Raw genomic sequence first — 412500 nt, forward strand, 5'->3', positions numbered from 1 at the left:
TGTGAGAGTGCTCGAATGCCTCTGTCACTCACAGAGTTACTCTGAAGACTAAAGCAGAGAGACACACACTCATTCAGAGCTGCTTCTGTACTGGACAGTTTCAAATGAACTCGCTAACTGAGAGTGTTTTACCTGAGCGTGTGGAGAACGTGGTTGACCATAAGCGCTTGAGCCAGAGCCACTGTTCCCAAATCACCCAGATGATTGCCGGACACACTGTAGAAACATTCACACACACACAATTATTCTCAATAGAGTGTTTCATCTCTCCGTTAATCACTCAGTCAGACTTTAAGCAGACACCTGAGAATCTTACTTGAGATCCTGTAGAGTTTGATTCTTTGTGAGGGCGTCTGCGATCTTTTTCATTCCTTCTGCTCCAATGCCGTTCTTCTGAAGACTGCAATGCATGAAGATTTGCATTTGCATGATGCTCTATTAAAGCACACACACACCCACACACACACACACACACTGAAACACAGACTCACTTCAGTGTGGTGAGCTTTCGGTTTGACTGAAGAACGTCCGCCAGCGCACGAGCACCATCATCCTCTATGTGATTACTCTGCAAACTACATCAATCAACACATAAACACACATATTAAATACTTTAGGACTTAAATTTACACATTAAAGTTTTTTTTATTACTTTAATTTATTTAAAAAAAATATATATTTTTTTTTATTTAAATTGTCTTATTTAATAAAAAAAGACATAATTAATTATATTATGAATATTCTAAACAATTTTGTTATGGCTAATAAGAATTCACTTGACTGACATAAGGACCTCATTTGTTATTTTATTAATATAATGAATATAATCTATGAAATTAGAAATGTAGCATTTTTAAATAATTAAATATTATATTATATTACATTTAATTATATTATAGGCTATTATATTATATTTAGTGCTGTCAAGTCAATTAATCGCATCTAACATAAAAGTTTGTAAATATATGTCTGTATATATACTGTATTCCAACAAATACACACACACACACACATTTACAAACTTTTATGTTAGATATGATTAATCGCGATTAATCAACTTGACAGCACTAATTATATTATATTATGTTATAAATTACAGCTGTCACAATTCTATAATGGTTTATTAGAACTCACTTGACTGACACGAGGACCTGATTCATTTTTAGTGCCTCGCTCAAGGTCTTTGCTCCCTTGGCGCTGATGTTGTTGCCTCGGAGGCTAAGAGAAGAAACAAGATCTATTTTATTTAACATCCTCAATTTCCCTTGTTGATTCAGCTTATAAGGATCAAGGGCAAAGGAAAGGACATATCACATTAGTTTGCATATATTATTCAGTGACCAAGTTAAAATATAGTATTGAAAATACAATATAATGCACAAATATACAAATACAAAAACAAAACAAATTTTTGTTAATAAAGTCACTGACTCCAGGGTCGTGAGGGTTCTGTTGACGAGTAGAGCCCGACTGAGTGGATTAATTCCTTTACTGCTGATTGAGTTGTCAGCCAGACTAGAAAAGAGAGAGATAGAGAGTTAAACAAGTCAATAAGTTTATGTGTAAATGTGTGTACCTTACAGGGTTATTACATCTAAAATTAAAACCATAGAAAAATATTTTTGCTACTTGAAGAGAAGAATGTTAACATAAATAAGCTAAGTATACTACAAATACAGTACATATTCTTAATATAAATACCCTGCAATTGTACTTTTTGTATACTAACAACTAATTTTGTACTTAATGCACTTATGTATATTTGATTGTGCTAAAATGGAATTATTGCAAGTATACTTTAGGCACACTTTAAATATATTGCATTTATAGATTATATACTATCCTTACTAATAGTGACATTAAAACACATTTTAGGCTTAATATAAAGAAATGTGCATTGTGCAATAAAGAAGTTATCCAAATAAAGTTTAATTATGTCTCAAGCGATATGTCAGTAAGTATGGTAATGGATTTGTAGTACACTTAGTATGAAATATACATTTCATATACATTTTGATATAGGTTTTTTTTTCACAAGGGTTAAAAGACAAAATCTTAACAAAATTACTCGTTGACTAAAATTAAAATAAAAACAAGTTCAAAGTATTAATAGTACATCAGTAATCCTAAAATAACACTGGTACCTGAGCATCTGAATATGACACTCTTTGGCACTCAACAGACTTCCCAAAAGCTCCATGGCACCTTCCTTAAATTCATTGTTTTCCATTCTGGAATACAAAGGATACACAATATATTTTAATTGAAAAACGTTTTGTTTATTCCACACACAAATCTAAAGTGCCGCTGAAATATATCACTCAAACTGTAGAGACTACTTTTACTTTTGTCTTTTATTTAATAATTTGTGTTTGCATTTGCCAGTGTAAATTGTAGGATGTGTTAAAGGGTTAGTTCACCCAAAAAGTCTGTCATTAATTACTCACCCTCATATTGTTTTATAATAATATTATATTATCCAAAGCGCGTTCACTTCCGCTCTTGAGTCACCACAATACACATGTGTCGTGGTGCTCCCCCTACTGGATTGCAGGTCAATATTTTCTTTTTTGTGCAAACAAAGCACTCGCGTCGCTTCATAAAATCGAGGTTAAACCACTGTAGTCACATGGATTACTTTTATGATGTCTTTCCTATAGTTCTGGACCTTATTTATTCAGTGTCAGTTGCGTAGCTGTCTATGGAGGAAAGCTCTCAGATTTCATCAAAAATATCTTCATTTGTGTTCCGAAGACGAACGAAAATCTTACGGGTTTGGAACGACATGAGGGTGAGTAATTAATGACAGAAATTTCAGTTTTGGGTAAATTAACCCTATAAGGGCCTTTTCTTTGCAAACATCTAAGAATATGTGTATTTACATGCGCGTTTTACCTCAGATTACTGCAGTACAGCAGCTGTGGGAGGAGCCTCTTTAGGGAGGAGGAGTCTAGGCAATTAGACAGTTGCGTTTCTTCTGTACATGCATCTGATACTTGCAACAAGTAAGCTAGCACAGAGCAAACTCCACCCTTCAGTTTTCCCCGCAGGCCGCAGTTAATGAGATCCTCCTCCACTGACCGTAGCCACTCCCCTTGTTGCAGCTCCGCCAGACACGTGACCATAGTGACGCTGCGCATACTTACGGCGTCACCTCCTGTCCCCGTCACCGTATTCTGTAGCAAATTTGTCGCCGTGGTGCGCTGGGTCACCTGCTCCTCGCGGGAAACGCCCAGAGGTCCACCTAGCAAAGCGGTGACCGCCGGAGACATCAGCCCTGACAAGAAGCGCATGAAGAGGTCGAGGTTGCCTTGCGCTGCGGCGTCCGATTGGTTGGTTTTCTGCAGCGCTGCGCGGTAGTGACTGTGGAAGCCAATGCGGGGCCAGGAGACACTACTTTCGGAGAATAGATCAAACATCCCACGCCTTGACGAAATGTAGTAAAAAAGAGCTCCCAGGAATTCCTGCACAGACGTGTGCGTGAACTGCCACACCACGCTTTCGGACGACCAGCTTTGCTTGCGCTGGAGGATGCGGTGGCCGAGAGTCCCAACCTGAGGAGGTACGTCAACACCGTAAGTTCGCAATTCGTTCTCGCTGAATGTATGCCGTCGCCGTAAAAGGCTATAAAACGCAAGACGACCCAGAGAGCTCAGCGGCTTCCTGATGCCGCCACTGGCCGGGTCTGATCCAGAGAGGTGTGGCCAACAGTAGTGGGCGTAGACTTCTGTTAGAGTCCGGGGAAGGGGCGTGGAATCTGACTCCAACTTTATAAGGCGCGATAATGTAGTCACGATAATGTGGCAGACCGCGGGGACGGAAGACAAAATGAGCAACGGTTTCTGAGAATTCAGGTAAGTCCACACTTGAGAGGAGACATCCTCAGGTATGTGCGTTTGAGACGATGAGCTCTCTTGTGATAAAGAGTGCCTATCTAATGTGTTCGTAATACAATGATTAATATAGTTCTTTATTTGCGTTCGCGAAAGAGGCGGGGCTTCTGTCACACGATCGACCAATCCCGCGGGAACTTTCGCGCCAACACCAGGCCTTGACAAAAGCCAGAGTGTTGCCCATGGCAAAAGGTTACCTCGTACAATATTCGCAATGAGGTCCGATACTGGAATTTCGCGACGAGGGTCGCTAGTGGGCGGAGCATCTGCGAAATCCAACGATTGGCGAAATTCTTCCAATCCATCCAAAATTAGTAATATTTTGCAGGACTCATTAAAAATAATTACATCCACGTTATCATACGGAACGAACAAACGTAGCAAGCGCTCGACCGATAACCGATCGAAACTGCTCAATTCCCAGCATGCAATGGGGATCGCAAGACTCAGCTCTGGATAGATGTGACTGCTGCTCCAAAGTTGGACGAAACGGTGGACCATCCGGGTCTTCCCGCTGCCAGCCACGCCCACGGTCAGCGTCACACGTGGGGCGGTGCTAACCCTCGTCAAAGGCACGATCAGCTTGTCCAATCCCAGTGCTCGACCGTGAAGAGGCCCCGCCCCTCTGTTGACTGACACCTGTACGAGGTCGTGTTCTCGCTGCTGAAGGTCAGATACGCACTCAATAAGGAGGAAAGCGGAACCGGGTGAGCTTCCGCCGGGTTGCGCAAATGTTTTTTCATCTTCTTTGAGTCGCTGAAGTAGAGCGTCTTTATGCGGTCGAACCACAGAGTCTGCGGAGAGAAAGAGGGAGAAGTGAGGAACTCAAGGATGAAAAGTGATTGGAAAATGACAAATAAAGTCATGCATACCATGTACAGTTATAAGGTTGTACTCAGTCGGGTGTGAACTTTGAAGATAAGTCTGAAGGGCGGCGCCATGTGGATCAGTGACAGACAGGAACTCAACCAATAAATGCAGTTTATCCTTCAAAGCCCCCATTTCCTGGATAAGCCCCGCCTCCTGTGTATTGAGCAGGTCTGCTTTTCTCATGTGATGGACCACATTTACCAAGATGGAAGTGGATAAGAACCTTTGCAACAAAGCCTGGTGTCTGCGCAACCACCCGGGATCTGAAGAACAAACAAATACATACACAAAGAACATGTAGCATAAGCTTTTAGAGATAGGGATGCAAAGATACTGAATTTTCTTCTAGTACTGAAAATTTATTCGATAACACTTTACATTTATTGTACACTTTATTAGTTAATGCATTAGAGCAATACATTTGTCACAGTATTTATTAATCTTAACATTAGTTCATAAAAATACAACTGTTAATTTTTACCTCAGGTCCATTAAAATAATATTAATAGATACAACTTTTAATTTTAAAGGTGTATTAGCAAATGTTGAAATTTGACATTAACTAAGATTAATAAATGTTTTAAAAGTATTTTTCATTGTTAGTTTATGCAATGTAATGTTAACAAATGGAACATTATTGTAATTATAAAAAAAAAAAAAATGTTTTAAATGTAGCCTATACATTTTAATATTTAATATTAATAGCTGTTATGATTGTACGAAATAAGAAATGGTCTGTATTAAAAATCTATACAACTTTTTAAAAAAATATAAAAAAATTATGCACAGGCATGCATGGAGCTGCTAAGGTATTTAATATTCACTATTAATGGCTGATGACAGAGAAATTGTCAGTATTGTACATTTATACTACATTATGTATAAAAAATATTCAATACAAATATTAAATACAAATATATTTATACATACAAATATACAATTTCAAAAACTATGTATTTTATTAAAATGTAATATTTATGACATTTTTATGCACAGACACTCACAGATGTGAGTTTTAAAATGTGTTTGTGGGCTCTCTATCTTTACCTTCCATCCTTTTGCTAGTCTCTTGTTTTTGAGCATTGGACTTCAGATCCAGGTAGCAGTATTCCTCCCATGGGATATGGTCATGTCTAGCCATCCCAGCAGAGCGCTAAAAGGAAAGCGTGTCCGAGTGTGTGTGTGCTGGGTATCAGACCATCAGTGTGATTCAGTAGGATCCATTCCCCTGTAACACACAAACACAACACACAACAATCAAATGGATACGGCATTGTAGATGAGAGATTTGCACAGACAAGTAATGCTCACATTTTCTTAGATGTATATTTTGTAATTAACGAAATGTGGAATAGTGACACTCTGGCTTTTGTCATGGTTTCTGGTGATGTTAGTGTACTAGTAAATGAACAGGGGGTACTCTAGCACATATCAGTTCAGTGGAAACCAAGACCTGACCTCATTACCCACATGCATCAATAAACATTGTGTTACTATGGTTACAGCATGTAAGACGCAGGTTAGAAGACAGTAGCGTTAAGAAATCTATGAAAATTGTATGCTACAATAAGGTATATTTCTATTAACAAAACAATCTGCATAGCATGTAGACTCAAAAAAGCACAAGCAGGAGTTCAGGTGAGGTAGAAACTGCAACCTCGACCTTCTCCTCAAACACATATAATGAGTCCCATATGACAGACACACAGCGGCAGAAAGAAACGGCGAAGTCAGCAGAACGTTCTCAAGCGTTTGCTTCTGCAGATGTTATTCAGCAGCTGCTGAGAAACCCCTGAAACCTCAGGGTTGAGCCAAAGTAGCCTATAGATTTAGCAAGAGTTGGCAGCAAATTTGTAGAAGCAAGTGATGGTGAAGTACATCCGTCATAGCTATCGATAATGTGGCTTCCATTTAAAATTAAAACAGACCTCGAATTAAGTCCAGTTAAAGGAGACTACTGTCATTGAATGAATGAATTAATGGAAGAGGTTAATTGATGTTGTTAAAGGCAGGGTCGGTGATTTGTTCCAGAAAACATTTTTTGTTATGCTGGTTAAAATCTCTTCACATCCTGATAGCAATCACTAAGTTAAGTGGTCTAAATGTGTATATATATATATATATATATATAAGTGCTGTCAAACGATTAAAATATTTAATCGCGATTAATCGCATTAATGTCATAGTTAACTCGCAATTAATCGTAATTAATCGCACATTTTTATCTATTCTAAATGTCCCTTGATTTCTTTTTGTCCCATTATTTTTTCTCATTTTAATGCTCTTATCAACACGGAAAAGTGGATCGGCTTGCTTTGTGCAAATGTTTTTTTTCAAATGTTTTTACTTTGGTCTTGTCAATGGAACTTGGAAAGTAAACTTTAGCGTTAGCCAAACATTAGCCTTCTACTCTTTGGCTGGCTCGCCTGTTGTTTTGTTTCCGGTCTAGCTAGATCTGGTGTGGTGTTGTAGTTTTTCTAACGTTACTAGTTGTTGCACGTTACTAGTCCTGCTGTTAAAATGGAGTTGCGTTAACGCCGTTAATAACGCATTTAACTGACAGCACTAATATATATATATATATATATATATATATATATATATATATATATCGTCTTTGGAAAGGCGTAGGACCATAAAATGTTCATCCAATCATTGCATTTAGTCCGAATGCAACGATGCGATCTCCCACCTGCCTGTCAGCATATGTATTTCCATAACTCCGCGCACAGACATCACACGTCATGCTATGCAGAGTTAGACAGACGTCAGTCACCGAGCACCGCAACCGAAACAGCAGCCGCGTAACTACTGTAATTGCAAGAGATGGAAACCCGTGACATTATACTCGGAGCGGTTCGTGACTCGAATTTATGCGTTTCAATGTCAACACTATCAACGGCAAAATGAATCTGCAGCAGTCAGGTGGTACAGGTAAGTTGTTTGCTCATTATTATTATTGCGATGTTATGTGCTTTGAGACATGAGGTAGTTTACGTGGCACTTTTATTTGCTCCCTGCTGTACGCGTTCATGTGTTTTGAAGGAGGCGTGGCTTTGAGACGCTCTGAAGGAAGAGTGGGATCTCATCATTTCAAAGCTAACTTGCTATTACTAACCGCTCTCTGAAAATTGCCTACCCTACCTTTCAAATGTACTGTAATATTGTGGAATATTATTTCAATTTATAATAACTGTTTAATATTTAAATATCTTTTTAAATGTAGTTTATTCCTGTGATCAAAGCTGAATTTTCTGCATCATTACTCCAGTCTTCAGTGTCACATAATCCTTCAGAAATCATTATGATATGATGATTTGATCAAGAAACATTTATGATTATTATCAATGTTGAAAACTGTTGTGCTGCTGCATATTTTTGTGGAAACTGTGATGCATTGTTGTTTTCCAGACACATTTATGAATTGAAAGTTCAAAAGAACAGTTTTAATTTGAAATAGAAATAGTTTGTTAACATTATAAATGTCTTAACGGTCATAATTCATTAAGATGTATGAAATGTGCAGATCAATTAGTAACAGAACAGCAGTGTTTGTGTCAGTCATGTAACACTTTCACTCAAGGTGTAAACTGGCCTAAAAGTCTTCTTCACACATTAGTATGTAACTTCCCTTGTAAAATTTTAATAAAAAATATATCGAAAACTATTTTTTTTTTCCCACGGTTGGGTTTTTAATAGTAGCTGAAACCTGACAAATATTCTGCTGTGGAGTTATTCTGGTGAAACTTCACCAAATCAACAAGGTGCGTGGAAGGAAAAAAGCAAAAGTATTTTTTGAACATTTCCAGCAACACTTGTGAAGCGGAGGAGTCAAAATAATCCGAAAACGAAGCTGGAAAATAGTTCTGTTTATCTTGCCAATGCAAAGCCTATAACAATCATGGCTGTGAGTTTTGCACAGGCAGTACCAAAGAAAATAAAACATTTCTTTAAAATACACAAAAGAAATTTTACTGTAGTAATATTAACTGATATAACTATGGTTAGTGATTACTATTTTACATTTATGTACGATTGTGTTCTCAAAAGCTCTCAAATCATTAAAATCATGTTTATGGGTGTACACCTGTGAAATATATTTAATAAGCTTGTGTGTGTGTGTGTGTATATATATATATGTGTGTGTGTGTGTGTGTGTCAGACAGACAGACAGACAGATAGATAGATAGATAGACAGAGATAGACAGCCAGACAGACGTTATCATCAATATTTATGACATTTAGACAGTCAGCTGTAGTGAGGAAACTGAATACTCACCGTTGATTCAGTTCGTCTCGTTCTTCTTCAGATTTCGAGGCTCTAAACACACGACAAACAGCAGGTGTTTTTGAGTTCAGTTTCACTAACCTCCGCTCGTCTCTACCCTACTTCTCACAGACCTCATCTTCATCCTCCATTCGACACTTTCTCTGTTTGAGTGTCTCTGTCATGCACCGTCTGTCTTTTTCTTTCCCTCTCTTTCTATCCTTCCTGTCGCACCTCCTTCTCTTCCTGTGCAACAGGCCACAGATGCACTTTTGACGCGAGCATCGTCTGACATGCTGCCATTGTGTGCACAAAACCACATACAAAACACACACACACACACACATTTCCAAACGCTTGCTTTACATGAAGCACTGGACTGTGCAAACAGAAAAAAAACAACAACATATATTCACACATGACTAAAGTTGTGTGAAGATCATTACATAGACACACTAAGGTTCAAAGCAAAAACAAAACAAAGCTTATGCAAAACAGGGTGGTGAACAATACAAAGTGAATGTAGGCACTATATTAGGGACTGTGTCTTAAGAAGATGTCACATCCGATACAGACAGGACAGGAAGTGCTGATTAAAGAACAGGAAGAGACGAAAGAGTGTGATGTGTGTGTATATATATATGCACATGCTGTATAAGAGCACACATAACAATAACACCTCTATAACAAATTTTCTAGTTCCCTGTTAAAAATTACCAGCCTTTTAAAAATTTCTGGTAAATCACCCGTTATGCTATATTATCCCCCAAATATTGGATTTAATGTTCTTGTTAACGTGTTTTCTTTAAATTAGTACAGGTTTTGTATATATTTTTGGAACTAATTGATCTAAAAACAAAAATGCATCATTTTTATTTATTTTTTTACAAAAATATGAAGCAGCACGACCTTTTCAACATTGATAAAAATAAGAACTTATTAATAATTGAGCACCAAATCAGCATTTCACTATGATTTCTGAAGGATCCTGTGACATTGTATTTTTGATCAAATAAATGCAGCCTTGAGCGTGAGAGGCTTCTTTCAGAAACATTATCATATCTTACAGAGCCCAAACTTTTGAACGGTAGTGTACAGGGCCCTTGTACAGTGTTATATAGAAGAGAAAAAACTTCATGCACAGCCAATGTTAAGAAAAAAAACATTTATTGTGATAGTCCTTTTAACAAAAAAAAGAAATTTCCTCTTACAAATGTACATGTCTGATCATCAAAAATCAATGACGCAAGACTAAATCAATAATCAATTACATAAAAAGAACCTACAAGGAACCAGTGAAAATGTAAAATTGGCAAATTGTATTTTAGTTTTGAGAAAACACAGCAAAATGCAAAAAAAAAAAGACCTTTGAAAATGAACATAATGGAACACATTGCAACTCTACACTTCGACACTAGTAATCAATATTATACTTTGTCATTTCCACCCTTTATTTCCTGCATGTGTGTTTTCTGCTCTGTCTAGGGTGCTTAAAATTGAATGTCATGAGCACTTGCCAGTCCTAGAATGAGATTTAAGTGACAGAACCAGGCAGTTAAGATCAATATAACTAATGAGAATGAACTGAGGGAACAGTGCGTACTGTAAATAACAAGCTGGACAGTTTTTTCTCCGTCTTACTGTAAGCGACACACTGAAATGCTTCTGTGGTCAAATGCACTCAAACACTGATCTGATGACCCTGAGAACAACTGATAACGCTTTGCAGATGCATAAAAGAAAATCTGTAAACACATGAAACAAACACAACATTTGGAGAAAGACTCATGAAGGAAGCCCGTACGGAAACCTGCAGTCACAAACGGCCGGACTTTAGCAGTGGCACAATGTTAGATGCTAGCACACAAAGTCACAATACAAATACACCTGAATTCAATAAAAGAACGTTTTTTTGGAACATTTGATAAAACACTAAAGAAATTAAACATCCTGACACTTTGATAAAATCTTGAGAATATCAACATTGCATAATCAAAACCTGTGAGCCTGCATTCATCTATAGTAAAAACACACAAACACGCAAACAAAACTTCACACACACTCAAGCATACACACTAAAGTTCGAGTGGCGTCTCGACCTGTTCGCTCAACTGCATGGAGAGGTAGTCAGAAGGACGCCTGCGAAAAGATCAGCACAGATAATGAGCTGAAACATGTTTGAACATATTTTTTTTTTTCTTTTCTCAAATGCAGAAGGTGAGCAAGAGCACATTCATTCTACAAATCGGCTAATCACACAACAAAAACTAAATAAATTATGAATATATTCTTTAAAAAGTATATCCAATGAGATGGTACTTTGATATATACTGTATTATGGTACAAAATGATTATCATATTCATGGTACCACAGTATTTACCATGGTACTCCAAGGTACTTGAAAGAATGTTGTGGCTTTACTGTGTTAATCGCCTAAATAACTATGGCTATAAACCATGTTGTATAAGTGTAAAATGTTTTAAATGTGGAATTTTAAATTCCACATTTAAATTATTAATCCTGCCGTCAGCATGAATGAATGTGTTTGGGATGCTCTTTTTTTTCCCCCGGACCCCCACCAATACGTTAAAACTGCACATTTTAGAGTGGCCTTTTATTGTGGACAGCCTAAGGCACACCTGTGCAATAATCATTCTGTCTAATCAGCATCTTGATATGCCACACCTGTGAGGTGGATGGATTATCTCGGCAAAGGAGAAGTGCTCACTAACACAGATTTAGACAGATTTGTGAACAATATTTGAGAGAAATAGGCCTTTTGTGTACATAGAAAAAGTCTTCGAGTTCAGCTCATGAAAAATGGGGGCAAAAACAAAAGTGTTGCGTTTATAATTTTGTTCAGTGTATATTCATTGGTCAGTTAAATTATTATATATGATTATATTATATATAATAAAGTTGAACTACTTTTAATTTAAAAGTTGGTCAATTCTGTTTTGATATTACATACTTTTTATTTCTACCAATTAATTAACTGAATTAATATTAATATACATTTTATTATATTATAATATACAACTACATTAATACATACGTTTTAAATAGTATATTGATATTAATTAAATTTTATTTGGCATAAATAAACAATATTTAGTATTAGGAAAAAGCTTAAACGTATAGTATGGAATTTTTCGCCACTAGGGGTCGCTAAACTATTTACAATAACAAAGGCGTCATTTGATGACGCAACATTTGCTAAGAATTATGGATCTTGTCGTCAACGTCAAGCCGACCGAACTAATAATGTTTATGGATGAGTGAATACATCGATGTTTTTATCATGACTGTGATATGAAGGTCAGGATTGCTAAGAGACAGCTATCAGCTCCACACGCGACGCGAGTCCCGCGGATATAAAAGGAATATGGACATTTCATTCTACCGAACTACACGCAAGTGCAGAATTACTACTCACAGGTCAGTTTATTAGACAAATTAAACTTGTGAGGTAACGCAGCGCTGTTTCACCTGGTCTAACATTACACTATCACACTAAACTGCATTTGAATGTGTTGAAATTAATGTGTTAGTTTGTCTGTATGAGACTAGCAGTAAGCTAGATCAACATTAGAATAACATACAGATCATATTCTAACATTTTATCATTGTTGAACTATATAACATTGATTAGTTGTAAATGTGCTCACCTGTTTAATAAAGTACATGTAGGAGCGGTCGAAGTCTCGGACGTGGATCTCTCGTTTATATACTGTCTATGGGAGCTCTCGGCATCTCGAAAACACCGCGCTGATATTGATTCTCGTTTTAGTTCACATTTTTTATCCAAAGTCTGCTTGCCATGGTCCATAATGTTTGAACGAAACAACAACAGCGTGCAGATAGACATTGCGAACTACACAGTGGTCCACATCAGTCGCTTTGGTTACTGTCAGAGGGCTCTGGTTGCTATGGCAGTACGAGCGGAAACCAGGGAGAACGCGGATATGACGCCATTGACAGCGACAAAACGGAAATAAAGAAAAGGGACGTGTCTTCGAATTAAATTACAAATTTCTCCTGGTTTGAAAGTTGTTGGAAACAGTCGGGATAATGTAAGTACACAACTAAAAAAAATATATAACATAGATATAGTGATTTTTGCTATTTTTAAAGCAAAAAAGTTACATATTGTGCCTTTAACTACTTTTAAACTCTATATTGACATTAATTAAAAATAATTTTAATATTTATAATACATCTTATTATAGGCATCACCACAGAGAGCTTAATGCAAAACACACACACACACACACACACACACAAACTGATCTTTCCTCACCTTTTTTTGTACAAGTAGACAAACAGCGCAGCACCCAGTGCGAACAGCAGAAGCGCTGCGAGTACAAGCCCGACCTGCAGTGCGACCGGTGACCCCGCTGGACATACAAAATAACACACACACACACACACACACACACACACACACACACACACACACACACACACGGACGGTTACTTCTTTAGGCCAGTATAAACCCAGGACTTCCATAAGAGCAAACTCTAGCAGTTATCTGGCATTAACGTGTGTGTGTGTGTGTGTGTGTGTGTGTGTGTGTGTGTGTGTGTGTGTGTGTGTGTGTGTGTGTGTGTGTGTGTGTGTGTACCTCCATGAACCAGTCGCTCCTGTGCGGGTGAACATGAGAGCTTGTTGTTGTTCAGTGTCTCAGTGATTTGCTCCCTCTGTTGGTCAGAAACAGCAAGAACAGGCCCCTGTGCGTCCAATGTACCCGCCTCGCAGGACACATTCACACCTAACATAGCGTAAAGACAGGACATTTCCATCAGTATCAGGTCAACTCGATTCAGGTACATTTTAACATGAATGTGTGTTTTATTGTGACTTACCTTTAACATGCAAGCTTGAGATCCCACAGTCACACAAATCTTGTAACAAATCAGCCAATTCCTCCTGGTCACAATCTGAGAGAGACAGATGAAGAACTCAGTGAACGGCTCTCAAGAAATACTGATTTATTTAGAAGAGGACATTTTAGATGCATCTCACATTAAGTGCCTACTGAAAAGTGCAGACATTAGTACAGTACATACATACAGTAAAAACAGTAATATTGTGAAATATTATTACAATTTAAAATGGCTGTTCTCTATTTTAATATAATTTGAAATGTAATTTATTCCGGTGATCAAAGCTGAATTTTCAACATCATTACTTCAGTCTTCAGTGTCACATGATCCTTCAGAAATCATTCGAATATGATGATTTGATACTCAAGAAACATTTTTGATTAATATCTACTATTATCTATTAACTTTTTCAGGATCTTTAATGTGTATAATGTTCAAAAGAACAGCATTTATTTCACTACTGTCACTTTTGATCAATTTAATGCATCCTTGTTAAATAGAAATATTAATTTCAACAACATTTGAACGTGTGTGTACTGACTATTTCCATTAATATGTGACGATGTATTAATTTGGATGAGGCATAGAAATCAACATTTGAAATGTTTCCAGTTCTTCTGAGGACCGTGGGAACACTTTAACTTCCTACCAAGTGAAAAAAGACTGACAACCTGGAGGACAATGAGGGATAAGTCATCTAAACTCTCTTATCTTCTCTGAGTCACATGTCATTCCAGCAGTTTTAATTCTCTGGGTGTGTTCAACATGCTTGTGCATGTTTTGTGGGTTTTTGACACACATACAGCAATTCTTCAAATGTTCTCGATGAGTGTTATAGAGCATCACAAACTAAAATAACAGATAGATGCTACTGGCCGGCATGAGAGAAATTAATTTTAAACTTTCCATTTTTGTGTGTGATCATTTGAGTTCAACAATGTTGTTCTAAAAAAATATGTGTTATGCATTCTGGGTTTTCAACAGAAACTGAATATTTTTTTGTATTTGAACGGCTTTAACAGATGTACAGAGACAGAGGCAGATTTTGTAGAGTGATCTGTGGCTAATATATGCATTATTCGAACAGTGTTTGCCAAGCCACATTATTTTTAACTTGCGCTTCTGGTAGATTGCATTAGTCATAATGGAATTGAGCTGCGGCATGAATTTTGTCATTATTTACTCACCCTCATATCATTTTAAACCCGTATGCTATCATTTTCTACCCTGGTAGTCCAGAGTTCTCGCGAGAGCACAAGTTGAATTTGCTCAGCGAGTTTACTCTGGTGTCGAGTAATGATGCTCATTAAATATGCCCTTGTATCCGAGCTGCACCAATCACATCGGGTTATCTGATATAGGCGGGCCAGAGGCGAGATAAACAGATGATGACAGCGCTGTGACGTCGAAGTCATTAGTAAACATTGCAAGATGGCTATGGATGAACACCAGTTGTTCGAAACGGCTTTGGCCGCTACAATGAACGAGTTAGACTTGGCTTTTTATCTAAAAGAGGAACAGAAGACGGCGCTCGAATCGTTCCTTTGCAAGAAGGACGTTTTTGCTGTTTTGCCGACCGGATACGGCAAGAGACTAATCTACCAGTTAGCTCCGCTGGTAGCTAAGCGTATGGCTTGTTGTGATTGGTCGTAGTGTTATCCAATTGCGTGCAGTGAGATTTTCAAATGCATGCTTGGTGCCGCCCCTCAAACTGGCCGAGTTTCATTACTCGATGCCAGACCATTAATCTTTCAGATTTAGATCTGGATTTCTAGGCTAATCATTTTCTACTATCCCTTTAAAAACACTTACTTCCTGGATTATATTTTCTCTGCAGGCACACATCCATGGAGCTGGAGAAGGCAGGACTCGGGCAGAGGTTCTGGAGGCCTGGAGTCTCCTGGGATGTGACCCAGAGAAAGAGCCCGTCTGATGCACATCGAGAGATGGAATAATATCTTACAAAAACACAAGCACACAGAGCATGAAAACAGCGTACAAAAACTGCTGATGCCAATAACACACTGGATTCAAATACAAAAGCAGCTCCCAAACATACTCGGGCAACGTGGGTTCCACGCGTGTTTTGTTGTGCTGGAGAATTCTTTGTAACTTTGGGTCATCGGAAAAAACAAACCAGTCCAAACTGTGCGAGTTTTTCCCATAAACACCTGATCCTGACGGCTCAAAACACAACAGCACTGCAGCAAATGCCAATTGATCCAGCACTGGCAAACCCAGATCTGCACAAACACAAAGATCCATGAGTAAACAAATGAATTTGACTCGACTTTAGAATTAATCTGCCGTTTAATCCAAATCACTGGTTTGTCTAAAGAGAACATCAGTCTCTCAGAAGTAACAATCCCATTCATTTTCTCCATTGAACAGTTTATTTGTTTATTTATTTAACTTTTATTGTATTTTATTTGAGGTTGACTATCTATGCTTCAATCAAGTTTATTAGTCAAATTACCAGTAAAGATTAACACAGAAGCACACTAGTATCCCATTCCAAACACAGCACACATTAAAGGCAAAAAACAATCCAAAACAAATACTTACAAATAAAACTACTTTAAAAATGAAAACAGGAGTAAAATGACTTTTCCCACAATCCTGCGGTTGGTCTCATTACATTTCCTAACATACTTGAATATTTAACAATTGTGTTTATATCGTTTTAGACTAACAATCAATGATTTTATCATTTTTAATGTTTATTCCCTAATAAAATCATTTTAAGTACACAGATTTTCCTATACTTTTCTGCTTTAAATCAAAGTATGTAATATTGTGATTCATCTCAGAGCTGTTATTCAGTCTTTAATGAAGAATTCTCAGAAATGTCAATGGAGAAAATGCGTTTCAGAGACAAAAGTTCAAATGATTTTGCACACATCAGTCTACTTTTTTTTGGGACCAAAACATGCACTTCAAGCTGTGCCTCACAAAGAAGACATTTCCAGATCGACACACCCACCTGCGTTAGACACGTTCCTGATGAGATAGAGCCCGTCTGTTCCTGTGCTGCCAGTGAGCGGGAGACTAGTAAATTCTTTAAAGTCTTCCCCAAAAAATACTAAAACAAGTCCATTCAATGGAGTCAACGGTGGGCCTTTCAACTCCACAAATACACATTGGATATCAGTGCAGTTTAGAAAGTTTAATTCATTGATGAGGAGACCCTCAGGAGGTGGAGGTATAGTGGGTTTCGTGGGACAGTTATTTTGCTTCCTTGGTGTGGGAGAAGCGACCTATGGACACATGATGGAGGGTTAATATGGCATGCATTTGATGGGTCCAGCACATAAAATCCTAAGAAAGCAGTGTCACCCGGCAAAATAAATCCTGATAGGCTACTTACATAAGCATCTCTTCATAGTGTATAGTGTGCACAGTGAGTAAACGCTATGCAAGCATTCAGTGCCTAGACGACCTACTAAATTTGTCAAAATGTGCAGTTTACAATCTGCAATGCGCTCATCCTCTATCGCCTGTGACTTTTAACATTTCAACTTGATTTATTATATGATTAGACTGCCAGAAGTTTTTAATTTTTACTCAATGGATTTTTAAAAAAATTATTATTATTAATTCTCTCTTTTCCTGGCAATGGTCTTGCTCTTTACTGTACCCCTATGTTTGTTTTGCAACAACATTTCTGTAAACAAATGTAATTTGTAATGTAATTACAATTTAAAAAAATGAATCAAATCCATTTTGATTGTGGTAATAATGTTTGAAAAACATTTCACTGTATACGGTTTGAAAGTAATATACACATTTTTAAAATAAAATATCATAAATAAAATAAAAATAAAGTACAGTAAAAAATAAAAGTAAAGAAAAGTGAAATAAAATGAAGTAAATTGAAATAAAAAAGAATAAAAGTGAAATAAAGTAAAAGTAAAGTGAAATAAAATAAAGTAATAGTAAAGTAAAATAAAGTTAAAGTAAAGTGAAATAAAATAAAGTAATAGTATAGTAAAATAAAGTTAAAGTAAAGTGAAATAAAATAAAGTAATAGTAAAGTAAAATAAAGTTAAAGTAAAGTGAAATAAAATAAAGTAATAGTAAAGTAAAATAAAGTTAAAGTAAAGTGAAATAAAATAAAGTAATAGTAAAGTAAAATAAAGTTAAAGTAAAGTGAAATAAAATAAAGTAATAGTAAAGTAAAATAAAGTTAAAGTAAAGTGAAATAAAATAAAGTAATAGTAAAGTAAAATAAAGTTAAAGTAAAGTGAAATAAAATAAAGTAATAGTAAAGTAAAATAAAGTTAAAGTAAAGTGAAATAAAATAAAGTAATAGTAAAGTAAAATAAAGTTAAAGTAAAGTGAAATTAAATTAAAATAAAATAAAAGTAAAAGTGAAATAAAATAAAGTAAAAGTAAAGTGAAATAAAATAAAAAATAAAAGTAAAAAGTAAAGTGAAATAAAAAAATAATAAAAGTGAAATAAAATAAAGTAAAAGTACAGTGAAATAAAATAAGTAATAGTAAAGTAAAGTAAAATAAAGTTAAAATTAAAGTAAAGTGAAATAAAGTTAAGTGAAATAAAATAAAGTTAAGTGAAATAAAATAAAGTTAAAGTAAAGTGAAATTAAATTAAAATAAAATAAAAGTGAAATAAAATAAAATAAAGTAAAAGTAAAGTGAAATAAAATAAAAAATAAAATAAAGAAAAAAGTGAAATAAAAAAGAATAAAAGTGAAATAAAATTAAGTAAAAGTAAAGTAAAATAAAATAAAGTTAAAGTAAAGTGAAATAAAGTAAAATTAAAGAAGTAAAATAAAGTTAAGTGAAATAAAATAAAGTTAAAGTAAAATGAAAATAAAAGTAAAAGTGAAATAAAATAAAGTAAAAGTAAAAGTAAAGTGAAATAAAAAATAAAAGTAAAAATAAAGTGAAATAAAAATAAAATAAAGTAAAAGTAAAGTGAAGTGAAATAAAATAAAGTGAAAAAAAATGTAACAGACCTCAGAGGAATATATTCTCCTAAACACTTTGCACATGGTACAAATGAGATCAAGTAAGTTTCTAGGAGAATTCGGCATGAAGCTCACATGAACAGAAACACAAGCTCTCACCCTGAAAGCACCGAGGTTGAGTCTCTCGGTTCCACATCGACTGAGGGTCTCATCGCCGGGTAACACGCTCACGTCCTCCAGTAGAAGGATCTGTCTCGGTGTCAGCGCTTGCGTTATCTCTGAAATCCTTTTCTCAGATCCACGAGTGCGGTAAACTACTGCATCCAGCAAACCGCTTCTCGGAATATTCGGACTCTCCTTAGAGGGCGGAGACTTGCTGCGATACAACACTACAGCGTCTGGCCCATTCTGAATAGTGTTCGATGGGATCCTAATGTCAGGGCCGACCTTAGCACTGCCAATCTGGAGGAACAGATTCAGAGAGATTTTAAAAGCGGTCACTTTATGTTTGTTTCAAGGATGCATTAAATGCATTAAAAGTGACAGTAAAGACATTTATAATATTATAAACTACTTCAATTTCAAATAAATCTTTTGGACTTCCTATTCAACAAAGAATCCTAAAAAAATATATACATGTTTCCACAAAAATATGAAGCAGCACAACTGTTTTCATCATTGATAATAATAATAATTAATGTTTCTTGAGCAACAAATCATCATATTAGAATGATTTCTGAAGGATCATGTGACACCGAAGACTGGAGTAATGATGCTGAAAATTCAGCTTTGATCACAGGAATAAATTACATTTTAAAATATATTCAAATATAAAATAGATACTTTAAACTGTAATAATATTTCACAGTATTACAGTATTTTTGATCAAATAAAAGGAGCAGAATAGACTTCTTTCAAAAACATTAAAGGGGAGCTATTATGCCTTTTTCAATGTCTTTTGTTTTTTTCGGGGTCTTTTAGAAAACATTATTTTTCCCATATTCTCCTCTCTTCCCAGTCTGTCAGTAACACTCTGTTTAGTCCCGGTCTCTCTGAAGCCCTTCTGCTCAAAAGCACAATGTGCTCTGATTGGTCGACTGGAGCAGGGTGTTGTGATTGGTCAACCATAACCCCCTTACCATAACCGCGAGTTTCAACACAGTAATAACTAACTCAACCAGGCCCCGCCCCTTTATTTGCATATGCCTTGGGCAGAAATTATTTAAATGAGGAATATTGTGACGTGTTCGTTCCCAGAAGAAAACCCCAAGACTACAATGGAGTCAGGGAGTTCAGAAACAGTGCGCACTGATATTAAGAATAACTCCATTTGGAATGACTTTGTAACTTTGTGACTTTGTAACCGTTAATTTTCAAAGTCGTCACCTGATTGGTTATATTCTACACGATATCCGGGAGACGTGTGCATCGCGTTTTTAATGGTCCGTCTAGAAACAAAGATGCCGTGATGCCAAACCCCCTCATGGAAGAAGAACGCCGTCATGTTACAACTATGAACATCTTCAAAAGAATGTAAAGTATGTAAAGTTTGTGTAAATACTTTTTAAAAAACCTCCAAGAGTTTCACACACCGATCTGTTATTTTCACGCCCCAAAACACAACGCGTAACAAAATGAACTGTGATTGGTTGCTTTACATGTCAGTCAAGGCGGTCGTTGGCCAATGAAAGCTGCTATGGAGTCCAGACCTTCTGCGGTCAGTTTGAAGGTCTGGCTACATGAGACTATAACTTTGCAGACCTTTTTCATGCTCAAACAGCAACATTACCCACTAAAGTAAGTTGAAAATGAAAAAAAAAAGCATAATAGGACCCTTTTAAAAAATGTTAAGACCCCAAACTTTTGAATGGGAGTGTAAATAATTGCCTGTTATCACTACTAAATGGAATTCAAACATGACTTATTTGTTCTTCTTTTGCAAGCGTTCAAGTATGCAGCTGCTCACCAGGAAGTATCCGTCATCATCTGTGAAATATCCATTCAGCTCCAGCTCATAGTACACCTCTACATTCTGTCCATTGATCATCACCAGCCAGATGAAGTCCAGCGACATACGGGAGCCAGACGGATGCCACAACTCTATAAACTCCTCGTCCTCGGCTCCTCCTGGTGTGTTAGTGTTGACCTCATTAAGCAGGAAATCAATACTGCTATGAATCGAGGGATAGCTCGGTCCTCCCACTGTAGAAAAGGCTGAAACAACAAGGCAGAACTTAAAAACATGACCGGACACAGTTCTTTGATACACATAATGGGGAAGCCATTTATATACATATATATTTACATATTTATTCATTCTTATACATGGTATGGACTTGTTTTTTAGGTATTTGCTTGTAGCAGATTCTAATTAACATGTATTCCGTGCACATTGTGTTATTTGGGGTCAGCCCTATGTTCCCACAGCCCTATGTTCCCACGGCCCTATGTTCCCACATTTCTAAGATTTTTTTTTTTTACGATTTGTCTAAACTCCAGTTACGGGTAGGTTTAGGGGTGGGGTCAGAGGTAGGCCATTTGTGGGAACATAGGGCTGTGGGAACATAGACATGATCCCATTTATTTAATGTATGATGCTTTTATGTATATGGTTTACGTGGCCTCATTAATTGCCCCTTCGGGGACAAATAAAGTGTTTTGAATTGAACCCTAAAAATGTGTCCTTTACATGGAAGAGAAAGAAAGTTGTAAATATGGTTGTTTCGCAACGAAATCAAGACCTACTCATGTTAAGCGGGCAGGACTGAAACCAAACGCAGTCATTGGGTTTAGCGGGACTCCGGGGCCTCGTAACAAACAGTCCCGGATCTCTCGTCCATTCGGTGACACCACATCGACTGACATGAACACCTGCTGTGTGAAAACTGCAGCATACAAACAGGGGTAAATATATATTGAAATACACAATAACACATTGTATGGCACGTGCTGATCACCTTTCTGTGAGAATGAAGGGTTTTCTCCCGGGTATGAGTGTCTCTGTGAGGTTCTCACTGGGCATGTGCGCAGAGTCACCATAAACAAAGGCATCGATTGGCTGTTTGTGGCTGAGGGGGTCGCCCTTAGGGAAGTCTGTCGGCGGGCCGTCATACAGTGCAAATGCTGAAATATCAAATATTACATAAAATGTATTTAGTTGCATATGAATATTTCATCACTTCATTTAAAAAAATAAAAAGTAAATACATTTTTTGATTAAAGATGGCCTTATTTTCATGACATTGAAAATCTAAACACTCAGCAGCATACTACACTGAAAAAAGTTAAATAATAATAATTATTGTTTGAAATGTAAAGTACATTTATAATGTACAGTTGTTATGCTATTCTGCTTAATAAAAATAAAAAATTATAATTATATCAGGATGATTTTCATTAATTCTATTTTTTTCCCATCACATTATGAGAATTTAGAAGAGAATATTTGTCATGAAAATAATGCAAAACACATCCTCCAAAGTTTTAAAATGGTCTTACAAATCTTTATGCAAAATATAATTCCATTTTTGTTTCTTTTGAATCGGGGGTTATATGTGATCTGGACATTTCTAAGTTTTACCCAACAACATTCGAGACAATAAACAACACTAAATTGTTTGAACAATTAACCATTGTATTGTTAAAAAAAATTTATTTAAATGAAATAGTTGAAATAAAATAAAATATTAGATAAAACTTATAACGTAGAATTGTTGCCTCGGCTAAAATAAAAGCTAAAGTACAAAAAAATTAAATAAAACTGAATAAAAATAAATAAATGTAATAATCCAATTAAATGTTTAAAAATTTAATTTAATAAATTAAAGCAAAACAGAAATATATTATTATATTATAAAAATTAATAGAAAATTACATAAAATTACTAAAATTGAAAAAACTGAAAATGTAATTCCAAATATTAACAAATACTATATTGGTGTGTAAATAAAACTAAATTACACTGGTTTGGAACAGTGATTTTAAATAAGTTTATCTACAAGTATCCGATTAACTCTACCTGCCAAAGTTTCAGTCTGCACAGGTATGGTGAAGATCCCAGCCTTGTCTTTGGAGAACTCCACACTCGAGCTAATAAGGTCTGTGGTGACGTCATAAAGCACCAAAGAAAACGTCCAGTTTGCCATGCCAAGATCAAGTTCCACAAGACCCTGTCGGTACGGCCCGTTGATGTCGACTTCGTTGATCCAAACTTTTACAGGGGTCGGCGGTGGGCAATGATTGACCCAATTAGGGGTGGGGGGGCCAGTGTAAAACGTCCAGAGGTTTCCCGACTGCCAGCAGCGCTGAATGGACTCGTCCCCCTCCAGAGCCTTCTCATCCTCCAGGAACGGAACCGAGCCGGGAGTCAGAACTGACGCGAGGCCATCGGCACCTTCTGCGGATTTACGAGAAGTGTACACCACTGCGTCCAACAACCCCACTCCTGAAACGGGTCCCCCAACAGAAACCGGGTCCCAGTTGGGACCGTAGAGTGCGATGGCGTCTGGCCCGTTCTGAACGGAGTTGGGCGGAAGAGTGATGGCGGGAAGGGGAGTCAGTTCAGCAGAACCAACTAAGAAGAAGCCTTTATGATCCGTTTGCTGTCCGCTCAGATCGATAACCCGGTAGGCTTGATCTCCATTACCGTTGTAGAACACCAGTGTGTATCCATCCAGAGAAGCGGGATTCATGCCATCATTGTACAGCTCCACAAATTCACGAGTGTCCAATTTGGGATTGTCACAGTTCACTTCGCTGATTATTAAACATTGGGTCGTTTCTTTAAAAATGCACATTAACACCAAAACCCCCAAACTCAGCTCCACACGCATGGCTGCTGCCCTGATAAAAACTCTCAGCATGTCACAATAAGCAAGTGGACCTGTGGAAGGAAAACAGAAGTTTCATTCCAGATGCGTGCAGTCACTTTTCAAAACATCTTAAGTTTCGTTTCCATTCAATCCAGACACATTGCTTCCCCAACAGTTGCGATATTAGGCAAATTCAAGGACAACCGATGAACTGGAAGGCTTGAAAACACCCAAACACGTGAAAACAATTCCAAGGTCTGTTCAAAAATTCATTTGACACTGACACAAGAGATCATAACAAAGAACACTCCACTCAAACCCATGAAATAACATTACAGGTCTTCTGAAGTCGTACATCAGTGTTGCGTGAGGAACAGACAACAGTTTGAGGGGGTTGAATTATTCTGCTATTCCTAGTAGCTGTGAAGGAAGTGTGGTTCTTGAACGTTACTTAAGTGTGAACTCTGGCATTTAAATACACACATGGGCACTTGCACAACCGCATCTATCTCAGTCATCAGCTGACCACAGACTCCAATAATCAGCAAATCTAGCTCCTGTCACAGTTATAAAATGCCGACAAGGCAGCAAGTGTTCTGAACTTTTCAGAAAAAAAAGTAATTGACTGCAGAGTGCATTTACACTATGTACACTTTTTAAGGTTTATGAAATAGTATGCAAGCAGTAAATGACAATAAACATTTGAGAAAACTCTGTAAAGGGCAATTCGGACTGGAAAGGGAAAACAAATTAAAAAAACTTTTCGAAAGACTAGAGAGTGCAACAGTGTACACCCACTTTTTAATCCTTGGTTATTATGGAAATATTGGAACACAAATGAAGATCTTTTTGATTAAATCTGAGTGATTCCTGTACCTCCATTGACAGCTATGCAACTACCACTTTGACGCTTCAAAAAGTTCATAAAGAGATCGTAAAACTATATGAATTGAGCGGTTTAGCCCAAATTTTCTGAAGAGACTCGTCGCTTAATATGATGAACAGATTGAATTTAGGCTTTTATTCACATATAAATATTCATCATTAATTCACACATCAGTTGTGGTAAACTGAAACTCAAACATGTTCGCTTGATGAGCGAGAACCAATGAGGTTCATTCTTGTGTTACGCATCACGTTTGAGCTTCGGCAAGAGGTTTGTTCGCACACTTCAAGCAGGTTCGGTTGAGCTTCTGTTATGTTTGCTGATCATAAGCCTAAATTAAATATGTTCATCATATAATTCAGAAAATTTGGACTGAACCCCTCAATTAATATGGATTAGTTTTACGATCTCTTTATGAACTTTTTAAAGCATCAAAGTGGTAGTTGCGTAGCTGTCAATGGAGACAGAAAACTCTCATCAAAAAGATTTTCATATGTGTTCTGAAGATGAACGAAAGTCTTATGGGTTTGGAACGACATCAGGGTGAGTAATTAATGACAGAATTTTCATTTTTGTGTGAACTATATTCCTTTAAGACTGAGTACAGTCACAGTATGCAGTGCGCTAATATGTCATTCAAAACATTGCCTAGCCTACAGCACTATCATGATTTCATACAATGTATTCAAAGGATTGTTTACAGAACACAATAACGATGGGTATAGTAACTTTTTGCACACTCCAGTGAAGAAGACAAAAGTAGCATATCCAAGTAGAAGTACCTATAACTTCACAACGTTAAGTCAGAAGTATCTAACTTAACAACACACCGATACATTGTTTATTGCTGAGAAATAAACACAATGAATTTAACTTACTTAAAAGTTAGCCTACTAGCTACTTCGCCATCACAATGACAAACGATTTCGCAATTGCGAAGTTAAAACCCCAGCAGATTTGATCTTTTTAACTAAGCCTGAGCGAGACGATCCGCATTTGCAACTCGTGTGGTTTAATGGAGAAATGTTGCTTACCGTGACGCCCGATGCTCGATTGAACGGGTTTGAAAGTGTTTTGTGAAGTTTTCAGTAACTTTTGCTGTGTGGGGGAACCGATTTGATCCGGTCAGTGTCTTCCACGCGAGTGTGGGCGGTAAATCTGGATGAATTCACGCACATTCCCGGAGACATAAATCCTGGTTCCCAGAAAGATGCCTCTGTCCTTTGTGCAACAAGGCTTTTCCTACACGCATATTGCTTCACAGTGGATGCATCATTTCCCGAGTTCTGCAACTGTTTCGACATTTAAGTTAGGCTACACTTGAAAACCAAGGTACAAAATATCAAACCAAGTCTAATGTATTTTAAAGAAAGATGATGGTGACGGCACAAGCACACTTGACAAGAAAAAATACAACAATGTAGGCCTAAGAGTGTTTTCTCAGCTACTGATTCTTGACTTCACAATATCTTCATAATTTATTATAAAAGTCTTCATAATTTATTTTCGCTACATTTCTTTAATGTAGCTTATATACTGTTTTGATTGTCCCAGACCCCGTGTTTTTAGTAGGCTATTAAATTGATAAAATATTGAATTCATAATTAAAAATGTTTTAAAATTATTATACACAGCGAGTGTAATAAATTCAATAAGTATTGTGTGAAAACCATTTTTACACACATTACGACTTTCCAACAGTTGTGACGTCACGCCAACGTCACCAGTTTTATGAAAAGTAACGGTGTCAGTGAAGAGCCTGAGGTGAAATATGGAATATGTGATATGAATATGTGAAGAAAACAAAGACAGTGTAGGTACATTTTATTTGCGAACAGAATATTTTAATCCCCCTTTTTAAACTATACACCCATAATTCGTGCAAAGCGTCATTTCTACTCATCAAGGTGCAATTTTGTCATGCTATTCGTACTTCAGGGTATATGTTTAAAGGTCAAATGTGGCTTTTGAGTAATTTCCTACATCTTCACGTCTAGGCATGATAGGTAATCAGTATTTTTGTTGACCTTATCATACAGACACTTGATAGAATACTTAAATCAATAAATTCTTCTCCCCAGAATTCCTTTGCAGCTGTTTTTCCATGATAAGAAAAAGATGTGCATTATCTGTGCATACAGTGCACTTCCGGCATGGTAAGTGTTCCCTGCATTTTTCAGTCCTGATCTATTTTTTAAATGGGATAAGTTCTCTCAAAAATGAAAATTTTGAAAGTTTTGAAAGTTTTTCCAAACCTGTAGGCTATGAGTTTCTTTCTTCTGTCACAAAAGAAGATATTTTAAAGAATGTTGGTAATCGGACAGTTAACAGCACCCATTGACTTCCATAGTATTTTTTTCCTACTATAAAAGTCAGTGGGTGCCCTCAACTGTATGGCTACCAACACTCTGAAAAAGGGTGCATCTCGATCAGGGTGATCCAATCCAATTTTGCTTTGAAAAGCCGGCACAAAAGATGAATCATCTGATATGCAGAACATGAGATTTCCAAATCCAGATCATTCTGATCCTGATTAAACTTTCTAAACAACTGGGCCCAAGGGTTCAGTCTATGGTTCAAATACAGTCAAATCTAGACCTATAAATTCTCACCTGCAACACCAGAGGTTGCTGTCTCCACAATATTAGGTGTACGTTGTCTTGGGCTGTGTTCAGAATAGCGTACCACCATACTGTTCTTACTACTGCAGAAGTATATAGTATACTGTCCACAGTATCTAGGTATAGTACATGAATTTTCTATGGAATACTCAAATGACTTACTACATTTACCAATATGCAAGCACTACTTTAATAACAATACAAACAGGCAGGGGCGTAATTTGTGGGGGGGTTGGGGGGAGATAACCCCCCCAAAATTTTAATCTATGCATTACAACCCCCCCAATATTTATACCATGATCACATGAAAAATATGCAGACCCAAAATTCAACCCCCCCAAAGTTCAAACCAAATCTACGCCCTTGCAAACAGGTAATCCAGGGCAAACAAAGAAACTCAGGACAGGAACATGGTACAGCAAACAACGACAGACAAACCACTAGGGCTGTCAAACGATTAATCGCGATTAATCGCATCCAAAATAAAAGTTTGTTTTTACATAATATATGTGTGTGTACGGTGTATAATTATTTTCTATATATAAATACACACACATGCATGTATATATTTAAGAAATATTTGCATGTATGTACTGTGTATATATATTTATATTATATATAATTTATATTATATATAAATATTTTATATATAAATAACACATTTTTCTTAAATATATATGCATGTGTGTGTATTTATATATAGAAAATAATTATACTCCATACACACACATACTGTATATTATGTAAACACAAACTTTTATTTTGGATGCGATTAATCGCGATTAATCGTTTGACAGCCCTACAAACCACTAGAGAAACACAAGGGTAATTTATACACAGGCTAACAAGGTAACAAGGGTGTGTGATTGATTGTCATGGGAACACAAGAGGGTAACCAAGGGAACTAACAAGACACATCTGGAGAGACTAATCAACATGAAAAACTACAAAACATGGCACAATAACACAAAAATCCTCACACAAGACATGAGCACAGGCTGACAGTAACATTGACCGTTATTCCTTTTAAAGCGTAAATAGTTGTAATAGTTATTTATGACTTTGGAATGGTTACTTTACTGAAATGAGGCAACCTCAATGACGTATGCGTCCGACAAATGCGACCTTCGGAGGACGCAGCCTTCGAAATGAAACAAAGCATACGTCTACTTCTACAACTGCGATTTTTAACCTTTCGAGCTATGTTTGGGATGGCATCCTAGTATACTGCTTATTGAATACTGTGCACTATACTGTGTTGCAGGCGTTCTCAACCCTGGTCCTCGAGCGCCACTTTTCCTGCAGAGTTTGATCAAGGTTAGAGCTAAACTCTGCAGGAAAAGTGGCCCTCGAGGACCAGGGTTGAGAACCCCTGCTGTATTGTTTACTCTCTACGATTTAAAAAATAGTATGTGAAATGCAGTATGCATGCAACCAAGCATGCAAACAGAGGACAAACTGTCATATGACCTCAGTGGATTGTGTTATTTTGTATGTCTAATTGTGTATAAAAATCATGTATCGATATTACTTCCAGTTCATTCATCACACTTGAAATGAAAAACGGGAGGATTTTTGATAAAAGGTCAAGTCGACGGCATTGGAGTAGCCAGCACACTTTGGCAAATGTCGTCGGTCAATCAGGTATTCATGCTCTAAATGTTGTGGAAACAGTGCTAGTAGTTTGGTAGTGCGCTTTTCTAAACACTCCCTCGGCACATTTCTGGTGTCTTATTTAACACATCCTTTCCGGATCACAGAGTCTCTGCTAATGAGCTGAGTTGAATCAGATGTGCTATATAGGCGAGACCTCCAGTTCAATTCTGTCTCTCTGGAAAGTCTGCACATATTTTATCTCGATCACTTCCTTGTTCTATGTATAATTCCTGCACTCTTGCTGGTTCTTCATGCTCTACAGAAGCTGCCAAAAGCTGTTTTTGGCAGACGCATCACACCCAAACCAGCCTACACACTGACACCAGTAAACACAGCCCATGTGTTTGGTGGTGGAGTGATTTACGCTGAGGTTTTTTAAGGTCTTTGAGCAGATACATCACATGTAAGCTGTGATTATCACTGCCACACAAACTCGTATTGTAAAGTGGAGTGGAGCTGTTGAATCTATTCATCTTTTGTTAAACAAATTAAATCAAATTTTTGGTTGTCTGGGATGCATATTATTTCAAACTATACTCGCGCTAATAGGGAACGTTCTCTGAATGTGTTGACAAGGTTCTGTCAAAGTTATGAACAAAGTTCTTCCAGTAACATTAATAGAATGTTACTGGAAGTTAATGTTCTCAAAAAATGAGCACAAAAACCTTATTTGTGCAATATGCATTGCTATAATATGCAATATGCTATTTATAACTAAAAACAATAAAACATACATGTCTTGTTGTTTCTTCTGAAACATTTTAGTTAGTAGTTTGTTTAACATTTTTTAAATGCTACTACTTGAACATTCAATAGTAACACTCAAAATGTTTGCATGATAATAAAATTGAATGTTTCCTTAACGATTGCATAACCAATATTTTCTTTTTTGCAAGATTTAAAAAACTAGAAGTTTAGAACGTTCCGAGAACATTCAGAAATAACATTTTCAAAACTTAATGTGAACGTTAGAGAAATGTTCTTAGAATATAGTTATTTTTTCTATTGCATATAAAAGAGAACAAACTATAACACTGATACACATCTTAAACTTGTGTCACCATTTACAATGTGGAAAAATGTGCCATTGTTATCTGTTGCATTTCAGATTACAAACAAATGTAATTATTCTCGAATTCACTTTATTGTATTCTATTACATATGAACTTATTTACAGTATAACATTTTGTATGGATGATAAAGTAGGCCAAAAATTAGTTTCATGAGGAGTTTTCAGCATAATAGTTGATAATGATGCAGGCTGGTGCAAAAGTATAAAACAACGATAAGAAAAACAAAAAGCAGCTTCGCTCACGGATAATGAGGTGATTTCAGATGTCATGTAGAGGAAGTATAAGGTGGTTTCGAGAGAATAAAGGTGGCCCAGTTTTTCTGCTTCATTCATCTAGCTGTGTTAAATCATCTCATTGTCCTGTCATCTTTCTGGGATTACAGATCATATCACAATGAGTTTGAGCTCCATTTAACTCTAATGTTCGTTCTCTCTTTTCCTCTAGCGCTTGTTCTCGTTCTCGAGTGGCTTTTGACGGCAGTTTCAGACCTGATGGCGGGACATCTGGACCCTTATGTTGCTGTTGATCTATGTTTGAGGAAATAGACTGGAAGATCTCTCTCTCTCTCTCCTCCAATCCTCCTTTTCTCTGTTTCTCCATATGGAATCTGCAGGTGAGCTCTGGAAACCTGGGGGGTTTGACAGGCTGATTAAAAGAAAGTGTTGCTTGTCATGTTGAACGGGGAGGCTTTGAGGCGTCTGGGTATTTCAGGATGTGTTTGGCTCACTCCTCAGCGTGTGTATGCAAGCATCTGTTCATTTATTTGTGAATGAGACGTTGACTCACTCTGGCAGACAGGATGTTTGAATCATCGAAGTGTAACACATAACAGACTGAAGTGAGACATGCACACATGAAACACTGCAAATTAGCTAGCTGTAGTTGTATTACAGAAATGGTTGAGATCTCGCCTGCTTTTCGTAAAAAAGGAAATATTAAATCAATGAAACAATACGTTGTTGCCGGTTCCCGTTATGCATTGTATTGTCAGGGCATCACAGCTGATGCACGTTTAGAGACAGCTCTACATTTCTGACTTTCATATTGTCTTTCTACTTTTTCATGTACCTTCAACCGTGCCCTAGAGAATGGTTTTGGCCAGCCTGGAGGATCTGGTGACATGTCTATACTCTATCGAAAAAAGAAGCGTGAAGTCCGCACACTGAAAATAGCTGCTCCAAATGAATTTATTAATAGCACATTTCGACCCTCAGGCCTTCATTAGGCACAGTACCAATGTGGAGTAAAGTCAACTATAAATAAAAACAGGTAATCACTTTAATTGGGCCCACACACAAAAACATGTGACAAATAATACATGTCATGTGACAAAAATAATAATAATAGCAGTATAAAAAATATAACAAAATCTATATTGTAATCTATAATTATCTTAGTTTTCCTGCACCTGAGCCCAATCTGGGTGTTTGGGATGTGCACACCAGTTTTGCATTTTTGATGTCTATACTCTATACCACTGTAATTTCCTTCTTTTGACTGTTGCCAGGAGTTCTTCATAGAGCCCAGCATGATGCCTAATGTTGTTGCACACTTCCTCGTTGGTCACATGGTCTTTGTAGCTGATCCAGAATCTTTCGAAAGCATTGCATTTCCAAAACCTGAAGCTGTGTCCACGATTCACATGCATACAGGAAGATGGAGATGAGCAGAGCATGCGTAAGTCTGTGCTGATGTTCTTGTCCCTCCATATAGGCTTCAGTCTGGCAAGGGCTGTTGTAGGCTATCCTGGCCATAATTTCTGGTTCGGATCCCTCATTGGATATCATTGTGCCAAGACATTTGAACTGAGATATACTTATATCACTTCAAACTATGGCTGATATTTGACCGCTATAGCAATTGACCGATCAGCAACATGTATTATAGAGCGCTTTGTAATCTTGTTATAATAATTTATTTAGCCGTATAGCACCTTTCATACCTCAAATGCAGCTTCACAGATCAGATAAAAAATAAAAAAAACGAGAATGGCAATAAAACATACATTTTTTCAAAAAGCTAAATTAAAAGATAATCCTAAATGAAATGACAATTTATAAAAAGCTATGCAAATTATATTAATATTAAAAAGAAAAGCTAACTTAAAATATAGTCATATTAAAAGTAAACCTAGAATATATTAATCTAACTGGAAAAATACATTAATATTAAATAAAAAAATGTTTTGGTTATAAAAGATATCATTAAAATGACATTAATTTTATATAATATATTTTAAACACCTAATTTAAAACTTATTATAAAAAGATAACCTAGAATATATTAATATTAAATAAAAAAAGCTAACTTTAAAATATATTACAAAGAAACATTAATATATTTACAAAAGCTAGTCTTTATAATAGTCTTTATAGTCTCAGTGTCATTGTAATGCAATAAAACTGAACAGTTGTTCTCTTTGTGTAAAACACACAAAGCTGTGCTTTTGTGCCAGAACTGGCACATGTCTGGACAGACTGCTAAATTTAACATGTTTTGGTGTCTATATTTAGTCAGAATAGAAGAGAGTGTGAGACTGTATCGTATCGAACACGCGTGTGTATGTGTGTGTGTGTAGTCCTGTAAGCAGATGGTCTTCGGGTGTTTGAGTTCATACGAAACATATATAGGTCAGGTGCAGCATGGGCTGTCGTTACCGTGGAAACTAGGAGTCAAACATGACTGCAGTCTCATCACCATGATGCTTTGGGACACATAAACACATGTAGGGGACCTCATTAAAAAATCTATATGATTTGATTATAATTCTTGCAGCTATACTGCAAATTGATCAGGATGCAGCCAGAGCGCCGTAACACCTTTTCTCTGCTTTACCTGTTCACCTGTTCCTCCTGCTATGCTTTACTGCTCTATCCATCATTCAGAAACCAGCTCGGGTAATAAATCATGTCTGACCCAGAAGGCTCATGGGAAGACTCTGTTCTATTTTACTTCTGAGAGGGAGAGAAATAACAAAGTAGAGCAGAGGAAATAAGGGTATGTCAGGTGTGGGTCTATTGCTACTTTTCTACTTTATAATTTCAGAAGCAATTTAAACTAAATAGTGTTGATGTTAATGTAAATTTTATAGACATGCCTGCACAAAAGTTCTGTTCTAACAAATGTAAATGCTAATGCACGTTGTTTAAAAGTTAAATTTGACTTGATATTCGACTGCAAAAAGATCGGATTTTACAGACATTCCCCTTCGGGAGTTTTTAACATATTATATCCTCTATTTATATTCTGTTTGGAAAAAGTATTATATATTTTATTTTTAAATCTCTGATGCTCCTGGGAAATTAAATAAAGTAGAATGTACAGATTAATTTATTTGACAAATGTAATTTTAAGAAGTAGTTTACGCAAAATGAAAAGTCTGTCATCATTTCATTCTAAACACATCTTTCTTTCTTTCAAAGAACTGGGAAAGAGTTCATCATTTTAAGCTCCTGAAACAACAAAACATCACCGTTAATGTCCTGGATTTGTGTAACTGGATTGCCATGATTAATGTCAGACTTCTTGATGACAGCTTCTGGAACAAGGGCGGGGCTTGATTTTGTCCGTGGGGAATTGATTGGATGGTTGTGGTTTGCTATTGGTCAATCTCATGTGAGTGACAGGTTGCCCCGCCCTCACACCAGTAAGTCGCTGCAAGAGGGAGGGGAACTTATTTTGATGATAAATTACAAGGGCACATGAATTCAAAGAATAATTAAATAAGAATTTTGATTTCATATTGACATTAAATGTGCACAAACATGAATGTGCCACTGACAAATAAATAATTCAGGATTTGGATGGACATAAGGATGAATAAATGATGACAGAACTTTTATTTTGGTGTGAACTATTCTGTTATAGGTAAACATTATTTAGTGTCTCAGTGTATAGAACAAAATGATTTAGCCTAACTGAGGTACTTCTTTTAAAGTGGAAAGTGAAGTGTAGCCAATGAACCATCACATGTTGAGTGGACATATTGATCACAATATTACTTACAAAAGCTCTAGAGTCACAGACCAGCTGTTATTGACTCTCGCTCAGTGAACGCCAAACACATTTACAGACTGACTACTTGAAAATCAATGCAAGTCAGAAGAATTAAATGCCAAGTATAGACCTGAGTGGGGACATTATGTTGACGTACATACACGATACGTGACTTAATGGTTATAAGGAAAGAAATAACAAACATCTTTAAGCTCATGAAGGACACAGATTGCATGTTAACTTCTGTGCTGACTATGAAGTGACGTCAAAACCTTCAGCATGTGTTCAGAAGAGGAACATACTGTTGGGTTGGGGAATCTAAAAACAACCCTGATATCTGGGGTAACCCACTTTGGGTTGGGTTTAGCTTGATTTTTATCTTGTGTGTGTTTATTTGAGATGTATTTATATATATATACTGTGGGGTTCAGTTATGAGGAAAAAATTAGTGAAAAGTTAAACATTAACATGAATGTCTTAGTATTTGGTGTGTTTCTTTTTGATACATGTACTTACCATAGTAATAACAGTAAATTATGCATAATTACATGCAACTAACCCTCAACCAAATCCTAATCTTAACCTAACCCTATAGTAAGTACATGTAGTTAATTAATATTACTCAGTACTTAAATATATAATTACACTGTAACAATGACACCTTAAAATAAAGTGTAACCTTCTTTTTTGCTTTACTGGCACAGAAGAGACTTACTGACTTTGGCAATTTATGCATTTGGCAGATACTTTTATCCAAAGCAGCTTGCATTGCATTAAAGGTACACTGCCATTCAAAAGTGTTTAATGCTTTTGAAAGAAGTGAATTGTAAAATGTTATTATAATTTAAATTAACTGTTTTCTATGTGAATATATTGTAAAACTTCATTTATTCCTGTGATCAAAGCTGAATTTTCAGCAGCATTACTCCAGTCTTCAGTGTCACATGATCTTTTAGAAATCATTCTAATATGATGATTTGCTCAAAAAATATTTTTGATTATTATCAATGTAGAAAATCTTTTTGCTGCTTCATATTTTTGTGAAAACCGTGATGCATTTTTATTTTTTAGGATTCTTTAATGAATAGGAAGTTCAAAAGAGCAGCATTTAACAAATCTCTTTTCTGTCATTTTTGATCAGTTTAATGCAGCGTTGATGAATAAAAGCAGACGCTTTCTTGAGATCAGATTTTTGAGCCAAATGGATTTGAATGCAAAAATAATATTTTTACATTTGATCATGTGATTAGAACGTTCAGTGCGCTATGTGATCAACTGCTAAATTAATTTCTGCACTGTAAAAAAAAATCCCATAAAAAAACCTGGCAGTGGTTTCCAGATATTTACCTTAAAAACTATGGTAGCAACATTTTTAGGTTTTACAGATTTCATTCAAATTTACCGTAAAAAAAAAAAAAAAAACCTGTTTCATTAACTGATATAATGTTAATATACCAACCTATACAAATATCTGTTTTGTTACTTTGTAATTCACTAACAACCTCTAAAAACAGTTGGTGATGTGAAAGTCACATGATGAATTTGCTCCAACTCTGAGCGGACTGAAGGGTTGGGGTCAGAATCCCTTGCCTCTTCACTATATCAATATATATCCTTTTGAAATTTGACATTATTCCTATAACAAATACTAATCAAGTTTTATAATCATTAACTATACTCACGAGTGATTCATATATGGTTTTAATCCTATTTTGTTGTCAGCATTTCTGCTCATATATTTTTAAGTGCATTATGGTGTCTGTGACTAATCTTTATTGCCCTAGACGAGGTCCTTGAGAACAGGTCCTTTATATTGGGAAAACAGCTAATAACTAATAGAAGAGGGCAAGCCTGAAGGCCCATCAGATGCTCTGTGTCTGTTTTCTGTTGACTAAGTTAAGGTTACAGGGGTCAACTTCTACGTGACTTATATGATCTATTTCACAGTTAGTTCACAGAATTGTATTTCTTTCATGTGTATTTCTCTAGAGAATAAAGTGAATATTATCTGTACTTCTTTCTGAGGAGGGAAGGTGTTATCAGTATGTTTTGGGTAGTCTGTCCTGATAACAATGAGCTCAGGCTCTCTACAACCTTGTTAGAACTGTTGTGCTTTTGTGTATGCGTCGCATATTCTGTGCAGGTCTCGTGATATGTAGCAGCAGATCTCGGGACCCTTCTCGACGACCTCCGAGGTCAACATCAAACCTTCAGGGACTCGGTCGACAATTATCTTGATTAATGTCAATGTACCCTACTGTCTATCTATAAGTGTAGAATTGTTTAGACTTTATGTTCTCTTAGCCAATCAGAAGTAGCAAATATGTAATGAATGCCCTTGGAAATGGTATAATTGGTGTACGATTTTGTGTAAGGTAGAGTTAGCTTGCAACCTCCTCGTGAGACTTTGATGCTGGCTCTACCAATTTAACTGCAAACTTCTTCAGTAAATTTTTACTGAAATTTTAACAAATTTTTAACTAATTAACTAATTTTAACTTCACGACTCCTGGTCTTCTTTCATCATATCTGGTCATGGGTCTTACAACTGTACCCCCCTTACAGAACTCTCTGCTCCTCACCACGGGCTTCTCAGGCGCTGCGAGCAAATCACTCCGCCCAAGTAGCAGCGCTTCGCCTTCTGAGAATATAGTTCCCAGTGTGAATACGGTTAGAAGATGGCTGTGTCTCATGTGACATTGTTATTCGTACACGCTGTGACTATACAAATCACAACATGTAAATAGGAAAATGTTGGCGTTATTTTGTCACTTATTGGGAGCCGTATGCTAGCTGGAGCCATTTACCTCCAGTCTTTGTGCTAAGCTAGGCTAGCGGTGGGTCACAGACAGAGTTACGGCATGGAGATGAGAAGGGTATGTATGGACTTATCTAACTCTGGGGGATACGGTGAATAAACTAAAGTCCCAAAAAGTCGGCGTGTTCCTTTAAGGTGATGATACACAGGGCAACTTTTTTAGCAATGTTGCTGAGCAATCTTGCCGAGTGATTGTTGCTTGGGCACTTTCCCATTGAAAATGGGCAATCAATTTCTATCAGGATAATTTAGATCGGTTGTAGGCCCTGTGTCTCATCTGGTTGCCCGTTGACGGCAACATCCCTGTGTATCATCACCTTCAGCCTCGAATAACACGGTTATTTCCTTCTTTTTGTTGTTTTCCCCCCCATTACTTAGGAATCACACATACGGAGCCATTTAAAAGAGTTTCCAGATGAAGTAAAAGGTCTTTGATGACAGTACACAATTTCAGATTAATGAAATGGATTTTTTGGAAAAAAAACAGTCTGTGTGTGTGAGGAGGCAAAACAAAAGTGCTCACCGTCTCTCTCTCTCTCTCTCTCTCTCTCTCTCTCTCTCTTCGCTCTCTCATCTCTCCCTCTTTCCCTCTCTCTCTCTCTCTCTCTCTCGCTCTCTCTCTCTCCCTCTTTCCCTCTCTCTCTCTCTCTCTCTCTCTCGCTCTCTCTCTCTCTCCCTCTTTCCCTCTCTCTCTCTCTCCCTCTCTCTCTCTCTCTCGCTCTCTCATCTCTCCCTCTTTCCCTCTCTCTCTCTCTCTCTCTCTCTCTCTCTCTCTCTCTCTTCCCTTGGGGTCTCACTAACTACAGCCATGCCTCGGTTTCTTAGAGGATGCAGAATAACAATGCTGAAGCTAAGTGAGGGAGAGATAAGAGGAAATGGAGAGAGAAGAAATGGGAAAAGGGAAGCAAAAGTGCTCGGCTCAGGGTCTCCGTCAGACGTTTATCGCACAAACGCTTACGCATTCTTCAGCCAGCCGGAACTATTCCCTTTATCTAGAAGTAAACGAGATTTTTAGGCTCTGTGGTTGCTAGGGTGTTCTGGGTGGTTGCTTAGTGATATTCTGGTCTTTACACGTGTCTCATGTCTCTTATTCAATGATATTTTTTATCTGACCACTTATAATTATTATAGCTCTTCTCTCCTCATTTATAGTATGAGCAATAATGCTTAAAAAACACAAAAAAACTAAACATACAGAAATATTTGTGCTATGTTTCAGGGTGATTTGCAATGTAGAAAGGTTCTGTTCACTGTGATAGTAACAGGATTGCTCAGTCTACCATGAGAGAAAATCTGCAAGGGAATGAGAGAGAATATGGGAAAGTGAGATTATTATTAAATGCATCTGTGAACCAAAACTGGAAGTTGTCTGCAGTTGTTGCCATGGAAATGCCTCAGACTCACTCCCTGATTCTGTGTGTGCGGTCGCCTGTATGTGTGCACAAAATAAAATGAGTATATTAAATGTCAGCTTTATTGCATTATAGCATTAAACCTTGTTCACAAACTCTCATACTTACCAAACATGGTGGTAAAACACTGCACTGGGATGTAGAATATTCAGTATTATCAATGTTAAATATATATATATATATATATATAAAACAACTGTTTTTAACATTGATAATAGTAATCAGAAATGTTTCTTGAGCAGCAAATCATCATATTAGAATGATTTCTGAAGGATCATGTGACACTGAAGACTGGAGTAATGATGCTGAAAATTCAGCTTTGATCACAGGAATAAATTATATTTCAAACTATATTTAAATAGAAAATTGCTATTTTAAAAATGTAATAATATTTTACAATATTGCAGCTTTTACTGTATTTTTGATCTAATACTTGCACCCATTACGAGACTTCTTTAAAACTACAGTAATACTTTTGTAAGCTAACTTACCAAAGGAAGGAAAAAATCACCTTTAATATCTCTTTAATATCTCAATTGTTTCTCCTAAACATCAGTGATATTAATAATAGAGCAAAAAATCTGCCAAACAAATGTCATCATCATCACACTTGTGTCTCGAATAACATTCAAAAACAGTGTCTCAAAACAAGATTCTGCAATCACAGGTCTCAAATCAGTACAGGCTTTTTTTAAATTGACTTGAGATTAATTTAATAGCACTGTACTCTTGCTATGTCAACAATCGACTTTATTTCTGCTATATCAAACAACTTTTCCATTATCAGACGCGTGATGAGTGTGTTTGTGTGCATGTGTGTGTCGCTTCGGTCTCTAGAGGATACAACTTGAGCAGAAATCATCAGCAGTTTTAATTACTTTGATTAAGCTGCATGATGAATCTCTGTGTATGTCTGTGTTGGGTTGAAAAGTTAATTATCCACACAGATAGCTGAGAGTGATGAAGACCAAAAGAAGTCAAACTTCAGAAAGGTCACAGATAGGGTTGTTCGTCTGTTTGTGTTTACGTGTAAGAGCCAAATGATAATTTGCAACCAATCAGTATTGTTTCCTCAGGTGAACCGAATGAGAAATTATGCCCTTGACTTTGATCAACCTGATTCATACAAGCATTAAACTTTCATATTCAACAGTTTAATAAGGAATTAAAATGGAAGACTGTGAATTCACTCTGTTCAGGACAGACATGCAGGTACAAACATCTACAGCTACAGTTTTACCATGTCATAAAACCTGCTAAAAAAAATGTTTTTTTTTTCTCCACTTTTCAGGTAAAAATTATTTTGAATGTGTTAACTTTTTATTAAGCAGTATAAATATTTTATGCGCAAGAACAAATTTGCATCTTTATTTTGCTTGAATTTAAAAAAGAATAGTGCATCTTTAAGCTTTATCGTGCATATCTTTTGATTTATTTTGGAAATATGCCTGCATGTATATTTTTATTCTTCTTTGTTTTTTATGCAGTGCTTACTGTTAAATATAAATAAATAAAACCTATTTTAGGACTTTATGAAGAATTATTTTTCAAGTTTAATTTTTTTTATTTAAATTTTGCATTGTGATGTTTTTATTTTTACTGAACACATTTTCCCACCAAATTCTGATTATCATAATGCATCAAAATCCTCATTACTGTAATGCAATTTGCATATGTTATACTTCCATTAATTTATGCAGAAAAAATCCTAATCATGTAACTATTTACATTATCTCTCTGTGAAGCTGTAAACTTACATTAGCTTACTGTGTTGCTGTAAATATTCATAGTTCACAGTAAATATTTACTTAACATCACTGCAGTGTTGACTAAAACTATTAAAATATATTTTCTGTTGAAATAAAGCTAAAATAATATAAAAAATGTATAGATAAAAAACAAACGAAATTCTAAAAAAAAAAAAAAAAAAATTAAGTTCATGTAATGATAAACATTATTATTATTATTATGCATTTTATTTATAGGCGCCTTTCTTGACACTCATCATCAACAAGACAATAACAAAATTCCTTGTGAAACATTAAAGTAGACTGGTGTGATCAACAGTGCCAATTTTCTTCAGATTTTATTTAATATTTCCAAAATTATTCAAAAATATATATTTTTTTACTCAAAAAATGAGATGCCTACTATCAAATAAATGAGGCCTACGAATAATCAGATGCAAATAGAAATATAAAACCAGTCCTAATTGAAAGAGAACAAGTGGACAAAAAGATTGAATCCAATATTGGGTGATAATATTGCATAATGAGTGTTTTATAAGCTATTTTTTGTAGGCCGGTCATTTTTGACCGGGAACACCACAAGAGTGACAATGTGCCATTTTGTACAAAATAAAAGTTTTTCAAAACAAAATTCCTGGTGAAAAATTAAAGTAGACTAGTGTGATCAACAGTGCCAATTTTCTTCAGATTTTATTTTATATTTCCAAAATTATTCAAAAATAATGTTTTTTTTTACTCAAAAATTGAGATGCCTACTCTCAAATAAATGAGGCCTACGATTAATCAGATGCAAATAGAAATATAAAACCAGTCCTAATTGAAAGAGAACAAGTGGACAAAAAGATTGAATCCAATATTGGGTGATAATATTGCATAACAAGTGATTTATAAGCTATTTTTTTATAGTCCGGTCATTTTTGACCGGGAACACCACAGGGGAAATTGGGTTGTGAACACCACACAAGGGTTAAGTAAAAACAATGAAATACAATACAATTAAAAAAAGACAATGCAGTTGTGATCTTTGTGTTTTATGCAGTGCTTACTGTTAAATATAAATAAATAAAACCTATTTTAAGGCTTTATGAAGAAATTCTTTTCAAGTTTTTTTTATTTTTTTTATTTTGCATTGTGATGTTTTTATTTTTACTGAACACATTTTCCCACCAAATTCTGATTATCATAATGCATCAAAATCCTCATTATTGTTATACTTCCATTAATTTATGCAGAAAAAATCCTAATCATGTAATCATTGCACAGAAAGTTTGCTGGAGAAAATTCTCAATGCACAAAAAAAAAAAAACTTACAAGCTTGCAATTCTTTTTTCTGTTTGATTTTGTTTGATTTTGATGATGTTTGTGGTTGTGTGAGATTCACCCTATAGCGTGTAACTGTTTACCGCCTGTGCCGTCGTGTACTTTGTAGATAAACACAAAACTGGAGGGCAGAAAAAGAGGTTCTGGATTACAACGGACATCTTCAGGACAAAATAGCTTATACTGACAAAACATACATGGTAAATTGTTCCCATTATTTCTAGAAAAAACCCTCAGAGAGATGAAAAATCCCCCAGCTGCTTTATTCCCCATTTGCAAGCTTTTCATTACTGAGGGATATTTGAAGGATTCGAAACGAGGTTTTTGTCCTTTTTTTATTCGCTTCACTCTTTTTCTTCATTCTTTTTTTCTCTTGAACTCCCTTGTGACTGAATCTAACCACCCCTTATCACCACAACTTAATGAGCTTCCAAGCATTACCGGCATCAAACACACTCACACACACACACTCACTCACTTTATCAGGCTGGTAGCGTCTACAGTCTATTTAGTTTTCTAGTTCCCCTCAGTCTAATTGTACATTTATTCTTTTACTCTCTAAAACAGCTCATTAGTGTTTTATATCAGAGAGAGAGCGAGAGAGAGAGAGAGAGAGAGAGAGAGAGAGAGAGAGAGAGAGAGAGAGAGAGAGAGAGAGAGAGAGAGAGAGAGAGAGAGAGAGAGAGAGAGAGAGAGACCTAGTTTTAATGACCTTCAGAAAAGCAGCAAAAAATGATGCAAAGCAAAGTGGGATAAAAAAAAGGTGAATTAAGTAACTGGGAGAAAAGGCCACAGAAAGAGACCAAAAGAGTCAGTTATCCGCGTCTTTAATGATGTGTGACTCATCTATGAAAGACTTATGTGTATTTCTGTAGTGATAAAAACATACATGCATATATCAAGACATAGCAATAAAGTAACACCGGGTGAAATGTCAGGAATGCTAATAATGGACGGGTGAATGATGCTCTTGATCCAGTTTAAAGTGTTTGTGTCTACAGTATGCACTGAACAATTGTGTCTTCATTAGTATTGTTGATTGACATAATTATCAGGGAATACTGAATTGAATGGATGAAAACTGAATGAATACTGCAGAGATTCACATTAGCTCACTATTTATTTACATAACCTTCATTTGATGGCATAAATACTTACTTTACCTCTGATGATGGTGTTAATATTGACTTTACCCTTGTGATACTGTAAACATTTACTTGAGTGTAATCCTGTAACTATTTACATTATCTCTCTGTGAATCTGTAAACTTACATTAGCTTACTGTGTTGCTGTAAATATTCATAGTATAATCATTTACTTAACATCACTGCAGTGTTGACTAAAACTATTAAAATATATTTTCTGTTGAAATAAAGCTAAAATAATATAAAAAATATATAGATGAAAAAAAACGAAAAAAAAAAAAAAAAAAAAATCATAATATTAAGTTCATGTAATGATCAACATTATTATTATTATGCATTTTATTTATAGGCGCCTTTCTTGACACTCATCATCAACAAGACAATAACAATATTTAATTAAAAACAATGAAATACAATACAATTAAAAAAAAGATAATGCAGTTGTGATCAGTGTGATGAATAGAGTGATAATACGAGCAGTTTTGGACCCGTTGAAGTTTATGGAGGGTTTTATGCGGGAGGCCAAACAAAAGGGAATTGCAGTAATCTAAACGAGAAATGACTAAACTCTGAACAAGAATGGCAGTGGAGTGAGGCGTGAGGAAAGGACGCAAATGGTTGATGTTTCGAAGATGGTAGTAAGCAGACCGGGTAACATTATTAACATGAGATGTTAAAGATAGGGTGCTATCGAAGATGACACCCAGACTCTTAACCTGAGGGGAGGGGGAGATGAAGGAGATATCAATGGGAATAGAAAAATTATAGAGTTTGTTTAATGTTGATCTTGTACCTATAAGAAGCAATTCTGTTTTATTGCTATTTAATTTGAGGAAGTTTGAAGTGAACCAGGATTTTATGTCAAGACGACAGTTAGTAAGGGAAGATGGTGGAAGTTTTGAATTAGGTTTGGTTGAAAGATCGAGTGTCATCTGCGTAGCAATGGTATATATATAATACACATGTATTTATTTATCGCAAAAGCTCTTTTAGGAAAATTACCCCTTTATATATCAAATCTTTTAATTTATTATACAAATAATTATCGTACTAGGTCAGGTTCCCACATTCGGCTAAAAGTCCCAAGGGTATTGTCAGAATTTGGCAAAAGTGCATTTTCCTTTTATGCTCCTTTGGCTTGGAATGAATTGCAAAATGTTCTTAATTTAGACGCACTTCCAATCTTAAGCACGTTTAAACGTCTTTTGCAAAATGTTCTATAGGATACTTGTAATTGTTTTAATTGATTTGCTTTTACCTAACTCTGATTGTTGTAAATTGTGGTGTTGTCTTATTGTTATTCTTTTGTGTGAAACTCCATGTGCCGCTATCTTGACCAGGTCTCGCTGGAAGAAGAGATAATAATATCTCAATGTGATTCTCCTGGTTAAATAAAGGAAATAATAATGGAAGTGATATTTACGGAAGATGTAACCAAGAGGGAGAAGATAAATAATGAACAGCAGGGGCCCCAGGACAGAGCCCTGGGGCACTCCTAGCTGTGATGACAGGGACTGAATGAGAGGTGAATGATTTTAACTGAATGAACGGAGTGCGGCCTGAGAGAAAGGAATAAAACCAGTTAAGAGGTGTTAGTGATACCAATAGAGGAGAGTCTGTCTAGAAGGATGGTGTGTGAAATGGTATCGAAGGCTGCACTCAAATCAAGCAGAAGGAGAATGGATAGTAAACCAGAGTTAGCAGCTAGGAGAAGGTCATTAGTGATTTTAAGGAGTGCTGTTTCTGTGCTATGAAGAGGACGGAAACCAGACTGGAATTGTTCATATAGCCTAGATTATTGTAGGAAAGATGAGAATGGAGTTGAGCAGCAACTATTTTTTCAAGAATTTTGGAGATGAATGTAAGATTTGAAATAGGATGAAAATGATTAAAGTTGTTGGGATCTGAACCAGGTTTCTTAAAGGGATGGTTCAGAGTAATTTCAGCCTAGGGTCCTTTGCACCATGACCTCGAGCCAAACACCCCCCCAGAAGCTTTTTTCCCCTTGGTCGAACATTATTAAAGTTAGAGCTTATTTAGAGATATCAGCCAAATGGCTTAGTGCAGGCGCTAATGGATCCAAGGATGCATCTCGTAAATTACCCCACTAATAATGCCCGGAATGGTACCAAACTTCTACAGTAGTACAAATAGGTTCTGTACCTGTAAAAGTCCTGGCAGAAAGTGATGCATTTTTTATTAATTTTTCCAAAGTGTTGACAACTTAGTGTTAACTAATAATTGTTGCAAACTGGTAATACCAACAAAATATCAGTGCATTCCTGGAACTGGGCGTCGTTACACTACATCCTTGTGCATCGCTTCCTGCCAGGACTTTTACAGGCTTTTCCCAAACCCCTAAAGTGACGTCGACGTCCGGGTTAGCGGTAGCATTAGCCATCAGGCAAGTGTTATTTAAATAAACTCCTGATGTACTTACAAACTTTCCAATGCCTCGTTTTATGAGTACAAAACCTATTTGTACTACTGTAGAAGTTTGCTACCATTCTGGGCATTATTTGTGGGGTAATTTACAAGATGCATCCTTGGATCCATTAGCGCCTGCACTAAGCCATTCGGCTGATATCTCTAAATAAGCTCTAACTTTAATAATGTTCGACCAAGGGAAAAAAGCTTCTGGGGGGGAGTTTGGCTCGAGGTCATGGTGCAATGGGTTGAAGTTACTCCGAACCATCCCTTTAAGAAATGGAGTATAACAGCAGCTGTTTTAAGAGAAGAAGTAACGATTCCAGTGGTTAGAGAAGAGTGAATGATGTCTGTAATGAGAGGGGACAGAAAAGGGACAGTGGCAATTATGTCAACAGAACTCATCAAAATAACATTTTCAACTTATAAGGTTTAATAAAATCAATAAATCATAATTTTAACTTGCAACCATGCATGATACATTTATTTAAGTTGAAGTAGGTGACCTTAATTTCTGTTTATGTAGTGTTGTAGTAGTTTTAAACTGTGACACACACACACAAAATTATAGAGGCAAAAGGTGCAATTCAATGTGCATTTAATCTGTTTAATTAGCTGTTTATCATTCAGAACAATCTACGACTGTATGACAATCCTTACAACAGCTAAATAACATCTAGTTTTATAAATGTACTCTTTTTTTTTTTTAAATAAAAAAACACCAACTATTGTAGGTTGATATTCCAAGTTCATTTGAACAACTTTTATAACCATGAAACAGTCCTATAAAAAGAGCAAAATCCATTATCATTAAACCGTTTTATGATTGCTATTATCTCATACTAACCACAACAGAGAACTCCTTCAGATTATGTGTCATATTCTTTTCGTCTGTTCTTGAGTTTGTTTTTGATGAGACGTGGCAACATACCTCAAACATTAACATTAACTGCTCTATACCACCTAGATCACTATCTAATGCATCCTATGTAAACATACACTTTAATTTAAGACTAAAAAGAGTCTCTTTAGAAGTTAGTTAATTGATCGTTTGTTCTCTGATACAAAAGAAGCTACAAATTAGCACTACCTGACGAAACACAGTCACAATGTTCTAGAGAGCAGATGCTCTCGTGTTCTTGAATGATCCCTTGAGGCTTTGCTTACCTAAATGACTCTTTATACGAGAACACGGAAGACGGGTCTCAGTTGAGCCGTTAAGATCGCCGCTCCTGATGCTTTTCTTCAGAAATCTCATAGAAAGGTGTTTGAATGCACACTTCAAATACAAAGATGCATAATAAAATCCCTGTGATCTATGGAGACTGTGTCTTTACTCTTGAAGACTGTTTAAAAGTCCTGTGTCTCTGTGGAAGTTCTTCCAGTTTTCTCGTAAAACTAAAAAAAATCCAGTATAAAATATATTTTCTTCTTCTATTGGTGCACATGTATGATTCTGTCGTAGGCTGGTTCAAAAGTCACATGATGACGAGCCTCCGTGAAGAAAAGATGGCGATCCGTATATTCACACCATCAGTGTACTTCCCTGTTTGCCGAGTTTCAGTGCACTATTGAAAAGTTAAAAGGATAGTTCACCCTAAAATAAAAACTAAGTCATCATTTACTCACCCTGGTGTTGCATTTCTCAACATTTCTCATTTTTGTTTAGTAGTAAAGTACTAAAATAACTAAAACTATAGACATTTAAAAAAACCAACAAAAATGATTAAAACCTTACCTAAAATTAAAAATATGACAATCTATTATAGTATATCAATGATACTAAAATAGCACTACAAAAGAAGTCTATACACTATATTCTAGCCTAAGTCTTGTAAAGCCACACGAGTGAGAAACAGACCAAAATGTGAATTAAATGCATATCTCTTCAATTTAAATACAGCACATCAAGATGGATCCAATTTGATGTCAATGATCATCAATGCATCTTCTCTTTTAGAAAATGTGTGCAAAAATCTTACAACTCTGTACCTTTATCTACTCCTAAAAGGTGTATATTAGTAACTTACACAAATAATATGCACTAATACACACCTATTAGGCCTAGATATGTTACAAAATTGTTCCTTTATGGGTACTGCCTCAGTCACAAGCTAAAGGGATGATTTTTCACATTCTTTCTGACAGTGAAGATGTATTTTAGACGCAAAAATCAGCATCAATGCAATTTTTGGTTCACAATGACTTTTCCTCACATAAATCTATCATATGGCTTTAGAGGACTCTAACTATGGTACTTTGATGTGATTTCAGGATCTTGACATCTAAAGCACCCATTATGGAGCATTGTGCAGTATTTCTTCATTCGTGTTCAATGCAAGAAAGTACGGAGCCTCTAAAGGGACAAAGCGATGGGGGAAAAAATATGAGATGGGAGGAAAATGTATTTTTCAGTGCTTTTGCATTCACACCCAAGTGTTTTGCGTTTCCCTGAGAAACTTTGCATTCACTCACACACCTTTTGAGTTCTTTGCAAGTGAACGCTAAGTTTCTCAGGGGAACACAAAAGTTTTGCGATCGATCTCAAAGTTTGTTTCTAAGGGGAACACAAAAGTTTTGCAAGCGAACGCAAAGTTTCTCGGTCAAACGCAAAAGTTTTGGAAGAGAACGGAAAGGCATTGACATATTTTTTCCTTCCCATCTCATATTTTTCCCTCACCATGTCCCTTTAGGGACTCCATAAGAAAGAAAGACATGTTATTGTTTTTTGAGTGAACTATTCTTTTAAATTAAAAGCAATTATGTTTTTCTTGCAAAACTAAATAATTTCTAGAGCTAAAGTGACCTACCAAAGTTATTTTGATCCTTCTTTTCCTCTAAATTAGTGAGGTTTCAGAGTCACAGAGTAATAGTTTTGCTAGTTCTTAATAACCTACGGCGTTCTTGTCATTCTTGTGCAAGCGTTTTTCCAGTAGTTCTCCTGAAGTAATATTGCTACCAGTTTCGCGGCCGTCCAGTGAAACCCGTACACTTAGAGACTCAGTTTTGTCTTCATACACAAATCTCAATAGGAGTGGTCATCATCACTTTGCTCTTGTCTTGGCGGTTGGGCGACGGGCTTTTGGAGGACTCTTCCCTCGAGGAATGTGGTTCCGACAGGATGCTACGTTTGAGGGGGGTGGGGCGTAGACAGGAAGTGCTTGAAGGGGGGGAGGGTTCTGTGTGTCTGTGGGCGGAGCAACGTGAGGCTCCTCCCCTCGGGGCCCTACAGGACGCTCTGCGGCGATGATGATTCAGCAGGTCGTATTTAAGGAAGTAAAACACATCTTTAACGCCACAGCGCCGCTCCGGCTCCAACGCCAACAGCCGGCCGAACATACGTAACGCATCATCAGAGAAACGCCTCCACTGGGAGGGAACGGCTCCTGGAGGACACGCCCCCCGTTGCCAGCGCTGAAATTCCGAAAAGAATGCGTCGCTAGGCAACGCCGCTTCCCATGGGAAGTTTCCCGTGAGCATGCAGAAGAGCAGAACTCCGAAAGCCCACACATCCTGGGTCGTCGCCACGACGATGCCATCCGAAACCGAGGCCTGGCACACCTCGGCTGCAGTGTATGGGATGGTGCCGCTGATCCGCTTGATCCGGCTGCCCGCCCGCCGTGTCATTCCCAAATCTGCCAATTTCACACGCCGGCACTCGCGGTCGAAAAGCAGAACGTTTTCTGGCTTCACGTCACGATGGACTAGACTCTTGCTGTGCATGAAATCCAGAGCCAAACCCAGTTGCTGAACACAGCGTTTGACCATCTCCTCCGGCAGGCCGGCCTGGAAACACACGGGAACACAAGACGGCACAGTTTAGAGCTGAGGAGGTTCAGAGAGTATATAAGCTCATAATCTATAAGGGAGGAAGTAGAAACTTATAGTTGATTCACAGTGTTTGCTATAATCAAAAGCAGGATCACACAGAACTCCACAGATGTATGCAGAATTAACATAGGCTATACCTATCAATCATAAAGTTATACAAATTCCCTGTGCATGTTTTGGATATAAACATTTTTTTGGCCATATTTTCCCACCAAAATAGCACAGAAAATGTGAAAAAAGAAAGATTCAGCGTGAGTCTAGATAACGGATACATACAGATAGTTGGTTTTCTGTACTGTTCATGTCATCCAGGCTAAAAAAGTTTGAGTTCGGTATGAATTTTGTTAATGTTTTTGAAAGAAGTCTTTTCTGCTTACCAAGACTGATCAAAAATACAGTAAAACTGTGAAATATTATTACAGTTTAAAGTAGCTGTTTTCTATTGCAGTATATAGTCAAATGTAATTTATTCCTGTGATCAAAGCTGAATTTTCAGCATCATTATTTTGGGTTGAAATATGACCCAACCATGTGACAACATGCGTGTGCGTTCAGGATTCCAACACACTGAAATACTGATACAGGGGCCGGTTTCACAAAGATAGACTTTGACTATGGCTTAGATATAGTAGATAGTCAGACTTCAGATAGACATCTAAATCAGACCGTTGCACAAAGCACTTAAGACTCTGACTATCTTAAGTAGGACTACACTGCAATGCATTCTGGGTAAAATAAGACACTTTTCAAAACAAAACAACATGGCGGATCGAGGAAGCGCATTAAACCACTCAGTGCAGTTTACCCCAGCGGAAAATATGTTTGTTGGAGGAGTATAACAGTTACAAGGACATTTTACTTGGGAAATTTAGCGGAGAATGTAGTAACAAGAAGAAATGTTTAAATTATGAGCCATTTTCCCTTTTCTTTTGGCTGTCTGTAATGTAACTGATTGTTACTGCTGGTTGCCAAGGTAACAGAGTCTTAGACCTAAGTTAGCCTGGGGGTCAGGTGTCTAATTTTTTTGCTCTAAATTAAGCAGTCTTTATTTTTGTGAAACCGTCTAATTTGCATTAGACTAGTCTATGAGCAGATTTTAGACTTGTCTAACACTATAGACCGGTCTAAAATAGCTTTATGAAACCAGCAGGTGTTAAACAGGTAATATGAGGCGCAGTGATACCTGAGGTGGGATGATGTCGAACAGGTCTCCCGCGGGCGCGTACTCCTGGCCGAACACATAGCTGTCCTCCGTCTCAAACAGGACGTTCAGGACTTTGATGATAAACGGACTGCAGCCCAGAGCCGCCGTCAGACTGTACTCGCGCAGGAAACTACGCAGCTTCGTCTTGTTCTTACTCACGTACTTCAGAGCCAGTTTAGTTCCTGCCAATACACAAAACAGCGATGAATAAAACATCATGATGCATCAAGACCTCTATATTTGAATATAGAGGAGCTTTTTTGGAGCTTGACAGTGTCTATCTACATTCACTTCCATTGTATGGAAAGGAGCAGCCAGGAGATTGTGCAAAACATTTTGTTTTGGTTCCACTGAAAAAAAGAAAAAAAAAAGAAAAAAAATGGCACTGCCTCATTTTCATCCAGACTCACCCTGTGTCCGATGCACACACAAGTCGACTTTGCCGTAGGTGCCCTTCCCCAAAGCAGCGATCAGCTCATACTGCTGTTCTACCTCTGAGGCGGAGAGAGACGTGATGGACAGCGCCTGCATGTCCTCGACCGGAGCCCCGCTCGTCTCACTGCCCCGTCCCGCTGCGAGGACACCCACCTGGGCACTGAGAAACACACACACATCATCTCACATGCACTGACAGACTTATTTCAAGAGGAGGTGTGTCCTGAGGCCAGATTCACACAGATTAGTAAGCTCTTGCTTAGTAATTTTGCCTCGTTTTCCATTAAAAGATCTCAAAATTCCTAAATCAAGATATATTTACTTGAGAAACAAAATGACTTTAAGATATTAACCTCTGGTTTCACAGACGAGGCTTAAGCTTATTCCAGACTAACGCATGTTTGAGCGGTTTAACTGAAAGATCTTAAAATCTGTCACTCGGAGCCATTGTTGTGTCTCAAGATGTACATCAGTAATGTTTTTTCTAAGGCACGTTTATAAAAGCTTCTTCCCAAGTAAATATATCTATTTTAAGAATGTTTTGATACTTTCACTGGAAAATGACAAAAATACTGAGTAAGAATTTTTTTTTTTCAATGCACAAAATTCTTAAGAGAGAAGTTAAAACATTTCTTATGATTTTTCATATATTTGCGAATATTTTTTTTTTTTAATATTTCCTTAAACCTCTGATGCTGTTCAGTTTTACGCTTTATATATTTAATTTTTTTATTTTATTGGAATGATACGAAACTCGGTTAAGGTTTTGGCACTTGACTTGCTGGGTGAACAAAAAATAAAATAAAAAATGGACATGGACATGATTAGAAAATTCTAGATTTACCAGTTTAAATGTCATTTTCAGGTCTATGCTCATAAAGTGATTAAGAGCTAACAAATGGATCATAACAATTCCATAAATATAATTTGGTACCATAAAATCCCCTAAAAAAAAAAATTTGAACAAAAAAAAAAGTAAAAAAAAAAAAAATCTGATTGTAAAATCTGTCATCTGATTGTATGGCCATTCTTGTTGAAGATTTGCTGATCAAAATCACCTCAAAGGTCATCTTTTTTGTGTCATATACAAATTACCTTAATAATAAGCATGCACACTATTTTTGGAGTCATGTTTTCTAATGTGCCATGTATTTTAAATAGTTATTAATAGCGGTCCGTTGCATTCACAGCCGCCCCCTCGGTTGAAATCATGTTGTTTGTGTGTGTGTGTGTGTGTGTGTGTGTGTGTGTGTGTGTGTGTGTGTGTGTGTGTGTGTGTTTGTCACCACCTTTCGCCCCGCGACGGCCCTGCTCGCTTGCACTGATGCTTTGACTGAGTGGAAAAGTACCGGTATCATGTGAGAAGAACACTAAAGATTAATATATAGAAGTGCCAGCCCACTTCAAGCTCTGTTCTGAAGAATGTTTTGTGAGACCGGCCCCTGGAGAGTAACTCTCTCCGGGTGTTATAGACCTCCTTGATGACGTCTTTTGTCTTTTGCTCTGTTTATTCTTCTCCCTCTACCGCTCGTGTCCTTATTTCTTTCCTCTTGTCAGCACTTCTGCACTCCGACGAAGCAGTCAAATCTTTGTGAATATTTCAACAGCAGCAAAGGGCACTGACTGAATCACGGTCCTGACGTCCCGCAGAGCTCACGGGAATAAAGCAGTGACCTAGAATGAGTCCTCATGTTATCAGCATCATGCATTGTGACAGCGCAAGACCCTCCGCTGAGCATCACTGCTACACAACAACAACAACAACAGATGACCTTAAGATGACCTCTCAGAAGTTCTGATGTGCCGAACCCCTGCTATCCTGGACTCTTTAGCCCCTGACTGAGAAACAAATGAGAAATCGATTCAGGAACGTTCTCATTTTCTCTAGAGGTCATCGTCTACCTCGGCTAGATACCTGTTATTTTTACTGCATTAACCCACCTGTCGTTCTCTCCCGCCCTTCATTCTGTACCTCAACCGGTTGAGCAAAGAGAATTTAGGAATTTCCCTTCCCAATTTCAATTGAAATAGCCATAACACACTGGATAATGAATGGGAATGACAGGAAAATGAATTTCCAGAAGGACAATTGGAAGAAATGCACATTAATCCTACAGAACAACAACAAAATGAGCTGGAACAGAAACTTTCCATTTTATGAAACTGTTTGATGTTAATTAGCTCCATTTTGAAGACTTTGAAGTAAATTTTATATATATATATATATATATTATAATAGAAAGAAATAGCGCATATATATTTTGTGTATGACTTCAGTTTGCTTTGAAAGGAAATTTGATGTTTATTTTGAAACATTTTTCACTCAGACATTGCAAGACTTCACAAATAAGAAAGAAATGGCAAGTAAAACATTGAATTAAACATGAAATTCTGAAGTAGTGATTTCTTGTAAAAATGCACTCCAATAATCAGTTTAATTTACTGATATATAACTTTGAAAAGTCTTGAATGCACTTTACTATAATAAATCATAATTACCCCACTTAATAAATGGGACAATCTGTTCCTCATTGAGCCTAAATTTGAAGGTGAAGGTGACCTTTGACCTGCCCTCCCTCACAGGTCACACTCATTTCACACACAACATTCTTGCATATACTTACAAACATGCAAACTCATGTTTACAGGATTTTTTAAAACGCTAAATGCATCAGCATTACACAAAATAAAACAGTTCTGAATTCATTCTCATTGAATTCTATTCCTTTTTTTTATAATTTTTTTAATTAATTAATTCATTCATTCATTTATTTGAGCACTTTCTCCTCTATTCCCCCTTTATTTCCTTTCTTTTTTCACCTTATTCAGTAACTTCACATGCTTTGGCGATATTATAAATGTTAACAAACACGCCTATGATTTCAGACTCTGGAGACATCAACAAGAATGCCTGAATGCACGCCGTGCCACCAACAGTGCAAAACAAACAGTTGAGCCCTCAGCGGTCTTCAGACAAAAGAAATCAATACACGCGCAGGCTTCAGTTTCCCAGATCTCCAGGACTCACCTGCTGGTGCCCTCTCTCTCTCCCTCATGTTCCTGCATCCAAACGCCGCGTCTACCAGCTCATTCCCCTCAGAAAAGCATGATCTTCAATCACAAAGAATGAGTTTCCTCAGCGTTCCTGAAGGACGTCTGGCTCAGAGCTCTGTCACACACACACACTGCTCTGCTCTACATCCTCAGCTTTGCTTTCCAGTCCTGCGCTCATGTGGAAAAATCACAGTCCTGTTCAGTGTTTCCTTTGTGAAGGTTCTGCTGGAGCACGAGGAGAGAGGAGCTTGTGTGTGTGTTCAGTCATCAGTGATGTACAGTGTGTGTGTGTGAGAGAGAGAGAGAGAGAGAGAGAGAGGGGAGGGGGTTGTATCTGTGCGTGAATGACCTACTTCATTGCGTTTGCGCTCCTGGATGCTGGAAGAACGGCGTCTGTGTCTCGCAGCATCCAGGGTCCTTTAGGGATGTGAGATGTGCTCAGCCAATGGCCTGTGTTCACATGATCACAGAAGCCCTCGAGCCAGCAGCGTCCCGGCATCCAGGCTTCATTTTCACCCACAATTTAATGCAGAACATCAAACCTATTTTTAGATATTTTTCGCATTCTGTGACATCCAAGCACATTTTCCTTCCAAGTTCTTATTCCTGTAATGTGTACTGTTTCTTTTTTTAGTCGAGATACTAATATTTTTATAAATAGGTTTTCATGTTTTTATTTTAATTTTAGGTATTTTTTATAAATTTCTGTCATTTTTATTAGTTTTTCTATTTTTTATAGTCGGCTGAAATGGTAGGGATAGTCTTTTCTTCCCTATTGTGACGTACATACGAGTAAAACAGCTTCTCGAACAAGAATAAATGTAGGGCGGGGCTTGATTTTGTCCGTGGGGATTTGATTGGATGGTTGTGGTTTGCTATTGGTGGATCTGATGTGAGTGACAGGTTGCCCCGCCCTCACGCCAGTAAACACATCATCAGAGAAGAGATGTTGCTGCAAGAGGGAAGGAAGTTATTTAGACTAAAGATTATAAGTAAAAATAATTATGTGCATAGATAAATCTTTTATAATAAACGCTGCGATATTCCATAAAAACAAGAATTGTCAGTTTTAATGTCATGGTGACTTAAAATATGTCTATAGGCTATAGGTTTTATAAATTATTTCAGTTTTTCATTAGATTCTCATTAATATAATACAATAATGAAATACCATGTTTATTACTACAATTAAATTAAAGGCAGCACAACAAATATCATCATGATGCATCAGAATTTCCCATAGACATTCATTGTTCGTCATTCAAAACCTAAATACTGCATTGTGATTGTTTTTTCTTTTATGATCTAATATAGTGTAACAGTCAGGGGAAAGAAGTAAATGTGCATTTATGCATTTGGCAGATGGTTTTATCCAAAGCGACTTACACTGCAGTGGTGTTAAACCTCAGCCTAAAACGAACATTTCAGGAAATGTAAATCTAGTAAAATAACACTGACGTTTCCACACATTAACAAGAATGGAAAGAAACCGTTTTAAACATCCTTCTGAAAGCCCAAACACAGAGTAATCTCACCTCTCCTTTGTGTTACGCCTCCGTTTCTTTTCATTACACTTTCTCTCATCTTGAGCTTGCACACTCTTTGTCCTAGTTTAAGTTGCTGTCTCCTCACTTTATCCAGGTCGACATGTTTTTTTTTGGAAACACTGTCTTATAAAATATGGGCTTGAACGTGGAATCCTGCTGCAAATGTCTGCCCAGTAAGCCCATGTTTATGCACAATAATTATTTTATAATCATTTTATAATATGACATAACATTGTGAAGTAACTACTTTGGTATTAATCTTGTGCATTTATAAACTTATATAAACAATAGCCTACTAATGCTAAAAAAATATAATTACATTGAAATATATAAATGATTACAAAAAAATATAATTATTATAATTTACTAATGATTAATTAATGATTTTTGAATGATTAATTGCTTATTATATATATATATATATATATATATATATATATATATATTTAAATATTTAAATATATATATATATATATGTTATTATTATATGCCACCTAATAAATTATAATTACAATACAAATATAAAGTTATTACAAAAATATAATTATTAATAAACATTCTATCCATTTATTTATGTTATTATTATAATTATTGTTGTTGAGAGTATACATTATTTTTTTGAACAACGATGATGACAATTATTATTATGATTATATTGTTGTAATATAGTTTATTTTATATAATAAACTTATTTTATTTATATATATATATATATATATATATATATATATATATATATATATATATATATATAAATAATTTAAAATAGTAATATATATTTATGATATTATTTGTAATATAATATCATACTATTATTAATATAATATTAATATCAATAATTATTATTATTATGTAGCCTACCACCATTATAATATTATATTAATAATAGTATGTAATCTTTGTAAATAATAACTATTAAGTATTATTATACTTACTAATAAGTAGTATTATTATTACAGGAAAAATATTATGTAAATACCCTTATTAATAAACATAAAAAAAATCTTTTATCAATGTGTTCAAGCCTGTTTTGCATGCCGGTGCTGGAGGAGCGTCAGCATCACGTGACTCTCTCTCCACAGAGGCCTGTTGTCTCAGTCTCTGTCTCTCGCCCTGACGTCCCTCCTTTAATGAAATCTGTACATATATGAAGGAAGATTTCTGGTTTAAATACTTGCATTTATTAAGAATTGATAAGCAGCCCTTTGAGGATTTTCTCAGTCTTGTTCTCGCTGATTGACCGCAAGCTCATTCAGAGGTCGTAGATCTCTCGAGAACATTTATGAGAAGTTCTTCAGTTCTGAAATTAATAGACAGACAAAACTGTGAAGTTCACGGATTTCATGCTGAATGTCATTGCCATATTTTGTTATTCAGATCTAATTAGATGAAAGGCCTTAATTGCCCACCTGAGGTTTGAGTGACAGGCGCTGAAGTTCATCAAATGCATCTGTCATGCGCCTGATGGAAACGTCAGCACTGACCTTTTTGTGTTCTGCATGCATTTGTCAGTGTTAAATGTTTTCCTCCAAAATTGATCCAAACAGCTTGTGCAGAAGTAAAACTACTTGTTTGATTGTGAAACGCCCATTCAAAGCAGTCCAATATTAGGGAGCCATATGAGTCATCTGCAATCCTGAAGTGACTGAGGATCTAATGTACACAACCCTGATATAAATATCTGCACCCTTTGAATGCGTCATTGTGAGGCAGAGGATGTCCTGCAGGCAAGAGCTTCATCTCTTGAGAGTTTAGAGAGAGTGTGTGTGAGAGAGAGAGAGAGAGAGAGAGAGAGAGAGAGAGAGAGAGAGAGCTTTGTAATAAGGTCACTCACTCTCTCTTTCAGAAATCAGACGCCACTTCAGTCTCAGATCAGGTGTGCCATAAATCAGTCTCTCTTGATTGTGCGACTACAGATATGAATGAGCTCTCAAATCATGTGATTTGTTGAGGAGAGGTGCATTATTACGGTGATTAAAACAGATCCTAAGCAATTTGCACAAATTAATTTTGAAAATAGGATTATGCACTTACTGCAATAAACTAGTTTCATTTATGTATGACTGACAAATATGCATCACATTACATTTTGTATTGCTCTCTGAGAATTGTATAATGATAATTTTCTCTATGATTCTTTACCATTGTTCCACAACGTTGCCCTCAGGCAAAACAAAAATATTTTGGGGTGGGGGGGTTGGGGGAGGGACTTTTTTCAATAAATCAATAAAATGTTCCCAAATGGGCCAAGAAATGATTTGGAATAATTTGTATCATGTGCCATCAAAATGCATGCAGTAGAGGGTTGTTTATTAGTTTGTTTATGTTAAAACTAATTAAAATTAATGGAAATTTTATATGCAATTCAAATACATAAATCTTAAATTTAGCCATTTTTTAGGCACACACACACACACACACAAAGCATTTAAAATGCTGTTTATAATATTGTGATTTTGGTGAATTTATCAATTTGACCTATGACCTTAAATGTTAAGTTAACACAACTTGCAATTAGTTAGAAGATTCTATTGTGTTCGATATTTTTTAAGTAAAGAATGTTAAGTGAACTCATATATTTAAGTACAACAAAAGTTGGCAAGTTGAATTTACTTAAAAGGTTTGTTGAAAAAATGTATATTTTAAGTAAAATAGTTTTTTCCAGTGCGATAAACCACAGAACACCTTAGAAACCGCATAGCAATCATGGTGGCACGTTTTGCACGGGCAGACTCTGAAGGAGAAGTAAAAAATATAGTTTTATTTGCTCTCTGGTGAGTTCGGCCGTCTCTATGTAATTGGATTTTATTTTTCATGGTCTGGTCATTTTCAGTTGAGCTCTCCTCTTCCCTTTTCGGCTTCTAACAAGATGCGTCTCGACACACGGTTGCTACATCCTAATTTAACATCTTATTTACAACCAAGGAGGAAAATGCTGCCCTGGAACCGATTGCTCGAGGGCTTGGTCTGTTATTTGCAGCTGGATGTGGGCTGTTTGTTCTGCCAGTGCTGTCTAGTGATGGCAAAGAAAAGAGCAGAAATTGGATGAGAGCAAATAAGAGACTTGAGGGCGTGAGAAGGGGATTTCTGTGTAAATGACAGAGTATTTCGGCTAAAATGCTTGGTTTGTTTACACACAGCAGAGAAGTGCGTCGAAAAAAAAACGATAGAGTTTTGGATGCTGCCATCTAGTGGTTCAGAAAGAGTATTTCAAATCTCAAGTCACCGGATCCTGGCAGTGGGACGTAGCCTACGATTCATTTTAGCGAATCGGTTCGTTTGGACAGTTAATATTAACGCAGTGTTGATTGATGATTGATGACAAAATGATTCATCAATTACTTCACTGTAGAGTCCCAAGAAGTAGCTATTGTAATTATATACGCTACTGCAGTTTAGAAGAACTGTTTTTGATTAGGTAATTTAAATTACGTTTAAAATCTATGAAAATACGACGAATAATTCCTACGATTTATTCATCAATCAAACATCAACACTCGGTCCACACCTTCCCAAGGTTATGAATTAAAATCTCTACTCCATTTTTAACTACTGTTATAGTCATGCAATAGTTATAGAATTTAATAATTTAAAAAAAGGCCAGCCTAAAAAACTAACTTTTGATTTTAAAGGTACAGCAATTTTTTTTCCTCTTAGAAATGAATACTTGTATAAAAATAATACTAATAAATATGCTTAAAATTATGAATACCTGCCCAAGATCAAGAATCTAGTAATTTCAGTGGCCTTGAAAAAGCTGGTGGTCTGCCCTCATGGCGGCTGCCATTTTGTGATGATATCGAAACTTTCAGTTTTGGAATTAATCATGGGTGACACATATTCTTGTGAACAGGCTAGACTATTTCTACCATAGTATTAGTAATCAAAAACCTCCAATCCAACTAAAAGATTAAGTGAAGTCCCACCCAAACTTTTTTCTCATTGAATATCCCGAGTGAGTCACTCGGAAGAATGTAATACTTTGGCAGAAAAATAGGCAGTAAACATGTCATGTGAACATTAAAGTTGCTTGCAAAAAAACATTCACCATTGTTTGAGCCAGCATTGTTTAGAGGTTGTTCACGCAGAACGTATTTTATGTCAGGTGTGTTTGACCATCGCGACTTTTTCAGCGTCTCACGCATAACACTGCTTTCTAAAAACATGTTGCTTAAGTAAAAAAAAACAAAAAAACTGCATTTTTAGACCTTATGTTTTTCATTTTACTGCCATGCAACTCATCCTTATTAAATACAAAAACACATTCAGGCTGGTTTTGATGATCAAACAACAAGGCTCCCGCAATGTTTTCATAGTAGCACACAGACAAGTTTTTACGCAAACAGAAAATTAAAAAAATGAACTCTGTCATGTGATAAAATCTTTATTTCTCAGGTCAGACGAAATCAAGTCAAAATTAAAACTAGCATTATCTCACAGTAATATTATTTTCCTGAATGTTTTGTGGTCCTGCTGGGCATGTCAGTGCAGATCAGCAATAAAGCCGGTGTCCCCGCGCAGGTGCTGCTCCTGGAGGAGCGAGGGCTCGACGGGACCCTGATCCTGTGTCCTGTCTGAGAGAGCGAGAACAATTCCATTGGTGCATCTTGGCATCATCAACTAATTATTTTTGTGAAATATTTAGGCTTTGCTAGCTTTCTTTAACCTTGTGAAGTCTGACATACGAAATAATAATAGTCAAAAATGTAATGGAACAGTTTATTGAGTTTTTAGACCCAAAAAAAGTGTGCTTTTTACATTGATACATTGTGAGTATCATATTTGATACGTCAGTTTTTTATATAGGATAATATGAAGCTCATTTTTGAGAAGGGGAAAAAAACACCAATTTTATTCAGAGGGACAAACTGAGCAAAAATATGCAAATGTTGTTATTTATATGGCTAAAAAGTAATATGAAGATCTGACAGCTTGTAATGTAAATCAGTGAGATTTTATAACTACTTACATAAAATGTATATAAAATCAGTTGTCACTCTATATCTTTAATAATAAAAATAATAAGTCTCAGAAAGATATTTAAATGCTTAGTTTTATGATCAGAGCTCTGTAGATTTTATTGTGGAGAGTAAAACATATAATGCAATGCAATACAATGATGATTGAGAGATCTTTCTCAAAAGCCTGATGTATCATATTTTAACATGATTTTTCTACAAAAATTGATGTATGGATAATCAAGTAAAGTTGCTTCAGTCCACTAAATGTTCAATACTAACAACATAAAATGTATTCTTACATATACTTTATAAAATCAGTGCAGATTTCAAAGCAAAAAGACGTGAACCACAACCTTATGATGGACAGTTCTAGAATTTTACTAAAATGCCTTTTACTTGCTATAAACTATCAGACAGACGACAGATGGCATGTGGTAGATTGTATGCAACAGGTTTTTCAGCAAGTTTTGATCCCGTTGATCATTTAGAAGCCTTAGACATTTGCATATCAAATATTACACAGAAGGCTTCATAGGGATAAAATAAATGACACATTCAGGCATTTTTAAAGGCCGGGACACACCAAGCCATGTGCTCCAAGTGTTTTCAGTGTGTTCCGCACCGTTGGCTCTCGTCGGACGCCATCTGGGTTTTTTGGGCAGATTCAGCGTGTTGAATCGCCGTCGGTGAGAGAGAGAGAAAACTCTGATTGGATGTTCAGCTTAGCGAACGAGTCAGTGCACGAGAATAAAAGCGAGCAAAGACACAGACAAATTATGGGTATAAGGCTGTTATAATGTTACATCATTTACCTGAGCATTTGAATGCAGGAATATTTTCATAATAACATGAGCTGCCTGGAATAAAGAGAGTGATCAGCATGATATTCAAAATGCAAAGCTAGCGCTGCTTTGTTTACGGTGTGTATATCTGCAGTCCTAGTTTTGGTTTCCCTATTTTGAATGATGAAAATAGACTATTGATACCTGCTGATATTTACTTACACGCAGATGCAGAACACATGTGCTAGTTGACGGTCACCTATAGTCCTTTTGGTGTGTTAAAGGGTTAGTTCACCCAAAAATGAAAATTCTGTCAGTAATTACTCACCCTCATGTTGTTCCAACCCCGTAAGTCATTCGTTCATCTTCGGAACACAAATTAAGATATTTTTGATTAAATCTGAGAGCTGTCTTACTCCTCCATAGGCTTCTAAGTGATTGAAACTTGCTGGCCCAGAAAAGTTATTAAAGACATCGTTAATATAGTCCAAGTGACTCCAGTGGCTCAATCTTAAGTTTATCAAGCGACGAGAATACTTTCTGTGCGCAAAAACAAACAAAAATAACGACTTTATTCCACTATTCATTTCCTTCTCTCTGGGCCTCGTAGTGTTTTTGCGTAGCGCGTCTGTGTTGCACGTCAGACGCATCACACACATGACAAGCGTCGACCAATAGTGAGCATACGTGGTGACGTGCAACACAGACGCGCTACGCAAAAACACTACGTAAACTAACTCAAGGCTCAGAGAGAAGGAAATTAATAGTAGAATAAAGTCGTTATTTTTGTTTGTTTTTGCGCACAGAAAGTATTCTCGTCGCTTGATAAACTTAAGATTGAGCCACTGGAGTCACTTGGACTATATTAACGATGTCTTTAATAACTTTTCTGGGCCGACAAGTTTCAATCATTTAGAAGCCTATGGAGGAGTGATCAGCTCTCAGATTTAATAAAAAATATCTTAATTTGTGTTCCGAAGATGAACGAAGGTCTTACGGGGTTGGAACAACATGAGGGTGAGTAATTACTGACAGAATTTTAATTTTTGGGTGAACTAACCCTTTAAAGCGCAGCTTTATGGCCGAGATGCAGCTGACAACATGGTCAGCTTTCGTCACCGCTAGTTCTTTGACGATGGCTTGGTGTGTCCCGGGCTTTTGTGCCTTAAAGCTGTTGTGCCCACCTGAGCCTGTGTGTCCCGTGTGTCCACCTGAGCTAAAGCTGTTGCGTCCACCTGAGCCTATCAGATGAGCTGAAGAAGTGCATGCATGTCTCACCTGTTGTTGTCGCCTCATAGGAGATGTTATGTTGTGTTAGGAGCGATCGTAGCCGTTCTATCTCTGCTTGCTGCTTTTCAAAGTCCTGTTCAAATAAACAGTAGTTAGAATAGGTAAGGTAGTGCGTCAGAGGACGCGAAGACCATTCATTTCATTATTTTCTTTTTGACAGGTATGTTAGAGATTGGGCCGTAAGTTAGCTTAGTTTTGTTTTTGTTTATTTCTTTGATTTGGAAGCCGCCCGCGTTCCTTCTCCAACTCTCCCTATTTTTCTTATATTTGCAAGTGCCTGTTTGTTATCTGTATTTTTATTACTTTCCCATACTGTGTATATGTCTGAGGTGTGTTTAAAGCTACCTCCAATTGTAAATATTTCTACTCGTGATATATATTGCACCTTTTTGTAAATAAAACAATCGATTGCAGTTCAGTAGTGGTGTTTATTTGCCTTTACTCCTCACCTAGTTATGTTGTGTGTTTGTGAATGTGTGTTTCTCCCCTATTCCCCTTGACTGACCATCTCAGGGGTCGTAACACATGCTGACAGCACTAGCATGACTCAAGCTGAGCGCAGGATGTCCTGCACGCGTCTCTCTGACCTGTTTGCACTGCTCCAGACTCGGATGTGTGAGGGATGTCGTGCTCTCCTCTGCCTTCTGCTGCTGAGCTCTTCTCAGGAGACCCGCCTCTTCAAACAGCTCCTTCAGCAGCTTATTATAACCCTAAACACACACAGACACCCCTTATTATTATGTTCTCAGAGGCATGAAGAGTAAAACAGTGTGTGTGTTTGTTGTCACCTGTTCTGTGAGGAGATCTTCATATCGAGCTTGCGCGATTTCATCCCACTCCTTCTGTAATGGCTCACTCAAAACTGGATACACTGAAAACACACACAAGTGCACAGTGAGACTCGGTACACTGCAGATAGAGCCTCAACTAACTTTCAAAGGTCTCTCAGGATCACATACACTTATTTAAAATAAGACAAAACCAGCTAAAAACAACAATAGATACTAAAATAACACTGCGGTTAACTCACCTAAGAGGGAGTGTGAATGGCAAACAAGTGGCGTCTCAAACGTCAGTGAATAAACACACGTCTGCGGCTCTGAAACACTCGAAAGTTTACTGCTGTTCCCACAGACCAGGAGAACCTGAATAGAGACATCCTTCACACGTCACCATTTACTGGCAAAAAAACATCCATAAAGTCACATTACAATTAACACAAAGATTTTTCATGGGAAAAAAACCAAACCTTGGTCTGTCTGTTCTTGTTTCCGCATGAATCTCCTTCTCGCATCCACATGCCAGTAAACGTGTTATTCTGAATCTCCCATTCCTGCCAAATACTACACATACACAGTGATTTAAAACAATGCAAGCTTAATTAAATAGAAGAAAGCATAATAAAAACTTTTATAAAGATCATTACCCCAATATACCGCTGTATGCGTTCCATCTGAAACTCTGTTCATGCTGAGTCACATTATGAAATGGACAGAATACGTATTTGTATCTAAAAAACACAGAATAATTAAAAATAGGTTTCTTTTAATTGCACACAATTCATATTCATAAAGATAAAGCAAGTTAAATATGTATATTAAGCTACTACACTTTTTTTTAAATGACTTTTCAATAGTTTTAAAGATGTGCAGATGTTACATACAGGGCCTCAATATAGTTGAAGCATTTCCCTGCCAGTCTGTGCAGATGTGAAGGTCCAGACACTGGAGATGGGCTGATCTTTGCCTGCAGTCGATTGCTCTGAGACATAAGCTGATTATTCAACCTGAAAAATCAAAGGAAAGGAATATGGAGATTCAGACTGTGTTGTTTAAGTAGATCTCATATTTGAAATGAAAATTTTAGAGGGTTTGCTGGAATCCTGACCCAAATGTATTAGGTTCCTCAACTATCTTCATCTTCCCTCCTGATATGACAGCCACTGAAACATTAAAAAACACCACATAATGGATACTGACATTATTAATATTGAAGTGTTTTGGGAACACACACATTAAAACACTTTCAGTTCCACATGCTACAATATTGATCAAATTTAATAAAACAAGACTCAATTTATTACACTTACCCAGTGCTGTCAAACATAACAGGCACAATTTTAAAAATGCAGACTCCATAACTCTTGAAATAGTGGGAGTTGTAAGTAAAACTACATTTCTTTTTATCTTTCTTCTGTCTGTTCATGTGACACAACCACAACTGAAAACACTACCGAATGGAGAAGATGTTATGTTTTATGAACGTGTGGCTTCCGAAATGCAACACTTATCGAGAAAATACCTCATATTTAAGAGTTTTAACATATATGAAGATATAATTACATTTAATTGGTAAAATGTGTCCCTTTTGCTGTTTACATTAAACACAAAGGCGAAATATGCATCAAAATGTTCGTGAATGTAGGAAACGCGGCGTTGCGGTAAACCAAAATAATATTGTTCTATATTTCCGGTGTGTAATTCTGCCTAAATAAAAGTCCTCTTCCGTTTTTACTTTATCGATTATTATGTGTCTGTTTTCTATCATTTATCGATTGTGTTGAGCATAAAATATTAATTTATATTGTTTAACTAAATTAATAAAATATTAATATTGATGTAATTTAAATAAATTAGCGTCTTTTGTGCTTGGTCACAGTAAGAGCCATGTTTCATTGCGTCACCGTGTTTTGGCCTCACGAACCAGCGTGTCAGAATAAATCTTTGGGATTTTATTTAAAGGCATTTGTATGCCGTGATCAGCGTAAAGTAGATACATTTTTGGTGTGTTATAATTTGTAAGATGGTTAAATAGGTTATAATACAGTCGACCCTTTAAATAGCTTCTTCACACGTCTGAAAGTTGAAGTTTTTATTCCTAAAACAAAAATAAGGTGAATTTCAGATATGCGACGTAAAAAACAGGGTAAATGTGAGCGAGCGGTTCACAAGGGCAAAGACACACGACACAGGATGAAGGGGAAATCATTAGAAACCTTCACAGAGGAGATGCACGAGGCTCTGCAAGGTCTGTGGTTGTCATGCCAGTTTGGATAGATATGTTAAAGGGATAGTTCACCCAAAAATGACAATTCAGTCATCATTTACTCGCCCTCAAGTTGTTCCAAACCTGTATGAATTACATTACTCTGCTGAACACAAAAGAATATATTTTTAAGGAATGTTGGTAACCAAATAGTTGATGGACCCCATTGACTTCATAAATACTATGGAAGTCAATGGGGTTCATCAACTGTTTCATCAAAAGAAAGAAATTCATACAGGTTTGGAACAACTTGAGGGCGAGTAAATGATGACTGAATTTTCATTTTTGGGTGAACTCTCCCTTTAAGGGAGTGCATTTAACATTGTCATGTTTTTTAAACATATCAGCTCAGATTTATGTCACAGACTGAATTACTCTCTGTAATAAAGCTTGACACACATGAGGTTATATGTTGTCAGTGTATGTGTGTGTTTTTTTCTTCAGCCAGTGAGGATGCAGATTCAGGGGCTTCAGGAGGTGTGAAGTTTCCCTGTCCATTGGCCATGTGGGATCTGGGTCACTGTGACCCTAAACGCTGCACAGGACGGAAGCTGGCCAGGAAAGGTTTAGTGCGCTGCCTTCGACTCAACCAGCGCTTCAATGGCCTGATCCTCAGCCCGATGGGAACCAGATATGTTACACCTGCAGACAGGTCAAGTCAAGTCACATTTATTTATATAGCGCTTTTTACAATACAGATTGTTTCAGAGCAGCTTTACAGAGATAACAGAAAAATAATGCAAAAAAGTTTGCCAGGAAGTTCAGTGATGTTTCATTTTTTTTTTTTTTTATATAAATTTAGTTTATATATATATATATATATATATATATATATATATATATATATATATATATATTTCTTGAGCAGCAAATCAGCATTTTAGAATGATTTCTGAAGGATCACGTGACACTGAAGACTGGAGTAATAATGCTGAAAATTCAGCTTTGATCACAGGAATAAAGTACATTTAAAAAAAAAATTATAATAGAAAAGAGCTACTTTAAATTGTAATAATATTTCACAATAGGCCTATTACTGTTTTTACTGTTATTAAAACATTTGAAAAAACATACTGACCCCAAACTTTTGAACTGTTGTGTAGATAAATATGACAGAAAATGTCTCAAATCTGAATCTGTAATATTCTTCATTTCCAGGGAGATTGTGGCACAGGCTGGGCTGGCAGTGATTGACTGCTCATGGGCACGGCTTGAAGATACGCCTTTCAGCAAAATGATTGGCTCACATCCGAGGCTTTTGCCGTTCTTAGTCGCGGCAAATCCTGTAAACTACGGAAAGCCGTGCAAGCTGTCCTGCGTCGAGGCTTATGCTGCCACCTTCTGCATTGTGGGTAAGCAGCTCCCAGCTTTAGCTTTCCCTCTCCCTGCTATTGTCATATGGGTTTGTATGTATTATAGCAGTGGTTAAGCATTATGCATTTCAATGGCGGTTAAAACTGACTAGAGAGAGTGGTCACAAATGGCCAAAATGATGCTGATATTAGTGATATATACACTATGTTCAAAAGTTTGGTGATTCAGCAAGGTTTATTGGTCAATAATGACAATAAAGACTTTAAAATTGTTACAAAAAAATTAATTGTTTTAAACAATTTTTTTTTTTTTACAAAGAATCATAAAAAAACTGTTTCCACAAAATATGAAGCAGCACAACTGTTTTCAACATTGTTTATAATCAGAAATGTTTCTTGAGCAGCAAATCAACATATTAGAGTGATTTCTGAAGGATCATGTGACAGTAATGAATAATGAAGTGCAATATAGGAATAAATTACATGTCAAAATATTTTTTTGCATTTATTTATTTTTGACTAAATATATGCAGCCTTGGAGGCTCAAGAACGTAATATGCCATAATGATAGCAACTGAGATTAAAGATGGACATTTATTTGTGTATTGACGTGTATGTGTCTTTATGTGATCATGCATCAGGATTTCGTGACCTGGCTGTGCTCCTGCTGAGGAAGTTTAAGTGGGGTTTGGGATTTTTGGAGCTGAACAAGACTCTTCTAGAGCGTTACGCTTCCAGCCAATCCGAAGAGGAACTACTGGCTGTGGAGAAAGAGTTTCTCAGTGAAACTCCTCAGGAAGAGGAGATAGGTACGTTCCAATGGGGTGCTATTATGCTTTTTTTAAATTTACATCTTTCTTTAGCGTGTAATGTTGCTGTTTGAGCATGAAAAAGCTCTGCAAAGTTCCACAGCACAAAGTCCCTCCAAAGGGAGTTGGTGCGCACCATTTCTAAACTCCCTGAAACGCTGTTGAGTTGGGTGAGTTGCGTTAGCAGTGTGTTGAAACTCCCGGTTATGGTAACGGGCGGGACATTTCCCAAACACGTTCAAAGCGGTTGACCAATCACAACACACTGGTCTAGCTGGCAAACAGAACACATTGTGATTTTTCAGAAGGAGGGGGAACTAAACAGGGGTGTGTTTCCCAAAGCCAGCTGTGGTCGCAAGTTCCTATATTACCAACAACCGTTGTTGGCTAATGACGCTTTTGGGAAATGCACCCCAGAGCATCACTAGCTGCGTTTCCATTACCCTTCAAATTGTGCAAATTGAAATTGCGAATTGAAAATACGCCCAATGGAAACACGTCAATTTCGCAAAAACTTCCATTTATCGCAAAAAAGTTTTTACGCTCGCATGAGGAGGTTTTTCAGGCAATTCGAAAAAGAAATATTTCGCAAAACCGCAGTGGAAACAGTTTTTGCGCATTTACAGGTCACCTGACGTAGATGACGTGGTGTGTTTGGACAGAATACGAGACAGAGCTCTTTATTAAACTCATAAAAGACTAAAGAATTACAGGAATAATGGATTCTAAACCTCAAATATATGCCACAATCAAGACCTCGAAGCAGAAATGAAATGAAACACCTCATATGTGCCGCTCACAAGTATAATAAGGGTCGTTCCCTACCATTAATGCTTTGAAAACACACATACATCTCCTTCGATTAATAATAATGGCTAGTGCAATGGCTGGGATATAGTACATAATCCTACCAACGTCCGTTGCCGTGGTTTTTGGAATGACTTTACTTATCGCGAGAGGAAAAAATGAAGTTTTAATCGCATAACATTGGTTAATTAGCCTGACTTCGTCATACTCATATTCTAGTCAGAATGTGAGTCTGAGACTGCTCCATAGAGATTTGATTATGGGGCGTGTCTCAACCGAACCAGGAAAAAAAAAAAACTCTGCACTCAATTGGATAGACCTACAAGCAATCAGAGCAACGGAGTAAATGACGCATGTTCTTCATTCATATTTTCAACCAACAAAATGTCGCGGCTCTCTGTTCCTCTTTTAAAATGAATGCGCTGTGGATATCTTCTATAACAGACGCGATGGCGGAATCTACACATGATGTTTCATAAACAAAGTTCGGGAGAAGCACGTACAAATAATCAATCCAATATCAACTTGTCATCAAACAATACCATGTTTAACGTTACCCCTATCTATCAGCATGAGGAAGCATATTCACTCTGTCAACTTACCTAACACTCCTTGACAGTTTTTCAGCATCCCTCCACCACCCCGAATCCTCACTCTTGTCTTGTTCTCTCACAACCAGGAACATGGGGGAGTATGGCTACCGAGCCCACAGCCCTCGGACAGCACGTCATATACGCATTTAGTCTATCTGACTTATTTATGTGAACTCGTGAAATCTTATATATGCATTTATTCTATCTGACTTATTTGTAAATGTGAACTCGTGAAATCTCAATTCTCCAGCTGCACTCGTCTTTGTTGTAAACTAATTCAAATCAAGCACTCTTTGGTGACGTAGGTGATTACGTTACCGTTGCTCATCTGTCCATCATCGTATAAAGCCCGCCCTGACAATTTGATTGGTCCGAACAATTTTTGTTCGGGCATAATAGCTCCTCAACGGAGCGAGTCCAGACCGAACTTCCCGACCAAAAAATATTGTGGGCGGGGTTCGGGCTGGCACCCAGGCTATTGGTTAATGGAAACGAAATAGTTTTTTGTTGACATTTAGAAAAAAATTGCAAAAGTTTTGCGCAAATCTGTAATGGAAACGCGCCTACTGACAAACTGGGAAGAGAGGAGCTGCAACAGTGTCAAGTATTGGAAAACACCTATTCTATGAGACCAGTAGACTTTGAAATGGGGCGTGATTGGGCCTCTTTAAAACAATCAAATATACTAGGGTTTTTAAAATAACTTAATGTTTGTTATGTGTTTGTGTCCCCAGATCCTTTCGATGTGGACTCAGGAAGAGACTTTTTGAACCTCAACAGGCCAGTCCAGTGAGACTCTTTATTAATTATTATGATTCTACTATGAATTTTGTTTAATTTCAACCTGAGAAGTCAAAGTAATCTGTGTGTGTTTGTTCTCTCAGGGCTGAGGATGATGATGACAGTGACGAGACATCAGAGGAAGAAGAAGATTGTGAGGAGGAAGAACAGAAGAGTAAAGAGGAAGAGGATGATGATGAAAGTGATCAGTAGTCTTGGTTTGTGTAATCTTAAAATGAAACCTTTGGGGAAGAAGGACTATCAGTGACTTATTTAGTAACACTGACCTTCACTTGACACAAGCAGACTTCTGTTTTCTGAGTGTTTGCAAATGTTGAAAGATGGAACTAGTAGGTTAAACAAACCGGAGTAATCGGATAGTGTAGTCAAGGTTTCAGCAAGCAACTTCCCCAAAGACTTTTTATTATGTGCAAAATGTGCTGTTTGTTCATGAGAAGAATCTTCTCAAACTGTAATAACATTATTATTGCAATTATTGTTTATAAGCAGAATTAAATATTTAAATTGTTTATAATATGCTGCATTCGTGTTAAGTTTGCAAAGTGTTTTGCTGATTTGAGTTCCACTTTCTTTAAACCAGCCTGTGTATTTTAAGTTAGTTGCATGTAAATCCAGCATCAGCTAGTGAACTCATGAACAGCCATCATGGATACTCTATACGAGGGGTCTTCAATCTTAGATGCCACAAAACCACAAAAAATATGATAAATAATTAAAAGGCAGCTATATATTTTCATGCATAAAGACCCAATTCATACTTTGAAAATGGTATTGTTCATACTTTGGTGCTGTATTGTTAGATGTATTATTTATTTATTTACTTACATTTTTTTATTATTTTTATTTTAATCTATTCAATGATTTTAATACATTTAATGATTTTAATGCATTTAGTTTAATTTTATTTGTCGTTATGGTTTACACTGTTTTCTGAACTTCAAAGAAAACAATGACATTATTACAATGGTTATGTCCTTAATATTACCATAAGACCATACGTCCAAAAAACATTAGAGTACGTTGTGTTAGTGGAGTGTAGGTTTAAAGTAATACAAAATAAGGGTGAACACAGATCTGCTGATGCACAGCTGCAAAACGCCTTCAGTTAAGGGTTAGTTCATCCAAAAATTAAAATTCTGTAATTAATTATTCTGTCATCTCTCATCCTCATGTCGTTCCAAACCCGTAACACTTTCGTTCATCTTCGGAACACAAAAGATATTTTTTTTGATGAATTCTGAGAGCTTTCTCTCCCTCCATTGACAGCTAAGCCTAAATTAAATCTGTTCATCATATAAAGCGATCGAGTCTCTTCAGAAAATTTAGACTAAACCACTAAATTCATATGGATTAGTTTTATGATCTCTTTATGACCTTTTTGAAGCTTTAAAGTGTCAGTTGCGTAGCTGTCAATGGAGGGACAGAAAGATCTCAGATTTCATCAAAAAGATCTTAATTTGTGTTCTGAAGATGAACGAAAGTGTTATGGGTTTGGAACGACATGAGGGTGAGTAATAATGACAGAATTTTCATTTTTGGGTGAACTATCCCTTTAACACTGATCCACCTTTTGCCTAAGGAGATTACTGCGTTCAAGTAGATTATGGGTGGCACTTCCGGTTTGGGGAAGTTCTACTCCAAAAAAAAAAATTAAAATCATAAATTTGCTCTACAAATAATCCTTATCCCTCAGTTTGACTGAATGAGCTCTCGTTTTCTCCCCAAAATCCTCATGTTTCTTTCCAGGTTTACTTTCACATGGATTCTTTCAAATGTAGCCTAATTGTCTCCTCTTTTCACTTCCAATCCCTATTAGCAGTATTTACTTTCTAAAGAAGGTAATACAATATTTATTGTCTAACCTTTTTAGCATTGTAAATTCTGCAGTTTTTTATATTTACATTTTTAAAGAAATGTATGTATATATTACCGTTGCATCCAATTACCAAAAAAAAAAAAAAAAAAAAAAAAAACGAGTTAATGCTGCTGTGAGGGTGTGATGGTAAAGTTGACATCTTTCTCTCTTCTGACTGCCGTTATCAATCTCTTTCTATTTTTTTCCTCTTTTAAAAGTTGTGGAAAACACTAGTTTTTCTTTTGCTTTGTGAGCAAATGGAAACATTAAACATTTATTTAATGTCTCTCAGTCATTCACCACTTTAGAAGTTTACCCATCTATGACGACTTCCGCTTCTGAGAAACCCGGAAATGTGAAAGAGTCAATCACTCAATGTCACAGTTAATTATTATTTTTTAGTAAGGCAACGTATCATGATACATAATAACTACATTACCACAGTGATATTTAACAAGTCCATAATATTGCTGCGGAAATAATCGGCGGTTATGGTCTTGCTTTTTTACACTTTTAAATATCCGACGGTTGAATGGTGAATAGAATAATGAATGTGAATGTCATTTTCATTATACCCAGTTTTTGAAAACGAACCTTACGCTGACTGTTTAACGGAAGTTAAGTTACACCCATAATTCGCGCAAAGCGTCATGGGGTGTTGGAAAAAGATGGATGTACATGGAATTTTGGGGATTCGCCGTTTGGGGGCGCGCGGCAATTTTTTTTTTTTTTTTTCCTCTCGACTGCAGTAATGTTGTTGTGGCGTGACGTCACAGCCGTGAAGCGAAGGCGCAGAGAGGGCGGCCATGACTCCAGTCTTCACAATTATTTAATCCCAAATAAATTACCCGCGGAAAACTTCCATGGCAAGAGCCACGAGTCAGATTGTGAGTACCGCTAGCGTGTTGGGAACGCGTGCTCGAAGCCGTCTCGCGCCGCGTTGCGCGCGCTGCTTGTAACGGCGTTTTTTTGGGGGGTGGCGCGGGACGCTTGCGACCCGACTCTTTTGCTTAGCATTTAGCTTCATTAGCCCGCTAGTCCCCTAAACAAGCGCAGGTCTATTAACCAGGAAGTGTCAACTTTTGTTTCTTATCGTAATTTATACAGGGATTTCTGAATGAATTATTAGGCTTGATGTTGATATTTTTAAAAGAGCATTGTAGATAAATGCTCATATTGTTATGTGTTAGCGCTGCGAGCTAATTCTATCAACAAATGAAGTTGCTTGTTTTCTTAGCCGTTAGCCTGACCGCTAACTCACGGCATAAGGTTTTGGTTCTGGCTGTCTGAAATCTGCTCTCGATTTACACAAATCATGTTTATTTCTAAGAATTAATTGAGAACAGCCAGGGCTTGTTCTTAAGTCTCTGACAAACTACAACACCGTTTTTGTGTCGGTAGCGCTTCTAGCATAAGTCGCCTCAGGTTGTTTTGCCTCATTTGCTTCTTTCTTTGCTCTCAGTTTATCATTTTAAACCGTAATTAAGGGATAATTAGCTGTACTACATGCCTATAACGGCTTATTAACACGTCCATGTTATCAGTGACTTAGTTAAGCATGTTATTTCCACTGAAATGAACAGACTCAGAGTTGCGGCCTATAAAAGTGGCTTAGAGATTTTTAAGGTTTCACCTTCTCGTGTTCTTTTGACAGCCTATTATTATTACGTATAACGTCATATATATCGCTAGACTAAGACAAAACCCTTATGAATATGATTGGTGAATTATCAGACTCATTGGTGGGCCATTTTCAGACACAGCATATTAAACTGGGTATGTTGGTTTAGATTTATCAAGATGTAAATCCTGCAATGTAACTTGCCTCTGTTATTTCTGTTGCTGTTATTATTGTTGTTTCTTAAGCCTCATAAGTGTATGAAGTATGAATTAATATTGTGGTGCGTGGGTTGCAAAGGGTAGTTAACAGGATTATTGCCGGAGATTTGACCAAAGTTCTTGTTGACGTGTGACTCATGTTTTATAGTGGTGTTTTGAAGTTCATTATTGTAGGAATGCTGATTATGAATAATGTGAGCTGCAGTTACAGGTAGTGATGGGAGAAACGAAGCTTTTCAAAGCTTCGAATCAATTGAACTCGCGAAATGATTCACTGTTTCGAAGCGTTCGAAACGCCACGCGCTGGCGACCCCTGCTGGTCAGAACAGTGTAAATGCAGCCAAAACTCAGGCCAAACATGCATAAAAATAGCTTTTGCAAATGTTTTATTGAAACTGGTATAATCTATCAAATGCAATTAACTGATCATGTAATCTTGTTTTGTTTGTTCTATGGATAGCTCAGCTAAACAGGCCATTAAGATGCGATTTACTACTATTATTCATTTTAATTATACAAATGCCTTAGACAAATTAAGCTGATCAGGTAAAAACCATAACCGCTGGGGGTTGATCTCAGTGAATCTGCATGATTCATGGGTTCACAGAGATCTTATTATACCCTTATTCACTATTCCCTACAAGGCGATTTCGGACACAGCCTTCGTTAGGACATAGCGAAGCCTCGATTACTGAAAACACGCGCTTCGAACCACTGATTTAAAACAAAATGTTCTTAAAAAGGTTTAGAAACTTAATGAAGCAGTGTTTTGAAAGCACCTATCAAGCAGAGAAAGACAGTGCACATTGATTTGTAGTGCATATTAGTTCCTTTTTTAATAGTTTAACAATGATATCCAGTATAATTATGAATGTTCAGTGTAATTTAGGCAGAGCCACAAATTTAAGTTAAAGTAATCATATGTGAAAACTGTTTAGATGCTCAGAAACTGACTTACAGTCAGAATGACACTCTGTGCACGTTTTCATTTATCAAAAACTTGTAATGTAATCGTTTGTGTTCCAGGTGAGCAAATAATGGTTAATTATCAATAACTTTAATATTTTATTTTATTTTTATTTTATTAGTTTATTTGTCAGGGACAATGTACAAAATACATTAATCTTTCGAAAAGATGTTTTGTACCAGAGTTAGCAAAATTAATACATAGAATATGTGCTCTCATCTTGCTGTCAACTATGAGTGATGCCATTGCACTTAAAATGAATTTACATAATGTATAATTTGCATATTATATAAACTAGGTATAAATATTTTTCTCTAAAATATTTAAATCATTAATACAAATAATAATCGAAATGATAAAAAAATGCAAAGAAATGCTCTATCTTTCATAAAAACTATCACAAGCCATGCAATAATTACCTCAGAGGCAGTAGTTCAGTAACGTGAGTAATACACTGACTTCCTCTTTCTTTTTCTCATCAGTATGATGTTGCATCCCTCCACTCCTCTGTTCTCATCTCCTGTCCACCCATGGTAAGAGGCCAGCAGGACACGCCCCGTCTCCACGGCAGCAGCATGGAGGGACAGGCACTACCCCCCCAGCCGACCCAGCCTCGCAAGAAGAGACCCGAGGATTTCCGATTCGGAAAAATATTGGGAGAAGGCTCCTTCTCTACCGTATGACACACTTTTAATTTATCTGATGTACCTCAGATAGTATTATGCATTTAATGTACTAACCTTTGCCCTCTGTACTACTTGCAGGTTGTCTTAGCAAAGGAACACTCGACGGGGAAGGAATATGCAAGTAAGTCGTTACGTCATAAGACTTGTGGTTCATATGCATTCGATATATCAGTATTACATTTGACATTAAAACACTGGATGGGAGCATGTACTAAAAGTGTTTGCGCACGTGTTTCAACAGTTAAGATCCTGGAAAAGCGCCACATAATGAAGGAGAACAAAGCGCAATATGTTAAGAGAGAAAGAGACATCATGTCACACCTGGATCATCCATTCTTCGTCAAGCTCTTCTTCACCTTTCAGGATGAAGAGAAGCTCTGTATCCTTCACACACATGCTAGTGGTCGACCAATATAGGCACTGTGGGTGGTCATAAAATTGTTTACTGATTCGAAACAAATCACGATACTAAACCCACGATACTGTCGTTGTTTTATTATTATTAAAAATCAATATCAAGACCCACAAATATTCCCCCATTGCATTATTATACATTATATTCAACATACATAGTAGTTTAATGTAGTAATGTCACTGAAACTCATTGTTTTCCTCACGCTGTGGCATTCGTTGGGATCTCTTACACAGACAAGCTGCGCTCACAGGCTCTCCCGCTATTAGAGCACTATACATATATATATATGAATAAACCATCTAAAACGCTTTGAATAATCCTACTACTAAAACTAAATGTGATTTAAATTATGTTTGTGCTTTCCATTTGAGGAGTGCCGTTCCAGCGTGTATGCGCTTCAGATGATCAGTGCAGTCAATCACAGTTCTAATCGCAAGAAAGCATGTCAAAATGATTATTCCCAAACTGTAAATGGTTAGTTCATCCAAAAATGAATTCTGCATTTTCTCCCTCTCATGTTGTTTTCGCGCGTCACGCAAGCATTTGAACGTCCGTGTTTACTACAGTATACGTTGTTGTAAATCTGTTCATCATCATGTGAAGCCATCGTGTTTCCTCAAACATCTCGGATTTGGATTAGACCACTCGATCGATTATTTTTACGATGCCTTTGACTTTTTTTTGTAGATCTTTTAAGTTTTAGAGGAATGGACTTTAAATAGAGGGACAGAAATCATAAAAAATACCTTCATTTGTGTTTGGAAGTTGAATGAAAATCTTTTAGGTTTGAAATGACATGAGGACAGAATTTACTTTTTGGGTGGATTATACTTTATAAAACCTGTAAGCTGAGTCTTGGATAAAACTAACTCTATATCACAAATCATATCGTTTACATCAACGATACATTTCGTCACATTTTTATATCTCATTATCTTCTTGATGCAAGATATATCTCAATATCTTAATGTTGACACTGAGTTTAAATCGAATGCTTTCCTGAATGTACTGTCAGATTTTGGATTGAGCTATGCTAAAAATGGCGAACTGCTGAAATACATTCGAAAAATCGGCTCGTTTGACGAGACCTGTACACGGTTCTACTCCGCTGAGATAGTTTGTGCTCTTGAGTACTTGCATCAGAAGGGCATCATCCACAGGTTAGTAGGTTTGTCTTTAAGGTGTCTGTCAATAGTTTTATTTGTCCTTTTCGGGGTTTTTTTTTTTTTTTTTTTTTTTTTTTATGTGTATATGTATATGTGTACATATATATGTGTGTGTGTATATATATATATATATATATATATATGTATATATGTATATCCTGACATTGAGTATTTCTGTTACTGTGGTTTTGTTACAGAGATCTAAAGCCAGAGAATATTCTGCTCAGTGAAGAGATGCACATTCAAATAACAGACTTTGGCACGGCCAAACAACTGTCCTCTGACAGCAAACAGGGTAATACATATACTCCACATAACAATCATCCTCTGACAGTGTAAAACGTTCATGCACAAGTATCCTCTTTTGATAGTGCTTTTATTAAGTGACATTGTCATTCTGACGTTTCTCCCCGCAGCAAGAGCAAACTCATTTGTTGGTACGGCTCAGTACGTCTCTCCAGAATTACTGACTGAGAAATCTGCCTGCAAGAGGTAAACACGACTGATGAATATTTCATGGTTATATTTCATGCAGTTGTAATGCATTCGTCGTAATGAAATGGGCCTAATTCAGCATTTTAGTGGTTCCTCCTCTTCTGAATCCTGGAGACATTATGTGCAATAACTAAACAAAACCAAGAACAAGGGTTTATTTGATGTTTTGACTAAAGTTTTACTTTATGACTGTTATTTGGCTTACTTGTGTGTTTATCTTAAACATATTTTTTCTTGTGGCAGTTCGGATCTCTGGGCATTAGGCTGCATAATCTACCAGCTTGTTGCTGGTTTGCCGCCATTCAGAGCTGGGTGAGTTTCTTTTCGGAGTATTAGCGATGTGCAAAACTACATATTGATTTAAAGAGGATAAGGGTGCTCCGATCAGGGTTTTTGGGGCCAATTACCGATCACTGGAAGCAGCACTGGACAAAACTGATCACCAAAGTAAATAATACTACATGATAAATAGTAGGCTTCAAATGGACCCACTGGGATTATTTAGCTATTCATAACAACAATGTGTTTCTATTAGGCCTATGAAAAAAATTAAGATGATGAGAAACTATCATGAATTGACAACTCTTGATATACTGGCAAGCAACATTATATTCATTGTAAAACCACTGCATTGCATTCACTGTATAATTCTAGATTAATCCGACTAAATCTACTAAAGAGCAGTGAGTGATTGTTCTTTGTCTTTTGTTGTTTGATTAACAATAATGACAGACAGCAGCAGGAATATTAGGTGGCTGGCACTTTAAGACTGATTGCACGGATCCAATATACTGTTACACGTGATCCCCCCCCCCCAACTGTTCATGTTCACTTAAGACATAACCAACAGTGTTAAGCGAATACTCACCAAGCCAGGCATTTTGATATATCACTGTGCGTATTTTACCGTTTAGGCGTGATCCTAAAGCTCAAAGTTCACTTTGCGTGTCCGTACAGAAAGCCGCTTGGAGAACAGTAACTTTTTCGCAGCTTTACAGGACAGTTCATCCATAATTTTTTTTTTTTTTAAATCATTAACTCACCCTCATTTACTCACCCTCACCTGTATGATTTTCTCCCCTGTTGAACACAAAAGAATATATTTTGAAGAATGTTGATAACCAGACAGTTAACGGTAGCCATTTACTTCCATAGTAGAAAAAATACTATAGAAGTCAATGCCCTTTAATATAATATTTTTTTTTTTTTTTTTTTTTTTTTTTTTTTTACGTGGTACTCGTGACACGAGTAATAGACTAGTTGCACGGCGACCGTTGACATTCGAACTTGAGTGTGCGCGCCAGTACTTCCGGTGATCTGACAGCAAGAGCGAGAGACAACAGTGACCGAGTTGAATGTTCACACTGCATTTTATGCAAACAAATCTTATCGTAGTTGTAACTCTATATTTACAGTAGGCATAATTGTCATTGCGTATGTGTATGCAGCATGAGTCAAATACAATCTTCTGTCCGTGAACAGTTGTATTTCATTAATTAATCTGACTATGCATCCGTGCATTTAATTGCCATTGGCTCGTGTGATAGTAATGGATCTTAGTAGTATTTTAAGTGATAATTGATTCTATAAACAACTATAAAAGATAATTTTCGGCTTTCTCCGGCTCCCCGCACCGAGCGTAATGCAAAACCGGAAGTGTCTACGCGTACACTCACTGATCCGAATTCCAAAATGGCGGCCACGTGCAACTAGTCAATAGCGTGAGATATTATACTACTGTCAAAAAAAGTCCAGAGTTTGAACTTGAACTGTCCAGAGTATTGTCAGCGCAGAACGCTTTTTAACCTCATGATCTATCCCTAACATCAACCCTGTCCATATGAAGAAGCTTAAACCTCCAATTACTGAACATTGTTTTCTTTTAATCCATCACAGGAATGAGTATCTAATATTCCAGAAGATTATAAAACTCGAGTACGAGTTTCCTGAGAAATTTTTCCCCAAAGCTAAGGACCTTGTGGAACAGCTTCTGGTCAGCCTTATTTAATGATAAATGTTTGTTCTTCTATTCATAGTGTTGGTGAGGATCTGCTGTGTGCTCATTGGTGTTTTACTTTCACAGTCACTGGATCCATGCAAGCGGATCGGCTGTGATGAGATGGGCGGCTACGGACCGCTGAGGTCCCACCCTTTTTTTGAAACAGTTAGCTGGCATGATGTACATTTGCGGACTCCACCCAAACTAACGGCTTATCTTCCCGCCATGTCTGAGGATGATGAGGACTGCTATGGAAATGTGAGTCAACACAAACGACTTGTGGAGGGGTCTGATTTTCTTCAGAAAATGTCCAATTGAGATCATTCTTAATCTCTTTTTCTCTTTTATTTCCAGTATGATGATCTCCTGAGCCAGTTCAGTTGTATGCAGGTGGCACAGCCTGGCCCTGCCCCTTTAGTTCCCTTTACAGTAGAGACAAGTGCTCCTACGTATAACCCCTCTCCTAGTGTGGATCAGTTTATACATATTCATGAGCTGGACAGTAATAGCATGGAGCTCGACCTACAATACAGCGATGAGGAGAAACGCATCTTACTGGACAAGCAGAGTGCTGCAAACCCATGGTACACAAATACACACTGTATTTTTATGTGGCTTTCTATCTGTGCATGCGTTCTGTAACTTTTCTGTCTTGTTTATTTTATTTTTTTTACCAGGCACCAGTTTGTGGAGAATAACCTCATCTTAAAAATGGGCCCAGTGGACAAACGCAAAGTGAGTAACTGTTGTTAATCTGTAAGAGTATTCAGTCAGATATAATTGTTTTCCATCCAATTCCTGAACAAATGACTCTTGAAATGTTTAGGTGTGTATGAACAACATCAAAGTACCGTTAGAGAGCAGACGGCTTTGTATGCTTTCTAATCACTCTCACAGTAATTTGATGTCATACATTGATCGGTCTGCGCAGAGCAGATTTAAGTCGAACACACCTATTGTTTTTAGTGAATTAAAACCTAACAACATGATCAGTGTAGTCTGACCAATTGCTGATCGAATGACTCTTATGATTCAGTTCTTTTTAGTGAATCAAAACTGTGTGAACAGTGCAGTCCATCCAGTTCCCTAACAAATGATTCTTATGATTTGATTATTTTTGGTCAATCAAAACTATACAGCATGACCAGTGTATTCCATTCAGATCCTGAACGAATGAGACTCACAATTTGGTTCCTTTTTGTGAATTAAAGCCTGAGTATTCCATCCAATTCCTGAATGAATGATGCATATTATTCAGTTCTTTTTAGTAAATCAAATCAAATCTGATTCTGATTTTGTACATTTTAGTGAATCAGATCCATGCAGAACAACCAGTGTAGTCAGACCAATTATTGAACGACTGACTTGCATGATTTAGTTATTTTTAGTGAATCAAACACTGTTGGAAGTTCCAGGACAGGAACCATATGTTTTATAATCTTACTTTATTAAAAGAGTTGATGTTTTTTGTGTTTCATTGTGTCTTTCCCTTTTGTGTACATGTGTAGGGTCTGTTTGCACGGAGGAGGCAGTTGCTACTGACTGAGGGTCCTCACTTGTACTACGTGGATCCGGTCAATAAAGTTCTGAAAGGGGAGATTCCATGGTCACCTGAACTACGGCCAGAAGCAAAGAACTTTAAAACCTTCTTTGTCCACACGGTAACAGCAGTCCCAGCAGTCTTTTATCTTATAATGCCACATCTGCATGGTTTAAATCGGATGTTTAATGACGCTGCTTTGTTCCCGTAGCCAAACCGGACGTACTATCTAATGGACCCAAGCGGCAACGCTGATAAATGGTGCAAGAAGATCCAGGAAGTTTGGAGGAAGATCTACCACAAACACCAGAGCCCCAGCCTATAGGACTACAATGCTCCTCCCCTTTGGCCACGCCCCCACAGCTCTCCAACCAATCACAGACGGGAACACGCCCCTGTAGAGACGCCTCTCCAGCTATATATTGTCTTTGTCTCCTCATATATCAGTCCCGTCGCTCCCAGGCACTTTCTCTGTTCAGATTCAGTTGTTTCACACGCCGAGGGTGGAGTCTTCACAACCAAAAGCAGCAAGGCCGTAGTCAGCATGTCATGTCGGCAGGCAAGCCATAGAAAACCTTTATCACACGTTTAGACAAAGTCTTTCCATCAGTTTAAAGCAATGCAGGAAACGAACCCTTTCGATTCGTGCAATCTCCACCCGCCTGTTGCGGAACAAGTGCACACGCTCTCTTCTTTTCTCGCTCGACGCGAACACACACTCATCTCCTTACATTGAAACGCCTAAACGCTTTGTAGTGTGTGTCGCTTTAGTCTGCGTTTAGAATTAAGGCGGGTCCTTTTACCCTTATTGGCTACAGTAGCTGGTCTTGCTGATTCCGATTGGAGGATGTGGTGTCGAAATTTCCTCAGCATGTTCACGTTACGAATAAAGCTTCAAATCGCACCAGGAGACGGCACCACACCGCCACGAAAGCCACATGGGTAATGTGGTTTGAGAGGGTAATTTGTCGCCGCCCCCCCTCCCCCCGGCCCTATGCTGAAAGCACGACTGAGTTTAGCTGTTTTCCTTTAAAGCGCTTGCATTGTGACGGTATGCTTTGCTGATTGGAGGCTTGCGACGGAGGGACAATCTGGTCGTGTGCGTGTGTTTGGCTCCTCTCATTTGGCCGTTTTTAAACAGGAAGTCCGTGGAGTGAGTGAGACCGACAGACTGAGTGTGTGTGCGCGTGCGTCTTCCTGATCGGTAACAGATGACTGTGATGTACAGTTGATGTAAAATTGCAAATGGGAGGTGAGTAAAGAGGTGACTCTAGGATCCAGGTTTTGTATTTTTATTCTTGTATAAGGTTATTGGGCCGCTCCGTTCTGGCCTGGCTTCTCTGTGTTATTTAAATTCTAATATATGAAAGCATATTTGGATTGAAGTCATGTTCCAGGGCCTTGCTGTGTATGTATTGAATATGTATAGCCTTTGAATGTGAAGAATTATTGTAAACTATGATATTTTACTGCTTTTGTTTTCTTACTATATCATATACATTTTCTATTTGCGCAGTGATTGGCTCATTTCTGATAATTTAATGCCTGTATGCGCACGGCCCCACTTGTCTGTTTGTGTGCGCATGTGTGTCTGTGTGTGTGAGAGAGATATGGTTTGTGTGTGTGTGCGTGCGTGGGGGGTCTTTGTGCGTGTAGGCAATGTGTGTATTCTTCTTGTCGACCTTTTGCGCTCGGCAAAACCTAGAACTGAAATAAAGCATGTAGGGTTTTAGGCCAACAAACGCAGTCTCTTTCGTTTTTCTCTGTGTTTGAATGGTATTCATTTTATTTTGTTGTAAAGTTGTTCCCTTGACAGTCAAAGGCTATAAATATATATATATAGTTTCTTGCATAAAGTAAATAAATGAAACACTTTTAGGATTAAGAACATTTTTAATTATCCTAAAAATCTTTATGAAATGTATTATATTTATTAATTTATTTTTTACTTTTTGGGGTTGAATAGGATCAGGACATATTTTTGACAGGCTTTGTTAGATCTACTCTTTAGATTAATTAGTAGGCTAGTATTTTAATCGCCTAGTCAGATTCAAAAGTAGCTAATCAATTAGACCCACTTATTACAAACTAACTTCATGATAGCAGTATGGCAATCTGAATCATCCGCCCTCTGTATAGTGATAGTGAACTCATGCATTCTCACAGTTGTTCGTGCAGCCCTTCAGTCTAAAATAAATGGGCTTTTAGTCTCTCAACCTAGTGGGCATTTTTTGGAATCGCATGCATCATGTGATGACCTATAAAGATTGTTACTACAAGTATTGCAGGCGCCATTTATCGGGCCCTAAACTAAAGTGTGACTGGCATTAAAACACAGACACGATCTAATTTAAACTCGTTCACATCCGGATATCCTTTTCGAATAGTGTTGAGAAATCCGATTCTGTCTATCTGAGACTTCGGATGATTAATTTCATCTTATTCACAACCAAAACAAAGAATTATCCTCGCTTCATATTGAGCTCATTTTGTTCTAAAATCGCTTTTTTAGTTCTAATTTATTATTATTTTTTTTTACTATTAGGACTCATTGTTAATTGCCAATTCTAAATTGGTTTTATTGTTGTAACATTTCTAACACTATTAATAATGTTAATATTACAAAACAACATTTAATATTTTAATAATGTTGATGATCACATTAATTATTCCCAGTAGCCTACTATAATTATTAATATTGTCCCCGTCAAGCAATTCTACTGGTAAAGTCTCTTTACAGATGAGTGATCCCCAAACGCTTTGCTTAGCGGTTCGATCGAATCACGAAAAAGTATCGGTTCAAACGAATGATTCCTTTTCGAATCACTAGAAATTCAGTCGCGATACACTGACTATACAGTGGAGTTAGATATCGGAATAAAGAACACAGCCCATGTCTTTTCTCTGTCTCGCGCTCAAAAACAAAACTGAGGGGTGTTTCTCGCGCCGTCAGTGCGTGCGCTCTTCGCGCGTCTGTTGGGTTAACTTGGTTATATTGGAGAGGCGCGCGGTCACCGTTACGCACTTCAGCGGAACACCGAGCTCAGGATGGCCGAGAGTCACGGCGAGATCAGCGGCCACGACTGTCGACCGGCTCAGACCTTCAACCACAGATCCTCCAAGTGGGTCCGTTTGAACGTCGGTGGCACATATTTTCTGTCCACCAGACAGACTCTCTGCCGGGACCCCAAATCATTCCTGTTCCGACTGTGCCAAGCAGAGCCAGACCTCGACTCGGATAAGGTAATGCAGTTTGATTTGTTTCATTTAGAGATCATTTTGCCAGTTCAACTGATAAATAACTTGGCATCTAAGACAGACCATTTATTTATTTAGTTCATGTATAAGTTATTTATAAAGAATGGGTGGGAAAAGTAGGTTAGAGAGTGCAGAAGTCTGTAAAATGATACTCAAACAAAGCCTCTTTATCACGTAATACCGTTATACTGACAATGCATTTTGACTATTAATTATGTAATTTGATATAACTGAATTATAAAAATTATAGTTATTCACACACAGGACCGTTGTTAAATAAGATATTGTATTATGGTAACCTTATGTAAAAGTGCATCTACAGATAATGTATAAACAAACATCTAAACAAAAAAGCTGTAATGTAAACGAAACCAAAACTGACAGCTGTACAGATATGAATGTAGTCTATGTTTTTTTTAAAAAAACACTTATCATTTGGCATTAAGCATGCATAAACCTGTTTTTGTTTAGTTTTTTAAATTATTCACAAGACAAAAGATCTATTTCTGCTCAGTTTGGAGGAGATGCTTTAAAATGGGTCATCAGTATGAAGCTATCTGTAGCTGTTATTTCACTTCTCTTCAGTTCATAATCACTTATATTGTTGCATGGAGTTATTTGTATTGTTTCTATGGTAATTTGGGGGGGTTGTCCAGATGGCTGTTTTTGTCTAGAATTGTTTTCCTGTCGGATGGACTCGAACAAACACACTTTTACCGTCCGCCCCACCCCTCCTCTCCCAGTCCCAGAACAAGCTCTCTACTGTTCTTCTCCACGAGTGTTCATGGGAAGACGTGCAGGCAGATTGTGGCGTCCTGGGGTGGCCATGCCGATGACATCATCAGCACATCTGCCCCAGTTTTGCTCTGTAATCTGGACACAATCCCGCTTATTACACCTGAGCTGTGTCTGAGATCAAGGTGGAAGGTTGTGGGTCAGATCAGGCAATGATCAGTGTTGGATGCAAGCAGGAGGTGTTTAAGTGTAGGCTAATATTGTAAAAATATTAGAATCTGTTTTCAAAAATATTTTGTCTGATAGCCTAAATATAAAAAAGGTGCATTACAGCTGGTAATTGGTTTTATTTCGAAGTAAAAATTTGTAGCCTATTATTATTTAATATGATTGAATCGATCAGACTAAAAAATAACTTTTTGCATTTTATCCAACCACTTTTATTTATATTCATAAATGTATAAAATCGGAAAACTGTATCAAAAAAAAAAAAAAAAAAAAAAAAAAAACATTTGAAAACTGAAATAGCATTATTGTGACATGGAGAAAAATAAAGATGTTATGAGGATGAAATAATTGTCTTCAGTCTACATGATTATTATTAAATATTACTGCCTAATATTTGAATTTAGAATTAACGCTTAAGTGGTTTTGAAAATGTAATGTTAAAATGTTTTCTCCTAGTAATTATCTCATAATATGCAGAAATAATTATAAGTAAAACATCTCTTTTGGTGTCAAAACATTGCTGTTTGTCGTCTCAACCAATTGCGTGAGTTTGGGGGCGGAGCTACATGTTTGTTCGGGGCACTTGCTGCGTTCAAGTGTTCGGGAAACATGTTTGAAACCATTTTTCCATTTTATTTGGTGGCAACAAACATTACACGCTTCCTCTTTAAATCATATCATATAATGAGTAGTTGAAGTGCACACTTAAATTAAATGATATAATTTCACTGTAATAAATTAAATACTTTTTTTTGCCGTTTGAACAGCAGCGTGTGTCACATTCTTTTGGGTTCCCGCTGCTCCTGCTGTCTTACCTTCTCTCATCTCTCAAATCTCAGACGGTAATCTCAAAATAACCCTAATCCAGAATAATCCTGCTCTCTAGGGGTTTTAACCCTGTAAAGAGCAGGAGTCTCTAAGGCTCTGGGAAATCACTCCATGCTGTTTGTGCCCCAGATTTGATAAAAGGCTGATTTCAGCCTCACACACCAGGTCCATTTCGCATCTGGAAGTGTCCTGGTTGAAGCTTGAACAGAATATTGTGCGTGTGTGTGTGTCACATAACGTTTATTTTTTTATGAATGTGGCCTGCATGCCATTAAAAACAGATGCCGAGTCCCACACGCACACGCGCACAACTCATTAATGTTTAAACTCACTTTCCTCTAATGGATCTCTTCTCTTGGTGTTCCCTGGTTGCACGCAAAGTAAAGTAAAAGCTGTTTTGTAATAATAATGATAACTTGATTTTCACATTTTCCGTTGTCAAAACTCTCAGGCATGTGGTTACTAAGGTGGTACTATTTCTTTACTGTTTTCAGAGGGTTTTAGCACATTGCTATCAGGGTGTTATGGATGGTTTCCAGGGCGTTGCTATTCAGTTATGGTGTTTGCAGGTCGTTGCAATTTGGTTGCTGAGGTTTCTTTCTCTGTCCTTTTCATTTGTACTGTAGGATGAGACAGGGGCATATTTGATTGACAGGGATCCCATGTATTTCGGGCCCGTACTGAATTATCTGAGACATGGAAAGCTGGTCCTCAACAAGAACCTGACAGAGGAAGGTACGACAAACATGCACCGTCAAACTGACATGATCGAGACTGTGATTGTTGCTCTGTAACTTTAATTGGGTTTGCATGTGTATCTCAGGAGCTCTTGAAGAGGCGGAGTTCTACAACATCACATCATTAATTAAACTCATCAAGGAAAATATCAGCGAAAGAGATGCTAAGACGATACACGTAAGGGAGCAGGAAAACACACCATTCACTATAAATTAGGCTATAAAAAGTTTCATTATAAGGTTATGAAATTTCATTCTGGCAGTATGCAAGTCTATATGTGCCTTCAGGCATACATTTAAAGTGGACCTATTATGTTCCTTTTCACAAGATGTAATATAAGTCTCAGGTGTCCCCAGAATGTGTCTGTGAAGTTTCAGCTCAAAATGCCCCACAGATCATTTATTACACCGTGTTGTTTAGTATTTTTGAGTAGAAGGAAAAACATGCTGTTTTCGCGCATGTGTCTTTAAATGCAAATGAGCTGCTGCTCCCCATCCAGAAGAGGGCGGAGCCTTTACAGCTCGTGCCTCTGATACTCTTCCAAAAAGTAAAACATCTGTTTGGGTTTGATTATTATCATCTCTATCGCGGTCACGCTCACATGACATTACAGTTCTTCATCATCATGAAAGTTTATTATCTGCATGCGTTTTAAAGGGGTGGTATAATGCCCTTTTCACAAGATATAAAATAAGTCTTTGATGTCCCCAGAGAGTGTGTGTGTGTGTGTGTGAAGTTACCCCACAGATATTTTTATATAGCATTTTAAAATTGTCACTTTTTGAGGGCAAGTCCCTTTAAATGCAAATGAGCTGCTGCTCCCAGCACAGGGGGCGGAGCTACAACAGCTCGTTCTTAGCAGCTTCAATTACCTCACACACACATGCACTGAAAATATCAAAAACTTTTAGCCTTTTATGTTCAAACCGGAGTCAGACAAAGATGGAGAGACTAAAGAAGAAGTGACAACATGTAGAAGCAACAGGACATTTCTGAATGGTTAGTTGATGAATTTATGTGGCTAATGTGAAGTTATCCTCTAGTCATTGACTAGCATATTGTCTTGATAATCTATAAATCGTGTTCCGGGGGCGGGGTTTATGTAAATTTTAGGGAGGAATGTGGTGTAGTCTCTACCAGCCATTTGTTGTAGTCCTTAAAAAGCGATTTCTTTAAAAGCAAATATCTCCCTTTGCTTTGAACTTTGAGCGTTGTAACTTTGCAGATGTTTTTTAATGCTCAAACAGCAACATTACACACTAACTAAAGTTAGAAAAGTGAAATGATAATCAACCACCCCTTTAAAGCCATATCAGTCTAAACTTCTGATATATGGTTTTCTGAGCGCACACATCCTAAGCACGAGAACAGAAAGCTGGATTTCAGACGGCGCGTCCCGTCGGTATTAAACTACGTTCTCTTTCACATCTTATTGCACTTAAACTGTCAAATACACAGAAGGTTATGTTATAAACACACAGAGTTCACATAAACACAGTCGGTTATGTCTGTGAACGTAAACAGCAGTGTAATATACAATGCCTACTGCTATATATGCTGTTAATATGAATCAAACAACAAAAGAAAAACAGAAAATCACTCCCTGCAATTGACTGAATAACTTTAGTAGCATTAATAAGAATTTCTTACTCGAGCACTGCTGTTAAATGCTCTGGCGAGGAGATAAACATGGCGGAGTGTGTCCTGCTCACTGTGGGCGGGTCTATGCTAATAAGACAGAGTCCATCAGCAGTCGTGGGCGGGGCCTAAGCTTACCATATGTGACGTCACTTTGCATAGAAACTGCAAACAGCTTATTCTGAGAAACGGCTTATGATTTATGGAGATTAAAAAAAGAATGCATGGATTTTTACCATTATATGGTGGTTGTGTACACACACTGCTGACACATTTATGTTCAAACACCATATTAAAGTGAATTTTGCATAATGGGTCCCCTTTAAATGAAATTAATTAACATTTAAATGACATTTTCAGTATATACATGTAGCATGTAAATGAAGGACAGATGTTTTACCACCCTTGTCTCTGTCTTCAGACGCCAGTCAAGCATGTTTACAGAGTTCTGCAGTGTCAAGAGGAAGAGCTGACGCAGATGGTCTCAACCATGTCAGACGGATGGAAGTTTGAGCAGGTAAATCAAACCCGGCATCAGTTCATCTGATCATTCCAGCTCCACAACAATCAGAATCGCTCCCGCCGGTTCAGCTGACCTGCGGTGTGTGATGCAGGCCCTGCCTTACGCTCTGATTGGTTGTTGCAGCTTGTCAGTGTAGGTTATGGGCGGGCCCAGAAGTCAGAGTTTTTCCTGATTGTGTCTCGGGAGGTGAAGGGGGAGGAGTCAAGCCAAACTCACCCCGCCCACAGTGGAGAGGTGTGTCCAACAATCCCCTGTCCTCCCACTAACCACTGCATGCCCTCGCAGTTTTGGTTTTCATTGCAGTGGACACAGTGAATGTGGTTGTCCGGCATGTGACATGCATGGATGTCGTGCTTTCAATCTGCATGTTTATAAGTGTTAGCATGCTTTTAACAATGGTGAATCTCTGCATTCTGATGCATTCCCGAGCATGCTGACTATTTAAGTGCACCATGTTATATTTTAATTTGAAGGGTTAGTTCACCCAGAAATGAAAATTATCCCATCATTTATTCACCCTCAAGCCATCCCAGGTGTTCATGACTTTCTTCTTTCAGCCAAACACAAAAGTTATATTAAAAAAATATCCTGGCTCTTCCAAGCTTTGTAATGGGATTGAATAGTGATTGTAGAAGCGATGCGTTTTTGTAAGATAAATATCCATATTTCTAACTTTATAAAACATAATCACTGGCTTCCGGTGAAAGGTCAGAGGTCACTCTTCTGCCGGAACTGGACTCGCGTACGGCCGTTACCGGAAGCCAGTGATTATAGTTTATAAATATGGATATTATTCTTATGAAAACGCATGGCTTCGCTTCAGAAGGCCTTTATTAACCCACTGGAGTTGTATGGATTACTTTTATGATGGACTTTTTGGGCTTCAAAATCTGTGGTACCATTCACTCCCATTATAAAGCTTGGAAGAGCCAGGATATTTTTTATATAACTCAGATTGTGCTCGGCTGAAAGAAGAAAGTCATGTACACCTGTGGTTTGAGAGTGAGTAAATTATGGGATAGTTTAATTTTTGGGTGAACAAACCTTTTAAGGCAAGACTCCCCTGGTGAATAGGGTAAAAATGTAACAAACAGATATCAACATACTTCCCTAATTGACTGATTATTTTAAGAACTACAAGCATTTTTTTGTATTACAAGTTTTTTTATAATGTATAAATATGCAAATTGTCTATTTGCATACATTTCCAGAACAGATATCTGAACATTGGATTAAGCCAGGTTCAGAATTCTTGTTTCATTTTGATTTTTGCATTTTACATAATAACATAATTACATAATTTACTTTTTATCATTCCATAATTCAAGAAATACTGTCAACAGCCAGAACAATATACATTTTCACCATGTTTTTAGGACTAAAATGTTGTATTAAATCAGTCAAATGCTATATGAAACAAACCCCTCTGACTCATTTTAAGAAAACAGCTTTAAAAAAAGATGAATTGTAATTGATATCTATAGATGCAAATAGATAAAGTGCACTAAAATAAACATTTAAAAGTGTATTTTGGATGTTTTCTTTCCACTAGTCTGAAACAACTTTCAAAATTGACCAGTGCATGAAAAAACAAGTTTTTTTTGCCTGTAGTGTCTTGCCTTAAACTGATTATTCATCCAAAAATGTCAATTCTGTCATTATATTCTCACCCTCATGCTGTTCCAAACCTGCACTTTATTTCTAAATATTGTGCGCAACATTCACACTGTACAGTGAAAGTGAATGGGAACGGATGTTGTCAAGCTCCAAAAAAAGCATCATAAAAGTGTGATATAATTGGAAATCACAATTAAATTACAACCAAAAAAATAGCTCTTGAATCACAATTGAGCGTAATATTTAAAATGCCGTCTTAAGATGTTAGTGACACCAAATTTTCACTAATGTCATACCTGCATTTGAATATAAGCAAGTCTCAAAAATTAGATTTGCGAGTTACGTTTTCAGTGACTCATGACATAATTAGCATTTTTGGGTGTACTGTTTCTTTAATAGTCACTCAATGAGAACAGTTGCTCATCTCTTCGTGTTTTTTCTCTCCGTTTCTGTCTCTCGTTCATGTTTTATGTAGGTGGTGAGTATCGGCTCCTCCTATAACTACGGTAGTGAAGATCAGGCGGAGTTCTTGTGTGTTGTTTCTAAGGAACTGCACAACCAATCATATAGCAGCAGCTCCCAGCCCAGTGAGAAAGCCAAGGTAAGCATGTGTGTTCGGCATGTGTGTTCGGCTGTGGAACAACTGGATTACTAGCATTACTGCTCAATTTTACGCAGTATACAATGAATACCGCCTAAAAATAGTATGTGAAACAGTATGTTGCTGTTATGATGGCCTTATTACATTGGTCACATGTCCTCATGTTTGTTGAATTCTGTCATTATTTTAGAAATAAAATGTATTTATTTTATAGTTATTTAGCATTTAAAAAAAATCTGTGTAAAAGCATTTATTTTGTTTTGTTTTTAACATTTATTTTAACATTTATGAAGTGATATGTTGCATAAATTGCATATAGCATAATTTTAGAAATAATTTTGTATTTCTATTTCAATTATTTTTCAATTATAATTCATAATTTTGTGTATAAAAGTTAAAAACTAACTCATTATGCGTCTGGCTCGTTTAAAGAATGAAATCATAAAATCATGTCAATCATGCTGCATTGTGGGATACAATATAATCAAGCAGTGTGCCCTATAATGTAGTACATCATCCAGGTATCCCATGCATACTGAACATGGGCATACTATGCACACTATACATAGTGTATATACTCCATAGATTATAAGAGTAATATTTTAAGAAAGAGTCCAAAGTAAAAGTCAAAACAGATCCTATTTTTGGTATGCTTATACAAATATAGTACCTGTAGTTTGTCTTTGTATTTCTATTCTATTCTATACAGAAAATTCATACTAGTATGCACACTACCATTCAAAGGTTTGGGGTCAGCAAGACTTTTAATAGTTTTATTTAGCAAAGACATGTTAAATTGTTCAAAAGTGACAGTAAAGACATTTAAATAATATTACAAAAGATTCTTATTTCTATTCATCAAAGTATCCTAAAAGAATGCATCATAATTTCCACAACAAATATTAAGCAGAACAACTGTTTTATAATAGTAATAATAATCAGAAATGTTTTTAGACCAGCAAATCATCATATTAGAATGATTTGTGAAGGATCATGTGACACTGAAGACTGGAGTAATGATGCTGAAAATACAGCTTTGATCACAGGAATAAATTACATTTTAAAATATATTATAATCGAAAACAGCTATTTTAAATTTGTAATAATATTTTACAATATTACTGTATTTTTGATCAAATAAATGCAGCCTTGATGAGCAGAAGAGATGTAAGAAAAAATCTTACGGACCCCAAACCTTTGAACAGTGTACACTGTAATTCTTCAGAAATAAAGTATTTGGTTATTCCGAACAGAGCCGTTGTGTTGCAGAGTATTATTGACAGTAGCTCAGTGCAGATTAGTAATCTTTTGTTGTATCGTGTAAATCCTCTGCTGTTTTCCCTCAGATTCTACAGGAGCGCGGCTCTAGAATATGATCATCTAGATCCCGTGTTCTCAGACATATCAGTTCTTTCTAGAACATTCCATGCGCTTGTTCTCTTCACGCGCACCGACAAACTGAAGCACGCAAGCAACACGTGAAGAGCACGTCCACTTACGGTGCCTGGAATAAAAACTGGGATGCTTTATTATTCACAGACTGATTCTGATCGGAAGAACTGGACCATTGTAAATCTCAGGGATCAAAAGGAAACGGTGACGTCACTCTGAATCACCTGTTACTATCACAATCACTCTGTATAGTACAGTGGGGTCCAATAGTGATGTTTCAATTGTGCATTTTCTAGTTTAAAACAAATAGTTTTAGTTCCAAATGTGCAAACAAAACCTGATGCTCATGTTCTCCTGCATGATATGAGATGTTACTAAAGCACACTGAGCTTCAGTATGAGTCACATGATCAATGATTTTTGGACCCCCACTGTCATTTGATAAACAACCAATAGTTAACAATAGTGATTTTGAAAACCGGTACTAATTTTGCAGTAGCGCCACGGTTGAGCACAAGATTTCTAGTGCTGAGTAACATTCACTAGTGTGAGATTTCAAAAGTTTGGGGTCTGTATTTTTGAATAATTTTTTAATTTAAAAATACAGTAAAACAGTTTCATTGTGCAATATTATTACAATTTAAAATAATTTTCTATTGTAATATATTTTCAGCATCATTACTCCAGTCTTCAGTGTCACATGATCCTTTAGAAATCATTCTAATATGATGATTTGCTGCTCAAGAAACTTTTATTATTATTATATCAATGTTGAAAAAAGGCATCATATTTGATACCGTGATTCATTTTAATCAGGATTCTTTGACGAAGTTGCAAAAGAACAGCACTTATTTTGAAATCTAAATCTTTTATAACATTACAAATGTCTTTTATGACACTTTTGACCAATTCAATGCATCCTTGCTGACTAAAAGTATTATTTTCTTTAAAAAGAAAATCTTACTGACCCCAAACTTTTGAACTGTATCTGGAATATTTTTGTTTTTTTACTCCTTTTGAACATTATTGCTTTTGCACTACTGCTATTATTGTTATCATCCAGGCAATATTTCAGAGCTATCAGTAAATGCATCCTTGCTGTTAAGAAAAGTGTTAGTGTATCTTATGACCTTATGGCTGGGCCTTAAAGGGAAAGAGCTTTTCTGTCTGTCAACCAAGAGGAAAGACGGGATCGGGAAAGCCTTTAAATGACACCTTGCACATTTTTGATATATGGACAAACACTATATCCTGTAAGGTAACAATAGATGCATTTGTATGTCATTTTTGAAAATGCTAAACACATTTTTGTGTTTTGGTAACTAGTAAAATCTATACCTGTAATGCAAAATCTCACGACACTATAATCCAAGTAGCTGAATGCAACACACATCCACACACTTTTAAGACATAAATGCAGTTTTAACAAATAGTTATGTGTCTGTCTGCTTCTTACTTGCTTTGGAGAAAGCACTATTATCATAGTGTTAAAGATAGGGATGGTGTTGTTAAAACTAGAATGGTTAAAAATAATATATATCCTGAAATCAAATCAAATATAAAAACTAAACACTAATTTTATTTCTCATTTTCATTTTTTAACTTGATAGGGTTGCACGGTATACCGATACTATGGTAATATCGCGATACTAAAGCTTAAAAAATACTGCCAATGCCTCTGTATTTTTTTTTTATGTAATATTGTGAATTATATGTTTTACTGCCCTCTAGTCAGAGTTGAACATTTCAAGATATGGGGGCAGAAAATGCTCCTGTATGCGTTCGTGTTTTTTATATTTAGGCTATAACATGATAGTTCAGCAATATGACTCGAGCAAGATAGTTCAGTAAATTTAAAGGAAATTTTAGACACAATATTGATGTTTTCGTTCTATTTCACCAATGAAACTAGTTCTAAACAAAGCAGAATGGCTTCAACACAGCGGTGTTTGTTTTGTTTCTGAATAAATCCGTGTTTTTGAACAAATCGACCTGAGCCATTCATAAAAATAGTCAATTGCTTCGTTCCTGAATGAATCAGACATGTTTAAGGAATCGGTTGGATACATGATTCAGTGACTCAATCATTAAGACTTGCTGCCACCTACTGACGGTTTTAGTTTCCAATTTAAACATTTTAATTTTCCAACATGTTGGCATTTCTATGTTCCGAGCTTTATTGCCTATTTAAAATCTCATAACATTAGGCTATTTATGCAATTGAGCACCATTAAACTGTCAGTGTAATATCTAAATGTCACTTTATGCTGTTTCTGTGCTACTTTGACAGTGCTAAGATGGATTTTGTTTACACTGAATATATTTGATAAGTAGCAATAGCCAGTTATTTATTCGCATTAATAAAGTATTTGAGGAAAATCTTGTCTGTTTTCATTTACGTTACATATTTATGAAAATTTGGTTCATTTTGTAGATTTGAATAATGAATTAACACGATGCTGCATGGTATCGTGATCAGCTGGTTTAGTAGATGTTTTTATGGTATCGTGAACCGCCTACTTAAATAACAAAAACTAAAACGGAAATAAAAACTAGTGATATTTTTTTAAACTAGCATTTTAACTAAAACTAAAATTAAAAAACAAAACAAAAGCAAATTCAAAATATCAAAAACCGAAATATTAATAGTAGCACACCGATCTCAGTTATGTCTGTCAAACGGGTCAGGAGTCACGACGTGGTCATGTCATGATTTGATTAACATCAGCATAATTTCAAACATTGTGTAATTCCGGCTCAGATGCTAATGCTTCCCCATGCGTAAATAGAGAGCATCATTTGAATATTAAGATTCCCCTTTCATGCTGAGAGATTAATCCAGGAGTCGCTGCTGCACCATCTGTGCACACACGTGACCAGCACTGCCATGACAAGAGAAAGCGGCTGTGTCACAATCATAGGCTGTAAAAAGGTCCCAATTCAAAGGCTACTGCTTTTTTCAAGTTTTTTAAATTTTTACATTTGTATTATTAGATTATTTGAGTAAATTGAACCCCAATACTTAAGTTTAAAAGTCAATCTCCCTCTCTCTCTCTCTCTCAAAAAAAAATCCTGTAGTCACTGCTGTGCAATGCATTCTGGGGTAGGCAAGGCCGTGAAGAATCCATCTGTTGTATTCTTCATTCTCAAACGAATTACGCATTTGGAAGAGCCTTCGTCTCAATCCGCAATCGGCCCTCGAAGGATGCAGCCTCTGAATTGGGAACAGCAAGAGTCATTGTATGATAAACATAGGCTACTCATGTGTGGTTTTCCACATCACTGACGTATATAAAGTCATTAATATCAGCAGAACACAAAATGCTTGTACTGTTACGCCTCTGTAAACGTGAGCTGAAAAACTACTTCATGTCATTCGCTCCATTTAAAAAAAATAAAAACTAATTTTCTTCAAAATTTTCTTTATTTTTCTTCAAAAATAATTTTCTTGCCACATGATGCCAGTATTTATAAGCCATATATTTTTATTTTATTTGCAGCCATCAAACTATTCTGCTTTTTTTTAGCAAGTCTCTCATAAAAAAATAAAAAAATGTAGGCCAATTGTGATTTTGTCTCTGATGTTTTTGTTTTGGTGAATTTGTTTTACTATTCCAATTTCACACAATGTAACAAGCATCATAGATAGATAGATAGATAGATAGATAGATAGATAGATAGATAGATAGATAGATTTTTTTTTATTCTGGTACTGTCCCTTTAAATTGTAGCCGTCTAAAGGAATGCCTGCTCTAAATGTTTCCACAAGGGAAAAGACTACGTATCATATTCCCAAACAAACACACGGCGCCCATACGCGTAAGCTAAAATATTTCAACAATTCGATCGTTTAAACGAACAACATTAGCGTAATTTCAATTGATCCGGAATTTTCCTGCAGGCGATCTGCGTGTAGTGCCGCTGGTCCTGATTAGACTGCTTCACTCAGAACCGAATGTGTTTTCGGGAGGGAAACTTCACAGCTTTGGTACCGAGTCAAACACGGTTCGAGTGAGCGGGCCCAGAAGACGAATAACACTGGGATTCACAAGGTAAGACGGTTCTGTCCACACGGGAGAGGCATTATTGTGTTTTGGTAACTAGTAAACGGTCGCATCGGTTTTGTTTGGTACGGTTGCTGTGTGAACGCGCGCTCGCGTCAAAGGAACTCGAGTTTCTTTGTCCTGCGCGCTCATGAACAGCGTTCCAGCGCTGGACTCCATATTTATTGACATTTTATGATGTCATAATGTGAAGTTAAAACCTTTCCTTGATTATGGTGTCATAATGTGGAGTTAAAATCCTGTTATATCATAGTGTAGAGTGAAGTTCTATTATGAGCACTTAAAACCCTGAATTATGACGCCATAATCATGATTGTAAACTTAATATTATTACATCATAAGCTGGAGTTTTACCCTTTATTATATCGATGCAATAGAAGATTAATAACCTCAGTTTTCATTATGATGTGTGATTGATTACATAGTGTGACGTAACATCTTGTTTATGATGTCAAATTTTTAGATCAAATTGTACATACATTTTAGTCTAATCTTATGAATTTAAGAAATCGTGGTTATGATTTGATTAGAAAGTGTTGGGGTAAAATGTCATGTCAATCATTGGGAAACAAAAATAATTTATATTTTTATGTAATTAAACATAATTACATTTGCTATATATAGAGTCTAAAATCCCTATTATTTGAACCACTGGCACATCTTACCCCAAAGCTACCATATTGGCAAAATGATTCATGGCGAACTATAGCCAATTAGTTTAAGTGGGTTTTATACATTGATAATTCACCAACATGTATGGTGTATCTTTTAGAACTGGATAACATTAATTTTACATAATATTCATATAGAAAAATTACTTTCACATGCAAAAAAAAAAAAAAGATAAATCTTTATATTGGTTCTCATGTGTCATATATGATGGGCAATTTCTAAGTAGGCTATACATTTTTTTTCTGGTACTGTCCCTTTAAATGTTAGCCATCTAACCTTTTGTTTTGGTGATTTTTTTTTTTTTAATTTTATTTATTTATTATGTATTCCAGTTTTTCACAATGTAAATAGACTTCCCACAAATAGATAAATTGATGGATGGATGATGGGGTCTTAAACGCATACTCAGATGTGCATTTCTCCATAGGATCAGTGGTCATGTCTGGCATTGCTCTGAGTCGACTTGCACAAGAGCGCAAAGCATGGAGGAAAGACCATCCATTCGTGAGTAGCACTAATATTCTTTTAACAAATGCCCTTACAATCTCTACACAACCATCATTTGTAAACTGTGCACATTTATAATCCTACAAGTAATTGCTAGTTTTATATACCACTAAATAAACCCTGTAACATGTGCTTGTATCCTCTGGTCAGGGCCGTAGACAGGGCTTTATAATCACTGAGGTCCAAAACCCTCGAGAAAATTTAAATTTTCTCTGATCTACATATGTGCTTTTTAAGACGTTTGAAGGCCAAAAATATGAATAAGAAATAGCTTTAAAGGAGAACTCCGGTCAATTTTAACATTGAGCTCATTTTTTTTGTAAATTTGGAGTGCTGTCAATACAGAGAACAACGACAAAAATTGGTGTTGCCTACACTGTGTTATCCTCTTTTTAAAATTTGCACCCTGTTGACTTCAATGGGGCAAGTTTTAAACCTGCTTTTAGCCTCTTAACATCCTTGATGTGTCATTACAAGTGCACAGCCAATGTGAGTGATTCCTTCGGGGTGAACGCGGGTTAATCTGACTGCAGTAGATATGAATAAAAATGATGTTTATTCAGCCAGCGCTCATACCTGTATTTACATCCTGTTTTCGGTCGAAGTCCACAGTAATCAATTGTCGAGTTCACGCGCATGATCGTACGTACTAAACCAATGCGCGTGAACTCGACAATCGATTACTGTGCACTTTGACCGAAAACAGGATGTAAATACAGGTATGAGCGCTGGCTGAATTAACATCATTTTTATTCATATCTGTCACATCTACTGCAGTCAGATTGACCCGTGTTCACTCTGAAGGAATCACTCACATGACCTGTGCACTTGTAATGACACATCAAGGATGTTAAGAGGCTAAAAGCAGGTTTAAAACTTGCCCCATTGAAGTCAACAGGGTGCAAATTTTAAAAAGAGGATAACACAGTGTAGGCAACACCGATTTTTGTCGTTGTTCTCTGTAATGACAGCACTCCAAATGTACAAAAAAATGAGCTCAATGTTAAAATTGACCAGAGTTCTCCTTTAAACCATCAGTTGGCGGTAGATTATTTGTCAATTCCTGCCTCTCTTCATCTCATCACTCTTTCTCCTTATCTTGCCCTGTCTCTTCCCCTCCTAAAGCTGAGCTTTAAATGATTGTCTTTTCATTTTCTTCTGTCAGTGATGAAAGTAAACATAGGGTCAACTGATATTTAGCCTATATGTTTTATTAATCATTTTCTTACACAAATTAGTTTACTGAAGTCTATGAACGCTAGGTAAATACGTTTACTAAATTCATTCACTATGTACACATTCAATATTAATCTTATACCTAATATGATGAAAACAGCTTTGTTAATGCTTCCCGTCCTCTCACATTGACAGTTACTATAATTATTAGGGCTGGGTATTGACACAAATTTCACAATTCGATTCGATTTCGAATACGATTCGATTTGATTCAATATTGATTATTTTGGATATCAGGTGCATTGCAAATTTTCTCAAGGAAAACAAATCTCTTTGCTATTATTGTAAACTATGGGAGTCAGTTGTAGCCTATAGGCTTCATTGGCCTACTATAATATTGAAGGTAAAAATGAACTGATTTGTATACAAACACTTAAAATACATTTTTATTTATTTTTATAATATTAAAGTTATATGAAATTATATAAAAATTTAAATGGTGGCTGTCATAAAAAACTTTCCAGATTTATTCAAACATGCATAAAATATTGAAGAACATTAAAAATTATAATGAATATGTAATATGGTGCATATAATGCTCCTCTCTAGAGTTAATTTTTCTAGCTGACTGACGAGTTTATGGTCACTGGATATGGTTTTTTCTGAGGTAAATGTGACGTTACGTGACATTGCTTACTGACGTCTTTCCACAGTTGAAACACTGATTGAGCGATTCCATGTCACATGATACGGATTTCGATAAGTTGTACTCTATCTTTTAACACACTTTCAGAAGCTCATTCATGTTTATTTCGCGCTGTAACTGGTGTTATTAAGGCGGAAGAGAAGATCATGTGCTTCTCTTGAGCTGCGCCAGAGCGATCTCACGCCACAGCGCCAAAACAGTAATTATGTTTTTCAATTTCGTAAGAAAATGGACGTAATTTGAAATCTGAGACTTTTTCATATCAACAATAAAGCACAAAGATTATTGCGATTTATTGGAGGGGATGCGCGCAACAATGTTCCATTCATTCATCAACTGAAAACAGGATGACTAATCGATTCTTGGGATTTAAGAGTCGATATAGTTTCGTAAAAATGAGAATCGATTAAAATCGAGAAATCGATATTTTTTACCCAGCCCTAATAATTATTACATTACAGGAATGCTGCGTTAATTAAATAGGCCTATTTTCAATTCAAAATGGCAAAATTAGACAAAAGTTGCCTGATTATTTTTGTCGGCCGTTTAACATTTCTATCCTAAAACAGCTGTCAAATATGGGATGTTTAGTTTAGCTATGTTATCTTGCACTTTATGACCGTTTACCGTTTCTGTGAACATAAAGCCCGCCTACTTTGATTTGATTGGTCATCTCACATATTTTGACGTTGATGAGCGGCGACAGACCAATGAGAAGATCTTGTGCTGTGCGATAATCTTGCAGAACTGAAGTAGAATTAATACTATATTAGGAAATTATTTCACATTGATTATATACACCTCGGAAAAATACAGAGGTTGCTCACTTAATGATTTTGTCCCGACCAAATGTTCCCAGGGCTTTGTTGCTGTGCCGACGAAAAACCCTGATGGCACCATGAATCTCATGAACTGGGAATGTGCTATTCCAGGAAAGAAGGGGGTAAGACTGTTCATTCAAGCTTTAGTTTGATCAATCCGCTGTGGTTATGAAGCATCGTGTGAGATTTCTCTCCGTCTCTCCCTAGACTCCATGGGAAGGAGGGCTGTTTAAGTTAAGAATGCTGTTTAAAGATGACTACCCCTCATCACCCCCAAAGTGTGAGTTTTACACAAGCATATTCAGTCCATGTCGCCTGAACCACACCTCACGAACACTTACTTCCCTTTTGTAGGTAAATTTGAGCCTCCGCTCTTCCACCCGAATGTGTATCCGTCAGGAACGGTGTGTCTTTCCATCCTGGAGGAGGATAAAGACTGGAGACCTGCCATCACCATTAAACAGGTCACCTAAAACTATATTCCACTCTGGTCAACGGTATTCCAGTGCTTTGTTTTCTCATGTGACCCTGGATCACAAAACCAGTCACATGTCGCACGGGTATATTTGTGGCAATAGCCAACAATACATTGTATGGGTCAAAATTATAGATTTTTCTTTTATGCCAAAAATCATTAGGATATTAAGTAAAGATCATGTTCCATGAAGATATTTTGTACATTTCCTACCGTAAATATATAAAACATTTATTTTTGTGAGTGAAAGCAGCAGAATCGTGAACATAAATGGACAACTTTAAAGGAGATTTTCTCAATGTTTCGATTTTTTGGCACCGTCATATTCCAGATTTTCTATACATCAATTGAAAGCTTATTTATTCAGCTTTCATGTGATGTATAAATCTCAATTTCAGAAAATTGCTCCAAGTGACTGGTTTTGTGGTCCAGGGTCACAAATACACTATTCTAAAAACTCTTCTTTCTTTTATTCCTCCTTCAGATCCTGTTAGGGATTCAGGAGCTCCTAAATGAACCGAACATACAGGATCCAGCTCAGGCAGAGGCGTACACTATATACTGGTATGTTTCACACATGCAGAGAGGTACAGTACACACTGAAGGGTTGCATCGCTCGTCTGCTCGTGGTCTATGCACATACAGATATTAGGCTTCCATATAAAACTGGACCATTTCCACCACTTTAATGAATATGAAAAATATCATGCTTGTTAAATCATAATTAACACAATAGCTAATTATGACATGAAAAGTAGATTTCTTTTGTCAATTGGGAGAATTAACAATTTGCAATTTTGACTTAAAATAATATATCATAATAATGCATTTTTAAATCTCTTATGAACTTTTTGTCTAAATTTCAACATTTCATCTCATTTGAAAATTATGACATGCTTTTATCACATAATTTACTTTTATTTCATTTAAAATTTTATTTCACAATCATTTCCACTGCATAAGTGAATATGAAAAATATCATGTTTGATAAACCATAATTATGACATAGGAAGAATTATGACTTTATCTTGTGGTTTTGACTGTCTTCATTAAAAAAACAAACAAAAAAAACATAATTTTGATTTTTTTTAAATCTCACAATTAGGACTTTTTATCTAATATTTATGAGAGAGTCAAATTCTGACAATTTTATATCATAAATATGACTTAGTATCTCATAATTTTGACTTTGTCATAATTGCATATTTTTTTATTATGTGGTGGAAATGGACTATTAGGACTTAAAATGTTGCCTAGGTTGGCATTGCACTGATCAGAGTTAAGTTTAGTTAGTTTACCTCTTTTCTATATAGGCTATGTATATATGTATAAAGTAACATCGTGGTCCTGTGAGGAATGTCATTTCGTTCCTATGTAAGTCTCTACATATAGCAGAATGACAAAGCTCACTTGACTCGCTAGGTTCTGGAAGAGCGAGTGTGAGATGTTTCTTGTATTGATTCCTCTGTGTGTTTTTGTTCACAGTCAGAATAGAGTGGAGTACGAGAAGAGAGTTCGTGCACAGGCCAAAAAATTCTCCCCGTCGTAAGCGAGACAGAGGCGAATGGAAAGAGGGATTATGTGAATACTCGTGCTATCCTCTCACCGGGACTAAAAGGACTTAAAATATGATGTCTGTGCCATCAACCCCAAACCCTTCCCCTGCACCACAAAATTTACACTCTTATTCCTCCCTTTTTTCCCTTTTAATTTCACTTGCTCTCCGTTTCCCTTAGAACGCAGTCACCAATTCAGTATCCACAGGTTTGGTTGAGTCTCGGATCAGAATGGACTGTTGGGATTTTAGCTCCTTATTCATTTGGCGTCTGTCTGTGTGCTTACTTGCACTCGTCATTTTATTATGTTTGTAAAGCTTTGTTTCTTCTTGAAAACATGCGAGCGAGTGTGTGTGTGTGTGTGTGTGTGTTGCTCTGGTTTTGGTTGGTTTATAGCGTCTTATATGTGGGAGAGTGCCTCATGGTGACATTTCCCCTCAGAATGCTGATCTAGGACCAGTTTCCTCTCCATTGGGCCTGTTTGTACTTGACCAGCCACGTGGTCTTAGATCTTTCTATGCTGATTCATGAATAAAGTCCAGAGTAATTGCTCTTGTGAGCAGCAGAACCAGAGTCCAATTCTCTTAAACATGCTGTACATGGTTTCTCGTTTGTTTGATGGGAACATGTGTCCTGTGTTCACACTGATTGTGTCTGTTTGTTTAATAAAGCTCTTTCTACATAATGCGTCTGTAGACTGTGTGTGTGTGCCCTGATCAGACGTGTGTTTTGTAGATGCGTTCTTGTGTTCAAAAACAGCTAGATGGAGCAGGATGCAGGGGTGTTTAAACGTGGATGCTCATGGCTACTAAAAACAGAAAATGGTGAGCCATGACAGCCAAAGATATTGTTTTGCGTGATGCTGAATGTAGAGTTGTTACTGACTTGAAATATCACAGAAGTTTCATACACATTGCATTTTTATTTATTTAGACAAACAAAAGGCTATAGCAGTAAAATTACAGCATTTTAGAATAGCTTTAAATATAAAAATAGAATTAAAAATATTATACATTTTAGATTTTTAGCATGCCTAGTTTAAAAGTCATTTTGACTGATTATTTGCTACTTAACTGCATGTAAAATGTGGCAAATAAACTGCGTTGTTCAGCAATATATCAGGATTTGCTAAATGAAAGCAAAAAGATTATACACGACTGGATAGATTTTCATTTATACTTTTGTGCAAAAGCGCATATAGTCTGTAATATGCAGTGTTAGGTAAGTTACTCTAAAAAAAAAAATATTACTAGCTACTATTTACATCTTCATCAGTGTAACTGGATTACTGTTCTAATCACTCTAAAAAATATTGGATTGCTTATTACTAATTATTTTTTAAATCTCATATCAACCTAGACCTGTCGAACTACACAAGGGAAGACACAAAACTGCACGTATGCTTCTTTCAAATAAACAATGTACAATTATTACATAAATTAAGTGTCAAGGGAGACGTTTACATTAAAAACAATTTTTGAGATTACATTTTTGTTAAATCCACTATTTTATATAGAATTATTGTATTTACTGCAATTGTATCAGAAGTAATTCATTAAATGACATAAAAAATGAAGATTAATCCCTTACTTTTTTCAAGGGAAAAGTAATTAGATTACTTAGTAATGAATTACTCCCAACACTGCTGTGAAGATAAAAATCCATTAATTGTCGCTCAAATTTAGCATTTTCAACACACCGTTCAGAAGTTTGGGGTTGGTACGTGTTTTAAATGTTTTTGAGACTCGCGCACCAAGGCTGCATTCATTTGATCAAATATACAATAATATTGTGAAATATTTAAAGTAACAATTTTGTATTTTAGTATATTTTAAAATACAATTTATACTTGTGAATAAAGCTGAATTTTCAGCAGGATTCTTACATGTTTTCCAGAATTCTCTGATGAATAGGAAGTTCAAAAAGTTGAAATAGAATTATTTTGTAACATTATACATTTTCATCACTTTTGATCAATTTAAGGCATCCTTGCTGCATAATGAAAAAAAATCATATTGACCGGTAATGTTAGATGGCGTAAGTGTGTGAGTTGGAGAGTGTGCAGTAGTCCTCGCTGCATGTGATGCTTCCTCTCTCTGTTACAGCAAAATCACGAATCCAACAGCCCGAGTCGACATCTGACCCCACAGGAGAATGGGGCATGCTGGGAGACTGGGGCGTGGGGTCATCCTGGTCGCTGGTTCCCATCTCATAAACTAAGATGGTCTGTTGAGGGGGCGTGTCTGTGCTCTCCCTTAGGATGTCAATCTGGAGAGACTCCTCCCCCTCCATCACATCTCTCACCTTACCGGATCGCATTGAACTGATCTGAAAATACACACATGCGCAGACCATTAACAGTGATGGATTAGGACAATGCCAGTTCATTTGGTCAGGACCAACTGTTTCCACCGTTTTGATATTGTTGCTATTTACTCATTTCAAGTTGTACTTAATGCTTTAAGTACTGATATTGATGTGGAGTATAAACATATACTTGACTTCCTGTATAACAGGATGAAATGAGCAACATGTGTCAAAGGTAAATTCATGAACTTAATGTTTGCAACTAACCACAGAGATTAACAAGAGGCCACAAGGGTATGACGAGAAGGTTGTCAAACTACAAGCGGAGCTTTAAGATTGATGAAGATGATAGTAAAGAAGGAGAAGAGTCTTAAGACAAACAACATATAGCGTAGGAGAAGAGTGAAGGACATATGTGGCCCTGGACCACAAAACCAGTCACATGGTGCACGGGTATATTTGTGGCAATAGCCAACAATACATTGTGTGGGTCAAAATTATCGATTTTTCTTTTATGCCAAAAATCATTAGGATATTAAGATCATGTTCCATGAAGATATTTTGTAAATTTCCTATCGTAAATATATAAAACATTTATTTTTGTGAGTGAATGCAGCACAATCGCGAACATAAATGGACAACTTTAAAGACGATTTTCTCAATATTTCGATTTTTTTGCACCCTCAGATTCCAGATTATCCTGGTTATCAATGGAAAGCTTATTTATTCAGCTTTCAGATGATGTATAAATCTCAATTTGAAAAATGTTTTGTGGTCTGAGCCTCAGAAAAGAACAACTACAAGGGAATCTACGTCATTCAACTTCAACCTGTGTGTACTTTAGGCTAGATTTGACTATCCTTATCCTGAATAATCATAGGGTTAAAAAATGTGCAAGATGAAATGTCACACCACCAATGCAAATCTTCAGATCTTATTAACTCTAACACCAGAAACCATCATTAACCATCAAGTATATCTATCAAGATCAGCCAAGAATCATGGGAGGAGGCCACACAGTGTAAGAATGAAGATCAATGATTAAATGTAAGAGGTTTACTTGTGCTGAAACAAACAGAATACCACATTCCTATCTGAGACTTTAATTTAGAAGATTTGAGAAACATAGCAAGTGTTTCGCTGTGAAGCCGATAGCAAGTGATTGATGAATTATTTATTTGCAGACTATAGTGTCTTTCTCCATCATGTTACTCCAGCACCAGCATTGACCACAATCACAAGGAGAATGGACACGTCTCTGCGTTAAGAGAACTTAACATAAATCTAGCTTATGCTGCGGTGTTCAAATCCCCAAATGAGGTTGCAAAGTCAGAAACGTGTTTGATATCTTATATCTGATAACACACCGAAAAACACTTCTCATATCTGATTTGAAAAAAGCTTCCTTTATGTACCGTTATAGTATTTATGAATATTTTGAAATAGCTTTTATTATATTTTTCATACAGTTTTCATTTTAAAATTGTTTTAGTATTTTTTTGTTTTAGTTTGTTGCATAGGCGACATTTCTAATATCGAGTGAACTTTTTCAATTTAGATTTTCATCTAATATTTTTATTTTATTTTACTTCAGCATCATTTCAATTAAAGAGAACGATTTTTAAATGTTTTAGTGGACAATAACAACATTGGTCAAGACAAAGAGACTATTCCAGATCTGCACTCCAAGAAATCTAAGTGTATTCATCCACGGAAAACCATTATTTTGCTGCAATATAAAACTTAATTACAGTCAAGCATCACTACTATTGCTTATATTTAGGGTTAGAGAAGCTTTTTAAAAACTTTGAGCATAACTTGTGCAACAGACCTCAAATTGTTACATTTTAATTCCTCAAAATGTTACATTGGCCAATCACATCGTCAGAAGTTGTAAAATTCAACAGCTCATTTAAAGGTACAATACGTAATTTTTTTGCTTTAAAAATAGCAAAAATCACTATATCTATGTTATATATTTTTTTTTGTTGTGTACTTATACATTATCCCGACTGTTTCCAACAACTTTCAAACCAGGAGAAATTTGTAATTTAATTCGGAGACACGGACCGTTTCTTTATTTCCGTTTTGTCGCCGTCAATGGCGTCATATCCGCGTTCTCCCTGGTTTCCGCTCGTACTGCCATAGCAACCAGAGCCCTCTGACAGTAACCAAAGCGACTGATGTGGACCACTGTGTAGTTCGCAATGTCTATTTGCACGCTGTTGTTGTTTCGCTCAAACATTATGGACCATGGCAAGCAGACTTTGGATAAAAAAGGAGAACTAAAACGAGAATCAATATCAGCGCGGTGTTTTCTAGATGCCGAGAGCTCCCATAGACAGTATATAAACGAGAGCTCCACGTCCGAGACTTCGACCGCTCCTACATGTACTTTATTAAACAGGTGAGCACATTTACATAAAACTAATCAATGTTATATAGTTCAACAGTGATAAAATGTCAGAATATGATCTGTATGTTATTCTAATGTTGATCTAGCTTACTGCTAGTCTCATACAGACAAACTAACACAGAAATTTCAACACATTCAAATGCAGTTTAGTGTGATAGTGTAATGTTAGACCAAGTGAAACAGCGCTGCGTTACCTCACAAGTTTAATTTGTCTAATAAACTGACCTGTGAGTTGTAATTCTGCACTAGCATGTAGGCTAGTTCGGTAGAATGAAATGTCCATATTCCTTTTATATCCGCGGGACTCGCGTCGCGTGTGGAGCTGATAGCTGTCTCTTAGCAAAACTGCTTCATATCACAGTCATGATAAAAACATCGATGTATTCACTCATCCATAAACATTATTAGATCGGTCAGCTTGACGTTGACGACAAGATCCATAATTCTTAGCAAATGTTGCGTCATCAAACTACGCCTTTGTTATTGTAAGAGGCTAGCACCCCTAACGGCGAAAAAAATTACATATTGTACATTTAAATGTAAATTAAATATGTAACTTTATTTATTCACAATTAACAAAATTTAAACAATGAGTCAATACATCATCAATCCTTCTTTCAAAACGTGTTTTTGTCTTACCCTGAACGGAGCATATTATAGGTGTTTATATTTTAGACCTGACGGGATGGTTTTCGCGGGAAATTGCTTACATGCGTCACTCGCGAGTTCGTGTCTTGTCATATCCATAAATAGAGAAGTTGCTCCAGCTATTTTAATGCGTGTCTGGTGTTTGAGTGCCAGAGGTTAGTTGCCACGAGCGAGAAAGGTTGACATTAAGCAGCTAAATATCAATGCTTTAAACAAACACTGAACAGAGGAGAGCCTGCTGGCAAAAAGAGAATGAGACAGAGCTCGTAATAAAACAAGAATTAATATTGTTTTGGCTTTTCGAAGATGACGAGAGTTTTTTCGTTCCAAAATGATTCAGCATTTTTGAATGAATCATTTGAGTGAATGATTCTAATGACTCACTAAACTCAGTAACATGTCGCCATCTACTGGTAAAACTATGTAAACTGTTTTGGTGTACGTATACATGTTGGAAGTTACCTGAACATCTACATTCCAGTCTCTGAAATAAGGGGCTGGTGATGGTATATAATCATCCTTTCTCCATCTACAACACAAACATCCATCATTTATGTAGCCTACATGACTAAAGATGGAAGAAATCAAAGAATTTCAGGATGTTTCTCACCTGGAATATGGGATGCAGGACAGAAGGACCAGCAACAAAGGCAAAAGAAGAAAATACCAAGCAACATGGGAAGATCTTTCCGGAGTCTTTTCTAAAACACACAGAGTGAGATAAATCTTAATCACAGTATCTAACTGCAGCTGTCATCTTTACTGTGTCTCCTATGCATTTGTTTACCTGTTATCCAATCGGACTCACTGAGAATGTCCCCTGACCTCCAGTGTATCGCAGGGGCCCACAGACTCCACACGCCTTTATAATGCACTTCATCCGGCCGAGATCTCACACGCACTGTGTAACTTGTGTGAGGTTCAAATCTAGACTCGTCCACATACACCTTCAGTTCAACAGCTTCTGCCTCATACTGCTGAAACACATGCATTGTCATTTATAACAAAGAATTTAGAAGCATTCTCAATAACTTTAGAAGTTCAGTGACAAATGAGTGCCATTTTCAACTAGTGCATAACAAGGGCGTAGTTTGACCGTTAAACAGGGTAATCATGTTTCTGCATTTCTTACTACACTTGTGGTGTGTAAAATAGACACTTGTGAAAAAGAGGTGTTAATAGAAATGGATAGAAAAACACCTCATTTTTAAACCAGTTAGTAAGCAATAAAGCACACGAGACTTCACACATAAACAACACCATGAAACGATTTTCACAACTTGTTTCACTGTAATGCGACGCAAATCATATCATATATAAGAAATGTTTACCCTTTTTTTCTTGGGTCTTGACAGTTGAAGGTCACTATATGTTTTGGATGTATGAAAAAAGCAGCCTCAATTCTCTTTTTCACTACATTTTAAAACATTTAAACATTTTTATGTTTGATTTATTAAACTGATCACTTTAAACTTGTCCCTGCTATAGTCCTCCATGCTAGTTGGATGAGGTGTTGAATGATATATACACTTTTATGATGGATAGATGCACTTTTATGGACTTCAAAACAGAAACGACCATTCACTGCCATTATAAAGCTTGGAAGAGCCAGGACATTTTTTTTAATATAACTCTTTAATATAAGATTGTATTCGTCTGAAAGAAGAATGTCATATACACCTAGGATGACTTGACGGTGAGTAAATCATGGGCTAATTTTCTTTTTTGGGTGAACTATCCCTTTAAGAAAATAAATACCAACGTTTTTATTCTTTAGAATAACATGAACTAGTTGTGAATTGTGCACTATAAGACTAGGAACGTTTTAAGAAAGTGATTTCCTATTAAAATAGATCACCCAAAATCTAAAAAGTAATATATATATATATATATATATATATATATATATATATATATATTTTAAGAATGAAAATAATATAGTGTTGCTATTATCTATTATTCGCTATCACACACACACACCTTGTGCTCGCTGTACACGCTGAGCTGGTACTGGAGGTGGGGAATGAGGGAAAAGACTGAGTCTGGATCATATCCGCTTTCCCACTGGAAAAGAGCCCTGTCCTTCTCCCACAGTAGAGACAGGTTAGACGGAGGGACCGGGCGAACTACAACACACACACACACACACACACACACACACCAATAACGAACTGTGCAGTTACTGTGGGCTCGCGTGCCAGACATGCGTGCACTTGCTCTTACTATGTTTATGAGGCATGAAGTCATCTTCTAGTACGACGGAGTTGTTGCCATGGTAACCGGAACGGAGGGAGATTTCGTAGCTGTCCAAATCGTTGAAAAGCACATTCGGTGATAAATCCAACTCACATAGAAATGACTGTTTCCCCCTCTTCAGTGTGCAGTCATAATCGCTACACAAAAACAGATTCTTTATCATTACTTCAAGCTAGCATGCACGCGAGTGTTTCATTGTAGCCTATGTTTGTGATTTGATTGATTGATTGATTGATTGATTGATTGATTGACGTGTGATTGTGATTCAGTGCTGTATTCTCACTCTTCATATGCTCTGAAGTGCAGCCAGTAGGACGATTCGTTGCCCACAGACTCATCCGAGATGTTCAGAGAGCAGGTGATGATGGATAAATAATTACTGTGGCACTTCAGACTACGTTGATCATCTGAACACAGTTTTATAGACGACATATAATACATAACAATAAACACATAGGATATATCCATATATATATATATATAAGAATGTGAGCAGAAATTTTTACCCAAGGTGATGAAACTTGACAAAACATCAGACAAACAAATCAGAATGAAAGAAGAGCGATGCATGTTGTCTTTAACCTGTAACAAACAAATAGACCAATCAATATAAAAAGAAAAGTACATATATATATATATAATCAATAAGTTGACTACATATGTTTTTACATTGCTTTAACTCGATTTTCAACCTTTTTTATGTTATACAAGATTCAATTCAAGTCAGCTTAATGTAGTTGATTGTACTTAAAATTTTAAGGTAGAAACTTTTTGTAGTATAGACCTTTTACAATAAAAAACAGGAAACTGTCTACAAAATATTAGCTGTGATGTTGATTTGACATTTTCTGAAGCTTGCATGAATGCAATAAACCAAAGTCATGTTCTTCATTGTAGCTTCAACGCAACATTACTGCAGAAACACTGCAAATTTTACATTTGAATATGTTAAAGATGCATTGAGATAGTTGTGTATGCAGGTAAAATCAGTTATTTGACTAAATAAACTTATTTTTTCTTTTACTTTACTGTTACAAACTGAAGAAGTATGGAAAATACATCAAATACTAAAGGATCAACAAAATAATTAAACTAAATGATTTTTTTTAAAACCAAAGCAAACACACTTGGCAGAAATAAAAGAATGTGGTATTGAAATATAATAAATGCAAGAGTGATAGAAAATCTACCTGAAGTCGCTGTTGTTTCTGGTTTCACACGAACAGAAAAGTTTCAGTTGTGCCTCTCTCTCTCTCTCTCTCTCTCTCTCTCTCTCTCTCTCTCTCTCTCTCTCTCTCTCTCTCTCTCTCTCTCTCTCTCTCTCTCCCCCCCTCTTTCCCTCCCCCATCTCTCTCTCTCTCTCTCTCTCCCCCCTCTCTCTTTCCCTCCCCCATCTCTCTCTCTCTCTCTCTATCTATCTCTCCCCCCCTCTTTCCCTCCCCCATCTCTCTCTCTCTCTCTCTCTCTCTCTCTCTCTCTCTCTCTCCCCCCTCTCTCTTTCCCTCCCCCTCTCTCTTTCCCTCCCCCCATCTCTCTCTCTCTCTCTCTCTCTCTCATCCTTTTGATGACCAAGTCTATCAGTCATCTGATCTCTTATCATCCATCTCAAACCTTTTCACACTTGAGCATTCAGATCAGCAAACTCTGTGACAAGTTTCAGACATTTCCTAACCACTATTATCACACTTCTGTTTGGTGCTTTAAACTGCTTTGAAAGCCTAAAAACATAGCCTATTTCATCCACCGTTATATAAAGAGCTGGGTGATAATATAGCTAATATTATCGCCCAGCTCTTTAAATAAAGTTGGATATATAGGGAGAAACCCGGGTATGGTTGTAACACTTTTTGTTTCAGTATCTGTAACTCACTGAATTATTAAGCTAGACTGGTCAAACTTTTATACAAAGTATCACATTTGTTCACTACAAAAGGCACCAATTCAAACCTCTGTAAGAATATCACAACACTTGATGTCTAATACATGCTACCGGGGTAAGTTGTAACAATTAGGCAAAATAAGCAAAAACAGCAGCCATCCAATACAATATGCTTCAAAAACAGATTTATTGAAACAATCCGAAAGAACAATATGCTTCTTTCTTGACTGACCACAGCTAAGATTAATGTTTGTCGTATGTCTGTAAAGAGTCTACTTACAAGAACAAACGTCCTTAACAGTATTCATGCTCAATGAACCCTCGACTGCAGTGTAGCTGTGTAAAGAACGTAGATCTAAAAAAAAAAAAAAAAACAGTATAAATTTGTGTGTGTCTATGTTTGAATATTCGCAATCAGAGTAACAATGGTCAAAATCAGTGTTTTAATCCCTGGACTGCAGGCTTGTGACCCCAGAGATTGCATGGGACCCATTTTTACCCTCACTTCCTTTGGCTTTGAGTTGCCAAATGGCTCCGTACAGACAACATAAAAGTTTTCATTGTCTGATGTCTCAGAATCCTCACCACTGGATTTCAACATTGTCGTTGCAACTGATCTGACTGACCTAGCCTAGCTGACCTAACCTCATCAGTTCCTTTTATTTTTAAAGCACTGGCTGGCACACATCTATCTGCCTTTCTTTTACACTGTCTAGGCATCATTACAGCCTTGAAAACCATTGTGATCTGGGAGGAGGTGGGTAAATCATTTATATGAATATAAATATGTTTATCCACATACATGTACAGTACTCACATAGGTTGAATCAACAGTTTGATTGCATACCGTCTCAAAATATGACTGGTTCTTTATTGGCATCGATGGTTTAATGAAGAATCTGTAACATCTATGGAACCATTCCATTGCACTAAAGGTTCTTTATAGTGGAAAAAGCTTTTAGATATTAAAATGCTCTTCCCACCAAGGAAAATTGGTTCTTTCAAGAACTGTGCACTGAAAGGTTCTTTTCAGTGGCATCGCTGAGGCATTACAAGTATCGTGTAATCATGTAATCAGATTACTTTTCCAATCGCGAAGGCGTCGTGTGTAAACATAATGGTTATGGACTAAATGTGAGCGTGCATTCATTTCAATTGCACAAAAACACAATCAGTATTGTGTATGAATAAAAACGGTAAAATGTGAACTCAGAATATTAAGCAATAATTGCAATAATTAAATGTCAAATAATACTAATAGTAGGGCTGTCAAACGATTAATCGCGATTAATCGCATCCAAAATAAAAGTTTGTGTTTACATAATATATGTGTGTGTACGGTGTATAATTATTTTCTATATATAAATACACACACATGCATATATATTTAAGAAAAATGTGTTATTTATATATAAAATATTTATATATAATATAAATTATATATAATATAAATATATATACACAGTATATACATGCAAATATTTCTTAAATATATACATGCATGTGTGTGTGTATTTATATATAGAAAACAATTATACACCGTACACACACATGTATTATGTAAAAACAAACATTTATTTTGGATGCGATTAATCGCGATTAATCGTTTGACAGCCCTAACTAATAGCCTATACTTTGTGTATTTAATCTCACTTTTATTAACCAGTGTCTTAGGTGCTGACCTTCAATGATCCAATTCAACCTTACCAATAGGCAAAAATCTCTGAAATATAAGATATAAGAATAAGATAGTTAGACAGGTGTGAATTTACATATCCTTCATGAGACATTCATTTCAATTTTGAAGGGAAAGTGCTTTTAAACAATCAAAGCAAGCCCAGCCCTAAAAAAGTAAACGCAAAAGTAACATAAAACATTACATTTCATAAAAAGTAACTAGCACAATTAGTTACTTTTTAGGGAGTAATGCAATATTGTTAAACGCATTACTTTTAAAAATAACTTTCAGTGATCAACAGTTTAAGAGTATAAACATTAACAGCATGATTTTCTGTAAAGATGCTTTGAAACTAAAAATACATTTAACTTAACTTTACATGTTATTGTATTTTGTTGTATTACTTTCATGTTATCACTGTGAAGCTGCTTTGATACAATCTGTATTGTAAAAAGCGCAACATAAATAAAGGTGACTTGCCTTGACATGTAATGGTAAAACCACCAAGATAAATAGTGCAGCAAGAGAGCTTTTAAAATAATTGTTGCGAGTCTACAGTTCAGTTTTAGACACGAGAATAGGCGTATGGTTTATATTGTTATGATTGTTGTGATGAGTCAAAGTTGAGGTTAAATTTGAAACTACACACTTCTTAACCCTATACGCCTACGTTGATGAGAATCAAACCGAGGCCTATATTTATTCACGCGACTTTAGAGGAGATGGCTAGTTTTGTTTGTAAGGTTTGTGCCTTCTGACCAGACATTCTTTCAGAAGATCAACCGAAATAAGAGTTGTTTTCTCCATAATGAGTCATGCACCTTTCCGATTAACAGTAGTTTTGCATTGTTGATATCAGATCAATCTTTCTCAAGCCCTGAGGTGAGTTCAATCTGATCGTCCTAAATAGCATCTTTGGATGGCAACACCTAATTCTGCCTTATGATACGCGCTACACAGGCGTCCTACTTTCAAGCGTGCCCTACAAAGTAACAGATGTCTCCGCAAAAGCAAGTAAACACATGGCAAACGGATGGTGCCAGTATTTAGTTAATGCGGTGCCAGCGTTCCAACACTTTGGTTAAACTTGATATCACTTGATATGATGCTAGACATTATGTGCCAGACATGTGCTTGTGTTTGTGGGTTTTTTTTCATTATCTAAAAATCAGCTGCTGAGACATGAAATCAACAGCAAAAACCTGGTTTATTCAGGATTCAGATGGTTCAAACTTGGTCTGCAGTATTAATGAACAAGTAATTGAAGATTTCTAATGCAATATTCCAACACATTATCAACATGACAGATCTGCATTAGTCAAACAAGTCACTTCATTTTGAAAGTTGCATTGCATTTATTGAATTTTAAAGAGATTTTACCCTTACAGCAACATAATGTTAGCCCACATCTGGTACACATGGATTCCACACGGCCCAGATGTGGGCCGGATCTGGGCCGACACTATGTTGCTGTAAGGGTAAGTAACTCTCCAATGTGTTCTCTGTTAAGAGCATGAATGTTTTATACACTATTCTCTGCTCAATATTTATTCTTCAAACGCCATGCGTTGGTTCAACGGACCCAAACTGATATCGTCAGCGTTAACTATCTCTTGAACAGAAAATGGTTGATTCTTATCTGATGAGGTTCTGGAAGTGTTGAGCTACAGGAACTTTGGGGAAGATAAGGACAGGAAGTAACTAAACATGCTGAAATGAGTAAAAAACAAAAGCTGTCAGAGTAAAAACAGTCTATTTTAACTCCAATTTTGAAAATGTGGAGCACAACGGGGTGATTCAGGTTATATCACACTACTGAGTTTGACCTTCCATATTTAAATGCAAAGCAAAAAATAAAAACATGTTACAAAAACATGTTTCAACAGAAGATTGGTTTATGCTATGTTAAAAAACTCTGCTAATTTGACATTATAGGGATAGCTCTGTCATCATTTACTCACCCTCAAGTTGTTCCGAAACTGTATTCACTTAATAATGATAATTGTGATGACCACAAAATAAGATATTTTGATGAAAGTGGGGAACCGAACAGTTGCTGGTCCCCATTGACTTCCATAGTATTTTTTTCTATAGGCCTATGTTACTGTTTGGCTACCCAATATCTTCCTTGATGTTCAACAGAATAAGAAAAAAATGTATGCAGTTTTAGAACAATTTGAGGGTGAGTGAATTATGACGGAACTTTTTTTTTTTTTGGTGGACTGTCCCTTTAATAGGCTATTTGGATTATCGGCTTGTGTTTCTTCAACATGTCTGTCTTTAACGAAAATTTGATATGCGAGTGAGTGAACAGTGAGCACTTGAAATGGAGAAAATGTTTTTTGTTCATATTCTTCAATGTCATTTGAAGAGGTGAAATTGCAGCATTTGACCTCAAATGAAGGTGTAAATGAATAGTGAGGCAGCAGGAGGCAGCAATGAGCTGATAGAGAGATAGTCTAAAATCAATGTACGTCATCTGTGAGTAAATTACAGCAGGAATAAAAGGTTTAGGACTAAAAATAAAAGGACTAAAAATCTTTAGGCTACATTTCTACATAAAACGTAAAGCTTTTTGTGTTTAAATGGTCATTTTTTTGCATTCAAACACAATTTAAAATACAAGAATGTAAATTATTCCCTTTCAGTGTTTTATTTTATTTCATTTTTTATTGATTTTATTATATTTTATTTTATTTTACTTTATTTTTTTTTTAAATTTTTTTATTGACATGTGACCCACCCGAACAACATTCGGTGCAACACAGCCACGTCAACTCAAATGAAAGTTATTTTAATTACTTCACTGTAATGCACATTTTTATATACATTAACAATAATAGCAGTCATCTAAATGAATAGTTTTCGTCTATACACAGTTTTTCCATTTTACTAGGTTTTGTAAAACTAGGTTTTGTCCGTTAAACGTTTCGAAAGCGGAACGATTCTTCATCGTATTTCCCCCCCGCCGGATATTATTAGGAAGAGCGCAACCAGGAAGCAGTGTACAAACACTGAAAACATTAAACTCAGAAACTGCATATCAGTTTTATTCTAAAAAAATTAACGCTGGAGGAAGCGATCGCACTGCTTGAACTGTATCTCGTGGTCATGGTTATATCTTTCTCATGGGCTGTTTATTTTATGTTCGTGTCTAAGGCTGGTGTGGGCAAGAATTATGGAATAGACTGGTGAAGCTGAAGAGATTTCAGTTGAGTAAACACATCAAAATACACACCGCTTAACATTTACACAATGTCTTTTTATATCCGCTCCCTTTCTGCATGTGGTTTTGACTCTTTAAGATGGTGAATTCGGCTCTGTAGGGTCACTGAAGGGGTGAGAATGGACTTCTCCAAGTTCCTGGCGGATGATTTCGATGTGAAGGACTGGGTGAATGGAGCCTTTAAAGTGGCTCAGAAAGACGCGCCTGGTAAAACGGACGCGCACGCCTCTACTCTGGTCATGAAGCTGCAGCTCTTCATTCAGGAGGTCAATAACTCGATAGAAGGTGAGTGTGAACGACTTCAACACTTAAAGCTCACTTTCAATGTCATTTTCTTTTTAAAAGAAGTCTCTTCTGCTTGCCAAGGCTGCGTTTACTCAAAAAATACAATAAAACTGTAATATTGTGAAATATTATTACGATCTGAAATAACTGTTTTCTATTTGAACTTATTTTAAAATGTAATTTATTCCTGTGATCAAAGCTGAATTTTCAGCATCATTACTCCAGTCTTCAGTGTCACATGATCTGATGAATATGAATATGATGCTTTTGTTTCATATTTTTGATACAAGACCTTGAAACAAGTTTTTCAGGATTCTTAGATGAATAGACAGCGGTCATTTGAAACAACTTTTGGTACATGATAAATGTCTTTACTGTCACTTTTGATCATTTTAATGTCACTCACTGCTTGAGTAAAAAAAAAAAAATTAATTTCTTCCAAAAACCCAAAACAATAAAATGTTATAAATGTCTCTGATTGCCTCTCTCTCTCTCTCTCTCTCTCTCTCTCTCTCTCTCTCTCTCTCTCTCTCTCTCTCTCTCTCTCTCTCTCTCTCTCTCTCTGTGTGTGTGTGTGTGCAGAGAGCAGTAATCAGGCTCTGCAGAATATGCCGCGTGTACTGAGGGATATTGAAGCTCTGAAACAAGAGGCGTCATTCCTGAAGGATCAAATGATTCTGGTTAAAGAGGACATCAAGAAATTTGAACAGGACACAGTGCAGTCTATGCAGGTAACCATAATACACTCGTCCAAATCACTCTATACTCTGTGCATAAATACAGGGATATAGCTTGATAGTTAATAACAACCATTAAATAGTAATAAACTATTATTCACTTTAATAAACCTATTTAAAAATATTGATAATACAATAGTTAGTTAAAAGTGTTTTGCAAACAAGTCCAAAGAAAAAAATATTAGGAAAATTATTATATAAGTAGTATAGTAATGATAGTTGTGTTTAGGAGACAATCAGAGCATTTAATAGGCCAGAATGCTCTGTTGCAAATGTTCACTTTATATGGATCAAAAGTTAATTTTTCTCATCAAGGCTGCATTTATTTGATTAAAAATACAGTAAAAACAGTAATATAGTGAAATATTATTATGCAGCGTTGGTGAGCATAAGAGACTTCTTTCAAAAACGTAAAAAAAAAATCATAAATATTCCAAACTTTTGCCGGGTGGTGTCTAGTATTGAGTGTTGATGTCCGGCAGGTGTTGGTGGAGATCGATCAGGTGAAGTCTCGGATGCAGTTGGCAGCAGAAGCGCTTCAGGAAGCGGATAAGTGGAGCACTCTCAGTGCTGACATCGAGGAGACCTTTAAAACACAGGTGAGGTGTTGCTCGTCTGTTTTTACCTGCGTGTGGATGTCGTTCTGAAGTGTTCGTGTGTGTTTGTTGCAGGACGTGGCCGTGATCAGCGGTAAACTGACCGCCATGCAGGGTAGTTTGACGATGTTGGTGGACACACCAGACTACAGTGAGAAGTGTGTTCAGCTGGAGGCTCTGAAGAACCGTCTGGAGGCTCTCACCAGCACACAGATCGTCTCCACCTTCAACTCGCTGGCTACAGGTGACGCACACAAAAACAGACCCTGTTAAGATGCGCTTAAGTAGACGAGGGAGACGCATTCCAGTTTACACCTGTGTTTAATCCGTATGTTTTAACCCCTTCTGTGCTGATTTCTTCAAGGGGAGGGTCTATGGGTGGATAAATGTGTGTTTTTCAGATTTTTTGATCTAATGGATGAAATAAGCTCACGCAAATTTACATGAACACGATGGAAAAACACACAGAGAGCATCAGTTCCGTTTCTGCTCTGACAGAGTGTGTGAGTGTGTGTTAGAATCAGGATTTTTTTCGTTCCGTTTTTCATCTTCAAACCAAACTCAGGTCCCATTTGACAAAGTTTAAATGCCGTCTGGCTAGTGAGCTTCCCATAACGTTTACGCATTATGCCTGGTTCAGATTACACGATTTTTTTTGTCTGTTACGTCAGTCACTGTGTCAGATTACACGACTTTGACTCCTAAAAATCTTGTCATGTCGTGGATGAGAAATATGTCAGACTACACGTTGCTTTCCGACCAGTCATCGCGAGCTGACTCGCACATATAGCCTACACACGCACTCACACACATACACACACACTCACTCACACACACATTCACTCGCACATATACACACACGTACTCACTCACATACACGCACTCACACACTCACTCACGCTCTCTCACTCACACTCACTCGCGCGCACACACTCGCTCACTCACTCACTCGCGAACACACACTCTCGCTCGCGCGCGCACACACACACACACACACACACACACACTCCAACCGTCATGGAGGACCGATTAAAAATTAAACATGCTAGTTTTATTATCGTGATGTCGTGAAGCATCGCAGACGTGGCGTAGGTTGTCGCCCACTATGACACACTATACGAGATGAAACGATCGAATCTTGTGTCCCTACGCCCGTTGTTGTTTACGAATCCCCACGACACCCTACGTCAAACGGGTCGTGTCAAAATCGGGCTAAAATCGTGTAATCTGAACCAGGCATTAGGTCAGTAGGCGGAGAGTAGGGGTCTTTAGCGCCAGTTCGAACCATAGACTGTAAAAAAAGATGGACGACGCCCCTTCGCTCTCTTCCATTGATGAGAACTGAAGCCGCTAGAGTCCTGATATGGCGCTGACATATTGGAACTTGAGTCTGCGCAGTAGCGATATCGGGACCAGACCTGCGCAGTCGTGAGCAGGAAGTGAAGCCGCGAAATCAACGCTCTGCCCTCACTCGCCTCATGGAGAGTGGATTCTGCACACTTTTTTAAAAATTGATTGCAGTATGACAAGAGGCTTATTAAAATAAAGTAAATACAATCTCCTCAGTCCTCCGAAGATCCCGAAAAAATGTCCGTTGGTGCTTCAGTGACTACTTCGCTCAGAAAACCTGTCAATCACAGCTGTCAATCATGATGTTACACCACCGCATCACGTAACTAACTAAAAAACAACTTATTTTAGAAACAGACACTTGAACTTACATCAGCGTGATAAAAACGACAGCAAATGAAAGAAACCACCTTTGGAAAAAGATATTTAAAGTGTAATTTAATTGTTTAGTTGGTCTCACATCCCGTTGAATAACACGGGGAGGCGGGGCTTATGACCTATACTAGGACCAGTCACCAGGGGGCGATCGAGACGTTTTGGCTTCACTTTTCAGGGCTTGTGCGGCACGCTTGGTTTGAACGCATTCGACCACATGAGCGTTTACACTACAAAAGCAATCCGGTCGAATGTGTTTTTGAAAGTGGACAAGCTCAAAACGTTTTAGACCTCGTTTACACCTGTTAGTGTCGTCCACTTGTGATCTTAACACCAGGTGTAAACAGGGCCGTAGTCGCCTTCAGCGGGTTCAAGCTTTTGGATTAAAGGACCTACATTTTTAATTATGTCACCATTCAAAACTTTGGGGTTTTTAATGAATACTTTTATTCAGCAAGGTTGCATTAAAAGTGACAGTAAATAAAAGTTTAATGATACAAATATTTCTATACTAAATAAATACTGATTTTTTGTTCTTTTCCATTTATCAAAGAATACTGGAAAAAATATGAAGCAGCACAACTGTTTTCAACACTGATAATCATACATGTTTCTTGAGCAGCAAATCATCATGTAAGAATGATTTCTGAAGGATCATGTGACACTGAAGACTGGAGTAATGATGCTGAACATACATTTTACAATATATTCAAATAAAAAAAAAACTTTATTTTACATTTTAATAATATGACTGTTTTCAATCTAATAAATGCAGCCTTGGTGAGCAGAAGAGACTTCTTTTAAAAGCATTAAGAAATCTTACCAAACCCAAACGTTTCAACAGTAGTGTGTGTGGACATGCCAGTAGTGTGTGTGTAGCATGCAATCAGATACTAGAAGCAGAATGATCTGTTTTATAATATGCTTTAGCAAGTTAATCTTTATTTGTATGTTGTGTTTCAGATCAAGCAAAGCTTTTTGTAAGAGTTTTTACTGAGATGGATAGAATGCCTCAGTTACTGACTTACTACTACAAATGCCACAAGGTATAGTATCTTGTCACTGATTTCAGTTTGGCTGTGGAATCAACATGAGCTTAACACATAAATGTGTGTGTGTGTTTGAAGGCACAACTGTTGACCGTGTGGGAAAGCATCTGTCAGTCAGACGCCTCTCTGAAGCAGCAGCTCTCTGAGTTTTACGACACACTTCTGTCCACGTGGCACTCGCAGCTACAGTGGAGCAGCCAGGTATACACACACACACACTCAGCCTCACTGCTGTGGAATGTTAATGGCTTTCACTGTCACACACACTCAAGCATGTGTATGTGTGTGTGTAGGTCTTTAAAAACCCCTGTGAAGTGCTCACAGTGCTGATGATCCAGACGTTGGGGGCGATGGTGCCATCTATCCCAGACTGCATTGCTGTGGCATTGAAGCGTTGCTCTGGCGACTGTCGTCTGGATGTGCTGTTGGATCTTCATCAGACGGCGGCTAACTTCAGTCGAAGCCTGGAGGCAGCAATGCAACCACAGCTCGGTCTGTGTCTGTGTGTGTGGAAATCGAATTAAAAAAGATTTGTGTATATTACATACATTTATATGTTACACAGTTTAAGTTGTGAAGAACATTTGTAAAAGTACATCATTTACAGTTTTTTTCACAGTATATTGATGAGAATTTTAGCAAATGGTCATTTATTTAATGTAAAAATTGCATTAATTCTCTGTTTTTAGTTAACAAAATGAATGCAAATTAAAATAATAAAAAAATCATTTTTTTGGTGAGATTCAGTTTTAAAGAGGTCATTATATCTGCTTTTTCCTCATCATTTTCCTGTCTTTATGTGTGTGTTTCAGGCGAGTGTAACCTCCTGAAGGTGGCAGAGCTGGTATCATGTGTGTATTCACCTTATGCGACTTATCAGATGCAGTTTGGAGAACTAGAGGAGACAAACTTACTGATCCAACTCAGTGCTGTTCCACTGGTGAGCAAACACACGCTTTCATGTTTGATCTTGAACAAAGTACAAAGTATGTTTTCGTTTTTATTTTCTGAAATTATTTTTCGAGTTGTGAGTTTATGGTCTGATCTAAATTAGATTCTGAGAAATAACTACAAAGACCATAAATAAGCATAGTTTATATTATTGCATTGACTGTATGGAGTCTAATTTGCATACAAATGATTCTTTTTTTAGTGAATCGCACTCACAAACTCATTCTCAGATTGAATCAATCGAACAGATTGCTAACTGAATCTGAGCAGTTACTGAATTTACTCTAAGAATGTGTAGTCAAATGAGTTTTGTTGTATAACTATTAAAATGATTGTTTTTTTCCACACCCACAGCATTCACCATGTGTTTTATTGATTGTTTGTGTGTGTTAGGAGCGTGGTGAGGTTCTGGACTGTGTGTTAGAGCTCACACACTCGGTTCAGAAGGTGTTTGGTTTGGCGGCTGCTGCCGTCGATCGCTGTGTGAAGTTAACGGATGGTCTCGGTGTGTGTGGGCTCATCAAAGCCCTTCGAGCGCTCTTCAGCAAGTATGAATCATGCAAGCATTTACTACACTTAAACGCAGAGACAAACACACAGCCCGCAGGTCAGCCACGCTCTCCAGCTTATTCTCTGGGTTATTTCTCAGGTACGTGTCCGATTTCTCTGTCACGCTTCAATCAATCCGGAAGAAGTATAAGTTAGAGGACACGCCCTCCTCTGAGGTGTTCACTGAGGATTGGACGGCTTTCCAGAACTCCGTCAGGTGGGCGGGGTTTCTTTTTTCATTCGTTTATATATGTATATAAAGTTATATAAATGTCTTTCAATTTGTTCCTGTATCTATAGGATCATTGCAACCTGTGGAGAGCTACTGAGACAATGTGGAGCATTTGAACAGCAGCTTTCAAATAAGTAAGAAATCCATTTTATCCATTAGTTAAATTCTATTGATTTAACCTTCAGAGACCCAAGCATTAATATTCATGATTTATTATTTTTCTCACCCATAATAAACGTCTTTAGGAAACCATTAGTCGTAAAAAAAAACCCATTTCACTCCGTGTATAATTTGGAAAAACGCAGCAAAATTGCAATGCTGGGAATTTGGGAATGCAAAATTTCACCATTATTTTGTGATCCAATTAGTGAAAGTTTTGAATTTAGCACACAAATGTATTTGAAAAGTATATTTCAACCAATACAGTCATTAAAAGTTAAGAAATTTTACTATTTGACCATTTAAATACTGTAATAAATATTCATATCAGAGTATATTTCATATAATGTAGTAATTATAATACCTCTATGTATGTTCTAAATTCCATGTTCCACGTCTAGTAATGGAACGAGGCTTACATATCATGGAATTTAGAATATAGAATATAGAAATAAAATGTAAACAATATTCAATGTCACATTTCATACATGGATAATTTTGTTCCCAAAGTGTTAAGTATTGTGTCTGTTGGCTGGTGAATTTTGTGTGACTTTAGCATACATTTCAGAGTGTCAGCTTTTAACCTATATTTGGTGAAAGTTTTTTACTTTAGTAAAGTTATTTATGTATTAACTGCATTATTCAAATGAAGGGTCTCTGAGGGTTGAGTTCTACCTTTACTATGCCTGTTACGCTACAATAATGGATTAGAAATGATTGTCTGTCAAGTATCATAGTTGTGCATTGTGATTGGCAGGATCCTGGGGAGGGCGGGGCGTTTCCTGTGGGAGGGGTTTAACCCCAGAAGTCTGAGTGGCTTACAAGAGGGTGTGTCTGAGAGGCGGAGCCAGAAGAACCCATGGCAGGAGTACAACTATCTCCAGCAGAACAACACTGCGGAGTATAACACTCTACTGGAGACGCTGCACTCCCTCAAGGTGCACTTCATATATGTGTGCCTCGAATGTACAGCACTAAGTGTAGAGGTCAAGTCTTACGCATATGTGTTTTGTGCAGGAGAAAGGAACAGGAAACTCAAGCTTATTGGCCGAGACTCGCACTGCCCTGACGCGTCTGAACCAGCAGGCCAATCAGCTCGCGTTTGACTCGGTGTTCCTGCAAATCAAACAGCAGCTTTTCCTTCTCAACAAACCACAGGTGCGTTTGCACGGCGTGTTTTTGCTCACTGTGAAGGATTGAAAAGATCGTGTTTGATTCGATGTGCTTTTGATGCTTTAAGGCTTGCGGTTCTGCTAGTTTGGGTGGAACGCTAACTGATGATCTTCCGGCCTTCAGTTTGTCACCGCAGGAGTACATCACTAATGTAAGACAATATTAAGTCAATGTCCTTATGATGTCAAACATGATGACAAATCACAAGACGCTCCTACAGGTACAAGGACAAACACAAGCCACTGGTGTTCACAGGACAAGAGGAAGCTCAGTGGTGTTATTACACACTTTTGTGTTTTGTCTATAGATTGGCCAGTATATCATGTCTTTGCCTCTACATCTGGAGCCATTCGTGACTCAAGAGGATCCAGCGCTGGAACTTGCCTTACACACCGGCAAACTGCCGTACCCACCAGAGCAAGGTAAACACAAGCACACATCCCAGCGGAATGGGTCAAGAAAGCCCTTTCCTATGTGGCCCTGGATCACAAAACCAGTCACATGTCGCACGGGTATATTTGTGGCAAAAGCCAACAATACATTGTATGGGTCAAAATGATTGATTTTTCTTTTATGTCAAAAATCATTAGGATATTAAGTAAAGATCATGTTCCATGAAGATATTTTGTAAATTTCCTTTTTGTAAAATTTTGTAAAAAAACATAAGTGGACAATTTTAAAAGAGATTTTCTCAATGTTTCGATTTTTTTGCATCCTCAGATTCCAGATTTTCAGATAGTTGTATCTCTGTCAAATATTATCATATCCTAACAAACCATACATCAATGGAAATCTTATTTATTCAGATTTCATATGATGTATAAATCTCAATTTCCAAAAATGTACCCATGTGACTGGTTTTGTGGTCCAGGGTCACATATATGATGTGTATCTCTATAGGCGACGACGTCCCTGAGCTGGAGAACACGGCGGATTATTGGCTGGGTTCTATCGCCAGGGCGACCATGCAGACCTATTGTGATGTCATCCTACAGCTTCCTGAGCTGAGCGTACATGCAACCAAACAGCTGGCAACTGACATAGGTGACATCATCATTACGTGTATTACGACATCACATCATGGCACCATTATCACCAACAATAATTAATATGTAACGCTTGCACACATTGACACTACACGGCTGGTGGCAATGTTTTTATTATTCATTATTAACATCAAGATTTGCAGTTCACATTTACAAACAGTTATTAAAGTAAAGTATGTATTTTGAGTCATGATTTCTTTTAAGTTTCTACCATTTTTATTAATTTTTTCATTCACTTGTTGATTTTAAATGTTGATTTAAATATTTTATTTCAGTTAATATTCAAATGAAAATGTTTTTTTTAATGGCAATAATATATATATATATATATATATATATATTAGTACAGGCCAAAAGTTTGGACACATTACTATTTTTAATGTTTTTGAAAGAAGTCTCTTCTGCTCATCAAGCCTGCATTTATTTGATCAAAAATACAGAAAAAAATGTACTATTGTGATATATTATTACAGTTTAAAATAACTGGTTTTCAATTTATTATACTTTAAATTATTATTTATTCCTGTGATCAAAGCTGAATTTTCAGGATCATTACTCCAGTCTTCAGTGTCACATGTGACATCCAGTCAATCACATGATCCTTTAGAAATCATTCTAATGTTCTGATTTATTATGAGTGTTGGAAACAGTTCTGCTGCCTAATATATTTGATGAATAAAAGAAAAAGAACTGCATTTATTCAAAATAAAAAATATTTTCTAATAATATAAATCTTCTTTACTATCACTTTTTATCAATTTAACACATCCTTGCTGAATAAAAGTATTGATTTATTTAAAAAAAAAAGAAAGAAAAAAAATTACTGACCCCAAATTACTGACCAGTAGTGTATATTGTTGTTATAAAAGATTTCTATTTTTAAAAATTTGCTTCTTTTTTTTATTTATTTTTTTACTTTTTATTCATCAAAGTATCCTAAAAAAGTATCACAGGTTATGAAAAAATATTAAGCAGCAGAACTGTTTCCAACTTTGATAATGAATCATCATATTAGAATGATTTCTAAAGGATCATTTGATAGACTGGAGTAATGATCCTGAAAATTCAGCTTTGATCACAGGAATAAATTATAATTTAAAGTATAATATATATTATTACAATTTAAAATAATTGGTTTTCAATTTATATCACAATAGTACATTTTTTTCTGTATTTTTGATCAAATAAATGCAGACTTGATGAGCAGAAGAAACTTCTTTCAAAAACATTAAAAATAGTAATGTTTCAAACTTTTGGCCTGTACTGTATATATATATAGAGAGAGAGAGTATAGAATTAGTATAGATAATTCTAGCAAATATGTATATTATTATACCTCTTTATTTTTTTCAAAGTGTATTCATTAAAAATAGGCCTTTGAATATTCCTTAGTTATTTCTTTTCATAATAAATCATTTGTTATAATTGAGCGTGTCAGTAAAAGTTTTTTTATTGTCATTACAGAGTACCTGAGTAACGTGATGGATGCGCTGGGGTTGCAGACCTCTAGAACCCTCCAGAACATCGTCACTCTTCTTCGTGCCAAACCGGAGGAATACCGGCAGACGGCCAAAGCCGTCCCGCGCAGACTGACGTCCACCATCGCCACCCTGAGGGGTCTGGAGTACTGACAGCGGGACAGCCATGAGTAGACGGGTGTGTGTTCATTGAAGGATTTTTGCTGTTGTTGAATCTAACACCAAAATGTGACCATAAACAAATCTATATTCCCAAACAAACACAATAAATGTTAATGGCACTTCGGATGTGCATCTTTTATTTTTGTTTTTAACAAATATTATCAGAAGTTGACGGTTTGGGGTAATAAATATAGTGGGATTTAATTGTGCAGAAAAGACAATGTTACATTGATTCAGTTTTGCTTATTGCTGTGAATCCAGTGATTTAAATTCGAAATGGCACAATGAAAGATTGTTTATGCATATTTATTTTTTCGTGTTTTGCATGTTTGCCATTATTCCTCCTAATCAATAATGAACATGAGCACTGTTGTGTTTCTGCTTTATCAAGCTACATGGTAACTTTCTAATGCTTTTTATGTCTGGCTCTCTGACTTTGTATTTTTATTATTTCTGCTCACATGGGGACAGTTTCATACAGCATTTCAAGAATGTTTTCAATTCTGTTAATTTAACAAAATAAAACATCTGAACAGATTTTTCAGTGCATTGTTTTGTGTTTCACAGTGCATCATAATAAACATCACAACCCAGGTCTGATCAGTTCAATGCAAAAAATATATGGAAAAACAATTGCCAACATTGTAGTAAATTAATTCCTCAAGAAATTACCAAACCCATTATCCCTGGACTTGAAGTAAAATAAACGATTGTTTAATAAAACATGATTTTTATATTCAGGACATAAACTATTAAGCCATTATTTACCAAGTGTTCAAAATTCTTAATGTTTTTGAAAGAAGTTCATCAAGGCTGCATTTATTTGATCAAAAATACAGTAAAAACAGCAATATTGTGAAATATTATTACAATTTAAAGGAAATGTTTTCTATTTGAATAGATTTTAAAATGTAATTTATTCCTGTGATCAAAGCTGAATTTTCATCATCATTACTCCAGTCTTCAGTGTCACATGATCCTTCAGAAATGATTAATTGATAAGGTTTCTTTGATGAATAGAAAATTAAAAATATATATATTTGAGGACTTGTCACTTTTGATCAATCTAATGTGTCCTTGCTGAATAAAAATAACTTTTTTTTTTTTTTCCTAAAGCTTACTTACCCAACACCAGTTTCATCTGGTTAAAAAAGGGGGAAAAATATGGATGCAAGTGTGTGCATTAATACATACTAATGAAGTCTCATAAGAAGAAAAAAACGCATAAAAACACATCAAGGTTGTTTATCACTTTAATCATATTGATTACTGATCATGTTGATTGATCGGGATGATTGGCAGTGGTCAGAGAGGTGGTGATTGCATATCTGTAATTCAAGTACATCAAATCAAACTTAATACACAAGAAACAGGTGATCAAACTTGACATTGGATACAAGAGCAGGCACAGTAAATCGAACGAGAAGAATCGGATGCAGACAGATCTATCATTCCAAATCATTTTAAGAGGGCAGTGTGCTTCAATGTGAGTGAAAGATGGAGAGACAAGCTTGACTCGTCCTGAAAAGAAATAAAAAACGAACATGTTTGGGAATAAAACAAAATCAAACTGATGTGGATATGTGTCGTTGTGTTCTCGCTGGAAGCATGCTTTTAAATGATTTATTCTGCGTTACTTTGTGACCCCTGGACCAAAGTGGTCTTAACGCCTTCTAAAATAAAACCAAACACAGGCTCTTTTATATATATATATCTATATATATGTGAACAACAAAGTGGTCATAAAAAATATGAACAATCTTTGAAATGGAACAAAGAGATGAACTCCGAACAAAAACTCTGTATAAAATATAAATTATTCAATAAATTGATAATTATAAACAAAAGCATTTATAAAACTATAAATATGCACAACTTTGAAAAAACAAAGACCTATTTGGGCTATAAGGTTTCTTTCTGGGCTGGGAAAGGACCCAGTGACCCAGGCCGGAGACATCTCGTTTTCGCTTGGTAAAGTTTCGAAAATATAAGCTGTGTCATATTGTCTTTCTCCTGAAGGTCGTATTGTCCACTTCCATCATCTGCATTCCATATATCAGAAGCCGCTGATATCAACACACCCAAAATATCACGAACCGTCCCTCACACCGGACACCGGACCGCTGCCTGCTCGAACCTTCGCAGTCTCTCATATTCATTTCATTCTGTCTTTCAGTCATTTCTGTCGACTTGCTAATTAGCAGAGGCTTTTCATCTACAATTACAGACTTGGCACATCAAGCATCTTCGTCAAGGGCTTCCAGCATCCATCTTTTATCTTCTATCTGCCCTGTCATCCTATGTAGCGTATTGATTAGCACATCTGTTAAATGTCTATAAACCTCGACTCACATGTGGCTCAAGTGTGACACTCACTTGACTCTCACTTTTTGTGCAATCTTGAATAATATGAACATATAACTTATTAGTTTGTAAATGCCCTTGTTTTAAATGCTAACAGATTAGCTGCTGTGCTACAATGCTAAAGATGCTACTGACTGAGGCCCAGATTTGAAGCAAAAACTCAACTGTGATGTTTTTGCATTGGGCTAAAGCTAAATGCTAAAGGTTTAGCTTTAGCCTGGTGTCCTGAGAGATAAAAAGAAAAACTTCTGTTGGGTAACACAGCATTTTAGGACACCACATAAGCATGATTAGAATTTGTAATGGAGTTTATTACAAAATACCAAACAGGCCTAAGCACGTTCAACTCAACTTAAATGTTTTGCCTTAGCAATGCTAAAGACTTAGCGTTTGCCTCATGTCTTGAGACATAGAAAAGTTGGGTAAAACTTAGCATTTTAACACGCCAAATTAGCATGATTAGAGTTAACAACTTTAATTCTGTAGCCTATTTAACAACTCAACTGTGATGTTTTACATTAGCCTAAAGCTAAATGCTAAAGGTTTAACTTTAACCTGGTGTCCTTAGAACCAAAAATAACTTCTATGATAAACAAGTTGGAAACACCAAATTAGACATTTTAATTCTGTAGCCAATATCACAGAATGACATTTAAAATTGTTCTCTGAAGAATTTATTTGTTTGAAAAGTGTTTTTTATTGATTTGGTCCATTGTACAAGCTGTCTTGTTTTGCTAAGCTAAAGGCTAAAGACAAATGGCTATGTATATAAAGGGATGAGCCCTGTGTCCTAACTTCCTGTTTTAACAGGAAATACATCAACAAATGACTGCAAAACACCTTTCAATGGATCTTTAAAACAATCAGACGAGATGAAGATGAAAAATGGCTGCACGGGCAGGCAGAGGTCTGGTGCGGAACTGAGCATTCACGTTTTTCACCTGAGATTAGAGACACAACGCCTCTACAAAAACACAGTTTCCCACACTGCATCCGTTTGTAAGGAAGACGCTGAGACTGATACGAGCCTCCACTTTGCCTTTGCTACATCTCCGTCGGATTATCATTCATATTATTGCCAATGAGAGCAGGTGAACTCAAACTGAGAATGAAACGCTATCAGCCCCGATGCATGTGGGAAAAGACGCCGTATCCCGCTTACAGAGGATTCTAGCATCAGCACAGTTGTTATCATGGCTACAGAGAAAACTAATGTTGTACGCAGACAAACATTAGCCAAACACTTAGATAGATAGACGACCCCACAAAAAAGAGAGATACGCAACCAAAATATACAGTCCAGGCGGCATTTCGATGGAAGAAATGAAACCGAACGGGAATGTCACATGGGGCAGTATGTAGCAGAACAGATTTTGGTGGCATTGAGATTTTTTTTTTTTTTTAAATCTAAAACTAATAAAACAGTTCAGTGTGTAACTCGCAGTCAGAATTTATTCACATTTTCTTTCTATTTCAAAACAAAATATAGCTCTTTTAAATATATTATTTTCTTAAATATCCATTGCATATCATGTTTTTTATTTTTATTAACATCTTTATTATTAATATCTTTTTTAATTATTTTATTTTTTTTAGCCCTCCCCACTTCAACTTCAAGGGCTAGCAGAAAATACAGTCATGCAAAGTCTCATGCTGGTAAACAAAGTTACAAAAATGCATTTTTTTTATTTATTTTTCTCTCTCCAAAGAGAGAGTTTTTCTTTTTTCATATATTTTGACATCCATTTTCTCACAGTTCAGTCTACGAGGAAACAATCTCTTTGATGAAGCATATCTCCCTCCAAAAGAGCGCGTTAATATTCTTTTCTCTATTCTTTTTTGTGTAAGTCGCTGCGGTTGTTCGTAGGGTGGACGGCATTGCATTTTTACAGTCGCATTCGGACATCGTCGCATGCCTCGTGAACCATGGAGATGTTACTTATCAAAATATAAATTTGTTCTTTTTTTTTTTTTGTACATTTATTCTTGATTCGTTTGGCGTGACCTCCTGCGCTCCCTCTGATTAGTTAAGAAGGAACATGCAGTCAAGCCAATAGGAGAGAATACGAGACAGAGATGGAGGGAAACTCTGAAGGCAATTTTAGACAAGTCGTACATAGACGATTTTTTTTAGAAAGGGAGATTTTAAGAATGTCTCTGCATATCCCTGACCTTTATACCCTCTTTCCATGAAGACGAAACGCTAGTTATTGGTCCAAGCACTCACATGTGCATGTATATAATCTATGGCAGCATCAGCTATACTAAATCACAAAATAAATCACATAATAAACCTCTATAATCAGAGAGGATTCCCATGGGAAAAGTCCTCAATTTGAGGGTTTTTTGGGAATTAGAGACAGCACCCCTGGCAGAACAGCCAATCCGTTCATATTTAAAGGGACGAAGAGTTCAGATCTGACAGGGAACATCTAAAGTCATTTTGTGCTGTTTTAGCTTTCGTACATTATTTGGTCACAGTTGGGCTTTGGTCTGTCGGGACTGTGTTTTCGATGTTGCCTCCCCCGAACGTACGGGAAAAAACCTGGAAGACTGTTTGGGAATAGCAACGTACATCTGTTACCAAAGCAGAGTGCTGCGTTTCACTTTTCAGTGCTCTAGATTCATTCACAAAGAAAAGCTACTGTAAGACTCGGACTTTTCTCGGACGGGGAGTGGGAACTACCACACGGCAATACACGGACAACACACTTTGCTGCTAATATGCTGAGTGGGGGAAAAGAAAAAAAATGTGCATGACTAAGTCATTTTTAGTCATTCTGTGCAAACGGTCGATGAATATCAGTCTGTAAAAAGTCTGTCGGAGAGTTCTCCCAGCCAAGAAATGCTACAGGGTCTTAGCAGAAATGCTACATAATTATTCTAACTTGGTCCTTCATTCTTACATATAGACTAATATACAGAAACTCAGGGCCCAGGTGAGTGTGGCAGTCAAAACGCCTGGTGTTTTGATCTTAAAACATTGGAATGTTTTTCCGTTCGTTCCTTCAAGAGTCTTTTTTCTCTTTCAGGTGTCAGTGCAATGTTCGGTTTTGTTGCTGTAATGTCAGTCAGTCTGTAGAAAGAGGAGTGATCCGGAATTTCGGTGAGGTTGCTTTGGTTACCGTGTGAAGATTCGGCATCGGAAATTTCCAGTTTCCTTTGTTGTTGTTTTTTTTGTTTTCCAGTCACACCCTCTTGCCACTCCCGACATTCCTCACACGTCCCGTATGGATGGTGCGGTCCCATCTGCAAAGTTTTCAGGATTCAGCGACTAACTGTGTCTCCTTAAAAGAATTGCCAAATGCTAGAAACTTAACACTGTGGACAAAAACAGAAATATAATGATTTTGTTAGAAACAAGAATTAATTATGCAATGCTTTAAAAAAAAATGAAAGAAAAAAAATCACAGAAAACATAATGCTTTTACAGAAACCACACAAAAACAAAGTTACTGACAAAAAAAAAAAAAAAAAAGAACAAAAGAATTTGAGACAAACACGGTTAAAACTTTTCTACACACAGATCTCAAGATGAAGATGCATGCACAGTGCAATGTATCTTCTCAGGGGTGAAAAAGTCCAGTCCCGGAGAAAACACACAGGTGCTGATTACAATTAATGGCGTCACACAGTGTTTAACCTGAAGTCTAAAGATGCTGAAGGTTACACTTGACTAACTAAATGTGGCCAATTAACTTTCTAGATCAAGCAGGAATGGAATAGTCCACCCCAGATACATTCTAGATCAATTTAAAAATACAGTAGGCTACTACATTATTATTGATAAAGGAAACTTATTGATTATATCTGAGAACAGTAGAAAGCTGGGGAGGGTTTACCTGTGAATCGCTGGTAAAAGTTAAGCATGTACTGCAAGAATTCAGTTAACAGATAATTCATTCAACTATATGATAATATAAGCGGAATAATTTGTCAGTTTGAGTCAAATTATGAGATTTGAACAAAAAAATTAAACAGCTGAACATTTCAGGCCAATGAAATTATGCCTCAAATTATGCCTATGTTTTTGTACATATTTTTTGGGTTACACTTTATTTCGATAGTCTACTTTAGACATTTTATTAACTATAATTAACTTTGCAACTACATGTCACCTAACTCTCATTAACTTGCAACTGCATGTCAAGTGACTCTTAGAGTACTAGTAAACTGTTAGGTTAGGGTTAGTAGAATAATTTGACATGTACTTGATAACTTACTTATAGTCAGAAACTGAGTAACTTTACAACTACATGTCAAGAAACTCTCAAGTAATGAGAGTATTAGTAGATTGTTAGGTTAGGGTCAGTAACTACAAGTAACTTTGTAACTACATGTCAACTAACTCTCATCAATTTGCAACTACATATCATCTAACTCTCAAGAGAGTATTAGTAGATGGTTAGGGTTAGTAGTAGAATACACTGACATGCACTTAAAAGACTTATAGTCAGTAACTACAAGTAACTTTGCAACTACATGCCAACTAACTCATTAATCGGCAACTACATGTCCACTTAATCATCAATTTGCAACTACATGTCATTTAACTCTCAAGAGACTATTAGTAGACTGTTAGGTTTAGTAGTAGAATACGTTGACGTACTTGAAAAGTTACATATAGTCAGTAACTACAAGTAACTTTGCAACTACATGCCAACTAACTCTCATCAATTTGCAACTACATGTCATCTAACTCTCAAGAGACTATTAGTAGACTCTTAGGTTTGTAGTAGAATAAGTTGACATGCACTTAAAATACTTATAGTCAGTAACTACAAGTAACTTTGCAACTACATGTCAACTAACTCATTAATCTGCAACTACATGTCATCTAACTCTCATGAGAGTATTAGTAGACTCTTAGGATTAGTAGTAGAATAAGTTGACGCACTTAAAAGACTTATAGTCAGTAACTACAAGTAACTTTGCAACTACATGCCAACTAACTCATCAATTTGCAACTACATGTCATTTAACTCTCAAGAGACTATTAGTAGACTGTTAGGTTTAGTAGTAGAATAAGTTGACGTACTTGAAAAGTTACATATAGTCAGTAACTAAAAGTAACTTTGCAACTACATGCCAACTAACTCTCATCAATTTGCAACTACATGTCATTTAACTCCCATGAGAGTATTAGTAGACTCTTAGGATTAGTAGTAGAATAAGTTGACATGTACTTAAAATACATATAGTCAGTAACTACAAGTAACTTTGCAACTACATGTCAACTAACTCATTAATCTGCAACTACATGTCATTTAACTCTCATGAGAGTATTAGTAGACTCTTGGGGTTAGTAGTAGAATAAGCTGACATACTTGAAAAGTTACATATAGTCAGTAACTACAAGTAACTTTGCATCTACATGTCAACTAACTCATTAATGTGCTACTACTGAATGTCTAAAGCGGACTATCGAAATAAAGTGTTACCTTTTCTTGAGCAGGTTTTAGTTTAGGTAAGAGGCAATACATCGGTCAAAAAGTGTTGATTGTACACATATACAGCATTCAAACGTAATCTGGGTGAATGAGTGCATTTCAGTTATGGAAAGAAATAGTTTTTCTTGTTAATATGCAAACAGAAATTGAAAATGCACACACACAAATACACCATAAACAAATGCTCATTTACATAAATGTCAACATAACACAGACAATCTTTAAAGAACACCAGCATACATAAAGAGAAAGGCAGAGATGAGTTTAATGGGCATTCACTCGTGTAGATACAGATTTGTACAGGTCAAGTTTACGATGTCGGCCTAGAAGCTTTGCTTTAACAGGTGAAGCTAGTTAAATCTAGCTAGCAGTGTATGAGTCTCTACAACAACACTGTAGCCTAAATTATCCTCATAGAGGGGTCTTGCTTTTTTAATATAAACATGTTCGATGTGTTTCAGTGACCTGACAGTGTTGTAATAGGGCACAACTACATGGAATACACAAGTCAAAGAAAAAAAATATGTTATTTTTAAACATTTTTAAACATCGGATTACTACAAGAACAGCACAATATTAACTTCAACAATTACTTACAAATGGAGGAAAGAGATTATTTTTTTTAACTAGAGAATGAATCTTCTCAACTAACTAATCACTAGAGATCCATAACTAATGGAGACTAATCAGTTTTAGTGGAAGAAAGTCTCGGGTTTCACAGTGTATGAGAAGGCCTGGCATCCCGCAACAATTAAAAACATGTTAAAATACAGACATTTTAACAAGGGTTGCTGCCGATGTCGTGCGGGATTCAATCGTCCTGCAGATCTGGTAATGCAAGTACAGTATAATAAAAGTAAAATAAAGTATTAAAAAATTTAATTTTGTTTGGGTACCTTATTTTTTGACATTTCGGTTCTGAATAGAAAATATGGCATTAACTGTCATTTTAGAATTTAGCACAAAATGTATCTATCTACTACAACTTTACTGTTATATTACCATTCAAAATTTTAAGATAGTTAGATTTTTAATGTTTTTGAGTGAAGTCTATTCTGCTCACCAAGGCTGCATTTATTTGATGAAAAATACAGTAAAAACAGTAATACTGTGAAATATTATTACAATTACAAATAACTGCTTTCTATTTGAATATATATTTAAAATGTAATTTATTCCTGTGATCAAAGCTGAATTTTCAGCATCATTACTCCAGTCTTCAGTGTCACATGACCCTTCAGAAATCATTCTGAAATCATTTTGTAACATTATAAAATGTCTTTACTGTCACTTTTGATCAATTTAATGCATCCATGCTGAATAAAAGTACTAATTTCTTCAAAAACTTTTATTGACTATATGTGACCCTGGATCACAAAACCAGTCACATGTCGCACGGGTATATTTGTGGCAATAGCCAACAATACATTGTATGGGTCAAAATGATAGATTTTTCTTTTTTGTCAAAAATCATTAGGATATTAAGTAAAGATCATGTTCCATGAAGATATTTTGTAAATTTCCTACCGTAAATATATAAAACATTTATTTTTGTGAGTGAATGCAGCACAATCACAAACATAAATGCACAACTTTAATATTAATATAAACTTTAACAACCAAATATTGTCCAATCCTAACAAACCATACATCAATGGTAAGCTTATTTATTCAGCTTTCAGATGATGTATAAATCTCAATTTCAAAAAATTTACCCATGTGACTGGTTTTGTGGTCCAGGGTCACATGTATTCTTTTTTTTAGATCATTTTGAATCTGTGAACAAAAAAAGATGCCTTTTCGCTCCCATCTACATGTCATTTCTATCCCACCAAACTTTGGTTATCATAGAAACTGTAGCAATTCCAAATTGGAAAACAGGACTGATTTGGGAAAGAAGGGAATCTGCAGGGTGACTGAATCTTGCATGACGCCGGGAACATTATGGGATCCAGGTTTGCATGACAGAGGAACCATGTTTAAAACAAAATGGCTCCTTACTGATACTGTATATTTACTGTCTCAGCAGTGGGTTGTTCTCCATTGGGGAAACTAAATCACATTTAATGATTAAAAACTAGATAACATACAGTTTCCTATAAACTACAACTTTGCAAGTATTGCAACATGTTATTTTTCTCTTTGCTATTTCAGGGAAGTATTTTCTCAGAAATGGCTTATTTACTTATAGTATCATCTCTTTTGTTTATGATTCTGGAAGCACTTGGTCACATCGACCTGAATACATATATATTTTTGTCTAGTTCTATTAATCCAAAAAGAAACACAGTAACACTTAACGTATATATCATATACAAATGAAACTGTTGTGTAATGTTTTTGAAAACAAAAACAAATCGTCTTTGAAAAAACATTCAAAATATGATTAAAAAAAACAACATCAGGACACTAACATTGACAAGACAAACAAGAAATGCTCTTAAAATCATCACATCCTTTTCGTCATCTTCCATTCTTCATTCTTTTAAGCTTTTCATTAGGATTAATCACACGCTTGCACATAAATTTAAAACACCACATGTGCAAGTATATTTGCAGCATTATGAATTAGGGTGGAATATTGCACATGATTTGCATATGTGGGTGAGTTTGCACAATATTCCTTTTTTTCTGGAGCATCATCTTAAAATCTTACGCTAACACATCACAAACACTGTGCACAATGGCAAACAAAGAAAAATCATTTCATCAAATGTACTTTCCACACTTTTTTTGCTCCTCATATTCAGTTTTCGGACTGGAAGTCTTTGCTTAGAGGTGGGCGAAACTTGGCAACATGTTATAATGAGCAAAACAAAGTATGCAAACAAATAAACAAACAAAAATGACGATGAGCCAGAACGATGCGCAAAATAAAATAAAGTGATTATGTGGCAATGAATGCTCAAATAATCAATTTGTCAGATTTCTCTTTCACCCATTCACTTTTGATTCAATAGGTTTGCAATTAAACGAAATTATTTGACAGCCAATAACAGTCCAACGACAAATTCAAACAAACAAACAAACAAAAAAACAAACATGATACATTTCATTTTTTAACCCCTACGAACGTTTCTATTCAGAGTAATGATTGCATATGTACATTATTCTTGCATTCAAAATTCTGGTGAGTTTTCTACAGTCCAGAATTACATTTATTCACAGTAATATTAATCTTAATTCAGAGTTTGAGGGAAATGGAAGGTTTTTGAACACAAAGCAAGGGAAAATGCATTAATCTATCTTCCTTGAGCATCAAAATCATTCCCTCTAAGACTACAGTGAAGCATGGGGAAAAACAAAGCATTTGCTCCATTCACACAGTTATTGACCAGCTTAACCTGCCAAGTCCAGTTCAAACACGAACATGACCCGCCGTGATCAATCACAAACTGTGTCTCTACCGATCAGTCATTGTTATTGCTGTGAATGTGAGTATGAGGCTGTCCTGCCTTTCTCTCCTCCTTTCCTGAGTCTTTCTGTCACTCTTTCCGCTTTTTCTGCTACAAAATGGAGGGAATGGGTGAGCGGCAGCGACGGAGGGGTCCCGGGGCCTCGTAAGGGTCAAAGGGCGTGCTGGTGATGGGGGTCAAACGCAGGGACGACCCCGCCATTCCTGATATGTTGTTCAGGCTGCGAGATTTCTCGTAACCGGTGGCTGCCAGATTGTTTGCCCACGTTAGTGACAGGTTGAATCAATTTAAAATGCGTGTTTTTCGATTGAACAGCATGAGCGATGGGGTGGATTGTCATCGGGCGTTACATGTTCGGTTAATATATCGGTTTGAGTGAGAATGTAGCCGACACAAAATGAATTATTGGGAAAGGAACAAAAGAAAAAGAAACATGAGTGTAAAATTTAAACGTAGATATAAAGTGGAACAAACGTGAAGATACAGGTAAAAGACAGACGGACAGACATACACAGGACAAGACAGGACAAAACAGGAAAATGAGAGTTATGAAAATCATCATACATTGGTTTACTAAAAATTCCACAACATATAAACACAGTTTCCCAGAACCAAATACTCCACAGATAAACGTCCACACATTCCCACTGGTTGAAGAAAACACTGGCTGGATTGTTTGCCACTAAGTTGTGGTAAAGTTGGGATTTGCTGATGAAGTGTTTCAGTTAACCAGTGCAGTGTAGAGTAAGACTAGACAACACATAAGACAGAAGCTGAAGTGCCTTTCTCGGCCAGACTGTGGGAGATTGTTGAAGAAACCACGGGAGCCATTGTGAGACATTTCAACACATTTATAAACCTAAAAAACAGTATAAAGTGTTGTTAGTGGGTTTTGAAACATTTTTTATTACTTTGCTCCAAAACCTGGTGAACTCCTAAGCTTATGACGTAACACGCTTAATAAGCAATAACAAAGCACAGACAAATTTTGAATAAAGTATTTTTTAAATTAATTTTGTATTGATTTTTTTTTGTAATGAATGAATGAATAATTTATATAGTGCCTTTCCGAAGCTCCAGGTCAAAAATATTTTGATACATTTTGGTATAAAAAAACAAACAAATAATAATAATAATAAAACAAATTCTATATAGCGCCTTTTAAAGGCTCAAGGTCAAGGTCGTATTTTGGAAACAAATAAAAAATATTTGATGTACTTTGTATTGATGCATTTTTAAATAAATGAATAAATAAATGAATACACAATTTAATTTAATTTAATTTAATTTAATTTAATTTAATTTAATTTAATTTAATTTAATTTAATTTAATTTAATTTAATTTAATTAGTGCCTTTCCAAGGCTCAAGGTCAAAAATATATTGACACATTTAGCTAATAAATATATATATATATTTTTTGACCTAGAGCTTTGGAAAGGCACCATATAAATTAAATTATTTATTTTGTATTGATGCATAAAAAAAAAAAAAAAGAATAAAAAAAAGAAAATAATTTATATGGTGCCTTTCCAAAGCTCTAGGTCAAAAATATATTGATACATTTTGGTATTAAACAAACAAACAAACAAATAAATGATTCTATATAGTGGCTCAATATAGGCTCAAGGTCAAAAATATACTGAAACATTTTGGTTATATATATATATATATATATATATATATATATATATATATATATATATATATATATATATATATATTACCAAAATGTTTCAGTATATTTTTGACCTTTATATATATATATATATATATATATATATATATATAAATAAAATAACAATAATATATAGCCTTTCCAAAGCTCTATGTCAAAATATATAGATACCTTTTAGTATTAAACAAACAAACAAATAAAAATATTTAAATTATATAGGCTCAAGGTCAAAATTATATAGATAGTTTTTGGGAATAAATAAATAATTTTTCATTCATTCATTTAATCATTCATTCATTGATATATAGTGCCTTTCCAAAGCTCAAGATCTAAAAATCATTGTATACAGAAGGTATGTCTAGGCGGATCACTAGGTTTTGGAGCAGACTAAATGTTACTCACTGAGGTGAAGTAATTCTCAACCAAGTGTTTCTGTACTAATATTAAATATCACCCTAAGAAGCTGATTAATACACTACAGTTGAGTTAGTGCACAGATATGCTCTTGTGGACCGCTGGCGGGTTTCTTTGACAACCTCCTGAACATCCTATTATACTTCACTTGACTGAAAGGTCATAAAGCCTGCGTTTGTATAATATAATCATGACAAAAAAAATTCCACTGCATTCACGTTGTCGGAATTACCGTAATCACAAGATGACAGCACAGAATCTATGCTGTTTACATCTTCACACTCATAAAATGCCTACATTTATGGCTTTGCTGATGACATGAAAATATGCAACAACAAAATAATCTTGCAAAATATTAAGCAACTAATAGTACGTTTTAATTTATATAACACCTACCTAAAAGTTGTCGGCTAAAATAAAATAAGCAAAAACAGTAATGTATCTACATAAAGCTCCCCAGAAACTCTGAATTACGGTAATTTCGACATAAATTACATTCATGACATTTATTTCATACATTTAGTGTATTATAATTCCATCTTTTGACATAGCAATAAAAAAGAAAATCAGACTTATGAGTGTTACATTGAGCTTTTGTGAGATTAGTAGTCAGGCTTTAGTGACCAAACATTTAAGTGAAGTGACTAGCAGCGACCTTCCACCCACATATCAGATTTATTTGTCTCTCTCCCGCTTTCTCCCTATATGCGTGTTTGTTTGGGAGAGGAAGAGGTGAATGTGGGAAAAGTTTGCCGCAAATTGATCACAGAAAAATACTCAGGAAGAAAAACAAGGACGATAAGAAAAAAAAAAAAAAAAGACAACTTTCCTCTGAAAGTAGGACAACAGCTTGGACACACACACACACACAAATGCATTCGGACACAAATGTGCTGAGTCAGGTCTGATATAAAATTCACACACACACACACACACACACACGTTTTTTGGGGACTTTCCATAGACAAAATGATTACTGTTCAACTGTACATTCTCTCCCCTTACACTAACCCTACCCCTAAACCTATCCATCACAGAAAACTTTCTGTATTTTTACTTTTCAAAAACATCACTTAGTATGATTTATAAGCCGTTTTCCTCATGGGAAGCAAAAAATGTCCCCACAGGGACAAGGAATTTGGATATTGCCATCTTTGTGGGGACATTTTGTCCCCATAACGTAGGGTTTACCTGAATCACACACACACATTTTTCTTTGCCACATAAATGTGCACAAATTCACAATTAAACACAACACGCACACAAAAACTACAGTCAACGATATGCAATGAATTTCTGTGCAAATAGTTTGTAAAGGCATTCTTCTGTAAAATGTTGCATCATTCTTATGTAAAATTACGAACTGTTCAATGCAACAAATTACATGTAAAAAAAACAACAAAAAACCTGATTTGACGGATGCACCAGGAAGCCTGACGGCGAACACAGACGGACGTGGGAACCGTCGCAAAAAACAACGACTTGCACATACAGAACAGCCTGTGTTTATAATACAGTACAGCACACACACACCGCTACCACAGTACGACACTACCGCTACTTTATCTGCTGGTCTGAACAACAGAACAACAAAAACAACTGGGTTGTTTTACCCCTCTGCCTGGTCAACATCGCTTCATACAGCCACACGCCCTTTTTATTATGTTTGCCCAGTAAGAGCTTTTAAAGGATTCCTCAGGAGACAGAGCGCATTAGTGAGGGTGGAATAAGACAGGAAGAATGAATATATTTAATGGGACTGATGGATACTCGGTGTGTGTGAGAATGTAGTGCCACTAAAACAACAGGAAGTTTGTGTGACAGCACGGTGAAAAAAAATGAACGGGCTGACCAATCAAAACTGCATATATAAAAAAATTCAAGACAACATGAAATTAAAATGGATCTCATTTACTGTATTAATAAATATACCTGGTCATATATATCATATATCAATATCAATATCATATAACAATCGAAGTATAATGTGTTGACATCGCATTTTGTCTTTAAGTGTGCATATATCTACTAAAATATGCCAATTAATACCTGAAATGGTTTATATAGCATATCTTGCTACATTATATACTTAAAGTACAGCATATTTATGCCTATATTGCACTAAATAATGCAATGTAACACAAAATAGAATAAACGCTATAATTCCAACACATTTACCATGTTAAATACCCACAACAGCTTTGATACCTCTCATACTAATGTAAGTGTGTTATAGTTTATATTATATTTCTTATCATGTACATGTAATATTTTATAATGTTCAGATCGCTCAGTATGATGAGTGCTACAAGATTTGCATACCTACTGTGAACCAGGAAAACCTCATAAAGAAGTGTTTCCTGTTTGAACATGTACAGAACAATTTAAAACAGTTGATGTACCTACCCATGGTCACGCATTAGAAACTCTGGTGCTGCACTGACGGCCTGGAGGCGAATGAAGGATGAGATGAGTGTTAGTCACACAGTGGAAAGAGTTAAAAAGAGAGTGAATGACATGAAAGAATAAAAAAAGGGGGTGTGCAAATATCAAAACCACATTTAGATGCCCTAATAAAATTATAATCTTTAATAAATGCCACAGCATCAGCATCAGTTAGGCTATTGGATAATGATGATGATGAATGATGACACCCTGATAAGTTGAGGCAATAATGGGTGTGATTGAGGTTATTGGGTGTTTTTGTTAGGGCTGGGTTGAAAATATAAATTTCGGCTTAATCGTCTTCACTAACACTCTTCACATTATTTGAAGCGCTCCACCCTTCCACAAAATCCCAATAAGCTTTGTGCCTTTTTAAGTTTTTAATGAAGCATTTGCTAATACTGTTAATGCTGCCTTCACTATCGGTCATTTCCTACTTCCCACTTCCCACTTCTGAAGTCATGATTACGAGCACATCGCATTAAAATTTTGACTTGAGAGGGCGTTCATGTCCATTTTGTTATTAACTAGGAAACTAGTGTGATATTTCCAATAGCACGTGAAGGCAGCATTAAAATCCTGAGCTTTCCACTCGTATTTACGACTTCGACGTTCATGTGCCTTCAATACGATCTTTCCGACAAGACTTGAACACACGAAAGGCTCAGCTTTCAAACTCTGTCAATTTTAATGCGAAATTTAAACAATAGATACCGTCTTGGCGCTCTTTATTGTGACGTGACAGATCTCAGTTCAAGTGAAGCGGCAGCGCGGAGCGCGCGTGTACTGAATCACTGATAATCTCTTCCACTTTATTTTCGCTTTACAACACGAAATAAACACGAACATCAGAAGTTATGTTGAAAGATACAGTACAACTTTCCAAAATCCGCATTATGTCTCATGTAATCTTGTAATAATGTTTTATTGACGGAAAGACGTCAATGAAACAATTTGTAAACAACAGCTCAACGTTAGCATACATGTAGGCCTACCTCAGAAAAGCCATTCAGTGACCATAAAGCTAACGTTAGCTAGAAATATATAGAGAGGAGCATTTTGCTATATATGCACTAAATTACATATTCATTATATTTTTACTTAAAAATGTCTTAATTATTTAATCTATGTTTGTATAAATCCATCATTACAAACAAGTTATGACAGCCATCTTTTTATATTTCAACAACGAATTGGAGTAACATAATTATATCATTACAAAGTAATCCTCATTAAACTACCTTATGTCCAATTTAAATGTTTGTTTACATCTGTTGTTAATCTTAACCTTTAATATTACAGTAATACCAAATGACAGGGTTTCTTATAGCTTACATTAGTTGATAGAAATGATTTTGTTCTTGGCAAAAATGTACATTTACAGTACCTGATATGTATGCTAATTAAATGATATCAAATCGAGACTGGGACCTGAATCGAATTGCAAGCTTATGAAATTTGTGTCAATACCCAGTCCTGTTTTCTGTCATTTATTTTGCTTAAGTCTACATGTGTGCAGTGAAAGCTTTATTCCAGCTCAGGCTGTTCCGGCAGTGTTCCGGCAGTATTCCGGCATATCGACCGCTGGACTGTTAGCAATAGAGAGAGCTCACATTACCCACAATTAAGCTCTATCGATCGGCTTGTGACCAGAACACAGAACACCACAACCATGACGGGCCGCTCACTGCTGGAATGTGCTGTAACAGGAGAACACATCAAATGCGCTGATACTGTTCTGTTATCAAACTAGTCCTTAAACTTCAACAGTGCCACTTGTTAACCTTAAGCACAACTAGATGGCACAGTAATAATAGAGATGCTTGTTTTTAGACAATATATAGGAGGCCTGTAAACAATGACACTAAATGTATTGTTAAAAAATGGGTTTCTAAATGACAAGTTGTGATATTTGCAGACAAGAAATGCACAGTTGCAAACACACACATGCAACATTAACAACTACACACATAGACATGGAAGGAGTGTGTGTTTGTTTGTGTGAGTGTGTGTGATGATATGAAATGAGTTCAGTGATATAGTGATAAAACCCTCCGTTATTTTAGTTTATGAATGATCTTTAACTAAATGCGTTAATTTAACAATGTTAATTTAATGCACTTATTCCAAAATGTAAGAATGTTTTATACTTACTATAATACCTAATGTTACAGTGTTATTAATTTCTTATGAAAAATCCAAATTAAATTGATAAAATCCACCAAATCTAATTCTGACACGAACGTATTCGAACGCGTATATTTTTGAAAATAATGACAAATCATACCAATTGAATTGAACCAAATTGTGAATAAAATTCAAATTTCCTGATGCATTGCTCAACTGAATGGTATCATCAGGGCAAATATGTACATGTCTATCTGTAATGCATAACCGCTTCACTACACAGACTAAATATAGACCTGATGGAGACCCTGTTTTAATGGAGAAAAAAGAGATTTCATGCTGTTGCCTTGACGGAACTAGAGCACACCTGTTTAGTTTTGAAAAATGTCCTGCTCAAGGCATCTTTCATAAAGACTATAACTTTGAACTTGTAATGCAACTTTAGGCTACAATTTGTGTATATATAATGGAAATATCAATAAAGTGAAAGACTGTTATGTGAAAGACACCCACGCTTTACACCTTTCTTGAAACAGTTTAAAGTGCTTCAATAAAAAATATAATTAAATCCATAAAGGGGTCATATCATATTATTATGTATAACAGCAAAAAAAAAATTGTTTTTACATACAATGAAAATGCATGATTATCTCTGACTGTCAAGTTCAATTGCAATTTTGCTTGATTTATTAAAATCAGTATTACATATTCAATAAATAAATAAACAAATATAGAGAAATTAAAAAAATTGCCTTCATATTAAAGTTAGGAACACTTGATTTATTATGATATATAAACCTTTTTTAAATATATTTTTTTTTACATTTTTTTTTAAATGCATGGTGATCGCTGATTGTCAGTTGCACTTGCAACTTTGCTGGATTCATAAAAATGAAAATATTAAAATAATAAATAATAAAATCTTAAAAATAAATAAATATACAGCAATAAAACTTAAAAATGTTTTTTTTTAATAATAATTATGAATATTAAAAATATATTACAATCAATATAAAAATATACAAAAATAAAACATGAAACAATAAATAGCAATAAGACTTCTGATAATGAATGTTTTATCTCAAAAGACTGAGGAATATTTGGTTCATTATGATATGACCCCTTTAAAATCAGATTCGCTTTTAGTCTCGAATAAAAATACATACATCATTTATGAAACTATTGTAGTTGCTACAATGAAACTACTGATGTTTGCTTGCGAGTGTGGCCCACATTGATGAACTTTGACCAGTTGAACACACACGAAAATTGACCAGTTTGAACAACACGCACAAGACCATAAACATATAAGACAAACAACAGGACATGGAGGAAGACAACAGAAGATAGAGAGACACACAGAGAGGGAAAGAGAACTCACAATGGCTTACAGAGATCCTTCACAGAGACTTCAGTTGTCTGATACTGACTTTGACTCTGAGCAAATAGCCTCATGCAAACAGCATTACAGCAGGGCAGGTCGGTGCGCGCACCCACACACACACACACACACACACACACACACTCCTCTAAGAACAGTGAACAGCATTTAGGGATTATATTGCACAGGAAGAGATCGCTTTAACACCCAGAGCAATATGTGTGTGTCTGTATAGGTTCCACAGATGGCAGGAGTATATTTAGATGTTAACTCGACTCCCATTGGCACAGACTCACACACACAGTTTACACTCACTGTATCGTACCCAATTAACATTCTAATGTCCGTTCAACGAGGCACTATGGCTCTGTTCCAAACCCCAGTGCGCTGCCTTGCTGTCTACATAGTCTGTTAGCTTCTAAGGTAGCATCCTAGCTGAAATGGAACCTCATAAGTGACTGATCTGAAATGCTCTCCATGGCCACTAACTGTGTTAATGGTTACTCACACACCACACAAATAGTGCCGAAGCGCCCGGGAGACTCGACGGATGCTTGATTCCAGTGAGGACTGACGTCAGCAGTTGCACAAATAACACTCAAATAATGGATGAAATAGTGCATTTTAAATGCATGAAACCATTTTCTTGGTCTTTTTCGATGAAAATCACAATGCATTATGGGATTGTGTTTTTCATGAACGTTACATATGATTCCACCTTATGTTGTGGCCAAAACAAGGTATCTTATCAAGGCCGCATAATTAGGGCGCTTGCCACGACTATTTAGTTATTTTCTCATCAATTATTTTATACCTAGAATTAGTGATTTGAACAAACCCATAACCCCAAATATTAAATGTTGGTGTGCAATTCGCTATTGCTTTTATACATTTTCAAACCAGTGTTGCTATTATTGTCTAAAACGATTAAAAATCATTTTGTCAATTGAAATAAATCTGAAATCAAATATAAACATTAGATGAAAAACATAAAACTTAAATGAAAATTTGAAATGTTGCTTTGGAATAAAGTACTAAAATGACTAAAACTAAGTTGAAATAAAAATAAATCAAAGCTAAATAGAAACAAAACTAACAAAAATGATTAAAAAAACACACAAAACTACTAAAACTTAAACCATCACTGACTGTCGAATTCAGTTTATATGTTTTTTGCAACAAGAAATAAATTAGTTGATTTTCATTGTATATAAAAAACGACTTTATTTCACGGCGATCGCTGACTATCAAGATAAACTGAAATTAATAAATATTAGATAAATGAAAATTTTAAAAATCAAAATAAATATGGAGCAAATAAATATATATATTTTTTTAAATGTAAAAATAAAAATTTATCTTTTTATTACAATTCCTCATCATATGACACCCTTAAATCAGAGAATATTAGAGATGTATTAGAGAGAATATGAGAGAGATTTTAATTTCTAGTGTCAGGTTGCAATATATGTAATTAATGAAACTATTGTAGCTCCATATGCTCTATACTATATGTAGATGTTTGCTCACTAGGTTTTGAAACAGAGCCTGGCAGTTTAGCTAAGATGCCATAGAACTCACACATACACATACATATCCTCAACAGACACTGGTCACTGGTCTATATCATCTATAGGGACTCTGGATGTTAAAAGTGATAGAGCGACTGCGTCCCAGAAGACGAGGTGTTGCTCAAGCCCAGGAAAACACGTGCGGTTCCTTCTTACCTGCTCTACGTCAGTCTGTCTGTGAGTCTGTCCAAATATCCCAGTGTCTGTCTGTCAACCAGTCAGTCAGACGTCAGTTACACAGCACACACACACACCTCAAAAACAAGAGCTAACACACTGTCACACACACGTAGGAGATTCCGGCTACGCTAGGAACTGAAGCAGGTTGAGGTCGTATGAGCAGATTCATAGGAATCTGTGCCACACATAAACACTCTTTCTCTCCATCCGCCTTTGCTTTTTCCCACATCATCCACTCAAAAAATATTTAGGCTAAATTTTTGATTATGTATTTGAATTGCATAGAAATATATGCAATTCAAATATATAAATAAATCTTAAATTAGGCCCAAATATGTTTTTGAGTGAACGTTGCCCGCGCAGTGTTCGCAGCATGGCACAGAACCGAGAACTCGTGCTCATTTGAATTCACCTTGACCTCTATCGACCCCTGACCTTTAACCCTGAGGTGGTTCGACTCAGCACAGCGAACACCCAAGCAACCTTCGAGTTCGTTTTTCTATGTGCGTGCATTTTTACGTGTTGCCTTGGTGCGCACGTGCGGGTTAAAGGTCACCGGAGGAGTGAGGGAAACACATTGAAAACACAATAAGCGACGTCACATCACAACAAACACAACGCACGCACACACACACAGCGAGGAGGAGGAGGACGGGGGAGACAGTAGAACAGTGAGAGAATATATGAAGAAGCCAACATACAAACGCGGGATATGACACAACCTGAAGAAAAAGACAATACAGAGCGTGTGAGATCCCACTGAAAACACACACACACACACACACACACACACACTGCAGCAGGTGCAGTTCCATTTGTAATTGCAGTGGATCTCATATGACATTGAAAACAATCTTTGTTACACAACTCTATAGTGTCCAGCTTTGTCCCATATGCATGTTTTTCTCATTACAGAGTATGAGGTTAGTGTAACAGACCTGAATACGTCCGAGTAAAGATTGGGTTTCTGCTCTCTTCTTTTGTAACATCGCAAAGAACGTATATACAGTATATGCAACATTTCAAAGGATCTTTAAAGGAATATTCCAGCTTATCTTTCAGAGTCATAGACATGAACAGCACAGCAAAGTATCAACAAAGTACAACTATTAAATTGTATGAAACACTTAAACATTACATGTGATGGCTTGAGACTAGTGTGATAAAATGAGCAATGCATCTTTCTGTGATACTCAAATCTGATTGGTCAGTCGCTGGATTCTGCTCTCAAACATGTTAGTGTAATGATGTTAAACAGTCTCACTATTAACCTAAAATGTAACGTTAATTTATTTATTCACCGGCTCACCAAGGCTGCATTTAATTGATCAAAAATAGTAATAATGTGAAATATTATTACAATTTATAATAACAATTTTCTCTTTGAATATATTTTAAAATGTCATTTATATCATGTGATCAAAGCTGAATTTTCAGCATCATTACTCCAGTCTTCAGTGTCACATGATCCTTCAGAAATCATTCTAATATGATGATTTGCTGCTCGAGAAACATTTCTGATTATTATCAGTTAAAAACGTTTTTCTGCTTAATATTTTTGTGGAAACTGTGATCCAATTTTTTTTTATCAGGATGAATAGATGAAAAGAAAGTGAGAAAAACAGCATTAATTTGAATTAGATATATTTTGTGACATTAAAATAGTCACTTTTGATCAATTTACTGTGTCGTTGCTGAACAAAAGTATTTATTTCTTTAAAAATAAACCTGGAATATTCCATTAAACACATTTGATTGCTAGTCTACTGTCCTCTACACACACACAGTGTCAGAAAAATGCACTTTTACAGTAAGATTAGTGTCATCTCATTGTATTTGTGCTGAGTTTCTACATGCCGAGTGTTAAAGTGGGTGATAAATTGTCCCCAGTTGCACAGACATTTTTGGCATTGACTGTCCAGAGTGGGACAGCCAGCAATTTAAGAGGTGGCCAATCTGCAAAAACATACAAGAGAGTGTGTGAAACCCAAACTTAAACTCATATTCAGTAACATCATACAACATTAGATTCATTTCCTTTAACAGATGAAACTAATGACAGTTTGTTAGGACAACAACACGACATCAACACGAAAAATTACACCCGTCAACAACGAAACACCCATGCAGGTGTAAATGTGTGTGTAATTGTGTTAAATATCCTAGATCATTAATTATCAGAGCATGTGTTTGTATGTTTCTATTTCTGTGGTTGGTCTTTACCTCTGATCACTATGGTTTGATCCATGCCAAGGTGGAGTTTGCATTAATATCCTTCCAGCTTATACCATTCGTCTGTGACGGGAGGATTTGTGGCCGTCGGCTGATATCCTAAATCTAACTGTGCCAAATGGAGTCGGGTTGTGTTGAGGGAACGGCAACCAGGGATATGTCGGGTTCTGAGAATCGTGCGTGCATGGATCGGACATTGTTCGTGTCATTTGTTGTGCGTTTTTGTGGATGGAGAGGAGATTTGTGTGGTCGTTGGAGGTGACAGAACAGGTAACAGAAGGTTTGACACTGAAAATGAAGATCAAGGAAAATGCAATGCAAAAAAGAAATTGAGAGAATGGAATATAGATGGCAAAAAAGAAGAGGATGGTGAATGTGAGGAAAGAAACGGAGGAGAAATTGTGTATTATTATGGAAAATTAGACATGCAAAAAAATGTAAACAAATACAAATAAAGAAATTAAAGAAAAAAGAGAAGAGGAAAAATGTCAAAAGATAAATTTTTCAGATGTCAGTGTGTTTTTAAGGATGTTTTCACACTTGAATCCTTGAAAATTGAAAAAAACAACCTGGTTCACTCTGTATTCACACTGTTCCTGGCCTAAAATGAGGGGTTGGATCTGATTTTGACCCATTTTAGTGTTCATTGACTAGCATTGACTCAACCACTAGTGTAAGTTAACAGTGGGATTATATGTTTGCTGGACAATATTTCTGCTATTTCATTTGGTGCCGCTATTGGCTCAGAAATGACACACTTCACATTTAAATCTAATTTATTTATTGAAAATTGCTGTGGATAATATTACATTTCTGTGATGATTTCCTCACTTTGATGACTTCACTGCTAAATGATTACATGTAAATGTAAAATATTTGATTAAAATAGCATAAGCTGCTCATGTCCTGCCATACCTTTAACTATGGAGCTAAAATAGTCTCAAAATTAATGCATTTACAAATGTGATACACAAATGCGTAAGCTTATTCACATTAACAAAAAAGTTGATATATTTGCAAACAGCAATGTATAACTCAGTTTGTGTTTTAAAAAAAATAAAAAAAACTGTCTGTGAAATTAAGTTTATTTTCTTACCCCACTCACGCATTTACTTTTGATATATTTTTCAGACGTAATTTTGCTTCTCAAATAAATGTTTCTTGATTTAAGAAATTTTAGATATTTCTACTGTAAAACATGACAAAGATACTGAGAAATAAAATCATTTTCCATAGCGATTCACACACACTTGATGATTCACAAATGTAGATTCATCAAACAAACTTTCAGAAATGTGCAAAAGTGCTCTTGCATTTAAGAATTGTTGGTTGGTTGGGCATTTGCTAACAGAATTCTGTGAATAAAAGTTATGATTTGTGAATTGCTGCTTGCAATAGTATTTAAAAAAAAGCAGCTGAAGTATTTTACTACACAGATGAGAATATAAAGTGAGCCTGGCATGTTTTTTGATTAAAATGCACGATATAAGCGAACTGTACAGTGGGTTTAAAGTGAATGGTTCTTGGACCAGTGCTCAAGGGTCAGAGTTTATTTGGTGTGTTCATATGCATATGCATAAACTAAATTGCAATTCTCGACTGCTTGATTATTTCTATCACAAAATTTCAACTAAACTCTCGCACAGCTCTATATATACAGTATAAGCATATCCATCATTATGGAGTACACATGTAAAGCGATATATGCTAATCTCAGTGGCTTGATTGTTTATATTGATTATAAATTGATAGATTTCTTTGAAATGATGTGTATTGTGAAAAGTGCCATATAAATAAATGATTATAAATGCTCTCAGCCTCGTGAAACCACCCAAGTGTGAAAACACCCAGAGATGTTGGTTTATGGTTATGTAATCTGTATTTTTGGAGAGATGGACACGAGTGTGTGAGATGGGCAGGTTTTAGGGGATGCTTGTGTGTGCAAACTATGTTAGAAAGGGATCTTTAAGATCTAACACATCTTGCACAGAGGCTGGGATTGGGCCGAGACTGTGTGAATATGTGTGTGTAACTCGCTCGCTGAAGCATTTAAACGTACCTTTCCGCACGTTCCCGTCAGTGGGTCGAAACTCTCGCGTGTTGAGGAGGAAGCAGGCTCTGTCCTGCTGGTAGCGTTCTGTTCGGCCCACCGGGCTGCGCTCGTCCGGACTGAGAACCTGATCGATTGTTGGACAGTCCTCGTTCGCTAGAGCGGCACTGGCTGCGTCACCGTTCTGCTTCGAGTCTGAAGAGAGACATGAATCAACACAGAGAGCGTGAGACAGGAGAGAAGGAAGACATGGAATATTCAACAGGAAGCTGCTGGAAATTAGGTGAAATGTGACAGGATTACATGAAAATACTGACATTCTTTAAAGGAAAAGATTCCCTAGAAATATGTGACCCTGGATCACAAAACCAGTCACATGTCGCACGGGTATATTTGTGGCAATAGCCAACAATACACTGTATGGGTCAAAATTATCGATTTTTCTTTTATGCCAAAAATCATTAGGATATTAAGTAAAGATCATGTTCCATGAAGATATTTTGTACATTTCCTACCATAAATATATAAAACATTTATTTTTGTGAGTGAATGCAGCACAATCGCCAACATAAATTGACAACTTTAAAGGCGATTTTCTCAATGTTTCGATTTTTTTTTGCACCCTCAGATTCCAGATGTTCAAATATGGTCTTATCCTAACAAACCATACATTAATGGAAAGCTTATTTATTCAGCTTTTTGATTATGTATAAATCTCAATTTCAAAAACTTGACCAATGTGACTGGTTTTGTGGTCCAGGGTCACATATAAATTGTGGCATTTATTACTACTACTCATTTTGTCCTAAACCTGATTGACTTTAATTTCTTGAGTCAGTGAGTTGAATTTGAGAACTGAATTGGGTTCATTTGTGAACGAATCATTCACACCAGCTCTGAGAACTAATTTAATCGATGATCTGTCTCAAAACAATCTTTAGATCCTAGCTGTGTAGCAGTGAAAAATGGATTTTGACCTATTCCTCACATTAAGCATATTGTTTCAGAAGACTTAAAGTAAAAAAGCACAAAAAAGCACATGCAAAGCACATGATTTGCATAGAGGACTTTTATGATACTTTTTTTTTGGTTTTTTTTGGCAGCTTGACAGCCCCAGTTTCAACTGTTCAACAAGTTACTTTGAACTGGGTGAACTATTCCATTGTACAATGTGAAATTCTGATAATCTTAATGATAATCTGGTTCAGATATGGTCAATTCTGAAAGCTTATATAGTCCTGCGCTGAATTTCTATAAAATTCCAATCTAACAAATCTGCTAAATTGGAGATAAAAACAATGGTTGGTGCTCTTCCTTAAAGAGAAAATAGCTAGCATGTCCTGAATGAAAGAAATTAATATGCACCTATATCTGAAACTAATGTTATAGCAAAAAGATAAGTTGTTAGGCAAGGTTATGCATCGCCCTTTCTCCTGTCCTGTGCCTTATAGAACTAATAGTGACCGTATAGAACTATTAGAGACTTGCAGGATTTTTAAAAACAATGAATAATTGATAATAGACATGACATTAGTAGGAAGAGCAGTGCATCTGGAGAATAACACACACATACACACACACACACGCATGCACGCACACAGTTGTACAGTGCAAGGACATTTTGTTGCATTGTACCATTTTAACAACATTTTAACAATGCACTAGTACATTTTCCGACACAGCTCCTGAATATCTCTTTCAGATGTCTTTGATGGTTGCGGCTGTTCATGTATTTAATTTTTTTTTTTATATGAGTTGAAGTTTTGTTGCAAAGTATTAAGTTCACAGAAATAATATATAAATATATATAAAAAATACAATATATAGCCTAATATAAAAATATAAATGTAATGTATAATATTTAATAGGCCCACATAAATCATTCACAATCATTATCCAAATATAGCTATTTAATATATAACCAAAAAATATATATAATATAATATAATAATATAATATATAAAAACAAACAAAGTTTGATATAATATATAATATTTTTTCTGTGGGATTCCAAACTTTATACACATGTTTCTGTTGGATTTCAAGCTAAAATAACTACAAATGAAAATTTAATATGATAAATAATATAATAAATATAATATAAAAATACATTTCTGTTGGATTTCAGGCAAAATAATCATATTATAATATATTAATCATATCAACCACTCCAAAAACTTAATGTAATTCAGTGCTATCATTGTTCTACGGCTTTCACAGTAATAACATCAAAACCTATAAAACAAAAAAAAAAGTTATGGAATTTTTTTTCCATAACATGATTAAAAACAGTCAATGAAAGAGTGGTGCACAATAAAATCTGCATGTATTTGTTCTGTCTCACCTCTGTTAATCTCTATGATCTCCTCCTGAGCTAGAGGACAGTCACCCGCCAGTCCTCCCGCCAGTCCACCCGTCAGCCCGCTCGACCCCAGCACGCCACCCAGCACATTACCCAGGATCCTCTGGGGCGAGGCCGTCGCCATCGCCAGGGCGTCCGGCTTGCAGTAATTGGGCGAGCCGGGTTGCGGGGCTCGCGGGATGTGTTTGTTCTTCTTTTTAGGCAGCTTCTGCTTGGCCATGGCCAGAGAGTAATACATGCCGAAGTTGTTAACAATCACGGGCACGGGCATGGCTATAGTCAGCACCCCCGCAAGGGCACACAACGCCCCCACCAGCATTCCCGACCACGTCTCCGGATACATATCTCCATAGCCTAAAGTGGTCATGGTCACCACGGCCCACCAGAAACCAATGGGGATGTTCTTGAAGCTGGTGTGCAAGCTCGCCGTAGGGTCGTCCGGACTGGCTCCTATCCTTTCGGCGTAGTAGATCATAGTGGCGAAGATGAGAACGCCGAGAGCGAGGAAGATGATGAGCAGGAGGAACTCATTGGTGCTGGCACGGAGCGTGTGTCCGAGGACACGCAAGCCCACGAAGTGACGCGTCAGCTTGAAGATACGCAGGATTCGCACGAAGCGCACCACGCGCAGGAAGCCCAGGACATCTTTAGCCGCTTTGGAGGAGAGTCCGCTCAGACCGACCTCCAGGTAGAAGGGCAAGATGGCCACGAAGTCGATGATGTTCAGCGCGCTCTTGAAGAACTCCACCTTGTCGGGACAGAAGATGACGCGCGTGAAGACCTCGATGGTGAACCAGACCACGCACACTCCCTCCACGTACGTGAGCCATCTGTCCGTGACCACCTCGTACACGATCTCCTCTTTCGTCACGTTCCCATCCGTTACGTTCTCCGTTTTGTTGTAGATGGTGTTGAACGCTTCGTGCGTCTCCATGCAAAAGGTGGAAATGGAGATGAGGATGAACAGCAGGGATCCGAACGCCACATACTGAAGAACGAGAAAAAGAAAGAAAGAGAGAGTTCAGCAAACTTTGGATCAACATACAAAATTGTCAAATATTATTCTTATATTTATATATATCACTATGAACACTTCCAAAAACATTTAAACGAGAAATTTATGTGCACCTGTTTTGAAACAATAAGAGCTATACTAATGAATTAACAATCATGCATTGTTCCGGTAAGCAGATGCTTTTATCCAAAGGAACGTGCATTACACACTCATTACAGACACAGTCCCTCCGGAGTAACCTGAAGTTAAGTGCCGTGCTCAAGGACACAGTGCTATCAGACCAAACCAGCGTCCGGAAGTTTACAGTCCGGAGCTTTAGCCATTACACCACAAACCCACAACCGTAGCGTGAGACATCCACTGTGCTGGAACCCACTTCATGCATTATTTATTATTATATATAACATTTACATTTATGCATTAGACAGACACCAGTGTTATTTAAAAATATTATAGTATTATACAATATAGTATTAATATTGTGAATTAGCTATATATATATATAATATTGTTTTTTATTTTCATTTAAGTTTTAGAAATTTTGCTGTGCTGTTGTGGTTTTTATTAGATTTTTTTGTGTATTTAGTTCTTTTTTTTATTTCAGTTATTTCAGTTTTAGTAATGTCAGCACTTCAATTTCAACTTATTTTATTTCAGTTATATAATAAGACTTCACAAACAACTTTGAGACATCAAATTAGAAACAATATATCAGCAACAGATTTTTTTCTTCAAGAAGATTTATAGAACAAAACTTGTAGTGTATCGGAAACTAGGTCTTGAAACAAGAAAATTATAGTTTAGTAAAAAAAAAATTCTGTTAGATTCCAAGCTAAAATATAATATAAATATCTATATTATATATATATATATATATGCAGAAATTACATGCTTATATTTATGAATCACCTTTGAAAAATGTTGAACCTATGCTACCTCTCTATATTGACTAATGCATAACTAATAGTTTGTCATTCAGATGTTTATTAAGGGATCTGTCCTTGACATCATTTTATTTACTAGTCTAGACATTGATCGTTCTGTGCACAAGATCAGTTTTCATAGCCATGATGACTGTGCATATAGCTTCATATATCTGTGAAATCACATGAACCCTATAAATGACCTATTTTTCCAACATTGGTCTTAGGTAAAACAATACGCTTCTATAAACGGAGACATACATTATCATAGCTTTACATACAGATCAGTGGCAATGCAAGGAAGTGAACTGCTGATTCTTTCATCAATGCAGATCAATAATCAATAATCCAAAGCATCACTTCACATAGAAAGACATGTGGTAGAAAGAGGATTATATACTGGATAAAACATTCAAATCAGTTTTTTAAAGATGAAAATCATATTAGTTAGTTCACAATATCACAATTTAGTGAATGTATAGGAGAATTTCAAATAATTATGAACATGATTTTTAAAAAATGGTTAAAACTTAAAACAGGTCCTCATAAAATGAGAAAATTTATCATTTTACATTTAATATTTTAACTATTTTCCAAATATTTATTATTAATATATATCATATTATACTATTATTTATAATAATATAATATAATAAATACATCATATTTATTTATAAAGTTAACAGAAATATTAATTTATAATCCACATTCATATCTGTTTAAAAATGTTGCTTTCTACTAACAGTTTGACAAATTAAATAAAGATGACAATGATTTTGATGATAATAATGATATATACACTTTTCCTTTGTATTTACTCAAAAGTGTGCCAGAACCTTAACTAGGTCCTGACGCATGCACGCACGCACACACACACACACACACACACACACACACACACACACACACACACACACACACACACACACACACACACACACACACACTTCGATCTACATTAGTCTCATATAATCTCTCACCTAAAATAATCTTTTAAACACAGATTTACGTCCGACTGTAACCCACAGAATAAAAGCCCACTGAACACTCAGAGATCCAGGGTTGGAGTTTGATGCTCCTTTAGGAAATTACCCGGTTTTTATTAGTTTTACACATTAAATTAAGTGTTTAATTCAACCTGCCAAAAAACATTATATTCATGCAACCATTTGGTTGTGCAAGCAAATTCTCTCTCAAATTCACAAGTCTTTCCACACTGAGTATAAGAAAGAAAGATCAAACATGTATTTACATTAAGATCTCACACACACACACACACACACACACACACACACACACACACACACACACACACACACACACACACACACACACACACACACACACACACACACACACACACACACACACACACACACACACACACACTCAGAGCCACTCATGTGCATGAGATGTTCCAGGCATTTAGGACACACAGGGTTGAAAGCCTCTCCTTCACTCCACCCCTCTATCTGCTCGCTCCATTTATCCCTCCATCCAAGACTGCTTTGTTTCACAGACTGCCCAGGATTTGTACTGAACCATCTACACACACACACACACACACACACACACACGTTCCTCTATCATGGTGGAGGCTTGTGCATTGTGCTAAAGATATTTTCTCTATTTCTTAACTTTTAAGCATTTTAAATATTCACTAAAGTCACCATGAAATCACATTGACAATTGTTCAATTGATTGTTTCTTATGGAATATTGCAGTATTTTTTATAAATAATTTGTATAATAATCTGTGCACATAATTATTCTTTGAATTAATGTACCCTCATAATCTTTAATCAAAATATCTTCTTTCTATTTACTTAAGTTGTAAATAAAACAAGATTATTGGAGTACATTTTACAAGAAAATACTATTTCAGGCTTTCTACTTCAAAATTCCACAGTGTGTTAATTGCCACTTCTATGTAATTATTTGTGAAATTTACTAGCAGTTTACTAGCAGTGAAAATTGTTTCAAAGTAAATCCTACAAAAAATGTTTTCACAGTATAAAAGCGTTTTTTAAAGGTATAGACTAGCACATTTGTGTAATTTACATATTTATAGCACATATAATCACTACAAACCATCTTAAAAAGGGAAATATTTGGAATAATGCCATCAGGAATATGATTGCAAGAAAATAGTAGAAAATTTCACATTTAAATCAATGTGCTACTGTAATTTCTTTGTAAATATTTGTGGAATTTCTGACTGATAATTGCTTCAAAGTAAATCCTGTACCATTTTTTAAAAACTGTATTAAAGATGAGCACATTTCTGCCTTTTTACACATTTACAGCACATGTAATCACTCCCAACAAGGGAAATATATGTAATTATGCAATCAGGAATATGAAAAACAAAGAAAACGAGAGGTAATAAGAGCACAGCGAACGACAGATCTGAAGAGGACAGGTGCTTATTTCAGGTGAACATGAACACACAACTCTTTTTAAAGTACCTGCCTCATCCCACAAGCCACCCCCCCCCCCTCTCTCTCTCTGTTTGTCTTCAGTCTCAACCTGACCTAGTTACAGACTGCTGCAGTAACCAGCCTCCTCTGCCCAGGTGTCTCTCGCTCTCTCTCTCTCTCTCTCTCTCTCTCTCTCTCATAGCAGTGCTCTGTCAGACTCCATATTGCCCGCTTAAACGAGGGAACTAGTCAATCGACAAACCAGTTGCATGTTTAAGTCACACTTTCTAGTACTTTACGCCATTCGCAAGATTGATTTACATTTACAAGAAATGCATGGAATACCAGCATATACGACACATAATAAATACTGTAAACTGCCTACTATTTTACGCCTAATTTATGAAACACAAGCAGAAATTTCTGTGTAATTTGTTCATGAATCTTTGAACTGATCGGAACAGTTAATGCAACAATGATTTATACTTAGCATGTGTTTCATGAATGAGGCTCAATATACGCAACAGTGTACATTATGCCAAGATAAACGTGAGCATGCAACAATATCATTATATAACGCAATGTTGCATTGCATATTTAATTCAGTTTAATTAGCATTTTAACTTTTTTTACGCTATGATGTCACTTCCTTCCTATATGATGCAAAAACACACGTCTTACATGCAAATCATACAAAGGGACAGTTATTATTGATTAACCATTCTGTTGTGAGTTAGTGTAATTTATATAAAATATTAAAAAAAAGTGTTCAAGTATCATTAATACATTGATGGTATCAGATGGTTGTACTGCGGTACTGAATTATTACCATATTCACATACCATGGTATTTATACAGTATAAGAATGGAATGGTATTACAATCACAATTGTGAAACAAAAATATAGTATTAGCATGGTACCAAATTCAAAACAACACAGCATTACCATACTATGATGTCAAAAACATAGTACCATGTCCTAAAATGTGGTATTACCATGGCTTTATATAAAAAAAAATTTTTTTTTAAAAACACAATATTGCTTTACTATTGTCACGTTGTGTTTCAGGCAGGAAGATGAAGACAGATCCAGTTCATAAAACTCAAAGTTGAATTTCAATACCTCAGACAGGCAATAGCAAACACAACTAAACATAACAGTGATCGGACAAGGTGTGAAAGAACGGGTACAACTTATAACGAGAAGCACAAACGAGATAATGAAGGATACACAGCTGATCTGATGAACTCATAATGACGGTGACCATAGTAACGGATGACACAAGCAAAACAGGAACTGAAGAAATGCAAACTAAAAGTCCTTGAACTAAACAGAACATAATGGTGACAACTTGTCCATAAACATAGTTTTACCATAGTATCATGTTCAAAAATGTAGTATTACCATGGCACCATATTTTAAAAAACACTACTATACTATGATGTCCAAAACATATTACCATGTCCTAAATATGGTATTACCATGGCACCATATTTAAAAAAAAAGCACAATATTGATATACTATATTGTCCATAAACATAGTTTTACTATAGTAACATATCCAAATGTGGTATTACCATGGCATCATATTCAAAACACACAGTATTACCATACTATGATGTCCAAAACCTAGTTTTACTATAGTATCACATCCCAAAATGTGGTATTTATGGCACCATGTTAAAAACACACAGTATTACCATACTATGATGTCCAAAACTTAGTTTTACTATAGTATCACATCCCAAAATGTGGTATTTATGGCACCATGTTAAAAACACACAGTATTACCATACTATGATGTCCAAAACATAATTTTACCGTAGTATCACATCCCAAAATGTGGTATTTATGGCACCATGTTAAAAGAAAACACAGTATTACCATACTATGATGTCCAAAACTTAGTTTTACTATAGTACCGTGTCCAAAAATGTGGTATTTATGGCACCATGTTAAAAGAAAACACAGCACTACCATACTATGATCTCCAAAACGTCGTTTTACCGTAGTATCATATCCCAAAATGTGGTATTACCATGGCATCATATTCCAAAAACACAGTATTACCATACTATGATCTCCAAAACATAGTTTTACCATAGTATCATATCCCAAAATGTGGTATTTATGGCACCATGTTAAAAGAAAACACAGTATTACCATACTATGATGTCCAAAACTTAGTTTTACTATAGTACCGTGTCCAAAAATGTGGTATTTATGGCACCATGTTAAAAAAACACAGTATTACCATTCTATGATGTCCAAAACATCGTTTCACCATAGTATCATATCCCAAAATGTGGTATTACCATGGCATCATATTCCGAAAACACGGTATTACCATACTATGATGTCCAAAACATTGTACCATACTACACGGTCAAAAACATGGTATTTCCACGTCCCAAAGACCGTGGTATTTGGTGTAAGTGTGTGAGTGTTTCTCTCTGCTCTCTATCTTTCTGTCTTTGGTGCAGGAAGGGGAAGCAAGCACAGCGGTTGTCATGGAGACAGTGATGAAGCTGTGCTGCGGTAAACACACGTCATTAGAGTCACGTTAACACTCGTGTGCACACACTTTCACACACACAGATACACACACGCGCGTCGTGCACCACGGTACAGTGTGAGATGTTAAAATAAACGCAATCGCTCACAGCATGTGTGAAAGTCACTCGTCACTTCGTCTGCTTTTTTCCCTCTAATCTTTCTTTCGTTCTCTCTTTCTTTCTCTGGCCTGCTCTGTTAATCTCCTCCAACATAAAGCTGAAACGCATGTTAAAGGGATAGTTCAGCTGAAAATGAAAATTCTGTCTTCGTCGACTCACTCTAATGCCATTCAACATTCATAACGTGTTAATTCTGCTGCGCGACACAGGAGGTCGACTCTCGCCAAATGAATGAATGAATGAACGAATAAATCAAGTCTCAAGATCCAAAAAAGGACATGACTATTGTCAGTAAAACTAAAGTCATTTATTTGATTAAAAATACAGTAGAAATTGTGAAATATTTTAAGTTTCTATGTAAATATCTTTTAACATGTAATTTATTCCTGTGATCAAAGCTGAATTTTCAGCATCATTACTCCAGTCTTCAGTGTCACATGATCCTTCAGAAATCATACTAATATGATGATTTGATGCTCAAGAAACATTTCTGATTATTATCAGTGCTGTTAAAAAAAACAGCATTTATTTGACATATAAAATGTCTTTTCTAAAACTAACCGTGCTTTAAGGGAAAAAACAGAAACTGTTTTGTACTGCATCCCACAATGCAAAGCATCCTACTGTTCTATTTCCAGTGGAATGAATGAACTCGAGTTAATATATCCAGCATGATTTTTAACATCTCTTGACTCATTATTTCATCAGATCCAAATTAAAGGGATAGTTCACATTAAAAGTCATCATTTGCTCTCCCTCTCCTTCATGTTGTTCCAAAACCTGTACGACTTTCTTTCTTCTGTGCAACACAAAAGATGATGTTTTGAAGAATGTTGAGCACCAAACAATACTGACTTTCATTTCTCATAATATCTTATTTTATGTTCCACAAAAGAAAGTTAGTCATACACTTTTGGATCCACATGAAGGTCAATATTCATTTTAGGTGAACAATCCCATCAAAATATATGTATATAAAAAAAGCCAAATGATCTCATACAGTATACGGTGCAGTAAGCAGCACACACACACACACACGTCACATGCCACAGGCGTTCAGTTCGGTACATCTGACCGCAACCTGAAAACATCAGAATGTTTTAATGGATGCATTAAACTGCATATGGACTCTAAATTCTGACTGGATGAGCCACATTCAAAGACACACATCTAAATGGATGCAAAATTTGCAACACTGTAAAAACATTTAAACAAAAAAGAAAAGTTCGGCAATTTTTTATTATTATTTAATATTAAGTATTTTGTGTTCTTAACACATTTTTATTTTTATTTTAAGATTTTGTAAATCCAATTTTGATATATATATGAAGAGTTCAGATGCAAAAGCCTCTAAATGCCATCTGAAATTTTCTTCTAGAATGATCATTTTTATCAAGCTCATATATTTAAATTCAATAATTTCACTTAAATGGCAATGGAAATTACCTATGAATTGTAATTTAAGTGAAATTAATGAACTTAAATATACAAGCTTTACAAAAATGATCATTCTAGAAGAAAATTTCAGATGGCATTTAGAGGCTTTTGCATCTGAACTCTTCATATATATATTATATATATATATTTTTTATCTAATTATAATTATTAAAAATAAAACTTACTATTTATTGAACATCATGTCTTTTATCATATTGCTGTTGTGGTGATTAAAAAAATAGACTGCTGGTTAAAACCCCCTTTCTATGGAAACTTGTTTCCGCCACAAAATAAAAAAATGTAAAAGATAATTGCAACTTTTTATCTCACAATTCTGACTTTTTTTTCCCTCACAATTGAGATTACAATTACAAAAAAATAAAGTCAGAATTGCGAGATGTTAACTCGCAATTGCCTTTTTTATTTTGTATTCAGTTTTTATTTGGTCTTTTTTGGTAAAAAAAAAAAAAATCTTGTGAGAGTCTCAATGGCTGATAAAAACAATATTCTTCTTACTTACTTAAACTCTCACAAGATTTTTTTTTTTTTTTTTACCAAAAAAGACCAAAAAGTACTGAGGTACTGTCATGTTTTTTTCTTTTTTTTCCTGTTGACTACAGTTCAGAAGTCTTTTCTGCTGACCAAGGCTGCATTTATTTGATTTATTTGAAAAAGTTGAAATATTGTGAAATATTTTTACTATTCAAAATGACTGATTTCTATGTGGGTATACTTTAAAATGTAATTTACTCCTGTAATGGCAAAGCTGAATTTCCAGCAGCAGCAATTATTATCATAATAATATACTTTTAAAAGTTTAATCCAATTACTATTTTTAATAATAAAACGTACTATTTATTTAACATCAATGTCTTTTATCATATTGCTAGTGTGCCGTTTAATTGAATTTTTTTTATAGTGATTTACCATGCTTTACCACTTCACATCATGCCTAAAAACACCTATTATCTCAAAATCAAAATCAACTAAAATCACTGCAACACGTGTCCCAAAGAGGCTTATTTTCTTAATTATCCACTTCGACTGAATAATGAGTATCACAATCTGAAATTTAAATGCATAATTGAGATTTATACATTTCTAGAGATGCATATAGACACTGCACAGACGTAAAAGTGCACACACACGTGCATCAGCAAAGGAGGAAATATATCAAGCTGCCCGTCACATGGGAACGACCCATAACATCAGGAGAGACACCTGAGAGAGATGGAGAGAGAGAGTGATCGGTCATTTGATGTAACACAGGACACTGCGGGATACTGAAGGTCATAGAGGGACAGTGTGTGTGTGAAGGCATGTATGCACCTCTATGATGACAGACAGCACCGTGCAACACCGGTTCACACGTGCCGTTGGTGCATTACAAGGATGTGTGAACGTTCCTTCACATGCAGAGCTGCATGCTAACAACCATCTGAACGCACTGTCTTCCTGTAGTGCATCTGCTATTCTGACACGGTGTGTGTAAAACGTGATGCACAAAAGCGTGCATTTCTTTGGCATTGCTTGAAAAGGTGAGAAGCTCACACACTGTTGCGTTGCATCTCAGCATCATGCCTGTTTTGTATTCTCTCTAGAAGACTGCAGTGTTGCCATGTACGTTTGTCCTTGCGCCACAGCCCACCCTCTTTCCCACCGCTCCGTCTCATTCACTCGCAGTCTCTCTATCGCTCTCTATTTCTCTCCTCTCGCTCTATCTTTCTCCACTCTCGCTCTATCTTTGTCCTTAATCTAACAGAGCTTTTGTGACAGAAAATTGCTTTGTAAGAGAAACGGCAAAGTCACGGTGTGGGTATTCGCATTATAACATGGGAACTTTTTTTTCATATCGCCATAAAAACATTCACCTTTACATGCGTGTGTGTCTTGAACCGAGCAGAAAGCCAAAGCGATGAATTTAGCATTGGCTACGCTGGACATCTATCCTGTAGGAGCAGATGGCTAAACAAACAAACGCACACACACGCACACAAACACACACTGGTTTCCATGTTTTATGGAGATTTTCCATAGACATAATGATTTTTATACTGTACAAACTGTATATTCTATCCTCAAACCAATCACAGAAAACTTTCTGTATTTTACATTTTCATAACACTTTATTTAGTATGATTTATAAGCTGATCTCCACGTGGGGACCCAAAAAAATAAATAAAAATGTCCCCTTAAGGTCGAAATTTACTGGTATTACTATCTTTGTGGTGACATTTGGTGCCCATAACATAGGAAATACCAGGTACACACACACACACACACTTTTCCTAACCCTAAACCCACCCATCAAAGAAAACTTTCTGCATTTTCAGATTTTCAAAAAACATCATGGGGCCCAAAAAATATCAAGGACTTCCGAGGGTTTACCTGGACCACACACACACACACACACACACACACACACACACACACACACACACACACACACACACACACACACACACACACACACACACACTTTTCCTAACCCTAAACCTACCCATCAAAGAAAACTTTATGCATTTTCAGATTTTCAAAAAACATCATGGGGCCCAAAAAATATCAAGGACTTCCAAGGGTTTACCTGGACCACACACACACACACACACACACAGCTTAACATAACATGCACGTCTGAATGTGTGTGAGCATTTTTTTTATTTTTTGGGGGGTTTACTTTGCTATAGTTGTAAACCAAGTAACTATGACAAAATTTCCTTTGGGTATCCTCAAAAGTAACATTTATTCATTAATAACGATATTATATTTTTATATATTATATTATATTTAATATATATATATATATATATATATATATATATATATATATATATATATATATATATATATATATATATATAAAATTAAATATAATATATATAAAAATATAATATCATTATTAATGAATACATTTTATTATTATTTAATTTTATACATTTTATATATATATAAATATATATATTCTATAGTAGCGGCCAAAAGTGATAGTATGTCTTAATTTAGGGAAATGCTTTGTTAACTTTGTAAAGGTTTTGCTACGCTGAAGTGACTCTGGTGTCACTTATCTACAGCGTGTCCATTGTCCAAGGTCATGCTTCAGTAAAAGAACAAGTGTGTGTGTGTGTGTGTGTGTGTGTGTGTGTGTTGCCCTTGTCCTGTCTTCCAGACACGGACACGTCGGGACAGTTTCCTGACTCAGCAAAATAAATAAACAAATAAATAAGCAAACTAAAAAATGACCAGAGGGAAAAAAGAAGACAAATGATGTCAAAACGAAGAATTTAGATTACTAAACCAGTGATTATCAAATAGAATTCTGGTTAAAAGTCTAAATCTATCAGACATTGAGACTCACAAAAGCCTTTAAAGGTATTTTTGAACACATTGTATATAGTATCATTCAGAAGTCTCTTCTGCTCACCAAGACTGCATTTATTTGACCGAAAATACAGTAAAATATTGTGAAATCTTATTACAATTTAAAGTAACTGTTTTCTATGTAAATATATTTTAAACTGTAATTTATTCCAGTGATCAAAGCTGAATGTTCAGCATCATTACTCCAGTCTTCAGTGTCACATGACCCTTCAGAAATCTGCTCAAGAAACATTTCTGATTATTATCAATGTTGAAATATTTTTTTCAGAATTCTTTGATGAAAAGAAAGTTTATTTGAAATAGAAATATTTTGATCAGTTTAATGCATCCTTGCGAAATTAAAGTATTAATGTCTTTTGAAAAATACCTTAAAGTACCACGTGAATACTGCGGTACACTTACAAAAAAGTTAAGATAAAATATTTATGGCTACTTAAGGCTGAGAATTAAACTGCTCCTCAGAGATGGATGGAATTACTGCCGTCAATAATTAGAGAACATTAAACCATGGCCACCACTTTATAGCTCAACTACATTTATCCGTTTATTGGAAACAAAGATGCCAAGGACAAACTTCCACATGAGCCTCAACTGAAAAACATTCCCAATATTCCACATCACATTAATGATGGAACGTCCTCACATATGAAGATGAAGCATCTGTGTGTGTGTGTGTGTGTGTGTGTGTGTTGAGCCAGACACCAGGGTGTGATGCTATTGCTCTGATGTGGCTCAGCAGGATATGATCTCATCGCCACAGGAAGTTCCAATTATCACCGAGATGAAATTACCCAGCAGGCCTGATCTCGGGTTCCCTGTGGAACAAACATGAAACTAAAGAGATTGACTCATCGACACACACACACCTGTGTCAGGGCAAACTGAAACCCTTCCTGTCGAATGTTTCGAAGCTCTGGCGCCAGTCACTCACGCTCTCAAGAGTCTCAGTCTAGTACATGTGAGCACTTCTCCAATACAATACCAGTCAAAAGTTAAGTCTCATCTGCTAACCAGGGCTTTTTACTGTATTTTGATCAAATAACGCATTATTTGATCAAAATACAGTAAAAACAGTAACATTGATAATAATAATAAATGTTTCTTGAGCAGCAAATCATCATATAAGAATGATTTCTGAAGGATCATGTGACACTGAAGACTGGAGTAATGATGAGTAATTGATCACAGGAATAAATTACATTTTACAATAATATCTCACTGTTTTTACTGTATTTTTGATCAAATGAATGCAGCCTTGGTGAGCAGAAGAGACTTCTTTACTAATTAATCCAAGCGTAGTGTACATCCAGTACACATGAAGATGAGCCTCCAGACCAGATCACGGAGGTGCCCTTCGAGAACATCAGGAGGAATGTGGAGGGACAGCTGTGAAAATCGTCTGAGGGACATGACAGTATACTTGTCTTTGTCAATTAAGCAACCAGGAGCCCGAATGCAAGGCCCCTGGGAGACGCCAACTCCAAGACCGTCACATAAGAGCTGTTCATCTGCTCATCCTTTCAAGCCATGTCAAGACTGCCAATAAAATATTCATGGAGCAGGACGCCAGTGTCTCTGAGCTCATGATGCTGGAAGCTGCTACAGGTCAAGCTCCTCTGGACCTCAATGAAGAACACTGAGACCAGAACATCATCTCACCACAGGACTAGAGGAGTTTACTGGATTGCAATTGAAAGAAAATTCAAAACAGGTTCTGGGAAGTGTTCTTCAACTGTGGTTTATTAAATATGATGAAATCTGCACTACATCAGTCCGTTCAGAAGCTTGGGGTCAGTACGATTTTTGTTTTAACGAAATTAAGCAAGGATGCATGAAATGAATCAAAAATGACATTTATAATATATATATAAAAAAAAAAAAAGATGTTCTTTTGAACTTTCTATTCATCAAAGAATCCTGAGACGGATTTAAATCAGCACAAATGGCTTCAACGTTGAAATGTTTCATATTATCTGCATATTAGGATGACATTTAACATCTTACCAACCCCAACTGTACTGTAAATAGTCCCATTAAATTTACGGTGCAACGATTTATGCAAGTTTTATGCACAATTTACAAAGATATTAGTTCTGCTCATGTTTCATGAAAATGTATTTCACTCAAAATTCATGAAAAATAAAAATGTGCACGATCATGCATTGATAAGGGCTATAAACATTATTTCACGCTTATTAGACAATTTTCATAAAAACAAGGATTAAAAAAAATCTGTTAAGCATTAATCAGTAAATCATTCATAAATGTTTCATACATGCACCGTTCCACTGAATTTACATAATCGTTTTATGCACAATTTACTCTCAAATTAGTTCTACTTATAGTCAGTCTGTTTATCTGCAGTATCTTCAAACTTCAAGGCTTTTAAAACTTTTTTTTTTTTGTGTGTGTGTGAAAACTTTCAAACAATGCTTTGTCAAGCCAACTTTCAAAGTTTCATTAAAAACTTCACACATGAATTTCTTAAAATTTCTATTCATTTTAATTCTACATTTAAATGTACATTAAAGTTTGCTAGTTCAACTCAAATTCCTGCAGAAATGTCCTGAAAATGCACACTCGACGACGACTCTCTATTTCCACCCATATTTCAGGAACACGGTTGAGATAAACCCTCATCAAACATACAGCCACTTTGCATTTGTGTTCATTAAATACGTCAAATCTACAGAAGTGTGATTGGCTCGAAAGATATCTCTTTGTCTCTCAGAGATGCACTGCTCTGCAAAGGCAAAAGAGAGTAACTATGTATTACGTAAAAATCGAGTTATGACTGTAAATGGGTCTTTTAAACTATGATCTGTCCTGTGACAGTTGGGTTTGGCTCCACTATACAGAGATTCAGAGAAAATGCAGTGTGAAATTGACATCAAATCAATCAAAATGAACTTTGAAACCACTTTTCTCTGTTAAAGTGTTTCTCTGTTACGGCATTCTGCCTCTGTAGGCCATGGCGTATATAAAACAGCAAAACTCTGTGGAGTGAAGCAGTAATGTATGTTTGTGAGACTGTGCATGCATGTTTGATGAATGTTTGAGTGTTTTTATGGCCCGGGGCTGAAAAACTGGTGCAAAAATAACTGACCAAAATCCTGGGATCAGGATAAGAAAGCAAGACTTCAGTCCTCTACCTCAACCAACAACAGACAGTCTAATTTACATTAGAAGTGGATATTTGTAAAGAGCAAGTAAAAATGCCTTAAATTTTGGAAATATGCGGTCATATTTCCAATAAATCAAATCATGTGCATCTTTTTAAACCGTTCTATCACATTCTAAAGTTTTCGTGCTCATGTAGTTCAAGCTTAATTTTATTCAACTCAATTATGATTAAATTCAATTAAAGTTTATTTGTAGCGCTTTTCCCAACACATATTGTTTCGAAGCAGCTTAACAGAAAATTATTATGACTGACATTTATTCATACATGCAATGTCAAAGATGTTTTTATAGCAAAAGTTCAAAGCATTTTAGACTTTATTTTCTGAATAAATGAGCAAAAACCAAAAAGTGTTACAATTATCCCTGCTGTGCATAAGTATGTGTTGAAGAAGCATGCAAGACAGTCAAGAGACGGTGTTTGTGTGCATTTGTGTTTAAAGGTGTGTGTGTGTGTGTCAGCACAGTTCAGATTCCCTTCATTCTCAAGGAAAAACACAGCGTCCCTGGATAAACTTGCCAATGTCACAAAAATATGATGCCCAAAGCAGTTTGTTTAATGCGACTGCTATGCATGGGACTCAGGAACCCCGTGGATATGATTGGGCCCGACGGGAAGAGATGTTTCGGGACCGCGCGTCCCAGAACTTTTGATGGAGGCAGACTCTCTGTCAAACACTTACATGTGAGACTGGTCTAGATTACAAGATAATTACAGCAACCTTTACTATAAGACATGACCTTCATGTCTGAGGTGATGACATTGTCAAACACATGCAATTGCAGACATTATGCAGGTTACCATGTTACCAGAGTAAAAAGACAGTATAGTACAAAGTTACTGGACATCAGTGTCAGCAACAGGTTAAAACGAGTTATATTTCCTCAAAGGGGTGGTATAATGCCCTTTTCACAAGATGTAAAATAAGTCTGTGATGTCCCCAGAGTGTGTATGTGAAGTTTCAGCTCAAAATACCCCACAGATATTTTTATATAGCATGTTAAAGTTGTCACTTTTTGAGGGTGAGCAAAAATGCACCGTTTTGTGTCTGTTCCTTTAAATGCAAATGAGCTGCTGCTCCCGGCACAGGGGGCGGAGCTACAAGAGCTCATGTCCTTTTACTTCACACACACATGCACTGAAAATTTCTAAAACTTTTAGCCTTTTATGTTCAAACCGGAGTCAGACAATGATGGAGAGACTCAAGAAGAAGTGACAACATGTAGACAACATTTCTGAATGGTTAGTTGATGAATTTATGTAGCTTAAGTGTAGTTATCTAGTCATTGATTAGGATATTCTGTCTTGATAATCTATAGATCTATCTATCTATCTATCTATCTATCTATCTATCTATCTATCTATCTATCTATCTATCTATCTATCTATCTATCTATCTATCTATCTATCTATCTATCATGCATCTGTAAGTGTGCCAACAGTGTCTCCTATATATGGAAGACAGATGACAAACAGGTGCTCAGTAAGTCTTTTTAAATCTCCGCTCCTTCTCAAGCAATATGTCACTTGAAATCAAGCCACAAGCATCATGTGATTAGTTTGTACCTTTTTCACACGTGCTGCCTGAGATCTGTATTAATGCTGCTGTAGTCATAACTCCATGACACTCATTACATTACTGTAGAAATAACAGTTTCTCCCTCTGTACATTACAGCTGAAGCACAAAAGTATTTGGCCATTTAAGCCACACTTTAAACCATCTGAATGTCAGTGCATTAGATAATAAAATCACAGAGCAAATGGCATGTGCTGTACAAGCTTTTCTCTTTCACAAACTTTTATCTAATGCAATGGCATTCACACATGGAATTGTGTCTTAAAGGGCAAGTTCAGTTTAATCCCTTATACAAAAGATGATTTTTTGGAAGAACGCATTTGTCCATACAATGAAAGTCATACTGATGTTTTCCTAAATATTGTCTTTTGTGTTACACATACACCGAAAAAAAATTGGTAAAGAAACAATTTACTCTCAGAAATTGCTAGTAAATTTCACAAGGAATTTTAAAGAAACAGCAAGTAACCAATTGAATTAAATGCAAAATTCTGCAGTATTTTCAGTAATGCATTAATTATGCTTTCTAATGCACCTTATAATGCATTGTATGGTCTCATGAATAATTGTAACATACATTATAATACTTGTCTATTCATTGTTACACCTTTAGAAAGTAATGGATTAAAACACATGACAACCAATTTCAGATGCAGCAATGAATCTGCAAATATTATATTGCCTCATAAAGTACATTATAATAATGCATTATACATAAAGTGCTTACGTAAAATGTTCCGGTATTTTCTTGTAAATTCTACTCCAATAATGTAATTAATTTAATTTAAAAATATATTTTTTACAGTGTAAAAAATTTCCTACAGGTTTGGAATAACATGAGGGTAAGTAAATTAAGGTTTTTTTTGTTGTTTTTTGTGTGAACTATCACTTTTAAGTGTTTTTGTGGTCACTGTATGTTACCATTCCACTGTGCTTTAAAAAAATGCTGAAATTAGTCCTAAACATCAAATGTAAATATTAATGAGATAAGTTTTGATCTCTGCATGAGCATTTAGGATGCATACATTAGAGGATTCATTCTCAATAACCTTCAGAAGTGTCACGTGCAACTGCACAGTATTACTTGCAGTCGGTGTGTGTGTGTGTGTGTGTGTGTTGATCGGATGCCTTCAGAGAGACAGAGACTTGAGCGATCGATAAACGATCAGTCAATAGTCCACAGAGAGCGAGGAAGAAGGCCGTCTGGTGCCTTTAGTCATAATTGAAGATGTTAAAATGAGTCCATAATGCATTCCTCTCCCCCCATCCTCTCGTTTCCAGCCACTCCCCCTCTCAAATATCCATCTCCATCCATCTCTCACAGCTCGGCTTCCTCCATCTCTGTTCCCCCCCCGTATTCCTTACATCTGACCCTCTCTCGCTCATGCTTTGCTCTAGTGCACAGCTCAGGCTGCGTGGAGAGCAGGATTGCAGCAGTGTTGCACGCCAGCGTGTGTGTGTGTTGGACTCTCAGAGAGGACTGATGTTGGTATGAAAAACACGAAGATTATCGCTCAGCTCATAAATGTTTCACACTTCACCCGCATGATGAATCTACAGCGAGTGGCTTTAAATCACGCCTGCAATATCCTTTCTTTCACCTCTCTCATTCACCTTCCACTGTCCGTCCTTTTTGTCTCATCTAGTCCTGGTAGGTTGGAGATCACTGGAGTGTTACTGCAGGCTACGGATCAGTGTTGTCTACTAATGCATGAGAGAAACAGAGCACTGTGACACCAGTCAAATGCTTTGTGAGAAAACAAGTGTTTGGAGAGTTTTGCATAAATACGGTAGAGTTATTCGTGAAATACGAGCAGAATCAATTTCTGTGTAAAAATCTTTATGTAAATTTCTGCACTCAATTTAATTTAAACAGCAGAAAGTAGGATGGATTTATACATTATTTACCAAGAAATGTGTTCTCCTTTAATTATGAATAATGTCCGAAAAGTGTAAAATAGTGTTTTAGCATCTTATTTGCTGTCACTAAATTGTATTAATTCAGCTGATATTTAGTCATACTTTTTTTGGTGAATTTTGAGAAAATAGTGAATAAACTGTTGCATTCAATTCAGTGAAACAATTTATTATGATTTACTCAGAAATGTGTTATTCTTGTTTTTATGAACAAGGCCCGATAAGTGTTTAGTGCACATTTTCTTTTTTTTAGGAATCTGTTGAATCATGTTCACCAAGGCGGCATTTTATCAAAAATACAGTAAAATCTGTATTATTGTGAAATATTATTTCAATTTAAAAGAACTGTTTTCTATTTGAATATGTTGTAAAATGTCATTTATATCCTGTGATCAAAGCTGAATTTTCAGCATCATTACTCCAGTCTTCAGTGTCACATGATCCTTCACAAATCATTCTAATATGATGATTTGCAGCTCAAGAAACGTTTCTTATTATTATTATCAATGTTGAAAACAGATGTGCTGCTTCATATTTTTGTGAACCCCCCGAGAACAGCATTTACTGTACTTGAAATCAAATTATTTTGTCACATTATACATGTATTTACTGATCAATTTATTGCATCCTTGCTGAATAAAAGTAATACTTTGAGAAAAAAAGACCCCAAAATTTTGGTAATGGTAATAATTTAAATATGTGATTCAAATTTAAAAAATTCAAATGCATTCCATATCCGCCATCAGTCACCTTGCTCTCTAGATAGCAATCAGCACTGGACATTAAAAACCTTTATCGTTCGACCACTAATTGATTGTGTTTACCATATACAAACATGCATGTTAAAGCTTGCATGTGCTCAGCAACAACTATACAGTAAACCCCGGCTGACAACATGGTGAATGAACTGTGGCAAATATTGACCAGCGAGTGACATTTGGACAATGAAGATGCATTCCTCAGGTATCAGTCTAAATCCATCCGTAAGCGCACAAACACACAGCAGACCGCGATTGCGCACGTCTCGTCTATGTATATGCAGACGATACTTTTAAGCTCTTCCCTAAAAATTCACACAGTAAAGTCATTATATCTAGTTTCAGATAAGAAGCCTCTATGACACAATATGTTGAAAAGCTTTTGAATTGTACAGCCATACATCTCAATTTCATCTAAAATCATGAAAGACACGCTACAGCATGTGATAATCACCAAACATGCTGATAAAACAACTTTAAAAAGCATATGGCCTGCTGTAAGTGAGTCACCATTGACAAATGCACATGGATTTTCTTTATACACACAACCTCAATTCACTTCCTCAGCTGAACCTGATACATCCACACACACCAACAGTGTATGCACACACTAGGGCATTTGCTTTCAAATATTTGACTATGCCTCTGAGCCAAAATATGAGTGATAGTCTATCATATTTGTGCAATATCAATCAAATGCACCCTGTCTCTGGAGCAGCGTTTGGTCCTGTATCAGCAGTTATAATCGCATCAGACTGAACGTTATTCGCTCTGAAAACACAGCCCACATTTAAATGAAAATGACCAAGGATGCGATTAAGAAACATGCGACTGTGTTTCCTGCGTCAGGCATCAGAAGCATAAAAGATTCATAAGAGCAGAGGGTTTTATGGGCTATAAATGCGGTAATGGTGGCTGCTACTGTAAGGTGCAACACTTTAAAACAGCTGAAACAAAGACTGCAGATGACTCTAAGAGGGGCGATAACATGCAATTACACGCAGAAATATGAGTAAGGTATGTGTTTGATGGTGATGCAATGTGTGATTCTGGGGGAATATCCAGTTCATTTTTACAGGCTGATGATGGCACCCTTCAAAACTCATTTAACCAGTTTGGGTCAACTACTGAAATCATGCAACTTTCTCCAGTCACTGCAACAGTCTGATGATGATGATGGAGGAACTGCATACACACACACACACACACACACGTTACTGCACGATTACTCGTTTAGCTAATGCCATTATCTACACTGACTTACAACCTCAGGTTAAATGTCTTGATCAACACTGTCAAAATATGTTTGAAATTGTGAATAAAATGAAGATTACTGGAGCATATTTGTACAAGAAAATACTTCAGCCTTTCTACTTTACAACGCCGTGTTCAATTCAATATTTTAATTGCCGTTTTACAAGCAATTTATGAGTGAAAATTGTTTCAAAGTTCAGTGAAGGACAGTTCATGAAGTCCCACAACTTCTCAATTACCAGTTCAGATCTTTAACTACTCCAGAATGAACAATTAGTTAATCAGCCATTATCTGACGCTTTTATCCAAAGCCACTTACTATAAAAAATCACTTACTGTACACTCATGACGTATCTTTGCTTCATGGCACAGTGATACTTCAACTCTCATGGGGTTTGAACCTACAAACGTTCAGTTACCAACCCACTAGGCTCCATCACCATACAGTTAATAAACTATAATGTTACCTAAATATCCACATTCAGATAGCATCTAGATTTACTAATGAAGTAAAAACAAGCATAAAGGCACAACGACCTCCCATCTCACAGTTAACTCACAGTTAAAAGTTGAGTTAAATACAATTAAGTATTTAGCATCCCTTGTGATGGAATAAGAGTGCACAGATTTCTTAATTACTCATTTAGTTGATGCCTTCATCAAAAGTGACTAATTACTGGTTTAATCCCTCTGGAGTAACCTGAGGTTAGGCGTCTTATTCAAGGGCACAATGATATCTGTCAACGCTTATGGCGTTTGAACTTTCAGTTTCAACTTGTCCAACCTTTGTGTTAAACCACGCAAGTTAGTTCAGAGGGTTAGCAGAAGTGTATACTAACTACACTCGTAAAAATAAAGCGAGATTTTACAGAGTTGCAGCTGAAGAACAATTCTGTTTCCTCAAAGAACCTTTCAGAAAAAAGTTCTTAAAATAACCATTTTTTTTTCCCTAGCGTGAAGAACATTTTCTAAAGAACATTTTATGCAGTGCAAATGTTAAAGGTTCTTGATGAAACCCTCAATGGCAATAAAGAACTTTTATTTTTGCACTTGCAAAAGGGGGTGTTTGAACCGATTCAATGAACCATTTAGGTTCCCAAAAGAATCAAACGTTCTTAAAAAGAACCATTTTTTTTTTATATAGTTTAAAGAATAGTTTTAATAATCTAAATAACTTATAAAGAACCACTAAAGAAGAAGAGTGTACATCTCAAACTCAATGGCACAATGCACAAACCCTTCTGATACTGGAACCTAAAACCTTCAGTTACCAACCAAACTAGTTTATGCATACAACATTTTGGGTCTTCAAAGAGCACGTAGATGTACTAATCAGGTTCTAAGGTCATGGATTCGACAACATTTCAGCCCACCAGCACCATGAGTTAACGGAGCTGTCCATGCGTAAAGAGGTGCTGAACACTCACCCGCGCGTATTTGGATGAATAAGGGTCCTCGAAGAGCGCCCAGATCCGGGGTCGCCACACGCGCCACCAGCCCGCTTTCCTGTTGTCCTCCTGCAGGCAGAGCCGCTTCAGGTCTCCGTCCCCCGCGAGCGCAGGGTCGTCGTCCGGTACCTCCGGCTCGGGCGTCTCAAAGCTGTCCAGCGCCTCCTCCGCGTCCCGGTGCTGCCGGTAGTTCATCCAGCAACACGCCTCCACGTCGGTCTCATCGATGCCCCAGAAGGCGAGCTCCTCCTCGAACAGCGGGCCGCACACGTCGTTAGGGCAGTGCAACTTGCCCGTCCGGTAGTAGTTGAGGATGAACGAGAAGACGGACGGGTGCCTGTCGAAGAAGAACTCGTCTGACTTCGCGTCGTAGTCGAAGTTGCTGAAGGCGTCCGGCTCAGTGAGCCACGACAGGCGCGTCCCGGGAAGCGTCTTCAGCGTGCTCCGGTACGTCTCGTGCCTCACGCCGCCGCAGTTGATGACGATTTTCTCGCTTTCCGACGGGCAAGTCATGTCGGCGCTGTAACATGCTTTGTTGGACGACTTGTTCCCACCCTTGCGCCCTTTGAATGAGGAGACACACACCGAACTGAGCATAGGGGAGGGAGAGGAGGAGAAAAAACGAAGAGGGGAGGAGAGAAGAGCGGTCTGTGGGGGAGGAGGGAGGGAGGGAGGGGGGAGAGAAAGAGGGAAGATGTTTAGTAAAGGTATAAGGAAGGGGATCTTGCACATCATACGGGGGTCCCGCTATTGATATGCCAAAAATACTGCAGTGACATGAAGGTTGCCATGTGACCTTGTGTGTGTGTGTGTGTGTGGCAAAAGTTGCTTAATGTGTGCGCGTAATTGACGCATGACTTTATCATCAAGATTATAATCAACATCAAGATTAAAAAGAATGCATGGATGTCATACACTCTTAAAAATAAAGATTCCAGAATGGTCCCAGCATCTCACACTGCAGGACTTCCCAAGAGTATTTCATGTAAACTAATCAACTACACACTAAAAAAGATCAGAGCACATCGAATAACAATCGTACAATACAAAGGGCTTTGATGCCGTTTTGAACACACAGGACACATTAAACAGGATCATAAAAACAATTGTCCCTTAGCCCGAGTTATCCACAATGAGATTTACGTGTATTCATCTAGAGGATGCTTTTATCTGATGCAACTCGCAAATGACAAATGCAAACAGAAACGATAAATATAAGAGAGAAAACAATAAGTAGAGCTACTAGACAACAGAACAGAATGTAAGCTGAGCATTATATAACTGGCAGTCAAACAATTAATTATTATTATGTTTCCCTCTCAATACTTCAGTGATCAAATGTGATCAAAACTACTGAAAAAGGTCATTTTAGTGTACCAAAAGTCATTAATGCATGAAACCGAAGGTATATTTCATATGTAATTGCATGCATGTCGACTACAGATACTGTCTGTCAATCCATCATTCATGCGTATTGCTTTCAGACATCCTTTGGCCCGCAACTCTCAAAGCTACGCCACTGCTAGACGCAACTGAGGGCGAGAGACTATTGCGACTGATTAGAATTCTATCTGTCTCTCTTTCCCTCCGTCTCTCTATCTCTTTAAATGAAGCAGCTAATAAGTCAAGAGCTTCACTGCAGCTTCATTGCATGGAGGGAATGAGAGAGAAAGAGAGACAGAGGGAGATAGAAAGGTGCTCATTATGCACACACAGCAGTACAGCACTGTAGCCGAGCGTCACTGAGCAGGAGGGGGTGTGAGCGAGAGAGAGGGAGAGCGAGCGAGAGAGGTTTGGAGAGAGCAGTGCAGTTTTGCTGCAGTAAAAACCCTGAGTTTGTGCATCTCCCTCTTCTTCCCCTCTCTATTATTGTAGTAGAGCCCTGTTCGAAATGGTTGATTTACTTGCTTTTAAAGTATTCATTCCATTTTGCTCTCTTTCTCTTCCTATCCCATCTCTGTTTGTCCCCCCCCCCCCTTACCTTTCTCCTCCTCTCCTCCTGCCCCCCCATCCCCCCATCCCATGCTCTCCAAATCCGCATTAAGGAATCACAATTCACTGAGAACGACTCTGGAGTCCAGCATCACTTACTTTTCTCTTTTCTACTTCATCACCTCCTTTCAGCTGATTCCTTCTTCATTTCATTTCACAAGCACTTTCTCCTTCTTCCATTACTCTTTCTGCCTCTTTTTATATATTTTTTCTTCCATTCTGTCTATTTAATCGCACTTTTCGGCAGCTTGAAACTCAACTCCTTAGTCACTTTCCTTTTTGTCTATTCAAATTCTTTTCCAGGCATTCTGGTGAAAGTTAGTCAACTCTCGCAGAAATGCATTTAAACAGCTTGAGCAAGAGGGATCTAGAGAAGAAAGTCAAGAAAGAGGACGGAAATATTAAAGGTAAGGCTATTTACTTCTGATAGCGGATGTATGCGATGTCTGAAAAAAGTTGTGCTGTTTATGTTAGTGTAGAAGTAAGTGAATTAAGTTATAACTTGTTTTTAAACTTTAAATACACTAAGTAAAACAAAGATTATTGGAGCAAATACTATTTCAGTTTTTCTCCTTCAAAATGTTACATTTAATTCAATGTGTTACTTGCTATTTGTGAAATTCACTAGCAATTTCTGAGTGAAATTTGTTTCAAAAAGATCTTTGCTTAATTGTTTAAACCCTGACTAGCATTCACAGTGATTGACTTAAAACTACATGCGCACCAGAAGTTAAAATACTGTACTTGTGCTTGCATAAAAAATGATTTTGTATATCATATTAATTTTGTTGCATAGACACAGAGCTTTCAGATTAATGCCAAAATAGAAATAGTGAGTTCAAAGCAGTTCAGGTGTATAAACGTGACTCAGAGAGCATGTTAATGGAATAATGTGATACTTAAATGAACCCAGAGGAGGGATTATTAAAGAAAACAATTAAAAAAGTGAGATAATCGAATGCACAGATGGAGGAAAAGTGAAAAAAGCTGGCATAGAGGTCGAGGGGAAAGATATTAGAGCAAAAATGAAGAAAAACAGAAGCTTTTGTTGAATAAATAAATAAATGCAGACTCAGAAGTTTGAAGAGGGCTGATATCAGCACCTCGGACAGCAGCAGGACTGCGGCGCTCAGAGAGAGGGCAAAGAAAACTACACAAACTAAGAGAAAACAGGATGTGGAATGAGTTACGGATAGAGAAAAAGTAAGGATTGGGCCCAGGAAGGTACTTTCAAACTATGCACTCAAAATACGCATTAAAAAAAAGCATAAACGACTATTTGTTAGAATCAATTGCGGTTTGGTAGATTAAGTTAATATTAGGGAAAATATTAAGAAATATTGATGTACATGACTAAAAAAGAATATGCAAAAGTTTAAAATGACTAAAAACATAATCCCTGCTGAAGAATTGAGAGGGTTAATATTTGACTGTGCCGTGTGTGTGTGTGTGTGTGTGTGTGTGTGTGTGTGTGTGTGTGTGTGTGTGTTTGCAAGGCAGGCACCAGAACTGAGCTCGGCAGCAGTGGTGACGTTTTATTTCATTTATTTATTTATTTTAATTTTTTTGGAAGGGGGAGGGAGAAGGGGGTCACAAAGAGAAGGTGAGAAAAACAAGTAGATAAAAAAGAAGTAGGCAAGAAGAAAAAAAGAGGGTTTAGAGATCATGCGAGCGGCGTGAGAAATCCTGAAACACAGGGTGAGGGAGACGAGGTATAATTACCCAGCGCATTCACCCTCTCCTGTGTGTGTATGTGTGTGTGTGAAGGCATGTGACACAGAACCTGCGCAAAATAAGACAACACAGTGAGAAGTAAAAATGCTGGTAGCACTGAAGAGGAAATGGAAGCTGAAGGAGAGAAGGAGAGGGTGAGCAGTGGAGGACTGCAGTGACGCTAATATACATTAGCAGTAACACTGCAGCAAGAGGGGGAGGGAGAGAAGAACAGATCAGGAGAGACCAGCACCGGCAGAGAGAGGGGGGAGGGGACAAGAGAGAGAGAGAGAGAGAATTTAAAAGACTGGAGAGAGTTAGTGACTTACGTTCCTGTACTTGGGAAAAAAATGGAAAGCCTGCTCATGAAAGAGAGCGAGAGATGGGAAGGGGGGCTGGAAAAGAAGGAACACAAGCAAATGAAAAGGAAAATGCAGGAGATGGGAAGACGGAAAAAGAAAAAAGCCAATCGTTGTCATGCGTTCGACAAGTAAGAGTAGGTCTTAGCCATAAAACCTGAGAACTTAAAGGTGATTTGGATGTTAAAATGTCCTATTATCCAGTCTAATATGAAAAGACAACTATTAGTAAATCAAATGAAGGTTGATATCCTTAAAACGCACACACATACACACACAAAACTGTGAATCTGTGCTGCTTTTATAACATTGCTCTGTTTATTTGATCATCACAACCAGCCCTACACAGCAACACTGACTTGACCAATGGAGTGAGTTTGGGGTGGAGTGTCCTGTTTCTGACCAATGGCAGACAGGGGGCGTGTCATGGGCTGTTCCGAATAGAATACTGCGCAGTCTATTGAATATTATGATTGAAACCGTCTATATATGCATTAATCAGAATAAACTATTTCTTCATCAATACAGTTAATTAGCATAACTGTAGGCTGTTTACTGTTGCCAAGCAATGTATTAACTTGCTATATTATAGTCACTGTCACAGGCATGTTTATTGTTAGGGGCGTGTTTTACAACAGTTTCAAACGTCCAATCAGAATGTTGAGTCAGAACTATCTATCTAATTAAGAACAGAAATTACAAAAATGAAGCTGAGGAATTAAAATAGCCATTAAAAATAACAAATAGAAAAAAAACCCCTGCTGCATCTTTTACTTTACCTCATGTTGTTCCAAACCTGTATTACTTTCTTTCTTCTGTGGAGCATGAGAGAAGATATTTGGAAGAATGTTGGTGAACAGTTTTGGTTCCCATTGACTCGCATTGTATTTTTGGTCATGCAATGAAAGTCAACAGGAACCAAAACTGTTTGGTTAGCAGCACAAGTTCACAGAAGAAAAAGTCATACTGGTTTGAACAACATGAGGGTAAGTAAATAATGGCAATTAAAATGTTTGGATGGACTATCCCTTTAAAGCAGGTGGTTTGAGTTGGTCTACCTAGCCTGACCAGCTGAAAAGTGGCCAAAACCTCTTTAAAAACCAGCCTGGCCAGACTGGGAGACCAGCAAAAATATTTAGGCTGGTTTAAGATGTTTACTTTTTCAGCAGGAAAGGGTACATAAAGGACAAAATGCAAAAAAATAATGAGTAAATGGCAAGATAATATACCGTAAGCCACGGTCACACTAGACTTTGAGCATGCGAAATTAGTTCGGACTCTGCGACGGTCATGATATGACGTCACGCTATGAAGCGTCTTTTTCATAAACATGAATTCAACATATAACAAGAAGTAAAATAAATATACAATCTACTCGACTTTACTGCAAAAATATTGTTCTTTTAATTCAGCCATGAGGTCACGCCTTGACGCATCGATCTTCTACTAGTCACATGTCTTCACGTGATGTGAATTCGAAGGTCAGAGTTCACCAAACTTGAAAGTTGGAACGATTGAGCTTGAGCTTGCGTTTCCGGTCTGACCAAGCGGCAACTTTTGTGTCTCTCTTGTGAATCCAACACGGAAGTGACTTAAACTGCAATTCATCAACTGACCACTAGTGTCAGGCTCCAAAAGAGAGTCAATCCCATAGACCCCCATATTAAAATGCCCAACTTTACAGCAGAAAAAAAATGTGTTTACAGCCTGGTATAAAAAGTGGTTTAGGTCTATATTGCTAAATTTGCCCTTCACGACAACTGTGGGCCACAAGGGGCAATTGCATTAGGGCAGTGACAGGTGGATTGCCGCTACGTCACTACTAATCGTTTGTCTGCTTTCTGTTAGCGTCACGTCACCTCAGCTAATCCGCCTCTTTGCCAATTTTTTTTTTTTTTTTCGGAAGTGATGTGCTGCCAAGATGGCGACGGCCGGCTTCGCCCACTTTGTGCTTCAAAAATGCTCTTCAGATCCTACGGGTGACGTCACGGACACTGCGTCCATATTTTTTTTAGTCTATGGGTCTGATGCATTCGCATGCGTTTGAATGGAAGTCAATGGACCGAAAAGTGTAGTGTGACCGACCCTTAAGTCAGGTCAGACGCCATATTGAATTTACAATGGCAAGAAGTGTATAAAGGTGCTAGGTCACGTAATTTCCACAGTTCACAACTTTCAAAACTGTTTTATGGAGTTTTTGTCTACCAAATAGTTTTTTCCCCCAGAAAGACATTTCCTGTCAAAAATGTAATATGGCACTAACCTAATTAAGGTCTATAATGTAAATGACAGAAATCGATAGAAGACCTTAAAGGGATAGTTCACCCAAAAATGAAAATTAGCCCATGATTTACTCAACCTCAAGTCATCCTAGGTGTATATGACATTCAAGTTAAAAGACATCCATCATAAAAGTGCATCTATCCATCATAAAAGTGCATCTATCCATCATAAAAGTGCATCCATCCATCATAAAAGTGCATCTATCCATCATAAAAGTGCATCCATCCATCATAAAAGTGCATCCATCCATCATAAAAGTGCTCCACACGGCTCCAGGGAGTTAAAAAAGGCCTTCTGAAGCGAAGCGTTGCGTTTGTGTGAGAAAAATATCCATATTTAACACGTTACACGTTAGCTTCCGGCCAAACGCAGTCTACTTGCGCCCAAAGCGCAACTTACACAACTTTCGCATAAGTTGCGGTTTAGGCGTAAATGGAATCTGTATGTTCGTTTGGCTGGAAGCTAGTTATTTTACTTTATAAAGTTTTAAATATGGATATTTTTCTCACACAAACGCAAAGTTTCGCTTCAGAATGTCTTTTTTAACCCCCCGGAGCTGTGTGGAGATGCACTTTTATGATGGATAGATGCACTTTTATGATGGATAGATGCACTTTTATGATGGATAGATTAACTTTTATGATTGATAGATGCACTTTTATGATGGATGGATGCACTTTTATGATGGATGGATGCACTTTTATGATGGATAGATGCACTTTTATGATGGATAGATTAACTTTTATGATGGATAGATGCACTTTTATGATGGATAGATTAACTTTTATGATGGATAGATGCACTTTTATGATGGATAGATTAACTTTTATGATGGATAGATGCACTTTTATGATGGATAGATTAACTTTTATGATGGATAGATGCACTTTTATGATGGATAGATTAACTTTTATGATGGATGGATGCACTTTTATGATGGATAGATTAACTTTTATGATGGATGGATGCACTTTAATGATGGATAGATTAACTTTTATGATGGATAGATGCACTTTTATGATGGATAGATTAACTTTTATGATGGAGAGATTAACTTTTATGATGGATAGATGCGCTTTTATGATGGATAGATTAACTTTTATGATGGATAGATGCGCTTTTATGATGGATGGATGCACTTTTATGATGGATAGATTAACTTTTATGATGGATAGATGCACTTTTATGATGGATAGATGCACTTTTATGATGGATAGATGCACTTTTATGATGGATAGATTAACTTTTATGATGGATGGATGCACTTTTATGATGGATAGATTAACTTTTATGATGGATAGATGCACTTTTATGATGGATGGATGCACTTTTATGATGGATGGATGCACTTTTATGGACTTTAAAACAGAAACGGCCATTCACTGCCATTATGAAGCTTGGAAGAGCCAGGACATTTTTTTTATATAACTCCGATTGTATTCGTCTGAAAGAAGAATGTCATACACCTAGGATGACTTGAGGGGGAGTAAATCATGGGCTAATTTTCATTTTTGGGTGAACTATCCCTTTAAGTTGCAACAGGCATGATATGTATTCCAAAACTCTCCTCATCTTATAGCTCCCCATCTACAGTATATTAAAGTCTGGCGGACCCTCACATGTTCCCGTCTGGTGCAGTGGAGCCCCATCAGGACATGAAGGGAACTGCACCGATGCAGAGTGCTGCAGTCGCCTCCCCTTTGCAGTGACACCACACACACACACACACACACACACACACACACACACACACTCTCTGTTCCCTGATCTGATCTTTGCGCCAACAATTTCAACCATTCTATCGAGACATTCATCAAAAACGCACACCGTCCCACGTCTTCCTCTCCCTCCTTCAAAGGTCAAAACATTAGATCCACTGATGCAGAAAGAAATATGTGCAGACAGACGGAGAGAGAGAGAGAGAGAGAGAGAGAGAGAGAGAGAGAGAGAGAGAGAGAGAGAGAGAGAGAGAGAGAGAGAGAGAGAGAGCACGTTAAAATTATATTTTCCCTGCCTGCTAGCAGTCTTATCTCGCGCACGCACGGGGTATTTATTGATACAAAAATACTTCAGCAATAAAACCCGAAATGCATGATTCACATCATAAAAATTCTCTCGGATAGACAGGACATCACGTGACGCACTGGTGCTGTGTCTATTTCAGCAGCTGTGAACACAACATCTCAGCAGCAGACTCTGTGATTGTGTGTGTGTGTGTGTGCGCGCGCGCGAGAGAGAGTCAGCGCGTCTCACATTTTCATTCAGCGACGTGCTACAGACCGCAGTGGAAAGCAGACTCCATATTGTCTGCTTCAGCTGCTGTGTAGAAAAGCGTTTCCTTCCTTAAGGGCAAACTATCATTCTAGGCTACCTGTGAGCACACATAGCAGCCCATTATCCTCCAAACAAAAGAGCGCGCAACTGCGCCATTGGCTGCCAGCGGAGCTCTTCCTCTTTTTGGAAACGTGTGCTGCACACTAAAAATTTTATTACATTTTGCGAAGTAAACAGCTCGTAAACGTACTTTATGACTAGAGTTATTAGTAAGATATAAATTTTATATGCAGATTACATTGAAAGTAAACATTTTAAAATAATCAAAAGATCTAACTATCCTTTGGTAACCATAAAAAGTGAATTAAGATTTTGCGTGGTTGAGAGAGGATGAATAATAATCCTTAAATGAACACAGAGTAGCAAAAAATTTAAAGCTGAAAATAGATCGAATAATATATATAACTAATAAATGCTACAGCAACTCCAACATAAGTATTTTAGGTTTCATACACTGTACAAAATTATATGATCAATAAGTTATGACTACATGTATTTACATTGCTTTAACTCATCAAAATAAGTTAAGCAATTTTCAACTTTTTTTATAAGTTATTCAAGATTCAGCTCATTAAAAAAAAAAAAAAAAAAAAAAAAAACAGTTAATGTAATTTAAGTTAAAATGACTTAAAGATTCAAGCTGGCACTTATATATATTTTTTTTTTCAGTGTAGCTACCTTTGACTGTCAGTGGCAAACAGAAGTTGTGTATAAAACAGAAATCTAAGCCTGCATAACCAGAGACTTAGAAATATAAGGGATTACGAGAAATATGAAATGAGTTAGAGGTCAAAGTTGCTAAATGAGGAAAGTGTATCATCTTACAGCAGTGTAACCCCTTCCTCACCTCTGCGTCTGAGAGCACAGCTCTTTCTCAAGTTTAACAGCAATTACAGCAAAGTGTCTGAAGAGAGAGAGACAGAGAATCTATTAGCGGACTAGCAGAGATGGGGCACAATGACATCATCACGTAAATGTCAACGGACCCGTCAGAACTTCAGAAGGACTGTCTTGACTGAAATACAACTTAGCAGTATAGGAGACAAGGTTCTTTAAAAAATGTAAACTGAAAGGATAATACAACTTGTTGGGTTTTACTGGATCAGTATGTGTTCTGAATCCAACAACCAACTATTGAAATGTTACCGTTTTGTTGCTAATAATTGATATATTTCTGTAACTTAGGTTTAACAATTATATAAGATCATACTTGCTTATAAAGAACAATAATAAATAATAAAAATCATCTCAGCATTTCAGCATGTAATCCACTGCCATCTGCAGTACATAACTTTTTACATTGTCCACGGATCAATAGACCCTAAAATCAGGATAATAGCAGACAATATTTTACAGATACCAATGAGAACAGAGCGTATACTTCAAGAAGTCTACAGTTTTGATATGTCGAAAGTAGCACAGCTGTCTTCAACCTTGATAATAATCAGAAATGTTTCTTGAGCATCAAATCATCATATTAGAATGATTTCTGAAGGATCATGTGACACTGAAGACTGGAGTAATGATGCTGAACATTCATCTTTGATAACAGGAATAAATTACATGTTAAAATAGATTCACATAGAAAACAACTATTGTAAATTATTATAATATTTCACAATATTACTGTTTTTATTGTATTTTGATACAAAAAAAATTACTAACCATTATATCAATTCAGTCTCACTTATGATTGACCAAACATACTAAAACATAAAAGCCTAACTATTTTTTGACTGCTTATTTACAGAAGAACAGATAAATGTGGGAGAGAATTGGGAATAATAATGAGATACTTATTCTATATCATTCACAACTTATTTTAATTCAAGTGTAATTCTAAAACTGTATTTCACTCAAAAGTCATAACTAGCAGATGTTCCAGTACATCTGATTCCATTAGCACGGTGTGTGATTTTATTTAAGAGCAAATGCCTTTGTTTAACTTATAAGGATATATAATGCATGTACTGTATCAGATCTTTCAATTATCAACCGGCTTTTCAGTTTTTGCAGCAATCATACCAAACCACTGGTCACCGAGTTCAACATCCATGAACAGCTCTTTAATTATTTACACCGCATATAAATAAAACCTGATGCCTCCCATTTCTGCTCTCTTCCATGCTTTTATTTCACGAGTTCACACAAGCTCTGCTCTGTTGTCCGTTTCTCTCTCTCAGTCTCTCCCTGATTACTCATCCCTGCAGAAAAGACATGACACTGGTTATCCACGGTTCTGCCTTACACTGGGCCAATAGGTGAAAATGATCCCGAGCAATCCTATTCCACCTTTTAATCCTCATAAATCTGGCACATATGCTCAAACAGACTGTGCAAAACATGTGGACATGTATGTAGTGTGTCCCGCATCTCATTTCCACGATATCCCCACACAAATGCTGTTAATGCTATTCCACATCAATGCTGGTGTGGCCGGTTTCAGCATCAATGCATTTACCATGACCGCACCGACATTAAAGCAGCACAAAACAATACTTGTTGAATGTTGTGAAAGTAATGCTCACCGTATAAAACACCCTGAACCATTGAACACTAGTAGAAACATATGATAAATAGACAGAAAGAGAGTTTATTTAATCCCATAACAGAAAATTGCATGCAACATCAGACACAATATACAGACATTTAGTGCACTACAGACACAGTGTAGACATCTATACTAAACAGCATACTCACTCGACCTGGGTTGAGTTCAGATCATATGTTAATCCATAAGCATAACCCGATGCTTTTCTCAGATCACGACATGTATGCTCCAGTTTTCCTCGAATGTTTTTAGTGCTGATAATTAAGAGAGTAGTAAATAAGATCATTAACACTAATGGAAACAACACACACTCTATTATAGTGTATGTTACACCTTCCTCCCCTTCATAGGCAGCTTGCACAAATAATTTCACCACCCTAATTTGATCTTCCTGCTCCCTGGCGCGTGCGAACAGGTTTTCCCCGTGGAAGAGCAGGATGATGAAGATGATGATGTTGGTGGTGATTTTGCCCCGTTTTAAATCGCCCTCCTGATGTCTAATGCAAGCGGTTCATGTTTCAGACAGACGACACACACACACACATTCACGCGCACACACACTCACGGCTCCTGGCGGAACTGCACCTTACTCGTTTATTTATTTAATTCATTTTTTCTTTCTTTCAGATGTCACGCGTGGGCGGTGGGAGGACTCACGCGAGTTCGGTAGGTGACTGTGACGTGGCGCGCGCGCGAAGGGAAAACCGAGATCACGCGTGGAGATTCATCCAAAAAAATGAGTAAAGATTAAAAAGACACCGACGTTCACAGACTGTAAATGTGAAATATTTGTGTACAAATGACTGAGACCAGTAGTCATGATTCTAGGAAAATGCATCTATTTTACTCTACTTTTATATTTATTAATAATAATAATAATAATAAAAATCTTCATATCAATATGATTTAAAATGTGTGAATTAGGGTCTAGTATAGGGTGTGAATTTTGAAGCCGCTTTTAAAGTCACCATGAAATCAAAATGGAATATTGCATAGTTTAAAGGGGTCATATGATGCGATTTCTTGTTTTCCTTTTTCTTTCGTGTGTTATGTAGCTGTTTGTGCATGTATAAGATCTGCAGAGTTACAAAGCTCAAAGGCCCTGTCCCAAATGGCACCCTAAGCACTCGTGGTCTTCCTACGCGTCCGCACTTTCGTGACGTAATGCCGCTTTGACTGTCGGGAATAAGTCTAATGCGGAGTCCGCATCAGTGCGGGCTCGGCAAAAGTGCGCATCTAGGGCGCATATCGACTGCAAAGGGGGCGCTCGCGAGCACCCTTCTGAGGCCTAAAATGACACATGGTACACCCTACCAAGGGGGCAGTGTTTCGGAAAACATTGAAGTTTCCCCGGGCGCCGCCACTGATTAGCGGACCCCCACCTGCAGTTAGCATTCCATTGACTCCCATTCATTTTGGCGTCACTTTGACAGCGAATAACTTTACATCTGAGGCGTTTAAAGACTCCATTTGTCCATTATTTATTTCTAAAGAAACACGAAAATGTATAAAAGGCTCCATTACCTTGTATCTTACGTTATGCCCCCGTAGATGCAGTTTTTGTAAAAATAGGCTAACGACTGCGTCATAACCACGCGACTCTCTGTCGCACAGTAGAGACATTACCGTATGGACAGGAGGAGAAACTCGCAGGCAATTGCGGGGACGTGGAGGCAAAATGACAAAGTAATTAATCAGAATACTTAGCAAAAGTTTCTCCTGCTCCTATGGACACCTCCTACTCACACTCTCCGTCTCTGCAAGTTTCGGAAGGGAATGATTCAGATTTCTCTTGGCACAGCTACTAGAAGACAGACGGGTTGCTCACGTCACATCTACGTCGTCAAGCTCAGTTTGAGTCTGCGCAGTACGCTCAGCCATCAGGAAGTGAGAGCTTCTAATTGACTTCACTTTTCTCCGTTGAAACCTATGGGGTCGCTGTGTCCAGTTTATATACTGTCTATGCACCCTACGGTCTCACGGACTAAACGGACACGCGCACGCGGCAGCCATTGTAAGTCCACAAGACCGAAAGTGCATATGTGTGCCATTTGGGACAGGGCCAAAGTCTCGTATCCAAAGAGATATTCTTTGTAAAAGTTAAGGCTCAGCCACACTTCGTTTAAACACGCCACCACAAATCTACGTCAGTGTGTGGGGAGAGTTTCAAAACATCGCCCAAATGTATACGCAGAGAAATAAGGCATAACTTTTATACTCGCTGTATTATTGTTGCGCCGGCGCCGCCATGTCGCGGAGACGCTGTGTTTTTTGTTTCGAAAGCCAAACTACTTTGTTTAGCCTTCCAAAAGAGGGCACACTAAGAATACAGTGGTTAAGCTTTATTTACAACACCGTTCCAGAACAGTACAACTAAAATATTCGACTGTGTGCTGCACATTTTTCGGAGGACTGTTTCCAGAACCTGGGAGAGTATCCGTTACAAGGCCGGCTGTACACACAAAGGCTAATTCTAAAAAGTGGGGCAATTCCATCTTTGCAAGTACAGTCTGGCGCTTCTGATTCATGTACTATAAGTATATTTTCATATTGTAAGAATTTGCTACTGACTATTCAAATGCAAGTTTTGAGCAGTATAGTCGCGCTTGTTAGTCATTTCTACGATCACAAATTCAGACATGGTTTTATGTTTACATAGTGCCCCTATATGTAAACATAAAAAAGTGTTGTTAAGGTAGTAACGATATTATCACCTGTCATTATTGCTTTGGTAGCTAATGTTCCAAATATGGGAAGGGACATGACATTTCTTTCAGACGCATAAGGTATTTGGGCCAATCACAATGCACTGGATCGCTGGCCAATCAGAGCACACCACGCTTTTCAGAACAATGAGCTTTGTAAAAAATGACCTGTTTCAGAAAGGCGGGGCATAGAGGAGCAACAATAATGTACTGTATGTGTAAAATAATGACTTTTTTTTAACCTAAAACCATGTAAAGACATTGCATTAAACCAAATACACAAAATAATGTTCTTTTTAGAACCATCATATGATCCCTTTAATATTAAAAATAACCAATGTCCTCCCTCATGATCTTTAATTAAAATCGGATGTCGTGTTTAGTGGTTTGGGGGCGGGACAACCTGCTGTCACTCACATCATGAGATGACAGCAATTGCAAACAACAATTCAACCATCCAATCAATTCCCCATGGACAAAATCAAGTCCCGCCGTACATTTATTTCTTGTTCGTCACAATAGGGAAGAAAAGATTATCACAACATCAATTTCATGCTGACTTTAAAAAACAAGCTATCAAGTTGCTAAGTAAGATCTACAACTACCACAATAATGTCAGTCTAGATGCTTTACAAACTGCAGCTTCAAACATGACACATCCATCAAGTACGGTCAATTAACTACACAAGGATTTTAAGATTGTTCTATTAACATGCTTTATGTCCAACTTTGTTTAATAATTAAACAATCTGGCAGTTTGTATTTGTACTTCCTGGGTAGGGGAGCGCGGGGCACAACCTAACACGGGATAGTTGTAACACACTTGTTTTAAATACTTCCATACATGCTAGCATGACGAAACTTGGTGTATTTACTAGTTGCCATATCAACACTATATAGAGAAAAACTTGCGGCAATTTTTTTTTTTTTTGGAAGATATCCATAGACATTTGTTAAACCATAGCAAAAGTAAATTTCTTACTTAAGATAATTTTTCATCTCTATTTTTTGTGTTTATTTAAATCTGATATCACAAATCTGATATTATTTTAATCTCCAATATGTTATTTAACAGTTGAGATAGTTCTTTAATGCTTCGCTAACTAGCAGAAGACACTAGCCGGGTTTAAATCCCAGCTGTGCAGTCGAGGCATGTTGTAACACTGTGTTACAATGTGCCCCTATTAGAAATATGCTATTATATTCTATAGTTTTATTAATTCTATTGAGAAAACATGAGAAAAAGGTGAATAAAGACTGAGAGTCAATGTTCAGAAATTACTAATTAATTATTTGTTTTGAACTATGTTGTATAGCTGTGTTTTCCTGTGTTTGTAGTCAAAACTCAAAAATGAGTTTATATTTAATTATTAAATATTGCCATTATTTTATATGAAAAAGTTAATAATTGTATTTTATTTAGAATTTTTTTTAGTTTGTCTTGTATATTTTTTTTATTAGATCAGATAACATTTTAAGCTGTCATATGTTACAATGTACCCCACCTATGGGGCATGTTGTCACATTTCACTTCCATTCTTTCGGGGTATATCAAGAGAAAAGTATATACTGTATTAATAAAACAAAACCACATAATTTTACTAGACATGTGGAAAATTATGTGGGAAAAAAATAAATACTCTGAACCATAAGTAGATTTACACAAACTGAGAAAGTCAAAAAGCGTTACTTTGTGCCCCGCTCTCCCCTATTCTGTCTCTAGATCTCTCTGGTGTTTGTGTTGTATCTCCTAGTGTTGAGACTGATTGTGATGTTTCTCTTTCTTGTACCTGTGAGTGTATATCTGTGGATTCACTCTCTTGTCTCCTTTCCAGATCCATTTGCATTGTTGCTCCTGGGTTCTCTTGTGCATGTGTCCGAGCCAAAATGTCCAATTCTGATGTTATTTCACTTTGCTGATTCGGTGTCAGTGGGTTGAACAACTCCCGTGGAGTGGCAGTATTCCCTCCTCTTGTTCGTCTTGTGTTTTGATCATGATGGCGTCTATCCACTGCAATATTGACACACAAGCAAAGAAACAGGACATGCTTAATATTGAACTAACCAAATCACAAAACAAATACAGCTGCAATGATGCTGTGAGTCAGCCTTCCACCTACAATAGACAGAACAATCTAACCAAACAAATACACCTAGGTTTGGTGTATCTGCTACCAACAGGCAATACTTGTCTTTTCTGTGGACAATGAGAAACTAACAAAGTGCACTGAAACTGCTTGCTAGTGCACAGATTAAAATAAAAAGCATTTTAATGAGGGAAAAAAGTAGGTGAAGAAAAGCATCAGTATATGACGGCAAGTGCATTCATCTTACAGTATATACCCACATGACACTTACAGTTTGGCACTTATACAACATATACTGTCTGTAATGTTTATGATATTTTACCCAAACACATCTCAATGTCTCTCCTGACACTGTGCGTGACTCGAGTATGTCATCGTCTTCCACTGCAGACAATCACAAGATATCGATTGATGAAATATCATTTAAAATACAAAAATGACATTGCAGATTGGATTGCGAATTTAAATACAACAAAAATGAAATGAACATCTCAATAGCTCTTCCCATTAAAGATACAGTAACTACCATTTCATTAGTTACAGTAACATTGTAATATTCTCTGTTCATCCTCAAACTTTCAGATTAGAAAAACACAAGTGATATCTTACTGATTGTAGCATTAAACAATAAAAAAAGCAATTTACTTTATGCATAGTTCACTTTTGTAATGATCCGGAGAATTTATTGTCTCTCAGGCTTACCAAAGTCATCTGGATCGAGTGTTTCTTAAAGCAAACCTAAGGTTCCTGTTAATAGTTGTACTTTCAGTATCAGAATGTCATCCCGTACTTGTCTTAGTAAGTCTCAATGTCTCAATCTAGCTTCACCACACTTCTGAATCCCTAAAACAAACCAAATATCAAGGTGATTTCTCAATGAGTCACAGCACAGCAGTGATGGCCCCAAAAAGTATTTGGAAACTTGAGACACAATTTAAAATGTTTACATATCTTTGCATTATATATCAATTCAAAATATCCAAAAAAGTGGCAATTTTTTTTAAAGAAATATAGCACAAACACACTTTTCAATAAAAAATAAAAATAAATGTTTTATAGGATACAAAATATGAGGAAATAGATAGATTGTTAAAAATAAAGACAAAACGTTGCTGGTTGTTATGGAACATGTTCACGTTAAAGGGATATTTGACCTAAAAATGAAAATTCAATCATTATTATTTACATTCCAAACCTGTACAATTTCTTTCTTCTGTGTAACATAAAATAAGACATTTTGAGAAACATTTTTTTCTGTTCATACAATGGAAGTCAATGAGTTCCAAAACTGTTTGGTTACCAACATTCTTCAGTTGTAGAGAATTTAAATAAATTTGAGAAACACATCCACGAAACACAACCATGAGAGCAGCTGATTAAAAATAATCGAAAAAGTGGCTCAGAAAAGTGAAGCCGGTTCTGAGAAAAGCTGGAGCATCATTTGTTTGCAGATGCCACTTGGTTTGATAATTTGTTTCTAATCCCATGAATTTCAGACATTTCCAAGCATGACTTAAGTATCAAAAAATGTTAGGGCCACTGTATGTTTCAAGTAAAAATGTTACATGCTTTGCCTTTTTATATATTTTAACTATAACAAAAATGTCTAATTTTAAAATGTCAGTGTTAACCTGCTATATTCAGTAAATATACAACAACAGACATGAAACATGAAACAGGATGTGTTTTTCCATGAACAAACAACAGAAATGAGCTGGAGAAGAAAAGTTCAATAATATATATGTATTAAAACAGCATCTTACCTTTCACTTGCAAGTGAACTATTCCAGTCTGCAGATATTCATCATGAAGATAACTCCTGAAAACTTTACATGTGTATTTTCCTATCTGACTGCTGATCATTTCTCGAAGTCAGAGAAAGAGTTCCTCTCTCCAGCTCCTGGATGGACAGTTTTCTCCTGCCCGTTCATGTCTGAAACATGTTTATTTGAATACTTACAGCTGAAACTGATAGAAATTGTATCTTGTAATGTTTGACATTCATAGATGACTTCACAAATACAGAGGCCTTTCTGTGATCTCCTGACATCTCTGAGAGTCAGTCACATTACATCCTGCAGTGAGAGACTCACTCGACCCTCATAGCTCTCTATCATCTGTCCATCCTTACAATGGAAGACCAGATCCTCCTTATTCCACCACATGATTTCCATCAGCGCTGATGGCTGGCTCAAGATGACACGACAGAAATCATCTCCAGGATTAAAATATGCAATGTCAGGCTGGCAAACAAGAGACAACTCTGAAGAAGAGAGAGAGAGAAAAGAATAATTAATAAAGAAAAAATATATATCTGTCAGACATGTCATAATAGTGTTTTATCAACAGTGAGACTCAGCCGAAGCATTAGAGTTTTATAGATAATGTTTGTTTTGACTTGCCTTGCTTAGTTTCTGACATATCTTTAGCTTCAGCTGTTTTTAATATTTCTGCACACCTGAGACACTGACAGAAAATCCACTGTAAGCCTAGAAAACACTATAATATGAAACTCTGTGAATATCAGACTTTTTAAAACATTATTATTATAATAAAACTTAACATAATATGATTCTTAACATAATTACTATACATACATTTTTATTATATTTACAGTAAGTTTAGAAAAAAATAAATAAAATAAAAGGTAGCCTAACTTGTACAAATGCATGAAAATATATTAGGCATGATACTGCCCCCTACTGGCAGAACAGACAATGCTTTAGATATGATAAAAACAAAGAAACAACAGATAAGTGTACACGAAATCCGTATATGTCTTTTGTAAATAATAATAATAGGCCTACTTACATACATAAACACCGCCGTTAGCTAGTTTTAATGATAATGATTTTTTTTTTTTGTACAACTGAAACAAATATACACCTGTTATACTGTATTCCTGAACAAGGTCCAGTGTTATGTATAACTTTTTTCAAAACAATAAAGGTATTTTAAACATTTTAATTTCTGATGTCATGTCCCATTCTGAAGAGCAATTCATATGTGGTTATAGCTAATTCAACATACGATCCAATTGTATCTTAAAATACGTATCAATTATCTGCCAAAATAAATAAATATACTTACCTTCCTTCTGTTGACAGCAACAATCGTTTCCCAGCTTGTTGACTATAGTCTGGTGAGATTTCTGTTAGAAATAGTGCAATCACGTCAGCTGATCAGGTGACATTTCTTACGTTCTTCCACGTAAATGATACACTGAATATTCAATGCAATTAATAATGGATATTTTAAAGTATATGCCTACCTGTATAGAGTGTTATAGATAAATTAAGTTAATGTAAAAACATTTTTTTAGATTGAAACTGAGCTTAGGTTTTCCTGAATCCCGAGTTTCAACAGGAATTCCCAGTGCTTTCAACGTTGTCTCACTTGTCACTGAGACACAAGCTGGGCAGGTTTTGCATTAAGTTGTTAACTCTGTGATATGAATCTGAAACTGTACAGTTTCAAGAACTGTTTGAGTTCTTGAATCAAGACCAGTGCTTGTGTCCTACTCTACTTTTATTATTATTATTTTTTACAGTCTATGGTCGTACTACTCCAGACGGCGCGCGCTTCCTGTTCCTGTTGCTAAGCAACCGCGGTCCAAGCATTAGCTTGCGTTTACCCGGATAGAGTAGCGAGAGGTGAGTTACACTTTGCTACATATATGTTTACTACGTGGATTTTTGTATAGTTAAACTGCAATAAAATAGTTCAGCCAGCTGCTAGCTAACCAAAACCCACAAAAGTCCGCTAAGGAGGAGGATATTCAGGCACTATCCTGTTTTATAAAGTGGTAGTGCTCGTGAAGAATGAGCGCCGGTCGGACTGTCGAGGGCGCGGGGTGTGTGACCTGGTGGGGATTCGGACCAGCACGAGACCTCCTGAACTCAGGTGAAGCATAAACCATCACAGGATCTGACAAAACACTGTAAATATGGATCAATGCTCACATACATTTGTATGATGTATTTTCTCTACAGAGAACACAGTGAGGTCAGATGGAGAGCTGAATGTCCTGCTGGTGGGCAGTGGAGATCCCAGACACATCCTGAAGACCATCACTGGACTGACCGACTCTGATACACTACATGTGTGTGACCTCAGAATACAGCATAACATACAGCATAATAATAGCCTTTATGGCATATTATTACCACAACATAAATCAACTGTTCTGTGCATGTTAATGTGTTAATGATGAGACATGTGGCATGTTGCAGGTTTGGGTGATTGAGAACAGTATGGAGGTTGTTGCCAGACAATTATTACTACTATATTTATCACTTCAGACCCCCGAGAACATGAGTCTACACAGTACGTTCCTTCATATATTATGACATAGTTATAGTTATAAGTTTATAACCTATAATTCCCTGCATAGTATATACACATTTTAAAATATTACAAATGTTTTAAAGATTATAATAAATATATAATACAAATGAGACGTAATAGATTTAAATTTTATATTACATTTGGACAATTCCTGTTGTTTCAAGTTAGGGAAAGGTGTAAAAATACAAATGTACTTCTGTTTTTTTCTACATTGTTTTTAACATTGTAAATGTCATATATTGCATTCATGTTTGTATACTCAGATCAGATCAAGTCAAGGAAGTTTATGTGTGTTGTTTTTTTTTAGAAAAGACCGAAGTGTTTCTGGAGGTGTTCGGGAATTCTGAGATTCGCAAAGAGACGGAAGAGACTTTAAAACACGCCGCGGCTCAACTCTCTCTCTCCATCACAAACACTCTGTCCTCTGACTCGCACGCCCATCCTTGCCTTGATACAAGCCTTCTGAAGGTTCAGCAGACATTCATATATGTGTTTATATACTGCATGTCATAATCAAACTCATCTCAGTGATATCCTCTGCTGTTTCATCATCAGTTTAAGGAGAGAGATGAGTTGGTCCGGATCTTTAAACTGTGGGAACGGCCACCGTCAGTGCCAGCAAGTGTGCGTAAGGTCTGGGACGCCCGTGTTCGGCAGCACCTGGGGACTCGCTACGACTCACGACAGGGGTGTTTCGACTGGGATCTCAGCATGAAACTGCACCAGAGAGGCGTATGTAGCATATAACATGACATTATTATACACCTGCACTCCAGATGGCCAATCAGAGCCGTGCAATAAGAAGTTTAGTGTATGTTACACAGTTATTTGCCAAAAGAATTATTTCATCCCATATTTTATTACAAATGTGATTGTTAAGGCAATTTCGGAATTAGAACACCTAAATTACATATTTACGATTCATAGCAGACACTTTTTCCATGTTTCCATGTATAAAGAAACATTTTCTTTTTAAATAATTTTTTTTTTAATGTTTATACTTTTTATTAATTTATATTTCCATTTCAGTTATTTTAGTACCGCAAGTGAAACTAAACGAAAATAATGCCTTGGCAACTAGTTTGGAATAAAATAAGTTTAAATAAAGATAAGATATTATTTCATTTATTTGAAGTAACAGAATAGTTTTGTTTATGGTTTTAGTTAAGGATATTAAGCCTGCCTCACTACTGTTCTACAAAATCCTGTGATTTTTCTCTTAGTGTGGCGTCATCAGCAAACATCAGTATGTGAAATGGAGGGAAAGTGGTGTGGCCTTTGAAATGAGGGAGGGGCTTTACCAAACAGCCAATCAGAGTCTGCTTTCCACACGAGTGTTCAATCATGTGAGTAGATTGACTGTCTACGATAACAGTTGTGAGCCATGACACACTGTCATGCAACGGTGTGTGTGTTTGTACCAGCGTGGAGATCGGGTCGCTGTTAGAGGATATTGGGGGGACATCGTCTCCGGTCCGTATCTGTCCTTCGGCATAGAGACCGAGAACAAAGACCTGCTGAAGAAACAGAACAATCAACATGTAAAGGTGACAGGAACTATTTAATACCCCCTAATACCCCCCAAATTAAGTTACAAACAAAAACCTCATGAAAAAAAAGTCATATTGCATTAATTATTTTCTCTGTCCAAGACCACATGTATGGCTTATCTTTATAGCTTGTCATTTATACTGCATGACAGATATTATATTGCAATAGCATTTCCATCATGATTTACCTTTCTCTGGCCATCTTTCTCTCTCAGACGGCTCAGGATATTTCAGAAGTGAACGTCCTGGCGTTGTTTGAATGTCTTGCCACTAGAGGGAGCTCTTTACTGAATGAAGATGTACCAAACTCTTCAAGCTCCTGCTGTCAATCCACAGACAATCTCACAACAGAAGAGAAGATACAGAATGATCCACCTTCCTCTCAAACTCACACAGAACCTGAGCAACAGACACAAGCACTTGGTAATGTCCTATTATGTCAAAACAATGTACATCTATTGCCAGTGAAGTGCTGTAAACAAATCAAACAGTGCTGGTTTAAATAGTTTTGAGATAGTTTTCCACACATTTACGTTGGGTTCTTGTGTTTTTGCAGATTTGCTGAACCTGAGTGGAGTGAAAGTGTCATTTCTGTCTCCAGACTCACTCAACAAACTTCCCCTCAAAAACAAATACAGGAACTTGTTCAACAGCATCTTCTGTTCAGCCAGGTGAAGCCGGTTCATACACAGCTCACAGAAACAGTACTTGAGTTTGTGTGTGAGTGACCAGCATAAAATATCTGAAGATAACACAAACTTTGACTGTTTTCTCAGTATGGTTCATCAGCTCGATTCTTCTCTGAGAGAGATCGCAGTGCCTGATGCTGCTCTGGTGATAGAGTTAGCAAAGTGGGTCCCATCATCACACACACCCACACAAATCAAACTTGCATTCATGCTTATGCTAACATTTTGATGCATAGCTTGCAACCAAAACCCCTGAATGCTCATTATCACTGTTCTTCTCGTTCAGCTTCCTGTTGGACCTTTCAAAAGAGCAAGTGTCAGGTTTTGCTGATAGAGTGAAGGAGATCGCTGAAGAATCAGGATTCACTGCAACACACGACCAGAGCAGCGACGTATATGCAGTATTCACACGGAAAAATGACTGAAGGACTCACACAGTTTCAGATACACACTTTACAAACATACACTGCACTACATCAGTCATATTCATTTGATATATAGACTATATAAAAAAAGACCATTTCAGATTAGAAATTGAAATGTGTCTTAATGGGAGATTTAATTAACCAGGACTTCATAACTTTAACAAATATTTAAATATGAATATAAAAATGTATATAATTATATAGTTTCTAGCTGCTTGAATGTACATGAACTAATGATTTTATGCATTCTATAAATGTTTTATAACTTTTTAATGAATGTTATTATGAAGTGTTACCTGAATCAGCATTTGAAACGAATAAATGGCCAACAAATGCACAAACAAGTGTGGATGGGTGATTCAAGAAAAGAATAAAATGAATAAATGCATTAATGACTATTAAATAAATGGAGACATTTCTTAGGTCAAGATAACAGAACAAACTTTACAACAATGGAAACACTAAAGTAACATAACTAAGAGAACTAAAGTAATAAAGGAAAAAACAACTACAAACAAAAAATAAAAATGCTAAACAAATAATACAAGTCCAATGTGGCAATAATTACAAAAAAAGGAGGACAAAAAGTAAAAAATGAAACAAAACAACAAAAACTAAACCAGTTGATGAAATAAATCAACCCCGAGTAGGGATGCACGACATTTCGGCAATTTTTGGTCATTTTTATTATTACCAAGGCCGATAAATAAAGCATTATTTCCTTCAGATGCGCACTATTCTACATGATGGTTTTGCTTGTAATATTGAAATCACTTCAAAAAGGAAAATACAGTTAACTGCAACATGTGTAGCGCAAGTCTGTCATATAGGATACATATAATTATAATGAGAACATTATAATTGTGTAATTGTGACATGTCTTTTAATGGTGAAACTTTAATGAACGGGACATCCCTAAACCTGAGAGAACGTTTGGTCTTCATGTTGATCCAGCAAAACACAAACATCATGTCATAATAATAAAACCAAAAACACGTGTGTGCTTGAACAATTTTAATAAAAAAAGTGAACATGTTGTCTCTTCCTTTTCATTCACATACAAAATGTAAAGGAAAGACAGATTTCCAGAGTAAGAGAGAAAGTGTAAAGCTCTGCGGTGTACAGATAGTCTGAGCCCAAAGGAAATCAGAGAAAAAGTCAAGCAGAGAGAGAGAATACAGTACTGGCCCGGGACAGAGGAGAGATCGATCGCTGATGATTCAACATTCATAAGACAGATGAGGTAAAACACTGCCGCTCCACATTAATATCAGCACTACACAAACACTTGCATTGCTACTGTTTTCAGTTTCAAGTTAATTATTAGAATAGTGACAATAATAATATAACAACAACAATTCTAAAATCCTTCAGTAAGGTTTAAATTCTAGTGAGATATACAGTGTAAGCAGTGTTAGAGAGAACAGAAGAAAGATCACAGACCTTTTTGAACTATATCAATATTTGCAAAATGACAATATCTAGGAGTTGTGCAAACGAGATCTCGTGCACTCAAAAGGCAACTTTATATCTGCCGAGTATGAGGATGTAACAGAGATAATAAGAAGTACAGCTGCCGACAGACTGCAAAGAGAAAACCCAAAAGTTTACAAGCCCTTGCTCTCAGACCGGCTAAGTGCAGCAAAGGGCTTACAGCAACAACATATAGTGAAATACAGCATTAACGCAGCCTGTATATTGATTGTAAATGTTTGATGTTGATAATCATATCTCATTCCTTTACCTGTGAAACCAGTCACCACCTTCATATCCTTTGCAAAAACAGTTTTTGGTGTTGTATGTTCTAACGCAACAATTGTCTACTCTAATCATATGAGTTATAGTAGTATGATTATAGTAATATGTCCTGCTTCACATTCTAACTGTTTATTAGTGCATATTATAATAACAGATTAAATCAATTTCTGTTTTGTTTTTTTCCATCACTTTTCAGTTTTCTACTTTTTTGAAAATAAAAGTTACATCGGAATGTTTTTATTATTATTAAATACATAGCTATAAACCACATTTAGCTTTGAAAGCATTTAATTAGTTCATTAGAATATGGTTAACCATATAAATGGATTCCAAGTATATAATTTAAAATTAAAATCAAATCAGATTTTGCGCTATATACTTAGCATATAGGTCTCATAAGAGTTAAAGGGATAGTTCACCCGAAAATAAAAATTCTGTCATCATTTACTCACCCTTTTTCAATCCAATAATACTTTAATTTATCTCCAGAACACAAATGAAGATCTTTCTGATGAAATCTGAGAGCTTTCCGTCCCTCCATTGCAGCTACGCAACTACCACTTTGATGCTTCAAAAAGTTCATAAAGAGATCGTAAAACTAATCCATATGAATTAAGCAAATTTTCTGAAGAGACTCGATCACTTTATAATATGAACAGATTTAATTTAGGCTTTTATTCACATTTAAACATTAATTAACTCACACATCAGTTGTAGTAAATGGAAAGCATGTTTGTTTGACGTGTGAGAACCAGTGAGGTTCATTCTCGATCTCAATCTGTTCATCATATAAAGCGATCGTGTCTCTTCAGAAAATTTGGCATGGTAGTTGCGTAGCTTTCAATGGAGGGACAGAAATCTCTCAGATTTCATTTAAAATATCTTTATTTGTGTTCTTGAAGATGAACGAAAGTCTTACGAGTTTGGAACGACATGAGGGTGAGTGATTAATGACAGAATTTTTGGGTGAACTATCCCTTTAAGGAAGCAGGAAGTAAACAGGAACTAACTACAATTAACTGGCCGTGATTAATCTTTTAAGTTTAATTGCGCATTCGAAACACCTGAGATATTAACAGAAATTTGTCGTGGCATAAACGTTTTCTCCTCTGGCATTGCAGTTAAAAAACAATTAAAATTAATAGACTTAATAGTGAGATGAACATATAAATGTATCTGGACAATCATATTAAAACTGCAGTCACATGTAATATTCTGAGTCATTGGTCACTGAAACTGTAAATATACATCTGCTCTGGGATTCAAGTAAAACGTCACTGGATTTTGGTCCAAGATCAAGTTATTCTGAGTCTTAAACCGTAACATAACCTGTTCAGATGGAGAGTTTCAATTAGATGTGATTTACTGTCCTGTAAGAGCAGTGAAGGGCCTTCATCAGAAGGTACAGAGGTGATGCATTACCGTTCATATGTCATCCTAACGTGTTATGAACATACACTCATTATACTAACTGGTCAGATCATTAACCATTAGATTCCCATCATCTGACGATAATGTACACTAACAATTTTTGATTCTTCATTACAATTAAAAGTGAGGACCTCCTTTAAATCTAAACGTTGGAAACTTTTCTATTGGAAAACACGAAGGTTTTCCGCTACCACGCTACCTTTCGCCTTTAGTCCTCTTTCGTAAATGTTATTTTGTACTAATACGTTTTTCTGAAGAAGCAGCTTCCACCATTTTTACATTATTATGTTATTCATGGCTTCATGGCATCGATTACAACAAGCATGGAATGTATGAATGCATATTTGTAGGTTATAACAAACGTGCTTTCAAACGAACACGCACACACTCACACACACACACACACGTGGCCTCATGTCTTCTTTTGACCGTCATAGGCAATCTGCTCTACCTCTACAGGTCTTTTTTGCTCTGAGGGTTCTTCGAGTGGTTCTGCTCAGCTTTGGACAGGTCGGGTTTCTCCGGTGACAACAACTCCAGGAGATCCACCAAGGCCTTCTTGATGTAAGCTCCAAACTTGTGAGAATCCTGCAAACCAAACATAAAATAGCATTACATGTGATTGTCATCAAACACTGTCATAATCAGGCGTAGCACCATAAAGAAAGCCATAAATGTTACTATATTTGCCATGTTAATCTGAGTTTTTGTCCAACCAACTTTAGCAAGACTTTAACTATGTTTCCATCCAAAGTTGCAAATTTAATTTACGCAAAAAGTTGGAATATTACATAAAACATTTGCGAATAAAGCACCGTTTCCATCCCATGTGTTCAAAAGAACAAAAGCATCACTTCCTGGGAAACTGGCACAAAATATCTCTAATAACAATGGAAGTCGCTGCAATCCGGGAAACCACTGTGTCTAAAATGCAATAAATGCTGTCATGTTATCTTGAGTTGGGATGCTGGTGTTTGGGAACGCAATCATGAGAGACACTTCTGGGTTAGTCCAGTTATCCAATCACATCCTCTTGTTGAGGCGAAGCCACGTTTTTTGTTGCGCATTGAGGGATTTATTCAGTAAATGTTTCCATCTTAGTTTTTGTGCATGTCTTCTTATCAGATAATATATGAATGCACCTCAATTGATGCACCAACATTTTTTTTTTTAATTTGTGCATCTTGGCGTTTCCATCCAGTGTTTTAATGCGATATCCCAAATTGTGCATAAAAATAGATTGGTGGAAACATAGCTAGTTTGTCAAATCGTTTGCTAGTCTCTATTTTTTCTTTTCCTTTAATTTCAGGGAATTGGTAGAGGAAGCATATATTAGTGTACTAACAGTCTGAGGGCAAGAGTGTTTGCTGGAAATATGGAAGTTGATCATGTTTTCTCCGATGATGATGTAAGACACGCCATAACCATCATCTGCAACCTGTCAAGAGCACACAGACAAACGTTTATAAAAATGCACAGACAATTGAGTAAATAAAACTAGGATGTTAATGGTTAAAAGTGAATATGCATGAATATTTCTGACCGGGCCAAATCCTCCACCGCAGGTTGTGTAGTCTGGGTGGTTCACGAAATCAAACAGCTCCACCTGCTGGAGTGGAGTCTGACTGGTGGACAGACGCCACGTTTCTGAAAGCACCTGGAAAAAAAAAACACACAAAAAAAATTTAATATCAAATAAGAATGCAAATATTTTTAAAAGTACTACATATTTTATAATATAATATTACATTTAAAAATGTATGTAGTTAGATGGGTGAATCTCACAAACATGTAAACAAAATTGAAATAAAAGATAGTTCAGTTAAATAAAATAAAGACTAATTTTGAACTATTATCAATTTTTCTTTTTTTGCATCGTGACATTATTTTCATGAGTACATTTCCCCGGAATTTATTACTATATAATTTGTGGAAATTTTATTTTAGAGGATTTTTTTGTTTTCTCATTATCCTCAAAAGTAAGTCACGCTATTTTTAACTGTGTTAAGTAACATTTATTAATTCCTCATAAATTAAAGGCTGTACATTTTACCATGATGTATTAACACTTCACAGTTTAAATAATACATTTTTTAAACCCACTTTAAACATTTTTGTTAACGCTTTACAGTAAGGTCCCATTAGTTAACATAATTAATATGTTATTGTTAACATATTAGTTAATTAATGCCTTACCTAAAATTAACTAACAACGAGCAATACATTTGTTACAGTATGTATTAATATTTGTTAACGATAGTTCATTGTTAGCTAGCTCAGGTTATTAAATAATATAAACAGTTACATTTTCATAAAAATAATGTATTAGTAAATGTTGAAAACTAAGATTAATAAATTTAGAAGTATTTATCATTGTTAGTTCATGTTATGAAACCTTATTGTAAAGTGTATTTATTGCACTACAGTAATGAGAATCTGTCATGAATGTAATGTCACGATACAAAAAAAAGTCCAAAAATGAGCTTGATTTTTATTTGTCTGAAATCTGACCCGGACATGTTCTTGACAGGTTTATCGTGCATGTTCCAGTTCTGACACACATGAAAAAGCATTTGCAAGGAATCAAAATCAGTTAAACTAATCTAGTTCCAACTTCCTTGCTAATCAGATAACATTCCCAGAGTCACGCACCTCTTTGAGGAAGGGTGACTCCTCTCCCAGGTATTTGGACACAATGTAGAGGCAGAACAGGTGTCGGTCTATTCCTCCTCCGGTCATAGCCATCCTGTAGAGATGCTGGTGTTTCTCAGACGCCGTACGGAAGAGACGTCGGCACACCTCCTTGCTCTACACACACAGAGAGAGGTTTAAATATGCACTGTGAATGCTGTAAGGGTGTGTTTTAAAAGATTTGTAAACTAATTGCTCTTAAACTAATTGCTCAAAATGTTGCAAAACAGTTTGAAAGTAATCAACTGTCAAATAAAAATACTTAAATAATTGTATTAAATTGTAAAAAGTACAGGACATTTACATGCATTAAAGCGTAACTCTCGCCAAAATGCAACCTAGGGTCTTTTTGTTAATCTACCCGAGGCAAACTTTCGTGTAAAAGCATAATTAGAATGGAAATGCCACTTTTAAGTTTGACCGTATTTTCTTTTTCGGTCAAATTGCCTTTTGAAATGGGAGTGCTTGGGGCACGACTGTGATAGCATCAAAAATCACTATTTTTTAAACACTAAAAAGGCTTGACACAACATGAAACTTTGCTCGAAGTATCGCCAGGGGCTCTACACATGAACTCCAGCATTGAGAACATTGTGTACACAGAGTTTACTAAAAAGAAAGGTTTTGAACAACTCACTGTCTATGTGTCCGCCAGCATTTTGTCAGTCAAAAATAGTCGATCTCCGAATGTGAATGAACTGACTCTGAATTTTAGTATTGCTTCTTTTATGAGGATTAAATACAAGGTCAATATTGATTTTCACTAATGACAAAACAACAAATTATCCGTGATTTTATATGGAACTAAGCTTTAGGAGCTTTCCATCTTTACTCTCCTCCCTGTTACGTTGCATTGACTATTTTTGACTGACAAAATGCCGGCGGAGTTGTTCAAAACCTTTCTTTTTAGTAAACTCTGTGTACACAAACACTGTTCTCAATGCTGGAGTTCATGTGTAGAGCCCCTGGTGATACTTCAAGCAAAGTTTCATGTTGTGTCGAGCCTTCTTAGTGTTTTAAACTGTGTTTGATGCTATCATAGAAGTGCCCCAAGCACTCCCATTCAAAAGGCAATTTGACCGAAAACGAAAATACGGTCAAACTTAAAAGTGCCGTTTCCATCCTAATTATGCTTTTAAACGAAAGTTTGCCTCGGGTAAATTCACAAAAAGACCCTAGGTTGCATTTTGGCGAGAGTTACGCTTTAAGCAATTAAATTTAACAGCATTTAACAAAATATTTCTGTCACTACAAAAATATAACATGCACAGTGTGTTTGTAATGTGTGTATGTGTCCAGCTGTTCATTAATATGTTTATGTGCATGTTTGTTACCTCTCCTCCCTCTAGTGCTTTGACGAACGCGCAGCTCTCACTGGTGCAGGAACGCACCGTCTCAGTCCGGCCCTCGCGGAATAAACGGGTCATAGACGCCTCGTAGGTCAGAGAGAACGTGCCTCGATTCTGGATTTGGGGAAGGAACGAGAAAGGAAGAATGTCAATATTTAAACCTTGACAGTTACATCAATTGTTTAATGATTCTTAAACAATTTCAGTGAACAGTAAAGTTGCTAATATACACACTAAATAAGTTTATACAATAAAATGTATACTTAAAATAATGAATATATGTCATGAATGTATGTAATATGTCAAGATAACTACCTGAGTAGTTGCATCAATGCAACCTGTTCCTGGTCATAACATTTCCTACATAGTCATACATGTACAAAGCAATTTCAGTGTTCAGTAAAGTTACTTAAAGTGCCCCTATTATGCTTTCAGATATTATCTTTCATGTAGTGTGTGATATGACTGTTTGTGAATGTAAAACATCTGCAAAGATCAAAGTGCAGATAAAAGAAATTATTGTTTTCTAAAGAAATAATAGATTCTGAACTGCCTGAAACGAGTCTTCAGTAATGTCTTACTTTATGCGCAAAACCTTAGTAGGTTTGTAACAAATTTGCATAATGCCCGTCTATGATCTTCATTGGCTGCTTGTGAACCACATCTACTTTGACCCTCAAACATCAAATAAGCGCTGAGGAAGCCTCCGGAGCTGAAGTTCAGATATGGCAATATACGTTTTATTTCCGACACACGCTATAAGCGATCGACCAATCACAACAGACTGGGTCATCTGACCAATCAGAGCAGAGCAGGCTCTCGGAAAGGAGGGATTTAGAGAGACTGAATCCTTTATCAAACTGTTTTAGACACTGTGAGAAAAGATCTGATGCTAATGTATATTATAACAAAATTCAAGTGTTTTTTGACCTTGGATGCATGTAAACCTGTTGTAGGAGCCTTTAAAAGAGCATAATAGGGGCACTTTAAGATAGACAATGGACATGTGTGAAATATATACACTTTATTAGTGTATAATATATATATATATATATAATATATTTTATATACAGTAAGTCACACTTAAAAATATTTGAATGTCACTGCATTAGATAAAATATGAAACCAAGTACATTTTCAAACATTCAACAAAAAAAGGTTATGTTATTAATAATAAAACAACAGATCTAGTGTTGAAAGAAATTAAAACCAAAAGTATTGTGCCACTTTGTGCTTGTGTTAGTGGAACATATTCATAGTTAATGTGATTCTTGACACCTGTGGTTCCTCTGCTAGTGTGAGCTTGATGTGAACTGACTTCAGCACACTACGCTGGGTTTTGTGTCTTACCCTATAATAGGCCAACTGAAGCGCAATCTGAATGAAGGCATCTGGACTGATTTTACACTTTTTGATGGCACCCTTGCCAAACTCTTGTATTGGGAACACGTGAAAGTCGATGTCGTCGGCGAGGGCCTGTGCCACAGCGAGAGACTGATCCACACGCTCCTGACACTGAAAACACATACAGGAAGATCAATTATTCAGTGTCACTGTACACCGCATGACTGTAACATGAGAAGGTGTTACAGTGTGTTTGTACCTGTACAGGTATGTCCCAGGTTAGTCTAGACGGTTGAGGCAGGGAGGAGGACACGTCTCCTTTACAGTGACCTTCTTCATTATAACCCAACTGGAAACAATCCGTAGTCATCACATACTGAGAGAGAAAGAGATAATAATGGTATTAGAAAACAGCTAATAACAAAAACTACTAACATAGCAATAACTAATAGATTTGCATTTACTGGAAGAAAAATAACAACGCTTGCAAGTTAGCAAAAATTAGGCACTGATAAGTTTAAAGGAATAACTATCTTTATTTGTCCACATTCATGTTTGATACAACATACATTTTTCAGTTAATTATTTCTTTAAAAAAATTCCAAGAATGCAAAGACTATGTAAACTATGCAAGAAATAAACTTAACAAATAGATTTGCATTTACTGGAAGAAAAATAACAATGCTTGCAAGTTGCAAAAATGCAAAGACCAAACCACAGTTCAAGCAAAAATATTGCAAAAGAAAAGCAAGAGAAAAAAGCAACTTTATATGCAGATATTACAATATCATCAATGACAGTCAGAAAGAATCTCGAAATAAATATGCATTTTTCATAATGTACATTATAACACTCTAATACCTAAATTCACTTGTAACATTTAAAATGATTGATTCAATTTTTTTATTTACTCAAATAAAAATGTATAGAATTTTAGCAGCCATTAGATGTAAATAAGCATTTTACAATCCATATTATTTAAAAATATTTTTAGTCAAGCAAGAACTATTTACAACCTTTTGTTTAAGACAAGATATCTTCCTACTGTATCAACTCATTCTTAGCAAGCACCATTTAGTTTATCTGATCTCTAATTCATTTGTTTGTTGTCTCTTTTTCACTCGTTCTCTCTCTCACCTCCCACACATGAGCCATTATCGGTGCGTCCGCCCAGGAGTGTTCAGCGTTGAGGCCGTTCTTTCCGTTTTTATACACCACCACCGTGAACGACTTATCAAACCATCTTAGACAAAAAGAGCAAAACACTTTCTTAATAAAGACATAAATGTGTATGCATATATGTTTGGCAGCATAAGAGCAAAAATATTCAAATCATTTTAGTGTTGTCAATAAGTTTATCGTATTTGTACCGTAACTGACGGACAGTTTTGGACGGATGAACATCTCACCTGTCGTAGCACTTTCCGTGCAGCAGAGACTTGGCGTACCGATCCAAATTGCCAGCAGGATCATCTCCCATCATGCCTTGCTCATCGTCGTCCAGGGCAACGAAGAACGCAGCTTTCTCAATGCAGTCCAGAGATCTCTTATTCACCCCTGAGCTGAAGAACTCCTTCCTGGCCTGGGCCCAAGGGATTCTGGGAAAGAAAGTTCAAACCATTCGAGCATTCACAGAAAAGCCTTAAAGAAAGAATCAAGGGATGGTTTATATTTAAATAATCGTCCATTGTACAATGTTACATTTTTATATCAGTGAAATGGAAGGATTCTTAATAATAAAAATGCATTAAAAATACTAAAATCTGGGTTATTATAGTCAACCAAAACCATTTAAAAGTGTTGCTTGAAATAAAATAAAATGTAAAAACGTGTATATACACTTATTTTATTTCATGTTGCCAAAGCAACATTTCTCATTTTCATTTAACTGATGTACAAGAATAACTAAAATGGAAATACATAGTTTTAAAAACTATATAGACATTATTTAAATAAAAAAAACTAATAAAAATGACAAAAACACAACAAACTTAATTTAACTTTTACATTAAAATGAAAACAGCAAATACTCAAATAAAATCTAATTAAAAAAATACAATACTCTCTCAATTATACTAAAATAACACTGACTGAAATATTACTAATTATTTGCTAAAATTTTAATTTAAAAGGTGAAAAATTACATTTTTTACCAATCGTTTGAAACACATTCACTGGACCTTTGCCAACTTTCTTTAAAATGTAGCATTTTACATTTATTTACAAAGAGAAATCAGAGCACATGCATGTTTGTTTTGTGGTAAATGAACCCTGTATCGTGCGTCAGAGCATGTGTGTGTGTGTGTGTTTGTGTTTGTGTGTGTGTGTACCTGTCCCCTGCCGTCAGGGCTGCCAGTTTGGCCTCTCCGGGCGCCGGGGCTGATGGGTCATCAAGGATACGCTGAACCTGGTGCTCAATCTCTCTGGGAGACAGCATACGGCCAGCATGATACAGCCACAGGCGGTAATAACGGCCTCGGTGGAAGACCGCAACATACTCGCTGTCCTGCCAGTGGGTCAGAGAATCTAAACACACACAGAAAAACATTCAATGCAAATTCTCACTGCTTGCATTCATGCTTTGAGTATTATGAGCTTTTGAAGCATCAGAAATCAAGCATCTGAAATCGGTGCCGAAAACTGATCAGAAGCTGATGACTAGAGAAGAGGACAAATCTGAGTGTGTTTGTGTATCAGTCAGTCAGTGTGTACAACACAAACCAGGCCAGACCAGAGTGTGCGTGTGCGTGTGCGTGTGTGTGTGTGTGTGTGTGTAAGTTTATTCAGTAAGTTGGTTTGTACTTGTGACCCTTCCAGGACATTGACTAATGTCAAACATCCTATCATCCTAGGTTATTGAAGAGCAGAAGAAAAACAGACAAACAGAACCAGTCTCTCTATTTCTCTAATGCTTTAGAGCTTTTAATTCTAGTAGTCTGTAAATGTTCAAACTTTTTATTTAAAGCAATACTTTTATTTAGCAAAGATGCTTTAAATTGATCAAAAGTAATAGTAAATGCATTCATAATGTTACAAAAGCTTTTTATTTCATGTTTCAAATGCTGTTCTTTCTCTTCATTAAAGAATTCTGAAAAAAAGGTATCACAGTTTCCACAAAAATATGAAGCAGCACAACGGTTTCCAACATTGATAATAATCAGAAATGTTTTTTGAGCAACAAATCATCATATTAGAATGATTTCTGAAGGATCATGTGACACTGAAGACTGGAGTAATGAAGCCGAACATTTTGCTTTGATCACAGGAATAAATTACATTTTAAAATATATTAAAATAGAAATGAGTCATTTTAAATTGTAATAACATTTCGCAATATTATCGTTTTTACTCTATTTATTAATCAAATAAATTCAGCCTCATAAGGGACTTCTTTCAAAAACATTTAAATCATTTAGCGTTACCTGTCTCTTCTCCTGGAATGCGTGTGGTGTTGAAAATCCTCTCACACTGAGCGGCACACAAAGGAATATTTAAACCTGGAACACGACCCTAAAACACAGAGTTATAATGTTAGTCAAGGTAACTTAAACATTTTCCACTCTCTCACTGACAATTACAATTATAGGGACAGGCCACACAAAACTGAACATTCTCATTCTCATTATAATTAGTGGACTATCTCTTTAAGAAAGCTGTAACTGCTACTATAACTATCAGTAAATATGTAAATGATTTGTTATGGTTATCTAATCTCTGCATACTGGCATGGTTCAAATGCTCTTTCACCAAATGTTGCTAATACATTATGTTAATATATAAATGTGGGCGGTTATATGCTATTCTGCTTAATACTGTAAATTGGAGTGAAGTTTTGCTGATATAAATGAACAGAGTGAACTAATTAGGAAGGTTTGTAGTGTACGATACGGTATAGGTACATATAACGAGAAAACATTTTTGCTTTTGCGTACCATTTTCTCTTTAAAGCGTAACTCTCGCCAAAATACAGCCTAGGGTCTTTTTGTGGCATTTCGTCAGTCAAAAATAGTCGATCTCCGAATGCGAATGAACTGACTCCTTATATATTGATATATTGAATGAAACCCCTTATATACCCCTTATATAGGATATTGCCATGAGCTAAGTGGCTAAGTTATCATGCTTTTCATTGAAATTACAACTTCATGACATTCCCTCCTATGGAGTCAGTTCATTCGCATTCGGAGATTGACTATTTTTTGACTGACAAAATGCCAGCGGCCGGAAACAACAATAGCTACAGTGAGTTGTTCAAAACCTGTCTTTTTAGTAAACTCTGTGTACACAATGTTCTCAATGCTGGAGTTCATGTGTAGAGCCCCTGGCGATACTTCCAGCAAAGTTTCATGTTGTGTCGAGCCTTCTTAGTGTTTTAAAAATAGCGATTTTGATGCTATCATAGAAGTGCCCCAAGCAATCTGACCGAAAACGAAAATACTGTCAATCTTAAAAGTGGCATTTACATTGCATTTTGGCGAGAGTTACGCTTTAATGCAAGTATGCAAAAAACTGACTCAGTAGACGCAAACAATGATTGTGGCTCTTCCCTATTCACACACACACACACTATTACCCAATCCATATAATTCAAAGCCTAACAAAGTTCAATGCACAGCTAAAAACAGCTCTGTGATCAATCTCTGTCCTCGCTCGGGGCGACGAGAGCTTTCACCCTCCTCTTAACACCATCTGTCAGTGCTGCAATGTGGACTCACAGGTTTGATTTCCTCTCTGTTGAGTTTCCTGCGGTACAAGAGACATGCATGAAGCGTGTTTCCTGCTCTCGCCGCTTGAATCGGTGTCGGTGTCACGTACAGGAAGTCCTGAGAATGAAAGAGAACGACTTAAAAAAATTAAATCCACACAAAACCACTAGAACTTCCTGTGAACTTCCGACAGTGAGTCGTACCATTCCATAGTAGTTGCTGTTGACCATGATTGGGCCACGCCCCCTCAGGTAGATGTACTCCTCCCACCAATCACTGACCTTGAAGATGCAGACAAGAAAAATTGGTTACACTTTATTTTAAGATGTCCGTGATGCAGTGTAAATATACATTTAAATAATATATAATATTAATTAACTATAAGTTCTTACTATAGGGTTAGGATTGGGGTTTGGTTTATGATTAGTTGCATGTAATTATGCATAATTTATAGTTATTACTACAGTAACTACATTTAACTTGTGTAACAAAGACACTATAAAATTAAGTGTTACCGAAAAATTAATTCAGTCTAGGGCTGGGTGATGCATCAAATATTATTGATATTATTGCGATATCTTTGTTGACAATATAAAATTAGGGAATTTTGTGTACATTGCGATAATGTTGAAAAGTTTAGCTTATATAGTAAGCAGCTGTTCACCAAGCTTGTGATTAAATTTCATATTTGAAATCACCAATGAAATCTGGCAACAATAATCTCATAAATTTTGTTTCTAAACACTCAAATCATGACAAATAAAAAACTGCGCATTGGTTGGTACAGCCGGAAAAATGTAATGTCGTGTAAACGTACCCTAAATTTCTCAAGAGCAAATGCTGAAATATCGATATTTATTTTGAATATCATCTATATTTGGAAAAATATTGAGAAATACATTTTTAGCTATAATTTTAGCTATAAAACAGGTCAGGAAATCTTTGAACAATCCTACGGCACAATCCCAAGATGATTTTCAGGTCAACGTGAAATCAAAATTGACCCAATTTGCCTTCAATATTAAATAAATATTACATTTAACTCCTTGTCTCTTAACTCCCTTTCATTAAAACGTAAATAAAATGCAATTGTTCCTACTCTGAACAACTTCACAAATCCTTCTTTCTAACCACTTTCCTCAAATCACCTATAATTTGGTGTGTAACCCCCACTTTTTATGAACCAATCAAATCCTGATAATTAAAATTCAATTCCGTCCAACATTTTCTTAATTAAACATTCAGTTTCGCTCTGAGATATTTCAGACCAGGGAAGTAAAACAGGTTGCAGTCAGCATTTTTCAGGTTGCATGTGGATGGTTTGCTGGTTGTTCTCACATAGTTGGAGGCCCACATGGCTTTCAGTTTGAGGTACCACTGCAGGCGGTTCCCCAGACTGCTCTCGAACTCCTGGGCCAGAGTCGTGATCCTCTCGTATTCGGAGTCGCTCATCAACGGACGAGCAGATTCTAGGTACTAGAGCAGAAGAGAGACCACTTGGAATGTTAATAAATCATCATTTTTGCCATATAAAGTGTATTTAGAGATGCATTTTGCTGCTGCTGATGACGATGATGATGATCTCACCCTATTAACAGTGTCCTTGACTGTTGGAACAGGCAGGTTGGGCAGAGAGCCCTGATAGCTGTACAACAGAGGCTGTCTGCCTGAGAAGATCCGGACCATGGCCTGAAAACACACACATTTATAAGGTAAAGGGTTTTTACTTGTGATTTTCAAATACTTTCTCCTATCCAGTTTAATATGCATAGACAACTATGTACAGTATAAATAAAATATTTGTAGGTTGATTCCAGGGTTATTACGGTTAACTAAAAATAAAACCAAAAATATTGTTTTTTGGTTACTTGAAATGAAATAAACTTTAACTGAAACTGTTATATAGCATTTAAAAATACTTACACTTATTTTGTTTCAGGTAGTCGCAAATGCAAAAATTTTCATTATGATTTAGTTTAGCTTGATGTACTAAAATAACTAAAACTTAAATTAAAAAAAAAACTATTAAAAATGACAAAAACACAACAAAATTACTACAAATTGAACTAAAATGAAAATGTAAAATATAAAAATATTACTCAATATTACTGATTTGCTACACTCAAATCAAGCGATATATACTATATAGCAAATCTCAACTGACTGATTTATTTAATTGCAAAATGTAATATATTGTCACCAAACTTTATCCACATACACACATTATTCTCATGTATAGGGCGATATATACTAGGCTATATAGCATATCTCAACTGCGTTACTGCTTGACTATTTTATTGCACAGCTCTATTCTGCTAAATATAAGACATGAAGATATTATAAATATTAATATCATGATTTTCTGTTAAGCTGCTTTGGAACAATGTGTAATGTGAAAAGTGCAATGCAAATAAAACTGTACTGACTGACTCCAATGCAGCAAATTTGGGGCAGGACTATCTGTTTGCCAACCAATAGCGGATGGCATTATGTTTGCTATTCTGTTTGGTGATACTGGAGTCACAGGACTTCAGGACACACTTCACCTTTATTTACAGTTGCATGTTGGGTGGTTGTGGTTGTATGTTAGGTGTGTCTGATAGCATGACTGTACTCACCGCCCAGATTTTGGTGGTGTTGGACACCTTCCCGTGCTGTTCAAACATCCAGCCATGATAGGACAGTAACTGCTTCAGGCAAAGCCTCATGGTGAAGATCAGGGAGAACCAGAGCAGAGTGCTGAACAACACGGCAGACACCACCGTCCGACACTGAATGCTCAGAGAATCACTACAATCAAACACAGACAGCATTACACTACTGTATCCAATACTTCAGAACTTTTATAGTTTTGGGGACACTATGAAGCAGGTGCACTTTGATAAGGTGAATGCAAGTCATTTTTTAAGGATTGTAAATATCCTATCAGACAAATTTTTGTGTTTGTTTACAGTGTGGTTTTCATGTTCTTCTTTGTATTTTTATGTGAATTTTCTTTCTTCTGCTGCACATCTTGACCAGGACTTCCTGGTAGAAGAGATATTGTATCTCAGTAAGACCTTCCCTTTAATAAATAAATCACTTTCAAGGATTTAAATGTTGCATGATGAGGAAATTTTCAATTATTACTTATTTACTAGTCATAATAATGGTAACAGCCATGGTTGACATTAAGATTATCAACTACTTACAAACAAGCAGGGTTTTTTTAAACATCAAATAATGAATTACCTCAAAAAGAGAATATGATAGGTTTGATGCATAACCTGAGGACACAACCTCTAGTCTTTTTAATAACACCTTATATTTACTAAAATCTAAAAATGCAAACACTACCACTCAAAAGTTTATAAGATTTTGTAATGTTCTTGAAAGAAGTCTCTTCTGCTCACTAAGGCTGCATTTATTTGATCAAACATTCAGTAAAATCAGTAATATTGTAAAATATTATTTCAATTTAAAATAATTGTTTCCTATTTTCATGCATTTTAAAAGGCAATGTGATCAAAGCTTAATGTTCAGCATCGTTACTCCAGTCTTCAGTGTCACATGATCCTTCAGAAATCATTCTAATATGAAACATTTCTGATTATTATCAATGTTGAACTGCAACGTTGTGCAACTTAAAATTTTTGTGGAAACCATGATACATTTTTTTTTTTTCAGGACACTTTAAGGAGTAGAACATTCAAAAGAACAGCATTTACAGTATTTGAAATATAAATATTTTATAACATTATTATGTCTTTACAGTCACGTTTGATCAATGCATCCTTGCTGAATTAAACTGTTCATTTCTTTTTTTTATATCTTACAGGCCCCAAACTTTTGGAAAGAAGTATTAAATAATAACATTGAAATGCTATTCTAATAGAGGGAAAAAACTTGGAAACACTTGAAGAAAGTAAAGAAAACATAAGAATGGATTAAAATGACAGAATTGTTGTTAACATGTTTAGAATTTTTTTATATATATTAATTGCATAAAGTTGGCACCAGCTATTCATTATTAAAGTCATTGTTACACATACATTTATTGGGACACAAAATAGCATCCGTTTTGTAAAATAACTCTTCTGTTTTTGTGTGAAACCAACTCATTCAAGGTGTGTGAAGGTACACACCCTCTGCAGGCATACTCATGTTTTCATGGGTGGGAACTAATATCCTTTGAAAAAACTTGCAAAGTGAGTTACATAAGAGGATGACAAATGTTTCATGTGTATTTTTGAGTTCACAATGCAGATAATTCATTTGTTTTCTGAACTGGGATCAAATTCAATTAGTCTGAGGCAACACTGTGACCTCTTTTACCTGACTGGCAGATGTTCCTGGATTTTAGCGATGAGGCCCATGGAAGGGTCCGAGCGCGTGTACATGGTGGCCAGGATCGCAATGACAACAAACAGCCATGAGGACGGGCTAGCGGGATACACACCAGTGATCACATTGTTCTGTACGAGAGAAGCAATGAACAAACACAAGAAAAATGAGGAAAGACGGCCAGAATAAACACAAGACACTACGAAATGCAGCTGGGGAATGTGTGAGAAATATAAACCGGACAGATTTAATAATCAATTAAATATCAAAATCTACTATCAAAGTAGATGTTGTTCTGAATATATTTTATTTATATAGATGGGACAGTGCATATTCATGAATGTACAATCAAAGTTGAACGTAAATACGCCGGATTCAGCACAATGCTAATTTCCATCCGTAGTCCCAGACATATACAAATACAACCCAACAAACAAACAAACAACATACATATCAACAAATATACATATAGAGCTAAAAAACATTAAAAGTTCGGTCCCACTTTATATTAAGTGGCTTTAAGTACTATGTACTTACATTGAAATTAATAATTTGATACAATGGACTTATTGTGTACATACATGTTTTTACATTGTACTTATATTTTAAAAATACCAGCATTTAATTACAGATGTAACTAATTTATGTAATTACATTTGTAATTACACAGTTGACTGTTCCTTACACCTTAACGCACCCTTATACTTATCCATACCACCACACCTGTCCCTAACTTTACCCGTATCACATCTCAATAGCAGTAAAAGTGTTTTACAACATGAACACAATAAATACATTGTACTTATTTTTCGATGCAAGTACATAGTACTTAAAGCCACTTAATATAAAGTGGGACCAAAAGTTCCTTTACCTTATAGAGTACTTATTATAATATTTATTTAAAGTGCATAAATGCCTGTGCATAGACATCCCAAAGTGCTTATTATAAATATATAAATAAATCTACCTATCAAATTCTACCTTCTTACTTAATGATTACATTTTTGATTGTTATTCAGCATTGATTACCCCTTGATCGCTCTGTTCGCGGGCAGCCAATGAAGATCATAGACTGGCATTATGCAAATTGGTTACAAACCTACTTAGGATTATGCAGGAATTAAGACTAGAATTACTGACGCCTCGTTTCAGGCCGTTCAGAATCGGCTCTTTCTTTTCTGAGACAATAACTTCATTTATCTGCACTCTGATCTTTGAAACTTCACAAAAAGTCATATCACACATTACATGAAAGGTAATATCCGCACTTTAACTAATAATATCATAGCCTAGCATACACAATCCAATCAAATCAAGTTGTATTTAAACCAAATTCCAACCCAAACATTATTTACCACTAAAGATTCAGATTCATCACATAAAGAAAGACGTTTACCTTCAGCCGTGTGACGCGTTTCTTCCAGGAGCGGAGGCCTGACAGATAGACCTGTCTCAGGGCCTGATGGGACAGCTGCAGGTCGATCCCCTCAGGAGTGATGGTGAACTGAAACGCCACGGCCTGATGGGCTTCTGCCATTTCTAAAGAGAGCGTGAGACAAAGACAGAGGCTTTTAAAACAGCAGCTCAAATTTCACTGCAGCAAAGCTACTTTATGCATGCGAGTGCATGATTGCAGCGCTCCCGTTATCACACTTATACTTGATCACCATCCATTATGAATCAACAAGTTTCGCATTTTGAGTTATGATCCATTAAGGCAAGAGCAGTGCTGATAGAGACATTTCAGTTAAGGGTTTGTTTTATGCTTATGAAATACATGAGAAGCTCTTTCCGGTCTGTGCAACGAAGGGAAACTTCCTTTTCTTTTTCATTTCTCATTCAGACAGACCAGACACTAAATATATAAATAAAACTTATAAATAAATAAAACAACTCCCACATCTACATCCAGACTAGATGTATCTATGGCAACAGTGTTGTTATGGCAACCAAGAGCAAAGGGTTCCCTCGTGACTACCAGTCTGTTGCTCAAGCAAAGCACTGATACAGTATTCATCAAGATTCACTGTGTGCGCCATTAAATCTTCATATGTACAGTGACTTACACAGGCTTGGTAAAAGAAGCTTTACACTGTCAGAGCATTATTACAGTAATTTACATGCCTATGATACATTTGCACATGCATATAAACAATTAATTTATGCCAATGACAAATAAGCGTTGTTAGAGTTAACTCAAATATAAATAGAATATATAATTCTATTACAAACAAAATGACTAAATGAAAACTGCAAATATAATAAAACGAATTTAAAATATTAATAATTACTATAATATTAGTATATAAATAATAAAGTAACAGAAAGGTGGTAAAAAGAACACATATTACACAATCTGATTTTTTTTTAATGTCATGAGTTCTAAACCATGTGACCTGAACAAAACATAACTTTTTCATTAAAAGTTTTGTTCCTAAAAATTCTGATATTTTTTAATAAAATATGCTCCACTGTTTATTTTTCCCAACAACCAGGTTAGTATTTTTTAAGAATTATATATATATATATATATATATATATATATATATATATATATATATATATATATATATTTTTTTTTTTTTTTTTTTTTTTTTTTTTTATGTCAAAATCAGAATAAAAAGATCTGGTAAGAAAGAAAGTAAAAAAAAAAAAAAAAAACTTTTTAATAATGCAAATACACAATCCCACGTCATCACATGCCCCATGTTTTCTGGGACTAAATTACACTGCAGGAAACATGCAAATGAGGCATTTGCAACTGTGACCAGAAGAGGGCACTGCACAGGGATGAATCGAATGAACTTTAACCCAATTAAAAATAACGAGTGAATTATTTCACTTATGTTGCACTAAAACACTGGAGTATGATCTTTTGGAATAAGGAAACATAATAATATTCAAATAATAATAAAAAAAATAGTCAAAACGATATAAGACCGTAATGGACAAGTGCCAGACTTTATCAGGGGCTTATCATTTAAACGGAAATTTAGTCCTCCCACAATACACCGACTGTCTGAATTATAAAACAGGTTTATTGCATAAAAATAGTAGTTAATCAGTAACTACCCATATTAATCTAATAAATAAATAAAAAAAACCTAGCGGGCGAAACAAACACAGAGCCAGAAAACACATTAATCCATTATAAACTACCATTAGACGCTTGATCAGCAGGTGAGGAGGTTTATAAGGTCGAAATGACAGCATGCATCTGAACTGGGAGTTTACTGTCATAAAATAGCGATGGATTTGTATTGCAAGTATTATCAAGGCCAATAACGGATTGTTAGCATACCAGCTATAAAAACCGGCAATCAGTACAGAATACCCCACACATCTCCATCATCCATCGTCTCCAACACACTACAGATCATCATCCATCCGATGTACATTATAGTGTCAGAAAGCATCATCCCTACCTGCTGTTTACTGATGTTACTGGTGACGGAAACAAAGTGACGGGCTCCTTTCCTCCCTTCTGCTTTTGAGGAACATAAACATAAAAAAATATGTGCTGATAATCTCGTAATAAAACCCCAGTATAGATGCTGATGGCGGAATGGTGGGTAGCGTAACTGGATACAAAGTACCTTTGATACTTAGTGCGAAAGAATGTAAAAGATACAGCGAAGAGGGCGGGAAACAAGCGGCTCGGAAGTGAGCTGTGATTGGTCAGGAGACGATGACGGCTCCGTGGAACAGCTTGACGCGCGCGCTGGCAAATGAGCGAATAGAATGGCGCGTAACGCGCGGGGAACTTCGCCGTGATTGGACGTCTCGGCTGTCAATCAAAGATTAACGACAGGCAGCACTTTACATGGCTCACAGTTTAAGCATGTATGCGGACGCGGAGCAGGGAGTATAAAAAAATAATATTTTGGTGTTACTATCAAACAAAGGTCAATATTCGTGCAGAATCATTTCCTCTACGTCTTACGCAACATCTACTATGATTATGTGGCCGATTTAGTTAATATATTATCTTATTTTAAGTTTATTATCTCTTTACAACTGTGGGTCAATGACAAGGAGGTCTGAGGAATTATAAAGGATAATCTTTTAAAAAATATAGTGCCATCCATTGCCATGGGAATTTCATAAAATGTTAAAGTATTAATGTCAGTTTCGAACAAGATACATACATAGCAAAGAAGATATTTTGAAGAATATGGGTACGGGGGATATGGGGGGAAATACTATAGAAGTAAATGGGGCCCATCAACTGTTTGGTTAACCATATTCTTCAAAATATCTTCCTTTGTGTTCAGCTGAATAAAGAAATATATACAGGTTTGGAACAACTTGAGGGTGACTAAATTATGACACCATCCCTTTAAAGATTTTCTAGGATTCATTCCTTTCCATAGAAGTGGGAAAAGACCACCAGCCCCTCGAACCCCCCTTCCCATTGGCTTACATAAGCTGTTCAACTGACCCATTTCACAGCAGGAATACCTGTGGGTCAGCATGGGACAGGCTTTACCCCACTGTTTCATTCGTATCTTTCACCTTTCCCACAATTATTGATTCCTGAAGTCAACATGCTCACTGTTATGTGAATCTTGACCTCATGTTGAGTTCATTTCAGTTAGATTTGCAAATTAGCGCCCTCTAGGTGTTTACTGCTACAAACAATGATTGCAGACTTCCATGAAGAGGTGTGGATTTTATTATGATAAACTGCATTAAAGAACTTTGCATCCATTTTAAAATACTAGTGTCAGACAGACAGATAGATAGATAGATAGATAGATAGATAGATAGATAGATAGATAGATAGATAGATAGATAGATAGATAGATAGATAGATAGATAGATTAACTAAAACATTTTAGATACTCGAGACAGCTCAAATTTCCAATGTGAAACCCAATAGTGGGGCATGTTGTCACAATGAACAAAACAAATAAACAAAACAAAATTTCAACAAAACAATTATGAAATTGTCGAATGCTTGTAAAACCAGCATTGCAACAAACACTGTATTATGACATTGGATACATTTATACATTTAGATAATTAACATTGACAGTACATGACAACTTTCCCCAACCAGACATTCATGGTCCGGATAACCTTTCACTAGGCAATTATTTCACAACCTTTATCATATATACCTCAGAAAAACACCGAGGTCCGGACCACAGTGAACTCCTAGTTTTAAGAACTCCCCTTTATGCAAACAGAACAGATTCCCAAAAATAAACAATATTGATGTAGTGTGATTTTTTAAAGCACCGCTCAGTTTGACCACACGAGGCCGCTGTTTGTCCTCTTCCACTGACAATGACAGGCGGCAGCGCAGCATCCCGCATCACACAGAAGGATGCTGGCGACCATGTCTGAAAAAACACGTACACAAATGGCTGACGAGGTGGAAACAGCGATGTAGCTTTGAAAATGCCATCCTTTTTGGTCTCTCGTTTTCTTTTCTTTCTATTTTTGTCCAGTTTTAAAGGGATAGCTGGCAAATCGATCCCTGAAAGGGAAGCTCTCGGTGAGTAGAGAATAAAGGGGCGCATAGCGGGTCTGGACGAGGGAGTGGTGGGCTATTTTATGTGTAAAACATCGAGCAAACGAGCTAAATACGAAGGCAAAAGCATATTATTTGTATGCATCAGCCTCTGATTGCTAAATGCAAATTCTGAAATGCAGATTTTGACGAATTTTACTGTAAATGGATCGCATGGCTTTATAGAGCAGAAACAATAAGTGCATATTATTGCAATACTGGCCTTTCCCTGTTAGAAATTCCTATTGGCTGCACGAAAAAGCATATTGAATCTAAACAGCTTTTGGTGTGCCTGTCAATTATGCAAATCTAAGATTTACTGAGGCCCACTGGCAGCTCATTACAGGCGCATTATAAGTGTGTGCATTTATTACTTCAGCTGTCTATATGATTGCATGCTATTGTTCCAGAGTGAGCTGTGAATGCTGTTTGAGAGCTGCCTCATATTTTTTTTTATGAGAATCATGAAGCTGTCTGTGTTCAAATCTAAGAGGTTTCTATACCCATTGGGTCTTTTAGTGCATCAAATAATAGGTTAAAAGGACCATTTATTATATTTGATGTTTGACTTCCTATTTCTGAACGTAAATATGTCTGGTAATGCTATTGCCATGCATCTGGTCATGTGAACTTGTTGTATCCCTCTCAGAGGTGCAGGTGAGGGTCCAGGTGTTTGACGGCGGTGATCTTTCACCCCTGTCCAACGCTGCTATTACGGTTCATGGGAACCAGAGTGTGCTGGCACAAAGCAAAGCAGGCAGTGATGGCGTACAGGTGGTCAGCTTTCTGTACCGCACAGGAACATGGGTAATCATTACAGCATCTCAGAGAGATTACCTCACCAGCTCAGTGCCATGGCACGCCAGCCGCGTACCCCGTGAGTAAACACTAACCTAAAGAGAATACATTATACATCTTGTAAAAATCTGTCATTGACATCTGCTAATTCTGATATACTGTAAGGGAAGTTTATATTGATGTCCATTATTATCATGCTGTTCAGTCTGGCATAACAGACATCTGTGCCCATTTTATTTTACTACTTATTTAACAAATCTCTCTCTGTGTTAGTATATGCCTCTGTCAGTCTTTACCTGATGGCCCAGAAGCCTGGCACACTGATCCTATATGATGATGTTATCCAGGTCTTTCATGGCTCCCCAAGTAAGAAAACATCTGTGACCTTTAAAGCAACTTGTATATAAATACACACGATTCAAATCCTTATCAGAAAATATATGATTATTATTGAGGATTGTGGGTTACGAAAAAGTGACGTTGAGTTGGCACATGTGTCCATATATCAATATTTTCTTCTCAAAGCTTTCAGCTTATGTCAACCTGACACTTCAGTTTCCTGCAGCTGTCACCATAGCAACAGCAGAAATATTCCAATGCCATTACAGAATCTTTTGGCATCTGAATCTGCTATCTAATTGCTCCAATTCCACTATAATCATAGGGCCTATATTGTGGAGTAAAGACAGCCATTGTAAGATTTTCTGTGACGTGCTTTGGAGAGGCTTACATTTCACAAAATATTAGAACAAAGGACGTGGATTGCCTAACTGGGAACCCAGCTATGTAGCGTACATCACATTTAGTGATTTAGCATACGCTTTTATCCAATGCAGAGATGGCCTTAGTTGTCATACACGCTCATTAGAAGACATTTCCATGCCAAAACACACTTGGTTTACATTCTATTCTGGTCCATTTCAGTTTTGGCCATTAATGAACATTTCTGTGTGAATTCAAAGTCTCCAAATAATGTGAAAAAAGATCCACCTCATACCATTGATTTATCAAGAAACACATTTAGACCCAGACTTTTTAATTATGTGGCATATTAATCTCTATAATAAAAGTAGTAAAGTTATGTTTCTTTTCAGACATTGCATTTAATTTCTATAGAGTCCTATAGTCGGGTTCTGGAAATAAAAACTCCATTCATTTCCTCCATAGGGAAACTGATTTTGAATGTTAACTTATAAACCTTTAAAGACAGACCTACTGTGAGCTACAAGGTTGTTAATCAATGGTATTTGCTTCTGTTGAAGCCGTCATCCCGCATGATTCAACTTAGTTTTAAAATAATCGTGTTTAACAGTGGAATTTGTGGTGAAAAACTACATTTCCCATGATGCTGCACAGAAAATTCCACCAATCAGAGAGTCGAAACAATCAACACTCTTAAGCTCAGTCCACTCCCATGAAGCACTGTGAATGATGTAATCGAGTCGATCTTTCTACGCTCTCAAAATAAGCAACACTAAGGAACATTTTTTACCTTAAAATAATGTTTCCAAAATCGTATCAGTGGTTCATCAAGTCGTAACAGGGTGAAAGGCACTTCTGGATTTGCTTTGCATCCCTATATCGGCTATAACCACACTATACAAGTTCGCCAAACCGGGTCGCGTTTCTGTAGTTCGAATGAGACATAAGAAAACTACAAATTTGACTTGCTTTACGTCAGGCGTTACAATAGTCATTATTTAGTTTTTCTTCGTTTCTGATGTCGCAATACATCATACTTTCATGAAATCATGCAACATACTCTACCTTGTCTGTGGACATCGTTCATTCAGAGCCGGTGCTGGATAAACAGCGAGCGAGCGTGCGTGCGACATTAGACTGCGGGCGGCGAAATTATTTACGACAGCGGTAATGGACAATCGCTGAGGACCGAAGAGGAAAAGTTCCTTAGTGTTGCTTTAAATGTTTGTATATATATGCATATTTTGCTATAAATGTAAAATATATTGTTTATATATATATAATCAATATTTGTAACTGAGTAGTTTTATGTTTCTACATAATTTTTTTAATTCGATTATGCTGTTCGCAATGCTTCATTGTAGTTCTTTCCCTCACTATTTGTATTTTTGTCCCATTTTCAAAACCTTTTTTGTTTCAAATTAAAGTTTGTAGTGGTTCACCTCATAGCTGATTGTCTTAAAAAATACTTTTTTTAAAATCCCTATGTGACAAATGAATGGAAAAAATACTTCCGAAACCAGTGTCGCTGATAAAGTGGGCGGGCACTAATGTACTCTATTACTGTGTAAACCTCCAGGTGGGCGGAGCCAGCCATGGCTGCAAGTTCCAAGGCGGAGCCTACAGTTTAACTCCTCCTACACAGAACTGACCGCAGTTTTAACAACAGCCAGAGAGCAGAATGAAATCAACTCATTCCCTTATCCACTCGCTCTGGAACCAAACAACACAGGTCCGAAAAACACTACAGTCTCTCTATATAAGACTAAAAATTGTGAGATAAGAGAGTCTTGCAGTATGAAAGAGATCTATAGACAATACAGTATATTTATGATGGTGTAACTGTGCTAAGGAGGAGAGAATGGCTGGACGGACCTGACAACGATAGCAGCGGTCAGTGCACAACTGTTTGACCGCGAGGGTCGAGCGGTTGAGGTCACCGAGCCCGTTCATATCTCCGTGCCTCTGCCATCTGATACTCGCATACGATCTGCCACCAGCATTCCTGTATGGATGTACGACACCAAGACAGGTATTTACTATTATGCTTAAGACACCTTAAAGACATGCTTTTATTTAACAAAGTCCTCCAGAAAGTCCTGCTAAAGCCCAGTCAATGCTAGCTCATCATTTTGTAAATAATGCTATGTGTTTGTTCCCTAGGACTATGGGTACGAAATGGAACGGGATTTATCACTCGAGAGGGATCACAGCTAACGTGGGACTTCACTGCCTCCCAGCTTGGCTACTGGATCGCAGCCTTTCGTTCTTCAGCAGGTAATATACTCAAATGCAACCGCTTTAGTTCATGCCAAAAAAAATGCACACAAATGCTGAGCATGCTTTGTATTTGAACACTAGGCTCAGGTTTGTCTCACCCAGGCCTGAGGGACATCACAGCTTACCACACCTTCTTCCTGCTGTCCATCCTGGGATCTCTGGCACTGCTGGTACTAGTGTTACTCTGTGTCCTACTCTACTACTGCAGGTGTGTACTAGTTTGTCTAAATCCTGTTTAATTATAAACAAAATAGGCTCATTGGAAGAACATTCCTCCACCTAAATTTTTTTTTAACCAAAAACGTATTTATACATACCAAGTGTGCCGCACGGCGCGCACACGTCCTGAAAAGTGAAGCCAAAGCATTTCGATCGCCCCCTGGTGGGTGACTGCAGTATAGGTCTTACTAAACCCCGCCCTCTCCATCTAAGCAAATGGGATGCAAGCCAAACTTAAAAATCCAATTACATTTCAAAAGATTTTTTTCCCAAAGATTGTTTTTTGTCATTTTAGGTAGTTCTCATCACGCAGATGTATGTTCAAGTGTTCGTTTTCCCAATAAGTTTGGGTTTTAGTTCATTTTTTGATGCGATAAAAAGGGGGTAACATCATGATTGACAGCTGTGCTTGCAATTGAGGGCGGGACCTTGATGCCGCGGATCCACCTCAGGATCAGACTCGGGCTCCGAACGAAGTGTTTCTCAAACTGGGATATTTTGGCTTCATTTTTCTACAGAGAACGGAAGCGGAGACGTGCTGTCCATCTTTTATCACAGTCTATGATACATACAATTCACTGCAGTTTCCAGCTGAAATGAACAGTAGTGGCAGTAAAACACCAGCAACGTTTAATCCATTTCTCACAAATTATGATTAAAGCGGCAGATTATTGATTAATAAAGTTCCTTACACAATAGTATGTTATTATGACCTCAAAACACTTTTACCATATGTGTATGATTTGTAAACAAATAAGTTTTGAAATTTGCAAACTAAAATTGCATTTTCATCTTATGTTTGCTTAACATTTTCGGTTAGTGTAGGTGGTACTTTAGTTTCAAACGCAATATAGCATTAATCATTTAGCACTACACATTTAAGTTCAACTGCCACGATATGTACAACAACCAACAACATTGCCAGATTCATGTTAATCGGTTTTGAATAAAACTGAACACGCTTTTAGCACCACTCACAGGACATTTCACTTTGAAACGATGTACTATAAAATCATTTTGCAGAAATGTCACCACAGGCATGTCTTCCCACTGAACCTGGGTTGATTATAAGATATATGTTACAATATTACTAAATGTCAGTATTTATTTTCCAGACGAAGGTGTCTGAAGCCCCGACGGCAGCAGAAACAGATTCAAGCTCCGTCTGGTTTGAACGGATCCAAGCGGGACCAAGGCACCTCCATGTCCCACTTGAACCTCATCTGTGGTGGCCATGCTGAACCCGCTGCCTCCAATGGCAACTTGGACGCCAACAAATCCGAAGGATCCCCATCCCATGCCTTCAAGAGTGCTCGGGAAGAGTTTACCAGAAACATTCCTGCCCATAAGCTTCGGCATTCCTCTAAGACCAAGCAGTCCAAAGGTGCCCAAAGAAATGCAGAGAGTTTCCCCATGAAGGTGCATCGATCCACAGATACAAGCAATCTGGACAGCAATCTTCTACATGAGGACTACGGCCTCAACTACAGCCCTGGCGAGAAGGACGACTATCGCCGGAGGCACGTTGTGAATGATAACCGCGGCTACACGTCTGATCCGCCTTCTCCACCAATTGTTGACAAGCCACCGGAGTACTCGCAGGTTTTGCAAGGGCCAGATCACCTTGCTCGTCCAACGTCACTCAACACGCAACCAGGTCAGATTATATTCTGCAGCTCATTGGATCAGATGAAGGAGAATATGTACCGTTCTATGGTACCAACTCTTGTGATCCCGGCCCACTATATGAGGCTCTCGTCAGAGTTCGGTGCCACAGATCAGGGAAAGGATGGAGCGAACCAGGCAGACAGAGACGGACAGAATTCACAGGGAACCAGCAGCGGGATTCAAGGCCAAAACCACCAAGGCCAGACCCCCGGTTCAGGTCATTCAGAAGCCCAGCAAGGTGCATCTCCAGCAGGCTCAGATGATAGTGTTTGGCCCTCAAGTGGAACACCAGGACCGGTTCACATCCCTGTTTTGTTCAACGACTCCACCATTTCGCAGATGAATGGGGAGCTACAAGCCCTCACAGAGAAGAAGCTTCTGGAGCTGGGGGTGAAGCAACACCCTCGTGCCTGGTTCATATCACTCGACGGCCGTGCCAACGCTCACGTACGCCACTCATACATAGATGTAGGTGCTGATCTCGGCCACGGAGGCACGCACAGCGGAAACCACAGCGCACAAAGCACATTGAGCGCCCCTGCCGGGAGCAGTAAGGACCGAAACGGCGATACAAGTCTCCATGATACCCAACATGAGCGCAAATCCGCGTCCGGTCGCAAGACCAAAGAGGAACACCACGGAAGCGGGCGCAAGGGCCACGGAGGAAACAGCGGTACAAGTGGCGGGAAACACTACTTTAAACCAACCTATCATGACCCTCTGGACCTCAGTGGAGGAGTGAGCCGCATGGGGGCCAGTTCGCCACTGGAAAACCCTTTGACCCCTCTTTTGGATGACGGTCCCGAGGAACCAAGGGGGTCTTCAATGCCGAGAAGGGGTCGAAGCAGAGGGAACAGCTCACGTAGTAGCAACAGCGAAACGCAACGTGACTCTGTCACCAGCCCAGAAGATGACAACGACCTTGACGATAAAGATGAGAACAAGAAAAGTCCCTGGCAGCGTATTGAAGAGCGCCCACTTATGGTGTTTAATGCCAAGAAGTAGAGTGAGAAAATCTATCCCAGCAGCTGCCTTGACCAATTAGACAAACTTAAGATGTGTTCGAATTGATAATGACTCGAATTGAAAGTTTTACAAATGTCACCCAAAAATGCTCACACACAGACTTGATTATTTGTGTCTTGATAATTTGATAGACATTTCCAAAAAAGAAGAAGGGCGAGTGCATTCAGATAAAGCACAACACATCAACACACAAAGAGGAAGACTTTGTCTTACAGTCTACGGTCATTTCCAAACCAATTAGACTCTTACAAACTATTGGATCCAAAAGTACCTTTTCACTCTCAATGATTTGGGGATAAAGAACTTTTTGAATGGATGGATTTTAGCTTGTGTCTTTAATATGTTGGATCAAGAACTTGATGTCTCCACAACTTCATGTTAAACTTTAGAGACCTGTTTCCTTATTCTAATGCAGTATATTTATTGGTATCCCTTAGTTCTTCTACCTTCAATATTCATCATTTTGATGTCAATTCCTCATTCAATCTTCCATCTGAAATTTACAATTCAGATTTCAAACATTCCAGATTTTTTACCGTTAGTCCTTAATTATCTTAAGTAGATTGAGGAAAATTATATTAAGGCTTTTTATGTTCACATTTATGTGTGATGTGATGTTATAGCAATTTCTGTAAGTTATTACATAATGCATTTTGATTTATTGTAATATGAAATCCACATTTTTCACTCCAATGCACATAGTTTAAACCTAGCACTTGAAGATTTGTTTAGGAAAAGCTGATTCCAAATGAAGTTTTTCAATGGGATCCTGTTCTCACTTACAATGAAAAAGCATTGACTGTGGTTTAAATGAATGTATATTCCCCACAATTAGCATTTTTAGTCGGCCTTTCATTTGTTTAAAAGAGAGCCATTTGCATTTTGTGTATATGTATGATAGCCTATATGTGCATGAGAAAACTAGTATAGGACAACAGATTTTTTATGCCAACAAATTAAAATAGACACTATTCAAGCATGAAGGAGGATACTAGATGCATCTTATATTGATGCCTAATGGGAAGAAATTTGCCAAAATTTCAAATGCCAATTTGAAATATTCTATACCAGTTTACAGGCCAAAACTTTCCCAGCGCTGTTAATATTCACGCTGTCTGTAACTTGCATTGACTGTGACAAAAAAATCTGACTTTGCTCATTTTAAAAAGCCATTCAGATATTAAAAGCTAGTAATTTATGACACTTCTTAATTTGTTACTTTTCTATGTACAATTTTTCAAAAAAATTATTATTATTTGACTCGTGTTAACCATCATCAAAACAAGCACAACACTTTACGCAACATTTTATGAATAATTAAGGCAGATTTACAGGGTACCGTATGGAGCATGACGGCTGAGACTCTCGAGAGCTATTTGATGACTATCAAATATGATAGAAAGAGACTTTAGCAAAAATAGCTCTGCTCATGCTGATCTGATGCCAATCACATGTAGACCAGTGATTAATGCTGTCTCTTGCAATGACTGTCAACTCACAGCAAATGACAGCGCTGTTGCAACATGTCTCATATGTGTGTCACTTGTTTGGCAACCCTTCCTTTCTTCCTTAAACTTGACTGGAACTGAGGTTAAGCTCTGGATAATTCATCACAAAGTTGGCGATTAAGCGTGATTAAAATCTAAAGTGTAGTAGCTGTTGTTGTGGAATTCTACAGAGGATTATCTACTGTAAGTGCTGAAACCCCTAATCCTTACATAGTCTCAAAATGTATAAAAACTCACCCACAGTTTCACTGAGTTTAGTGCACACTCTTTTTAGCACGAGTTTTACTCAAACCAATAAGAGCTGAAATCAAAAGCCATTCACTTCCTCCATCTGTTCAGATTTTGTTCACAACCTGTGGGTAATTTACACAGGAAATCTCGATATGCCTTTGTCAATGTACATGTGGTGCTCTAAAACACATTTCCCTCTGTACTGTGTAAATATTTCTCTCTTTGACTGGATTATGAATATGGCTCTAATGATATTATGATGTTGTTTCCATTGTGCACAACAGCTTTGCTTAATTGTTCTAAAATCATGTCAGATGGATCTTTTGCAATTTTATAATTTGTTCATAATATCCTATCACATGTGAAATGGACTGTTTCACTTCTGACGTGTCCGAAAGTCATGTGCTAATAAAGAAATTCCATTTCTTGTGGGTTTTTCCCTTCATTCCTGTTTGTATTAAATATGAAACAGAAATTTTGGTCTACAGAGCAGATAAGCTGTCAATCATCTTTTGAGTATAGACTTTCATTGTCCGCATATAATACCGGCTAATGCAATGGATCACTACAAAAATGTAGAAAAATTGCATTGAAGTGATATAATATGAACAAATTTCACACAAAGATTTCACAATAATGACCTGTGAGACTAGATACTGACAGAAATAAATTTTATTTACCCAGAATTCAAATGCTTTTTTTCCTGAAAGTCTGGTTGTCTTGATAACATATGATCTAAATCATACATATTTCCACACCTTATCATAGGGCAAGCTTAAAAATGCAAAGACTTTTCTCTGAATTTCTAGCTCTAATTAAACATGGTCAGAGCTGCTAATTAAAGTCTGCATGCTCTTGAAAAGTAGATGCAGGTGTGTTTGATCAGGACTAACTAGTAGATCCAGTTCAAGGTTGACCATCTGTGTTTGTTTCATCTTTAAGGCAGGGTGGTGTGAATCGTGCGATCTATGGTTAAAAATATGGACAACACAACCAAGAGTTGTAGATTAAAAGACGATTGATCCAGCATCTAATAAGCTTACAGCAGGGGGATAATAAAACGACTAAATGTCAGAATAGAGCAAGGTTGTTTAATAAAGCCTCTTGGAAATCAGCCATTTCTACTCTTGCTTCGACATACTTTAGGCCTACCTGCATGTCATTGCATATACCACAGCCAATAGTAAACCAGTTTGTTGGTTCAGGCAGGGATTAATCAACCATTATGAATTGGAGAAGATGTAGAAGTTTCACTTTAAAATGTATACTTCACATTCTCAGACTTGTCGTCGCGCTCCAGGACTCGTGACGGCGCTAATGTTCAGTGTTGAATGATTTACCAAGAGGAGGAAGAGAAAAACATTGCTTTCAAGCGAACAGGTCAATGTTATGCACACAAATAATGGGAATATATTTATCTAGTATTATTAAAGAGTCGTCAAACCCTTTAGAAACCTTCCATTAAGCGCGAGATTTGTGTTTTGGGGTTTCTTTGAGGTTCGTCTTTATTTTCGTTTATGCAGAAACGCTTTTATAATCTGTTTACAGCATATGAAGTAGGTCATTGCTGTTGGGTAACTGCGTTTTCTGTATATTTTTAACATTTTAAAATGCCAGTAGTGTTTATTAACATTTATAATCACATTATTGTTGTGGTTTGAGTGATTTTAAGCCAAGTAAAATTTGTCAACTGATTTAACTTGTGTTTTACCGCTCAATGTACAGATATAAACAAGTCGACAATCATAATGTTAGTTATTATTATTAGAAATGTTGTTTGAGTGTGTCATGTTTCCTACTGCTCTTATAAATGCATATTAATGAGCCCAAATTTCAATTGAAATTCCAGTGGTGGCCGCTAGAGAGCGCCAATGATCAATATTCTTGATCATTATACTTTAAATGATAATGGGTAAATTATGCTTTCTGTCTGTTTCAGCATGTTTCTGGTGGGGTTAACCGGAGGAATCGCCTCAGGGAAGAGCGCAGTGTCTTCTCAACTCAAAGAGCTGGGCTGTCCTGTCATCGATGCAGATCTGGTTGCCCGAAAAGGTGTTTAGTCCTGTTTTTCTATATATATGGTGAATGTGTGTGTATAAATGTGTGCTTTATTTGTGTGATTTTTCTCTGTGCTTCAGTGGTGAAGCCCCAGAGCCCAGCATACAGACTGATTTTGCGGCACTTTGGACAGGAAATTTTGTTAGACAATGGCGAGATTGACAGACAGAAACTGGGACAGATAATCTTCTCCAACCCAGAGAAACGAAGACTTCTGAACTCCATCACACACCCAGAAATACATAAAGAAATGTTCAAACAAATACTGCTGTACTTCATCAAAGGTACACTCACACACATGCATAAAACAAAGCAGATTATGAGTATCGAGCATGAGTCTCGTGAATAAACGCTTGTGTTTGTTGTTCTTTAGGCTACAGGTATGTGATTTTGGACGTCCCGCTGCTTTTCGAAACTCGACGTCTCACTCGGTTCCTAACCCACACTGTTGTCGTATACTGGTATGATATACATATACATTTTTATATCTTTTAGTTTCTCTGTTTTTCATAAATCATTGTAACGTGAGTCAGATTGGGTTGGTTACTTTAAAGTAGTTTTTAACGCAGATAATAATGTTATTTTAGTATTATTTATATACCAATTTAGTATTTTGAATTAGCTTTTATTTTTATTCTATAGGTTTTCATTTTAATTTAGTTTACTTTTTAATGTTCCTTTATATTTTTCTTTTTCATATTTGTTTTAGTTTTATTCATTTTAGTACTTCAACAAATGTTTTTTGGCTGCCAATTTCTAATTTTAATGTATGTTTGCGTTTACTTTTCCAGCTTTGCAATAATTTTTCTAATAGTTTTAGGTAACACTTTATGGGTAACACTTTATTTTAAGGTGACATAGTACTTCATGTACTTACTATAGTAATAACAGTAAATTATGCATAAAGTAAATAACCCTAAACCAAACCAAAATATTACTCTGTAATTATTTGAGTAAGTACAATGTAACTACGTCACCTTACACTTTATTTTAAGGTGTCGTTGTTACAGTGCAATTATATATTTAAGTACTCAGTAATATTAAGCAACTACATGTACTTACTATAGGGTTAGGGTAGGATTATTATTTGGTTAGTTGCATGTATTTATGCATAATTTACTGTTATTACTATGGTAAGTACATATAACATATTTAACAAGGACACTGTAAAGTAAAGTGTTACCAAGTGTAAGCCAACACTGAGATCTCCCCCTGACGAGTGTGTATTTTGGCAGTGATCCGGCGACGCAGCTGTCCCGACTCATGCAGAGGGATGGTCTGAGTCAGGAGGAGGCCGAAAAGAGAACTGGCGCTCAGATGCCCCTCAAAGAGAAGCGTGGACTGGCCAGTCACGTGATCGAGAACTCAGGCTCTCGCGAGGACACTCACAGACAGGTCCTGCGACTGCACACCAAGCTGGAGGACTCCATGGAGTTTCTGGTCGTCAGGGCGGTCGCCGTGGCAGCCGTCGCCGGGCTCGGCGGTCTGTTCCTGTATACAGTCAGACTGCTCGTCTCTTAGCAAACATACAGAACTATTAAAGGGATAGTTCCCCCAAAACTGAACATCTGTCATCATTTACTCCTGTATGCATTCCTTGCTTTTTGAAGAATGCCAAACAACATTGGACCCCATTGACTTTCACACTAAGGCCTAATCCTGGCTTAATCTAACGCCTAACTCATACAGGTTTGGAATGACATGATGACGAGTAAATGATGACAGAATTAAAATTTCAGTCTGAAAACAATAAAGAATAGGATTTTATATTTTAACATTTTCAAGTTTTCTGTTAGGGTTTTATTGGATGTCTAACCTCACTTGACCTCACCATCGACAGCTAGTTTGCAGCCTGAGCTACATCTATAAAATCTCCATATTGACGGTTACTGTACGCAGCTGTGTTATGTGATTCTGCGGATTGTACCGGACCTCATAGCACAGTAGAGCAAAAGCACGGGCTGCGTAACTATCAACACTATAATTGTGATTAATCTTAAATGAAACATATTGTATAAAATAGAACTGACAACAATGCAACATTTTTTTTTTTTACCTCAACTTACATTTATTTGTTAATTATGAATTCACGCTTTCATAAAATGGAACGAATATATCAGTATCTTCTGCTGCTCTTTGTGAACATCATATTTTGATCTATATCTAAATTAAACAGATACAACATCATCTGCTGTACTAAACTCACACTTTGTGATGCTAAATGACCCATGCAGTGATTTGCATATGTAAAACGGGTAAATATTTACATGTCAACAGGAGAATCACACTTTGACATAAGCAAAAGTCAAGAGTGTTGTTCTGAATATTTATTGATATAAGTCCAGATGGGAGAATTATGCAAGTTTTTGTTGTGGTAAGCTGCAGTTGTTACTTTAAAGAGCTAATTTTGACCTGATTTAACCCATAAAAATAGTTTTGTTGGTATAAATGATCATATTTGGGTTGGTTCAGTGGTATATTTTCAGATCTCTTAAGCAGCAGGTTTAGTTGATGCAGCTACATTAGTAAGAGCGTATATGTTCCTCTCGCAGTGTGAACATGAGTAATATACATGTGTATCAGACGGAAACACAGACAGATATGGCAGTTGTGAGTTCTCTCTCTGTCTTCTTCACTCACTTCGCTTCATCTTCAGGCTTGGCCCATGGTGATGTTCTCTGACTTTAATAAGCTGTTCTTATGCTAACACAGAGTGACGCGGGCCAGCGGCCCTGCACAGTAAGACCTCTGTGTGTGTGTGTGTGTGAGAGAGATGGTCAAGGTTTTAAGATTGTGCATCTGTCTTAATAGAATGGATGATGATGGTGTGTGTGTGTGTGTGTGTGTGAGAGAGAGAGAGAGAGAGCAGTCCTGTCAGAGTGCTTTAGTCTATGTTCATCTGAAACAGAATCAAGCGTCTGCATATCAAGATGTAAAGTAACTAGAGTGAAAAGTAAACTTTTTGAACACTGTCACTTTGGGAAATGTTACTTACGAGTGAAATTCACAGAAATATCAACCGCAAAAATCACAAGAAATAAAATAAGAAATTATGTTTTTGGCATAAAAGAAATGAAGCCTAATTATTATTATTATTATTATTTTTTGCATAGTGATGACATTATTTTGTATCTCAATTGAGCACACTTCCCACCAAAATTCTCATCAATGCATCCAGAAGTCTTTTTTTTCCATTAATTACAAAGTACAGTTGAATTTTTAATACTTCAAAATGTATATATATATATATATATATATATATATATATATATATATATAATATATATATACACACACACTGTATATAGTGCTATCAAACCGAATAATTGCGATTATTTGCATCTAACGTAAACGTTTGTAAATATATAATATTTGCATGTATACATACACTCATACATATGTATATATATATATACACACATACAAACTTTTATATTAGATGCGACTGATCGCAACAGCACTAATATATATATATGTACACACACATTTATGTAATTAAAAATACACGAAAAACAGTAATATTGTGAAATATTATTACATTATATTGTTATATCATAAAACAAGCTGTTTTCTATTTTTTTTTTTACTTTTTTTTCTGTGATCAAAGCTAAATTTTCAGCATCATTACTCCAGTCTTCAGTGTCACATGATCTTTCAGAAATCATTCTAATATGCACATTCTACAATTTTCTAATCATTATCAATGTTGAAAACAGATGTGCGGAAAAGAAAACAGATTCTTTGGTGAATAGAAAGGTCAAAAGAACAGCAAATAGAATTGAAATATATTGTAATTGAATAACTTTGAAATTATCTTGAATTTGAATAATCTTTACAATCACCTGCATCCTTGAAGATTTTTTTTTTTTTTTTTTTTTTTTTTTTTTTTTTCGGAAAATGGTGAACTGGTGGATAATTGAAATTTTTGTATTGGTCCTAAAAATAGGCATTTTCATCAAGTTTTTTTTTTCTCTTGAGTGTGAGGAGACCCAGAGATGTTCTTGACGGTTTTCATGAGATCCGCCCTTACACAGCTGGTTTGTGGTTTGTATGGGATGGCCGGCAACAGTGAAGCATTTGAGTCCGTTTACTGGGTGTAACTGTGTGTGTGTGTGTGTGTGTGTCCTGTGCCCCCCCCCCCCCCCAACTCTTTCTCTCGCCTGCGGGTGTGTCCACATCATAACACACTGTCGCTGGTCGAGTCACCCAGCCCTATCACACCAACTCAGCTGGAAAACACCCACCTAATGAGAAGTGACAGCTGCTTTGTGTGTGTTTGTCAGCGAGCGTGGATTTCGGGGTGTATGCCGGAACTTATTTGATATACTGAATTTGACTTCTTAAAATATGGTGATAAAAGTGCACATCAGGGCTTGAGTGAATAAGCACGTTTCCATGAATTCTTGGCAAATTAACCAACATGACCTCAGACAGCAACATAGTGTCGGCCCAGATCTGGCCCACATCTGGTACGCGTTGAGTCCACATGTACCAGATCTGGCCCGGATCTGGGCCGACACTATGTTGCTGTCTGGATAATGCTATTCTACATGCATCTACTTGAGCTCTTAAAGGTATAGTTGACCCAAACATGACATTTGATTTCTGTCATCATTTTCTCACTCTCATGTCGTTCCAGTCCTGTGTGAAACACAAAGGTCTATGCATTAAAAATCAATGTCTTACGATTTTGTTAGATTCCCAAAGTTTTTTGAAAATATCTGCTGAATAATAAAATGCATACAGCTTTGGATAGACATGAAGTTGAGTAAATGATGACAGGATTTTCATTTTTGGGTGAACTATCCCTTTAATGTGTCCTGAGAATATGCAATCCTTTTAATAGTAATATCAGAAACATTAATTTGCACCTCTGGAACAATCTGAAAGCACATTTCACACAATCATTGTATCAGGTAAATCTAAATTACAGCTACAGTACGTGACATTAGATCCCAGCAGCGTTTCCGTTTGTCATTTACAGTCTGGAGGCTGTTGGAGCAGATAAACCATCAGCTGGCACTTTACATGAGCCACATGCAGCCCACCTGCCAGTCTGAGCACAGCGGGCCGGCGTCTCGCTCACAGCTAAAGGTGAGATCTGTTACTCGTCTGACTTCTGTGAACTCACGTCAAACTGAGACTGAGCTGCTGCTGGTGTCATTGGCGATGAGAGGATGGATAAACGAATGTCCTCATCTGCTTTGCACCACGTTTACCTGAAGCCTTGACATTGCAAACTGACATTTACATGAACTGAGTTACTCAAAAGTCTAATATAATTCCACCAATCACAACCAGCCCCGCCCCTTCATCATAGACAGAAAGCCACGCCCATCCTCCATTTCCACGCCACTTTACATGGCCTGGTTTCACAGATTAAGCCAGGATTAGGCCTTAGTTAAATTAGGACATTTAAGTAGCTTTTATTAACATTACTGATGTGCATCTTGAGACTAAACAATGGCTCTGAGTGAGTGACATATTTCAGTGCAAGTTGCTTTCAGTTAAAACAGCTCAAACATGCATTTAAGTCTGGGACTAGGTTTAAACCTTGTCTGTGAAACCGGGGATATCCACCTTATTTTTCAACGCGGATGTGAGGTGTTTTGTACAGCTAAAAAATAACTGGAAGCGAATGACACAAGAAGCCAGACATATTAAAATGACAAATAACCGCACCCGCGCTTCCATGAAAAATAAGGTGGATGCATATGAGAATTTTTGTGGCAAATTCTTTTGTCTTTTGAAGTGAAAAAAGTTGAAAACATACTGTAACTTTCAGAAAATGTCCTCAGACCAAAAAAAGCATATACTGAAGCCATAATATAGCATATATTAAACCAATCTTTTGTTAAAAGTGCATGTTTAATGTAAAAATCTTTGTAAAAATGTTTAAAATGGCGACTATGGGAACGGAAGTCCCGCCTTACGTTTGTTTACTGTAATTTTTGATACAGTAGCCTACATTGTTGTCAGATTTTGTTCCCGATTTAAAAAATGAGTGATGGCGAAAAACAAACTTATTTTATTTCAGCTAGCTAACATTTCAAAACATTTATTTAGTTTAACTTGATACTAAAAAAATAAAACTGAAATAAAAAATTAATAAGCCACATTGACATAAAAAATGACAAAAGACAACTTCAACTATAAAAACTTCAACTAAAATAAATTAAAATGTATTTTATTATAATAAAGTACATTTAGGTTTCAAATATAATTAAAATAAAATAAAATAAAATATAATTAAATTAAATTAAATTAAATTAAATTAAATTAAATTAAAAACTCATTCAAAATTCTAATAAAATAGTAGTATCTAAATTATACAAAAAAAAAAAAAGACTGGTTTTACAACTAATTATTTGACAACCTTTTATTCTAAATATTATATAGTAGATTGGAGTTGCATGGCTAAAATTACTGCTTGGGGTTTTTACAAATATGCCCACAATGTGATGACTTGCCTTATTAAATAGACTTTAAGTATTGCTAAACACCAGAAGAACTAATAGAAAAAGTAAAATGAAAGTTCACCAAACCTGCTGTGTAGCAGCTGCCGTTTCACAGATCCTTCTGAAGAATCCCAATGTTACAGATTTAAGGGGCTGAAGCTCATTTTCATCATCAGTTGTATCATTTCGGTTTGCATCTCCACAGTTCTTGACACATTTGATGTTGTGGAGGCTGTTATTAGAGGATGGAGCAGTGTGAGTGCAACAATTTGCTAAAACTAATTTCACATGTGAAAAAGGAGGTTACATGAAAGTCTAAAGGCACAGCAAAAACAACCATGCAGGAAACTAGTCATGATAGTCTAAATTATTACTGAAATTACACTGTAGAAATGTTGATTGCCCTTTATTTTAAGGTGACATATGTTATACAGTACATTGTACTTAGGCCTACTCAAATAAGTACTGGGTAATATTAGTTAACATGTTCTTACGGCTAGAGTTAGAAATAATGATGTGCATGAATAAATCATTTATAATAAATGCTACAATATTCCATAAAAAAAAAAAAAGAATTGTCCATTTTGATTTCATGAGGACTTTAACAAGTGTACTTTGTGTGTTTTTTTCTAGCATATGACAATTCCCAACTTTAAACAGAGATTCCTGGTATCAGAAAGATCTCTAAATAACATTACTGAAGATCTTGCACAGTCTCTGATGAGAGCGCTGTAATGTAAGCAGGTGTCCCGCTGTAGTCTCAAGTCTGTCTCGGTGAGATAAGGAAAATGGGCTTATCAAAGGGGTCTGGAAATGTCATCGCAATCTTATGCACAAAAATCACCTTCATCTATGCCTTTATGAAAACAACCTCACACTGTCTTGATCCGCTGATTTACACCGCTTCTAACTAGCAGGGCTGACTGTGATCTTTAACAACTTAATCCATGAAAAATAAGGGATTATTCTATTCTATGCGATTGTGATTTGCTTTGGCAAAAGCTCAACAGGCTATGCATTATGTATTATCGTCATGTTTCCTCATGCTTTTCCCCGCGGGAAGCCTGTTATTGGCAGATCTCAGTCTGTGAATTGTTTGTGTTCAGAGCGCAGACCGTTACCTTTCTCACCTGTCAGTCATCGGCTGTTTGTTTTCCACCCTCCGTGTTTTGATGTGCGCGTCGGCGGGTATCTTTGTGTCTGAGATGACATTCTGATTGCGATGACTCTAATTTGAGGATACACACAGACACCCTCAGAGGAAAGGGGCAGGGGTTTATTGGTAGACTGACCTCTCCTTGATGTTTGGTTATTGGCTATTTAGCAGACGCTTCTTTTCATGCGCTGCGACTTCAGTGCACTTACCCGAAGGGCAGTCCTGGGGTTAAACGCCCTGCTCAAGGCCACAGTGGTCGTGGGGCAACTTTCCAGGTCATCATTTGCCCTTTCTGGGACCTACTGTACAACTTTAGGGTTTCCCAGCGGTGCTCAGATTTGTAATGAGCTTAAAGAAAGTTGGCTTTCAACTGGAAGGGGCCTGCTTTCCATCTAACGTAATAACTGGCTCTCTGACATGCTTGATTCTGATGGGTCGGTCACGGCATTCCGAAAGTCCGCTATTTTCCAATAACGAAATAATGGAATTCCGAAAATGATGTCATCAATAGCAAGGTATTTGCCAGCGCTTCTTTCATGTCTCTTGTATCATGCCATGGATGGACGCTCTCTCTCTCTCGTTTCATTCTCTCTCGTTTCATTCAGAAGCAGCTGGTGCCATCTGTCGCTCTGTTATCGACTGTATTTACTGTAAAATAAATCAGAGGACTTCAGTAATATTGTCGAAGTGTTCGTCTTGCGGCTAGAACGATTGTTTTGTAGGCTACATTGTAATGGATTATAAGATAATAAACAGGTATTTTAACGTTGGCATGAAACTGAAATGATGTATAACTGAGTGAAACGGCTTCTCGAACAAGAACGAATGTAGGGCGGGGCTTGATTTTGTCCTGCTGGATTTGATTGGATGGTTGTGGTTTGCTATTGGTGGATCTCATGTGAGTGACAGTTTGCCCCGCCCTCAAGCCAGTAAACACATAAGAGGGAGGAGAACTTATTTTGATTAAAGATTACGAGGCACCTAAATTAAAAAAAATTATAATAATATAAAACGGATAACTCATTTATAATAAATGCTGCAATGAAAAATAAGAACTTTCATGGTGACTTTGAAACGGTTTCTTCTCAAATCAATATTTCTTGTCCTTATCATTATTTATGTGATGAAAAGCTGTGTAATAAGTGGCACAACTGTACATAATCCCTTAAATGTCTGTCTTGTTTGAACTTGTTCAATTGTATAGGCTCAAATCTGTTTTTCTTCATGGAAGCTTTGTGTTTAATTAGCTAACATCATTTTTTTTAAATTCAAACTCAAAATCAATTTTTTTGTGTCTAATTATTTACTAGCCATGTAATAAGTGGGATATAGGCTACATCCAGCCGGTTGTTATTGAAAAAATTACAATATTTTGCTGTATGTAGGTTACATTATCTCTTACATGTAAAACAGCTACTTACCAGTTCTCATGATCTGCGACCAGTTTATCCTCAGAAGAACTCATTATTGCAGATGGAAACTGACATCAGCTGTCCAATGCCTTTTTCTGTGAACAATATGCATCTGGCGGTCAGTGGGCGGCGTCATCTGAGGCCGACACTCGTTTCTTGGTGTCGCCCATCACTTGAGATACAAATGATTGTGATTGCATGATATTTGTGGTATTATTTTACAGGAAGGCGCCCACACACTCCTTTTGACGTTAACATGGCATTCAAAACCCCTTAATTTGTCCAGTTGATTGGATCATGAAAAGTAGCCGTACTTCAAAAAATATTTTTGAGTAGGATATATCTGAAATTTCTGAGTTACATAGACTTCAATTCCAAGTTAACTGGATAAAAGAAAATATAATGTTGTTTTAGTTATTAACCAGGTCATTTGGAGATTTTATCAGTCATATAAGGGAAGCTCGTTTAGTTAATTTTCCCAAGCCAATGAGATTCTTCACTTATTTTAAGTAATCAACTAATCACATTTTACATTATTCTATTTTGATAAAATAATGATCAAGATTTCTTTGGAATTACAATAACTTTAAGTTGACTTTATAATTAGTGCTGTTACCCTTACAAACCCAGGCTTGTTTCTCCATTTAGTGTCTTGAAGATCGCTGTGAGCTATCCTACTTTGACATTAGGAGTTAATGATATCGTTTAACTGAGAGAGTTTCCCATTAATGAAAGAGCAGATATGGAGTACATTCTTGACGAGCTCAAAAATGTAATTAAAAAACCCTCAAGGGTGGTGATGAACCTCTTGATATCTCAAACGTGTGCTGTCTTTGATCGGTCCGTGGTCAGTGAAAATGAACCATGTCTTCAAACTTGTTGTTTACATAACCAGTCCTCATCATCTCTCGTATCCCTCTCGGCGCTCATGCCAGCTCCAAGCCTTCCTCTCTCTCTCTCTCTCTCTCTCTCTCTCTCTCTCTCTCTCTCTCTCTCTCTCTCTCTCTCTCTCTCTCTCTCTCCGTTCTGTTGTTTTGAAACACTGATCATCTCTGATTAGGCGGAAGTCCTTCCCTCCAGACAAGTGGCATTTCACACTCATTATACCTAGCTGTGATCTCTCCTCTTTTCTTTATCATTAAAATCTGTCGTTTTCTCTCTTTATCTCTCTTGTTCTGATTTTGTCTTTATAACACCAATATTACTCATTCATGAGAATAACAGCATATGCATGCACATAAAGGGGATTTTATTTAGCAAATCACAACATGTTTTGGGCACGTTTACAACATGTATGTAACATTGAAGATGATTTGCAAACCACATTTTAAAGTCGGCATGAAACGGAAATTGCGATTCTTTTTTTCCCTGGCCTATTGTGACGTATATCCGACTGAAACAGCTCCTCGAATGAGAAAAAAATGTATGGCGGGCTTGATTTTGTCCATTGGGAATTGATTGGATGGTTGTGGTTTGCTATTGGTCGATTCAAATCTCCAACTTAAACTGTGGTAAATCTTGAATGGTTTGGAGCACTGACTTAAGTTTGGTTTCTTGTTAAAGACAACACATGGTGAAGTGAAAACAGTTAAAGTGAAACAAAAAAAGTTATAGAAGTTTAAGTTTATTATTATGGAAAATGCACAAAATTTTATTTTAAAATGTTATATTAAATATAAATTCCATAACACATTTTACTCTGAAACTGTGAGAAAATCAAAGATCTAAACAAGTTGTGTTCCACATTTGAGGTTGATATCTCCAAAAATGAGCTTTCAGTGAGATGTTGTTTGGCCGCAGTACCAAACGTTTCCACTAGATGAAATTTGTCTCCCATTCATTTCCAATGCGCTCATTTTTGACCACGAACAATACAAGTGTGGCTATTTTTTAGAACCATTTAACCTTTTCGATTCATGTCCATGATTTTTTTTGTGTGTGTTCACACAGCAAGTGCCAAAACCTTTACCAAGTTTCGCACCATTCCGATGAAGTATAAAATTCTAAAAAAACAAAAAGTTAAATTTTTCGGTAAAAAATTACCGAACAGCAACAGAGGGTTGAGGCACCAAAAAAAAAAAAAAAAAAAATCTTCCAAAAGATATGCAGCAATATTTTTAATTAGTTTGAGGCAAATTCTTTATTATATGGTATTTAAAATCAAAAGGTAAAGCAATAAAGCTAAAATGTAAACCATTTGACCGTTTTGAAAACATTTTACAATATAAAAATGGTTTTCGGTAATTGAAATAAAGTTAAAATAAAATAAAATATAAATATTAGATGCAAATCTTAAACTTAAACTTAAACGAAAACAGAAATAAAGTTGAAGTATTAAAATTACTAAAACTAAAACGTAAACGCTAAATAGAATTATTAAAAAACAAAAACTAATAAAAATGACAAAAGCACTAGAAATGACAATTGAAAAAATGGGTTCATTTTAAGTTAGGATACTCCCTAAAGGCAGTATGTAGACAACAAACCGCAGGTCAGGCTCTCCAAATGTGACTTTACAATCAGTCCAGTGACCCAAAAGTGTTACAAAAATCCCATTTATTAGCAAAAGCAAAAATCTATTAGCGGTTACATTTAAAACAGAAGATATTTAGACATATTGTACAGGTCATGATTAATGCAATATATACAGTACATGGTTTTAGATAGTGGTTGTCATTATAAATGAGATATCACTATTACAGTTACCATGTAGATCTCCGTTCATTAAGTGGTAACTTTTATTAGGCTAAGAGATTTTTAAATGGTAATATCAGCTAAGAAAGCCACCTCATAATTTATTAATAAAAAAAAAAACAATGAACGGGTTTAGCTTTAGCTGAAATAAATGCTGAGCTTTATTTGTGCTAGTATTTCCACATCAACCACAAATACTATGATTTACAACGGACAAAACCAGGTGCATACACTCATCCTATTAAGATTTTAGGGAATAATTCAACATCATTCACTTCACAATATGTCGGAGACATTGATAAACATCATTCACAGATTGATCATACAGAGACAACATCATAATGAAATATGAACACTCACTTGATTGGGCTTTCAATCAGTTACGACTGAACCCCTGAAGCCCTGCTCTCTCCTTCGGGTTGATTTCATGTCATGTGTGTCTGTTGAATGTTTGTGGGCAGATTCAAGAGTGTTCTCGTTGGATCCAGTGCCTACTACAATGAAACAGGGCCATTTCCTTCAGGGTGCATAATGAATCATTTGACCCTTTAAACAAATTATATCGTTGTGTTTTGTGACTCAGTTATGCGTGAATAGCTGTTGAATTTCAGGTGAAAATATCCTGAGGCAAACAGAACCATAGAGGAAAAATGGAAAATAAAATCTCTTGCGACCAAAACATGTCAGTGGTGTTAACAAATATCAGATTAAGACCCCCTAATATCTCTCACCTATACAAACATGAGACTGAACTCAGTGACCTCTTGACCTCTAGTCACTGTACAGAATGAAGCCAGCGAAAGTGCTGTACTTGTTGCTGTTCCCGCCATGTGCCTTTCCACCGTCCAGCTTGATGAAGATCTCGTCCCCGGGGTCGAGGTGTAGGATGGCAGTGTTTGAGGCGTAGTCGTAACTCTGATCCTGATCCTGGGCGATGGCACTGGCTCTCACCTGAGAGAGAGAGAGAGAGAGAGAGAGAGAGAGAGAGAGAGAGAGAGAGAGAGAGAGAGAGAGAGAGAGGAACAAGAGATCATTTAACAGAGCTTTTCAGTTTTAAGCCCATAGAGAATAAGTTATACTATTTACATATACAGTATATACACACTGTGCGCTAAACATTTTGGGTTCAGTAAGATATATATTTTTTTTTTTATAAGAAATGGTGACAGTGGTGATCAAAAGTGACAGAAAAGACATTTATAATGTTACAAAAGATTTTTATTTTGAACTTTCTATTAATCAAAGAATCCTGAAAAACTATATCACAGTTTCCACAAGAATATTAAACTGTTTTTAACATTGATAATAAATGTTTCTTGAGCATCAAATCACCATATTAGACTGATTTGTGAAGGATCATGTGACACTGAAGACTGGAGTAATGATGCTGAACATTCAGCTTTGATCACAGGAGTAAATTACATGTTAAAACATATTCAAACAGAAAGCAGTTGTTTTAAAATGAAGTCTTGGTGAACAGAAGAGACTTCTTTCAATATTTATAAAAGCAAGAAAGTCATATGTGTTTAGAATGATATGAAGGTGAGTAAAAAACAAAATAATTTTTTTTTTTGGGTGAAGTGTTTCTTTGTTTTTCTTTAGGTGAGACTGATGGGATTTTTCCTGTTTATGCAATCAACACTTCACATTCGATTACATATTGTCTGACTCTCAAATTGCCGTCTGCGGTTGTTTCCGGCAGATTAAAATGAGCTAACATTTTTTTTAATGAATCTGTTTCAAATAGCTGATGGTTTATCAGTGATTCTCCCACAGCAGACCTTTAAAAATATGAATGATGAAAATGTTATCAGAACTAAAGCTGGAGGCAAACAAGCATGTGATGTTCCTCACTTAATTTAAATACATAAATCATATAATGGAAATGTGGTGTCAAGCCTTTTAAAACATGCACTTATTCTTTCTTCATACAGGATTTCAACAATTCCGATGTGTGACCATGGACCACAAAATGGGTCACAATTTTGAAAATGAATAAATAAGCTTTACATTGATGTATGGTGTGTTAGAATAGGACAAAATTTGGTCGAGATACAACTATTTGAACATCTGGAATCTGAGGGCGCAAAAAAATCGAAACATTGAGAAAATCACCTTTAAATTTGTCCATTTATGTTCGCGATTGTGCTGCATACACTCACAAAAATAAATGTTTTATAAATTTACGGTAGGAAATTTACAAAATATCTTCATGAAACATGATCTTTACTTAATATCCTAATGATTTTTTGGCATAAAAATATGTTTTGCAATGTATTGTTGGCTATTGCCACAAATACACCCGTGCGACTTGTGACTGGTTTTGTGGTCCAGGGTCACATATGCAATTGATATTGTATGCCAATTGTCAGGGGGTTTTACCAAGATGGCCACTGAGTGATCTGATTTGCCTTAAGAGACTTTAGAGAGAGACACACATGCTCTGACACATTGAGCCGTTTCTCACTGGGAGATTCCCATCACATTCTCCCCTCTCCTCGTTATTTCTATAAATAAAACACTGCTCAGGTCAGGCGAATAACTCTGAGTATTTTTAAACTAATGGAAGAAAAAGAGCTTTGATTGTTTATTTGGGAGCCTGAGAGGATGGATGAATTTGGCATTTACTTGTTTGATGGACAGGGGCCGAACTTAGTCGCTCAAATATGAAGACATCAGTCAGACGGTGAAACGCTGTCGCTGTGGGCCATCACTCTCTGCGCTCATATGAGTAACACAGCTGACTCAAGCACACAGAATGCGTGGGTGTGTATTTATACATGTGTGTGTGTGTTTGAACTGATATCCGTCATGTGTGTTTCCATGTGTATGACTTGAGAGAATTATAATTGGAGCCCATAGCCTAGCTAAAGCTAAGGAGCTAAAAGATATATTCATATTAGCCATGTGTGCACAGTGTTTGTGTGTGTGAGTCACCTAGAGGTTTCGGAAATGTGAGGATGAGCAGCTAAAACAGCAAGTCAAGACTTAAGTCGATGTCACAAAGATACACAAGTGATTCATGTTATTGTTTATAGCAGCAATAATAAAATGAACAGTATTTTGAAATTATACACAGTATATATATGAAAAATGCTCTTTCTCTCTCTCTTGCACGTCCTGATTTTGCAGAGTTAGACGTGTTCCTGGGTCATCATGTTTTGTATAACATTCTTGCATTGGAAATTTAATCCTAACCATATCCCTACTCCTACCCATAAGTTATCCCTAAAATCAGAGGAGAATGATGGTGAATACACTGATGTAGAAGCACTTAACCCTGGTTGTAAGCCTGACATAAACTGGAAACATGTCCCTCAAATCTGATTGGTTGATTGGAATGTTGATCCCGGAATATGTTGCACTTGGTGAAATCATGTTCTGCCTCTCTCTCACTCTATATCAATGCATGTATGTGTATATGTTTTATATAAAATCTATAAATATAAAAATGCATGTATTTTTCCATGATTTTTGATTGTTTAATGCATATAACACTCCTATATGTGCGCATATAGTTCAAAAGTGTGAAATTAATTATTTTTTTTACAGAGCCACAATCACTACAGTCATTGAAATTAATCATATGTAGAATTAAATAGATAGTGGTCAATCAATTTGGGATTTCAAATGACCAGTTCAAGTCCCACCAATCTTAATTATTTTGTTAATATCTTGTTTGTTTATTCCTGTAAAAGAGTGAAATGCCTCTAATATTTCCATTTGTTATTTTTTTCTTTCCATTGAACCATTCATTATAAAAAAATAATAATACAAAATTATTCAAAATAATAAATTAATCAAAAAGGAAAAAGATATATACACATACACACACGTATCGCACTTCGCACATCCTAAAATCATGAAGCCGACCTGATGTGTGTGGCATTTTTAGAGTATTTATTTTGTATGTGAACAACTCATACTGAATGTGTGTGCTTTGAGTGGCCGTGGGTGTTTGAGAAGGGCCCTGATTCAGAATGACACACTGAGGGATGCCAGAAGATGAGTATAGTATGTACACACACATGCAGCAGCACTTCTGACAAGAGGCGAACACTTGCAGTGAAATCTTTCCTTGTTTACAGTTTACATTGACCATAGACATGACAGGAATTCATCTCCTTAATAAAACACTAAAGCAAACGTACACCATCTGAGGTGCAGATCAAAGAAAACAAATCTGTATAAAGGAGATATGACCGCAAACTCACTTGCAAATACTTTATTTCACCACCATTTCAGCAACAAGTCTTTGTCGAGGTGTGATTTCTCACATAATGGAGAGAAGTATAAATAGACAATTAATCACAGGTGTAGACAATCAATTAGCAATTTTAAACTTGTCTCCTGCACCTGTAACAACACAAACTTTATTAACACCAATTCCAGAAGGTAACAATCACTGTAATTAGTGTAGCTATACCGTTGTACATCATTTAAACACCCTCATTCTGGTAAATCGATTCCTGTTAAAGAAATAATGAGCTGCAAAACAAAAGCAGTTATTTACCTCATAACATGTCCTAGAGGTAAATCATATATTGGAAAAACAATTTGTGAGTTGAAAATGCGTATTGCTGAACATCAAACTACAATTAGATGCAGAAATATGAATTACCCACTGGCTGCACATCTTACTGAGTTTAATCACCCAATTACATCTCTCTGTTATATAGGAATTGAGAGGGTATTCTTACAGAGGAGATGAGGTGATCTGGATCGAATTCTGCTTAAACAGGAGGCCTATTGGACACACAAACTAAATGTCGACTTTGATCTAAGCTGTTTCTTATTAATATGATGATTCTAGTCAATGTACTGTATATCGGATTGAAACTTTTGTCTTGGGTAATATAAATATTCTATGCATTTAAATATTGACTGAATGTTGATACTCAAGTTGTTGTCTCTATATTTTTTGTTTCAGTGAAACTGAAAATGGGTGTTTTAGAATTACTAATTGATTGTTTGCTTGACTAAGATTGATTGTCTACACCTGTGAATAATTGTCTATTTATACTTCTCTCCATTATGTGAGAGATCACACCTCGACAAAGACTTGCTAGTGAAATAAAGTATTTGCAAGTGAGTGTGCGGTCATATCTCCTGTATGCAGAAATTCATCTCAAACATGAAACTGACCTTTACTGGAAAGCAACCCTAAATGCACTCCCCGTTACATACGGGATATTCTGGTATATGAATATTCAAACTGAAACCCACTGGAGTGGGATTATTCAGAAACTCGAGGAATTACATCCCTGTGGCAGTCTGTGTTTAGTCAGTGTTATGTAATTCATGCATTGCATATGCTGCCGGAAAATGACGCACCCTCCCTTCCATTAAAACAGACACAGACATTATTGCAATGCGAAACAGACCTGTAGTTTGGAGAAAAACAAAGTTAGCTAAATCTGTAGTCTGTAGTCATTATAAGTTCAGTTCAGTTTATAACTAACATTATATGTAAAACATTAATGTCTATAATAAATATCATCATTTCATAAGCTTGGTAAACATGTTACCACTTTCTTGTTCCCTGCTTGACAGATATTATTCATGGATAGGGCATGAACAGCACATGTTGGATGTACAACATAAAATGACTAAAAAGTACAAACATGTAAATAGAAAAAATACATATTTTCAAGGGCTGAGGGTTATACATACACTAGACTGTAAAAAGTGAAAATGTGTTACTGTTACCATGAGGAGGTACATGGTCATTAAAAATGAGTTTCATTAGTGTTGATGCAGTCAGTTATTCCTTTTCACAGTGTAATAAAAATATCATTATGAATATCATAAAATATGTCTTTTCATAAACCTCAGTACAGGTGTGTTAGCAGTAAAAAAACCCTACCTGTCCGTTTTTCATCAGATCCGCCCACATACTGGTTCCATCCCCTCCTCTCATGAGGACGTTGTATGTGAAGAAGTACGTCCCTGGAACCTTGCACACAAATTTCCCAGTTGATCCATCGTAGTTATTCCCAATGTTTGTAACTACGTCGTCAAACCTCAGAACCTCATAGCCCTCCTGTGGGTTTCGCAGACCTGCGTAGAAGGCCACGCGGGGTCCCATGTTATAGACCGCTGTGCCCATTCCAGTAGCTGTTCTTCCACCCAGAGCGGAGATCTCCGGTCGCTCTGTGTGGTTTTTATTTCCTGGTGGCCCCATAGGTCCTGGAGGACCAGGCTCTCCAGGTGGTCCCGGGGGTCCTGGAGGTCCCGGTAGCCCTGGTTTCCCTTGGCGGCCGGGTTTGCCCTGCGGTCCGTGTGCGTAGTTGGGCAACGGGGGTCCCATGCTATGATCAGTCAGCGCCTCGGCTTCCAGTTGCATATTAGTGATAGCCGTTCCTGTACCGACAGCAGCCGTAGTGCCAGATTTTTCCAAGAACGGATCGCAGACCATTCGGCAAGTGCCGAGCATCTCATACTGACCTCCATTTTCGCTGCTGCCCGCCAGATGAACCAAAACAGGAATGAGGATCACCAGCACCAATAGAAGCATGACGGCCACGCCAGCCACCAGAAGGGTCTTTCGTCCCAGGCTGAAGCGGGAAAGGGGCTGGGCCGCCAGCGCGGAGCTCTCGCCGCAAGCAGGAATATTGACCTCTGGAAGTGAGGGAACAAGCTCCCTCAACGTCAGGTGCTCACGGAGATGAGAAGGGAAATGAGAACCACCAGGGATCTCAGATGAGTGTGTGTATGTCTTTCCTGCTTGAAAGAGAGAGAAAGAGAGAGAGAGAGAGCATTCACTGCTTCAGCAGGTGAGTGGAGAGAAGTGTTTGGGCGTTGAGGAAGGAAGTAAGATTGAGAGAGAAAGAGAGAGAGAGAGAGAGAGAGAAAGAGAGAGAGAATGCCCTTCTAGTGTATTTCTTTGTGTGACTCAAAAAGGACAAGTGGGAGGAGGCTTTCAGCAAATGAAGAACCAGTGGGAGAGCAAGAGAGAATAAGAGAGAAAGAAGGGGTATTTGTGGAAACCCAATGCCAAGGAAATCTTAAAGTCATTTAAGTGTGTTTTATTGTGCAGTCTTTTGAAATATGATTTGATTTTCCACTTGTTGAACTGCAAGACTAGATGGGAGGGTTTAGACATGGTGGTTTGATAAAGCACGAGAGGAGAGGGAAGATGAGGAAGAGATAGTATGTTTCTCTGTCTGCATGATGGTCAAGTAAATATGACAGGATGCATTCTAAGCTTCAGCTAATCCAAAAGGACACCTGCTGAGTGCAAGCAAAAGGATTTTTCCGCTTCCCTCTTTCTCTGTCTCTCAAAACCGCCCTCAACGCATCTTCCTGGCATTGTTATGTAATTATGTCATTGTTTATTTATGTGCAGTAAACATAGTAATCCTTCCATAGCTCGCTCGGATTATGAGAACACGCTACAGGCATGCTCATAATTGTCTCATTTCATTAAATAAATGCTAACTCGTATGAGAGTTGATGATCATTTGTTGTCTTTTGCTATGATACAAGTGTCCCAGGAATAGTAAGCTACTGTAATGAACATGACTGTATGAAAATTAGAATATTTACCTTAAATTTGTTAATTCTGCAGAAGTTTTGATCCAAAGCTATTGCAAGTCAGAATAACTCTGGCCTCCCCACTGCATGTACATTGGCAACAAGGAATAGATCAACAAAAACTGTAAAACTGGTGAACAAGGGCCCAGACTTATTCACCCATCATGTATAACTAACTTTGTAAAGCTCAGTGCACAATGTTTTTGCATCTGGGACAAATTTCTGAATCGTTCCATCACAGGTCTTTGATAGTTCAGTGTGACATGCTCACTGGCGAACAATTATTTGCCCTTGTGATGAATCTTAGCCTCCAACGAAGTTCTGACAGTGTCAGAAATGATGCATCAAAATCCTGCTGTGTGGCTGCTCCTACGACAGTTGTCTAATTAATAAACGATTCGAACAGCAATTGACGACGTACTCTGTGTGTGAGAGAAAGAAAATACAAGTTCAAATAAACATAATGGTACAATATCTTATTAGTTTTCTCTTTTACATAATGAAACCTACCTCGATTTCACTTTGAAAAACGATCGATCCACAAATCATAATCAGCTCTGTCAATCACTTGTATAACACACAGTCCAACATAAAATTCCACTGGCTTTCATGCAGGATCTATTATTTACATTTATACATTTGGTAGATGCTGTTTTGGATTTTTAATCATAACTAACATTTATTTTTCTTGCAGGAACAACATTAATGTGCTTTTGAATTATGTACATTATATAATGAACATTTGAATAATGTGCGTCAGGTGCTTTTGAACTTTAAATGTATGTTTCCCCTTTGGCGGAAACTCATGACTTTGGTTGTGTGAGTGTAAAAATAACAAATATGGGAAATGAAACTAGACAGATGTCTGAGTTTGAAACCTTTTGATTATAAAGTAACCGTTAACCCTCTATGGTACGTTGTTGCCTCCAGGTAACATAGTCTATTTTAGTTTATTTTTTAATAAAATGAGACACCCATTTATTGGTCAAACCTATCTCAGGGGAGAAGAACTCAAGTAGACTACTTATCAATGAAAGTGCAAAAAAGTGGTCACATGACCCACAGGGGTCCAGTCTTGTTTCAGCACATGTGCACAGGTCACATGGCTCCATATTTTCCCCAATGAAAAGTGCATTTTTCACTAATTTGCATCCAGTTAATCCCCTACAGAAAATATGAGTCACCTTCACTGGCGAGTAAAGAAGTATTTTCAAGAAATTTACATCATATATCATCAAATGTTTTAGAGTACATAACAAAAACTGTGTGTTGCCTAAATATTTCAAAATATATACTGTAATTGAGTGTGTACAGACCCTTTCCAAAAAATTTGAATATCATGGAAAAGTTTATTTATTTCCATAATTCCATACCACAACTTAAACGATTTCAAGTATTTAGTTGTTTATTTGTACATAATTTGGGCTTCCAGCTCATAAAACCCATGAAAACAGGATTTCAAAAAATATTACATGAAATCACACAGTAATTACACAGTGATACCATGGTCATTGAACCAGGTTTTGGTTCTTTTGGCAGTGTGGGCAGGTGCAAATCCTGCTGGAAAATGAAGGAAGCATGAAGTGCTCTGAAAATGTCCTGGTACGGCTGCGTTGAGTGGACCAACACCAGCCGATGACATGGCTCCCCAAACCAACACAGACTGTGGAAACTTCACACTGGACTTCAAGCATCTTGGATTGTGTGCCTCTCCATTCTTCCTCCAGACTCTGGGACCTTGGTTTCCAAATGAGATGCAAAATTTGCTCTCATCAGAAAAGAGGACTTTGGTCCACTGTGCTTTATTAAATCCAGAGTCAACGCAGCCGTCTACCAGGACATTTCCAGAGCACTTCATGCTTCCTTCATTTTCCAGCAGGATTTGCACCTGCCCACACTGCCAAAAGAACCAAAACCTGCTTCAATGACCATGGTATCACTGTGTAATTACTGTGTGATTTCATGTAATATTCTAATTTTTTTAAATCCTGTTTTCGTGGGTTTTATGAGCTGGAAGCCCAAATTATGTACAAATAAACAACTAAATACTTGAAATTGTTTAAGTTGTGGGCCCTGAATCTATAATCTATGGAAGTTTAACGTTTTGAATGGAATTATGGAAATAAATAAACTTTTCCATGATATTCTAATTTTTTGGAAAGTGTCTGTATACCATAAACAGTGACGTGTCGAGGTGTCTCTCTCTCCTGTTTGAAAAATGCGGACCAGTGATTCTGCTTCACGAAGCAGTGATTGACAGCGCTCTGATCCAATGGCGTTGGGCATTTTCATGTTGACAGTAAATCTAGACCAATGATGTTGGGGGAGCACCGGGGGGGCCAATCATATTCCAGGGGGGGCTGGTGCCTCCCCGTGCCCCCCCCCCCCCCCCTCTAGACACGCCCCTGTAAAGCAACATTCATAACATTTAAGAGATACATTTCTGAAATGCAGAAATCACAAAGGATAGAAAAAACTACACTGCATGCACCAACCTTAAGCGAAGAGCTCAAGAAGATCTCACAGCCCGCTGAAGCAGGTGGTAGATGGTTTCCTGAGCTTGCTGGATTATTACAGACCTTTCTGGCCATTTATTTCATGTACGTCAGGTCTGAAAGAAGACCTGCTTGGAAATGCACAGCCTTGGGCTCGCAAGACAAGCATTGCTAGTTCATGGTAGAATATCCCCACTATGCAGGACACCTGGGTCTGATTCACAGCCAACGCAAAAAAAAAAAAAAATCACAGCCGCTGGTGCTAATGCTCAATCTTGAGTTGCTGAGAATGGTGTGGTGTTGCTAAAGTTAGCATGCAATCAAAACCAAAAAAATTATGTACACATTAAAAGTTTGTATTTGTAATCATTCATCAAAATATAATAACTTGTTCCTTAAAGGGGTCATATAATGCCATTTTTGTACAAGCTAATATGATTCTTTAGGGTCTAAATTAAAAGTTTGTAATATACTTTAATTAAAAATTCTCATTATTATTGTAAGAAAACACTAATTTTACCTGGTCAAAAACAGCTCTGTTTTCAGCACGCCGTTTCAGTGCATGTGTCTTTAAATGATAATGAGCTTTGCTCACCCCGCCCCTCTGCTCTGTGCGTACACCGTTTGAAATAATAACACAATAACCATAACGCGTTGTTCATTATAAACGTGGGATTATGAATTATATTGAGAACGTCTTACATAGAAAACATGCTGTAATGTACCCTTAGTGTAAACTGAAGCGTGCAGCAAGGTTTGCAAATTTGCAAAGATTAATATAAATATTAATATAAAGGTTAATAAAACATTACACTCACTTCTTTCGGAGGTTCAGCAGAAACACATTGGTACCGATCCGTTTTTTCTCGTTTGTAAAGCTGTCTGGTATGAAATGATTTGCAAACATGAAAGCATCGTGGGGAATCCCCGTGAGGGAATCCCCGCTTCAATCCTTTGGGCAAATCCCTTCAAAAACAAACTCAGCCACTGCCTCTTAAACGGTTCGGATTTAGGAACATCAAAATGACTGCTGTGTTCCTTTTTACACTGAAGAACAGAACACCACAATCGCAGACGCCATTCTGCTCATAGACAGCGCTCCAGTGAGGGTATCTATGATGACAGACAGCTCGCTCACGAGCGAGGGTGGGTCTGTGTTGAAACGCTGCTGTCAATCACCAATCGTGGGAGGGGCGTCGATTTTGTGACGTCACAAAATTAAACGGCTTGATTTCAGAGAGGGTCAAACATATAAGGAGATTTTAAAAAAAACACTGGATGGATTTTTATCATTTTATGATGGTTGTGTACAGGCACTGCCAACACACATTTCAGTACAATCAACTTGTAAAAGTGCATGTACCATTATATGACCCCTTTAAGCTTTATCTTCTCCCATAAAACTTTAATATATCGCAACCTTTTGATCAAACAAGGAAGGTTTTTGTCTGGCACCTACCGAAGTTTGGACGTGCGCACAATACTTCGAATTGATAATTTTTTCTCTGAATGTCAGGAGGGGTAAATAGGGCATCAATCTTCCTGAAACTCCTGTAGTCTGAGCCCGGATTTAAAGGAAGAGTTGACCCAAAAATTTCTGTCACTCCAAACCTAACTTTATTCCTTCTGTGGAACAGAAAAGAAGATTTCTGTCAGTTTTACGTTTATGTTAATCATGTTAATTATGAGTTAATCATTTTTGTGAACTATCCCTTTAACTTGCTTAAGCGATTCTTTGTGTCTAAAAGACAAGTCCCACCGTACACAACAGTTTGAAACGAAATGTGCGTTTTCTTCATCGTCTCTTGTGGTTTGTGATGCTGTCATGGGACATGATGAAGATACGGGAGGGCTTGCTGACTATCGCTGTGAGTCATTGAAACAGAGAGAATGTTGATCATTGGCTTCAGGGAAAGAAGGCCGTGAGGAGCTCTGAGCGCAGTGACTCAAACCGTGGCCACAGTGCCCTTGACGGCAGGCGCAGTAATGCGTCAAGAACAGAGACTTTTCCAGCCCTCCCTATATAATTTACTTTCTCCACAGCTCTTCTCCTCCCCATGCCTTCGCCAGCTGAGAACAACAAGCCCCTTGAGTCAGTCACAAGCCCCCAGAGAGATGCACGCGTCCTGCTCATCCTTGAGCAAGGGGGAATATCTTGTTTCTTATTCAATTTTACTTGAAAGGAAACATAATGTACAGATAAACCTCAGGCTGTGCCAGACAGACCACGATGTAAGCTAGAATGATCTTGTGAACTGTGTTTGCATACATGTGCTCAAGTGTCTGTATGTATGAACATATATGTCTGTGTTATCCTGAAGGTCTCTATGTCCGAGAGCATGCAGAGGAAAGGCAATAGCTGGTAACATTAAACTGACCGAAAAGCGTTAAAAACAGCCGTCCAATCATTTCAGCATCAACTCGCTAGTTACACAATGTATTCACACACCATAAATTACACTATGACAAAACTAGTTTAATATACTACCACTGCCTTTGAGGAGCACATACTAGAAAATATTGTATGAGACACTAGTGTTTGGAGTGGCAATACTATCACAAACAGCCCTGAAGGGAAAGGTGAAAACAGTAGGGAACAGACCTTCTGCAGTCTAATTCATACATTCATTTTTTTATTATCTTGTTGTGCTGTGAAACAAGACAAAAGCAGCTTAAACATTTATGCATACAATGCATTTTTCTTAATGTCTCCTGGAATGTTTTTTTTCCACAAAGTCAAAAATAAATCACTGCACCACTAGTGGCCAAAATTGATACAGTATGCCAATTGTTAAGGTACAAAAATTTGTTTTATTTTATTGCTCTACAAATGCACCAAAATTATGGGAATAAAAAAAACAAAAAAACATTAGATTATTGCAAAGTTAATCTAAATGTAAAAATGATAGGAAAAGAGCCTATTTCTGCCACATAGGAAAAAAAAATCATGCTTTGGTAAATCATAATGAACTTTAAAGTAACTTAAAACAACTTAAAAGTCATAATTATTACATAAAAAATCAAAATTGTGACAAAAATACAAAAAAGACTTTTGTCTCATAATTTTTTTTAAAGCATGTTTTTTCTTATGTGGTGGAAAAGGGCTTTCAAAGACATTACCGATAAATTAAAATAAACTCTAATATCAGCCAAAAATCAATATAGTGCCAATATATTGGGCAAGGCATGTAAAAAAAAAAAAAAAAAATTCACCTTCAAATTCTGTTTTACATTAGAATTTTTCTTTCATAATTTGCAAGCAATGCCCAAACCAATTAACAGAAAGCGTTTAGAAAAAAATATCTGTTTCTGTAGCTGAAGAGCGGGAGATCTTTCGATTCTTTTCGATTAGATTATGAATTAAACATTATGTTGTTTATAAACCAAAAGTTATTTAAATTAGTTGTTTTAGGTCAAGGTTTTTATATTCAGCGAATAATGGATTCACTTGTCCAAGTAGCAGTGATTGTTGAATATGTGGAGGCCGTAAACCTCAGCATAAGATGTGGGAAATCCAGATTTATATGCTTGCTTCGTACTGCACGTACAGGACACACACATACACACACACTAACGTGCCAAAGCATTCAATTTTGATGTCAGAATGGTACCTGCCCACAGATCATTGTGTTTCTGTGTATGTGTGTGTTTTGTGTTTTCCACCCACCACACAGAACGACGTGTCAGTCTTAGTTTGCGTTGCAGGCTGTTTCTAGATGCGCACACATTACTCAGAATCTGTGCTTGAGATCTATAGGACATGTTACTGTTTGAATTAAATCTGTGGATATCCTTATGTCTCTTCTATTCACACACAAATACATACATATACTCACTTGCCTATATCATGTATACAGTATATACTGATATTGAATGTTGAGAACATTATTTTTGTGACCTGATGAACATTAGATGAGACGGTACAATCAGAGCACTTAATGTTTATGTAAACCACCATCAGCTGACAAACACACCATGTAGCCATGGCCTGAGGGCATTATGATAAGTTAACTGTAATATTAATACTATTAAATGTTTATATGCCAAAGAAATTATTAAGGACTCAGGAGAGACCACGATTGGTCAGCAGAATGTTTCTTTTTTGTTGAAAATCTCTTATTGAATAAACATATATTTATTTAAAAACTAAACAACACGCATTTGTTTAATGACTTATGATTAATTTGGTCCATTTTCAGTCTTTCATGATGCATTTTAACATTTTGACATTTCCATTCACTTAAACATATCAAATGTGGCTACCATCTCTTTTAACTAACATTTATTTTGACACGTTTCGACATGTATTGTTTTGATCTAATTATTGATTGTGGTTCAAGAGGGCAAACATTCTGATGTTTTTGTGACACAACCATCCACTGACTCATAAATTAATCCATTCATGAGCAATAGTCAAAATGGTCCAAATCATAAATTAATCATATCAGACAAGTGTGTTCAGTGGTGTTAGTCTCCATTATAGTATCACTGGCCTTTTAACGTGAATATGGAAAACCTTAAACGTGTACTCATAGTTGATATCGATTCAAGTTCAGTTAGTGTTCATTTGTAAATGTCGCCACCCTGCGGCCTTATGCTGTTACTACTAAATGACAGCGGAGTGTATTTGCTCGAAATATGACATTTTAAAAAAAGAAAAAACACACAAAATCAGTAATCTAAGACTTGCCTGCACCAACTAGTAATATACAATATAAATGATGTAGAACACATTTACTTACACACCGTAGGGTTTAGGCTACCGTAACAGTCGTGTGATGCGATGTAAACTTACAAATTAAAAATTAACCAAACGTTCACCTCAAAATGCAGGTCGAAGTTTACAATCTCCTCAATGGTGTTTGTATTTCTACTTCAAAGTTGCACGCAGGATTTAATGTTCACTTTCCTATAATCAAGTTTACCAACGGCTCACCGCTGTCGATGTGCGCATGCCCAATGCGTTTGCTACCTTAAAACGTCATATTTGATGGCCCGAGCGGAAAAAAATATGTAAAAAAAGTAATTTTATAATTTTAACATTAACATTAAACAGGCTTTATTAGAAAGCTATCGTACTCATTTTTGTCGTTAACCATTTATTAACAACAGGCTACAGAAGATTATGAATTGGCTTCTTTAAAAACTGTTGATAAAACACCATTTGGACTATAATAAATGTCACATTTATGTTTTTTGAGTGATTTTTTTTTTTATTATTATTATTTAAAACCCATTTGCTACCATATGGTTATAACAGCGTATTAACATCATGTCCTTATATTATTAATCATAATGGAGAATTTTTTTCACAAATGAAGAAAGCACCAGTGATGACAACACCCGTGACAAAGGCCTTTTTTTTAAAGTGGCAAGTAACCCACTGAAGTAAAGGTAAAACACATATAAAGGTAAATTAATAACTTTTCCAACATGGTGGTAAAAAGAGCCTCTTACTCTGAACTTTGGCCTTGAAAGTATTTTTCCACAATTTCTTGTATTTTCAAGCATTGATAACACCAATGACAAGAAATCAAAGGACAAACATTCATTAAATTGTTTATACTGTTTTTTTGTTTGTGCTTTTTTGCTTCTCTCTTGACATGTATACTGGTGGTGATAGCATTTGTTTTGTCGTATATGTTGAAAACTCTTCGAATGCATTTTCTCTGCTTTAGGTCCTGGAGGAGATTTTTGTGAAACAGAAGCACGTGTTTCTCACACAAACTCAAACACACTGCTGCGTTAACAACGCCTACTTTCCTGGGATTACCTCCACTGTGATGCAACACTAAAGCTCGATCTGGACTTGGAACCAGACTGAACAAACCCTCATTTCACCACAAAGAAGAAGAGAGGCAACAGAAGAAGGTAAAAGAGCTTTATTAAGTTTCAATGCAACAGTAAACTGCAACTTTACCATATTACTATCTGATTGTACAGTTTGTGTTGCAGTACAATTGTCTTAAAATGTTGAAAGAACTTTTACATTGCCCACTAAAAGCCTTTTTTTCTTTTGCATGTTTCACATGAAGGAATACCAGTTTATATAACATTCAGTCTTTCTGCAAAACCTCAGTGCTTAACAAGTCACATCTGCTTTGAATCACACGGCCTGTTCAGGGTTTTAGAAACATTTTGTGTGTCTATTCAAGCACTCAAGCATGAAGTATTTTCCAGGGTAGAGGAATGAGTTACACACTGAAAAAAAAAGCTTTGGTGTAGGATTTTTTCACGCAGATTGGAAATTTCACAATTACAAATAAACAGGTAACACATTGATATTTTTAAGTATAAAGACTGAAATCATTTGTTAAACATAGGCTACTCCAATAATCTTTGTTTACTTTGTAAAGTGCACTTTAAAATAAGGTCCCATTAGTTAACGTCAGTTATACCATGGTCTGGGTGAATACTCGATTCTGATTGGCTGCAGGGTGTCCGTTAAAAAGTGATAATGTACACCTAAATAAACCGTCAGGCGTAACCAAGGAAACCAAGTTATTGTTTTTTAACTTGTAACTTTAGATTTCGATTGTAAAACTAATTAAAATATAAACTAATGTTTTAAAAATGTGTTATTTGGCAAGTGACCATGGTATAAGCGGGTTAATGCCCGACGAGGTGTCCATTATCAGGTTTTAATGGAAGTCCATTAAAACCTGATAATGGACACCTCGTCGGGCATTAACCCTTACTTAATGCATGAACTAAAAGCAATACAATACATTTGTTACAATATTTATTCATCTTTGTTAATGAAAAAAAAAAGTTAGTTTATGTTAGCTCAGGTCCATTATACAATATTAACAGATACAACATTGTTATTAATAAATGCTTTAGAAGTGTTTTTTACTGTTAGTTCATGTTAACTAGTGTAGTTAACTAATGCAAACAAATGAAACCTTGTTATAAAGTGTTACCAAAGAATGTGTTGGATTGTGAAGAAAACACATACAGAAACAGTTTTTGTTGATGAAATTACAGTTTCATTGTGTCATATTAAAGGGCAAGTTCATCCAAAAATGAAAATTCTGTCATTAATTACTCATGCCGTTCCAAACCTGTAAGACTTTTGTTCATCTTCGAAACACAAATGAAGATCTTTTTGATGAAATCTGAGAGCTTTCTGTCCCTCCATTGACAGCTATGCAACTACCACTTTGACGCTTCAAAAAGTTCATAAAGAGATCGTAAAACTAATCCATATGACCTGAGCGGTTTAGTCCAAATTTTCTGAATAGACTCGATCGCTTTATATGATGAACAGAATGAATTTATGCTTTCATTCACATATAAACGTTCATCAGTTGTGGTAAACAGAAGCTCAAGCATGTTCGCTTGACGTGTGAGAACCAACGAGGTTCATTCTCGTGTTGTGCGTCAAGTTTGAGCTTCGGCAAGAGGTCTGTTCGTGTACGTCAAGCAGGTTCGGTTGAGCTTCTGTTTATGTTCACTAATCAATGTTTATATGTGAACAAAAGCCCAAATTCTGACAGAAAGCTCTTAGATTTCATCAAAAAGATCTTAATGATGAACAAAAGTCTTGCAGGTTTGGAACGACATGAGGGTGGGTAATTAATGACAGAATTATCATATTTGGGTGAACTAACCCTTTAAATCTGTCTTGTAAACATTAGTGTTTTTATGTGCACTAGGGAGCAATGAAGGTCCTCAAAGCTTCACACTGTCTTCTGGCTCTATCTATACTCTTCGCCACCGATCTTCCCTCCGCTCTGGCTGGAAAGATCCTTGTTTTCCCAGTAGACGGAAGCCACTGGGTCAACATGAACATACTGATTGGCGTCCTTCACTCCAGCGGCCACGAGGTCACCGTGGTGCGAACCGCCAGCAGCTGGTACGTCAAGGAGGATTCCCCGCACTACACGGCCATAACCGTGACCCTCCCGGAGCCCATTAACATCGAGCAGCCAGATTTCTTCATCTCGTTCCTGAGTGAAATGCTCAAGATACAGGAACGTGGAGTATCCCCGCTTGCATTCGTGCAGTTCTATAGGCAGATGCTGACGAATCTCTACGACATGCATCGGCAGGCAAGTCAGATGGTTGTGGAGATTTTCGAAAACCCTGTGCTGATGAAACAGCTGTACGAGGGACGTTACGACGTGGTCCTTATGGACCCGGGTCTGCCTACGGGTGTGCTGGTGGCTCATAAACTCGGATTACCCATGGTGTACAATGTGAGATGGATCACGAGTGGAGAAGGGCACTTTGTTGTCGCACCTTCTCCGGTTTCATACGTCCCTGCAGCAGGGAGCCAACTATCGAACCACATGTCCTTTGGGGAACGAGTCAAGAATATCTTCCATTACGTGCTGAACATGTACATCGACCATTTCATTGTCAGACCAGAGTATGACAAACTAGTCGCACGCTACTTTGGACCCGACACTGATTTCTACCACTTGCTGCAAGGTGCGGATATTTGGCTCATGAGGTCGGATTTCGTCTTCGAGTTCCCGCGTCCAACCATGCCCAACGTCATCTACATCGGAGGCTTCCAGTGCAAACCCTCCAAGCCATTACCGCCAGACCTGGAGGAGTTTGTGAAAGGTTCAGGTGAACACGGGGTGGTTGTAATGTCACTAGGTACGCTCGTGAAAGCTCTTCCTAGTGAAATCACGTCTAAAATCGCTGCCGGATTTGCTCAGCTTCCCCAGCGAGTCATATGGAGGCACTTAGGAGAACGTCCTCATAATCTGGGCAACAACACTCTTCTGGTTAATTGGTTTCCTCAGAACGATTTACTTGGTCACCCGAAAACACGTGCATTTGTTGCTCATGGTGGAACGAATGGCATTTATGAGTCTATCTACCATGGTGTTCCAGTGGTTGGGATTCCCTTGCTTTTTGACCAATTCGACAATATGGTGCGTCTCCAGGTACGAGGGGCCGCTAAAGTACTCGACGCTACCAAACTGGACAGCCAGAGCTTTATGGCGGCAGTGCAGGAAGTTTTACATCAGCCGTCATACAGGGAAAACATGCAGCGTATGTCTAGGTTACACAAAGACCAGCCTACACAACCTCAGGATAGCGCCCTCTATTGGATAGAGTATGTAATGCGGCACAAGGGAGCAGCACATTTACGCACTGAGTCTTATAAGATGCCCTGGTACTCTTATCACTCTGTAGACGTAATGGCATTTTTGCTAGCAGTGGTGCTGACATTAGGGGGAGCTGTGATTCTTACAATACGCTATTTGTGTGTGTGTCTGTGCAGGAGAAAGAAATCAAAACTTGAGTGAAGCATTAATGAATATTTGATGAACAATAATAACACTTTCTATTAAGTCTGTATTTATAATGTATTGTAAGGGTATTCCTAAGGCATTATAATGCTTGTGTATACTCTCATGCATACTCTCATGCATAAGTATAAAAGCTATTTATACAATTTGTGGTTATAATCATGTGTAGCACACGATGAACACCATGTTATATCCATTTAATTTATAATGGATTATAAATCCTATATATATATATATATATATATATATATATATATATACTCATCTTTGCATTGCTTAAGATCTGCACAGTATCTTACTACATTTAATATGTGTTTTTTACTGCTTAAAGTAAAGCGACAAATACAGTTTTCTTGTTAAAGGCTTTATAATGTGCTCATACTCATTTAGAAGTGCTGCTTGTTTGCTTTTAGTAAACGTAAAAAAGGCTAGATCTCTCTTTAAACAGCCATAGATATTATGAAGTGGTAATGAGACATTAAACTTAAGGTAAACTCATCTTTATGTGAAAAAGACATAAGATTTTTTACTATACTATTTGTTGTTATATAATAAGATATATTTATATAATTTTATTATGTTTGTATATATAAACTGTATATATATATATTCATGAGAATAATTACATATTATGCCTATGCATGCATTGTAATGTACTAATACTCTTATAATGCATTAAATACAAGCTTCATAATGAGGAAAGTGTCCCCCAGAATTTTGTTTAATGTTTTTTTAGGTTTACAGTTGTGACCAAGTTGCTATACATTTTCAAATTGTATTAATAGCTGTAAACTGATATACAACACCTGAATAAAGTCTAGAAGGGCATTCTGTTTTTCAGAATTAATAGTTCAGAGTCACAATATATTTATATCATGATCATAAATCAGACTATTAGTCAAAAGTGTGTAGAAAAGTCACACACCCACTGCGTCTCTTTTATTTACAGTAATTACACCATGAAGCACATGAATTTATACACTTGCGAGTTGACTTTAAAGGGACAGTTCACCCAAAAACTGAAAACTGGGTCATCATTCACCCTCAATTCTTTCCAATCTTGTATTATTTTATACAAAACACAAAAGAAAATATTTTGAAGAATGTTAGGGTTCAGACATCAACTTCAAAATATCTTCTTTAGAAGAATGAAATGCATACAGGTTTTGGAATGACATAAGGGTGAGCAAGTGATGACAGCATTTTTAATTTTGAGTGAAATATCACTTTAACTCATTTAAGCTGGGGGATAATTGCTAAAGTCAGTCCCTTAAACTACTCTTCCAGACCACAATGTACACTATGAGGGGTATGAGGAGGATGGGCAGCAGCGTGGTTACGAGCACGACTCCAGCCGGTGCGTCAGATAAATCCTCTTCATTGCTACTACAAAAGCTGAAGTACTGCTGATGTATCCTGACGAACAGCTGCTCCACCACACGATTAGGGTAGTAGCATCTTAAAGCAGTGGATACAATCTCCATACACGCAGTTAACTCGTTGTAGCTTCTGGAAGTAGGAGAAAGAGATACAAAGTGAGTTGTGTGACAGAGTTTCTGTACAAAAACAAACAAACACACGCACACACACACATACGGGAATCCATCAAAAATGAATGGGGGGGGGGGGTGCATTTGATTGATCAAACGTGACATATTTCAAATAATTGCTGTTCTTTTGAACTTTTCTTTTCATCAAAGAATCCTGAAAAAATGTATCACGGGTTCCCCATAAATATGAAGCAGCACAATATTGATAATAATAAGACATTTAGATCTTGAGCAGCAAATCAGCATGTTAGAATGATTTCTGAAGGATCATGTGACACTAAAGACTGGAGTAATGATGCTGAAAATTCAGCTTTGATCTTAAATTGAAATACTATCTCACAATATTACTGTTCTTCTGTATTTTTGATTAAATGCATGCAGTTTCGGTGAGTATAAAAGTCTTTACTGACTGCACTACACAAAGTGCACAAAGTCTGCACTACCGTTTTTGCACTACCAAGTGCATTTGTCCAGAAGTGGCACAAATCACTCAAATCACTCTGGTTCACAATAAAAACACACTCTTATCTATGTTTACGTAGAAAACGGAAATGTCTCTCATTGTTTAATGGATCAGAAGGTCTCTCAGTCTCATAGTTAGCAATCAGGTTTCAAGATTAGCTCAGCTCTTCCCCACACATCCTTCAATTGTTTCTCTGACCATTTCCTTTCTTTGTGTATTTGCCATGTAGCTATGCATTTCACATTTCTCAGTAGCGCTTGTGCAGAAGATAAGCACTCTATAGAAACGTTAATTTTAGAATGTGTTGCACAGCAATCAAAAGCAATGCACAACGAGGCCGAATACAAAGATTCAATGTGATGGTTTTCAAAGCAATATGAAAATTACAAAAGCATGACGGTAAACAGATCAAATCCTTGCTTAATAAATCAACAAAGCATTATCAAAGCAATGTTAGCTCCTTTGGTTTTGAAATATCAGTTTATATAGAAATATGGTGTAGTTTGTCATTTTAAGTTAAGTCACAGGTGAATAAGCTCTGGCTTACCTTATCACCATCTCCATATTGCACCAGTTCTCTTTTCCAAGTGCACTCATGTTGTTATTGAAAGTCACACAGCACAGTTCCTCGGTATAATTCTTCAACAGCTCCTCATAACAGTGACTGTACACTGTAAAAAATTATCGTGATTTTAACAGTAAAAGACTGTGAAAAACTGTTAATTGGTTAACAGAAAGTTTCCTTACTATATACGGTAAATAACTGTGATAGATCTAACGGTACATTTAATGTTAGTTTACAGTAAAATACCATTAAATTTACAGTTTTTGGAAGTGAAAACGAATAAATCATTGTATAATTTACAGTAAAAAAACATAAATTGACATTCCCACAATTCCCTTCGTGACACTTCACATTTGATGTATTTTTGTTAAAATAACTACGTTTCGTCATTGTTTTCATAGTTTTTTTTTTAACCAGTTATGTACATTAGGGTACACAATTTTCAAATTTCATTTGTGTTACCATGATGGTGTTTAGTGTTTGTGTGAATGACACTGTGTAGCTTCTACATCTATTAGTATTAACTTTCTTGTGGAAGAACTGCTTGTGATGAGCTTTGATTGATCATGTGACTCTCATTACTACTGTGATTGGTGGTTGTCAGTGTATTACAATGGTACAAAACAGATATTAATACTTCAACAAGTCGGTAAATTAACATTACATCAGATAATGAAATACGGTTTATTACTGTAAATTTTAAGTTAAGTCTGTAAAACCTAAAATGTTGCTACCGTATTTTTTACAGGAAATTTCTGGTAACCACAGCTGCCAGTTTTTTTTTTTTTTTTTTTTTTTTTTACAGTGTAGAGAAAGTCTTGATTATGAAAATCCTCTGAGCCACAGGAGATTCATTTAATAGTGACACAAGCGATCTTAAAAGTCTAATAGCTCACATACTCCCTAAAGTGTCACAAAACTCTCTTACCGTTGTCCTCGTACGTGCCGTTGTATGTCTCTGAAAGAGTGAAAAATGTGATTATGAATGTGCTTGCGATGAGATGATGGAGGTGTAAATAATGCTGACATTACGTACCATTGCTTAAAGATACATTTAGTTCTTTCTGTGTATTTTCAGTTTGGACTCTGTGACTCTTATCTGGAGAAAAAAGAACATTAAGGATCATTTTCTATTTCTATACATGTAATTGATGCATTTCAATATAGGCTGAATAATGGATTAAAGTGTTTAAGAGCTATATAAAAAATGTAACAAAAAAAATACTTTAGCGTTCAATTTTAATAGCTTTTCCACTTTAACTGTATTCAATTACAAATCCAGCTTTGTGAATTAAAATCTTTTTGACAGAAACTTTAATTTTAGATTATTTTAGTGCGCCAAGAGCCACACTGTTGAGTGCAAATTACTTCTTATGGATTATGTCAATTTTCTTTCATCCAAATTATAATCAGAGAGTAATAAGAAATATATTATTGCTCAGATGTTCACTTTCATAGTTCATCAGACTTTATTAAATTATAACCTTTGTCTCATCCTAAAATGATTTAAATAAAACAAATGAGATATTCACATGCACTAAGAGTATAGAGATATACAGTATAATGAACATATCAAAGAAATGTTTGAGTTCATATTGAGATATCTCACATGTGATTACAGATTTGAAACATTGAGACGTGAGATTTTTGAGAAGAGTAAGTGGGAAGCAGGAGATTTAAGCAAAGGTCTCTGTTTATAAGTAACGAGAAATAACTGAGAAATGTAGTTAGTCCCTTACCTCCAGAAGCTGTTCTGTTATCTTGTGTCATTTGACCTGAGAATATAGAAATCAGCAGTTTAATGATCATCCATGTTGCTACCAGACATTCATTAACACTACAATTTCTTATGATAAATCTGTTCTTATGCAATCAGGTTGGTAGTTTGGTAGCTCAAAAGTCAATGGTTAAAAGAAAGGCTTGTAATGTGGTTTCCTGTCTCCTGGAGAACATCTTGAATGTCCAAAAGTGATGGCATCACTGTCAGATGTTCATTCTGAGGTAAACTCATGGGTTATCTTAGATCTTAGACTGAAGATCTCCTACCACAGGTCATAGACGGATCCAGCAACAGCAAAAGTAGTCCAGAGAGATAAAACATAGTGCAAGACAAATAAAGAATGGCAACTACAGAGTGAGTGAGCTGTTAAGTGAATCAATGGACGTGACTTTCCTGTGGCTGGAGCATTTAACAGGAGAAACAAAAGAGGGGAGGAACACAGGGAGACTGTGCGTGTGTGTGTGTGTGTGTGTGTGTGTGTGTGTGTGTGGCTAAAGGAAACACCCCACCCACTACAATCCTCTCGGAGTTCATGGATAGTTTGGGAAGAGACATTTCTTAGGAGCTCCATTACTGGAAACATGAGTGTTTGTGTGTGCATATAGTGGAGCCAGAGCAATTGCCCTGATAAGAGTTTTCTCAGTGGACAGTGGGAATTATACAACTTAATTATAGGATTACATGATTCCTACCGCTAATTTCAAATGGCTTTTCAACATAACTTTCACGATGTAAGTATATGTTTTAGTATCAGATATGTTTCATTAGCATTCAATGCAAAACTTCACCTCGTATTTAAAAGTCTGAAAAAACGCCATTTGGTTTTTCTCTTAGAAAAAAGGGTTAAAAAAATAGAACCCAAGGGTTCTAGACTAAATTTTAAAGAACCCTTTATGGTAAAAAGGTTCTAAATAAGGAGAAAGATTTTGATTGTTTAAAAGCTTGGGTTTTTTTTTGGTGATAAAAATATATTTATGATCTGCTTAACTGATGAAATTTGTATCAAAATTAAAAATGAATTAAAACAAAATCTATGAATTGATCCCCATGATGGAAACCACCATATATGAAGTGCCTGACTGAACCCTTTAAGGTTCGAACCCTTTCTTCTAAGAGTGCGGTTATACATGTATTCTAGATGATTGTTGATTATCGTTAGATTGGCTAGCGTGTATGTGTCAGTGTGGTAAATGCACTCTATTTCCGACCTAGAATCGCCCCCATGTTGGCTAACATGTTATAAGTTTTGTACCGGGGTTTCAGAGACACATTTTGTTTCCGCTATGTTAAGACAAATGACTATAAATCAACTTTTATTATTTTATAGCATTAGTAAATGATATATTTTGTCTGTGAAAGACAGCTTGTATTATAAAAGAAATAAACATCTCTTGAAGACCACTTCTTTTGATTCGTGAATAATTTATTGCACTAGAATTTAATGTTACCACAATTTCAGTGTAAGCGGCCTCTTGTGGTTTGGAAGTGTGACTCAAACTTTAGAGTTTTGCTTTTTTATATTTCCTTTCAGACTGACACCTTTCCCTAGTTTCTTTAAACTGTACAGTGCATTAATAGTGCTGGCAGTTATGCTGTAGCCACCGATAGTTTCATTCTCTTGCTGATGGAAATAAAAATAAGGTATGTAATGAACAGTAATTGTTTTTTTACAGTTGTTCTTATGTCTAATCAAATTCCCGTACATATATTCACACAGTATTCTGAGATAAATAAAGCTTTCCATCATAATGCAATCATCATTACAGTGACAGGAACATTTAGAGAGTCAGAGTAATCCAACATTATCATCATGGTAATATAAATAAACACACTTCCCATAAACCTCTGTTTGTTAAGTGAATTATGAGAGAAAAAATACATTTCACATAATGCACACTTGCATGTTTTGAACAGCTGAAAGATGCAAATTCTCATGTTGAAATGCACTTGCATGTATGGGACAAAATTTAGCTGAAGGCAAAGGACTAAGCCATTCCAGTGATGTGGAAAATATATTTTTACTTAATATTTAGGGTGAATTCAGACAATTTTTCCTCGTCATCTTAAAGGAAAAATGTCCCAATCAACCTAAATTCACCCTACGTCTAGACAAATGAAAAAAAATGAAGAAATGAAGAAACAATGAAGTGTTGCAAAAAAAAAAGTCATAATCACTTCTATTAAAACGGTCTTAAATTCAGATTATATTATATAGTTACTAAAATATAACAGCTGAAACTACATGATGTCACCGGCACAAACAGCAGGATTAAGAAATTTCTTGGGACGTTCTTCAATTGCATGATCATTGCAAAAATATGATAGCTTTTATGCTTTAAGCAATAAAATGGACAGCTATTTCATACATGATGTAATGCAATAAACTATAAATTCAAGAAGACGTAAGAACATTTAACACAGAATTTCATTTTCATCTCCTGCAACACATTATTTTTTGTGTTTTTTTTGCATCCGCTCAAGATGTGCCGTCAGGGGATCTCCAAACTCAGGAGTCTATATTTAAACATACATGCGGCTGATTTGTGCGAGGTTGCATGTTTTTTGCGGAGAATCGTTATTCTGAACACACGAGAGACATGCAACAAGCTTGAAATGCGTTATCTATAAGGTCTTATTGTCAACAAATCAAAAGAAGAGATTTAATTTATCATTTTTGTTCATATTAATCCAAATAAATAAAACAAGCCCACTCTAATGATGAATCTATTTTAAGAAAACTTTAAATTAATATTTTCAATAGATTTGCGTGGCTGATCGGTTTTCACAGTCTAAAAACTGTCATTACATCAAAAACAAGTATGGTGAGGTTTAAAAGTATGAAATTACACTAAAAGTCTTTAGATTTTAGATTTAAACCTAGAAATAAACTGAAATAAATGTATTTATTTAAAAAATATATAAACGTATGAGATAAAAAAAACAAATACTAAAGAAATTCTCAAATTCATGTACATTTTAATAAGAATATTATTAATAATACACTTTATTTATTGAGCACTTTTAAAGCTGCATAGTATAAAGTGCAATACAAAAGGTAAAACGAGCTTCACAAAATAAACAATCAGGAAGACATAATAAAACAAACACAATCTACTACATAAAAAAAGATCCAAAACACACAAAAATAATAAAAGCAAAGTCTATACACAGGTTTTTTAACTATTTTAAAAAATTAAGTTTTTATATCCTTTGACAGGCTATTCCATAACTTTAGAGCCTTCACTGCAAAAGCTCTGTCACAGACATCTAACTTTTAATAAAGTTTTAAAAGTTCTGCTAAATACTCCACTAAAAGTTTATGGCTCCAAACCATGTAGTGCTTTACATGTCAATAATAATATCTTAAAATCAACCCTAAAATGAATTGGGAACCAATGCAATGAAGCTAAAACTGGAGTAATATTATTACAAGACCTAGTTTGTGACAGTGGCATTTTGTACTATTGAAACAGTGATAAAATGTGTAGATTTAAAGTAGAAAACTTCAAATCTGCCTCACCTTGGAAATATGTCTTAACTGATGAACACGACTGAACCAACTTAATGTGATACTCAAAATTCAAATTGGTGTCAAAATAAACACCCAATTTTTTCACTGCCTGCTGAATATTGGGGAACACCTTATTATGATGCTCCATCTGACCGATTATCACAACTTTTTAAGATTAATCAGTACAGAAAATGTCAAGCCATCGAGTTTTTATATCTACTAAGCATGCTAGGAGGAAATCTAAGCTTGGAAGATCATTGGATATCTTAGCAGTGAAAATTATATTATGTTTCCGGATTACGGATTCAAGAGCTAACCTATAAATTGAAAACAAAAATGGTCCTAACAGGGAGCCTTGCATAACCCCACAGTTGCTTTTTACTAATTTACTGTTAAATTGATAATATAATATGAGGAAAGTGTTTTACTAAATAAAATATAAAACAGAAGCATTTTCACTAGTGGTGTCAGACTTTTGGACATTAGTTTATTTAGATCTTACCTAAAAAGTCTTCAGGACAAAACAATCAAATAACCACTAGCGTTACATATAGTCAACAAGTTGTTATATTTAAATATATATGTCTATTTTTTGTTTGTTCCTCAGTTGTTTAGATGGATAACTGTGCAGACTCCTGCCTCTATCATTGCTGTAAACTGTGATTTTTGACATTAAATAACACTCCAGTTAAAGTGTCAAATGCAGCAGGACTCATTTCTGCAGTAACTCACAGGAAATGGGCCATAGCTGGTGTGGCAGTGTTGCCACTACTAAACATCTGTCACATCCTGTCACATATTACACAAAAAGCTGTCCTATACTGATCAATATCCTTTTTATGGGCACAGTTGTCTAAATGGCATCCAGGACTACAGGACGCAAACAGTGCCATGTGTGCACGTCTAAATGCATCCAGCAGCCCGTATCTGTGAGGAAATGCTCTGTCCATGGCCAAAAACAAGATAAAAATAAAAGAAAAAACTTAAAATGAAAAACACAGCATAAGAAAGTGCTGATCTGAAAACAATGTATCCTTCTAGGGTGTGAAATTAACAACCGCCAACAGCCAAATATTGCCGCATTTTACGCAGTTGTGGGCAATTTTGCTTATTCGCGTATTTTGCTTATCTGGTGACCTGTAAGATGTCTAAAACTAACAAAAATGAAAGATACATGTTTGCATTACTGAGCTGAATTAATCTATTAATGAGTTGAATTAATCTACTTTAATGCATTGAGTGAACTTAAAATGTCAAGTTGCCATGCATTAAAATGAATTAAAATCATTGCAACAATTATCTATTTAGATAATAGCTTTACGTTGTGTTGAGTTTGTATAAAAAATAATTGTCTTACATAGTTACACAGTCTTGTGCAGAGTTGTTGTTGTAATCTTATAGATTGATGATACAAACCCTCACGGGACATTCAATAAAACTATGTATTTCTGGGAAGAGGGTACATTGGGCTGTACCACAAAATCATGTGTTTGGACAAAAAAAAAAAAAAATGCATTTATACAACCTGCTGCTGTGCTTGTTGGTTTGCATCACACATAATAATTAATATCAGAAAAATCATAATATAAAAGCTCCATAATATAAAAATCATAAAATAAAAGCTCCATAATATAAAAGTTCCTAAAGGTCTTAAAAGTTCCTAAAGGTCTTAAAAGTTCCTAAAGGTCTTAATTCCTAAACAGAATTTACTTGATCTGAGTACAGATTTACATTCAGCAAGCACTGTCATTTGCTTTGTTTTGTTTTTTTTAACTTGTCCAGTTGCACCAAGTGAGCATACATCCTGTGCCACTCGATAACGCACCTCGTGACGAGACAGCATTGAAGCGGTTGCACAAAATAGCTCATAAGCCCAGAGTGTTTCATTTAATTTCACCCATACTGCTAACGACTTGATCGCAATCACACACAACTTAGTTTAAAATCACATAGGCCTAAAGCAAGAAATGCAGAATGCAACAAATATATATAAAAAAGGATTTTGCAATAAAAAAGCCTAATTCAAAAGTGTACAAGTGCTTTATAAATGATTATGTCGAAATGTTTAGTTTTCAGGCATCTTTTGTGTGATGTTAGAAGTATATTTTGCTGTTTTCGAAACACTGACTCTAAAACCTAGTTAGCAGCCTTTCTGGTTACTGCCACCATAAGCATAAGATACTGCTATCTTCAACAGTGCTCCTCACATGAAGGCTTTTCATAAAGTTTGATGCTAGCATATTGTACAAATTAAACTTCTCGGAGCAGTCATTTACATTGAAAACCTCATGCCAGCAGTTTGCAGCCTAAAGTGAATCCAATACCTGCCACAACAAAAAACAAGGTCAAATGTAATGTGTGTGTGTATGTGTGTGTGTTTCTAATGAACTGTGCACGGTATGCTTCAAGTAAACATTGTACCCATCAACGACCAAGCCAACCACAAACTACTGAAAGCAAAACAGAGAAACGGGTGGGAAAGAGAAAGGGTGGAGAGAGAGAAGATGTGCCATCTGAGAGTCGTGTGAATTTCACTCTACTCTTCACTATTTACCCAGACTGAAAATGGAAAAATACACAAGTGCGCACACACACACACACACACACGCGCACACACACACACACACACACACACACACACACACACACACACACACACACACACACACACACACACACAAACAAACAAACTCAAAGGCAAAAACAGGATATAGGGATCATGTTCTGTCAGCTGGTCATTATTGCAAATTAAGTGATTAAGTAAATAGTAAAAAAATGACTATTTGATACTGACCAATTGAATGAACATTGAGCTTATTATATATACTTACCACAAAAGTTAAGTATTTAGTATTTACCTAAAGTAAATAACTGGACTTGAAAATGGAACTGAAATTAAATTTAATAGAATTTTCTCAAATAACCCATGGATTATGTTTCTGAATAATGCTTTACCTACTTTGTTCTGCAAAGATAATGCTTCTCATTTAAAAGTTTAAAAGGTTGTGGTGTTTTGTTGCTGCACTCATACACCCTTGTAGAGTTGACCTCAGATTCCACTGATTAAAACCTACAATGTAACCACAGCATACCCTACATGGTCTCTGCGCTTTGGGGAACCAGTATGACATTCTGCTGAACTCAAGACCAACCCAAAAGACCCAGACCAGTTAAACAAACATCTCCCATGCCAGATGTCATAATGTCAGATGTCAAATACATGTCACTCACAATGAACTGCTATCAAACATGCTGGCAAATGTCAGTAAATTATATTTAACATGGAAAATAATGTTAAATCTACATATATAAATTATTTATTTAATTACACACACACACACACACACACACACACACACACACACACACACACACAGAGACACATAGGCCTATATATATATATATATATATACAGTATATGTATGTATGTATGTATGTGTATAGCAAAAATATAACTATATATTAAAAAAATTATATTTTCATCTGACTCCATAAATGAAAAAGGTTTTAATCTGAGCATCATTAAATGTTTGATTATTCCTTTTAACTCTTTACTTATATTTTACCCGTTCATATTAGGAAGCTATGCCGCTCAGAGGTCCTCACGCCTTCTGCTTAACGCGGGTCTCACGATCACAAGCTCGTCAGTTTTGGTCACTGGTAATTGGTTATATACCTGAGATCGGTCGCATTCACACTTATACAATCAAGGATACTTTGGTATCCCCCATGATTGCATACACTAGAAATTAAAGTAACGTTTACTTCAGTAGAGGTACTACTACTTCACTACTACAGGTATAAGTCAACCAACATTACTCATCTTTTGGATTGGCCATGCCGTGGTTTCCCACGTACACTTATCTAAAGTAACATTACATTAAAACAGAGGTGACACGCAGCATTTTTGCTGTACTAAACGGAAATTCCCTTCTTGTCTTTGCGAACCACGTACACTTGAATTAGTGCCAAATATTAGTCGTCACTAATCTGACGTGTTAACTGATGTAAACTTGCGGTAACATTCAAATCCGTTTACTTGGGAAAACAATTTCAGAGTCAGTTGGGGAAAAAAAATCAAATGTAACAATTTATTATGTCAGGTAAATGTATCATGCCAATTTCATAATCAGTTCAAAGATAATAAATACAAAACATCAAATGCTCTGGAATAAAGAGAGAAGATGCGAACCTGACATTATAAAATACATATATAAAATACACTCCGCATCACGGGCTGATTTGAGTTACAAATCGAGCTGAATCTTCTTCAGCATCTCCCTAAATACCCAGACCAAGGCAGAAACATCTTTTCAAATGTAAACATGAGTTCACGGTGGGAACTTGCGTTAATCACCGTCCCAGACTTACTAGCAGTAACAAAATATCTCTAAACTCTCACATCTTATTACCTTTTTGGTTTACTTCTGTTGGAATGAGACATTTGTACCAGTCGCACTGAGACATTTCAAATGATACCAAACATGTATAATACTGTGCGATAATTGTTCATATTAAACCATATAGATTTTTGGGTGAATATAGGTAGGGATGGGTGAAGGGAATGATGTGTACATTGGGAGGTGATCAACTCAAGTGTGATTGTGCCTCGACTGGGGCAAGAGAGGTCAAATGTTAATTTCCTTTGTTTTCTCAGAGAGTAGCCCTCGCTTCCAGTTTCTCCAGTCTTACATTTTTCTGCTTATTACAGATTATTTGATGCAGCAAGTTCAGATTGCTGATAAGAACATTTTTATAAAACGTCCCGAACAGAAGTCGACATACAGCAATGCAACGTGCAACATGCACAGCGATGGCATGAAATGACAAAAGATGTGCATATTAATGTGGATATCACCACTGTGCTTATTTAAGTTTTACAGATATTTTGGTTTTTGCATCAATCTTAGGGTGTTCTACCAAGAAATCAACAACCTTACTTAAACACACCTCCTTCTGAGAAGTTTATTGCCTTCTTTGTGCTTTGGGTGTTTTGGTGTGAAATGTGGGGCAATGCAAAGTCAGCAAAACAAAGAAGTGAAAGCCCAAATAGGCAGAGCATCATCCTTCTCTCAGAGTGACACTTGCCCACCAAACAGCAGAGAACTTCAGACACAAACCACTGAGGTCTGAATTACATAGAGACTCATAACACAAGAGGTCCTGAAGATCTGCACTCAGAGGTGAGTCAAAGCAGGTTTGTCCTATATTGAATTTGAAACTTGTCAGGTTAACAGATGTCCACGCACACTAAGCATTATGATAGATAGATAGATAGATATTTCTTCACACTGATTCTGCATTATTATCTGTGATTTATGCTGAAATAAAAAAATGTTTTGCAGACATGTACTATTTCCATTTCAAATAAATATATTTTAATAATATTGGTTGTTAATAGTTTTATTTCTATTAACAATCATATTCATGTCTATGATTTTTTTGACAGAACCTATGGTTTAGTATACGCATTATGTATGCATGTATGTATGTGTATATATGTATTTATATATAGGCTATGTATATATATAAATTAAAATGTATTTTCCTCCACATTTATTAAAAAATATTTTACTTGAATGTAAATTATATCGATGCAGAAAGATTGATATACTGTTTTTATAATTATTGACTTAAATTTAAAAAAATGCTACACCTAGTAATAATTAAATTAACAATCATTGCAAAGAAATATTTTTTGTTAGTGTATTTTTACCAGGTTTGCTCATTAAAGGGTTAATACTTTATTTACAGAGCACAAAATAGAACGATAAAATATTTTATGATAAATAAAAATGTATACACTGTTCATAAATTATGACAAAAAATATTACAAAAAACATTTTGTATTCAGAGATGAATGTGCATGTTTTTATATATTAAAACATAATTTTTCTGTCCCGTTCTTTTCATTGCTGCAACTGATAAAATGTTGACTTTTCACCATCATATGCGAAATAATAAAATCTCTTGATATTCTGGTTCAGACTTGCAAGCGTTTAATAAAAATTCTAAATTATTAAAAATATATATTTAAATATGTACATTTATAATTCTCTCTGAAAATCACATTATTTAACTGCCACACTGTTTTAAACTGTTTTTTATTTGCTGTTTTGCTGTTTTTTATTTGACCATTGTTCTTCCTAGTAGTATCATACATTTGTAGATCATGGTAACCATGCATGACTCTTCACTACCACAGTAAAGCAACAACAACAAAAAACTGTAGGTTCTCTATAAACCTATTGTATGTGTTATCAAAAACAGTAGCCCAAACATTTAGTATAAATATAAATGCAAAATAAATAAATGCAAAAAAAGAAGAAGAAAAAAAAACTGCCATAGCTTCTAAACAAAAACATAGTGTAATTACATTGCATTGCTCCTCTGAGACATTTAATACATTTATAGGCCAACATGACTGTATTAATATAAATATAATTAATCTATTTATAGAATGTGCTTAGCGGGCACCACGTTCATGTTAAACCTGTTAAACTGAACTTACGAATCATTCAAACAAATTCAAAGCATCATAACTTTGCCACTATATCGGTTAATCAATATCCACACCTTCAAAAGCAAACTCAAGAGTAAAAAAAGTGGTGCATTTTAAAGCACTTTGTATTATATCCATAATAGTTTTGATTTGGTAAATGTTTGATTGCTTACGGTTGTTTCTGAGGCTGAATAGCCATAGGCTTTAACATCTGATGCGGTCCTGAGTTTCTTCATCATCCTCATCACCCTCACAAGCAGAGAGCCACACACACAGCAGCCTATCTCTCCACATAAACATCTCTCACTTCATTCTGCTCTTTTATCTTCACTTCTGCTCAAATAAAGACTCCGTTCCTCGTGATGGGGTTTTAAAGCGCGTTGGCACGCGATGCTGACTGAAAGCACGAACGGGGTGTCAGATTCACGCCAACGACTGTCTGACTGTGACACGCGATGAGTAGTGGAATGAGTACAATTTCACTTTAGACGTTATTTAAAGATTTTTAACATAGATATTGCGTGCTCCCATTCACCACAAAAACACACCTGAAACTAAAGGTGACATTTAATGCCTGAAACATCTGTCTCCAGTGTGGCGCGGGTAACTATAGCCCTACGGTTGTTATTGTGAGCCGCACGACTTTACGATCTTGTTTTTCTAGCAGTTCTAAAGAAAAAGTATTTTTTGTCTTCTTTTTTTTTCTTTAAAAAAAATGTATAAAAAAATACCCCAATGAATCTTGTACAAATATATAAGACTCTATTAGACGTTCAAAAATATATTTTATTTTATTTGTTTAAATGTAGCCTACGTGTAAACAAACAGAATAACACACATATATATATATATATATGCACGCAAAGAGTGAACTCGTGAATCGTGACAGTCAGCCAGTGTAAATAAAACTGGCAACCAGTCAATGAAACCCCCTGTGCATCCCAAAACACTTTTTAGTTTATGCCATTTATTAAAACAACGCATACATTTATTATTGGTTCAATTTAAAAACCGTAATAAAAAAGCTGTGCTGAGACGTGAAGATGTGTTTAGAATAGTAGCCTGTGCTATTTATTTTTCAGCATTCTTTGGTTATTTATATTCCAGCATTTTTTTTTTACCTACAAAACTCCTTTTTACATTACATTTTACATAAAAATTTGCTACAAAATCTGCTGGATAGTCAGTGCTAAAGTTATGACATTTTTACAGAAGCAGCCAAGCAGAGAGCCCGTAATTAAATCAATCACTACACAAGGAAACCGCTCAGATTTCTGCCCTTTTAATGCCACACATGTGAGACTGTGAAGATCTCAAGATGATTGATGTCTAAATAACCCGAACTGGTTTGATTAAAAAGTACAAAAAATCTACTAAATGTGTAACTTGTGTAACACTATTGTTTACATGGTAATTTTAGCATCTCTGATTTGCTCAGAGATTATTCACGACATAGTTTAGAAACATGACCTTTAAAGAGCGCCTCTAGTGGAAAGCATGCAACAAAACAACCGCATTGATGTCACCCTAACCCTCGTCTTAACATATGAAATGAAAGTCAGATTTTTATATATATATATATATATATATATATATATATACACACACACATACATACATACATATATATATATATGTTATATATAACATATATATATATATATATACACATATATAACATATATAACATATATATATATATATATATATATATATATATATATATATACACACACACATACATATATGTACACACATGTATGTACATATATATGTATGTATGTATGTATATATATATATATGTGTGTGTGTGTGTGTGTGTTTGAGTAACATAGGCTTTAATGGCCCATTTAGTAAGAATAATGAGCTCACAGTCAAGTGTAATAAACAATGTAATAAAATGATGACTAAGAGATACAAATACACATTCCTTAAAATCCTGATGGATCATATTTGATACTCACATTTTAACATGATTTTTCAAAAAAAAACAAAGTTTTATTATCACAGATCATGGAATAATGGATAATCAAGTAGGCTGAATCTAAATTGTTTTGTCCATCAAATGTTCATCTTGAAATATTACCAACAACATAAAAGTTATTCCTACTTTTACTGTATAAACAAGCAAAAATGTAGACATATTTGAAATTACACTAAAATGCCTTATACTTCCTAAAAAGTATGAACTACCAATGGGAGCGCACAAGGCACGAAGTGTTTCTTTTAGAAAACGTTACGTTGATCATTCAGAGGCGTTAGAAATTCATGTAAATAGGCTTTATATGGTTCACCTTCCACACAATAAGCACACCTGATGAACAGTTTCCGCTTCTCTCCCATGTTTTTACAGGTATGGCGAGCTCTGGTTCAACTACAGAAGATTTCTTGTTATATGTAGGCCTAACTATCGACGATGGGTTTGACAACTACACTGACATTGGCTTGACCGATGACAACTCCACTGACGTTGAAGAGCTTTGTGAAGCCAGCAGTGAGCAGGAGCTGACCATCACTGCTGTCCAGACCACCATCTTCATCATCGTCTTCATCTTAGGTGTAATTGGAAACGGGCTGGTCATTGCAACCTTCGCGCTGTACCGCCGTCTACGTCTACGCTGCATGACCGACGTCTTCCTCTTCTTCCTGGCTCTGTCTGACATGCTGCTCCTGCTGACTCTTCCGTTACAGACGGGAGAGACGCTGATCGGCAGCTGGGAGTTCGGAGAGGCCATGTGCAAGCTAAACCGTGGCATGTACGCCATCAACACCTACAGCGGTCTGCTGTTGTTAGCGTGTATTAGCGTTGATCGCTATTTAGTGGTGGTTCGCACCAGGGCCGTGCGTAAGAAGAGTTCTGGCACGCTGTTTTACAGCACACTGTCTGCGTTAGGCGTCACAGTAACCTCAGTCGTCCTGAGCCTGCCAGACCTGCGCTTCAGCTCCATAGACACTAACATGGGTTCAAACTTGTGCGATATGAAAGTTTGGGGCGACGAAGTGAGTAAATGGAAGCTGTGGGCCCAGATAGCGAAGATCGCAGGATTCTGCATCCCTTGCGTGGCGATGGTGGTGTGTTACGGTGCGATCGGACGCGTGCTGATCCGTGCCGGTGGGAAATGCTGGCGTAGACAGAGGACCCTGCGTTTGATGGCATTGCTGGTGGTTCTTTTCCTGGTTTTCCAGCTGCCGTACACTGTGGTGCTGCTGTTTAAAGTATTCACACCCACACCGAAACTCTGCGACGAGTGGACCAGGTTCCACCTGCAGGAAAACGTGACACGCAATCTGGCCTACGTGAGGTGCTGCCTGAACCCTTTGCTGTATGCGCTGGTTGGCGTCCGATTCCGAAACGACATTATCAGGCTGTTGACGGATGCCGGGTGTGTGTGCGCGTGTGTGTCCCATTTAACACCTCATCATGAAAACGGAAGCTCTGTAACACCGTCCTCTCCGGCTGCAACCTTGCTTTCACCCGTCTCTTCTACTTACCCATCCGTGAAGAAAACACCTGCCCTGGACACACCTGCCGCAAACAACGCCCAAACGTTCACTTTTCCCACAATTATATCTGGAAAAGGGACTTCGGTCATGAGCTGGTGTCATCAATTGACTTAGATATCAGACAATCTGAAATAAATCATTTCTCAATTTAAAACCATAATGAGATGCAATGTGCATGTGCACAAAAAAAATCTTTCATAGCTAAAAATATATCTAACATCTTACTGGGGCTCATGATGTATGCTTTTTGATGTATTTTTCTCTATTTTAAGGTTTCTATGTTAGACTAAGAATGTTCGGTTTCAATAACAACAACTTCTAAATTTCAGCCATTTTTCTTTTCTTTTCTTTTCATTTCATTTTCCTCTTAGACTTCCAACAACAGCACTGTCTCTCTGAAACTTCACCATCCAAAGACACGTCAGCAAACACAGACAGATTAAGCGATTCGCAGTACAGTTTCATTTCTTTTGGGTAAAAAAAATGCTTTTTCATTCTTTCAAGTGAGGACATTATGACATCCAAAAAACAATTGCTGTAAATATATTGTGCAAACATTTTTTAACCATTAAAATAAATCATTTTGTTGTACATGTGTTATTCTCTGCTATTTCAATCTCATTTCTGTATCTTCTCTTTACCGGTATCCTCTGCTACTGACAGAAACTGCAAGAGAGAGAATATATAGCAATAAATTAACCTTTTTTATAATTATTTCATAATGATGAGTTGAAGTAAATGGAAATCTATGAAAGCAAATTTCTTTGAGCACTTAATTCTAGTTATATTAAACTCTATTCAAGTTTTATTTATTTTGAATATCTAAAACACTGAAGCAGGTATTTTATCAGCATGTTAGCGCCTCCTTGAGTTGAAATCTGAGTTAAGAAAAATATTGATTAAACTTTGGAATTAACAGATGTATATAAAAAAGTGAAAATCTATTAGATGTTAGGACTAAGTCATATAGTAGCTGGCACCTACAGTATAGGACAGTAAACTATTGAGCTTGTAGGCTACTGTTGTTAAAAAACAATAAGTTTTACTCTACATTTAGGGGCTGAATTGATAGCAGTGACTTAACTCAATTTTACGTCGGCAATTTACAACTGACACTAAAGTAAACGTGTTCTCTTCTACATAGCCTAGGCTACATAAAAACCCATTTTTTTGCCATTATGAACTTTTTCAAGGTCGAATATCAAACCAATCAAATATCAAACGTCGATCCAACTTTGTTGCACTGCCTGTTCCAGCTTGTTTCAGCTTGTTTCTCAAGCATATTTTGATTATGATCTGCCTTCCCTGCCGATTGAAGGAGGTGCAACCATAAATATGGGTGCAACTATCTGACAAACCGAAAGTAGCCGAACACATTAACAGAAAGTAAAACGCAGTTTATCACTGTAAAGGGCGGACGTTTTTTTTATTTTTTTTTAAAAAAAGCAATATTTACAAGTGTCAATCGGCATAGGCTACTTTGCACAGTAAGTTAAAAGTCGTGTTATCTGTTAGCTACACAATTTTGAATATATTAACTATAAATATTAAGGTGTATCACTGTATAGCTTACAGTCTGTATCATAAACGTAGCCTACTAGCTAACTTAACGTTACCTGTCTTGTTTACATGCAGTAGCCTTTGCAACCGGATCATTATGGCTGCTGCTAAATGTTTATTTTACTGACTTTATAGTATTTTGTAAAGTTTGACTTATATATTTTGTTACGAAGCTTAGGTGTCTTTTTCTTCAAAGAAATGCATTTGTTATGCGGTTTGTTTACTTGCAAACCCGGATACTGATGATGACGGAGCCTCAGGTAAAATCAGTGCAGTGACACAATCTCACAGCCAGAGGGCGCTGATGAGCATGATGAATTGCGTTAATTGACATGGTATTTCTAACTATTCAAATGAACATTAACTAATGATCTTTTTTAAGTGTTATTTAAATAAGTAATGCTAGTTAATTTTATTAATGAAAGTTACTCTGAAGTGTTACAGATATGTGTTAAAGTTGGAATTGATTGGGACATATGACAAAAAAATATGGAAAAAGAGAAGAGTAATTTTGTAATAGCTATTCCATGTAAGGAAAATCAATTTTTGTGTTCATAATTTTTCTTGCAATAATTGTTATGATACATCTCATAATATACCATTTCACAAAACTACTGCTGCATTTAGCCTAAGTCCCCTTTTCTTTTTATATTAAAACTGGAATTTATAAATGTTTCATGTTCAGGCATGAAACTCTAACCAACCGCTGATTGGTTCTTCCAACGCTGTGTTGGAAATTCTAGTATTTGCTCAGCAGCAGCGTAGCCACTAAAATCAAGCATTTATATTCCATTGCCAGTTTATGCTGGTTGAAATAATCCACTCCGAGAGTTGTCATGACTGAACTGTAAATGATGCTGCTTTTCCTCTTTTTATTTGCAGACTATAACCCACTATAACCCAGCCTCTCTCTATGGCAGGAGAAGACAGAGGCACTGCTTCTAAAATGAATCTATACGAGGATAGAAAGGAGAGGGAAACTGTCCTGGTTCACAGAACACCATCTCCAGATCCAAGCTGTGTGTCTTTGAAAAGTAACAACTCTATGTTAGCATCTAATAACTTCAGTAGTAGTGCAGATAACTTGGACCCCAGGTGAGAGACATGGTAGTTTTAAAGACATTAATAATTGCATTATTAATTAATAATCGCCATTGCAAGCTTGTTAACAATATCATCAATAGACTGGTGGTAGGCTACATAGAGTATGAGTATTCTTGTACTTTATTTATATTATTTTTCTGTCACAATAGCCCCTTTTACACAGAGATTCCAGAAAATACACAGAACATGTGTCCCGGGATTTGTCCCGGGATTATTTGATTTTGGTTCATTCACACTGCCAGTGATTTTCCGGAATCTGTGAGTGCGTTCACACACATCCCGTAAAGACACGTGACGTCAGGATGTGACGTGTAACATGCGCGTCGAAGGATCTCAGCTTCAGCGCGCACAGTAAGGAGCTCCCTGGTCTCTGCTTCATTCCAGTTTGCAGACATTTTTTCGTTCTTTCTTTGTTGACGAACACAAACTTTATTCTAAGAGCAACAGAGTCGCGCGATAACTACGTCATTGCAATGGCACGTGCGTCATCACTATGACACACCCCTTACGGCATTGGTCCTGGCTTTTGTTCACACAGGGCGCGTTATGTTTCTAGATCCCCATCCCGGCATCGATCCCGGCATCAATCCCGGGACGTATTTGCGTTCACATAGAAGGCACTCTAGAAATGTATGCCAATTTCCCGGGATAAACGTGCTGTGTGAAAAGGGCTAATGTGATTCAAAAATTGGTTTCACTTTATTTTGATGGTCCCTTTAATGCATTCTGTTGACTATAAGTAACGTTACACCTACATGTCGACTAACTCTGTGTTAGTATTAGAAGACTGGTAGGGTTAGGGTTTGAATAAGTTGGCATGTAGTGACAAAGTTACTTATAGTCAGTATAAGGTCTGTTGGAGGACCATTACAAAAAAGAGTTAGCAGATATTAACAGTCTACTTATACTCTAATGAGAGTTAGTTGACATGTAGTTACAAAGTTACTTACAGATTGTTCAAAAGGGACCATCAAAAGAAAGTGTTACCCAAACATTCTGTATCCCATGTTGTATCTGTGCAGTGTGAAGCGGGAAGATTTGGTACAGGATCAGTCCAAATGTGGAGTATGTGAGGAGATTCTGAATAATCCAGTGTCTATCAACTGTGGGCACAATTTCTGCAGGCAGTGTATTAGCCGCTATTGGGACAAGACCAGTGAATCAGAAAACTGTCCCCAGTGTATAAAAATATGTAGAACACAGCCTGTTCTACACCCACAGAAAGAGGTGGGAGGGTCCAGTACTATGACACAAAACCAGCAAGACAAAGAGCCAGCACTGCAGACACACACACTGCTGGAGGAGCCTGCACACCTGCAGCGAGATTCACATCAACTAGTGAATGATATTCTACAGAGAATCAAAGACAAACACAAAACCAGCATGAAGAACAAGTACAAGAGCTTATTTGAGGGAATCAAACAAGAGGACAATCAAACCCTCCTGAACAGGATCTACACACAACTCTACATCATAGAGGGAGAGGGTGAAGGGGTGAGTAAAGAACATGAGGTCTTACAGATGGAGAAAAGTTACAGGAAACACCAAGACACTATAATAATCTGCAATGACATATTTAAAACTGTACCAGGATATGAGGAGGAGAGAAAAGAAAAAATAAAGACTGTTCTTACCAAAGGTATTGCTGGAATCGGAAAAACCGTCTCTGTGCAGAAGTTCATTCTGGACTGGGCTGAGGGAAAAGCCAATCAGGATGTGGATTTCATGTTTGTGCTTCCATTTCGAGAGCTAAACTTGATTAAAGATCACCAGTACAGTCTTCACAGACTTCTGCTGGACTTTCATCCTGAACTTCAAGATCTGGACTCAAAGATTTATGAGGAGTGTAAAGTTGTGTTCCTCTTTGATGGTCTGGATGAAAACAGAATTACGCTGATGTTTTCAGACAATGAGACCATTTCTGATGTGACTGAGACTTCATCAGTGGGTGTGTTGATGTCAAACCTCATCAGAGGAGATCTGCTTCCCTCTGCTCTCATCTGGATCACCACCAGACCAGCAGCAGCCAATCAGATCCCCTCAAAATACATAAACCGTCTGACAGAGATTCAGGGATTCAATGAGCCTCAGAAGGAGGAATATTTCAGGAAGAGATTTAGTGATGAGCATCAAGCCAGCAGAATAATCTCACACATTAGAAAAGCAAGAAGCCTCCACATCATGTGCCACATACCCGTCTTCTGCTGGATCTCATCGACTGTGCTTCAAAAGCTCCTGAAAGAAGATCTGAGCACAGAAATCCCTCAAACTCTGACTGAAATGTATATCCATTTCCTGCTGATTCAGATCAACATGAAGAATCAGAAGTTTGAACAGAGAGATCCAGGGAAACTCCTGCAGTCCAACAGAGAAGTGATTGTGAAACTTGCTGAACTGGCTTTCAAACAGTTGATGAAGGGCAATGTGATGTTCTATGAGGAGGACCTGATTGAGAGCGGCATAGACGTCACTGACGCCTCAGTGTATTCTGGGATTTGCACTGAGATCTTTAAGGAGGAATCTGTGATTCATCAGAGGAAAGTCTACTGCTTCATACATCTGAGCTTTCAGGAGTTTCTTGCTGCTTTTTATTGGTTTTACTGCTATATAAATCGCACTGCAGAGGCAGTAAAGACCTTTGATTCACTGCATAATTTGCTGAAGGGTGCTGTTGAGGAATCTGTGAAGAGTAAGAATGGACATCTGGATCTTTTCCTACGTTTCCTGTTGGGAATCTTATTGGAATCCAATCAGATACTCTTACAGAGTTTTCTGACACACACACACAAAAGCTCAGACACAATAAGCGAAACTATTACTTACCTCAAAGGCAGAATCAAAGACGGACATGGTCTCTCAGCTGACAGATCCATTAATCTGTTCCTCTGTCTGCTGGAAGTGAATGATCAGACTCTGTCCAGTGAGATTCAAGAGTTTCTAAAGTCAGAGAAACACTCAGAGGATCAGCTCTCTCCATCTCACTGCTCAGCAATCGCCTACATGCTCCAGATGTCAGAGGAGGTGCTGGATGAGTTGGACCTCAAGAAATACAACACATTAGAGGAAGGCAGAAGGAGACTGTTGACTGCTGTGTACAACTGCAAAAAAGCCCTGTAAGTGTTAAATCCATGTAAACCTAAAACAAGGACATTCTGCAGAAATAATTCAGTCTTACTGAAATGTATTATAATGTGCGTTTTGGACCAAGGTCAAATATGAGGCCTTTTAATCCTGAGGGTTTCCAGTAGCACTTCTGTAGATTTTCTGAATTAGGTTGATGCTACCTCTTCACTATTTTCTCAATGACAGATTCAGTATTCAGTTAATATAATAAATATTACTGCTATATTATAAAATATAATAAATATAACAAGTATGGCTTATGTACATTGTAGAAGGTAGATTTGAGAATTATTCTATTTTATATCAACGTTTATGCAAGAGATCCATTTATATATTTATTTATTTGTTAATAATATATGTTCACCCAGGCTGTATTTATTGAATTAAAAATACTGTAAAAACAGTAATATTGTGAAATATTATTACAAATTTAAAATAACTGTTTTTCTGTTTGAATATATTATAAAATGTAATTTATTCCTGTGATCAAAGATGAATTTTCAGCATCATTACTCCAATCTTCAGTGTTACATGATCCTTCAGAAATCATTTTAATATGATGATTTGCTGCTCAAGAAACATTTCTTATTATTATCAATGTTGAAAACTTTGTGTGCTTCTTTATATTTTTATGGAACTCCTGATACATTTTTTTTCAGGACTCTTTGATGAATAGAAAGTTCTATGAACAGCATTTATTTATTAAAGTATTTATTGAATAGACATCTTTTGTAACATTATAAATGTTGTCACTGTCACTTTAGAACAATTCAATGCATCCTTGCTGAATTAAAGTAGTAATTTCTTTTTTTAATCTTAAAACAAATGTTTGAATGGTATCATTGTTTCCACAAAAATGTTAAGCAGCAAAAGCTGTTTTCAACATTGATAATAATAATAATGAATGTTTCTTGAGCAGCAAATCAGCATATTAGTTTAATAATATTGTAATACTATTTCACAATAGTACTATTTTACTATATTTTTTGATTAAAGAAATGCACCCTAAATGAGCATAAGAGACTTCTTTCAAAAACCTCTTTCAAAAAGTATATATATAATGGCCTGCTGACAGTAGATTATACTTTAATTGACCATCACTAACCTGTTATCATAGTGCTGTTAAACTTACTGCATCTCTGTTTTTCAGGTTTGCTGACTGTAATCTCATTGATCAGTGTTGTGAAAGTGTAGCGTCAGCTCTACAGTCAATAAACTGCCCCATGAGGGTCCTGGACCTCAGTAACAATGACCTGCAGGATTCAGGAGTGAAGCTGCTTTCTGATGGACTGAAGAGTCCAAACTGCCAACTGGAGATAATGAAGTATTGTTTTATTTCATTTTGTTACTTGTTGTACTGTACCAGGTGTTTCTAAAGTATTCACCATTCACTATGTAAAGTATTTAGTTATTATTCTTTGAATTTCTATGCTTCCATTGAAGTATGCTGGTTGCATTACTTTGGATAAGATGGGAATATGTTGAGTTTAGTAGTGTTAGATTTAGAAAGTTATTGTCTAAGACTGATTTTACTATTGAAATCCAGTGGCAGCCCAACACAGTACTAAAAATATGTACAAAAGTTATAATGTCACAGACCAATATCCCTAAAACCAGTTTGTTTAGCTAATAATTCAACACAAAAAACATGTTTATCCCCATTAACATGCAATTAAACACATGATTATTGTTGTCTAGTTTGTTTTAATATATGTAGTTTTGTTCATGCTACTAATTGCAAAGTGCCTTTATTGTGCTGAGCAAAATTTACAGTCCAGCCATTTATGCAATTAAATATCCCAAACTCAGATTTGATTTCTTTCTGTATAGATTATCTGGCTGTATGGTGACAGAGGAAGGCTGTTTTTATCTGGCCTCAGCTCTGAGGTCAAACCCCTCACATCTGAGAGAGCTGGATCTGAGCTACAATCACCCAGGACCCTCCGGAGTGAAGCTTCTCTCTGATCTACTGGAGGATCCAAACTGCACACTGGACAAACTCAAGTAAGAACCCCAATCAAATTATGTTTTAATAATAAAATTCTTATTTTAGAATCCTTATAACTAGAATCCTTATGTTTTCTGATGTGTAGAACACTGTAAAAATTGATCAGTTGACTTAAAGGCACAATATGTAAGATTTTTAGATTAAAATATCCAAAAAACACTATAACAATGTTATATATTTTGTTGTACTTACATTATCCCAAACATTTCCATTAATATGTAAATCCAGAGAAATCAGCAATTTTAACCAGGACACGGACAGTGTCATTTTGTCACCTGTCAGTTACATCAGATCTGTGTTACCCTCGTTTTACTTACGTAGAACACCAGAGACACTTTAATATGTTTTATTAGACAGGTCATCAAGCTACGCCTTTGTTTTGAATAAGTGACCTCTAGCAGCAAAAATTACATATTGTACAACTTAAAAAAGTGAGGAAACTCGTTGCCTTAAAATTAAGTAAATAAACTTAACTTACATAACTTAATTTTTTTAAATACGAATGAAGTTTATTTGCCTAATTTTAAGGCAACAGGTTTCCTAATTTTTTTAAGTTATTTTAACTGATCACTTTTTACAGTGAATCTGCTAATTGTTAAGATCGGTTGCAGAAATGGAGGAAGCAGAATCTACGTGTTCCGAAGCAGGATTCCAGTTCTTTCATTTAACATCCATTAACATGATCATAAAAACCTTTAAATGTGTCCTTTTTTTCTTGGGCACAAACTGATCAAACTTCAACAGTTAAAAATTACTGATATCTATATTTTTCATTTTCTAGTTTGGATCATGGAGAACATTGTAGGATCACACCAGGACTGTGGAAATGTAAGTCTCACACAATTAAGAGAGCTCTAATCTATCTTTGATATGTTTCTGTCTATATACAGTATGATAGATTAGGTGATAGTTATATCTTGTGTTCAGATACCTGCGATCTCACACTGGACCCAAACACAGCACACACGCGCCTCATTCTGTCAAACGAAAACAGAACGGTGACCGGTGTCAAAAAGGAGCAGCCGTATCCTGATCATCCAGAGAGATTTCAGTACCATGAGCAAGTTCTGTGTCGAGAGAGTCTGTCTGGACGCTTTTACTGGGAGGTTGAATGGAGTGGCTGGAGCTACATAGCAGTGGCATATAAAGGATTGAACAGGAAAGGAGGTAGTGACTGTAGGTTTGGATGGAATGAAAAGTCCTGGAGTCTGATCTGCACTGGTGACAGATTCGCTGCCTGGCACAATAATAAAAACGCTGACATACCCGTTCCTTCACCCCCCTCGAACAGAGTAGGAGTGTATCTGGACTGGACGGCTGGCATTCTGTCCTTCTACAGTGTCTCTGGCACACACACACTCTCACACTTACACACATTCAAAAGCACATTCACTGAGCCCCTCTATGCTGGGTTTTGGGTTAATAAATCCTCTGTGTCTCTGTTTGAGATTCCTGTGAGGAACAGCTAAAGCTCTGGTCACATGCATGTGGCCAGATACAAATCATGTAGAACAGTGAAATCGCTCATGAAATTCTCCATATTGCCTGCCCTACACCATGGCATTAGAGTCTCACAGGACATGGGTCACATGAACTCCAATGTTTTCACTCATATTGGTAGTTGCATCAGTGTTCATTAGCATAAAGTTAAACTTTTCTCAACTCACATCATGGGGGACCCCCACATCAATCGCATCACTGCCTCAAATTGCCAAGTGAAAATAAACAGACATCCATAAGAATTTAAGTCAAGTCTTATTATTTTGTCCCAAGCTGCTATAAAGTCTCAAATCCCTTTTGGTAATCGTTTTCTTTATGCTGTGGGTTAGTTTTAGAAACCCTGTCACAGGACAATTCATTTAATTTATTTTAAAAATAGAAAAGTATAATGTCTGTATATTTCCTTGATGAATAAGTCACACCTATCTAAAAGAAAGTAAATGTTTCCTTCAAAAGATGAATAGTTGCTTTGCTTTTAAAATTAATAGTTTATTCATTATCCTCTTTATCCTAGTTGGCAGAGAAGGAAACGCTCATCTAAAAAACCTTTTCTGTAAATGCTCACTCAGGAAGATATTTCTCCTGTAGACCTGAATATTTTTTCATGTGTTGCTCATGAATATCTAATTTTGGAGTCAAAATCAAGTTTCAAACTTTCAAGTCAAGTTTTTTTGTGACTTGTATGATGTCCAGAAATTAATTTTAATAATACATTGGGTTTTATTTGTGAACATAGAACTCACTTTCACCCGTCTCCTCTACTTACCCATCCGTGAAGTAAAACACCTGCCCCGTGCACACCTGCCGCAAACACTGCCCAAACATACATTTTTCCCACAACTATATCTGGAAAAGTGACTTCGGTCATAAGCTGGTGTCATCAATGATTTAGATATAATCTGAAATAAATAATTTCTCAGACTAAAGGCAAAAGTATAGAAGCCCATATGCCACATAAGAAAAAAATAATGCTTTGTTGAATCATAATTATGAAATAAAAAGTCAAAATTCTGATTAGGAGATTTAAAAAAAAATCTAAATTACGACAATGATAAATGGAAATGGGCTTCTAATGGAAAAGAGACAGCTGTTACACAGCTTTATATACAATTAGCAGTATAAAAAGAATAGTCTATGCTTTTTAGAAATATTAATTCTAAAAGATTTAAGTCCACTGTTAAAGTAATTTAACTAACTAACTAACTTTAATATATATATATATACAGTATATATACCGTAAATATATATATATATATATATATATATATATATATATATATATATATATATACAGTATATATATGTGTGTGTGTGTGTGTGTGTGTGTGTGTGTGCTGTAAATTAATTGTGCACTCTTTTTCACTAAATTTTACAATTAAAGGAAATTATTTTGTTCTGTGTTATTCTCTGCTATTTTCATTTGAATTTCTGTATCTTCTCTTTACCTGTATTTTACCTTTACTGATAAAATTGCAAAAGAAAGAATTGTTATTCATACTTTTCCAAATTGTATACTTTCATAAAGAAGAGTGGAATTAAATGAAAAGAAATGGAAATACATTTCTATGATAACTTAATTCTTATTAGTAGCCTTATAGGAAATATGCAAAACACAGATTTTTTAAAAAAAATCAGATTGTTGGCGCCACCTTGTTGTCAAATCTGAGTTAAAAAGTAAAAGAATGGATGCGAACCCAGTTGGGATAAACTCATTTTAATGATAACATAACATAACATAACATAACATAACATAACAAAATAATAATTATAAATTATAATTATATATATATATATATATATAGTAGTTAATATTTATATATATATATAAAGTAGTTTGTACTGTTCTGAAGAAATACTTTCAATGATTTTTGCTCTACAACGTTTGTTAGGGCTTAAAAGATATCAGTGACAGTGACTAATCCATTTCTCTCAAAATATAAAATGTAGCTTCCACTAGATGGCGCTAAAGTGAGTTCTGACACAAGTTCTTTATTTCACTTAAAGCAGAAGTCACTTTAGCGGCATCTAGTGGACGATAAAGGATAAAAACAGGGTAAAAACTTTTACAAAAATATAACAATACCTACAAAATGTCCTCTTATATCTATAAACCCAAGTTGTTGCAAGCTTTAGGTCTCAGGACCTGGAATACCTGACAGCTGTTTCTCACATCTGCTTTCCCAAAGCCAAGGTAAGTCATTTATCACTTTTTTCCGTAGTCACAGACACTTAGTCCACTCGCGGTCTCGCCGTTCTTTTGCAGTTATGTAGTGTACTCGGCAGTCTCGTCCACTTCATGTAGTTCACTCGCAGACACTCTCACTCTATGTATAGTTCACTCGCAGTGTCGACGTTCTTTGGTGGTATAGTTAATTAATATAGAGTATAATATTGTACTATAATAATATATATTATATAGTAATATAATATAGTATAGCTAATTAATAAGTACTAATATCTAATTAATAGGTACTGGTATCTAATGAATAAGTACTAGTATCTAATGAATAAGTACTAGTATCTATTTAATAGGTACTAGTATTAATTTAATGTACTAGTATCTAATGAATTAGCACTAGTATTTATTGAATAAATATTAGTATCTAGTAATAGGTAGTAGTATCTAAAAATTAAGTATCTAATAAATACGTACTAGTCACAACTGGAATACATACTAGTCAGAACTGAATAGTTGATATCTGAATGACAGATCCCCATAGAAGTCAATGGCAAAAAATATAATTTGTTACTAGTAACAAAAGAATAGTTACTAGTCATTATTGGAATAAATATCTAATGAATAGGCCTAAGTACTAGTATGTATTTAATAGGTACTAGTATCTAATTAATAAGTACTAGTATTTAATAATAAACACTAGTAACTAATGAATAAGTACTAGTATCTAATAAATAAGTACTCGTACCAATTTAAAGCCCATGTTGCAGGTTTTTTTTTTTTTTTCAAAATTAATATAACCTTGTATGAAAATACCATATGAAAAGTAAATGCAGGATTTAAAATTGTTTTGCAAGACATAAGGGCACAAATTTAATAGAAAACGTGACAGTTTCCTTGACCGTGTTGAAAAACCGCTTTTTTTCACCATCGCGTCATATGACGTCACATGAGGGAGTAATTCGCCGGCTCTGCATTCGCTCAGTGCAGAGTAGGTTGGTATTCAGTTGGAGCGGTCATGATTCAGTGTGTTTTCGGTGCTTATTGTATTTCAATTAATCATCGTCGTGGTAAATGATTGTGAATTATGGCCTGTCAGGACATTGAGTCCACAGGTTTCCGAATAAGAAAGAAATCTTCCGTGCCTGTGTGCGTTTTGTGCAGGGTAAGAGACGGGACTTCACTTCTGCTTCTGCTTTGAAAAACGCGGTAGTGTGTAGCGTTCACTATATACCGAATGATTATAATCCCGGCGATATGTGCACACTGTCCCGGCTCATTCATCGGGTCGCCTGGTGACGGTCTGCCGTCAGCATGTGGTTCGGCCGCCGGCGGGAAACATGACGCTCACGGATCCGTCAGAGATCACTTATTGTACATCTGTTTTACAAAATGTGCCTTGTCTTAATTTAATTCATTAACATATCCTACATAAACTTGTAATGTAATGCATTTATGTGTTTGTTATTAGTCTGCAGCCGACACTTATTATTATTATTATTATAAATATAATATATTATGTTCTATAATTCATTTTCAATCTGTACAAAACGACTTTAATGTTTGTGTTGGCTGTTTCTACTTATAAAGTTTTTGTACAGTAAGACAGTTGTGATTGTGATCATTTTTTTAATTCATCGTCACCAAATGGGTCAATTCAAAGCGTTTATAAAGTCCCTCTTCCTCTGGAAACTGTCTCCTAATGGCTGACACACACAACACATGCAGGTAAGGGTCTAAATAATAGCTTTGCTATTGCCTGATACATGATGATAATAATCTGTACAGTATTGTGATCTGAGCATAGTGTTATACATATCGTCGGCTAACGTGAATACAACTATAAGCTAACACTGCTCTCTCGCCCTGTTCTCCTCACACACCAAACTCGCCGTTGTTCTGTCTAACCCTGGCCTGTCCTGCTCACTTGGCTTCATATCAGGCTCATGATTATATGATATCATCATATATATCAATTATATGAATTATATATATCATACGAGTAAACATTTAGGCTACAATTCCCACAGCTTTCCGAGCTGTCATTGCGATCCATTGCTTTCCTATTGTTTACTTTGACCGCTCTCCCTCATGTTACATCACTTCCGGTTCTAGTTTCTACATTATTTTTCTATACATTGGCTTACTGGGTACTCTAACCTGCAACATGGGCTTTAATAGGCACTAGAATCTGATGAATAAGTACTAGTGTCTTTTTAATAGGTACTAGTATCTAATAAATAAGAACTAGCATCTAATGAATAAGTACTAGTATCTATTGAATAAGTACTAGTACCTAAAGAATAAGCACTAGTATCTAACGAACAGGCACTATAAAGAATAAGCACTAGTATCTAACAAATAGGCACTATAAAGAATAAGCACTAGTAGCTAATGAATAAGTACTAGTACTTAATGGAATATATAGCCTACTAGTATCTAAAAAATAAGTACTAGTAGCATGAAAACAGATATTAGTAGGTTTTAAAAGATTAAATGTTAAAACGGCTTGCCATATTATGTATTCCACTCGCCGAGTGCACAGTCTCCTTTCCTTTTATAGCAGGCAGTTTTAACATTTAATCTTTAAAACCTACTAGTATCTATTTTCATGCTACTAGTACTTATTTTTTAGATACTAGTATCTATTCCATTACTAGTACTTATTCATTAGCTACTAGTGCTTATTCTCTATAGTGCCTATTTGTTAGATACTAGTGTTTATTCTTTATAGTGCCTGTTCGTTAGATACTAGTGCTTATTCTTTAGGTACTAGTACTTATTCAATATACACTATTTTATTTTACTAGTCACAACTGCTTTTTTACTCGTCTTATGTTATGACTAGTCAGAACGGCCACTGGAGAGTTCAATTAAAAATCTTACTAATAACATTCGGAATAAATACTAGTATCTAATAAATAGGTACTAGTATCTATTGAATAAGTACTAGTAGCTAATTTATAAATACTAGTATCTAATTAATAGGTACTAGTATCTAATAAATAAGTACTAGTATCTAATGAATAAGTACTAGTATCTATTGAATAAGTACTAGTATCTAATGAATAAGTACTAGTATCTATTTAATAGGTACTAGTATCTATTTAATAGGTACTAGTATCTAATGACTTAGTACTAGTATTTATTGAATACATACTAGTATCTAGTAATATGTACTAGTATCTAAAAAATAAGTACTAGTACCTAATAAATAACTACTAGTATCTAATATATATGTACTAGTCACAATTGGAATACATACTAGTCAGAACTGAATAGTTGATATCTGAATGACAGATCCCCATAGAAGTCAATGGCATTTTTTTAAATTTGTTACTAGTAACAAAAGAATAGTTACTAGTCACTATTGGAATAAGTACTAGTATCTAATGAATAAGTACTAGTATCTATTTAATAGGTACTAGTATTTAATGAATAAGTACTAGTATCTAATAATAAGTACTAGTAACTAATGAATAAGTACTAGTATCTAATAAATAAGAACTAGTATCTAATGAATAAGTACTAGTATCTAATAAATAAGAACTAGTATCTAATGAATAAGTACTAGTATCTAATGAATAAGTACTAGTATATATTGAATAAGTACTAGTACCTAAGGAATAAGCACTAGTATCTAAAGAATAGGCACTAGTACCTAAAGAAAAAGCACTAGTAGCTAATGAATAAGTACTAGTACTTTATGGAATAGATACTAGTATCTAAAAAATAAGTACTAGTAGCATGAAAATAGATACTAGTCGGTTGAAATGATTAAATGTTAAAACGGCTTGCCATATTTACAGTTCCTTCATACCCATTTCACAACGCTATTAAGTCTGAAAATAAAGATATTGCAGATATAGTTAACTGTAAAACTAATGTGCGACTCCGATTTTAGACTTTAGAAAACCAAAAACCTGTCAGAAATGTTAGACGACAGATCCCCCAAAAAAGAAAAAAGGCCCATTTACTTTGAGATGCGGATGCGCCTCGTCTCTCCTGGAATTTTGTCGAGAGCAGGCTGAGCAGTGAGGGAAAGAGTGAAACAAGTGCACTTCTCTCTTCTCACGGTCACAGGCGCAACTCTGTGAAGTTCGCTCCCCATAAAATAAATAATCCCCAAAACTATGTCATTCGTTCGTGCTGAATTGTGCCGGGAAAACGAAAGTTTGTTCTGGTTGATTGTTTGATTTTTATTAAATTTTTTGGTTGGGTGACGTCACTCTCCACGCCATGTCGTTCAAATTGATCCAAATATGCACCGTTCATTTAATTGGTTTGTGCTGTTAAACAAACACTGTATGCCTATCTATTTTCCTTCCTCAGATATAACAAATATAATTCGGTAGCTATGACGTCACTTAGAGTTACACTGAGCGTCCAGGCATCGCCGTTGCCCCTTTGTTTCAACACTATAGTGAAGGTTGAGACTGTTAAGCTTTTCATCAGACACAGGGTACATTGAGGTCATCTGATGGTGAAAATGATGACTAGCACCAAACTGCTGCATCCCGCTACAGCAGGTGTTTTCACAGCTGGCTCTAAAAAACATTCTTTATGACAATTTATGTATTTCTTTGTTTGTTTGTTTGTTTTAAAGAAGAAAATGTTAGAATGCTTAAACACTACAACATTTTTTAAATAAATAATAGGCCTACTAAAAAAATCTAAATCTAAATAAATAAAATTAGGCAAATCAAACCAGTTTAACACAAGCTTCAGAGCATCGGCGTCTAATGTAACATTATTAATGTCACTGCTGTCACATCACAGTATAGGTAAGCCTATGTCAGAAATGGAAAATAGATTAAATGTTTTCAATGAACCGACGATAGGCCTAAAAACCAGCGGTAAACTAACAAGTTCTTTTGGCTACAAAATATGTTACTGACATTTTTCACTGACAATTGGAGTGTTTCAATGTTGTTTTAGCATTTGTTTTGTTTTTGTTTTTAAACTTTTATATAATATTTCCATATATATCTACAGAATATGATGTCTGAGTGTGAGATAACAGAGGAGGAGTGGAAGGCTATGAAAACGCCCAGACTGGAACAGAGAACATCCCCATCATTGAGCATCAGTGTCTCAATGTCGAGGTGGAAAACTCTGAAGTTGTGGTTACGCCTCGTTTAACCCCGAGAGAACCAGCGGTAATCAAACGAGTTCTTTTGGCTACAAAATATGTGACTGACATTTTTCACTGACAATTGGAGTGTTTCGAAGTTGTTTCAGCATTTGTTATTTGTTTTTTTGCCCTCAAACTTTTATATAATATTTCCATACAGAATATGATGCCTGAGTATGAGATACAGGAGGAGGAGCATGAGATACAGGAGGAGGAGCATGAGATACAGGAGGAGGAGCATGAGATACAGGAGGAGGAGCATGAGATACAGGAGGAGGAGCATGAGATACAGGAGGAGGAGCATGAGATACAGGAGGAGGAGTATGAGTTACAGGAGGAGGAGCATGAGATACAGGAGGAGGAGCATGAGATACAGGAGGAGGAGCATGAGATACAGGAGGAGGAGCATGAGATACAGGAGGAGGAGCATGAGATACAGGAGGAGGAGCATGAGATACAGGAGGAGGAGCATGAGATACAGGAGGAGGAGGACAGACTGGAAGCAGGGATTGGAACAGAGAACTTCTTCCAACGATCATGGCAGGCCATAAAACAGGCTTTCACCCGCTGCCTTTGGCCCAACAAAGTTCCACTTTAAATTACTCTATCTGTAGTTGAAAATAACATAGAAAAAGATCAGCTACATGTAACACTGTAACTTGATTTCATTTAAAAAAAATTATAAAAAAAAACCTGGGTGGTGGTCTTCTTTATTTGGATTTTCACTTTGAAATAAATTAACCAAGGGCAAATAGAGCATTGCATTTTGTGGCCTTTTTACACCTAAAGAAACAAGCTGATTTATATTTGTTAACACACACAGTAAACACATAGTGAACATTGAACAAACATTTTGTAACAATCTTCAACCAGTCACACTTGACCATCAGGTCAAAATATAATGTATCTTATATTTTTTAATTAAAAAGTTTTGATATATACTTGCAGTGGTAGCCGGGTGAAAAATCCTCCTATTACCCACGGCACAAAGATGCTCTACTACATGTGAAATACAACAAATAATGTGTGACTTTCAACATATTTGTATTGAAATTCATTTTGATTTCACATCATATTTCACAGATGTAACCCTATTTCCCACATGGGAAGAGTAAGACAATGTAAATAATAATAATAATAATAATAATAATAAAACACTTTGTGCAAAGCTGACACTATTTATCAGAGCACTTTATCATCTGATTCTTTCTCAGTTATCTGCAACACACAGCATCCATTTGAAAGTTACAGCATGCAATATAACTACATGAAAAACATTGTGTTTCATGCACACTTAAAACTTGCATACTGTGCTCAGTACATAAAAACTGCAAAAACAGAAAGTGTAGTATAGTATAATATTCAAGCCAGCATTTATCTTAGCCATTACATAAAGTAGCATCCATCTGGAGGAAATTAGTTTCTCTGGTGAATCAGCTCAGCGATGGTGGGACATCAGAAATGAAGTTACAGTTCATGCAGTGAATGCTCAGCTTTTACTGTAACTGTATGCAAGACATTTGTGATGATGTAATATGTGGTAACATCACTAAAATATCAAAAAAGACACAAGTAGAAAAAAATTATATATACTTTTAATAAATGCACACACACTTCAAAAACACATTCAAAAACACCAACAAGGTATAAAACGCTCTTAAAACATACAGTGTGATTATATATGTGTTCATTTTCACTGTAATGAAGTGAATGTATTGACTATATGTTTAGGTTTAGTATTGGTTACATATCCATTATATACATATGGTACAGTACTAAATATTAGGGTTGTAATCTTTAGGCACTTTATGATTCAGTTTGATTTCAATTCAGTGCGTCACAATCCAGTTCCAAAATGATTCTCATATCTCAGTTTTCCAGCAACAGCACAGTAAATATATCTGGCAACAGAAGTAGAATAAGTTGGTATAATAAATGCACAGCACTTTGCAATTATTGCATTTCACAGCAATTCTTGTTAATTAATTTAAAATTCAGAATATTGTTTTGTGCATCAAGCCAGAATTGTCTGAATATTTCCCTGACCCCTAAAACATATTTACACGCACTATAAATGTTAATGTTATTTTCTGCCGTTCTGATTGTATTTTTCACTAACTCCTTTATGATCACTTTATGGAAGCTTGTTTCAAAACACCTGCCACGGACACACCTGCCGCAAACACTGCCCAAACGTTCACTTTTCCCACAACTATATCTGGAAAAGGGACTTCGGTCATGAGCTGGTGTCATCAATGACTTATCAGACAATCTGAAATAAATCATTTCTCAGTTTAAAACCATAATGAGATGCAATGTGCATGTGCACACAGCTAAAAATATATATGAAATCTTCCTGAGGCTCATAATGTATGCTTTTTAGATATATCTTTTCTCTATTTTTAGTTTTCTATGTTAGACTAGAATGTTAGGTTTCATTAACAAAAATGACAAAATTTCAGCCATTTTTCGAACTTGGACTTCCAACAACAGCACTGTCTCTCTGAAACTTCACCATCCGAAGACACCTCAGCAAACACAGACTGATTCAATGATTCACAGCAGAGCATTTCTTTTGGGTATAAAAGGCTTTTTCATTAAAATCTATCAAGTAAGGACATTAATCCAAAAAACAATTGCTGAAAAATAAATTGTGCACAAAATGTTTTACCATTAAAATAAATCCTTTTGTTGAACGTGTGTTATGCTCTGCTATTTCAATCTCAATTTATATGGTTTAATAAAAGGCTATACTGTACATGCCTCATTTTACTTTCTTTGCCATAGAGCTACAAACTTTCCACTGATGACTGTGAAAAAGCGATGCGCTCCACAAGTTCCACTGCGGGTTTTTTTGTAGGTAGGCAGGCAGGCTGGCTGTCAGTGTTTCTTTGTCTGGGCGGATGGATGGATGGATGGATATTATTATTTTTTTAATATATATATATAAACCCAAGTAACATTTGCTGAACAAATGTAAAATGATGTAGTCACTCTTGTCATGTTTTACATGTCATGTGATCTGGTCTGGTAGATTCAAGCACATGTTCTCCGTATGTCCGTGTCATCATCAAACTGATTTTTGAGGGGTTATGAAAAAGTTGGAAAGAAAGTTGGAAAAGTTTTGTAGTTAAAATGGAGCTACATACTTAAAACTGATGAATTTCTTCTTTGTTTGCCATATCTTTAATTTTCAATGTAAAGCCTACCAATCTTTTTAATATATTCCCTCTGTGATTTACCAATAAAAATGTTGTAATGTGACAGATGTGTAATATTTTTTGAAGAAAAATACTGAGTCCCAAATATTTTCCACTTGTTTATTGATTTTCTTGTTGAAAATGTACACTTCCGCATGCAGATTACATCACTCACTATACACTATAGCACAATCTGTTATCCTTTATTTCACAAGACCTACTAAACAAATCTCACATAAGCCTAAAGGTCATTATTTGATAGGAAGTAAGTGGTCATTTAACATTAAAGTGATTAAACACAGTGACAAAACAAAAGAACCAACATTATAGCTAATTTTATCATGTAACTTTATATACGGTCACTGGATACAATAGGAATAAGTGTTTTTTGTAATAATAACTTCAACTTCATACATACTGTACTGAGATTTCACATAAAACAACTTACGACAAAAACAGGAACACACTGAAAATTGTAAATCCATCAAACGTTGGAAGTTTTCCGGCTCACCCTGAAAAATGTACAAATATAAATGGAGTATAAATAGAGAATCCTTTGTATTGATGTAATGTTGTTCTCCTTCACAAAAATCTAGAAGAAGCCGAGTGGAATCTCTAGTCTATAAAGCCACTCAAACAGGTTGAGAGACCAGATAACATAAAGCCACACCTTGTGTTTGAATCAGGACAGTATGTCTTTCCCTCAGCACTCCTACTCTCTCTAAACGCAGGCTGAGACTTGACATCTGGGGGAAAGTGTGGCAGCGCTGCTCAGTCGGCACAGTGAGGAGAAACAGTTGTGTTAAAACATGAGGGCAGAACAGGGACGTTGCGTGGCCTTTTTTAATGCGCTTTAGCCTTCAACATTGCACCATGTTATACACACATTCAATTCAATTATCAAAAGCTAAATAAAACGTTGTCAGCTGTTTACATAGGCTACTAGTTTATATTTTAGTTAGGCTACTTCAAAACAGTGAGTTAATCACACAGTTGTTAAAGGAGAATTTTAAAAATATGTAATTTCTTTACTTGGATCAATAGGTCTTAGGCCTACTTCCTCAGGATATATTTAATTTATTTAATTTTTGTTACTCTAAAAATACATAGATTTGGGGTCATTAAATATATTCTGAGGAAGTGTGTCCTATACCGCAACACTATGAACTGCAACACTATGAACTACCGCAACACTATGAACTACCGCAGCACTATCGTGCAAAATAGCTACAAAATGTCTCTTATAAACTCATGCAAGTCGTTGCAAGCTTTAGATCTCAGGGTACCCGGCTTAATCTCCAACTGGAACATCTGACAGCTGTTTCTCTCATCTGCATTCCCAAAACCAAAAAAGGTAGGCCTAAATAATTTTGTATTCATTTATTTTTAATTATTAAGTTTTTACCTGGGCCCAGACCCTGTAGGTAGGTAGGCAGGCAGGCTGTCTGTGTTTCTTTGCCTGGGCCCAGACCCTGTAGGTAGGTAGGCAGGCAGGCAGGCTGGCTGTCAGTGTTTCTTTGTCTGGGCCCACACCCTGTAGGTAGGTAGGCAGGCAGGCTGGCTGTCAGTGTTTCTTTGTCTGGGCCCAGACCCTGTAGGTAGGTAGGCAGGCAGGCAGGCTGGCTGTCAGTGTTTCTTTGTCTGGGCCCACACCCTGTAGGTAGGTAGGCAGGCAGGCAGGCTGTCAGTGTTTCTTTGCCTGGGCCCAGACCCTGTAGGTAGGTAGGCAGGCAGGCAGGCTGTCAGTGTTTCTTTGCCTGGGCCCAGACCCTGTAGGTACTGTAGGCAGGCAGGCAGGCTGTCAGTGTTTCTTTGTCTGGGCCCAGACCCTGTAGGTAGGTAGGCAGGCAGGCAGGCTGTCAGTGTTTCTTTGTCTGGGCCCAGACCCTGTAGGTAGGTAGGCAGGCAGGCAGGCTGTCAGTGTTTCTTTGTCTGGGCCCAGACCCTGTAGGTAGGCAGGCAGGCTGGCTGTCAGTGTTTCTTTGCCTGGGCCCAGACCCTGTAGGTAGGTAGGCAGGCAGGCTGGCTGTCAGTGTTTCTTTGTCTGGGCCCACACCCTGTAGGTAGGTAGGCAGGCAGGCAGGCTGTCAGTGTTTCTTTGCCTGGGCCCAGACCCTGTAGGTAGGTAGGCAGGCAGGCAGGCTGTCAGTGTTTCTTTGCCTGGGCCCAGACCCTGTAGGTAGGTAGGCAGGCAGGCTGGCTGTCAGTGTTTCTTTGCCTGGGCCCAGACCCTGTAGGTAGGTAGGCAGGCAGGCTGTCAGTGTTTCTTTGTCTGGGCCCACACCCTGTAGGTAGGTAGGCAGGCAGGCAGGCTGTCAGTGTTTCTTTGCCTGGGCCCAGACCCTGTAGGTAGGTAGGCAGGCAGGCAGGCTGTCAGTGTTTCTTTGCCTGGGCCCAGACCCTGTAGGTAGGTAGGCAGGCAGGCTGTCAGTGTTTCTTTGCCTGGGCCCAGACCCTGTAGGTAGGTAGGCAGGCAGGCTGTCAGTGTTTCTTTGCCTGGGCCCAGACCCTGTAGGTAGGTAGGCAGGTAGGTAGGCAGGCAGTGTTTCTTTGTCTGGGCGGATGGATGGATGAATGGATGGATGGATGGATATTATTTTTTTATTTTTATATATATATATATAAACCCAAGTAACATTTGCTGAACAAATGTAAAATGATGTAGTCACTCTTGTCATGTTTTACATGTCATGTGATCTGGTCTGGTAGATTCAAGCACATGTTCTCCGTATGTCCGTGTCATCATCAAACTGATTTTTGAGGGGTTATGAAAAAGTTGGAAAGAAAGTTGGAAAAGTTTTGTAGTTAAAATGGAGCTACATACTTAAAACTGATGAATTTCTTCTTTGTTTGCCATATCTTTAATTTTCAATGTAAAGCCTACCAATCTTTTTAATATATTCCCTCTGTGATTTACCAATAAAAATGTTGTAATGTGACAGATGTGTAATATTTTTTGAAGAAAAATACTGAGTCCCAAATATTTTCCACTTGTTTATTGATTTTCTTGTTGAAAATGTACACTTCCGCATGCAGATTAGATCACTCACTATACACTATAGCACAATCTGTTATCCTTTATTTCACAAGACCTACTAAACAAATCTCACATAAGCCTAAAGGTCATTATTTGATAGGAAGTAAGTGGTCATTTAACATTAAAGTGATTAAACACAGTGACAAAACGGTGTTTTTGGGGTCCTTGAGATGTTCTGACATGCCCTGACATTTGTGCTTTTTTCAGTTGCTTATAAACATATTAATGGCCAAAAAAAATTACACACTATTTAGCACAAACAGGGCTACCATAATATGTGAGCAACAAGAATGTACATGTCTGCATTTTTGAGAGAATAATGTTTATGCGTGGTTATTGAAAAAACTAAAAACTAAAGTTTCTGAAATAAGGCGACAAAACACATACTAAATATGTGGCAATAAGACTTTTGACTAATGGATTACATCGCCTAGTGTTTTTTCTTCAAAATGATATGAAAATCATCCTGCCTAATCATCCACAAAAAAACGATACATTGATTTTAGTTTTGTGAAACACTTTTAGTTTGGAAAGCCAATATGCGGATGGGGCGTAAACGCTCCAACAGCATCATGCATATGTAGTAGTTCACACCTGGTGAGACTACGTCCCTGCATACTTAATGAGCCATTCATTCAGGTGACGTGTCACCTATAGCTAACTTAAATATACAAGCTTCATAAAAATGATCATTCTAGGAGAAAATTTCAGATGGCATTTAGAGGCTTTTGCATCTGAACTCTTCATATATACACACACACATATATATATGCATGCACATACATACTTTATAATCTTTTCAAAACTAGTCAACGTCTTTCAAAACTAAAGTATACATTTTATCATACGTATTTCAAAGTAAAGGATTCATTAGTTAGTTGATGACTTTTATTTTTGACAAAACACATACAATATATATTCCTCATCTCAGTATAGCAATAGAGTTTGCTAAAAGCTGTTCATTCAATACAGCAGTATTTGAAAATCGATCATATTTTGTAAAATTACATTTATATTTGCATTTATGTCAAAACCTAGACACTTTTAAACATCAAAAGGACATTTATTAATATGTTTTCGTGTCAAAATGACAAATAAATAGATTTTCCTATTCAATTTTGCATGGAAACGCTTCCAAGACGCTTGCGTGTCGCGTGAAAAATAGGCGTCGGTTCTATTTCTAGAATGCACGCGTTTTCCACGCGGCTCGTGCCGCGCCTGAGACGCGCGTCTCACACAGGCAGTATGCAAACTCTAAACTGTTAACATGGATGGGAGCCGAAATAAAAACGGACACGCCACGCAGCTGAGACGCTTACGCCACGCATCCAGTGTTTCACCGGCCTTATCCAGCGGATGTGGGCGTTTCACAGGTTTGTATGGATCGCCTCACATTTGCGTTTGAATAGCGCGGTCTCCGTAGGCGGAGTCACATTAAAACTTAATTAGCTGAGATGAGAACGACTGACATCTCTCTCTTTACATACATATTATATAAACTGTGAATATTTGTTTTTTATAAAAATTACTTCATTTGAAAGAAGATAATTCAAGCTTCATGCATGTGTGACTGTATGCCTGTTTGACTGAGTATTCGCTGAGTTACAGTTCATTTTCGGACGCGTTTCAGAATTGACTTCACTGACGGAGAGTAGGCAGAACTCGCATCATGTTTATTTTTCTTTATTTGGCGAAAAGCACAACACTTTGTTTTTATTATGAGCATACACAAAAAAAATACACACTAAACAGGATCGATTGATGTATAACACAAGCATATAAGATAAAAATTAATTTTTTTTTTTTTTTTTTTTTGCACTCATACGAAAAAAAACGAGCCTATCGCGCCGGCGCGATAGCCGACCTCAGGGGGTTAAACACAGTGACAAAACAAAAGAACCAACATTATAGCTAATTTTATCATGTAACTTTATATACGGTCACTGGATACAATAGGAATAAGTGTTTTTTGTAATAATAACTTCAACTTCATACATACTGTACTGAGATTTCACATAAAACAACTTACGACAAAAACAGGAACACAATGAAAATTGTAAATCCATCAAACGTTGGAAGTTTTCCGGCTCACCCTGAAAAATGTACAAATATAAATGGAGTATAAATAGAGAATCCTTTGTATTGATGTAATGTTGTTCTCCTTCACAAAAATCTAGAAGAAGCCGAGTGGAATCTCTAGTCTATAAAGCCACTCAAACAGGTTGAGAGACCAGATAACATAAAGCCACACCTTGTGTTTGAATCAGGACAGTATGTCTTTCCCTCAGCACTCCTACTCTCTCTAAACGCAGGCTGAGACTTGACATCTGGGGGAAAGTGTGGCAGCGCTGCTCAGTCGGCACAGTGAGGAGAAACAGTTGTGTTAAAACATGAGGGCAGAACAGGGACGTTGCGTGGCCTTTTTTAATGCGCTTTAGCCTTCAACATTGCACCATGTTATACACACATTCAATTCAATTATCAAAAGCTAAATAAAACGTTGTCAGCTGTTTACATAGGCTACTAGTTTATATTTTAGTTAGGCTACTTCAAAACAGTGAGTTAATCACACAGTTGTTAAAGGAGAATTTTAAAAATATGTAATTTCTTTACTTGGATCAATAGGACTTAGGCCTACTTCCTCAGGATATATTTAATTTATTTAATTTTTGTTACTCTAAAAATACATAGATTTGGGGTCATTAAATATATTCTGAGGAAGTGTGTCCTATACCGCAACACTATGAACTGCAACACTATGAACTACCGCAACACTATGAACTACCGCAGCACTATCGTGCAAAATAGCTACAAAATGTCTCTTATAAACTCATGCAAGTCGTTGCAAGCTTTAGATCTCAGGGTACCCGGCTTAATCTCCAACTGGAACATCTGACAGCTGTTTCTCTCATCTGCATTCCCAAAACCAAAAAAGGTAGGCCTAAATAATTTTGTATTCATTTATTTTTAATTATTAAGTTTTTACCTGGGCCCAGACCCTGTAGGTAGGTAGGCAGGCAGGCAGGCTGTCAGTGTTTCTTTGCCTGGGCCCAGACCCTGTAGGTAGGTAGGCAGGCAGGCAGGCTGTCAGTGTTTCTTTGTCTGGGCCCACACCCTGTAGGTAGGTAGGCAGGCAGGCAGGCTGTCTGTGTTTCTTTGCCTGGGCCCAGACCCTGTAGGTAGGTAGGCAGGCAGGCAGGCTGTCTGTGTTTCTTTGCCTGGGCCCAGACCCTGTAGGTAGGTAGGTAGGCAGGCAGGCTGTCAGTGTTTCTTTGCCTGGGCCCAGACCCTGTAGGTAGGTAGGTAGGCAGGCAGGCTGTCAGTGTTTCTTTGCCTGGTCCCAGACCCTGTAGGTAGGTAGGCAGGCAGGCAGGCTGTCTGTGTTTCTTTGCCTGGGCCCAGACCCTGTAGGTAGGTAGGCAGGCAGGCAGGCTGTCAGTGTTTCTTTGCCTGGGCCCAGACCCTGTAGGTAGGTAGGCAGGCAGGCTGTCAGTGTTTCTTTGCCTGGGCCCAGACCCTGTAGGTAGGTAGGCAGGCAGGCTGTCAGTGTTTCTTTGTCTGGGCCCAGACCCTGTAGGTAGGTAGGCAGGCAGGCTGTCAGTGTTTCTTTGCCTGGGCCCAGACCCTGTAGGTAGGTAGGCAGGCAGGCAGGCTGTCAGTGTTTCTTTGCCTGGGCCCAGACCCTGTAGGTAGGTAGGCAGGCAGGCAGGCTGTCAGTGTTTCTTTGCCTGGGCCCAGACCCTGTAGGTAGGTAGGCAGGCAGGCAGGCTGTCAGTGTTTCTTTGCCTGGGCCCAGACCCTGTAGGTAGGCAGGCAGGCTGTCAGTGTTTCTTTGCCTGGGCCCAGACCCTGTAGGTAGGTAGGCAGGCAGGCAGGCTGTCTGTGTTTCTTTGCCTGGGCCCAGACCCTGTAGGTAGGTAGGCAGGCAGGCAGGCTGTCTGTGTTTCTTTGCCTGGGCCCAGACCCTGTAGGTAGGTAGGTAGGCAGGCAGGCTGTCAGTGTTTCTTTGCCTGGTCCCAGACCCTGTAGGTAGGTAGGCAGGCAGGCAGGCTGTCTGTGTTTCTTTGCCTGGGCCCAGACCCTGTAGGTAGGTAGGCAGGCAGGCAGGCTGTCAGTGTTTCTTTGCCTGGGCCCAGACCCTGTAGGTAGGTAGGCAGGCAGGCAGGCTGTCTGTGTTTCTTTGCCTGGGCCCAGACCCTGTAGGTAGGTAGGCAGGCAGGCAGGCTGTCTGTGTTTCTTTGCCTGGGCCCAGACCCTGTAGGTAGGTAGGCAGGCAGGCAGGCTGTCAGTGTTTCTTTGCCTGGGCCCAGACCCTGTAGGTAGGTAGGCAGGCAGGCAGGCTGTCTGTGTTTCTTTGCCTGGGCCCAGACCCTGTAGGTAGGTAGGTAGGCAGGCAGGCTGTCAGTGTTTCTTTGCCTGGGCCCAGACCCTGTAGGTAGGTAGGCAGGCAGGCTGTCTGTGTTTCTTTGCCTGGGCCCAGACCCTGTAGGTAGGTAGGCAGGCAGGCAGGCTGTCTGTGTTTCTTTGCCTGGGCCCAGACCCTGTAGGTAGGTAGGCAGGCAGGCTGTCAGTGTTTCTTTGCCTGGGCCCAGACCCTGTAGGTAGGTAGGCAGGCAGGCTGTCAGTGTTTCTTTGTCTGGGCCCAGACCCTGTAGGTAGGTAGGCAGGCAGGCTGTCAGTGTTTCTTTGCCTGGGCCCAGACCCTGTAGGTAGGTAGGCAGGCAGGCAGGCTGTCTGTGTTTCTTTGCCTGGGCCCAGACCCTGTAGGTAGGTAGGCAGGCAGGCTGTCAGTGTTTCTTTGCCTGGGCCCAGACCCTGTAGGTAGGCAGGCAGGCAGGCTGTCAGTGTTTCTTTGCCTGGGCCCAGACCCTGTAGGTAGGTAGGCAGGCAGGCTGTCAGTGTTTCTTTGCCTGGGCCCAGACCCTGTAGGTAGGTAGGCAGGCAGGCTGTCAGTGTTTCTTTGCCTGGGCCCAGACCCTGTAGGTAGGTAGGCAGGCAGGCTGTCAGTGTTTCTTTGTCTGGGCCCAGACCCTGTAGGTAGGTAGGCAGGCAGGCAGGCTGTCAGTGTTTCTTTGCCTGGGCCCAGACCCTGTAGGTAGGTAGGCAGGCAGGCAGGCTGTCAGTGTTTCTTTGCCTGGGCCCAGACCCTGTAGGTAGGTAGGCAGGCAGGCAGGCTGTCAGTGTTTCTTTGCCTGGGCCCAGACCCTGTAGGTAGGCAGGCAGGCTGTCTGTGTTTCTTTGCCTGGGCCCAGACCCTGTAGGTAGGCAGGCAGGCTGTCTGTGTTTCTTTGCCTGGGCCCAGACCCTGTAGGCAGGCAGGCAGGCTGTCTGTGTTTCTTTGCCTGGGCCCAGACCCTGTAGGTAGGTAGGCAGGCAGGCAGGCTGTCTGTGTTTCTTTGCCTGGGCCCAGACCCTGTAGGCTGTAGTATATGCTGAATTGTGCCGGAAAAACTAAAGTTTATTCTGGTTTGGTGTTTGATTTTTATTTTATTTTTTTGGTTGGGTGGCGTCACTCTGCGCCATGTCGTTCAAATTGTTCCAAATAGGCACCGTTCATTTGCTTGGTTTGTGCCAACCCGATCTCACGGGAAAACGTACAAATTCTACGAGATGGTTAATTCGTACGAATTCATACGACCTCACTCGTACGAATTAGTACGATTTTTGCAAAATCGTACATATTTTACGAATTGCCCAAGGTGAAAATGATGACTAGCACCAAACTGCTGCGTCCCGCTACAGCAGGTGTTTTCACATCTGGCTTTAAAAAACATTCTTCATCACAATTTATGTATTTGTGTGTTTGTTTGTTTGTTTGATTTAAAGAAGAAAATGCTTAAACACTACAACATTTTTTAAATAAATAATAGGCCTACTAAAAAAAATCGAAATCTAAATAAATAAAATCAGGGCAAATCAAACCAGTTTGATACAAGCTAATGTAACATTATTAATGTCACTGCTGTCACATCACAGTATAGGTAAGCCTATGTCAGAAATGGAAAATAGATTAAATGTTTTCAATGAACCGACGATAGGCCTAAAAACCAGCGGTAAACTAACAAGTTCTTTTGGCTACAAAATATGTTACTGACATTTTTCACTGACAATTGGAGTGTTTCAATGTTGTTTTAGCATTTTTTTGTTTTTTGCCCTCAAACTTTTATATAATATTTCCATATATATCTACAGAATATGATGTCTGAGTGTGAGATAACAGAGGAGGAGTGGAAGGCTATGAAAACGCCCAGACTGGAACCAGGGACTGGAACAGAGAACATCCCCATCATTGAGCATCAGTGTCTCAATGTCGAGGTGGAAAACTCTGAAGTTGTGGTTACGCCTCGTTTAACCCCGAGAGAACCAGCGGTAATCAAACGAGTTCTATTGGCTACAAAATATGTGACTGACATTTTTCACTGACAATTGGAGTGTTTCGAAGTTGTTTCAGCATTTGTTATTTGTTTTTTTGCCTTCAAACTTTTATATAATATTTCCATATATATCTACAGAATATGATGCCTGAGTATGAGATACAGGAGGAGGAGCATGAGATACAGGAGGAGGAGCATGAGATACAGGAGGAGGAGCATGAGATACAGGAGGAGGAGCATGAGATACAGGAGGAGGAGCATGAGATACAGGAGGAGGAGCATGAGATACAGGAGGAGGAGCATGAGATACAGGAGGAGGAGGACAGACTGGAAGCAGGGATTGGAACAGAGAACTTCTTCAAACGATCATGGCAGGCCATAAAACAGGCTTTCACCCGCTGCCTTTGGCCCAACAAAGTTCCACTTTAAATTACTCTAACAGTAGTTGAAAATAATGTAGAAAAAGATCAGCTACATGTAACACTGTAACTTGATTTCATTAAAAAAAAAAATTATAAAAAAAACCTGGGTGGTGGTCTTCTTTATTTGGATTTTCACTTTGAAATAAATTAACCAAGGGCAAATAGAGAATTGCATTTTGTGGCCTTTTTACACCTAAAGAAACAAGCTGATTTATATTTGTTAACACACACAGTAAACACATAGTGAACATTGAACAAACATTTTGTAACAATCTTCAACCAGTCACACTTGACCATCAGGTTAAATCACACACACACACACACACACACACACACACACACACACACACACACACACACACAACACACACACACACACACACACACACACACACACAAATATAATGTATCTTATATTTTTAAATTAAAAAGTTTTGATATATACTTGCAGTGGTAGCCGGGTGAAAAATCCTCCTATTACCCACGGCACAAAGATGCTCTACTACATGTGAAATACAACAAATAATGTGTGACTTTCAACATATTTGTATTGAAATTCATTTTGATTTCACATCATATTTCACAGATGGAACCCTATTTCCCACATGGGAAGAGTAAGACAATGTAAGCAATAATATTAAAAAAACACTTATTGTGCAAAGCTGACACTATTTATCAGAGCACTTTATCATCTGATTCTTTCTCAGTTATCTGCAACACACAGCATCCATTTGAAAGTTACAGCATGCAATATAACTACATGAAAAACATTGTGTTTCATGCACACTTAAAACTTGCATACTGTGCTCAGTACATAAAAACTGCAAAAACAGAAAGTGTAGTATAGTATAATATTCAAGCCAGCATTTATCTTAGCCATTACATAAAGTAGCATCCATCTGGAGGAAATTAGTTTCTCTGGTGAATCAGCTCAGCGATGGTGGGACATCAGAAATGAAGTTACAGTTCATGCAGTGAATGCTCAGCTTTTACTGTAACTGTATGCAAGACATTTGTGATGATGTAATATGTGGTAACATCACTAAAATATCAAAAAAGACACAAGACACAATCTCAGTTTTCCCAGCAACAGCACTGAATATATCTGGCAACAGAAGTAGAATAAGTTGGTATAATAAATGCACAGCGCTTTGCAATTATTGCATTGCACAGCAATTCTTGTTAATTAATTTAAAATTCAGAATATTGTTTTGTGCATCAAGCCAGAATTGTCTGAATATTTCCCTGACCCCTAAAACATATTTGCACGCACTATAAATGTTAATGTTATTTTCTGAAGTTCTGATTGTATTTTTCACTAACTCCTTTATGATCACTTTATGGAAGCTTGTTTCAAAACACCTGCCACGGACACACCTGCCGCAAACACTGCCCAAACGTTCACTTTTCCCACAACTATATCTGGAAAAGGGACTTCGGTCATGAGCTGGTGTCATCAATGACTTATCAGACAATCTGAAATAAATTTCTCAGTTTAAAACCATAATGAGATGCAATGTGCATGTGCACACAGCTAAAAATATATATGAAATCTTCCTGAGGCTCATAATGTATGCTTTTTAGATATATCTTTTCTCTATTTTTAGTTTTCTATGTTAGACTAGAATGTTAGGTTTCATTAACAAAAATGACAAAATTTCAGCCATTTTTCGAACTTGGACTTCCAACAACAGCACTGTCTCTCTGAAACTTTACCATCCGAAGACACCTCAGCAAACACAGACTGATTCAATGATTCACAGCAGAGCATTTCTTTTGGGTATAAAAGGCTTTTTCATTAATATCTATCAAGTAAGGACATTAATCCAAAAAACAATTGCTGTAAATAAATTGTGCACAAAATGTTTTACCATTAAAATAAATCCTTTTGTTGAATATGTGTTAATTTATTTGTTACCCTCATTACTCTCTGTTGTCAGTGTTTCTTTGTCTGGACTCAAACCCTGTAGGCTACTGTCTGGTTGCATCTGTTGTTGGTATCGGAGCATTTTTTTATGACTATACGAGAACAGTTTCGGGGCGATACCACGGTTATGGTATCGGTATCGGTGCATCCCTAATATACACTGTGGATATTATACATAAACCTAAGTAACATTTGCTGAACAAATGTAAAACGATTCAGTCACTCTTGTCATGTTTTACGTGTCATGTGATCTGGTCTGGTAGATTCAAGCACATTCTCGAATGTTCTCCGTATGTCCGTGTCATCATCAAACTGATTTTTGAGGGGTTATGAAAAAGTTGGAAAGAAAGTTGGAAAAGTTTTGTAGTTAAAATGGAGCTACATACTTAAAACTGATGAATTTCTTCTTTGTTTGCCATATCTTTAATTTTCAATGTAAAGCCTACCAATCTTTTTAATATATTCCCTCTGTGATTTACCAATAAAAATGTTGTAATGTGACAGATGTGTAATATTTTTTGAAGAAAAATACTGAGTCCCAAATATTTTCCACTTGTTTATTGATTTTCTTGTTGAAAATGTACACTTCCGCATGCAGATTACATCACTCACTATACACTATAGCACAATCTGTTATCCTTTATTTCACAAGACCTACTAAACAAATCTCACATAAGCCTAAAGGTCATTATTTGATATGAAGTAAGTGGTCATTTAACATTAAAGTGATTAAACACAGTGACAAAACAAAAGAACCAACATTATAGCTAATTTTATCATGTAACTTTATATACGGTCACTGGATACAATAGGAATAAGTGTTTTTTGTAATAATAACTTCAACTTCATGCATACTGTACTGAGATTTCACATAAAACAACTTACGACAAAAACAGGAACACAATGAAAATTGTAAATCCATCAAACGTTGGAAGTTTTCCGGCTCACCCTGAGAAATGTACAAATATAAATGGAGTATAAATAGAGAATCCTTTGTATTGATGTAATGTTGTTCTCCTTCACAAAAATCTAGAAGAAGCCGAGTGGAATCTCTAGTCTATAAAGCCACTCAAACAGGTTGAGAGACCAGACCAACATAAAGCCACACCTTGTGTTTGAATCAGGACAGTATGTCTTTCCCTCAGCACTCCTACTCTCTCTAAACGCAGGCTGAGACTTGACATCTGGGGGAAAGTGTGGCAGCGCTGCTCAGTCGGCACAGTGAGGAGAAACAGTTGTGTTAAAACATGAGGGCCAAACAGGGACGTTGCGTGGCCTTTTTTAGGGCGCTTTAGCCTTCCACATTGCATCATGTTATACACACATTCAATTAAATGATCAAAAGCTAAATAAAACGTTGTCAACTGTTTACATAGGCTACTAGTTTATATTTTAGTTACATCAAAACAGTGAGTTAATCACACAGTTGTTAAAGGAGACTTTTAAAAATATGTAATTTCTTTACTTGGATCAATAGGACATAGGCCTACTTCCTCTGGATATATTTAATTTATTTCATTTTATTTCATTTTTGTCATTTGGGGTCATTAAATATATCCTGAGGAAATGTGTCCAGACCCCCATTGAACAGGCTCAGTCCCTCATTCCATGAATGTGTAGTGGCATCCCTAGCGGCAGTAGCAGGAGCTACCGTAATAGTGATTTTCTCTCAGTGACACAAAAAGCCACTTAGCGCCAACTAGTGGACACTGAAGGGTAAAACACCAGCAAAAGTGCAAATTTTAAATTAGCTACAAAATGTCTTATAAATCCATCATGCAAGCCGTTGTAAGCTTTAGATCTCAGGGTACCCGGCTTAATCTCCAACTGGAATATCTGACAGCTGTTTCCAAACAAGGTAAGTCATTCATTTTATAAAAATGTTTTAATTATTATTTATTAATTTGTAACGTTTATTATTAATAATATCTTTGTTTATATTTATACGTTTATGTAGGCTAGTCACTTTTTTATCCAAGGCGATTGTTTGAAGGTAGCCTACTGATTAGGTAAACGTAAATTTTACTTTAGGATTCGAACCCACGAGTTTGCGTTGCCAGCGTCATTCTTTACTACTTGAGCTAAGAGCGGATTGATGCATAGGAAGCCAAATTAAGTCATATAAGGTGGAGTTACAGCTGTATGACTTCATGCGCTAGAGACCCGCCCCCATCCAGGTGCATTTTTGATTGCGCTGTCCGTCAACCAATAAGGAAACTGCAAGGAACATTACGTCATCTAGTTCCAATGAGCTATTTTTAATTCAGTTTCATTCCTTTTTCACATCGATATTAAGTCTGAAAATAAAGATATGGCAGATATAGTGAGAGTAAAGTACAACGCCGCTTTTAGACTTTTTAGAAAACCAAAAACGTGTCACAAAAAAAAAAAAAACCCGTTTGAGATGCGCCTCATCTTGTCTGGAGTTTGGTCGAGAGCAGGAGGCTGTAGTGAGGGAACAAGTGCAGTTTATCATATGGTACACTGAGGTCATCTGGTGGTGAAAACGATGACTAGCGCCAACAAAACTGGTTCTAAAAAAATATTCATGACAATGTATTTATTAGAAGTAAATGTTCAAACGTTTAAAGAACATTTGTGAAATAAATTATATATAAAAAGACAATGTTGTCATAATTTTGCTCAAATATAGCTTATATGTCACCTGCTTCACCACTGAATCTAAATAGAGTATTAGCCATTTAAAAGAAGAATATAGTTTATCTCTCTTTGTTATCCCATTGCCAGGACTGAAAAAAGGAATAAGCTCTATTGCATTCCTGATCAACACTGTAGTGATTTATTTTGTGTTAGATGTAACTCAGTGTTTCTTTGTTTCCACCCCAACTCCCATTTTATTGAATATTTTTAACAACCATATCCTTCTTAAATTTATAACACTAAAAGTAAAAGTTAACCTCTTCTCAGTTTAAAAGCCAGACAAAGTGCCCTATTGGGTTGGTGGTCTCAAACAGTAAAGCATAACGCTTATTTATAACGGTCATGGGTTTGATTTCCAGGAAAAGCAAGTAACTTGAATACAATTTAAGTTGCTTTGGGTAAAAGCATCTGCCAATTGTGTAAATGTCTACACATGATATTCATTCTGTGATTTAGTTTACGTGTAAATATACTTTTATTACATTTCTGTATATTTCAGGCCATTGGTCATCAAACGACTAAACTGCATGTTCAAAAGGCTGTGTACAAAAACTGCATTCATGAATACACAAAAGGTAAAAAAAGCAGTTATGAGTTTATTAAATACTTTTTATACAAAGTATCTGCCGTCTTTTAGAGTGAAGAAAGAGTGTTAGATGTTCATTTGTGTGCTCTGTGTTTCAGACTGTTGAGACCACTGGCCTCTCCTCCAATTCAACAAGTGATGGAAATGATGGGTTTCAGAACTGCATCAAAACAAACGAAGGGTTTTTCGTTCCTTGCATGAGCTCCTCAAATGTGCAAGCTTGCTTTGAAATGTTGAAATTACAACCAGGACCACTGTTGTTCAAAAATGGACAGATTTCCTGACTGGCTGACGTCCCAAACAAGAATAAATTCAGATTAGCAAATGAGCCAGTTTGCTTCATCAAGTTAAAACGAGAAAACAGAATGAAGTCCTGATATGGTGTCTACTTAGGGAATGATTACACTTTGACTGCTCTTCATGCATTTGAGTATACTTGTCATTATGACGTATATGTTCTCTTCCCCACCACCGACTTTGTTCTGATCTATGAGGCAGAACTTCCCAAAAAATACCATATATTTCCTGACAATGACCAGTGCCTTGTTCAATTACTCGGGCAAACAGCTGTTTTAGGCAATGGTTTAGATGACCGCATTTGTGTGCCCTGTAAGAACGAGGATTTATATTTCTACACAATTGATAGCCAGGGGAATCACCAAATGCATAAATGCGAAGATATCACCCATTCCTCTGATATGAGCGAGAAACGCCAAAGAAATCAGTTTCTCATGTCCACAGCAGGTCAACCTGGTGAAAGTGGCAATCCCGTTTTCAGTGTGAGATCCAAAAAATGTGTCGGAATATACATGGGTATCACAAACTCAAAGAAAGGATGTGCATCCAAGATAGATTACAAACAGCTGATAGAAAATACAACATCAGCGAGAACAGAAGTGGAGCCGAAAGTGGAGGCAGAAATAAATCGCCTATTGGAGCTGGGGGTCATCTCCCCTGTGACATGCAGCGAATGGGCTACCCCTATTGCACTAGTTGTTAAAAGGAATGGGGATGTGAGGATTTGTGGAGATTTTAAGGTAACAGTGAATCCGGCCCTTTTGTTGAACGTTACCCGATTCTACGAATAGATGACTTATTCTCATCATTGGCAGGGGGCCAACGCTTCACCAAACTGGACCTCTCAAATGCTTACTTACAAGTGCCCTTGGCAGAAAGCTCACGCAAATGTCTCACTATCACCACGTAATGTTGCCTGTTACAATCGTTAACCATTTGGTATTGCTTCAGCTCCAGCAATTTTTCAAAGGGCGATGGATCAGATCTTACAAGGCCTTCCCTATGTTCATTGCTATAGACGATATATTAGTGACTGGGTCAGATGACGAGCAGCATCTCAAAAATATAGACGCAGTCCTCAGTCGTCTGGATGAGTTTCGGCTATGTGTCCAACGTGAGAAATGTGAATTCTTTAAAGATTCGCTAGAGTATTTGGGGCACATCATAGATGCTCAGGGTCTTTATAAGTCACCAGAAAAGGTCAGGGCAATCATGGATGCGCCTGCAACCAAGGACGTCAGTCAACTTCGTTCGTTTCTAGGACTTATAAACTATTACAGTCGATTTATCCCTAATCTTGCCTCAGTATTAGCACCCCTCAATGCTCTTCTGTGTAAAGGAAAGCAGTGGCTGTGGTCTCTTGAGTGTGAGGATGAGTTCGACAAGGTAAAAAAATTGTTGCTGTCGCAGAGCGTATTGACACATTATAATCCACAGTTACCAATCAGACTGGCCTGTGATGCATTGCCATACGGTGTGGGCGCCGTCATCTCACACATCCTACCAGACGGGCTGGAAAAACCAATAGCCTTTGCCTCGAGAACATTGAGCAAAGCAGAGCAAAACTATGCTCAAATTGAAAGGGAGGCACTTGGAATTGTCTTTGGAGTACGAAAATTCTACCAATATCTTTACGGGCGGAAGTTTACGTTGCTTACAGGCCACCGTCCGCTGACAACTATTTTCAGTCCAACAGAAGCTATTCCATCCATGGCTGCGGCTCGTATGCAGCGCTGGGCTTTGCTGTTGGCAGCTTATGATTACGATATCCAGTATAGAGTCGGTGCACACCACTGTAATGCGGATGGGTTATCACGTCTACCTCTGCCAACCGCACCTCAAGTGAAGCGGGACACAGTGGAGTTGCTTCAAGTAAAGCATCTTGATTCTTTGCCAGTGCTGTGTTCAGATGTTTGTAAAGAAACAAGGTCTGACTCCACTATGTCACAAGTAATGGAGATTTTCACAAGTCACAGATGCAAATAATGTGCTCGCCCCGTACGTGAACAGGAAAGATGAGTTGACTATGCAACAGGGTTGCCTCATGTGGGGTTGGAGAGTGGTCATCACTCCTAAGCTGAGATCCAGGGTACTGGTAGAGCTGCACACTGGACATCCGGGTGTCGTAAGGATGAAGGCAGTTGCTCATAGCTATGTCTGGTGGCCTGGTATTGATGCTCAAATTGAACAATTGTCAAAAACCCGTCACTCATGCCAGCAGACGCAAAAAGCTCCTGGTCCATCACCATTACACCCTTGGAAGTGGCCAGAATCACATTGGCAATGGATACATGTGGACTTTGCAGGTCCAGTGGAAGAACACATGTACTTGGTAGTGGTGGATGCTCACTCCAAGTGGCCAGAGGTGTGTGTGATGGAGTCAACTACGTCTACCAAGACCATTCAGGTGCTGAGGGCATTATTTAGTTGTTATGGACTCCTAGAAGTGCTGGTTAGTGATAACGGGCCTCAGTTCACCTCGGAGGAGTTCCAGACATTTCTTAAGGAGTGACACACACACACGTTCTGCACCTTTTCACCCAGCTACAAACGGCTTGGCTGAACGCTTGGTTCAGACATTTAAGCAGGCACTACGTTGTTCTAAGGGGCCAACTCCAATTCAATAAAGGCTGGACACCTTTCTACTGGCGTATCGAAACACCCCGCACGCCACCACAAAGGAATCGCCTGCCATGTTGTTTCTGCACCGCAGGTTGCGATCTAGCTTGGATATGTTAAAGCCTAATGTTGCCTCTGTGGTGGAAGAAGCACAAATCAAACTGTGCCAGCAACGTCAAGTGCGTGCTAAAGACAGAACATTTTCTGTGGGTGACAAAGTATTGGTTCGTGATTATCGGAGGGTAAAGAAGTGGACGCCTGGTGTTGTTTCAGCAAAGACAGGCCCTGTATCATACACTGTCGATGTGGGACTTTCAGTTCACTGGAGACGTCACGTTGATCAGATGTTGGCACGTCTAACTGACTGTAACAATGGAGATGAGATTGGACCAGAGGTCATTGAGGTTCCTGAGGGGAATCTGACAGATCTTTGTGAATATTCCAGGTCCGAAGAAACATCACCGCCTAGTCTCGATCCAATCCGGACTGGGTCAGCGCAACCTGTGGATTCATTCCCAAGTGAAACGGGGGAGGTGTTACGCACTCCTCACAAAGGGTCTCATTCATGAAACATTCGTAAATATGTGAGTGATTTGCGCGTAAAGAGACCTTCCCGGAAACTCTTCTCCTGATTCACAAATACTTCGTAAGCGTCAGATATGATAGTGAAATGTGTGTGTGTGTTAATGAATTCCAATCAGTCCTAAATGGGCCGCGCGTGCACGCTCATTCTCAATTACCATAAATCCCGCCCATTAAATCCGACTGACAACTATATATGGGCATCATATTATGACACCAAACGAAGGATTTCAACATGTCTTCTCAAAGGCGAATGAAAAAGAGAAATTTCTCAGATGCAGAAATTGAAGTTTTATTATCAGAAGTTCATTCAAAACGCCACATTTTATTTTCAATTGTACATAGTGGCGTATCAGGTCCTAAAAAAAAGGAAGCTTGGCAGAATATTACAGATGCAGTTAATGGAGTTTCATCTGTTAATCGAACAGTCCCAGAAGTGAAAAGAAAATGGTTCGACATGAAGCTTGACTGCAACACTTGTGACTTGCGGACTTGTGTTCCATTTGCAGATGCTATTACTGGCTCTCATAATAAAAGTAAAAAGAAAAAACGTATGTAATTACTATATATAATATTTTTTCAAAATGCTGTGTAAATATGTACCCGATTAAGAATTAAAATGCAGCCTTATTAATGAGCAAAACGTTCGGATGTTAAACGAACTATTTACGCGTGGCTGGGAGCAGGTGTAGATTTCTTTCGTACCAACTAACATTTGGAAAATACGAACATTAGGATGAATCCGAAAATTTACGCCAGAACCACTTTACACACAATTTACACTAAAATTCGTTCTGCTCGTGTTTCATGAATGAGACCCAAAGAGTCTAAGAGATACCCAGAACGTGCCATTAAGCCCACAATACGGTTTAACCCATAAGGTTTACCTTGGTGGTATAAGTTGATTCTTTTGTATACATTTTGACAGTCATGGCACTGAGGTTAGTTTAAAAGAATAAGCACAACACAGTTCACTGAATGATTATAGTGTTTAATCACAGATGTTCTATATTTTTGGCATTACTATAAGTACAGTATTAGACAGGAGTATAATTGTGTCAAGCATGCTTTATAGATATATATATATAGAGAGAGAGATGTAAAAAAAAAAAGAGAGAGAGAAAGATACACTGTTCATGTTCTTATTAAGTTTATGTAACAATGTTACTATGTGGGGAGGAATATGTGATATATGCACTTAATATGTCTGTGCACTAGAGGGGGTTCTAGTTCACCCCCTTGTATGTATGTTGTGTTGAACGTAAAAGAAGACTGAGTTCCCAGTAAACAGAAATGAGTTAACACGGCAATCGTCTCCGCGTATCATTGTGTTAATAAAAGACAAATATATAACACATATGGTATAGTACTATATATTAGGGTTGTAATCTTTAGGCACTTTATGATTCAATTTGATTTCAATTTAGTGCGTCACAATCCAGTTCCAAAATGATTCTCAATATATCTCAGTTTTCCCAGCAACAGCACTGAATATATCTGGCAACAGAAGTAGAATAAGTTGGTATAATAAATGCACAGCAATTCTTGTTAATTAATTTAAAATTCTGAATATTGTTTTGTGCATCAAGCCAGAATTGTCTGAATATTTCCCTGACCCCTAAAACATATTTGCACTCACTATAAATGTTAATGTTATTTTCTGTTGTTCTGATTGTATTTTTCACTAACTCCTTTATGATCACTTTATGGAAGCTTGTTTCAAAACACCTGCCCCGGACACACCTGCCGCAAACACCACCCAAACGTTCACTTTTCCCACAACTATATCTGGAAAAGGGACTTCGGTCATGAGCTGGTGTCATCAATGACTTAGATATCAGACAATCTGAAATAAATCATTTCTCAGTTTAAAACCATAATGAGATGCAATGTGCATGTGCACAAAAGGCTTTTCATCTTTTTTTAAGCTTTCACAGCTAAAAATATATATGAAATTTTTGTGTGTTCATACTTTTTCTTGCAATAATTGTTATGATACATCTCATAATATACCATTTCACAAAAACTACTGCTGCATTTAGCCTAAGTCCCTTTTCTTTTTATATTAAAACTGGAATTTATAAATGTTTCATGATTTTTCTGATGACATTAATATACCATCCACAATCTTAGAACTGAGGTCTAACAGTAATCTGTAATCAGTCATGTGTCTTTCTTGGTCTTGTCTGGTTCTCATTATATACAAGTTCACATTTTTCATGATATCTACATTATTAAATGATTGAAATTGCATTTGTTTTAATATTCCCAGAGCAGTGCCTGGTGTTCTGTCAAATCTCATTTTGTCTGTGCATTCTGCAGGATGGTGACGAAGCCTTCATCCAAAAATCCACAGAGGAGACCACAGTGGGAATCTACATTCTAAAATTCCGTGACAGATCAGACGACATCGGGATTGTCCTGGAAGGCCAGAACATCTTGCAAGGCTTAGACAACTTTGCATTAGCTACGGCAATGCTTTTTGGTCTTATGTATGCCTTAAATCTCAACTACCCACCTGAAATGAAAAGTACATTTGAGGTACTGCAGAAGATAGTCATGGAGCTGGAAGGCTCCACTCTATCCAAGAAAGCAGACGTTCTCAGAAACAGACTCTATGAGTGAGCTGTTTGCTATGGCAGGATGGACACAAGGTAGTTTCCCACCTCTTGCAATAAGAGCCATTTCCTTTTCATTTCACACACTCACAAAGAACTTGCTTTGTTAAAAAGTTTAATCTGTTTGATATGAGTAGGTTGGTCACTGTTTTTTTATGGTTGTTTTAACATGTGCATAGTTTTTTGGTTAAACATATTTAAAAGGACACTGATAAGAGTAAAGTGATATAAGAGATATAAGAGTAAAGTGATATAAGAGTAAAGTGATATAAGAGTAAAGTGATAAGAGTAAAGTGATATAAGAGTAAAGTGATATAAGAGTAAAGTGATATAAGAGTAAAGTGATAAGAGTAAAGTGATATAAGAGTAAAGTGATATAAGAGTAAAGTGATATAAGAGTAAAGTGATATAAGAGTAAATTGATATAAGAGTAAAGTGATATAAGACTAAAGTGATATAAGAGTAAAGTGATATAAGAGTAAAGTGATAAGAGTAAAGTGATATAAGAGTAAATTGATATAAGAGTAAAGTGATATAAGACTAAATTGATATAAGAGTAAAGTGATAAGAGTAAAGTGATATAAGACTAAAGTGATATAAGAGTAAAGTGATATAAGAGTAAAGTGATAAGAGTAAAGTGATATAAGAGTAAATTGATATAAGAGTAAAGTGATATAAGACTAAATTGATATAAGAGTAAAGTGATAAGAGTAAAGTGATATAAGAGTAAAGTGATAAGAGTAATGTGTGCATGTCTAAATGCTGACCATGGCCAAAAACAAGATAAAAAGAAAAGAAAAAAATTAAAATGAACAAACAAAGAAAAACACAGCATAAGCGAAAGTGCTGATCTGAGAACATAAGGGGTGTGAAATTAACATGGTTTGTTAATTTCACACCTAAATGGGTGTGCCCGATGTTCTGCCACCACCAGCCAAATGTGGCCGCATTTAACGCAGCTGCAGTTATTCGCGTATTTTGCTTATCTGGTGAGCTGTAAGATGTCTAAAACTAACAAAAATGAAAGATAAATGTTTGCATTTATCTACTGAGTTGAGTTAATTTAATGTATTGAGTGAACTTAAAATGTCAAGTTGCCAAGCATTAAAATGAATTAAAATCATTGCAACAATTATCTATTTAGATAATAGCTTTACGTTGTGTTGAGTTGTATTTAAAATAATTGTCTTACACAGTTACACAGTTTTGTGCAGAGTTGTTGTTGTAATCTTATAGATTGATGACACAAACCCTCACGGGACATTCAATAAAACTATGTATTTCTGGGAAGAGGGTAAATTGAGCTGTACCACAAAATCATGAGTTTGGGCAAAAAAAAAAAAAAAAAAAATGCATTTATCCAATCTGCTGCTGTGCTTGCTGGTTTGCATCACACATAATAATTAATATCAGAAAAATCATAATATAAAAGCTCCATAATATAAAAATCATAAAATAAAAAGCTCCATAATATAAAAGTTCCTAAAGGTCCCTTCAGAATAGCAAGTAAAACAAGTTTCTCCAAAAGAATTTACTTGATTTGAGTACAGATTTACATTCAGCAAGCACTGTCATTGTTTTTTTTTTTTAACTTGTCCAGTTGCACCAAGTGAGCATACATCCTGTGCCACTCGATAACACAGTTCCCACAGACAGCATTGAAGTGGTTGCACAAAATAGCTCATAAGCCCAGAGTGTTTCATTTAATTTCACACATACTGCTAATGACTTGATCACAATCACACACAACTTAGTTTAAAATCACATAGGCCTAAAGCAAGAAATGCAGAATGCAACAAATATATATAAAAAGGATTTTGCAATAGAAAAACATAATTCAAAAGTGTACGAGTGCTTTATAAATGATTATGTCGAAATGTTTAGTTTTCAGGCATCTTTTGTGTGATGTTAGAAGTATATTTTGCTGTTATCGAAACACTGACTCTAAAACCTAGTTAGCAGCCTTTCTGGTTACTGCCACCATAAGCATAAGATACTGCTATCTTCAACAGTGCTCCTCACATGAAGGCTTTTCATAAAGTTTGATGCTAGCATAATGTACAAATTAAACTTCTCGGAGCAGTCATTTACATTGAAAACCTCATGCCAGCAGTTTGCAGCCTAAAGTAAATCCAATACCTGCCACAACAAAAAACTAGGTCAAATATAATGTGTGTGTGTATGTGTGTGTGTGTTTCTAATTAACTATGCACGGTATGCTTCAAGTAAACATTGAACCCATTAACGACCAAGCCAACCACAAACTACTAAAAACAAAACAGAGAAACGGGTGGAGAGAGAGACAACGCACACAAACAAACACACACACAAACTCAAAGGCACAAACAGGATAGGGATCATGTTCTGTCAACTGGTCATTATTGCAAATTAAGTGATTAAGTAAGTAACTATTTGATACTGACCCATTGAATGAACATTACAGTTTTTTACGATTGCTATGACAGATTTTTCAATACTTTTAACAATTTTCCAAAACTCTTAACACAGTTATGCATACAAATGCATACAATTAACACAAATTTAAAATGCTTGAACTTCTTTTACACACAAGCTCAAACAAGACCAAAACAATGGAATTTTACTGCCAAATTTACCAATGCTTTAACACTGTATGTCAGAACAGATAACACCATGTTCTAAACCTAACCTTACAGGCTAAAGTCAAGGTAAACAGCTGTTTATATTGTGAATTGAAACACAAATATATCCACTGTATTTTATTCTATTGTTACTGAGAAACAGCTGATTGAATTATGCAAATATATAAATCACAGCTGATTCCCATCTAGGAAACACACTCAGGTGTTGAGGTTCTTTCAATTGCATGACCATACTGTAACCGTACATTCTATAAAGCACTCTGAGATGGGTCTTTTTTTATTGAATTTCTGCAGCAAAAGACCTAAACCCAACAAAACAAAAATGTAGAGAGGCTTCAAAAGAAACTGCGGTGCAAAACACAATCTATGATCAATATAATTACTGTCTGTTGTATAAGGGCACACCTGACACATATAAAATAATGCAGTTTCTGTAATTCCATCTGATGTTAGTGTTTTTATGACATTGTGCTATGATTGACTAAATCTTCCTGTTGGACGGCTATGTTACATATGTTAGTGTTTTGAAAAATTATTTGATTTTGAGACATGTTTGCAGTGTTTTGGTAGACATAGTGTATTGTTGCTAGTGTATTATTGTATTTTGAAAATTAGTGTTGGAGTTTAGTTTACAATGTGTGATTTTGAGCATGAAATTAACTGTTTTGCCAATTGTGTGTTGTAGGTGTGTTGATGCGTTAAGAGTTTAGGAAATTTGTTAAAAGTACTGAAAAAACTGTCATAGCGATTGTAAAAAACTGTAAGCTTATATACTTACCACAAAAGTAAATAACTGGACTTGAAAATTGAACTGAAATGAAATTTACAGTTTTTTTCAATTGCTAACCTTTTGTCCAATCTGTAGTCACATTTTCAAAACTCTAAACACAATTAGCACAACATTTGTCTGTTGTGACCATACCATTAACACAATTCATGTTGTTTTCACACAAAATGCAGTCAATTAACACGTTTCTAGAATGCCTACATTTTCTTTACATTTAAGCATACCCAATACCAAAATCATGGATCTTTATAGTCTTTTTTACAAATGCTTACAGTTTTTCTCAATTGCTAAAACACAATTTCTGAAACCTTGCTCCATTTTCTGAAAACATTAAACACAAAACCTCATCTTCAAGCACTATTTACAAAACCTCTGACTCCTCTTGCAAAATGAAACTTTTGCCTCAAAACAGTTTTACCTGTGTTCAAAATCAAACACTGCTCTCAAAACAAAGTGATCAAAATGATATACACTATCAAGCAGTCAGAAAACAATACACCAAAAAACAGAAAACACTTTGTTCGAAACATATAGTTCTCGAAAGATATCTATGGACTGCTATTCTGTTTAGACTTACCCGTGACACCTTACTGTACCATCAAAAAGTTCAGGGAGAAGTACATTTTTAATCTCAAAACAAATTTCTTATGTTTCCATCATTGTCTTTTGATGAACGGAAACATGTTCTATCATAGTAGCTCAAAATTGATCAGAAATTACTACTCTGCTTTGCTCTTTGCAATTTTTTGTGTTCTTCCTCCTCATTGTACCCCTATTTTTACAGTACCCTGCATCTCACAAACTTGTCCTTTGTCTCTGTGATACTGTAATTCTTGTTCTTTGTTGATATGAACCTGCAACCAGTCAAAATCTATTGAGCAGTCAGTACTGTTAACAAATGGAAAGCACAATGGGGCCATACAATTTGTTCATTGTACAGTATACAGCCTACAATGCACTGTACTACAGTATACAATACTAAGAGGGACAAACATCAAAGGAGTAAACATGTGATCAATGTGCTTCTTCTTGTCTTTGGGCATCATTTGAAACAGGTTACAGTAAATCAGTTTTGAGTGGTTGTGTTCAATCAATGACCTGTGTTCTCTATTTGTATTTGATTGTTGCCACTTGTGTTTACCAGTGTGGATGACATGTGCATTACAGTGAAGAATGTGTTTTGAGAATGAGAATGTGTTTAGAGTTTTGCTGAAAAGTCTAGATGGACTAGATGGTCGAGGGAGAGGACAAGATGGACCAGGGAGAGGACTAGATGGACCAGGGAGAGGATTAGATGGACCAGGGAGAGGACTAGATGGACCAGGGAGAGGACTAGATGGACCAGGGAGAGGACTAGATGGACCAGGGAGAGGATTAGATGGACCAGGGAGAGGATTAGATGGACCAGGGAGAGGACTAGATGGACCAGGGAGAGGACTAGATGGACCAGGGAGAGGACTAGATGGACCAGGGAGAGGATTAGATGGACCAGGGAGAGGACTAGATGGACCAGGGAGAGGACTAGATGGACCAGGGAGAGGACTAGATGGACCAGGGAGAGGACTGGTTGAAGAGTAATAGTAAGAATGCATGGTGCTGTTCAAAGGAGAGTAAGAGCTGTTGTCACGGATGAAATAAGAGCCACAATCATAGACCATGTGATAAACCATGGTCTATCATTGAGAGAGGCTGGTGAAATTGTCCAGCCTAATCTCAGACGGTAAACCGTTGCTTCCATTATCCGGATTTTTCAACAAACCAACAGGTAAGTCATGCATTTCATGAGGGCTATCAGTGCAGTTGCTATTTACTGTATTACAGTAACTGCTGGCCGCCAGCAGTTATAAATACAAATATGTTGTATTTTTGTTCCTCTAAAAAGGCACCAACGACTTCCTCACTCTGGGGGAAGAAGAAAGCTTCTCAGTGAAGACCAAGAACATGCCATTGTAGGATGGGTCATTGCTGACAATGCAATAAAACCGCGAGAAATTCAGACCAGAATTAGAGGACAACCTGGTATTCCAAAATGTGGAAAGCATCAGCCTGGCTACCATTGCTCGGACTCTGACCAAACACAGAATTCGAAATGAAACTGTTGTACACGGTTCCCTTTGAGATAAACAGTGATCGGGTCAAGGAACTCTGGCACCAATACGTCAAGGTATGGTGTCTATACACCATGTCTGATTCTACAGTGACTATTCCACACCTCTTTTTTTCACTATTCTCTATAGCTACTCTCTAAAGCATTTATGTAATACAGTAATTGTGTTTGATTTTTCTTTCAGAGAATTATGGAGTTGGAGGCCAATCAGACACTGCACAAATTCATTTATTTAGACGAGGCAGGGTTTAACCTGGCAAAAACACGTAGACGAGGAAGAAATGTAATTGGGGGAAAGGGCCACCGTTGATGTGCCGGGTAAGAGAGGAGCAAATATCACAATGTGTGCTGCAATCTCAAGTGCTGGTTTGGTTCTGCAGAAAAGCCAGATTGGTCCCTACAACACAGAGCGCCTTCTTTAGTTTTTAGATGACCTCCACCAACAACTGGTGCCAGAAGCAGAACAGGTGGGAGGAAACATGAGGACATTTGTGATTACATGGACAATGTAGCATTCCACCATTCACATGCAATCACAAACTGGTTTGCAGCACATCCAACAGTGATTTCCCTTTTTCTTCCTCCACACTCTCCTTTCCTCAACCCCATTGAGGATTTTTTTTCTGCTTGGAGGTGGAAAGTATATGATCATCGGCCACATGACCAAATTACCCTCCTAGATGCCATGGATGCAGAGACATCTCAGTTGAAGACTGTCAGGGATGGATAAGGTATGCCAAGCGTTTCTTTCCAAGGTGTATAGCGAGAGACAACATACGATGTGATGGAGATTAGAACATGTGACCAAATGCTGAAGATCGTATAGATTAGAACAGGACTTTTTTTCCTGTGACTTTGTTTTATTTTTGCACACTTTAAACCAAAGGCCATGTATGTTTGGCTTTTTATTTATTTGTTGATCACTGTCAGCAATTTCATACTGCTAATAAAACCTTTACTGCAGAAATTCTGTCACTTACTGGTTTTTTTTTCAGTTGTACATTCTATAAAGTATTGAAGACTCCTTCACATTTAGATATTATGTTGTACACATACATCTAATGCACCATGAATTCACACACACACACACACACACACATACACACAGACACACACACACACACACACACACGCACACACACACACACACACACACACACACACACACACACAGCTGGATGAAAAAAAAAAAAGGATTTCATACTGTATGTCCTATACAGATAGAACTGAAACATGCCAAGTAAGTGCAGTTTTTGTAATGCCACCAACTGTTAGTATTTTGGCAGTCATTACGCTATGATTGACTATGTGTTCATGTTGGATAGAAAACGAGTGCTAGAGTTTTGACCGAATGGTTCGATTTTGAAACGGGTTTGCAGTGTTTTGATAGAGTTAGTGTATATTGAAAAAGTTATTTTGCGTTTTGAAATGTAGAGTTTGTATTTATTTAAGAAAATGTGGTTTTGGGCAGAAAATTAACTATTTGGCTAATTGTGTGATGTAGGTGTGTTGCTGTGTTAAGAGTTTAGAAAAAGTATTTTAAGAATTGTCAAATGCTTCTTAGCAATTCAACTGTAATAGAATTTTCTCAAATAACCCATGGATGATGTGTTTCTGAATAATGCTTTACCTACTTTGTTCTACAAAGATAATGCTTATCATTTAAAAGTTTAAAAGGTTGTGGTGTTTTGTTGCTGTGCTCATACACCCTTGTAGAGTTGACCTCAGATTCCACTGATTAAAACCTACAATGTAACCACAGCATACCCTACATGGTCTCTGCGCTTTGGGGAACCAGTATGACATTCTGCTGAACTCAACACCAACCCAAAAGACCCAGACCAGTTAAACAAACATCTCCCATGCCAGATGTCATAATGTCAGATGTCAAATACATGTCACTCACAATGAACTGCTATCAAACATGCTGGCAAATGTCAGTAAATTATATTTAATATGGAAAATAATGTTAAATATACATATATAAATTATTTATTTAATTATAAACACACACACACACACACACACACAGACACATAGGCCTATATATATATATAGGCCCATGTGTCTGTGTGTGTGTGTGTGTGTGTGTGTGTAATTAAATAAATAATTTATAGGCCCATATGTATATTTAACATTATTTTCTGCATATACATACACACACACACACACACATATATATATATATATATATACTGCATATATATATATACTGCATATATATATAGCAAAAATATAATATATATATAAAAAAAAAAAAAATCATCTGACTCCATAAATGAAAAAGGTTTTACAGTTTTTTTCAATTGCTTACACACAAAATTAAAAATTTGGCTCATTGTGTCAAAACTCAACACACAAGATTTCTTGACACAGCACTTGGAGATCAACATCTAACTGCCAATGCAAAATAACATTCTGCAATCAAAACGTAACACTCTAACTTGAAAAGGCCCTCTTCGGATCGATAGGAAACACACATGCACATGCAATATAAACAGTCAAAGCAAACACAACACACAGGTCAACTGTACTCAAGACACTGCCTACATTTGTAGTCTGTAAACCGTGTTTATTTCCACAACCAAAACTCAGTGTACAGGTGCAGAACTACTATAAGTATTGAACATCTGGTGTAGGTGTTTCTATTGCAGGTCCATGTCAGGGATCTCGTCGTCGATTGGGGTCGGGCCACAGCACCTCGTCCACATCACAGGCAATGTCTTCCCTTGCCAGGCAACGGGGAAAATATCTCCGTGTGTGCCGTATCCACCCATGGATCGACCCCACCTCGATGTCCCCACATGCCTCCTCCATCGCTCGCAGGAGCGGCACGCGTACATGTGGTAGGCGGTCATAGACCTTCCACCGCCATGCCGAAAAGAATTCCTCGATCGGATTTAGGAACGGGGAATAAGGGGGCAGGTGCAACACTATGAAATGGTCGTGGTTGGCAAACCAGTCCCGGACCAGAGCAGCCCGGTGGAAACTGACATTATCCCAGATGACAACAAACATGGGCTGCCCTGGTCTGTCCTGTGTGACCACAGCATGTAGTGCATCGAGAAATGCCAGTAGGTGTGCAGTGTTGTAGGGTCCTAGGGTGGCATGGTGATGGAGGACCCCTTGACCAATAATGGCGGCACACATGGTGATGTTGCCCCCGCGCTGCCCGGGGATGTTCACGATGGCCCTTTGGCCGATGATGTTCCGGCCCCGACGTCTGGTTTTTGCCAGATTGAACCCAGCTTCATCTATGTAGATGTACTCATGTTGCTGCGCTGCCGCATCGAAGGCCAGGACAGTCTGTAACAGAACATGCATATACCAAAATGTCACTATTGTGTTCCTGAATACAGCGGTACTGCCTCTACAATGTCGCACAATGACTGTGGATTGGGTTGGACACATTCGGATATCACCAAAATGTTGGCAGTGTCCCTCCAACCATGGAAGGGGGGCGACTGCAAGGTAGATATCCATGTAAACACACAACTGCCATTGTAGTGGTACTGTGGCACTCACCTGCACATAGTCATAGCGAAGGTTCTTGACTGCAACACTGTTCCTCTCAAATGGAACCTTGTAAAGTTGTTTCATGCTGACGTGGTGTTCCCGCAGGACCCGGGCGAGTGTCGTCGTACTGACACTGTGCACATTGTGGAAAATTGCCTGGTCTTCGAGGATGCGCTCACGCAATTGGCGCAGGGTGATGGTGTTGTTTGCCACCACAAGGTTGACAACGGCCAGTTCCTGGGCATGGGTGAACACTCGTTGCCTCCCTCCCACGGCAGGTCGCCTGGCAGTTCTGCAAACAATGCATGATTAGTGTCGATGGTTAGGTTCTGTTCCCCATCCCGTACTGTCATACTGTACGTGGTGAAATACTGTATAACCAGATTCAGCCAGAACGCTGATGCACAGCAAATTTGAAAACGCAAATTTAACACTCTCAGAGTTACAGTCAAATTATGTAACACTCCCCCAGGGTTTATGTAAACCACTGTAAAAGTGTTAAATTACTGTAACACTGGAAAATCTACACTAACACTAGACAATTTGCTGTGTGGGTACTGTGCAGTCCTTTGGCGTTAATTCAGGACATACCTGTTTTCTTGTCGGTATGTCCGAATGATGCTGGCTACCGTGAAGCGGCTGAGGTTGGGCCGGACCCTCTGCCCGGCCTCCCTCATAGTCAGGCCATGGTTGATGACATGGTCCACCACAGTGGCCCTGATGTCGTCAGTGATAGTTGTGCGTCTGCCTGGTTCCCGTTCAGGTTGGTGCCATTCTCCTCTCCCTCTTCCCACGTCTCTTCCTCGTTCTCCTCTCCCTCTTCCCCCATCTCGTTCTCCTCTCCCTCTTCCTCCATCTCTTCCTCGTTCTCCTCTCCCTCTTCCTCCATCTCTTCCTCGTTCTCCTCTGTCTCTTCCCCTGTCTCTTCCTCGTTCTCCTCTCCCTCTTCCTCCATCTCTTCCTCGTTCTCCTCTCCCTCTTCCTCCATCTCTTCCTCGTTCTCCTCTCCCTCTTCCCCGTCTCTTCCTCGTCTTCTCCTTCCCCTTGGTCCTTCGGCCTCCATATTCGCAATTGTATCACGACAGGTGCGCATACCTGAGTTCTATTTATAGTGCTACAGCTGTGACTGATTGGTGTTCAATTACCGGTTAAGTGTTTTACTGTGTGTGCGGGGGTGTTGCTATTGTCGCATGTGTTTTTATTATTGAATGGATGTGCTGTATGCAAAGTGTTTCCTCATTTTCCAACGTGTGTAACATACAACACTGTGTGTGTAGTGTTTTGCACCGTGTGTTGCACAATTGTTTGCAGTGCAATGCCTACAATGTGTTTATTCATTTGGTGCCTGTGTGTAAGACATGCATGCAAACGGTACGGTTTTGACGCTTTGATCTGGGCATTCACTTTTTGTGTTTTAGCAATTGGGAAAAACTGTAATCTGAGCATCATTAAATGTTTGTTTATTCCTTTTAACTCTTTACTTATGCATTCATATTAGTAAGCTATGTCGCTCAGAGGTCCTCACGCCTTCTGCTTAACGCAGGTCTCACGATCACAAGCTCCTCAGTTTTGGTCACTAAACAAAGGTACTCTTTTATTGTTATCTTGTTTTTGGCCATGGACAGAGCATTTCCTCACAGATACGGGCTGCTGGATGCATTTAGACGTGCACACATGGGACTGTTTGCGCAGAGTCCTGGATGTCATTCAGACAACTGTGCCCATAAAAAGATATTGATCAGTATAGGGCAGCTTTTTGTGTAATATGTGACAGGATGTGACAGATGTTTAGTAGTGGCAACACTGCCACACCAGCTATGGCCCATTTCCGGTGAGTTACTGCAGAAATGAGTCCTGTTGCATTTGACACTTTATCTGGAGTGTTATTTAATGTCAAAAATCACAGTTTACAGCAATGATAGAGGCAGGAGTCTGCACAGTTATCCATCTAAACAACTGAGAAACAAAAAAAAATAGACATAAACAACTACATTTATATGTAACGCTAGTGGTTATTTGATTGTTTTGTCCTGAAGACTTTTAGGTATTATAAGATCTAAATAAACTGATGTCCAAAAGTCTGACACCACTAGTGAAAATGCTTCTGTTTTATATTTTATTTAGTAAAACACTTTCCTCATATCATAAAATTGTAACAGTTCATCATAAGAACCACCCAAAATCAGAAGAATATCCTCAGTGTACCTCCCCCACCATTTTATCTTGTCACTGTATCTGTTTAAATAGACAAAATCCCACCCCACAAACCTAAAAAAAGGTTAGCATAGTTAGGGGCAAAACATGCACCCATCGCAGTGCCCCGAACCTGAATATACAGTAGGTCTTGGAAAAGAAAAACATTATTTTTAAGTGTCCATTCGGTGAGCTGAATGATGAATTCGGAGGGAGGCAAAGAGTCTGTGGGTCTATTCATCAGAAAATGTTGTAAAGCTTTTAGTCCATCATTATGAGCAATATTTGTGTAAAGAGATTCCACATCCAATGTGACTAGGGAACAGTTGTCTGGAACTCTCATATCGCTTAAGACCTTCAACACATGAGTAGTATCCTGTATATAGGAAGGAAGTTGTTGAGCCCAATGGCTTGATGTGAAAGTCTATAAATTGCGAAGCTGGCTCTGTGAGAGAACCATTTAAGACGATATAATGGGCCTGCCTGGAGGAGATTCGAGAGACTTGTGGATCTTTGGGAGCATATAGAAGGTGGGTATTCTAGGATGTTGACATAGGAGGAAATCATGCTCCTGTTTTGAAATCCACCCAGTATCCTTCACTGTGAGCAGCAGAACTTTTAATTTATCTCTTATGTTGTCTATTGGATTGGACAGCAGCCGTTGATAGTAGTCTTGATTGTTCAGTTGTCGTGAGGCTTCTTCAACATATTTGTCTCTGTCCATTATTACAACTGCTCCTCCTTTATCTGCAGGTTTTATGATTATAGACTCATTCTTTGTCAGATGATCGATTGCGAGTTTTTGGGATTTAGTCAAGTTTTCCCTACTTTTTTGATTTGATGATATGAACAATCTTAAAAAAATCAAGGTAAAACAAAAATGTCAAGGTTTGCTTTGGACTAGGCTACTTGATACTCATACTGTTCACCTTTTCCTCTACACCTGTTTGACGGTGTCTTTGTCTTTTACTTAATGTTTGTTTTGTTGCAGTTTACTGTATCTGAATGGTCATTAATGTTCAAGTTTTCCACAACATGTTTGACTGTGCCTTGTCTTTTACTTAAAGTGATGAGTATACTCATTTCATTATATCATACTATACTCAGTATTACTCATTTCACTTTATAAAGTGAAATGAGTAAATGCCTCGTCTTTCCTGGAATTTGGTCGAGAGCAGGCGGCTGTAGTGAGGGAAGGAGTGAAACAAGTGCACTTCTCTCCTCTTACGGTCACAGGCGCAACTCCGTGAAGTTCGCACCCCATAAAATAAATAATCCCCAAAACTATGTCATTCGTTTGTGCTGAATTGTGCCGGGAAAACGAAAGTTTGTTCTGGTTTGGTGTTTGATTTTCATTTAATTTTTTTGGTTGGGTGGCGTCACTCCACGCCATGTCGTTCAAATTGTTCCAAATAGGCACCGTTCATTTGCTCGGTTTGTGCTGCTAAACAAACACTGTATCTATTTTCCTTCCTCAGATATAACAAATATAATTCGGTATAGCTATAACGTCACTTAGAGTTACACTGAGCATCCAGGCATCGCCGTTGCCCCTTTCAACACAAAAGGTTGAGACTGGTAAGCTTTTCATCAGACACATGCAGTGGTAACCCACATTGAGGTCATTGGCTCCCTGCCCCTGGCAGAAGACAAAAAACTAAATACATCACAAGAATTGTATGTCTCAGTGACACGTTGTTGCAGCTTTGCCTGACAAAATGTCTCTTTTAAAGATATGCAAGTCATTGTATGCTTTAGATCTCTGACAGCTGTTTCTCTCATCTGCATTCCCAAAGCCAAACAGGTAGACCATTTTTATTAATTTATTTTTTATTATTAAGTTTGAATTCTTAATGAGTTACTTTTACATTTGTCCGATTAAAGCAACCATGTAATTCAGGCATAGAATAGATAAATGTAGGCTTTTCTTCTACTTGTGTACCTGTGTATATTAAACTGCAAAAAGACTATTTAAATATTAACCCTGCATGTCCTGCTTGAAGTAATGAACTATTAATACTTGATTTGAAATACATTTAGATCCACATCATTGGTTATTCTTTTTTTTTTTTTCTTAAAAACTGTAGTGGTGGAAAGTGGTGGAAATGACGGTTTATGGTGGAAAGATTGTTTCTGTTTATTTTTACTTAAATTGCCAGTCCAAAATATTTTTAACCATGTATTTTATTATTTAACATATATGAGTTTAACAGTATACCTAATAGTTTTAAAAATAATGATTACAAATGATATGCAAATTATATGAACCTGCTCAAAACATTCATTTAAATACAGATAAATAAAAATAAATATAGAGTGTACTGGAATGGTGATATATAAAGTTCTCAGTCCAAAAGCACAAATATGTCATGACAACATGCAAATAGCGCACAAAAACGGCACATATCATGTCCAAAGATATGTCTGTAACTTCTCAGAGATGGAAATGACATTTTAACAGTTTTACTGCAATATTAGCACACCCTCATGTCAGGCTTAGCTACTTTTGGACTTTGTTGTTTACTCGTAATAAACATAAATACATTATGTTCATATTTGTTGTAGCCTACATAATTCAACCGAACTACAGCCAAGATGGAAATGACGCTGAATAAAAATACTCTGCATAAAAGCTTGAGTTACCTTGATTCATTTTCTTGTGCTGAAGAGCACATGTGCCTGAAGTTTCATCTTCAACTAATATGTCCTTTTCTCTATTATTTCCATGATTACCAAATAAATAAAATATTAAAGGTGGATCTATTAAAGTGGATTTTGTTGAGGGAGGTGGAAATGACGGAATCTGGGGACAGACTTATTTTATTCCCAAAATAGTTTAAAATTGTGATATTCATATGAAATTTCGATGGTATGATATTATTTTATTTGTCCTTAAGACAAACATGTTATATTAAATATTTTTAAATCGATAATTTAATATAATTTTTGTTTATATCTCTAGCACCAAACTGCTGCGTCCCGCTACAGCAGGTGTTTTCACATCTGACTCTAAAAAACATTCTTCAAGACAATTTATGTATTTGTGTGTTTGTTTGTTTTAAAGAAGTAAATGTTCGAATGCTTAAACACTACAACATTTTTGAAAGAAATAATAGGCCTACTAAAAAAAATTTGAAATCGAAATAAATAAAATTAGGCAAATCAAACACAAGCTTTGACACAAGCTTCAGAGCATCAGCGTCTAATGTAACATTATTAATGTCATTGCTGTCACATCACAGTATAGGTAACAGGAAAATAGCAGAATCAATTGGAAATTCAAATATGGAGATTCTGCTGTAAAGCAACTCTAAAAGACAATGTTGTCATAATTTAGCTCAAATATAGCTTATATGTAGTCACCTGCTTCACCACTGAATCTAAATAGAGTATTAGCCAAAGAAGAATATAGTTTATCTCTCTTTGTTATCCCATTGCCTGGACTGAAAAAGGAATAAGCTCTATTGCATTCCTGATCAACACTGTAGGAATAAGCTATATTGCATTCCTGATCAACACTATAGTGATTTATTTTGTTTTACTACATAGCCTAACTCAGTGTTTCTTTGTTTCCACCCCAACTCCCATTTTATTTAATATTTTTAACAACCATATTCTTCTTAAATTTATAACACTAAAAGTTAACCTCTTCTCAGTTTAAAAGCCAGACAAAGTGCCCTATTGGGTTGGTGGTCTCAAACAGTAATGCATAACGCTTATTTATAACAGTCATGGGTTTGATTTCCAGGAAAAGCAAGTAACTTGAATGCAATTTAAGTTGCTTTGGGTAAAAGCATCTGCCAATTGTATAAATGTATGATATTCATTCTGTGATTTAGTTTACGTGTAAATATACTTTTATTACATTTCTGTATATTTCAGGCCATTGGTCATCAAACGACTAAACTGCATGTTCAAAAGGCTGTGTACAAAAACTGCATTCATGAATACACAAAAGGTAAAAAAAGCAGTTACGAGTTTATTAAATACTTTTTATACAAAGTATCTGACATCTTTTAGAGTGAAGAAAGAGTGTTAGATGTTCATTTGTGTGCTCTGTGTTTCAGACTGTTGAGACCACTGGCCTCTCCTCCAATTCAACAAGTGATGGAAATGATGGGTTTCAGAACTGCATCAAAACAAACAAAGGGTTTTTCGTTCCTTGCATGAGCTCCTCAAATGTGCAAGCTTGCTTTGAAATGTTGAAATTACAACCAGGACCACTGTTGTTCAAAAATGGAGAGATTTCCCGACTGGCTGACGTCCCAAACAAGAATAAATTCAGGTTAGCAAATGAGCCAGTTTGCTTCATCAAGTTAAAACGAGAAAACAGAATGAAGTCCTGCTATGGTGTCTACTTAGGGAATGATTACACTTTGACTGCTCTTCATACATTTAACTATACTTGTCATTATGATGTATATGTTTTCTTCCCCACCACCGACTTTGTTCTGATCTATGAGGCAGAACTTCCCAAAAAATACCATATATTTCCTAACAATGACCAGTGCCTTGTTCAATTACTCGGGCAAACAGCTGTTTTAGGCAAAGGTTTAGATGACCGCATTTGTGTGCCCTGTAAGAACGAGGATTTATATTTCTACACAATTGATAGCCAGGGGAATCACCAAATGCATAAATGCAAAGATATCACCCATTCCTCTGATATGAGCGAGAAACGCCAAAGAAATCAGTTTCTCATGTCCACAGCAGGTCAACCTGGTGAAAGTGGCAATCCCGTTTTCAGTGTGAGATCCAAAAAATGTGTCGGAATATACATGGGTATCACAAACTCAAAGAAAGGATGTGCTTCCAAGATAGATTACAAACAGCTGATAGAAAATACAACATCAGCGAGAACAGAAGTGTCCTGTTTGAACATGCTGTTCAGGATCTTGTCCAGTCTTCAGACTGGTTGTTTCTGTTGGCCGGCAGTGAGCGATCAGACCTCTGCTGATGAGTGAAGAATGAACTGGAGACGTATCTGGAATGACTTGAAGGGAGTCCACATCATTCACTATTTTAGGCTTGTTCAAAAATAAGCAGAATCTGATGACCGGCTGATGACACGGCTTAATGCTCATTGGTTTAAACAACCATGATGTTTTGTTCTTTTGTAATATGTTTTATTTTTTAACTGATATCATGTTGTTCAATGAACCCTGCTGAAGAGGTGTGTCGGCTGCTGAAGTTTACTAGCCTACACCACTGGCTGCCAAAAGACAACATCGACGCCCTGTTGTGAGTGGGAGGTGGGAGAGCCCCTTCCATGGGGACCGGAACTATTAGTTTCCGGCATGTCCACGAGGGGGTGAAGAGACAATGTTACCCGCTAGGAAAGTATGCGTCACCACTCTCACCTTCCGTAGCGGCCTCACTTGGTAGACCAGAGAAGGGGTACTGGTATGGGTATTGCTCTGGAATGCTAATTCACATTACATTGTAGAAAAGATATATATATATATATTAGGGATGCACCAATGCCACTTTTCCAGAACGAGTCCGATACTGATACTGATACTGATACTTTCATTTTTGGTACTTGCCGATACCGACTACCAATACCTATACCTGTATTTTCAGTGCATTTGTAATTTTTAAATGTATTGGGTAGAGAAACCAAAGAATATGAACCATATTAGTTGGTTTAATTTGTTAAGCAAATATATATTTACTTCAGTTATTTTATATATCAAATTACAAATAGCACAAATAAATACAATAGAACACAGAAATGAAATAAAAAGTGTTTTAGAGTTTTCTGGTAGGTCTGTTTAACAGTAGTTTTCACTGCGTGACTGCAGTGCGTAACTGAAGCTGAAAAACTCGTTTGATGTGATCGGGGGACTCTTGTCATGTTTTACATAACACGTGATCTGGTCTGGTACATTCTTCTCGAATGTTCTCCGTATGTCCGTGTCATTACCAAACCAGTTGGAAAGAAAGTTGGAAAAGTTTTGTAGTTAAAATGGAGCTACATACTTAAAACTGATGAATTTCTTCTTTGTTTGCCATATCTTTCATTTTCAATGTAAACATACCTACCAATCGTTTTAATATATTCCCTCTGTGATTTACCAATAAAAATGTTGTAATGTGACAGATGTGTAATATTTTTTGAAGAAAAATACTGAGTCCCAAATATTTTCCACTTGTTTATTGATTTTCTTGTTGAAAATGTACACTTCCGCATGCAGATTACATCACTCACTATACACTATAGCACAATCTGTTATCCTTTATTTCACAAGACCTACTAAACAAATCTCACATAAGCCTAAAGGTCATTATTTGATAGGAAGTAAGTGGTCATTTAACATTAAAGTGATTAAACACAGTGATGTTAAAACAAAAGAACCAACATTATAGCTAATTTTATCATGTAACTTTATATACGGTCACTGGATGCAATAGGAATAAGTGTTTTTTGTAATAATAACTTCAACTTCATACTGTACTGAGATTTCACATAAAACAACTTACGACAAAAACAGGAACACACTGAAAATTGTAAATCCATCAAACGTTGGAAGTTTTCCGGCTCACCCTGAGAAATGTACAAATATAAATGGAGTATAAATAGAGAATCCTTTGTATTGATGTAATGTTGTTCTCCTTCACAAAAATCTAGAAGAAGCCGAGTGGAATCTCTAGTCTATAAAGCCACTCAAACAGGTTGAGAGACCAGACCAACATAAAGCCACACCTTGTGTTTGAATCAGGACACTCTTTCCCTCAGCACTCCTACTTCTCTCTAAACGCAGGCTGAGACTTGACATCTGGGGGAAAGTGTGGCAGCGCTGCTCAGTCGGCACAGTGAGGAGAAGCAGTTGTGTCTGGAGTAAAACATGAGGGCCAAACAGGGATGTTGCGTGGCCTTTTTTAGGGCGCTTTAGCCTTCTACATTGCACCATGTTATACACACATTCAATTCAATTATCAAAAGCTAAATAAAACGTTGTCAACTGTTTACATAGTTTATATTTTAGTTACATCAAAACAGTGAGTTAATCACACAGTTGTTAAAGGAGACTTTTAAAAATGTGTAATTTCTTTACTTGGATCAATAGGACATAGGCCTACTTCCTCTGGATATATTTAATTTATTTCATTTTATTTCATTTTTGTCATTTGGGGTCTTTAAATATATCCTGAGGAAGTGTGTCCAGACCCCCATTGAACAGGCTTAGGCTACCTGATTCCATGAATGTGTAGTGGCGTCCCTAGCGGCAGGAGCAGGAGCTACCGCAACACTATAGTGGTTTTCTCTCAGTGACACTGAAGGGTAAAACACCAGCAAAAGTGCAAATTTTAAATTAGCTACAAAATGTCTTATAAACCCATCATGCAAGCCGTTGTAAGCTTTATATCTCAGGGTACCCGGCTTAATCTCCAACTGGAATATCTGACAGCTGTTTCTCTCATCTGCTTTTCCACAGCCAAACAAGGTAAGTCATTCATTTTATAAAAATGTTTTAATTATTAATTTGTAACGTTTATTATTATTATTTATAATATCTTTGTTTATATTTATACGTTTATGTAGGCTAGTCACTTTTTTATCCAACGCGATTGATTGAAGGTACTGAATAGGTAAACGTAAACTTTACTTTAGGATTCGAACTCACGAGTTTGCGTTGCCAGCGTCGTTCTCTCTACTACTTGAGCTAAGAGCCCAGTGATATATAGGAAGCAAAATTAAGTCATATAAGGTGGAGTTACAGTTGTATGACGTCATGCGCTAGAGACCCGCCCCCATCCAGGTGCATTTTTGATTGCGCTGTCCGTCAACCAACAAGGAACATTACGTCATCTAGCTCCAATGAGCTATTTTTAATTCAGTTTCATTCCTTTTTCACATCGATATTAAGTCTGAAAATAAAGATATGGCAGATATAGTGAGAGTAAAGTACAACGCCGCTTTTAGACTTTTTAGAAAACCAAAAACGTGTCACAAAAAAAAGCCCGTTTGAGATGCGCCTCGTCTTGCCTGGAAATTGGTCGAGAGCAGGAGGCTGTAGTGAGGGTCGGGAACAAGTGCAGTTTATGGTACACTGAGGTCATCTGGTGGTGAAAACGATGACTAGCGCCAACAAAACTGGTTCTAAAAAAATATTCATGACAATGTATTTATTAGAAGTAAATGTTCGAACGTTTAAAGAACATTTGTGAAATAAATTATATATAAAAAAATCTAAATAAAATTATGCAAATTAAGTTTTTTGACACAAGCTTCAGAGCATCAGCGTCTAATGTAACATCATTAATGTCATCGCTGTCACATCACAGTATGTCAGAAATTGGAAACAGATTAAATGTCTTCAATGAATGGAAGATAAAAAGCAGCGGTAATCAAACGAGTTCTAGGCCTATAAAATATGTGACACTTACATTTTTCACTGACAATTGGAGCGTGTTTCAATTTTGTTTTGTTTGTTTTTGTATTTATCTATTACAGAATATGATGTCTGAAATTTCTCTGAGAGAATATGAGATGCAGATGGAGGAGTGGAAGGCTATGAAGAAAATGCCTGGACTAGAAGCCTGGACTGGAACAGAGAACATCGCCATCATTGAGCATCAGTGTCTCAATTCCCAGGTGGAAAACTCTGAAGTTGTGGTTACGCCTCGTTTAACCCCGAGAGAACCTTCAGAGGACAACATGCAAAGCAAGAACAAGGGAAGAATCATGGCCTTCTTCCAACGATCATGGCTGGCCATAAAACGTCTCGGTTACGGATGTAACCCTCGTTCCCTGAGTGGGAACGGAGACGTTACGTCGGATGACGACGATTGGGGTTTCGCTTAGAAGCCTATCACCTTCAAGTATTAGAAAACGAGCCAATGGCAATGAAATGCCATGGGTCTGCGGAATTTGCATAGCGTAACTCCGCCCGCCGCAGGGGGTATATAAGGAAGTACGCTGCACAAATGCAGATATGTCTTCGCTGAGGAGCCGAGACTGGCCCCAGGCGTTTTTCAGCGGTACAGCGGAAGTGGCAGGAAGACGTAACGTCTCCGTTCCCACTCAGGGAACGAGGGTTACATCCGTAACCGAGACGTTCCCTTTCGTGGTCACTCCGAGTTACGTCGGATGACGACGATTGGGGTTCCAGTCTAATCACGCCACCTCGGCTGTCTTCCAGTGCCCTGCGTAAGTCTGAGCTCCCTGTTGTGAGACTAGCACGAACGAAGGAGTCCTACTTAACACAGGGATACCAAGGAACACTGGGAAGCATATCTCAAGGAGAAATATGCAATCATGCCCAGCCATTGATGGGGGGGACTTAGAATACACATATGGCCAGAGGCTGCATATGGAAGATCACTGGGGTGTCCAGCCGCAGGTGGAATTTTAAACCCCAGGGGTGGCAAGGGTGGCTTGCCAAGGGAAAGACACATGCTCACAAGGAGACTTACAGCGGAATACACATGTGGGGGTCACCCAGAGGGGGAACCATGCACATGGAGGCACCTAGTCAAGCGCAAAAGCTGTGTTATGGAAATTGGCATAACTCAGGCGATGACGTAACCAGTGCTGGAGGAACTCAGAGCTTATCAGACTCACCTGAGGAGAATATCGCACGTATCCCGTCCGTGGAGAGGAATGGCGAGCAAGCGAAGACACCTGAGCAGAATCTAGCACCGGCTGGTTGAAGCGAGTACATGAGAAGAAACTGGCTCTACTCGGAGATTATAAAATCTCGCGAATGTGTTGGGTGTCGCCCAGCCTGCAGCTCTACAAATGTCTGTTAGCGAGGCGCCATGCGCTAGAGCCCAAGAGGAAGCCACACTACGTGTGGAGTGGGCTTTCACACCAAGGGGGCACGGACGACCTTGCTGCTGGTATGCCAAAGCAATGGTATCCACTATCCAGTGAGACAACCTTTGCTTTGAGAGAGCCTTTCCCTTCAGCTTCCCACCATGACAGACAAAGAGCTGGTCTGAGGTCCTGAAACACCGCGTTCTGTCTACGTAAGCACGGAGGGCGCGTACTGGACAGAGCAGTGCCAAGGCTGGGTCTGCCTCCTCCAAGGGCAGCGCTTGCAGGTTCACTACCTGGTCTCGAAAGGGGGTGGTAGGAACCTTGGGCACGTATCCAAGCCGGGGTCTCAGGATCACGTGAGAGTTAGCCGGCCCGAATTCCAGGCACGCTTCGTCAACCGAGAATGCCTGCAGGTCCCCTACCCTCTTGATGGAGGCCAATGCAACCAGGAGCGCTGTCTTCATTGACAGGAACTTAAGCTCCACTGACTGTAAAGGCTCAAATGGAGCACTCTGCAGGGCAGTTAGAACCACTGAGAGGTCCCAAGAGGGTACGAGGGGAGGACGAGGAGGATTTAGTCTCCTCGCTCCCCTCAGGAACCTGACGATCAGGTCGTGCTTTCCCAGAGACTTACCATCAACTGCTTCGTGATGTGCGGCAATGGCGGCAACATACACTTTCAGGGTGGAGGGAGACAGCCTTCGCTCCAACCCTTCTTGCAGGAAGGAAAGCACGACACTGATCGGGCATTTCGTGGGTTCTTGATGTTTAGAGGAACACCAGTTGACGAAGAGGTTCCACTTCAACGCATAGGCATGTCTCGTGGACGATGCTCTAGCGGAAGTGATGGTAGCCACCACCGCAGGTGGTAGGGTACTCAAACCTGCCTCGTCCCGTCCAGGAGCCACACGTGGAGGTTCCAAAGATCGGGACGAGGGTGCCATAAGGTGCCCCGTCCCTGAGAAAGGAGGTCCTTCCTCAGAGGGATTGGCCAGGGAGGTGCTGTCGCGAGGAGTACTAGTTCGGAGAACCAGGTCCGGTTGGGCCAATACGGGGCAACCAAAATGACCTGCTCCTCGTCCTCCCTGATCTTGCGCAAGGTCTGCGCAAGAAGGCTCACTGGGGGAAACGCATACTTGCGTAGGCCCCGCGGCCAGCTGTGCGCCAGTGCATCCGTGCCGAGCGTGCCCTCGGTCAGGGAATAAAACAGGTCGCAGTGGGACGAGTCGTGGGAGGCAAACAGGTCTACCTGTGCGTCGCCGAACTGATCCCAAATCAGCTGGACCGTCTGGGGATGGAGTCGCCATTCTCCAGCGAGAGGCCGAACTCGAGACAGCTCGTCGGCCGCCTGGTTCAGGTGTCCCGGGATATAAATGGCTCGAAGCGACCTCAGATGCTTCTGACTCCATATGAGGAGGTGGCGAGCGAGTTGCGACATACGGCGGGAGCGTAGACCACCTTGATGGTTGATGTACGCTACTGTTGCGGTATTGTCTGATCGGACTAGTACGTGCTGACCCCTGAGCAACGCCCGGAAGCGGTGCAGGGCGAGACGTACAGCCAGCAACTCGAGGCAATTGACATGCCAAAGGCGCTGGGGTCCTGTCCAGGAGCCCGCGGCAGCATGACCATTGCACATGGCGCCCCAGCCCGTGTTGGAGGCATCTGTTGATACAACAACATGCCGGGAAACTCGTTCTAAGGGCACTCCGGCCCGTAGAAAATTGAGGTTCGCCCACGGGGTGAAGGTCTGACGGCAGGCTGGAGTCACTAGGACTTGGAGCGTGCCGTGTTGCCATGCCCACCTCGGGACTCGATCGCGAAGCCAAAGCTGAAGCGGTCTCATATGAAGCAATCCCAGCGGCGTTACTGCGGCTGCGGATGCCATATGCCCCAGGAGCCTCTGAAAAAGTTTCAGCGGAACCGCACTCTTGCCCTCGAACTGACGAAGACAAGTCAGCAGTGACTGCGCGCGCTCGCTCGTAAGCTGCGCGCACATGGCGACCGAGTCGATCTCCATACCGAGAAAAGAGATCCTCTGCACGGGGCAGAGTTTGCTCTTCTCCCAGTTGACCCGAAGGCCCAGGCGAACTAGGTGCCGGAGCACGAGGTCCCTGTGTTCGCAAACCTGGTCTCGAGAGTGAGCTAGGATCAGCCAGTCGTCGAGATAGTTCAGGATGCGAACCCCGTGTTCCCGGAGGGGAACAAGGGCTGCCTCGACGACCTTCGTAAAGACGCGAGGAGACAGGGCTAGTCCGAAAGGGAGAACCGCGTACTGGTATGCCTGCCCCTCGAAAGCAAACCGTAGAAACGGTCTGTGTCGAGGTAAGATGGAGACATGGAAGTAGGCGTCCTTCAGGTCGATCGCTGCAAACCAATCCTGCGGCCGCACACACTGGAGGATGTGTTTGGCCGTTAGCATCTTGAACGGCAGCCTGTGAAGGGAGCGGTTCAAGACGCGTAGGTCGAGGATTGGCCGTAACCCACCAGACTTCTTGGGTACAATGAAGTAAGGGCTGTAGAAGCCGGACTTCATTTCGGCTGGAGGGACAATCTCGATCGCACCCTTCGCCAGCAGGGTAGCGACCTCCGCTCTCATGACAGGGGCATTGCCACCGACCATAGTGAAGCGGACTCCCCTGAAGCGGGGAGGAGATCTCGCGAACTGAATCGCGTAGCCGAGCCTGATGGTTCTCGCGACCCAGCGGGACAGTCTGGGAAGCTCTAGCCAGGCCTCCAGAAAGTGCACCAGCGGGGTCATACGAACCACAGACGTACCGTCGGTGGGGCAGCGAGGCGGAATGACCGGCACCGGCGAGGGTGGCATAGCGGCCCTGTGCGGGGGCACGGTCATTAACCGCGTCCTGCCAGAGGAGGCCAGGGGAGGGCGCGCGTCCCACGGGGGCGTGCTCTGGCAGGGGTCTGGCGACAGAGGGGGATGAGAGGAGCGTGGCCCGTGGGCGGCGCGTGCTGTCATCCCGCACCTCTGGGACAGAGGAGGGCGGCAGTGGCGGGACCCGAGGGTGGCGCGCACTGCGGCCCTCGGGCTCTGTGGGCTCAGGATTGGGGATTTCGATTCTGTCTTTAACCACATTAGGGTGCTGCCCGTCGTGGGACGAGCAGCGGGGAGTGGAGAACAAAAGATTCTCCCCCGGCCCTCCACCGGGGGAAGGAGTGGCCCTGCTACCACCTCCTGAACAGAAAGGAAAGCCAATCCTGAGCTGCCCGTCTCAGGAGCGCCGCTTAGCCTGGCGTTTAGCGGGCGGCGGGGCTGGAGAGGGCTGTGGGGCCTTCCTGCGGCTTCCTCCACGACGCGACCCAGATGAAGACTGCTGCTGGGGCCGTGCGGAAGGGGCGGGAGCCGCAGGAGGGCGCCCTCGGCGGCGAGCAGGCTGAGGATTCTGTACCGGAGGCTTAGCAGCAACAGCACGCCGGGGCAGAATGTGTTTGATGGCCTCAGTCTGCTTCTGAGCAGTCGAGAACTGTTGGGCAAAGTCCTCGACCGCACCGCCGAAAAGGCCGGCCTGGGATATGGGAGCGTCAAGCAGACGAGTCCGCTCGGGCTCACGCATATCGGCCAGGTTCAGCCATAGATGTCTCTCCTGGACCACAGCAGTGGACATCACCAAACCCAGGGAGCGCGCGGTCACTTTCGTCGCCCGGAGAGCGAGGTCGGTGGCGGCGCGCAGCTCATCAAAGAGCCCTGGGTCTGTCCTACCCTCGTGCATGTCACGGAGCATCTTGGCCTGGTAAACCTGCAAGATGGCCATGGCATGCAGAGAAGCAGCTGCCTGTCCCGCCGCTCTGTAAGACTTCGCCACCATAGTAGACGAGAATCTACAGGCTTTGGATGGGTGCTTTGGATCACCACGTGATGAAGCGCTTGCCGGACACAGCTGCATCGCGACAGAACGTTCAACCGTGGGAATCCCAGTGTACCCACAAGCATCAGCTTTATCGAGGGGAGGAAAGGCGGAGAAAGCCGACGAACGATCGCGGGAAGACATGGGTGCCTTCCAGGACCGCGTGACTTCCTCATGCACTTCCGGGAAGAAAGGAATTGGGGTTGGGCGGCGACGGGTGTCAGCGGCCGCTCCCAAAAACCAATCATCCAGCCGCGAGCGCACTGGATCAGGTGGCGGGGACCACTCAACACCAATGGCCGCGGCTGCCCGGGAAAGCATGGCGGTCAGCTCGGGATCAGACTCGGGCAACGCTGGCACGCCCGAGGGCGGCAACGCAGCCGAATCCTCACTTCCCGAGGACTCGCGCCCACCTTGTGATGCCGCGATCGACATGGTATCTTCCTCTGGAGCTCCAAACGAGACGCGCTGGGGCTCCGAAGAGGGACCAGCGGTCTCAGTTTGTACACTCGCGGGTACCGATGCTGAAGAGGGGTGTGTGGACCGTGGACGTGTCGGCGGTATGTCCCACACAGTCACCCTCAGGTCACCCCGGCCACCAGCCGAAGTACTAGCCCTCTCGGAGCCAGTAGATCGGGGTGTGGGTAGGGGGACTCTCGCTCTGGTGAGCTCATTGAGTCTCGACCGCAGCATGGAGATGGTCATGTTCCCGCAGTGAGAACATGAGTCATCCATGAACGCTGCTTTAGCGTGATCAACGCCCAAACACGCTAAGCAGAGTTCATGCCCATCAGAGAAAAATATCTCGCGACCGCAACCAGAAGTGCACGGGCGAGGCATCTTTAAAAAGACGTGCCGCGTGTAAGCTCTTTTTGTGAGAGGATAAACTCCGCGGATGCTGAAGCGAACAGGGAGAAAACACACTAACTGTCAGATCACTGAACAGATCAAGCAGGGTAGTGAGCACTCGCTGAAATCGCCGTCACACCAACACCGGAGAGTTCGCTCGTCTCGAAGGTAAGAGAAGACTAACTCAGAATATTTGGCTTACAGGAGTGGAGAAGTTCTCGGCTCCGAAGCGAAAGCATATCTGCATTTGTGCAGCGTACTTCCTTATATACCCCCTGCGGCGGGCAGAGTTACGCTATGCAAATTCCGCAGACCCATGGCATTTCATTGCCATTGGCTCGTTTTCTAATACTTGAAGGTGATAGGCTTCTAAGCGAAACCCCAATCGTCGTCATCCGACGTAACTCGGAGTGACCACGAAAGGGAACAGGGTTTCACCCGCTGCCTTTGGCCCAACGAAGTTCCATATGAACTACTCTAACTATTTGTTAATTAATTTATTTGATTTAATTTAATCTATTTTCTAGTTATTACACGGCCCTGTGGAATACTTGATTCTGATTAGTCAATCGCGCCATCCAGCGGTTATTCACTGATATAACAACCGCTTAAAACAGATAAATTAACAGGAACGGGTTTTCTTTGTGGAAGTTTTGCATTGGTGAGCTAATAAAATATTAAAACTCTGTCAAATCAATATTTTGTGTACAGTTATTTGATTATGCCATCCAGTATCAAGGACTCGCTCTCTCATTTCATACAAACGCAGCTGTGCGTCGGGGTCCTGATGATCACCCTGTCAGGGTTTATTCTAAAAAATAAAGTAGCCTACTTAATTTATCACCTATTCCATCCATGTTATTGTGAATTAATTGTTACACTACAAGCTGGCCTGTACTCACTTTCAAAGCTCGAAAGAGTTGATCAGCTACATGTAACTTGATTTCATAAAAAAAAAAACAATAAAAAAAACTGGGTAATGGTCTTCTTAATTTGGAACCGAGGGCAAGGCAAATACAACATTGCTCTTTGTGCCCCTTTTTTCACTTAAAGAAACAAGCTGATTTCTATTTGTTTCATGCACTTAAAAAGCAAAAACAGAAAGTGTAGTGTAGTGTAGTATGATATTCCAAACAAGCCAGCATTTATCTTAGCCATTACATAAAGTAGCATCCATCTGGAGGAAATTAGTTTCTCTGGTGAATCAGCTCAGCAGCGATGGTGGGACATCAGAAATGAAGTTACAGTTCATGCAGTGAATGCTCAGCTGTTACTGTAGCTGTATGCAAGACATTTGTGATGATGAAGTAATATGTGGTGACATCTCTAAAATATATATAAAAAAAGACATACGTATAAAAAAGTTGATATACTTTTAATAAAATGCACAAACACTTCGAAAACACATTCAAAAACACCAACATGGTATAAAATGCATTACAATCAATCATGTATGAACGATAAAAAAAAGTAGAGTACAAAAACAACAAAATTTCAAAAGTCCTCATAGGGAATCCTTCCATTCAATCATCTGCAACTGGGAAAATCTTTAACAAATTTCAGTCAATAATCATAAGGGAAAACTCAGCCCACAGATTTGTTGTCTGATATGGCTGAATTGTTTTTTGTGTGGGACCCCAAAGGTTTTTTTGAAACTCAAGACTCGAAAGCTCTTTAAACATGTACAGTGTGATTATATATGTGTTAATTTTCACTGTAATGCAGTGAATGTATTGATTGACTATATGTTTAGGTTTAGTATTGTTACATATCCATTATATTAAGACTTATTAAGACTCTGTGGCTCTTTCTCAACACAGATTCTGCAAAAGAAAGAAAAAAGTCAACACAGATTCTGCAAAACACACACACACACACGTAATTAAAGATAACTTGACATGTTTCCTTGATACCTCTATTTAGCCGCTCTAAGCGGTAGACGTGGAGGTCGTATGGACTCTGGTCTTCTATTTTCTGGGCATTGAATACTTTGTCTTGAGCAGGGAGTTGAACTTGATGAAGTTGTCGAGGATTATGGGTACAGGCAGGATGATGAGCAAAACTCCGACCGTTGCACAGAGAATGGCTACACATTTGCCTTGAACTGTTACGGGATACATGTCTCCATAACCCACTGTGGTCAGTGTGACCACTGCCCACCAACAACTGGAGGGAATGTCAACAAATGAATGAATGTCTATTTGTTCGAATTCTGCGTAATAAGCCATGGTCCCGAAGATGAGCGTGCAGCTGAAGAGCATAAGAGGAACCGTGCAGAGAGCCGTCGCACTGGCGCGGAGTGTGTGTTTGAGAACTCTCACACTGAACACATGCTGCATCAGCTTGAAGACGTGAAGGACGCGAATGCATCGCATTACATGCAGAAAGCCCAATGCCTGAATGCAGTACGACCCTGAACACCACCGGAAGAACCAGGGGAACAGGGCCAGCAGGTCGACGATGTTCATAACGTTCATGAAGAAGCTCAGTTTGCTCGGGCAGCTCACAGCACGCATCACAAACTCAAACACGAACCAAAGTGAACAGACTAACTCCACAGCGTCCAGAGCTCTAGGTAGTGCAGAAAGGCTCTCGTTGTGATTCTCGCTCGAGTTGTCTGCCGATACCACATACATTTGGTGAGGATTTATAGCCCTATATGTCTGCAAAGAGAATGCAGTGATAGAGAGCAGGATGAAGAACAGAGATACCACCGCAGTGACCTGGAGAAACAGAAACATTAAAAATGAGCAAGAAGCCAATCCGTATGAAGAACAACTGCTGAATAACACAACTGATTTAGGGTTGTGCATCAATCAGAACTGAATTGAGAATGCCTTTTATAATCCCTAAATACTATAGGCCTTAATAGTATGTAAAATTACAGATGGAAGGACGGACAGACAGATGTAGCTAGATGGATAGATAGACGATAGATAGACAGACGGATATAGATAGATAGATAGATAGATAGATAGATAGATAGATAGATAGATAGATAGATAGATAGATAGATAGATAGATAGATAGATGACAGACAGAGAGATAGACAGACAGAGAGATAGATAGATAGATAGATAGATAGATAGATAGATAGATGACAGACAGAGATAGATAGATAGATAGATAGATAGATAGATAGATAGATAGATAGATAGATAGATAGATAGATAGATGACAGACAGAGATAGATAGATAGATAGATAGATAGATAGATAGATAGATAGATAGATAGATAGATAGATAGATAGACAGACGGATATAGATAGATAGATAGATAGATAGATAGATGACAGACAGAGAGATAGACAGAGAGATAGATAGATAGATGACAGACAGATAGACAGATGACAGACATAGATAGATAGATAGATAGATAGATAGATAGATAGATAGATAGATAGATGACAGACAGAGATAGATAGATAGATAGATAGATAGATAGATAGATAGATAGATAGATAGATAGATAGATAGATAGATAGATAGATAGATCATTTCAATTCATGAATCAAAAGCGAGCCAATTCATCAATTCTGAATTTTGCACAACCCAGCCGAAACAAAGACACTTCTGATACCGTGGCGCCGGCGGATGAAAGCGGGTTGTCAAAGAGAGCCCATATCTTCGGCTGACACGCTCTAGTGTGGCTGGATTGGTCATTCTCCATCACTGAAGGGTCAATCTGAGCCAAAGCTTCTACGGCATCTTTGTTCTGTCGAAAAGCCCCCCAACAGCAGGGCTCCACGTCTGTGCTGCTGATTCCCCAGAAATCAAACTCCTCTTCCAGCATTACACTGCACAAGTTGGTGGGGTAGTGCAGCTTCCCGCTTCTGTAATACTGCAGCACGTGACTGAAGACTTCAGGGTGGCGATCGAAAAACAGCTCTGAATGAGGCTTCTCAGTGTCCACCAGCTGGGCAAGACGGGACCCCGGAAGGGTCATTAGGGTGCTCTTGTGGGTCTCATGTTTTACCCCTCCGACATTTATCACTATTTTATCACTGCTGCCCTCAGAGGCTCCCAGTGAGAAAACACCCACAGAACTCATAATAGTGGACAAAGAGCTCAGTGTTGCTATTCTGCAGATGTCTGGTAGCTGGCTTCCTATGATACAAATTAAAAGTTTATCATCAAGATATCATCGATATTCACTGGAAATACTACATTAATGGTTCATTTAGCACCAAAAAATTAGTATACAAATATCAATATAGTTACAGTACATCAAAGAATTCACAATATCAAAATGTTCATTATAAATTTAAATATATATATATTTTTTTTACGTTTATTCAGTGTTAACATGATCAATGTACAACGTGTCTTCCCGAGGGAAATAGAAATACCTTAACAGAAAATATTCAAAATATTGTGACAGGTTTGGTTTCAAATAAACTACAAAAACAACCCCAAAACAAAAAGGATAGTGTATAAATGATAACATACATGCATAAACATATTCAAAATAATAAATAGATATAGATAAAGGGACTACAAAATTTAACATTTTGATTCAACAATTTGTTTTTCCACATATTTGTTTTTATAGAGTATTGGTGCATATGCATGTGAATTATATATCATTCTTCCTTGTATTTATTTAGTGTGGACAAGATGCAAAACTTTATTTTCCTTACATTATTCGTTAAACATTTTGTATCTGCTTGGCAACAATGATTGTTTGGTTTAAAAAAATATATATAAATAATGGTTCTTCTGACTTAAAAAAATCTAAAGAAACTAAGATAAAAGATAAAACATCTACTAAGATATTTTTAGGTATATCGCCAGATCTCCTTACAAGTAAAAGATATCAATCCAAGAAAGAAAAAAATACAGAAGTCAAAAAGGAATTTCTTTAAAAAAAATTATAATTATAAAAAATATAGGCTATAAAGTGTCATATATTACGTTTTATCCATTGAACGATTTTTTTGTTACATTGCAATGCAATCATATCATTTGACTGATAAGGACTTAAAGAAGCTGAAAACAAATCAACCACCATATAAAAGACTGACCTTACCTTGTCCCGGGACAGACTTTGATATCCTTTCACACAGAGATATTCTGAAGAACACTATTATAATCTTTTGACTGTGTTGGTGAGCTTGAAACTTGGAGTTGTGAAACACTGACACAATCTTTGCAACTCTATTCTTCTCTGCAGTCCAGCCTCCAAAGGTCCCAGAAGACACGCTACCATTCACCAGAAGAATGTGTAGCCAGAAAAAAAGTCCATCTTATGAAAGCCAGCTGTTCCAGTCAGTCGAACTTCCTCAGCTCACTAATGGACATTTGTAGCCTGAAGCATAGAAGGCTCATTTTATTGAACCAAGATCTTGTAGATATTCACTCTCTGCAAAGATGCCAGACCTCCAGCTGAAACATTGTATCCACTCGCAAATGCAGTTTAACATCTTAATCAACATTGAGAGGTCTAGTATTATGAAATGAGGGCGTTCACACTGACGGATAATCTGCACTTATTTATATAAATGCTATCTCCTGCAGAATGTTGAATAACTGCATCTGCCAATGACTGAATGCAATGTACATATCATTTGAAATTTTAGCAACAAGAAAATAAATATCTGTCAAAATATAATGACTGTCTTTTTATCAGCAATGCATCCCATTTGTGATCCGATAACAAATGCTCTGGTTGTGCACTAATAATGTTAGAGCCCACTATATGATGAATAAAAACACTGTCAATGTGAACAAGACACAAATTACTTTTCCATATGGATGACATTCCATACATTCTTGGTCTCAACATAACACGTGTGTTTTCTTCCTCTGCAACACACACACACACACACACACACACACACACACACACACACATTTTAGAGTGGTAATTCAGTGATGTTAAGGCTTATGTTTATGCTGCATCAAAAAGTCACTTCCTTCACATTTATTTACTTGTCAAACGATCAACATTTGTAGACCATAAATCCAAAAAGCTGAAAAGAAAACACCTCAGGACAAAGAACCAAAATAAAGAGAAAGTACATTTAAAAAGGGAGATTTAGGCAAAATTGCACAAAATAATATCACCTTCACAGCTGACTTAACTACAAACCTTTGTGCACGTCAATCCCATAAATTCATACTACGTTTTCAGTCATGAATCTGGTGTTAAAGGGGTCATATAATGCCATTTTTGTACAAGCTAATATGATTCTTTAGGGTCTAAATTAAAAGTTTGTAATATACTTTAATTAAAAATTCTCATTATTGTAAGAAAACACTCATTTTACCTGGTCAAAAACAGCTCTGTTTTCAGCACGCCGTTTAAGTGCATGTGTCTTTAAATGATAATGAGCTTTGCTCACCCCACCCCTCTGCTCTGTGCGTACACCGTTTGAAATAATAACACAATAACCATAACGTGTTGTTCATTATAAACGTGGGATTATGAATTATATTGAGAACGTCATACATAGAAAACATGCTGTAATGTACCCTTAGAGTAAACCTTAGACGCATTCATCGTGAAGCGTGATGGTGATTTGCAAAGATTAATATAAATATTAATATAAAGGTTAATAAAACGTTACACTCACTTCTTCTGGAGGTGCAGCAGGAACACGAATAGTTGGTACCGATCCTTTTTTCAGGAGCAGCTTCTTAGCAAAACCAGCTTTATACTGACCCTCGTTTGTAAAGTAGTCTGGTGTGTGAAATGATTCGCACAAACATGAAAGCATTGATGTTGATCGTGGGGAATATTTCCTTCGAAAACAAAACTCAGCCACTGCGTCTTCAGTGGTTTGGATTTAGGAACATTAAAATGACTGCTGTGTTCCTTATTGCACCCAAGAACAGAACACCACAATCGCAGACGCCATTCTGCTCATAGACAGTGCTCCAGCGTATCAACAATGACTGCGCGGACTATGATGACAGACAGCTCGCTCACGAGCAAGGGCGGGTCTGTGTTGAAACGCTGCTGTCAATCAACAATCGTGGGAGGGGCATCAATTTTGTGACGTCACAAAATCGAACGGCTTGATTTGAGCCAGGGGAAAACATATAAGGTCCACTGAGTGGATTTTTATCATTTTATGATGGTTGTGTACAGGCACTGCCAACACACATTTCAGTACAATCAACTTGTAAAAATGCATGTACCATTATATGACCCCTTTAAAGGATTGTTCGAGTCTGCTTGAGAACCAGTAGGTGGTGCAATTGCTCAATACTGTTTTCATTCTTATGCCTTTACTAAATTGCAGTGACTACTGAGTAATCTTGAAAACCTTTTAATCTTAAATTTTAATGAAGTAAAAACTATTTGTAGGCCTATGAGCATTTTGGCAGTTCATACAATGCTTACTTTGTCCTTAAACAATAAGGTGAGAAATAAAACGTATACTAGAAAGCACTGTAGTCATGTAGCAAACACTTTTATTCAATGCACCCAACAGCAAAACAAAGGGAAAACCACTGTGGAGGAGCCTGGGATTAGTTGCTTTGTTAAGGGGAATGTTAGTAACCCACCAAAAATATATTTAAATGAACATATTTACTAAGAATTCTACTATGGGTTACCATTTGCATTGCAAATGAGCACTACATGGACACAATAATAATGATTATCTGACTATCTCCGAACTCTCTAGTAAGTCAATCAAAGACCATTTTAATACAAATATGCAAGAATATATATTGCCTCAATAAACTCCTAATTACTGCTTATTAATAGTTAGTCAGGTAGTTGTTATGTTTAGGTATTGGGTAGGATTAAGGATGTAGAATAAGGTCATGCAGAATAAGGCATTAATATGTGCTTTATAAGTACTAATAAACAACCAATATCCTAGTAATAATCAAGTTAATAAGCAACTTAGTAGTGAGAATTTGACTCTAAACTAAAGTGTTACCACATTTATATAAAGAAGAGCAGAAGAGTAATCAGTCTGTGTGTCAGGTGTGGTTTGGTTGTCTTTAGTATCCTAGCAGCAAACACCAACAGGAAACACGAGACTCCGGTTGTAGATGGACATCTGAGTAAGTATCAGGTGTTCATATGACACACACACACACACACACACACACACTCAGATGTGAGTCTACAGATCCAGCACTAGGACCCAGAATCATCCCTGTTCCTGCCTCCTCTCCTCGATCACTCACTCCTCTCCTCCCTACCTGAACTACTCACTCCAGGATGATGGAGAAGAGATGTCACAGAGACCAGAACCACACGCAGAACCAGGTCAGAGACAAGACACATCCACACAGAACATAGTCTTGCCTACTAAGTGTCACTTTCTTTCTGTATAGAGTATTGTTGTAGGATTCACATTCTGCAAATGGACAACACCACCAGAAGACTGCAAAATTCCTGAACAAGTCATCAACTATGTAAAAACCACAACCTTTTACATGGTACTCTACACAGAACCAAATTCTACAGGATTAAAGCTACTGCTGGATTTTATCCCACCATTGGATCTAAACGGATTCTACACAGGGACTGAACAAGAAGACACTTTTAAGGGTTTAGAATCAGTCAGCTGGTGTAAAGTTGTAGTCGTAGAAGTTCACTGAGCGAGACTCAGATTCTCTGGACTGTATATGTGTACCTCTACATTCAGCCATGGGAAACGCAGCTGGAAGTCTGGAGATGACCCCCGCGCGGGACATCAAACGGCCCGTCAGCACTTACGGGCAGAAACAGCCACCGGCCCCGAAACTGCCCCCACCACCTGAGGATGAATTAGAGGAGAGGTTCAGCATTGTGTTGGTACGTACAGAACAAAACATCTAAAACACAACTAAAAACACACTAACAGTGAGTTTCAGCTCTAATATATCTTTTTTTGTTAAATGATTTGCTGATTGAATATAGAAAAACGGCATGTCGAAGGGCATCAGTATGTGTGGTTGAGGGCTGAGATGTGCCACTGCATTTACTATAAATGTGTTTGATATGCATTGTGAAACTAATGTGCATCTCTCTGCATGGTTATGATCAAATGAATTGAAACTGACTAGCCTGTCCAAATGACATACCACGCTGTTGACTGTGTTGGAATGTTATGCGGATATGCACTGAGGTGATTGCATTCATGTGCATGTTTGTGAAATCTGTAATATCTCTCAGAGTATGAGTGTTATGCAGAAGTGAGACTATGATTGTGCAGAGGGGAAACTTCAATGTGTCATTAGGTAGCCTACATTTCATGTGCTTTATCTACATGCATTTATGATGTAGGATTTATCTACTTATTTATGATGAGTTTACAATATGTAAATGTAATGCTGTTTTAAATACTTTGAATTTTTTTTTTTTTACTTTGATCTGCTCCTTACTCACCCTTACGTCATTCCAATCTTGAGGCTTTCTTTTCACACATTGAGAGTAAATGGTCATCAGGGTCTGTCAAAATCCCCCCCCCCCCCAAAAAAAAAAATGCACTATTAAAGTATTATAAAAGTAGTCAATCAGCACTACATTTCAAGTCTACAATAGATTTGTGAACATGAACAGACTGAAATTTAAGTCACTATTTACGTAAAATCTTCTTTGACAGTTTTTTCTTCAATATATAAAAAAATCAGAATATTTTAAGTATTAAATATCTTCTTTTTTTGTCCAACGGAAGAGCAAAACAAGGTCATAGGGGTTTTAATAGACATTTTTTGTTTAAAAGTGACTTAATTATATAAATTCACACACCTTACTACAATAAATAATATATTGTTTGAGCACAGAATGATGCTAATATGATGAGGTTCTTGGTTAAGACTTATCGTTTTAAGACCTGGAATGATCAACTATAAACTAGTCAATGAATTGGACATAGCCGTTTCTAATCTAAACAGACCAAATGTAAATACCTGTGTTTAAAAGGGATATTTAGACTACCTTTACCTATATACTATATACTGTAAACTGGTTTGGCTCTGGTGTGTGTTAGTAAAGTCAGCTGTAATTTATTCCATGTTAATTAATCTATTCTGCCAATATCCTTGATGCCTCTCCTAAATCAGATAAACACTCCACACTCTCCCATCATGCAGCAGTGAAAGGCTATCTAATCTACGAACAAGTATTAAAGTGCACATGCAGGCTCTCCATCAAACTCAAACAATTTAATTTTATCCAGTCGCCATCTATAATGCCTACTGAGAAAGAGAGAGTTTGTGACATGCTGTTTGTATAATGGAAATACCATGCAAATAATGCAAGTAGAACCGGCAGTGTGTTCATGATAAAACACACTGAATAAAAATGGGAATCACTCAAAAACACACACAGTCAGGTAACAAATCTAAATGTTACAACACAAAGCATCAGTACAATAACCTGAAAGCCTGTTTAATAAAAGTAATAAGTATTAAATTATGAAACAAAGTCTTATATAAAAGTGGCCTTATACACAACATCGCATCACAGAAGTCTTGCATAAACGTGGCCATGTACACATGCAAACTCATGCAAATGTACAGAGAATTCTGCATTATTTTCTCTGTGAGGCATTTAAAACACAAGCTGATGCTTTCTACATCGCCCTGCTGTGGAGAGGAGCGCTAGACTGGGTAAAGCCAGCCCGATCTACCGGCGATTTGATTTCGCCCTGCAGCTCAGGCTGGAAACCTGTACATTCTTCTATCCTGCGTTCGTTACAAATCTGCGGGGACCAATCACAAACTGGCTTATCCACCTGGCGCGCTATTGGCGGGTTTAATCCAATCCAATTCTTTTTAACCTCTCGGCTCAATGCATTTAGTTTAGCAAACAAATCACTCGAATGGGTGTAAGTACCACTCACTTCCATTTTTTTTTTTTGCACAACCTGCAAAAATCGCTCAATGCCAATGCTGCAAACCACTGATCAATGCTCCAAACCAACACGTTTGTTGACACGTTTCCTGTCTGGATCGTTGGTCTGATTGGTTGAAGGACTATCCAATTGCGTTACTACACATAAGCTAAATAAATTCATCAACTAACCATTCAGAAATGTTATCTTCATGTTGTCACTTCTTCTTGAGTCTCTCCATCTTTTTGACTCCGGTTTAAACATAAAAGGCTAAAAGTTTTAGAAATTGTCAGTGTATCTGTGTGAGATAATCGAAGCTGCTAACACACTCTTGAAGCTCCGCCCCCTGTGCTGGGAGCAGCAGCTCATTTGCATTTAAAGAGACACACACACAAAACGGTGCGTTTTTGCTCACCCTCAAAAAGTGACTTCAACATGCTATATAAAAATATCTGTGGGGTATTTTGAGCTAAAACGTCACATACACACTCTGGGGACATCAGAGATTTATTGTACATCTTGTGAAAGGGGCATTATACCTCCCCTTTAAAAGATTGAGCTTGGTCTGGTGATAGCCAGACTAGAGGAGCGCAAGACATCTGCAAAAACTACAGGCCTGTAATTATACAAATGGCCTATTCAGTTATTGATATTTTGCATGTGGCTACTTACTGAAAGGACAAACCATCCATCTTCAGCAGTAGTCCACCCTTCAGCTGATCTAGAAAATATATGACAATGAATCAAAGTCAGTACTAAATGTATTTCAATAAACTTATTACTGCAGAAACTGATGGTGTATTGAATAAAATATATTACTGATGGTACACTATGTAACATTTGGCCCTCTGGCGGTTAAAAAACATTTTAGGAAAGAACATTGGTTGTGCTTCGGCTGAATATGACGAATGAATATGACCCTTCACAATAGATAATGTTTTACAATAAACTTCGATAGAGAGCTATATGGCAATTTATCTGTTCAATTTTTTAACTAACTCACCTGTTGAGTATTAAAAACGCCATCTCTGTGTTGCTTTTACAACATATCAAATCCCTCAGTTCTGACTATCTCCGAAAAGCCAAACCAATGTTGATTCTTGTTTTATTATGAGCTCTGTCACGCTCTCTTTTTGCCAGCAGGCTCTCCACAATTCGGCGTTTGTTTAAAACGATTGATTCTCCAGAGGTTCGAGATTAAGCGTCTCCATGTCTATCTTTCTTGTAACAACTAACCTCTGGGACTCAAACACCAGACACGCGTCAAAGTTGTCGAGGAGTAACATATTCCAGAGCTTATACCATAGTGAATCAGGGCAAGACAAAACATGTTTTCGGAAGAAGGATTGGTGATGTATTGGCTAATTTTAAACAAAAAAGTTACACAGTGTACCTTTAAAATAATAACAGTATAAAAAACATCAAGCTGAGCTCTTGAGAGATGTGAAATTATGAACTATTACAAAATCCTTGAGGTGATATTATAAAAAAGTACCAGATTTGGCTTACAAATATACAAAATACTCAAATGCAAATATTACTTGTATTAAATATTCAGTATCATCTTCTAGTGTAATTCTGCCAAAGGTGAAATATGACAGCTCTGAATGATGACATTATGCTCTGCATGTGTATTGCAGTATACGCTGCTTCACTGCATTGATCTTTGATGCAACAATTATATGTGTACATACATTTGTGTACTTTATAAAGGATTCAAAATATCCTAGGATTAATCTAGAATCCTATAGAATATAGAATCTTGAATATTCAAATAGAACCCATCCTATAGGATTCAAAATAAATGGTGTCACAACATGTGATGAAGTAAGAAAATGTTAGCTGACCTTGTCCTGAAAACCATTTTACTGTTTTTATTTTTAGAGGAGGACTAAAAAAGATAGAACATGTAAAAAAAAGACAAAGAAAGGGCAGACGTTTCACTCAGAAGGGAGAGGAATATAAGCAAATAGATGATGGTGGAAAAGCTGGATGTGTTTTGTCTTTTATTGTACATTTCTCCAGCCTCCTTTCCTCATTTTATGGGCAGAAAAGGTGAACTATAATTATAAAGAGAGAGACTAAAAGGAAACTGTGCGGTCTGAATTAAAGCATGCAAAGAAATCACTGTGACCCAACGCGACAATTATAAGATTGACAATTATAATCAATGATGCTGTCTGCACTGCAGGCTTTCCATAGAGGTAGATTGTTTGACTGAGACTGTGTGTGTGTGTGTGTGTGTGTGTGTGTGTGTGTGTGTGTGTGTGTGTGTGTGTGTGTGTGTGTGTGTGTGTGTGTGTGTGCGTGTGTGTGTGTTTGCCCTAAAGCATTATTTCTGCAGATTGCTGGTGTTCCTCCCCTTGACCTGTTTTATAAATTAGGACACAGTGCCATACTAATGTGCCATGCATTGCTAAGAACTGTAATTCAATATGCAAAAAAATTCAATGAAATGACAAAACAAAAGTAAAAGTAAAACATGATGTTGTGGATGTAACTATTACGTCATACCATTCAAAAGATTAGGACGGGTAAGAAGTAGTCTCCAAGGCTGCCTTTATTTGATCAAAAATACAATAATATACAGTAATAACCGTATAATATTGTGAAATATTTTTAAAATTTAAGAGAACTTTTTTCTATTTGAATATATTTTAAAATGTAATTTATTCCTGTGATCAAAGCTGAATGTTCAGCATCATTACTCCAGTCTTCAGTGTCACATGATCCTTCAGAAATCATTCTAATATGATGATTTGCTGCGTGAGAAATATTTCTTATTATTATCAACGAGGAAAACAGTTGTGCTGCCTAATATTTTTGTGGAAACTGTAACACATATTTTTCAGGATTCTTTGCTGAATAGAAAGTAAAAAAGAAAATCAAAAAGAAAAGAAATCCAATGTCTTTACCGTCACTTTTCATCAATTTAATGTGGGCTTGCTAAATAAAAATATTAATTTCTTAACTTTTGAACTGTAGTGTTCATCCAATGATCTTACATCTTGTAATTCATGTTGTTTCATTTTCCTTCTGATTACTTTTATGCAAGAGATGACATCCAATATTCACAGGTACAAAAGTTTTCCTTTCACTTTTCAGTAAACTTGATTTCCTAGGTCTGACGTGGATAGACAGATGTTTAGACTGTTTAGCATTTTTGATGTGACATTTACCATACAGTTCTTTAGTCTTCTGTCAGTCTTGGGTTCATAAGCGGGTCACAAAAAAGGCACAATTTTAGTTCATTGAGATCTTTTACAATGTTCCCAAAACAAATGATAACATTCCTGAGCTATCAGCTGAAAGATACAGCCAAGGAACTGGGCACAAAACAAATACTGTGAATTCCAGTCATCTTTACTTCAAACCAGTCTGTTCCTAGCAATATCAAGTACTTTAAAGAAATGCAATCTCACCTGCAGTATGCAGAAGGGAAAACTCCACAAACTGGCGGAAGGTGTTATGGAAATACATTTACAAAGGGTTTTGATATTCTAATGGAGAAGACATTTCCCAAAATTCCCCCAAGTGAATAGCAACCAAACCCTCCAGGGGACGTCCCAATGAGAAGAAAGATTGACAGAGAAAGTAAATAATGATTTAATTAATGGTGTTTGCTAAAGCAAGCATTATTTGTGTTCATAATTAGAGATTTGAACAAACAATTTCTACGTATATAAGGCATGTAACTCGTCCCAGAACTTCCCATGAATGAATGTCATCTATTACCTCTCCAGAAAATAATACTTTTATTCAGCAAGGATGCATAAACTCTTTTAAACGTATTCATCAAAGAATGAAAAAAAGAAAAGAGTATCGCATTTCCCACAAAAATATTAGGCACACAACTGTTTTAAACACTGATGATAATCTGAAAATGATTCTTGAGCTGGAAATCATCATATTAGAATGATTTCTGAAGGATCATGTGACACTGAAGACTGGAGTAATGATGCTGAAAATTCAGCTTTGTATCACAGGAATTACATTTTAATATATATATTAAAAAACTATTGAAACAGTTATTCTAAATTTTGATAAAATAAATGAAGCCTTGGTGAGCAGAAGAGACTTCTTTCAAAAACATTAAAAAATCTTACAGGCCTCCAACTTTTAAAACCATATGGAAAGACCATAAACCACCTAGCAACCGGTTAGAGAACTCCTTAGCAACTGCATAGTAACGCCCTGGCAATGCCCTAGCATAGCTGTGGTGGGTTTTTCATGGGAAAACACTACTTAGGGCTAGTTCACATAGAATGCGTTTTTGCTTTTAAAAAAGTGAGACGCAATGCAGTGGAACGAAAAAAAAGGCGCAAGGTCTAGAAATGAATTTTTACTATGCCGTGTCATGCGTGAGACGCGCTGCAAAAGACGTGAGATCAACAGTAAAATATGTATGTCTGGCGGGTGTTAACACTGAAAAACAATGGAAAAGTAGCGTATTGGAATGGGAAAAGGCGTTCTGTGTGAATGGCCCCTTTTTACCTGTTTTCAGTTTCAGGTTCACACCGATGGCGACGAGTCACACTCGGCAGGGCCGTATCCGTGCACGTGCGCAGACCAATGGCTTTCACTCTGCGACCTTTAAGACGATTTTCATAATGTTTTAGGGGATTTACACGCAATCTGCATGCACAGTGTGAGTGTGTGTGTGTGTTCGGTATTATGCTCAGATGAGTCATTGAGGTAATTCTGCAGGGACATAACAGTGTGTGTATGTGTGTGTGTGTGTGTGTGTGTAAACACTCATGCTGTTCATAAATAATTTAAGAGATCGTCATAGAAACACAGAAACAGGACATTCACACAGCACTAATCTACCGGTTCAAAAAGGGCATTCTTCGAGTCAGCATACCTTATTATACATGTGATTTGTCCGCTGCTGGTAAACCGTCTCACAAGACGCAACCGCTTACTCATCACTTTATTAGTGACCATGTGTAAACGACTGTTATGTGCTATTGGAGCCACATTAACTCAACATTTACACACTGCAGTTATCTGGGAACATATTATAGCTAGATCTGGTCTTTGACTGCACACTGCAAAATACAACTTAAATCTGAAGAAAATGTGACAATATGGTGTTGTGGGTGGTTGGCAGGGTGTTGCTATGCGGATACCAAGGTGATTCGGGTGGTAACTAGGTAGTTTCGTCCTCAGATTCCTCCTTCCATGCAATTCAAATGAAATTAATACTTTCATTCAGCATTTCATTCAGCAAGGATGCATTAAATTGATCAAAAAGGACAGTAAAGGCATTTATAATATTACAAAAGATTTCTATTTCAAATAAATGCTGTTCTTTTCAACTTTCCATTCATCAAAGTATCCCCCAAAAAAGTATCACGGTTTCCACAAAAAAAAACAAAAAAAAATTAGGCAGCACAACTGTTTTAAACTTTTATAAGAATAATAAATATTTCTTGAGCAGCAAATATTAGAATGATTTGAAGAATATATTACAATAGAAAACAGTTAAATTGCAATAATATTTAACAATATTACTGTTTTACTGTATTTAGGATAAAATAAATAAAGCGTTGGTGAGCAGAAGAGGCTTCTTTCAAAATCATAAAAAAATAACAGACCCAAACATTTTAAATGGCAGTGTATAATAAAACATCAAGACCTTTTTTATCCTCTGAAAAACAGTATGCAATGAAAAATGGTTTTCAATAAAGTTCTTTGCTTTACCAAAGGTGCAGCAATAAACAATAACAAAACATTTTTAAGAGTTAACCTCAGTGGAACAGATCTAACGGTTCTTACCCTAAAGTTTATGCTGTCTCTTGCTCTGTGATTGTAGAATTCCATGAATCTTCCCCCTGATAAAGTGAAGCTGCTCTGTGAGTACGACAATGAGAAGAAATGGGAGTTAGTCTGTGACCAGGTGAGTTCAGAGCAAAAACACACATATTCATTTACCATAAAGCTGATTTTACTACCCTAAACCACACAGCACACCTTTAAAGGGGGTATATAAATCAAAAACACAATTATCCTTGCACTTTTAAAGTAAAAACATCCTCTCCAGTTCACCCAGAGCATTTATAGAAACTAAATTCTAAAATTGGTTCAGAAGATATAATGGTTTTGATGTCACAAACATGACCCTTTTAAGATATGACCAAATAAATAAACATAACTATTCCGTAAGAGGTTAGCGATCATATTAAAGTAACAGCCCACTTAATTCAAAGGATCATGAGGGTGAAAACGGTAATGAAAGATTAATTTAAACTTTTTATTTATGCAAGAAACATGACTCAAATTAAATGTGGACTTATATGAGATTTAGGGGAGTTTACTATTCCTTCTTGTTTCTGTCTTCAGGAGCGATTTCAGGTGAAGAATCCTCCATCAGTGTACATTCAGAAACTCAAGAGTGTATTAGAGCAGGGAGGAGGCAGAAAGGTACTGGTGTGTGTGTGTGTGTGTGTGTGTGTGTGTGTGTGTGTGTGTGTGTGTTTGAATCTGAGAGTGTGATGTAGAAATCATCCAATTATAATCAAACTGAAATATGTAAGTGATTTTATGTGTGTGATTTTAATTTATAAAATTACATGCGTGTGATTTGTAGTTTAAAAGGCGAGTCCAAGAATCCACACAAGTTCTGAGAGAGTTGGAGATCTCGTTGCGCACCAATCACATCGGGTAAGAGCCATCACATGACTGCCGAAAAACGCATGTTATGTTTCTGGCCTGATACTTTTTACTACTTAAAGTTTATTAAATGCAGGTTTCCTTTTCCCTGAGATATCTGGAGCTCTGGGAATGTCTGTGTCAACACTGGATTGTCTTTTGTTTTTTATTTGTGATGTTCAGGTGGGCTGAGGAGTTTCTAAATGAAGAAAACAAGGGTTTAGAAGTGCTAGTGGACTACCTCTCTTTCGCTCAACGTGCAGTCACGTATGTACAGTACACACACACACACACACACACACAGTCACACAAAGACACAAAAGAGGAACCTAAATTCTTAATGTGACGAGGCGTCTGGGAAAAGATTGTGCTCTGACCATCCAGTGTCTCAAACCAAACTCTGATGCCAGCTAACACTGGTATTATATTCACTAGACTAGTCTGAGTTACCAAACAACAACTAAACAAAAACACTAAAGCAATCAAAAGACTGTATGCACCAAGTACACTACCGTTCAAATGTTTGTCATCTATAAAATGGCATTCTCTGCTCACCAAGGCTGCATTCATCAGATCAAAAATTAACAATGTTGATAACAGTTGTGCTTCTTTATATTTTTATGGAAACCATGTTTTTTTTTTTTCAGGATTCTTCTTCAGCATTTATTAATTGGAGTCACTTTTGATCAATTTAATGCATCCTTGCTGAATAAAGTATTAATTTTTTTTTTTTAAATATTACTGACCCCAGACTTTTGATCGCAAGCCAACTTTTCAGTTCATTAGATCAACTGTATTAAGAAAAAGTTAATGCAACAGTTATTGTTTGAATGGATACCACAAACTAATATACAAAATGAACATGCATTAATGAGACAGACTGTGTTTTTACAGATATGACATGGACAGCTCTGATAATGGAAGCTTTGAGGAGAAGTCTACGGAAGATCTGACCATGAGCGCGACAAACTCCCCCACCCACAATTCCCCGCGCTCAGGACGGTCCTTCGCTGCAAGGTCAGTCATGCATGCTGATCAAACATCTCCATAAAGAAGCCCAATCACACAAAACATCATGCACACGTGCTAAACACTATCACTGTAACTTCATGAATGTTCATAGCATGCATTCAGACACAAACACACACCCGTCCAATCGCTTCTATCAGGGTCAGCTGCATTCCTGATACAGAGTGTGTTTGTGTTTACCCGTGCGTCACATATCTCAAAAGGTTTTACTTTTTATGATTTTGAGATTACACAATAATAAAGTTCTGCTTTGAATAAATGTGTTTCTGTATAAACTGGTTGTACATGATCTATCTTCTCCTCAGGAAAGCTCTGAGATACTCGCGTCTGCTCAGTCAGAAGAACCACCTGCATCTCTGCATCATGTGCCTGCGCACCATCATGAACTACCAGGTACTTCTCACTCTCGTCTCGCCTCGTCTCATCTCTTCTCTTGACTAATGCGTCTGTGTGTGTGTGTTAGTTAGGGTTTAATCAGGTGATGGCTCATCCCAGCTGTGTCAATGAAATCACTCTTAGTCTCAACAACAAGAGTGCCAGGTGAGAGGACGGTGTGTTTTGGTTATGAATGTTTTTGTTTCTACACTTCTGTCCTTACATATGTATTTGTGTGTGTGTGTGTTTAGGACTAAAGCACTGGTTCTGGAGCTTCTTGCTGCTGTGTGTCTGGTTCGAAGAGGCCATGAAATGATTATTGCAGCCTTTAATAATTTCAAAGAGGTAAGAAAAGAAAACTTTTCTTTCTCTGTTCATCTGTCTCACTCTTCTTATCATCACCTCTATCGTGTCTCCTTGGTCTTATTGTGCACAGTTCAACACTCTAAAAATAAATAATAATAATTCAAACAAAATATACCACATCATAATATAATCAAAAAGAAAAATAAATATTTATAAAAGGTTTTAATAAAATATAATCAAACATAATATACCAAAATAAAATATAATTACATATAATAATAAAAAGAAAAAAAATTAAAATACAGAAATAAATATTATGTTATTAAATATTTATTATAAAAATACTAAAAAGTGTGTTTGTAATAAAATATAAATGACACATACCAAAACATAATATAGTCAAATAATAATAAAAAGAAAATGATCAAAATAATAAAAAAAATTAAAAAGTTTGAATTAATAATATATAATAAAATATAATATAATATACAAAAACATAATATAATCAAATATAAATAATTAAAAAAAAGGAAAAAAAGACATTCATTAAGTGTCCAAATAATTTTTAGGCCCACTGTACATATATAATATGTGAATAATTTGATATATTCTAATACAATATGTGATTAATAATATTCACTTTTCAACAATCATTATTCGTTGTTATTTCAGGGATCAAAAACCTGACCCAAACTCTTAAGTTATTCACACAGACACTTGATGAGAGATTTAGATACAAGTGTGTGATCTGCTATTGAACTGGAGTAAGCTGAACCTTACGCTATGATATCAGCCTGTCTGAGAGCAAGAGACGTGACAATAGAGACGCTCGTGTGTATAGGAGATATGACCCTCACACACTCACACGGACGGCGTTTTTGTCTCAAAGATATTTGTGTGGGTGATGATTCATATGCCTATCTCTGACATCAGAAAGTATTATGCAAACTAGAGCTAAAACCAGAACAACTATTGGTTATACTTGCTTGGGGGTTTCCCACCCATATTTCTTCTTTACGTCCATGAAAGCACATAATTATTTGCATAAAAATGTTACATAGTTACATGGATGGAATATTAAACCAAAAATACACTGTCAGGTGATAATCTATCCTTATGAAAAGTGTGTAACCAAGATATTATACCATACACACATTTTCTAAAAATGTCTCTTCTTTTGAATCCTTTTACTTTTATTTAGTGGCATTATTACTTTATGCTCAAGTACTTGCTAGCAGACAACTGAATCGAAAGCAACATACAGTAAACTCACGTACAGTTAACAATCCCCTCTGAGACAAATGTGTGTGTGTGTAGGTGTCTGGAGAGAAAAACAGATTCGAAAAACTAATGGAATATTTCAGAAATGAAGACAGCAACATGGATTTCATGGTGAGGACACAGAATTCTTAATTGGATGACATTTTTCTCTATTAATTTTCCTATTTAATAAGATTCTTACACTAACTAAGGTATTTAGTTCAACATCTCTGTATATACCATATTAATATAATGTATGTGGTCCATTTGATCATTGACTAAATTTATGAACTTAATGAACTTTGTAAATTTATAAATTTACGATCTAAATTTATAGATCGTTGACTAAATTTTCACAGTGCATTAACTAATGTTAACGGATACAACTTTTGAACTTACAAAAGTGTTGGTAAATGTTTAGATGAACATTAAAAGTAATAAATGCTAAATATTGTTCACTGTTAGAGTACATACGGTACATAACATACATAATGCATTGGGTTTCTAGACATAGATAAAGGTTTTTTATGTTCTGACCTTTTAATGTAGGATCATCAGTGTGTGGAAACTAATCAATATATATAATTTTTACCTTTAGGTGGCTTGTATGCAGTTTATCAACATTGTAGTGCACTCAGTGGAGGACATGAACTTCAGAGTGTATTTACAGTATGAGTTTACACAACTGGGAATAGACAGCTATCTAGAGGTGAGCAACTAAAAGCTTAGGATGACTGTGATTTTTTACAGTCTTTTATTCAACACGGATGCATTAAATTGATCAAAAGTGACACTAAAGACATTTATAGTGCTACATATAATGTTTGTGTGTGTGTGTGTGTGTGTGTAGAGGTTAAACGTCACAGAGAGTGAGAGGCTGCAGAAGCAGGTTCAAGCGTACCTGGATAATGTGTTTGATGTTGGAGCGATGCTAGAAGACGCCGAGGCCAAAAATACAATAATGGAACATCTAGAGGAGCAACAAGAACAAAACGCACAGGTACACACACACAATTACTTGAACCTCTACTGATATAAATCTGTTTGATAGTCAAATGCACATATATATGCTTTTTGAATCAATAATAACAAAACAAAAAACAGTAGACTAAAACAATAAAAAGGGATAATCCACAGTTTAATGCACAGCTAGCCATGGATTATCCTGCTTATACCATGGTCATTTGCCAGCATTGACAACTTAAAGCTATTATTGATGTTTGCAGCGCAACATTTGACTGGAATGGTAAAATTGGCGGTTATTTTTTACATTTATGGCTCGTTAGATCTAGCATTCTGCCCGCTTTGAATCAAACACAGAGATAAAGTAGATAAATTCATTATCGATCGAGAGAGAGAGAGTACAAAGCTAAGAACAACGTATAAATATATGGTTATTTATCATAAATTGTAAGAATACAACATCTTGTTGTGTGTGTTAGCTGAATACTAGACTGCAGCAGTGTGAGAGTGAAGCTGTGGAGAAGACGTCTGAACTCGAGAAACAACTCATAGAGAGTATGAAAGAGGTGGAGCTTCTGAAGGTAACACACTAATATACACACACTCACTTTTCCTCATGTTTCCAGCCTGTGTAGCTTTGGGGTGTGTGTTTTCAGGGCAGTCTAAAGGAGGCGCACGCTCAGGTCTCTCAGCTGCAGCAGAAGGAGAAAGAGAGAGAGACACAGAGTGAGAAGGAGCAGGAGAGAGAGAGAGAGAGACAGCACTCTCAGCTGGAGAAGAAACTTCAGGTTCTAGTGGATCGAGGTCTGATCCGCATGGAGAGATCCCAATCCGGCTGTCTGGATTTACACATTATACCTGTCGCTAACACAACAGGTGAAGATATACACATAACCAGTGCTGTAATTATATTATCACTTATTCTAATTACATTCTATTATATTCAATTCTAATTATAGTTTATCTTATTTATTAATGTATTATAACTTTATTATAATAATAGATTAAACCCTGAAAATTATACAACATTTATATATATATATATATATATATATATATATTAGGGCTGTCAAACGATTAATCGCGATTAATCGCATCCAAAATAAAAGTTTGTTTTTACATAATACATGTGTGTGTACGGTGTATAATTATTTTCTATATATAAATACACACACATGCATGTATATATTTAAGAAATATTTGCATGTATATACTGTGTATATATATTTATATTATATATAATTTATATTATATATAAATATTTTATATATAAATAACACATTTTCTTAAATATATATATGCATGTGTGTGTATTTATATATAGAAAATAATTATACTCCGTACACAGACATAAATTATGTAAACACAAACTTTTATTTTGGATGCGATTAATCGCGATTAATCGTTTGACAGCCCTAATATATATATATATATATATATTTTTTTTTTTATTTTTTTTTTTTTTTTTGGTGATTCTAAAATAGGAAAAATCTAGCCTAATCAGTGAACTAAATTCATACATAATATAATATAACATAATATAATATAATGTTGGATGCAAATAATAAATGATAAATGCAAAGATAAGCACTGTAACATATTTCTGTAAATAATAAATAAAACATTTCTCTTTTAATCCCAAGATAAGAGTACAACAGAAATGAAGGCCTCTCCTGTGATGCAATCTCCGCCCCCTCCTCCTGTCCCCGCCCCTCCTCCGCCTCCTCCCCCGCCCCCTTCACCGTCACCTGGAAGGGCAGGATCCGTAAAGACAGGTGAGAGAAATGATGACAGTCATGTACAGTACAAAAATGATGAGATTTTAAATGATTTTCAATGAAAAGTGGAGCTGTGCAAAAAACACTGAAAGTGTTTGTCTTCCCCTGTCTGTGTGTGTGTGTGTGTGTGTGTGTGTGTGTATGTAAGGTGTAAAAGGTAAGAAGCCAATCAAGACAAAGTATCGTATGCCATTGCTTAACTGGCAGGCTCTACAGGAGGAACAGGTGGCTGGCACGGTCTTCACAGAGCTGGACGACGAAAGTGTGCTTGGGGTCAGTTCAGTGTGTGTTTCTAACTCGGCTCACAGAAATGCATAAAAATAGAGTTGTAAGAAACTTTGCTGCTTGCTGCTTTTTTCTTCATAAAGTACAGTATATATATTTTTATTATTTATAAAATATTTTAATATAAAATATATTTTTTTACATTTGAGTAATACTTTTAAAAATTAATTTATAATATATATATATGTTTTTTTTTTTTTTATCATTTTTATTGTAATAAAAAATTTTTTTGGGGGGTAGTCCTTCCCGATTTGTATGCGTGTTTCTAACTTGGCTCATAGAAATGCATGAAAAAGGGCCACATTGAAAATAGAATTGTAAGAAATACGTTAACTTATCTTGAAATAAGTTTTAATTAGTGAGATATATATATACAGTATATAATTGTTTTAATCTTTATCAATTCAAATTTAATATAAAATAAGTGTGTGTGTGTTTCTAACTGGGCTTATAGAAATGCATGAAAGAGGGCCACCTGCAAATAGAGATGCTATTACATTTGCTGCTTTTTCCCTCATGTTTTTTTTATTATTATTTAAAATATATTTTATTATGAAATATATTTAAAAATGGAATGATTTAGTTTTTAATGTTTTTTTTCTTGAAATATATTTTTAATTATTATAATTCAATATAAAATATTTTTTTAAATGAAACATAATTCTTACATTTTATTTCAATTAAAAATGCTGAATGTTTTAGGAGTACTCATAAGCCGTTTTATCTCAACATTTATCGACTCATAAGCCGAATTATCTAAACATTTATCATCAGAATTGATTTGAAGTGAAGGATTAAAGATGTCTTTGTCCTCTTCTTGTCTCTGAAGGAGTTGAATATGGACGTCTTTGAGGAGTTGTTTAAAACTAAAGCTCAGTCTGCTCCTGTGAACGTCGGCACTCTGAAGGTGAAAGTGGCTCATAAAGCATCTAGTAAAATCTCACTACTGGAGCCCAACAGGGCCAAAAACCTCGCCATCACACTGCGCAAAGGAGGCATGAGCACTGCTCAGATCTGCACTGCGATCCAAACGTACGGTCAACACCCACAATCACTTACACACACTGTCAAAAATTATATCATCAATAAGTTATGACAACATACATTTTTACATTGCTTTAACTCATCAAAATAAGTTAAGATTCAACTCATTTTTTAAGTCAGTTTAATGTAATTTAAACTGAAATGACTTAAACATCCAAGTTGATTGTACTTAAAAAAATTAAAGGCAGCATTTTTTTTTTTTTTTTTTTTTACAGTGTAATGATACGTTTCTTTTCTTTCACGTCACACAAACCAAACTAACCCTGCTCCTGTCTCTGTGTGTGCAGGTATAATCTTGATTTGCTGAACTCAGATTTCCTGGAGCTGCTGGAGCGTTTCATCCCGTCTGATTATGAGCTGAAGTTGATCGATAAGTTCGAGAGTGAAGGACGCCCCCTGCTGGAGCTCTCAGAGGAGGACAGATTCATGGTGGCCTTCAGCAAAATCCCACGGCTGTCACAGAGAATCAGCACGCTAACGTTCATGGGAAACTTCAGCGATAGCATCCTGCTATTAAAACCTGTGAGTATATATGCAATATACACTGAAAAATAATTTTTTCACAGTTGTAAGGAAAGATTAGTGGAGTACTTTTTACAAGAAAATAAGATTTCAGTCTTTCTACTGGAAAATGTCATTTAATTCAATGTTACATGCCAATTCTTTGTAATTAGTTGTCAATTGTTAATACACCAGTTTTTTTCAGTGTGCTTTAAGTCAACATAAAATCTAAATCTATTTGCTTTCTGTACGTTTACCTTATTTTGTAGCAATTAAATGCCATCATCGCTGCTTCCATGTCTATCAAATCCTCCAGCAAAATGAAGAAGATTCTAGAGGTAAAGAGAATCAATTGTCATGTGAGATTATTTCAAATATAATATTTGTAGTGAAAAGAAAACTGATCTTTCTCTGTTTTCTAGATCATTCTTGCGTTTGGGAATTACATGAACAGTGAGAAGAGAGGATCAGCATATGGATTTCGACTCCAAAGTCTGGATTTGGTGAGAAAACGTCGATAGCTGGTCATTTTGAGATTATTGGCATATAAAGCAGATTCAAAGTTTTAGTGTCACTTCCAACAGTCTTTCCAATAGATAATTCACATATTGTGCTTTCATATAGTTTTAGTTCATTTAGATCATTTTATGTCAGGGTAAAATAAATACGTCATTTACTATTAATTGTATTTTTATTCATTTGAAATAAATAGCACATTTTATTTACAAGTACACAATGAAAATAAAGGATTTGACTGAAACTAGGCTATTTACATTACATCCTTGCATTCAAGGTACATATTTGATCAGTTCATGCCAAGTGGGAACGTTTATTAATTTCTCACACATTTCTCACATTTTCACTTTCAGCTTCTGGACATGAAATCCACAGATAGAAAACAGACACTCCTGCATTTCATCGTCAGCATCATACGAGAAAAATACCCTCAGCTGCACAACTTTCACACTGAACTACACTTTCTGGACAAAGCTGCGCTGGGTGAGTGTTCACACACACACACACACACACACATCAACTCTCCAGTCCAGCTTTAGGTGATGTATGATGATGTAGACCACTGCAGCGACTGTCCTCAAATGACTTTATCCACTTCTTCAAGGGGATGCTGGGGGATTTAGTTGCTTAAACAAAATCTGAATGTCCAAAATGTCAAGCTTTTAGACTTTTTAGACAAAATGACTACAATAAATGAAGGAATACACCAAGTCAATTTTTTAAAAATATTTTCGAAAGAAGCCTCTTATGCTCACTGAGGATGCATTATTTAATTTTTTAATCAAAAATACAGTTAAACAGTAATAGTGGGAAATATAGTTACAATTAAAAATAAAAATGTTATATTTTATATATATATATATGAAGAGTTCAGATGCAAAAACCTCTAAGTGCCATCTGAAATTTTCTTCTAGAATGATCATTTTTATCAAGCTCATATATTTAAGTTCAGTAATTTCACTTAAATGGCAATTAATAGGTAATTTTCATTGCTATTTAAGTGAAATTACTTAACTTAAATATATGAGCTTGATAAAAATGATCATTCTTGAAGAAAATTTCAGATGGCACTTAGAGGCTTTTGCATCTGAACTCTTCATATATATTTATATATATAGGCTGACCTGTATGTTAATGCATCTTTCTGTCAGTCTCTCTGGACAGCATCCTTGCAGATGTGCGATCTCTGGAGAAGGGAATGGAGGTGATCCGTAAGGAGTTCCACCAACAGAAAGACAGCACTGTCCTCACAAACTTCATGTCCAATAATGGCAGTCTGCTGGACACTATTGTTAAAGACAGCAAAACTGCACAGGTGGAGATGAATTCAATCCTGTGCTACATAGAAATCTTATTGGATTTGAAATCAGAAGACACAGTAATGAATAATTGCTTGATCAGCTCTGTTTGTCTCTCTACAGGAGATGTATCACTCAGTGGTGGAGTATTTCGGAGAGAATCCCAAATCCACACCCCCTTCTGTGTTCTTCCCTGTTTTCGCCAGGTTCATTAAAGCATATAAGGTGATGAAATTATTATAGAGTGCTATTATCACATCAGCATATATCATAGTTATGAGAGATTAAAACCACGAAGATACACTGAAAAAAGTTTGGTGTAGCATTGAACTATTTTCACTCAGTAAATTGCTTGTAAATTTCACTAATAATTACAAAGAAATGCCAAGTACACAATGAATTAATCATAAAATTTTAAAGTAGCAAGACTGAAATAGTATTATATTGTTTTACAATAATTATTTTACTTACAATTTTTGAAAAATATAACAGATCCTAATGATGACAGTAGATGAAGAGAAGTGGTCCAAGCACCGAGCCCTGAGGCACCCCAGTAGCTAGATATTGCAACTTAGACACCTCGCTCTTACATAAAATAGGGGTTATTTTAACCCCTAAAATAGGGGTTACAGTATTTGATACAGACTCCCTTTTCAAGTGCTGTTTGCATTTGAAGTGTCAAATTACCTTAAACTTCATTAGTACTTTATGGACCATTCATTCATTCATTAATCGCAGTTCCTCGCCATTTTTCTTAAATAAGTATTAATAAATAAAAATGGATAAAGACTCATCATAAACTCCTCTTCTGTAGACCAAGTGGTTGTAGCACAGTATTAGCCAGTGTTGTTATTGTCCTCCAGCATGTTGATTTACTGATGAATCTTTATTTCTCTATAGCTGGCCGAACAGGAGAACGAACAGCGGAAGAAATCCTCTGAGAATGATGATAGCGTATGTTTATCCATCTCTGACCCTTCCATCACATCAGTGAGTAATAAGGTAATGCGTGATAGAGAGAGACAGAAATACTTGAGAACAGGAGGTGAGGTATAAAGACATCTTACCGGTCTGTTGATGTCCACAGATGCCAGCGCTTCCACGATTGCCACAGGTGGATCTGATCGCAGAGCTGAAGCGCCGGCAGATGACACCGCTCGTGCGAGAGGGCAAAGACGGAGCCATCGAGGACATCATCACAGGTCAGTCTGGGGTCAGGGTTCAAAAGTCAACTTGCTGTGGGTGGATAAAACCACTGCCCTAACTTTGAATATTACAATAAGAATGAGTGATTTTACCATGGTTAGGGGTTTTATTATAAATGGCGCAAATAAAACATGTCACATACTGTACCTTTACACCAGGTTCGTGTGCTCGAAGTAGGAGGTCCCAGAAAAGTTCAGGGAAAAAATTAATTATTTTAAACAATTTACTCAATTTGAAATTCTGCTGTTTCATTCTCCTTTCTAAAGAATGGTCGTTTGCTACAAACAATGATTATATTGACAGCCATAATTTTATGCAGTCCTATAATGATGCATAGAAAAAAATATATATATTTGTTATTATAAATGTGCTTAACACACACACACCAATATATATATATATATATATATATATATATATATATATATATCATCATGCACATTTATAATTAAAATTGGTATAGTATAAATGGTTATTTATAGAAAAGTATATTGTATTTACATGTATATTGTATATTTTACAATATACATTTATACAAAATTATTGAAAAATGTGTACATTTGTATAAAGACCCATTTGTACTATAAGAATTTCAAATATTATTAATGTAAATATAATTATGTATATATTTAGTTTATAATATAGTATTATAAACTATAAAATATTGAAATATATTTATATAATATAGATTGGTAAAGACTAAGATATATTATAAAAATGTAAATATATTTACTGTAAATACTGTATATTTAAACATTTAAATAATATACATGTATAAATACTCCTATATACAGTACTATAAAAATATAATATTAAATATATTTATAATCTATAAATATAATTTAAAATATTTATTTTAGTAAATACATTTCTATAAAAATGTATATGTTTATAGTTTATATACATTTGAAAAGACCCATGTATACTATAAAAATGTAAATATATTTATAAACTATATTTTGAAAGACATTTATAGAATTCAATGAAATATATAATTCATAATATTTACATGATTCAAGATATATTTTTAAATACATATTTTAATATATACATTTGTATAAACACCCATCTATACTATAAAAATTGTAAATATTATAGATGTAAATATATATTTATAAACCATAAATATATTGAAATTTATTTATAGTTCACAAGCCTAACTGTACACTGATATAGAATTAAATTTGGCCAGAACGATCAGTTCAAGCAGATATATTCACAAGAATTGAACAGTGTTTGTTCTTCGTTCCTCGTAGTGTCTTGGGATTCTTTGCCTTGTCTAATTCTCTCTTCACTCGTCATTTTGTCAGTTATTTCTGTCACTCTATTTTTCTGCTTCAGAGTATATTGTGTATTTAGTTCAATTTGTCTTATTTCTGGCTTCCTCTAACATCTGCGTGTTCTGCGTGTTCCCAGCTCTGCAGGCGGTGCCGTTTACGGCCCGTTCAGGGAAGCGTTCCTCTTGTCTGCTCCGCGATGGGACTTCTTCATAACCGTCTCTTGCTTTCTCTCTTCTGTCTCTGAAGGTATCGCTCTTCATCTAGACACTGCTATCCATGTCAGCTTTGCTCTTCTGTATCACTGAACCTCCTGCAACTGCCTCCCTCAGCTCCGCCTTGTAGATCTGATGTTTCCCTTTCTTTTAAAAAATCTTCTGAGATCTTCATCAGGGGAGGATTCTGACTGCAGGTATTTGCATTTGTGTGTGTGTGTGTGTGTGTGTGTGTGTGTGTGTGTGCAGATTTGAGGAACCAGCCGTACATCAGAGCAGACGGAGTTAGGCGAAGCGCCAAATGGAAACCGGCTCAGCAGCTTCTCGTGTCGTCAGACATCTCTCTGTGAAACACACGCAGCTCGAAGGATTCCCAGAGGAACGGACACAACTAATGAAGCCAAACACAGTTTACAAGAAATATTTCAACAGCTACATCAAGCTCTAAATTAAGTTCAACTATTTATTTTAAATTCAGCATACACTTTTAGGGAGAACACAAGGAACCTGTCAAGAGCATGTGCTTTTATATTTCATATTTAGCCTAAAATTAAAAGAAAAAAAATAAGAAATGTATTATTTGAATAATATAATTGAAAGAATTTGACTTATAACTGAATTCCTTATAGTTTTACTTTGATTTTGGGGTGAAATATGGGAAATTCTTGAAAGGTTTTGTAAGATTAACCCTTGAACAAATGGATTTTCAGCTACATTTTACATTTAGATCGATATTAACATGATGTATGCTTACTGTACACTTACACCAACTACTGAAAACTAGCTTCGTCTAGTATGTGTATATATATTTTTTTCATAAGAATCAGTCTTTTTCTTTCTACATGCACTATGTATTGCATAATAAAATATTTTATACTGGAAAACTGGCATTTTACACATAAAAAGTACAGCATTTCTGGATAACAATTAACACAAAAGTCTATAGTAGAAGATATTCACTTTAATAGTCACAAAAACAGCACGAGAACATTCAAAACCAACAGTCTCTTGTACATACAGAACCAGACGAGGTTTTTTCAACATTAAAACAACTTTTGCATTATAACATTTCCATATAGATATATTTCTATTGGTCAACATTGCATTCACACTTTGTTATTGTTTTATCACAAGTAGTCGTCGATAGATTTATATACATTCTATATGTTGCATTAATGAAAAATGGGGGTTACTTTTTTTTAGACATGTTAAATCACCAAAGCGGTTTGGAATGGTTTGTTACAGATCAGACAACAGTGAAAAGGATCTGATTGACCCGTCTACTCACATAGAACTATTTTTATTCTTTAAAAAAAAAAAAAAGTGTCTCTTGATTAATTCGGAAATCCATCTATCTTACACTTGTAAACAGAACTTACAGAGAGAGGATTCTGCATGCAGACTTTGAGAAGATATCTATCTACATGCAGTTCAGAACTCTCAAAATCTTTTGGTAGAAAAAAAAAAGTTTACAAAAAATACCCTAAATTAACATATCCATGATCATACAGTTTATATACAGTTACACAGTTCTTCTGTTGTTTTGCACATTTATCAGTGTGTTAACACAGCATCAGAGTTTGGGTCTATTCTACTTCAGTGAAGTCATTTTAAGACACGAAAAAGAAAGTAATGAGGTATGTATTAGGCATCTGATGGACACGACCACCAAGCCAAACTATAGCATCTTTTAAATATATATATATATATGTGTGTGTGTATATACATATATACACACACACATACTGTACTAAGCAGAAAATGGAGAAACAATGGCAGTGAGGCAGTTGTTTTTACAAACCCTTGGCATTCATCAAATATGAATGTAATTTCGATTTATTGGAATATTGATCTAAACAGTCTATAGCAATTTAATATTCACCGTCAACTGGTTACTCATCATACGACAACGTTGCGAATACGTCCCAGTGACACACAAAGTGCTTCACGCATACATTTAAATATGCTGTCAAATAACAAAATATAATGCTTATTTTTTGCTCTCACACTTCAAATCCACTGGGGGAAACACACAGAAAACTGATTTGATTCATAAAGTATTAAGATTGCAGGTTTCATTCTTCATCATTCGCTTTTCAAGAACTCATACAATATGAATTTTGGATAAGGCATGTACCTCACTTTATCTTAGTAATCTTTACACATTCTCCCTTTTTAGTATAAAAATACAAAAGTTAATCTTATATAAAATATCTAGCTTATTCTTGATAAATATTCACCAATTATCTTGTCAATAGCTTGAAGATGTTAACTACTGTATTTAACTGTAAGGTAACATTTATTTTCTAGCTGAATAGAGAATTTTCTTTATAGAAAGTCAAGTCTACTAAGATTAATTCGATAGTTCTGATTTGCACTTAAGCTAATATCTAAAACTGATCCAACTACACATCGGTTAAAGGGCGAATCTCGTGAAACCTGTCATGAACAATAATTTCGTAGTCATATTTCACCCCAAAATAATGAGAAAATATTATTTTCCTTAATCTTTTGACAATATAAGAGGTTTTTATGTCATTAAAACATGCTTATATGTTTTATATATATAGCAGAATGTGCATCTAATATAAAAATAAACATTTAAAATTATGGGAATTACCAAAAAACTATAAAAATAAAATGCATTACAGTAATGAGGATGCATTTTGGGGTGAAATTATGCTAAAATGGCATAAAATAAATGCAAAACATTTCAATAGTCCTAAAAAGGTGGTGTTAATAGCCCTGAAAGAAGGTTAATTCTTAAGTTTTGGGATCAAATATGATACGGGCATGTTTTCATGAGATTCACCCTAAATTGTTTCACAATTACTGTATATTACCATAAGTTTGTTTACATTAGTGGATTGTAACTGCTTCATGTTTAGTATACCATATAGTTTACGTTGTTTATTCAGTGTACATATGCTGGCTCTTATTTGTAACCATACGACCAGCTTTTTTTAACTATAAAATTACAATTGGACTCGTACCTTGGTCAAAGCTCTTCAGTACTGACGTGTTGTGCTTGCTTTAGCGGAGGAGATGCTTTAGGTCACCTGTGCTTCCCCTGGTTTCCAGGGTCATCGTCGCCATGAAGCGTTCACCTTGGATAGGATCAGATCTCAGGGTAAAAGGGGGGCAATGTAGGACCACTCAGGGCAATACTTGGAGGCTGATAGTCAACATGCCAGTACAAAAAAAAAAAAGATTGGCAATGCTAGGACAATCTGAGGCCGTGAGACAGAAAAGGAAATGGAGGTTTGACCAAAAATGAAATCCTTCCTTTATGAAAACAAAAACTGACTGTGTTGGATAAAGTCAATTCGTATTCATTATCCTAAATTGAATTAAAATCCTTTATTTCAACTAATCTAAAAAATGTCACAACTAGCTTTATTTATAAAGGATTTTATGACTCTCTGACTAAATGAATAGTTACAGGGCTTGTGTTGTATATACAACATATATAGATAGAGACTTATAACCTCAGCATAATGAGAAGAGGTCAGGAAAGGATGGACTGGGGATAAAATACAAGCAAGTTAGGACAGGTGAGTGGATAAAAGAAGAGAAAAGAAAGAAATAATCAATACATTGTCATTTCCAGTGCAATCTTTCTGTGTCCACTAAACGTTTAGCAATGCATAGACTGAGAGAGACGAGTGATTTTGCCTTCCTCCTTTTTGTAATACACACAATGGTCACTAGGAGGCAGTCTTTCTTCATAGTTTTTGTGATAGTCAATATTAAAAGATTATTTTGAGGTTCTCAAAGTAGCTTAATACTTATTCAGCCAAATAAATGGACTTGCGCTGAACACATTGAATTTTTACACTAATACACTAAAACTATTTAAAATGTGTTAATTGAAAAAAAGCAGATATCAAATAAAATAGAAATATTAGATGATAAACTTAAATGAAAATATCTTGCCTTGGCAACTAATTGAAATAAAATAAGTTGAAGAAAAATGACTAAATCTAAAGCTAAATAGAAATATAAAAAAGGAATACATGACAAAAGCACATACAATCACTAAAACGTTAGAAAAGAAAATATAAAAATAAAGCTAAATCAATACTAGTATATAAATAATACTAAAATAACACTGACGTACAAGATATATCAGTGTGCTCAGAAAACAAGTAGATACTCCCTGTCTGTAATCTGTAATCACATTATTATTCAGATTTTGATTTGAAATATGGTGAAGGGAAGAGAGATATTTTGAACTATGCCACCAACAGAAGAGCAACCAAATTCAACCTACCTAGGCTGATGACATTAAAAAGAAAAAGAAAGAAAGAAGTTGAAATGATTTTAATTTGAGCATTTTTACTAGCTGCAACCACCACACAAAAAGCCACACCCATAACGAAATCTCATTGGTCCAAACTTCCATTCCAACTGTACACTCAACATCACATATATTCTGATTGGCTGTGGTTGAGTGACATCACACTGCATTTGTGCTTGCTTTCACTGTGGACTAACAAATTAGCTTGAAATCTTTGTGTCTGACTAGCAGCATTTATTTCTCTCACCATGTGGCACTTTTTTAATCCTTCGTTTCTCTCTCTCTCTCTGATAAAATAATGATTTACCAGAGCAGCTTTGGAATATACGTACACAAAGTATTTGCTAACAAATGAGCAAGCTAAGCTCAGAAGCACCGACTCAGCTTAGAAAATCAGGCTGAATAATTTTTCCACATCACTGCTCCCCACAGCGCTCAGTTAGTTTAAGGGCACTCAGCGAAAGCTGCACTGCGAGCGTCTCTACAAGCAAGTGCACGATTCCATCCACCTTATTAAACATCTACAGAGAGGTCCTTCCCACAAACACACTCACCACTGAAAATGGCACGAGCACAAACATTTCTTTCCGCTCAGGGTCAACAAACAATTTGACCTTTCAAGAATAAATATTCCCTTCTTCACAGCCTTCTGTGTTCGCCCTCACTGAGCCAGAATGGTCAACAGAGCGAGCTTCCAGACAGTCTGTTGTCCGATTCACGGCACAGACCTCCCATTAAGCCCGGGCGAAGACTCTCCCCGGGAGAACACGGCCTGCCGCAGTTTGTGCCGTTGCCAAATTAGCCAGATCTTTGCCTGGGAACAAAGCCGGAGCTGTTGGTCATTGACTGATGACTGCGAACCGTGTCCCGTTGAGGCCGAGACCGCAGTGCTTTACTGCACTGAACACACACACGAGACTGATCTGCTGTCGGCGCTAATGAAGACAGCTGCCTGCACACACATGCTCAGGCCAAGATTACAGGACAATCATGAAGGGGATTAGAATCAAACTAATGTGGACGCTGCCTTTAGAGGACAAACAAAGTCTTGTGCAGTATTGCTGTCTTAGCAGCGTTTTAATCACTCGCTCGCTGCAACAAAATAAAGGAGCAATTCACTCAGTATATCTAGTTTATCATCAAGGCCGCATTTACATTACATTGTTTAACTGACCCAAATCCGATTTAAAATCCGGCACAAATATGACTCTCGAATGTGCAAGCAGGAAAAAAAGCACATGGAATCCAGGTCGGTTTCAGGTCTCATTCTTATGTGTATATTCCCATCAATGTGAGTCGTACACCATTGAAAAAAATGACGAATGACGTCAACTCAACCGCGATCACATGACTCTTTTCAATGGCGCAATCAATCGGCAACCTCCCTGTCTCTCTCTTGAAACCAACACGGAAGTGAATTCAACGGCAATTCATCGACTGGCCGCTTGAGGCTGGGTGCAAAAGTGAGTCAAATCTGTATCTCCCCCATGTTAAAATGCCCAACTTTACAGCAGAAAAAAACACGTTTACAGCCTGGTGCAAAAAGTGGCTTTGGTCTATATAGCTTATTTTTCCCTTCATGACAACTGTGAGGGGGGTGAATTTTTTTATAACTCATCCGTTTACATTATATTAAGCCTTAAAGTTCTGCATAATTAAGGGCGTGTCCACTTTTGAGTGACAGGTGGATTCCCGCTGCTGTGGTCATTAGTCATCATTAGCCGTTTGTCTGCTGTCTGTTAGCCGTCACGTTACCTCAGCTCATTGTCTGACTGTAAAAATAAATAAATTCGGGAGTGACGCGCTGCCAAGATGGCGACGGTCGGCCACGCCCACTTTAGGCTTCAAAAACGGTCTTCAGAAACCTACGGGTGACGTCACGGACACTACGTCCATATTTTTTTACAGTCTATGGGCGCAATGGAGGACGAAGGCTCCTCCAGTGGAGTAATGCTGAAGTTTGATGTCTTTTGAGCCTTTAGCTCAAGAGAGCTTGTATTATCATTTCGTCTGAGTCTATTGTAAATTGCACCGTTTTTACTTCCTTTTCGGTCTAAGCTTTTCCAGGTCAGTACGCCTACCTTGTTTTGCCAAGTATATAGTGTAAATGCAGATATCGGATTTGGGTCACTTTTAAAAGAAGATGTAAGCCTGACAACGGATTTGTAAATGCGGCCCAAGTACTCTCAAGTTAAACTACTGATTTAAAACAGTTCTATGTGCATTTACTGAATTCACAAGGTTTTTCTGGAGTTTAAAGCCTGGCATGACTATAATATAGAGTATGTTTGATAATGGTATACCACTACCATAACACTTAGTATTTGTTATTTTAGTATGCACCAAGCGATGTTGTATAACTAACACTAAAACTATTACAAATCTTTCCATTAATTGAAACAAAAACTAATACAAATTAAACGACTACAACTTAAACTATAATTAAAATGAATACCAAAAAATATAAAAATAAAAGCTCATTAAAAATATGAATATACTATAATAGTATATAAATAACACTGGCACCAAGAATACTATGTACAGTATGTAAATAATATAAAGCATGGAATTCTACAGTACATCCCATTATGCAATGCACTCATTTTGACTAATGAAAAAGAGTTTTCAGCTTTTTTTTGTGCCAGTTTTCATATTGAGAGTCAAACTTGGATCACATCCATAAGCATAATCAGTATACAGTATTCCATTACATTTATGCTTGTGGTAGACACTTTTTTTTATCAGTTCATGCATTCCCAGGGAATCATGACCTTGGTGTTTCTATATAGTGCCATGCTGTTCGAGCTACAGTATGATAGCATACCGTTCTATAAACCTTCCTGTTATTTAGATGAATTAAATCTAACCAAGTGAGCAGTCGCAGTGTATAAAATGTGTGGAATGCAGGAATCACGGACTGGTTGCTATAAGGCCAATTCACACTGTTTTTCGCCAATTGAACAAACACGCCAACAGGGTTAACACACTGATCCGACAAAACCCGACAAAGTTTCAGTCTTCGTCTGTCAGCATCTGACGGTGTGATGAGAACTGGCATATAGAGCGGCTGTTTGCCTCATACCATGTTTAATTCCCTCAGTGTGTGCCTTAGAAACACTTCTTGGTGACAGGTATCCGTGACAACAACACATGGACAGGAATCCATCCAATCACACAAAGGAATCGCAGACAAACACAACCTATCTCTTTCTGTGTGAAATTCACATAAAAATGAGAATTCTGTCATTTATTGATCTAAACCTGCTTGACTTACTTTCTTCTTGTATGGACTACATTTCTCATGCTTTTATGGTGCGGTTTTGTGGGGGGAAAAATCACCTTTAAAACAACAGCTTACAAACATTTTTCTCCTGCAACAAAAGAAGGAAAGTCATGCACGACTTGAGGATGAGAAAATGACAAATAGCATTTTTAGGTGATCTGTTCCTTTAACCGGCTTGTCTGTAAATCATCTTATCTTACAGTCATGTCGCTTCCAATTAAAAGATTCACTATTTTCATTTTGGAGACATTAATTTCCCCCTGAAGTGAATTAAAGCGACTGCAGAAGGCTGGGTAACTTACAGTTTACAGTTAGCTAATAGTCTAGCGAGAGAGAGATAGCAGAAGATGGAGGAGAGAAACTTATCTCATCCTTTTCTCTGTCTTTCCATCCCGTTTTTCACTTCCTTCCCTCGGGGTTTGCATGCAATCTCTCTCCCTCCTCTCGTTCTTTCGGGATGGATTTTGGGGAACGCTGACTTTGCGAGTTGCTCTGATAGACTGCAAGAGTACAGGAACACTGCAGTGTTAACTTTTCCTCTTCACTCTCATATTCATCATACTTAACGTTGTGTGATTCTAAATTAAAAGCCGTTTTGTTTTTGTCCTTCACTCTTAGAAAAAAAAAAGCACACAAGTTATGAGAAATCAAGATTAACAAAAACACGACATGAGATACGACTTATGTACCTTGTTCGTCGTAGCAAAAAGTTATTGTGTTCACATCTGTCAACTGTCATTCTGACTGTCATCTGACGGTCCGGTGATATTTGACTCAGTGAAGGAAGTACATGGATACTCTTTTGGGATTTCTAGGTATTGTATACCATGTCATGTTTTTGTTAATCTTGATTTCTCACATTTGTGTTTTTTCTGGGCAATACGGAGAGAACTATTAGAGTCACATGAACATGTTGCGCAGTTGTGCAATGAAGACTAACGGCCAAGTTAGTCAACTATCCTTTTAAGGTTTCATTTTAGGGTCAACTATCCCTTTAAGGTTCAATTTTAGGGTCAACTATCCCTTTAAGGTTCAATTTTAGGGTCAACTATCCCTTTAAAGTTTTATTTTAGGGTCAACTATCCCTTTAAAGTTTTATTTTAGGGTCAACTATCCCTTTAAGGTTTTATTTTAGGGTCAACTATCCCTTTAAAGTTTTATTTTAGGGTCAACTATCCCTTTAAGGTTTTATTTTAGGGTCAACTATCCCTTTAAGGTTCAATTTTAGTGTCAACTATCCCTTTAAGGTTTCATTTTAGGGTCAACTATTCCTTTAAGGTTCAATTTTAGGGTCAACTATCCCTTTAAGGTTTCATTTTAGGGTCAACTATCCCTTTAAGGTTCTATACATAACCTCTTCTACTAAGAATGTATTTACTTTCCTAATATGTGTTCCTGGTCTTTTTGTCCATTACTTAGTGTGCATTATTTAAAAAAAAAATTCATACTTTTTTTTTTTACAATCCAATCAATTCCTGATGGATAAAATCTCAACCAAATATTTTTTTCCCTCAACAAACTCAGATTAAGACATTGCAAAAGCAGTTTTATGTTCACTTTAACATCCTAAATTAAACCCCTTTTTTTCAGGTTGGTAGCAAGCCAAAACTGAACATGATCAAAGCACATGTCTCATCTCCAATTCCTTCTCTTTTCTGACCAATCTTTCAAAAGCTTTGACACATTAAAGCATCACAGTGACAATGTCAGAAAGTATCTAGGTCACGTATGCCATATATCTCCTTGACCTGTCCTGTCACAAGAACAGTACAAAAGGTTCTTTCAACTGGGACCTGGCAGCTCGAGTACTCATCAAAACACTGCTTCAGACCAGTATATTTACTTAAAGGATTATAGACAAAGAGTGAAAGAGATTGAAAAGAAAACTGAAAGATGGCACAAGGACAGGGATTTCAATTTGCCTGATTAGCTGGCACCATTACGACTTCATTGGCATGTAGAACACCGCTGAGATGCCAACCACCATCTCATTTAAGGACATTTCGGCCTGAAAAATATTCTACGCAAGAGCACTACAGTTTAAAAATTTGGGGTCAGTAAGATATTTTTATTAATCATTTTATTTAGCATTCAATTGATCAAAAGTGACAGTAAATACATAATATAAGAAGCAGCACGACTGTTTTCAACGTTGATAATAACAATAAATGCTTCAGAAAATCATCATATTAGAATGATTTCTGAAGGATCATGTGACACTGAAGACTGGAGTAACGATGCTGAAAATTCAGCTTTGCATCACAGGAATAAATTACATTTTAAACTACATTCAAATAGAAAAGTTATTTTAAATTGTAATAATATTTAACAATATTACTATTTTTACTGCATTTTTGATCAAATACATGCAGACTTAGTGAGCATAAGAGACTTACCGACCCCATCATTTTGAACGATAATGTATGTAGGTGTATTGATTTCACGTCTGCGTTTTTATTCCACGCTTTTGCATCTTGCGTACCATATATTTCTGCCGTACGTCAACTTTTTCTCCAAGAGTAGAAACAAAACCACAAACAGAGACACTATGTCTTTTGGCGTTGTTCTCTGGCATTGTGATACACTATATTGTGCTGTTTGGTTTTCCTGGAAGAATAGCTCATGTCGCTTGGAAGAGAAAAATACGTAATCTGTGAGCGTACGGGGAAATCAGAGGAACTTGTGCATACTGAACCCCACTGCACATTGGACAACTATAACATCCGTGCAGCAACTGGAGATGTAGCAGCTAATCTGGAAGTAAGTGCTCAGCTGCGTGTGTTACAGTCATTGGAGTCGACGAGACAGTTCTGACTCGTGGATCAGAGCGAGAGCGTCAGTCTGCGGGATAGCAGGGCGCAGCGATTGTTAGAAGTGGAATACCTGCTGCTGACCCTGCTGTAGTTTAGGGAACTCCTCCTGTTTTCTGCTCCTGCGCTCCAGACTGCTCTGCTGTAGGTGTCGAAGACGAGACGCTGCAGACGACTGAACCAGTTTCCCCGAGCCCGGAGGAGTGCCTACAGGCTGACAAACATGAAGAAACAACAGCAGGTTGGAAAATGACCGTGTTTGTTTTAGCCATTGGGACTGAGTTTGAATAATTCACATTTGTTGGAAGAGTGTCACGATGAAAGCTCTGCTCCAAAACCCAGTGCGCTGACCACCAACGCAACACGTCTGCATCTGATGTGAAGGCTGTTACACATCATTTTTTTACCAAGAATATGTGAGTTGCATTATGTTTTTGATTGCTAAGATGGTAAGATAGTAGTGGAATGGAAGCACACATCTGCCTTAGAGTGAAAATAAAACTGTGAGAAAGTTTTAAATAAGAAATAGTCACATTGTGAGAAATAATGTCTCTGGTGCTGACTGGAAAAATTATAGGTTTTTTTTTTCTTTTCATCGGCATCAATTTTTACTTCATTGGAATGGTACAAAACTTGGTAAAGGTTTTGGTACTTGCTGTGTAAACACACACACACACACATAAAATGATGGACATGAATCGAAAAGGTTAAATGGTCCTGAAAAAAATGATGGCAAAAAAATTGTCAAAAATGACAAATTTCATCTAGTGGAAACGTTTGGTACTGCGCCCAAACAAATTCTTACTGAAAGCTCATTTTTTTTAGATATAAACCTCGAATTTGGAACACAACTTGTTTATATTTATGGCTTTACTCTTCTTACAGTTTCAGAGTAAAACGTGTTTTGGAAAATATATATTTCATATAAAAAATTGAAAATGGTATTTTTGTGCATTTTTTTCATAACAATAAATGCAAAATTTTATCACTTTTTTTCAAGTTCACCTTTTAATCTGCCAATTGTCGTCTTTAAAAAGAGACCAAACTTACGTCTGTGCTCCAAAGCATTCAAGATTTATGACCGTTTAAGTTGAAAATTTGTGTAGAATTTACGCATTTTCAGGTCTATGCTCAAAAAAGTGAATAAATGGATTATAACTACTGCATAAATATAACTTAAAACCATAAAATCCCCTAAAAATACAAAATACATAATAAAAAAATATTATCGAACCAAAAAACAGTACAATCATTTGTCATTGAAATAAAATAAAAAATCGGTAATTTTTGACCGACACGCGAACAGTACCAGAGGGTATAATAATAATAATGATGAATGATGATCCATCCATTCTCTGTTTTAGTATATATTTACTATAATAACTGTAAAATGTGTACAAACTGAGCATTAGTCGAGACTCTTAGTGAGGTGCATTAACTGTGTGAACGCAACGCTAACCATGAAGAGCATTTCGAATCAGTCACTGATCCACAAGCGACCGGTTCGGTTGCTGCATATGTGGACGCAGTTCGCTAGGTTTTGGAACGGAGCCTAAGGAATAGAAATGGAAACACTAATTGAATGAAAGAAAGAGGCACAGGGAATCTCTATAGACCAGCATGCAGCAGTAGTAGTGTTGACTGACACCCTGCATGTGTGCAAAGAAGCTGATATTAGCACTGTTTCGCACTTCTACACTCTTTCTTTCATTGCGAGAGATTAGTAGTACTCCTCACAATGCAGCAAGATACACACATACAGTACATACACAAACACAGGCTGTCCAGATATCTCAGGCGACATTGACACTGTCTAATAGACCTGTGACGTTTTCTTCAGAGGTTCTGAATTTATTGGTCACTACTGCTATAGTTATCTGTAACAAATGGCTTGTTGATGCAGTAAAAGGAACGAGTGACATTGAGGGAAGTACAAAGGTAAGAAAGATATACTGTATGGAGAAGCTGTGGAGACAGATGAGCAGGCACAGTTCATTTAGACTGCAGTCACTGACATGGTTTTGTGTTGCTTGTTTGTTCTTGGCTCTTGAAAGTTTTCCTTTAAAGACTTTAAGCTTGTTAAAATTGATTTCGCTACTACAGTGTCACAACATTACTGTCACTGTGCAGAAGAGGCACAGTTTGAGAGAGGAAAAGAGATGACCTTGACTGATATCAAGCTGTTTATTCCATCAGCTTAGCTCATAAAGAAAAGAATGTTATTTCTTTAATAACATTCTGTGCTAATAATTATTTGCATGTACTTTTTGCAGTTAGAGAATTTATATACATTTTTTGACAACATGTTTTTATTGATTGCTTTGAGGAAATACGTGATTTTCTATAAATATAGTCACAAGGTAAGAAATAAAGTTATTAAAATAATTAATAATAATAATAATCTTTAAATTATATTAAATTATAATATATTATAAAATATGAATACATTACATAAATAAAATTATGAATAAAATGATTTAAAAATAAGATTATTATCATAAAATATGTAATTATGTAATACTTAATTGCTTAATAATCAATCATAATCATCATCATTATTATGTTTATATTATTATTAAATAAAATACTATTATATAATATTTAATTGCTTAATACTTACTTGCTTTATTAAGTAATATCATAGTATTGTTATTAAATAAAACAATTAAGAGAAATGTGCAATTAAAAAAAAATATTTTTTAAATATTTTATTTAATATTATTATTAAGTTAAATTATATTATTATTGTATAGTATTTACTATTCTATTCTATTCTAATAAAGCAATTAAGAGAAATAAGTCTCTGGGGTGGAAACAGACTTTCACATATTAGATATAACGAGTCACGAAACACTTAAAAAAAGTAATAAAAAAAACTCACTTAGTTCCCAGTTTGTTTTTATTGCTGCGTTTCAATACGAAACTTCATTCAAGCTGTCTAATAACATGCAGCAGCACAGCTGGTTAAAGACTTGAAGAGATGACAGATTAATAGGTTGTGTGTCAGAGTGCATTAGTAAGCTTCAGACCCTCAAGTTACAGGAAGGCCTGAGAGAGAGGTTTGGCAGTTTCCACATTACCTCTCTCCACAGAGAGTTGCTGATCCACTGGCCTGCCCTGTCATCACTGTTAGGAGTGACCTCTGCAGGGTTTTTGGCCTGAGCAGTGACCCTCAGTCTCACTGGGGCTCTCTGAAACACCTGTCATGTTGGTGTGTGTGGATTAGCGCATTGACGTGTTTGGGTTTGGAGAAGAATGAAAAAAAAAAAACATTATTCGCAAAGCTAACAATCAAAATTATTACGTATGCATTTACTGAATAACCGACCAATCAGGAGAGAGTTTCTGTACCTCAGTGTCATCTCTCTAAATAGCTCCTAAATGTAGATACACACACTAAATGGTGACAAGGACACTATTTCATCCTTTCGGCTGCCGTTTATTAGCTTTTTACCTCCAGCTCTGCCATTATCTTCTCATCTTCATCCTCATCCTCTTTCCTCCCAGAAGCGGCGATGACCGGAGGTGTGGATGAAGGTCGGGGCCCGTCCGAGGTCGATGGGCGTCTCAGTTTGATGGGTGGCGTCTGGGATTGGGTCGGTACTTCAGCCTCCTCTCTGTTCTCAATCTTCTACAAAAACAACATGTGCACGAATAGGGCAATCTAAGAAACATGCAGGAACTGCAAGATATCAAGTGCAAGAAATATTAACAAATGCAGCAAAGAAAATAGCTGATCGAGTACAAAGCCAAAGTGCTCATTAATTATATTGCATCTGCTTATACAAAAGCATTTGAATTTGTAACTACACTAATCCTCCTTCAAATTTAGTTTCATTCTTACCAAAATTGGCTCAGATGATCACTGGACTGAGCTGCAAAGAAATGACTGACCAGAATTTTGATATCCTTTTCTGTTCAAAAGATATGATGATGATGTGAAGCTAACAATCTTGACCCAAAATAGTTTAGATGCTATATCTTGGCAAAACTTTAATCTATCAAAACAAAACTTGGTACACTTGAATAGCGCCATGATCTGAGGGTACATGCCAAATTTAGGAACAGCGCCACCTACAGGACATGAGATCCGAAAAATTACTATTTTTGCTGATTCCTTGGGCCATGCTGAATTTGATTTTGCCAGGATCAGATGAATCACCTGTCCGCCATTTTGACATTTGTCATAAATTTCTATATTTTTTGAAAACTGATGCATTGGTTAAAAAATTGGTACACGTAATCGACAGTATGCCATTAAAGCGCCTAAAAATTTGAAAGACAGCACCACCTAACGTTAAGAAGATATAAGACTTTATACAAAAACACTGAAAATTGTTGTTCACCTTCACACTCTTGTTTATGGTGATCACTTCTCCGCTGCTGTTGGTAGTAAGCCCAAGGCCTGATGGGAAACTTCGTCGAGGAGGAGGAGGGGGCGGAGACTTGGACGGCTTCTCTGTACGATACCGTGGCACGGTCAGCTCCCCTGATCAATCAATCAATTCATAATCATCTGTCTATTGATCAGTCAAATCATAAAGCTCTATTGCCAAAATAAGGCAGTTTTTGTATTTAATAAAGCAATCAAGCGATATATTTGCAATTGTGAGAATCTATAACGAGTCAAGAAACACTTAAAAGCTTTAAAAAATATAATTAGGCTGTAATTCAAAATCATAAGGAAGATGTTGTAGTTCATGGTGCGGTTAATACTGTAATCTCACCCGATCCCCTGCGTGGGATGCCGTCTTTGCTGGGTGGTTTTGGTGGGATTTTGCTGGGCTGATGTTCAGGTGTTAAACTGGGGGTGGAGGATGCTGAACCGGGCGCTGGGAGGGAGGATAGTTGGGGTTTTGGCGGGACGGCCGGTTTGGTGATCTGCTTTGCAGCGAAGTCCAGATCTGGAATGGCCTTCATCAGCTCAGCTTGAGTTTCCTCCAGGAGACGGTTGATGTCCTGAGCGCTGAACTGAGTCAAACTGGCTCTCTTCTCCTCCCAGTCTCGCTCCGCAGCCTAAAGACGCACACCCACATGTGATACACAGATTCACATTGATCAGCAACTTTAGAGGGATGTCATTAAAAATAACAAAAAATGAAACAAGAGATCAACTATAAACGTAATAAAATCACAATCTTTCCTAAACCCTCAAAAGCAGCCTTCTGTAAATATTCATATCCTTTCTGACATCCATGCAAGCATTAATATAAAATCTAAGTGTGTTTATTACCAGTCGGACTTCCACGGACACTCCTTTATCAGATTCTCTGCGTATGGGCAGATCTTCCAGGCCGCTGGTCTTTATTGCCCCAGTGGGAGTGCCGTCCAGTTCAGGCATGAGGGGATCTGTTGCCCCGGCCCCAGCCAGCCAGTTTCCCAACGTGGTGCTGCCAGGAATACCACCGCTGCTCAGACTGGCACCAACGCCGGAGCCGAGCACGTTAGAAAGACTTGAGGTACCTCCTAAAAAATGTTTTTAATAAAATAAAAAAATATGAAATAATCAATCAATCAATCATCTAACTAAATAACAAATTATCCTGCATCCATCAACCAATAAATGTTCCATATTCTCTAAAGATATCAGTTAATTAAATAAATCAACAGTGCTGGGTAGATTACTTACAAATTGTAGTCCATTACTGAATACAAATTACATGATACAAATTGTAATTAGTAACGTATCTATTACATTACACATAATCTGACTGCTTTTTGATGACCTAACTTTTTTATCACATTTATTTGAATAGTATAATCTTGATCCATACTGATCAAAAAATAATAAGAGAAACAAAAATTTAAATTAAATTTTTTGCCATCAACAACATTACGTCAGGGTTTCCCAAACTCAAGTTTGGAAAGGAAATGCAAGGGTTTCTCAATTTTCCATTTTAACATGGTCACCTGACTTGTGGCCAGTCTGTGGTTGCAATTTCACAAAACTGTAAGACTTTCTGAACAGTAAAAAATAAAAGATAAAAAAGAATAATTAGGGAAAATCAATGAATTCTGAATAATTTAATGCTATTTTGTGCACATTAAGTAATCATGTAATCAATAAGTAACTGTAGTCTGATAATGAGTATTTTAAAAAACTATCTGATTACGTAATCCAGATTAGTACTACCCAGCATGAGAATCAGTTCATCAAAGAGAATGTAAAACTGGAGTTTACCTATACTAGAGGCACTCGTTAGACCAGGGTTTGTGGTATTAGTGCCCATGGAGGCAGTGAGAGTGGCAGTGCCTGATAAGGTGCACCCTAGGTCGGGCAGATTTAGAGAGGGGCTGTTGAGAAGATCTAGATCAGAGCTCCTGCTGAAATCAGCATCACTCGCGCTGGAAACTGAACTACTGAAGTCATCGGGTGTCCTCCACACACCTTCTGATACCTGCCTGTACACAAACACACACTGAGGAATTCTTTAGGCGTGGAACTGAGCCGGAGTGAGTGTTTATGTGTGTGTGTGTTTTACCTTCGTAGAAGGGTTAGGGTATTGGTGATATTTCTGCAGCGTTTCAACAGGGCTTCCAGTCTGAGCGGTTCCTCTTTCAGAAACTTGACGGCTTCCACCTCCACCCTCAACACCACACGCATCTTACTTTGTAAATTGGGGAACTGATCTAAACACAGAAATTGTTGAAGATCATAGAATATATATATCGAGACCAGTGTAGTTCTATTATAGAGCTAATGACTATTATGAGCCGTTTTCAAGCAAATCAAAATTTTATGGCGTTAACAAAGTAATCTGATGACTTTTATGAGTCGGTTCTTTTTAGTGAATAAAAAACTCTGATTCTTGAGAGACTCATACTTAAGATCCAAATTTTTTTAGTAAATCAAAAATATTGAGCTTAACCAGTGTAGTCAGACTTCCAAACAAAACATGCAGCACAATCAATGTATTCTGACTCCTGAATGAATGTTCTGTTTAGTGAATCAAAAACATATAGCACAAGCGATGTCCAGTGATGTCCGACTCCTTAAAGAAAGAATGACTCTTATGAGTTATTATGATTCCTGAAGTACTTTTAAAAGCCATTATTTAGTGCAGCGGAACCAGTATCCTACAATTCCTGGAAGAATGACTCTTGAGTCGATTCATTTAAGTCAATGAAAAACATACATCACAACCAGAGTAATCCAATTCACAGTAGAATGACTGCTATAAACATGTTTTTTAGTGAATCAAAAACATCCAGCGTGACCAGTTTAGTCTGAGTCCTGAACAATTGATTCTTGAATCAGCTCTTTTTAGTGAATCAAAAACATATAGCTCAACCAGTCTAGTCCGATTGTCAAACAGATGACTCTTATGAATCGGTTTTATTGTCAATCAAAAACATGCAGTGCAACCAAATGCAGTCTGACTCCAGAATGAATGACTCTTTTGAGTCTCTGTGATAAACACGACACCAGGATAATGATATAAATGTGTGGTTCTGTACAGTTATAATTGAGTTCACTGTGTGCAGATTCCTCCTTTTCATCGCTCACTCACTCTTGAGGTCAGTGACGGTCTCTCCCAGTCTCCTGAGTTCCAGACTCTTCTGTTCTATTTCCTGTTCTGTCACCAGATGATGGTTAAGCCCCGCCCCCGTCCTCATCTCCTCCACAGAGCGCTCCAGATCACTGCAAGCACAGAGGAACACGTCGCATCAAGGGAAATAAATCATGTTTTTCAGTATGTGTGCAGCATTTAGAGGTTCAGCAAGTGCTTGAGCTCACTGTAGCTGTTGTATAATAAGCTCTTCTTCATTTAGATAACGTAGCCTCTCTTCTTCAACAAGAAGACGTTGACGCTGTAATGGATCTTCTTGTGTCCGAGATGCCTCGATCAGACACATTCCCAAATCTGACTCCGTCTGCCTCAGTAACGCCTGAACTGAATCCTGGTTTTGCAGCTGTAAGACACACACAGACATGCAAGCTTGGATGAATGAATAAAATAATGTTAGATATGATTTGAAGGAATAGATATATTAAAATTACGCACTTTATACAGTACACATTTCCAATGCAATTGGCTGTAAAGCTCCAAAAAAGTATGATTTATAAAAAAAAAGATTTATTCCTTAAGACCAAAATGAAGATGTCGTTGTAAGTTAGAAGTTTTGCCATTCATCTAGCGAGAAATTTCATCCCCACAACGTGCACAAGATTAAATACACAGAAAAGAAGTAATATTTTTTAAATATAAAATAACACCAGCTGTCCCCAAAAATAATACACACTAGTGCACAAAAATATTATAATAAATAAACAAAAAGTATAATATCTAAATAAATAGCCAACATATAATATATATAAATATATATATATATAAATAAATAAACATATATATATATATATATATATATATATATATATATATATATAACAAAAAAAAAAAATATATATATATATATATATATATAAAATGTAAAATAAATAAATCTGACATTATACTATATATATATATATATATATATATATATAAAATATATATATATATATAAATATAAAATATATATATATAAAATGTAAAATAAATATATCTGACATTATACTATATATATATGCACACTATTTATTATTATTAATAATTTAAATAAAAAAACTGGATAAATATATATTATTTTACAAATATTGAATATATTAAATATTTAAAAAATAAAATCAGATTAAATGCACACCAAAGTTTTGAGAAAAGACAAGTACACAAAAAAGCACAGACCTGTAATTGTCGTAGTTGTGTGAGTTGTTTGCGCAGTTCGAGTGTGTGTTGCTGCAGGTCAGTGAGGTGCAGCTGCATCTGTGAACGGGACATTGCTATTGGCTGACAGACTCCAGTGGGCGGGGGGGGCATCAGGGCCAGAGGCGCAGACGGTGATGACACTACCAATCCACAGCAGCAAAAGTCACACATTAAACATAAAACTTATGTGAAATTTGATTTAAAATGTACTGTAATAGTGAAATCTGATCATCCATAAGCCTATAAGTCATTCATTCTACTTTAAACTCAAAATGTCTTATTTTCATATCAACCACAACAGAACAACAAAAGACATCTGATTCTTTGTCTTGATTTGTACAATATTAGTCACATCCAAAAACAAGCCCAACACAACTCAGTACACACTCCATCTACGATACGTTGTATATTCATGCAACATACATTCAAATTCAGACCCTTATGTTTGCATATACATTCACACTGTCATATAATCTCTGATGTATTAGATCCTTTTAAGAACTGGAGAAGGAAGAGAAAACATTACACTGACATTCAAGTGTGTTAGTGGGAGTTTCCACAAACAACAAAAACATTCCGGGATAATCCATAAGACAGACATATATGCAGTGCTTATAAACCTCACTGGACTTTATGTGCTACATAATAATAATAATCATTATGTATTTAACTGAGAATTTTGTCACTTGTCATGACAAAGTGCTTTATAATTCTAAATAAAACATGTGTGAAATTAATAAAAGTCAAAGAAGGAGAATACTTTTTATAAACACTGTATATACATAGACAGAGGGTTTCCAAACTCCAGGATCTGGGATCCCTGAAAACAAACATTCTATACACACTCCTGACGCAAAATTGCAATGCACAAATCGCAATGCAACACAATCTGTAATGCAACAGATGTAGGGGAAACCGAGAAAGTGACAGACAACCAGACATACAGTAATATACCTTTTTTCTTTCTAAACCTTCCAGCTGAAATAAATAAAATATCACCAGTTAACTGTCCCAAAATAATACACTCTAGTGTACAATAAAATATAATAAATAAATAAAATATAATATATACATATTATTATGACAATATAATATATTCATTATAAATTATAATAATAAACATGATACAACATAAATAATAAAAAACATTTAAAAATATATAATTAAAAATAATAATGTATTCATTATAACTAATAATTAATCTGACTTCATATTTAATATAAATGGAAGTCAGTCCATTTATAATAAATACTATATATATATAGTCAGATTTATTATAGATTATAATCAATACACAAAATAAAGACTAATAAATAAATAAATAAATTTAAATATTACAAATAAAAATTAATATAAATAAAATATAAAGAAATAATAGGGTTAGGGTTATATATATATATATATATATATATATACATTTATTATACCAAATATACATTATTTAAGAATATATAATATTAATATAATATAATTCAGTCTCTTATTCAGTATTCAATCAGGTTTAAAATGTTTAGAAGACCTGACATGAACTAACACATTTTTCAAATTAATTTACATTACTGACACTCAAATCATGAACTCAGTCATGGACTATTGCCATAAAACACAAATAATCATTAGCTAATGTAAACCAATCCAAATGAGCATCATTATAATACTGATCATCCTGCGGTCCTCGAGGACTAGGCCTGCCTGCTTCTATCGTTTAGATAAGCATTCTTCAGCGCACCGCACAGTTGTGTCTTATTAACACCATGCATGATTCACTCATTTAATGACCTGTTAATTGATACGCCTATTCCGCATCACTTAAATGTTCTTGCCAACATAATTAGTTTAGTAGCAGCTATTCTAAAGCACAAACAGTTCAGGCCTTGGTGAGACATTACAGTCACATATTGATGTCAATAAGATTAATTTATTAACCTTATAAACTGAACAATGCTCATGCATTAATATGTTCAAGCATTAATATGATAGGCCTATGTTTCATTGTTTTCATTTTGATAGCGTTTGTTAGTGTGGTGTTGTGTAGAACATGCACAGAGGACAAAGATACCGAGCTTTCAAGAAGAAAACTACAGGCGACAACACAGATTCATTATTTATTTAGATTATGTATCTGTCAGAATGGATGTATTTATTTCAAACTTTTTCCCTCCTCTAGATCATCACTATTTTAACAGTGTTTGCCACAAATGCTAAAGCCATATTCACACACATTCAGTATAGTACTCACTCTCTGGTGCAGAGCAGTCGCTTGCTGTTTCTGCCTTCTCACTGCAAGACAAACATATTAAACACATCTTCATGGAGCGCACACACACACACACACCATTTACATGCTATTATAAGTTGGATGGATGTGCATTAGTAAAAGAACCACATTAAAATGAGTGTTGACAGCTTTGACCGTCATTGAAAAGTTTCAGGTTTGATAGTGATATTCAGTGGTATTGAACTGAAGATCAGATTTCTTACGGGCTGTCTGGTCCACGGGTCAAAACACTCTGAACCAGTCCGGTTAGACTGGCTATCTGCTTCTCCATGGCCTCCATACGATCTCTAAAAATACCAAATACCATTATACACATACAAAATTAGTCAAAATTAGGGTTGAAGCAAACCATGCTGAAATATGAAGCCCTAAAGGGACAAAAAATTGAGATGGGAGGAAAAATTGTGTTTTGCATTTGCATTCTATTGCAAAACTTTTTACGTTCCCAGAGAATCCCATTTAAAAAAAACGAGTGGGTGGATTTTTCCCATTATAGGGTGGTTGTGTCCACACACTGCCGACACACATTTATGTTATGTACACATAATATGTCCCATTTAAGTGGTATGACTAGTTTACCAGCTATTTTGGCTGTTTCAGGAGAGTAGAATTGACTCTTACCTGGTTTCTTCGTTTCCAGGTAATGTTGAGCCGTACACTGGCATCGGCCCTCCGTCTCCTCCGGGGCCCCCAAGCATACATATCTGCTCCAGAGGTGGTCCTCCTGGACGATTCTTGGGACTCTCTATGTACACAGTGCCATCTTTACGAAACCCATGTCTCCCAGGGGACCCTCGTCCTGGATGACTCCCGTACGGATCCCTGCCATCAGACAGTTTCTGAGGCGAGGCTGGAGGTAGGGTGCGGAAACCCATAGTGGCATATGGATCTGCGTATATGGGACCACCAGCCCTGTAGAGGGCGCCCTCGAGCTCACACTGTAATGCCGCGGCAGGGTATCCACCAATTGAGCGTACAGATCCACGGCGGTAAGCCAAAGCTTGCTGTGAGGCCACGCTGAGCCGAGGATCCTGGACCAGCGTGTACGGGTCGGCGTATATCGCTTCGTTTTTTAGCAACACCACGCTCTTCGATGACGATGTTATTTCCTCATCCGGTTTCACATCACGCCGTTCCAGAATTGCACTTGGGGAGGAGCAAAATGCAGGGTGGGCTTGCTGGGGGGCGTGGCCTCCTTGGTGGGTGTGGTGTTGGTGCTGATAGGGGTGGAGCTGCGGCGACTGATGCGGACCCGCGTAAGAGGACGGACGCCCACCGGTGTAAGAAAGACGGGATTGGGAGCGCGACGGAGAACCAGAGGGAGAAGAGGAAGACGGGAGTGTGTTTAATCGACGCGTGGGAGACGATTCCCTCGAGGTGTACACCAGCTCTCTCTGGAGAGAGAGACAGAATGGAAAAGAGGAAGACAGGATGAAGTAAATGCATATGACATATGACAAGATAAATTCACAGCATTAGAACAGATTTGCGCTACTGCATGTTTTCTCTGTCATACACACACACACAAGCGATTCTTCATCATGATCATCATCTCTTTATCTCATTATACTGTGAAAATGACAGAAAAACAATGTTAAAAAAAGCCTCTTATGCTCATCAAGGCTGCATTTATTTGATCAAAAAAATCTGTTTTCTATTTATATATAATATTTTTTCAAATGTAATTTATTCCTGTGATCAAAGCTGGATTTTCAGCATCCTTACTCCAGTCTTCAGCGTCACATGATCCTTCAGAAATCATTCTAATATGATGATTTGCTGCTCAAGAAACATTTATTGAAAACAGTTGTGCTGATGATGAAACTATGACTTTTTGTCAGGATTCTTTGATGAATAGAAAGTTCAAAAGAACAGCATTAAATTAGAAATCTTGTTACACTTTTTTAAAATCAATTTAATAAATCCTCCTTTCAAAAAAATTGACCCCAATCTTGAATGTTTTAGCGATAGGCATATATATAATTTTGTGTTTTAAGGTAAAAAGCATGAATTACCTTTGTATAAATAACAATTTATGAAGAAAATTCATATCTAAAATAAAAATACGCAATTTATGAATATTGTTTTTCCCATTATTTAATCTTTTTACCAAATAGTTGTTTCTTTTTTGTTTTTAGCTACCTACATTTTGGCATAAAATAAATGCTAAAGTGTTTGTTCCACAGCTAGCACATGTTTTTGTCCGCTGTCCCACACACACACACACTCACCCGCAGGTCTCCGTTGGCGATGTGTGCGTGGTGTACGGGGTGGGCTGCGTGCTGTGCGTTGTAGTGTGTGTCTCGCATCGGAGCTTCTCTGCAGTAAATCTTGATGAGGCAGCGGTCGTGAATGTCACGAGGGTCCTCCAGCTCGTAGAAGATGTTGCGCGCCTCGTCCTTGATGAGGAGAGCCGTGCCGGGCGAACGCAACGCGCCCATCGTCAGTTTCTGAGGGAACATGTGCACGATGAGTGCGTGAAGCGTCTCCATGCTGGTCAGCTCATGAGTGATGTGCACCCGCCGCGTCTCGTCACCAAACTGCAAAAACAACACCGCTAGAAAAAAGACAAAACATATATATTTAGTTTAAATCTGATATTCCATACAACAGCACAACTGTGAGTCTGATGTTGATTTATTAATAAACAAATAATTTATCCGTGCACATCATTAATTCTTTTTAAATAGATTATAAATAATCTTTAATCAAAATAAGTTCCCCTCTCTCTTGCAGCGACATCTCTTCTCTGATGATGTGTTTACTGGTGTGAGGGCGGGGCGACCTGTCACTCACATCAGATCCACCAATAGCAAACCACAACCATCCAATCAATTCCCCATTGACAAGTCCCGCCCTACATTTGTTCTTGTTCCAGAAGCCGTTTCACTCGGATATACGTCAGTGGGAAGAAAACACTATCACAGCTTTTGTTTCATGCCGACTTTAATATTGACTAACTGACATTTCAGAAACAATACTATCACATAACTGTAAGTCTCTGTTACAAACAATAGACAACTGAAGAGATACAAGAGTGAAACGCTCTGCTACACAAAATATTGAATGCCACTTGTCCAGTCATATTAGTCAAACTAACTGTATATAATTGATTTAGTCAGACTCAGTCTGGAGAGTTGCATAACTGCTAAGAGTGTAAAAACTCCAGCCAGAACATTTACCTCAATTAAGCAGCAAAAATGGCTCATGCAGGAAAATAAATGTATATTTATGTAGACACTTCCTTTACATTGGATTCAAATGACAGTTTATGCATTTCCTCAAACCCATGACACTGATGTTGCTATAGCACCATGCACTATATTTTTACCAATATTTCAGTCTGTTTAAGATTTATGCATTTCAATTGTATACGAAAAAAAGAAAAACTTTTAAAGAAATCAATACTTTTATACAGCAAAGATTAAATAAATTTACAGCAAAGACATTGATAATGTTTACATAATTTATAATGTTACAGTTTCCACAAAAGTATTAAGCAGCACAACTGTTTTCAACATTGATAATAATCAGAAATGTTTCTGAAGGATCATGTGACACTGAAGACTGGAGTAATGATGCTGAAAATTCAGCTTTGATCACAGGAATAAATAAAAGATATTTAAAATATATTAAAATAGAAAACAGCTATTTTAAATTGTTATAATATTTTGAATTATGCTGTATTTTTGATCAAATAAATGCAGTCTTGGCGAATAGAGAATTACTTAAGAAAATAAGACTTAAATCTTAAAACCCAAACTTTTGAACAGTAATAAATTAAGAATTTCAAATAAATGTTAAGTATTTGCTTATAATTAATTAAAATGAAAAACTACTAAAACAAAATGTATAGGTTTTAAGCAATATAGTATGGTAAATGGCAAATGCAAAAATTGGAAATTTTATAGTAAATCCAATTAAAAGTAATATAATACATATTTCTAATTTAAAACATTTGTTTAAATATGACTTTTTTGAGCATATTAACATAGCAATATTCACTTCAACACCTACATCTCAGTATTTAGCGTTAATGTCCTTCCAGAGGACTGACAATGTGAACTAAACCCTATATGGAGGTTAGCCAATTAAAATTGAGCTAATTTAAAACAGGTCAGGTAAAATCACATGGTGCAAGAAAGCCTGACTAACATAAACAACAGAAATAAAATGGCATACAAGTGTACATGTGGCACTGTATATCCCACCTGGTGCTCTTAGCTTGGCTTGGCTGGGCGATCGTGCCAGTGGAAGACTCTGTCTGAGGATGTTGGAGCGACTGAAGCCCAGCGGCAGCTCAGCGTCGGCCATGCTTTCCAAACTCTCCGCAGACGCATAACAGAGTCGCCCTCCTGCCTGCTCGCCCAGCGACTGTTGCTGGAGCCCCGCTGGGCCCCGAGGAGTCCTGGCCTGCAGGAGAGGGAGGAACAGTTTTACAAGGGTAATGAATGATACCTCTGTGATGGGAAGGCAAAAGACCGTCTAGGGAAAATTAGGATGTGTGTGTGGAGTCGCTCTCAAGTAGTGAAAGGAAACCCATGCAGGCAAACACATTCTCAAATCATGCTGATAACATGATCATATCGGCTCGACTGCTGCTGTCACTGAACCAAAGGGACACAAACCAAATATGAAAACATTCTTAAATTCATAGCTATTGTTCTACTCATATAGATTTACACTATATTGTGTAAATTTTTTTACAAATATTTTTGTATTGCATTCCAAGACTGCATTTATTTGATCAAAAATTTAGTAATAATATTGTTAAATATTATTACAATTTAAAATAACTGTTTTCTATTTGAATATATTTTAACATGTAATTTATTCCAGTGATCAAAGCTGAATTTTCAGCATCATTACTCCAGTCTTCAGTGTCACATGATCCTTCAGAAATCATTCTAATATGATGATTTGATGCAAGAAACATTTATTATTATTATCAATGTTGAAAACAGTTCTGCTGCTTAATATTTTCGTGGAAACCGTGATATGTATTTTTTAATTCTTTGATGGATAGAACGTTCAAAAAAACAGCATTTATTTGAAATTTTGTAACATTTTAAATTTCTTTAGTGCCACCTTTGATCAATTTAATGCATCCTTGCTGAATAAAATTATTAATTTATTAAAAAAAAATTTTTAATAGAGCCCAAACTTTTGAACAGCAGTGTATATTAAAACAAAAAATAGTAAATAGTAAATGTAAATATTTAAAATATAAAATAATGTATTTTCAATCACAAATCATAATGAACACTAGAGCTAAACTTTAAATAATTTAGCTTACATGTTCTAGATATGTCCTGAAATAATAATCCAAATTGTCAAACAGTTTAACAGACAGACAAATTCAAAACCATGATTCAAACACTAATTTTCAAGAAGAAATGTTTCTACTCACACCAATATCTGCTTTCTAAATCTTAGTAACGCACACGTGGAGGTCAGAGATGAGGCTGGACATAACAGTGAAAGTTTGCAGTCATAAGACACTTTCTTGACCACACTCTTCCTGCACCTCTGATTGGCTAAGAATATGGCTGTGATCAGTATTCTACCCAATCAGAATGTGTGAAGTCTTGACTGACAGGACAGATGTTTGCAGCTGTGCCCCTCCATGTCCAATTCCATGGGTGTTAACGCTCCTGAAATGCCATTCTCCTGAGAGATGTAATCGGGAATGTGTTCAAAGTTTCAAACATCTATTTACAAACCAAATAAATGTACCAGTTTGGCGATATATTGCAGTTATGGATATGATTCTGGTGAGACTGCACAATGCAAAAGTCTCAGCATCATTGATTCTCTCATCTGTCTCTATGGGCTACAGGTTAATGGCTTCACAATAAGTGTGAATTAACCTAATTTCCCTTTAATAAACACATTAATTAGCATGACAGCATCAACATGACAGCGCTCATTGATTGAGAAGTCTGGGTGTGTGTTTATGTGGCCAGAGAGGGATTGCTATTGACTTGACAACAACAAGGGAGTGTTTGATCCAGTAAAATATCAAATAATAGACAGATTCTATCATATTTAATCAGGCTTTTATGGCTTATATACTGTAGGAGTATGAAATAGTATAATATGAAGCTTTCTCGCTCATGACAACTAACATCTGCCACTCCCACACCAGACACACCAGAAAGTAGCCGACAGACAGACAACTCTGGTTCACGTCTGGACTTTTCCTGGAAACTGAGATTTACAGACAGCATCTAGTGGGAAGTCGAGGAACTCAGTCCTTGTAATATTGATCCAGCTGTCATACGGATGCAAACTTGTTCACCTCAGTCAAAGGCTGCTGATCGATTGATCATGGGAGGAAAATGTTAATCCAGGCCTGACATCTTGGGCACTGTAGTTGTGTGCAGTATGTCAGAGCTGTAGGGACTTGATTTAATATAAAGAACTGAAAGCTCATTCAATAATGCAAATGTGTAATGCACAAAAAATATACATGTACACACTGTAAAAAGTGTTCAGTTCACTTTTAGTAAACCCATTGCCTTAAAATGAAGTAAATAAACGTAATGCTTAATTGAAAAAAGTTGCTTAACATAAAAAGTTATGTGAACTTGACAATTCCACATTCATTTTTTCGATTAAGCATGAAGTTTATTTACTCAATAATTTCAAGGCAACGGGTTTCCTCGATTTTTTTAAGTTAAGTCAACTAATCGCTTTTTACACTACCTTTCTTAATTTTTTTAAAAGAAGTCTCTTCTGCTCATCAAGGCTGCATTTATTTGATCAAAAATACAGTAAAAATGGTAATATTGTGAAATATTATTACAGTTTAAAGTAGCTGTTTTCTATGTGAATATATTTAAAAATGTCATTTATTCCTGTGATCAAAGCTGAATTTTCAGCATCATTACTCCAGTCTTCAGTGTCACATGATCCATTTTTTTCAGGATTCTTGGATGAATTGAAAGCTCAAAAGAACAGCATTTATTAGAAATATTTTGTAACATTATAAATGTTTTTTTCCTGTCACTTGATCGATTTAATACATGCATCAATTTTTTTTTAAGAAAAAAGAAAAATCTTACTGATCCCAAACTTGATTGGTACTGTATATATAAATCTCAAAATACTAATGTGACATTACTTTTTATGGAAAGTAACACTTAAAGCTACTTTTTCTCACTGTCAGTTAATTGTGACTATCGTAAAAGTACGATAAACACAGTAAAAGTACTATGACTGATTTTGTACCCAAAAAGTGCTATTTTTTTCTGTGGACGTGTTTATACTTACTACAATATATATATAAATGACACATAGGTTATAATGTCCTGTGTTTTCTACTTTCTTTTTTAATACAGCACAATAGCATTTATACATTCATTACAAATGCATGCCTAAATGTTACATTTTATCTAGTGTACAACCAACAGAAAACAAGACGTGCACTAATTTTATATTATAATAATTTTTAAATTAAGATTTTTAAAAATAATATTTTAGTTAATTAAGTTTATGCAAGCACCACGACAGAGCAATTCTTTATTTAGCATTATTTATAATTTATTTAATGAGAGTGAAAGACTGAAAAACTTTTTCACGCTCTGATTATCACCCATAATACTCACACATTATATATATAGAAAAGTACAGTACTTTCAGTAAAGACTTACATTTTTGCAAAAAAAATTAAATATGTTCTTTTGAACTTTCTATTCATCAAAGAATCCTGATTTTTTTTCCAGTTTCCAAAGAAAAATGAAACAGCAAAATGTTTTTAACAGTGATAATAATGAATGTTTCTTGAGCAGCAAATCATCATATTAAAATGATTTGTGAAGGATCATGTGACACTGAAGACTGGAGTAATGATGCTGAAAATTCAGCTTTGATCACAGGAATAAATAAAAAATTTAAATATATTAAAAAAGAAAACAGTTCTTTTCAATTGTAAAAATATTTCACAATATTACTGTATTTTTTTTATCTTAATAAATGCAGCCTTAGTGAGCAGAAGAGACTTCTTTCAAAACATTAAATCTTACCTAACTCTTTTGAACAGTAGTGTATCTTACTTTCTGATATAAGTCCTGCTAACACTGGGTCCTTTTTAAAATATTTTATGGGATTTTTTACCTTTAACATGATTGGACAGTGGTCGACAGGAAACAATTTAGAGAGGGATTCAGGGATCAAGAAACGACCCTCAAACTCGGGTCATTTGCACACAAGCGCCCCAGTACGATATAAACCCGCGCATTAATCTCCAGATCATCAGCCACATCCCCGGGTCCTTGAGCAAGACACTTGTCCCAGCTATAAATGCATTTTTAATTGCCCAGTATGAAATGTCTAAATGGCAACTAATTATAAAATGTTGAATTTTTAAAAATCTATTCATTATTGAAATCCACTATTAATATTCAGACCTAACATACGCATGTGAGAAAATCCAACAGCGATGAAAGTATCATGGACAGTTCTCTTGTAGTCCAGCATGCCGTGAGCTCATTGTTACACCTGGGGCCAATTTAACTAAGAGAGCCATGCTTTTCCACACACCAGAACCTGTCAAAGAGCTTACAATTGTCATCCAAAGGAATAGACATTGTCTGCTGGGACAGAGCAGACTAAAAAAAAGCTGAAGGTAAGTTTTTTGCTCAAAAGAATCTCAGGAACACTTCAGATTTGTCACGTTCAGCTCTCCGGGGAGTTGAATTCGACTATTAAGGCTATGTCTACTTTCATCTTGTTACAACCGGAACTGGCATTTTCATTGCAAAATGCTCTCCGTCCACACTAGCGTTTTCCAAGTTTCTTTTACACACTGAAACATTGAAAAATGATTAAATCATCTTACTGTGCATTCGTAAAACATTATTACACGGCCCTGTGGAATACTTGATTCTGATTGGTCAATCACACTATTATTCCCCGAAAAACAACCCTAACACAGGCTCATCTGAGTCACTGAAGTCAGCGCTATGCGCTTGCTAGGAACGTTTTTTCTTCAAGGAAGTTTTGAGATTGGTGAACTAATAAAATATTTAACCTCTGCTTTGCGTCGGGGTTTATTCTGCAATAACAACCGGCTGGATGTACATTATCACTTACATAAAAGCTCACTGAGATGATCCCGAGAGACCAGACATAATACAGTTCTCAAGCTATTCTCCTGGCACCATCATAGCAAAACATCTCACCACTTACTGGTGTGTCTAGATCGCACTTAATCGACATTACATGTATGATCTAAAATGCAATTGCTCTCATTCAAGTATTTTTGTCTTGTTTTATAGTACAAATATTTAAACATTCTTTACTTGAGATGCAAACTGATATCAGATAGTAGGGGTCTTGACTCAATATTTAAAGAACTCTTTATGCCAAAAAGGTTCTATATTAGGAGAAATGTCTCAAATAATTGCATAATACTCGTGTTTAATGGGTTATTTCAATTTTTTATAGAAACAAAGTGGCCTGGTTTCACAGACAGGGCTTAGATTAAGCCAGGATTAGGCCTCAATTAGGGCATTTAAGCAGCTTTTATTAACATGCCTATAAACATTACTGGTGTGCATTTTGAGTCAAAACAATGGCAGTGACATATTTTAATATATTTCAGTGCAAGTTGCTTTCAGTTAGCTCAATAAAGCATTTTAGTCTGGGACTAGCTTGAGCCTTGTCTGTGAAATCAGGGGAGTATGTTTAGGAGCTGTTTAAAAACTTATTAAAACTAAATCCATAAAATGGTGATAGGAACCACGAAAAGGTTGTATATGCTTGAAAGAACCCTTTAGAGTTCTACATAGAACCTGTACTTCTAAGAGTGTAGAGAAAATAATGCGTTTTCAAATATAACCGGATTAGAGTAGACGTAGCCTGAGGCTGTACGGCTTGACCAAATCAGGCCCAGGATGCTCTGGAGGGTTCTTTAACACCCGCTCTTTCTCTCTCTCTGAGCCTGTGAAAGGCATATCTCAGGTCTGGAGGAGTTCCAGCATTGTTTCAATGCCAAAGATAGGAGATACAGAGCTGCTCTCACTTCTCACATCTTGAAGACCTGCAGAAGTCCCCAATGTGTCGTATAGGTTGCATTTACAATAGAGGTGAGTCAGTTCACTGGAACCTTGTGGAGGAGTTTGTCTTGAAGGTGGATTTCCAGGAAATGCATAGAGTCTATAAATAAATAATTTGCCATGTAGTTTCCACGAAAAATGTTCCAAAAGAGCTGCTGGCTTATCGCAGTATGCACTGACTGGGGATCCTTCAGGAATCATCGTGCACGCTTTAAAGATAAATGTTACTCCCAGTGAGGAATGATGGAGCAGCGTTTCACCATTCATAGACCAGCTGAAGTATTCATATACTTCATTCATTCAGTGCCATTTTGTGTCATGCATCGTTTAGTTTTAGTGCACTGTGCGCATATATTGTGATGTTTTGCATCTGAAATTTTCCTTGAGGATCATTAAACCACACAAACGTACATGCAGAAACACGGATAATCATGCATGCACATACATCTGGAGAGGGAGAGACATCTTACCTTAAAACTCCAGTAATGTGGTTGCTAAGAGAATTAAAGAGGGACAGAGAAGAGAAAGAGTAATGAGTTATAATGCATCTGTAAAATAATATATGATCAATAAGTTATGACATATGTTTTTACATTGCTTTAACTCATCAAAATAAGCAATTTGGAGTCAGTTTAATGTAATTTAAGTTGACATGACTTAAACATCCAAACAAGTTGATTGTACTTAAAAATTGAAGGCAGCAACTTACATACATTTAAACACATACACTAGAATTTATAAGTTTGGAGTAAATAATGCGTTAAATTGATCAAAACTGATAGTAAAGTAATTTATAATGTTACAAAATATGTATAATCTTTCTATTCAATATTTCTATTCAACAGTTTCTACAAAAGTATTAAGCAGCAGAAAAGTGTTCAACATTGATAATAATAAGAATATTTAAAAAAATGATTTCTGAAGGATCATGTGACATTGAAGACTGGAGTAATGATGATGAAAATTTAGCTTTGACATTAGAGGAATAAATTACATTTTAAAATATTTTCCAACTCAAAGCATATAGTAGTCAACATTTGAAGTGGATCAAAAAAGTTCATCAAAGTTGTCCTAAGACAAGAACGGGTATTGTTCAAAATTCATGTATCATTGCTCCACTTCAACTGTATTTTAAAATGTAATAATATTTCACAATAAATCTGTTTTTACTGTATTTTTCGATCAAATAAATGCAGCCTTGGTAAACATAAGAGACTTCTTTCAAAACCTTTTACTCATACTTGAACTCTGCTCTGTGATTGACAGGTGCTATTTGCCAATAGAACCAATGAGGAAGTCCCAAGAAAGCATTTTTAAACATATTCATACTCATATTTCACACAAAAGGTAAGAAAAGTTCTTGATTGTGTCAAAAACCAAAGGCCATTGACTTAACAGTGTTTTTTTTTTGCATGAAGGAAATTGATTTTCAGGCTTCCAACATCACATTTACTGATCTTGAAACCAATCATGTGATCTTTAGAAATAACCAGGCAAATATTAATGCTTTCAACTGCAAATAAATTTACTTTTCTTAAACTTTATATCTAAAACCAATTTCCTTCTTTCAGCCAACCATCACACACACATGATTGTGGGTTATTATCACTGACAATGATAGGTAGCGCACATCTGCGCTAGACGGATGTTATGCAACCCCTGGATCTGGACACGTCCTGATACCTCATCATTTTTCAGTTTGGAAACAGCCAATTTAAAACATAAAAAGTGCTTCTTTGACATCTCATACTGGTGGCATCTCAAAACATAATTAAGTGGCTACAAAACATTTCTGCCCAGACACGTTCAATTGTTCGATTTAATTGTCCTAAAATGCTGTCTAGGTCGTTCTGAGATACTATTTAGCTAATCGCTAAGACCAGCAGAAGTGTGTGCATCAGAGCATAACGCAAATGCCAGAAGCCACTTCTTAATACACTAATTCACACGTCAGAACACACACATACAGCACCAGAAGGCTTTTAGTTACAGTAACTGTAGCTCAGAAATGAGATGAAGACCCACCCGGACGACACAACAAGCAAGCCCACCTTCCTCTCATCACATTTCTGTCTCTCTGTTTATGTCTTAGGTTTGCAAACATACCCACACAGACATCATTCTCTCTCTCTCTGTGTGTGTGTGTGTGTGTGTGTGTTTCTCTCTCTCTCTCAGACACACACACACACAGACACTGCGGCAGGCCACACCTGCTTCTATACTTGCATGTCATACAACCACCTACACCGTTGCTATGACGACACAGACCTCTACAACATCACTACAATTTAGCATACATTATATTCAATGTGAAATCAAAATCGTCCCTGTTTACTTTCAGAAAACACATTCCTAATGTTATCATGCACATTTCATCTGTGCAAGCTATTCTACATGAAGAAAACATCAAAAAGGCCTCAAAATAAGAAGATGACCAAGAATTATTAATATTATTCTAATTATTAAATAAAAATGAATGCAAAACATAAAATAAAATTACCTTGGAACTGATTAGAACTATTAAAAATAATAATAATAATAATAATATAAAAATAAATAAATAAATAAATAAATAAATAAAATAAATAACGATAAAAGTAAAATGGTATGCAAATGTGACCCTTTCCGCTTTACTTTTATAAAACACATTCCTGACTTACTGTGCACAATTCATCAGCGCATATTATTCTAGATGAAAAAAAATGTCAAAAACCTCTCAAAATAATAATAATAATAATTTTTGTTGTTATTAGTGCTGTCAAAGCGGTTAATCGCATTTACCATAAAAAATAGTAAATATATACTGTATGTGCATATATATCTATATATATATAAAACGTACACATATTATAATATTATATATTTACAAACTTTTATGTTAAATGCGATTAATCGCGATTAATCAATTTGACAGGGCTAATTATTATTACTATTATTATTGTTATTATTAATCATTATTATTATTATTATTATTATTAAATGAAATCAAAATATTTATGTGAAACAAATAAATAGAATTACATCTTAAAGTACAACTTTTTAAAAAATTTCTAGTTCAAGAAAAAAAAATTCTTGAATATTCATTTTCATTAAGAAGTATGTCAAAATACAGAAGTCAAACGGTATGTATGAATGCTCATGCTTTCAGGTCCCACCATAATACATGTTCATACACACACACACACACATGCACACACACACACACACACACTACTGGCACCTGATTACTTCCTCAATGAAACATCAGGCTGTCAGTCTCTCTCTCCCTCTTTCTTTCCGTTCACTGTGGATTTCTCATGTCCTCATAGACTGATGAAGGCATGATAGCATCACTAATTAATTCGCTCTATTGTCGGTCGACTCTCTCCTGCTAGTTCTCCGCTGTTCCTCTGCACTTTCTCCATCTATGGACTCTAATAACCT

At 36.9% G+C, this 412500-nt stretch overlaps 23 protein-coding genes across 48 annotated transcripts in view; 12 read left to right on the plus strand and 11 right to left on the minus strand.

The window, feature by feature from the left end:
• nlrc3 (NLR family, CARD domain containing 3) overlaps positions 1-9340 on the minus strand; it is a 14040-nt gene extending 4700 nt beyond the window's left edge. Inside the window, exons 1-11 of the mRNA XM_079863008.1 lie at positions 9043-9340; positions 5811-5991; positions 4766-5026; positions 2896-4687; positions 2145-2231; positions 1432-1515; positions 1135-1218; positions 492-575; positions 317-400; positions 133-216; positions 1-48 (exon numbers count right to left, since the gene is read on the minus strand). The exon at positions 1-48 is cut by the window's left edge and continues 36 nt beyond it. Of these exons, the coding sequence (XP_079719134.1) occupies positions 1-48; positions 133-216; positions 317-400; positions 492-575; positions 1135-1218; positions 1432-1515; positions 2145-2231; positions 2896-4687; positions 4766-5026; positions 5811-5904 (2702 nt within the window). The 5' untranslated portion in view covers positions 5905-5991; positions 9043-9340. The remainder of the gene's footprint in view (positions 49-132; positions 217-316; positions 401-491; positions 576-1134; positions 1219-1431; positions 1516-2144; positions 2232-2895; positions 4688-4765; positions 5027-5810; positions 5992-9042) is intronic.
• Positions 9341-10181: 841 nt separating this feature from the next.
• Positions 10182-25778, minus strand: LOC307153520 (uncharacterized protein). The gene is made up of 13 exons (XM_079863012.1): positions 25581-25778; positions 22868-23731; positions 21807-21972; positions 21595-21734; positions 20816-21063; positions 19009-19311; positions 16902-17175; positions 15978-16161; positions 15731-15876; positions 13898-13972; positions 13657-13803; positions 13332-13428; positions 10182-11169 (listed from the first exon to the last, which is right to left on the minus strand). The coding sequence occupies exons 2-13, from the start codon at positions 23709-23711 to the stop codon at positions 11106-11108; spliced, it is 2688 nt and encodes an 895-aa protein (XP_079719138.1). The 5' UTR covers positions 23712-23731; positions 25581-25778; the 3' UTR covers positions 10182-11105.
• A 19697-nt stretch (positions 25779-45475) lies between these two features.
• sbk1 (SH3 domain binding kinase 1) lies at positions 45476-53666 on the minus strand. Its single transcript, XM_079863041.1, has 4 exons — positions 53261-53666; positions 50208-50392; positions 49777-49979; positions 45476-48548 (listed from the first exon to the last, which is right to left on the minus strand). Exons 1-4 carry the CDS (start codon positions 53296-53298, stop codon positions 47775-47777), a joined length of 1200 nt encoding a protein of 399 aa, XP_079719167.1. The 5' UTR covers positions 53299-53666; the 3' UTR covers positions 45476-47774.
• A 5363-nt stretch (positions 53667-59029) lies between these two features.
• gnptg (N-acetylglucosamine-1-phosphate transferase subunit gamma) lies at positions 59030-64344 on the minus strand. Its single transcript, XM_079863044.1, has 11 exons — positions 64209-64344; positions 63956-64095; positions 63754-63808; positions 63530-63652; positions 63293-63376; positions 63116-63209; positions 62897-63011; positions 62655-62737; positions 62454-62576; positions 61855-61939; positions 59030-59407 (listed from the first exon to the last, which is right to left on the minus strand). The coding sequence occupies exons 2-11, from the start codon at positions 64002-64004 to the stop codon at positions 59316-59318; spliced, it is 903 nt and encodes a 300-aa protein (XP_079719170.1). The 5' UTR covers positions 64005-64095; positions 64209-64344; the 3' UTR covers positions 59030-59315.
• A 176-nt stretch (positions 64345-64520) lies between these two features.
• Positions 64521-69996, plus strand: tsr3 (TSR3 ribosome maturation factor). 2 transcript variants are annotated; one of them, XM_079863046.1, is made up of 6 exons: positions 64521-64893; positions 65356-65563; positions 66070-66263; positions 66866-67033; positions 69168-69222; positions 69318-69996. In XM_079863046.1, exons 1-6 carry the CDS (start codon positions 64773-64775, stop codon positions 69424-69426), a joined length of 855 nt encoding a protein of 284 aa, XP_079719172.1. In that variant the 5' UTR covers positions 64521-64772; the 3' UTR covers positions 69427-69996. The 2 variants fall into 2 exon arrangements, with proteins under 2 accessions (XP_079719172.1, XP_079719173.1); XM_079863047.1 differs by having other exon boundaries at positions 64543-64893; positions 69168-69213; positions 69318-69746.
• A 1743-nt stretch (positions 69997-71739) lies between these two features.
• pdpk1b (3-phosphoinositide dependent protein kinase 1b) lies at positions 71740-81656 on the plus strand. Of its 2 annotated transcripts, none has more exons than XM_079863027.1 (14): positions 71740-71976; positions 74378-74572; positions 74660-74702; positions 74823-74960; positions 76012-76156; positions 76360-76457; positions 76579-76654; positions 76901-76969; positions 78554-78650; positions 78741-78914; positions 79011-79240; positions 79334-79391; positions 80165-80317; positions 80408-81656. In XM_079863027.1, the coding sequence occupies exons 1-14, from the start codon at positions 71953-71955 to the stop codon at positions 80519-80521; spliced, it is 1614 nt and encodes a 537-aa protein (XP_079719153.1). In that variant the 5' UTR covers positions 71740-71952; the 3' UTR covers positions 80522-81656. The 2 variants fall into 2 exon arrangements, with proteins under 2 accessions (XP_079719153.1, XP_079719154.1); XM_079863028.1 differs by having other exon boundaries at positions 71862-72865.
• Positions 81657-83016: 1360 nt separating this feature from the next.
• kctd5b (potassium channel tetramerization domain containing 5b) lies at positions 83017-94128 on the plus strand. 2 transcript variants are annotated; one of them, XM_079863049.1, is made up of 7 exons: positions 83055-83439; positions 85872-85980; positions 86069-86160; positions 88043-88138; positions 88268-88378; positions 90237-90362; positions 91709-94128. In XM_079863049.1, the coding sequence occupies exons 1-7, from the start codon at positions 83245-83247 to the stop codon at positions 91736-91738; spliced, it is 759 nt and encodes a 252-aa protein (XP_079719175.1). In that variant the 5' UTR covers positions 83055-83244; the 3' UTR covers positions 91739-94128. The 2 variants fall into 2 exon arrangements, with proteins under 2 accessions (XP_079719176.1, XP_079719175.1); XM_079863050.1 differs by lacking the exon at positions 88268-88378 and having other exon boundaries at positions 83017-83439.
• Positions 94129-95519: 1391 nt separating this feature from the next.
• ube2ib (ubiquitin-conjugating enzyme E2Ib) lies at positions 95520-102415 on the plus strand. The gene is made up of 7 exons (XM_079863058.1): positions 95520-95805; positions 96917-96993; positions 99738-99821; positions 99907-99979; positions 100054-100163; positions 100659-100738; positions 101660-102415. The coding sequence occupies exons 2-7, from the start codon at positions 96928-96930 to the stop codon at positions 101721-101723; spliced, it is 477 nt and encodes a 158-aa protein (XP_079719184.1). The 5' UTR covers positions 95520-95805; positions 96917-96927; the 3' UTR covers positions 101724-102415.
• Positions 102416-102635: 220 nt separating this feature from the next.
• LOC307153534 (interleukin-4 receptor subunit alpha) lies at positions 102636-110627 on the minus strand. 2 transcript variants are annotated; one of them, XM_079863042.1, is made up of 9 exons: positions 110548-110627; positions 109864-109939; positions 109641-109764; positions 109325-109494; positions 109082-109227; positions 107889-108078; positions 107712-107802; positions 107564-107630; positions 102636-104058 (listed from the first exon to the last, which is right to left on the minus strand). In XM_079863042.1, exons 2-9 carry the CDS (start codon positions 109925-109927, stop codon positions 103759-103761), a joined length of 1152 nt encoding a protein of 383 aa, XP_079719168.1. In that variant the 5' UTR covers positions 109928-109939; positions 110548-110627; the 3' UTR covers positions 102636-103758. The 2 variants fall into 2 exon arrangements, with proteins under 2 accessions (XP_079719168.1, XP_079719169.1); XM_079863043.1 differs by having other exon boundaries at positions 107889-108075; positions 110548-110621.
• Positions 110628-115878: 5251 nt separating this feature from the next.
• Positions 115879-126817, plus strand: cog7 (component of oligomeric golgi complex 7). 2 transcript variants are annotated; one of them, XM_079863017.1, is made up of 18 exons: positions 115879-116125; positions 116220-116425; positions 117008-117156; positions 117645-117761; positions 117834-118002; positions 120447-120529; positions 120611-120733; positions 120826-121024; positions 121345-121472; positions 121877-122031; positions 122133-122249; positions 122333-122398; positions 123181-123361; positions 123441-123581; positions 123664-123747; positions 123904-124018; positions 124497-124640; positions 126107-126817. In XM_079863017.1, the coding sequence occupies exons 2-18, from the start codon at positions 116260-116262 to the stop codon at positions 126271-126273; spliced, it is 2304 nt and encodes a 767-aa protein (XP_079719143.1). In that variant the 5' UTR covers positions 115879-116125; positions 116220-116259; the 3' UTR covers positions 126274-126817. The 2 variants fall into 2 exon arrangements, with proteins under 2 accessions (XP_079719143.1, XP_079719142.1); XM_079863016.1 differs by having other exon boundaries at positions 115885-116125; positions 116241-116425.
• A 3790-nt stretch (positions 126818-130607) lies between these two features.
• Positions 130608-193771, minus strand: kcnc3b (potassium voltage-gated channel, Shaw-related subfamily, member 3b). Of its 8 annotated transcripts, none has more exons than XM_079863018.1 (7): positions 192749-192785; positions 191662-191882; positions 175914-176582; positions 153934-154939; positions 151599-151784; positions 142010-142050; positions 130608-131967 (listed from the first exon to the last, which is right to left on the minus strand). In XM_079863018.1, coding segments are annotated over exons 1-6 (2118 nt in total). In that variant the 5' UTR covers positions 192750-192785; the 3' UTR covers positions 130608-131967; positions 142010-142015. The 8 variants fall into 8 exon arrangements, with proteins under 8 accessions (XP_079719144.1, XP_079719145.1, XP_079719150.1 ...); XM_079863025.1 differs by lacking the exons at positions 130608-131967; positions 142010-142050; positions 192749-192785 and adding exons at positions 137528-137757; positions 148009-148029; positions 193722-193771; XM_079863021.1 differs by lacking the exons at positions 130608-131967; positions 142010-142050; positions 191662-191882; positions 192749-192785 and adding exons at positions 137528-137757; positions 148009-148029; positions 185463-185519; positions 187316-187365.
• Positions 193772-195533: 1762 nt separating this feature from the next.
• dnaaf3l (dynein axonemal assembly factor 3 like) lies at positions 195534-199330 on the plus strand. Of its 4 annotated transcripts, none has more exons than XM_079863032.1 (12): positions 195534-195611; positions 195779-195861; positions 195951-196060; positions 196191-196284; positions 196613-196773; positions 196861-197037; positions 197529-197651; positions 197730-197852; positions 198071-198278; positions 198412-198526; positions 198632-198706; positions 198831-199305. In XM_079863032.1, the coding sequence occupies exons 2-12, from the start codon at positions 195780-195782 to the stop codon at positions 198967-198969; spliced, it is 1407 nt and encodes a 468-aa protein (XP_079719158.1). In that variant the 5' UTR covers positions 195534-195611; position 195779; the 3' UTR covers positions 198970-199305. The 4 variants fall into 4 exon arrangements, with proteins under 4 accessions (XP_079719158.1, XP_079719157.1, XP_079719156.1 ...); XM_079863031.1 differs by having other exon boundaries at positions 195540-195611; positions 195768-195861; XM_079863030.1 differs by lacking the exon at positions 195534-195611 and having other exon boundaries at positions 195700-195861; positions 198831-199330.
• A 977-nt stretch (positions 199331-200307) lies between these two features.
• LOC307153522 (carnitine O-palmitoyltransferase 1, liver isoform) lies at positions 200308-220244 on the minus strand. Of its 2 annotated transcripts, XM_079863014.1 has the most exons (19): positions 219997-220244; positions 217968-218110; positions 216563-216702; positions 214867-215038; positions 213836-213937; positions 213587-213724; positions 212452-212529; positions 212258-212365; positions 210965-211052; positions 209873-210068; positions 208952-209140; positions 208680-208785; positions 207802-207918; positions 207549-207713; positions 206184-206312; positions 204811-204966; positions 203702-203815; positions 203504-203596; positions 200308-202746 (listed from the first exon to the last, which is right to left on the minus strand). In XM_079863014.1, exons 2-19 carry the CDS (start codon positions 218106-218108, stop codon positions 202612-202614), a joined length of 2367 nt encoding a protein of 788 aa, XP_079719140.1. In that variant the 5' UTR covers positions 218109-218110; positions 219997-220244; the 3' UTR covers positions 200308-202611. The 2 variants fall into 2 exon arrangements, with proteins under 2 accessions (XP_079719140.1, XP_079719141.1); XM_079863015.1 differs by lacking the exons at positions 216563-216702; positions 217968-218110; positions 219997-220244 and having other exon boundaries at positions 213836-213960; positions 214834-214899.
• Positions 220245-221872: 1628 nt separating this feature from the next.
• fam171a2b (family with sequence similarity 171 member A2b) lies at positions 221873-230965 on the plus strand. The gene is made up of 8 exons (XM_079863013.1): positions 221873-222074; positions 222739-222966; positions 223161-223253; positions 225169-225321; positions 225442-225621; positions 225753-225866; positions 225951-226077; positions 227204-230965. The coding sequence occupies exons 1-8, from the start codon at positions 221978-221980 to the stop codon at positions 228759-228761; spliced, it is 2550 nt and encodes an 849-aa protein (XP_079719139.1). The 5' UTR covers positions 221873-221977; the 3' UTR covers positions 228762-230965.
• A 799-nt stretch (positions 230966-231764) lies between these two features.
• dcakd (dephospho-CoA kinase domain containing) lies at positions 231765-234766 on the plus strand. 2 transcript variants are annotated; one of them, XM_079863051.1, is made up of 5 exons: positions 231765-231901; positions 232461-232573; positions 232660-232863; positions 232953-233040; positions 233815-234766. In XM_079863051.1, exons 2-5 carry the CDS (start codon positions 232462-232464, stop codon positions 234098-234100), a joined length of 690 nt encoding a protein of 229 aa, XP_079719177.1. In that variant the 5' UTR covers positions 231765-231901; position 232461; the 3' UTR covers positions 234101-234766. The 2 variants fall into 2 exon arrangements, with proteins under 2 accessions (XP_079719177.1, XP_079719178.1); XM_079863052.1 differs by having other exon boundaries at positions 231855-232018.
• A 9382-nt stretch (positions 234767-244148) lies between these two features.
• On the minus strand, positions 244149-251016 carry c1ql1l (complement component 1, q subcomponent-like 1-like). The gene is made up of 3 exons (XM_079863048.1): positions 250166-251016; positions 245031-245250; positions 244149-244793 (listed from the first exon to the last, which is right to left on the minus strand). The coding sequence occupies exons 1-2, from the start codon at positions 250814-250816 to the stop codon at positions 245071-245073; spliced, it is 831 nt and encodes a 276-aa protein (XP_079719174.1). The 5' UTR covers positions 250817-251016; the 3' UTR covers positions 244149-244793; positions 245031-245070.
• A 9121-nt stretch (positions 251017-260137) lies between these two features.
• Positions 260138-263614, plus strand: LOC307153527 (UDP-glucuronosyltransferase 2A2-like). The gene is made up of 2 exons (XM_079863029.1): positions 260138-260201; positions 261989-263614. The coding sequence occupies exon 2, from the start codon at positions 261995-261997 to the stop codon at positions 263597-263599; it is 1605 nt and encodes a 534-aa protein (XP_079719155.1). The 5' UTR covers positions 260138-260201; positions 261989-261994; the 3' UTR covers positions 263600-263614.
• Positions 263615-264302: 688 nt separating this feature from the next.
• Positions 264303-278316, minus strand: LOC307153541 (receptor activity-modifying protein 1). 5 transcript variants are annotated; one of them, XM_079863054.1, is made up of 7 exons: positions 278147-278219; positions 267920-267955; positions 267217-267279; positions 267109-267138; positions 266986-267015; positions 266163-266280; positions 264303-265111 (listed from the first exon to the last, which is right to left on the minus strand). In XM_079863054.1, exons 2-7 carry the CDS (start codon positions 267948-267950, stop codon positions 264865-264867), a joined length of 519 nt encoding a protein of 172 aa, XP_079719180.1. In that variant the 5' UTR covers positions 267951-267955; positions 278147-278219; the 3' UTR covers positions 264303-264864. The 5 variants fall into 5 exon arrangements, with proteins under 5 accessions (XP_079719180.1, XP_079719179.1, XP_079719182.1 ...); XM_079863053.1 differs by lacking the exon at positions 278147-278219 and adding an exon at positions 268227-268358; XM_079863056.1 differs by lacking the exon at positions 266986-267015 and having other exon boundaries at positions 266163-266286; positions 278147-278316.
• ccr10 (chemokine (C-C motif) receptor 10) lies at positions 276558-291659 on the plus strand (the record flags this gene model as incomplete). Of its 2 annotated transcripts, XM_079863038.1 has the most annotated exons (3): positions 276579-276654; positions 280327-281471; positions 291549-291659. In XM_079863038.1, exons 2-3 carry the CDS (start codon positions 280329-280331, stop codon positions 291657-291659), a joined length of 1254 nt encoding a protein of 417 aa, XP_079719164.1. In that variant the 5' UTR covers positions 276579-276654; positions 280327-280328. The 2 variants fall into 2 exon arrangements, with proteins under 2 accessions (XP_079719163.1, XP_079719164.1); XM_079863037.1 differs by lacking the exon at positions 291549-291659 and having other exon boundaries at positions 276558-276654; positions 280327-282217.
• LOC307153518 (protein NLRC3-like) lies at positions 282841-291797 on the plus strand. Its single transcript, XM_079863009.1, has 7 exons — positions 282841-282964; positions 283920-284132; positions 285164-287254; positions 288415-288588; positions 289095-289268; positions 290054-290100; positions 290200-291797. The coding sequence occupies exons 2-7, from the start codon at positions 283951-283953 to the stop codon at positions 290739-290741; spliced, it is 3210 nt and encodes a 1069-aa protein (XP_079719135.1). The 5' UTR covers positions 282841-282964; positions 283920-283950; the 3' UTR covers positions 290742-291797.
• A 57667-nt stretch (positions 291798-349464) lies between these two features.
• On the minus strand, positions 349465-353329 carry LOC307153532 (voltage-gated potassium channel KCNC1). 3 transcript variants are annotated; one of them, XR_013820169.1, is made up of 4 exons: positions 353137-353232; positions 351688-352214; positions 350021-350830; positions 349468-349930 (listed from the first exon to the last, which is right to left on the minus strand). XR_013820169.1 is itself a non-coding variant. In XM_079863040.1 (3 exons), exons 2-3 carry the CDS (start codon positions 352156-352158, stop codon positions 350075-350077), a joined length of 1227 nt encoding a protein of 408 aa, XP_079719166.1. In that variant the 5' UTR covers positions 352159-352214; positions 353137-353329; the 3' UTR covers positions 349465-350074. The 3 variants fall into 3 exon arrangements, 2 of the variants coding, with proteins under 2 accessions (XP_079719166.1, XP_079719165.1); XM_079863040.1 differs by having other exon boundaries at positions 349465-350830; positions 353137-353329; XM_079863039.1 differs by having other exon boundaries at positions 349465-350830; positions 353132-353195.
• A 2952-nt stretch (positions 353330-356281) lies between these two features.
• Positions 356282-379053, plus strand: fmnl1b (formin-like 1b). The gene is made up of 27 exons (XM_079863260.1): positions 356282-356337; positions 356406-356868; positions 364710-364793; positions 365237-365317; positions 365484-365557; positions 365729-365812; positions 366440-366562; positions 366880-366967; positions 367038-367114; positions 367201-367294; positions 368573-368647; positions 369114-369224; positions 369366-369515; positions 369958-370059; positions 370135-370354; positions 371122-371253; positions 371405-371529; positions 372371-372573; positions 372873-373107; positions 373356-373424; positions 373509-373589; positions 373956-374085; positions 374754-374917; positions 375024-375125; positions 375801-375902; positions 375988-376102; positions 377848-379053. Exons 2-27 carry the CDS (start codon positions 356722-356724, stop codon positions 377946-377948), a joined length of 3069 nt encoding a protein of 1022 aa, XP_079719386.1. The 5' UTR covers positions 356282-356337; positions 356406-356721; the 3' UTR covers positions 377949-379053.
• An 8529-nt stretch (positions 379054-387582) lies between these two features.
• srcin1b (SRC kinase signaling inhibitor 1b) overlaps positions 387583-412500 on the minus strand; it is a 46608-nt gene continuing 21690 nt past the window's right edge. Inside the window, exons 3-20 of one of the 2 annotated variants that reach the window (XM_079862854.1) lie at positions 409548-409571; positions 403228-403429; positions 401248-401573; positions 399638-400410; positions 399220-399303; positions 398978-399018; positions 397693-397716; positions 396718-396878; positions 395730-395905; positions 395503-395633; positions 394474-394621; positions 394173-394393; positions 393225-393457; positions 392719-393007; positions 392338-392480; positions 391446-391622; positions 391072-391191; positions 387583-388205 (exon numbers count right to left, since the gene is read on the minus strand). In XM_079862854.1, coding sequence (XP_079718980.1) covers positions 388050-388205; positions 391072-391191; positions 391446-391622; positions 392338-392480; positions 392719-393007; positions 393225-393457; positions 394173-394393; positions 394474-394621; positions 395503-395633; positions 395730-395905; positions 396718-396878; positions 397693-397716; positions 398978-399018; positions 399220-399303; positions 399638-400410; positions 401248-401573; positions 403228-403429; positions 409548-409571 — 3429 coding nt within the window. In that variant the 3' untranslated portion in view covers positions 387583-388049. The remainder of the gene's footprint in view (positions 388206-391071; positions 391192-391445; positions 391623-392337; positions 392481-392718; positions 393008-393224; positions 393458-394172; positions 394394-394473; positions 394622-395502; positions 395634-395729; positions 395906-396717; positions 396879-397692; positions 397717-398977; positions 399019-399219; positions 399304-399637; positions 400411-401247; positions 401574-403227; positions 403430-409547; positions 409572-412500) is intronic. The other variant, XM_079862853.1, reaches the window with a different exon arrangement.

This window comes from Squalius cephalus, assembly GCF_949319135.1.
Source record: "Squalius cephalus genome assembly, chromosome: 25".
Taxonomy (NCBI): domain Eukaryota; kingdom Metazoa; phylum Chordata; class Actinopteri; order Cypriniformes; family Leuciscidae; genus Squalius; species Squalius cephalus.

Coding starts and splice junctions, on each gene's coding strand:
- LOC307153527 (XM_079863029.1), top strand. CDS start 261,995: ATGAAGGTCCTCAAAGCTTCACACTGTCTTCTGGCTCTATCTATACTC.
- fmnl1b (XM_079863260.1), top strand. CDS start 356,722: ATGGGAAACGCAGCTGGAAGTCTGGAGATGACCCCCGCGCGGGACATC. Junction 373,108..373,355: donor GCATCCTGCTATTAAAACCT/GTGAGTATATAT, acceptor CTTATTTTGTAG/CAATTAAATGCCATCATCGC. Junction 375,126..375,800: donor GGTTCATTAAAGCATATAAG/GTGATGAAATTA, acceptor ATTTCTCTATAG/CTGGCCGAACAGGAGAACGA.
- LOC307153518 (XM_079863009.1), top strand. CDS start 283,951: ATGGCAGGAGAAGACAGAGGCACTGCTTCTAAAATGAATCTATACGAG. Junction 284,133..285,163: donor GCAGATAACTTGGACCCCAG/GTGAGAGACATG, acceptor GTATCTGTGCAG/TGTGAAGCGGGAAGATTTGG. Junction 289,269..290,053: donor TGCACACTGGACAAACTCAA/GTAAGAACCCCA, acceptor TTCATTTTCTAG/TTTGGATCATGGAGAACATT.
- gnptg (XM_079863044.1), bottom strand. CDS start 64,004: ATGGAGTCTGCATTTTTAAAATTGTGCCTGTTATGTTTGACAGCACTG. Junction 63,653..63,753: donor GAGGAACCTAATACATTTGG/GTCAGGATTCCA, acceptor TTGATTTTTCAG/GTTGAATAATCAGCTTATGT. Junction 62,577..62,654: donor AAGATCTCCTCACAGAACAG/GTGACAACAAAC, acceptor GTGTGTGTTTAG/GGTTATAATAAGCTGCTGAA.
- LOC307153522 (XM_079863014.1), bottom strand. CDS start 218,108: ATGGCAGAAGCCCATCAGGCCGTGGCGTTTCAGTTCACCATCACTCCT. Junction 215,039..216,562: donor CAGGAACATCTGCCAGTCAG/GTAAAAGAGGTC, acceptor GTTTGATTGTAG/TGATTCTCTGAGCATTCAGT. Junction 211,053..212,257: donor ACAGAGAGGAAATCAAACCT/GTGAGTCCACAT, acceptor TCTGTGTTTTAG/GGTCGTGTTCCAGGTTTAAA.
- LOC307153520 (XM_079863012.1), bottom strand. CDS start 23,711: ATGCTGAGAGTTTTTATCAGGGCAGCAGCCATGCGTGTGGAGCTGAGT. Junction 21,973..22,867: donor GCAGACTGAAACTTTGGCAG/GTAGAGTTAATC, acceptor TTGATATTTCAG/CATTTGCACTGTATGACGGC. Junction 19,312..20,815: donor ATGATGACGGATACTTCCTG/GTGAGCAGCTGC, acceptor CTGTTCCTCCAG/ATTGGCAGTGCTAAGGTCGG.
- pdpk1b (XM_079863027.1), top strand. CDS start 71,953: ATGGCAAGAGCCACGAGTCAGATT. Junction 71,977..74,377: donor CAAGAGCCACGAGTCAGATT/GTGAGTACCGCT, acceptor TTTTCTCATCAG/TATGATGTTGCATCCCTCCA. Junction 80,318..80,407: donor AAACCTTCTTTGTCCACACG/GTAACAGCAGTC, acceptor TTGTTCCCGTAG/CCAAACCGGACGTACTATCT.
- tsr3 (XM_079863046.1), top strand. CDS start 64,773: ATGCGACGTAAAAAACAGGGTAAATGTGAGCGAGCGGTTCACAAGGGC. Junction 67,034..69,167: donor TCCTCAGGAAGAGGAGATAG/GTACGTTCCAAT, acceptor TTGTGTCCCCAG/ATCCTTTCGATGTGGACTCA. Junction 69,223..69,317: donor AACCTCAACAGGCCAGTCCA/GTGAGACTCTTT, acceptor TTGTTCTCTCAG/GGCTGAGGATGATGATGACA.
- c1ql1l (XM_079863048.1), bottom strand. CDS start 250,816: ATGCTTCTATTGGTGCTGGTGATCCTCATTCCTGTTTTGGTTCATCTG. Junction 245,251..250,165: donor ATCTGATGAAAAACGGACAG/GTAGGGTTTTTT, acceptor TCTCTCTCTCAG/GTGAGAGCCAGTGCCATCGC.
- LOC307153532 (XM_079863040.1), bottom strand. CDS start 352,158: ATGAGTTCTGTGGGTGTTTTCTCACTGGGAGCCTCTGAGGGCAGCAGT. Junction 350,831..351,687: donor TTTCATCCGCCGGCGCCACG/GTATCAGAAGTG, acceptor CTGTTTCTCCAG/GTCACTGCGGTGGTATCTCT.
- kcnc3b (XM_079863018.1), bottom strand. Junction 176,583..191,661: donor CCACAGATATACACTCACAG/GTACAAGAAAGA, acceptor CCTCCCCCACAG/ACCGCTCTTCTCTCCTCCCC. Junction 151,785..153,933: donor GATCATAGAGATTAACAGAG/GTGAGACAGAAC, acceptor GTCTCTCTTCAG/ACTCGAAGCAGAACGGTGAC.
- kctd5b (XM_079863049.1), top strand. CDS start 83,245: ATGGCCGAGAGTCACGGCGAGATCAGCGGCCACGACTGTCGACCGGCT. Junction 86,161..88,042: donor GAGATGCTAAGACGATACAC/GTAAGGGAGCAG, acceptor CTCTGTCTTCAG/ACGCCAGTCAAGCATGTTTA. Junction 88,379..90,236: donor ACCCCGCCCACAGTGGAGAG/GTGTGTCCAACA, acceptor TGTTTTATGTAG/GTGGTGAGTATCGGCTCCTC.
- LOC307153534 (XM_079863042.1), bottom strand. CDS start 109,927: ATGCATCGCTCTTCTTTCATTCTGATTTGTTTGTCTGATGTTTTGTCA. Junction 109,765..109,863: donor GTCAAGTTTCATCACCTTGG/GTAAAAATTTCT, acceptor AACTGTGTTCAG/ATGATCAACGTAGTCTGAAG. Junction 109,495..109,640: donor CACTTCAGAGCATATGAAGA/GTGAGAATACAG, acceptor GTTTTTGTGTAG/CGATTATGACTGCACACTGA.
- dcakd (XM_079863051.1), top strand. CDS start 232,462: ATGTTTCTGGTGGGGTTAACCGGAGGAATCGCCTCAGGGAAGAGCGCA. Junction 232,864..232,952: donor ACTGCTGTACTTCATCAAAG/GTACACTCACAC, acceptor GTTGTTCTTTAG/GCTACAGGTATGTGATTTTG. Junction 233,041..233,814: donor CACACTGTTGTCGTATACTG/GTATGATATACA, acceptor GTATTTTGGCAG/TGATCCGGCGACGCAGCTGT.
- fam171a2b (XM_079863013.1), top strand. CDS start 221,978: ATGCCATCCTTTTTGGTCTCTCGTTTTCTTTTCTTTCTATTTTTGTCC. Junction 222,075..222,738: donor CCCTGAAAGGGAAGCTCTCG/GTGAGTAGAGAA, acceptor TATCCCTCTCAG/AGGTGCAGGTGAGGGTCCAG. Junction 225,322..225,441: donor TCTGGAACCAAACAACACAG/GTCCGAAAAACA, acceptor AACTGTGCTAAG/GAGGAGAGAATGGCTGGACG.
- ube2ib (XM_079863058.1), top strand. CDS start 96,928: ATGTCTGGCATTGCTCTGAGTCGACTTGCACAAGAGCGCAAAGCATGG. Junction 99,980..100,053: donor CCCCTCATCACCCCCAAAGT/GTGAGTTTTACA, acceptor TCCCTTTTGTAG/GTAAATTTGAGCCTCCGCTC. Junction 100,739..101,659: donor GAGGCGTACACTATATACTG/GTATGTTTCACA, acceptor TTTTGTTCACAG/TCAGAATAGAGTGGAGTACG.
- LOC307153541 (XM_079863053.1), bottom strand. CDS start 268,281: ATGTTTTATCTCTCTGGACTACTTTTGCTGTTGCTGGATCCGTCTATG. Junction 267,280..267,919: donor TAACAGAACAGCTTCTGGAG/GTAAGGGACTAA, acceptor TTTTTTCTCCAG/ATAAGAGTCACAGAGTCCAA. Junction 265,112..266,162: donor AATATGGAGATGGTGATAAG/GTAAGCCAGAGC, acceptor TCCTACTTCCAG/AAGCTACAACGAGTTAACTG.
- sbk1 (XM_079863041.1), bottom strand. CDS start 53,298: ATGCAGGAACATGAGGGAGAGAGAGAGGGCACCAGCAG. Junction 50,393..53,260: donor GAGAGAGAGGGCACCAGCAG/GTGAGTCCTGGA, acceptor TGTGTTTCTCAG/TGCCCAGGTGGGTGTCCTCG. Junction 48,549..49,776: donor TCGACATCATCCCACCTCAG/GTATCACTGCGC, acceptor GTGTGTTTCCAG/GCCGGCCTGCCGGAGGAGAT.
- dnaaf3l (XM_079863032.1), top strand. CDS start 195,780: ATGAGCGCCGGTCGGACTGTCGAGGGCGCGGGGTGTGTGACCTGGTGG. Junction 196,061..196,190: donor CCGACTCTGATACACTACAT/GTGTGTGACCTC, acceptor GGCATGTTGCAG/GTTTGGGTGATTGAGAACAG. Junction 196,285..196,612: donor CGAGAACATGAGTCTACACA/GTACGTTCCTTC, acceptor GTTTTTTTTTAG/AAAAGACCGAAGTGTTTCTG.
- cog7 (XM_079863017.1), top strand. CDS start 116,260: ATGGACTTCTCCAAGTTCCTGGCGGATGATTTCGATGTGAAGGACTGG. Junction 117,762..117,833: donor AGGAGACCTTTAAAACACAG/GTGAGGTGTTGC, acceptor TGTTTGTTGCAG/GACGTGGCCGTGATCAGCGG. Junction 124,641..126,106: donor ACAGCTGGCAACTGACATAG/GTGACATCATCA, acceptor TTGTCATTACAG/AGTACCTGAGTAACGTGATG.